Here is a 576,716-nt window from a genome sequence, read left to right as displayed (position 1 = left end):
CAGTTTTTGTCAAACAGTGAGTTCTTATTCCAGAAGCTGGGATCCTTGGGTTTATCAAACAATAGATTGCTATTAACATTGACTACTGTGTCTTATGTACCTAACCTATTCCACTGGTCTACACCTCTGTTTCTTAGCCAGTACCAAGTGGTTTTGATGATTGCTGCTTTGTAATACAATTTGACATCTGGTAGGGCTAGGTCGCCTTCTCTAGCATTTCTTTTCATTAATTCCCTTGATATTCTGGAACTTTTGTTCTTCCAGATGAGTTTTAATATTATTTTTATAGCTCCATAAAATAATTTTTTGGTAGTTTGATTTTGGTATGGCACTGAATAAGTACACTAATTTAGGTAGGATTGTCATTTTTATGATATTAGCTCAGTCTACCCATGAGCAACTGGTGTGTTTCCAATTATTTAGATCTGACTTCATTTGTGTGAAAAGTGCTTTGTAATTATCTTCATGGGCTTCATTTTCTTAACCTGTAAAATGGCAGAGTTAGACTAGAGAGCTGCTAATCTTCCTTCCAACTCTAGATTTATGAGGTCTGACCACTAGGGAAGGCTGACACTACAGGAGTTATTCTCTCCTTTTAAAATGAGGCTCCAAGATAGAGAAACCTTCTGTTTGTTGTAACAAAGAAAATAGTTCGGTAAAACTGACAGTGCCTCTGCCCAATGGTATCTGCAATAATTATTGTTCCCTGCCCCCACACACCTAACACACATATATACCTCCCTATTAAGAGGATGGATGATGATTTGTTCCATCATCAGTCTTCCAAGTCCAAGGTAAAATGAATTGTACATGATCACACAGGTTGTGTTAGTAAGATTTAAACCCAGGTCTTCCTGACTCCAAATCCAGCCATTTATCCATGACACAAACCTCTTCAGGGTTTGTTAGATTGGTGTATTTGAAAAATGGACTGAGTGCCTTGTATCTTCCCTAGGTACAAAATGATGCAAGCACTGGGAGCATTAGACAGCCCCATGACAATGACGATGACAACGATGATGATGATTATGACAATTTTCATAGTGCTTTGAGGTTTACAAAGCACTTTACAAATATCCCATTTTATGGTAATGAGATCATAACCTCTGAGATGTGGTTGAAGGGCTGACTACATCCTTAGATTGGTGTATATTCTAGAATCAAGAAAAGACCTAAGGATGCTTTAATTTCTTATAATAGAAACATACCCCTTGCTCCTTTCTTGTCCATCTGGTTTGTTTTGAGAATATCAAATTGCAGCAAGATAGATTGACCAGCATGCCCTTGTCTCAAATCCCTAACTGAACCAACATAGGGAAATTCTGCTCTCTTTCTCATGTTGGTCCTACAAGTGATTCTCTTAGACCAACAGCAATTGGAAGTCTTTGTTAACTGATAAAATCTGAGTTAATTTCTGTTCTCCCTATCATAGCCTCGTAATCAGGGTGGCATCATCCCTAAATATAGAAGCACTTAAGAACCAGTTTAAATTAGGTAGACTCTAATTCAACCTTAGGATTAGTGTAATGTGCTGCCATTTTAAAAAAATGATACTTTTTTCACCTCATAGTCTTTTACCAATTGCTGATGAACTACACATTTAGAACTTATCCTTGTAACAAAGAAAATGGTTTAGCAAAGCTGACAGGCACCTCTGTCTGATGGCATCTGTACTGGTTGTCATTCTCTGCCCCACCCTACACCACCTCCTACACACAAACACTTCTCTGTAATGAGGAGGGACAGCTGCTTCATCATCAGTCCTCCAGACCCAAGATTGATCATTGTGGTTAACTGGTATTTGATGATTTTTTTTAGTAATTTTTAAAAATTAATTTGTATTATGGTAAACGTTGTGAATATCATTCCCCTGTCCCTTCTCTCTGTGTCAGTTCATCTAGGTCTTCTCACATTTTCCTGAATTCTTCCTACTATCCTTCTGAGAGGGGTCACATTTGATATCTCCCCTGGGATAGAGAAGTAAGGGTTTCATATGGCATGCCCCCTAGCTCTTAAACTGGAACGGGACATCCTGATCCAAATGCCAGATCTTGGTAGTCACCATCAAGATCTGAGGCCAGCTGGAAAGGGGCCACTACACCTGCCTCTCCTCTTCCCTGGAGTTCATCAGCTATACCTTTGGTTAACTCTGAGCAGAAGCTCTGCCATAGGACTTTGTCTTTGATCAAGGAATCCTTTTTTTTCTTGATTGCTTATTTCCTGACCCATTTCCTAACATTCCTATTTTGTAAAAAGGTGCACAGAGATCATTTCCAAACTTTTTAAAAAGAACTTTAAATCAGGACACCTGGTTTTAGCCTCAGCACTGGCACAAGTTCTATGACTTTTTATGAGTTCCATGCATTATTTAACCTCTTTGGGCTTTGAGATCTTCCTCTGTGAAAAGAAGGGCTTAAGAGGGAATATATTTAAGGTACTTCCCAGCTCTAAACTTCTATGATTCTCTGAAGTGAGGCAGGAATATATAAAAATGTACAATTAATAAAATGGAAGAAAAAAGATCTGGTGGGAAAAGCAGAGATATAATTAGATGAATTCAGAATGTGTTGAATGGCAAGTTCAAGCACTTCATCATGGAAGGAAGTCTGTAGTAGAATGGGAAGGGAGAGAAGGGATGAGCATTTATTAAGCACCAATTGTATGCCAGGAAATATGCCAGGTAATTTACAAATATCTCACTGGATTCTCTCAACCCTGGAAAGTAGGTACTGTTATTATCCTCATCTAAAAGTGGAGGACACTGTAGTAAACAAAAGTTTAAAAAAAGTTAAGTGATTTGTTATGACTAGGAAGTATATGAAGCTGAATGTGAGATCTTCCTGCCCCTATGCCTAGCATTCTATACACTGTGCCATGTAACTGTGCCAAAGAATCTGTGCTTGATGCTGTGATATTTATATTCAGAAATATCTTCATTAGTTATTGGATAAATGCGTGGATGAAATGCTTATCTACTTCATAGATATAAGAAAACTGAAAGGGATTACTAACACAAACTTCTTGATAAAAGATCCCAAAAGATCTTAATGGGGTAGTTCTTTGGGTTATATCTAATAAAATGAAACTTAATCAGAATAATTGTCAATTGGGTTCAAGAAATCAACTTCATGAGTTTATAATGATGAAAGCATGGCTTGATAACCTTACTGAAGAATATGTGAGTTCAGGGTGAATCACCATTGTTATAGAACAGCAGAGAACAAATTGAGAAGACTATCATTCGGGAGTGAGAAGAAAATCACCCAAGTGTACTCTGTCCTGGTCAAGTGCCTTCTGGTCTATTGTGTTTAATTTTGGGCCTCACATTTTAAGGAAGACCTTGACAAATTAGAGATAATTGAAATGTAGAAAACTTGGGTTCTGGAAGCTTCAAGTTCATGCCATGGGAGGGTCTGTTGAAACACTTACAGATAGCTAGCCGAGAGAAGAGATGACATAGGCACATGGTGGGGAGTGGACAGGTGTTTAGTACAGCTATCAGACCTGTTCTTTCTGGTCCCAAAGGACAGATTCCAGAGCAGTAGGTAAGAGAAGCAAAGAGGCAGATTGAGGTTGAATGCAAAGAACAGATTCCTACATTGAGCATTATTCTAAAGAGGAATGGGCTATTTGAGGAGGTGGGTGCTTCCCCCTCATTGGAGGTCTTTAACCAAAGGCTGGATAGCCAATGGTCATGTATTTTATAAGGGACATTATTCTTTGATAGATGGACTAGAGGAACTCCGAGATTGCTTCCAACTCTGAAATTCTGTGATTATGAAAAGGGAAGAAAAGGGAGAAGAGAGGAAGAAAAAAAAGGTATAAGAAGAGGAGGGAGGAAAGAAAATGGAATCTTTTCAGTCTTAGTATCTTCTCTCTATTGGTTATTTCCATTTCACTCTGTATCTTGTTTGTGCATGGTTGTTTCCATGTGGTCTCCCCATGAGATTATGAGCTCCTCAAGGGCAGGGACAAGTGTCACCTTTCTTTTCATCCACAGAGTTTAATACAGTTCCTGGTACATAGTAGGCACTTAGTAAAATATTCTCTGACTTGTCAATTTAAGAAAATGAAATGCCACAGGAAAAACAAGGCACTGATTTGTGTGAAAAAGAAAGATCTGTTAGAAAAAGTCTCTGGAGAACAAAAAGAATGGATTCTGACTTCCTGAAGATTCCTCTAGGAGTGTGATGACAAATGGATTAATAGTGATGCCCTGTTCTAGAAGATAACCACCTGGTTGAGTGAGTAAAGAGTGACCACTCAGAAAGGACCAAATGGGTGCTGAGAGATGGAGTTAGGGAATCAGAAAACAGTATAGATAGCCAACCCAGGCAATTATCCTCAAGTGTCAGAGAACACTCCCAAGATTTCAGAAGTACTTAGTCTATTGTAGGCTTGAGAAAGGGTTGACATCCTTCTCACTGTGTTTTTTCCTCTCACCTTTGAAAATGGCATTACTCATCCTGGGGGAAAAAAAGTCATCCACGTAAAGCTCCATTAGTACCACCACTCCAGAATCCCCTTGGGAAACATTGGTCAATAGTCTGGATTCTGATCTGTTTCAATTATTTAAGGTTGGATGAACTATGTGGAAAGAATTATAACTGACATGTCACACATCCCAAATTTTACTTGGAGTCATCAGGGAATTTAAGCATTCTCTGTGTGTAGATCCTATGAATATTTATATTGAATTATATATAGATATAGATGTGTGTATATATACATACATATGTATATACATACATACATACATACATTTCCAATAAATTCTGTAGATTTAAGTTATATGATTACCAGAGTTATTCCTAACCCTTGAAATGCCTGGCAGAAGGTAGATAAATAATAATTTGTAAATTGTTGTAAATAATAATGATTGTAAATTATTAAAAATAATTTGTGAATAACAATAATTGTCCTAATCAGTCTACAAGAAGCAGTCAAAGCCTCCTTCCTGTAACTATAGAGGGAGTAGTATTGTGCTTGAAATCAAGAAGACTTGAATCTGATTACTGCCTCAGTTTCTTATAACCTGTGTGGCCCTAGGCAAGTCATCTGTTATCTCTTAGCCCCAGTTTCCTCATCCATAAAATAGATATACTAATAACGCCTCCTGTGTGTCAAGCACTGTGCTAGTTCTGGGGATGTACATACAAAGAAATTCTTAAAGAGCATGCGTTCCAACCAGGAATGTAACATGTGTAAGTACAAGGTAGGTTAAGGAGGGAGGGAATTATCTTGGAATACCAGAAGTTCCATATAGAAGATAGTATTTGAGCTGAGATTTGAAGAAATTCTAGAAGACAGAATTGAGGAGTGAGTGTATTTCAGGCATGGAGGTAGCCAGTGCAGGGATACAGAGATGGAAACTGTGGGGTTGTATATGAGGAACAGAGAGAACACCAGTCTAATAAAATGCAGAATGAGAAGTATGCATAATGAAGCTAGAAAGGTGGACAGAGAACTAGTTATTAAGGACTTCAGAGGCTAAACTGACAAGTTTCTGTTCAGTCCTAGGAAGCCACTGGGGTTTATTGACATGGTCAGATCTGTGCTTAAGGAAACTTTGGTAGCTGTATGGAGGATAGATTGGTGGGGAGGTGTGAGAAGGGCAGCATTGAGGCATGGAGACCAAGAGAAGGAGCCAGGAGAGTAGACTTCATATCTCAACTCAGACTATTTAGTCTCAACTAAGACTAAGGCTGTTGTCTTAGAAATGAAAGAGATCTTGGAGACCATGTTGCCCAGACTCTACTTTTTCCCTAAATAGCTGTGCAAATAATTTGGGCAAGAGACTTGACCCCTCTGGGTCTCTGTTTCTTATATGTAAAATGAGCGAGTCAGACTAGACAGTTCCTCGGATCCCTCCTGACTTCATGATCTGTGATTTTCTCATTCACAAGGCATGCTGTAACATCTCACCCCTCCTTGCCTAGGTTCTCAGTGAGTTTCTCAATTGCACTCAGTCGATCACTGCTTTATGACCTCTATTTTCACCTTCTGTCCATTTATGAGAGATTTTGGCAAACCTGCAAGAGATCACATCTCACTTGCAGCCATTTTGAGATCATAGATGCAGAGTGGGAAGGGATGTCAGAGGACATTTAGTCCATCCTTCTCATTTGACAACAGTCACCTAGAGAAGACAAATCTCTTGCCTGAAGTGACACAAACATTAAGGGTCAGATCTTTTACCTCCAAAGCCAGGGTTCTTTCTGCTCTACCATAATTAGTCAATGGGGCTACCTTAGGCATCTTGAAAATACTTTAGGATGGGTTAAAGAAAATCTTCATCAAATAGAACAAAACATCGAGTTATGTTTTCTGATATAACCAAATCAACCTTTAAGATGGACTAAAAGTAACAGGTAGGCAACTTGATTTCAAGGAAGGTAATTTCAGTGCAATTAATTTCATTTCAATCAATATCCCTTAGACAACAATTGAATGCAACAATTTATTTTTTTGATTGGTGGTGGGGAAGGATTGGGGTCTAAATCTATGTTGGGAACTTATTTTCAATAGGACTGACAACTTGTTGTCTTAGAGGAATGTCTGTTTGTCTGGAGGCATCAAGAAGATGAGTTACTTATCTATGGTCAAACAAACAGAATGTGACAGAGTGACGATTCAAACTGAGATGTTGTTGACTTTAGGGCTGATCCTGTCTCCATTCTGCCGCCCTGTGTCTTATCCCATCAGGCAATGGGGATATGGAGGCAAAAATGACCATCCATGCCCTCAATAAGCTTATGTTTTCCTGTTTCCAATATTTAGAGGAGGAGACATGGGGGATCATGGTAGCTTTACTCAAAGGCTATCACATGGAAGAGGGATTAGACTCATTCTACTTGACCCCAAAAGTTAGAATTGGAAACAACAAATGAAAGCAGCCAAGAGGCAAATTTGATACTGAGTTAGGGAAAGATTTCTTTGGCATTTTGACTGTGCAAAAATAAAGCAGATGATCTCAAGGAAATGGTCAGTGGAAAATCTCAGACCAAAGTTGCTGGCTATCTCTGCAGGTGGTTGTACAGGGCAAGACTGTTCCGGTGTGGAAAGACCTCACTATGTCTTCATAGTTAGCTCTGAGATACTAGCAAAAGCCTTAGGAAGTTGCATGACTAAGCATCCAAAGGGGGGGGGGGGCAGGGCATAAACCAAGCTCAGTGCTAAAAAAAGTGTAATTGGGGATTACAAAGCAATTGAGGAGCAGAGTACCTAGCCCTAAAGAAGCAGGTGATCCAATTGTGAAGCAAGACATATATACCTAGCAGAAGAGGAGGCAGGTCTCATTGAAAAAGGAAGAGCAGCCAGTAGCCAGCTTCATGCTGCAATGGAAGCCATGACATGATCCAAAACCCAAAGGGAGGCCTCTTACATGCTGGGTAGATCCTCTGGAGGATCTGTGGAAACCTAGAGCTGAGAAGCATGCAGAGCAAGAGGGGATGAATGCACTGAAACCAATCCCAGGGGAAGAAACATTCAGGTTACTGGGATCATAAATCCATCAAACTGGGAGGGGGGAGGTTGAGGGGAATCTGAAAAATATGACAAGCAAAGTATTACTTATGTAAAATAAAATTTTTCAAACTAAATAGATAAGTCTTGGAAGAGAGTAAGGGTAGAGATATGAAATCAATAACAGGCAAAATCAGTGAGGGAGCCAGGAATTAATTGAAGGCTTCATGTAGGAAGGAAATTTTGCTCAGAGCCTTAAGATTCATTGGAATTAAATTAGCAGAGGAAAAAGGAGGATGTCTCAGGCAGGGGATTGTTTGTATTTGTCCTTCATTGCCGAAGAAGGCCGTGCCATCAGAGAAATGATGACATGATCTGCACTTGACTTTCTTTTGAGTGAGGGAGGGCTGTGCAGGTCACCAGCCTCACCTCTCCTCCAGAGCCATCTGAATCCAGTGACCATATATTCCTCAGGATGACTGGAGATGACCCAGGATAGATTGGAAGACCTTGTGCCCTTTAGGCCAAGGTCTTTGCAGGAACTCACTTAGGGTCAGGCAACGCCCATTCAGCGAATAGGCCTGTTTAAGAGGTAGCCAGGGCATGGCCCCTTTAATGAGGTCAAGAAAAAGAAAGACATCAGACTGGGAGGGAAACCAGCAACAGTTAGTACTGATAATCACTCTCAAGGTAGGACACGAGGAGAAGTGAGGCTGGTGACCTGCGCAGCCCTCCCTCACTCAAAACAAAGTCAAGTGCAAGTCATATCATCATTTCTCTGATGGCATGGTCTTCTTCGGCAACAAAGGATGAACACAATCCTGTGATTAAATGCAGTTGGCTGAATGCTAGCTGGGTAACTCACCTCCTCCTCTCCTGTCTGCCTCCCACTCCCCTTCCTTCTCCTCTCCAAAGGAAGGTAAACTTAGATGGCCAAAAGATGCCTAGTTGACTTGGGTTTGCTGGCTCCTCTCCTCTCCTCTCCTTTTCTCTCCTCTCCTTTTTCCTGTCCTGTCCCCTGTCCTGTCCTCTCCCAAAACCTTAAACCTACTGCACTTTGAAACTGGGACTCCATTGGGGCCCTTGCCTGAGTGCTCCTCTGGACCCTTCTAGCTTGAGAGTGATTATCAATTGTAACAGGCGGGGGACAGAAATGGATGAAAAGCCGGGAGTTGGAATGTTGTCAAAGTGGCATCAACAGAGACGTCTATGAAATTATCAATGACAACAAGAGAGAGGTGGAGATGATGCTCATTTGTTTTCACCCTGTTCCCTTATTTTTTTTTTTTGGACCTGTGCCCATTTGTATTGCTCTTACTCATCGGTCCCTTAGCTGTTGGTCATGAAATAGAGCAATGAGATCTATGAGCTTTGTGGGAGTAAGTAAATATTTTGGACAGCAATTCAAAGAATAATATAGTTAGAAGTGCAGAGCTATAAATAGGAGAGGGAACAGTTTAACTCATTCTCTCAATTCCAGTTTTATTGAACCACAGTCCTTCCTGTTTATAATTATAGATGGGTTAAAGCAGCCCCATAAATAAAGCTACTGAGTTTCTTTGGTGCCCATTGGTTGAGTTATTCATGAAACAGAGAAGACCATCTTTTATTCTTGAGATCAAAGAGCTAGAGTTAGAGGGAACCTCAGAGGCAAGCTACATAGTAGCCCTACCCCTTTATTTGGCAGGTGAGGAAACTGAGGCCCAGGAAAGTTAAGTGATTTGCCCAAGGTCACACAGATTTTAAATATAAAAGGCAGAGTCAAATCCTTGGACTCCAGAATCAGTGCCCTTTCAACTGTACTAAGTACAACCAATTTTATTTTTCAACTTATCAACTTATGAGAAATTGGAGGAAGACTTCCCTTGAAGGAATCAGAAGAAGAAAATTCCCTGACTCACAGAGACCATCTTGTCTAACCTTTATCTGACCATGAGTCTGCACTCCCTATGTCCCAGTAGGCCTGACCCATAGCGAGAAGTATGGGACAGCAAAGTGGTGCAGTGGACAAAACATCAGACCTGAAGTCAGGATGACTTGTTTTCATGAGTTCAAATCTGGTCTCAGTCACTTACTAGCTGCATGATCCTGGGCAAGTCACTTAACCATATTGGCCTCAGTTTCTTCATCTGTAAAATGAGCTGGAGAAGGAAATAGTGAACTGATCTAGTGTTTCTGCCAAGAAGACCCTAGATGGGGTCACAGAATCAGACATGACTGAAAGAAACTGAACAACAGTAAGAGGCAATCTACCACCTTCAGAGACAGCCTGTTCCACTTTGGGAAAACTTTGAAAGTTTATTTTTTTTCCTGACTGTTCTCTGAGATAAAGTCTACATCCTGTCAACTGGTACAGAGTGCCCACAGATATGCCTTCTGTGGCCTTTCTTATTCAGCTAGGGCCTTCTTTTCCATGACAATCCTTGAAATTCTTGAAGATCATTTATTTCTTTATGCTAAAATACATTCCTCTGGGGAAAACTTTTTTCTAATTAGGTTTTAGTATAAATTGTTAGAGTTGAAAAAGATCTTAGAGATCATCTACTCCAGCTCTTTCATCTTTCAGTTGTGGAGCTAAAAATCTCATATAGATAAAGTGATTGGTTCAAGGGCAGAATAGGAATTCAAAGTCAACCTTCATGACTTCCAGAGTCCACCATTCTTTGAACCCTCCCATACAAACCAACAGAGATCATGGGCTGGAAGGAACCTTAGAATATATTTAACCCACCCTCCTCATTTTATAGATGAGGGAACTCAGACTCAGAAAGTGGAAATGATTTGCCCAAGGACACATATGTAGCCAGTGGGGCAGAATCAGGATTTCAACTCATACCCTCTGGTTCCAAGTTATCACTCTATCTACTCTACCACACAGTCAATGAAGGTCAGCTAAAAGCAGGAGTCCCCATCTGGCATTGGGATTCTTTGAAAAATATGTATGTACATCATACTTTATGCCAATCATTTTTACCTCAAGCTAAGGGATTGTTTTCTGATTATATAATTTTCTCTTTTCATTATCACTTTGGAAGATAGGGCTTTGCCATCACTGTTGGTACCCACAATTTGCACCCTCCATAATATCCTCGCCTCATAAAGAATATGGACTCTGTGAGCCTTTTTTCCCCCTGCCTAATAAGAGTTTTGGATGTGCATTCAGGCTTCTCTGAGACCTACTGTAAAAAAGACACAGTAAAAAGCCAGTAAAACAAGTGCTTTGGTAGGCACTTTTTAAAAATTCATAACGGGTATAAAAAGCAGTGACAGCTGTTTAGTGCTTCCACGTGCAGAGCTGAACGGAAATGGGGCTCGTGGTCCCCTACAGGGTACCAGGCCTAGGTTTTGCCAGCTAAGGCTGTGCCTCTTCTATTATAATAGACATGTGTCTATCCCACGCCCTTTTCCCCCTTTTCTGAATAACAGAATTGGCTGTTTTGGGGTTTCACTGCAGGTGGGCAGGGGCAAAAGATCCTATCAGTGCCGAGATGAGTCTCTGCTGCCACTGTGGCTTTGCTTCTCTTCCTATTTCCTATTGCACTCTTGTCTTGACCAGTCTCCTTTTTCTTCTTTTGTCTTACCTTTATAAAAGTGTATTCAGGAGGGATCCACATTATGTCCAGAAAGCAAACTCATCCCTTGTTTTATAGGGTCACCATCATGGGCCATGCTGTCACTTTTTCTATGTATTATCAATATCATCATAAGAAGAAAATTAGTTTATGTCTTTTCTACATGAAGAAATCAAATATAATCTAAATGCAAACCACCAGCTTTATTGCACAGCAATATCTGATAGTCTGGCTATTACTAACCCCAGCCTGACAAGCAACGCAATGTAGTTATCAAGTCTACCAAAGTGTTTGCTTCATGTGTCCCAGAATGATGGAAGTCAGCAATTGGGAGGTGAAATATACATGTAGCATTGAAGTGTTGGCAGCGACCTAGGAATGGAGGTCTAGGAACTGCTGCCACGTTCCCATAGGGTACAAAAGATTTGTTTTTGTTCAGCAAAGAAGACAGGATTTGAAATGAAGACATTGCCAATATGCCCTGGTCCTTCTAGGCTCTACATGTGATAGATGCTTTGGAGTTTCCAGAATGATGACAGAAAGCTTAGGGAAAAAATGAGCATATAGTAATTCCCCATGTACAGGATTGTGAGAGAATTACCCCCCCCCCCAAAAAAGTAATTTTTTTAATAAAGCAGTAGCCATCATAAATGTTTTTTTATCTTTTTTTGAAAAAGGAAGTCAGTAGAATAGATTAGATAAATCAAGAAGTCAAGTGAACAAGTATTTATTAATCACTTACTGTGTGCCAAGTATATTCAGGAGGTTTCTCTCTTACTTAGTGTAGTGAACACATATACAAACAAAATAGAAAGTCAATCCCTGCCCTCAAAGACCTTACATTCTAATGAAGGAAAGCAACACATAAAAGGCTACTGAAAGTAAGGGAAGTGGGAGGATGGTAGAAAAGTCAACGTGGACCCCAGAGAGGAAGTCTCGGCTGACCTAGATGTTGTAGGAGGAATCTAGCCATCTTCACAAGCAATAAAAATCTCCTGATAGCACAAGTTATGTAAGGTTCTAGCAGTGGAGTAGGGATAGGCTAACAAATTCTAAGGCATAAGCAATGTTTTTTAGGAACCTTGAAATCAAGTACATATTCACAAGGTCCTTTGAAAGTTTTCCCCACAATCAGTGTAATCATTGGTTGAGTCTATCTTGTGAAAAGTAAAGTCTAAGTTAATCTCTACATTTACCCTAATTCATTCCTTTCAAGAGATTTCTCTTTTCTGCTATGAATTCTCGGATCTATGAGATCTGAATGAAAATTTTTCCACATTCATATCAATAAATGTTTATTTTAAGTACTATGGACTACCTCATGTGAATTCTTTGATGTTTAGTGAGTTGTGACCTCTGAATAAAGACTTTTCCATATTCAGTGTATTCAGAAAGTCTTTTTCTGTATGAGGTTGAATAAAGTTTTGTCTCTGATAGAAAACTTTCCCATATTCATTATTTTTACAGGGCTTATCTCCCTGTAAAAGTCTGAATTATTTGATATTGAATAAGCTCAGAGTTCTGAATCTAGCAGTCCCACACACCTCACTTTCATTGGACTTCTTTCCAGTATGAATTTTATCGTACTAAGTATAAAGTAAGCATGGGTTTCTGAAGCCTTTCCCACATTCATAGCATCCATAGGGTTTTTTCAGTATTATTATCTGATGTTGAGCAAGATACAAGCTCCAACTGAACCCTTTCCCATATTCATTATGTTTGTAGGATTCCTCTCCTATATGAATTCACTGATGGGGCACAAGAAACAGAAATAGTACAAAACAGAAGCTCAGTGTCTGATAAATTCGAGAACAAAAATTACTGAGGGACATTCCATACCCATGGTTCCCCATCTCTCTACCAAGAGGGGAGAAATGTGTTTCATCATTTTTTCTCTGGAATCAAGATCAGTCATTATAACTGATATACTATAATTTTAACATTTAAATTTAACTCCTTTTAAAAAAAGCTGTTGGGAAAGCTAAAAAACAGTTGAGTGGAAATTATTTTTAGATCAGCATCTTATACCATATAAGCTCAAAATAGATACACAACCTGATTATAAAAGAACTCAAGAGGGGGACTGTCCATGGCCAAGGATGCAGTGGGTGAGGCAGGCATCTTCACGTTTGTCTTGCCACTGGACTTAAAGTGAGCCTGATGACTTTGCAGAGCTCTGCCTCCCTCAAAGCCAATTCACATGCAAGTCAAGACTTCACCCTCCTGATGTCCTTGGTCCTCTTTGAGAATCAAGGATGAACAACAACCAGAAATGGGCACACCATAAAAATAATCAGAAGAGAATAAGATTGGGCACTTTATCACAATTTTGAGTAGGAGGAAAGTTCTTAATCAAAGCATAGAAAACCATAAAAATTAAAAAAGAAAATTTTGACAACATACAGTTAAAAAGCTTTTCCTTGAATAAAATTTTAAAAAAACAGGATCAGAAGACAAACAGTAGAGTGTGGGAAAATATTTGCATCAAATTCCACTAATACTGGTTCTCACTTTTGGTTTCAGGACCCCTTTTACACTATAAAATTTTTGAGGATTCCCGAATAGCTTTTGTTTATGTGGGTTTTATCTATCAATATTTACCAAGTCATAAATTTAAATGTCTAAATATTATTATGAAAATTGTTTTGGCTTCACACACACATACATACATACATACGCATACATACACACACACTCTGAAATCTCCCAGGGATCCCCAGATCACATTTTGTAAACTGCTACACTAAACAACTAGGTTGCTCAGTGGATAGAGCACTAGGTCTACAGTTAGAGAGACTGGAATTCAAATCTGACCTCAGAAATTTACAGGCTGTGTGACCCTGAGCAAAGTACTTAACCTCTGCCTGAATAAAACTGGAGAAGGAAATGGCAAACCACTCCAACATCTTTGCCCAGAAGACCCCAAAAGGAGTCATGAAGAGTTTGACATGACTGAACAACTAACTGAACAATAACACACTAAAACAAAGGTTGATTTCCAAAATATACAGAGTATTGGCACAGATATGTGACCACTATAACCATTCCTCAATAAAGAGCAAAGGATATGAACAGATTTCAAAAGAATAGTTTCCAATTATAAATGACCACATGGAAATGTACTCCAAATCACTAATACTAAAAAGAGAAAAAACAGTATAAATTGAAACAATTATATAGTTTCTTCTCCCATCATGCAAACTGATATTGATATTAAAGGTGGAAAGAGTTGATGGTGAAGAAGTAATGGAAAGCTAGGCACAGTGATGCACAGTGGATAGAATTCTGACAAGTCAACCACTGAGGATTTTTCTTTGATATTCTGCAAGGAAAGTGAATAAATTATCCATTACCTTTAATCCAACAACCACACTTAGCAGTATATACTACAAGGAAGTTAAAGATAGAGTGAAAGACATGATAGGTACCCAAATATTCATAGCGGGTCTCTTTGTGGTAGCAAAGAACTGGGAGAAAAGGTCAACGCCAATTGTTTAGAAAATAGATAAAAAATTATATATATACATATATATATGTAGAACACACATGCACACACGTATACACACACACACACATATATACCAATATAAATATAAATTATCAGTATAATATAAAATATGCAAAATACATCTGTCGGACAAAATAGTATAAATATATAAAACAAAATTATATAAATCTATGAACACCATATGTATATTACAATGTAAATATGTATGGTCTGGTCATAGCTACAACAATAACTTTGATAATAGTTACCATTTATATAGAGCTTTTAGGTTTGCAAAGCTCTATATAAATTTCTCATTTAATCCTTACAACTCTGTGAAATGAGGTAGAGATGAGAAAACTAAGGGTGATGAAGGTTCCATGACTTGCCCCAAGTGTTTCTGCTGATAAGCACCTGAAGCATTTTTCAAACTCAGAGCCTCCTTCTCTAGGTCCATATTGCTACCTCTGTAAGATATGAAAATATAAGGAATTTCAAAGAACATAGGAAAATTTATATTAACTGAAGCAGAGTGAAATAAGCAAAAAAAAAAGTGTGTACAAATATATTAAAAATATCAGAGAGAAAGAGTGAGACAGGGAGAGAGAGAGACAGACAGAGAAAGGGGTGGGGAGAGAGAGAGCCTGAGGCAAGTAGGGCTATGGATTCTGCATCAGTTCATAAAATTTTACTATACTTTTCTGAATTCCTCATTTTTGCAATAATATCCCATTACATTCATAACCCCAAACTTATTTAGCCATTTTCTAATCAATGGCATGCATTTTGTTTTCAGGATGGTGGTGGTGATGGTTTTTTAGTACCACAAAAAGTGTTTATTTGAATATTTAATGGATGTGTAGCATCTGTCTTTGACCTCCTTGGAGTATGCCTAGCAGTCAGAGTATAACTATAGTAATAGAATATGCCTAGTAGTAATTTCTTTGCCTTTTTTAAGCTTTGTTGTAGTCAACTGGACTTCTGGTTGACTCATTTGTTTCATTATGAACATCCTCAAGTGTCAAATAAAATAATGGTATAATGGAAAATACACTTAAGCCATTCACTTAGTCTCTCAAAGCCTTAGTTTCTTTATCTGTAAAATGAGGAAGTAGGACTACTTCTAAAAGAGGAAAGCAAATGACATGTTCATGGATATTGAGGCATCAGTCTCTGTGATCTAGAGACCATTTTGGCTTTCTCACAGGTTCTCAGCTATGTTCCAGGTCAATAACGTTGTCAGTTGAGTAAGCCCCAGCAAAATGAGGTATATTTACAAGAAAACAGACCAAACAATGGTCTACTATTTGTCCAATATTCTCTTAGTATCCGTACCATCTTTTTGCTTCAGCATAGCAACACTATATGACCAATCTTTGCAGTTAAGTTTAAGAAAGAGTGGAAGAGTAGGCAGGGCATGGAGGTTAGTTTGTCCCATTAATTTGGCATCCCAGGTCTTCTTGCCTACTGCTGGATATCTTGAGCATACATTTACAAAGAAGGGTAGCTATGAATGTGCATGGAGGTTTCCCATCTGTATGCATCAGAGTTGACTAAGCTTCAGATTTGTGCAAAGACTTTAATTGCAAATGGAAGGATAGATTAATAATTAACTAGAACATTCAATGCCAGATACCACACTGATTACAATTACCTGTAGCTTGGCCAAAAAAAAAAAAATACTTTCTCCCAAATGTCTAAATATTGTTCCAATTCTCCACTTCCTGTGTCAAGAAGGAACTTTAGTATAGAAAATATTCAGTTTGCTTTTGGGAGGTGAGAAAACCATGGTCATTATTCTTACACTTAGGATTAGTTTTACCATCAAAGATCTAGTAAAGAATCATTGTTATATAAAGGTCTCATTTATGCTGTGTTGATTTGATATGCCATAGCGTTGTATTGGTATTTCTATCACATTCGCATGTTGACTATGCTTTTAAGAAGATCCCCTTAATAAAGAAATGAATAGTTAACAGGAAATGTCCATTGAGTTCTGTGTATACTAATGTATGTGTGTGTGTGTTTAAGACCAGTGAGTAGAAACTAGCTCTATGCAAATGGAGTTGACCACTATTCAGGGCAGAGAAGCCCTGACCTATTGCAAAAAAAAAAAAATAGTGAATTAAACAATAAAACATTTCTAGAGTTCAGAAATAAGCAGATAGGATTCTTAGTTTTTCAACTTAGGAAGGGAGGGGCTATCTGCGTAGACAGAAGGAACAAATGCATTGATGATATCACAGAGCATCTAAAATTTCAGGGGAGTTTGTACCAGACATATGATTTGATTGTTGTGTGTAATTCCCAGTGGCAACTCCTTCCATTAAGGCAGACCAATAAGTCATCTCTAACTTAGAGTCTTTGAGAGTTGTCAATGGCACTGAGATATTAGAATACCTTTACATAGTCAAATACAATTAATATGTACCTAAGGCTGGAACTGAACCTCAGTTTTTCAGACTCCAAGGCTAGTCTGTTTATGTGACTATGCAACTAACAATTAACTTAAAGGTATTTTACAATTAGTTAGGTTTTTTCTCCAATTTAAACTCATTCTTTCTCCTGCCCTCTAGTTCTTGTTGGTCTATGTGGCAATATCTATTTTAAAATTTACACTTGAAAATCCAGCATAGTGGGAATATTTTGAATCTTATGGCTCAGTGTAAGCTGATCAAGCGTTAGCAGTAAGAATCTGTTCTTAATTATCCAACTGAACTGAATAATTTGAGCATTGCCCCAGGTAGCAGAATATCTATTTCTTATTTCTTGGGGGAACAATGGGCTGCTTTATCTAAAACGCACATAACAATTTACATTTAAGTCTGCTTTTCACATAAGCAGAATGTGCTTTTATACATATATATGCTTGGCATACATGAACCATGAGGGATTTGTCAAAAGGGCTGAGAAATGGAAAAAGAGAATATTCAGAGTATTGAGGATCATTCTCCATCTTCTCAAGTCTTTCTTAGAACTTAGTAGAATTGTTTTCATTTGGTTGTGACAGCAAAGAAACCTAAAATCTATAAGATCTATACTATTTTATTCACATGCAAGCCACCCAGCAGTCCTAACCCTATTTTAATTTATGTGATTCAATTCATGTTTTAATAAAGATGACAGGATTAGGACAGGGATTTGTTGGTATGACGATAGGATGCAAATCTGTGAGTTTGGACTAAATATTTAAGAAATTAAGGAACACTTTAAATGGGCATGCCCTTTATCCCAATAAGGTCACTTCAAAATAGCATCACTAATACACAATTGATCACCAATCCCCCATTTAACTTTGTAGAAATATTGTTATTCTGAGTGTCATTTAGGGCACCTTTGTCTAACACTAACTTCCTTTTATGGCATCCTTTTATCTAACATCACTTGTAATGAAACCATTTATTGCATCAACAACTGTAGTAGCTCTTGACTCATTTCCATTCCAAGTTTATTAAGTTCCTACTTTGTGCACCCGGGCTTGTATAGTCATTCTTGATGTTTTACTCTGTTTATCACCTCCTCATATAAACAGTTGTCAAATATTGTTCATTTAATTTCCACAATATGTCTCAGCTTTCCTCCCATTCATATTGTCACCACCAGGATTTCTAAGTGGTTTCTCTGCCTCCTATTTTTTTCATCTCCACTCCCTCTATCACACTCCACTCCCTCTAGCCACAAACACAAGAGTTCTAAGGACAGATCCAGTCATATCATTTCCCCTTTAAGAATCTTCAATTGTTGCTGTTGTCTCTGGGATAAAATGAAAATCCTTCTGACCTTTTAAGTCCTGTAAAATCTGATTCTAATTTATCTTTCCAGACCAGTTTCACATTATTCCCCCTTAGATGCTCTGTATCCCAGCCTAACTGTCCCATTTTCAGTTCCTGCTGGTCAATTATTCATCAGCTAACTCTAGACCTGTATTAAAGTCCCTTCATACAAGGAATTAATTTCCTTTTCACAATCACCCCTTAGAATTTCTAGCTCCCCTAAAGTTTTGACTTAGGGGCCACCTTGTACATAAGCCTTATCCTAACCCTCCAGTGGTTTGTCCCTTCTCTCCCATCACCATCATCCCCAAAGTTATTCTACTCACTCTGTATGTCTTTTGAATCACCTATGTGAATGCTATTTATCCCCAGTTGAACATAAACTGCCTGTGGACAAGGAATATTTTTTGTAATTAGCATAGCTACCTAATAAGCACTTTTTATCTATGATTTTGAATGGGTGAATAATGATTGAATATAAAGAATTGTGCTACAGTTATCCATTCCACATCATGAGAGTTAAGGGATACGGTACTCCCATAATCTAGAAAATCTGCTAAAAAACTTTGGCCCTCCCTTTTTACCAGAGATCTCTGAATATTTTCTTTTTCTTTTGTGGGATGTTTAGCTTATTATAAAATTTGGCTTAAGTATTGAGTCATAGGCTCTGTGCCATCTGCTGGCATCTGCAGCTTCCACAAAACTCCTCAAAAATTCCCACTTAAGGAACAGAGCCAAGATGGCCAAGTAGGAGGGCAGACCTGCTATAGCTCTACCCCCAAAGTCCATAAAATAACTGTAAAAAATGACTAGACAAATTCTAGAGCAGCAGAAGCCAAAAAACAACAGAACAAAAGAGATTTCCAACTCAAGACAGCCTGGAAGGCTGACAGGAAAGGTCTATTGTACCGGACTCAGAGCACAGTGGAGAGAGGAATATATTGGGAGGAGAAAGGGAGACATGGAATGGGACAAATTATCTCTCATAAAAGAAGCAAGAAAAAACATTTTCAATGGAGGGGAAAAGGGGGAGGTGAGAGGGAAAAAGTGAAGCTTACTCTCATCACATTTGGCTTAAGGAGGGAATAACATACACATTCAATTTGGTATGAAAATCTATCTTACACTCCAGGAAAGTAGGGGAGAAGAGAATAAGTGGGGTGGGGATGAGATAGAAAGGAGGGCAAATGGGAGGAGGGAGTAATTAGAAGCAAACACTTTTGGGGAAGGACAAAGTCAAAAGGGAGAATAGAATAAATGAGGGGCAGGATTGGCTGAAGGGAAATATAGTTAGTCTTTCACAACATGACTATTATGTAAGTCTTTTGCATAACTACACATGTATAGCCTATATTGAATTGCTTGCCTTCTCATTGGGGCTGGGTGGGGAGGGAGGAAAGGAGAGAAGTTGGAACTCAAAGTTTTAGGAACGAATGTTGATAATTGTTTTTGCATGAAACTGGGAAATAAGAAATATAGGTAATGGGGTATGAAAATCTATCTTGCCCTACAAGAAAAGAGAGAAGATGGGAAAAAGAGAAGGGAGGGGTGTGATAGAAGGGAGGGCAGATTGGGAGAAGGGGTAATCAGAATGCACGGTGTCTTGGGGTGTGTGGAAGGGAGAGATGGGGAGAAAATTCGGAGCTCAAAGTCTTGTGGAAATGAATGTTGAAAACTAAAAATAAAGAAATAAATTTTGAATAATTCCAATTTAATTTCTTATGCCAACATGCAACATATCAAAACCACAATGGGAGAGTTGTGATGTGAAAGGAATAACTGTAGGTACAAAGGGAAAAAAAAGGAAACCAGACCTACCTTCAAGAACCTTACATTCTACTGGTGGACACAATATGAAATTAGATTGAAAAGTTAGGTGATAACCAAGCCATGGAGGACTTTAGATGTCAGGCTGAGGATTTATTGTGTTCTCTAGAGGCACTTGCGTCTAGAGTAAGTGCCACTGAAAGTTTTTAAACAGTCATGTTCAGATCTGTGTTTCATGAATATGGACCATCCAATTGGCAGCTCTGGGAAGGATGGATTGGAGAAGGTCATGCTAGAAGGGAGACCAGTTAGGAACCCATAACATGGTTCCAGCCATCAAAAAATGAGGAAGGACCCAAATGAGGTGAAGGCTGTGTGGGTAGAGAGAAGGGGTTGGATGTGAGCTGCTGTTAATCTTCACTCAATTCATGTCGCTAATCTCTCTAATAAGGATAATAATAGTTCCTATTTATAGTGCCTACTTTAAGGTTTTTCAAAGCACTTGACACATTATCTCACTTGATTCTCACAACAACCCTGCTGTACAGAAATGTTTCCCATCCCTTTTTGGTGGTAGTGCCTTTCCCCTGCTATCCCTAATTTATTCTGTAGAGATCTTGTTTGTGTGGTTATTTGCATGTTGTCTCCCTGATTAGGCTATGAACTCCTTGAGTGTAGGTTCTGCTTTGTGCCTTTCCCTGTATTTGAGTTTTCTTTGCAAAGATACTGGGGTGGTTTTCCATTTCCTACTCCAACTCATTTCATAGATGAGGAAACTGAGGCAAGCAGGGCTAAGTGACTTGCCCAGAGTCACACAGTTCGTAAGTGTCCAAGGCAGATTTGAATTCGGGTCTTCCTGACTCCAGGCAAGGTGCTATCCACTGTACCACCTAGATTCCCTCTGACACATAGTAGGTACTTAAAAGTCCTTGTTGACTGAATGAATGTGATGCAGGTGCCATTATTATTTCCCTTTTACAACTGAGGAAATAGACTATGAATTGCCCAGGGTTACACATCTAGACTGACAATACCTATTAGTTTAAATCATAAAGGAAAGAGTTGGTACTAGTACAGTTCATACTGTCATCAGCTTATGAATGCCTTCCCATCCCTTATCCCCTTCCACCAGTCTGCCAAATAGTTTCTCTTGCATCATTTTAGGGATTTCTGAAATCCCAATCCCTCTGTGGGGCCTTTGTGAGTTGATCCTCAAAGACCCATCAGTGGTTCATTATTTTCTATATCCCCCCATGTGAACACCAAACTCATAGAATAATAAATCTGTTAAAAATGGAAGGGAAGTTAAACATCATTGAGCTCAACCCTCCTTATTCTATAATAAGTGAATATAAAGCTTAAGGAAAGGCAAAAGATGTCAGTGGATGAGAGAGTCTGGCAAGTTGAATAATGTTTCCCTACTCAACAAGCCAGTGGCAGAATCAGGATGAAAACCTGAGACTACTTGGTGATTCCAGCAGCAACTTTCCCTGCTCTGTGGCCAGCTCTGTACTTACCCTTTCCCAGCAGCCCTGAAATAAGTTTAACATGGGCCTATGAGTAATTTTTGGAGAGGTAAGGTAAGTGATGTGGCTTCACAGAGCAGCATTTTGGTGCTGGTTTCGTTTACAGCATTGGCATTGTTAGGCAGGCACTGGTATAGTAGGTAGAGAGTCAAGAAGACATGAGTTACAATCTTTCTCTCTCCACCCTCCACCACCCCTCTAACACTGACTGGCCCTATGACCCTGGACAAGTCACTTAATCTCTCAGTGCCCTAAATAACTGTCTAAGAGGAAGGAAACAAACAATTAATCAAGCATCTACTTTGTGTTAGGCACTATGCTGTGTACTTTAGAAATATCTGTTATCAAGCTGGTGTCTCTCTAAACTGGTAAAATATGTCTTCTAATAGACGTTCTATTTACACGTGAAATAACAGGCAAATTTTTTTCCCTTCAAGTAGTTATTGTATCTGTTTTTCTCTTGATTCTTCTCTCTTTGTTTTGCTTCAGTGGTTTACTAAAAAAAAAAAAAAACATTTAACTAAATTTTTCTCACTTAACATCTTATGGCACCCAACTAGAGTCTCCGTAAAAAAATTGGTTAGCGCTAAGATGTTTTTGTAAAAGTTCACATTTTCTAAGCTTTTAATGAAAAACATTAGCTGACACTTAAATTACACTTTAAGTTTACAAAGCATTTTTATAGATATTATCTTCTTTGAATATAACCTGTATTGTAGATTGATACTACAAGAATTCTACAGATGTGGAAACTGAGGGTCAAAATAGAGCTCATCAGCAGGATTTGAACTCCAGCCTTTGTGACTCCAAGTCCAATAATTTATCTACTACATCAGCTAAGAATATTTTGATTCAGTCATATTCATCTAATAGTGTTGAAAATTATACAGAAGATAAAATCTGTTTTTCTCCTCTGAGGATTACTAAATCTTTTTAGATAGAAGTGATTTTTTATTACAACAAAAATTATTTGTGTTGCAAATATATCTTTATCCCATTTCCTTGGCAAGTCAATATTTAGCAAATAAGGATAACTAGTGGGTTGTTAGGTGGTTTTTGCCCTGTCTTTGTCGTACATATCCAAGGAAATTGAATTACAAAGTGATCTGTCACTTTATTTATGTTTGGATCTTTCCCCATCCCCCTTCTCATTTCTCACTGATAATTTCCTTGATATTTTTGCCTTCCTCTCCATCCTCATCTTTTTATCTGTATCATCTGTGCTGAGTTTGGTCCCAATTGTTTCAATTAGCAATTAGTTTCTTTTCTACTTTCTCTTCAGAAATTTTCTCATGGAGTTGGATACATTTTGATCCCGTTTGGGGGAAAGGAGGAGGGTGATTTAGAAAAATTTAATTACCTCTAGGTATGCCTATAAATTTCTATGGGAAATATTTTTTTCATTTTGACTCAGTTCAATTTAGTTATCCCCAATGCAGATCTTTCCTAATTTCTTGGTAAACATGCTGTTGAAGTATGTTGACTTAGAGTTTAGGGTATTGGGGGTGCAGGAGGAGGAAATTATCATTAATAAAATTTGGAGTTTCTCCTATAGGCACAACTTCAACTAAGAAAATTAAGGTATCATTTCTCCATGCATCTAAACCAACTGGGTAGTACAGATCCAGCACCTTGTTATGGTCAGCTCCTGATTCTCATCATAGATTTGGAGTTGAGAGACACTTTAGCAATGATCTTATCCAACCTGGCTACACCAGAGTCCTGAAACTCCTTCCTCTCATCTCTGCCATGGGGTGGGGGGGAGAGTGGACATGATGGACAAAGTATGCCAATAGCAACATGACAAGAAGTTCTCAGTATTTTCAGTCTTGAAAGGAAGTGACATGCAGCACTGGGGCAGATGGAGGACACCATTAGAGAAAAGCAGTACATTATAAATGAAACCAGAATGTTCCAGAAAAACACAAATCGTACAGATTCAGAACTAAATAAACAATGCATAGATGAATGCACAGCAAGGATTGAAAGAGGATTGCATTATCAGATCCCATATTCAAGGCCACTAAATCTCAATTCAATTTCCAAATGTTTGTACTAATCCACTATATGACCCAAACTTGACTCACCTGCCTCTAATGGCACTCACTTCCCTACGAAGTTATGGACTTCAAGTCCAGGAGAAGCTAAGGAAATTTTCCAACCATTGCATCTCAAGTCTTACGATGAAGTTTCTTGAGCTGGGCGGCTCAAATTCAATGATGAATCTTTTCTCCTTGAATTAAGTCCAGTTGGAAAAAAGAAGGACAAAGCATATCGAATCTTTGTTCTAATTCTCTTAAGCACTCAAAGATCTGAGTCCTTAATCTCATAACGATAATTTATATGTCCTTGAATTTATCAATATCAGTGTGTTGCTACTAGATATGTAGCATATGCTAACTCCCAAAGATCATTCCAACTCATGATCTTGATAACATCTTGGATAGAAGGCTGAACATAGCAAGAGTTGGATTTAAATTTCAATTTTAAAAATTAAAATTTTATGGAAATAATGTAGTCATATACACAGAGGAAGCTGTACAGTAGAGACGTGGCAGTACCTATTAGCAGCTTCTTTGGGAAGTTCTTAAAATTACTATGACAATTGGATACTAGCCTCAGACTCATAAATCTCTGTGGACTTCATTTTGTATTATGCTTGTTATGGATATATTAAAAATAAGACCTTTTATGTTTTATTGTTCCACTCATACCCTTTTTTGTCTCTCTTGACTCAAAGATATACTTCTTAGTAATTTTCGAGTAGGCTAGTTTTTCCTCTACCACACTAGCATAGTTCATCATGTATGTTCTAGTTCCCTCACCCCTACAACTGCTAGTGGAAGAGATCATAGCATCTCGGGGAAATTTTGGAGAGGAGGGAAATATCCAAAGTTGTCAGCAATTGGTGTAGTGTATTTAATTCTGTCTATTAAATGCATATAATATGCAAACAAATTCTAAAACTGTGACTTATAATTCTGACCTCAAAGCCTCACTGCAAACTCACACTACAATAGGTAAAAATAATCATTATTTCTAATTGACAACAAAATTGGAATCTCACAAGTAGAAGAATATTCTGTCTATGTTACAAAGCTGGGCCAATTTTAAAATTATGTACAAATAGGAAAAGGAAAATCTAGATCCAAAAGAGAAAGGGCTGTGCCTTTGTGATAAGCCAATGGAAAACCCCACTGAGAAAACCCCAGTGCTTTTCTTTTGTGTTCAAAGATGATTAAAATCTTCAATAAAAATTGTTCATAAAAATTAGTTTACTAAATTTCGCATATGTATACACATGCACATATTTTAATCTATCCCTCCTGCTACCCTCAATAAACCAAAAAAGAAAAGAAGAAAAAACTCTTATCATAAGCATGTATAGTCCAACAAAACCAATTTCCACATTGGTCATGCCCCCAAATAACCTCTCTCTTTACATATTAAATCCATCACCTTTCTGCCGTGAAGAAAGTAGTATCCTGTTTCATCTTTAGCACTCTAGACTTGTGGTTTATCCTGGCATTGATCAGAGTTTTAAAGAGTTTTGAGACCTGCCCATGATGAAACAGCCAATGAGTGTCAGAGACAGAACTTGAACCCAGGATTTTGTAAATCCAGTCCATGTGCTGTTACCACCCCCATCCACTATATCATGCATCTTCTCTTACCCCTGAACAGTAATGATGACTATTCCTGTGTTCTGTGTTTGAAGGAGCCTACTGTTTTACCCAGGTTGGAGTTGTACTTTGAAGAGTATGTATAAATCATATTTACTCATAGCCTTGCTGAATTAACAAGCATAGTCCTTGAGATTGAAAATATATTCATCAAAAAATTCTGAAACAAAACAGAAGATCCTGTCATAGCCTTCTTTACTTTTCAGTAGGAGGCTGAGGCAGCTGACTGCTTGTACCCCGACTGACCCGCCCTCCATCTCCTAGTCAAAGTCAGTAGTACTTGGCTGTTTCTCTCTTCCACCTTTTGCTCCACAGCAGAGACTCCAGCTGGACAGAGGTACCCCTGGTGAAGAGCCTGCCTTTTCTATCTTCAGCTGGGGCTGCCAATTTCCTTACTGTGGCCACTACTGGAGCAGTGCTGGAACCCAAAACAGTTAAAGGAAGGATGAGAATTTTCTGATTGATAACACATCTGAAGCAAAAACTTGGTGCATTGAAAGAAGTGCTGGGTTTTGAGTCTGAGAATCTGGGCTCAATTCCTGGCTCTGGTGCTACTTGTGTGACCTCAGGCAAGTCACTTAATCTCCCTAAGCCTCAGTTTCCTTACCTGTAAAAATGAGAGAGCGTAGACTAGATGATCTCTAATATCTCTCATAGCTGTGAATCTATGATCATATGTGCCATTCTGTAAGTAGGCAACTGAGTGTTGAGTGTGTGTGTGTGTGTGTGTGTGTGTGTGTGTGTGTGAGAGAGAGAGAGAGAGAGAGAGAGAGAGAGAGAGAGAGAGAGAGAGAGAGAGAGAAACAGAGACAGAGGGGCAGAGACAGAGGGGCAAGGGAGAGAAAGGATGGATAGAGGAATGAGAGGATGGAGAGAAATATTTATTGTTATTTGAAAAAATCACATGTCAGTATTCTTAGGAGGTTATTACTCCTTCCAGTCTCTCTCCTTCCCTTCCATCTTCTCTCTTTATTACTCTCTCTCCTTCCTTTACATGTTTCCTTTGTTGTGCTTCTTTTCCTACAAACATTCAAATATCTATTTTGATCCAGTCCATCTTCCCCTCAGACACCAAAATGATTTTCCTAAAGTGCAGGTCCGATCATGCCATATCCTACTCAACAAAACTCCAGTGGCTTACTATCACCTCCAGCAACAAATAAGAAATCCTCTGTTTAGCATTCAAAGCTCTTCCAAACCTAACACCAGCACCCCCAACCTTCTCTTTCCAGTCTACTTACACAGATACACAGAAACCCTGTGTGTAATTCTTCTGCGGGGTGATCTTTGGCTGCCATGTCACATTGTGGGTTCAGAAATTGGTCAGCTGACCCAATCTCTATCCAGTTAGGAATCATGCTAAACATGACAGGGACCATTTTACCATAAAATTTCTGTGAATTTTCAATGATCTTTTTAAACAGCAGGACAACTAAATTTTCCTTTGTAAATTAAGCTGATGTTCCCAGAGCATACACTACTAGAAAGGCATAAATTTGCAATGTATATATTCTGTCAGGTGCCAATAATATATGCCTACAATACAAGCTACAATTTTTTATCCAACTCTATGGCCTCTAACCCATTTTATGCTTCATGAAATCAACCTCTCTTTTTTTCTTCACTATCCCACGTATCATCTTTGAAGATAATGAAAGCTGATAGCCTTCAGCATGAAGCTCCTTTATGCTCAAGAATACTTGGAGGTGTTTAAGGTGAAGAAGCTGAAGCTTAAAAAAGGGGATTGAGTCAAAGAAATCTGAAAAGATTTATGCCAACTGATGCAGAGTGAAGTAGGCAGAGCCAGAGCTATTTCTAAAATGAAGAACTTAGAAAGATTTTTGAACCCTCATCAAGGCCAATCAGACCCATATGGGGGAAGCATGCCTCCTGCTTCTTTATGGAGAGATAATGGTGGCGTATGGCTACAAAATGATGCATTGCATTTTCATACATGACCATTTTATTACTGATTTATTTTGCTTGACTATATTTTTGTTACAAAGAAAGGTTTCCAATTGTGGGCTGAAAGTGGGAGAAAGTGAGAGTAGTGATAGTGTTGCAAAAAATAGACAGGGAACAAGGGTAGAGAGAGGAAAGAAAAGAGAGTCAATGAAACATTTTTTAATACACAGAGGAGGCCAGACATAGACAAGTTGGGCAGTACTGGCACATCCATGTTAAATTTAACATATATGTGATGTAGTCATGATTCCAGGAACAACCCCCACTTTCTGACTTTTCTGTATGAAAATAATGTTTGTTGATATTTTTCTAGTCCATGATATTTTTTTTTCAAAGAAAATAAAGGAAATTTAAGACTATTGTGCCAGGGTGTTGCCTACAGAGATGACTAGGTGGGGGTTGAGGTCAGAAGAGTGTAGCAATAGAAGATGCAACCAAAGATTAAGACTGACAAAGAGTATTGAGTGCCAGAATTAAGCAGGATGAGAAGTAGACAATTGGTTTTAACAAAGACTTAGGAGTAAATTTCCATAATAATCCAGATATTGGGAATTGGCAAAGAGCTGGAAATATGGAAAGATCTTTAATAGGGTCTCTGTCTTCAAAAGTCAGGGATGGGTCAAGAGTTTAGAATTCACGAAGTGGAACCGATGAAATCCAGACATCAGTTATCAATGATGTGAACCCTGGTGGTGATGTAAAGTTTGCATGCCTTGGGAAACCTCTTATGTACTTCTGGCCCAAGCAAGAATGAATCTGTGAGTATTAGTGGTGTGGGTGGTTCAGATTTGCAAGTTCCTTAAGGGGCAGAACTGTCTTTTGTCTCTTTTTGTATCCCTGATGCTTAGCACAATGTCTGGCATATAGTAGGTGCTTAATACATGTAGATTGATGTGGGAAAATCCGAAGTAGCTGGTCTAGTGACAAGATAAAAGAACTGGTGTAGACAAAAATTCAGGAGGGGAGAGAACTGGGTTCCAATGCCAATTCAAACATTAATTAGTTCAGTCATGGTACAGTAGAAAGACTACTGGTCATGGAGTCAGGAAGCCCTGTCCCCCAGTCCTGCCTCTAATGAAGGCTAGCTGTGTGACTTTAGACAAGTCCCATTAACCCTTTGGTCCACACCCTCTCCAACCTGGGTGATTATACTAAATGACTTCTCAGGGCCCTCCCTGTTCTGTGTCTAGAATCTTATGGTTCTCTGTGCCTCAGTTTGTAAAAAGACAGTTTGTAAAGAGGAACAGTTTGCAAACTTTAAAGATATATATATATTATTGTTCAGATAAGTCATCTGTGTAACAGGAGCTATGGCTGAAAGGAAGTTTTGATATGGGAAGCCTCTCTTTCAATTCCTTGAAAATCATTTCCTTCTCCTTTTCCTCTTGGAACCTCTTAAAAGCCAGTCAAGTAATGGTAAGGGCTGTAAGAGCCTGCTGGGAATTCTGTTCTGAAAAGGAATCAGGGGTGGGAGACTGATGAGCCATCTGGCCAGGATAATCCAGAGAAAGTGATCCAAGAAGAGAATCCAGGAAGTCCAGGCTTATGACTTTTAGGAAGCGTTAAAGACTTTGATTTGGCCCCCTTACTTAAATCCATCTTTCACTCTGGGTGGCACTTTTCAGGAACCTAAGAAATTAATCCCAGAAAGGGAATTTGGTTGGCAATGCCCTTTGCCACTGATTGCTGCGTAAATGGGAACGAGAGTCAAAGATACAAAGCCCAAGTGCTTGAAATAAATTCCTCATCTTTTCCATTAGAGGATGGAAAAATTAAAAGGGGGAAACTGTGTTTTGAGTGTGGAACCAATTGCCAGCAGCAGCTAAAGACTGCAGAGGTCTTAACTGGTAGGGCTGACATATGCAGACCACAGAATGCCAGGCATACTGATTGATCAAAGGCATTGCCAGAGCCCACATCCTGAGCACCACCATGGTAAAATCTCCCTAAGTTTAATTTTTCTGGTTTACTTTTGGTGTTCCAGTATCTGGATTCAAACTCACATCTTCTTTATTCCATCACTCCATCCACCATACCACCTGGCTCCCTAAAAGCCTTCAGCCTTAAAGCTTGACTGACCAACTTTTTTCCAAGCCCCTCCGTGGCTTCATTTTGTCACATGCAATATACAAACTAACGCCATCATATCCATAAAATATTTATGGTTAGCTGAAAAAGGAGGCCAGACATCACACATGGATACACAGATCTTTGCTCAGGAGAAACATCAATTAACCAGTAACTGGTAAGAGAACTAGTCCAGTATGGTACATTTTGTCTGAAACAGGAAGAGAGAGTGCTTTCAGCTCAAAAATGTGTAGGTCAGATCTCTTGTAACAAGTGTTTAAGTTTCTCCCATGAAGGGGGAGCTATTGCTGTCATGTTGAAGATGAACTGAGTAACTTGGCAAAGTTTACTTAAGTAAAATTCTCCTATTGAGAAATACCAGATAATGAAGTAGATTCTACTCTGCCGCCCTGAATTTCCAAGCTGTGAGATCTCAGAAACCAACTTGTGGATTTATTTGATTCTAAGGTTCATCTCTGGTCACTGGTGGGTCACTTTTGCAACCAATGCCAGAGATATAAGACTCAAGCTCAGAACCCTAGCAGTGATGCATTGTCTAATTCCAACCTCAGAAATCCCAGGTTGGGAGGAAGGGAGGAGGGAGGTTCTGTTTTTTACTTATATTTAGACATGGCAGATATTTCTGTTTAATTTTGTTACATGGAAAAACAAGAAAACATAACATCAGAAATTGAATTTGCGAGATGGCCAGAGTCAAAGATAGAAGAAATCAGCGTGGTCTTGAAAGAAACAAATACTGTCAGACTAATCAAATTTCCTGCTCAGGTGGGGACACAGAAAGTAAAAGATTTGGCTTTCCTTTTCATGAGACTTTAGATTGGATTTCCTTCCAAGGTGTGACCTTGCTCCTGCCAAAGAGAATTATGATGAAGATTGTAAACCCCACTCGTAAACAGTAATTTCCTTGAAATCAGGAACCTTGTGTCCTATTCAGCTTTGTACCTCACTCCCTCCACATACATGCAAAGAGTTGATGACAGTGCCTTTTGCATTGTAGCTACATACTCAGTCCTTGAATGAATGAAGTAAAAATAACTTTTTTCCTCAATTTCATCTAATTCAATTCAAGAAACATTAATTAATAATTTAATATGTTTAATATACTGAATTACATGCTGGGAATGCCAAGACAAAATAACAACAAAAATAGACCCGACCCTCAGGAAGCATCCAGTCTCCCAGGTGATCCAACATAAGTAAATGCCACATATGCCAAAAGTGAGAAGCTACATAGTATAGTGAATACATGGCTAATCTAGAAGCCGAGACGATCTGGGGTCAAGTCTTAACCTCTGACACAAACTGGGTGGATGACTTTGGACAAATCACTTAACCTCTCTGTGTTCTGGGAAACTCTGTAAGATTATAAATGGCAGTGGAGGTGTGCACCTACGTTAGTAGAGGCATCATTCCTCATCTGGGAATTTCCTATGCCAATAAAATCACAGACCCAGTCCCTATCCAGGTGTGCACATGCACATGTGTGTAGGAACTGAAAAAATGCCTCATATAATAAAAGGTGGAAGTTGAGGTTTGTTTTGGAGGATTCTAAGGGGCCAAGCTGAGAAGGGAATATATTGCAGCCAGGAAGACATCTATAGTACAGAGGTACTATATATGTGTGTATACATATATATATGTGTGTGTGTGTGTGTGTGTATACATGTACAAATCTATGCATATATACATATATGTATATACATGTACACACATATATAATGTGTGTATACATATATGTGTGTGTATAGATATATATGTAGTTTTGTTTTTGTGTCCCTGGCACATAATAAGCATTTACTAAATACTTACTGGATTTTTAGCATTCATATAGATATATAGTACCTGATCTGAGCCTTACAGGCTAAGGACTCCAACTGGTGGAGGGGAAAAGGTGTTAGGCGTATGGAGAACATCCTATACAAAGGCATGAGGTAGGATGTAGGTAAGAGTCCAAGGAATAGCTTATAGAGCACTTTGGCTGGAAAGTAGAATAACATAAAATGTGGCTGGAAAGGTCAATGGGAATCAAACTGTGGAGGGCTTAGAGAGAGAGACAGAGACAGAGACAGAGAGAGAGAGATTTCACTTGTTCCTTCTTAGTAGTCAAACTAGTAACAACTAAGCTGTTGGACTGAATAGTTATCAGGCACTGCTCCAAAGGTAGGCATTCCCTTTTGCCTTTATGAAATTTACAATTCATTTTGGTTCATTTCAGTTTGAAAGGGAGTGCGTCTCAACGGGAAGTTACAACTCATAATTTGCATACCAGACTTAGAAGCATTAGAAAACTAATGATGAAAATACATGGCCCTATGAGATCATCTGGTTTATTACTGGGTCCCAAATATGGTAGAATATTCACCAACCAGAAGGAAAATGAAGCAGTAAGACATTTGTAATTTCCCCTCATTGAATGGTTATTGCAAGCTAGATTTAGAGCCAAAGAGCAAGTAAAAGCGTATTTATGGTATGGATAAATAGTATTTCTAGATCAATGGGCAGATAAACAAAATTTAAAGGAAGATAAAAATGAACTAACCCAACAACAACAAAAAAGAGGGTAAACTTTTAGGGAAGTAAGCAGAGGACAAGAGAAAACAAGTCAGGCATGGGATGTAAGGAAACAAGAAAAGACATGATGAGATGGGGCTCTCTAAAGAGACTATCATGGAGGATATGTGTAGTACGTAGAGGACTGTGTAGTAAAGATTGTTTGAAGGACATATCACTTCTTCCATTTGGGAGGTTCCAACTCTGGCAAATCTCAGTAATCAGCTCTTAATAGTTCCAAGGTCCTTTATTTTAAGAAGTAATTATATATTTTAGGTTCATGACATGAAAATCATTTGCAGGAACTAAAGAGTGTTTACCCCAGAGAAGACTCTGGGAAACTTGTTAGCTGCCTTCAAATATTTGAAAGGATAGCATGTGGAAGAAGGGTTGAACTTGTTCTTTTTGGCCTTATGGCTCAGAATAAGGAGAAGTGGACAGATGTTGCAGAGGCAATTTTAAGAAATGTTGGGGAAGCTTCCTAACAATTGGTGCTATCCTAAAGTGGAATGAGAAGACTCAAAAAGATAGCACACACATCTCTCCTTGAAGCAGAGACCGAATGCCCACTTGGCTCGTATATTGTCATGAAAATGTCTTATTAAGTATGGTGTTCCTCTGACTCTAAGATTCCAAGATTCTGAAATTTCTGTGTGCCCAAGAAGCATTCTTGAAATGAATTTTGAGTCTAACCAAAATTTGTCAAATGCTCCTTATAAAAATCAGTACTGTAAAATCTGATTAAGGAAATCATCTATAATACATGGATCCATCAAAAATATAAGGGAAAGAAGGAAGAGAAAGAGTGAAGAAGGAAGAGATGAAAAGAAGTTTTTGACATATCAATTCCACAAGCATTTATTAGAGTTCTGCTATGTGTGAGGTGCTGTACTAGTCTTTGTGGATACAAGGCTGCAAGACTGTTTTTATCAATAGGAACAGTCCACCTTCTGGGCAGGTGCCCTTCCCATAGAGGTTTCCCTGAACTCATGTAAGAAATGAGCCACATAATAAATGGCTACATTTTCAATAGATTCATTGCCAGTTGAAAATGAAGTAGAGTACATAGATTTTATTATAATTTTTTTTGCTGCAATGGTGCCTGTGATATATAGGAGATCTGGCTCCTTTGCCTTTTTTTCATTAAAAACATCATAAAACATTTAGGGGTCTGGGCAGAAATTGCTGTGACCTCTATTTATAATTGAAGAAAGTAATGTTTCCTTTAAAATATTACTGGAGAGCCATATTCCTGACCGGGAGACCTTGAAGCTGGCTAACCAGATTTGTGCAGATTTCTCCCCTCCTGTGTGCAATTATGAGAGAGATGGCAAAACCACGGCCAACACAAAGGGAAATAACTCGGGAAAAATAAGAGTGATTGGGCCAAGCTTATGGTAACATAGGGTTTTTTGTGTCAAGGAGAGAGGAAAATCTCCCTCTTTTAAGGCTGCTAACATGCTATGTCTGTGCTTTTTTCTTTCTCAATATAGGCTCTTTGGGATAGAGAGAATGCTGGAGACAGTGCCATATGGACATTGGTCAAAAGAGTTGGGAATTTTTAGACTAGAAAAGAAGTTACCTAAACAGAATGTAATTGTTCCCTTCAGAGATTAGAAGGGTTGTCATGTGGAAGGGAGATTTGACTTTTTCTACTTGGTCCCAGAGCGCAGAACTAGTAGGGGGAAATGAAGGGAAGGTGCAAAATGGTAAATTTTGACTCTGTAAGAAGAAAAGTTCCTGCCAATTACAACTCACCAATAATGGAATGATGGGCTCTTTGAGACATACTGGGTCACTTACCACCAATGGGATCTTCAAGCTAAATTTGGATGACTACTAGTTAAGTGAGTCAGAAATGGATTCTTGTTCAGGTATGGGTTGATGATCTTGAATTTGCCTTCCAACTCTGCAGTATTTGTTGGGGATGAGATGCATATACCATCATCTTCTAAAAAGGGATGTTCTTTTGCAACCCAAAAGAACATCTGTCAATTCTTGGCTTCTAGTTCAAGTTATTCACTCTTGGGGTGGGACAATATCTATCATATCTTGTTCATATCTTTGTAGGTTTTGCAGAATTATAAATTGCTTCATTCTCTGTAAATGTACCCCCAGCACCTTAGTGCACTTTCTGGAATATAGGAAGAGCTCAATAAATCATTATTCATTGAATGATTTCACTCACCAGTTACTTTCTTGAGGCAGTGAGTTACAATGTTTCCATTGAGAACTAGCCCGAGTTCTTAGAGGCATGGGTTCAAGTCTTGACTCTATCACAGTGTGATCTCTGTACCTCTATTTCTTTAACTGATATAAATGAAGTAATAATACCTGAAGCACTGGCTATATAGGGTAGTTTTAAGGCTCAAATAAGACAGCACTTGCAGAGCACTTTGCAAACCTTAAAATGTTTCATTAATATCAATTATTATTAAGTTCATGGAGGGCTGGAACTAAAAGGCTTTGAGATTCATAGATTCTGCACTGAAATGGACCTCAGTGGTGAGGACCAGTGACTACTAGAAAACTAATGATTATCTAGATCATTCCCCCAATCCCCTTTATATAAGTGAAGAAACTGAGACCAGGGAGGAGAAATGACTTGCAAAAGTTCCCACAGGCAGTAAATAGCTAAGGTGAGACTGACCCTGACTCCACTGATTTCAAGTTCGTTGTTCCTTCTCCTTTGCCATACTTCTCCTATTATCTTCAAGGGCACCCATCCATCCCCCTTGGGCTGAGATGTTCCAAGATTCTTCAGCCTGACAATACTGACACTGTGGGAAGAGGATTAAGAGCCTCTATATGTCTTAGATAAGATAATCTCAGCAATAACTGCACATAACTTCATGGGTTACCAATAAACTAATTCTTCACTTCCTTTGTACAGAAACATTGTGGCAGACCCTGCTAAGCCACACCAACATCTTTAAGGTTCCTCCCCCACCACTCCCAGTACTTGAAATTCCAACCAAGTTGCGGAAAATTTGAAAAAGTAGGAAAGTTCAAATGGGGAAAATTTGAAGAACTCAGCACATTCTAAATAAAAACCACACCTTATGTTCTATTGTCCTAACCCAGGTGATGCCACTGACCCATCTTCAGAAGGGCCCATGCTTGACACTGGTCTTTGGTGGTGTTTGTTTATTTATTTTCCTTTATGTAACTGCACTGCTGATGAATAAGGATTGATCCACACATGTTCCCTCTCCCTACATAATTTATGGTAAAGAGCACAGATTGGTGAAAGAGCTGGCTTGGGCAAGGAAGGTGGGCAATGGCCATGGAACAGGCTAAGCAGGCCAGCCCAGATGGAGATGGAAGCCATGAACATGGTTTTCTAGACATGCCCTTAGGTTTCATACTACAAGAATTTTTGTAAATAATTTGTTTTTGTCGACAATTTGCATCAACCCCATCCTTTGTTGTGTTCGTGTCTACGATGCCTTCTTTTCTTTGTTTCACAGTGCCTGGCATGTAATAGATACTCAATAAATGGTTATTGATTGCTTTTGAGTTTTAATATGGCATTGCTCTGGCAAGTTTCATTGCATTCCAGCCTCATTGCCAGCAGCCTCGTGAAGTAGAAGTCCATCTCCCAAGTCAGAGTTGTCTCAGGATGTTTTGCCTCCACATAAAGGCTGTTGGCTCTGTGAGTCACACTTTGGAGTTTTGCTTGCCCCCGGAAATCTAGTTTTCTTTGTCACCCTCAATATATTTTTATGACATTAATGATATTGTTTCTCCTTTCTGGGTGGTTTTGAGTTCCCTGGGCTTCCATTTGCTTTTAAACAAAGTCTGGAGCATAAATATATAATGGGTTCATTTAGAATCAGAATTTTTAGGCTCAACTTTTGTTGAGATAACTAAACTGCAGAGTCGTTCAGAGTACATGAAAGCCTTCAGGCCTTTGTGTTTAAATGTGTTCTTCACTTTTATATTGCTTTGCCTCCCCTCCCACCCCCGTTTTTCCAATTGTAGTCCAGTGACAGCTGAAAAGATTTCACGAAGAGGGAGAGGATGCTGTAAATCTCTTTATTATCACATAGCAAATGAAAGGAAGGGGAGGGAGTAGTTAAGCAAACCTGGATGAACAAAAATGCACGTAAGGAGGTGGGTCAGGATGAGCACTTGTGGGGGGCATTCACTTTTCTGTTCTGCTTGTGCCTGGACTTTCTGATATTATGATTTCCATTTGTCAACAGTTGGAGGTGCTTGTTTATTGTCCACCTAGTGCATAGCACTATTCTGGGAAGGAAGGAAGGAAGGAAGGAAGGAAGGAAGGAAGGAAGGAAGGAAGGAAGGAAGGAAGGAAGGAAGGAAGGAAGGAAGGAAGGAAGGAAGAAGAGAGGAAGGGAGGGAAGAAGATTAAGAAGGGAAGGAGGGAAAGAGGAAAGGGAGGGAGGAAAGAGACAGACATAGAAACAGAGAGATGGATCATTACTTAATAATTATATCTACCCAATAAGTTTTTTTATCTCTAAGCTAACTTTTTGTAACTTCATTTGTATGACCTTAGCTCTTTTGCCAATGACTACAAATAAATTCTTGGGAATTGCAAATCCACCCTAAAGTGGCCATTAGAAGCCTCTACTAGGCTAGAAGCAATATCTCCCCAGACCTATACATGACCCCATTGGCATGGGAACAGTGGAAAGGAACCACAGAGAAAGCTTCCTCCTTTTTTTTTCATTTCATTTAAGATCAGATGCCTGCCAGGGACAATTGAAGTTTGGTCAGTGGACTACGGGGATGACATTGGCATTTTGTTGCTCCTACAGAGGAAAGACACTGTATACAGTCCTATCCACTGGGAATTCTACCTAGTGATCTGGAATCATGGGACTCAAGTCATGCCATATTTAATGTTTGGAATGCCCTGTTGACTGTCTTTAGCTACAGAAACCTGACCCTTCCTTCAAGGCTCTTCTGAAAACTTCATCCTCCCTGAAGCTGTCCATGATAAGCCCAACGAGAAGCCTCACCATCCTTTGTCATGACAGAGTGCTTACTGACCAGATCATTCATATGACACTTTATGTGGAGAAGTGTCATCTTTTCTTCCCAATTGAACTGTAGGCTGATATCTCAGTGAAGCTTATGTTCCCTTATGGTAAAAAGCTTACTTCATCCTTTTGTTTCCATAAGCCATTACTTCACCAACATGGGTCTTCCCACTAAAGCTATTCATAACCCTGCTGGGCCTCAGTAGAGCAGAGAAGGGGAGGGAACAAGCAATTTATGTGTCTGTGAAAAGCTCTGTGCTAAGTGCTTTACAAATATTATCCCACTTGATCAGTAGGCAGTTTTTGTGAGTTGCCTTAGATGGAAAAAATCATTTACCTGTGGTCAACATGCTAATAAGACTCTCCAGTCTTAGCTAGGCCACTCCTTGGATAACAGACATACAGACATCATCATGGCATGGAGGTAATCCCAGGTTCTTGAAAACTAATCAAATGGCATGGAAGCTGGATACTTTTCAAGGAGGACCTAACACCATTCAGGAATAAGGATTCACTTTGTATAGCTCTTCATTTTCCCTTCTCAAATGTCCTCATAATTTATTTTTCATATATTCTGAATAAATCCCATATGAAAGGCAGCATGGTATGGCAGATAGAGACCTAGTCTTGAAGGTCAGAAGACCTACATTCAAATCCTGCTCTGGATATATACTGGTTATGTGACCTTAGACAAGTTATGTAACCTGTCCCTACCCACAGGAAACTCTCTAAAACTCAAATGAATGAATAATTTATTAAAAGACATTTAATAAGAGCTTACTTTGTGCAAAGCCCTGCACAGATTTGGAGAGGTGTAGATCTGTATTAATAAAGGAAGTTCTCTGGGATCTCCTTCACTAATGATTTTAATCATAAATCTGATTTTTTTTCTACTCTATATACATCGATGTCATCTTCCATATATAAATTTAAGCTATGAAAGGTCAAGAACTGTTTTCTTTTATTTTTGTATCCAAAGAGCAGCAAAGTGCCTAGCACATGCATTAGTAGGATCTTAATACATACTTGTTCATTGATCATCATCGATTGTTAATGAATCATAACACTTTCATGTCCACAAATCACTTTCCTCACAACAACTTTTGAAGAGGGTAGAAAAAGTGTTATTATTTTCAATTATAGGTGAGAATTCAGTAAATGTTAGAGCTGGGACATAGATCTTCTGAGGACCAAGCTAAGGGTTGGATGGATGGATGGATGGATGGATGGATGGATGGATGGATGGATTAATAAATAGTAAAAATTGTCTAATCCTGATTCTACCCTTAGATCATCTGTGAGGAGTGCTTAGTGTCTGTCAGTCACACTGGGGAAAGGTTATTAATAGTCACTCTTTTCAAACATTGGTTTTTCCAAATGCCTTTGCTCATCATAACAGAGAAGAGAAAGCCACTCAGGAACCAGAGGCTTGCATAGAAATCTGCAAGCCAAATACTTACGCAAGGTGAGACAAAAGCCAGAAAAAGCCAAGTTTCAAGAAAGGTTAACAATCTTCCAGCCAAGTGAAACAAGACACAGTCAGAGCCAACCATCTTCCCCCTCAAGCTCCCAATCGTCCCTTGTTTGACTTGGGTTATTCACTATTTAACAGCAAGCCTTCGGGTAACTTGGCTCACTTGAGAGATATCACACTTTCCTTTAAAAAAAATTGAGCTTTAGAAGAAAAATCTTGGCGTCGTCTTATTTCTTTTTAAACATTTTTGTCAGCTGAAGGGCCTTACAGTCGTCTTGTTTGTGCAGTGCTTTCGCTGTACATTTTTATCGTGGCTGTGTTTATGTTGCATGTCTAATTAGCTTCAACATACCAGATGAATTGTCTAAACCCGTCTGGCATGCCATAATTTTGCAAAGCTTCTCATCTGCTAAAAAATATATTTGGGATGGTTTTAGATTTCAGGAATCAAAAGGCGTTGATGGATCTGGTTCACCAGAGGAATTATTTTAAGGGGGGCACTGGGTGGAGTCACTTGCCAAGCTGGCTGGTTGCAGCAGAGAGGGGGCCCAAATGGCTTTTGCAATTCTGATTTGAGAGCTTTTAAGCCAAAAGTATCAGCTCTTATTTTTCCTTGAAAATGAAGGGAAACAAATTGTGTTGCTGAGAAAGCCTTCTGTCATTGCCAAGATCAAGCAGGCACACCTTGTAATAAGGCTTGCATGGATGGCATGAGGAGTCATTGTGGGAGGAAGGGGAAAAGAAACTTAGGGTAGGAGGAGGAATCTGTATCCCACCTGAAGCTTCTATTCCCTCATTTCCACTTGTCTGTTGAATTCAGTAGAAGGAGGAAAGAATTTTTTTTCAGAGAACCTGAGTTCAAATCCTGGCTATGTAGCTAACTTCATATGTGACCTTGAGCAGGCCCTCTCAGGGCTTCAGTTTCCCCATCCATAAAATGAAAGTAATGGTATTAAAGAAGGGATTCTTAACCTTTTTTGTCCCAGATCACCTGCAATTTGTGTGAAAAAATCTGAATATTTTTGTCTATTGCAAGTCAGCAGTTCATCATGGTGAGCAAAAGTATTGATGCAATTTTAAACTATGTTTCAAAAGGTATAATGTTGAGAACAAAGTATGTTCCAGACCTGCTGTGCCTTGTCCTATTCAACCACACCTGGATTACTGCTTTCAGTTCTGGAAATTATGTTTTGAGAAGCACGTTGACAAGCAGATGGCAAGGGGGAGAAAGTCCGTACTATACAGATATCAATGGAATCTGTGGATGTTTAGCCAAGAGACAAAAGGACTTCAAAGGAACATGATAGCTGTCTTCAAGTATTTTGAAGAAATACCACACAGAAGGGGCATCAAGCTTGTTCTGGTTAGTCCAGAGGCCAGAACTAGAATCAGAGTCCAAATTCATAGACAAGAAGACTTAGACTTGACGGAAGTAGAATCTTGCTAATGATGAATGCTGTACAAAAAAAAAAAATGAATTATTCTGGGAGACAGTGGCTTATCCATCATTGGAGCTCTCCTAGGGAAATCCAAATGACCATTTGAATATTGTCTATTCAATTCAATCCAATACATATTTGTTAAATGCCTATTCTGTCCTGGGCACTATGAGTTGTTGAGGATGCAACAGCAAAGTCAATATAGCCCCTGTATTCAATGTGCTTACACTTTGTTGTAGAGTTGTTCTGGTCAGCTGTGACCTGGACTAAGTGACCTCTCTGGTCCCCTCCAACTCTGAGATTCTTTGATTCTCTAATGATGTGATTTTCCCATTTTTAACTAGCTGACCAGCAGGGATATGGGCATAAGGAGAGGATATGGGAACCAGGATGCAAGGTGCATAGTGTAGAGTTACAGCTTCACATTCCAGATAGAGATACTACAGGGAGAGGGACGAGTTCTGATGCAGTAAAGAAATGATGTAGACTCTTTAGTACAATTCTGCCATAAAAGAATACTGTCTTAGGAGGTAGAAATTCTTTTGTCACTGCGTCCTATTAGGAGTGTTGTCTCTGACTCCATGTTGAGTCCCTTGGCTTTAGACCACTCTTCCACATGCCTTTGTTTTCCTCTAGCCTAGCCCTTGGATTTGGTAACCCATGAGTTTGCCTTGGTGGGATGTGACATCCTGTTAACTCCCTTGAACCGCAGCTTGGATCTGATTTTTCCCTTGTGCTCCTTGAAAGACCATTCTCAGCCCCTCATGTCCCCAAGAGGTAGAGATTCATTCTTTGGCAGCTATGCTGAATAAGTGTTCATTGTTTGATTTGAGGAAAAGCAAGAAACATGTGTTATAGAGCTTTAATTTTATAACAGGTAACATGCTAGGCTTTGAAGGAAGTCAGGGGATAAGATGCATTTGCAGTAATGTCATTCAGGAACTCAGCTAACGTTCTCTCTAAAACTATGAAATTTAAAATGAATTTATATCTTAGTGTGACTTTTACTGATTTTTAAGCACTGAGGCCAGTGCCTTATGCTTTACAAAACTTGATTTATGGTAGGCATTGATGTTTCCAATTTGTCTCCTCCATGACTTTTCCTTATCCTCCCCCACAGCTACTGGTGCTTCCCACTGAAATTGCCTTGTTTTTCTTCTGTGCATAGTTTAAATATGTATGTTTCCCCCAACAGAATGTAAGTTTGTGGAAGGCAAGTATCATTTCATTCATGTCTTTGTGTTCTAGTACCCCCCCAACATCAAATATTTTATCAAGTTTCCCATTGTATAAATATAAAAGATTTCTACTTAATTTGCATATATCTCATATTTCAGCATATATCTTCCTTCCTCCAAAGTATATTGTAAGTTCCCTGAGGAAAGGGCCTGCTTCTTTCTATTTTTGTCTTTGTTTCTCCTGTACGTGGCATAGGGTCTCCTCTTTACATGCAGTAGGTAGTTAATGTTTGCTTAATTGACTTGCTTTTGAATAATACCCTACTAAGTAGAGTTAGGGGAAGTAGAAGGTGACAATTGTCAAGAGAACTGTAATCATATTTTTTTCAGCCTCTATTGTGAATAGCTCTTGGTAGAGAGATGATGGATTCTCGTTCAGTTGCAAAAACCTGGCAACCTAATAGGAGGAAACCTGAGTAATATGGCCAGATTAACTAGCTAAGTGTGAAGGTATTAAATGGCCCAAGGAACCAGTGGAAACAGGGTCTATTTAGGGAAAGGAAAGGTTTGGATTTCGAGAGAGAAGTCATCTATGTAAAACATTACATATGAAAAATAGAATGACAATATCAACTTTAAACATATAGGATAACAGCACAAAATAATGTTCAAGGTCCCTTTCAATTCTCAACCTATGTGCTTAGAATCCTAATGCATCAATAGCTTTGTCACATGTAAGTAACAGAGAGCAGAGATGATGAAAGCTCTAAGCTCATAGTAAAAGCAAGATTACTGTACTTCAGGCTAGCATTGTTCCAGAAGGCTTTAGAAACAGAGGGCATTGATTGTGGAACATTAAGAATGAGTTGAGTTCACAGAAGGGCAGACAGAGTGAGCAAAGGTAAATAATTTGGGATACAAATTACGTGTTCAGAGTGCAATGAAGATTCCAATCTGGCTTGACAAGAAAGTTTTTATGGAAGAATAATGAGAGAGAAAATTGAGTGGATGTTGTAGGAGTAGACTGTGGAAGACCTTGAATGCCAAGCTAAGAATTTTGAATTTAAACCTATCAGTAATGGGGGAGGCATTGGAGATTTTGTGACTTGAAAACACATAATGGAACAAGTTTAACTTTTTAGTTTGGTAGAGAGACAATGAGACTGTTTCAAGATAAATTCACTCACAGAAAAGAAATACTGGTCACAAGCAAACTCTTTGAAATTGTCCCTATAGAAATGATTCTGCCCAACTTTTTTTTGACCTGACTGACTTTTCCCAGTTTCTGTAAGTTTCTGAGTCACTTGTTGTCTTCATAGTAACTACTTGATAAATTTAATACAAACAAATTTGGAGGACTTTGTCCAAAAATAATTCAAGCAATGCTAAATGATATCAAATGGGAGCTTCTTGAGTTAATTTCTCTTTTCTTTCAAGAAGATTGCAAACATGTTTTCCTGCTTCCATGGTGAAATGACTCTCAGTAGACAGCTGATGGAGGCTCCTTTAGTTTCAAAAGTCTGGAAACTTAATAGGAAGGAGGAAAACTGAGAAACCTGGCCAAATTGATTAGCTAAGTATAAGGGTATTGAGTAGCCAGAGAACCCAAAGAGAACAAAATCTATTTGGGAAAGGAAAGAAAGTTTTGGTTTCAAGAAAAAGGAGCCTATTAACTTTATAACCAAATTGAAAGGCAGCATGGTCCAGTCAAAAGAGCATTGACTTTGGAGTGAGGAGACACTTGGGTTTGAATCCCACCTCCAACACTTACCAGCTATGTGACCTTGGGCAAGTTACTTAATTTCTCTGAACTTCAGTTTCTTGTTCTATCTATTGGGAATGATGATATCTGTAGGACTTACCTCTCAGCATGAGATAGTGGATCAAGAACTGTACTAGAAGATGTAAAGAACTTGCCTCTGACAATTGAGATGTGTAACTCCGAACAAGTCACTTTGTGTTCTAGAGCAATAGTGTCACATGTGTAGAAACAGGTTCCACTAAGCCATAGATAATGATCTCCTTGGCTATATGTGGTCTTTGCTGTTGTTGCTGACTCATTCCAGTCATGTCCAACTTTTCATGATCCCATTTGGGGTTTTCTTTGCAAAAATATTGGAGTGGTTTGCCATTTCCTTCTCCAGCTCATCTGTCAGATGAAGAAACTGAGGAAAACCAGGTTAAGTGACTTACCCTGGGTCACAGAGCTAGTAAGTGTATCCGGCTGGATTTGAATGCAAGTCTTCCTGACTCCAAGCCTGGTGCCCTATTCACCTTACCACCTAGCCTCCCCTTGATATTGACTTAGAAAATCACATAATGATATTATCTAGGGCATATAATATTTTTATTCATTTATTAAATATTTCCAAATTACATTTTAATCTGCTTCAGGCCGCACTCAGTGGACCACATGGTATTTGACATAGTAGTGATCCACACTAATAGAGGGAGTTTTCTAGTCTAGAAGTTCCCTGAACCAATGAAATCACAAATTTATCCTCTATCCCTACTTACAGTAAAGGATTATTTTGAGAATCAAATGAGACAAATGTAAAGCATTTAGCAAACCTTAAAGCATCATGAGAATGTCTGTTATTATTCATATAAGTTGTCATAAATTATAAACTATTTATTGTTGAAACCGACGAAATAGCATAGATATGGTGCCAGGTCTGGCTGTGCCTCTAGCTGCAGGTTCTTTTCCTCTGTTCAAATAACCCTGTAACAATAAACTGTATCCTCAGGAAATGAAGCCTCTTGCTTTCCCATGAGTACCTGGCCACAGTGCAATGCCTTCTCCTCCCTCAGCCACTCTAAACTTTCTGCCTGGGTGAAGCAGAACCATGTTGTAGGAGCTAAAGGCAGATGACCAATGGAGATCTAAAGGAGGCTTCTGCCAGGCAGGAATACAGAGCCATGATTTCTGAAAAGAGCTGTTGTCTCCAGAAAGCAAAGCCGTGTGACTCCGAGACTGCTTTTCGCCTCCAAATGAATGTAATGTCTTGTCCAAGGGAGGCGTCACTGGACACCTGAAGATGAAAGCCTTAAGCAGAGAATGATCATGGAGGATTTGTTTTGACTTCAGATGATAGACCTCGGGTTTACTCTGAATTCCTGTCTTTGGGGAGCAAGAAGTCTTTTCTTTAAGGGATTCCCAAACATCTGGCAGATCCCCCAGAGTCAGAATGGGGATTTGGAGACTCTTAAGGGATACTCAGATTACAGAATTGTGCAGATGAAAGAAGATGGAAGGGGGAAGAAACTGCTCAAAGTTCATTGTTCCTTTTTTCCTCAAGGCTTTGGGACAAGACTTTTTCAGATAGTGTTATAATAGTAAGAAAAAAAGGAGGAGGAAAGTGGTAAAGATAAACCTTTGCCAGAAGCTGCAATTTACACGTTGGTTTGTAAATTTCTACTCCTCCAGTACTGATTGTCTGTGTTGTGCCAACATGTTCCCGATAACACAAAAAACTCGCTAATATTGAACACATGTTTACTTCACACTGTTTTCATTTAAACGTTAGAAATAAGCCAAGGCTCTATTTAGCAACATGAGTCACTCTCCTGATTGACTTGTTTAAGGCTTGATTTTTTGAATAAGGATGCTGGGCATGGAAAGGAATGGGAGAGGTAGAAATTGGAAGCCCTGTAGAAGCCAGAGATTCTGTGATGGTTTCTTCAAGTTCTGGTCTTGATTAGAGCAGTGATCTTAAAGTCTGCAGGCCCACTTCCCCAACCATGTAGAGGCTGTGCTGACCTTGAAGTCAAGAAGTCCTGGGTTTGAGACCTACCTCAAACACCTGCTAGATGTATGACCTTAGACAAGTCACTTCATTTCTTTGTCCTTCAAAAGCCTCAACTGCAAAATGATCTCTAAGGTCCAATTCTAATTTATGATCTGTTCATGCAGATCACAATCCATCCATGTCTGTCCCATTGGCTACAACTTTTGTCCATGTTGTCCAATGCATTTTTGTTACAACCAGTTTCTAATTGTGTGTGTGTGTTTGTTTGCCAGATCTGTAATTTCATTAGTATATGGACCTCCCAGTGAGAAAATTCCCTCTTTCAGTGCAGATGAGCACCTACTATCCACTCTGGTGCCTTAGAGAGTGACCTGCAGTGGTCATGTGATTTTCCCCAGTGTTTTACAGCCAATATATGTCAGACAAGACGGGGACTCAAGTGTTCCATTCTCTGAGAGTGCTCTTTATCCACTATGGTGCATTGACTTTTTAACCCATACTTGACCTATTTTCTTTCTTTCCTTTTCTTGGTGGTTGGAAATGCCTGCAGTAAAAGGCAATTGTTTCTGTTTATCCTTGATCCAGATTTTAATATATCAGTGAGTATATTGGTCTGATGAAACTCACCCAGGTCAAGTGCTATAATAATAAGGAAAAGAAGGGGAGAGGAAGGAAAAGGAGAACCAACATTTATATAACGCTTGTGGTTTGCTAAGCACGTTAAAGTATCCTCTCTCTTGATCCTCACAACAGTGCTTGGAGGTAAGTGGTATTATTATCCCCATTTTACAGGTAAAGAAATCAAGGCAGACAGAGGTTAAGTGACTTGTGCAGAATTACATAATTAGTAAGTGTCTGAGACCAGATTTGAACTCGGGTCTTCCTGGCTTCAGGTCCAGCACTCTATCTGCTAAATCACTTAGCTGGCTCCCCTCAAAATCCCCTTGACTTTACTAAACATATATGTACATAATTACTGATATTTGTGCAGGCTGTTTTCCCCAAAAGAATATAAATAGCTCAAGGACAGGGACTGTTTAATTTTTTGTCTTTGGATCCCCAGCACCTAGCACAGTACCTGACAAAAAGCAGAGGATTAATAGATACTTGTTGGTTGATTGATGGATGGATGCCATACCTCCCGTCACCTAGCAGAGGATTCTTTTGTAAAGAAAATAATTATCCCCACTTTATCTGATTTAAAAAAAACACATTTTCATAAGTCAGGGTGTGCTAGTCTGCCTAAGCTAGGAAAGTGCTGATAGAGAGTAGGGGTGAGGACAGCAATGTAGACAGTTGACTGAGAGTAGCTAAGCCATGAGAAAGTCTAGCCCTTGCCCACTTTGGGCATAGGGAAGAGTCCATACAGCAGAGGGGAGAAAGGAGGCTGCTTTGTGGTGGCCATCAGAAGGGCAAGACCCAGTGATGGTGGTAGTCACTGAGCAGAAGCCCCCTCTCAGGCAAGAAGCTTCATTCCAGTCTGTCCTCTCAGCTGTCAAAGTGAATCACTAAAGGCAAGTTCCCTGTCACACACCACCCCCTTCCCACTTTTTAGTAAACTCTAGTGGCTCCCTATGACCACCAGGATCAAATAGAAAATGCTCTGTTTGTCTTTTAAAGCCCTTTGCAACCTAGCCTTTCTTACCTATCCTGTCATCTTACATTTTATTCTTTCATATTCTTAGAAATCCAGCTACACTGACCTTGTTGTTCCTGTCACACAGTACTCCATCTCCCATCTCTCTGATTTTTTCACTGACTGAAACACACTCTGTCTTCATGTCTATCACCTGGCTTTACTGACTTCTTTCAAGATTCTGCTCATATCCCACAGATCTGCAAAGATTCTTTTCCAGTCTCTCTTACTATTACTGGCTTCCTATTGAGATGACTTCTGTTCTACCCTGTCTTTATTTTGTATGTACCTAATTATTTACAGCAGCTCAGTGGCACAGTAGATAGAGCATAGTGCCTGAAGTAAGCAAGACTAGAGTTGGGGTGACCCTGGGCAAGTCATTTAACGCAATTTGCAGTTTCTTCTTCTGTAAAATGAGCTGGAGAAGAAAATGGAAAACCACTCCATTGTCTTTGCCAAGAAAACCCCAAATGGAGTCATAAAGGGTCAAACATGACTGATAATGACTAAAAACAAATGATTTACATGTTGTCTCCCCCATTAAAATGTGAACTCTTCATCTTTCTTTTCATCCCCAGTCCTTGGCTTAGTACCTACCACATAGTAGGTCCTTAATAAATGGTCATTGACTGACTAGCTCTATATTGACCCCATACTAATTACGTCTGAGTCGGAATTTGACTCAGAGTCCAAGCAGGGGCCAAGTAAAGAGTCCACATTTGCCACTTGGTTAATAGGCACACTTTCCCCATCACCACCTTTGGCCTCTCAACTCACAAGCTCACTGGCATCTGAGTTGGCATAGGGTCTGCTTCTCATGGGAGCTATCCTTCTTCCACAAAACTGTGATCTCCTTCAGTAAGGATCCTGGCCAATGATGGAAGACAGTGTTCAGTGTTAAAGTTCTGGTTGGAGTCTAGAAGTAATAAGGGTCTTTTCTTTGGCATTTGTCCAGTTCAGAAAACAAGGCAAGTCAATATGAAGGGTCAACTGAATTTGCATAGGTCTGTAAGATCTCTAGTTCCCGGACAAGCCACTTTAACTTTCTCAGCATCAATTTCTTGGTCTGTAAAATGGGGATAATAATGGTGTGTTCTTCCCAGGGTTGTCATGAGGACCAGAGGAGATAATATATGTAAAGCATTTTTCAGGGTTTAAAACATTATATAAATGTTAGCTATTATTGTTATTATAAGCTGAATATGCAAGAGCCATGAATGTGGTCTTTGGCCATTCAGGCTTTAACATGACTAAATCCAGAAGAGAGACAGTGTGGTGCAGTGGACAGAGGACCTTCCTCAAATTCAAGAAAACTTGGGTTCCTATTCACCTTTGATGAATACTGGACAAATCATCTAGCATCTCAGCCCTCTGAACTCTCTCTGGACATCTTTATCCACGATGTCCCAGCATCATTCTACCCTGGATGATCCCCTCCCTGTACTTGAAGACCCCTTCTTCCTAGAACCTCCTTTTTAAAGAAGGCTAACCCATGCTAGCTCTGTCCATTCATTTATTCCTCTCCAAACTCCACTCCTTACCTTAGGGACTAAAAGTTGTCAAGTATTCTTCTCTTCCCATCACTCCATTTTCAACTTTCTTGTAAGTTTTGTCCTTCTTCCCCTATTAGAATGTAAGTTCCTTGAACGATCTGAAATTATGCCCAAAGGGCTATAAAACTGTGCATACCCTTTGATCCAGCAATACCACCACTAAGTCTGTATCTCAAAGAGAGCAAAGAAAAAGGAAAAGGAACTATGTGTACAAAAATGTTTATAACAGCTTCTTTTGTGGTGGCCAAGAATCAGAAATGGAAGGGATGCCCTCAATTGGGGAATGGCTGGACAAGTGGTGGCATGAGTGTAATGGAATAACTATTGTGTTATAATTCAAAGTGAAATGAGAAGAACCAGGAGATCATTGTGCATTGTTACAACAATGTTGTTTGTGAAATTTGTTGAAATTGCGAAAGATAGCTACTCTGATCAATTCAGTGATTCAAGACAATTCCAAAGGACTCATGGTGAAAAAATGCTATCCACCTCCAGAGAGAGAACTGATGAACTCTGAGTACAAACTGAAGTATAATTTTCTCACTTTATTTTTTTGCAATATAGCTAATATGGAAATATATTTTGAATGATTCCACATGTATAATTAATATCATATTGTTTTTCCTCTCAGTAGCTGAAGGAGAGATGAGAGAATATCTGGAACTTAAAATTTTAAAAGAAAAAAGTGCTAAAAAGTGATTTTTTTAAAAAAAAAAGAATATAAGCTCCTTGATGTCAGACTTTCTTTTTGTACTATTTGCATAGTGCCTGGTACATAGTGATTGCTTAGTAAATTGTTGACTTGTTGACTTGAATAAACAGAGTTGGCACTGACCTACACTGGTAGACAGAGTTTCCCCACATGAAAACTGAACAGTAAAGCACTCCTAAGTGAATCCAACCTAGACAAATACAGCAGAATTCTCTAAGAGTGCCTCTCTGGAGATGGGGGGTGGGGAGGGAGAGAAGAGAAGGACATGTAGTCTTGTAGTTGTTTTCAACCAAAAAACTAGTCATGGTGTAGGGTTGTCCATCAACTGGGTTTTTTTGGTTTCCTCCTCATGCCTATTGATACAGTGTCCCAAAAGTCTTAGTACATGCAATTTAAAACTATTAAAGCTTTAACTATAACAAGACTATTGGAAGACCCTGTATGTTTATTTTGTGTCTGGATAAAATCAGTATAATTCTTATGGGAACCTTTTCTTCCATCTATTTCCTCTTTTTCTATATCAGTAACTTGTTTAATTCAATCAAGCTGAAGTTCTTTTAATTTCATACTACATTTCTTTTTTTCCCATTTCCACACTTCCTCCAGCTTTGCATTCATTTTTATCTTTGCTCTAACAAAGCAGTGGTTCAATAGCACATGGGCGGCAGCAAAATTCCTTCATAATAAGTTACATGTTCTTTATATTTAATTGTGGGCATGTTGTATTCCACCCTCCTCTACCTCCAAGGAGAATGTAATTCTTTGAGACTGGGGACTGTTTCACTTTTTTTAATCAATCAGTAAGCTCTTCTTAGGCATATACTATGTGCCAGACTCTGTTCTAAGTCTTAGTCTTACAAAGAAAGGCAAAACAGTTCTTGACCTCAAGGAGCTTACATTCCTTTCTTCCTTCCTTCCTTCCTTCCTTCCTTCCTTCCTTCCTTCCTTCCTTCCTTCCTTCCTTCCTTCCTTCCTTCCTTCCTTCCTTCCTTCCTTCCTTCCTTCTTCTCTCTTTTTTCTTGTTTACAACATTCAGTTGCACAAGCTTTTGATTTCCAAATTTTCTCGCCCTCCCTCCACACCTTCCCTCCATGCAATCTGATAGCAGCTCTACATATACATTCACATTAAGCATAGTTTCTCATTAGTCATGTCGCAAAGAAGAATTATAACCAATGGAATGAACCTCGAGAAAGAAGAAACAAAACACAAAATGGAGATGGCAGGTAGTATACTTCGCTCTGCATTCAGACTTTGTAATTCTTTCCATGCGTGTCAATGGCGTTTTTCATCGTGAGTCTTTTGGAGTTGTCTTAGAACTTTGCATTGCTGAAAAGAGCCAAGTCTATCAAAGTTAGTCATTACATAATGTGGCTGGAATTGTTTACAATGTTAGAAGCTTCCATTTCTAATGGAGGAGACAGCATTCAAATAACTGGGCACATCATATATAAGATGAAGGTCATCTGAAAGAAGGTAGGAACAGATGGTGGGGGAAGGGGGGAAGGGGGGAAGGGAGAACTGGGAGGACCAGGAAAGATCTGAAGAAGGTAGGATTTGAGCTGATTCTTGTAGGAAGCCAGAGAAACACAGGGGGAGGTTTTTATCTACAGTGCCTCATGAAATACATCATTGCACATACTTAATAAATGGTTTTGAATTGAATTGTTGGATTGAATTAGTTTAAAAGAATATGACCGCTCAGACTGAAGGTAGATTCAGCATTACATCAAGCATGGTATGTTGTGGGGGGTTGTGCTTTCTCTGTACCAAACAGGGGCTCAAGCATAAGAAAGGGGCACTCCAAGAAGGGGATGGATGAGTGATAAGCCAATTCGTGAAACAGAGATGAGCCCTTAGGAAGTGTGCTCTGTAGGTCTTACAACTCTGTAATGTCTAGGTCCCTGAGACTGCTTCGTAGGGCCATACCTATCAAAATGGTTGCATAGTATTTGCTCATTCTACCTTGCTCAGACTTTGATTTAATGGTATCATGAACTCGATAGAGTTTTATATTTGTAATATTGGTTCATTCTCATGAAAAGATTGGGGATGAAGATACAAGACACACAGCTCCCTTAGACTCTGAAATATTGGCATTCAGGTGTCTCGTTTCCCCAACTCCTCTAAGGGATATGCCAGCATGGAGGAAATGGCCATAGCTGGCCTTGCAAGCCTGGGTCCTACTCCAACTTTTGGCTAATATGTGCTATTTTCACCTTGGCTAGAAAGAAATGATAGCCCATGGAAAGTCCAGAGGTTTTAGTCACACAGTGAGGAAGCTGTCAATCCATGAAAGATCCATGTTTCTTCTCAGTGTGTGCATGAGGAGAGGTGGGGATGGCGCATGAAAGAAAGGAGCCACCACGAATGGCCCCAGTACAGAAAACAAGAGAAGTCCCTGTTGACTCATTCTGCTTGAGATGTATTCTGGGTTGTAATTTGATAGGTGAGCCCTATCCCATGGATGACTATATTCTGGGTCAGAGAGATAGTTCTGTGTGTGTGTGTGTGTGTGTGTGTGTGTGTGTGTGAGTGAGTGTGTTTAAAATAAGTGATATGGATCTTTAGATCAACAATAAGTAAACTGTTTGGAAAAAGATAAATTGGTTTCTTGGAAAGAGGGATGAGATAGGAATGGGAGTTTCTGGTCCATGGGAATTTACACAGAAGAAGAGATAGTCTGCTAAATGCATGGATGTTTGTTAGTCCTACTGTACTAATACTACAGAGTTCTCATTGTCCCGAGCCAGGGAATCTCTCTTTTTTACATACATTCACAACCCTCCTAGCAATGTATTAGAGGTTATAATTTAGTGAGCAGCTGGGAATGCATTGAGCTAAATTGAAAGGAGCAACCACTAAGCTTCTTTGATGGCAAATAACAAAGAGTGAAGGCATGTGGCTAAGACCCTGGGAGAAATGGATTTCCTGTGTAAATCCCAAACTAGACTTTCCGTTCTTTTTCCCCCTGCTTCTCCTGAGTGAGTTGGCCAAGCTGCGTCATTTAGGGTTTATTTTGTTTTATTTTAACCATTAGATAAAAGGTATGGAGAATCAGCATGGCATAGTGGATAGAGAGCTGGCCTTGAAGCCAGCAAGGCCTGAGTTCAGGTCTTGTCTCTGTTACACACTCGAAGTGTGACCTTGGGCAAGTCACCTTCTCAATTCTCTAGGCAATTGTCTTAAGACTAAGTTAACAGAGAAGATGTCAACCTACATTAATTGAGAGAGTTTCCTCATCAATGAAATTGTGGTTCCAGTCTCTATCTTTAGACCAAGAATGCACTACACATAGTTTACATAATCTGCTATTTCAGCCTTCGTGGGGATGATGGATCCAGACAACATGAGATCATATGCCACTGGCTTAGAGGTTAGCACAGCAGTAGGTTTTGGGGGCATCTGAGGACTCTGTATTCTACATATTCAAACTTTGAGATTATCATTTGGAGAGTTCCAAGTTGTACACTAACAGATTACCCTATGGGGTCTCTCCAGGACATAACTATCAAGTAGAACCTCTAGAATGGAGATTCAGAAATAACCTCATTTTTCCAGAAGTCTCCCAGTCTGGATCTAGCTTGCAACAGGAAGCTGTGCTTTAGAAAGATCTCTTTGACAACTGAATGGAAGATAGGCTGCAGTGGAGAGTAGACTTGGGGCCAAGAAAACAACCCCAAAAATAGTCCAGGCGTGATATGATGAGAACTTGAACCACCATATGACAGGAACCTATATAATGGCTAAGATCCATGAGTGGAATCAAAAGGTCTTCCTAGATGGACAGTAGCCATGTGAAATCATCCAATGAAATTTATTGAAAAATAAGCACCAAACAAATTGCTAAGTCATGTGGATTTCTTCCTGCAAACAGATTTGTTTATGGTGGAATTTAGAACTGAGGCATTGCCACCAAACATTATAGAAAGACTATCCTTTAGGAGAGCAAATTTAGAGATCAATGTGGATTATTATCAGCTAGATGACACAATGGATAGAGTGCTGAGCCTGGAGTCCAGAAGATCTGAGTTCAAATCTGGCCTCAAACACTTACTAGCTGTGTGCCCCTGGGCAAGTCACTTAACCATGTTGCCTCAGTTTCCCCATCTGTAAAATGAGCTAGAGAAGGAAATACCAAACTACTCAGGTGTCTTTACCAAGAAAACCCCAAATGGGATCATAAAGAGTCAGGACTAAGACAACTGAACAGCATACAAGATTATTCAAGGATTTGATACCAACTCTGCATCTTATCACCTCTGACTTTAAAAACTTAGTCCCTACCAAATACCCAGCAGTACACAAACTGGTAGTTTGATCTTAGAAGCTATCTTTCATGAACTAATAAATGACAAATCTATGTACTATAAAGGGGGAATTCAGCTATCCTGGAGAACTCACCCAATAGCTCTATTGGAACCCAAGTCATTGTCACAGACCAAAGTACTGCCCACTATGGCTCAGAAACAGCATAAACCTAGAAAAAATTAGGAATAATATTCTTAATAGGTGCTACCATATCAAATTATTAAAATGTTTCCATGCTATATTGAATGAAAAGCTTTAGAAATATAGAGACCCTTCAGAAGACATCAAAATCATATGGGAATAGGATAAGGTACCTGTCCAACGCTGTTGTTCCATCTGCTACTGGAGTTTGACTAAGCTTGCTTGTAGAGAGTCTATAGAGGATGGCCCTCCATGCTAAGACTTCAGGTCACCTACAGAAAACATTTATTTTATCAACATGTGCAGCAGTCCACAGAACGTTACAATTAAAGGAATAATAGTAGGTAGTATAGTAACAAGTTATTACAATAACTTGTTTCTGAACTGTGTTTTGATAGAGAAGTAGATAAGGTGCTGGGCCTCGAATTAGGGAGATCTGAGCTCAAATCTAGCTTTCAACACTTATTAGATGTATCACCTTGGGCAAGTCACTTAACTTATATCTGCCTCAGTTTCTTCCTCTGTAAAATCGAGATAATAGCAGCACCTATCTTATAGGATTGCTGTGATGATCAAGTGAGGTAATGTGTAAAATACTTTGCAAATCTTAGAGAACTTTATAAATGTTAATCAGTCTTCTTATCACTTCTCTCTGAACCTGATTGAAAAAAGATGAGAACGAGATGATAATACTTTAATAGTAGACATCCTCAAATATCTACTCATCAGACAAGACTCATATCTCCAAAGTGTGTGGAATGAAAAGCCTTCCAAGTATACTTACTAGACAAGTGTCAAACCAGATGGAAAAGGACATGATATGTGTTATGGCTGCAGCCCTCTACCGCTCAAGTTGTCCTGAATAGGCTTCTGGTGAGCCTATGAAAGACAAGTTTACATCTGGCATTCTTCTTATTCAGTTGCAAAAGCTGATCAAATGAGGTGACATTCGTGAGATGTTTAGCACAGTGCCTGGCACACAGTCAACACTTGATATAGTACGTGGTATAGTGAATAGAGCACTAGACTTGGAATCAGAAAGACTTGTTCATGAGTTCAAATCCGACCTCAGACCAGTCACTAGCTGCGGGCAAGTCACTTATTCCTGTTTGGATGAGCTGGGGAAGGAAATGACATATCACTCCTGTATCTTTGCCAAGAAAGTCCCAAAATGTTGTCATGGAAAGTCAGACACAACCGTAATGATTGAACAATAATTAATTCTTGTCTCCTACCTTCCATCCTCACCCCCCACCACTCCGGGCATTCAGTCTTATACTCAATCTCTCTATTTCCCAGTATTCCATGGTTACTCCCATCTTACTGGAGAGGGGACGGGAGATTAGCCACCAAAAGAATGAGGGAAAGATGACAAGCATAGATAATGTAGATTTTAGATGCTAGATTCTGGGTAGAAAAAAATTAAATAATTCTTTTGCTTTGGTGATTTGGACCAATCTCAGTTGCAGCGAGCATTTTAACATCAGTGGATAGGAAAAGGTTGAGAATGTCTGTAGATTTCAGGATTATTATAACTTTGTGCTTGTGCCCCAACCTGAAAAGATTTGGCAGTGACAGATGATTCACAAGGTGGGAGAAACAGTCCTTGTGCTGGGTTATCTCAGCATATTATTTGCATTTTCAATGTCTTTGTTGGCTCCCTGTAAAGCAAAATATTGACTATTAAGTTGCTATTTTGGTCTTCCAAGCTTTACCACCTGGTTTTTGTTCTTCCTGCCTTAATGGTGTTATGCCCTCCTATTACAGCTGTCTTGTTGTTCCTTTGACAAGTATCCCCAGCAAACAGAGCTTCAAAATAATGGTTATAATCTTTAACAGCTAACAGCCTGTCATGCTGGCCCAGTGGAAAACCAGGAATATATACTGCACATTTCATTAAACAGATTAAGGGTAGGAAACCTAAAGGAGTCAAGAAGAGATCCCAGTGCCATGTACCAATAAAGAACCTAGAGCCATTTTGTAAAAGCCATACAGATTGTTCTGTTGGGTCATATTGAAAATGATCAATTTCCAAGCAGCATGGAGTGGTGGATAGAGGACCAGCCTTGGACTCAGAAAGTCTTGCATCTGACATATGCTGGCTAGATTGGGGCAAATCACTTAGTCTCTGAGTACACCAGTCAAATCTCTAAGCCTCTAAATAATAGACTTTAGCAATACATATCAATGTTGGTGCATCCCATACCTAGAGTTCTCACATCAATGGAATCATTGGACTCCATTCCTGTCACACAGATCCAGACAATCTGATTTTATTCCAAAAAGGAAAAGTAATTGCATATATCACTAATGAGCTGCTTCCAAGTCTGAAAAACAAAGTTTAACAAATTTCTTATTCCAGTGGGCGCAGGAAACAAGAGAAAATACAGTTTGATTCCAATTGTATTTTAGGATTTTTCAGAGATCATTGATTTTCTTGACTCTTTAGAAAATAAAAGAAGGTCAAATATATGCTAATCTCTGAAGATGCATTTCTAAAAATTCATGCTGGAAGGATGAAGATAAGGCCAGCCTCAAGCAAAATGATTGGTAAAAATTTGTATTTGTCTGATCCATTGCTCCCACTTTGACACACTCTCCAGAGCTTTGTTCGTTTCTTTTTCCTTTGTCATTTATTGAAATTCTCCTGTCTTTTATTTCATTCCCTAAACACTTGACTCTCAGGGTTGGGAGACGACCTGCCAATCTGATGAACTACTAATATATTTTCTCTGCTAATGCATCACACATTAGTTATATAACCCACAGTTCTACTATAGCTAAACCATTGATCTTAGTAGTTAAGAGATTTTCCATAGACATGATATGACGTGAGTTGTCGTTGGGGAGTGGAAGCATGCGTGATGTTGTCACTGTCTCTCTCAGTAACGTTGCTTCAAACTCTAAGTCCATTATCCCATCCCGTCTTATTTCTATTGCAACCCCATTCAGAAACATAACTAAGACAGGTCAATGGGGACCTTGCAGAAGGGTATCCAAATAAAGAGGGCATTTGTACTCCTTTGAGTATAGAAACTTAGCACTGAGTTAGTAAAAAATAATTCATTAGTATAGGATGCTATCAATTGGTACATTACCTTCATCTCCCAACCTCACCTGAGTTGGTAGCCTACCCAGTTGTAGCCTCATATTGTTTCACAATTTCCGCTTATGGAGTATATTGATAATCTGTCTACAAGCACTTACTAAGGTTCATGGTCCCCTGTATATGGAGAGATTTTAGAGAATCCTTGAAACAGGATGGGAAAAATCTTTATATTCGCTAACTTCTAGCAGAAATTTAGGATTTCCATCCATTAAGGGTTGTTTGATTAAAATAATAGACTAAGGAGTCCAGACATTTCACCAGATTGCCAAAGGCGAGCCTACGAGTGTCCGTTTGGCACATGATTCAGTCTTATCTTATGGAGGAGCATACAGATCAGCTGACAAAGTGTTGGTATTTGGTCTACCTCTCCACTTTAATGAAATTGTAAACAACTGTCCCTGTTTATGAGCATTGGAGCTTACTGAAGAAGGCAGCAATGAGTTCCAAATTCATCCTTTAAAAAATTTACAGCACAGTGCACCAAGCCAAGAGAAACCAGTCTCACTCTTAGACTGATGCCCTAAACACATATGAACATGCACACAGGCCCACGTGCATGTGCACACCCATACACCCACACACCCACACACCCACACCCCACACACACACACACACACACTCTACCACCACCACCACAATCATCACCACCATCACCAAGCTAGATCTGTGTTGTTTCAGGAAGGAAGAGACTCCCTGGGGAAGACTCAGGCTCTCTGCAGCTGCCACATTCCAGCACCCACTCCAGGAGTTTCACCACAGACTGCATTCAAGAAGGGGGTTGACAGCTCCCAGCCTGCTCTAGGGAGAGCACAGTTCAGGGAAAGCCCAGACCAATGAGTTCCTTTGGACCTGCAGATATTTGAGCTCAGAAAGAGCAATTTTGGACTTGGAAGGGATAGGTTGGGAAGCTAAAATAAAATTCTGCACATTCAGACCCACTGATGCAATATGATTGCTTTGTTAACCTGCTATAAATGCTGCACTAACCAGAGTTGTTTTACATGATTCTCCAACATTCTTTAATTTTTTCAAGTGGGTCTCATAAAACCAACTTGGGAAAAAGCTTTATCTTGCTTCCATCAAAAGCTCATGTTCAGAGAACACAAATAGTAGAGAATCAATATAGGGTTTATAGATATGATAGCTCATGACCTTCTCATTATCCTAGAGATGCAGTGTGGCATAATGGATCAAATTGTATACTTGCCTTTAAATCCCATTGCCAACAGTAGCCCCATGACCACTGGAGATTCCTTTAACCTCTCTGTGCTTCATCTGGAAAATGAGGTTAATGATACCTAATAGTATCTACCATGATAAGGCCTGGGGGGACCCTATTCCGAGAATGTTCATGAAGTGCTTTACAAACCTTAGAATGCTATATAGATGTCAGCTTGGTTAGGGGAGAAGGGTGGGCAACGGAGGGTAAGGAAGACAATCAGATCTGTGATTTCATCGATATAGGGACTGCCCGTGAAGAAACTCCACCGACCAATATAGACGAACACCTGTTTTGCAACTTAAAGTTGCCTGGTGTATTGAGAGATTTTGTAGCTTGCCCAAGGTCATATGGACACTATCTTAGATCACAGATCTCCATTTGGAAGCCAACCGATCAGAGAGACCCTTCAGTTTCCTGGTATTCTAACCCTAGTTATTGACATTATCTTTGTCTTCTTTTTCATCAGTCTTATTTGAAAAGAATTATATAAATTCAGTGATAAAATATTCTGGCTTTTAGGCAACGAGGTGTGGCTGCTGTGAAGGCATTAGAAACATCTATAAATGAGAAAAATAGAAAATCAAGGAAAAAGAACTGCTTTCTTAAGTAGAAAAGCTCTTTGTCTTAAACAGGTAGAAGTGAGAGGTGCCTACCAGACATGAATGAATTGAAGAAGAACTCCCTTCTTTTGAAATGCTTGCTTGGGAGGTTCATCTTTGGGGAAATGCCCCGTGCAAGCCCCAGCCCTGGATGACTAACTCTGTGGCCAAGGGGCTCTCCCAAGTTGCTTTGACTAAACTGGCCCAGCCATCCCACTTAGGATTCTCTCTCTTTCATGGCGGTGCATCTGGTCACAGAGCACATCCTACCCTTTGCCTTTCTACTTGGCAGGCACTGAATGCAGGTGCTGTTTTCCTGAATCAAAGGACTGTATTTAGCTTTGGGCTTCTGCCGGAAACTTTTAGGGTTAAACGATAATTCAAGGGAAGAATCTCTGTCCTGTGCCACCACTTGCTACATCTATCTGACTGCCTCTCTCTTTTGCTGGGATGAGCTCCACCAACACCTTCGTCATTATTTTCCTTTGGAAAATGTCTCTACCCATTTTCTTTTAGTGAAACAGAAAACATGTCATGAAGGCGAGGGGAATGGTCATGGGGAAAGAAGTCAAGTCTTCTATGCCGCCCCCCCAAACCCCACCCAATATACCACTTTTTCTTTAAAAGAACCACTTCCCTCACTCCAGATGCTTTCATCTCTTTGATACATAAGGGTACACTAAGTTGAATCTATAAACAGAATCCACTAATTAAGAGTAATTGCTTAGGAGATTGGTACAGACTATTCAGAATCAGATGCGTGTTCCTCTCAGATATCCATTAGCAGCTAATAAGATACTGCCGATGTGCCAGTCTGTTTCCTGTTTCCTTCTATTGTACCTTTATTGCCATATATGGACCAATCGGATGTGGTGAACAATAAGTGGATGTCCTTCTGCTCCCTGAGCATTTCTCAAAGGAATGTTTGTTATTAGATTGCTTTCTCTGTTTAGTTTCACATCAGTATGTTAATAAAGAAAACATAGCACTGTGAAGTTTGGAGTTTGTTTTTTTTCTTCTCTGTGTTGTAACCATACTGGTTTATTGCTTCATCTCTTTGCATAGGTAAGAAAATAAGAAATGCAAACATCTCACTGGCAACTTGATCTGTGGATAATGAAACATTCTTCCTCCCACCTCCCCCCCTTAAAAAAGTTCCATCTAAATTTTTTAAGTTGTTATAAATTCAGCATGAAGATCATGTGGCTATATTTGACTGATTTACTCTAGAGTCTTGGCACAAGGCTCTGAATTATTCATGGCTTCCCCATGTGATACCATAAGCCAGGATACCAGAAATTAGATCCGTCATTGGGGTTTAGAAAGTGAAATACTTCAAATACTCCATAGATATCTAGATTGCTGAAAAGTTGTTTTATTTTATTTTATTTTTTTTGGTCCACCCCTCCTCTCTGATTTTGACTTATTCTGCTTTAAAGGAATGTTGAATTTCAGGTCAGAGGACCTTGGTTTGAATGTCAAGTCTTCTCTTTTATGTGACTTTAAGCAAGTCCTTTCTTCGATTTCCTCATCTGTCAAACCAGAATTGGACTAGATGGTTGCCATGTTCTCCTTAAAGTCTAATCTATGTTCCTACAATCTTGTATTTTTCTTGAGAAATCTTAAGAGGGAGAAGTGGAAATGAATTAGCCTATATATAGTGCCAGGTATTGTGCTAAGGGTTTTTTGCAAATATTATCTTATTAGATCCTTACAACTTTATTATCCCCATTTTCCAGTTGAGGAAACTTAGGCAAAAGGAGGTTAAGTGACTTGCCCAGAGTCACATAACTAGTAAGGATCTCCCTGACTCTGAGACTGGGGCTTTAAACACTGCATCACCAGTCACTTTACCCAGCCCAGATAAATCAATGTAATTCAAATCAACAGAATTTTATTAAATATCTACTTTGTGTTAAAGGCCATGGATACAAATACAAACACACACAGAGATTCCTGCTCTCAGAGAACTTATGTTCTTTTGAGAATTTATGGGAGAAGGAAAATGGAGATTGTTTAGAGATAAGAAAATGCTAAATAGATACAAAATAATTGGGAGGGTGGGAGGCAAAATGAGTATTAACAGCTGAGGGGAATACAGAAGGCTTCTTGGAGGAGGTGACATTTGACCTGGACCTGAGAAGGAATCAGGGATTTTAGGAGAGAGAAGTTAGGAGGAGGAAGAAGACCATTCTAGGGTTGGAGGCTGACATGGGCAAAGGTAGGAGAAACCTTCCAATCAGAGTGTTGACTAACTGCTCTGCCCAGAACATAGCATCTATGAAGATGAGTCAGTTAGGAAAGATAGGTTGGAGCCAAATTTTGAAGAACTTTAAGTGCTTTATTCATTTTGAAATTGATTCAATAAATGACATAATTAGTGGGGGTGATTATAATTGGTCCTTTGTGCTCTGTACATGTCCAAAGTAGTTTTGTTTTGAAATACCAATGAGACAACTACAGATATGTGATTCTGACTTTCTTTTCATGAACGCAGGAACTAGAAGACAGATGCCATACAATACAGTTTATTAAGTCAACATAAACACTGCCCCCAGAAAAAGTAAACATTTCATTCTGTACAGCAGAACTCAGGAAAGCCACTTCTTACAGTATCACTGTAGCTCCATATGTTAAACAAATATGAGGGACTTCCATGGCCAAACCCACACATGCAGCAGAGAGACAGTATCTTGGCAGCAGGGTTTTTGTATATGTATATTAAGATAATTTAAATTGATGCTTAGGGCTTTAACACATTGACCCATGAACTCATCAGATTTCAGAAGCTAAGCAAGGGTAGGAGGAACTAAGAGTTGAATGGGACTTCCTTTGAAAATCCAAAGCCCTTTTGGAATAAACATGAGTTTGGAGACAGGAGTTTTCCACCGGCATTATATCCAATGTCTATAAATGTACTCAAGTCTCCCTAACCCTCAAAAACCTGAGTTTGATCCTACCATCCCCTTTAGTTGGTTCTATATTTTCTCTTTTCTACCCTTTTGTGATACTGCTTTCCTGGTTTTTCCTGTTTGATTACTTCTTTGACTGTCCTTTACTGGTTCTTCCTTCATGTCGTGCCCATTAACTTTTTCTGTTTTCCAGTACTCTTTTAGGGCCTTCTCTTTTTACTCTGTTCTGTCTCACTTGGTAATTTCATCCAGTTCAATGATCATGTCTAAATAAATGATTCCAAGATCTACACATCTATCCCTAATCTCTCTATTCTGAGGTTCAATTCTGTTGGCTCTTTATTGACATCCTAAATTGGAACCCCTTTAATCTGTAAAATTCAGTGTGTCTAAAGTAGAACTTATTTTGGATCCCCCAAATCTCTCCTGTCTTCACAATTTCCCTATTACTGTAACACACATTATTTCTCAATAACCCAAGCTTGCCACCTTAATGTCATCCTCAAATCTTTTCTCCACATTGCCAGTCTGTTGTCAAATCTTGTCATCTCTACCATCACAAGAGCTCTCATATACATCTCCACTCACGCAGTCACCAACCACCCGGTGCAGGATGTCATCTTCTGATCTTTCAGATTTCAATTCATCCCAATCCATCCTCCATCCAGCTGCCAAAGTGATGTTCTAAAGCATAGTCACCCCACTACTCCAGTAGCTTGCTATTGCTTCTAGAATCAAATATAAAGTTCTCTGTTTGGCATTTAAACTTTTCTTCCACCTAACCCCTTACCCTTTGCTTCCTTCTTCATACTTCCATCTAGTGAGACAACTGTAATTTCTTGAACATGATATTCTATCTCCCATGTCCATACTCTTGCCCAGGCTGTGCCTACTTCCTGGAGTGCATTACTCCCTCATCTCTACCTCCTGACTTCCCTGGACTTTTTCAAGGTTTGGCTTAAATCTGACTTTCTCTAGAAGATTTTTCTCGATACTAACCCTCCCACCCTCAGCCCCCAATTGCTAATGCCTTCTCCTTTAAGATTACTTTCTATGTACTCTGTAAATATCTTGTATGTAAGTAGGTATTTACATGTTTTCTACCTCATATGAATGTAAGACCCTTTAGAGTGGTGTTGTTCAGTCGTTTCAGTCACATCTGCTTCTCTGTGACCCCATTTGGGGTTTTTTTTCTGGCAAAGATACTGGAGTAGTTTGTCATTTCCTTCTCCAGCTTATTTTATAGATGAGGAAACTGAGGCAAACAGGGTTACATGCCCACGATCACACATCTAGGAAGTGACTGAGACCAGATTTGAAAACAGGAAGATGTCTTCCACCTCCAGGCTGGGCACTCTATCAATTGTATTAACTAGCTGCCTGATAGCATAGGGATTGCTTTTATCTTTTGTTGGCTTCCCAGTACTAAACGCAATGCACATTTAATAAAGTTTGTGTAGTGACAAAGCAGCAAGATATCTGGTGGCTCCTGGGAAATGCGTCCAGAAAAGTATAGAAGCGATGATAGATTTAGGTCTACAAGAGGCCTTCGAAGTCATTGAGTCTAATCCCTTAGTTTTACAGTTGAGGAAACAGGCCCAGAGAGATTGTGACTTCCCAAGATTGCAACACTAATAAGTGTCTAAGAAATATAATTCCAAAGTTCTTAATTTCTCATTATATTCTAGCCATTGGTCTTTAATCCAGCGCAAGCATAGAAACTTAACCTGGGGTCTGTGAATTTATTGTTTTTAATTATCTTAACTGTATTTCAATATAAAAAAATTCCTTTGTAATTCTGTGTGTTTTATTTTTGTGAATTTAAAAACATGATTCTGAGATGTGGTAAATAGGCTTCACCACATTGAATAAAAAGAGTCAATGACACGCAGAAAAATTAGGAATCTCTTCTCCAGAGACCAGGTTAATATAAACTTGGCGTTCTTTGATTTGATCCTACAAGCACTAAGCACCTCAATATTTTAGGTACTGGGGATACAAAGTCAACATCCCTGCCCTCAGGGAGTTCACCTTCTGCAAAGAGAACAGAGCATGTCAACTGAGAAGTAAATTCATAGAAAATAATTTCAAGAAGGTTAACAATTCATAGGGGTAGGAAATAGCTATTGGGGATGATGACGTAAGGATAGTTCTCAATTGCTTTCCAGGAAATTTGGACCAATTTATGGACCCACCAGCAGAACATCAGTGTATCTGCCTTTTGACTACCCTTCCAACATTGACTATTCCCATTTTTGGTCATCTTTGAAAATTTCCTGGCTATGAGATAAAAGCTTTGGATTGTTTTGATGTTTAATTCTTTCATTATTAGTGTTTTGGGGGGGAATCGTCATTACAATTGCCCGTATATAATCTTTTAATGGAAAATTGTGTTTATAGCTATATTTATATGCATTTATTTATTGGATTTTAGACTCTTGTTGAAAATATTTAATACAAAGGTTTTCTCCCCAATTTACCACTTACCTTCACATTGTAGCTGTGTTGATTTTATTTGTGCAAATGGTGAGAAAGTTCTTGGCTGAAGGAATCCAGAGAGGTTTTGATAGAAGAGGTGGTATACGATTTATTCCTTGAAAGATTTCAAAAGGCAGAGGTAACAAAGAGACAGATTAAGCAACATGAACAAAGGGAAAATATAAGGCATACACAAAGAGAATTGGCATATTAGTTGCTAGTGGTGTGTGAGAATTATTCATAGATGCGTGGCAGCTAAATAGTACAATGGATTAAGTGTTGGACCTGGAGTCAGAAAGATTCCTCTTCCCGAGTTCAACTCTAGCTTCAGATATGTACTAGCTGTGTGAGTCTGGGCAAGTTACTTCACCCTGTTTGCCTCAGTTTCCTCAGCTATAAAATGAACGGAGGAAGGAAATAGCAAATCACTCCAGTTTTTTGCCAAGAAAACCCCAAATGCTGTTACAGAGTTGGACACAACTGAAAATGACCGAACAACATTCACACATGTAGCCAAAACATTTTGTAGATATAGGAAATAATCTTTGATTCACATTTTCCATCAAAAGATAAAGAAAAGAGGTAATCCATAAGTTATATAGGAAGAACTGGTGGATTTCATTCGTAAGCCATTCTGAGAAATGAGACGAGTGTTTTTGGACGGAAGAGGACCAAGTGTTGGCCTAATTTTCTTTTTGTTGTCATTGTTGACCTGATTTTCAGGAAAAGAAGGAAAAAAAGATCACAAGCTAGCTTATCTGGCAGAATTCTAGAAGAGTCTCCAAAAAATAGTTTGCAAATATCCAGGAAAAGAAATACTCCCAAAGAACTGGAGTTATTTCATCGATCAAGTCTTTCAATTGCTGCTTTTCTAACGTTGTTGTAATAATATGCATCGTTCTCCTGACTCTGTTCAGGTCCCCCAGCATCACTTCTTCCACGTGCCGGAGAAGTGATGAACTAAATATGCAGAATGAGGCAGTTATTTTTGGATGTGGCCAATATGGGAATTTGTTTTGCTTGACTACACATATTTGTTACAAGGGTTTTCTTTTTCTTTTTTCCCCCAGTGGAGAGATGGGATGAGAAAATGAATGCATGCTTGCTAACATTTTTAAAATGTTAAATTTGAAAAATAGGAAGGATAGATTCAGGGATACGAAAAGAACACATCATCCCAAGCTAGCCTCATTTTTTAGAACAACTAGGCAAGTAAATAAATGTCATTGGTATAATTTACCTATTTTTTTACAATTTACAACAGGAAGAGATGCGTTCTAGATGATAATGTATTGAGGTGCATTCAAAATCGGGTGGCAAAGGTGACAAAGGATAAAAGTGGTCAGCACTGGAAAGATGGTGGAAGGACGAGAACACGAATTCAGTACTGGTGAAGCTGTGAATTGGTCCCACCATTCTAGAAAGCAGTTTGGGAGAAAAGAATTCAGAATGTGAAGAAAGTGATTAAAACATTCATACCCTTTGACCTAGACTTCTACTGATAGAAAGATAAAAAAAAATTTTAGTGTCCATATAGGACAAAAATTTATAATCACACATTTTGTGAAGCAAAGATGTGGATTAAAGTAGATACCCATCTACTGGAGAATGGCTTTACAAAATTGTGGTTGAGAGATGTAATATTATTGTGCTATAAGAAACAATTCTAGGTTGTACAGAGCATCTAGGTGGTGTGTGGATAGATTGCTGAGCCTGGAATCGGGAAGACCTCAGTTGAAATCTAGCCTTGGACACTTACTAGCTGCGCGATGTCATTTAACACTCTTTGCCTTAATTTCCTCATCTGTAAAATGAACTAGAGAAGGAAATGGCAAACTATTCCAGGACGTTTACCATGAAAGCCCCAAATGGGGTCTTGAAGAGTCAGGCATGACTGAACAGGAACACTAAGAAACAATGTAACAAGTTCAGAGTAGCACAGAAAGATATCAACTGATACACAATAAAATAATCAGAACCAAGGAAACAACGTATACCATGACTCCAACAAGGTGAACACCAACGATACCAACAAAGCTGCTGAAACTGAATGTTGTGAAATTATAATGACTGAGATTTACTCCATGAAAAAACATCTTCTCCAACTTCTTTGCCAAGGTGGAAGACTATGGGTGTGGAACATAGTATGTGTCTGACTTCATTGATATGTGGAGAGTGTTGCTGACTTCTTTCCCTTTTTTTAATTCTTTATTATAATGGCTAAGGAGAGAGATAGAGTAGAAAATATAGGTGATATAAAAAGATATTAAACATTTTTTTACAAAGATTAATATCTCAATGCCAGTTTGGAGAGAAATTTCTCAGGGAATCAGTCCTTGTCCCTATACTGTTTTAAAATATTGTATGAATAACTCAAGTGAAGTCTGACATACCTATCAATTTTGCAACTAACACAGAGCTGAGAAGAAAGCTAATATATTAAATGAAAGACTAAAGTCCAAAAAAGATCTTGAAAGGATACGATGATAGGTTGGCTCTAATACGAATATTGTTCATAGAGCTAAATACAAAGTCCAACACTTAGGTTCAAACAATAAATTTCACAAGTGTGACATATGGCAAGCACAGCTAAGTATCAGTTTATAGGGAGATGATCTGGGTGTTTTATTAGACTAAAAATTCTGGATTAGTCAAAATTTCAGTGTTAGCAACCAAGTAAACAAATGTAATCTTAAACAACATGAAGAGAATTCTGTCCATGACCTAGAAGGTGGTGTTGCACGTTGACAAGGTTAGGACACTTCTGGAGTTTGGGTTCAGTTTGGGGAGTGACATTATTAAGAATTCAGGGTAAATTAATGCAGATAATGAAAAGAATCTTGAGATCACAAAATATGAAGATTGACTGAAGGAACTGGGGATGTTTAACCTGAAGAAAAGAAAACTTGAAGAGGTATAGGAAAGAAAGAAGGGATGATCGCCACCCTCAGTATTTGCAGGGTTGGTCTGTGGAAGAGGATTAGATTTGTCCTATTTCACTCCAGAGGACAGAAACAAAATCAATGCAGAGAGGTCTCAGAGAGAAAGATATAGATTGGTTATAAGTAAAATCCTTTTTACAATTAGGGCTATTCCAAAGTGGGAAGGTCTACCTAAGGAGAGAGTGAGTCTGTCCCAATTGGAGGCCTTCAAGCAAAAACCATGTAGCTACTTGTGTATATTTTTAATGTGGGATTCTTATTTGGGTATTGGTTGGACTAGATACCCTCCTTTGAAGTCTGATGCTGGGTGAGTCTGATTCCATAACTAAAACAATAATTGAAAACCTTGTTCCTGCTGTCAGTGTTGTTCAGTCGTTTTTCAGTCATGTGCAACTCTTTCTGACCCCATTTGGAGTTTTCTTGGCAAAGATACTACTGTCCTACAAAATGTTAGCTTCCTCCTGTGGTTGCTAGTGTCCACCATTCAAACCCGGTTTCTTAAGTAATTCTGCTGATGATTAAAAAACAAGAGATCATGAAGGAAATAATGAGTCAAATTAGGGTAGGGAGGTCAAAACGTGACTTCGCTGGCTCTGTGGTCATGGTATTAGAGAGAGAAAAAGAAATCACCAGATTAAGAACTGGAATGTGGTATGGATGTCAGCTGCCTTTGACAGCCTTGAAAAAGTCCTTGCTGTTGTAGCTTCAAGCATCTCCACAAAGCTTTCAAGCCCTCCCTGGTGGATTCGGTAATCTTTTCTATTCTCCTCACGAGTTCACCCTGTTTTATGTTGGCTCTGAGATGCGTGGGCCCATCAGGTGAAAATGGAGCCGGCCATAAATGTTTGTGCTGAGATAATGCTGATAGTCTCAGCGTAAGGAAGGAAACTAAAGATAATTAATATACACCAAATAGTGTTCTATGTCATTCCCAGACAATTACTCTTTGATGCATGAGGCAATATATGGCCCCACTCTCAGATGCAGAGAGACCAGCTGTGTTTACATGAAGAACTTGTAGTAAGGAATTAGAACAAGGTATTAGGGGATCCAGGATGGACCAAATCAGACCTGAGGCCCACTCAGGGAGAAAGTAATGTCTAATGGGAAAAGCTCTGAATCTGTGGTCAGAGGGACTAGGTTCAAATTTCAGCTCCATCCCTTGCTATATGTGTGACTTTGAAAGAGAAGCTTTCCCTCTTTAAGGCTCAGGATCCCCATCTATAAAATCTGGGATTTTGATATATCATGAACAAGGTTTTTGTCAGAATGATGACCTCTCCTGCCCCTCAGATTTAATAGATGGACTGCAGGAGTTATTATAGCCAAAATATCGTAAATTGTGTCACTCTGACACCTACCTAGCAAGGTAGGTCTGACCTTTAACTAGTTGTTTGCCAGTCATTCAGTCAAGTCTTACTCTTTGTGATTCCATGGACAAGATAGCACACCAGGCCTTTCTGTCCTGCACCATCTCCCGAAGTCTGTCCAAGCTCATGTTTTTTGCTTCCATGACATTCTCTATCTATCTCATCCTCTGCCATCCATCCCCTTCTTCTTTTGCCTTCAAACTTTCCCATCATCAGGGTCCTGAACTTAACTAGATTTATCCCAAATGAGTCCCCAGTCCTTTACTGTACCCACCCTCCAAGCCTTTCTAGCTCAATCAGTCTTTTCAGAATTTGTATTCCACTGTTGTAGTCTTGAGAATGCAGTCACCTTCACATTTAAATGTGGACTTTTCTTCTTTCTAGAAAAAAATGGTTTAATTTTAGAACATCAAGGAGATGAAGAAACCACTCTCCAGAGCAACTTGCTGGTTAGCAGTGTAAGATGATGGTAGCATGTAAGGAGGATTATGTCTTTGGAAATATCATGATGCCTCTGTGAGGGTGCTGGACTTAACCTCAGGAATCCCTGGGTTCAAATCTTGCCTCAGTTGCTTATTTTCATGTGACTCTGGACAAGTCACTGAACCTCTCTAGGTCTCAGTGTCCTCATGTATAAAAGCAAGGCAGGGGTTGGATTTGATGGTTTAAGATGCCTCAGACATTTACAAGCTGTTGCCACCCTGGTCAAGTCTCTCAGGACCCATTGCTATCATCGGTAAAATGGAGAGGCTAAAATTCCCCCTTACCCTGCAGGTTTGTGGTAAGGATCAAATGAGTTAAGAGATGCAAAACGTTTGCCAAACCTTAAGGTGATTTTGCCCTAATTATTATAATTACATTAAGCACTTTGCAAACCTTATTATTGATATTATTATCAATTCTTACTATTATAGCTTCCTTCAAGTCTCAGTTCCAATGGCATTTGCTATAGAAAGCCTTTCCTGCTCCCTTATTGTTCCTGTTCTCTCCCTCCTCAAATTGTCCTATATTTATTTATCTGGATAGATGTGCAATCTCCTGCCACCCCAGCCCTAAATAGAATGTAAACTAAGAATGTTTCTATGTGTCCACCATCTGGTTCAGTGGTGTTCTGCATATAACAGGTGCCTAATTATTGCTTATGAAGTTGAATTGAAATGAACATACATGGTAGGAAATTACCTGAAAAAAAAAGGAGCCTGGAGTAGTTGATGTAGAGGGCTTTTGTCCTTCTCATGCAGAAGGTATGTCTGAAACCAGGTGTAGATTCAAGAGTCAAAAATATCTCTTACCAGTTTTCAGAGGACCCTGGATTTAGGACTGGCAGGGACTTTCTCAGGTTCTGCTGTCCCATCTCCTTCACTTTACCAATGAGGAACAGAGACCCAGATAGGTTGAGTGGTTCATGTTCCGATGGTCCTGGGGGGATATGCGTCAGATGCTCTAGGATCTCCAAGAAGAGAAGCATCTAACTTCCTCTGTAGGCATATTCCTGACCCAGCAAAATTCCAGGTGGATTTTGTCTTTTGTCGTGATCTTTTGGTCCATTTACTCTGAAACAACTATTCACTTACAAAAACATCTGTTTTAAAGCTTCTAGGATTAAATGCAACCTCTCCCATAGCCATATTATTCTAACTAATACTTGTCTGTTCTCTCAAACAACTAGCTAAGTAAATAGGTAGATTAAGTGGGGATCCTATTGAGGAAAGTGCTTTGGTTCAGACTCATCAGCTGCTTGGATTTTTTTCCCCAGTATTATGACCCAGCACTGAAGATTCCTCTTCCTCACTCTCAGAAACAGCCACAGAGCTCTCAACCCATCTCTAAATAGCAAGCCTGGGAATACAGAGTCATTCACCTGTCTGCCAGATGTGCCCAGCAATATGGAGGCCCCACCAATCCACCTACAGATGATTGGTGTTGATCTCTTCCTCAAGGAAAGAAAGGCTGAAAACTTCCTTGGGTCTCTTTTTTTTTCTTAATAGAAAAGCTTTACCCTTCAATTTTTGTTTCATCTTGTGAGTCTTCTGAACAGGAGCACTGGACACATTTTGGCTTTGCTGCATTAGCTTTTCTCATGCTCGTTGGCTCTTTAAATGGTGCCTTCGGGCTACTTTCCTTTAACTTATTGTTTTGTTTTTGTTTTTTTACATCCCTGACATCTACACAGTACCTTGCATATAGGAGACACTTAAATGCCTTTTGAATTGCATCATAAATCTTGTATTAGAAGGGACTAGTCAATCTATCATTTTATAAATGAGAAACTGAGGGGCAGAGAAGCTATAAATGTTCCAGGACACACATGGAAGATGCATCAGGGTGGTCCAGTCAGTCAGCAGTCCACAAGCATTTATTAAGCACCAGACATTGTCCTAAGTGACAGAAATATAAAGACAAAAATCATCCCTATTGTCAAGGAAATCCTGCTCTGATGGGGGAAACAACTTTCAAACAACTGTGTTCAATTGCTGGAAATAAAAAGAAAAGTAAAAAGCTGCCCCTATCCTCAAGGATTTTATCTACTAATGAAGGAAGCAACGTGCAAATGGCTATGATGTTGGAATTAGAAACCAGTCCCTCAACTCTAAATCCTGCCCTCTTTCTAGCATACTAACTGTCTCTCTACATTAGACTGAATTGAGCTGTTTTCCAGTAGAACATTGGGAAATGTTTAACAACCAGCTTTCCAAAAAACCAAACAAATAACAATCTCCTGACATACTTTTAAATTTAATTTGCATTAACGTTTTCTCCATCACTTTCTTAATTCTAGATATCAACAAAACAATGAGTTAAAGCCTTGATTGGCCTATTTCTGTTCACTCTGTAATTTAACAATCAACCCCTGTTTGAGCTGGGTCTGGTATACCTTTGGTTGATTCTTACCACTTGTGAGCATGATATTGGCAAATAAACTGTCCACACCAGAACAAACTATATTTAATAACTAATTAAATCCTCAAGATTCCTACATGTTGCCTTAAAAAAAATGCTACCTGGTATATAATGTAGCCTTCTCAGGAATGAATGAACAACTCCACGTTAATGGGCATGCAGGGGCAGAATAGCTGTGTAATCTCCTTTGTTTCTATAAGACGGCTTCTGGTCCTGAGTCCTGTCTATTTCTGTGCCAATGTGCTAATAGCTTTGAAATCTCATCCATCTCAACAGAGGCCTGTTAGCTCTGGAATCCCATCTGTTTCAGGGTGGAAGCAGTAAAATGTCATGAAAACATGGCCATTCGTTCCCATCCGCAGCGAGGGCTTACTGGCCATTAATAGCCTTTCATTTTGAGGGCCTCAAATTGCCATAAACCTCATACTAATTATGAAAAAAATGGACTTTGGAGTTTGATTTTTTTAAGTACTGATTCACAAAAAGGAAACCAAGTGACAGCAGTAAAATTCCCCACAACCCAACAGGAGATGCTCCCAAATCCCTACAACAGATTCAAAAATGTTTTAGCCAGATTCTGAGACCCTCTTAGCATAACGGGCCTGAGGCTATGTTTTGGCCCAGAGGAATTTTTAGGCTGAATTTTTTGCTCCTGAAAATATAGTTTAAGCAATAGAGAGTCTGGCAGAGTCTTAACTAGAACAAGGTTGAAAAGATGCTGTCTCCTACAGATTGCTAAAGTGATAAAATAGTTAGGGATGAGGCAGGTCTCTCCATATAAGCCACAGAGGGAGGAAAGTAAAATCAGGCACCCAGTGTTTGTTAGGGACTATACCAACCATTCTGTCATAACTCAACAAATATGACATACTTGTCATTTTTTGTAGGAAATTCCTTCAATTATTATGGGCATACAGATGGTTTGACCTAAAAAAATGACTAGGAGCAGGTAAGAGATTTAATAGCCCAGAATAAAAGAATGAAGAAAGATGTGTTTGAGAAATTTTTAAAGCTTAATTGAGAATGGTCCCTCAAAAAAAGAAAATCTATGTATATTTCTGGTACATTCAAATTTCAGTGGAGTCACCCTTTCTGCCTTAGCTCTCTGACCAAGCTCCATATGGTAGTCCCATAAATCCCTTTTGGACTTTCAAAGGTACATAAATAAAAAAATCTTTAAAAAAGGAACTGCAGTCACAGTAATGGGACTAATTTTAAACAGAAAGAGAGGTTCAATGGCTTGCCCAAGGACTCCAGGTCTTTCTGGTTTCAAGGCCAATTCGCTACCCACTAAGCCATTCTGCCTCTCGTGGGGTACTGTCCTTCAAATCCTTAAGTCCGTACAGTTCAGTCATTTGACTTCTTCCTCTGTTTATTGTGCCAATAATACTCATGCTGAAATGACATGGTTTGTTGGTCAAGTAGAAGGGCCAAGGGGATAAGTTACTTTTAGGACTGAGGTCATATTAGCATGTTTGTAGGTGGATGAAAATTCATCAGACAGAGGAGATAATTACTGAATCAGGGATCTAGCGGTTGAGAATGAGGAGGAAGAAAGAACTGTGGTGGATCCTAGGATATGGTGGGGTGGGGGTGGGGGTACCTAACAAGGATTCCCTAAACCTATTTAAGAACACAGAAAGTAGTTTTTGGGCTCAGGAATGACGAAAGAATGCAATGGATAAGTATTAACAATAAGAATGACTAAGGTGTATGCATGCAAGGCAGATATGTATGAGAGGGATTCAGTATCTAAACTGGAGACAAGACGGCTCAAAAAAGTTTGGAAGGGATGAGCAGGAAATATTTCAGAAGACAATTGATGAAATGTGTATAGGAGAGATAGAGTGAGGGACTGGGCAAGTGAGGAGCTAGTGAACTCACTATGCACTAAACTCTGATATAAGAGAGACAATACATAGACGATCAATAAACATTTATTAAGTATTGCTGTAAGTTTTATGAACAGCTCTATGCAGATGACTGAAGATTTTATAGGAGCGTATGTTTAGAATTGGAAGGGACTTCCTTGTACAGATGAGAACAGTGAGACTTTGAGAGCTTTACACAACTACACTGAGACTGTATTTGAACTTCGACTCCAAGGCCAGCAGCCAATCCTTTGTGCTGCCTAGCTGTACCTATATGTAAGAGGGTATCACGATCTAATGTGGATAGTTTGACTAATGGAAAAGGGGCAAAGCAGGAAGCGTTATGAGAGAAACACTAGCCAAAAAGTAGCCCTACAGAGGAAAGGCATTTAGAGTAAAGATGATCAAAGTGTCCTGCTTCCCAGCATCTAACTTACATATGTTTGACCTGAGGACTTTGAAAGTATTAAGCTGGGGAACAATGATTTCTACAACTGTTTGGTGACTCGAAACAAACATATTGCCTGGTTATGATGGAGATGGCAGAAATGTAGATTTTGTTTCCTATAGGATAAAGGTATCATCTTACCAAAAACAAGGTCCTGCTTTGGAGGAGGAGAACTCAGAAAAGCTTGAGCCATGTTGAACTGAAGATAGAAAAACTGGGAGCTAATCTCAAGAAAGACATGTTGTCAGCTCTCTGAAGAAACCCTTGCATTGTCAGTTACTATCTGAGAGACAGAAGCCCCTCATAGCAGCCAGGAGAGAAAAAAGCACCACTTAATAGTGAATTGCTGTTCATATTATTCCTGAGGGAGCCAAAACACATCAAGGGCCACAGTCCAGAGTTGTGACTCGGCCCAGGCACATATATCCTTATGCATGTGTTTATTTGCTCTGGTTCCATAGGTTTGAGCCTTCACTATTCTGATGAATACAGTGTGCATTAGTTGGAGACTATGTCCCTAGTTTGTACATGGAATGTTATATGATTATCATTCTGGCTTATATTTAGTATGTTTCTGATTAAGAATTAATGATGTTCACCTAGTTAATTTGTTAAATGGGAAGCACACCAGTGGGGGCTCAGGAGTTCCCACATACAGTAGTGGAAGTATATTGCCCTACCAGGGTTACCTGTAGAATCCTAATGTAGTGAGTTGTAGCGATAGTCACTATCTCTGTTAACCCTCCAACCTACCAGTATGAGTGCAGTGGGGTGAGAGTCAGAGAGAAAGGAAGTCAGGTGCCATGTCCATGCTACATCTATATACAGTCCTACTATCTCTCCTGAACTCTAGTTCTATGTCATCAATTGTCTGTTGGACGTTTCCAATTAAATTCCCTGTGGGTATCTCAAACTCAACGTGTCTGAAACAGAACTCATCATCTGTCCCTCAAAACCTCCCCCTTTTCTGAATTTCTCCATTTCTTCCAAAAACATCAATAGTTTTTGAATCACTCAGGTTCTTATCCTCATGGTTCTCTTCAACTTCTCCCTCTCCCTCTGTATCCTCCCTATCCCCTTGAGATGAAAACTAGGCTGAGGACCTACCTAGGTGGCCTAGGATATGAGATGTATATAATTGAGTAAAAGAATTATGATGCAAAGCCCTGGAGGAGGCAGGAGGGAATATGATTGAGGACGCAGTAGGATTGTCCTTGAAGAAGAGTGGGGATGTCTCCTATTCCTAGAGAGAAGAAAGAGTAATGTTTAAGGACTGGAGGAGGAAAGTTGGGGAAGCTCCCATCCATCACGTGGCCACTAGCTTTCAGTGACGTAGGAGATGGCCATCTGTTTTAAGTATGGAAAGTTGAGTGTTCAAATGAGTCCTCAGAAGGAGGGGGAATGTAATAGGAAATCAAGAACACGGAATGAGCTGTGAACAAATAAAACGTTACATATGTTATAGTGAGAAGAAATGCACAGGAAAGCTCTGGAAGATAAACATTAGAGATTTTGGAGGTAGGGAGGAATCAGGCTTCATGGAGGAGGTGACGAATAATATGTGTCTAAAAAAAGAGAAACATTTCCCTGGAGTCAGTTTAGAAATGGTAGGCAGTGAATGTACAAATACACAGAAGTGGGAGAAAGTAGGATAAGATTAGATACCACCTGGTTTTCAAGACTGAGACAGAGTGTATGAAGGGGAATGCTGTAAAATAGGGCGAGAAAGGGAAGCTTCTGCAAGATCATAGTGGGTCTTGAATGCCAAAGTTATTATGTAGGTAATTAGGAGCCACTGTTGCTCTCTGATGAGGAGAATGGCAAGATTAGGCCAGGGTATTAGGAAGAGGGTTCCTACGCTGGTGTGTAAAATATACCAAGATGGAAGACATGGAAGAGATCAGAATAAAAAATAACTTCTTTCTTATTCCAAAACTAGTGTTTGCTCTTACTTTTCTATAGAGGAAAAATACAGATTGTAGCAGGCAAGCCTGCTTCCTCCTAGCTTCTCCTCCCAAAGAGTCTGTATGCAGATTAATTAAAGTGACTAGTGGAAATCTTTAAGAAAAGGATGAGGCACTTTACCCTTTTCGTTCTAGGCCCGTACCCTCCTGCGGACGCATGCACACAAAACTCTTTTTCTCTTTCCCTTTAGTGTATCTCTTTTCTAATTAAACAACTGAGTCATATATACTCATGACTATCCTTCAGTCCGTGGAAAAATAAGTCATTTTTAATTGATTTTTAAACAACAGAAAAGAGGGGAAGAACAGTCAACTCTACTAACATCAAACATTTCTGACTGTTATTCCCAAAATGTGACTTCTCTACTTAGGACCATCCCCTGCCTTACTCACCACTTGGCATCTGTTTGACTCTGTCCACAAGCACAAGTCTTCCATAGGTCATAAAGGTTGGAACTTTCTCACTCATGGATGGCCATAGTCAAAGAATCATCACCTAGTGGTTGACCTACTGATGGTGAACCCCTTTGGACAAGGCTTGGTCAATCCTTGTTAGACCTAATCTGTTACCAGGACTATACTTCCAAATACTATAATTCTACATACTATGCTTTGGTAGATTCTTTCAAGCTGGAAAACCCATACTAGAGTTGTCTAGGTGATTACCTCCTATACTGATTATCAGGATCCCATGTCATCTTTGTATCACCAGCACCTAGAATGGGATCTTAGGGTATTAGGTGTTTAACAGATATAAAATAATGAACAAATCACAATAGATATCCGTTTGGATAGAGAACTTATTTAGAGAGCCATTTAATAGTATAGAAAGCTTGATCAGACACTACTAATGGACAATAAACTGGGCCCAGAACTGAACAAGGGGATTCATATCCCATCCAGCCACCCCTATATAATGTGAGTTTCTTGTTTCATGCACTCATTCATTGCCTTTTTAAAAACTGACAAGTTCTTTTTAATAATATCAAGTTCCTCTCCAAAGCAAAAACCCATCCTTTGACCACTAGTATTCTTCTGATGAAATTGTATGGTTGCCAATCATGGAACTGCATCTGAGGGACTGAATGATGAGATTAATGATTTAGGAAAAGAGACAAATACTGAATATGCATATCAAGAGCAAAGGATAACTAACAGACAGCCTGGATGCTTCATTTTGATCTGCACAATGCTGGGATTTCTAGGGGAAACCCCTAAGGATGTTGAGCAGATTTCCTATAAAGAATTTATGGGAAGAAATAGATAAGAATTGCCCAGTATGCACTGGCAGTATAACAGTAGTATCAAATTCAAATAGAATGGATCCCTGATGACTTCATATTGACTTAGAAAATCACAAATTAATATTATCTATGTTGTATTGAAAGATAAAACACATAACATTTTATGTTTTATATATAATGAAATACAAAAATGTTATATATTTTGTTAAACACTTCACAGTGACATTTCAGTCTGGCTCAGTCTGGAGTTTGGCACCTCTGATCTACATCATTAGAAGAAGTAATTCAGTGAGATCGAAGATTCATCAAAATATCAGATTTTGTCAAACCAACATAATGCTGCCAATCACTTTCTCTTTTTTTAGTTTTAGTTGTTTTCTCACTGTTAAAAATCCTCTTGACAAACAGTCCATTCACATTCTGATCTCCCTTTATCTCCAACTCTCTTTTCTCTAATTTAAGCTTCTTTATTAAATGATCTAAAATAGGTCACGAGAAAAAGTCAATAGAATGCTGGACTTGGAGTGAAGAGCAGATTCAGATCTTTACTCTGATAACTTTGTAGTATCAAAGTCACTTTGATCTTTGGGACCTCTGGGTGACTGAGCTCTTAAAGACGATGCTAGTCAACATCAGTAGAGGGAATTTCCATGCTAGGTGTTCATTACAATGATAAAATCACAAATCTTTACTCTCCCTCCCCAAAATTCCAGCCCCCCCCAAAATTCTGCACTATCCAAAACACCAAGATGCATCCTTTAAGAACTCCTCCCCACCTACGTCTCTGGACTTTTTCTCATGAGACCCCTTTTTATCAGGTATATTTTTCTTCTCCTTGCCCTCCAATTTCTGATCAGATTTTCCTACAATTTCCATTCCTTTATTAAAGTTTTCTCTAAAGTGAAAAGGAGATGACTGTCCTCATAGCTCATTTGTTTCTCTTTTCTAAATTGTACATGCACACATACAAAATAAAAACTTCATAGTTAAAACTATGTGCAATAAACATTTATTGATGACTTAATTTTATATTCTCATATATGTAAATGGATTCTTATTCGATACAGTAAATGTGTCCCTGAAAAGTTGTGGATAAATCAAATTCTGTAAATCAAATCCTCATTTAATTTCTGCTTTAAAGGGATCCTATTGAGAATCTCTTAGTAAAGAATAATCCCTCCTTAACTTAGCTTCATTGTCAAAATGGATTTCTGCTATCTGCTTTGCTTGAAGGGAGAGGTGCCTCTCTTTAAGTGAATGGTGATGTAGTAAAATTCAATAGGAGGACCATTTTATCATATCAAAGTGATTCATGGACCCCAGGTGATAGTCCTTATAGTACCACATTAGTGTTAATTGATAAAGGAAAGACATGATAATAAAAGAATTACTATTATTTTAGTAGCAATCTTTGGGCAGCTAAGTGGCACAGTAGATAGAGCACCAAGCCTGGAGTCAGAAAGACCTGAGATCAAATCTAGCTCAAACACTTACTAGCTGTGTGATCCTGGCAAGCCACTTCACCCTGTTTGCCTCAGTTTCCTCACCTGTATAATAGCTGGAGAAGGAAATGGCAAATTACTTCAATATCTCTGCCAAGAAAAGCCCACAAAGGGGTCGAGAGGAATCAGACATGGCTGAAACAACCCAACAACTGGTTCTAGAACTGAAAGACCTCTCAGAGGTCTTTTACACCAACCCCCTCATTTTACAAATGAGCAGCACCTTTCCCAAGGTCACAAAGCATCAGAAGTGGGGTTTGAACCCAGTTCATCTGACACATTTGACACTACTGCTATGAGATTAAATGAACTTATATTTTGTTAATTTAAATATATATATATATATTTTCAATGTGATCTTATTTAAATCATGCAAGTTGTAGGAAGTATGTTTGCTTATTATTCTGAATCATGTTGTACTTTTTGGTGGAGCTCAGTAAAGCTAAAAATAGCAATGAGTCACCCAATCACAGAATATCAGACCTAGACTGGACCTCCTTGGCCATTTGGTCTGAACAAGAATCGCAGTTAGCCTCTGAGGTCTCTTCTAACTCTCGATTGATGATCCAATGATCCAATCCCCAAGGGTCCATCCAGCCTTTGCTTGAAGACATTCAGTAAAGAAGGACCCACTGGCTTACTTTTTAGATGACTTTTTAAGGATGTTTCTCTTGTTATCAAACCTAAACTTACCTCTTTTCAAATTCCACCCACTGGTTTTAGTTTGGGCTACCCTCTGGGACCAAGTAGCATAAAGCTAATACTTCTTCCATCAGACAATCCTTCAAATACTTCAAAGTCATGTTCCCCTAGAGCCTTCTTGTCTCCAGGCTAGACATCTGTAGTTATTACCTAGCCCTCCAATGTCATAAGCTGAAGGATTTTTATTTTACTAGTATCTCCCACTTTCCCATGCCCCTCCTAAAGTGAGGTGCCTAGCATTAAACACAATGTATCAAATATGATCCGACCATGGCAGTGAGCTCAAAGGCCACTTCCAATGACTTTCCTGGTCCACATGGTTCTATGACCAACTCATCAGGCAGCAATATGGTAGAGACCAGAACAGCATTTACACGTCTTGCTTTATAGTTTTTCTTGCTTATTATGCCTCATCCATGAGGCTGCATGAGTAATGCTATTGGATAATGCTGAGCCCTGCCTAATTTCAGGGTTCCACAGGGCTTTCTTTGCCTATCAGTATGTTTGGACACAGACCAAACAATTAGAGCTATGACTTTGCACTAAGCCTTCTCATACTTTGATTTCTTTTTTACCTGCATACCTGGCCGCTTAAAGATCTTCAGCAGAAACCTAAACCTTTCAACCAGTCAGACAATATTCCTAAACTCTTCAGTATTAAAAAGCAGCAAGAAATGAAGAATTCCTCAGAATATTCATCACAACCTAGAGAAAAGAACTCGACAACTTTTAAAATGAAAGAATTCAGTTCTTAGGAGGGCATGCTTGCTGGAATGTCACAAAATGTCAGTTGTACTAGTTAATGGGAGTAGGGATATCCAAAGAAAAGACAGAAGGAACTACGGTTAACCATGCCACACACTGTACATATTTTTAAAAATCACACCAGGAGGAGATACAGCAAATGCTAGATGGATTTGCTTATTATTAAGCCAATTTTCTACATACTAGGGGGTGGGGGAAAGGAACAAAACTGTTAGGGAATCCAGTGGACACATATTTCTTGATGGTAAACTCTGGAACAGTTTGCATCTTAAGCTAAAGTAGAAGTCCAATCCATTTATGTTCTTTTCATCAAAAACAGACATGTTTTAGAATTCCTAACATAAGATGGAGTCTGGGCTTAGCCAACATTTGGGGCATATGTATGTGATAATATGTATGTTTAATAAATGCTTCTCTGTTGGTAGATTGATTATAAGCCAAACTTAGCAATGGGTGGGTTCTTTTTAAGAGCAACCAGACTTGGTGAAACTGACCCCACACAGGAGAACTGTTTGCTACCTCTAACCTTAATGTTGCTCTAAGCAGTGAAGGAAATACCATCTCCAGGAGGACAGGTGCACAAATTTGCAATTTATGGAGTTCTCCACTGTGTGCTCAACAGGATGCAGTATTGAAATATATAATGCTCAATAACTGCTTGGGGCACTCAGTGATCTGGAGCACAAGGAAATGACTTCCAAGGAAGGAAGGAAGGAAGGAAGGAAGGAAGGAAGGAAGGAAGGAAGGAAGGAAGGAAGGAAGGAAGGAAGGAAGGAAGGAAGGAAGGAAGGAAAGAAGGATTGAAGGAAGGAAGGAAGGAAATAAGCATGTATTAAGCACCTACTGTGCCAGGAACTATGTTAAGTTCTATAAAAATATTATATTATCTGATACTAATAACAACCCTGGGAGGTTGGTGCTATAATTATGCCCATTTTACAGTTCAGGAAACTGAAGCAGACAGAGGTTAAATGACTTCCGAGCATCACATAGATGATCACATCAGGCCAAATCTGAACTCAGGTCTTTCCGTTTCTAGACCCAGCACTTTATCCACTTCCACATTTAGCTTACCAAATCTCCTACATTTTCCTTTGTAGCCATTTTTGGATCTAACCTTTCTTTTTCATTCCCAGAGCAGTAGCTAACAATTCTCTTATCCAAGGCAGTCAAAGAATCTGTCAACAAAAAATCCGCTGAGTGCTTACTGTGTCTCAGACGCTGTGAGTACTGTGTTCAGGTCAAGGGTCTCAGAAACCTTGAGCTTTGAAGAATGAAGTGCCTTGGGCCATAGACCTGGCCACAGTGGGAGTTTGCCTCTGGGGGCGCCGCTGCTGGGAGAGGCCACCAAGGATGGGTATAGTCTCCAAGTGCTATCCAAAATTTCTGAACTTAGGTAGTTCTGATGTTAGGCAGGGCTCCCATTAATGGAAGTGGAGCTAGGTAGTAGAACAAAGACACTAATAGACAAGGCTGGTGACAAGGGAGGCAGTAAGCCTCTGCTGTCTGAAAGGAAGGCAAGCAATCAGGTGGAAGCAGCATCCCCCAGCAGGAGGGGCAAGGGATGAATAGTATTTACCCATTTGTGGGGCAGAGCCAAGAAGGAGAGAACATCAAAGATGAATGCAGCGGCATCCTCTAAATTACACACCCTGAGGCAAACCCCCAGATGTCCCACCTTAGTTATGACTGTATTAGAAGGAGAAATTGTTAGGATGTATATTCATTCAACTCATTGGAGAAGTCTTCAATATTACCTTTTTAATGAAATGGAGACTAGTTGCTTACTTTCATTATATCAGGGTTCTCTCTTTTTTCCCCCTTTACAGAGTGTAGTGGTGCAAGCCTATGAAGTGACTACTTCCTCTCTGCCTTGCATCAGGACTGAACTGGTGTTCCAGAGAGAAAGCGAGAGAACAACCCAGAAAAAAGATGTCTTCCTCCTCCCTGTGATCGGTACTGCAAAATGAAACGGATGCAGCCACAGCTCTGATAATCAGTATCATCTGACGAACACTGGCTTCATTGGTTCCTCACCCAGAACCACAGCTTTCCTGTCCTTCCTAGATCCTGCCTCTTCCTGGGATCCCCAAGTCACACACCTTGTTTTGGGAACCGGAGTGATGCCCCTCGGTGCCTGCACCCCTGTATTTCTGTGAGACATGAACATGACCACCAGCAGCCACACATGTCCGGTCCCAGCAGTGAATGGACATATGAATCACTATCCAGCCACCCCATATCCGTTACTCTTCCCTCCAGTCATTGGTGGACTTTCCCTCCCTTCCCTTCACGGACTCCATGGCCATCCTCCCACCAGTGGATGTAGCACCCCATCCCCTGCAAGTAAGTGAAACAAGAGATGGCACGTGGTGCTTCTATCTTCTTTTTTCTTTTCATCGTGGCTCAGCTCGATGGGATGGTCAGGATTTGCTCCACCTTTGGAATGTGCTGATACTGTTTCTGTCACATCCAAATTTCAACTTTCCATGTCCGTGTTTTGTTGGTAGCAAGAAACTTTTAAAGTTCCAGTTACCTGGAGCATGAGCAAGGATTTGTGTTTGCTGCTTTTAATTTTGGCACTTTGTAATGAACCATAGCATCTAAGGGCCATGTGTAGCTATGGGATGAAGTAGTTTTAGAATATTAGACATGTAGCAAATCGCTTAAGAATTCTGCTAGGGATACGTGCTTTGAAAATCCCAGTGTAGAATCCTGGATGGTGAATCTGCAGCCTGTCTCTTGGCTATAAACACTTGGACTTCCTGAATCAATTTGTTATATTCCTCTCTCTCTCTCTCTCTCTCTCTCTCTCTCTCTCTCTCTCTCTCTCTCTCTCACACGCACACACACACACGCACATATGCACATATGAACCATTTCCCCAACACATGGTGAACACACACCCAAGTCTACTTCATGAATCCATTGGGTGTCACCTTTAAAATTCTGGGTGTGAAGAATTACAAAGATAAAGCACTGGCTGAAGGAAATAGTCTTACCAGTAATGCAGATTATATCCTCACAGGGTTTATGCTATTTGCCAAATGTGTTATCTGTCCAAGACTGGGTTTAGATACTCATTGAACAAATTTACTTTGTCTGTTCATATGTAAGCTGCAAAGGAAAACTAACCTAAAACTAACCCTAGCGAGGGCCTAACTGGGATACAATGGGCATCAGCAGGCGTACTTTGACTTTGGATTAGTGTTTTCTTGTAATATTTCAGGTTCAAGGGAACTCATCGTCCACCTGCTCAGTTTCTTCCTGTCTAAATAAGCGAGTTGCTATAAAAGATCTTGAAGGTCCCATCTGGCTCTAAAATTCTATGACTTTCCATGACACTTTACAAAGGTGTCACTAGCAATTGTTTTCAACTAATATAAACACAGTTTGGGGGAATGGGAGGGGAAGAGGGGTGTATAGGCATTTATTTGAACTCAATTCTTCCTGACTTGATATCCTTTCTTGATCCCACCTCCTCCTGAGATTCCCAAGTGACATGCCATGGTTTGGGGATTGGAATGGTACCTCTTGGTGCCTTCACCCCTTTATTTATGTGAGACATGAACATGACCACCAGCAGTCACATATAGCTGGTTTCTCCTGGAGAAGGGCCAGCCATCCCTTCCTCCACCACATTCTTTCAGCTATTGACCCACAGTCCTCAAGGACTTTGCATCCTCCTTACCTTCTCTGAACTTCATTTTCTTTATCTGTTAATGTCAAAATAATTATATTACCCTACCTTCTTTATGCTTCACAAAGTACCTAAAGTCACAGAACAAAGAGCACTATAAATATGAGTTATGACAACATTATTATTATTTCTGAAGCTCTGGCCCTTGGTTGCAGAAGCCAGAATTCCTTGGGGTTCATCTTGGCTTCACCAAACAAAACAAACAAAAAATTTATAATCCTGTCATTTGAATCTTGAGTTCAGGTGACTTGGAAATGAAGCCAATAAGTCATTCCTCCTAAATCCTTTAACTCTGGGTTTCATGTACTAACAGATAATGTGTGTATGTAACTGCATATTATCAGTGCAATAGTGAAACTGTTCACTGTTAATACTGTGATACTCCATTGAAATCTGTGGCCTCCAGGATGTGGGTGATCCTTCTAGTGATACAGACTACAAGTCATCCATTCTTGCCCATCCATAGACCTTTCTTCATGTCCTCCTATAAGTTCAAATTGAAAGTGGGGGAAGGATTGTTCAACCAACTTATTGGCGGCCTTCCATATGATATCTTCAGGATGCATCTCAATGAGCATCTCCATGGAGCCCTTGGTCTATCCATTGGTTATCAACCACTGTTGTAGCATAAACAACCTATTTTCTTTTTCACTTGTACATTTTCTAATGACATTTTTGACTTCCCTTCCTCTACATAATTCCCTGGTTGTAATGTGTTTCAGCCTTCTTGTACCCACCATATACCTCTCCATGGCCTTTTGGGTGATTTTCACTTTCAGATTTTTGGAGTTGGTAAAATTCCATGATTCATAAACAAAGAGCATCACCAGAAGAAGACTACTGTTCCCAAGATACGCTTTTGCTCCAGAGAGAACCTTGGGTCATGACGAGTTGGTCAAGGGCAGTCCCACCTGATTTCCCCTTCCAATGTGCTTGTCTCCTTTTCCATTTGCAGAGCTAGCATACTCCCACCCCTTTTCCATTAACGTCCACCAGGCACTGCCAACAAGTGAGTAACCATAAAGTTTGGGTTTTTGAAGTTTTTACAAGCAAACAGTTTGTGGATCTGGCTACCACTTTTAAAAGAACATTAATCGATGAAGCAATGCAAAGAGGAGCAGTAAAGGGAAAAAGTAGATGATCATTTTAGGTTGGGGCTGGGGCCCGTGAGTAGTGTGATTTCAAGGTCAAGTGCTGGTGAAAATAATGCCTCTCCCTCCTCCTTGCTGATACATAGAATTCTTCTGAAATTCCTTTAGCGGGGAACAAACATTTTCACTTCACAATCAGACCTGAGTTTAAAAATATGAGTAGCCCTGAGACAATACCTACATCCCCTCAGGTTCACATTGGATTGTAAACAGCTGATATCAGATCGTTTGGAGGCACCAAGGCATTATGGGTAGACCTTGAAGTGGAAGATTGGTGAGCAGTACTGATGATGGTGAATAAGGGCACAGCATGAGGCTAGGGGCTCCAAATGTTTCAGAATGTTCCCAAGGTCTTCTTGCTCTTTGTTCTGTGATCACAGTCAGTCGTTAGACATCCTGTCCAGTGTACCATGTTACCCAGTGTAACATGGCATCTGCCCATTTGCTGGGAAGGAAGGAATGATCTCTTTCACAGTCTTCAGCTCATTAAAAATTCCCATGGAAGGACAGAGCTGTGAATGGTACCAGTAGGGAATCTCATGGTAGAGAATGAAATTGCTAAGGATTTCCAGAGTTCTGAGACCAGTGTTATAACTGAAGCCAGGGAATTCTATACTAATAGTACCTAATGAAAGTCATACTTACCTGAGAAAGTCTGCTGTGCTTAAATCAGAAAGAAGGTCATCAAGAGGAAGCCAGACAGGAGGACATGCACTTGAAGCATCAGTTGCTTTGTAAAGATATTTGCTGAAATACCTTGATTCTCCCATTTGTAAGTATTTGCCAATCAATTAGCCTGATCCTTGGGATGCATCTCTCTCTCTCAATGGTTTAGAACATAACTACAATTTTTCTTACTGGGGCTAGAGGGCAACACAGCTGTGACTGGAAGACCCTTGAGACTCCCAGCTCATGGAAAAGATAAAACAAAAAAACAAAGTCCAAATAATGACTGCCCCACAACAGGCACAGTGTCTTATTCCTCTAAACAGGCCAAACCTCTTCATATTCCATGATTTTTTAGTCATAACCAATAAATCATCTGGCATTTAAGTGTCTACTATATGGCACCATGACTGTGTGTTCTTCCTTCATTGTCGAAGAAGACCATGCCATCAGAGAAATAATGACATAACTTGCACTTGACTTTGTTTTGAATGAGGGAGGGCTCTGCAGGTCACCAGCCTCACTTCTCCTCCAGAGCCATCTGGATCCAGTGACCAGATACTCATCAGGATGACTGGAGATGACCCAGGATGACATAACTGGGGTTAAGTGACTTGCCCAAGGCCATACAGCTAGTGAGAGTCAAGTGTCTGAGGTGAGATTTGAACTTAGGTCCTCCTGACTCCTGCACTAGTGCTCTATCCACTGCACCACCTAGCTGCCCTTTATATAGCACCAAATGTCTCAGTGAATAGAGCATTGACTGGACTTGGAGTCAGAAAGACCTGAGTTTGAATCCAGCCTCAGATACTTTCTAGCTATGTGATCCTGGGCAACTCACTTAAATATCTCTGTGCCTCAGTTTTTCATCTATAAAATGAGGATGGTTATAGCGCTCACTTTATGGGGTTGTTGTAGGGGTCACTTTGTAAAACACTTTGTGAACTTTCAAGCACCATATAAATGCTAGTTATTATTTTAAAAAATAATTGATTATCCTTACTTATTACTACTACCATCACAATCACTCCTCTTCATCCTTTTCTTTTTCCTTTCCTACCATTATATAAAAAGTACTGTGCTATATACAGAAAATGCAAAGACAGAAATGAGATAATCCGTGCCATTGAGAGGTTTCCATTCTATTGGGCAAGACAAACTGTGCACACACAAGTATACACAGAATGAGTACATACATAACGTTAGTTCTCCAGGCCAGATTTCACATTTTATTTATTGCTCACAATAATGAAAACTCTCATGTTCATGTGATGTAAGAATCAGTTGAAAGGACTCAGAAGGTTTAGCCAAGAAGGGTGGGACATGGTAGCTGTCTTGAAGTATCTCAAAGTCTGTCTTATGTAAGAGGGATTAGACATGTTTCCTCTGGCCCCATGAGGAAGAGCTAGGTAGAGTACATAGAAGTTGTAAGGAAGCAAATTTAGGCTTAATGTAAAGAAACTTTTTTTAAATTAGAGGTACACAAAAGTATGATGCGCTGCCATGGAAGTAATGAGTTCTTTTATTTGTATTTCGTATTTATGTAGTACCCATCTCTTCATCTCCCCCCACCCCAAAGTAAAATCAAACCAACACAACCATGTCTCACATTTTAAGCAACATCCAACGCCCATCATATCTCACCTACTTTTTCATTTACTTTTCATAGCTAAGGCAAACCTTTAAAAATATAGAGCATTTACTAAGTGGGCGATTTTTGAGATTATGACCCCTCTCTCCTCTTCTACATAGTTATGGGAATAGGGCCTCGACCTGTCAAGCTGGAAACTTTCAGGAGTTCTGGCCAGCCTCATCCTGATGAGAGAGGGACGCCTCATTCCAATGAATTACAAATTCCAATGGGGAGAGTTAGCGATAGAATGTACAAGGGAACACTCAATGTTTTATGTTTCTCTCTTTACAAAAGTCGAGTTCATGGGTCTGCCTCTCCTTGAATGTCTCCCAGTGCTAATGTGTCTGTATCTTTGTACCACATGTGCTTTTTATAGGTTTTCAGAAACTGGAAATTATGATTAAGCATTTTTGGCTTTGGGGTCTCTTTCTAAATAGTCTTAGTTGAATTCCAATCTATCGAAATAAAGCTTTTTTTTCTGTCTTGTTTAATATCCAGAAAGTGCCCTCATCCTATCAAAGTCACCAGATAGGGTATTCACTTTATAAAAAAAAATATAGCATTCTGGAGACTTTATTAAGTTTCAGAGTTACATGTGGCAGGACATAACATTATTCTCCTGTCTAAGCCTTTTCTTATCATAGTTCAGTGATGGCTATAGTTTTATAAGCGTGTAGACCTAGAAATAGAAGATACTGGGAAAGCAATTGGTCCAACCTTCTTGAACAAAGTAGAGACTCGTTATCCAGCTTATCTAAACCAGAATGTGCTATTAAGTTGGGATTCTTTGCCAGGGAATTAAGGACCACAGACTAAACCAGGAGAGAAAAGCTCTGTGCTGAATCACTTCTGACCACCTCAGACAGCACAGTTCCATCCAGGAATAACCCACAGACCCATCCCCTAGTCTGTGTTTTTATCTCTTCTCTGCATCATGCCCATGGGCAGGGACTCCTACTATACCAAACTTTCAAGTGTCTGGTATAAGATTGGCATTCAATGAATGCCAGCTCTCAGTTGTCAAATGTAGCACCCTTTTGGGTTCTGGAATTGTGATTTCACCAGGGAGGGAAATGCCCACTGAAAGAACATCCAGTCAATGCCCACTGGCACCTCAGATTATTGCTGGGGCACTGAGAAAATAATGCTACTTGAGCAGGATCTCAGAGCTGGTATGTCTCCATGGTGCAATTTAAGCCAAGGCCTTTTTGACTCAGAAGTTGGCCCTCCCACTATACCCTGTTTCCTCTCTAGCCTTTGCTCCATTATTTTCCAAATGAAAATAAGGAAAAGGAAATTGGAGAAAATTCCTCTGGGGAATGAGCAGAATCGATTTCATGGTAACTATTTGCCTCTTTCATCCTGTCGTAGATAACATGTGGGGAGAGAACTGAAAAGTCATTTAATTCTAATTTTACTCCCTCATTGATAAAGAAATTAGACTCAAGAAAGTGAAGGGACTTGCTCCAGGCAAACAGGTAACACGTCGCAGAGCTGAATTCGAACCTCCATCTTCTGTCTCCAGGTCCAGCACTTTTCTCATTTCACTCCACTAGAAATATCTGAATGTTTGTTTAACAAAATACAGCCCACTTTTAAAAATGGTTTGAAATATTAGCTTATTTTGGAAGGGATGCAAGGTGGTCTTGAGTATGTCTAAAGTCACATCTGGGTTGTGTAAGAGGCTTAACTGGAGATGGTGAATGACATTTATTGCTCTGATGTTCCTCTTACCCAAATCTAAAGGAACCTTTATGTTCTCATCTTAATGTCCCTGTAATTTCCCCAGACTCTAGTTGAGTGTAATCTGTAGTCTTTAGAATACTTTTAATGGAGAGTTGTACATTCTAAGTAGCGTTGGGCTGACACTCGTGGGATTGAGACGATGTGACTGTGAATTAGAAACAAAAAGATTATTGTTCCATTTTATCAAGTTAAGTACATTTCCAAAAGGTAAGACTCAACTCAGGAATTCTGCTCCTGGAAAGGAAAAGTCTTTAAATTTTTAATGCAATGGAGGGTTTACGTGTGTCTCACTCCTCAAGATGATTTTCTGGTGAAAGAGAGTTTAGATGCTTATACATGTAAGTAAAGAGAGAAGAAAGGAGAATTAATACATGGATTCCCCTTGCTGGAATCCCTTGAGAAAATGGTGACTTTACGGGTTTATAGAGATGGACCAGACCTCGAAGATTTGTAAAGTGTTTATCCAGCTTTTCCTAAAGACATCAAGAACCAATCACCTCCCCTTTGGAGAGGTACATTAATTAATAATGTTTTCCTTAGATTTGGCTCAATTTCCCTCATTTCAAGTGCTACTCATTGCTCCTAATTCTTCTGTTGCGAGATGCTAAGGGGATCGTAGGGATGCAGATAAGGCTCTCAAGCAGACTGAAAGGAGAATTACTTTGACAGCCACACAAAGGATAGAGAGGAAAAGGGGGAGACTGGAAGCCTGGAAGTTAGTTATGTTAGGCGGTTCCTGTCATAAGCTAAACAAGAGGGAGTGATGGCCTGAAGCTAGTGGAATGAAGGGGACCATGGAGAGAGAGTGAGGAAGTGAGTTAGCGATATTCAGTGATGGTCCACAAGAGTTAGGGAGGAGGGGGTGACAGGCCTGGAGAGAGTAATTCACTTGAGTTTGGACAAGTCTCATTGGAAACTTTAACTGTAAAAAAAAAAATGTTTGGGGTAGGAAGACTACTGGTGATTGTCCTGTTAACTCACTTCTACTGATCACTGAAGTTTCTACCCATGACAGACTGCTATGGTTATTGGTCCTTTGCTCTTGAAGAGGACCGTGACATTAGGAGAAGATGCCATGACATGCAGGTCAATTGGATTTAAGTGAAGCAGGGCTGTGCCAAGGCACCAGACTCGCTTTCTCCTCCAGAGCCGTCTTGAGTCCAGTGACCAGATAGAGATCAGGACAATTGGAGATGGCCCCTACCCATTACAGAGGCAGCTCTGGGCCTGGAGTCAGAAAGATCTGAGTTCAGACTCAGTCTCAGATGTGTACAAGCTACATGACCTTGGGCAGGTCACTTAACCTCCATTTGCCTTCGTTTTCTCAACTGTAAAATAGAAATATTAATAGACCTACCTCGCAGGTTTGTTGTGACAATCAAATGAAAGAATAATTGGACAGCACTTAGAACAGTGTTTGGCACATAGGAGGCACTTAACAAATGCCTCCCTCCCTTCCCTCCTCCACCCCTTGGTAGGTGGAGTGCAAAGAGGTCAGGACTTGGAGTCAGAGGACCAGCTCTGTCCCCAGAAGATCATTTAATCTTTTAGAGCCTCAGTTTCTGCATCTGTAAAATGAGACATTTGTTCTAGATGGCCTCTGTGTTCCCTTCTCTCTCTAGATCCATATTCCTAAGAGTTGTAAAATGATTTCTAATTCTAGAATCTTCTGATCACAGACCAGGAGCCACCATGGCCATGAGGAATTAAAGAAATATGTTGGTGACAAGTATCATTTCCAGAACTAACATTCCATATAGATACAGACTTCACAAGGGCCACTGGGCAGATTCTCACAGTTCTGTGTTTGACTCTACCCTTTTCTTGTTTAATATTTACCCTCTAGAACACACACACACACACACACACACACACACACACACATGCGCACATGCACACACACACACACATACACACACATTCCTACGTTATTCTCTAGGGTCCCGCCACTGGCTGAGCAAACCCAGAAGTTGGTGCTCTGTTTTCCTTTCTCTTCAGTATTGGGAGCAGCTCCCCCAATGCATGACCATCTCTGGAGGAGACTGCATGAACCCCCCCTTCATTCATTTTACATAGGGTAAATATTACCACACCTGTGGGGAGCTCTTCCTAGAAAACTTTGGCAAGTAATTTTAGGAGGCTGCCTCATGATTTTGTCCTCTCATAGACTTTTTTACCTTCTCAGTCCTTTCCTTTGGCTTGAGTTGCTGGATAAAGATCGAGGAAAATATTTTTCTTCCTTCATAGCAAATATTTCTAGTTCCATCCAGCTGTAGGCCCACACCCCTGATCCCAAATGTCCACAAGTGAAAAGAAAAGTAATGATAATAATTTCTTTCCCTACCTCTAGTTTTCCTTTTGGTCTTATCCTCAGATGGCCAGATCCCCTTATTTCCTAGTCCCTGCACACAACGGATCCTGCGTAATATCTGGGTCAACTCGGCTTGAGGAGTCTGCTCACCAAAGTCTGAAGGCCTCAACCCACGTCTCATAACTGGAATGAGTGTAATTCTCTAAAAAGTGGCTCTTAACCTGCTATCTTCAAACTTTTTGTTAAAAAAATACCTTTATTTCAATATAATTGACTTCCTTTGTAAGCCTATATATTTGATTTTATGGATTTAAAAACAACATTCTGAAACTAAGCCCTTGCCTTCCCCAGACACTGTCAGAGGATTCTGTGCCCTAAAAAGGATTGAGAATCCTTGATCCACAGATAACTCTCCCACCCCTTCTAGATCACAGTTCTCATTGGCCTCTCCCTGGATAATTAACCCACAACTCTTTTGACTACACTGTCATCACTACTGTCTCATATAGACCCATTTCCTTTGTTTACATACACATTTGTGGGCTCATGTGTGTATGTAGTTATAGTATATGTGTATATGTGAACTTGGACACATATGCTATACCTAAACAACATACATTCATGTGTATTACATATATTTATATATAACGTATGTATATATGTGTGTGCGCATGTGTATGTGCATACGCACACATATTGGACCAGATCAGTATAGAGGGTGCTTCCAGTAAAGAACTCTCTGTAGCAAAGCAGGTCTGTACCTTCTCACAAGTTATAATCTGAGAGTTGTCTGTCACTAAGAGTTTAAAGAACTTTGTCCAAGTGAGTGGCAGAAACAGGAATTAGACCCATGTCCTCCTTACTCTGAAACCAGTTCTCTGCCTACTCTACTACACTCCCTCATGTATGTATACATAAATGTATGTATGTATTTCTGTGCAGAGGAAATTGGACTTAGTGGATAGCACGTTGTCCTAGTTCCAAAGGTCGTCATGGCGGCATATGAATATCGTCAACTTACATGGTTCCAATAAAAAGCACATCAAACAGCTCTTTTATCTTCTGGAGCCTTTCTCCAATGACATAAAAATATGATTTGAACTGAAATATATAGTCTTTATGTACATACACCAAGGAAGAATGAGGACTGAAGGCCTTGAGCATTGACCTGGTAATCATAAAGCTACAACGGAAAAGTTGAAGCTCGGTATGTTGAGTCTGATTGGTGCTGTGAGATCAAACGTTAATGGGAGGAATATATTTAGAGAATTTAACAGTTTTTAATGCCACCAACCTTTTTTAATATTTTATTTTTTCCCAATTACAAATGAAGATAATTTTTAACATTTCTTTTTTTAAAATTTTGAATTCCAAATTTTCTCCCTCTGTCCCTTCCCACCCCCATCCTGGAAAAGTAAGCAATTTGATATAAATTCTACATGTGCAATCATGCAAAACATATTTCCATATTAGCCATGTTATAAAAGAAGTTACAGACCAAAAGCAAAAAAAAGACAAGAAAAAATAGGATGCTTTAATCTGCATTCAGAACAGTAACAGTAAGAATCTTAATATAAACTTTTGGCACAGTAAAATGGGCAGCAATCGAACTAGAAATTATCTGCATAAAAAGTCTCACAATGTTAATGAAATGCAGCAGGGCTTACTACGCCAAGACAGTTATAGAAAACAATAACATTTGCTTGCCAAAAAGGAGGATGAAGATAAATGTTCTTTGATCAAGTAATAAACAGGTTAAAATTTACAGAAATAGTTTTGGAACAAATATACCTCACTTTCAAAAGGAATAAGAGAAGTCGATGATAGCTACTCATCACTGGATTGTTGCATCCATTGGTGGATACACATACGGCCAAAGTGGTTTAGCTCCACACAAAGCCTCTGAAATCACTAACAGTCTAGAGTGGTATCAAAAGAGTCACAGTGGGTAACAGTATGACCAAAACTATGTGGATATTAATGTGCCAAATAAATAAATGGATCATGAAGACTTGTTTATAGAAGTAGGATCTGAGAGAGTGTTCCATCATCAGGTCATTACCCCCAAAAATTAAAAAAAAAAAAGTTCATGATCTGATTGATCCGTACAGATTATGTAATGAAATGGAAGAAACTGCAAGATACAATAATTGAGCACTCCTTAGATAGCTAGAAAGAGGCAAGAATCATCAGATGGCAAGAATTAGGCATCAGAGACTCACTTTGCTTTGTAAATTGAGATCAGACATCCCCATGCTGTGAATACAGGACCCAGAATTATACTTCAGGATTCAATAAATCACCTATAGTGGAATTCAAAACATCTCCATGGGCAGAACTGTATCCCATAACCAAAACTGACTCACCAAAATTTTAGCCATATTCATGGTCAATCTCCATGCTTCCTGGAACAAACAGGTCTCAAAATATAGAGATCTGGAAGAAGAAATTAAAGCCATGTAGGACTAGGATGAGGGATATGTTATCCCTGTTCTTCTCCTTTCTTCTGGAGTTGCATTGAGGATGCTTTCAGTGAGACTTTCTGTGTATTGCCAGGGCTTAACCCAGTGCCTGACACATAGTAGGAACTTCATACATGTTTAGTGACTCCCTGACAATATGAGGATACACCTGGATATTCTCATAAAAGCACTTTTTATCCACCTGTCATACACAGTTGCCTACAAAACATTAAATATAAAGGAATGACATCAGAGTGTTGACTTGTCCTCACATCATTTCCAATGGAAGCTACTTTTAAAAGATGGGAAGAATGAGATAATAAAAATGATAGTGATGATGGTGTTTCATATTTATATAGCGCTTTTTAATGATGGCAAATCCCTTTGCATAAGTTATGTCTTTTGATCTTCACAATAACCCAGTCCGGGGGGTACTTCATTATCTTCATTTTACAGATTAGGAAATAGAGGCTGAGCAATATTGAGTTAATTACCTAGTGTCAAACAATTAATATAGGAGGCAAGATCTGAACTCAAATCATCCTAATTCCAAGGCAAGTGTAGAGTCATTGTGCTGCTTCCCAGAGACAGAGGTACAGAAGATCATTCCAGGCATAGGGTTAGACAGGGAGCAGCAGCTTGTACAAAGGCAGTGAGGTATATGGAAGGGCAGGGCAGGGCAGGAGACTTCTTAGCCACCCTTTAGGGTTTGTGCCTAGCACCCTGAATCTTCAGATCCAGGACCACCATTGCAAGCAGATTTCCACCTTAGGAATGTTTCCACCAAGTTCTTGTGATGGACAATCCACAAAACTTTCTGACTCCCACACAATTCTTTTTTTAATTTAAAGAAAGTTGGTGTTGGATAATGTTTGGGATGTGATGGTGTGGACGACATATGGAAAGAGTCCACTCCTGCCTAGAGCTCTCGCCATTTCTTTTTTAGTCTTTATTGTGTAACTCAGGGAGGGTTTAATTTTGTCTTTATAGCAACTGAACAGAATCACTTCCCTTGAAATATCCTCTATTCAGATCTGTGTAATTCTGTATTGAACTGCCCCACTGGTCAGATCCAAGGAATTTGCTTCAAGTTAACCATCCTGAAGGACTATCTTCTTTGGGGGAGAATGTGATTGCTCATATAATTCAGTCTCCATCTAAAATACAACACTCTTTGGCATCCATTTTCTCATATAAATAAAAGTTGATTTACTACCAGTGATGTCCAAGACATGTGGTTTTGTTAATATGGGAAACTTGTTCTCAAACCTACATTGCAATCCATACATAACTTACTAGCTAAAAAGAGCACTAGACCTGCGGTCAGGAAGACCTGAGTTCAAATCTGGCATCAGACTCTTACCAACTGTGTGACCGTGGGTAAGTGACTTCTTACGAATGAGGATAATAATAGCACCTACCTCCCAGTTACCTAGTGGTCCAATGGATAGAGCACTAGACCTATAGTCAGGAGGACCTAAGTTCAAATCTGGCTTTAGATATTTACTAGCACTATGACCCTGGGCAAGTCACTTAATCTCTGTCTTTCTCAGCTATCTCAATTGTGAAATGGGGATAATAATAGCACCTATCTCCTAGGGTTGTTGTGAAAATCAGATGAGAAAGATTTGTACGCACCGAACTTAGTACCTGGCACATAGTAGGCTCTTTATAACGTTTATTTCCTTCTTTTCTATCCTCTTGGTTTTTAGTTAAGTCCAATTGACTTTTTGCTCTGGAACCATCATCTACAAGTATGTGTTGGGTGAGGCAGAATTTTCCATCAGCCTAGTGGAAACTTTCTCAATATGCAGGCATGTGTAGCCATGTTCACAGAATCCATGACTCCTGCCCTGACCTTTGGGAGATAATTACAAGATTTTCCTCTGTTTCATCTTCCTCAAAACAAAATAAAAAACTTAAGGATACCAGCCGAGAAAGGAATCAACGAAGGCATGTGAACTTGATTTGAAGGGGGCAACTCTTGTTTACATCCTCACCTTCAAATGAACTTAATTCTAATTGATGGATTCTTGGGGGAAAGGATGGGAGAGGAAGAGAAGCACATGTGCTTATTGGCTGAGAGGTAGACCTAACAGCTTTTGCAGTGGACCCTAGGCATTTGTTTCCTGGGGAGGTGGCAGAGAGTAAAGGGACCAGGGTTGGGCTGAGAAGCCCTCACATCTAAGAGTGCAGAGGGAGATTAACAAACCATTTTTTAGCTTCTTTTTCTAATTAATAGGTTAGGTGGCATAGGGGATATAGCACCTGGGCTTGGAGTCAGGGAGACTCATCTTCCTGAGTTCAAATCCAGACTCAGTCATTTACTAGCTGGGTAACCCTGAGTAAGTCACTTCACTTTGGCTCAGTTTCCTCATCTGCAAAATGAACTGGAGAAGGAATGACCAACCACTCCAGTATCTTTGCCAAGAAAACCCCAAATGGAGTCACAAAGAGTCAGAAATGAATAAAAAATGATTGAATAGCAGCAAGAAGGAGCCACAATGAGGAGGGAGTCCAATCTGGGCACCACAGACAGAGTCAACAAAGACACAGAGATGAGATGAAATGCCAAGTTTGAAGAAAACCCAGCAGCTCAGTTTAGGTAGAACACAGAGGATGGGAAAGGAAGAAATATGAGATGTCTAAAAACTTAGCTGGGGAAGGGGCCAACTTAGAAGACCTTTAAGGAATTTGTATTTTATTTCCAGAGAAATAGGAAGGTACTGACATTTTCTGAGCAGGAAAATGACATGGTCAAACCTGTCTTGCAGACATTATTTTGGCAAATATGTCAAAACGTTTTATAGAGGGAAACGATTAGAAGCAAGGTAATTAAGTAGGAGTCCATTGCAATAGTCCAGACTTGAGGTGATGAAGATATGAAATAAGGCCATGGGAATGGAGAAGAGGGAAGAAATATGAGGTAGGATTGATAAGACATGGCCACCGATTGGACAGAAGAGTGGCGAAGGGAAGGAGTAATCAATGATGAGGTTGTGAGTCACGGCACCTGGGAGGATGGTGGGGCTCTCAGCAGAATTAAGGAAATGTAGAGATGGGGAGGCAAGGATGGAGGCAGAATAAATGAGGGCCTATTTGGACCTACTGCATTGGGGGAGTTAATATGGAATTAGTGAGATAGTCAGGAGGCAGTTGGGCAGGGTCAGCCGGAGTTCAGGAGAGATATTAAGCCTGCATAGAGATTTGGGGGTCAGCTGTATAGAGAGCAAACAAAACAAACCGTGACTTTCCCTCACAGCTGTTGGGGCTGAAGTGCTTTCAGATGTCCAACGCTTCCTAACAGGTACCTTTTCATCACCACCACCATCTTGTATATGTAATTTTTATTCCATTTAACTGTAAAGGTTTTGAGCAATCTTAGAGACCTTAGAAGACAGCCTTTCTACCCGCTTATATTTGTGTTCCTACTTTTTAACATAGAGTAAGTTCTGGACTTGACTTATCCCATAAAAACAAAGCTCTGTCTTTATAATACAAACATTTTATTTACCAGGGCTACTCTCTGGCAGTTAAATCTGGAATGCCATTGCCAATGGGAAGACACATAGTGTATAAGAGCAGGTATAACTTACAATTCGTGAGTAAAGGACAGATAGCATCGATGAATTATAATGCAAAAAGGGAGATGGATTGATCCTACAGCAAGGGTGAGAGATGGCAGGGTGGTTGGCCAGAGTGCCCCATTGGCATCTTCACAATGTGGGGAGACAGTGAAGAAGATCTCTAGGAAAACATTGGGTAGACCTCTCATAGCAAACTTTTCAAGAAGACTAGACAACCAAGATGGAGAGACATGGATTGACTATGATCTGTATCACTGAAAGGAATGCCTGAAGCAATATGGTGACAGAGCCATTGGTGCCTATACATCCATATCCTTCTATAAATTCCCCATAGGTGGTCCTCTCAGTATGATAAGAGCTGTCCTCTAGTTCCCATGGCATTATAAAATGTATATTTATTATCCATGAAAGGCAACTAGATGATGCAATAGATCACTGGCCCTGGTGTCAAGAAGACCTAAGTTCAAATAGGACTTCAGATACTTAGCAGTTGGGTGACTCAGGACAAGTTATTTCTGCCTCAGTTTCCTCAACTGTAACATGGGGATAATAATAGCACCTGTTTGTCACTGTTGTTGTGAGAATCAAATAAGATAATATTTGTAAAGTAGTTAGCCCAGCACCTGGCACATTGTAGACTCTCAATACTTATTTCTTCCCTTTTTTTCCATGGGTCCTTCTTTGTTTCCTCACGTGACTGGACCACCTTTTTACCAGTCCCTGGATTCTCTGATAACATCCTTCACATCCTTGCATCTGCATAAACCCTGGTGCAGCCTGCTCACATCCACCATTCATTCATCTCTCCATTGTATAGAATGTAAAATAATATAGAATAAGGGAATTAAGTAAAACAAATTTGTGAAGCCAGTGGGGCAAAAAGACATTATTGACTTAGTGTGTATGAGTAGGAATGAGGAAAAGGTTCATCAGAGAGGCAACATTGGAATTGGGTTTTAAAGATTATATATGAAAACAACTGATGATGAAGAGGATAAGAGAAGGTATTCTAGGCATAGGGAACAGTGTGGGCAAAGGCATGGCAGCAGGAACTTGAAGACAGTGTCCTGGAGGATACCCAGTTTGGGTAGAAGACATAGGATGAGATAAGACTGAAAAAGGTTGGAAATGGTAACCATTCACATCTTTGACTAACAATATCTTTGCCAAGTTGAAATGCATTTCCAGACAAAGGACTCCCTAGTGCCTATGAGTTAGGTCCCCAACATGCCTTGTGTAGTCTGCTTCACTTCCCAATAGACTAATATGTGGAAGGAAAGAAAAATATTTCAAGCCCCCTAAATTAATCTAAAACAGAAATATAGAGGTGAGCAGGCTTAGCTTAATTTCTGAGAGAATATAAAATGTGTTTTTCATTTTCTTTAAAAAGTAATAATTGAATCTTTGAGATTAGATGTAATTTTAAAAAGAATTTAGATACAGGAGAAGAAAAAGATTCTAAAACTATTTTGAACAGTTTTCCCATTTCCCTTTAACTGGCAGATATTTTGATACAGATAGTAGGAATTTTCTTTCATAAAGGAATTTTTCCCCTAAAAATGAAGAAGGGAAAATTACTTCATTATGGCAGTGTTTAGAAACAGAACATCTGTATAAACATCTGTCTGTGGTGGAATGATAATGTGGTTCATTCTGTATTATTTTTAGCATGTTACAATATGATTTGTAATATTTTGCATGGTGAATTCCACCCTTTTCAAGTGATGTTCATTCACTCCTTTTATCCCAAAGTTCACATGGCCCAGGAGTCCTCTCCACACACCCTTCTGGATCTTTTACATGAAATGTGAATAAGAGATTTTCCCAGTGGTTGGATTTTTCCTCAGATTTCCTTAACTATTTACATTGTTCACCTACAGATAAACAAATTTAGTCTCCAGCTCTTTAAGAGACAATTTGATGCATTTTTAAAGAACAAATGAGAAGAAAGTTCCAATTTTTTTCTGAAATTACTGTGAAATCCCTAGTAAGCTTTGGGTCACAGCAAAGCCTGAACGACTTGTCATATAGACAAGAACAGAGAGTGTGAAGGGGGATCATGGAAGCCGTAGGTACCATTTTTGCTGTGCCAATGTATTATTGGACTGATAACATATTGGTCCTCCTTTTTAAATGTACATATGCTGCAGAGAAGAGATATGGCATTTCCCCATTAATTAACGCCATGAATTAAGTCATTAATACCATTGTCAAATTAATTTTATTGGTGAGAAGAACTCCCTCTAGCAATGTAGCTCAGAATACCTTCTCTGCAACTTTTAGTTTTAGAAAGCTGCCTAGAGCCTTTAGGCAGCTCACTGACCTAGAAAACCACCAATTAATATTATCTACATAGTATTGTTATTTTTTTAATTGTGTTAAACATTTCCCAATTGCATTTTAATTTGCTTCTGGCAGTTTCATCCCTCTGACCTAGAACAATGATAGGTTAAGTGATTTGCCCAGTGGAACACATCCAGCACATGTGAAAGGTAGGATTTGAACCTGGGACTTGTGGATTGTGGAGCCATTTCTGTATCTTTATGATGCTGTTTACTTCTGTGTCATACTATGATACTATAGTATGAATCAGTGTATTATAATGACTATGCTCTGAAAACGAAGCCTTATAGGAAAGGGAGAGAGAACAGGGTCTGTTTGCTCCAGGTCTGGCCGTCCTTTTGTTTCTATATTACATTCATTTCTCAATGGCTCCTCCCCACTCCCGTAATCACCAAGTCTTCCATTGTAAAAACAAAACCTAAAGCACTCCAGTTCAACCAAACCAAAGGACTCATCAGATCGCAGTTATAACACTCCATGCCCATAGTCCCTGCTCTCTCCTGTAAAGAGGAGAAGGCTCATGTTCTCTTCTCTTCTCCAGGACCAGTTTGGTCATTGTCATTAGACAGTAGGACGGGTTGATTTTATTTATTTTTTTCAAATTTATTTATTTATTTGTTTGTTTTCAATTTTCAACAATTACTTCCATAAGTTTTAAATTTTCTCCCCCTCCCTCTCCACTACAGCATGCAATCTTATATGGGCTCTATACATATTCTTAATAAACACATTTTTACTTTAGTCATATTGTATAGAGAAAATGAATGGGAGAAAGCATGAGTAAAACTAAACAAAACCAAACATAACGGAAAAGAAAGTAGTCTGCTTCCTTTTGCCTTTCAACTCCTAGTTCTTTCTCAGGATGTGGACGGCATTTTGCATCATGAGTCCTTTGGAGATATTTTAGGTCCTTGCCTTGCTGTGAAGGGCTGTCTATCAGAAACAGTCCTCGCACACTGTAGCTGTTACTGTGTACAGTGTTCTCCGGGTTCTGCTCCCTTCACTCAGCATCATTTCATAAAAGTCTATCCAGGTGTTTCTGAAGTTCACCTGTTCATCATTTCTTACAGCACAATAGTATTCCAAAACATTCACATACCACAACTTGCTTAGCCATTCCCCAATTGATGGACTTTCCCTCAATTTCTAGTTCTTGACCATCACAAAAGGAGTTGCTATAAAATGTTTTTGTACATATGGGTCCTTTTCCCATCTTTCTGATCTCTTTGGGACACAGCCCTAGAAGGGATATTGCTGGGTCAAAGGGTATGCACATTTTTGTAGCCCTTTGGGCACAGTTCCAAATTGCTCTCCAGAATGGTTGGATCAGCTCACAGCTCCACCAATAATGAATTAATGTTCCAACTCTCCCACATCTTTTCCAACATTTATCATTTTCCTGTTTTGTCATTTTAATCAATCTGATTGGTGTGATGTGGTTCCTCAGAGTTGTTTTTATTTGATCTCTCTAATCAATAGTGATTTAGAGTATTTTTTCATATGACTATAGATAGTTTTAATTTCTTCCTCTGAAAACTGCCTAGAACAGGTATATTTTAAAGAAAGGGGGTAAAGAGTCAAGAGAAGTGGTATAGCCCAAGGGATGGGTAGAAGGGAAAGATTTAATGGAATACTGACCTGAAGGATGCTCAAGCTACCACAGGGGAGCATGAGTGAACTCTGAGTACTTGGGGCACAGATCTACTAAAAGGGGAGAGGAATATAACAAGGGAGAGATATGAAAAGGATGGTCAGCCTCCCAGTTTGCTAAATAGGGATTGGAGTAGTTCATGTTGAATTTAGTCATGTACCACTTCCACACCTACCCTTGTTTCATGAAACATTGATTTGTAATAGCAACATCAGCTTGCCAGGCACTGGATCTGTATCAAGGCTTTGGAGCTGCCTTGCCACACCCCTCCTTCCTCATCTGCAGTAACTGCTAAAAGGTTGTCTTTATGATCTGTGGTACTTGCTCCCTTCTCTAGAATCAAGGATATATATTAAGTCCCTTCACTTTCTTCATGGCTTTGTTATTTTTTTTCATTGACAATTCAGTAAATAGGCCAGAAAAAAAATATAGATTCTTTCACAAAACCAACTATGATGTTGACATTCCCGGGACAAATGCCATCAGTTCCTACCTTACACAATAAAAGTTATAGAATACAGTGCAGGGCAGGGTCAGAATGAACCACAAGTTGACCATGAATTTGTAAAATTGTGCAAGTTCTGGGATGCAACCACAAGCAAGAAGAGTGGGCCTGTGTACCCAAGACCTGTAAGAAGACAACAATAGATAATTATGGAAGACCTGTTGAGGGTGAAGACATTGGGTCAGGTCCTATGAGGAACACAAAGCAAGCTCTAATTCTTGCCCACAAGAAGTTTACAGTTATTATTGAGAAAGCAAGATAAAAACATGAAAAGTTAAAAAAGTATCAAGAAGATTAAGTGAACCTGATGTATGAGTTCCTTTGTTCAGTCATTTCAGTCCTGTCCCACTCTTCATGACCCCATTTGGGGTTTTCTTGGCAAAGATACTAGAGGGGGTTACCATTTCCTTCTCCAGCTCATTTTACAGATGAGAAAACTGAGGCAAACAGGGTGAAGTGTTACACAGCTATTAAGTGTCTGAGACTGGATTTGAATTCAGATTCCTGACTCCAGACCCAGTGCTCTATCCACTGCACCATCTAGTTGCCTTCCATATATGAGAGCACCTGATTAATTGTCAAGGGAGTGGTTCTAGGTTGTGAGTTCAGATGGTGACAAGGGTTCATGTTTGTTGAAGTAGCATGGGAACTTGAGTATATCACTTCCCCATTCTGGGTCTCAGTTTCCTCACCTGTAAAATGAGAAGACTGCATAAGATGGTATAGAAAATAGATTTAGAACTGAAGGAGGACCATAGAAAACATATAGACCCATCCCCTTATTTTTCAGAGGAGGAAACAGACCTAGGCAATCCATAGGCATTTACTGAGTGCCACCTATCAATAAAGGGCAGCTAGGTGGTGCAGTGGATAGAGCACAAGTGCAGGAATCAGGAGCACCTGAGTTCAAATCTCACCTCAGACACTTGACACTCACTAGCTGTGTGACTTCAGACAAGTCACTTAACCCCAAATTGCCTCATCCTGGGTCATCTTCAGTCATCCTGATGAATATCTGGTCACTGGATTCAGATGGCTCTGGAGGAGAAGTGAGGCTGGTGACCTGCACAGCCCTCCCTCACTCAAAAAAAAAAAAAACCAAACTCAAGTGCAACTCCTAGTATTATTTCTCTGATGGCATGGTCTTCTTCAGCAACGAAGGACAAACACACTGGGAACGTTTAATGGGAGAGGAGCAAGGTCAAAATCACACTTTATGAGGAATCAGATCCACTAGAAATTTGTTTTCCTTTTTTGTCTGGTTTTCATTAGGTTCCAAGCAAACCGGGGTAGATACTTGGGCCAGAACACTCCATTGGTCCCCTGGAAATGTTAGAAGAAAGCAGGGTAGGCCTATAGCTCATCTGGAGGACCTTTCAGAGGAGAATTTAAGGGAGAACATAGATAAGAGTGGTACAGAATTGGTAGGCCTCAAAGGTCTACAACCACATCGGTGGTACCACCAATCCTTTGGAGCATTTAGAGCATTTTGGCAGACAGTTGCCCTCTCTGACATCAGAGAACCAAGAAACAGCAGAAGAAAATACAGCAAGTTTATAGGATCATAGCATATAGACCATAAGATTTAGCATAGATAAGACTTTAGCCGCTTTCCAGGCCAACCCTTCATTTTGCAAATGAGGAAAGTGATATCCAAAGAAATTAAGACCCTGCCCAATGTCATCTGGGTAGTAAACCAGTAAACCCAGGTCCATCGCTTTTTCTACTATACTACCTTGGAAAAGTAGCAAGTACGCATAGTAGGACTAATGTAAAAAAAATTGAAGAAAAATGAATATTTTTGTCCTAATGAAATTGTTTTTAGGAGCAGCATTTGCAAGGCCCTTGGGATGACTCAACAGCTGATAGGAATTCAACCTCAGAAGATCCGGGTTTGAATCCCACCTCAGAGCTGTGTGATCCTTAATATTTTTCAGTCTCACTTTCCTTATGTGTAGGGCTTACCTTTCAGGATTTTTGGATAAAACAAAGACAGTTATGAAATTTATTATCAGAGTTCTTGATCAAGGCTGTTTATGCTGTTTAATAGTCCAAGGAAATTTGAATGATCTTGAGTCATGGATGAGACGTGTTTTCTTGTAAAAGTGTTGAATCAAGTTGTTTTCATAATAGGCAAACCTAAGTATGTGAAGAGGAAATCCAAGCTGAAGGTACCACAGTTGTGGGAGTATTGAAGAATACATACATAATACACTAAAGGCATGGGGAAAAAATCTCTAACGTTATTAATATCAAAATTTGACCTACAGAACTGTGGTAACTACTGACCTGTGTCCCTACTTACCCATCTATGCAAATTCTTTATGAGTCATTTATATAGGATTCTAGAGCATTTTCAATGACAGTAGTAGGGGGAATTTCCCAAACAAGGTTCAGCAGTGGGTCACATCTTTACCATTTTACATTTAAGTGAAAGATTCAGAAAATACACAATCCCATTGTGCCTGGCACATAGTGGGCACTTAATAAACATTTGTCAAATCGAGGATACAAAGTAGGGAGATATTCTGGAGGGGAAGGAGGATATCAGGAAAATTCTGTAATGTTAAGAAAAAAAGTTCAATAATGCTTTTTTAAAATGTAAGGAGCGATTAGTGCATTAATCTCTGTTGCCCACTCGACTTCATCCCCCAAAAAACCCTCCAAAAAGCTTACTCGGTGTCTCTGGAGGAGAAAGGCCTTCCCAGTATTAGCTCTTCTGGTCATTTTGGTGCTGACATGTGCAATAGTAATGGCCTAGTTAACAAAACAAGGAAAAATTTTGAATTTCAAGTGGGGCAAAGTGAAATATTTACCCATCTTGTTGTGTCTCACTCCGCGCAGCCCAGCAGGAGGCTTCTGACTGCCAAGAGCCAGTTGAGGTCAGCAGGTGTCACACATTTTCCTAGAGAACCTCTGCTTCTCAGCTACAGACTTTGCTTTCTGAAAAAGATGAATAAGAAAGGCATGGTTGGGTTGATTCCTTGAGTTGTGCTTAATTTAATTTCCATCTACAAACTTTTAAAAATAGTTTTCTCATTTCAAAGACAAACAGTAGCCCTTTCTGAGAGACCTCTCACAAATGAAAGGTCCCCTTCTCTTTGTCCTCTTTGTCCCTCTCATTTCCTTTTTCTAGTTGCCTGGAATGAGCTTACATCAGTGATATTCATAAATGATTTACAAAAGTAACTCCTCTGTAATAGCTGGGGGCCAGGGGTTTTTATGATGTTGCCAGATGTGCCCTCAAAAAAAAAATCGTCTAGTTCAAAAAACTTGTGATAAATCCAGGCACAGTCAATTCCCCAAAGTGAGTTGACTGGCCTTCCTGACTTGGTGCAGACTTCCTTTCTTTCCTCCTTTCCCTGACATTCCCCTCCCTCCAAATCCAGACTTGAGAATGGAATACCGAATGGGAGGCCTATCACCTAAAAAAACAAAAAACAAACAAATAAAAAAATGGTCATTGGAGTCTCAGTGGCACAGATTAGAAATTTCATATGACTGGCTCCAGGTTTCCTTGAGAGGTTAAAATGACAAGGTCTGACTGGAAAAAAGTCATTTAGGAAATCCAGGTAATTTGGAGTTAATGTACAGACTTCATACTTATCCTTTAAATGTTGCTTGGGGCTCTGGACACAATGTTCTTTCAATAAGATCATGCCCTTGAATGAATGGGTTCCCTCAGAGACCAGTCAGGGCAAAAATCTGACTGTGGTGTGGCTTGTATAAGAACAATCCCCTCCACACCCACACCCCTCCCCCCCCCCACACACACTCACAGACACACACACACACACACACACACACACACACACAGAGTTTTTCAAGATAGAGGAGCTTTTCAATGGATCATTTTGTCAGGCCATCCTGTACCACCCAAGTTGGGCTAAGTATATTGTAAGAAAAAATTAGAACTCAAATCCATTAGGTTTCCATGGCTCACTGAAGGTTAAAGTGTTTTTTTTATTCTATTAAACACTAGCAAGAATGGAAGAAAAACTTAAGCCTTGCATGGAAGCCCCCTGGGCTCTGTCTGATTGTGTAAACAGTAGATGAGGCCTATGGATTGTGCCTATATGTAAATTTCTTTTAATATTTTATAGGCAAGGGAAAAATTCACCCACATCTACACCCACAGAGTCTCCTAAGGAGAGAAAATGAGTATTGACTTGCTACACAGGACCAACCAGCTCTTTTGCCAGAAAATTCACCTTTAGACACATTCTGTGGTCTGTGCATTTACCAACAATACATACTAGGATTCATGTTCCATATTACTGTAATATAAGAAATGATGAGTATGAAAAAGACAGGGGAACTTGGGAAGTCTTAATAAAGCCAAATCAGCAAAGTAGCACATCAGATGATGACAAGGTGGTTGGAAAGAAGCCCAAAGTCCAAATGGAGTAAATGCAGTGCAAAATGAAATGACCAACTGTGGCCCCCTAAAAGAGAGGGGAAATGCCCCTCCTGCCCTTCTTTGCAGAGGTGTGGGAGTGTGGGTGTGGAACGGTGAATATGCTGTCAGACTATTGGTTACTCTTGCCAAAATGCGTCCCTCAATTTCTCTCTTTTGTCCTTTATTACAAATAAATTTATTATAAGTAAATAATTTCTATTTTATTATAGATAAATAAATGGCTGGGGAGGGCCAGGGAAGGGCAAAGTTAGATTTGGTAATGAGAATGATGCACAAACATAAGACAGAAATAAAAAAAAATTAAGAGAATGAAAATTTTAGTTGAAAACCTTTATACTGAGGTATTTGTAAGCAGGCAGCTTCAGTAACATGGAGCCGATAGGCTTGTCCTGGATAAAGTCTCTGAAAAAAAATACAGAACATTTACAGGATTATTTATGTTAGCTAGACCCAAGAGGTAAATGAATCTCTCCTTAGCTTCAGCGTGGGCATCAGGTGGCTGGCCAGTTAGAAGCTGCTGCCTCAGGCTCCATCCTACAGGGGCCAGTCTCCTCCAGGCAGCCCAAACTAGTTAACTCTGCCATTCATGTGCCCCTATAGACAGACCCATCTGTGTTCTCAGCATAATGGACAAACAGAGCTCCTTAACCCAGGGTGCAGGAATGGATTTTTTTTAATATACATTTTGATAACTACATTTCCCTAGAATTAGTCTCCCTTCTCAACATATGCATTTCATTTTATATATTTAGGTGTATTATTCTGAGAGGTCCCTCCAGAGGCTAAGCCAGACTACCAGATGGGTCCATTACTCAAAAGAAGCTAAGAACTCTTGTCCTGGAGGGATCCTTGCTTCCCCAGGGAATTTTATTGGAAGGGAGGATAGAGGGGTAAAGTCAGGAGGTCCAAATGTGTGATTTCAGCCTTTCTTCCTCCTCCTGGCTAGTTCACCAGCTACTAACCACCACCTCCAAGGATCAAATGGGATCATATTTGTAAAGTACTTTGGCACGGTGCTTGGCACATAGTAGGTACTTATTCCCTTTCCCCTACCACATTGCTTTGATTCTGTATGAATTATATATATATATAGATATAGATATAGATATAGATATATACACATTCTCATGTGTGCTCATGTTATCTCCTCAATTAGACTACAAGCATATTGAGGTCAGAGATATTTGTTTTTTTTTCTCTCTTTCTATTCTTATTGCCTCAAATGTTATGTTTTCAACAAATATCGATTGATTGATTGGCTGAAATTCCCTATCTATAACATAAGAAGAAATTTAGAGCTGGTAGAATTATTTTATGGATGAGGAAACTGAGGCCCAGAGAAGTTAAAGAATTTACTACGTCCCTCAGGTAATAGTAATGAATTGGGATATAGAAGCAGACCCTTGGACTCCAAATTTAACAAAGTTCATTTCCTTACACAAGAAAATGAGCTGAAGAGTGTTGGCAGCTGAAGAGGCAGCCAATTGAACCAATGAGGTTTTTAGCAGAATCCCAGAGGAAATAAAAGGGCTGCCCATGCACCATTGCCAAGTAGAAGTAAGGAAGCCAGGAGAGCCAAGGGTGGGGCCAGGCTCAGCAGCCTGGGATCAGGGCAAGGACCAATAAACTTAGTGACACTTTGGGGACAAGATGGGATGCCATTTGTTCCATGAATTAGAGTGGGTAGTGATGATATTTTGAGCCAGGAAGAGAGGATGCAGGGCTCTCCCTACCCCATCCCCACCTCCAAGCATCTTTATGGAAATTGCTGGAAGAGCCCCAATTCACTTCTATATTGTTCTGATTATGAGGACATTAGGAAGGTCCAAACACATTAGGAAGATCAGTCTGGAGTCATCATACAGGATGACTTTGAGTATGAAGGCCAGAACAACTAGGACAGAATTGTAACCAAGGTGTGATGTAATGAAAGCTTGAATAAAAGTCTTATATCTTCATTGGCTGTTCCAACTTGCAGCTGTAACTAGGATTATACCCCTGGGGCTTTGATTTGGGTGTTGAATTTCAAGGGGGTTAACTATACCTGTACTCCTTCAGGATCAAAGAAATAACAAGGCTTAGCATGTGGTTCATAAGATTAGTTGCCAAATGACCATGGGACACTTTTTTCAATGGGTGAGAGCCCAAACGAACTCCTCCTTACATTTCATGAAAACTAGAGAGCATCTGGGTTTGATGACTAGCACAGAAAACTATTTCTTTCTTATTTTTTTGCTGGAGTTTTTAGTTGCTAATATAGAGTTACTCCTCTGTGGGAGATACTACTACCTTGGGGGTGGGGAGGACAGCTACAGGTGTAAAGCATGACTCCCAAATGAAATGGTAGTACCTGTTCCCAAGCTCTAGAGCAGCTACATTCTCTTCTCTTTCTTTTCTTTTTCTCTTTTTTGTTGTTTTGTTATCATTCTTTTCTGGGGTTCCATAGTGTCTGACAACAGATGTGACATTAATATGTAAACTCCTTGACAGCAGGAATGGCTATTTGCCTTTATTGTATCCCTGGACTTTAGCACAATACCTGGCAAACAGTAAGTGCTTAATAAATGACTTATTGCCTTGACTTGGCACTTAGAAAGCCATGGGGTTATAATGGAAAGAAGACTGGATTTGGAGTGGGAAGACTTGGATTCCAGTCCCATCTATTCCACTTACTATCTCTATGATCTTAGAGAAGTCACAAGCTTCATGGAGACTGACTGATGGAGTTTTGTTTTCCCCCCTAGTTTTGTCTGATTTACAGACTTCAAAAGAAATAACCTTTTAAAAAATGAGACTTGAGAGATGTGGAGGAGTCTTTATCTCACCTGCCGAATCTGAGAGACTGCTGCAGGGGAAGATTGAACAATGGATTTCATGTCTCTGGAAGACTTGGGCTGGAAACCCCCTTTCCCCACATTAACATGTAGATTTGTTAATTACAGGCAATGTTGCATGTTTTTGTCTTTCTTTGTATTCTAGGAATTTAGTATTGTGTGCTTAATAAATGCTAGTGGATTGATTGATCTCACCACAACCTTACTTAATTTAGCAGTTACTTGGATCTTCAGATTTCTTCATTAGTAAAATGAGGATAATAAGACCTATTGAGCCTAAACCCCAAAGTTTCTTGGAGAGTTAAGTGAGCTAATTATGGATGGGGATAGGGATTGGACCTTGGGTATAGGAACTCTCAGTTGAAGACACATCTTCTGCCAAAGTAGATCTACAATTTATTTTGTGTTAGAGATGTTGCCTAGAGCCCTGAGAGATTGCAAACCTTAATGCCCCATATATATTTCAGTTACAGACTTCAGATTTGGAACAGAAGTTTTGTTTGTTAGTTGGTTTTCAGTCATGACTGATTCTCCATGATCCCATTTGGAGTTTTCTTGGCAAAGATACTGGCGTATTCGCCATTCCTTCTCCAGTTCATTTTATTGATAAGGAAACTGAGACCAACAGGATTAAATGACTTGTCCAGCCAGGGTCACACAGATAGTAAGTGTCTGAGGCTGGATTTGAACTTGGGAAGATGAGTCATCCTGACTCCAGGCCCTGTACTCTATCCAGTCCCTGCTAATTTTATTTAATGAGGGTATCAGATTGTTCTTTGGGGAGTCACCCTAAAAACCTTCCAGAAGACTAGGGGAATAACATAGCAGCATGTCACTGACATCATGTGCCTACATGTGCCTTTCTCCTAGATCAGAAGTTCTTAATAATTTTGTGTGTCCATGTGCCTACCTCAAAAAAGAGGATAGGCTTTCCCAGGATGTGCTCCCAGAAATCCATTACTCTCACCCGATGAGTATATTTTTCGTACATGGAAGAAATATACCTCCAATGAAGCTAGGAAGAAAGAGAAGAAAGCTCACTTTCTTTTTCCCCAGGAATTATAAAGAGATCCTAGTGAGTTTGGTCAAGTCAGAATAAATGACATTAAAATAAGAGGCAGACCTGAAGGCTGTTCATAAAAATATGTTCAAACCAGGTTTGATTTATAAAAAGAAATTAGGCATGTAATTCATACCCACATTGTTCAATGATTTTTTTAACTGCTATGCTTTGATTCTTTGTCCTGACCACAGAGTTTAATATGGAACAGAGATCTATTGCACAGACTCAGTATTTCTCTGAGGTTTATTTCTCTTTTAATACCCATAATCAATAATGTCTTTCTAAGAAAATGTCAGGTGAAGAAAATCATTTTTAAAATCACCTCACAATTGAATTTGTGGGGAAAAAAGGCTAAACTAAAAAAATTTTTTTAAAAAACCAAACTAAACTAAAACTCACCTTAATGATCACTTCCAGCATCTTGATCTCCTCACTACGGTCAGACAAATTTCTCATTTCTACCTCCCTGCTTTTGCTTATTTCAATAAACTTCATCAGGATGCTCTTCCTGCTCCCCAATGCTTCTATAAATACTGTTTCCTCCAAGACTCAGCTTCAGCTCTGCCTCAAGGGATTTTAGGCATTTAGGACCATAAATTTAGGACTGGGAGGTCAATTAGGAAGTCATTTAGTCCAGCTCCCTCATTTTACAGGTGAGGAAACTGAGAACCAAAGAGGTTAAGGGAACCATTCCAATCCTCTTTCTCTGTTTTAAAACAATCAGAGTTCATATCATATACATAGAGCTCACTTATACTCGATAAACTTGTATGCTATTCATTTTAGGTGATTTGCTCTTGTTTTTCCATCTAATATGTTAGTTTCATAATGGTGGGGAATGTATTTTCTATAATAATAGTTGATTTTCATATAGCTTTAAGGTTGGTAAAATAGTTTCCCAATTGCTCTTTTTAACAGCCCTTTGAGATTAAACACCTCTTATCCCCATTTCATAGAGGTATAAACTGAAATTCCAAGAAGTTGTAAGCCCACGGTTGAGGGTGTTGTCCTTCCTCTTCAAAGAGGACCAAAATGACATCACCACTAGAAAGTGAAATTTCACTGTGGTTAATCAGACTGTGGTTAATCAGACCAATATGAGCTCAGGATGCTCTACCACAGCATGGGCCCAGATAGTCCATGTGAATATTTGGGTAGGATATCCCAAATAAGTAAGCCCATGGTTACACAACTGAAGAGTGCCGGAGACAGATTTGGTGTCCAGGTGCCTCTTGCTTCCAAGTCCAAAGTTCTTTCCACTTACAACAAACTGCTTCCTAATTATTGAGCCAGATCCTTCCATTGTGCCTATCATGGTTACCATTGGCAGCATTTCATCTATATTTATTTCATCAGTTGGTGAATTCCATTCCTTGTTAATTTCACTTTGATTGGCAATACATACCTAGTAGTTTGATGGTACATAAAGTCAAATAGGAAGAAGACTGTGAAAGTTTAAATGGGACATATAATCCTTCATTTCTAGATCTGAGAGGGGGGGGAAGGAGGGAGAAAGAGAGAGAGAGACACACACACACACAGAGGGTTCCTCCTAGATCATAAGTTCTTAACAATTTTGTGGTGTCCTAGACATGTTTTCAATATTATGAAGGTACTTACTGTGTGACCCTGGGTAAGTCACTTAACCCTGATTGCCTCAGTTTCCTCATCTATAAAATGAACTAGGAGAAGGAAATGGCAAACCACTCTAGTGTCTCTGCCAAGCAAACCCCAAATGGGGTCAGGAAGAGTCAGACACGACTGAATAGCAACAAAGAAGTCATGTATCCCTTCTCAAAAGAATGTTTTTAATGCATAAACTAAAACACATAGGATTAGGAAGTGAAGCAATTGTGTTGAAATGCAGTTATCCAGATTTTTTTTTAAGAACCTCCTATCCTTGAGGGAGGGAAATGTAATAGATAAAGTGTGGAGCCTGCAATCAAGAAAGATTGCGTTGTAATTGAACCTCTTGACACACATGAGGTGGATGATCTCGGCTAGATGATTTTACTTTTCTCTGCCTTAACCAGCACTCTAGGATTTATCTATTTGAACTTGGTGAAGGGAGTTCCTATTAGGTGGGGTCCCTGGGCTGAGGAAATTGCTTATCTTCTAAGAACTGATGAGAGATCTGCATTTACTTAGCCCAAATGGGGAGCCTGCTGAACCACACCCTCCTGCCTCTGAAGAATGAGGTACCAACCACAGACTTGTCTTTTCTTCCCCTTTTCCTTCAAAAAGAAGAAAAAACAATCTTCGGGCCAGAGTCATAATTAGCAATAATTTTTGCTCTTGGGGCAAGATGCTATGGGGCAAAAACAAGCATGGAGGTCAGGGGAAAATAAAGATGCTTTCCCAGGGAAATGTGGGGTCTCTGAGCTACTGAAGGGAAAGAAGAAGCCATACTTTGCCTCCCCCTAACTTTGCTGCTCCGGTGCCAAGCCCCATTTTTCATAGCCCAATTACTGCTCTACTTTGAGCACAATCTCTCTTGTAAAATCACATTTTTTGACCAAGTGTGGTAGCACCCAAAAACCTTGAGTTGTTTTGCTATTTTAACTAGAGCTGTCACCTACATTTGACAGAATTTTCTTTACCTTACTAACAAGAGTAGAGCTTTAGAGAATTAAGTGACTTATCATCTATGATTCAAGAATTCTTAACCTTTTTTGGTGTCATGGACCCCCACCTCTCTGGAAGTCTGGTGAAGCCTAAGGATCCTTTCTTGGAACAATGTTTTTAACTGCAGAGACTCAGATCCATGAAATTACAAAGAAAACATTATATTAAAATACAGTTTATCACAATATTAAAAATGATAATAAGAATTGCATGGATCCCAGGTTAAAACTCCTGTGTGGATGTGATTATCTAGGCATGTCTCAGGGGATAATACAGCTAAGAAAAGTGCTGTGACTCTCATCAAAATAGTTCTCTTTCCTATCAGTTTCCTTGTAAGTTTCAGGGATCTGACAGTTGCCTTCAGTGTGGATTCTGGGCCAAACCTACATGAATCTAGTTTATGGGAATAAATAGCCAAAGACAGAACACTGGAATGTAGCCTTAAGGGCTAAGAATAAATACCCCCCTAACAGATTCTAAGAGCACAAAAAGATGTTAGTGTTGTGTTTTGTATATTTTAAGGGGACATCAAAATGGTGCAGTGGATAGAGCACCAAGTCTAGAGTTAGGAAGTCCCTTCTTCCTGAGTTCATATCTGGCCTCTAACTTTTACTAGCTGTGTGACTCTGGGCATGTCACTTAACCCTGTTTGCCTCAGTTTCCTATCTGTAAAATGAGCTGAAGAAGGACATAGCAAACCCCTCCAGTATCTTTGCCAAGAAAACCCCAAAAGGGGCCACAAAACGTTGGGTGAAAAATGAGTAAACAACAAAAACTTGTTTTTAAGTCAGGCCACTAGTTTATGACATAAAAAGAAGCAATAAAACTTTGAAGGCTGTTTCTGTTCCATTTTTGTCTTCTTAACCCCAGTGTCTGGAGCATAGTAGGTACTTAACAAAAATATGTTAATTGATTTGAGCCAAACCTCTTCCCACAATAGTGTTGTTATGAATTAAACAAATTTTTTTCATGATAATCAATATCAGAACCACAAAACTGTGATACTATGAGGAATCCAAGGTTATTATCATTCCATATTTTCTTTTTTCATTTTGGTTTACAACCCCTGTGAGTTTTAAAATTCCTTTTTCTTAATTTCTTTCTTGTTTTTTTCACTGAGAAGATTTCACAGAACCCTGAAATTGGTAATAAAGTAACAAGTATAAGGAATTTCAACGTTCTGAATTTTTAAAAAATGGTAGTATATTTTCTTATGTCTGCTATGCCACACTACTATAAACAAGCCCACAGAATTTAAAGACAGGGAGACCCAGTCTTTCATTGGTAGCCATGTGCTGGTACCAAATAAAAGAGAAATTAATTTCCCCAGGGAGTGGAAGCCATCAATCAATTTCTTTGAATTTGCATGCAGCGTTGGGTGTCCAAATATTTCTAATACTGTTGGAGCATTCCAAATCATATTAATTTTGAGGTAACCGATGAATACATACTATGAGCCTCTCCTTTGGGCAGTGATGAGGAGGGAAGAATTCGCTGGTACATCACAAAATCAAATCCCCGCCCCCAAACTTGAAAATGGCATCTCCAAGTCTGGTTCTTCCTTCCCACTAAGCCCGCCTGTGCATTTTATTGGTTCATATGTTTCAATTAACCCAAATGTGATAGCTTGTCAGTATCTCATTCGGAGCGATAAATTTGTCATAAGAAAGAGCTGAAATGGTCAAGTTTCAGCTCCTGTTGTTTTATTGTTTCTTCGCCATGCCTGAGTCTGTTACTGGGGAATATACACTTGGGGGAGCAGCTGCTAGGACGTATTTTATGGAGAAATATTTTAACAGTTTCCTTTTTAATTTTCTTTCTATTATGCAGATTATTACTTTTCAGGGTAAGAAAGGAAGAGAACAGATGGAAAAAGAAAAAAAGGGTGATATATAAGACCATATACACTTGTGCATCATCTATATTTTATATGGGTGTGTATGTGTGTATTTATATATACGTACATATATAAATGTGTGTGCATATGTGTGTACATATATATATATATATACACAGTATGTTTAACCTCTTCTGCAAAGAATATATACTGGAAAATATTCTAACATTGTTAAAATAATCACTTCATCATCTTTAAAGGATTATTTGGCCTAATTACTTAGATTTCAGCATTTCTTCATTTAAATATACGGTACAAGCCTTGTCATCTGAGTCAGCTCGTCATTGTTTTCTTATTATATTGACTGTGGGAATTAGCTTTGCTTACATGGACGTATTTGTCAAAAGGATTTCTTTTTAAGGAGGGGTGGGAAGGAGAGGGAGCTAGGAGTGAAGAAGAAAGGAAGGAGGGAGGGAAGGAAGCAAGGGAGAATATCACTGAAGTATTTTTTTAAATGAATACAAGAAAAGAGAAGGAAAACCAGAAAAAAATCACAGACAAACAGGGCAGCATTGAAAATTACGTGTTGAACTTATTATATATATTTTAAAGAATGGCAAATTTTACACAACAGAGAATGATTTCATGTATAATACCTGTTTTGGTTCTAATATACACATATATATTTGTATGTATATATGATAAATATATAACTTTGGGGATACCACATGTATGTGTGTATATAGATGCACATGTACATATAGGATGCCCTGTATATGTTACATGTATACACTGGGGGGGTGTGTGTATATACACACATATATATGTATGTGTGTATATAAATATATTATGTGTGTATCTATTGATCTATCTTGATGTAGATAAATCAACAGATAGATAAATTCCTCTCCTAATTATATTCTAGTGGAAAGATTCCTAGACTTGCTGTGAGGAGAGAAAGGAGAGTAGAACCTACAAACTATAGGTCAGAGAGCTTGAAATGATGGTCATAGAATACCTTTCTACCATTAGAAATGACAAAGGATACAGTTTTTGAGAAACATTAAAACACTACAAAGTAGCGTAGGGTGGAAAGAGCAGATATAGGATAACAATTAATGTGTGTTCATCCTTCATTGCCGAAGAAGACCATGCCATCAGAGAAATGACGACATGACTCGCGCTTGACTTTGTTTTGAGTGAGGGAGGGCTGTGCAGGTCACCAGCCTCACTTCTCCTCCAGAGCCATCTGAATCCAGTGACCAGATATTCATCAGGATGACTGGAGATGACCCAGGATGAGGCAATTGGGGTTAAGTGACTTGCCCAAGGTCACACAGCTAGTGAGTGTCAAGGGTCTGAGGTGACATTTGAACTCAGGTCCTCCTGACTCCTGCACTGGTGCTCTATCCACTGTACCACCCAGCTGCCACAACCACACCAACATAGCAAAGACCGTTCTGGAAGCCTTAAGAACTCTGATGGGTGCAAATGACTACCCTTGATTCCAGAGGACTCATGAGGAAGCCAGTCAGATACTTACTGATGAAGAATCACTACCACTTTCAAGGTAGAGATTGGGGTGCATATTTTTTTTAACATGGTCAGTGTAGGAATTTGTTTTCCTTAATTGCACATATTTGTCATGATAGTTTTTTCTTTCTTTTTGAATGATGGGGGGGTAGATTTTTGTAAACTGAAAAAATTTTCATTTAATTTTAAAATATTAATGAAAATAGCTAACATTTAATTATTTATATAAATTATGTCCCAAATACTTAGTGCAGTTTTAAACTACTAATGCAACCTTCCCAATAGATTCAGTGCCTGGCGAATGGTCTCTCCCCCAACCCCTGTCTTCATCAAACACCGTGGATGTCCAGTTACTAAAGCTGCTTAATTATGGTGACCTAAATATCCTCAGTATACCTCAACCAAGGCACAGAAATAATCATACCACACACACACACACACACACACACACAGCATCTTTATCCAACTTTAAAATACAAACTACTTGAGTATTTATGTTACTTTAACATTCCTTCCATAAACATTTATTAAGTGTCCACTATGAGCTAGATATTATACTAGAAACTGAAGATATAAAGGCAAAATGAAATAATCACACCTTCAATGAATTTCCCCTCTCCTGTAATCCTGGTTTAATCTCCACCTGTCTTAACTCCCAACCCTCTAAGAGCATTTGGCTAATGAGTCTAATCACCCAAATATCGAGGCCCTCCAAGTGGTACAATGTGCTATTGACATGCTGATGGAGCTGAATTCAACCTACATTAATTCCCATCCTCATCTTGACTCACTTTCTAGACCACATACTAAATAATTGAGCAAATCCAGAGAGTTCTGAATATATTTTAGAAAAGGTATGAACTTTACAGCGTTGACATTGTTATCAATTTCAGTTCCTGATTCTTGGCATCAATCAAATGGAAGATGTATATCCATCAGGGAAAGTTGGTCTTCAGCGTAAATGAAAATTTCATTCAAGAGCACATCTAACCTTTAACCACATATTTGAAAGAAAAATTATAATATTAAAAACTTAAATAGTAATACAGCACTCAAAATATATCCCCAAATATCAATATTTTACTTGCACTGAAATAGTACTCTAAAACTTTTATCTCCTTGACAGTAGATCCATCTTGGGCATTATTTTTGGATTATTCAAATTTTTGGATCATGTTTGTTCATTTTTTAAAAAAAAAAATTAGTCTCTGAATTGTTTCCTTCTCAAAAAAGCATACCTAAAGTACATATACATACATACACATATACACCAAGAACTTATAAAAAGGGGGTTCTATTCACTAGTTGATTTTATATCTTTTTAAAAGTCCTGTACCACTCCTGAAACAGGGGGGGTAGCTAGTATTGTTTTTTTCAATTCCTTTTATTGTTGTCACAAGTATAGATTAATACCTTTGTGGTTTCCTTTCACGTGTCTATATTTTGTTGATGTCAACATAAATGGAATGAAATGCTGCACGACATAATATTAAGATACTGGCAGAGTCCAGTAGAATGTAAGATTCTCTCTTTGTAAGTTCCAAGTCTAGCCTTCTACCTTGCTGACTCAAACATGTTAAATCAAGTCAGGAGAGGAGGTCTGGGTTTTTTACATTCCATTTCAGTCACTCATTAATAATGTGACCATGTGCCAGTCACTCTTTGCATTTCAGTTCCTTCTTCAATAAAACAGAGAGAAAACTACTTATGATGTCTACCCCATAGGATTATTGTGATACTTAAATGAAGTAATGTATGTAAAACACCCTGTAAACCTTTAAAAATGCTGTATAAATGTCAGTTATTATTACATTATGTCAGCAATCACGTGGGCACTGCCAAAAATACATTTATGGAGTCAGCTCATCTACGAATTAATCTTTCCTGGCCTAACCTATCAGCCTACTCCATCAACTAATGGAAAAAGCAGAAGATTGTTGGTTTCTCTTTTAAGGAAATGGGGATCAGATTCCAGGACAGTTACCACTTGACCCCCAGAGGGCTTGAACAGTGGATCAAATTCCCCTGTATTAAGTGCATGGTACAAACACATCAGTTAGCTAACCCTAACTGAAATTCCCAGGCAATGGAAATGTACCAGTTCAGATATTTGGGAACAAGACTCCTCCCCTCATCCCTTCCCTTTTTGCCTTCCTTTCTCTGTGGGTCTCATGTTTAACCTCCAATTCTCAGTGTCTTTCCCAAGCTGACATTTTAGTACTTTTCCAAGTAGGATTGCTGTTTCTGTAGAGCAAAACCCTTCCCTCCAGTTGACTCTTAAATCACTCAGCATACCGTTCAGGTAAAAATCTGTAAATTGCTGGTGCTTGAAGTTGGAGATTTTGCTCATCCTTCAGGAGAGGATAATGGGACCAGTTGCCTGGGGATGCTATTGCAACTCAAGTCCACTAAATGTCTTTTCATTCAGTACCTTAATGGAGGAAATCTCTCATGGTTTTCCTCCCTCTCCCTGCTCCCTCAATCCCCTGGATTCTCTATTTCTCTAAGCTCAATGAATATAAAATTGGAGACAGTTTGATGATATGGGGGATCAAGTACTAGGCCTGGGTAAATCATTTCTCCTGTCTAGGCCTCAGTCTCCTCATCTGTAAAAAATGGGGTAAAACTCAATGGCCTCCACTGTCTCTTCAATGTTTAAGTCTCTGATCATAGGATTGATCATGAAGTTACCTGCAGTGAAGTCATTGATACATAATAGAGGACCAACAGAGAGAGATAGAGACAGAAACAGAGATAGAGAGGCAGAGACAGGAGAGGAGAGCAGAGCAGAGGGGAGGGGAGGAGAGATCAAGGAAGGAAGACAGAAGGTACCTCAGATGCCACCAAGCCTAACCACTTCATTTTATAGATGGAGAAACTGAGGCATGAAGCAGTTCATTCTGAAACCCAGAAGATGTTGGCACTCAAAATTTTTCAACCTCTTCATTTCTCAAGTTAAGAAAACGGAGCAGAGAAAGCTTAGACAACTTGCCTGAGGTCATACAGTTAATTAGGGATAAAACCAAGACCTCAGCCTCCCAAACTTGATGGTATCAATGAGTAACTCCACAGAGTCTTTTTAAAAAATGGCCCCAAAGCATGTCTGCTTATTAGCCTTTCATTATGGAAGGATGAAAGGAAATTCAGAGGTTAGCTAGTCTAGGAGATAATAATAATCCAATATTTATAGCACATTAAGGTTTGCAAAGCATTTTTACATATATGATCTTATTTGTTCCTCACAAAAGGCATATGAAAATGGTGCTATTATTACATCCCCAATTTCCAATTGAGGAAACTGAGACTAAGACAGATTAAGTTCCTTGCCCAGAGTCTACAGCTAGTGTCTGACTTAGGATTCAGACTTCAGCCTTTTGCACTAATTCCTTCCTTCTCTCTCACTGTCATGTTGCTATCTGGCCTCTTTTTACAAAGGAGAGTTTGGAAATCCATAGAATACAATGTTATTCTCTGTGTCAAGACTTAAAGTTCCATTTTTGTCACTGGATTTTTTAAAGAGCAAATTCTTGAATTATTGAAAAGAATTTCCCTTAGAGTGATTCCTCTCCAAGCCCTAAAAGGCTCATTATTTTTACACAAAGTACATGGATGCACTCTCATCTTTCATCTTCTCATTCTCTTTGGGTTTAGTTCATTTCTTCCATAGTCGGGTCACTTACTGTCATTTTATATTCATTGCTAGTTTTTTTTCACTCTTAGTTTTATCTATGAGTTTTGTTTTCACATCGCGTACATTTTCAGATTACTGCTACTTTGTGAGAGGGCTTTTGCCACAAAATAAAACAAGTAAAAATAATACAGTGACCGTATCTGGAAGTTCATGTAACATTTCATATGTGCAGCATCTTCTTCATTTATTGTTTTCAATTAAAGAAAACTGTTAAAATGAAATTCAAATGGATACATGATCTAGGTATAAAGATTGATAGTATAGACAAATTAGGGGAGCAAGGAATAGTGTATTTGTCAGATTTATGGAAAATGGAGAAATTTTTGACCAAACAAATTGGAGAACCTTAAGAAGTGAAAAATGGATAATTTTGTTTACGTTAAATTAGAAAGTTTTTGCACAAACAAACCCAATGCAACCAAGATTAGGAGGGAAACAGAAAACTGGAAAAGAATTTTTGCAACTAGTGTCTGCAATAAAGGCCTCATTTTAAAAATATATAGAGAACTGAGTCAAATGTACAAGAATACAAGTCATTCCCCAGTTGATAAAAGGTCAAAGGATATGAACAGGCAGTTTTCAGAGGAAGAAATTACAGTTATCTATAGTCGTATGCAAAAATGCTATAAATCACTTTTGATTAGAGAGATGCAAATCAAAACAACTCTGAAGTGCCATATCACACCTATCAGATTGGCTAACATGAGAAGACAGAAAGATGATAAATGTTGGAGAAGGTGTGGGAGAGTCGGAACACTGATTCATCGTTGGTGGAGCTGTGAGCTAATCCAACCATTCTGGAGAGCAATTTGGAACTATGCCCAAAAGGCTACAAAAATGTGCATACCCTTTGACCCAGCAATATCACCTGTAGGACTGTGAGATCATAGAAATGGGAAAGGGTCTCACATGTACAAAAATATTTATAGCAGCTGTCTTTGTGGTGGCCAAGAACTGGAAATCAAGGGGATGCCCATCAACTAAGGAATGGCTGAATGAGTTGTGGTATATAAATGGAATGGAATACTGTTGTGCTGTAAGAAAAGATGAACAGGAAGACTTCAGAGAGGCCTGGAAAGACTTATATGAACTGATGCTGAGTGAAAGCAGAAGTTTGTACACAGCAACAACCACAGTGTGCAAGGAATTTTTCTGGTAGACTTAGTCCTTCATAGCAAAGCAAGGACCTAAAAGGTTCCCAATGGACTTCTGAGGCAAAATGCCTTACACATTCAGAGAAAGAACTATGGAATTAGATCACAGAATAAACAGACCATTTTCTTTTGTATTATGTTTGTTTTGTTTTATGGTTTTTTCCATTCATTTTAATTCTTCTATTCAACATAACTAAGGTGAAAATGTATTTAATAGCAATGTATGCGTAGAACCTATATAAGATGGCACACCATCTCGGGGAGGGAGTAGGGAGGGAGTGGGGAAGGAGGAGAAAATGTCTAAGATATATGGAAGTGATTGTAGAACACTGAAGACAAATAAAATAATTTAAAAAAATAAAGAAAACAGTTTTCTCTCCTTTCTGTCCCTGCTCCATTGAGTAAACAAGAAAACTCAAAAAAATGTTGTACATTTCTTATAACAAATCTGCGGAGTCAAGCAGAAGGAATTCCCTCGATGACTCTATTATGTGTTCATATAGGTTATGTGTACATGTATATGTATATATATATGTGTGTGTGTGTGTGAATGTGTATACATATACATACACATATATATATACATTATATATGTGTATATGTATACATATGGATGTGTGGCTGTATATGTGTGTATATAAAAATAAATCCATCACCTCTCTGCAATGCATGGCATGTTTCATTATCAGTGCTCTAGAGTCGCTAATCATCTCTGTAGTGATCAAAGTTATTTTTATATTATTGTATCAATTATTCTCCTGGTTTGTTCCTTTCCTTCTTTGTTAGTTTATAAAAGTCTTCAAAATTGTTCATTTTTATAAGATTGATATTATTAGTATTTTTGTTGCGGTTCTGCTCACGTCACTCTGCATCAGTACGTACAAGTCTTTCCGTGTCTCTTTGAAATCATGTATTTCTTCATTTCTTATAAAACAATAGAATCCATCACATTCACAGACCATAACTTATTTAACCATCCCTCAAGTTATTGGAATTCCAGTTTTTTACCACCACCAAAAGGGCTGGCATAGATAGTGTTGTACCTAAAGATTCTTCTGTTTCTTTGATCTCTTTTGGGTATAGGCCTAGCAATGTATAGCTGGATCAGAGGACTCACCCATACTATTTAGTAACATTTTGTGTATAATTCCAAATTGCTATCCAGAAAGGTTGTACCCATTCACAGGCCCACCAATACTATATCTGTGTGTCTCTTTGCCCGCTGCCCCTCCAACATTTACGATTTTCATTTTTTGTCAACTCTTCCTCTTGTATGTGTTGAAGCAGAACCAAAGAATTGCTTTAATTTGCATTTCTCCAATTAGTAGCAATTTGGAACATTTTAAAAACATCTATAGATAGTCCAAGTTTCTTCTCTTGAGAGCTATCTAGTCGTATCTTTAGACTACTTATCAATTTATGGAATGGCTCTTTTTCTCATCAATTTGGATCATATCCTTATATACCTTGGCAATGTTCCTTTTTCAGAGGAATTTTGCTGCAAAGATTTTTCCCCAATTGTTTCCCTGTTCATCTTCACTTTATTTGCATTGCCAGTATTTTAAGCTTATATCACAAAGGCAGTTTGGCGTAGCTGTTCAAGTGCTGAATTTGGAGTCAAGATGACTCAATTTCACAGTCTGACTTTGACCATTGAGCTTGATGGCTCTGGAGGAGAGTGAGGGATTCATGACTTTGTTCTGCTCTACATCACTCAAATCCAGTTCATGTGCAAGTCAAGACATAACCCTTATTGGTCCTCTTTGAGAACAAAGAATGGACAGCAATAGTGGTGTCACTGAACTGACAGCTCCTTGGAATTTATCAACCAAGTCATCAGTCAGATGCAATCCAGCCCCAACCTGGAACTCACTGGTCCCAAGATGACATTTTCATTCATCTTTCCTCCAGTTCTGTTCTGCAAAACCTAGAACTTAATCTTGGACTCAAGTCTCTTCAGGTTTTGGATGGGTCCTCTAATACTGGAAAATGGAGTCTCTGGAGCCAGTGGCAGAAGGAAAATCAATGCATTTGAATTTTATTAAACAAAGCTCAAGTCCCTTTTTTTTTAGTTGTTTTCTTTTCCCTGAGATGTGAGGGAGAACCTCCCTGTGGAGCCATGACTCTAATTCAGCCCACGGAGCTGCCTTTCTAGTTCGTTTCCTCATTTGTTTTACAGAAGAAATTTATTTCTCTCCTTGCATAATGTGACAGGATCACACTGAGCCCCTCAAGCCTTTGTCTGCCAAACCCCCAAGATGCAGAATTTGTACCCCCTCTTAACCAGCAAGGGATGGTGACCTGTACACAGAGCCAGTGGTTTCCCCCTGCAGAGTCCCTAACTCTTTCTTCATTACTGGAGTTCATGCGAAGGTCTTTGCTCTTACAGAGGAGAGCTCTTCGCTTGGTGAAGATTTGCATGCAGTGCACATCAGGATGGAAGGATTCCAGAGGGGCCCAAATATTTGAAAAGCAAATGCAAATCCTTCCTTTCTCTGACAAAACTGGATCTTAGAGTTAACTGTAAATTGTACCTTTTCTCCTTCTGTGGCAGGTCAAGTGGGTCATGAATACATAAGAATGTGGAGGCCTGAGCCTCTCATCAACGCGGGTCCCTGGCTTCCTATAGACTTCTGGCTGCTTGACCCTGCTGCATCCCAGAGGTAGATATGGATGAACAAGTGAAATGGACCCCCATAACCCAATTCTATAGGTAAAGGGGGTCATTGAAGGCAATGGTAGAACATGCTAGGCATCCTGACACTTAGCAGCTATATAACATTGGGCAAGTCATTGATCTCTCTGAGTCTCCGTTTCCACATCTGTAAAATGGGGATTATAATGCCTTCAGCATTTACATCACAGGGTTGTTGTGAGGTTCAAATAAGATCATGTATTTAAAGAGCTACATAAAGTATTGTTATTATTCATCATTATTAGTGCATAGAGTTGGTGTGAGGAAAGCTTTTTATAAGCTTAAGAGCAGGAGTTCAGTGTGTTTGTTATTCTCACAAGAATATCACTTCATTTTTCCTTTCTGGACTAGACGGCCTTTGAGCCTTGGCCAACTCCAATTCTGCCATTCTGTTTGGCGTTTTGTCCACCTTAGCAAATGGAGGTTACCTGCCCTTGTTCTAGTTTGGGAATAGAGACCCCAGGTCAGTAAATCCTAGTGAAATCAAACACAGGCTCCCAGACCAATAAATCTCCAAGGTTCTTTCCAACCTAAGGAATCTTTGGTAAAATTAGAAATCTATCAGGCTACAATATCTCATTGTCTAGATCTACATAGTCATAGTATTCCAGAGGCTTTGCTGGGTTAGAACTATGTAAATAGGTTATAGAAGCAAAAGAAGCCTCTAAAATCATCTAATCCAGACTCTGATTAGATGGAGGAGCCACTGAGACCCCCTGGGGTTAAGTGACATTCTCAAGATCATATGGCTTGTGAATGGTAGAACTAGGTCTAGAACACAGTTCCCTTAATTAGCTGGAGCTAGGTTCAGAGAGCTGATCGTTAAATTTTCAGTGTGAGAATTTACACCTGTGAAATTGGTGAATACTATAAAGCACAGCTTGATTTATTGCAGTTGCTGATTGTCTAGACTTAAGAAAGTGATGGAGAAAAGGTTAATAATGCTGACTTCACTTAAAAGTCTGTTTTTTAACCCTTTCTTCCTCCCTCCCTTCTCCAAGCTGTTTACTTAACATTTACCAGCATACCCCTTGCCTTAATTCTTATTTCTTAACTGAAGTCTTTCTACCATACCATACTGCTGTATCTAGGCTTTATAGCTACAGTGTGTACACACATACAAACATACACACACACACACACACACACACACACACATTCTTGCATAGATCTAGCAAGAATGGAGTCTTCTGAATTATAGCCAAAACCTTGCACCAAGACAGACTCTGATGAAATACTACTGGCAATTGTCCTCTGCTTTTATCTCATGGACCAAGGGTACTAACAGTCAGTCGTTACCATACACACATGTCCCACATCTGCTCTGCCATTCTGGGGTGAGAAAGGCTCCCAGCAATCTCTCATCTGCCATCTTTCTACGCTTGGTTTGAACATCAAAGTTCCATTGCATTGCCCCAAATCCCAGGATTAAATAAAGCTGGATTCAACAGTCCCATTCCAGACGTTTTATCATGGATAATGTCTTACTTAATTGACCCATTGTGCCCCTTTACAATCTTTTCCAATATTTTCCCCAGATGGCTGCTCTTCCCAGAGTTGAGTTTTTAGCAAAAATATCTTAGTTTCTCAGGATACTATTTCAAGGCAGATAATAACAGAATTAGAAGATCCCCAACAGATAAGATAAGTGATATAAACAGACTTGGACACTCACCTTTTATTACAGTAGTATTCAGTGTGAACATCTCTGCATAATGGATTCTATTCCAGTGAAATGGAGGCTGGTTAAGAGGAAGGAATTCTTCCTTTTTAGCTTTGGATCCTCAGCAATTAGAACAGTACCTGGCGCATAGAATCATAGATTTATAGTTAGAAGAGAATTTAGAGCTCATCATGTCCCACTCAATTTACTTCACAGATAAGAAAACTGAAGCCTCCAGAAGGCTAAATGATTTGGCCAATGTCATACAGGCACTAAGTGGCAGAACCTGAATTTGAACCTGAATCTTCTGACACTAAATCCAGCTCTCTTTTCATTGCATCAGCCTGAGAGAAGGTCACTACTGACCAGGACTGGTGTGGATGGAGACCATCCTGGGTCAGGATTTAGAAGAATATCCAGTCTTCTAAAGTAGTCTCCTCCCTTCCACTCCCCAATACTCACATTGATTATCTGGATCTAGGGTAGGGATTCGTTCTTTCAGGCTCCCAGGCATGACTCCAGTCAACCCAAGGTGGATTCTGCATATCAGCCTCGGCAGGTCTTGCTGCTTTAGTCCTTGAGTTGACTATGGAGAGCCTTGATGATGTTTGGTTGTCTATGGAGAGTCTTGATGATGGTGGGTTTTTTGGTTGTCTGTGGAGAGCCTTGATGATGTTGAGTTGTCTGTGAAGAACCTTGGTAATGTTGGGTTGTCTGTGGAGAGCCTTGATGATGTTGGATTGCCTGTGGAGAGCCTTGGTAATGTTGGGTTGTCTGTGGAGAGCCTTTATGATAGTGGGTTGTTTGTGGAGAGCATTGATGATGTTGGGTTGCCTGTGATAATGTTGGATTGTCTATGGAGAACCTTGGTGATGTTGGTTGTCTATGGAGAACCTTGGTGATGTTGGGTTGCCTGTGGAGAGCCTTGATGATGTTGGGTTGTCTATGGAGAGCTTTGATGATACTGGAATGATATATGGGGAGGCTTGGCAATTGAGGGCATCTGGTGGTCATTTGAAGAGCTACTCTTAACTCTCCATCTTACTCAGCACAGCATCAATCCCAGTCACTTGTATATCAGATTGATTGGTGGATCAGGAAGGGATAGGCTTCTTGTTTCATACATATGACATTCCATCTTCCATCTCCATGTCTTTGCATTGGCCTGCCCCAAAGCTTAGAATGCCCTCCCTCCTCACTTTTGCTTTATTGAATCTCTTCCTCCAAGACACACCTCTGGGCACTATTTTCTCAGTGAAACCTTTTCTGATTCCCCAACTGCTAGTGACCTCTCTCCTTAGACCACCTTACAGTTATTTGGAATTATTCTCTTTTGAGTAGGCATTCTTTCATTTAGTGTATTTATATCTCCAGTGCCTGGAACATAGCAGGTGTGTAATGAAGGTTTACTTGTCAATTCATTCATTCACAGCAAAAAGGAATTGCTTTGAGTAGGCACTTAAGTGTTTATTGACTTCCATAGAATTTTGAAGTCTCTTAATCCTATGCTCTGTTTTCATAGCAATGACAGCAATGAGAGGAAGAGGGTTATAGATGGATTCTTCCAGTTTTTCTTCCAAGGACAATGATACTGGGTCTGAAAATAAAAATGGCAATCAAGGAGTAGAAACTGAGAATAACTAAGGGCAGAGTAGAGCACCTTGCTTCACACGTGGGTTCAAGTTTTCAGCTTGGTCCAAACTACATCATGGAGTCATGAAAGACCTGGTAGATGGGATTGTCATATTGCTGTGAAGGTGATCCAGTGAGTGGTAAAAGTGCTGGAGGACAAAAGGAGGACAAATGTCACGTTGACTTTGGGAGGAAGGAAAGAAAGAAGGAAGAGAGAGAAGGAAGGAAGGAAGGAAGGAAGGAAGGAAGGAAGGAAGGAAGGAAGGAAGGAAGGAAGGAAGGAAAGAAAGAAAGAAGAAGGAAATCTGCAAACTTGAGGCCAGTGAACTTCACTTTTATTTCTGGTAAAAATAATCTTTTGACAAATTATTAGAGAAATTCTTTGTGAGCATTTAAAAAAAGAAGCAGTAACTTCTAAAAACCAGCATGGCTTTAAAAAAAATCCAGTAATACTTCACTTATTTCCTTTGTTTTCAGTCTAGTTAGATTAGTCAGTTAAGTGACTTTGCTCTTTGCTAAGTACTGGACTGAAGATTTTTAGCAAAGCATTTGGCATAGCGTTTCCTGCTCTGGCTCACAGACAATTTGAAGAAAAGGGAGCAGACGAGGAGGATGAAGAGCCGGCTGAATGACTAAATCTGAAGGCGGGGGCTGTGTCATGGTGCATAGAGTGCTGGAGCTAGGAAAACCTCAATTCACATCTAGCTTCACACACCTCTGTAAGGGTGCCTTTGTCTACCGCTATCTCAGCAGCTACAAAATGAGGATAATAATAGCACCTCCCTCCCAGGATTGTTGTCAGGATAGAATGAGATAATATTTTGTAAGGTGCTTAGCAGAGTGCCTGACACATAGTTGTTGTTCAGTCATTTCTGACTCTATATGACCGGATTTGGGGCTTTCTTGGCAGAGAAACGAGAGTGGTTTCTCCATTTTCCTCTCCAGCTCATTATACAGATGAGGAAACTGAGGCAAAGAGGGTTAAGTAACTTTCCCAGTATCATACAGCTAGTGTCTGAGGTCAGATTTGAATTCAACACTTTCATCCACTGTGCCATCTAGTTGCTGACGCATAGTAGGTAATTAAGTCATACTTGTTTCCTTTCAAAGAGTAGTTATTTATGGGCCCCCAGTATGTCAGCTTGTGGGAGGTCTCATAGTGTGTGTACCCCATGGATGTGGGCTTTAGCTTCTGCCAGACATTTTTATCTTCAAGTTGAATGAAAGTTTGCTTAGAAAAGTTGTGGCGGTCGTGATGCTAGGACATCATCTAACATGTTAGTTGGCAGGCAGAGCCCCAAAGGACCTCAATTCATTAGAATGAGAGGTTCAATCAGCATTATCACTTTTACTTAATGGTTTTACTTTGTTGCAAGAGGCCCTGAGAAAGCAGGAGTAATCTGTGTTTGTGATGTAAAAATAACAGTTAGAGTATTGTAGATGGGTGGGTGGATGGATGGACAGACGGATGGACGGACGGACGGATGGATGGATGGATGGATAAATGAATGAATAAATAAATAAATAGGTAAATAAATGAATGGACAGTTACAACTGGAGTGATCAGGGAAAGCTTCTTGTAAGAGATGGTACTTGAGCTGAGCCTTGAAGGAATCTAGGAATTCCAAGAACAGAGGCTTCAGTGAAGTAAATTTAATACACCAATATGCAAATACTGCCTCTAGTAAATTAATTATAGGCACTGGATAACATGATGCCTATTTTTCCTCATTTCTGTATGCTAATGTAGAAACATCCAGTCAACTAGATATTGTGTATTATAGTAAGTAAAGAAAATGGAAATATATTTCCCCATCGTAATTCTTAGATGCTTTGAGTATGATGAATATATTTATTTCTATTCTTTTTTCAGGGAAAAAATGAAGCTTCCAAAAGTTATTACCATTTTTTCTATTGTTTTTCAAAAAAAGCATTTCATTGCTGTGGGTGGATAGAATCTCCTAGGAATTAATTAAAATTAATTAAAATTGGAATTGAGACTACAGGTATTTTTTTCCTAGAATAGTTTTCCATCTTTTATATTTTTTGCACATTTTGAAAAGAACATGAGGGTTTGTTTGTTTTTTTAAACCAAATCTCTCCTTCACTGGTTTTTCAACTTGGAGTCAACAATTCCCAAGGCCCCTGGAGACATCTAAACCAATAGAGAAAAGAGGTTAAGGGGGTAACCAACCCATTAAGGCTAGTTGAGGTAAAGGAAGGGTGACCCAGTCTGGACTTTCTCTTCTCCCCCACATTCACTGCCTGTCATCTCACTTCTCTCTCACCTAGACTGATGATGTGGGGCTGTTACCAATATAGCACCCTGCCCGCCCACCCTGACTCCTGCTGCAGAAACAGGCTGGAACATAATCAGTCCTGTGAGGGATACAGCCTAGTCTTTTTCTTGTGTTCAAACCTGAAACTTGGAATGATAAGAAACCTAGCTGTAAACACCACCAATCAATCATTTACAAATGATTTCCCTCCTAGTCTCCCTCTCACACTGCAGTCTTACCACCACCCAGAATGAAATGTCTCTAAAAGTGACATTTTCCCAAAATCTAAGGACTTCTAAAGGAAAAGAGAAGTGTTAGAAGGTCCTGTTTGACATTCCCATTGATGACTACATAGTTTGAAGTGGGGGTTAACATGGTTCCATGAACTTTATTTTGAATATTTTGGTATCTATATTTCAATATAATTTGTAATCCCATGTAATTTTCTTTTTGTATTTAAACACATTCTTGTGAGTGAGGGCCCATGGGCTTTTTCTCCCTGGACTACTATGGGTTCATGACAAAAACGTTAACCCCTTCCTTGGAGTCAGAGTTGTTTAGCAATGGAAAATACCTTCCAAAAAACCAGTCATGATAAACTAAGGTCATGGACAGCCTGGGAGCAGATAATTCTCTTAGATTTTTCCCTTTGTCCTATTTTAAGTGTCTATGACCTAACTGGTATTGCTGCTCCACTAATGCAGATCATAATCCCTATAAAATTTGCTAACTGGTCTTCAAGAGCATCTCTGACTAGAAAATTTATCACCCTACAACTAATAATAATGTTCATAATAATAGCTAATGGTTACATATCACTTTGAGGTCTGCAAAATGCTTTCCATTTATTATCTCATTTGATCCTTACAACAACCATATGAGGTAGGTGCTAATATTATCCCCATTTTACAGAAGAAGAAACTAAGTCTGGAGGAATTAAGTAACTTAGCAAGATCATCACAGATTGGATTTGAATGCAGGCCTTTCTTATTGCTGATAAGCTCTCAGAACTAGTTTGAACTGTGCCCTAGGTTGCAGACATATAGTTCACCACCAAGTCTTGCCCCCAAACCTTTCCAGCTTGGTAGGAATTTGAGAACCATGGGCAGAACCTTCAAGAACCCAAGTTTGCCTCTAGTCCATAGTGAAGTATCAGAGAAGGACTTCATGGAGGAGAGGTCTCTACTGATCAATAGCAGATAGTTAGACAAGGACTTGAAATTAATCAAGTTTTTTGGGGGGTGGAATTAGGGGAAGGCAAAGGATTCCATGTGAACAGAAATAGGAATGTCTCTGCTGTGAGAGAGAAGCAAGTGCCCTCCCAAAGGGAATTTCAGGCCACCATCTTGTTGTTTCTGGTTTGGGGAAAGTCCTAAGCTGGGCAGTGATGACCTTGAGGATCCTGATTCAGAGAGAAGGTCAGGGCACTGGGAGCCTTGGATGGAGCCCAGTGCAGATGTGGTAGGTACAGATCTTAATGGCAGGGTGAACTATCAGGGGAGCTATGGCAATAAATCTGATAGTCCATCCTTTTTACTTTCTTCTTTTCTTGGTAATAGAAAGAGCTATTAGCTTTGACCTACTTTCTGGCACTGGTAGATCTTAAACCTGAGATTTGAAAAGGTAAAGCTCAAAATCAAGAAATAAAGTAGAGACCTTTGGGAATTACTGTGCGAGGGAGAGCACTGGCGAGCCTGAGAGCAGAAAGCCTCATAGATGTTGATTTTAGCATTCGCTGGTTTGTATATATTCTTTTTTAAAAATATAATCATTTTATCTATTTTTAATGTTCTACAATCACTCCCATAAAACTTAGATTTCTTTTTCCCCTACCTACTCCCCGTAATCCCCCTCCTTCCCCAAGACGACATACAATTCTATATAGGATCTACACATACATTCCTATTGAATACATTTTCACTATAGTCTTGCTGTGTAGAAGAACTAAAATAAATGGGAGAAATCATATAACAAACCAAAACATAATACACACACACACATACACACTTGTATATATGCTTTAAAAATGAAAGCATTCTGATTAGAAATGGGGTCCATAAAGCTGGAATTTTCCTGTTAAATTTTCCTTCAGCTTTCTAAATCTTCCTTGGAATATATGCATTGTCACCCATTCTTTTCATCTGGCATCTTTTGTTGTTCCCACAAATCTCACTGATTTTTAGGATGGGCCAGAAAGATGTCTTGTGCCAAAAAGCAGCATGGTACATAGGACACGGACTCCCAGGCTAGGGCACACCTACTAATGGGACAGAGAACATTGGGTATGCAATTATGTTGTCTACTGAAATGTTTTCTTTTTGTCTGGACATACGCATATTAACTTGAGGATTTATATCTTTTCGTATTCATTCATTATTCGATGTCTAAAATTGGTATCCTTGTAGACCACAAGCTCCATTTTAATGGGAATTCTAATGTTAAAAGGAAATCAACACCAGAAAAGAAGAAATAAAAACAGAAATGTGAACGAGCTTGCTGTAAATATTAGCCCATATTACACACAAGATACAAGCTTGTGAGAGGAAGGTTTGAGAGAGCAACTGTCTCTGATTACCACTGAGGATAAAATAAGACCAAAAAAGGATGGATTTAATAATGGGAGGAATTCAAGCCAGACATTGTAAAATTCAGAAGGAAAAAGTTAAAAGATATTAAGTCTTGTTCTTGAGTCTTAAGAGAAGAGACTGGGGCTTTGCAGAATCCCAGGAAGTCAGAACTGGAATCTGGAATCATGTAAAGCAGTCCTGTCCTCATATGGGGGACAACATAAGCAACATGGTCCTTCGTGTTCTCATCCTGCCTGCCTATGAGGTTTTTTTTAATAAGCTTTCAATGTCATGACATTAATTATCACAGTTTTTGGACCATACTTATATCATTGACATAAAGACCTGTCTAGTGAGAAAATTCTATGTATGGATACAAATTGATGTCTGCTCTCTACCCTAGATAGCATTGTCTTCTATATGGAGCTCAGAGCTAAGTGACTTGCCCAGTCAGGCAGCAATATTGCCAGAGGCAGAATTCAAACCTATTTTCTTAACTCTAAAGCCCAGCTTGCAATACTCTGCACTGCACTGTCTCTGGTGAAAATAGTTCTTGACCTCAATAGAGTCTCCCATAGAATGCCTTTGTGGATATCACACAGTACTTAGGAAAACCTAGATTCACACCCCACATCTGACACTTATCAGCTGTTTGACCCTAGACAAGTCACCTCTCTGAGACTCAGTTTCTTGATCTGTAAAATGAGAATGTTGAACTAGGTAACTAAAGTCTCTTCTAGCTTGCTCTAAATCTGTGACCTAAGATCTCAGACATAATATTAGTGTAATGGAAACCAGAGAGAAGAGTTGGTGTTTGATAACTTTGAAATTCTCATCATCTTCTTCTTTAGCAAGCTTTTAGTAAGCACTTATGGTCCTAGCACTATGCTGGGCACTTTGGGGTATAAAGAAAGGCTCTCTCTGCCCTCAAGGAACTCAGAGTTTAAGACAGTCAGCATGCAAACAATTATGTACATACAATATCTTTAGAGTATAGATAAAAGGTCATTTCAGGGGAAAGGTGCTGGCCATGGTAGACAACTGGGAAATATACTTCACTCCTCAATTCTAAAGGACTAAGCTTAGTTTCTAAAGACTCCATTTAATAATAATAACAGTGGTGATAATAATAATAACAGCATTTATGTAGTGGTTTGAAGTTTGCAAAGTGTTTTACAGATATTATCTAATTTTATCCTCTTGACAAACCTGCAATAACCCTGAAGAGTATTCATACAAAATATTATATCAGCCTCCTTTTTTTAAAAACTTGACAAAGGGAAGAAATCTCATTTTGCTGAGTGCCAAGATCTTGGCATCTGAGTTTAAAATAAGTTAGATTTTTAAAAGAAATTCTTCTCCCTCAGGATTATGTTACACCTAAAGGAGGTGCATTAACTCTTCCAAGTCCCTGGGGTAGTATTTACTAGACAGTCTTGCAGTAAGACAGAGTGAAGAGATTGGAGAATTTAAGTTAATGTATCTAATGATAATGTTTTGATGGATGGGTGTACTGCGTTCTGGCTGAAATCAGGCTTACAGAAGTATCAGGCAAAGCACAGACGGTGATAAATGTAGCTTAGTTTCTCCCAACCTCTTCCCCCTGCCAGTTCTCACCCAGAAGATAAGAGAGGACACTTGTGAATCTTGAAAGGCAGAGCTTTGGACTCCAGTCTCCATCACTCAATCAGGTCGTCCATGAGTATTTAAATACTAAGAGCTCTGTGTCAGGCACTGCCCTAAGCACTGGAGATTAAAAGGTAAAACCTGCCCACTCCCCTTAAGCAGCTCATGTTCTAATATGGAGATGATATGTAAATAATCATGTACTACAAAACAGACAGAGGATAATAGATAAAAGTTCTCATCACATTCACCCTGAGTTCTGGGTACACATGATCACAGTGGTTGGCCATAGGTTCATCAATGTAGAGATGAAAGGAATTTCAACAATTATCTAGTTTAACCCTTTCCTTTTAGAGATTTGAAAAATAAGACCCAAGGAGCATATAAGTACAAAGTGGTAGATCTGGGATTCATACTCTGGTCCTAATGCCTCTGAGGAGGTTATCTGAGAAAAGGTGGGATTGAGGGACACAAAGGGGCTTTTAAGGTAGTCCCTTGTCACCATCACTAATCCCTATTGCCCAAAAATGGAAGTCTGGGATCCTCCTGCTGGACATTTTTGTGCCTTTTTCCTCTGCTTAGAAAACTTTTATTATTATCGTTCAATAAAATTTATTTTTATTTCTTTTGTTTTGTGAGGAAACTTAACTGTCATTTCCTGTCAGCCTTTTTAGTACAGTACAAAATAGCTTCAAAAGTCCTTAGAAGGAGCTATCCTAATTAGAGCACCTAGGGCTTCCTTCCCAGGTCAGGGAGACACACTTGGGTTATGGTCTAGTTGGTTTTACTCCAGCTCCTAGGGAACATCCTCTGCCTCTGTACCATTTCAGAAATAGTTCACTGATCAGGCAGTGAAATATAGTCCTTTGACTTGGTTTGTTTTTCCCCTTTATATCTAGCTCAATGCAGAATTAAATGTTTATTTTTCCATTTTTCTGTTTGGAAGGTTTCGTAATGAAATGTGCATATTGATAAATGGATAAATCTGTGATCACATTGATATGGCTACTACCTCCAAGGAGGCAGATTATAATGAGTCCATGCCTTCTCATCCTCCTTGAATCTTGACCCTCTTCTACTCCTGTAAATCCTCCATGGGGGCTCTACCTAACATCCTGAGGTCCTTTCTCTAGATCAAGGGGTTCTTTACCTGGGGTTCATGGATAAATTTCAGGAGGTCTGTGAACTAGGATGTGAAAAAATTCATCTTTATTTACATCTAATTTATTTCTTCTGTAATTCCATGTTTTATTTTATATGTTTAAAAACATTATTCCCCACTCAGTCCCATAGGTTTCGCTAGACTGCCAAAGCAGTCATGACCTCTGCTCTAGATCATCAGATCATCAGATGATATAGACTTACCCTAGAAGGGACCTTAAAGTCCATTGATTCCAATGCCTTCATTTTGTAGATGAGGAAACTGAGGCCCAGAGAGGTTTAGTGATTTGCCCAAGGTCAGAAGGCTAGTTAATGTAAGCTAGTAAGGAACTTGGGTCTTCTTGACTCCAAGTTTTGTACACAAGTCAATTCGTCACTTAGCTGCCTCATACCCTTGATAGCACATGTATCCCTAGCTGGCTACCCATTGTTCCTCAGTGTCAGCGTGTGACCATCCTGTATAAACATTTTGAGATATAAATGAATTTTAAAGTAGTTTTTTACTGAGTTCCAAGAGACAGCATCTTGAAAGTGGATTAACTCAAATTAGCCCACAGATAGAAGAAAGATTACAGGGTATTCTGATATTAATAACATACAAATAATGTTCAAGATAATATGTAATTATAATAATTCCCCATTATGTAGAGCTTACCTCCTAACAAAAACAACAAAAACTAACTTGTGAGATAAACATTAGAATTCTGACTTTACCAATGAGGAAACTGAGGTGCATAGAAATTCAGGAACATATTTGTACTCCTAATCCATAAGTAGCAGAGCTACTTATGGTTTTACTCCAGCTTCTAGGGAACATCCTCTGCCCCTCTGTACCATTTCAGAAATAGTTCACTGATCACGCAGTGAAATATAGGCCTTTGACTTGGGACAAGGGACTCTAAGGTCAGTGTTCCTTCCTTGTCACTGTATTATCACTCTGTAAAGAAAGTTTTTCCTCCCACTGAGGAACAGGGCAGTTAGAGGAATGTGTTGTTATCAACAGATGGAGTATTTCCTCTTCTGGGCCGATAGCTCCAGTTAGTTATAATAAATCTCCTCCATGAGCTCCATACTCTCTAAATTCTAAACATTGAAATTTCTATCAGATTCCTGAACCAGAACCCTATACCTTCTCTCTGAGATTGGTTTGTGCCCTGACAGCTAAGACCTCAAGGAAAAGGGCTTACCTTCCCTTTTAGGAGAAACTTCCCATCACTTGCTCTGTTATGAGGAAATTGATAAAGGAGAGGAGACATCAATATTCTTTTTTTATGATAGAGGAGCATTCTTTGCAAGTTCCAACCCTTTCACAGGAGGGTAATGTAGAGTGAGGAGGGAGGTGGCCGAGAAGGAGAGCCTTGATTAAGTATTTCATAACTCTGAGTTGTTTTTGGATCAGTCCATTTTCAGCTCCTCACATCTCAGAGTTGATTAACCCTAATGTTCTCTTACTGGATCTAAATTTAATAGCTAGCTTCATGGATTCTGAAGAACAGAAATCTGAAGACACTATCTGTCCCTCCTTCCATATTTGTTCTGACATCTAGACCAGAACCCTCTCTGGTTGTAGCCCCCTTTCATCATTATTAAATGAAGGTCTGTTTTCTGGACGGTGTTCGCTGGATACTTTTGTCATAATGTGAAATCTCTATCAAAAGCCTCTAGAGTTCTAAACCATTGATCAAAAACCTTTAACTGATATTAAGGTGCATAGTGTTTGAAAATAGGGAAGGGATATCCTTTGTCCACTCTGCTCCATTCAAGCCACAATGGGAGTTCTAGGTTTACTTATGAGTTCCACGTTTTCTAAAGGATATGATAAGCTGGAGAGTCCCCAGAGAAGAGCCCACCCAGGGGAGAACTCAGGGTGGTGAAGTACTTTGAGATCCTGCCTTGCGATAATCAGTGGAAGAAACTAGTAAGTGTTAGCCTGCAGAGTAACAGACTTAGAACAGATCATCAGTGTCTTCAAATATTTAAAGGGCTCTTAGCAAAGGAGAATTTGACTCACCCTTCTAACCAAGAGGACAGAAATAGGAGCAAAGGGTGGGATTTACAGAGACAAACACCCTTGAGGGAAGGAAAACATTACTAATAATTAGAGCTATTCCGAAGCAGAATGAGCTAGCACCAACCTCTTCCTGGGAGAATTTCCTCTTCCTGAAAACCAAAACTTGGGGGCTGGCTCCTTCCCAATGTATTTCTTTATCGTCCCCCAATTGTTAGTGCTTGCTTCTTAATGAAATTACTTTGTGTTTCTTGGCATAACTACATTTGCCTATCAGTGAAAATGTTGTATCCCCCTAGAAAAATGAGTGTCCCTGGGGTCGGGAACCCTTTCATATTTCATCTAGAAAGAGTGTCTGGCACCAAGAAGTTGCTTTATAATACTTAGTGAATTGAATTAAATTAGATGACTACTCATCAGGAATGTTGGAAAATGGTCAGGTAGGGGAGGACGTGGATGGCCTCTGAAATCCTTCTCAACACTGATAGCCTGGGATTCTATGCCTGTACCATGCACCTGTTTATCAAATAATCAGCCAAAAATTATTTATTAAACACTCACTGTGTACCTTCATGGCGCTAAATAGGGGCATACAAACAAAAACAAAACCTGCCCCTGCATTCAAGGAGCTTAAATTCAATAATGCCAGGTTGGAAGAGATTTTAGAAATCCTCTGGGCCAACCCCATCCTTTTTGCAAATGAGGAAACTGAGAAATTGAGACCTGTAGAATTGATTTGCTCCAAGTCATAGAAGTAGTAAGAAGCAGAAATTTAACCTTTTTTGTATGATACCAGAATTCTGACTCTTTCCATTCCTTTAGATGTCCTTCCTCAAGCACTGTCATGCACAGTTGGAGAATTGGAAAGCGCATTTTGATTAGTGAGTCCATTCCTAGGACCACCCTTTTAGGAAGAATGCCAGCCAAGTACCTCTCACTTGTACCTTGGCTCTTTTTCCAAGTTCCTTTCCCTTTACCTGAAGCCCAACCCACCCACCCTCAGCTGCCCTTTAGATACTGTCTTCTGAGATCACTGCTCTCTGAGGGTAGGGACTACCTTGCTTGTCTTGTGTTGGATTTGTATCTCCAGTATTTAGCACAGTGCCAAGTATGTAGTAAGTGCTTAATAAAATGCTCTCTGTCTGTCTCTCTCTCTTACACACACACATGCACACTCATAATCCTATACAATAAAGAGGAGTGGGTAAGAGTGTGGTATTATTTTTAGTTCAGTGGTGATGAAAACTAGCCCTGCAGCAAAAACAACAGCAAAAAGAAGCCTATAAAATATTTGGAAATCTGTTTTAATATGAGGAAACATTTCTAAAAACCTGTGGAACTAGAAAGATTTTTTTCCAGAGATGATCCATGAAGAGGGACAAGAATTGTCTTTCACAGCAGAAGAACCCTTTTGTAGACAATTTTGAACAACAAAAAATCAAGCATTTAAATTATTTCACAAAACTTGCACACCCACTAATCGATTAAATATTGTAACTGAACAGCATCTTCATAACTCTAACTGAGCTAGTTCCTTTGACAGCCACTTCTCCCATAGTGCTCGATTCAGCAGAGAACAACTAATTGGCAATTTTCTTCTCTCTCTGTCTCTCTCTCTCTCTCTCTGTCTCTCTCTCTGTCTCTCTCTCTGTCTCTCTCTCTGTCTCTCTCTGTCTCTCTCTCTGTCTCTCTCTCTCTCTCTCTCTCTCTCTCTCTCTCTCTCTCTCTCTCTCTCTCTCTCTCTCTCTCTCTCTCTCTCTCTCTCTCTCTCTTCAACAAAACAGCAATGCGGCTCTTCCAGGAAACCAAAAAGAAAAGAAACTACCCCAATATTGCTGATACTTTTTTCCCAATAAGTTTCAGTCATAAATACCATTGAAGAAGTAACATGGTCGATGGAGTACTAGATGTATTAAACTCCTCCATACCATACACTGTCAATGACTTGGGTGGTCCTCTAGTACAGCCTTCCATTCAGGGCTGCATGTAATACTGTGTGACCTTGAGAAATTCCCATTGCCTCTTTGGGTACATTACCTGATCTAACCAGAAACCAGAGCCAGTGATCTCGTAGGTGCCTATCATTCTATAATTCCAGATCGAGTAAATTGTCGTACAATCCCTATTTAAACCCTTCCCAGGATTGGGCCCCTAACTGCTTGATGAGAAAGTCTGTTTGATTGTCAGGGAGCTGTAATTCTTACTAAGTTCTTTCTTATACTGAGTAAAAATTGAGCCTCCTTCTAATCATGCTCATTTATTCCAGCTCTATCCTCTGGAGAAATGGAATAGACCCCCCCTTTATTCCAAATGACAGCCCATCAGATGTGGCAAAACTGCTCCTATGCATCTCCATAAATCTACTTGTCTCCAGGAATATCACCTGTTCCTTCAGTCATTCCTCTCCTGACATTTCCAGTCCCACAGCTATCCAGTTGTCCTTCTCTGGTTGAGTTCTGGTATGTCAACGTGTCCCTTAAATGTGCTCCCAAGAACTCAGTATTCTAAATGGGAGTTTCTGTTGATCAGATAAGAATATATTGGTGGCTAATCTCTTCTTCTCTAGCTCTGAACATTGCATGATCTAGCCTGTAACTCATGATGTCTTGAGTTCTTGTAAAGCTCTTTTTTCTGATAGCATCCCAGACTTCTAACAAGTCTAAGATATGCATTGGGGTTTTTTCTTCTTTTTAATCAATTATGGGAGTATGGAGTCATGGAGAGAGAACCAGATTGGGAGTCAGAAAGATGAGTTCAAATGCTGCCTCAGACACTTGCTATGTGACTCTGGACTGGTCGTTTCACCAGTCAGCACCTCAACATCCCCATCTGTAAAATGGAGATAAAAGCATTTGCCTTACAGGATTACTGTGAGCATCAGAGCAAATAATTGATATAAAGAACTTTGCCAGCTTTAAGATATTATATCAAAACACATTATTCTTTATTCCATAGGACTTGTCTACTAAGTTGTAGGTGAGCTGTGATTTATTTTGGTGAAAGGAGGTTCACCACTAGGAGTTTTTTCCATGTCAAGTTGATAAGCTTTTAACATATGTGTATACATATGTGTACATGTATGTATGTGTACAGCTAGATGATACAGGTCAGGAGTTAGGAAGATCTGAGTTCAAATCCAGCCTCTAACATACTTACTAACTATGCAAACCTGGGCTTAACCTCTGTTTGCCTTCACCTTTTCCATCTGTAAAATAGGGATAACAGTAGCCACTACCTCCCACAGTGGTTGTGAGGACCCGATGAAATAGTAACTGTAAAGTGCTTACCCCAGGACCCGGCACACTGTGAGTGCTATATAAATGTTACATAGGGGGCTGCTAGATGGCGCCATAGTGCACATGCTACTGGCCCTGGAGTCAGGAGGACCTGAGTTCAAATTCAGCCTCAGAGATTTGCTAGCTGTATGACCCTGGGCAAGTCACTTAACCTTAATTGCCTCCCATAGATAAATGATAGATGATGGATGGATGGATGGATGGATGGATGGATGGATGGATGGATGGATGGATGGATGGATAGATAGATAGATAGATAGATAGATAGATAGATAGATAGATAGATAGATAGATGATGGATGATGGATGATGGATGATGGATAAATAACCTAGATGGATATAGACACACATTATATAGACACACATATATACACACATGCACCTATTTATATATGAACATCCACATATATAGCATATATCTCCACATGTGTGCATGTATGAGCGGTTTCTTGGATAAGCAAATCAAGAAAATCCACTGACTGAAGCCTTACATGTAGTATCCTGAAGGTGTGTGAGTCCAGTTATCTGTAGGGAAGTTACACTTGTGAACTCGTAGGGAGCAGGTGAAGCCTGGAATGTGTTGTTTCTTGGCTTAAAACTCTACCTGCACACTGGCTTCCTCTAAGATTTCAGTGCAGAGATATAAATCATCTTTTGGTAGGTGCCAAAAATTCGATGCCAAAGCATATCTCGACATTGCAATTAGCATATGTTCCATCCTTTAATTAAAGACTACATGCCGGTGGACAAGCTCCTCAGTAGCCTGAGCCAGCCTTTTGTGGGTGCCTGATGGAGCTCCCTCATTACGCCATGTGCCAATATATCATCAGCATGGTCTGTCATCCTAATGACATGTTAGTGTCATACATCAATAGGGTGAGTCCTGTTAATGAGCTCTTTCACAAGAGATGGTGGGCACTCCTTCACCAGTGTGGAAGGCAATGGGAAGCAGATGGACGATGATGGTGCATCCTACCAAGCACTGCCTTATGGAGCTGGGCTCTGACATCTGCCCTCCTCCTACCACACAGTCTGTGTCCATTGTGAAAGTCATCAAACTGGCAACCACATGACCCAACATTGCCTCCAATTTTTCTGTGGACTGATTCATCCTTAATTTTTATTTTCTCCTCTCTGATGTGGGAACACTGTATGTTTTTTATTACTCCCCTATATTACTTGTTTTTGTTAATGCCATCCTTCTGTAGATTCACATAATTCTGGAATGGGACAGGACATAGTTGAAAGCAGCAATGTATTCCTAGCCATAAGGTTTAATCGTAGTGTTGGAGATGTTTTGTCTTAGGCTTAAATGAGGATTTGTGTGTGTATGTGTGTGTTTCTATCTATATGCACACATATACACACACATAAACCTTAAGTATACATCTATATATTTACATATATAAGTGTATATTATTCTATATGTATAATATTTTAATGTATATACACATGTTAATTTGTGTGCATATAAACATATATGTACACATGTATATGCATACATTGTATGTAAATACATGCAAGGTTTGTGTATATATTAGCAAATGTATTGTGTGCATATATACATTAATATATATAATTTACATTAATGTGCATATAGATATTCGTTTAAAGTTTGTATATTTGTGTATATATTAACTACATGTATATCTACATAATTTGTATGTGAATATACAGATATTAGCGTATGTATACACAAACCTTAAAGTGCTTTATAAAATATTATTATAATACATTGTGAGCTCCTTGAGAGGAGGGATCATCTCATTCTTTGCATTTATCCCCAACCCCTAGTACAGCGTCTGGCATACAGTAAGTGTTTATTGATTGATAACTGATTGTCATTTTTTCTTGAGAACACTGATTTCTAAAAGGATCCTACTCAGAGCATCTTTTCTTTTAATCTTTAAGTACTCTTCTCACTGCTCTTTCATTTTTTCATTCAGTCTCTTTTCCCAGGGGTATTGCTGCACTAAAAGTTCTATAGAGTTTAATGAATTTCCAGTATAATTTTAGGTTGTTTTTCAGAAGAGCCAGGCCAGTTCCCAGATCCACCAGAAGCCTGATCATGAAAGCCCGTGAAGGATTTAGACGGCCCTCAGAAAGAAGGCCCATGATTAGAGCAAAGCAGGAGAGTGGAGAAATGGGGCCTTGATAACTTGAATCACTCATCCTTGGTCCCACAGCTAGGAAGACCCAGGACAGGATTAGAACTCAGGCCTTGTTGAAAAGGAAGCCTACATCCCACCCCTTCTCCCACACAGCCTCTTCAGAGTCTAAGCAGAGCTTCATGGAAAGCAGGCACTTAACAAATGTTTGTTGTTGAATGGAAGTGAGCGTGGGCTTCCCTTAAAGAAAGATCCCTTCATGCTTTCAAAGCCCAGCTTGGCTTCATGTCAATTTGATATCTCTTATGTACCTAAAAAGAGGTCCATCTATATTAGTCTCTGACATTATTTTGCAAAGACATTCCCAGAAGGATCTGTTTAACAACAATGGGGTTTGATTAGGAGACTAAGAGCAGAGTGATCGTCACTCTGGGGACTTAATCCAAGTCTGGTGCCATATTTCTATGGGGCAAAGTCTCTGACTTAGACCCCACTCACTTTGGAAGAATAATAGCAGAAAGGGATTATTTCTTTTTTGTCTTTCTATGAATGAATGAAGTATTCCTTAAGTGCTTACTAAGGGCAAAGCACTGTCCAAATAGAAAATGAAGATAGTCTCTGTTATCTAATGAGAGAGAAAACACAGAACTGATGCTCCTTAACTGCAGAGGTCAATGCCTCTTTCTTTAATTCATTTACACTGATAAAATCATGCCTTTTGACATGACCAAGGGATTTGGTGGCAAGGCCTTTTTTGGGGGGGAGGAAGATAGTTTGTAGATCTGTCTTCAGTAGATGTGATTGAAGGAGCAGGTGCCAGGCTGGAAGCATTGCTTTTCCAAGAGCTCTTGGGTCCAGGGTCCTGAGATAGCTCCATCAGAATCTGAGAAGAGATGGTGATCAAGGTGGTGTGTTGGTCTGACCTGCCTGGCACATGCTGCCTTGTGTCTCTTTTGGGATGCCTTGAAGCTTCATCTAGACTGACTAGTCCATCCTGGGATAACTGGGTGGTAGAAGGCTGGGTTAGAATGAGGTCCAGTGGTTTGGGAAATATTACTACTCCTAAGACTTATAGATTGGGTCAGAGCTGTGTCCTTCAGGGTCTGAGGAGAGACAGTGGTCAAGATTGGGGAGGGGAGTTGACGTGCTCAGCACATGCTGCCTCCCATCTCCCCCTGGGGCTGCCTTTCTGCTCCAGGTAGACTGGATTGCCTGCCCTGTGGATTTTGGTCCTCTTTGAGAATGAAGGACAACAACTAAGGTTGGATTGCCTGTCCTATGAAGGAGTTAAATGGCAGTTCATGGGGAAAGTTGGACCCTTCACCGTGGTATTAGCTGCTTAATGAGATGATTCCTCTGTATACTGGACTGAAAACAAGACTTTTGTTTGTTTTTCTTTTTTTTAACTTTCTTTATCATTACTATTATTATTTATTTATTTTAGTTTTCAACATTCATTTCCACAAGATTTTGAGTTTCAAATTTTCTCCCCATCTCTCCCTTCCCCCATCCCATAATGCCATGCATTCTGATTGCCCCTTCCCTCAATCTGCCCACCCTTCTATCACACCCCTCCCTTCCCTTATCCCCATCTTCTCTCTTTTCTTGTAGGGCAAGATAGATTTCTATACTCCATTACCTGTATTTCTTATTTCCCAGTTGTATGCAAATACAATTTTCAACATTCATTTCTAAAACTTTGAGTTCCAACTTCTCTACCATCCTCCCTCCCCATCCATCCCCACTGAGAAGGCAAGCAATTAAAAATAGGCTATATATGCCTTTTGCAAAAGATTTTCATAATAATCATGTGTTAGACTAACTATATTTCCCTCCATCCTATCCTGCCTCCCATTTATTCTATTCTCTTTTTTGACCTTGCCCCTCCCCAAAAGTGTTTACTTCTAATTACTCCCTCCTCCCATTTGCCCTCCCTTCTATCATTCCCCCCCACCACACTTATCCCCTTCTCCTCTACTTTCCTGTAGTGTAAGATAGATTTTGAAACCAAATTGAGTGTCCATGTTATTCCCTCCTTAAGCCAAATGTGATGACAGTAAGCTTCACTTTTTCCTTCTCACCTCCCCCCATTCCCCTCCATTGAAAAAGCTTTTTCTTGACTCTTTTATGAGAGATAATTTGCCCCATTCCATTTCTCCCTTTCTCTTCCCAATATACACCTCCCTCTCCCCTTAATTTTATTTCTTTAAATATCATCCTTTCCTATTCAACTCACCCTATGTTCTGTGTGTGTGTGTGTGTGTGTGTGTGTGTGTAATCCTTCCAACTACCCAAAAACTGAGAAAAGTTTCAAAAGTTACAAATATTATCTTTCCATGTAGGAATGTAAGTAGTTCAACTTTAGTAAGTCCCTTATGATTTCTCTTTCCTGTTTACCTTTTCATGCTTCTCTTGATTCTTCTGTTTGAAAGTCAAATTTTCTTTTCAGCTCTGGTCTTTCCATCAAGAATGCTCAAAAGTCCTCTATTTCATTGAATGACCATTTTTTCCCCTGAAGTTTTCCCCTACTCAGTTTTGCTGGGTAGGTGATACTTGGTTTTAATCCTAGTTGCTTTGACTTCTAGAATATCATATTCCAAGTCCTTTGATCCCTTAATGTAGAAGCTGCTAGATCTTGTGTTATCCTGATTTTATTTCCACAATACTCGATTGCTTCTTTCTAGCTGCTTGCAATATTTTTTCCTTGACCTGGGAACTCTGGAATTTGGCTACAGTATTCCTAGGAGTTTCTCTTTTCAGATCTCTTTCAGGAGGTGATTGGTGAATTCTTTCAATGTTTATTTTGCCCTCTGATTCTAGAATATCAGGGCAGCTTTCATTTATAATTTCATGAAAGATGATGTCTAGGCTCTTTTTTTGATCATGGCTTTCAGGTAGTCCCATAATTTTTAAATTATCTCTCCTGGATCTATTTTCCAGGTCAGTTGTTTTTCCAATGAGATATTTTACATTATCTTCCATTTTTTTCATTCTTTTGGTTTTGTTTTATAATTTCTTGGTTTCTCATAAAGTCATTAGCTTCCATCTGCTCCTTTTTCATTTGGCTAATTCTGCTTTTTAAAGCATTTTTTCTCCTCATTGGCTTTTTGGGCCTCTTTTGTCAATTGAGTTAGCTTATTTTTAAAGGTGTTATTTTCTTCAGCATTTTTAGGGTCTCCTTCAGCAAGCTATTGACTCACTTTTCATGATTTTCATGCATCACTCTCATTTCTCTTCCCAGTTTTTCCTCTACCTCTCTTACTTGATTTTCAAAATCTTTTATGAGCTCTTCCATGGCCTGAGACCATTGCATATTTATTTTGGAGGTTTTGGATGCACAAGCCTTGACTTTTAGGTCTTCCTCTGGTTGCATGCATTGTTCTTCCTCATCTGAAAGGATGGAAGAAAATATCTATTAGCCTTCCATAGTCTTATTTTTTTTCCCCTTTTTAAGGCATTTTCCCAGTCAGTTACTTGACTTTGAGTCCTTTGTCAAGAGGAAAGTATACTCTGGGGACCTGTAAGTTCTCAGTTCCTCCAAGGTGACACAATAAAGGGAGAGGAGTTTACTCCTCTCCTGTCCTGCACACTGGTCTGGGAGCAACCATAAGCACTCTATTCTGCCCAAGATCTTCCAGTAGAGTTCCTTCTCCAGAGCTTCCACCAGCTCCATGACCAGTGCTTTTCCTCACTCCAGGGCCGCCACTCAGGGCTGAAATCCAGATCAGTGGTTCATTGCTCCCAGGGTCTTTAGGAGGAGGGCTTCAAAAATGAATGCTGGCACTGCAGTAGCTGCTGCAGGTGGGGCCAGACCCGATTCCCTTCTCACCCAGTTGAGAGTGCTTTCTCACTGACTTTTGAAGCTGTCTTTGGTGTTTGTGGTTTGAATAATTTGGCAACTCCAGCTGCTACCTGGGATTGCACCCCTTGAGGATTGCTCTGGTCCTGTTCCTGCCATGCCATGCAGCCCATGCTGGGCTGCACTCTGCTGTATGCCTGGTGTGATAAACCTTTCTTGTCAACCTTTCAGGCTGTCTTATGCTGGAAATCTCTTTCATTCTGTTATTTTGTGGCTTCTCCTGCTCTAGAATTTGTTTTAAGTCATTTTTACAGTATTTTATGAGCTATGGCGGGGGGGAAGCTTCTACAGGTTTGTCTTTCTACTCTACCATCTTGGCTGTGCCCCCCAAGACTTATAGTTTGAAGGGTAATTCTACTCTCAGAGCTCTTGTGCCTGACAAGGGACCTTGAACTTATGAAGCCCTTAAATGTTCGTTGGATTTGGATTGGATTAGGTTAGGTTGGGTTGGATTTCCCAGGACTGAATATGAAAGACTATGAGCCCTGTGTTTTAACAGAACCTACTGTCTGTGTATGATTGTGACAGGAGCTGATGAGAGTTTGGTTTTACATCCCACACATCTTAGAGCGGGTTAGCAGCAGCTGGCTGAATTGATAGTGGGCATCTGATCAAAAACACTGTTTCCCTCCACCTTTCCAGCATGTTCTGGGCAATCGGGTTGTACTCCCTATTCTTCTCCATCAGGCCACAGAGAAAATTCAACACAGGTGACACGTTAGAAATGAAACAGGACGTGGCATGTCTCGGACTGCTCAGTGCAGTGTTTTGGAATTATCTCAAGAATTCCTGCATGAATACTTCACTGAGACCAGCCTTCCTTTGAGAAATGGAAGCTCTGAGATTGCTGAATGTGACAGACATGCTGAAGGAAGTATTTAGGCTTTGTTCTCAGCCTCTGCCCTCCAGGGGCTGGGCTGGCTGTCACATAAGACTGGAGTCTAGGGCTAAAGACTCATAGGAGCTTAGCCATCTGAATATTCACAACTAGCTAATGAAGAAGATGTTAAGAAGTTCTCAGGCCCCAAGGGAGGATGAGGGAGTTTCTAAGCAGATAGAGCAGAGGATAAGTGTGGAGTTGACTCATTGGGTAGGCAAGTGTCATTTCTCCTTCTCTGAATGTGCAAGTAGAAAAGTCTATATGATGCGACTGAAATCAAGAAGACAAATGAATATGACTTGATAAAAATCTAAGTATAAGTGTTAGCACTTAGTAGCTGTGTGTGAGTATGGTCAAGTCAGAAAGTTTCTGAGCTTCTATTTCCTCATCTGTAAAATGGACAGTCTGAACCCACCTTGCAGGAATTTATTGTTACTCTTCATGTGAGGTTTTTTTGACAAAGATACTGGAATGGTTTGTCATTTCCTTCTCCAGCTCATTTTACAGATGAGGAAACTGAGGCAAACACAGTGAAGTGACTTGTCCAGGTTCACTCGGCTTGTAATGTCTGAGATTGGATTTGGACTGAGGGAGATGAGACTTTCTGACTCCAGGCCCGACACTCTATCCACTGAACTACGTAACTTCCCTTTATTTGTCTTAAGGCATACCAAAGAGGTATAGTTTTTTGTTGGGGAAAGCACTAGATGAAAGGAGAACTGCTCACATGTAGAACTTTAAGGTTTACAAAGCCCTTTGTACACACAACATTCTATGAAAATTAAATCCAACCTTTGGCTGAGCTTTTTGAACCAGTGCAGACTCGGTGATGTTTTATGCCTTCAAAGTAAGAAATCACTTAACTTCTAGAATAAGCATAAAATGATTGATTGTTGGATGGGATTGGATCTATAGAAATCCCAAACAGTCCTCCACTGTTTCAATGGGAGAAAATTGCCGTCTGTGCCAGAAATTGCAACTGTTTGATATTGTTTGTAAATCAGTGTCTTTTCTTCATTCTCTTTCCCTCTCTTCACACAGAAGTGAATCTCTTAGCCTAGCAATCACTGACTCTATTGTGTGATGGCAAAAAGGGGTATGGTGTTTCTTGGCATGCACAAGTTGTAAGGCAGGATTACTATGAGCCACCCTACATTGACTGTGCCCAACATGTCATTTCTAAATGCAATGCATCATCTCTTTTCAATAGCCCTCATTAAAAATACAAACACTAGGGAGTTTAAGATTAATTTCTTGGGAAGACAAGAAAGAAAAAACTCACACCTGATCAGCCCTGCCTCAGTGATCCTTCTTTGTGGTTTTGGCCCAGAGTGTAAGAGTTATGTCAACTGGGAAGACTAATGAGCTGGGTGCGATTGATCATCTCAGAACAAGTTCATGCTCATTTCAAATACAGGCTCATAGATTTAGTGCTTGAAGGAACCTTAGACTCGGTCTTCTAGGCCTTAGCACAGTGCCCAGTACATAGCAGGTATGTAATCAATATCGCATGATTGATTGATTCATCTAGTACAACTCCTTCATTTTACAAATGAGGAAACTGAGGGTGAGAGAATTAGTGATTTGACAAAGGTTATTATTAAATAGCAAATAGTATTGCTAGAATTCTAGCTTGGTATGTCTAAGGCTTAGACTGAATCCAAATTTCATGGAACAAATCCCCTTAATAAAAGGATTTGTTCTTTAAAACTTGGACTAAGTCAAAAGGCCACTGCACCCAAGGACCTCAAAGGTCACATGTGGTCTTGAAGCTGCAGGTTCTCTAACCCTGGGACTATAAGGAGAACCATAGAAAATCCCCCAAAACATCAGGTATTTTCTCTGAGGGCTGTTTATGGAAAGAATCATCCAGGCATAGAGGACCTCAGACTTGCATTCCTGGAGGAAATAGACACCCTCATTTCCCAGAAAACCCAATACACTTCACATCTCCCTGAAAGTTGACATTTTTAACAAAATTTAATTGTCCAACCTGGCTTTCTCCTTGTGGTTTCTGGGGAGGAGTGGGTTTAACCCTACTTCAGCTCCTGAATTCTGAATCATTATCTCTTTCAGAACCTCAGTAGGTCACAAAAGATACACTCTTCCACAAAACCTATTGTTTTTAAGTAGTTGATCTCCACTAATGCTTTATGATAGTGCTACACTGATGGGTACCCACTCATTGCTTGATCAAGGACTACAGTCCTATTCTGTGGTTCACAAAGCAGCTGCAAGTTCCTCCCCTGCTCATCTAATGAGGTGCTGAACCTGCCCACTGGGAACTTCTGTGTCTGGTCTGTGGAGGGGTTGTGTTCTCACATTTTTTGCTCTCTGGGCACTTCCGGTAATGGATTAGTCTGCCCTGGCTTTTAGCAATTGCTTCCTGTCTGATGTCATTCCTGCACTCAGTCTCTCCCCCCAAAGTTACTTGATATTTAGTTTGCATATACTCATGTTAGCATGTGTTAATTTTTCAGTAACCTCCTAGAGGTCAGAAACTGTTTCATTTTTGAAATTCCCAGCATCAACACAGTGTGGCATACAGTAGGCTTTTAATAAATGCTTATTTGTTTGATTGAATTGCCAGGCAATTCCTCAGCAGGGAACTCACTCAATGCCCTGCTAAATGATTGGGCTAAAAGTTATGTGTCCCAGAGCCCTGCCTTAGGTGATGATACCTAGCTTTCAAAATAAGGAAGAACAAAGAAGGAAGTAAAAGCATTAATTAAGGTCCTACTGTATGCCCAAGCACCGTGATTAGCACTTTTTACAAATATTATCTCATTTGATTTTCAAAGCAAACCTGAGAGGTAAGTGCTATTATCCCCATTTTGCAGTTGGAGACTCTGAAGCTGGAAGAGGTTAAGTAACTTACCCAAGGTCATAGAGCTAATAAAATTCTAAAGCTGGATTTGAACTGAGATCTTCCTGACTGAAACTCAGCATTCTATTCACTGTGCTACCTTGCTGCTTAAAAAGCCTTCGCATAAACGCTTTTAGACTCCTCACTATTTCTGTGGGGGGTGGTGTTTTCTTGTGAGGCAACTGGGGTTAAGTGACTTCCCCAGGGTTACACAGCTAGTAGCTGTCAAATATCAAGTGCCCAAGGCCAGATCTGAACTCAGGTCCACCCAGACTGGTGCTCTATGCACTGTACCACCTAGCTGCCCCTGACTCCCCATTATTTCTAGAAGATATATAGTAGGACAAATGAAATTGGGATGGTTCTCCCAAAACCTAACATAAATTTTGGCAAAGACTGATTCTAAAAGTAAGAGTTTCACAACCCAATGGAAATCACTTAGAGCCATTGATTTTTAGAAACTTGAGGGAACTTCACATCTAACTTTATGGTTTTACAGATGAAAAATCTGCGATTGAGAACTGATAGGTGACTTATCTAAAGTTATTCAATAAAGGATTGAGTTTCCAACAACTCGGAGAACATGACTCCATGGGCATTCAGCATAGAATCACAAACAGAGTGAAAACCATGTGGATTGCATGTTGGACCTAAAATTGGGAAGACCTCCCTTCAATTCCTACCCCAGCCTGGAAAGAGCTGTGGAATCAGTTCTGGTTTCAAATGCTGCGTCTGATGCTTGTCATCGAAGTGACCTTGGAAAAGTCATTTATATTCCAATGGGCCTCAGTTTCCTCATCTGTAAAATGAATGGTTTGGACTTGATGCTGTATCAAGTTCCCATTTAATAGAACCCTGGGGTACTATCTCTGATTCTTCAATTCTGAGTTTACTGGCTATAGATCTAACAAGAAATCACTTAATTTCTCAGCCTTCCTGTATAATGGGAATGGTGATAGAAGTAACCATCTCACAGGATTATTATGAGTCCAAAATGAAACAAGGTATGGAAAGTACTCTGCGAGTCTTCAAATGCTCTATAAATGTCAGTTGGTAATATTAATGTTATTCTTATAGAGAATCAATGTAGAAGTGTTGGGGAGGGGTGTGCTTAAAGGATATACTGGAGCCAGGTTGAGGGGGTTTGAGGGAACAGGTTATTAAATTTTCAAAATGAACCTTTACTCTTCAGAAATCATCAAATGCTACAAATCAGAGCTCAGTTTATTGTTTTATTGATTAAGTGATGGAGAGAATGTTAGTAATGTAAATTAAACTTATAAGTGTCTTGAGGGTACATTTTTCCTCCTGGAAATCTGGTTGTTAAACATATACCAGCACACCCCTAAGATAACTGACAAAGAAAGTACCAAAGACAATTTTCCTCTATCTTCCTGTAAGTAACTTTCCTGATGCCATATCAGTAGCAAGCATTAGAAGCAGCATTTGAAACCAGAACTGGTTCCACAGCTCTTTCTAGTAGGGAGAGGAACTGAAGGGAGGTCTTCTCAGTTTGGTGACCAAGATGCAACCCATATAGCCTTCACTCTATTAGTGCTTCTGTGTTGACTGTCCATGGAGCCATGATCTCTGAGCTGCTGGAAACTCATTTGTGACAGATGAGTCACCTACCAGCTCCAAATCTCAGCTTTTTCTTCTGTAAAGTCATTAAGTTAGAGGAGGGGATTACTAAAGTCTTTAAAAATCAAGGTATCTAAGTGATTTCCATTGGGCTGCAAAACTCTTACTTGTAAATTGTTACATGTCTTATAAGAACCCATGGCATTCTTCCTGGGCTTTCTCCTAACTTTAAGGAGCGTAAGTAACAGTTATGTTTTGAGGATTTGTATAGTGAATAGACTGGTAGATCTGGAATCAGGAGACCTGAGTATAAATCTAACTTCCAATGCCACGACACGTGTTATCCGTGTAATCATAAGCAAGTCACTTCTTAAAATCTGTTCCTCCATCTGAAAGTGGTAGTAATAATACCTGTGCTTCATGTGTCCCAGGGTTATGAGGAAAGTGCTAGAGAAATGTGAGTTATTGTTATCCAAGTACTATTATTTGGCCCTGCTGTAATTAAATTTGTAAAGTAAGTCACATTAGAACTTCTGACCTTTGGCAATTAACATCCTTGGACCTCAGTTTCCTTATCTGTAGAAAATGAAGGGATTAAATTATCTCTTCCCTTGGATCTTTTCCAACTCCAAATTTATAATGCTATGTTCTTCATTTTTTTTTAATTAGAGAACTAAAGGTGACATTGACCTTAACTTCCAGATAACTACCTAGAATCAGGTGACCAGAATAAATGCTATTATTATCCCATTTTCCAGTGCTGACTCAGCAGCTACATTATAGAAATAGGCTTTGGGGAAGAAAAGTGACCCATGACATGAGGAAAAAATAGCTCATCAAAAGAGAATAAAACAGAAAAATGCTTTGGGTAAACACTGGTTTTAGGTGGGGAGAAGCCAAAAAACTCTTGAATGTTCCTTTTGACTTAGTACATTATGGTCTACAAACCAATGTCAATGACTCTCAATAAAGAACCTTCCTAATCCAAATCTATTTTTAATTGAGTGTATTTGAATATAGGATAATGTGGTTGAAAATTTGTCTTGGAAAATTCTCATCATTTTTTCATTCTGGGACATAAATGAATGAACTCCGTCTCCTCCTTTCAAAGGCTATTCCCCCCTTTTGTGTTGTCAGTTCTCTTCTTTCCCCTCCTTCCAGACCTTCATCCTTCAATGGTTCATCTCTCTTGCATCTTCAGCTTCCTTCCACACTGACTCTTCCCTTCATGCTTACAAATATGCTCAGATCTCCTTTACCACCCAACCTGCTTCACTTGACTTTACGGACAAACTCCTGGAATGTGTAGTCTGCACTGTCTGCTTGCCCTTTCTCTCTAGTCTCATTCATTCCTGAACTACTTATGATCTTACTTCTACTCCAGTGAAATTACTTACACATCCAATCCAGTGCCCTTTTCTTAATCCTTCTCCTCCTTGACCTTGTTGCCCTGTCTGACATGACTGGCCTTCCTCTGATATCAAAAACAGAGCGGTGTGACCAAAACTCAACTCCTCATCATCCCCAAGAAGCTGTCCCCTTCCTGGCTTCCATTTTTTCTGCCTTTGCCTCTCCTGCACTCTTAGCTCTCTTCCTTATGCACCATATGTTCTTTCTGAATTCTTTGACTTCGGAGTTCAGGAGAATATTTTATATCGGTTCTACACATTACTCGTCCTTTCCCATGCATGTGCACACATGTGCACCCATACACACACACACACACACACACACACACACACTCAAACTCAAACTCAAATGCTCGCTTTGCCACCATCTCAGTTTAAGTGCTCATTACTTCTTGCCTGGATTATTGCGGTATCTTCCTAATGGATTTCTAATTCTTCTGTCTCTACCCCTCTCCCTGCCCAGTTCCCAGTTGAAAACAACTCTCTTCCTTCCCCAGTTTTAATAGTATGTTGTCTATGACATGACTTGCACTTGACTTTGTTTTAAGTGAGGGAGGGCTTTGCAGGTTACAGGGCTGGGGGCAGCTAAGTGGTGCAGTGGATAGAGCACCAGTGCAGGAGTCAGGAGGATCTAAGTTCAAATCTCACCTCAAACACTTGACACTCACTAGCTGGGTGACCTTGGGCAAGTCACTGAACCCCAATTGCCTCATCCTGGGTCATCTCCAGTCATCCTGATGAATATCTGGTCACTGGATTCAGATGGCTCTGGAGGCTCTGGTGACCTGCACAGCCCTCCCTCACTCAAGAAGTCAAGTGCAAGTCATGTCATCAATTCTCTGAAGGCATGATCTTCTTCAGCAATGAAGGATGAATACACAGTATGTTGTCTAGAACTCTTCTTCTCCCTTATCATATTCAACTTTCATTAACGATAACAACAACAAAAGCTAGGATCTAATGCTTTAAGATTCTCAAAGTTCTTTACAAATGTTCTCATTTTAGCCTCTCAATCACACTGAAAGTTAAGTACTATTATTATCCCCATTTTACAGATGAAGTAACTGAGGCGCAGAGAAGTTAAGCCAAGAGAACTTACCAGGATTACAGAGCTAATAAATGTCCAAGTCAGGATTACTTGACTCCAAGTCCAAGATACTTCTTCCCCTGCACCTCCTGGCTGTCTTATGTGTTGATTTATGTACATGTCATATTCTCCCATTAGATTATAAACTCCTCAAGGGCAAGGACTATGTCTGGTTTTATCTCTGGAACCTAAGCATCTAGCTCCAGGTCTAAAGTGAATTATTGAATTGACAATAACAAGAATGTATCCTCACTGCCAAATACTCTGGCCAAGTGCTCAATGGGAAGGACTCTTCCCTCTCATGACTCGATATGTGGAGATAAGAACAGGATTTCCCTGAAGATTGGTGCCAATCTGGCTAATCCATGTGGTAGAATCTGAGTTCACCAGCAGCTGAACTGGTTCTGAGTGATGGGAGGTCATTTCTCACCAGTGAAAGCATTTCTATTTTCTGCTACACATCATTTCATAGCCTCGGTGGGGCCCTGCTATCATCTGCCTTGTGTCATTTTTGTGACTACCCGTGCCTTCATTCTTGAGAGATAGGATAATTACAAATGCACTAACCAAGACAGCAGCTAGTTCCTGCCACATTTCACCCTTGGCAACCGAAATCCTTAATCATTATACACCTTGTAAATGGGGAATAAAAGCGGGTGCTTTATCTAGATGAGGAAGAGGTAGTGAGTCTCAGCTTAGGCATCTGGTGAAATGGATCCTCCCACTGAAAAGGCTGAGCCATCAGACCAATGAGACTTTATGTTGGGTTTAGGTCATCCACTCTGGTCAAGTTTATTTCTTTATTACGTCAATAATAAGGCCTGGAAACACTCTGAAATGAATGTTGGGAAACACTCTGAAATGAATGTTGTTTTATTTATGATTTGAAGGAAGGAGAGAGTTGGTATTCTGAAAAAAATGACTCAGTCTATGTGGTTTTTGTAGCTACCAGTAAGGACCTGACCTTCTGCGAACAGTCATAATATTCGTCTGGAGCCATCAGGATTGATACACCAAGCAGAAGAATTTTGGATCCTAGCAATTTCCTTTGGCGTGTAGATCTGATGGTAGACACTCATCTCTTGACAAGCGCCTACCTGGTCAAACATGTTTCTGGACTAGACAATTTTAACTTCTTCCCCTTTAATAGTTACAGTAGTGAAAATAATAGTCATGCCTAGCTGCTGACCATTTGATGGAAGCATGCAGGAGTATTCTATCATTTTTATATTGCCAATTTTTAGCAGGAGGTTCTTAGTCAATGCTTACTGACTGGCCTCAGACATTTCCTAGCTGTGTGACGCTGGGTATGTCCCTTAACCCTATTTGCTTGAGTTTCTTCATCTGTAAAATGAATTGGAGAAAGAAGCGGCAAACCACTCCAGTATCTTTACCAAAATAACTCCGAATGGGGTCATGAAGTGTCAGTTGTAACAAACAACTAGCTGGCTAGCACAGTGTCTCACTGTATAGGCACATGTCCAGTCTTCTTCTACCTTCCCTTCTTTCCTCATGACCACTGTACTCTGCTTTCTGGTGACACTGGCTGCTTTGTTCTTCTTCTCTCTAGACATTCCACATCTCCTGAGTCTGGACATTTTCTTAATTGGCTTTTACCTTTTTTTGTATCCCCACCACTTAACACAGCACAGTGGCAGCCACATAGAACATGCTTAATAAATACTAGTTGTCAGACTGAGTGTGGTTGATGCATTGATCAACTGATTGATCAAGACCCTCCCTCTGTGATGGCCAGTTAGTCAACAAACACTTTTTGTTTACCAACTCTGTGCCCAGATCTCTGCTACTTACTGCGAAGAGGGAAGGAGAGAAAATCACAGGAACAGTAACTCTTATTTTTACAGAGCTTTAAATTCAATTCAGCAGCTATTTATCAAACCCCTACTATACACCAGGCATTTTGCTGGAGAAGGGAAAGGGATACAGCATGTCCACAAATAAGCAAATATCAAGCACTTCCAAGGGAAGAGGAGGGGAAGAGTACACCAAAGACTGGAGACTCATAAAAGGTCCTTGCTAGAGGTCATTACCTGAGTCATGCTTTGAAAGAAACCAGGGATTCCCTGCCCCGGGTGCAAAGAAGGAAGACCTTCTAGATGTGGGAAACCACTAAGGCAAGACTACCTAGTTAGGAGATGAGTTGTTGTATATGGGGTACAGCTAACATGACAGTTTGACTGAAAAGAAGAGTTCCTAACATGAAATACCACTGGAAAGGGTGGGAACCGTATTGGGAGGGCTTTAAGTGAAAGGCTGAGGAGTTTGTCTTTTATCCTGGAGGCGATGTAGAATACAGAGATGCTGAAGTTTTTGAGGGAGGAACACGGTCAGATCTGAATTTTAGGAATAACAGTTTGGAGGATGGGAATGATGTTCATCATGAGCCTGTTTAAGGCATTTGAAAAGGTGAAGAGCAGATTCGCGAGGGGAGAGACTACATTCTGGGAACTCATTTAGGAGCCTCTTGCCTCCAGGTTAGAAATGATGAAGGTCTGAAAGCAGATAAAGACTGTTTATATGAAGAGAAGTATATGAATGTAAGAGATGTTTGCCGGGGAGAATAATTGATAAGACTTGATAGCTGATTGGATAGGGAGTATAAGAGAAACAGAGTCAAGGATGACTCCAAGGTTGTGAACCTGGGGAACTGGGAGGATGGTGATGCCTCCAACAAAGTTTAACATTCATGAAATTCTTTCTGAGACTAGGGCACAGGGAGAAGAACGTTGGATGAGGGGTCAGAGGGCCAGGGTTAAGATCATGGTTTTGCTGCATACCACATTGTAACCCTGAACAAATCACTTTACTTCCCTGAAGCCCTGTTTCCTCATCTGCTAAATAGAGGGGTTGTTTGAGCTGAAAGATCCTTCCAGAGGTGAATCTTTTGGAGTTATTTCAATTTACCTATCAGTGAGATTGCCTATTTGGGCATTTTAAAGGAATCCTTAAGGACTTGTGAAGTTTTAAGTGTGTTTCACTGTGTTGAAATAGATATGGGAGACCTTGGACAACTCTATTCTGTGTCTCAGTTTCCTTAGCTGTAAAATGAAGGGTCCAGATTCAGTGACATTTCAAGACCATACCCCACACTCCTGACTGGATGGTCAGGGAAGTGTATGTACATTTTATTTAGATTTTAGCGAAGCATTAAACAAAGTCTCTTAAGCTATTGTTGTGGGAAAAGAGGATGTGGGGATAGATGATCATACTGCTAGATGGCTTCAAGATGGGTTAAATGGTCAGAGCCAAGGAAAAGTCATTTAGGAGCCAGTGTCGACATGGGCTGAGGTCTGATCGGCACTCAACAGTTTTATCAGTGACCTGGATACTTTAAATCAGGAGCTCTTAACTTGGTGTCCATGAATTTAAAAAAAAGATAACTATTTCAACATGATTGGACTCCCTTATAGTCTTAAGTATTTTATTTTATACATTTTAAAAAATTGGTCTAAAAATTGGCTGCACTAACCTGCTAAGGGATCCACGTCACCAAAAAGGTGAAGAGCTCCTGTCTAAATGTTCTCCCATCACTGGGATGATACCGCCTTTACTTAATCTGTGCACTTATTGTATCCCCTCAAAACTCCTTCAGGGCAGGGACTCTTTTTCAGTTTTTCTTTGTATCCCTCCCCAGCACCAAGCACACAGTAGGTACTCAATTAAAGGCTTCTTGAATTAAGTGAATAAATAGAAACATAGCTTATCTAGGAGAATGTTTTGCCAGGAAGAAACTTATTTCTTAAACATAAACCTGACATACAAATGATTTAAGATAACTTAGAATTTTGATGATTTTCTTAAAACAATTAAAAACAGGACTCTGGGATTGGAGCCATCGCCTTGCTCATACCATGATAAGCAGGCAATTTGTTCTCAGTCTCTCTCATTGGTTTTCATATGAAATGGGGGTAGAAGCTCCTTGTAGAGGAAATCTGATGAAACCTTCCACCCCTGTGTCTCTCTGCCCTTCCTGTTGGGGCCAGCCAGTCTTGGAGTCAACTTCTTTGTCTGCTTTTTTCACTCATCAGTTTGTTTTTGGAACCTATTTTTTCCTTTCTTTCTTCTTCCCCCTGTTGTGTGTGTTCATGTGTGGCTGGTTTTCCTGGGCACCCAGCCCAGTGAAGTTTCCATTTTGTTTATTGTATTTGTGCAGCGTCTGTTTTGAGATCATCATGGGTTCCATGGTGGTCAGCGTTCCTTGGAATAAGGGGGTTGAATGTGTGGTTCTGAATTGTATTGTTTTCTTCCCTTCTAGAAACTGAGGCTTAGTGTGCTGGGATTCTGGAGTTCAGAACCTGCCCTTGGTGGATTGTTCTGGGTGTCCAGAAAGTGAGGAAAGCCTTCCACTAGGAAAAGGAAATACGTTGTTATCTTAACTATGCTTTGGGGTCCTAAACTAAGAAGACACTTCAGCGACGACAACAATTAGCTCCTTAGGAAGTGAGACTACATTTCACGAAAGAGAATTGGATCTAGCAGAAGGAATATTGGACAAGAAGTCAGAAAACCAGGATGAGGCTCAGTCAGTGAGCCTCAGTTTCCTCATCTGTAAAATGAAGAGAATGTCCCTTACCCTGACAAGAAAAGTCCCTTGTGGAATTATTGTCTAGAAGAAATTTAAATGAAATGCTTTGAAAACTATAAAATTCCAGAAATTACTATTATAAGCTCCTTATGGGCAGTGCCTGTATCATTTTTGTTTTGTGATTCCAGTACTGAGCACAGTGTCTGGCACATAGTGACTGAAATGGGCATGAGAATTGGTCACCGTATTGGAGAAAGCTGGACTTTCGATCATGTAGACATAATGCATAATGCCTCTGACACTACTAACTGACTGTGGGTGAGTCAGTCAACAACTCTGGGCCTCCATCAGCAAGATGATGAGTTATTGAAGTTACTGGTCTGTGTCGATGGAGGGGGTTTTATGCCAAGATATTTGTTGTTCTTGAGTCATTTCAGTCATGTCTGACTTTTGTGACCCCATTTGGTGTTTTCTTGGCAGAAATACTGGAATGGTTTGCATTTTCTCCCCCAGCTCATTTTAGATGAGGAAACTGACACAAACAGGGTCCAGTGCCTTTGCTAGGGTCACACAGCCTCCAGATCTGAGGCAAGATGGGAACCCAAGTTTTTCTAACTCCAAGTTCAACACTTTGTCAACACTATATATAGTAAGTGCTCAATAAATGTTTATTTATTCTTCTTTATTATTCTTCTTTATATATTCTTTGTTATAGTACATTTCAATTTTCCTATAATCCAAATAGCCAAAAATTTCAAGTAAATCACATTTTTCTATACTCTGATTTTTTTTTGAGAGAGAAAAGAAATCCCTAACATTAGGTGTTTAATTGAAAATCAGTTTCCAGTGGAGGTCACAGAGTGAGTACAGAGTTACCCTAATCTGAGAAGTAAGATGGTGAAGTGAAAGGCATGCTGGCTCAGAGGCAGAGGCTAGGGCGGGAAACCCACCTTCAATACTTATCTGGCTATACGATGTTGGACAAGTTTCTGAGCCTTCCTGGACCATAGTTCCTCGTTTGTAAAATAACGTAGACTAGTTGGTACTTAGAGTCACAAATACTTGGCTTCAAATCACCTCAATTACTAGCTATGGAACCTTGAGCAAATCACTTATCTTTTCTGTGCCTCAGGTTCCTCTTCTATAAATGCAGAGGTATGGACTTAATATCCTCTATTTCCCCTTCCAACATTAAATCTGTTATCCTATAATCCCATGACCAACAAAGCAAGCAAAACTTTGGATTTCAAGTCAGAAATTCCTGGATTCAAATCCTCCCTCAGACACTAACTACATGTTAGGCAAGTCAGCCTCCCTTAGCCTCAGTTTCCATATAAGATAATATATGTAAAAGAGCCATGGAAGTGTTAGTTTTGGTGAGAAGGAGGAGGAAAGTGCATTCCAGCTTGAAGTGTTTGATCCTGTGTCCCAGTAGCATAGAGACATGATTAACTGATGTTCAGAGCGAGAAGCCATGAAGGTATGCAAGATGCTCCGTCTGGTGTGGGTTAAGTGCTTTTTTTTTTTTTTTTGAGTTCCTTGAAAGTTGATTATCTCTCTCCCATCTCTTCCAATTCAGTATAAATAGCTATGGTTAACCAATCTCCCAAGTTAACCAAAGATCCCATTTCTTGACCATTCTGGAGATCCACAAGTAACTCTTTTCATCTCTCTGAATCTCCGTTTCCTCATCTATTAAGCAAGGCTCAGGATATTTCTTGTGCTCTCCTGCCTTACCAGGGTCTTTGTGATGGGGAGTGCTTTATAACCCTTAAGGAACTATACAAACATGAATAATCTTTATTATTGCTGTGTTTATGGCTATTTTTATTCATTGTAGTTAAGTTCCAAGCTTTATTTTGGTAGAGGTGAAATTCAGTATTCTTTAACCAGTTGGATACAAGAAAAGACCTAAGTTATCCAAGGACAGCTAGTTGTCCTCCAAACAACTGGCTTCCAAGATGTATAGCTTTGGGAGCCCATGTTCCCTCTGTTCACACTATAAAATTGATCTATGTACTGTCTTTCCAAAACAGCTTGCTGTTTGGTGAAATCCCTTGAGCCCAACCTTGGAGTCCACCAGTGATCATTCTGCCCATTTGATGTGAGTCTGTCTCAAGGCATTGCTAACAGACCAAGGTGAGGAGAAGGCCAGAAGAGATGTGGGTGCATTTACAGCCACACCCTTTGGTGCTGTCTCTGGAGACCTCACCAGTTCATCTTCTCAGGCAACAAATCCTATGCTTCTCTGCAGTGTTGAAGAGAGATCCCTTTAAGGCATTTGTAGTGACAAGGTTATTTTCTTTAGTACTCAAGGATTTAATAGAGACTATCAAAGGAAAGGGATATTAGAAGGTTGTTTTACAACTAGTAAAGGAAAATTCATCGGTTTTCAGGCTACCCCATAACTGACATGCAAGGAGAACAGTGACAGCAGTCACCACTGACAGTGAGTGACAGGGTGAGCCAATGGATGGACACTGTATGGGGCCACCTTTCCTAAGAGCCCCCTCTGTTGTGTGCATGTGTAAAACTGGACATTTTTCACTGAATCCAGGGACCCTATCAGGCAAGCAACCTGGGCACTTGGTCAATACAGAATGGGAAAAGATATAAAATGCAGAAGTAGGCCTTTCCTCTTTTGTGAAAGTATTTTAAAGGTTCACATCAGCACATCTGTATCTTTGAGAATTCTGACACAAAAAAAGAAAGGAGGAAGGAAGGAAAGAGGAAAGGAAGGGAAAAAAGAAAGGAGGGAAGGAAGGGAGGAAGGAAGGGAGAAAGGAAGGAAGGAAGGAAGGAAAGAAGGAAGGAAGGAAGGAAGGAAGGAAGCAAGGAAGCAAGGAAGCAAGGAAGGAAGGAAGAAAAAGAAAGAAAGACAGACAGACAGAAAGAAAGAAAGCCAGATAGAAAGACAGAAAGACAGACAGAAAGAAAGAGAAAAAAGAAGACTATTTTCCCACTCAGTCCATGAGTGATGGGTACCCAAGCAGCTTTGGTTTTCTCCATTTGAAAGAAATGAGGCAGGCTTCCTTACAGAATGACTTAGCTAGATGTCTATAGAACTTAACTCATTTCCTTTGCCTCGCTGCCAACTTTTACTGACTACCAGAGAGTCTCTTTGAAGTATAATTATAACTCTGCTGATCAGGGTCATATAAAGATATTCTGGCTCCTGGGGGAAATGTAATTGAGGGGAGGAACAGATGGGAGTCTCCCTCCTCCAAGATGGGGCAAAAGAGAGAAAGCATCTCAGGAGAGAAGCCTAACTGTGATGGAAATCCAAGGATGTCAACCTTGTGGAAGAGACCACGAGTTATTAGGAACACAGCCCAACAAACTACCAATACACACCCAGATGTCAGTGGCCTTTGGCAAACCCCAAACTGGCAAACCCCAGTCCTAGTTACGCCTCTAGCTCCAGGATAAAGAAAACTATTTGAGAGCCCAAGTCACCTTCACATTTTAAACATAGAGTCGTTCTTTTATTCTTGGTTAGAATCAGCGTCTTGGGATGATCCACCACAGGCAAGGCTGAAGATACGCATGGTTTAATAAGTATTAGCAGTGGTAAGGAATTGGAATCTAGAGACGGCAGTCCTAAATTTAATGATTAGCTCCTCGATTTGCTACCCGTGTGGCCCTGGACTAGTCATTTCAAATGAGATAAAGCACTTGTAAAATTGAATGCACTATATAAAAGTGACCTTTGATTCTTCCCTTGGGGCCTCAGTTTCCTTATCTATAAAATAAAAGTGCTAGGCTAAGTGACCTCTAGAATACCTTCCATCTCTATGACCTGTGCACTATGACATTCCTATAATGTTTATTGAATACTCCCTTTACTCAGAACCTCCCCTAATCTCCTGCCAGCTCTTTGTTTAGTATTTACAAAGCACCTGCCTTGAATAAGAGTCTTCATTTATAGAGAATGTAGAAAACTAATATTCCTAGTTTTTGATCTATAGTGTACTATGGGAGACACATTTTCAAATAATGATGACCAGTGGAAAACCCAGTTAAAGCAGATGGAGAAACCAAACATCCTCTCTACTATTTGAAGCTAAGACATTATGCTACAATGGTAAGAACACTGACTCTGGAGTAAAAGGACCTGGGTTCAAATCCTATTTCTGGTCCTTGCCATCTGAGAGACTTTGGACAAGTCACTCAATCTCCCTGGGCCTCATTTTCTCTGTGTGTAAAATGATATCAATGGACTAGATGGCCTCTCAGATTCTAGACTGAAGACCTAAGAATTACCTCCTTCTTATCCAAAACCTCCCTTCTCCCACTATGCATCTTCATCTTTTTAAGCATTTTTTGTTTTGTTGTTTTGTTTTTTAAGCTCAAGCTGCTTTCCTGTTGCGTTCACCTCCTTTATCCTTTGCTCATCCCTTCTTGTCCCGACCATCTTGCTCCGCTTTCTTTTTGTTACAACCCAAATATGTCGTTCCCTTAGCCCCACCCCACCCAATAGAATGTCAATTGCTTGAAAGCAAAGAATATTTCCTTCTCATCTTTTGATCCTCAGAGCCCAGTGCAGGGCCTGGTATATAGCTTATTGAATAAGAATAAATGTATTAATGAGTGGAATAAATGAATTCACAGTCTACATGCTGTCTGACAAGAACTTATACTCCCTATTCTTTCTTGAATGTCAATGAGTTTGCCTCTTGCCTTTCCTCCACCATGGAGGATTCTATAACATTTACAAGTTTTTAAATGAATTCAATTCCACAAATGTTTGTTAAGCACCTACTATGTGCTAGTCACTAGTAGTACAAAGATAAAACAATACCTAACCTCAAGGACTTACAATTTGTTGCAAGGACACAGTATGTACAAAATAAATTTAAAAGTTTTTGTGTATAATGCATATATATTATATGCATACATAGACATATGTCTATGTATATGAATTTTATTCGGTCCATACCTGTGATTTCATCTGATATGGAAACTCTCTCCACCAGGACAGACTGGTTCCTTCTCTATAACTTGCCATCTTAGACACTTGCCTGGGGCACTAAGGATGACCCAGCCATGATCATGCACCATTTCTGGTAGATGACAGTACAGCAGAAAGGGTATTTGATTACCTGTGTGATCTTAGGCAAATCACAACCCCTCTGGACCTCAGCTGCTTCATTGGTACAATGAAGAGATTGGGCTAGATCACATCTGAGGTCCCTTCCGGCTCCCCATGTGTGATTCCATGCTCCTGTGTGTCAGAGGCAGGACAAAACTCACATGGTCCTTCCTCCAAGCCCAACCCTCCATCCCGTGTGCCCCTTGTCTCTCATATGCAAAACAATTCAGAACAATTGAGAGAGGAAGCAAGCATTAACCACTGGAGAAGATCAAAAGAGCTTCTGTGCAAGAGGTGGCATTTGAACTTGTCTTAAAGAAAACTAGGGTTTATTGAGAGGCTGAGAGGAACAGGGAAAGCATTCCAAGTGTGGAAAATGGTCCATGGAGAAAGGCAGGAGATGGGTTCTTATATGGAGGAAATAGTTCCCAAACCAACTTGAATGAAACAAAAAGTGTATGTGAAGGGGAATAAAATGAATTAAGATTGAAAAAAGCAAACAGGAGCTAAAATATCGAGGGTCTTAGGTCTTAACTGTAGATGGGTATAGGATAAAGATAGTCTGATGTGTATGGAATGGAGTCTTACGAAATGACACCTGGCTAATCTGAAACAGGAATTGCTTAAAGTAGATGTGTACCTTTAATTTCCTTAATCTCTGATTATAAATCCTTATGGCCAGGTTAGCCTCCTGCCATTTTCACTGTACCCAACTCCCTGTGCATGGGTAGGGATGGAGGGCAGGAGAGGGGGTGACAGGCAGTTATTTTATAACCAGCCTGCCCAAGATGGCCCCAGATTTGAGAGCCTTTGTGATCTCACTTAATTTAATTCACTAGATGTACCACCTTTCCTCTACTGATCTCAAGGTGATTTATAGCCATTATTTGGTAGCAAACATGTCAAGCTCCATTTTTATGGATGGGAAAATTGAGGTACAGAATGGTTAATAGACTTTGGAAGGTTGCCCAGTAAGTCTATAGTAGCAATGGCCAGATTTACCCTCCCTTCCAGTGATCTGTGTGATTGCTACACACTGAGAGTGAAGATTTTACCTTTCCCCCTTTATTTAGAAATCCAGACAAGACCCTGCAGGACTGGAAAAGTGTAGGTTTTGAGGTGTGTGTCAAAACACATCTTGGCTTTGGGTTATTTAACCAATAAAGAATGAGTTACCGCTCATGATGTTTCCCTACAGCATGGCAGGGAACCGTAATGCAGATGAGCGCATTAATCTCCTTAACTATTCAGAAGTGAAAGATCATGGACAATAACTTAGTATTTATTACTCCTCTAACATGCCTTTTCCATAAGATTCATCATTAAAATTAAAATATGGACACTTTAACCGCCAGTTTAAAAGACTCAAAGACTTTGCTGTTCAGTAGGAAGCCATTTTTTATAGACATCTCAACAAACTGATTGTCACGAGCACGCCTTCATGGTTTGGGCTTTTTTTGGGGAGGGGAGACTATTAAGTGTTGGGGTTCTGTTTTGTCTGGACCTGTCATTTCGTTAGAGTGGGGGAAGACCCCTCAAGGGAAACAGCTCCCAAACTGAAAGTCTTCCAGTTGCCTCAAGGCCCCAGAGGTTAAATGGCCTGACATCTTAATTCAGTCGAACAAGCTAAGTGCTGAAGATACAAAGAAAAAAATGAACTGCTCTGCCCTCAAAGAGCTCTATTCACACAGTTAGCACATCATGAATTTAAGTCTTCCTGACTCCAAGGCCTGTGCCAGACTGCCTTCATCCCATCCAAGAGCTAAAGAAAAAGTGGCCCAGAGGCCAAACTTTTCAAGAGGGAACCCCAAAAAAGGGCTCAAATAGAAATTCTGGTCATCAGATGCAACCAGTGCCTTGTTACTTATATTACTGCATAAATAAATCATCCATTTCCTCTTTCAGGATAATGCATATGCATTCCTTTCATTTTCAATTCAAGGAGCAAGACCATAGAGTTCCCATACTCTCTCACTTTACAGAAATAAAATCAGAGCTTGGTCATAGGTATTTTAATGGCCAAGCATGGCAGGCCTGGCCTCAGTATATGCAGGATCCATTTTTATTAGTAGTAAGTAAGACAGGAACTACCATGTGTTATTTTTAGATTGGGATGAAGTATGAGGATGGAGGGAGCAGAACTACCATTTCTATGTGTATTAAGGAGTGACTCGTACACAAAAAGAGCTCAAGAGACAACTGTTTCCCACTGAGGGTGTACCATGTCTTGAGTAAATCTTTTATGGTTCCTAGGGTCTTATCTGAAAACTTCTACCAACCTCCAAGTCAAAGAAGGGCAGAGGGTGGATAGAATATTTGGGCTTACTCAACAAATTTCAGGGACTCCCTCTTGCCCCAAGAATAAAATGCAAGCTCATCTATTTGGTATTCAAAGTCTGGCCCCAACCTACCCTCTCAGACTAATTTCACATTGTTCCTTCTCATCCACCTTGTGTTCCTTGACCTATTACTATTCCTCATTTATCAAATTTCATCTCCTGTCTTCATGCCTAGGCTTGAATTCACTTTTACTTCCTGCAAGCTTCTTAGAATTCTTCTCTCCAGATCTTAGCTCAAGTTCTCTCTCCTTTCCCCATCTCTTTCCCCACCCACTCTCCAAAATACTTCATACTTACTTTGAATGCATTTTGGATTTAATTCTCTGTATAGGAGATTTCCCAGCATTTTTTCAGTATTTACTGTACACATTGTGTTCTTTCTTTTTGTCTTTGAATCATCAATTCCCAGAACAGGATGGTACCTAGCCTATAGTAGGGCTCTTAGTAAGTGTCTACTATGTATGTACCAGACACTTTGTGAGGTGCTGGAGATACAAAAACGGAAACATAACTAGCCTTACCTTCAGGAAGTTCCTACTCTCTTGGTGGAAACAACATGTGCTCATGTTAAAGATCCACAAAATAAGTGCAAAGCAATTCAGGGGAGGCACTGGTATCTGGGGAAGGGAATCAGGAACAGCCTCCTCTAAGAGGTGCCATTTGAGCTGAGTTTTGAAGAAAACTAGAGCTACGTACAGGGTTGGACATGAGATAGAATGCCACGTGTGAGGAACAGTTTGGCTGGACTTTGGCCGTGCATGTGAAGGAATTCAATGCATAAGAAGCGTAAGTTATATGGGGCTTTGACTTAGTGTTTCACCTTGGGTGAGTGACTGACCCCTGTGCCTCAGTTTCCCCATCTGTAAAATAGGATAATAATCCCCCCACCTCTTCACTAAGAGCTCTGCAAACTTCAAAATACTGTATATATGTCAATTATCATTACTGAAGAGGTCATTATTAGACAGAAAGACTTCCTGGATTTCATACAATAGTTGTCTTCCAGATAGCCAGGATGAGCAACAGAGTTGCCGGTAGGTTTGTGCTGGTCACAGCAATCTGTATTTTCACTTGCGTATTTGCACTTTCTGGGCTAGGCCTACTCTCTAACAATCCTGAATTCCTCAAACAACCCCAAGCAAACCCACCCTCGACTCTGCTTTCTTGCTGCTATTAAAGGTACATCTCTGCTTCAAAGAAAAGCTTTGCCTTGATTTTTCTAAATGAGTGTCAAGTAAGCCCTTGTTTCCATCGGGATTTACTAAGCTTGCTAATGCTTAAGAGCCACAAGGGATAAAATAAAAATATCCTCTCCTGTCTGTGAATGCTGTATCTCCTGCATTGAAGGAAGAGAACTTGGAGCCTGGGAAAGCTCAGCCTATTTTCTTCCTGATTCTTCTTTGCTGATGCTGGCCTCTCTCTTTCCTATACCCTATACCAGGGGTGGGGAACCTGCAGCCCAACCATGCTCACTGGGTTAGCCCTGTATCCCTCCCAGCACCCACAGTCATACCTGCACTGAACATGTCAGGTGGGCTCCCTAGTATTGGTAGATGCCCCAATCACTTTCCCAGGGAAGACAAGCTTGTATCACACCCTGATAGTGATGATAGACTTGAGGTTGTCCCTACCGAGCAATGGTATTAAAGGTTGAGTCACCTCCAGGTCCAGCAATATCTCACCCTGAAAGACCCTCAGGGTAGAAATAGCCCTATCTTCTCAGAAGCCTGGTCTGCAGGTGACAGAGACACCTGAGGTAGTGATGTGCTTTTTCCAGGCTCTCTCAGAGACTGTGAACACCAAGATTTTTAGACCCAAGGGACCCAGGAATGAATACTAGTGTTACCCACTGGAACAAACTCCATTGAGTCTGCCTCTTTGCTGCCTTCAGTTTTTGGCCTAAAGACCCAAGTTCCTGCATTCAGAGAGTCCTGTAATTGGCACAGAGTTTTGTGGCATCCCAGTCTTACACAGGGACAGTAATCCATCTCCTTTGCATGAATGATTGGCTGATAACACTTAATAGCAGTGAAGCCCTACCCATATTCAGGATATGTTTACGGAACTTCCAACCTAATAAGAATGATACAATCCCAAGAGGGTGGCATGGCACGATAGCTAGAAAGCCAACCTTTGGAGCAGGGAGATCTGATTTTGAGACACATTGTGTGACCTCGGATAAGTCTTTTCACCTTCCAGGTCCCAGGTAATTCTCTAAGACTATGTGTCAGAGCAGGTGCCAGTCAGCCTTGGGTGAGGGAGTTTCCTCTTTGGGAATTCCCTAAATCAATGAAATCCTAGGTCTATGATTTTTTTTAAATAGAGTCATAGAACCTCAGAATTAGAATGGACCTCTAAAGTGATTTAGAACAACCATTATCTAAACAAGAATCTTCTCCACATTATCTCAAAAAGTGCCCCCACCAGCCTTTTGTGGAAGACCTTCAGTAAAGGCAAACCCCCCATAGCCCAAGAGAGTCCATTCAATTTTGGGATCTTTCATGGTTAGGAAGCTTGTAATTGACCTCCAGCATAAATCCCCCTCTTTATTCTGCCCTCTGGGGCCAGACAAAGTAGATCTAACCCCTCTCCTACCAGAAAGCCCTCCAAATACTTCAAGAGAGTCTACTCATCTCCAAAGTAATATCTCCTCAAGTAAGAACTATGGCACATGCTCAAGACCTACCATAGTATTGACTGACCTCTTCTAGACACATACCAACTTAGCAACGTCCTTATTAAAATTCAGCACCTCAGATTGATCTCAATGCTCCAGATGTAGCCTGACCAGGGTAGAGTGTGACAGGATTCTCATCCCCTGCCCCATACCCCAAACCCATCTTGGATGTTCTAACTCTCTTGCTGAAAGCTAAGCTTCCTTCAGTTGTTTTGGCTTTTTTATTATACTGTTGGCACACTTGGAACTTATGAGGCACTAAAACCTGTAGATCTTTTTCAAATTCTTTATTTAGTTCAACTGTCCATCTTGTACTTACAAAGAGTGATATTATTATTAATAATAATTTTATATAGTAGGGATTCTGCTAATAAAAATAAATATTTGAAACTTTTACAAAATTCTTTAGATACATTATCTCATTTGAGCTTTTTACGAGTCCTGTGAGGTAGGAAGTGTAGGAATTATTATCTCCTTTTACATCAGAGGAAACTGAGGCTGAACAAAGTTTAAGTCATATGCCATTGGTAACACAGCTGGTAAGTGCCTCAGGCAGGACCGAATTTAGATCTCTCCCAACTCGAACCCCAGTATTCTGTCCATGATACCTTGCTGACCATTGATATTTCAATACTCTCATAAACTTGATTAGGACTTCAGTTCAGTATCAATGCATGACTTACATGGTTGTCATGTTGAAAAAGCCTTCAAAATTCACCATTGCCCATTGCTTACGTGAGCCTACTAGGCAGGATAAACTAACGCTTGTATTTCCCATCTCTTTCCTGCTGCCTTGCGTGATCATTTGTTTTCCCTCTTCCAAAATCTTTAAAAATGATACTAACAATGATGGTAAAACAGCTAGCATTTATATAGCTTAAGATTCACAAAGCACTTTACGTGTTACCTCATTTGATCTTTACAGAAATGCTGAAAGATAGATTGCTATTATCTTCATTTTACAGATGAGAAAACTGAGGCTGAGATGAGTTAAATGGCTTGCCCAAGATCTCAAGGCTAGCAAGTGTCTAAGGCAGTGTTAGAGCCTGGGTCTTGTTGACTCCAAGTCTAACCCTCTATAAAACCTGATAGTTCAATAGTCACTCAGAACATACCCCAGCACCAAGGGTCACTCAGATCCTTCTTGATGAATTTTAGTTGGACTCTGTTACCTTTTCTTTCCAAACTGGATAAATATCTTAAGTAGAGGATGTCAAACTCCCTTCTGTACAGGCCTGGATTTCAGGCCACCCTTACAAGTGTCATTTCCCATGTTTCTCACAAGTTGTGATGGGCTGTCACCCCTCAAGGTGACAGTGTGCATGACAGCAGTTAGAGAAGATGAAAGGGGGCTCCCTGGCCATAATAAGGAATGAGATCTCATTTGGTCTCTGTGTTTTATCACAGAAACTACTTCTGGTTTAAAATGGTGTATGAATCAACCCCTAAGAGCTCCACAGAAGGAAAGTTGACGTTGGCAAGTTCTTGACTCCCTAGTAACTAATATTTTACCTGTCATGAAATCTCTCTGTCTCCAATTATAAGATATAACTCAGGGGCCACGCTATGCCTGGGTCTCTTGAATATACAAAGGTAGTGATGTTTATATAAAACATAAGCATTTTCATCTAATTGAAAGAAGACCAGACTAAAAATTCAGAGACATTGGTTCTAGTCCAAGCCATGGTGTAAACTAGTTTTTTTTTTTAATCTTGTTTATATATATATATATATATATCATTTAACCTTAGTTTCCTTACAAGGAGTCAGTGTGGTACAGAAGGTGGAATATGAATTTGGAGTCAGAGGACCCGGACTCAAATACTACCTAGTTCTTATGTGACCTTGAATGTGTCATTTTTTCTCTATAACTCTGAAATTCCATAATTCTGGGGTATAAGAGATCTAGCCTTAAATATTTCTAGCAATGAAGGCCACCACTACGGGGGAGGTGGACAGAGCACTCACCACTTGAGGTATTAGAAGACCTATGCTCATATCTTTTAACTTGGTAGATAGCTGACCATGGCCAAGGCAGTCCCCTTCCCAGAGTCTCAGTTTCCTTATCTGAAACTGAAAGTAATCACAAGAATGACCTAGATGAACTGTACCATCCCTTCTAGCTCTAAATCTATTTTCATGCCTACCTCAAATCTTAGATGCTTTGATGTGGAAGGAACACTCAAGTCCACGTAATCCAAACACTCTCTTGGGGTAGGAAACCTTTATTCAAACACACTACTAGACCTGGCTTCTGCTTGAACTCATCCAGTGATCAAGGAGGTCACTCATGTTTGAGGCAGCCTGTTTTATTTTAGGGATGTTCTAATTATTTGTACTTTTTTTCTTTTATTAAGCTAAAATCATCTCTAATTTTGAATGAATAAAACATACATTCATTGAGTGCCTGGATTATTTTGTTCTTTGCTTTTGTATATCTGATGTCCAACACATAGTAAGCACTTAATAAATTATTGTTGATTTATAGATTCTACCCTGTGTCCTAGTTCCACCCTCTCTATCACACAAAATAAGTCTACTCTTTCACATGATAGCCTTTCAAAAGTTGGAAGATGGATGTTGTAAACCCCACTCTGAGTTTCTTCCCCATGTCAGGTATTAACCAGTTTTCTCAATAATTTCTCATTTAACAACATCTCTAGTCTCTTGACTGTCCTAGATGCTTTCCTGTGGACACTATCAGGTTCATTAGTGTGGTACCTAGAACTGTGGTCAATCCTCCAGTTCCCACAGGTAGTCCCAGGAATAAACATATACTGCACAAGAGAATATTTAGATAAACAGAGGCAGTGTGTAATACTAGGTAGAGAGGTGGTCTCAGAGTAAGAAAGACCTGGCTTCCAGTCCTTCTCCTAATACATGTGGCACTGATTGAGGCACAAGCTCTCAGAGGCCCAGACAACTCTCAGTTAAAGAGGAGGTGCCTACTTGCATCTGTAAAGGGAGTTTCCTCATCCTAGAGTTCTTATGTCAACGAAATCACAATCCCAGCCCTTATCTCAGACATAACACAAATGAAAAATGATGTGATTTTTATTCTGCTGGGTACATTTTGTTTCTGTTGGTGAGAGCTACTCCCTCCTAATTATTACAGTATACTATCACATCCTGCTTTCAGAGAAAAATTACATAATGCCTCATGGACTCAATGATACTTACATTCTGAGATCACGAATACTATGTGGATATTCTCCAAAATAATAGTCATGGTGATTAGCTAGACTTTGACAATGTGACCACTCTGTGACTCTCACGACCATTATAAGCCTGTTTTGATTGGATTTATGTAATTATGGTTTGGATTGAAGACTCCTCCCCTTGTGACTGGGCATACATACTTTGGCTCAGTAGGGAAAATGCCAGTCTAATTACCAACGACATTTGGATGCCTAATAGACAGGTTTATTTTTTTGACTTTTGATCTTCCTGCCTGCTGGTTGTAGCCATCCAGGTACCATAGTGCTATGGAAAAAACTTGGAGTCAATGATCTTCAGGAGTCAAACCCCATATCTGGCACCTGTGTGATCTTGGAAAACTCACTTAAACTTTTTAGGCCTCAGTTTTCTCACTTGCAAAATGAGAGGATTGGACTACATGACATTAAGATGCCACTTGACTCTAAAGCAGTGATGGTGACAATGAAAATGTTGATCTACACCAAGAGTATTCACTAAGGATCTCTTTGTGGTACATCTTCAGCAAATGTCAAAATTGGAAGAAACCTCATCTAGTACAATGAACACCTGAATATGAATTCCCTTCACATGATACCCAACAATTAGTCACCCGGCCTTTACTTAAAAATCTAAAGTGAGAAGAAAATGTCACCTAGCAGGTTCTACTTTTGGACAGCTCCAGTTTCTTTCAGTAACTTCTGCCCATTACCTCTAGTCCAGTTCTGTGTTTTGGGGTCAATAAGAATGAATATAATACCTCTTCTACAAGACATCTTTTCATTGTCTTGAAGACTGTCTGTCATGCCCCCCAACTAAGTCTTCTCTCCAGGCTAAAAGTTTCACTTTCTTCAGTTGATCCTAATATGATCAGACCTTCCATCCTGTCACCATTATGAATTGCCTTTTATATATGCTCTCCAGCTTGTCTAAAAGGTGACACCTCAACACAAGTCCAGATGTGGTCTGACCAGGAAGGACTATTGGAGGCACTGATTGGATAGAGTGCTTGACTTGGAGTCAGAAAGACCTAGTTTCCAATCCCACCTCAGACAGTTATTAGCTGTGTGACCCTGGACAAAATACTTAACCTCTTTCTGCTTCCATTTCTTTATCTGTAAAAGGGAGATGATGATGGCACCTACCTTCTAGGGTTGTTGTGAAAATCAAATTAGATATAATTTGTAAAATATTTTGCAAGCCCTAAAGAACTATATAAATATACTAGCTATTCTTTTAACTATTGCCTCCATAGTCCTGAAATCTCTCTCTTTCTTAAAGTAGGCTAGGATTGAATTTGCTTTTTTGGTCGCTATATCTCATCATTAAATCATCCTTAATTAACTGATTGATGTCATGTCAAAAGAAGCCTGAAATTCCCATCCTGCTTCTGGGCTCGTATACTCCTTTGATTTTCCCACCTAGAGATATTGAAAACAGTGATGGAAGGACAACTGATTAAAAGTGTCTGACTGTAGATTAAAGAATGATGTGATCAGATTTAGGCATTTCTTTTTTTTTAATCATAATCCTCTACATAGAAAGGTTGGAAAAGTTTTAGAGAAAAATCTTTAAGCTGGAAGAGCTGGACATGCCCCTCAAGATCATCCAGTACAATTCCCTCATTTTACCGATGAGAAAGGTAACACCCAGAGTGAAATGACTTGTCCACACAGATGGAAGTGTAAGGATTTGAACCCAAATCTTCTGATCTGTTCTTATAGATACACCAAGAGAGCAGAAAGCAAAAACAAAAAAAGAAAATATTTAGTCAAAATAATGGGCATCCTTAGTATTCTGTAGTTCAGTCATCTGAGTCATATCCAGCTGTTTGTGACCACATTTGGGGTTTTCTTGGCAAAGATTCTAGAGCAGGTTGTCAATTCCTTCTCCAGGTCATTTTACAGATGATGAAACTGAGGCAAACAGGATAAAGTGACTTGCCCAGACTCACTCTGCTTAGTAAAGGGGCTGGGGCTAGATTTGAATTTAGGAACATGAATCTTCCTCGTTCCCGGACCAGTGCTCTATGCACTGTGGCACTTAGCTGCCCTTTGGTATATTTAGACTCATGATAATAACAGTAGCTCATATTTATTGAATTTATAATCTTGCTTTCATTATCTCATTGAATTTATAGTCCGTTTTCATTATCTCATTTGGTCTTTACTAAAACCCCGTGAGGGATATACTAAGATAGTACCTGTTTTGTAGATGAGGAAACCAATGGATATGTGACTTTCCCAGTCACATAGCTGGTGAGGATCAGAGAGAAGATTTGAGCCCAGGTCATCTTGACTCCCTATTTACCACACTGTACTGCTTCAATCCAGACCCTGCCACTTTATACCTCTCTAAATGCTAGAAACAGACTGGCAGGGAATGCAGTGGATAAAATGATAGACCTAGAATATGGAAGACCTGACTTCAAATTTGACCTCAGACACTTTTTTAGATGTGTGACCCTGGGCAACTCACTTTACCTTGACCTTTATTTCCTCATCTATAAAATGGGGACATTACTAGCTCTTCTCTCCCTAAGTTGCTGTGAGGATCAAATGATATAATAAAGGTAAAGCACTTATCACAGTCCATGGCACATGTAAGTACTATGTAAATTTTGGCTATTATTATAACCCTCATCTATCAGATGAGGAAACTGGCATCAGAGAATTTAAAAGACTTCCTGATAGTCACACAGCTAACAAGCACTAGGGTGACAAGATTGGATAAGGGCCCAGATCTCTTCTGACCCCTTCCACTACAATATACTGCCTCCCCCATGTCTATGGGCCACAATCATTTTCTTTTGGTTGAAAATATGGACAAAATAATCACCAGACCCATCAGCTGCCATTTTTTAAAATTCCAGAGTTCATGACAGAGAATGAAAGGTCCTGCCTACTAGTAAAAAAATCAGTTTTATTTCTATGGTTTTTAAAAGGTCATAACAATCATACATCTCTAATCTTAGCAGGAGAAAACAGGTCTGTGTGGATTTCCAGCTGCCTGGGAGAGAATAAAGTTCTCAGTATTAAGCTGCATGGCTTGGTAAAGAGCTGGTTTTGTCACTCTAATCTAATCACCTTCCATGACACCTTGATGGGCCTGGTAGATCAAGGGAAAGTGATTGATGCCATATATCTTGACCCTGTCCTATTTGCCATTGCCATTAATAATGATGAAACATGACCCACATCTAGCAGGTTCTGGTTATCTTTTCTGAATGCTGTAAGGTAGGGGAAGGAGGGAAAGAGAGGAGAGAGATGAAAGGGTATGGGGACAAGTAGGGATAGGGGTATCTATCTATCAGTACTAGTGATGAAGCATTCTAGTTTAAGTCTAATTGAAGAGAAGGGCAGGAAAAGGAAGATGGTCCAAAATCGCTTCAGAGTTGGAGGGGAGAGCTTCTGAGGAAGGACCCTTTCAACTCTAAATCTATAGTCCTCCGATCCAGGTTCTAATCCTGGTTCTCCCACTTGTTACCTATGTGACTTCAAGGAAATCACTTAGCCTCTCAGAGTCTTAGTTTCCTCATCTGTAAAATGAAGGGATTTGAACTAGATCACCTCTGAGGTCTCTTTTGGTTCTTGCTCTGTGGTCTCGAGGACTGCAAATAGCCTAAGAGAGATGCAAGCTTCTGATAAAGGAGAGAGGAGATCAATAGCGATGGCCCAGTGAGTCAGCCAGAGGGCACCCCTGACCAGTAGGGAAAGCTAGAAACCAATATACAGAAGACAGCCTGGTCTAGTCCCCTGAATTGTCTGGCACAGGTTGGCAGGCACTCCTCACAATTCAGTCATTAGGAAGGAAAGTCTGAAGGTGTATGATAGCAGCAGGTCAGTATCCAAGACAAGCTTCTCACTTGCAGAAGCCAGGGCCTATAGAGAAAAGAGATGCTGAGGAAAAATCTACGTAACATCCTTCATGGGTCTTGGGAATGAAGGGGAACCCTTCATGTCAGGTCATTTTGCATCTAGTCCAAGAAGCTAGACCAAACTAGTTCTCCTCTGCCCATTACAAAGAAAAGCTATTTTCTTTTCTAAAACAAAGAAATAAACAACAACCAAAAAAACCCCACCCTCACTATTTGACGTAGTGAATGGGTCCACAGGGAGCTGAGGCTTGGTCAGAATCTGATGAGGCTGGGGACTCTAACCCTTTGGCCTTCATCATTCTGTTGGGAGTTGGGAAGATGCCCAACACAGCTGGGGCTCAGGGTACGTCCCAATTAGACATGTCCCTCCACATCCCCATGTGCTACTCCCCAAATATCTATGCTACAAGAATGGCAGGGCGGGGGTATGAGGGAAGAGGGAAAGGAGAGGTTGTAACTGCAGGAGGAAGGAGAGCTGCACTCTGATGTAATAGCAGTTATGCTCTCTATTATTGTATAATAGGGGTGATCCTCCCAGAGAAGTGGGAGTGCATTGTTAAATGTGAATTATTAATTGTGTGGGGATTGCCCTCAGTATCCGAAGAGTGGCAGTTTACTGGCTGGGTATTCTAGTGACCACAAGTGACGCTGGCACAGGCTTGAAAGTTTGCAAAGGGTTTGTTTGCTTATTTGTTTGTGTTAACTGATTCTCTCATTTGCACCTCACAGCACTCCAAGAGGTAGGTATTTGGATATTGTTTTCTTTACAGGTGAGAAAACTGTGATTCAGAGGAGAAAGTGACTTGCCTAAGATCAAGGGATAGGGATGAGAACTAGGCCTGTGGGTTCCTTTGTATGGGGAATTCTTGGATATGGGCATTCCTTCTACTAATGCAGGTTGGTACCTGCCACTTATAGTCAAGCAGATAGTAAATGTCAAAGAAAGAATTTGAACTTGGCTCTTACCCTAACAAAGTCCAAGCTTCTATTCACCACACCAGACTGAAAAAATTAAAGAATTTCAGAGTTGGAAAAGATCTTAGCAACCATTTACCCCAGTCACTCCTGTAAAAAAACAAAGCAAGACAAAACAAAAAACACCTTTATGGCACTCCCAACAATTGATCTTCAAACTTCTGCTCAAAGCTTCCATGAGGTCTTCTGCCACCACCCTCCTAATGCCTCTCAAGGCATCCCAGTCAGCATTTGGACAGCTCTAATTGATTGGAGGCTCTTCTGGAAAGCCCTCCCGTAAGGTCTTCTACCACTATCTTCCTAATGCCCTTCAAGGCAGCCCATTCAGCATCTGGACAGCTCTAATTGAAAGAAAGTTCTGGATATCAGATCTTAATCTATCTCTTGGCCATTTCTGGCCATTGCTCCTCTCTGGGTCCAAACAGAATAAGTCAAATCCATCTTCCCCAGGACAGCTTTTCAAATATTTGAGGAGAGTCACCAGACTTGAATTTTCTCTTGAATTTTCTCCAGGCTAAACAACCCCAGTTTTTTCAACTTCTCCTCTTGTGACAAGATCTCCAGGCCCTTCCCCGACCTGGCTGCCTTCCAGCTCAGTGCTCTCCAGCTTACCAATGACCTTCCTAAAATGTCCTCCCTCCCACACTCTTTTTTTTTTTGGAATGCTCCTAACTGAACATAGTCCCCTTACTATAGTAGATACTCATATTCTAGTAGGTTCATGAGTTTGGTTGTATGGAGGGTCCTGCAGACTCTCTTGCCTTTCATTTGTCCCTTTTTCCATCATGAGTTATGTTTCCCTCTGCTTTTATTCAGTCCCAGAAATGATCCCTGGCTTCATGAGGCTCACATTTTAAAATTCACCGCTTAGCTGATTAACCAAGGACATATTAAAGCCAATGGGGATGATATGGGTTCTTTCTGGACCCTGCCAACCTCTGGTTATTAGAATGAGAGGAGGTGAGTGACGTAGCAGAAGGAGCAGCTCTGCTGAGAGTAGAAGGAGAAAGGGAGGGAAAGCTCACCAGTTTAAGGACAAAGATTGTTTACTCTTAAATTTTTCCAGAGTCAGCAAAAGCCAAAGCAATTGGGACTATGAAAATGCATTTGCATTTATAGTACAAATATGAAAAATGAATCCTCCCATGAGCATGTCCTTAAAGCGATTATAAATCCACTCCCTTGACTGGAGGTAGGGGGTGGGGGAGGGGTGGGGGGGCCAGTATTTTGATTGGTATATGAGGTTGTGTGTTGGACTAGAAAGTTAAAGAAGGCAGGAAGTCTTGGAATGGGAGGGGGAGGGGATGTTTTACAATGGGAGAACAATTTTCTAATGGAATGATAGAAATTGTTCCTACCTTGATAACTCTGTACACTTTCCCCTTGTCTATAAAGTTTGGCTCAGGGCTGGTTAATAATGAGATGTCTTTGTGTATAGTTCAAGTGAAGGCCACCAGCTATGACTTCACTTTGGCTGGGGTTTCCCTGCAATCCATTTAGCAAATTAAAGAGATTACTCTGATTGGGGCCATTATCTCCTATTCTCTAGCGCTTGAACCACTTAACCTGTGCTTAATTGAAAGAGATAGAGAGGGTACAGTAACAAATACAATCAGATGAAGGGGCAGTAAGATCTGGAAGCCAAACAAATGATCAGTACTGGGCTAACAATAGCAGATTAGAGGTGAGATCGATTAATTAGAAGCTATTGTAGGCGCTGGGTGGCTGCCAAGATTTCTAATAGCCTGAGCCATCAGGCTGGTTCTCTTTAGGAGGATTTTAATGGCTGGGAGTTGAGGTGGTTATTTCAATAATTACTTACTTTAATAATTACTTCATTAGAATACTAAACTTATTACTTTTCAAAAGCTCAGAAGGGAAGATTTCCTCCCCTGCTAAGCACACACATTCACCTGTAACTCAGGGATCTCACTGAGTCCTTCGAAGTCATTGCCTCCCAAAAAGAAGTCCCAGATTGGGAAGGAAGGAACTGTGGTGTTGCAAGCTACTTAAACCAGTCTTTTCCAAGAGCAGGCCAATAAAGTCCAATATCACAGTTTCTAGCTCCAGATAAGTCTTTCCTCTGTTCCAAGTCTCTTGGGCACAACTGGTCAGTATGGAGACCACAGTACATAGAAAGAGAGCAGGATTTAAAATCAAAAGGCCTGGGTTCAAACCCTGGTGCTGACACTAATCATTTGTATGGCCTTGAGTATATCACTTCCCCATTCTGGGTCTCAGTTTCCTCATCTGTAAAATGAGGAGACTGGATAAGATGGTATAGGAAGTAGATTTAGAGCTGAAGGGGGACCATAGAAAACATATAGACCCCATCCCCTTATTTTTTCGGAGGAAAAAAAAGAGCTAGGCAATCCATAGGTATTTATTGAGTGCCACCTAGCAATTAACCAACCAACAAGTGTTTCATTAAGCACCTAGTCAGAAAGGTTATATCACTTGCCCAAGGTTGCCTAAGTAGTAAAGTGTTATAGGCAGATTTTGAACCCAGTTCCTTTGATTCCAAATCCTGAATTCAGAATCCTATAACAAGTGTGGAGAAGGCATTAGAAATCCATCACCACTTCTGGAAAACAACAGTGACCCAAAGCCTGTGAGGCAGAAAATAAATTGTGAAATTTAAAGTCAAAAGCACCTAGGTTCCAATCCCATCTCTAACACTTCCTGTGTAACCTTGGGCAAATCACTTGCCTTCCCTAGACCTCAGTTTTCTCCTTTGTAAAATGCGAAGACTGGACTAAATGACATAGAAGGATCCCTTCCAGACCTACATCTATGATCTCTTGTAGGGAGTAGAGTGATATTTATAAAACAAAAATAATCCCATTCTCTCTAGAGCTAAATGTCTACTCCCAAAGGAGCCCAATCCTCTTAGACCAAGGGTTCTTACCTTTTTGACTTCTGAACCCCTTTGGCAGTTAGGTAAGACCTATACATTCCTCAGGATAATTTTGTCTTGTTACATGATGGAGGGAGATGCTAAATTTTAATTGGAAGTCAGTGAAAATAAAGAAATTTTTTCTCACATGCTAGTTCATGGACTGAGCCCCATGTTAATGACCCCATCCCATGATTTCCAAGTTGATTAGTTATGTTCAAGTACAAAAAATTGACATTTTTAACAATAAAACAAAGGAAAACTACATGTTCTACCTAGGGCTAGAGCTTTTGACCTTGGATTTTATTAGCTCATACTAGAAGGACCTTATATTAAGAACCCAAAAGTAACACACTTACTATGCTCTTCCATTACACCTGGGCACCCATGGATCAGACAGGTCATCATGGGAATTAAAAAGTCATGCCTGTCACCTTATAGGCATCTCTTTGGAGGCTTCATAATGGAAAGAGAGGAAGCCTGACCCAGCTCTGTCACACAAACTGTTCCCTTGACTGCCAGGTGTGACAATAAAGGGGGCATCTTATGGCATCAGAAGGGAAGGTTTCTCTGCTGCTGCTGGATGTTATGGTTTGTATGAAGCTACCTCATTATCAGGATTATTGGAGAGCATTTAAAAGTGCATAGAAGGAGGGGAGGGGAGGGGAGGGAAGAGGCTACCTTGTTAGGAGAGAGACAGTTTCCTCATCTGTAAAGTGAGGGTTCCCTTTTCTTACAGGGCTTTTGTGAAGAACAAAAGACATAAGAGATCTCAATTCATATTTACCCCAAAATGAAAAGGTTTATAGCTCCTTCTCTAGTCTTGACTCTGTCCAGGCATCAAGAGAATTATAGGAGAAGCCATCCTGGGGCTCTGGGACTGGGAAAATGACAGGGTCAGCAGAGTCCCATCCATTCTGCCAAGATCCAGAACCCTGGAGGGAGAGAACTGGAAGGACATCCATGAGTTGATGCCCTTCCCCATATGAGACATTCCAAAGTGCCTCGTGTTTAGAATGCCCTCTCTCTATCACTTCCTCCTCCTAGAAGCCACGACTTCCTTCCAAGCTCAGCTCAGATGCCATCTCCCACATCAACATTCTCCTGATTGGTCCATCTTCATTGACACTCTTTCCCTCTTGAAACTCCTTTGCATTCATTCATATGTACTTTGTATGCATTTGTTATTGAGTTGTGTTCCCTCAGTCGAATGTGAACTCCTTGAAAGCAGGCAGGGGCCCCTTTATTTTTGTGTCAATGGTCCTGGGAGCCTATCACAATGCCTTGCTTGCATTGGACAATGCTTATAAAACTGAAGTAAATTTGGAAAGCAATTGTCTTTGCAATGTCTATTAACATCCAAGATACCCAACTTGGTGCCTGGACAGAGCCAAGTGATAAACCCTTTCATTTTGGGATAAATACAAACTGAGATCTCCTACGTCTTTCGTTCTTCACAACAGCCCTGTAAGAAAGGGGCACTCTCACTTTACAGATGAGGAAACTGAGGCTTATAGTGGTCCAAGGTAATACAGCTTATGAGAAGCAGGACTAAAACCACAGCTGAATTCTTCTGATTTTGAGTCTAACCCTCTCCACAAGGCCATGGGCCAGCTAACTTTTGAGTGTACTCAGAGTTCATTTTAAAAGCAGCTAATTCTTAACTTTAATAATTTAATCAATTATGCATACCTGTTCAAGTGCTATGGACTAGATGATAATTCTATTTAGCTGGCAAGAGACATCTTCTGGCTTGGAAATTTCCATTCCTCTCCACTCTATGTAAAGTACAATATAACAGCTAAAAATTAGGCAAAGTCTCTGACCTGTTACCAAGCATTTTGAACAACAGTGCTCTGTCATTTCTTTTGCTTGGCTTGTCCAAACTACATGGGAAGATGTCTGCTTGCCAAATTCTCTTCAGAAGGGCAGTTACTCCTAATATATGGACTAATGAGAGACTTGGAACTGTGAGAAGACCGTATTTCTTAGAAAGAGGCACTATTGTCTGCCTCTCAAGTAGGGTTTCAACAAGTAATTAATGTTCCAAATAGAGTTAGAGAGAAAACAAACTAGAAAAGCTGGATTTTATCTATTTTTAATTGAAATTATACTTTGAAAGGAATTTTCAGACCTATTGTGAAGTTCGCCTAAGTTACACATTAAAAATTCCTTTCACTTTTCATTTAGTTGATTTACAAGCCTGCCGATGTGTGACTACATCAGAGTAAAGATGACTCAGTTCTCCAATTCAATATGTCTAAAATTTGACTCTGGTCTCCTCCTAAAAACATCTCTCCCCATATGTGACTTGTCTTGCCTTGTAAGCAAAATAGTTTGCCACCATATTAGGTGATTTTGGAGGTCCTGGGAAGCTCTCCATTCCACCCCCACTCTCATCCCCATCCCCAATTTCATAACCTTTTCTTGCTTATACCTTGTTATGTGATTAGAGATTTTTCCTTTGGATTAAGAGCTATTTTTTTCCTAATAAGATCCATATGTCTCTGAAAAGAATCATCTCTGGAATTTAAATTGCAACTGACATTTATAAAGCATTTTGTGGTTTGAAAAACACTTCACATATGTTCTCTATTTTGACCTTCACAGTAATCTTATGAGCAAAGAACTAGAGGTATCAGGAGCCCCATTTTACAGGTAGGAAACCTGAGTCTTAGGAAAAGAAAGTGACTTGCCTGTGATTATACAAGTAGTAAGCTTTGGAGATGGGATTAGAATCTAGGTCTCTCCTGACCCCAAGACCATCTTCTTTTTTACTAAGCCAGTCAAACCTCAACGTTTATTGTATCTTCTTAGCCATTTACATTTGTGTGAGTTTTGTTTTTAAATATCATCATTTTTCTGAGATCAGGTTTGGAAGGAGAGAGGATAGAAAGAGGAGGAAGAGAAGGAAGTCTTTTTTTTTTTTTAATGTGCCTGACACATAGTAGGTGCTTGATAAATAATTACTGTCTAACAGGAGCAGAAAGGGGAGGAAACTTGAAGAGAAGGAATGATCCTGAAAACATCTTACTCTCAAAACATAGACTCCATGTTTCCTTATTCTCTCTGATCCACTTACATGGCCTAATGGATACCATATTGGGTTTTTTTTTTTTAAATAATATTTTCTTTTTTTTCCCAGTTACATCTCAAAACAATTTTTGACAATCATTATTTATTTATTTTGTTAATTCATTTTTTAAATTTTTGAGTTCCAAATTTTCTCCCTTCCTTCCTCCCCTCCTCTCTGCCCAGACAATAAGCAGTTTGGTATAGGTTATACCTGCATACACATGGGAAACATTCCACATTAGTCCTGTTGTAAAAGAAAGCACAGACCAAAATAATGAAAAAATAAAGAAAGTGAAAAATATTATGATTTCATCAGCATTCAGAATCCATCTGTTCTTTCTCTGGGGATGGATAACATCGTTCATCATGAGGCCTTCAGAATGGTCTTAGTTTACTGTATTACTCAGAACAGCTAAGTCATTAACAGTTGATCACCTTACAATTGCCGTTACCATGGCAATGTTCTGGTTCTGCTCATTTTGCTTTACCTCAGTTCATGTAAGTGTTGCCAGGTTTTACTGAAACCATCCTGTTCATCCTTTCCATAGCACAACAGCATTCCATCACAATCACATATCCCAACCTGTTCAGCCATTTCCCGATTGATGGACATCCCCTCAATTTCCAGTTCTTTGCCACCACAAAGAACTGCTTTAAATATTTTTGTACATGTGGGTCCTTTTCCCTTCTTTGTGATGTCTTTAGGATACCGACCTAGCAGGGGCATTGCTGGATCAAAGGCTATGTAGTTTTGTAGCCCTTTGGGTATAGTAGGGATGCCATATCATCTTGGAGTTAGGAAGACCCAGCTCAAATCCCACCTCAGAACTTACTGCCTCAGTGACTCTGGATGAGTCAGGTCTCCTCTGGGGCGTCGAGAATGAAGGACAAACACAGAAACAACAACCTCAGTTCATCATTTCTAAAATGAGGGGCTTAGGCTGGAAGGATTCCACGGCCCCTTCCAGTTCTGCAACCTTGATGCTGTGATTCTCATGGTCTCCCAAGAAGTCTTTTAATTAATGTTAATGTCTGTTACTAGTGGATGTTAGTAATAGCAAGGTTTGTCCTCTCTCTGGAGACAGCACAGTTCTGTAGTGTATAGAAGAGAAAGAGGCTTCAAATCTCACATCAAATCCTTTCTCCCTGTTTGATCCCACACAAGTTATGTACCTTGTCAGCCTCCTCATCTATAAAACAGGGCTCATAATATCAGGCAGGTGCTCACTTAGAGTCTAGAGGACTTATGGCTTCAAATACAACTTCACCTCTTCACTTTCTTTGTGACTTGGGTCACTTTATCTACCTCCCCTTGCCTTGGTTTCCCCATCTGTAAAATGAAGAGCCCAGGCCATAGGACATCTGAGGACCCTTCTGTCTCTAAGTCTATAATCCTATGGATGATATAACTTAGTTGTTGAGGTTGTTGTGAGACTGAAGTTAGAGCTTTGTAAGCTTTAAAGTGCTGTATAAATGTCACTTATCATTGTCGTCATTATTAAAGTTACAAACATGAGTGGAAAAGAGGTCAGATGCACAGAGCTCCCTTCTGTGCCAAAGGAATTCCCACCATTGTCCTTTTCCTCTCTGTCAATGGTAACAAAAGAGGCTGGATCTGAAATCATCCGTGAGCACACTCAGCCTTCCAGCCCTAGGATGAGGCCTGACTCAGAGCTTCTCGATTTCACCCCTGAACAAAGGCCATTGTGTACGGAAAAGAACAGACAATGCTGCTGCATCCGAAACGTCCTTCCTTGCATCCCCATGGATGCTCATTGCTCGCTAGCCCTGCTCCTCTTGACCAGACAGTGGTTGTCCAAATCTCCCCCCACCGCCTTGTCTTTGCTCCTGTTCTGGCTGTTTGGAGGAAATCAGGAAATCTGCCTCTGACTACAGCATCCCTGATTAAAGGGAAATGCAGAACACACACACACACACACACACACACACACACACACACACACACGGAATGAACAATTTCTTCTCCAGGAGTCTCAAAGCTTAACATCATAGTTAAGTATTCTCTCATTCCAAAGGGTGGTAGTTCCTCCAGGCCAGGACTGAGGTCATTAACGGGACAGCCTGGAAAAGCGGATGGGAAAGCCTGCCTCCATCCATCCTGGCCCACACAGAAACACATGGTTTCAGCTTTCAGTCCTTACCCAGCCAATAACCTTCCCAGGGTCTGACAGCCACTTCACAAATGTCATAAATGCCACCTTTACAGCGTTAGAGAATTCAAAGGGTTTTTTTTTTCTTTCCTCCTTATTGATGTGCAATTGACTTCATAGCTTGGAGAAATGAAGCTACTCTAAAAAAAAACAACTATAACTAGAAAATGCCTGTAGCAAATTGCCATCCTGCAAAGGTATTTTAAACCAAGAAGTTTGTGTTTCGTGATTATTAACCATGTGCGCTCTCTCTCTCTCTCTCTCTCTCTCTCTCTCTCTCCCTCCTTCCCTCCCTCCCTCCCCCTCCATCTCCCTCTGTCTCCATCTTCCTCTCCCTCTCCCTCTGTCCCTTCCTTCTCTACCTCCTTTTCCATCTTCTTCTTCCTCTGTGTGTGTGTGTATATATATATATATATATATACATGATATGGGATATATTGAAAGAATCATAGGATTGCAAATTTAGAAGTCAAAGAGACCTTAGAGGAGCATTACACTGAAATGCAATATTTACCTTCTGGGGGCAGCTAGGCAGTTCAGTGGACTGAGCACCTGGCCTGAACTCAAGAAGACTTATCTTCCTGAGTTCAAATGTGGCCTCACACACTTTCTAACTGTGTGACCTTGGACAAGTCACTTAACTCTGTTTACCTCAGGTACCTCATCTGTAAAATGAGCTGGAGAAGGAAATGGCAAACCCCTCCAATGTCTTTGCCAAGAAAACCCCAAATGGGGTCACAAAAGAGTTGAATACAGCTGAACCATAACAACAATACATGTTTGCTGAAAGAAAGGTCTTTATTTTTCTTTGTATTTTCTGTACTCAACACAGTACCTGGCACATAGTAGGTACTTAATAAATACCTGTTGAATGTATGGAGTTGACCTCCCCCTTATTTTATAGCTGAAGAAATTGAAACCCAGAAAGATGTACTGACTCAACTATCAGGTAGTAGGTCTGGCTGAACCAAGATTCAAAACTGGTCCCTTTAACTCCAAGTCTAGTACTCCTTCCACTGAGCCACTCTTCCAGTCCATGAGTTTGCCATTAAAAGGGATCTTAGAGATCACCTGGTCGCAACCTTTCATTTTATAGATGGAGAAGTCGAGACCTACAGAGGCAAAAGCCTTATTAGCACAGAATTGCCCAAACACTAAACAGCAGACTCAATTCAGACTCAAACCTAGGATTTTAGACTCCATCCCTCTTCTCATGCTACTTATGAAGCTGTCTTCTTATTTCATTTTTTCCAAAACTGATCATTGGGAATGTGGGTTTTGTTGTCATTCTGTTTTGACCTACCAAAAGATGAAGATGGCTACTACACTGCTACTCGGTGGCCAAGTCAGGCTCAGCATTGAAAATACATGCAAAGTATTAGGGTGATAATGCTAGAGTAGCTCTAGATGCCAGCCTGGGAAGGAATTTGTAGCAAAGAGTCAGCTCTGCCTTCCAGGGAGTACCGTCATACATACTACTCATCTGGGGTTGCAACTTCAATCTGAGTATAAAGGAGGGAAGTGGTCAAGACCTTTCCTGGGATTAAAAAAAAGGAATAATTACATCCAGAAGGAATGAATCCAGAGTGTCTTTGGAGCCAAATTCAATAGCTGGACATGGGATAGTCAATCACATATTCTTGACCCAAAAGGGGTCAAGGTTGGCAATGGAAATTACTGTTGAGACATTTGGAGAAAATCAGAATAGAAATTGTATGTCTTTTCCCAAGGCTTTGGCACAGAATACAAATCCTGTTTGACTACCAGTTCTGTCCCACCAAATCCACCAGGAACTTAGGAGACCATTCAGTCCAGTTGATGTGTGTGGGAACATGGGAGGATAAGTGTAGGGGATTTATGTTGGGAAGTGATTCCCTGGATGCAGACAATTGTAGGCTTTGAAAAGAGAATCTCTGCATCCTCAGACGTAGCATGGCATGAGAAATAGAGGCTTGGGATTGGAAATAAGATTTGCATTCACATCTTGCCTCTGATTCTCACTAGCTCTGTTACCCTTGGCAATTCAATTCTGTGAGCCTCAGTGAACTCTGTAAAATGGGTCACTTTTATTTTTACAGCACCAGCTTGTAGCATAGCTTAAGAAATGGTTGGTAATTATTGATAGATGGTATATATGTGTATATTATTATTCGTAGTCTCCAAGGTGTGGCAGTATTCATTCCCAGCTGTCTTCAGAATTTCACAATAGAAACAATGAGAAAGACATCTAAGGGATCTCATCCTCAGAACTTTCCTGTTTCAAGGGAGATTTATTTTCCTTTGTGTTAGAAACCAAAACAAATCTTTCAGAGGTAACTGAGGTGTCTGCCTTCTCTTCCTCCTCCCAACAGATACGAGTCAACTCATCCCACCAGCTGCCTTGTCTTCTATTCTTTGCCTTCTTCCCAGTTAATTCTGATCTGATATGGAAGAAAAGTTTCAAAATTCCATGGTCTATGGGTTTCTGGCAAATGCTAAAGGTCTCTTATCCCCCTTTTAACTACCATTGGTTTTAAAGCCCTCATGGTCTTATATCTTAACCAGTTGAGACATGTTGTTAAAAGTCATCCTGTTTTGACTCCGGGGTGTCTTTCAATGTCACCAACGTGGATGAATTTACTGTACCCTGATCATAGAAGAGAAGCCCTTTGGGATCCGTCTGGGTGAAGGATTCCTGAGATAGAAACAGCCCATTCTCATTATTGTTGATGACCACTGATAAACCCATGAGAATACATCTTTCTTAGAGGTCAGCTCATTGTTTTCCACGTCATTACTGCTCTAGCTCCATACTTGTTTATTGTTGTATATGGTTAAGAGTACTCATCCTTGAGTGTGTGTGTGTGTGTGTGTGTGTGTGTGAGTGTGTATGTGTGCTCTGTCTTAACACTATCAGCAGTAGATGGCACAATCTAGTGGAAATCTTGGTATCTCTCATTGCTCATGCCAAATAACACAAAAAAATGGTATCCTCATTGGTGCAGATGGCCCCTCCAATGAAATAGGTCACAGCACACCCTGTGTGTCACTTTTCCTTGGCCTTTTATAAATTCCTTGTAGGAACTCCACTCTGTGTGCTAGAAGTCATCATTTTCTCTTTCCATCTCAAGGATGCCAGTGTAGCATAAAGTCTGCCCATTGATTGTCCCTCACTAGAACCATCTAAAGAATCTTAGGAGCAACCAAAATAAGTTGATGGTTTCCCAAAGACTGTCCTTTTAAATTCTGGATCATTGTCCCCTAGCCGTGTCTATCCAAGAGCTATGTGCTAATTAACTGGTTCCATCTGCCTTCGTTTCATAGTCTGGGTAAAAGGAATTTTTCATCCACTTGGGTTTTTTTTTTCTTTGTGAATAGTCAAGGCCACGTATTTAGAATGATTGTAGATACTATTTTGAAATGTAAGTCTTTAAAATCAAGTAAACACACACAAAAAATGAACTTTTTCTTAACTTCTCTCTTCTTCACAAATCAAAATATAATTATTCTATTAGCCCAAGTCCACAGCATGATAAATAACTAAATAAGTAAAGAGATGAGTGAGTGGATAAATTGGTAGGTACATAGATAGATAAAGAAAGAAAAAAGAAAGAAAAAGGAAGAAGAAAATAAAAAGAAAGAAAAGAATAGAAAGAGTGGGAGAAGACAGGAAGGAAGGAAACTTTCCCTTCAAGCATTCCATTCTAATTCTTAAAAGTTGCATGAAGCTATAGAACAAACCAATGAAAGACCTTAAAATTAAGCCATACGGTATATTTTGAATGAATAGCAAGACATTAATTAACAAGAGATTAATGGGATAAAACCACTTGTTCTGCATGTCTTTCAGGGTTACTGTGAAGGTTAGCACTAGATAATGTGTATAAAAGGTAGAGGTAAGGAGTCAGATGACTTGTTTTGAGTCATTTTCCATTGTGTCCAACTCTTCATGACCCTATTTGCAGTTTTCTCTGTAAAGATGCTGAAGTGGTTTACCATTTCCTCCTCCAGCTCATTTTATAGATGAGGAAACTGAGGCAAACAGGGTTAAGTGACTTGCTCAGGGTCACCCAGCTAGTAAGTGTCTGAGGCCAGATTTATGCTCAGGAAGATGAGTCTTCCACACTCTAGGACTAGTGATCTATCCACTGTCAGATGACTTGGATTCATTCAAATCCTCCCTCTGACACTTACTGTGTGACATTAAGCCAGTCATTTAATTTCCTTTGACCTCAGTTTTCCCATCTATAAAGTGAGAGAACTGGATTAGGTGGCTTCCTGTGTCTCTTATGTCTTCCTATGTTCTTATATCATCCTATGTCTCTCCCAGCTCTATAGCAAGGAGACCCCGTTTCAGATTCTGGCTCTGATATGTACTAATTGGGTGATCACAGGTAAGTCTATGAGACTTGGTTTCCTCACCTGTAAAATGGCAAAGCTGGACTGGATGACCTCCAGCATCTGATGCTGCCCACACCAGACTCCACATCCTATGAGTAACAAACCCAAATATTGGTTAAGTGGATTTGATGTTCCTGAATGGTTAAATGAGATAAAAGGACCTGAAGTATCCTGGAATTGATCTTGGCCTCATTTTCCCTAAGTCCCTTCCAGGTGAGTCACCTGAGGGCTGGTACCTTAGAGTTGAGAGCTAATGGAACTCAGGCATATAAGGGAGAGCAGGGTTCTCCTATCGGTTCTGGTCCTCAAAAGGGTATCCAAGACTCTTGTAGCAAGGATGCCCTAACCACCAGAAGGTCTCTGGTGTGAATGTGATAATGAAGGATATATTCTCCTCTGAGCCTCAGTTTTCCCAACTAGGAAACTGGGTGATAGAAGGATGTAATAGATGACTGTTGAAGTTTTTTCCAGCTTTAGAATTCTATCATTTCTAGTCCAAGTTTATTTAACGAAGAAACATTTTCTAGTTGTCTGTGCTGGGGGGACTCTGGGAGGGGACAATTTATGTTACTACCTCCTAGGGCATACCTTCTGAAAAATAAATGGCTTCCTGTGGTATTCCCAAACTCTGAAAATCCATAATTATCAGCAGGAAAATAAGATGATGAATAAGAAAGACTTCCTTCTGGTCTGGCTCTTATGGGTGGAGAATGAACAGGCCTGGGAGTATGTGGGAAGGGAATAGAGAGTAATTGATATTTCAGGAAAATGGCATGCATGTGCTCTGAGATGCTATTGGTGTCAGACCCACATGACCCAACCATGGTGACACATCTTCTTCTTCGTCATCGTCATCCTCCTCCTCCTCCACATCCCACTCAGATACAGTCTCGGAGATGGTTAAAGGGGAGCCTCACCTGCCAGTCTGTGCAGCAGGATCTCTATAGCAACGGAACATAAATCAGGAAAATGGCTCCTTTTGTAAGTTGGTTAATAGGCACAACATGCTTCTTTAGAAAACCCAGCTATTCTTTCAATAGACTTTGATTGAAAGTCAGCCTTTTCTACAGACACATTCACATTCACATCTAGTAGCAGCTTGTATGGCTGTCCAAGGTCTAATTTATTACCCTTTAAAGATCGGGCCAAGAAAGAATGGTCCTCAGAACAATGTTTACATTCAGGGCCATAAGCGCTGGGCCACAAAGGAGCATCCTTTTGTTCAAGAACTAGAATATTAATCTTTAACCCAGGACTTTAACCCTCCTTCCACCCCCCACCTATTGGGTTTGGGGGTAATCTTACCTCCTAATTAAGACCTAACCAATTTAAAACTTGGCTTTTCATTAACAAAGTAGTGGGAGAGCAAATCTTCAGACACTTGTTTCACCAAATGGGGTTAGACATGGTAACAGTAGATGTCTAAATGTTCCCAACATGACCACCCCATTTTCCAAGGACTAGACCATTTTCCTCCAGGTCTTTTTTGAGAGGGGAGATTGGAATTCTCATTCTTCATATAGAAGAATTGGCTCGTTAACAGAAAACATAAGTGATCCCCTTCCTAGTACCACTGAGTGCACTGCCCTTGGGGCCATTGCATAACCAACCTTTCCTTCCTCCCTCTCCATGAGATCCCATTGAGTCATCCCATCCATCCTCCCCAAATGTAATTTGGACATGAAACCAAGAACTGATTGATAAAGTCATCCAAAATGTCCTACAGTGTAAAAGGGAAGGCAGGGAATTTTGATGTGAAAGTCTGACACATCAATAACAGAATGGTACGGAGAGAGAAGTGTTTATGTGCACCCTTCCTCCTTTTGGGTCTGGAGAAGAAGGGAGGGAAGGCAAAGTCTATAGAAACAAACCCTTTGGGGACTGTTGTATTTTAGTAGATTCCAATGAAAAAGGACTTCAGAAACAAAGAGGGGGCCCTCACTGTTCATCAGAGAGCCCAACGCCCTGCCGTGGCTGAGGGAAAATGGTTTCACAGCCCTTCCTCCTGTTCTCATTTTCTTAAACCTAGAAAGCATCGAGAGAGTCCAAAGGCAGAGTATGTCCTTTTTGGATGCTCTCTGCCTCTCTTTATCATAACAGAACCAAACAAGTGCGTGACATCAGAAGACAAGGCTGAAAGAGAAAGGCTTTGTAAAAAAGGCATTTTCCTTGCCTGAGATAGGAGGCAAAGCACTGGCCCGGAATTCAGGAGCTCAGGGATCTCTGCCAATAACTTTAGCTGTGTGACTGGAGACAAGTAGTTTAATTTTCCTTGACAAAGAGGCAGCTAAGTGACACAGTGGATAGAGCGCTGGGCTTGGCATCAGGAAGACCTGAGTTCAAATCCAGCCTCAGGCATTTACTAGCTGTGTGAACCTGCACAAGTCACTTAACTTCTGTCTGCCTCGGTTTGCTTGCTGTAAAATGGGGATAATAATAGCACCTACCACTCAGGGTTTTTTGTGAGAATCAAATGAGATAATATCTGTTAAATACCTAACAGTACCTGACACATAGTAGGAACTTAATAAATATGTGTGGTCCCCTTCTTACTGCTTGTTTCCTTATATATAAAATCAGGAGGAGATTGGAAGGGGCAGTGTGACCAGCAGACCAGAAGAAATAAAATTATGTATGTTAAGCATTTTTTAAATGTGAAGTACTGTATGAGTACAGAAATCTTTTTTTAAAGGCTTATGCAGACACGATATAATTTAATAATAGCATTTATATTTTTCTTTAGGTTTGCCGAGAACTCTACAAATATTGTTAGGGCAGCTAGGTAGTGCAGTAAATAGAATGCTGGACCTAGAGTCAGGAAGACCTGAGTTCAAATTTGACACCTACTAGCTGTGTGATCCTGGGCAAGTCACTTCACCTCTGCTCCAGCTCTGCTCCAGTTTCTTCATCTACAAAATGGGAGTAATAATAGGATCTTACCTTCCAGGGTTGTTGTGAGGATCAAATGAGAAGATGATGTCATTTCAATCCATACATTCATCTTCCTCTTCCTTTAAGCCTGGGAAGTCATGGAATCATATAGTTCGTGGTCTCTAGAGCATTTATCATCCCCCTCATTTTACAGATAAAGAATGGAGACCCAGGGAGGCTAAAAGATTAACTCCAGATTATGCAGGTAGCATAATGAGAGAGCTGGGATTCAAAGCCAGAAGCTTGGATTCCAAATCCACTCCTATGGCCCCGGTGCTTAAAAAGCTAATTAATTGATTAATTGATATGCTAATTAATTACTAACACATAGTAAGCACTTCATAAATACTTGTCTCTTTCCATCTTTCTCTTCTTCCCTTCTTTCTTCCCTCCTCTCCTCCCTTCCTTCCTTGTTTCCTTCCCTCCTACTTTCCTTCCTTCCTTTCTTCTCTCCTTTCTTCCTGATAGTAAAACATACAGAACAACTAGTTTCTCTCAAGATGCCTCCCATCTGAGAAGCAGTGACAAGAGCCCTGGATTTAGAGTCATACTTTAAAGCTTTCAAAGTTTATAGATATTATCTCACTTGATCCTCACAACTACCCTGGATGCTGTACTTATCCTCATTTTACAGATGAGGGAAACTGAGGCAAAGAGAAATTATTAAGTGACTTGCCCAGAGTCATACAGCTAGTAAGTGTCTGAGGCAAGATCTATACTCACAGTGTTCCAACCCCTGTACCACTTGGCTGCTTCAGTCCAAAACTTGACTCGGTTACATAGACTTTGTATGACCTTGGTAAGGAATTTGGACTAGGTGCTCTCCAAGGTCTCACCCAGTTGTAAAGTCTTTGACCATCTCCCACCCATTCTCCTTTTCATTTCTTCCTTACTCTTTCATGCATGAGCTCTCACTGGTCATTCTTACTAGCACTGATCTATCCGAAGTTAGAGCTCAGACTCAGGTCCTGTGATTTCAAGCTTGGGGTTCTTTCCACCATACCAAAATTACTCCTTTTTCTTCCTTCAACTTTTCCTTCCTTCATCCATCCATTTATTTATTCAACAGTCTTTAACTCAGGACATCTGTTCAGAACCTTGTGCTGTGACTGGGGATGGATATACAGAAAGGTACAAGTTGCTCCCTGCCCTCATGCAGTATGGAAGATAAACACATATGCAAATAAGTAAAGCCACACCACAATTATAGGATCATAGGAAAGTATATCTACAGCTGACAGAGATTTTCCAAGTCATCTGTAGAGCCTTCTCATTCTACAGATGAGGAAACTGAAGAAGCTGATAGGGTAAGTCCCTTGTCCCAAGTCATACAGATAGTAAAAGACAGAACCAGAATTTGAGCCTGGGAACCCCTGGCTCCCAATCCAATATTTTCTATAATACCAAGCACTTTAGTGTGAAATATAATATAGCGATTGTATGAGACCTGAGGTCAGTAGAAGCAGAGATTGTTTCTAATGGGGATGATTATAGAAGACTTCATGAAGGAGGCACCCTGGGATTTGTGTGCAGGGGAATAGATGTTAAAGCTTGGATCAAAAAGAGGAAAAAAAGACAGGAAGCCCTGAGCTTTGGGATCACAGGCTGTACATCCCAAGAGCAATGCCCAATAACAGTTCCATTGAAGGAAACTTCATACCTAGAGCAAGGCAATTCCAGAGTCATGCTGTAATAAAATCTGCTTCTGTGTGGTAAAGAAGGCAGATGTCAATGTTGGCGGGGCTGTAGAAAGATATGCACATTAATGCGTTGTTGTTAGAGCTGTAAATTGGTGTCACCACTCTAAAAAGCAATTTGTAACTATGAAAATAAAGTGATTAAATGTCTTTACTCTACATCCCTGAGATTCCTTTGTTAGACACTTACCCAAAAGACATGATTGCCCAAAACAAAATCTCCACGTTTACCAAAATATTTTTAGCAATAATTTTTTGGTGAAAGCAAAGAAAGAAAACAAAGTAAATACCCCTCTCCAGGCTAGACAAATTGTGGTACATTAATGTAATGGAATATTACTTTGCTGTAAGCAACAACAAACATAAGGAATGTAGAGATACCAAGAAGGACTTTTATGACTTGGTTGATGCAGCATGGAGCAAGCAGAACCAGGAAAACAACATACCCAAAGACTACAACAAAGTAAATGCAAGTACAACGCAGTAAAAGAAATGAATTTGAGTGTTACAAAAATATAACGACCAAGCAAGAACCCTTACAACCACCACCACAGCAGCGACAACTAGCATTTGCATAATACTTTACTGTTTGCAAAGCACTTCGCAAATATCTCCTCATTTGAGCCTCACAAAATCCTAAGAAGGTAGGTGTGATTGTTATCCCAATTGTACAGAAAAGGAAACTGAGGCAAGAGATTAAATGACTTGTCCAGGAAGTGCCTGAGGCAGTATTTGAACTCAGGTGTTCCTGAGTCTAGGTCCTGAACTCTACTATGCTACTTAGCTGCCTGCTAACTACTAAGAAGAGGTCTGCTAAGAGGACTCCCCCTCATCCTTGTTATAGGTGAGGAGGGAGGATCCACAGATGTGGAACATTGCATACAACGTCAGCCTTTTTTTTTGACGTATTGATTGATTTTTACAATGCTTTCCCTCTTCTTCCTCTTTAAAAAAAAAAATCTCTAGTATAAGAGATGGCTATCTTGGAAGGGGAAGAGAAGGAAAAGAGGGAAATATAGGTGATGTGAAAACAGAAGTTACCTATAAAAATCTTATTTAAAGGGGGATGGGGAAAATGCCTTTGTGTTCTTTCCCTAGTTCTCCTTTTTCTGTGAAAGAACAGTGACCATGGCGCATCCCAAGAGATCACTGGAGGTACCTTGTGCAACGTTAGCTCTCCTGGATTTTCCATTGCTTTATATCTAAAGGTCACATTCATATTGGGTGATCGTCTCATTCCATTCTTACTTGTAAAGCACTTAGCGCAATGTCTGGCACCTGGTAAGCGCTACGTAAATGTTAGCTATCATAATGATGGTGGTTGTGTTCTTGGGACTGTTGTGCTGGTTTCTATATTTGTAATGTGCCTTCCTGGAATGATGGCAGGTCAAGGAATAAATTTGTACTGATGTCAAGTCTTTGTACACCTTCCTGATGTCCCCAATTGACTTCAAATCATCCAAAAGGATTTGGAGAGTTCAGGTGGTTCAAAGTATGTTCTATGGCAGCTCCAAAAGCTAATGTGATTCTTAGGTTTCATTAATAGGGGCTTAAGATCCAGGACAAAGCAAGTGATGACCCCACTGTGCTCTGCCTTGGTCAGACCATATGTGGAGTACCATGCTCATTTGTAGATACTGTACTTTAGGGAGACTACTGCTGACCAGAAAGGATCCAAAGAAGTGTGACCAGGATGGTGAAGGTCCCAATGTCATGCCATAGAAGAAGTGGTTAAAGGAACCAGGGATGTTGTGTCCAAGTGTCCAAAGGAATGTCATACAGAAGAAGGGTTTGACTTCTTCAGCTTGGCCCCCAAACAAAGAACTGGGGGAAATAGGTGGAAGTTACTGAGAAGGTGATTTAAACTTGATAGAAGGGGAAAAATCCTTTCAAACAATCAGAACTGTCCAAAAGTAGAATGGGCTTTGGGAGGTAATGAGCACCCCATCACCAGAGGCCTTCAACCAAAGGTTAGATGACAGTTTGTCAAGATTGTTATAGAAGGTAATTCTCAGGTTGTGGTTGGACTAGATCACCTCTACAATCCCTCTCTAGCTCTGATATTTGGTGGTTCCATGAAGAACAATCAGTAAACTTCTCATTATTGGAACTAAGTCAACTAGCATTTATTAAGCACCTACTAGGTGCCCTTCCTTGTGCTAAGAGCTGGAGATACAAAAAATAGCAAGAAAAAAAAGAAAAACTCTGTTCCTAATGGGAGAGACAACATGTAAAGTATGACAAGCAAGAAATAGACTGGATAACTTGAGGGTAATCTCAGAAAGAAGGCACTGAGATTTCAGAAGGCTGGCAAAGGCTGCTTGCAGAAGGTGAGACTATAGCTGAGACTTAAAGGAAGCCAGGAGGCCATGATGAGAAAAGAGAGAGCTCCAGTCATGCGTAATACGGTCAGAATCAAAAAAATACCAGAACTGGGAGGGACCTTAGGGATTACCTGGTCCCTTCCCTTCATTTTATGGAAAAGGAAATTGAGACCCAGAGAGGGCAGGTGACTTACTGAAGATCACATAGCTTATTCATGATCCAGTTCTTGCCACTTCCAATCGGGGTGACTTTCCCAATGACCTTTACTGTCTCTTGTCCATAATATTCCAGGTCATTGTTGTTGGTAAGTAGAATAATGGATATGACAATGTTTTGATAAGTATTACAGAAAAGTTCCTAACAATTACAGCTTTCCAAATATGGAATGGGTGACTTCAGGGGTTAGTGAGTTCTTTCTTACTGGAAGTCTGCAAGCATCCACTTGAGTCAGTTGTAGAGATTCTCTTTCCAGTATGGGTTGGGTTCAGTGGTCACTAATGTCCCTTCCAATTCTACAAGTCTATGTTTCTATGAATTAGAGCTATTCAGAAATGTAATGATCTGCTTCAAGAGGTTGTGGTTTTCCCCCTCCCTTGTGGTTTGAACAGAACCTAGATGATCATTCTTTGGATACATAAAGAGGATGTCTTTTTTCAAGTATGGGTTGGACGGGATAGCAACCACTTAAGTCTATCTCAACTGTAAGAGTCTGTGGGTCTGTGAATTTTACTTTGTGGGCAAATGTGAGTCTTGAAAAGATCTGGAGCATAAGGATGGCATTACTGTCTCTGTGAACAATAAAGGCTGGCAACAATGTGGAGATGAGTTCAGAAGGCAGAGAATGTTAAGGCCAGAAGAACAAGTAAGGTCCTTTTAAATTAAATTAGGAAAGCCATGAGGGTTGCAGCAAGTATTATGGCAGAGCACATAGAGAGTCTGGGAAGTATTTTAGAAATTTAAAAGATAAAACAGAGGAGTAGGTCAAAGCTGAGAACCACTTTTTTAAATGAATATTAGTAAATGGGGGAATAGTGGTGTATCTAATAATAGTGGTAAAAGCAGAAGAGGCAGCAGGGTTTGGGTAAAATGAGTTTAGTCTTAGACCAAGTGAGTCTGAGATGACAGAAAGACAACTAGGTAGAGATGTCCTTTAGGCAGATGGAGCATCTGATGTCCCTTCGATGATTGTCCTTTCCCCGGGAGAATTCAGTGGGCAGTAAAATGGCTAATGGCCAAGGGATATTAGGAAAAATTAAAGACCTAGACAATTCACTAATTGGATAATCACCCCTGCAATAGACAAATAGAATTTTAGACCAGAAATGGAGATCATCTAGACCAACCCAGAAATTTGACAGGTGAGGAAATTGAGGCCAGAGAAATTCAGCACCTTGCCAAAAGTCTTCCAGAAATTTTTTTAACTTGGACAGTTAATTTCATTCTAGTTTTAAGAGTAGCCAGAGACTTTTCTTATCTTCTGAACAAGAGTGGAATGGAATCAAAACTCCTACGAATTTCAGATTGCTTTCCTTGTCATCTGAAACATCATTTATCAAAATCTTCACTCCTTTGTAGAAGATAATACACATTTATTTTTCTTTGAAAGGTCATGGATGAATTGGGGTTTTTTTTTGAGGTTTCAGCCATACATGGCATCATTTTTCCTTTTTAATTTTTGACCTACTGAACTTAAGAGGCCACACAAGTTCCCCCTGATTCTCTAGTTGAGTCTTACATCTGGGATTAATTAGAGGAGACCAATAGCTGCATGGGCATTTATTTGTCTCCAGAACATTGTTTTCTGAATTTTCTGATGTTGTCATTTCAGTGTTCCCCCCACCTATTTTTTTGGTTGGAATGACTGATCCCCTCACCTGGCTTTAATGCCTGATAAGGGAAATGCTGCCCAGAATTATATGAGTGGGCATATCCTTGAGACCTTGTCAAGGAGTCACAGAAAAGGACTGAGTGTGTGTGTGTGTGTGTGTGTGTGTGTGTGTGTGCGTGCGTGCGTGTGTGTGTGTGTGTAATTCACACATGCATGCACAGTCTAGGACAAAGGACACTTCAGCATATTCCTCTTCTTCAAAGTAAGGGGGATATAATTCATTTGTGCAGCTGTAAGAGGACTCTTTGGTCCACACAAACACTCATCTAATTTTATTAAGAGTGTTTACCACAACTTTTCATCTGTAATTTTGCTGGGGAGGAAAACAGGCTTGGAGTGTGATGTTAACAATTCAACAAACATTTATCAAGGGCACACTGTCTTTGGCTTCCAGACTTAGAGCTGGGAGGGAAGTTAAAGGCCATCAGACCCACCTTCCTCGTCTTACAGGTGAGGAAACTGAGGCTCAGAATTTGGATTCAGAACCAGCCTTTTGATGGTAAGTCTGATACTCTTACTACCACCCAAGGTCGGTCATGGAGATGGTTGCCAAAGTTCTTGCAACTGTTTGGTAATGGTGACCAAATGGGTCCCTCTCTTCTCTGGTCTACCTCCATTGCTCTTTGTTTGCACTGCCTAGGACCAGACTCACCCACCCCTCTTTCCTCTTAGCTCTCTTTCACTCAGTGCTTAATTCACTCAATTATCATTTTACTCCAAGCCTTTGGCATCCTCTCTTCCCCACATTCCTAATCACTTCACGTATGAACTAAAGAAAAGGAAAATCTGTCTTGTTCTCTGCCATTCTGGATGTGCTGAGATATTCCCCATCAGCTGCTTTGGAGAAGTTGTCTACCAGATAAACCAAGAGTCACAGGGCCCAGCTTCTGAAGAGCCATGTTTCTTCTCCTTCTTTTTAGCTTTGAGCAGTACTCCAGGCAAGGAAAGCTTAGAGGTGGAAGGGAGCAGGGGAGGATTCTTAGCCTCTAGAGATGGGGAGATATTTTTTTCATGAGAAGAGTGTGAAAGGATAAATTGTTAAGAAGAATTTTATCCATGGCCCATGGATAACTCATTGCTTTGTCTTCCAACCACCCATCGCCTAGCTCATAGGCATTTTAACCCACTTTAACAGTTAAAAGTAATTTTCTAATCTTTGTATAAGGGATATAGATCTTTTCCATTTTAGAATTAATTTCCCTCCTGTTCTCTCCCCATATATATGTATATATATATACACATATGTATATATACACACACAGGCACATACATACATAAAATACATACATTTATATGTTTACATACACATAGTCTGGTAAAACAAATTCCCACATTAATTACATCTGAAAAAATTCATGTCTGAAAGTATATTTCTCTTTGTGCATCCTAAGTTCATTACCCCTCTGAAAGTGACGTGCTTTATCGTCATTCTTTTGGACAGGTGGCTTACCATTGTATTGGCCAGAGTATAGTTTTTCAAAGTTGTTTTCCTCCATTATGTTACTTACATCATATAAAATGTTGTCCCAAATTGGCTACAGAAATTGCTTTCAGATTGTCTTATGCCATTTGGCTCATGTGGGTCATGTCCTTTGTTTTCAGAGTACCAGTGATACCATGGACAATGTCTTAACTTGGGCATGAAATGGATTTAAGTGAGGTTGAGTTATATAAAGTCAATGACCTCACTCTCTCTTCCAGGGTCATCAAAGTCTGCACAGCCCCAGGTGAAAAAATTGAATTAAAGCTTGGAACCAGTTGTTAGAGACCCTCGTATGAAGTCACAAAACCAAATCCATTTCAAAATGAGAAGATAATTTTTAAAAAAGAAAATAAAGAATCTATCTGTTAAAGTTAGATTGAATAGGTGGCTTCTAATGTCCCTTTTTACAGTGCTAGATCTATGATACTCTGATCCAGGAATCCTTCATCATAGTAGACCTACCTGACGTTCTGGGGGTACTCTTCACTATCTTTGACGTTGAACGAATATCATTGGAGCACATAAGATATATGTCCATTAGTCTTTAACCTTGCTATGGGACCCGTTCATCTACCTTTTTGTTCATGCATTCATTTCCTTGATACTATCACTTACAGCGCTCTTCCTTTGGAGTCCCCTGTTGTTTGCACACATATGTTGCCATACTCTCTCCACTGACCTCCGAGTGATCCTCAGCTTCAATTCTCTGGGAATTGTAGAGACTCAGAAAATTCAATTTGAAAAATACTGGCATTAAAAAGATCAACCCAGAGATGACAGTGGAAGGAGCAAAGCCACTAAAACAACCATGAGAGTGAGTTCAGGCTCAAAAACCAGAGGCTTGAGGGTAGGGTAAGGTTTTTTCCTCAGACTTCAGGTATTCAAGTATAGGGACACAACATAAAATGTAAAGTAGGTTCATTTAGAGCATACAAAGAGAAGAGAACATGAGGGTCCTAGTCTGGTCCCCCCACCCCTTACTAGCATCACCTCCCAAGACAGAGAGGCAGGATGACCCAGGGGATAAAGAGCTGACCACAGGGTTAGGAAGGCCTGGATTCAAGTTCTGCATGTCACCTCTACTAGTATGTCACAGCTTCTCTGGGATCTAGGCAGCTCTCTAAGTCAGGGATTCTTAACCTGGGATTTGTGAGGTTGTTTTCGTTTTTCTGATGTTTTGGTCATGCTATTTCAATAGAAAGAAAGGATTTCTTTTGCAATCCTTTGCTTTTTATTTCATGCTCTTAAAAATATAATTCAGAGAAAAGGTCCTTAGGCTTTGGCACCACAGGGGCTCATGACAAAAGGGTTAAAAAATCCTACTCTGAGACTGTAAGTGGTAGAAAAGGTGCCAATCTACATTGGTAGAAAGTTTCCTCATTCAATGTTCTCTTTATCAATGACATCGCAAGTCTAGTCTATCCCCTCTCTCTATACCCCATATTTAATTTTTTTACATCTTGTTTTCTTTCAGTAAAATATAAGTTCCTTGAAAGTGGACACTGTTTTATTTTTGGTCTTTGGATACTCAGAGAGTTGCACAGTGCCTGGCATAGGATAATTACGCTCTGGATTAATTAATTGATGAATGAAATAGTCTTAGAGTCAGGAACACCTGACTGCTTCTCACACATACTAGCCATGTAACTTTGTGTAAGTCATTTAGCCACTCAATTCTCCAGTCACCCATAGAAAAGTATAAGTTACTACTCAGTTGCTGATTTCAGTTGGTGGACAGAGATTCCACACCAGGATCTCCTCACATCAATGAAATTACAAGTTCAAAATCCGACACCTCTCTACCACTACCCCAAAAGGGGGACTGAGTGGACCACAAAGTCATAGAATTGATTTTGACCTTTGAATATATAGGTTTCAACAGAGTTTTGATTCACAGATCCACAAAAACTTTATAAGAGAAACAAAAACGTTCTGAAACTAACTACCAAGCCATTAGAGGCACCATTAGAGGACAATGGTGCTTTCCCATAGAATGTAAACTCTGTCAGGAATAGAACATTGGGCTGGATGAAACAAACATCCAGCCCACTATGGCAGGTTCTAGAATCCTAGCAATGATCTTACAGATCATTTTGTCCAGCCCCAGTATATCGTATGGATCATAGGAGTATATATTAATATTAAAGGGAGCAAAGGTCTTAGAACTCAAATATTTCAGCTTTCCTCATTTTATAAATGAGGGAACTGAGACTCAGGTGGAGCATAGTAAGAGACCCATCCAAGGCTGAATAGCTAATGGAAAATATAGCCTGAATTTGAACCTGCATCTCCTATTTCCCTGGGAAACTCGCTTTCAGCTACCCAGATTTTTTTTTTCTTTTTTTGCCAACCTGAGCCCAATACACAAATGAAACAGTGGTTGCTTGAGAGGAATCGCCTGACTTTATGCTCGGATATTTGTATCTAATTTTTCAAGTGGTTTTAATTATGAATGACTGTTGACTATGTGTCACTGGGATTTCTATTCAATAGTGATTACAATGAAATTAGAGTGGGATATTTGACAGTGAAGGCAAGCTCAGCTTCAATTAATTTTCCTTAGCTGGACCAGGAGAACAGGTTAAACAGAAGTCCATAAGAAAATTAACCCCAATATGGAGACTTATGGGCCAGCAACCTCATTTTTCAGCTGGGTGAGAGTAGTAGGCATCCACCACATAGCTTTCAAACCCATGGGATAAAAATTATTTCTCCTTCAAGTCACGTTGCTCCATCAGGAAATGGACTCCTTATTTAGAAGATGAGGTTGCTGTGTATGAAAATTAGAAATAGTCATAGTTTACTTTTGCCATTTATATGGTTCCAATTGGACCATCTTCCTTCACCACCAACCACCCATGAGTTATGGTCTTCCAGTTGGACTGCACAGAATCTCAGCACTCCACAATTTGGGAAGTATGGGTGGGGGTAAGGAGCAGGGGGAGACAACCATCTTTTCCTTTGCTCTACACCATCACTTTGAGGGCCACCCCTATTATTAGACTAAGGTTTTCTGTTTCATGACGTGAAAAACAATAGAAGTTATATATGGTCAACAGAGGTTTTAAAAATTCATTGGTCAGAGATCTTAAAAATGGGAAAGGGTCCCACATGTACAAAAACATTTATAGCATCACTCTTTGTGGTGGCCAAAAACTGAAAATCAAGGGAATGCCCATCAATTGGGGAATGGCTGAATAAATTGTGGTATGTGAATGTAATGGAATACTATTGTGCTATAAGAAATGATGAACAGGAAGACTTCAGAGAGTCCTGGAAAGACTTTATATGAACTGATGTTGAGTGAAAGGAGCAGAACCAGGAGAACTTTGTACATAGCAACAACCACAGTGTGTGAGGAATTTTTCTGGTAGACTTAGTACTTCATTGCAATGCAAGGACTTTAAAAATTCCCAATGGACTCTTGAGGCAAAATGTCTTCCACATCCAGAGAAAGAATTATGGAATCTGATCATAGAATGAAGCAGAACATTTTCTTTTGTATTATGTTTTGTTTTATGCTTTTTCCCATTCGTTTTAATTCTTCTATGCAACATGACTAAGGTGAAATTGTATTAAATAAACCTTGACCTCTTAAAGGCTTTGCCAGGAGACCACAAGGTTCTGACAGGTCCTACAATGCAGGTAGGCACTATTTCTACAACTGATAGTTTCAGAAAGTTTCTTAAAGCAGTGAAAGAATCAGTGGCCTGCCCAGAGTCACACAACCAATACGTGTCTGAAGCAAGTCTTGAACCCAGGACTCCATGCTTTTGAGGCCAGCTCTCTTTCCATTATGTACAAAATACATACCTAATAAATACATAGTAATTTGGGGGAATTTGAGTAGGGAACAACTGGGGGAATCAGGAAAGACTTCCCAGAGAAAGTGGAACTTGACCTGAACCTTTGATGGGAGCTGGATATCCAAGAGGCAGAGATGAGGTGGGGGAATGTTCTAGATCTGGAAAAGCCTAAGCAAAGCGCAGTAATTAGACCCTTGTGGGACAGAATGTAGAGCACCTGATGGGAGAGCAACTGAAGTTATTCTGAAAAGGCAGATTGGAGACATATGAAGGGAGTGGAAACTGAATTTTCCTGTGATTGTCCTACTAATGCTGAGTTGTTGGAGGTAAGCTGTCCCTGACCCAAGCTGTCCTGACTACAAACCCAGCACGCACCCCAGAACAAAACGAATTGCAATAATCATATAATGAAAATTTGGACGGTTTCTATGCTTTCCCTTTTCCAAGAGCTGTGAACTTTTGTCTACATTTTCATAATATAATGTGTGGTTTTCCTGGCAGGCAATGGTTATCACTGCCATTTCACAGATGGAGAAACCAGGCTCAGGGTGCCTGCCAAGTAAGAGCGCAAGGGAGTCTCACCCCATGTAGAGGTGGCAAAAATGGTCCTGGAGCTCAGGCATTGACTCCTGACTGTTGCTGACGGTAATCAGATTCAAGTTTCTTAGGGTCTGTGATTCCTCCTCTGGCCTCAGGATTCCCAGACTCAAGCTCATTTTGTTCTGCTGCTAACTCTGGTCTGTAACCCCCTCCTGCCTTCTCCCTGCCTGTCCAGATCCCAGTCATCCTTCAAGACCCATCATTAAGTCCCACTTTTCCAGAAATCCTTCCAGTTTATTTGGGTGCTCATAGATTGTCAGCTGTGGTTTTCTGTCCCATGCCTGTTTGTGGGGGAGAGGGAAAGCATAGTAGATAGAAGACTGACCTTGGAGTTGAATAAGACCTGAGTTCAAATCCTAACCCTGACACTAGCTGTGTGATCTTGGCAAATCACTCAATCTCTGAATGGCCCCAGGCAATTATCTAAATTTGTAAGTTTCAAAGGATTTCCCACACTGTCTCTACAATGATGAAACATTCAATAATTGATTCAATAGACATTTATTAAGCACCTACTATATGCCACGCCCTGTGCTAGGGATTCAAAAAGAAAAGACGGTTCCTACCCTCAAGGAGCTTATGGTCTATTGGGCATGGGTTCAAACTCCCTCCCCTACTTCAAACAAATGTCTTACCCTGATCTTTAAAAAAGAAACATGGTGCCAGGAAAAGGATGTAGGATAGTGAAGTCAATAGACCTGGGTTCAGTTCCAGACTCTGATACTTATAATCTGTGTGACTTTGGACAAGTCACCTCCCCTTCCATTCCCTTTTCTCTATAATGAAGGGATTGGGCCAGATGACCTTGAGTCAGTTTTCCAGCCGAATGCAAACTTTAGGGAGGTGATTTTGAGTCTTGAACATTTCCATCTTATTCCCTAATTCAGGGTTGTATAGTGCCCCAACTGCCCTATGATACAGCAAATGACCTTTCCTCTCCAAATGCTATGACTACATACTTAGAGTTATTTTAACTATCTATTATGAATTACATAGACTCCCTTATGTGCATGTCTCCATCAATTAAATGAAGCCTGCTTCACTTTTGTCTCTCTGTCTCCTGCATCTACCACAGTACCGGGTACATAGTAGGCATTTAATTAATGCTGATTGATTGCTTGGTTCATTGACTGAATGAAATGTGGAGTTCTTTAGAGCAAATCTTTCTTTTTGGATATTTCATAGCACCATGTTTTTCACTTAATAGATAATTATATCTATATATCATATCTATATTAATTATATCTAATAGATAATTCAACAAACATTTATTAAGCTCTTACTGTATGCATGGTGCTAGGCTTGAAAAAACTACATGAAAAAACAACTTTAGATAAGGCTTAAATTAGGAGGAACTAACAAAAACGAACTGAATTAACTTTAAACTTATATTTTCATACTTGAGTCAGGCCACTGGGAGATGTTATTGGTGGGTTTCCTTTTCAAAGATGATTTGTTCACTTATCGAGCAAGTGTTTCTCGAGATCTTACTGTGTTCTAGGATCATGAAAGGAAAGGGATGCTCCATCTCTCCATGGGTGTTGTTTCCCCACAGGAGAACATAAGCTCCTTGAAAGCAAGGATGAGCTCTTTGTCTTTATGGGCCCAGTGCCAGGTTTCTAGTTAATACATGCTTATCCAATTGGATCAAATTGAAAATAATTAGATTAATCCTTACCTTGCTTAAGAAAATCTGTCCTCTCATCTTTGCCTGTCATTATAGTAAGCTCTAGAGGATCATATAATTAGGCCCAATCAACAAGCTTTTTATGAAGTAACTACTATGAGGGAGGCAGCTAGATGGCACAGTGGATAGAGCCCTGGGCCTGGAGTCAGGAAGACCTGAGTTCAAATCCAGCCTCAGACACTTACTAGCTCTGTGATCCTGAGCAAGTCACTTAACCTCTGTTTGCCTTAATCTACTGGAGAAGGAAATGACCAAGTCCTCCAGTATCTTTGCCGAGAAAACCCCATAATGGGGTCATGAAGAGTGGGGCACAACTGAATAACGTACAACTGCAACATGAGAGGGAAGGAGAGGAGAAATAAACATGTTAAAATGCTTCCCGTGTGCCAGGCAATGTGCACTGTATACTTAATAACACCACAACCCTGTGATGTAGTTATTATGATCTCCGTTTTACAGCTGAGGAAACTGAGAGATGCAACCCAAGGTCTCAGAGATGGTGTTTGAGGCTGGATTTGAACTCCCAACTTCTGCCTCCAGGCCCAGTACTCTATCCAGTGTGTTGAGTTCTAGAGATATAAAGAAAATAAATCAGCAACTGCCTTCAGGGAGTTTGTATTCTGTTTAGAAAAGCATGTATCATGTATACGCACATATGCAATATAGATAAAGCTCATTTGGGGTGAGGATGAGACACTGGTGGGGGATGGATGGAGGGGTCTGTATTGATGTCAGGAAAGCTTCCTGTAGGATGTGAATCTTGAAAGAAGCCAGGGATTGTAAGAGGTGGAAATAAGGAAGGGTTATGTTATACACATGGCGGGGGGGGGGACCCTGAGACATCTAGATGAAAGGCCCCAAATCCCCTTTTAAATTAAAAATATTTCCTTACAGGTACAAGATAAGACTTAGCCTTATTGGGGGAGTGAGCAGTGAACCATATGGATTTAATTGTGGAGAGAGGGTATATACCAACTCAGGGTGCACATGTACCACAGCCCCCAACTTCCCAGAGCCATACTAGAAGCCAAGAAAATTGTTTTTAAAATCTGATCTCTCCTAGGGAGAGGATGATGTCAAGTGTGCGGTGAGTGACCACCCAGGAGGAACAACTCCAGGTTGTTTGCTTAGATTGTTTGAGGCTTGCTTGGCTGTCTTTCCGTAGTGGGACTATGACCAGTGGGCCAGTTGAGTTATCTACGTGGCTGAAAAGCTACATGGAGGAAAAAGGGGAATGGGGGACCGTAGCAGGCCCAGCCAGCTGGGCTCCACTCCCTGTGGAAGGAATGTGGCTACACATCTGGCAAGCAGCAGAGGGATGGATTTCACCAGCCCTGCATCCCCAGCTCACCACGTTCAGCCCTGAGTTGGCTATGCACAGATCAAAGAGAGCAAGGACTTGCGTCAGGCTCCTAGGATCACAGATTAAGAGTTACAGAGTTCTTTTAGGTCATAGAGCCCAACTCCCCTTTATTTTACAGATAAGGAAACTGAGGCTCAGTGAGATTAAGTAACATGCACAGAGCTATATAACCAATACATGTCAGAGGCATTTGGATGGTACCCAGTTCTTCCTCAGTCCAGGATCAGCACTCTATCCACTACCCTTGGAAAATTATTTGGGTATCTTCAAGACAAGGGAGTGTGGGGTGGCCTGCCAAGAGCAAGCTATAAGAATGTGACTCAGGGTCTACAACATGCCCATGTCACCCCCTTCCTGAGGGTGCTGGCTTGGGGACCAACCTTCCCTGCTGATTCTTCAGCAAGGAACGGAGTCAGCTATGGACTTTCTAACCCATCCCATGGAAAGGTTTGTGAATAGGACTTCAAATATGGAGACCAGGCCCCTCTTCTCTATACTAGAAATGTTCGTGAACAGAAATAATTGAGAACAAAGGAGGACAAGCCGCAATCACCTCTCAGGAAGTGCACAGGCCCAGATTGGGGCGCACAGAGAGGAGAGGGCATTGGGTTTCATTGACTTGGTCTCCCTGGAAGGCGGCGTGCCCCACAGGAAGGCCTTGCATTCCTGTCCTTTCGGTGAACCTGCCTGAAAGGAATACAGGAGTTATTGGGTAATCACGGGTTGTCAGCACCTTGGTTATGCAGCATGGTTCAATCCAATAATGTGAATGGCGCCTGTAATAGCGCTGATGAAAAGCACACCAGTTTCAAAAGGGCCTTGAATGATTTTTTGTTCATTTTCTGTTTACATGTAATGTGTTATTGATGTCATTACCTTATAATACAGCTGCTTGTTTCATAGAAAAACCAGGAATTATTCATTATTTTTTTAAGAGGGAAAAAAAGGAAAAAAGAAAGAAAGAAACCCTGTTACATGAAGAAAATTGCATTCGAATGCTGCAACTGAAACATATTGATTTCCTGGCACCAGACTTTTTAGATTAAAAATGCCAATACTAAATCCTTTCATGACCTATAGTTCATATGAAGTTCGTGTGTCATTTACTATTATTCTGGGGGGTAAGGAAAAAAAAGACTGAATCTATAATGAAAACAAGAGTTTAGAAGAATGTCTGTAGGTTCGTCAATTTGCATACTATTGTAATAAGGCTTGATTATGCACTAAGCGGGCTGACAGGCGGGTGGGTTCACTAATATTTCCAACTAAAAGCCATTTATCTATTTTAATTGTGTGCTTGTCTTGGCTTAATCACAGAATCATAGCATGTCAAAGCTGGAAGGGGCCATAGACATCATCTTAGACGGCCCCCTCATTTCACCCACGAGGAGCCTCAGACCAGAGAGCCAAAGCACTCCCCTTTCCCCACCCCTAGCTTTGTATCCCTGCTCATTGGGGGTGAAGGCAGAACCAGAACCCAGGTCTCCAAAATCCCAGAGCTCGGTGTATTTCGAGTATCTCCAGTCTGGACTGGGACCTTTTGACCACATGCCTTTTCATTAACGTAACTAATGAGAAACAGGGCCATTGACTGGTCATCATGTTGGATCTGGAAGCAGAAGACACTTGTGTCTGAATCCTGGCTGGGAAGTCAGTCATTTTGCTTCTCTGGACCTCAACTTCCTCATCTGTAAAATGGGGATAATATTAGCATCATCTGCCTCATGAGGCTGTCACTGGAGAACCTTGAAGTGATATAGTAATGTCATTGATTGCTGTTTTCTTGCTTTACATCCTTAGTTCTAAAAGAGGACCAATGAATGAGGAAGGTGATGAATGAGGACATCCATTAGACTTTTCATGGGAAAGAAAATTGTATTGCGTAAGTGTCTAAGGATAGACAGCCTTCAATGGGGACACAGCGTCAACAGAGTCAGCATACAGTGTTCAGACACAGGGGGTAGTAGCTGTTCATCCTTCCCTCTTGAAGAGGAGCCATGCTATCATGAGTAATGTCTTGACTTTCCAGTGAATCAGATTCAAGTGAGACAGAGATGTGCAAAGTCATCAGCCTCACTCTCTCTTCCTGAGTCATTGAAGTCCCATGGCAGGACAAAAGGCACAGCCACAGGAATGATTTCAATAGGAGAGTGGCCCCCTTTCCCTCTTCTCCCATCTTCCAAGAGCCCTTAAACCTACTCTATAATCCTCTGCTAGGTCCCACCTTCCCTCTAACCTCTCAGGGGCACATGAGAGAAATGCTTACTAGAGAGGAAACAAGTCTCCTTTCCTCCTCCTTCAGGTAAGAAACACTCACCTAGTGGGCCAGTGAGCTGGGACAAAATTCCAGCTGTCCCATCCTAGTTTTGGCTTTAAGTAGAAGGGCCCTCCCTATTTGTGGTTTTATTATAATCCAGGGTCATGAATACTAGCATTTGTTGGAACACCAATTCGTTAAGAATGTATAATGGACTCTCCCAAATGCCTTAGTACTCCTGAATTCATTCATGATTTCACCCCCTTGTCAACTGCCTCATGAGGCATCCTGAACCAACTAGCAAATTCCTTAGTTCTATCTTTGCTTCCATAAAGAAGACACTTAATTGTGAGTTCTCTTTGGAAGGGAAATCAGAATTTTTTTTTTTTTTTGCTAAAAACAAGCTTCCTTTTACAGTAGTGACTTGCATTGTCAAGCTACTGTTGCAGATATGTCTTGGGGTGACTTCTCTGTGTCTTGTTAAGTCAAGAGTGCTGAGACCCCTTGCACTTTTCTTAGATGGGCCAGAAAAGGCTTATAACTTGCCTGCTTTGGTATCCCTATCATTGAAAAGTGGATAGGCAGGCCCCAGAAAAGGTAGATGGAAGATTTTATGTGCCCACATGGCAAGGGTGATTCTGTTTCCTCAAAACCTCCATTGAAGCATGGAGCCCCAAGGAGGTAGAAATGAGAAGTCCCTTTCCTTCCTCCTTCTCTGCTGGTAGTTGGGTTCTCTCTTTTTTAAAATACTATTTTTTCCAATTATCTGTAATGATAATTTTTAACAATCATTTTTACACAATTTTGAGTTTCCAGTTTTTCTCCTTCCCTCCATCCCCTCCTTCTTCCTAAAACAGTAAGCAATTTGATATAGGTTATAAATATGCATGGATTCCTTCTTAACATTATCTTACATTTGCCCTGTTCTGCCCCTAAACCTACTCTGGCTTTTGTCTCAGCTCGACAACCAGGGCAGAGGATCTTGTCCTAGGAAAATGGAGAAAGGCAAACCAAGATCTCTGTCCTCTTCTCCTTCCTAGCACCCAATCACAAGCACAAGTGTACTTTCCTCTTCTTTCAGATTATCTAATCAGTATATATCTTATGTGCATTGAGATATTGCACTGTTGTCTTCCCTGGAGACCTGGGTCTGCTCTGGGAGCAGGAGCAGGCTTTTGTCTTTCTTTGTATCCCCAGACTTAGCACAGTGCCTGGTCTATGATAAGATCTCAGTAAAGGTGCCTTGGCTCACTGACTTCTCCACTGAGTTCTCCCATTTTCCTGACATCTTAATATGGATCATCTTATGCTCACTTTGGTCTAGAGACATCTGAAATCCAGAGAATTGCTTCTAGAGCCCTTGATGAAATCTCTTCATCGCATCTACCACGTTCCATCTTGTTTAAGCTTCTTGCATGTGGTGTAGTCCTCCTAGTAAACTACCCTCAAGGTCATGGGTTGGGCTATTTTTCTTTGTAGGGAATGTCATAGAAGAAACTCCCATATCAAATCGAGCCAATGAGCGTTTATGTAATGCAGAGCTCAAGCCTTTTTGAATATGGATCTCCCCACTGGTGGAGAATGATTATTAGATGTCAATTCCTGTGTGAAGAGTGGAGTTAGCCAGAGGTGGAGAGACATTTTTTTAAGCACCTAGGCATATATGCTAGGAATAGAGTGAAAGGTGAAAACAGACTCTGCCCACAAGGGCATTCTAATGGCGGAGATAACATGCAAAGAACTATGTACAAAGAAGAGGTAGACAGGTTAAATTGGAGATGATCTCAGAGGGAGGACACTGAGCACCAAGGACTTTCTTAAAGAATGTGAGGTTTGAGCTGGGATTGAAGGAAACCATAGAAGTTTCAGGGATATGAGGTTGCATGTTTCTAAGGTTCTGTGCAAACTGAGACAAAACGGGACCTGCTTTTACTTCCTCTTCTGACTCTTTCTCATCTCGTTAGGTCTCCTCTTCTCAGACCCTCTCCTCTCTGAAACACTGTCAGACTCCCATTCTTGACAGAGCATCTTGTGTATCTGAGCCCATGACAATCTGCAAAAATGTTCCTCTATTGAGACTTGTTTATTTAACAATGTTTCTTGTAGAAAACACTTAGATTTGGCCTCCGTTCTCAGTCATGTTGTTTGAAGCCCTGGTCAAAAAAACAGGCCTTCATTCATTCTGCAAAGAAGTCAGAGATCTCCAAGCCAGTGTAAACAGGTCATTGGAGGGCGTCTGCACTTGCTGGAGGATTAGGGCCAAAGTTCAGAGTCAGTTTGGATGAAAAAAGAGTAAGATTTTCAGAGGAAGAAGCAGAGTGAAGAATGAGACTTGGAAAATGGTGTTTGCTTCTAGTTGTTCAGGATTCCTTTTTTTCCCCTTGTAAGTGATGGGTTTATTTTCCCTTCCAATGAGACTTACTTTCCTCAGGGCTTGTATGGTAGATGGGCAGTTTAGGCTCCTGACACGGTCACTCCGAGAACATAAGGGAGAGCAGCGGTAGAGATAGATCTCCACATTCCCCTTGGCGGGTCTCGGAGTTGACCTCCTCATGTAATTCAGTTTTCACATTTGGTCAGTCCTAGGCCACTAAATAAAAATCTCAAGGAAGGTTGTGAGTGGGAATGAAGGGGGCGAGGAGAGGTAGTCTTATTATAGTAGTTGGTCAAGAAAAGGCGAGAGTATATTTGAAAAAATAACTACAATTTTCTGACTTGAAATCACTGTTATGGATCAGCTTTGTCTTGTGCTAAGGGAGGTGTTTAATGAACTTAGTGAATTACTGGCAAATTTAGTTTGAAGAGCCAAGGAAAACCAGTGCAGAACCATTTTATATCTTATCTGAGTTTAAGATGAATAGATATATATTCCCTTTCATAAACCTTTGCATCTGTGAGGCATTATAGAAAAGTTCATTTGGACTTGGTTTACATAGGTCACCATCATTAAAGAGACGTATAAATAACGGTAACATTTAATAGGAAGAATGTGCCATGTGTGGGGAACCACTAGCTCTGCATTTCTGCCAAGAGGAAGGGAAATTGTAGGTAGTGAGGCCACTAAATTCTTTCTCTCTATCTATCTATACAGATACATATATGTATATACACATACATGTGTATATACATATAGGTTTATATATGTATATGCATGTGTACATATGTATGTATGTATGTATATATTTTATATCTGGACTTTCCACCCAGAAATCAAACAAGATTGGAGCTGTGAATAGAGTATAAAATTATATTCAGCGTGAAAAACTGAGGGTGAGACAATATAAAACACATACATATTTGAGGAGAAAAGTAACATCAGAATGGTGGAAAAGGAGACAGCAGTGGTTATAAACAGCAAATTGGATCTATTTGCCATGGAGTTGGATGACGAGCAAAGAAAAAAAAAGGAAGGGAAGAAGACTGCGTGCTTGAAGTCTTCCTAAAAAAGGCAGGGAGCCAAGAATTCACCTCTCCGGAGCCTGGATGATGTCTTCATATTTCAGCACCTCAACCTCCATGCCTTCACAAATTGGAAAGACTTTGGTAAGGAGGACCTACAATTATTAAGGACCAGAAGCGTTTGGCTTGAGGATGCTGCTGAAGCCTCCTGGAAACACGGAGATGTTACTGATGAGGGGATGAGATGTTAATGGGTCATCATTCTAAATGGCTTGAAAACAAAGGAATGGTGTCCATGCGTAGAAAGGAAGATGGTGGGGAAGGAGGAGGTTGAAATTAATCACTGTAAATGTCATCTCTGGTTTCTATAATGTTTTTCAGATGAGGATACTTTTTAGGCTTGTCTATGGTTTTCCAAGGGAACTGGGGGAAACCCCATCACTTGAGTCATTTAAAAACCCAGATTGAAGCCGGTTCTAGACAAGGCATTCATAGAATAATCCTGCACAGTCAGGGGGCTTTCCTCAGCGAACTAATCAGTCTCATTTCCGTGACTGATATCGAGGTTACCCAGAGAGGTGCCAATTAGCACCTGCTAAGTGTCAGGGGATCATCTGTAATGTGGATGTCCACTTACCTACAGGTAATTACAAAGAGAATTTCTCTAAGCCTGGTTCATTAGAGGCAAGGAAGGCTAAGTTGGTGAAAAGTCTGAATCTTTTCAAAGAGACACAACTCCATTGTTAGCTTTCATTTTTATATAGTTGATAACACAAACCCAGCAAAGTAGTCCCTAGTAGGAGCCTTTTGGGGAACTACTTCACTAGGTGAACAACAGCTCACATTTCTATACTACAGGAATTCTTAGCCTTTTTGGTGTCATGGCCCCCTTTGGTGGTCTGGGGCACCTACGGACCCCTTGTCAGAATCAGGTTTTATACTCATAAAGATGCATAGGATTACAAAGGAAATGGATTCTATTGAAATACAGTCATCAAAATACTAAAAACAAATAAACAGAAAACTCTAAGTTCATGGACCCTGGTTAAGGACCCCTACTATATAATGTTTTAGAGTTCAGTACATTGCTTTCCTTTCAGCAGGTGACTCAGAAAGGGAGAATACTGCAAATAACACCATTCTCGCCTTATAGAAAAGGATACTCCAGCTCAGAGAGCTTAAGAGACTTTCCTGGTAGGGTCACACAACCAGGAGGTCCCAGTATTCTGACATCAAGTCCAGAGCCCTTTAGACTAGTTAGTTCCTGCCTTATTTATAAGATAGGTTTAGACCTAGAAAGGGACATTAGAAGCCCTCTGGTCCAGTCCTCTCTTATTTTACAGATAAGCTGAGACCAAGAGATGGTAAGTCGCTGGCACAAGATCACACAGGTGGGATTGGATTTACCTCGATGCCAACTGCCTCTCAATCTTTATCACAAGAATGATAAGCAGTTACCAAAAGTAAAGGGTACTTCTAACATGCTCAAGAACCACTTTTCTCTTATTTAAAGCAATCTTCTGACAATCTTGTCTAGGTTGTAAATTTGCTCAGCAAACTCTTCATGAGACAAATAAACTTTAACCCAGGCTCTGGCCAAATTATCACAAATTGGGAATTAATAAGAGTTTGAATTGGGCAGCTAGGTGGAGTCATAATGCATAGAGCCCTGGGCCTGATCTCACACTGACTCATCTTCCTGAGTTCAAATCTAATCTCAGACACTTACTAGCTGTGTGACCCTGGGCAAGTCACTTAACCTGTCTGTGCCTCAGTTTCCTCATCCGTAAAATGATCTGGAGAAGGAAATGGAAAACCATTCAAGTTCCTTTGCTAAGAAAGCCCTAAATGGAGTCACAAAGAATAGGACCCAGGTAAAAACAACCGAACAACAACCGTAATGTTTCCTGTACAATAGGAAAAAGCAGCTCCTTTCACATAAATCTTATGTAAGGAATAGTAAGCTCCGGCTACAAAAATAAGGATGATGATGGTGACAGCACTTACATGGTACTTTAAGTTTCACAGCGCACTCTACAAATATCTCATTTAATCCTCATAATAACCCTGGGAAGAAGGTGCTATTGTTTTCTTCATTTTACAGATGAGGAAACTGAGGCACAGTGAGATTTGAAGTGACTTACCCATAGTCATGAAGCTAGTAGTAGTCTGAAGTTTGACTTGAACTCAGGTCTTCGACAAAATGGTGGAGGAAGGATTCGAACTCCCAATCTTTGGATTTTTTGCTAAAAGAAAACTGGAATCTCAGTTTTTCTGGAAAAATTAAAAAGTTTTGTCTGAAGCACCCAAGGTATCAGTTTATGTAATCAGAATCCCAGGATCTCAGAAGCCAGGTGGTCCACCCATTACCTAAACAAGAACTGTCTCTACAACGTACTCAATGAGTGGTCATTGAAGCCTTTACTTGGAGAGTCCAGTGAGGCTCCCCTTGGATGGCATCCTGACTGTCCGTCTATCTGTCTGTCTGTCTTTCCCCCAGTTCTCTGTGCCTTCTTCTTTTTGATTAAATATTCATTCCCAAATGGAATTACCTGATGAATAGAAGCCCCATCAGTGGTTTCCCTCTTTTCTCCATTTGCTGTTGAGTTCAGTCGCTATCAGCACTAAATTTTGCTCAGGGTTCACAGCCGTCAGAACAGCTAGTGCAGTTTTAGGTTAAGCATATTTTATCCGTAATTGCTATATTTGGTTCTTCAGTTATTATTGCAGGTCCTTGGGGTACATTTAAATCTACCTTATTGTAATAGATTATGGAATATAGTGGCTAATGTGTCTAATGTAAAATAAATGACTGTAATGATTTATGATGCGGCCCTTCAATTTTATTGGACATAAGGATCATTGTGCGAAAATGGATGGTGTATTGCTGGTTTAGCATAAAATACTGAATAAAGTATTCAAGAAAATGAATGGATCGGCCAGTTCATAATATTCTGCTCCCTCAGCTGAGAGGTCTTTAATAAGCAAGTGTGTCATTACACTTGAAAATGTATGTGGAGGCCATCCATTATCTAGAACAGTGACAGGGACCGGCCAAAGCTCTTAGCAAAGAAGAGCTTTCTTGGGAAGGAAAGGGTCAGACAGACTCCAACCTAGGTAAGTGTTTTATTGGGTTTGGGGGGCTTTTGCCCCATGAAATTCCCACTGTTGAGCCAGGGTCTCAAGTCATCGCTTGAAAATAATGGAAAGGGATGGAGCAAAGGTCAGGCATGGTTTAGGATCATTGGGAGTTTAGAACCTCCCTATTTATTCTCCTTTCCCTTAGGCTGCACATTCCTTTGCATCAGCTGATCAGTCTTTCATTTTTAACACACCTGGTGCCTGTTATAAATGATGTAGCTCAGACCAAATCTTTCCCCAGAAAATCAAACCTGTCTTCCTATGTCGCTGAGCCTGGGGAAGAGTCAGAGTCTTGTTAGAGAGCTCTTGGTTCCTCATTAATATTCATTTCCTAAGAACTGGGTTAACAAAGGTGATTTCCTCCTCAGGGAAACAAATACATTGAACACTTCAGGTTATGGGGCCAAAGAAAAACCTTGCAATGACCAATGAGGGGCTTGAATCACTGGTTAGGTCCAATTTGCTTATGCTGCCCAGTGCCAAAATAATGCAGGGACGGTGGCTGTGTGGAATCTTCCTTTCCTGTCCATGCTCACTGTGCTGTCACCACCACCACCCCTCCTGGGAAGTGGTTTCATGGAACAGACAATTTCCAATTAATGACGGAAACCTCTTAGAAGATTCAGAATAGTCTTCTCATTCCAACCTTTACTACCTTTGCCCAAGTTTTATCCAGGTAAAACTCAGAAGGATACATTCCTGGCTATACTGTGAGTCAACTCCATTATTCTCATCTTTAGGAAACGTAGTTTCTCATCAGTCATTCTGACCTTTAGCCTTTAGTTTTTCACCCCTGACCCTGAATGAATAGATATACCAGATAAATATCACAAGCTTATATAATTCCCTATTTTCTGTTCATTTCCCCCACAGTCAAGCCAGCTGCCTCATCACCCACAGCAAATAAACTGTATCTCCACTCTTTTTGGTGACTTTATCTCCCAGCCCACCATCTCAAGAAAGCCCAGCTATCCCTTCATTAACCTCATTTTCTAAACGTATCATCCATTGACCAGACAACTGTATTTCACAATATACTTTCCCATGACTACCTCCACCCCATTCACCCACCCCATCCAGTTCTGGAGCCATCATCAGATCAAATCTGTCATTGTTCTTGGATAGGTTATGTCAATTTATTCCTCTATGACCCCACTCACTTTATTGGCGTATGTATTGTGTTCCCTTATGTGAGTAAGCTCTTTAAAGACAAGAACTTCCTGCTTTTGTATGTGTAATCCCAGCTTCAGAACTTGGTATGTACATAATACACAATAATTCATTCATAGGTATAGAGCTGAAAGGGTCATTGAGGGTCTTCAGATCTAACCCCCTATTTTTGGGAATTTTTTATTCATTTAAAACTTAAATACAAAGTGAGAAAAAAAGTTCATTTTCATATCAACAGCAAAACATGAGAGGATCCAATATAAAACAATAAATTTCAAGAAAATCTATATAATAAATACTACACATTATTTTCAAAATTACTCAGCTTTTCTTTGCTTTTTTCTAAGTTCTCTTCTTTGCTGTGAACTTTTTATTTTTTCCTCTCTCCCCACCTCCCCAAGAAGGCTACAATTAAATGTAGATATGTGTGTTAGTATGTGCGTATGTATATGTATATATACATGCATATATGTGTCTATGTAGATATCTGTAAATACACATACATACACTCATACACACATAAGACCATACTGTGCATATTTCCACTTGTGACCTCTTTCTTTGAAGATAGATAACATCTTCTTTCATAAATCCAAGTGTTTCCATGTTTCTGTAAATCCCCCAGCTCACCATTTCCTACCCCCACAGCCATATTCCAACAAAATCACATCCTTTCTGAGAGGTTGTCTATGAAACTATCCCCTCAATTTTCTGCATTCCTTCCATTCTTGGCTGCAGCGGTTTTATTTGTAATTGAAATTATCCATTGTCCACTTCAACAATGCTCTTACCTTATGATATTATAAACTATATTTTATATATAAACATATAATTACGTATAATATAAAACATAATAATATATAATTATATATTATAAAATTATGAACTATAATATAGTTTAAGGTCTGATATTGCTGAGTCTCTTCTCTTTATATCTTTTCCTCCCTAGTTTCTTTGAAATCCCTGACCCTTTTGTTCTTCCAAATGAGCTTTGTTATTATTTCTTTTCTAACTCAGTAAGATCATTTTTTTAGTAATTTACTTGGGATGACATTGACTATAGATTAGTTAGATAAAACTGTCATAAACCTTTCATTTTATAAATAAAAACAACTAATCCCAGAGGAGAAACAATGATTTGTCCAAATTAGAAAAAGAACTGAGATCCCTACCCATCTCCTCTGACTCCAAAGCCTTTTCTCCTTCCTCTGTAACACCTACCTACTCTGAAATGCATCTCCCAAGCCTCTTAAGCAGATGACCAGAACAAAGCACCATTTCCTTTTACACTTGTGTTATCTGCACAAAATAATGATGGGTGGGCCAGTCTGGCTCCCTTCCTAGAGAACTAGATTGTACTCACTTCCCAGGACAGACAGCTCTGCTGGGCACGGGTGGCCCAGGAAGCCAGCCTGATGTTTAAGAGAACAATATGTACATGAAATTGAGAAGTTTCACATTCCTGAAGACAAAAAATAATGTTTAGACAGTAGACCCTGAGATGACTGATTTCCCAGTGTTTATTTGTTCAGGATAGACCCCGAGGCCACCTCTTAGTTTATTTGGAGGTGACACAGCATGGAACCTTCCTATGTAACTGGAGAGGACTTGTTAACCTAGCTCTTAATTTGGCCAAGCAATGGCCCTGGTGTCTTGGCATAACTGGAGCAGGGCAGGGATATGGCGTAGCATTTGTAAGATTAGGAGCACCTGCTTTTTGGACTGTTTGTTGGTTGGGATCACTTGATACAGCTGCATAATAAATTTGCTTTCAGAGCATGGGAGCATTAAGGAGGGATTCTTACATTTAATTAAGAAGCCCTCAGTTAGATCCATGAGGTGGTCTCTAAATAGCAGTAAGAATTGTTTTAGCTACATCCTTGACAAAACAGGAAATACACATTCCCATTAAAGGGCCTTTATCCCCTCCTCTTGTGTGCTAGTTTTCTCCCCAAATTACCTTGTATTTATTTCTCATATATTTTGACATATGTATCTGTGTATGTGTAAACTTCTTGAAGGCAGCTACCATTTTGTCCTTGCTTCATATTCTCAGGGCCTGGCACCTAGTAGGTGCTTAATAAATGATTACCGATTGATTGACTGATTCATGCTGAACTGATCATTCCATGTCTTATGAACCTCAATGGGATTACCTCCAGTTTATCCATCTGGTATGCATATTGTTTTTACATATGTTTTGTCTCTCGCAGTAGACTGTGAACTGCTTGAAATGATCATCTATCTTTTGCCTTTCTTTATATCTTCAGCACTTAGATTAGTGCCTAGAATGTAGTAGGTGCTTTAAAAATGTATGTTCATTGACTGACTGACTGAAGGTAGCACAGTGGATAGTGTACTGGGCCTGGAGTCAGGAAGACCTGAGTTCAAATGTGACCCAGGGCTGGTCACTTAGCTGCTTGCTATCTGCCTCAGTTTCCTCATCTGTAAAGTGGGGATAGTAAGAGCACCTGTGCATGTGGTTGTGAAGATTAAATGAGATGATAATTAGAAAGTCCTTAGCATAGCTCCTGGCACGTAGTAAATGCCGTATAAACGATATTGTTAATGGTTGCTGTTATTTTTATTATTGACGTACTCTGTCCAAGTTTGGAAAGGATTGCTTCTTAGAGGAGCTCTAATATGACTCCCTAGAAGGGAGGATGGTATGGTGGGAAGAGTGTGGATTTCAAATCACAGGACCTGAGTTCAAATTTTGGCTCTGCAAATGCACATGGGCATGACCATGGGTGATCGATCATTTATTAAGTGCCTACTATGTGCCAGAGATTTTGCTACGGGATTTTGTCCACAAAGACAAAAATGAAACAGTCCCTTCTCTCAAGGAACATGCACATCTCTAGGGCTATACAAAATAATAACATAAACACGAGGTTATTTATGAGGGGAGGAACTAGTACCTATGAGGATCAGGACATGGGTCAAGTCAGCAGTGGCATCTGAATTAAGCTTTGAAGGAAATGAGGGGTGCTGAGGCAGGGGGGAGAGAAAGTGCTTTTCAGGCAATGGAGGACACACAGCTGGACCACGTGGAGAAATGGCTTCACCCCTGTGGGCCCAAATTTCCTTATCCACAGCCTCTCCCCACCCACACCGGCACCTGATCATTACCCAGATCAGGTCACACAAGAAGTAAGTGACAGAGACAGGTTTGAAATCTGCGTTATCTGGTTGCCAATCCAATGTTTTGTTGGTTTGTTTGTTTTTAACTGAGCCATTGTGTCTGCCCTTCCCAAGAAGTACTTTACAGGAATCCACCCGATTCCCTATAAGAGTAGGTATTCATGGCATTTGGAAGGGCAAAGAGAAACTCATGAAGACTCTGGAACTCGTCTATATTTGTTGCCTCCATTCCTTTGATTAATTTGATCATTTGATTAATTGGAGTTACGTGTGTAAACAATACACCTCTGGGTGTTTGTAAACATGATCTACAGTGATATCATCCTACAGCAGCTAAGGGAGAGCTTCATTAATAAGCAGGTGTTACTATTTTATTCCTTTCTTTCAACTCGTCAGCCTTGCATTTTTAACTCTTCTCCTCCTCTGCCTGAATCATTTAACTCCAACTGAACCTTCCCCCTGAAAAGCAGAACCTGTCTTCCTGTATCTCTAAGGCTGAAGAAGATAGAGAGGAGAGCACAGATGCCCCTGGTTAGTGGTGTCCTTCTGAGGCAGGGATGTCAGGTGGCTTTTTGGTGGGTGTCATGAACCCCATGAGCAGTCCCGCGAGGTCTAAGGAGCCCTTTTCAGAAAAATCATTTTAAATATTCAAATACAATACGTAGGATTATAGAGAAAGCTAATTAGTATATTGAAACGCAATTCTCAAAAACATTTCAAACAGCGAGTTCAAAGCCCTCCAGACCCCCTAAGTCCTCAGGAGTATTAATGTAGGATTTAGTGCACGGTAGTGTAGAGAGATACCTGACCTGAGAGCTTGAGAGACTTGAGAGACTGTGACACCCACCCAACTGTGGGATGATTAGAGAGTCATTCAATGTCTCTGAGCCTTGATTTCCTCATCTATAAAATGGGAGTAATGGAAGGTAGGAACCTTACACAGTTGTTGTGAGAATCAAGTAAGATGATGGACCTCAAGTACTTTGCAGACCATAAAGATATATATACGCGTGATACTTGTGAGTATATGTCTGTATGTGTGTATATGTATATATATGTATATATGTGCATATGTGTATGTATCTGAGTATGTATGTGTATGTCTGTGTGTATATACATATATATTATATATAAAGAAACAAGAGAGACAGTTAGGTGGTTCAATGGATACAGCTCTGGACCTAGAGCCAGGAAGACTCACCTTCCTGAGTTCAAAACTGGACTCAGACACTTAGTAGCTGTGTGACCCTGGGCAAGTCACTCTACCCTGTTTGCCTCAGCTTCCTCATCTGTAAAATGAACTGGAGAAGGAAATGGTAAGCTACTCTAGTATCTTTACCAAGAAAACCCCAAATGGTGTCATGGCAAGTTAGACTTGAACAGCAACACCATGGATGTGTAGATACACATATAGATATGTGTGCGTGTGTATGTGTGTGTGTTTAGTATCTTTATTTATTGTATGCATATCTGTATATTTATTCAAATCATGTCATCCTTTCTCTGATGGCATGATCTTCTTCGGCAATGAAGGATGCACACGTGTGTATATATGTATAATCAATAGAGAGGGACAAAGATGAAAAGATGAGAAGGAGGAAGAGGAGATTTCCCCATATAAGTCTATACAAAAAAATATAGAATTGCACAGTTGGGGGGAGGGGCCTAATCCAGAAAGGGGCACATGAGCTGAGCTTGAAATGAGGAGGGGTTGAAAGAGGAAATGGAGTGTTGTGGAAGCAGCACAAATACCAATCCGAAGGGACCATGGAGGGAGTATGAAGAAAGAGGAAACAGGAGAACTCTTTCTTTCTTTCTCTCTCTCTCTCTCTCTCTCTGTCTCTCTCTCTCTGTCTGTCTCTCTCTCTCTCTCTCTCTTTCTCATTCTCTCCCTCATTCTTACTCTCACTCTCTCGCTGTATATATGTATGTATATATACACGTATACATATATGTACATACATATACATACATACATACACATGCATATCTAATTACCACAGTAATGTACATGAAAATCTAACACACGCTTTTAGGTGCTTGTTGGCAGCTCTCTGTGATGCCATCAAGCCAAATCTGCAGGGACCAGCTACACCTCTGCAGCAGTGGGATTTGTGATAAGAAAGGGCAGCCAAACTTAGATTAGATACAATGATCAAAGTTTGTTCCAGAGGATCAAGAGTAAAATATTGTTTCTTGCTTGGGAGAGAGGAAAGGGAGGAGAGGAACAACTAGCATTAGATGTCCAATATGGGAACAGATGAGATTGTTACGTTGATTGGTCTTGATTAATTTTGTTGTTGGTCTGAGAGAGAATGCTGTTGAAATACATTGGAATATTCTGATGACGCCAAAAATAAAATGGGATAGATTAAAAAAACTACAAAGAAATTGTATGCTGCCTTCTGAGAGAAGATTCAAATGAGATAATATATACACAGAACTTTGTAAACCTTACAGTGCGATGCAAAGTGCCAACTGCTACCGTTGTTTTATGTAAGATAGTTTGTTCATTTAGTGCTTACCGTATATTGCCTTGTACTATTTGTCCTTTGCTGTGTATGTCCTGCTTTCCAATTAGGTTCTAAATCTTTGACAACTGGGGGATGAGGAGAGCAAGAGGGAAAAGCCAAGAGATACTTTCCTTGCACACAGTACTCCTTCTCCCATCTCTGTGTTCTCATACTGGCTGGTCCCTCTTGGTTTCTTTAGCTTTTCCCAAGACAACTCAAATGTGTGTATATTTGTATATATACGTGTGTAGGCATGTTGTATGCATATTATATATACATACACACATGATATATCTTTTATGTATAGATTTGTTTTGCATGTTGTCTCTTACATTAGGAAAGTGAAGACAGTGGGTGTGTGTGGGGGGGTGTGTGTATGTGTGTGTGTGTGTTTGTGTGTGTGTGTGTGTGTGTTTCTTTGAATCCCCGACACACTGTACATGTACCATGCCTGGCACATAGTGAATGCTTAATAATGGCCTTGTGGCTTTGCATCTTCAGTTTCTAACACTATGTGGGACATGTACCAGGCACTTGAATATCTGTTGTTGATGATCGTTATGGAAGAAGACCAGGAAGATGAGGCCTTGTGTCCAAATTTAAGATAATTTAATACCTGTTGCTTAGTCATTTTTCAGTTGTGGCTGACTCTTTGTGACCCCATTTTGGGTGGTTTTCTTGGCAAAGATACTGGAGTGGTTTCCCAATTCCTTCTCCAGCTCACTTTACAGATGGAGAAATTGAGGCAAGCAGGGTGAACTTGCCCAGAGTCACACAACTAGTAAGTGTCTGAGGCTGGATTTGAACTCATAAAGAACCTTCCTGACTCCAGGCCCAGAGCTCTGTACACTATGGCACCACCTACCGGCTCTTAATAAGACACATAATGGGATGGACGCCTCTCTAATTGAGCCTAACTCCACTGAGCTGTTCCTAAGTTATAGCCCAATTACCTAAAGGTTAATGGTGGGCAAATGGCGATGGGAGGATTGGGGTTTGTCTAAGAAATGGTCTGTGCAGCCCATTATGTTCAGGAAGACATCAGACTTATGATCAACATCGTAGAGCTACTCACCTGTGATACCTTTGAATCTCGTGGACCTGAAAGGAGCCTCTGAAGTGGAGCTCAATGCAGATGAGAGTGGGAGAGCATTTAGAAGTAGCAGCAGCACTCAAGCAAAGAGCTGGGGCTTCCATCCGGGTGCTTAGCAAGGCAGAAGAAGGGACAAGTCTGTTGTGAGGCAGACTATAACTAGTGGGGCTTTTCCTCAGGGCACAGCATCTGAAGGGACTGCTGTCTCTGTGTCTAGACTTAGTCCTCTGCTCCTCCAAGAGGTGCACCCATCCCTGAATGTGTCATTCCCAGCTGCCCTTCACCCATGGGGCCTGCTTTTTTCTTCTAAGCCCAAGAGATGGGGGTAAGACTAACCCTTCTCCCAGAATGAATGACCATGTTCAAGGTCAGACTGTCTTCGGCTTCACTGGAGGATCTCATCCACTAATGATTCTTGCATCAGGTGAAAATATTACTACTTAACTGCTTGCTCCACTCTTAACCCCTGGCTTTGGAGACCGTCTACTGCTCTTGCTCTCCAAAGGGGAAAAAAAAAGTTACGTATTTGTGTGGAGAGAGCTTTATGATTAAGAGGTATTTCTTATTTTAAAATAATTAAAAATATTACTTTGAACAGAAACATTTATAAGATAATTATAATAATTTTAATATTTAATGTTATGTAGCATTATATGTAATATTTATATAGCACTTTAAGGTAAGAAAAGTTCTTGATGGGCATTTTCACGTGTGGTCCTCATGGCAACCCTGTGAAGTAGGTGCTATTATTCTCCTCATTTTACAACTGAGGTAACTGAGACAAGCAGAGGTTAAGTATTTTGCCCAGGGTCTCACAGTTAGGAGGGTACTCAAAAATAGTTTCATTCATTGGGAGAAATCCAAATTCCGAATGAAGTAAGTTCTGTACCCAAATGAGGAAGGCCTGGGTTCAAATCCTGTGATACTTAAGTTGTGTGACCCTGGGTAAGTCCCTCAATCGCTGTGTTGCCTTATAGCAATTCCTCAGATTGCTTCACAAAGTCTTTGACAGTTTACAGCTAAGTGGTGCAAGGAGTCCACCAAACCAGGACTTTCAGTAAGTAGTGAAGCCCTAGACCTTTAAGTATTCACCTTAATCTTACCCTTCAGGAAGAGTGAAAGTGATGAAGTCTGGGATGTGTTCTATGATATCTGTGGGTTCTTTATTAATGTTTGTTTCTTGGAAGGGCCATATTGTCACGACTATAAAATGGCCAGATGCCTGACCCTAACCAGTGTCACAAGAGCATGATCTCTGTCCTGCTTGGGTTTTAAAATTAAGTGTTTAATTAGTCTGATCACCTAGGCTGACATTCTTGTTTTTGTATCCCCAGTAACCTAGCCTAGAGCCTTGTATTGTGCTAAGCACCTACTCTAGGCTAAACCTTGTGCTGTGCACCACAGATATAAAGAAAGGTGACAAATACAGTTCCTTACCTCAAAGATCTTACATTCTAATGCAGGAGTCAGCCTGCAAACACTTATGTATGCACAAGATACAAATAGAGAAAATTGGAGGTCATCCCAGGGGGAAAGCATTCATGGTAGGAGGGACAGGGAAAGACCTGTAGCAGAGGGTGGAATGTGAGCTGAGTCTAGAAGAAAGCCAGGAGGCAGAGATGAAGAGGGGGGAGTATTCTAGGCCTGGGGAACCAGTGAAGAGACACCAAGTTGGATGCTTAATAAATGGTTGTTGCTTTGGATTGGATTGGGTGGAATAGTTAAGTAGTCATCTAGAGAAGGCTGCCTCTACTCTTAATCAATAAAAGATGAACCAATGAATAAATGAAATGAAAAAGATTTATCAAGCATGCAAAACATTGGGCCACTCACCAGATATACAAATAAAAAAGGGAAGAAAGTCCCTATTTTCAAAGAGCTCTCTTTCTAAACACATGTAGAAGGTTTGAGCCCCAGTCAGATGGAAACTCTCAGTGCTCCTTAGGGTGAATCTGTGAAATCATGTGGAATTTGGTAGTGAGAAGACGTTTTTCTCTGGTCCTCAGCAGTAGATGTTGAGAAGGCAGGATCCGCAATATGTATAGGAAGAGTTGCCAGCCTTCATCACCACATGGGGTGCCCCCCAAGAAGGTGGTAGTAGGGGCTGGGGTGGAGGCAGGGCCTATTGTTAGAGGGGGAGGTAGGCTCTGTTAGGTGTGGGGTCCTTGACTGTCTCCCCTGAGGTATTAGAACTTCATTTATCTTTCACATTTGAATTGTAAGACTCTATCAAAAGGGGGGGAGGGGAATTGAATGGCCTGGGAAAAAAAGAGTGAGACTCTTTCTTTGACACCTTCAGGGAAAAGCAGCTGGTGAGTCTGTGGCCTATGTTATTTTCCATAAATTATTGATGACTTGAGCTGTAATCATTTACACCACTGAGCTTGGAGAGCATGGGACTGAAAGGAAGCGGAGAGAACGTGCTTCATTCTCTACCTGTCTTTCAACTCTAGTAGGAATGAAAGAAAAATTCTGAGCTCTCTCACTCAAGAGGGGCTCAGGGAGTCAGGCAGCCAGCCTAGGGAGGACTTTATTAGTGCTTGGCACAAAGATTCTGCTCATGCCTATGCATCACTTCTTCATCTTAGAAACTATAATATCTTTAAGATTCTTCATTTTAATGTCCAACATTTCATATCCCTTATTTAATAATTTATCCAATGGCAAATTAACATGGAGTCAGATACATAATTTAAATACTTTTATTTATGTTCCAATGTACTGCAGCATTCTGAGAAGGAAGGCACCTTGGGTCTAATTCTTCCTGCCTACTCCAACGATGGAAACCTTCTGCCTACTTCATAATGTGGAAGATTATGCACAAAAAAGGAACTGGTTTATTCAAACACACAAACACACATGCACTTCTCCAAATTCTCTATATTTGTATTGGATCTAGCGCTGGAACATATCAGTCAACTGTATTGGCTTTCCAGTCTCTGTGTATTATGTGAATATCAGAGTCCCAGTGAAGATACACGATCTGGGGCCAATTAAGATATATTGAGAAGCTTGGCGAGCCGTCCATTTTCCAAGAAAGAAGTTTGCACTCGGCAGTTTTCCCCCTAATGCCGCTTATTTCTCACATAACTCTGGCCTTGGTTTCTAGGCTGTGATCTATGTAATTTCTCAGAAAGAAATGAATAAGAAAGCCATTGAGGAGAGGACCGACAGAATGAGGCACATGGGAGACACAAAATTGGTTTAAGTTGAGACCAGTGTGTGGGCAAACGAAAGATGAGACATCCATCCAGCTGTATGAAAGTCACAGGACAATGTGTGGTGTAAATCTCACAGCCTTTAAAGAACAGGACCCAGTTAACATTTTCCTCCAGCAGTCATAGAGTGGAATTTAGCTTTTTAAACAAAATTAGTCCTGGGCCATGGAAACATGATTATGGGTCAGTTCTGTGGGGTTACATTAGAAAGTGGGGTGATGATAAGGGTGGTCTCGGTGATGGGTGGGTGCAGATCCTAACCTCATCATGCCTTCACATACTACATGATTCTTGTTGATTTCCAGCCATAAATACTCCAGATAGGACTTGCTTAACATGCTGGAGGTTTTGGATCTTTTAACATCTCATGGTTACCAGGACACCACCTGGGCTTTCCATCTGCAATCCCTCACTCTTGCTGTATGACAAAGCCAACCCCCTTTCCTGAGGACTCACATCATGAATGATGCCTTTTATATAATTTCTTGCATATGTCACTGTTCTCCTGGTCTCCTCACTCTTGTCACTTCAGATAATTATCTCTATACTTACCTCTTAGCCCGTTATGTTACCAGTACAACATAAGCTTCTTGAAGACAGCTATGGTTTTTCATTTACTTTTGAATCCTCAGTGCCTAGGATAGAGCCTTGTACATAGTAGGTGCTTAATAAATGTTTGCTCTATTATACTATATTTTGATGTTGATAAGAAATTGCAACCTATGTAATCCCATTATATTTATTTCCATTGCCCTTTGGAGTCCCTGCATTCTTGATTCTTCAGAGATCCATCTTCCATAATTCACATCTACACCACAGGAGATGCGTGTTGTTGATATCCGATGAACTGGGTCTGAAACTTATATTTGAGAATGTGTCTCTGGCATCAAGAGACAGCTTGAAGTCATTGAAAAGGCAGCCTGTCTTTGTCATTTCCTCACTTTAATAAGTTTGAATTAATTCAGTTCTTTCTAGGAGACTTCCTAGTGAGTGAGAGTCAACGATGTATGATCAACCTTAAATTTCTCATTCACCTAATAAGTTGGTAAAACTGTGACTTGGTCTGATTGTTCTGGGTAACAATTTGAGGTTATTCAAGGAAAATGACTGAATTGTTCATATACCTTGACCCAAAAATCCCACTAGGATGATAGGCACCCTAAGGATATCTCAGTCAGAAACAGAGGTCCAATACATTCCAAATTACTCATAGCAACCCTTTTTGCGGTAGCAAAAAAGAACTAGAAATAAAGTTAGGCACCCATTGGTTGGGGAGTGACTGGATGGACAATAGTAGAAGAATTGTGCAATTAAAGGAGTTTAGGGAATTATGCAAAGACTTGTATGTACTGATAAAGAGGCTTGTAATCAGAACTATGAAAAAGATACATAAAATGCAAACAAAAAGATTACCATTAAAGGGGAGTCAAACTAAGCCACTGAAAATATAAGAATGGAAATGAGAGGGTGGAATACACATCCAGAAATAATTCTAATGTTGTAAAAATGAAAAACACCAGTAAAATTTATTTTTATAAGCTCTTAGATCCAAGTGCTTCATAGATAAATGACATAGAATTGAGGACAATTTGCCTCATCACTCACTTCTGAGCATTAATCCTACTTACTTCCAAATTGTAAACCATACCTTAGTTTGAAAGTGTTAGGCTACTATAAATGAATGAATAAGTGGGTGAATGAATATTTTCTAAAAAAAATTATTAAATGCTTACTATGGACCAGGCACCATGCTAATCACCATGTAAATCAAAGCAAGTGATTCAGTCCCTGCCTTTAATGGGGGAAATGACTTATAAAGAGAGAATTAGAAAGGAGGGAAGGGGATGTCCTTGGGGTCATAGTTTGGAAATAGGATAGTGGTGTGGTGTTCACTTCTTTAAGAAAAAGAACTCCAAACCCTTACCAGTACCTATGCTTCAGATTTAATTTTAGAAAGATCTGACATATGTATGTATGTGTGTGGGTGGTTGTGTGGTCTCTTCAGAAATATTATTCTGTGAGCAGGAAAGGACTTGTTCCAACATAAATCACCCCAATGATGCAAAGTAGAAAATAGCAAAGCATTCCTGGTCTTCCTGGCTTCTTCCCTCATCCTTCCTGCATCGCTGCCTGTCTATCATAGAGAGTTTTCTCTGGAATGAAGGGTAATTAGATGGAACATAGGGGAAGGGGGGAATGAAAAGGAGGTAGAGGAAGAGGGAGAAGGCTAGGAGGAGAGGTAAAGATCAAATCTCAGCTCATTCCTAAAATAATTACAAAGAATGAAATCCAAATATATTTGCTCTTTTAAATGCAGATCGCTTGAAAGAGGGTAAAAACTCATCATCCTCCGAATACTCATTTGCCTTATTTCTTCACCATCAATATCACAAGCATCTGTTAGAAGGTCCCCTGCCTGCTGTGCTGAACCTGATACTTGGGAGTTGAACAAAGGCAGTCCTTGTTTTCTGATCATACCAATAGCTCCCATCTTCAAGACACTGTAAGTTTCACAAAGAATTGTTCCCCTACCCTACCCTGTGAGGTGGGGTGTACCATTTTTATTTTCTTCATTTTACAAGTGAAAAGACCCAAGGTTTGCAGAAGGGGAGTCATCAGGCTACCAGCTAGAAAGTGTCAAAGTTGGGATTCAAACCCAGCTCTGGCGATGGTAAATCCAATGCTCTCTCCACTAAACTGGGCTGCTTCTATTTTAAGACAAATGGTACCTTCCAAGACAGACAATAAGGATATGCAGAAAGCTAGGTTTGAAAATTTCAGAAGCATTGAGCACATTAAATAAATAGATTATAGCATCGTCATGAACTTAGTAACCATTATACACAAGCAATACAAGAAATGCCAGTTATATAGTGGTGACTGAAGATAAGTACAGAGCATGATGTGGGACTGGGGACAATTTGCTTCCTCCCTCCTGAAGAAGATGAAACTTTGAAATTTATTGATGTGTCTCTTGACAGATCCAGACCCATTGATGGGGTCATTGCTGATGTTAATTTGCTCTTTTTTTCTGGTGAATTTTCTTTGGGATCTTTTCTTCCATCATATCTGTTTATCATGACTTTGATGATCAGATGCAATGGAAATAAATCCCTCATCATGGTAGAGTTTCATTTCCTATTTCCTTATTTCTTTGTCTTTGTCCAAAGGGCTCTTTGATTGCTCTCCCACTTTTTTCCCTTTCTACCTTTTTTAATTTTCTGATTTTAAATTAGATCTCTCTATTCACATGGAGAAGGAGAATAATATTAAAGCCCGAATCTCTTTGGTGATTTCTTTTGCCTCCATCTTGTGAGAACTCTGAAGATGGCTTGCTTCATCTGAATGAAGAGAAAGACTTTGATGATTTCATATGTGGCTCAATAGCAGGAGAAAGGTTACTATAAACAATGAGTATGTGTGGACCTCATAGTCAATGATCTCAATGATGGTACACAGGCTGGATATTCTAATAGCTGTAAAGGACGGATGCTGAAGTCATAAGGTCTTAACAGATTCCATAAATGCCCTCCTCTGAAAAAGTGAGGCTGCCATCCATGGTAGAAGATGAAGGACTTTGGGCTTAGATACAAAAGATAAACTTTTTTTATTTTTACAAAAGATAACTATTACAGGTCACAACAATATAGTACTGTGTAGTTTACAAAGCATATCTTTATAAGCTACAAGGTATATAGGACAAAGAAGGGAGTCGACCCATGATTTAATTGGTAGAGATAAACCCTAGATGAAAAATTTCCCTCTCCCTGTGCGGGTCAGTGCCTTCCGTGTTAATGTATAATCACTAATATAAGTGATTACTACCATCATAATCACATATAAGTCTAAGGCACTAAGAGTTTAAGGGACTTGTCCAGGGTCACACAGTCAAGTATGTGTCAGAAGCAGTATTCATATCCAAGTCTTCCAGGTTTTGAGGCCAGGGATCTCTAGCCATTAAGCCATATTGCCTCTTTTGGAGTAAGCCATGCCAGTATTATTATCCCTATTTTAAAGAGGAGGAAGAAAAGGACCAAAAAACTGTTGCTCAGCCACTAAGTATACAAGCTAGAATGTCCAACATGAATCTTGTGCCCATCCCGCTCCATCTGTGAGTTTTTTGATTAAGGGCCAGTCATTGACTTAGAGTTTGAGGAGACCTAAAATTTCATCAAATCAACATCCTCATTTTAGAAGGGTAGTAGTGACTTGACCAAGATAGTGGGTAGCAAGGCCATGACTTAAAGCCACATCTTCTGATTCCAAATCGATCTGAGGAAAGTAGACATATTTGAAATGGTAGACATTACTTTGGCAGCTAGCATTTCTCCATCATTATGGAGTAGGATCACTGCAGTAGCAGAGAAGGCAGCTAATAGGATTTATTCAGGACCTAACAGTTTTTTGTGAAGAGTGGGGATTAAAGGAATTTCGTGGACTTTGTATGCTGTCCTCAAGAGGATCTCCAGTGTGGATTTTGTGGTAAGTCAATTAAGAAAATGCTTCAACATTTTTGAAATTTCAGTCCAAGTCCATAAGATTTGGTTTGTGCCTAGACATGGCTTATCGAGCCAGAATTTAAATTTAGCTTAATTCAATCCAGCCAAAAACAAACAGAAAATTTAGCAGATGCGTGAGCCAGATTCAGTCTTAACAAATGGAATTGAAAATCTTAATGGATACCCTTCTCCTGTTTTACTACTTCATTCTGTTTGCAAAAAGCTACCTCCCCACTTGGACTTGTGGGAGGGATGGCAAATGGGCAGACAAATGTTGACTTACTGCCAATTGCACTCCAAGTTATCCTTTATATAAAGGCTTCCAGGGGAAGGCTACCCAAGCACTCCTTTTTTTCTACCATATGGCCCCTGTGTAGTGTCTGGATAACCTCCAGTTTGGTCCAGGAGGCTTTTCTTTGTCGGTTGGTCCAAGCTAGACCCTTGCTTCCTATCCACATTGGCTTAATCAAATCCCAATGTCATTTCTGAACATGAGCTTGATGTAAACACCCTGACTAGTTCTGTATAAATTGTCTAGTCAATAAAAAAGGAAGAAAAGATAAATGAAGGCTTCAAAAGGCAATCATTTTAGACATAAGGGTCAGAATGAAAGGAAGCAAAGGGAACAAAGTAAAGAAGGAAAAAAAGAGATCCAGCATTTGAAAGGTCGTTCTGGGGAACAAGACCTACATGACAGTGAATGCATAAGCAATGGGCTCGAGGGGGAGAGGCTCAGCTCTAGGACCTGGGACTTTTCATGTCTGGATGAAAACATAGCTAGTTTGAGGAAACAGTGGATAGTCTAGTGGATATAGCAAATACATGGAGAATCTGCAATTCCATTAGCTTAAGGAGCTCCCAAGATAGAAACATCTTCATTCAATATAGATTACGACCCATTTATGATTCAGTAAGTAATAATCCTAGGGCATCTAGGTGGCACAGTGGGTAGAGCGCTAGGCCTAGAGTTCAAATCCAGCCTCAGCCACTTAGTAGCTGTGTAACCCTGGGCAAATCTCTTCATCCTGTTTGCTTCAGTTTCCTCATCTGTTAAATGAGCTGGAGAAGGAAACAGTAAACTAGTCCAGTATCTTTACCAAGAAAACCCCAAATGGAGTCATGAAGAGTTGGGCATGACAGAAATGACTGAATAAAATGCAGTTTGTGTGAGTGAATGAAGCTATCACATCAGACCCATGTTGATGAAACTGCATTGGTGCGTGAGAGCGTTTCCCAAGTGGCCAAGCTGATTAATATTAGCTAACATTATATAGCAGGGACTGTGCTAAATGCTTCACAATTATTGTCTCATTCTATCTTCAACAACCCTAGGAGGTAGGTGCTATTATTATCCCTATTTTATAAATGAAGAAACAGAGACAAACAGGCAAAGTCACTCAGCTGGTCAGCGTCTGAGGCTAAATTTGAACTTAAGTCTTCCCAACTCCAGGCCTGGCACTCTATCCACTTTGTTACCTAGTGATGCAGAGAAAGGAATTGCAGTATTAGAATTTCCCCCTAGCCCAGTTGGAGCATGCCTGTCCCTAACTAGTATTATGAGCTGAGAGGGGGGCTGCCACTACTGCTTCAGAATGTCTATGAGCTTCATTTCTTTTGGGGACACACCCACACACACCCACACACACCCACACACACCCACACACCCACACACACCCACACACACCCACACACCCACACACACACACACACACACACACACACACACACACACACACACACACACACACACACACACACACACACACACCCCTACACCTCATTTTCCTTGCGACTACATTTGTAAGCTCTGCAGAGGAGGGCCCTCCAACCAGAAAGGTTGACCAGGCTTCCAGGTGACTCCTTATGTAAATGCTTGTGAAAACAATCCCAGTCCAAATAGGATTATGCTCTTGGATAAAAGCTATTCTCTCTTTGTAGGTCTTTTCAAAGTAGTGAAATGCCTGGTCATTCCATATGATTATATAGGCTTTTGGGAATGAAGTTCTAATCCCAACATGTTTCACTTACTCATTCACACTTTTCTTTATATGGGAAGAAAAGTCTCATAGTATCCACTAAATAAAATGTTTTGTCTTCGTTCTTCCGTAGGGTGTTGGTGAAAATAATTTATTTGAGTTTAATTAACTTATTGATGGTAGTACTGAGAAAAAAATCCATCCAGGAGGCAAGATGCTTTCTTTCTAGTTTTCCCTTTAAATACCTACCAAAGACATTTTAGACCAGGAGAGCTGGTGGGTTGCAATTAGATTTATACATCCTTATACAACGCAGAGGACGTATATGGGTGGGGGCCTGTGCTTGCCAGGCTAATTGCCGATCCCACCCTCAACCCAGAAAATCTGTGCTTGAATACCAAACCCGCTGGTTAAAACTCCTAATAGCATAAAGAGAGTTAGCCAACCCAGCTGACCAGAGCTATCGGACCAGGGCTGCAAGAATCAGATTTCACCCCTGGTATGTTTTTACAGTATTGAATAAGGAGCACCAGAGGATGCCAGGGAGACATTATTACCACATTTTTTTCTCACTGTTGGTATTCTGCCAAAAGGATTTAATTTTGGCAGTTCAAATATTAGCAGATTAGGTTGAGTCACAATGAACAGAGCTAAAGGGAGACTATTAAGTGAACTAATAAAAAGCTAATTTTAAGCTGTATTGATTAGAGATTTTTCTTCTGGAAAGAATACTCGAACTGCAGAACTGGACATTTACAGAAAATGAGAACCAATCTGTTAAGATGAAAGTGATTAAGCACAATGTAATCTGTTAATGATGTTTTTTGGAAGAGACTGGCCTTCTGTGGAGGGTTCACAGTGGCATAGGAAGAGTGCTGGGTTTAGATTCAGAGGGCCTGGGTTCAAAACCTGCAATGCTACTTCTTCCTTGTGTGAGTCTAGTCCCCTTACCATTCCGTGCCTCATTTCTAAAATGGCGGCATTGGACTAGATGGTCTCTAAGGCCTCAGCTCTCAATCTGTGATAAATATGTGAGATATCATATTTCCTTTTGACTAGTAAATTTAAACTCTTCAGCTTGTTGTATGAGACCCTTCACAATCTGCCTCTAGTCTGCCTTCCCATGTTTATCCCAAACTATTTTCCTTCACACACCATAGATTTCCACCAGACAGGCCTAAGTATGGTTGCCTGACTTCAGCAGTCCATCCTCTGATGGAATGTCATTGACAAGACCTAGAGCACAGTTGCTCCTCACTTCTCTTTCCCTTCGAATCTCTCTAGCTCCCTTTCCAGTGAGCATATATGCTTGCTTCTTTGTTGTACTTCACTCACCCCACTCCAAGTAGACTCCAAGAAAAGGGAAGGTTTTCTACTTTACCTTTGTATTTCTAGGACCTAACACAATGCATGACACTGTGTGGATTAGATGGATCAGACCCTTGTTTTGATTGTGACCCAAATGGACGTGCAGGTTAGAGGAGTTAGAAGAGAGAGTTAGAACACATCAAGGCAAACTGCAGAGGCTTGGAAGGAGGAGCTTAGTCCATTTGCATTGGAGATTGGATTCCCCATATCAATGAAATCAAGGATCCATTGAATATCTATGCCCTCTACCGCGTCAAGAGTAGGGATAATCCTAAAGAGCAAAATACGAACCCCCTATAATATCTTTCTTCCATTTTTGCTGCTTAGTTTTGTCGTTATTTTTACTCTAGTAGAAGGTCATAGCCAAAGGAGCTTGTCCCCGGCCCTTTGTCCTTCTTATCTTTGACACATTTTCCTTCCCATTATTATTCAGCCTGGTCTTTATTTAGGTGAGACAAATTACCTTCAATTAACTGGTCCCACTTGTCAAGCCCTGTCCTCTTGAGCACAAGGAAGGGTGGACTGAGGTCAGGAGAGCAGCCTGGATGGCAAAGGAATCTAATGCCGAGTGAAGGATCTGAGATGCTAAGTCAGAGGGAGCAGCCCTGGAAGAATGCGAAGACACAAGCCAGGCCAAGCTGAAAAGTATAGGCTATGCAAACGAAAAATGGAAGAACCTTGGCAGAATCAAAATGGAAGTTAGTAGATCAATCCAGTTCAACCAAACTAAGAGTTCATTTCATACCACTTACCCCAGGCACCATTTGGAGCATCTTGCCTCAGGTGCAAAAGTTTCTAGTTACCCCTTTGCCCCGACATACCCATCAAAAGAAACAGATAAAATAGAGCAGAACAAGAGGAGAAAGGGATGGGGAGGAAGGGGTTGAGGAGGGAAGGAGGCTGAGGAATCTTATTTGTGAGGACAGCTGATAATTTGCACTACCTGGCGATTTTGAGTGTTCAGCATGTTTCCACAGGGTGAATTAATTGCTTGGCCTTGCCTTTTCCTTTGCATAAAGCCAGGGAGATTTATCCACTCATGTTTGGACAAGACCTCTTTGCAAGTATGACCAGCTGGGTGGCTGCTGGACTGGACTGTGATAATGCTGTAAGGGCTCTCCGGGGCAGTTCATTGTCACTCTAGTTGGGAAATGCTAACAGAGGTCAATTATAGTTCAGTTTCCTACCTACAGAATTATGGCAGGATGCAAGCAGTACACATGAGATGGATAGATCAGCAGAAATATATTCTTGTCTTCCTAGTGGCAGCCAACTCTATTTTTATAAAGTCTCAAGTCCAAGAACCTGTTTGTTTTCATTAGGACTACAAGAATTCATTTCCCCACACTGGAAATTAAAGACAAAAGACAAAGAAATGGAGAAAAATTTCATGCCAAATAAAGCACCACTCCCTGTGGTGACATTGTTGGTGACATCGGATTTTTTTCCAATCATTATCTTCACTCCCAGATCTATTGTAGTGACCCCATACCATTTCCATATCATACTCATGACTAATGTGGCATCACATCCCAACACCTCCTTCATGTCTATCACCCATTTCCTGGTCCCTTCCTCTATCAAAATCAACCTTTCTTGCGTTCTATTCATTCCCTCCCCATGAAAGGAATGAACCATTTCTGTAGATCTTTCTAGTGCTTTCATCACCTACCTATGCTGAGCCCTCATTTTCTGCATCTGTAAAATGGGGACAATAACCTATATTCTCATGGTTTTAATGAACTCAAGTGTTATTGGGAGGGAAACTCATTGAAAACTTTAAAAAGAATGTCATGGAAATGAGACTTGTTTCATCATAACCTGTAAAGTGTCTTTCATAAGTATTATCGCCTTCATTTTATAGATAAGGAAACTGAGGCTCAAGGACTTTAGGGGACTTGCTTGTGGTTATGTGGCTCCCAAGTAGTAGAGACAAAACTTAACTCAGTTTTTTAAAAATTCATTGATATCTCTTGTTTTGATATTACTTTTATTAATAGGTATTTCCTTCTCCTTCCTTAGAGAATTATGCCATATAAAAAACAAATGAGAAAGAGGAAAATAAAGCAGTTCAGCAAAACTAACCAATACATCGACTATATGCAGTTAGAGTCAGTATTCCACACCCACAGTTAACCCAGTTTTTCTGCTCCCTCATCCCAGTGCTCTTTCCACTAAGACCAGAAAAAGAAGTCAGTGTAAATCCTTCCTGATACAACATTTGTGTTTTAATTGAGGCCTTATTGTCTTAGTTGAAGGCAAGCAGAATTCTATGTCTTGGGGCAGGGACAGAGGTATCTTTAGGGGAAGCCAACCCTAAGAGGCCATCTGCTTTGAGTACCTATGATATTTCAGTACTTTGAATACCTCTTGCTCACAAAGTATCAAATCACAAGAAACCTTTAACCAAAGGATTGGAATCCTCATAGGAAGTTACTTCTCCCTCTTGTAGAATCCCAAGCCTTGTTCCTAGTATACCCAAGTGCCATCTCCTACATGAGGCCTTTGCCCCAGTTGATAACACACTCTTGAGATTGTTTTGTATCACTTTGTATACACGTTGTACTTGTTTTAGTACACATATAATATATCCTATAATAGAACTGTGACTCTTGAGTGGAAAGGACTATTTCCTTTTTGGTTGGTTAATTTTCTATTCTCAGTCATAATGGCATGACTTGTACATGTAGGTACTTAATGAACATTTCTTGAATTTAATTGAATCTTCTTTGTCTTGGAATTTCAACTCCTTCGGAAACAAACTAACCTCTAAGATCTCTAAATTCCGAGAAATCTTTTCCAGGGAAGTCCAGTGGATCTTTAAGTCATGTTCTGTTTACTTGGAATTTTGCAAGATTTCAAAGCCAGCCCTACAGCCTGTCTGCCTGGAATACAAGACTCCCAAGTTAAATATTGGACAATGCAGGAATGGTGTGTACCACAAAAGGAAGAGTCTTGACGGAATTGTTTTTTAAAGCAGCTTTTTCCTTCTGCCCTAAATTTCTGGCTGGCACTGGGTCTCATGGTTTTCTGTAATTTATCCACTACTCCTGTCATCCTGTATTTTAAAAAAATTCCATAAAGCGTTTTTTGAGAGAATGCATACGTGAAAGACAATACTGTATCCCAAATAAGGTGCTATTATAAAGAAGGCCATCCCCAGGCTTTGTGTCTCTTCCTTCACAATGGGCTGGGCTGCCAGCATCAGCTCCAAACAGTGGGTCCCTTCGGCCTGGTTCCCATGGTGTCATTGTTCAGAGGTGTCAATGGGCATCAATCACAGGCTGGAGGCTTTCTCTGTACAGCCCACAGCCCCTTTATTTGGGCGCTTAAGCTAGGTGCTCCTGTTTCCAAACACAGAGGTAGGAGAAATCTGAACCTGGCTTTATTTAGCGAATTGGTCTTTAAGGAGCAAACCTCCAGCCGAGCAAGATATTATTTCCAATTAAAACCTGGATATCCTCATTGTTACTAAAACCTGGCTGGGGGGCATTAGATATTCATTCCTGAAAGGAGACTTAACCAGATAGTTTTTCATGGCATTCTATCTTTCATTTGGATGTTTGGGGAGGAGCTGGCTGGTTTTCCTTCTTTGATTCTTTCTTTCCCTTTCATTCTCTTTCTTTCTGCTTATCATTTTCCTCCTTTCCCTTCTTTCCTGTCTTTCTCTTTTTCTTAATCTTTTGTTCTTTTTCTTTCTCTTTTTTCACTCATTCTTTTTCTGTCTTTTCTCATCCTCTTTTCCTAATTCTTACTTTCTCTTCCCTTTTCTGTTCTCTGACTTTCCCTCTATCTCTTTTTTCCTTTCCCTTTGCCTTCTTTTCTCTTCTTTCTTGTTATCTCCTCTTTCCTTTCCCTTTTCCCTTCTTTCTCTATTTTTATTTCCTTGTTTTTTTCTTTATTTCTCTCTACTGCCTTTCTTCCCTTTGTCTTTCATGCAGATAGAAACCCTTCCCCGTTAGTGTCTGAGCTCCTCATCTTTTCATGCTCATCCTGTTCACTTACGCTTTTGATTGTTTATCGATCACAGGAAAACAAATCAGATTTTTTAAATGAATTTTATACACTTGCATCTGATTTGGTTACAGGTCACCTATACTGCTCCTTGTCAGGGATTTCATTTGAATGCTGTCTATTATTTAGCCTTTAATGAGGTTTCCTTTGTAATACATTAATTTAGGTTCTAAGTGTGAGGCAATGTTTTCCAACACAATTAGAAAGCAAGCTAAGAAAGCATTTTGGTTTGCAATATGCAATATGTTCAATTCAATTACATGCCAGTTCTGTGCAGATCATTGTGCTTAGGACTAGGGTGACAAAGATGTCCTCCAGAAGCTTGTTGTTTAAGAGCGCAGAATAAGATAAGAGCAAAAATAAAGAGACTCTGAAGGGAGTTGTGGTGAGGCTAAAGGACAGCTTTAGACAAAGTGCTGAGAGAATTTTGACTTCTGTCTCGTGTAAGCCTAGAAAGCTTTATGGATGGATGCTTCTAACCTGAAAGGAGAGGTGGGGAAACCCATTTTGGACTGTGAGAAATGAAGCTTGACTAGGAAACCCATTTTCTCTGATCCCAGTCTGTGAAGGCATTCTCTTCGATCTTCTGGTGGCTAAACATGGCGGATCTTTGGGTTCATCCTCATTTGGAAAGTCCTTTAGGCCCTTCATCGTCCCTGCTGCCTTCATAGGAGATGCTCCACCTTCCCATTTTCTTCCTAAAATGTAAGGCTCAGAACTGGGCAAAGTAGTATTAATCTTGTTTGACAGAAGGCAGATTGCAGTACTGGACACTGCTTTCCATCCCATTAGCTATGTTACTATGGTCAAATAATTGCCTTCATTGGTCCTCAGTTTCTTCATTTGTCAGAACTGGGATTACAACAGTGTATGAACCACCAACCTCATAGGGCTATTGTGAACAAAGCACTTTTAAGACACCAAATGCTATATTAGAATGAGGTCTTTTCCTGCCCAGCTGGCTTTCCTTCTGCCTGGGATTTCACCCGACTGAGGGTTGTAACACAGTAAAAAGAAGAATGGGTTTGTAATCAGGGCACTTAGGTTCAAACTCTGCCTCTGTTACTGCCCATGTGATTTTGGACAAGCTTTTCAGTCTTTCTAGACTTCAATCCTTTCATCTATAAAATGAGGGGGTTTAGATTTGATGACACCCCCCCCCCCCTCCATCGCCCTCTCCAGCCTTGAAGGTCCTATGGTCTTTACTAACAGCTTCCTTGCTCCTCCGCTCTCAGAATGTTGGAGTGGGAGGATCTCTGCTACCTTATTCCTATGATTGTTCCTGTTTTTCAGTCATATCAGTCATGTCCAGTTCTTTGTGACCCCATTTGGGGTTTTCTTGGCAAAGATACTGGGGTGGTTTGCATTTCCTTCTCCAGCTCATTTTACAGATGAGGAAACTGAGACAAACAGAGTTAAGTGACTTGCTCAAGGTCACACAGCTAGGAAGTGGTCAACGTCAAATTTGAACTCTATTCTTACTGACTCTGAACCCAATGTTCTATCCACTGAGCTACTCACCTGCCCTATGATATTTTTGAGAGTTATGTTGACCCACTTACCCATTACCACTTCCCTACTTATCAGTGTTAGGGGAGGCTGTGGTGAGGAAAGAGACACCGAGTCTGAGGCTTTTCGTATCACCTGCTCTTTGTTACTACCCCTACCCCAGTCTTGACGTTGGGGAGGGACTGAGATGTAAGAGCTCAGCCTCTTCGGTTGAAGTGGACCTATCTGAATTGTCTTAAAGTTACCTAGGAAAGCTGTCCCCCCACCTTGAAGCCATTGTAGATCCAGTGATCAGCTAGTCAATGTGTTACTGCTTTGATGTTCTTAAAATGAAATCCCTTTAATTTTCTTTGTTCTGCCTTTTGCCTCGTTAATTAGGGTGCAAACTCAAATGAAGAACTTTTCTTTGAGTAATAGCAGCCTCTTAATGCCACTGTAGATTCTCTGTACATATCTGTTCTTTACTTCTTGGGCTGCTTGGTTCCTGACAGACTCTTCTCAGTCCTAATGTTTTCTCCCACCAGTTCAATTAACCATTAATGTCTCTGAACCATAGCGCTACCCTATTGTGGCTTTTTTCTCCTTTTGTCCAGTCTTGTGGCTGACATGTGAGGGCAGTTGGCCAATGTATGAAAGATTTTACTCATTACTGGCAAGCCTCAAATAGTCTCATTTTTATATCACAAGAAAAAAAAGAATGTCAAGGGTCCATAGTGAGGTCATTGCAATACCATGAAAACCTCGACTACCAGATTTATTTTAGAGAGGTGGTGAGATATAGTGAAAAGAGTCAGAGAACCTTGGTTTGAAGCCTGGCTTATCCACTGCCTATATAACCTTGGACAAGGCACTTAGTTTCTCTAGTCCTCAGTTTCCTCATCTGTAAAATTAAGGAGGTGGATGTAAGACCTCTAAGGTCACTCATAACTCATAGGATCATAGATTAGAAGTAGGTGGAACCTCAAAGGCCATCAATTCCAATCCCTTAATATTATAAATAAAGAAAATGAGATACAGAGTTTGTGACCTGCCCAGTATCACCCAGCTAGAATTTAAGGCAGGATTAGAACTCAGCTCTTCCTAATTCAAGTCCAGTCCTCTACCCCACCATACCATGGTAGCTCTATGATCTCAGAGCTGATTTATATCACTGGGACATAAATGAAACAATGAAAAAGATACTGTGGCTACTGTTTTCTGGACCTCTAACTCAATGCAGTGGCTTACCTCCTGTCCTTTCGAGAAGTGTATTTGAAGTATTTATTGCACACCTTGTACAAGGTATTACACTGGGCGCTGAAAATACAAAGACAAAAAGAAAATAAGCAGGAAAAACTCTCTCTCTCCTTATAGAGATTACATTCTTACTGGGGGGATTCTCAAGTAGATTTATGATCCCATCAATGTGGGTGTTACCTTCAAGTGCATCCCATGTAAGAGTCTGGGACCCCTCTGGTTATGTGACTGGATCTCAGAGTAACACATGCTCTCATTCCCAGAGCCTCAGCATAATAGTATGAACATTTTAACTTGTAAATTGCTTAATGACCAATGGCATATTAAATTCCACTGCATTGGTTTGGCTCATCAAATTTTGTCATGCTTCTGAATTGAGTAATCAAGAAAATCCTGGCAAAGCCAATGGTTCTAAAGAAAATAGTGTATCTTGTTAAGATTGCATGCAACCACAAAGCTGGGTTTTTCCTCTCTGGCATTTCCTCTTGGGGGTGGTCTGTTCTTCTGGTACCCAAACCTTATAGCAATATCCTTGGACTGGGAGCATTTAGTCAAGGCTGAAAAATAAAATAAAAAGCTAATAGAAAAGAGAAAGAGAATCAGTCAGCTTACACTACAAAAAGAAACCCCCAAAATCCATACAGAGTTTTTGATGCTTATTATCACACTGGGTTAAAAGCTAAGAAGCAAAATTTGTAAACCTCCTTCCAATGTTGTTCCTTCTGTTTGATTAAACAAACATTTATTAAGTTCTTACTGTGTGCAAGGCATATAAAGACAAAAAAAGTCCTGCCTTCAAGAAGTTTATAATCTATCAGAAAATACAACTTTTGCAATAAGTAAATAGTTTAGAATAAATAGTTACAACACAGTTTGCAAGAAATAAACAGAAGATAATTCTCTGAGTGAGAGATCACTGACCTCTTGGGAGTGGAGAACCAAGAGAGGCACCCAAGCTAAGATACCTTAAGGATTCTCAGAGGTGGGAGTGAAAAAGGACCACCTTCTGCAGGCACATGGGGGATACTTGTTCAAAAAGAAATTCTCCAAGTGTCCTCTTTTTCATAATGAATTCATGGATCAGTAGAACTAGAGGAGATCTTAGAGCTCATTTGGTCTGATTCCCCGTGTTACATCAGACAATGGAAAACCCACAAAGTTAAAATGATTTCCTCAGGGTCCTAAAGATAGCAAATAGCCAAGTCAAAATTTGAACCCAGGAAAACAATCTCCAAACCTGGCCCTTAGCCAGTGCACTGAACCTATTCTTCACTGGTGAAGAACTCTGCAGCTGCTTGTGTGTCAAATCTGTGGTGGTCCATCCCATCCATGGAACAGTTAGAGCATCAAAGGACTTAAACCTACAAGGGACTTTAGAGATGACCTGGTTCACTATCTTCTGGATGAAAAAACAAACCCAGAGATGTAGATTGACTCACCTGCTGTATAACTCAAATTGTAAATACCAGAGCCTCCCCACAAATTCCAGTATTCTTTTCAATACACTATCCTACTGATTACCTCTCATTTAGCCAATGTGCACACAAAAGTTTGCAAACTGCTCCTCCCTTTGGAATGTGAGCTCCTTGGGGGCAGAGGCTACCTTTGACTTTGCTCTCCAGCAGTAGTGTCTTTCATTGGACACAGTGAGTCCTTAAATGTTCTTGACTTATGGTCTTGACTCACTACCATGTAGGTGGATTTGAAGGTTGCTCATTGACTTCCATACTAGAAGAAAATGTTTTGGTCTTGGGTCCATGTCCTGATAGAGTCATCTATTTCTGATGATCTGCAACCCAGACTAGAACCTGGTTTGTGGGACTTTCTACCCAGATTGTCAAGAGGCCAATCTGACTGATACCCACATGAGCAAATTCACAAAGATGACTTGCCAAAGGGTCTGATATCGCATTATCATGAGGCCTGATCACATAAGGAAGAACTGATGGAGCACACAGGTCTGGGTCCACCTGAGATCCTAACACTCTTGTGTTCTCCATACTCAGTTCAAAGGAGGCCCTGACAGTCTTTCATCCTCTGTTGCATGCCAAAAGTGGATCTAGAGATTAACACATTCAAGCTCTTAGCTAATTATGAGCTATTGAAAAGGATTCCATTTGCAGTGTTTTCCTTTCCATTTCCTTCAAATCCAATTACCACAGGTTATATTTGATTATGAACATTATCATCATTTATAAAGCACTCATCTCCAAATAAATTCGAGGACATTGAAGATAAAATAAACAAAAATTAAGTCTGATTGGGCTTAGTATTTAAGGAGGGGCAGTCAACAGAATATAGCTTAGAAAGAAAAGATCTAAAGGAGAGACTAAGTGTCTGTTGTTACATAAAGATTCCATCAGAGAGATGTTTGGGGATAGGGAAAACACATGATGACCCTGGCCAAGGAATCTCTGTCCCCTCAAATCAGAGGGCTGCTGAAAGCAAAGGGTAAAAACATCTCTGCCAATAGGAATGGCAATAAGTAACCAGGCTACTTTCATAAATATTGTGGATACCCTCCTCCAAGTCTTCTCTTGACTTTGGCTGTAATTGAGCATGGAAAATGTGAGATCATGGCACAGAATATTAGACTTGGCACTGGGAGACTTGACCTTGGGCTAGTTACCCCCCCTCCTTTCCCAGTATAATGTAGTTCCTAGAGGCCAAGGACTGTTGTATTTTTGTCTTCATCTTCCCAGTATCTAGGAAGAGCCTGGCACATAATATCTCCCTGTGGGATTGGATTGGATTGGATTGGATTAGATTGGAATGGACTCAACTTCCCTTCCCTGGGCATAAGTTTAGTCATCTGTAAAAGAAAGGAGTTCTGTGAATTAGATGGTCTCAAGGTTTCCTTCCAGCTCTGAAACAAAGGCTGTATGATTTTTCCTTTAAAAATTCCATCCTGGATTTTCTCACAGGATCATTTTGTTGAGAATTAAAAGGGATCTCAGGTCATTTAGTCCAAGCCTACTCATTCTTCAAATGAGGACACTGAGGCTCATAGAACTGAAGGAACTCACCCAAGGTCACAGAGGTAATAAGAGGAAAACCTTTTCAACAATTGATTTGAATCATGACAACTTGACCTGGGTGAATGGTGCCACCATATTCCTCTTCTCTCCCTTCTTCTTCTTCTTCAACTTTTTGCAATCTGACTCCTGCTATCACTCAACTGTAGTTGCTTTCTCTAAAATTACCAGTGATCTCTTACTAGCCTTTTCAAGCTCATTCTTGACCTCTCTACAGCATTTGCTCCTCTTGATCATCATCTCCTCTTCTTTCTAGGTTTCTTTGACATTGTTCTCTTCTTGCTCTCCTGCCTTTTTTGGAAAGCTCCTTCTCATTCTGCTTTACTGGTTCTTCATACATAGCAGGTCTACCCACCCTGCATGTCCTCTCAAAGTCTGTCTTGGGCCCTCTTCTCTTCTATGTCAAAACAGTTTGGTTTGGTTGGCGATCCTATCCTCCCTTAAATTATCATTTCTATACAGATGATTCTCAGATTTTTACATACATTCTTTCTCTTGAGCTATGGTCCTGCCTCAACATTTACCTCTTAGACATCTCAAACTGGCTCTCTTGGAAAGAGGCAGCTGGTGGTGCAGTGGATCTATTGCTGATCCTGGGGTCAGTCAAGAAGGGCCTGAGTTCCAATCTAGCTTCAAGCATTTATTAGCTGTATTACCCTAGGCAAGTCATTGAACCTCTGTTTCCCTCAATTTCTTCAATGTTCATTCATTCAAAATGAAGGCAATAATAGTGCCAACCTTGCAGGGTTATGGTGAGAATAAAATGAGATATTTATAAAAACAGAGTCCCTTCCCATTTCAAACTCAACATGTGCAAAATAGAGCACATTCTCTTTCTCTCTAAACCTTCTCCTCTTTTGAACTTTCCTATTAAAGCATTACAACTAGAGTCAAATTCATTCAAATCTAGGCTCAGGCACTTGTTAGCTATGTGAGCCTGGGCAATTCACTTAACTCTATTTGCCTCAATTTCCTCATCTGTAAAATGTGTTGGAGAAGAAAATGGCAATCCACTCCAGTGTCTTTGCCAAGAAAACCCAAAATGGGATCGCAAAAAGTCAGGCACAACTGAAACAACTGAACAACAACATTGTTGTAGAAGGTACTCCGATACTCCTATTGATCCAGTCTTTAAGACTTCTTCCTGTGCTACCTCTCCAGTCTTCTTACACTTTATTTCCCTTTACATACTCTAGAGTGACTTCAGTCCAACACTCCATCTCCCAGAATCTCTGCCTTTGCACTGGCTTTCCCCCAGGCCTAGAATGTCCTGTCCTTAGTTTTGCAGGCTCCCTTCAAAATGGAGGGAGCCTCTTCCAGTCCCACAAGCTTCTATCCCCTCTAAGATTACCTTCTGTCTTCTCTGTATATAACTTGTATGTGTATTTAACTATATATTATCTCCGTCAGTAGAATGTAAAGTTTCTTATAAGCCAAGATTGTTTTTGCCTTTGTAAATTTAGCACAGTGTATGGCACAGAGTAAGTCATTAGTAAATGCTTAGTAACTGACAGACTCCTCCTTTATAAACTGTTTAATATAGCCATTAAAATGTAAGTACCATGAGGGAAGACATCGTTTTCACATTTCTTTCAGTCCATAGTACCTGGGATATAGTAAATGCTTAGTAAATGTTTGTTGATTGGTTGGTTAATTGATTGATCAAGTTAAACCCAAATTGTCTTTACTCCAAATCCTTACAATCTGAGAACAACTGTTTTCATTTTGTGAATGGGAAAAAATAGAAATAGACCATGGGTTGACTGAGTGTCCCTGCATTGTTTATTTTTAATCGATGAATGTCCATCCACCACTGAGCTGTAGAATAGAGACCATGGTGGATAGGATTCTAAAACTGATCATCTGTTGTGTTCTCATCACAATTTTTTCCAGCACCTAATTGATGTATAACTTTTTGCAAAAAATTTGGCTTCTGCCCCCACTGGCCATTTTGACAAGTAATGCTCGCTGTGTTTCCCAGGTTGTTGGGATCAGTGAGAATCCTACTATAAATCTTTTGTAATCCTCTTTATGTCTAAACTGTTACCTCTTTTCAATTTCCTAAATTGGCTTCATTAACATTTCTGGGAAGATTTCTTGGCTTTATGACCTTCTCAGAGGTTGATTACTATGATAACTATTTTCAATGAGATGTTAGAGCCTCTCTGAAAATGGCCCCGTTCATTCCTATATGGCCTTTGCCTGTCAACCAAGTACTTTGGGATTCAACTCTATCTACCCACACCAGAGGATTTGTCTCTCTGGACTCCACCCAGCTCTAGGAGAGCTAATAATTCAACAAAAGGCAAAGCAAAAGGTTGACGATGAATTCCTGTTTCTTTTTTGCATACTGAGCTACTGACAAACAGGCCTCTGCTTGATAGATGGATTCATTATCGCTTCCTAATTACAAGCAGATTTCCAGGTGTGTTCATTACATTTTAAATGAAACCTGCCTGATATTACCCAGTGCTGGCCCAAGGGTCAGACATCAGGGATCTATCGCTCCTCTTTTGTGATTAGAGTATATTACTTTGCTATATCTTTAACAGATGACCTGAAAAACCTGTCTGAGCAATTGTTCACTGTAGTATTATTGACCGCTATCAGCAGCCCCTAGTACAGAGGCATTGTAGACATACCACTACCAGTACAGTAAGAGTCAAAGGATCATAGATTTAGAGCCAGAAAAGATCCCCCAGGTTTATTCCAAGACCCTCATTTTCCAGATGGAGAAATGGAGGTCCAAGGAGATTCACTGTCTTTCTGATGGTGGGAAAAGTAGGTGCAGACCTGGGATCTGAACCCAAGTCCTGACTAAGTCCAGTGCCTTTTTTCCCTTCAGTAAGTTGCCAAAACACTTGCATAGACAATACCGCCTTACATATATTACTTGATAGGTTGTTAGATTTTATAGGTGAGGAAACTAAAGATGGCAGGGATATGATACAGTGCAAAGAGCACTGCATTTGGAGTCAGAGAATCTCTGCTACTCACTCCATGGGTGACCTTGAGTAAATCACTTGATCTTTTCAGATCTCAGTTCCCTTATCCGTCTAGTTGCCTAGATGTCCTCAAAGTCGCCACTCTAGATCTGTGGCTCTTTGACTTATCCAAAGTCACTTAGCTTAGAATAGAGACTCCAAAATACATGCCCTGAATCCCAAATCAAACTTTTTCCTCTACATCTGGCCTTCAATGATCATTTGTGTGTGTGTGTTTGTGTATGGACCCCAATTCCACAGTTCCACTAAGAATACTCTTGCCATCCCAATTTCATGGGATAATTTTTTTGTTGTTTTCCTCTCTGTCTATAGACTACATCAAATGATCATTGGGAGCGAAGGAGCTGGTTTTATTCTAGTTTGGTATAAGCCATGAAAAAACCTACCAGTCTAAGGGTGGTGCTTTGGGAATACTGGGCATTCACCCCTTGGACTTCCACCAAGGATCATTCAAAACTGGACGGTGTCACTTCAATCAACAAATGAAACAATATTGAGTGCATTGACTCTACAGTCAAAGGGTTTGGGTTGAAATACTGCTTCTCACACTTATTGCCTGTGTGAACTTGGGCCAGTCTCTTACCCTTTGTGGGCCTCAGTTTCCTCATTTGTAAAATAAGGTGGTTGTATTTTTAAGTAATGACTCCTGGGGTCCCTTCCAGACCTAGATCTGTGATCATTTGGACTCTGATTTATGAATGAATCAAACATTGAACAAGTGTTTGGCACTTAATAATAGATTGTAAGAATATTTTTTAAATGAAGTCTATTAAAAGGGTACTTGTAAAATTCTCATTTTAATCATTCAGTAAGTCAGAATCTGAATGGACAGGGTTTTTGTTGTTGTTACACTTTTCTGGAGTCAAAAATAACTGGTCTTAACCTTTTACTCTTAAACATTTTTATCAATAATTCAGATAAAGACACCTTTACCAATACAAGATGGTAGAGGAACAACTAGTCTACACTTCTTCTAAAAAGTTATCTACAGGTTCGAATAGACCAGGCTCAATAGGAGGCAGCTGTGTAATATGGCTGCCCCAAAAGCTAATGAGACGTTGGGCTGAATTAAAGAGCTATCAGATAATATCCTTGAGTTGCCCAGGATCACACAGCTAATAAGTGTTTGGGGCCAGATTTGAACCCAGGAAGATGAGTCTTCCTGATTCTAAACCCATAACTCTATCCACTGCAGTACCCCCTAGATGCCCCAATACCACCAACAAAAGAGATTGACATCCAGACATGAGGATGGAATAATCTCACTGTATTATACCATGGTCAGTTTATATCTAAGGTACAGCATTAACATTTTAGGATGGATGTTGATAAACTGGAGAACATCCAGAGGATGGTATCCAGAGAATGGTGACCAAGATGGGTAAGGGCCTTGTGATCATGTCACAGAAAGCTCTTTGAAGGAACTGGGAAATGTTTAATATAAATAGGAGAAGGCTTGTCTTCAAGTATAAAGAGGGTTTTTATGTAGAAGAGGGAGAAGTCACAGAAAGATAAATTTATCTTTGATATAAGGGGAACCTCCTTACAATTGCTGATTTAGTCATTTCAGTCATGCTAAACTCTTCATGACCCCATTTGGGGAATTCTTGACAGATTTACTGGGGTGGTTTGTCATTTCCTTCTCCAGCTCATTTTACAGATGAAGAAACTGAGGCAAACAGGGAAGTGAATTGCTCAGGGTCACACAGCTAGGAAGTGTCTGAGGCCAGATTTGACAATGGGTTCCTGACTGTACCCCCAATGCTTTATCCCCTGCTATGCCACCTAGCTGCCCTTACCCTATCAATTAGGGTCATGAAAAGCAGAATGGGCCATTTGGGGATATAATGAGTTCTGCTTTGCTTAAGGTCCTCAAGCTAAGCCTGTATACCTGTTTATCAGGCACGTTTTACAGGGTAGTCTGTTTTTGGATGTGGGTTTGACTAGGGAAATTCTGAAGGTTCCTTCCACTTCTGAAATTCTAGGATTCTGAGTCTTTATCATTTTTTTGGCCTTAAGTGTTTCTCCACATTTGGACAGGATCTATTGTCCCTATCAAAAATTGGCACATTCATCTGTAGGCAAAATAGATTTCCCATGGGGACCATGACAAACAAAGGAGCTAACTGCTTCTCTTCCTCCAAATAGATCTTTTCAGGCACATGCCTTTTGTACGTTAATAAGAAGTTTGTTAGGCTGGGCAAAGTGATAAATAACACTTGGGATTATTCATTTGTTCTGGTGACTTGCAGTGGGAGATTTTAAAAAATAATCTTTTAATATGTTAAGAGCCTCTACTGAGGATAGTAGCTATCAGTTAAATAAGCAAATCATTAGATCGAGACATTTATTTTTTATGTTTGGATAAGTAAGAAGAGTTCATCATTTATCATTTGCTCTTTTAAAAACTTTATAAACCAATTTGCCATATCATTTTATAGTAGTTCTGGGCTGTAGCTTAATAATGCTGCATTGCACTGTTAACTTTTAGCAACACAAGCCAAGCAAAGCACGATCTTAATGGGACAGTTTAATGGGAGAGAGAAGATGAAGATTAAAGATGCCTCTGTTTTGCAGATAATATGAAGCAGGGAGGGAAAGCTACCATACTAAATGACAGAGCCAAAATTCAAAGAGATATTGACAGGCCAAAGCACTGGGCTGATCTCATCATATAACATTCAGTGGGCATAAATGTAAAGTCTCACACTTGGGTACAAAAAATCAACTTCATGAATACAAGATCAAGGAAGGAAGGGCTAGATAGAAATTGTTATAGAAAAGGTCTAGGGGGTCTTGGTGGACTACAGGCTAAAGATGAGTCAGCAGAGTGATTGGGCAACCAAAAAAAAAAAACACTACTAAGACCATTTTGAGCCATAGCAAGAGAAACAGGGCTTCTATGAATATAGAAGTGACAGTCACACTGTATCCTGCCTTCGTTAGCTCTCATCTAGAAGATCATGTTCAGTTCTGTGCCTCACAGCTTAAGGGCATTAATAAAATGGAAAATATCCCAGAGATGACCAAGGTGGTCAAGGCCCACAAGTTCATGCCTATGAGAAGTATAAGCTCCCTGAGGACAGGGACTGCGCCTTATTTTGTCTGTATATCTTCAGAGCCGAGAGTAGCACCTTCCTCATGCGTAACAAATGCTCCGTCACTATCAGATGTATAGAACTGAATCTGCCACCCTTGAAAATGTTGCATTTATGTCCCCTTATGACCCCCTTGTTGCTCTGGGTACCAAAGTCCTTCGAAAATCACCTAGCTGGCTGAAGTGTGCAAATTACAGATCCTGTGGCAACTCCCTACTAATCTGACAGCTGTGAACATTTTAAGGTCTCAAGTTATTTTCCTCAGGTTGGCACAAATTAATGCTGGAATTTTGCCCTGCAGAGTTGCCTTTTACTGGTGATGTTATGAAGCTTAGCATCTCCCAATAAACTCATCTTGTCCTCCTGGGTCATACCCCCTCAGCCTTGGCAAAGGACTCTTCCAAAACAAATATAGAGGGTGTGCAAATCTGAGACTCCATTTCCTTCTGGAGGAAGTGAGAATACCATACCAGGCTCGATTAGGTGGAGTGGTCACATCCAGCCGCCATTGATCCATGTACACAGCCTGAGCAGACATACATGTCCTACCAATGTGGCACAATTCCCTCATCAGGGAGAAGCATGTTGTTTTTCTTCAACTTAATCATCTTTAAATACATCACGTCGATTAGGGTTCTTCACGCAGTGTGGCAAATACCGGGTCAGTGATTAATAGATACTCTCTCTAGATTCTGCTTTGCCTCTTGCTATTTTCAAGAGAAATACTGTGACCAACATTACTGAGACAACCAGGCCATTGTATGAATGATGGATACTGTTGGGGCCTGCCCAGTGAAATACGGTTTATCAGCAGTGAAAAAAAAAACTAAAAGCAGACATTGTCTGATATCTCTCTGTCTCTATGAGTCTTTGTTTCTCTCTCCCTCTTTCTCTCTATCTCCCTCCCCCTCCTTTCCTCTCTCTTTTCCTTCCTTTCCTCTGTCTCTGTCTCTGTCTCTTTCTCCTTCTACCTGTCTTTTTCTTTGTTTCTCTATCTCTGTCTTTCTCTCTGTCTCCATCTCTGTCTGTCTACTGAAAACAGCATTAAACAACAGTCTTCAGTGCGTCCTATCTTTGACACTTAGCCCAAGAAGTATGAGACTCATAGCTGTCCTGAAAAACACAGACTGATTTTGTTAGAGAGTGTTAAGAAATAGCCAGGACATTTTCTCATTCCTAATCTTTTAACCGTGGAATTGTGTTTGTCAGAGAGAAACTGTATGCAAATGCTTTTTTTTCATTTCTACTTAAAAAGGTGAATAATGAAAATAAAGCCTTATCTTTGAGTAGATAAAAACTGTCAGATGTAATTATTGCAGCTCTGTAGCACTTAGCATGTCCTGAAATAGGTAAGTTAATGGGAAGGAAAACTTCAGAGCTGCCTTTCAAAAGATTTAATTTGGATTATAGGGAAGAGGAAAAGGGGAGAGACACGATTTCCAAATTGAATAAGATTCACAGCACAGGGAACGTGCAGACATGATTAGTTGAGGCTCAGAAATAAAGCTGCTTGGAAAAAGCACTGAACTTCCTGCCTCCTCAAAGTAAAAATGTTCATAATAATAGGTGGTGTTATGGAGTGACCAGAAGTTTCAAGGAACCTTGGAGGCATTGCTGCATTTGTGCAGATTACAGGCAGAATTAGATTCATTTTACAGATGAGGAAGCTGAGAAAGGACAAGTCAGTTATCCATGATCACACAGCTATGAAGGACTGGAGAAAAGATTCCTCGCTCCAAATTCAGCCATCTCTCCAGAATGCCTTCCTCTCCCACATCTCATTTTTTCCTCTTTCCTCTCAAAGCAAGATAAACTGGTCCTGTATTTCATTCTTAGAATAATTGTGCCAGGAAGTCTTTCACCTTCAGGCCAAGTACTATCAGACTCTGGTTCGCCGTTGGAAAATTTAGAACACCTTCTCAAGCTTACCAGGCTTAGGCCAAGTATTAGATTTATTCACCATGTGATAAAGTTTTTATAAAACAGACAGACATAAGGACACTGTAGTGGAAAGGGTTTGGCTTTTAGTGTCTTGGGACCTGGGTTCCAATTGTGCCTTTCCTAAGTATTACCTCTGTGTCCTTCGAAAGGGCACTGAAGCCCTCTGGGCTTCAAGTTCAGTGTCAGAAAAATGAGAGGGCTGGATTGGACGACTTCCATAGCCCCTTTCAGCTTTAAATGGTTGACACATTAAGGAGCTATGATCGTGACAGAATCTGTAAGGATTCTTAAGGAATTGCTAGCATCTCAGATGGGCAGCTAGGTGATGCCACAGAGGACCGGGCCTGAAGACAAGAGGACTCATCTCCCAGAGTTCAAATCTAGCCTCAGACACTTACTGGCTATGTAACCCTGGGCAAGTGCCTTAACCATGTTTGCTTCGGTTTCCTCATCTGTAAAATGAGCTAGAGAAGGAAATGGAAAGTCACTCCAGTAACTTTGCCAAGAAAACCCCAAATGGGGTCACGAAGAGTCAGACACAATTGAAAAATGACTCAACTCAATTGACTGATTATGACAACGATCTTGCAAGTGACAGGAGTGGGATTTGAATCTTGACATTCAAGTTCAGAATCCTGTAGTACTACTACTACCACTACTACTACTACTGCTGCTACTACTACTACTACTATTACCATCACTGCTACCACCACTATCCCTACTGCTAGTACTGCTGCGGCTGCTACTACTACTACTACTACTACCAATACCACCCTATCCTTGCTCCTCCTCCTACTACTACTACTATTACAACTCATGTCATCCTCATCATCATTTCTAGTATTCTTATATAACACCTACTATGTGTCAGGTGCTTTTCAAATATACTCATTTGATCTTCATAACCTGGGAGATAGGTGCTATTGCTGTTCCCATTTATAGATCAAGAAACAGACAAACAGATGTTGAATGACACAGCTAGTAAATACTCCAGTCTGTATTTGAGCTCAGTTCTCCAGGACTCCGGACTCAGTGCTCTGACTGTGGCCATTGGAGTTTTAAACCTACTTTTTAGCTCACTTTCCAACCCCCTTGTCCAATCATTCTATAGTTTTTCAACCCAAAGCTCAGATGTTGTCTTGTCATTTTTATGTTTATTTATCAGATATTTATTGTGAACCTACTATGTGCAAAGCCCTGGAGGTGACCATCTAACTGGGGAAAACAAAACTGCAGGACACCAAGGTTATGTCTTTCATCTGCTGAGAAGCAGATAAGAAGCCTCTGAGCCAAACAATGACATTTAAAAGAGAGCCTCATTTGAGGCTGCTAAATCCCCATGCTGCTGAGGCACAAGACTCTGGATTCCTAGGCAAGGGCACTTTGCAGGTGGTTTACCGAATCTCTATTTCAGAAGGCACTTTGGGGAACAGATGGCACCAGGAATTCCCATGGTAAACACGGCTTTCTCATGCACGCAGGCATGCTTCAGAATTTTCCCCCTTCTCTGTGATGAAGGGAAAGGGAGGATTTGATGCGTTTGGGTTATAAGTCATTATAACCTCCTACAGTCAGTGTATCCTGGCCTCCTGCAAGACAGTGAATGCCAAGGAGAGGCACACCTTTGTCCCCGATTTTGACCTCTGGGCTCATACCCTACTCCTGCCAAGGCACATGCCTCTGTCTTTCAAAGACTCCTGCCTGTGGTCTTTGTAATGAATAGGTCAGCATGACCCACCAGGGTTAGAAGGTTAACAGATAAATCGACATTAATCTCAATATTCCCTGTACTTGCCACAAAATTGGACATAGATAATTTTTTCTACTTATTTTCTTCAGTCTTTTAAAAAAAATTTAAAAGAGTATTATGCTTTTGTCTTAACCTCCCAGTACCTCCATTAAAACCCTAAGACAAAAAGTTGCCAACAAGTTGATCAGCATCCCCAGAGAGAGTTCCCACACTGGGAGACCCCAAGCACGTGATGAGATCATAGGTCCAGACCAAAGAAAAACTAAAAAAGAAATTACATCTCATATTTATTTTCATTTTAGTATCCAAGAGTTCTTTTAGAAATCAACACATCATTTGAAGCTTAGGGTCATCTATTTGCATGTAAAGGGCTGAAAATAACCCCTCTTCTCACAAGCTCGCATTTCTGCAACTTCTTTCTACATTAGCCAGGAAAGGTGGCAGGAGCTTGGAAAAAAAAAAAAATAAATACGCAAAAACCCAATATCAAACAAAGGAGAAGAGATCAATTAGATTAATGCAGAAGCTATTATGGGGCATGTAAAATATACTCTCTATGATGGCATATTCCCTAATTACCTAAGGCCTCTTGTAAAATTGATTTTATGTAAACACGACAATGTTCCGAAACCACCAGCCCCTTGCAGCAGAACATAAGTTGTTGGAAATTTATTGACCTGTCGTTCACATGTGTTACTTTACTACCACTTAATGGTCTGTTTAGATAGTCTGGGTGGATGTGAACTCCCAGTGAGCTACTCCAAGCAGCACACATTGACAGGGAGCTGCCATGTTGATAAAATATGGAAGGCCAACTCCAAAGCACACAGGGTTATTCATCATTAGTTATTTTCTAATCGAAAGCTGAATTTTCTTCAACAGTTGGGAAAGGTGAGGAAGAAGAAGAGATCTCCCTTTTCTGTACAAGGCCAGTCAGTCCATGTCCAGTCAGATATCCAGTGAGGATCAACAGGCAGGACATAAACTCCTTGAGGGCAGGGATTCTTTTGTTATTATCTTAGTAGGCCAAGCCTCTCGCACAGTGCTTTGCACATAGTAGGTTCTGTCATCCTCACTCTTTCACTTATTTTCAGTCTCTCCATCATTCCCTTTTTGTCTACAAACATGTCAATGGCCCCCTCCATTCTGGAACCAAAAAATTACTTGGTCCTTTCATTCCCTCTTACTTTCATCCTATATCTCTTCTGCCTTTTATAGCTAAACTCAAAAAGAAGTGTCTTCACTTTCTCTCCTCCCATTCTTTTCTTAATCCTTTTTGATCCAGCTTCCAACCATAACATTCCACTGAACCTGCTCTCTCCCAACTTGTCAGTGCAATGGGCTTTTTTCAGTCCTCCTTCTCCTTGACCTCTGCAGTCTTTGACATTGCTGATCACTCTCTCCTCCTTAATACTCTCCTCTTTAGGGTTTCAGGACACCCCCTCTCTTCTAGTTTTCCTCCTACATATCTGCTCTCTCTTTTTCTATCTCTTTTGCTAGATCCTCTTCCAGATCATGACCTCTTAACCATGGTTGCTCCTCAGGGTTCTACCCTGGGTCCTCTTCTCTTCTCCCTCTATACTACTTCACTAGGTGATCTCATCCCATGGATTTAACTATCATTTCTATGCTAATGACTCACAAATCTACTTTTGGTAAATCTACTTTTGCTGCTTCGTTGACCTCCAGTCTTTCATCTCCAGCTACCTTTCAGACATCTCAAACTGGATGTCCAGTAAACATCTTAAACTCGACATGTCTAAAACAGAACGTGTTATCTTTAAACCTTCTCCCCATTTACTCTCTTTCCTCTGTTACTATAGAGAACACCACTCTCCTCCTATTCTTCAGGCCTCCCACCTAGGAGTCATCCTGGACTTCCCCTTCTTCTCTCTCACTCCCTATATCCAGGTATTGCCAAGGCCTGTGGATTTCACCTCTGCATCATCCCCCAAATTCATCCCCATCTCTCCTCTGACACTTTCTCCACCCTGGTCCAGGCCCTCATCACCTCACATCTGGGCTGTCTCAATAAGTACTGGTGGGTTTGCCCGCCTCGAGTCTCTCCCCATTCAATCCCTCCTCCATTCAACCACCAAAGTGATTTTCCTAAAGCACAGGCTGATTGTATCACTCTTCCTACTCAGTGAATTCCAGTGGTTTCCTTTTGCCTCCAGGATCAAATACAAAATGCCCTGTTTGTCATTCAAAACCCTTCATAAACTAGCCCTCTCCCTCCTTTCCAGTCTTCTTACACCATACTCCCCAACCTATTGTCTTTGATCCAGTGACTCTGGCCTCAAAGCTGTCTATAAACAGCACCTTCCATCTCTCGACTCCAGGCTCTCTGGCTGTCCCCCAGGCCTGGAATAGGAGCCCTCCTCCACCTCGAAGACTGACCTCCCTGGCTTCCTTAAAGTTCCAGTTCAAATCCCACCTCTTACAGGAAGCCTTCCCCAACCCTTCTTAATTCTAGTGCTGTCACTTGGTTACTTTCTATTTAGGTAGCTGGTTGCTTGTTATCTCCCCTCTTAGACTGTAAGTTTCTTGAGAGCAGGAACTGTCTTTTGCCTTTTTGTGTATCCCCTGTATTTAGGACAGTACCTGATTCACAGTAGGTGATTAAAAATGTTTATTGGTGGATTGGTAAAATGCTTGTTGGATCGAATTAAATTGAATGCTGGGTTCTATGGTGAATACAAAAATGAAATCTCTGACTTCAAAGAACTTACAGCCTAATAGTGTTACAGCCGAAGTACTATAATATATGCTTCAGTAATCAGTGCACCCGTGATGTCATCAATGTGGATATGCCTTGTCTTGTGTGATTCTGGTCTGTTTCTTCCCATAAGTCTTCAACAGAAACTTCACCCAGATCTGGAGGTTTTCCCCAAGTCTTCACATTTTTAAGGTGCCTCCAATAGAATATAAGTTCCTTGAGGGCATTCTCTGTTTCTTTTCTTTCTTTTATCTTTTTTTTAATACCTCTAGTACTTGGCACAGTGCCTGGCATATGATAGGTACTTAAAAATGCTTACTGATTATTTGGTTGATACAGAGGTTATTTACCTTTTAACCCTCTGCTCTTACTACTTGACCAACTCACCCCTTTTTTAATCACATATTTCTCCAAAATTATCCTTTATATGCTATGACTAAGAACCATAAAAGCTATGGAAGATCACAAAAGTAATTGGGGATGGGATGGAAGAGGAATTGCCTGATTTTAAACATCCTGGGATAGAAATATCCACCTCTAATCTGTGTTATATATCAATAATAGACAAACCACCAGTTGAACATTTACCCGTATAAAAAGATATTAAGAGAGTAGATGCTTCACCTCGTTGCCACCCTTACAAAGCTTCACACATAACCACAACTCAGGAAATCAGTTCTAACACACTGTAACCTATTTCCAAGTGGTCTCAGTAAGTTCATTTCTATGGGATTTGATGCTGATATAGACAAAGGAAAGTGGAAGTCTCTAACAAGCACTCCAGGTTAGAGCGAACAAACCTTAGGTACCTCTAAACTAATCGTGGTCAAAATAAGACCAGTAACAAAAATAAGCAAAGATTAATAGCAGTGCCTTTCTGCCAAGGTTGTAATTATGAACTCTTCCGCCATGGTAGCTCTCTTCTCCCCCTGTGGCAGAAGCTAAGCTGAGGGACTTGACTGCCATTGGAGAATTTCAGGGAAGGCTTTAAGGACAAAGTAGCTCTGAGGTTTGGTGCCTTAATTAGTGATAGAACAGTGTTACCATTAATGAAAGAAGCAATGGAGGGCATAGCTTCACAGTAAGAACAGCGGAAAGTAAGGTAGACATCTGAGGAAGGTGAGGCAGGGTTAAAATACAAGACTAAACTAAGCAGAACGAAAAACGTGTCTAAATCAAATCAAGCTAAAAACTGATCACCCTAGTCACCTTGGAGTCCTGCCTCTTCCCCCTCCCATTCAGGTGTGTTGAGAATCAAGACTGGCAATGGAAAGTTGCGTCTCATAGATTCCAATAGGTTTAAAGCCTCAAGGGACCTTAGATACCATCAAGTTCAACCACCTCATTTTAACCAACAAGGAACTGACATCCATGGAAGTGAAGATGGTTTATCCAGGGTCATACATCCACTAGAGAAATACAGTTGGAATTTGGACATAGACCAGAATCATACAAAATGAGAAGGCATGATCCATTTCAATCTGCTAACCAGAGTACCCACATCAATGAAATAATTGGTTACATATGCACAGAGCTTTGACCTAGTAGGGACCTGAGAGATCATCTGGTCCCAGGATTGGAACCTAGGTCCTCTGACTCCACATCTGGCACTCTTTATACTTTCCATGCTGCCCTAGCAACTTCACAATATCATAGATTTGGAGCTGGAAGGAACCTCTAAAACCATCTAGTCCCCCTGCCCCCGACCTTGTTTGGGGGGGATATTTGTTTTGTTTTTACAGATTAGGAAATTAAGATTCAGGAAAATTGAGTGACCTCACATTTCCATAGGACATATCTCTGGCCCTCTTCATACAAATCACACAAACAACTTTAATGCAACTCACTTCTGAATTTGATATTAAGGGAAAATCAGCCAGCTGACCTCAAAGGAACTTTTTTGACATTCTTACTCACTTTCCACTTCCTGCAAAGTGTGTGCGCATGTTGCCCCAATCAAATAAAACACGGTGGGTGGTTTGTGGTAGCCTAAAGTGAAGAAGTAGGTTTGCCCAGTGTAGAGGTTGTACCTATAATGAAAAAGTGGGGAGAAAAGAGAGTAAACTCGCAAGCCACACACGGAGAAGGACACCTCTTTGCCTGATGGTTGGCATGGTAGATAGATCTGGCCTTCAAGTCAGGAAGACCTCAGTTCATGTCCTGTCTCAGACACACAGCACTCCTGGATGACCCTGCACAAGTCACTTAAACTCATTGTGCCTAAGCTTCCTCATCTGTAATACAGGAATAGTAACACTGCTTCACAGGGTTATTATGGGGACCAAATGAGGTCATGCATGTAAATAGCTTTGCAAACCTCAAAGAATAAAAAAAACTATTATTATTATTGCCATTAGTATTATTAACTTATACCAAATAAGAAATAGGTATTTCTCTATATATCATTGAGCAGTTTTTATCTCTACTACTGACTCCGACAAGTCACTTTTCCTATTTGGGCCTCAGTTTCCTCATCTGTTAGGTTCCTTCTTGCTATAAATCAATGATGCTATGGTCACAAGACTGACTTAAACCAGTGGGTCAAAAGTTAACAAAAGAATAAAGAATTTACCATGTAAACATAGTCCTTAGTATCGTAGATTTAAAACTAGACATCTGTTCATTTAAGACCATTATTTTACAGATTCAGAGTAGGGAAATGATTTGCCCAATAGTATATAAGTAAGAGGCAAAGAGAGGATTCAAACTCAGGTTCTCTGACTCCAAGGTCAGTGTTCTTGTAGATCAGGGAAGGGTGAGAAAAAAAAACCATAGTATTTCTGAGCCAAGACTATCAGTTGCTTCCCAAAAGTCCATTAAAGAATCATCCAATTCTGCCACGAGGAGAAGGAGGGCAAATTCTCTCTGTCCCTATCTTCCATATAGGGTCTCAGTTTGACAAGAGTCAGAACAAGGATCCTTAGAGTGATGGAATCAGCCAGTGCTGGGTTCCAGACCCTAAGCCTAACGCTCAAGTCATCCAGATTGTTTTTCTGCCAAGTCCCTTATCCCTCCTGTGAACCTAGTCCTTAATGTAAACCAGAACTGTTAGGAGCTCCAACTCCGTCCCTGGCACTTGATGCTCTCAGGACTCCTGCACAGCTCTGGGCAAACAGCCCCAGTCCCCAAATGGGTTTTTCCTGGGTCTTTGCTTTTCAGCATGCAGTTGCCTTGAAAACTTCCCTGACTCAACTAGTCCTTGTCAAACGGAATCCTTCCTTCCCACTGAATTGTTTTTTTTTTCCCCTTCTTCCTTTTAGTGATTTATCTCACATGCCAACCTCTAGGGAAATTGTGTATGGTGGAGGAAAGACTCAAATCAAAACAAAAACAAGACTTGAGTGGTCAAAGCCCTCCCCCCCCCAAAAGTATCAAAAGCAGTTTCCTGTATTTTCAAAGATTTTGGAGCATTTGAAAAACTGATATGTCTGAAATTTCAGGGGATAATATCTGAAATCCAGTTATTCCCCAAGTGTCTATCTCCTTCTTCTCGCCTATCTTCTTTCAGTCTTTTCCCTTTTCTCATCCCTTGCTTTGGATTTCTTTGTTCTTGTCTGACTGTTCCTTATGATCTATCATACTTCTGTATAAATATAAAAAGTTCTCTAAGAACGTGAGTTCATGTCTTTCCTTTACTTCTCCCTCTGCATAGTTATTTTCATTCATCTCCCTTCTGCTTTATTATTTTCTCTTTCCTGTTTATTATTTTTCTTCACACTGGTTTTCCTTTCTCAGATTGCCAAGGCTTTCTTGATCCCTTGTGACAGAAGGAAAGAAAGAAAGAATTACAGAATTTGGGACCCATACAGATGACAACTCATGCCATTAGCAGAATAAATGAGTCAGCCTAACTCTGGCTCCAAGGAGGTGGCTGGTTCTTGAGGTAGTGGTTGAGGAAGGCTTGTAGAGTAATGCTACTTCAAAGGAATGTCTACATTCACTCAGATGTGTGGGGAAAGTGGAAGATAGAAACACACAGCATTTCAGGGACTAAATTACTCAGGTGGAGCATGACCAAAGAGCAAACAATCTTGTGTTGTTATTGTTAGCCCTATCTCCCTTTCCAAGTATCTAGCTCTCCATCCACTGGAGCTCCAAGGACCTAAGTGGAATGAGTGAGTGTGCAAGTGATAACTCAAGAGGCAGTGAGCTGCCCACTTCAGGTGCTGCAGCCACTGGATATAACCCTGAGTCCTGAGTTTGAACTGTTGCTCTGGATGCATTGAGTCTAAGATGCCCAATACATATCCAGGTGGAGATACCCAGCAGACAGTTGGTGAGATGAGACTGGAGCTTGGGAAAGAACTATGTAGATGTTGGAGTGATCAGCATAGCGAGGACAGCTAAATCCATGGGGAATGAATGAGATCACCAAAATTTTCACTCCCTCCATTAACAGTGAGGAGATTAATACCCCCTTGTATGAATGGCCCCTTAACCCTCCTAAAGTTATAACTTTATTCCTTAAGCCTAAGATTCTCTAAAGTGGTAAATTAGACATCAAGAAAAAGCTAAGAACTTAGGCAGTTGAAGGAACTAAGAGGTGAGCTGGCTGCTGCCGGTTGGTGGCACTTTTCAAAGCACTTTTAGGAACTCAGTTCAACAAACATTTATGAAGAGTTTGTTGAAATTGCTACTGAAAAGGGTATATTGTCCTACTTTCTGATGGCTCCATTCACCATTCTCATAACTTTCCAAATTAATATGCTCTTGACTAGTCATCATGACCCTATTCATCATCATCATCACCATCATGGCCATCATTTATACAGCACCTACTATGGGCCAGGCACTGTGCTAAGCCCTTTACAGATATTATTCCATTAGGACGTAAGCTTCTTGAGGACAAGGATTATCTCCATTGTTGCATTTGGATATTCATTGTTTAGCACATTCCTAGGCACATATTTCATTCATTCATTCCTTCTCATTGCCTTTATACCTCTAGTACTTACCATAGTATCTGCCAAGCAATAAACTCTTAATAAACACAGGGCTGAAACAAAATGGACACCTCAACATGGTGCATACAGCTTCTTGGGCTAAGAAGCCCTTCTTAAAGTCACTAGATTCATAAAATGTTCATCAAAAGAGACCCTCATGTGGAGGTTTACTCAAGCTCTCTATTTTGGCTTTGAGTCCACAGGGCCTGGCACATCATTTGCATGCAAAAAAGCCTTGTTAAACTAAACTGAAGTAAAAAGAGGCAGCAAGAAAGAGGTGACCTGTGTCTAACTAACCTCAGCATCTAGACTTCTATTTTAGATTTTCCCGAGTCCACTGACAAACCATGCCACTGGACCTCTTCTCCTTGGGCTATGTAGATCAGGTTTATCAGGGGGCAGATAGCCAGGGCGTTATCTCAGAAAGGCTTGCCTTCTCTGCCAGGATCTTCCTCTGAGCATCGACTTACTTTTACTTATTGTTGTTATTTCCTGTGAATTGGAAGAGTGGGTAAGTGTCTGGGTAAACTCAGTGACACCCGAAGGAAAGAGGTCTCCTGTCTGCCAAGTGCCTGCGCCTTGGGCAGGAGTTACAAACCATGCTCTCCCCCAAGGGATTAACAACAGCCCAACAACAACGATAATTTTAAAATATTGGAATTGTTGGGTAATGACAGGGTAGAGGAAAGAGGGATGGGGAAGACATAGAGTGGTTGTTTTAAAAACTTCATACTCCCTAATTGAGTAATAAGACCCTGCTGAACAGTGTCCCCCTTCCCAGGGACCGATGCTTTTTCCCACAGTAGGACCTCATTACAGTGAGAGGGTTGATTTGTGTGGTCCTGCGAGCATCAGTGAAGGTCAGTCATTTCAGTTGCCTCAATGCTGCCTAGAAAGGAGAACTTTAAAGATTTCACAGAGTCAGGGCTGGAAGAGATCTCAGAGGTCACAGAATCCTACAGAAATCACAGATTTAATGTTAGAAGGGAACCCTCAAAGTCATCTAGTCTAACTCCCCCCTGAGTCAACCAGTCAGTCAGTCAACAAACATTTATTTAGCCCTACTATGTGCTGGTCACTGTGCTAAGTCCTGGGGATACAAAAGAAAGGCAAAAGATAGTTCCTGCTCTCCAGTCAAATCCAGAGTTAAGTGACTCACCCAGGGTCACACAAGTAGTGAATGACAAAGGTCAGATTTAGACATAGATCTTCTGTCTCCGAAGCCTTTACACTTTTCCATGTGGCCTACACAAAGTCATCTTGGCTTAGGCTCATCATTATACAGATGAGGAAACTGAGACGAAGGAGGTAAGTGACATTCTTAAGATGACCTGGGTAGTATATGGTTGAGCTAGGATTTGAACCCAGATCTTTTAGGTCTAGACCAGTTCACTCTTCTGTTATGTCACCAGAAATCCACTGGACTCCAGTGGCCAACTGTATATAGGATTCAATTCCATCCAACAAACATTATTAGGCAGCTACTCATGAAGCACCATGTTAGATAATAAGGTATCCAAAGATAAAAGAATGCAAGTGGTTTCTGACCTCCAGCTTACATTTTGGGTATAGATACATGAGAATGAGGAAATTTGAGGAGAAAGAACCAAAAATTCCAATTCACAGGAAATAACAACAATAAGTAAAAGTAAGTCGATGCTCAGAGGAAGATCCTGGCAGAGAAGGCAAGCCTTTCTGAGATAACGCCCTGGCTATCTGCCCCCTGATAAACCTGATCTACATAGCCCAAGGAGAAGAGGTCCAGTGGCATGGTTTGTCAGTGGACTCGGGAAAATCTAAAATAGAAGTCTAGATGCTGAGGTTAGTTAGACACAGGTCACCTCTTTCTTGCTGCCTCTTTTTACTTCAGTTTAGTTTAACAAGGCTTTTTTGCATGCAAATGATGTGCCAGGCCCTGTGGACTCAAAGCCAAAATAGAGAGCTTGAGTAAACCTCCACATGAGGGTCTCTTTTGATGAACATTTTATGAATCTAGTGACTTTAAGAAGGGCTTCTTAGCCCAAGAAGCTGTATGCACCATGTTGAGGTGTCCATTTTGTTTCAGCCCTGTGTTTATTAATCCTCCTGTAGGAGGTGGTCCATGAGTTGAGCTTTGAAGGGAACTAAAGATTCCAAGAAATAGAGATGAGGAGGGGATGCATTCCAGGCATGTGAAATTGCTTCAATGGAATACCAAGTCCTGAGAACCATAAGCAGGTCATTTTCTCTGGAGCACATAGTGTTTGAACTGGGATATTGGGAAATAAGTTTTGAGAAGTGGGCTTTAAATGCCAACCTGAGGAGTTTGTGCCTTATTCAAAAGGCCATAGGGAGCCATTGAAGATTCTTGGTCAGAGCAGGGACATGGTCACTCTTAATACAGGAGTTATTTTAAAGTTCCACATATTGGGGTGACAGGGAAAGTAGAAATACCTGTCTTAAAACTTAGATAGAACTCCTCCCAAATGTCAAAAAGAATCAAAGATCTCAGAGCTAGGAAGAACATGGAAGCTCCTGTCTCTTTCTCACTGCTCACAGGAGAATGAGGTCCTTCCCTACTCTCATCGCATCACTGGTTTTCAGACCCATGATCTTCGCTGGCATCTGGAAGAGCGAAGCAAGAATTATACTTTAGTAATGGCACCCTAAGGAGCAGAGAGGGTATTTTTGTCATTGTTGAGATGTGTACATAGATATGGATATGAATATGAACATAGGTATAGATTTGGATATGGATATACATATAGATATGGATATGGTTATAGATATACATCTGGATATGGATATGGATTTAGATATACATGTGGATACATCTGGATATGGATATACATATAGATATGGATGTAGATATAGGTAGATGCTTTCCTTACACTGAGATAATGAATCCTGGGAGATTGCAAGGATGTTAAAGGTAAAAATGGTGGTCAGGTCATTAGTTCTTTCATAACAATTGTGGCTATCCTGAATCCCTCTGTGCTCAGACAATGAGACAAGCACCCCAGGACAAGTTCATATCAGGTGGAATCTAGAGGAGGTTGATAGAGGATCTGAAACAAGGAACTCTTTGTAGTTTCTTTTTTGTAACTGCACATAGCTTAATGCCAAAAAGTTCTGCTGTCCACACTGCACAGGCATTTGTGATGTAGCAAGTCCTGCCTTATAAGGTAGGTTATTCTGAATTTCTCCTGGACTATAATGTACAGGGAGAACACTTTCTTAGCCCTACCTAGGGCCCAGAAATGCTTTAGCTGGCTCTGCTACCAGATCAAAGCACTGCTTAACAAAGACAGAGATGAGACGACCACACCCCCACACACACACACGTGCACACACACATATGTGTTGTGATTGAAAGGATGTTAGACCTGAAATCCAAAGACCTCGATTCAAATCCTGACTCTGACCCTTACTACCTACATCACCTTGGGCAAGCCAACCATACCCAAGCTTGCTGGACCAGATGAGCATTAGCATTCCTTCTAATTCTATAGCCCTGTGATCTGGGGCCAGTCTCAGTAGTTCATTAATTTCTGAAATCTCCTAACAGGTATTGGATTTCAGTGCCATGTTCCCTATATGTTTTGTATTTACCTTCAATATGAACATCAGACCACTTAAAGGTGGCTTTTCAGAACCATCCCTCCAAGACCTCTCCCAAAGTCCAAAGCCCACCCTTAGCCTAGAAACTCTTTGCCCTCATAAGAGGCTTGAAGGAAGACAGAGTGGGATTCCATCAGTGTCTTCGGGTATCAGAAAGACTACCACCTAGAGGGGGAGGGATTAGATTTATTGTGATTGAACCCATACGACAGAGTAAGGTGAGATGGGTGGAAAGTGGAAAGTGGCTGATTTAGTCTGAACACCAGGTAGTTGTATCCAAAAATGGAAAAGGCAGCTTAGAGAGGTGGCCAGTTCTCTTCCCCTCATGGGAGCTCTTCAAGCAAAGGCTAGAAAACCAATCAATTAAGAAATCATCCAGTATTTATTAAGTCCCTATTATGCACCAGCCACTGTAATTGATAGGCAACCTTCATACAGCATTTTAAGGACTGCACATGGTTTTATATATATCTTCTCCTCTGATCACTATATGAGGTTCTGGAGACACAGACACAAAAATGAAGCCTCAAGACGCTTCCATCCTGTCTGGTGTCGAAGAAGGGAATTTCATTCCAGTATGTATGGGTTGGACTAGATACCACTAAAATCCCTCGCAGCTCTGGGATTTGGGGAGCAGGGCTCCAGAAAACACATTCCCTACATGTCCCCATGCTCCTCTTGCCCAGGGCACACAGAGCTCCTCATCCCCGGCTTCCACTCGGAGATACTGTGTGCTGGAAGTTCAGTTTCCCCAGAATAAAATGATTCGCATTTACCTACCTAGCAGCTGTCAAAGCCTGCAATTTTTTCTGTAGGCGTAAGCAATTTTTTTTTTTCTTAAACGTGGTTTCATCTCTAGTTTGTTATCTGCCAGCAACAGTGAACAGAGGTTCTATAGTCCCCATCCTTTCTCCTACGAGTAACAATTAAAGCAAAAATCTGCCGAGAGTACAAATGCATCTTTCAAGGATTGTCACTCTTGTGTCGTGTGCTGAACAGGCTTAATAGGTTTGCCTGGAGACCTTCGGAGGCAGAAATGGGTCTGTAATTTTCAATGGGAACTCAACAGGAGAAAGGAGTCACTTAACCACTTATGGGCCAGAGTAATAAGGAGCCTCCCTGGTCCAGCTCAGACAAGGGGGCGCTGGCTTTGGGAGGGAGGAAAAAATGGGAGGCAAGCTTTTTAAGTGAGGGATGAGGGCAAAAGAAAGATATAGAAGGGAAAGTGCTTGGGAGAGCAAAATCACCTTGAATACTGTGTCCGCTTCATTCCTAAGGGTGAGTGGAAAATCTACTGGTTGAAAATTATCAGTGGTCAAGAATACTGAGAAGAAAAAGAAAGAGAAGGGAGGGAAGAAAGGAGGGAGAGGAAGGAAGGAAGGGAGGGAGGGAGGAAGGGAAGAAGGAAGGGAAGAAGGAAGGGAAGAAGGAAGGGAGGGAGGGAAGGAGGAAGGAAAGGGAAGAAGGAAGAAGAAAGGAAGGTAAGAAGGAAAGGAGAGGGGAAGGGGGAAGGAAAGAAGGGGAGAAAGGAAGGAGGGAGGAAGGAGAAAAATGAAAGAAGATGATTTGTCTCTAAGTGCCCTTTTTCACATCTTGGCATCTGATTTGTCTACCACTCCACTGTTGGCAATCTGTTAGGGTAAACAATACATCATTATGGCTCCAGAAAGATAACTCTTGCCCCTCATCCTAGGCTGCTGCCACCATCACAAGGAAGCTTTTTCCCATGGAGCATGGAGGATCCTCAGCAGGCTGGCCTATGAACTGGGAAGGGGCATTTTTCGAAGTCCTTTTCTCTTCCATCTCACTCAGACTTTCTGCCATCCACTTAATGAGGTCCTACTTCGGTTAATGCCTTTGTTAGGTAGCAAATGATGTTTCCAGCCTTCTCACAAAGACACTTTGTGTTCTCTGTCAAAATATTCTCTTACCAGAAATGATGGAAATGCCCAGAAGCATCCCTGCCCTCCCCTTTGGGGTTGGAAGAAGAGGGTGTTAAATGTTTAACCTGGATTGATGAGCTTTCCTAAAACTATTCGATGAAATGAAAACTTTCTTAGCAGAATAAATTACACTGTGACTGTTCTCTCAAATGGACAAGTTGGTCTCTCTCTCTCTCTCTCTCTCTCTCTCTCTCTCTCTCTCTCTCTCTCTCTCTCTCTCTCTCTCTCTCTCTCCCTCTCCCTCTCCCTCTCCCTCTCCCTCTCCCTCTCCCTCTCCCTCTCCCTCTCCCTCTCCCTCTCCCTCTCTCCCTCTCCCTCTCTCCCTCTCTCCCTCTCTCTCTCTTTCCCTCTCTCATTTTGTATTTGGTTAATGATTCTAGCCCTGAGATCATAAGGCAACTTAGAATGTAAAGGATATGGGGCAATAACTTTAACCTCTAAATTTTAACTACATGTTGATTTTGACGCTGAAATATTGCAATTAGCTGGGACTGTTTTCCAATGTTTTAATTTTTGCTGATGCTCCAAAATGTTGCAGAAAAGCTGATTCCTAATTATTACATACGGCAATGCATACATTTCTTCCTAATTAAAAAGCCTCTAAATTCTGAATAATCAATTTGTGAAGGCATATGGTTTTGAAAAATTATGCATTTAATTTCTCAAGATTTATTAGTAATTTGAACTGTAGCTAGTTAATTATGGTTATAAAACTGATGTGGTAATACTGGAGATTGATGTAACGATATGACTGCAAATTTATTTTGATATGTCTCCCTTAATATCAGAACATTACAATACACTTACATTTCCAGCCACTTCTTAATTACGCTCAGAAGCATTAGTTTAATGAAAGATAAAAGGATTTGATAAGTGTACATTGGAATTTATTTGAAAAACTATTTTCAACATGAAACAAACATATTATTTTTTTGCCCCTAGCAAAATTAAATTTGTAGTTAGCTATAAATGAGTAGATAGCAGCTATGCCTTAAAATTAAATAGTCCTTGAGACAGAGATTTCCATTAACTGTTGTGACACATCACAGAGATGTTTGCATGAGAAAGTAGTTAAACTGTACAAGGGAAGCCTGCTGGTGAGAATGAATGGGCTTGAATGTAAACAATGATGGCATTATAAATAATCACAATGGGGGGGGGGAGGGAACATTTTTTCTGTTTCCTTTGTCATGTGAATTTCTAGGCAAAGAAAAATATCTAACAAAAATAGCTCTTTTGAATATGAAACAAAACCAAAGCTTTGAATTTTTATGTTGTTATTTTAGTTTTAAGAGAGAAAGTGGGGGCTTAATTGATTGTTTGGGAACTCTTTACTGATCTGTTTCACTTGAAATAAACATATACTTTCCTAATAAGCTAATGCACAGAACCTTATCACTGGCTCCAAGAAAGGGAGGAAAGGGAAAAGGAAGAAATATGTTTTTTACCAGAATGTGTCAAGAGATATGGGTTTAAATGGACTTAATCTGGATTGAGGAATTGGAAGGTCACTATTAGGATGGATTTGTAGTTCTGGAGTGTTGTTCAACATCAGAATGGATGACAGAGGCCGGATGGTTGTTTAAGCTTTCTCACTGGATGGTTAGGTATCTTGCAGCATGTAGGGACAACAAAAGAATTGACCAGATGACCTTTCAACGTCCTTTGCAGCTACATGAAAATGAGAATGCATAGATTCTGGCCAGGATTTGCAATCAAAATACCTTTGGTTTTCACTGTACTCAGCCTGTTCCTTCCAAAGATGCTAGTTTGGAAATAATACTGTAAGTTCAATCAGAATTTGCAAAAGAATTTGTAGTAACTAATCTATGCCAAGCACAGGGCTTGATACTGGGGATACAAAGACAGAATCGAAACCCGGTCCCTGGTCTCCTAAAGTTTACAAGCTACTGGGGAGGGTGATTGTAATGAGTATCTAGAAAGAAAGAAATGCAAAGTAGTTTCTGGAGGGAAGCAGAGAGAAAGTTCTAACTGAGAAAGAGAAGAGAAAGAAAAGTTTCATGTAGGAGGTAAAAATCCAAACTGCATGCTTTAAAAAGAAAGCCAGAGATTCAAAGAGGTACAGGTGAAGAGGGAATTGTATCTCATTTTTCTCCCCCTTATCTATTAGGGATCCACTACATTATATTCCTCTGCCTTCAGGAGGATGGTGGTAAGGAGAAGGGAATGTGAGAGGAAAGGCAGAGGCAGAGGGAAGTACTTTGCACCGTCAACAGAAGAGAGCAAAGGAGTTCACACGTCCCTGGAATTAGCGTGAGGGGGTTTGCTGACTTGCTCATCTTATCAGAGGTATATCCCTTGGATAAAAGTCTGTAGGAATCAATCAAACAGTCAGTCAAGTCACTAAGTACTTATTAAGGGCTGTGTGCTGGGCACTAAGGATAAAAACAAGGTAAATGGAAACAAGCCCTACTCTGAGGAGCTAACTTTATCTAAAGAGGGGAAATGAGAACAAAATTATGACAAAAATAATAATAAATCCTGTGCTTCCATAGAGTATATTCAGTAAATGCTTATTGTTTGTTCACTGGATCCTGTGAACATTGTATTAATTCCTTCAGGCCATCAGGTTATCAATTTTACTCTAAAAGCTTGGGGTTTTAGCATCTGAAGGAATGCTGGGACATATTTACGAGATAAAGTACCCAAAGTAAAGCTAGAGCAGTTGAATATTTATCAAGTGGATTCTGCAAAAAAAAAAAAAAATTAATGAAAAAAAAGATGAAATCAACTGGATGCTGCTGAGGGCAGTAGACTAGTCCTGGCCAGAAAGGAAATGCTCAGTCCTAAGATAGATCTGGACTTATGGAAGATGGACCTCATGGACCTTTGCTGAGTACTTATTTGATCTTCACAGGTTGAAGGTAGATTCTATTATTATCCACACTTTACAGATGAGGAAACTGAGGCAGACAGAGATTAAAATGACTTGACCAGAGTCATTCAACTACTGTCTGAGGCTGGATTTGAACTCAGGTCTTCCTGATTCCAGTTCAGTACCCTATCTACTGTACCATCTTGCCACACACCTGCTGCTCCCCAGTTTCTCCAGGCTGTCTGTTGCACTTTGAAACCTCTCTGTAAAGAATCAAGCCTGAATGTGCCCTTACTGCACCTTTTACCTACTGCTTTGGGGCCATTCAGAACCAGTCTAATCTGTCTCAGAAGTCTTCCCTTCTCCAGCCCCACCAGCCTCTACCCTTTGACTGATGCTCCTAAAGCATGTTCATAAGGCCCTTCACTCTTCTGATGACCTTCCTCAGGAGAGTTTCCAGCTTATTCAGGTCTTCCCTAAACTGCAGTGTGCACGATACTCCAGATAGAACCAATGAAGGAACAGTAAGGGTGTGCCTATCGTCTCCCTCATCCTAGAGGCTCTGCCAGTCTCTGTACCTCAATGGGCCAGAGGATGCATTTGCTCATTCAGAGTTTTCAGTCAACTTTTTCAGAAAGGTCCCAGCATGCCTCTCCCATGTTACACTGTGAAGTGAATTGTTTTCATCCAAGTGGAAGTAAAAGTCATCCCTGTTGAGTTTCATCTAAATACATTTGTCTCATTGTACCCACCCGTCGAGATCTTTTGGATCCTGAGTCGGCCATCCAGCGTGTCAGCTCTCTCTCCTAGCTGGCATCATCTGCCTCACTCATTAGCTCACCATCTCTCTGTGCATTTTAGGTCCCCTTGTGCTGAAGGTGAACATGCCAGGTTGTGTTGGTTCATTTTTCTGATCAGTTGGAGTTGTTCAGAGAATTCAAATGGTTTTCTTTTAGTTCTCTGTGCAGCCCGAGGAAAACTAACCATTTTATACTAAGCCAACTTGTCTGAAATCTCAGGGCCTCCAGCTAAATATTTCGATGTTTTGTAACCTACATAGGAAATTTCCCTTACTGCTTAAAGTAACAAATATGCTATTGTGAAAATAATAGTGATCCAGGGGAAGAGAGACCTGAAGTCTATATAGGCCAAACTCTGCCTCCTCTCTCAAGGCAGCTGGATAGGGCCTGGGCCTAAAATTACGAAGACTTAAGTTCAAATTCTGCCTCAGACATTTACCCCCTGTGTAACCTTGGGCAAGCCATTTCACTTCTGTTGCCTCCCTTTTTCATCCATAATACGGGGATGATAATAGCTCCTACCCTCCCAGGGTGTTTGATGAAAGAGATGGTGTCTGTAAACAGCTGAGCATAGTGTCTGGAGCATGGTAAGTGCTTTATAAATGTGAGCTAGTATTATTATGATTAACTCTCCAATTCTGGGCTAGCCTTTTCATTGTTCTAGTGACTTCCTTTCCTCATGGGTAAATCAGTAGGGTTGTCCTCTAAAGTTCCTCCAGGATCTGCCATTGATTCTGTGATTTAAGTAATATAGAAATATTATTTTGGTTAGACAGAATTTCATCATTTATTCAGGTCTGTCAGTGAACAAACCTTCATTAGGCACCTACTGTGTGCTAATTAAGTGCTGGGGATACAAAGAAATGAAAAAAAAAATCAGTCCCTGTCCTCCAGGGGCAGACTACTAGGTGCAAACAAGATTTAGACCAAGAGGGAGGTGCTACTACCATGAAGATCTGATTTTTCCTGACAATTACCCTAAAGTATTTTTGAGTTTCCTGAAAAATTTCCCTTTCTTCTAAATTACCTCCAGTGATAGTTATAAGATCTGTCACTGGAAAGCATTTTACGTATGCAGAGACTCAGGACCTAAGAAGAGACTTGGCTTGACCCAAGGAGGAAGTCTTCTGCTCCCAAACTCAGGGCTGTTTGAATAACACCACAGCTATTTCATGAAAACATGTTTGTTTAATAAGTGATATTTCTTTAGTCCTTTACAGTTTGTATGGCCTTTTTCATAGGTTAGCTCGCTTCCCAGCCTCAGAGAATTGCAGGACTTTACCAGTCACCTACTCCATCCTGTACAGGAAAGTAGTCAACATCCAGAACATGGTTGTCCGCCTTCTGCTTGAAGACCTCTAAGGACAGGAAGCTTATTACCTTCATCTCATTCCATCTGAGGACACAACTGCCACCCACTGCCCTGGTTCAGCTTTCTGGGATCAAGCAGGACAAGTCAGTCAGTCAACATGCATTGATTAAGCGTTTACTATATGCCAGGCACTGTGCTGAGTCCTGGGGTACAAAGAGAGGCAAAAGCATGTTTACCCTCAAACAAATCTAATCCCTTCCCATATGACCCTTCAGATATTTGAGGACGGCCATCATGTTGCCCCTGAGTCTTTCCCAGTTCCATTAATTGATCTTTCAACTTGAGTCTCATGATACCCCTGGGAGATGAAAACTAAAACCATTGTTCCCATTTTGTGGATGAGGATCCCCAATCCTAGAGAAATTCAGAGGCAGGATCTGAACCCAGGTTTCCATCCCATCTATCCACCTTGACACTTGCCCTCACCATGACCCAGCTTCTACTGAATCTGAAAGCTTGGTGTTTCTGACACAGCTAAGACTGAGGCAACTCCCTTCTCTGTCCTCATTAAATTTCTTACTCAATATTCTACAACTCGGACGCTCTAAATAATTGAGCTGGGCACCTGAACTTTCGATAATACTTCGAGGTTGCTCCATCACCATTAAACGCATAGCCACATAAATACCCTGTGTGCTCTGACATATCTCCCATTAGTATCAATAAGAGTTACACTCCTGCACCAAGGGGAGAGAGAGGCCACAATAAGGCTTTTAAAAAGCTATTTAATATATCGGCTTTCACGAAGATAGACGGTATCACTAAGACGAAACAAGAAAAGATGTGCCCAACTTTACAAGGTATTAGCACTGTTAATCACATTGTGAAATATTGCTGGTATATATCTTGAAAAACACACAGTGGTCATATTTCCAGTGGGAGAAATGACAGTTTTAATGTTGAGATTCACAGATGATTCTAAGATAACTTTCCCCAAACTGGGATAAGTTTAAAGCTGCCTTATGAGAGAGGAGGGAAATGGAACATCACTGATTCCATTATGTTCCCAAAGAAAGTCCTCCAGAAGTCTTACAAAAGGGACCCTGGGAATTGACATAGATTTGCTTTAAAAAAATTTTAAAAGGCTAATCCAAAAAAATTCAACTTGTTTTGCTTGATGGGGGAAGTAGATAAAGGATAAAGATAGGAGAAAGAGTTGGGCAGCAAGGTGCCACAGTGGATAGGAAACTCAGGAAAACTGAGTTCAAATCCAGCTTCAGATTAGCTGTGTGACTCTGGACAAGTCACTTCACCCTCTTTGCCTCAGTTTCCTCATCTGTTAAGTGAGCTGGAGAAGGAAATGGCAGACTATTCCAGTATCTGCTCCAAGAAAACCCCACATGGGGTCATGAAGAGTCAGACATGGCTGAATGACAACAGAAGAGGAAGACTGATAAGGGAGAGGATAAACTTGACTTTATAGCGCTATTCTATCCCTGCTTTCTAAAACTAGATGCAATGAGCAAAGATGATGCTTATTTCAAGTTGGCAGTTGAACCAAGACTTGCAGGAAGTTAAGGATTCTAAAAGGCAGAGATGAAGAAAGAGAGCATTCTGGGTCAAGAACAAGTTGATCGATTTGTATGGACTTCATCCCTTCTGCATTCCTATCCGTATGACCTTGGGCAAGTAGTTCAGCCTCTCTGGGCCTCACTTTCCCTATCTGTAAAATAAAAGGGTTGGACTCAGGGATTTCTAAAGATGTTCTAGATCCCATCATCCTCTGGTATGGTAATCCAGTGAGAAAACTTCCAAGTGGGATTTATTGATATTTCATTCAAACTTTTTCTGTGATTTCAAACAGAGATTCATTAATCAAAGGTTAAACTGAGAAGGTCCCAGATCATCTCCTTGTCATCTTCTAGGGAAGCTTTACTTTTTAGTTCTTCTTAGCATAAGGACCTTAAAATGTCCTAGAGTTTAAAATGGAGGTAAAGACACAAGGAATAAAGCATTGTTTCAATCTGTCAATAACTATCCATTGAGCCAAGTTTTACTATGTGCCCTGCACAGTGCTAGCCACTATGGGAAGAAGAATCAGGCTGGGTATCATATGAAAAAATTAAAGTATGATAAAACTGTCTGAAATGGGGGTGGGGGTAGGCATTGGGTTTGGAGAAGCTTGGATGCTTCTTAGGTATGTGACACCTTGGCTGAGTCAATGACCACATCCCTCAAAACAGCTGAGTGGATTGGATTATCTTGAAATTGGCTTCTGCTCTACATCCATTCCATCAGTAATAAGCCTTAGTTGTGAGAATAAGGGCTTTAGGAGATCAGATAAGGGAGAAATAAGGGTGGGGGAGGAAAGGTTTTCTGGAGGATGAGAACAGAGACTTGAAGGAAGGGTAGAGGGATGAGGATGAAGTCACGCGGTGCCACAGTTTGACTTAACTCCCAGTAGTTTGTTCTCTCTGGCTCGGCACTGCCTAGAATGTTGTCTTTGCAAGACCTAGTCATTCAAGATGAAACTCACCCAGCTCAGAAATCCCAGAGCCAGTATGGACTTTGGAAGCCATTAAGCCCAACTACTACCTGAAGCAGAATCCCTTCTACATAATAGGTTTAGAATCAGAAGGAAGCCATTTGAGTCAATCCCCTTCTTTTTAGTTTAGGAAAATGACACAAAGAAGGGTTAAGTGGTTTGCTTGAGGTCACACTGATGATGTGATACTTGAACTCAGGGCCTCTGACACCGAATCCAAGGCACTTTCCACAGGACTATGTTCTCTACCTGACAAAAGGTCATCCAGTCTCTACTAAAAGCCTTCCAGAAAAGGGAAACCTACCCTCCTGAGACAACACATTCCATTTTCAATAACTCTCTTTGCTAGATAGCCTCTCTCCATAGGGTCAAGCATAAGTTGGCTTCCCAGAAGCTTCCTCTCCTTGCTCCCTTTCCCCTCCCTCTGGGACCAAGCAAAACAAGGAAACACTCTTGGTTTATACCTGATTTGGACGTAAAACCTTGAGAAACCAGCCTGATTCTCATGACTCTGGAGAGGGACCAGAGAACTCAGGTACAATTTGACCTTTTAACCAGAGTAAACCTGGGCAGAGGATCAAGCTGGTACATAGTACACTCAGCTTCACTTGGGAGCCAGGAGAAAAGAAGAATTTTAAGCTTTGATTTCTTTTAAATTGTATTTTACACCAAACAAATATTTGACTTGCTGGCGCTAGTCAGAGGGTGGGGAGAAAAGACTGGGTACATCAAAGGCGACTTCATTCTTCCACATTTTTTCAGGTTTTATGGTTGATTGGGGGTCCTGTTGGGGAAAACCACTGCTTTCTTTGGCTGTGGAGTTCTGGTGTCCCGCACTGTTATTTTCTGTTGGTTGCTTGTTTTTTTCTCCCATGACTTAAATAGAACCATCAATGCTTTTGAAAGTACTCCCAAGGCTTAGGATATATAAATGTCTTTTTGTCTTATTTCAAAAGAACCAGGTGTGTTTTTGAGGGCTAATCATTGTTGAGCAAATCCTTCCAAATAATTTTTATAGAATATCTTGAGAGCTATTTTTTTTCCTGGAAGAGATCCATCTGGAGACTTTTGAAGGCTCCTGATAAGACAAGGAGGAGGCCAGTTGCGGCTTGTGCAAATAGTGCTCAGGAATCACTCAGCTCCAACCAGCTGGTGCTCATGGGAGGGAAAGAATGGAGTGGTATTTGTCAACATGTCACTGGCCTGTCAGTTTGTTTTACTCTTTCTTAGATCTCTTGTTCTTTCTTCTTTTCCAGCCAGCACCTTCAGGATGATGACTCGAGCTGGCAAAGCCCCCTCTGAAAGGGGCTCGCTACATTTGCCATCACATTCCACTGGGCTTAGGTTAGGTTAGTCCACCTGCAGTTATTGCAGCAGGAGGAACTCGTTCTCCTAAGAAACCCAACTTACAAATATTGATACTGCTTTAGCTCCCAGAGTGGATGTTGGGAAATAATTGGATCACTTTGTATTTACTTATTTACCTATATATGTATTGTTTCTCCCCAAGTGGAATATAAGCTCCCTGAAGGTAGGGGCCTTTTTTCTTTCACTTAGCATCCTGCCAATGACATGGCAATTATTTAACAAGTTGTGCTGAATTTCAACCCATTAGTTAATCAACAAGTATTTTTAAAAAATCTACTATGTATGAACCACTGGGAGGTACTAGGACACAAAGACAAAAGTGAAGCAGCCCCTGCCCTCAAAAAGTTTGCATTGTACTGGGAATAAACCAGTAAAAATACAAACTGTCCAACACAGATTTCAGGAAATCTAATGATTCCCCCTATCTTATTAGCATTTATTCCCTCTTATTTTATGGGGAAGGGGCCAATGATTCATAGTTGTGAACCTCTGAAAAGATCCAAAGTCAAAGGTTCTTTACCTACATATAAGACTGGTTTACGTTTGCTAAGGATCTGGCTAGGTCAACATTCATAGACTTGGGTGATGAGTGTTCTTCAGTCCTTATCTCAATGGCTAATAGAGATTGACCCTCATTTCTCCTGAAAGTAGTGATCCCTCTCTCCTGAGATATAGAAAGAAGGAAATACCTCAGTCTTGTTACTCACACATTTTACATGTTTCACGGTCAAACTGAGGCATTTGGGGGGGGAGGGAGGGAAGGCTTCTTTGCCACTTTTCCTATCATGGCAAACATGGCCAAGACTAGAGCAAGGGAGCTGGGACTGTCTCAGATGTAGATTCATCCTCAAGTCTTTGTCCTTCTCCTTCTATAGTTTCTTTTTTCAGGTTTAAGAAGTTGGATTCATTCCCTCACTTTTATCTGTCACAGCTATGGAAATGAATTCACAAATCTATCAGCAGCCATATTCTTTGCCCCTTACGTCTGCAGGAGGAGGTCTAAACTCTTTAGCCACCTGACCTGTCTTTTCCTCCTTATCTCCCTCTGTAGTGATTAAACTAGGCTATTTACTCCACACCCCAAATTATTTGCAATTTTCTACCTTTGGACCTTTGTAACTAGGTAGCAGTTAGGAGGTGCCATAGTGCACAGAGGTTCAAGCCTGTAGTCAGGAAGACTCAACTTTCTGAGTTCAAATCCCACTTCAGGCACTTATTAGCTGAGTGACCCTTAAATGCATGGCATTAAATATATGTGTGTATGTATGTGTGAGTATATACATATATACACATAACTATGCATTAGATTTACATATGTATACATAAATTAACATATTTATATACTCACTTGTACGTATATACAAGTGTATATACAACAGCTAGATTATAAGCTCCAGTGTTTATATGTATGTATACATACCTGTGAGAGCCCTACTTTCTCCAGCTGATATAAGCTCCGTGAGGGTATGGATTGTATGTCATGCTTTTTTCTGTCTCTGAAGGTACCTGGCATAGTGTCCTGCATTAGTAGGCACTCAATAAATGCGGATTTATTAGTTATTTGGTTGTTAAATGGTCATAGAGAAAATGTCCTAGGGCACGTATGCTCAAGTGATACATGACAAAGAGGAATTTTACATTTTTGCATTGTTTTTATTGACTCCCCGGTGAGGAAAGATTTTCTTTAGGCTACTTGAAGACAGCAAGGGAAGGAGGAATCGGGATTGTATCTGCGAGGGTGTTTTCTTGTTACTGTGCTAAAAACCACAATTACAACAACATTTCAGTGAGTTCACAGAGAAGAAGTCCCACCACAGCCACTTTATCCTTCTCTTGATGGAGTAACTAGACTGGTCAGATCAGGGAATACTAGATATGGGGTACTTCTCTATCTGGACTTCAGCGAGACGTTTGACAAAGTGTTTCATGTTACCCTTGTAAAGATGTGTCTCCTGGACGGTAAAATTAAGTGGATTCATAGCAAAAGAATTACAGGGAAAAGAGAACTGCGTCTAGCCAGAGGACCTGAGTTCAAATCCTGCTTCCTTCACTTGCCTTAGTGACCTCATATGAAGTTTCCCCATAAAATGAGAAATACATTCCTGAAGCTTAGGTGGGTCAGTACAAAGAGTATGAGACCTGGTGGCAGTAAGACTTGAGTTCAAATCCAACTTCAGACACTTACTAGCTATGTGACCCTGAGAAAGTCACTTCACTTCCATTTACCTCAGTTTCCTCAACTGTAAAATGGGGACAATCATAGTACCTACCTCCCAAGTTGTTGTGAAGATCAAATGAGATAATATTTTGAAAGTACTTAGCACAGTTCCTGGCACATAGTAGACATTTTAATAAACATTTGTTTCCTTCTTTTCAACCAATAGTCCATTGTATTCTCCAGTGATGGGTGATCAAAAAACAATATCCAATAAGAATAACTGACATTGATTTGTTGTTGCTGAATCATTTCAGGTGTGTTTAACTCTCCATGACCCCACTTGGGGTTTTCTTAGTAAGAATACTAGAGCAGTTTGCCATTTTCTCCTTCTAGCTCATTTTATAGATGGGGACATTGAGACAAACAGAGTTAAGCACAGCTAGGAAGTATCTGAGGTCGTATTTGAACTCAGGTCCTCCTAAGTCCAGGTCCAGTGCTCTATGCATGATGATGCCAACTAGTTGCCTGTCAACATTCATAGACCCCTTGAGACAGATCATCTCATTTCATCTTCACATAATCACTTGAGGTGGATAATACAGATATTTTAACCTCACTGAACCTTGTTTTCCTCCTCTGTAAAATGGAGATCATAATAAGACAGGTTCATATGTGGTCATAGATATGATTGTCATAGATAATAAACTGTAAAGCACTTAGCATGGTACCTGGCACACAGGGGTATATAAATGTTAGCTCTCACCATTATTATTGTTACGTAAAACACTTCATAAATTGTTAAATGCTGCACAAATGGTAGCTAGTTTTATTATCCCCATTTTATAGATGAGAAAACTGAGGGTAAAAGACGTAAATTGACTTTGCCATGGTCACACAGCCAGGCAGCATTCGAACCCAGGCCTTCATGACTATGTGTTCAGCACCTGTCTGCTAATCTACTACTCCACAAAGCTTCTCCAAGAGATGGGAGGATCAATGTCCACTCCCACTCAAAGGGGAGATCCATGATGCAAACCAGGACTCTGTCCCTGGCCCAATTCTGCTGAATTACTGCTTCAGTGACTTTAATGATACCTTTGCCCAAATGGTGCCCAGATACTTCGTCATGGCTTGGTCTCTGGGCATGTTCCTCAGTGTTTGAAGGTTATACCTCATGGAAGGGCTGCTCTATTATTCTTGTCCTTGTATCACCAATATAAAGCAGGGTGCTGCGCATGTAGGGGCATTTGAAAAAAATGTCAGTTCAACATCCAAGTCTGTTCCCAATTGGAACATTTAATTACAACTAATAACAATCCTATTAAATTGTCCCTAACTGTTCCTATTTGTCTAACTTCAAGACAGAAGCTGCCCTGGGATCATAGATTTGGAAGGAACATTAGAGTTCATATGTCTCATTTTACAGATGAGGAAACTGAGGCACAGACTTCCTCAAAGACTGGACTCCCAGTCCAGGGCTCTTTCCCTGAACACTGTGCTGCCTTGTGATTAATCCTGTTTGGCAGCTTGGTGGAGGTCAGACCCCAGGGCTTTGGTCCTCCTGTCATCCACTCCCTAAACCACATCCTTCTGCCTCGTCCCTTGGTACCAGAGGAAAAGTGTGAACCTAATGAGTATCTTCCCCTGACATAACAAAAATTATTCCTCACCTTTGTTTTGCTTGGGTTTTTTTTCCCCCAGGGAGGAAAAATCTTCCCTTCCTCCAGTCCTGAAGCATCTGCTCAGCTGGGCTGTCTGAGACCTCTTTCGGTTCCTCTGATATCGCACCATATGCTGCTCTCTGCTTGGGTTGCACATTTCTCCAATTGACAGTCACCTCGCATGTTGTGCGGACCTGGAGCACATTTACCATCTAGTCTATACTTTATTCATCATTTACATTAACTCTGTAGTGCCACGAACTTTAAATCCCTCCTTTCACCCATTAGCACAGTCAGTTTTGCATCGAGGAGTTTTAAGTATCAATGGATGGGCACTCATTCCTTCTAACTGAGCTCATTAAGCCCTTTATGATTTCTAGTCTCCTTTGAGGCCAAGAGAGCTTTGAAAGCACAAGAGATATGTTGTTTCCTCTTTAGCACCAAGGACAGAGTTTCTTAGCCGTCCCTTGGGTCAGTCTTAATTGTGACCCCAGGTTCTGCCAAGGGAGAATCCCTGTAAACATTTGGGGGTGTCTTTGTTTCCGTAATGGCACATCCCATGTTATGTGATGGGAGAGACCTCACACTTTCTTAGTAATAAAGTGGGTAGGAGTGATTGGAACACCCCAAACCTGCCATTCATGAGGTGGACTCCTGATTGGAAAAGAGGGAGCCAGAGATCAAGGACTGGATAAAAGATTTTCATCAATGATCGATCAATAAACATTTATCAAGTGTCTAAGGTGTTCCAGGCATTGAGTTAAGTGCTGGAATTTAGTTCAGAGGATTTGGTTAAGCAAATCCCAAATAAACAGACCTTTGCAAACTTTAAAATGCTATATAAATGCTAGCTATTATTGTGTTCGTGTGTGTTCAGTCATTTTTCGGTTATATCCAACTGTTTGTGACCCCATTTGAGTTTTCTTGGCAAAGATCCTAGAGGGATTTGCCATTTCCTTCTTCAACTCATTTTTCAAATGAGGAAATTGAGGTAATCAGGGTTAAGTGACTTGCTCTGGATCACATAGCTAGTAAGTGTCTGAGGCTGAATTTGAACTCCAGTCCTCCTGAGCACAGAGCTCTATGCACTATGGCGCCACCTGGCTGCCATTATTATTCTCTTTGGGAATCAGGTCAGAGCAATATGTCCTGATGGTAGAAGTCATAGTGGGTGGAGGAAATGATAACTAGTTAGAATAATTTAGGGAGCTTGATTGTGATCAATCATCACAATGTCATTTTCATTCGGTGGGCCCACTAATGGGGAGCTGGTTGAGTTTTCCCTGAGGTATCTAGCTAAGACAGAAAAGCTGGTGGGGAAGTTTCAAAGAATGGGGTATGAGTCCTGCCTCTGACACATCCTAACTGTGGGACCCTCTAAGACCCCAGTGAACTTTCTAAGAAAAGCTATAGAGAAGGCTCAATCTGTACCAGCGGAGGAAGTTTCCTCACCCAGGAGGTCCCTAGACTCATTAAATTATCCCATCCCTATTTAAGCTGGGTCTCCAGCCAATACAAATGTCATCCCAAAAGATGACTAAGGTCTTCAAATCACTAGAGAATTCTTTGGAACTTTACTCGTCCTGGCTATTATAGATATTCTGATTGGCAATGGGACATCATAACAGCATTTTAAGCTTTGCAAAGCACCCACCATACATTATCTTGTTTGCTTTTAACACATCAAGCAGGTGCTATTATTGTGCCCATTTCATGGATGAGGAGAGTGAGATTGAGAGAGGTTGAATCACTTGCCCAAGGTCACTCAGAGTCAGTAAGTAGGTGAGGCAGGGCTTTGGATTCAGGTCTTGTTGACCCACTACACCAGCATGGTGGATGAGACTAGGGTATGGTACATCCCCAACAAGGAATCATGCACCAAAAGCAATGGAAAGTGACTTACTCTAAGTAAGACTTGAAGAAAAGTGGGGTGGGATAAAGAGAGAGAGAGAAAAAAAGAGAAACAGAGATGGCAGGTAGACAGCAGGTGTGTTGGCAGATTTAAAAAATGCTTCCAATCATATGGGATGGGAGGTAACCTCCTTCTTTCCATATATATCAATCAGTAAGTTAGTATTCATTTATTTATTAAATGCCTACTATGTGCCAGACACTGTTCTAAGCACTGGAGATACAAAAAGAGATTTTAAAAAAGACTTTGCCTTTGAGGAGCTCACAATCTAATGGGTAGACAACATTCACATAATTATGTATGAATATTGGAGATAATTGGTAGAGACAAGGCACCAAGTAATATAACAGGGATCAGGAAAGATGGGACTTCAGTTGGGATGTGAAGGAGGCCAGGGAAACCAGGAGGTAGAGATGAGGAGAGAAAGAATTCCAGGCATGGGGGGGAGGGGGGGATTGGCCAGGAGAAAATGACTGACTGGAGCCAAGGAACAGAGTGTCTTATTAAAAGAAGAGCCAAGAGACCGTGGCTCAAAGAGAAATGTGGAGGAGAGAATGGTGTAAGAAGACTAGAAAGGTGAGGAGGGGGCTAAGAGGAAGTAGGTAAAAGTCACATAAGCACCGTTCCACTTGAGAAAATTGCCACATCCAGCAGAATGTTTCATTTTTGAACAGACTTGCATTGATGAGACCACAAATCTATTGACATATTGGAGTCATTCCAGGATATGTATTTTCTTCTCAAGCCGTGTCCAGGTTTGCATCTTTTCCAATCTTGACAGCAGGTAAAACTTGCTACTACTTAACCCACTGGCCCTTTGCTCATCCTGGCTATTATAGATATTCTGATTGAATGAATGTCATTCGTTTATTTTTGCTATTTCAGTATTCTTCAGATGAATGTTATAGCCGGAGAGTGAAGGCTAGCCAGCATTCCCATTAATAATAAATTCATCATCTCCATAAGTGCCGAACCATGAGCTCATGGCAGAGTTGTTTACGGCAGCGCAACCTTTGCAGAGGGGGACAGAGAGATCGTTATTCCTCATGAGGGACAGAGAGTCATTTAGCAAACCTTTATCAACTTCTCTTTGTGTGCTTAGAGGATGGAAGGACAAAGTGACATTAGACAGAATCCCTGCCTTCACAGACCTTACAATCCAATAAGACATAGAACCAACATCGTCAAATACCAGTAACACAAGGAAGAGTTTGGTATGGTCAAAAGAGAGTTCCAAAGTGCTAGGAGAAACAAGGCAAGATTATTTCTCCTTGGAAAAATAAGCCCTAGTGGAAAGGTAGGAATATTTAAAAGTGGAATGCATAGGAAGGATTCTTGAATACAGCCTAATTTTCCTTCTAGGACCCACCCTCTTCTGCTCTGTGAAGACTTTCACTGGCATGTACTAGAAAGATTATAACAATAATTATTTTTCTATTTCTTTTTCTATTAAGTTACAACATCATCCAGACCATCTGGGTAAATTTGACATTAACTACGTTCCATCATTAGCTTTGCTAATTGTCTGAAGAATTTTAAAATATTGATAGTAGCTCAGTGATGGCCATTTCTAATTGCTTGTGTTACAACGTCTAGTTATTCTTTTACTATGAAAATATTTAAGGGGTTAAGCTTCTTTTATTTTTTCAGGCTGTATATCAAAATGATTGTGTTGGCAAATCAGGAAGGTGGGTCAATTGCTCGATGGAACAGTAAGGAAGGACTGTCTTGGCCAGTAATTGTCCTGATGGCACTGGTGTCTCTTCCACACTGTGACTGTTTGTAAGCAGACCTTAAAAGCAAAGATAGCCTAGGTTTCGGATCTGTTGTTGCTAAATTGGCCCTCATTCTGAAGAGGTGCCATGTTGGTGATGGTGGAACAAGAGGATCACAGGAGACCTCTCTGGGGCAGAGGAAGCTAGCCATGAAGAGCTGTCTGGAGGGTGTCTCTTAGTTTCCATTCCCTTGATTTGCCCGTGCTCCCTGAGAGGCAGAGAGTCACACAGTCCAAGATAGCTCTTTCTTTGACAGTGTCTTTCTGAGACCTGTCCTGTTCTCTGGACCTCTCAGGACCAGAGGTCATTTAAAGTTTGGTCTCAAGCTTCCATATATGTGAATCGTTTGAGTGCAGAAGAGACTCTGCAAATCACCTGTCCCATTCACTCCAAAAATCTCAACAGAAATGATCGGAATATGGTATTGCTTTTCACGAGACAGACACTGGTGAGATAATGCCTGCTTTTTATTAAGCATGATTAACAAATTGTTCTTGCCAGAAACAAAAACATGGCCATTTTAATGGTGTAAGTACAAATACTGCAAGGAAAAAATCTTATGCTTGCTTGTAACCAACTCAAAGACCATCAGTTGTCTCTGGCCCCCCTGAGAGAAGCCCTCTTTTTGAGCACTATAGAGCCCTTTATCCTGTTGCTGTGAGAAGCAAAAGAGTCAGCATTATCATAAAAAAATCTTCATTCCCAAGTCTGCATACACGCTGAACGTCCCCATCAATGGAATTCAGAGCACCAGGTCTCGGTCATGGAACTCATTGTTTTTAATGATGCCTTAATAATAATTCTTCCTCATTTTATTGTATGCATAGCAGGGCCGAGCTGATTGCCTAAAACACTGGCTCATTTTTTTTCAGGCTGATTTAAGACTTGTCACTTTTTTTTCCCTTCAGTCCATTGCTGTAGATGGGTAGATAGAAATGACTGGCACTCTGCCAGTGCCTCTGGCCCAAGCAGACAGAACCTGGGGGTCTACTTCATCTCTATCAGGGATCGCAGATAATGTGACCCTGGGACTGTAGTGTTCCCATGATTCAAAGCCACAGACCACCAGAGAATACCAGGCTTAAAGAAGAGGGGCCTTTGCTTCTCCCTGAAGCAAAGTAGAAGCACAGGACAGTGTTCCAAAGGCCACTCAGGCTGCACCCTTCCTCCCATTCGGTTCTGGGCCTAGATTGTCTATTTACAGTATTTTTCCTAGACATACACAAACACACAACAGTGGACAAGCTCTTCATGTGGTCTAATCAATCAATAAACAGTTCTTAAGTACTTACTTAAGTACTTAGCTGTGTTAAGCATTAGATCAATCAATTACCAAACATATTAATAATTTGGGCTGAACTAAGAGCTAGAAATACAAAGGAAAAGCATAGCCTTGACCTCAAGGAATGTACACTGTAATGAAGGAGACAACAGGTATGTAAATAAGTTACACACAAGATACATACAGAGCAGATGGAAGGCAGCCTTAGAGAGGAAGACATAAGCTGCTGTGGGATTAGGAAAGGCCTCCGGTAATCAGTCAGTAGCGAACTGATAAACATTTATTAAGCACCTACGATGTGCCAGTCATTGTGTTAATTACTATAGAAGGTGGTGTGTCTTTTTTTGTCCTTTTTTTCACTTTAAATAGTATTTTATTTTTTCCAATTATAGGTAAAGATGATTTTTAACATTCTTTTTTTTAAATTTGGAGTTCCAAATTTTATCCTTCCCTCCCTAAAATGGTGAGCAATTTGATATAGGTTATTGAGTTGGGTCTTGATGAAAGCCTAGAGTTTCAAGAGGTACAAGTGAAGGGCTAGACACACAGACGTGGTCATTGCTGGCAGAGATGTTATAAATGAGTCCAGTAGAAGCTGATAAAATCACCCAGTGAAATAGCTTACACGGAAAAGAGAAGATGGCCCAGGACAGAGCTTTGGGGGACACTCATGGTTAGTGATCCCATCATGGATAAAAATCCAGCAGAACTGTTCAATTGCTTGTCATTAGCTGGATAATAGCTGTGCTACAGTTGTCTGAATGACTCCCAGCCATGATCCCATGTAGCACTAATAGAATGTCCTAGTAGTGAAACTTTCCAAGACTGGGTCAAACTATTCCACATCAATGATATTCATTGCCCAGGAAGTTGGGGAATTGAGAATTTAAGTTCTAAGTCAAATCAGTGTGCATTTATTAAACACCTACTGACCAGGCACTGTGCTAGGCTCTAAGGTTATTTCTTTTTAAATATTATTTAAAAAAATAAAGGCCAGAGGTAGTCCCTGCTGTCAAGAAATTCACCATCTACCAAGGATAGCTAATAAGCAAACAATTATGGGGGGGGAAAGCTATGTTCAGAATAAATTGGGGATGATCAGCACAGGGAAGGCAATGGTATTGAGAGGTAAGACTTTAGCTAGAACTTGGATGCCAGGGAAGACAAGAAGCCAGAGAGGAGGAGGATTCCTGGCACTGGGGACAGCCACTGGAAACACTCAGTGCCTTGTGCCAAGGACAGTAAGGAGGCCGGTGTCTCTGGATCAAAGCATAAATGACAAGAATTAAGAAAACTGAACCAGTAGGAAGGAGCCAAGTTCCAAAGGGCTTAAAAAACCAAATGAAGGATTTTGTAGTTGATCTTGGCAGTACTAGGGAGCAAGAGTTTCCTGAATGATAGAGAGGGAGCCACGATCAGAGGTACTTTAGGAACATCCCTTTGACAGGGGAGTGGAGAATAGATTGGAGCAGAGAGAAGCTGGAGGCAGGCACACCTACCAGCAGTTACTGCAGCAATCGAGGCAGGTGACCAACGTGAGGTATTGTCAGGGGACAGAAGGAAAAATAGCAGTTGCTAAGGATGGAGAATTGATCCAATGTGGCAAGAACGGGTAGTGGAAAATTGAGGGAGGAACAGTGGATGGCACCTAGGTTGTGAGCCTGAGTGACTGAGACGATGGCAGTGCTCTTGTCAGTAACAGGAAAGTTAGGAAGGAGGAGGGCCGGGGGTGCAGATAATGAATTTAAAGTGTCAGGGGGGCATCCAGCTGGAGATACTCAATAGACAGTTGGAGATTTGAGACAAGAAGTCCAGAGAAAAGTTAGAGCTGGACAAATAGATCTGAGAATCTTTACAGATTGCCTTTAAATTAGGCAATTATGAATTAACTGATAAACTGGTTGTCTTATTGTGCCTGGAACATCATAGACATTATATAAAGACTTATTGTCTTCTTTCTCCTCTTTTTTTGTTACACACACACACACACACACACACTCACTCACTCACATACTCACTCACTCACTCACTCACTCACTCACTCACTCAGTGTCTGGTCTCCCTCCCAAAGCCTAGAATGCTTTCCTGTCTCATCTCCTGCCTATTAGAATGCCTAGCATCCTTAAAAACTCAGTTCAAGTGTCAGCTTCTACATGAGATCTCCCCAGCCATGTCTTCCTCAGCGCCCATCACCTGGCATCCATTTCATATATACATATATGTTATCTGCCCCAACACAGAGCAAGCTTATTGAGGTCAGGGACTGTCTCATATTTGTATTCCCAGTGCCTGACATACAGATGGTGCTTAATAAGTGCTTGTTGATTGATTGATTGATTACTATGTGCCAAGCACTGTGTTTGATTTGAGCCAATGGGTGAGAATATGACTTTGACCTTTGTGAGTACAGAGAAAAAGAGGAATTTTCTTCACTAAGGAAATGTATATTGTCAGTATCTCACACACACGTAGACATACACTCATATGTATGCATATATATATATGTGTGTGTGTATATATGCATACACACATATAAATATGTATACACATTTTTGGCTACCAAGATCTCCAGGGTCTTTTGACTGGCTTTATGTGGCCGCCTGTGCCTTCCCCACTTGACTATGTAGTCTTTTCTCTTCCTTCAGACCCTGTGCTTAATTTCAAGTACATTTTTTCTCCAAAAGGCTCCATCATGTACATGCTCCTGCCTTCCCTTCCCTGAAGAATCTGATGGAATTCCTTGGGGTTTTCCTTTCCCCTTTCCTCAAAGACTTTTGTCTGTGTGGAGAGCTTGCCCTTGTCAGCATTTCAGACCCAAGGATGCTGTGTGGTGATCCCCATCAGATTCTAGCTGCTCCAGCTGATTTATCAAACCTGTGGGAATTCAAATCCCTGGTGATTAGTGCTTCTCACCTTATTACTGCCTGGAAAATCCTTTCCTGGTTCTTTTTCTAATAGTTCTAAACATCTGGTGAAAAAAATTCAAGCATGACTAGAATTCTTGCTGCTTAAGTACGGTGCCTAGAACACAGCAGGTGCTTAATATATGTTTGACTGATTGTTTTCACCACCAAAACTCACTCTGTCTTCACCTTGTATTCCAAAATGCCCAAAGCTGCCTCTTTCCTCTCTGCCAGTTTAGTGGCATCCTGCTTCCTCTCCCTCCCTTCTCCCCCCCACCCCCTCCCATGCCTTCCCACTGAGATGATAACAATAATACTATAGCTAACATTTATACAGCACCTACTATGTGCAGGCACTGTGCTAAGCACTTTATTTTTATCTTATTTGATCCTCACAACAACCCTGGGAGGTAGGCGCTGTTATCATCCCTGTTTAATAGATGAGAAAACTGAGGCAGACAAGTTCAGTGACTTGCCCAGAGTCACGAAGCTAGTACAGTTATCCCCTTCCACCTAACGACTTTCCCCATCTCAGTTTTGATATATCCTAGGTTGGCATAAGAATTAAATCGGAATTTGGGGGGGAGTCTTGCAGAAGCTGGAGATAACATGCAAGGGCCAGCAGATGACACAGAAAAAGTTTAGAAACTCAGAAATGCATAAAATATAGGTACGGTATTGTATAATATAAACCCAAATTGTATAATAAAGTACCGTAAACGTCCCATAAAAAAAGAAATAATTCACACTTCTTCCCTGGTACAAAGGGAGGGCCAAAAATTTTTATGCGGGTTTTCCAGATTGCAGGGGCACTGCACCCTGAGTCCCTATAACTACAAGCTCCGGAGATCAGATTTGAACTCAGGTCTTCCTGATTCCAGAACCAGCACACTCTCCACTCTGGCACCTTTTGTTCATACTATATACGTTTTGTTTGTTCATGTTTATTTGTTTGTTGTCTCCACCGTTAGAACATAAGCTCCTTGAGATCAAGGACCATATTTTTTGCCTTTCTTTGTGTCCTCTAGCTCTTAGCACGGCGCTTGGCACGTAGTAAGAGCTTTAAAATGCTTATCGATTGGCTCACCAACAGACCTACCTATGACAAACTATTTTTCTCTTGAGGGGTTCAGGTTATAGTCAAATGCCACCTCTACTCTACCTTTCTGTTTATTTTTGTTTTTAGATATAGATCTAGGACTTTGTGGCACAAACAAAACCATATTCCTTACATTTGAAAGGATTGCGATTGAGCCCAGATTCCCAAGGCTGCCTGCGATAATACGTCAGGAAGGAGCCAGAAAATCCAGTTTACTGATTTCAGATTCAAATTCAAGGAATATTTGTGAAGTGACGATGTGATATCATGGAAAGAACGCTGAGTTTGGTTCCTGGTTCTGCCACATGTTACCTGTGTGACCTTGGGCATGTTTTTGGAGTTCTCTGGATCTTAGTTTCCTTATCTGTAAAATAGGCAGGTTGGATCTGGTGATCTCCCGGGTCCTTTCTAGTTTAAAGTCTCTAATCCAATGAATCTGATCCATGGTACCACCTGTGTGCAAAAGTAAGGGGCTGAGAATTGTGTCCAAACTCTGTTCTGCTGCCCCATACCTATGTGACTGTGAGCAGACTGCTTCCCTTTTCTGGGTCTTAGAGCTCTCTGTGGAATGAAGGGGGCAGATTAGATAGTCTCCAGTCCCTTCTGGCTGTAAAGCTTCTCTCCTTTGCCCACCTGAGGGACCGACGATCTTTCAGCCACTGTTTCCTCATCTCTCTTATGAGGCAGTCAGACTAGATGGCCTCTGACATGAATGTCAGCTCAAAATCTGTGTGACCTCATCAGATTTACAGTCTAGTGGGGTCAGAAAGCATAACGTGGTGGAGAGTGGGTTGGGGTGAGGAAGACCCAGGTTCAAGTCCAGTTTCAGACTCTCACTAATTGTAGGATCCTGGGCAAGTCACTTAACCCCTCCCAGCCTCAGTTTCCTCGTCTGTAACATGAAGGTGCTGTATGGCTGACCTCTGAATTCCCTTCTAAATTTAGCTCTACAATTCACACAAAATAAGTATAACTACAGTACGGCAAGTTAATAGTTTTAGAGAGGGAGAGTAAAAACCTTCACTAACCCTGGAAGAGACACCCTTTGAGCTGAGGTTTAAAAGATATGTGGGGTTCATTTGGCAATGAGGAGGAGGGAGGGCATTCCAAGAATAAGGTACTGTGTATAGCAAAAGCATAGAGGTAGGAAAACACAGGGGGAGGCAGGTTCAAGGGGCAGACAGACAGACATACTGACATGCACCTTATGGCTTTTGCTCACTTGAAGCCTGGGTGACGGCTTTCCTTTGTAGAGTGTATAAACGTGCTTTAATGAGAGATTTTCTGGACAGGCTAGGTAGAGTCATTGAGCAATATGTTATTAAATTCTTCATTTCCTCTCTTATTACTAAAATAACCTCTTAAAGCCACATAATAGCCACTATTAGTTCACATAATCTCGTAAATGAAGCACTGAAGTATGAATTAAGATGGAAATTACAGTTAGAGTTTGCCTCTGTTCCTGATTTGCAGGATGGCCATGGAAAGACTCTTCAAGTTGCCTCAGTTTCTCCCTCTTAAAAATGGGATTATATTTCATCATTTGGTGCCAATATTTCTTTTTAATTTTTTTCACAAAGTCTTGCCTTCTTTCCCTCCCCCTTCCTCCCCTCCCCATTGAGAAGGCAAGAAAAATAGAACTCATTACTATCATGTATAATCAAGAAAACATGTTCCCACACTGGCCACGTCCAAAAACCTTCCGTTTCAATCTGCACTCTAAGTCCATTCATCTCTCTCAGGAGGTGAGTAGTCTGTAATCGTATGGGGCAGCTAGGTGGTGTAGTGGATTGAGCACCAGTGCAGGAGTCAGGAGGACCCGAGTTCAAATCTCACCTCAGACACTTGACACTCACTAGCTGTGTGACCTTGGGCAAGTCACTTAACCCCAATTGCCTCATCCTGGGTCATCTCCAGTCATCCTGATGAATATCTGGTCACTGGATTCAGATGGCTCAGGAGGAGAAGTGAGGGTGGGGATCTGTACACCCCCTCCCTCCCTCAAAACAAAGTCAAGTGCAAGTCATGTCATCATTTCTCTGATGGCATGGTCATCTTGGGCAACGAAGGATGAACACACATGAGCCCTCTGGAATCATGCTTGGTACCAATATTTCTGGTGACTTTGTCAACTTAGGGGCATAGAGGAGCTTAGCCCAACACAACAATCATCCATATAAGATGGAAGAGATAATGCAGTTATAACGATCCAGGTGTATGTAAGTAACTGAAAATATCTCGAGTTGGTACAAATGAGTCTTTTCCAGGCTCCCTCCTTTTACAGGGGGTGGTGGACTTGACCTGAGATTTTATTGATATAGGGCACTCCCTGTGGGAAAAGTCTGTCTTCCAACGCAGGCCAGCACCTTTTCTGTAACCTATAAGCTTAGAGATTTGCCTGAGGGCACCAAGCATGCCCAGGCACACACAGCCAATATATGTCAGACACCGGACTTGAACTTAGTTCTTCCTGACCCAGAAACTGACTCTCTATCCCCAATTCCATGCGATTGCTCATTCACTGTTCTCATTTCCAATTCCTAAAAAGAATTTCCATAGATAACACTTCCCCTGCTGCCAGGGACCTATCCCTCAAAACTAACTTGTTCTCATTTTGCTTCTCCTTTTGTATAGATTTCTACATGTATATATTGTCTCCTCTGTTAAAATGTTTAGGGAAATAGCTGTTTTGATTTCGTCTTTGTAAACTAGCCTTCAGCTGTACCCAGCACTTAGTAGGCACTTAATAAAATACTTATGGCTTGACTGGTTTTTATGTTGGTGAGAATCAGAGGGATACAGAATAGAATCTAAAAGAACCAGGCAGCCAGGGAACTGCTCCTGTGTGCTGAAATTTAGAGGGTAAGTTCCAAAAATGAACTGACCTTTCCATTAGCCAGCAAGACTAAGTAGCTAAAATAAAAAGCTACACCTACTAATAATGTATGTGTAAGCCACTAGATTAATTTTTTATGAATAAATTAATTTTTGGATTAATTCCTTATTAATTTATTTTCTGGATTAATGTCCTATCAACTTATTTTCTGTATTAATGCCTTATCAGTTTATTTTCTGTATTAATGCCGTATTCATTTGTTTTCTGGATTGATGCCTTGTTGGTTCGTTTTCTAGATTAATGCCCTATTAATTTATTTTCTGGATTATGCATTGATTTTCTGAAATAATTTCTCCATTTTCCCATTATGAATTATACAGTTGATTTGAAAGTGAAACCACTTCATTTGGCTCGAGTACCTTGACTATGTGGAAGCGCTTTCTGATTGAACCCTCCCTCCCTTATATAAGGCTCTGGCAAAGAGGGAGGCCATGAACCCCCTGGAGTAGGAATCACTGGAACTCTGTAAGAAGTGCAGCCAGAGGAAGTCAAAGAAGACAGTGGTCACTTGGAGTCAGAAGATGTGTTGCTAAGTATCTGACTGACCTGGGCAAGGTGCTTCAAGTCTCTGGGCCTCGTTTCTCATCTGTAACATGATGAGGTTGGAATGGCTGGTCTCTGGGATCCTTGCTGTCTCTAAATCTATAATCTTCCTTTATCAAAGAGAGAGAAAGCTTATCAAAGAAAGCCCTTGAGAGGAAAGATAGATAGCAGAGTGGTCAAAACCCAAGGAGGAAAGGGCAGCCACGGGGCAAGCTGGCTTCACGGCCAATCCACCCCTGCCCCCCACCCCCCATGATGACTCATCCATCTAGAGTGCATAGTTGTAAAGTGCATGGGGCCCCTCAGGTGGTAAGTTCTGTGGAAGTGAGCATGACTTTATTAGCAGGTGTTCTTTATGAAGAGCTGGAAATCAAAGACCAGGCGTGACAGTACCTTTCTAATCACTGGTCTTTCTCCCAGCAACTGACACACAGGAATTTGGGCCTGTCAGAGTCAAAATAGTAATCTTGATGTCAGCACTTGCCTGGGATTCAAGGAAAACACTGCTAGGCTCTCTGTTTTCACTTCTTAAACACACCCATCGCTCATGACTAACCATTTACTCTGCTGTCAAAACTGCATCGAGAGGAGTTTAGATGAGATTAAGAGTAAAACACATGTAAAGAAGCAGAGGGTATTTTACAGACCTCCCCCAGCTTTTGTTTCTGATGAGCTGCCTTAGTTTTTGCTTGCCTTGTGCCTCATCCAAATGGCCTGAGATGGATAAGCCTGAGCCTGTGAAAACCCTTCCTATTTAGACATCACAGGGCATTTGACCAATTTTGAGTAAGGCCGTCAGTAAAGCCAGTATGGCACAAGAGCTCTGGGTCTCAGCATGGCTCCTCAGTTCTAACATGCTTACAGACCATGATTCATGGGCCTTCATTTCGGACTGTCCAGTGGATAATGGCTGTACAAAACACAGAGAAACAGATGTAGGCCCCGAACCTGGGCGATAAATTTTTGGTTTATGATTATGGGTTTCAAATGTGCTATGTCACTCTGACAAATAATACTGTAACTCAGAAGCAGAATTGGTTTCTCTCACTGGCTCTAACTTTTTTTTTTTTGGCATTTGTCGTCAAGAAGATTTTTGTCATAAAGTTTGTCGAGCCGTTCACGAAACACAGAAAAGGAGAAATGAGTTGGTCAGGGTCATGGAATGTTATTTCAAGTAACTCCCAAAGGAATGGTTTGAGCACACCTCTTTCTTATTTGAACATCAGAATTTAGTGGGTATTTAAAATATGGGCTAACAATTTTTATCTCATCTTAGACAAATGAACCAGGCAGCTATTTGCTCCTTACTCATGGATATTTATCTAGTTAATGGATAAATAATTATGATTTGTTCTTGTATCTCCCTAAATTTGGCTTAAGAGGAGGAATTTGGGAAAGAGGAAAGGTTGGGGAGGTAAATATGAAATCTAAGATCTTGTTCTCACAAAAGAGTGAAATAGCATGTGACTCAGTCATGGACCTGTTTTAATAAATTAATACTTGGATTAATCAATAACAGTAACAGTTGTTATAAGCATAATTAATTCATCATGGAAAATGATGAATTGACTAGTTAATATCAATACATTAAGGAAAAGCCATCTTATTCTACTCACAAGTATTTAAGTGCAAATTACTGGCATTTCATTTTCAAAGTGGCCATGGAGCCTTTGGTATTTTGGAGAAACTCCAAGAATTCAGTTCAATTCAAGAAGCATTTATTTTAGCACCTATAATGGGGGGAGAGGTGCAGAGAAAGGGGGCTGTGCCAGGCACTGCCTTTGTATGAAAAGCAAACAAAACAGTTCTTAACCTCAAACAGCTTACATTCCCTTGAGGGAGAACACTTTCAATGAGAAGAAAATTCAAATATGCACATGTATAGATTCATATATGTATAGATGTATATATGTACACACACATACACACAAAAAGGAGTTTGGGGGTGAGAGGAAACAGATCAAGAAAGACTTTTTAGAAGATGTGGTATTTGCAGTGAACCTTTAAGAACTAGGAATTTCAAGAGATGGAACATTCTGGTCATTGGAGATACCCTGTACAAAGGCATGGACTAAGGATCTAGAACATCATATATGAAGAACAAGAATGAGGCCAGTTTGTCTAGCACACAGAGAAGGCTTGAGGGGTAGCAATGTGAAATCAATTTAGAACAGAGGTTTTTAATTTTTTTGTGCCATGAACCCTTCTTAAAATCATGTTTTTAAATGAATAAAATAAAATACCTAGGATGACACTATCTACCAATTGACCAACCAATCAATATACATTTACTAAGTGCCTACTATGTGCCAAGCACTGTGCTAAGTGGCTAGAGATTCAAAAAGAGGAAAAAGACAGTCCCTGCCCTCAAGGACCTTAAATGTAACAGAAACTAATTATATTGAAATACAGTCTATAGACAGGAATCATGTGGAATCTAACAGACTATAATAATTATAACAATTTTAAATTAGTGGTAAGCATACTGATATTTTGAGGTATCTGCAGCAACTGTGATATAAGATAAAAATGAATATTATAGCTATTACTAATCCTATGGTGATTTGTGGACTATGTTCATAAGTAAAGGGAACGCTAAATTTTAGTTAGAAGTTAGTGAAAATAAAGATGTAATATTCCCCCTCCCCAACCACCTCCCTTCCATCCACTAGCTCTTCTCAAGCAAGGAGGAATGACATCATCAGATCCAGGCTTTAGAATGATTAATTTGGCTGTGGTATATGGAGGGTAAATTAGAAACCAGGGAGACCATCTATGAGTCTAGTGCAGTGGTTTGGATGGGAGGGTCTGAATGTGAGTGGAGGGAAGGGGATATTTGTGAGGTGTTGTGAAGATGGAATTGACTAGACTTAGCCACTGGTTGGCTTTGGAGGAAGAGGAAAAGTGAAGAGCTGAGGATGATGCTGGGGTTAGAAGGATGACTTGATGGTTGAGGTGGGTGACTGGATGGATGGATGGATGGATGGATGGATGGATGGATGGATGGATAGATAGATGGTGATGCCCTTTAAAGAATCAGGGAAGTTGGAGAGAGGAAGAGGTTTTTGAGTCATGTCAGAAATTCTCTTACACAATAAAAACCTCCTTTTATTTTGGGGGAGGTGATGTTCTCCCTTTGTGCAGGATCCTCATGAGCACTTAGAGAAGTGCTTGCTATATCTTTGGTCTCTTCATGCCTTCCAGGGATGAAAGACATAGTCCTCTTCTTCAGGAAGTAAGCCTTTTTGTTCTAGTGACACACTAGATTTGGAGTCCTGGAGGGTCTGGGTTTGTATACCAGCTCAGCAACTTAATGGCCTTGTAGATTTGGGCACCTCCAGGCCTCAGTTTCCTCATCTATAGAATAAAAGGATTGTATCAGACAACCTCCAGCTCCCTTCCAGATCTCAATCTATCATTGGACTAGAAGAGTTAGAGATTTTTATGACCAGAAGAGGATTCTAGGGGTCTGTGTTGTGTTTCTTACAGTGATGGAGGCAGAACCAGTGGAGGAGCTCCATTTTGAAATCCCCCCTTTCTCCCAGGGAAGGAAACTTTCTCAAAGTTTCCCATTGTGAAGTCTTTGTGGAAACCTTACAGTGTTGAGATAGTTCAATTTAAGTCCTTCCTAGTACATTTTAGACATGACTGCTTATTATCGCTTGCCTAATAACTCTCTGTTCAATCTGTTATTTAAAATCAAGTGGACTTATTTTCCATGGAACTTGTTTGGGGTGTGGAATTCAGGGTTATGGATTGTGTGTCCTAACTTAGAAATGGATGACATCATTGGGTATCTTAATGAGAGTATGTTAAATGTTGGCCACTCTCTTCTCCATGTTTGGGCATCTGGGAAAGGGGTATTTTCTCTCATTCTAGAAGTTTCTTTTAATACAGTAGAGTCACAAAATGGTGACTCTAAGAAGACCATAAGGATGAAGGGTCTGCATCATCTTCCTTTGCCTTTCTAATATCAAGGGGTACAATGGGAAGTGTTGCCATGGGTCTTTAGAAAGGAATCTTGGACAAGCAGTTGCCTCAGCCCTGCAAAGTGACCTTTGGGACTTTTCTGAGGGGAGCAGTGGTGCTGCCTGGGGTACAGTGGTGTTCCCCACCTTTCCCCTCAGACTTACTTTTACAGGCTCCACATGCCAGAGTGCTTTAAGTGATTGATTCCCAAAGGGTGTGAAGAATGGGAGTGGAGGCTGTCTTTGACATTTATCCACTGGATACTTCATTCCTTGGCAAGTTGAGGAAATTAGCCACCAGGTGACTTTGGTCTTTCTATAGCCATCTTTGTCTGGATTGGGTAGAGTTATTTATAAATACATTGGTTCTGAACTTGCCTTAATTCATCCCGCACATTCTTCCCCCACCCCCACCCCCCCATACATACAACATACTGCTGTTGCTGCTAATGTCTTTTCTTCCTTAAAAAAAAAAAGGAGTGAGAAGAGATAATGATAGGATTTCACAGCAGGGTCCTTTCAAAACAAAAACAAACAAAACCCCACATATATGCTTGCAACCAAAGTTCAGACTTAGCTACAGTTCCCCCAAATATTTAATTTGTATCTTTAATTTTAGAGGTTTGCTTGTGAGTCAAACATCACTTGGGTCATAGGGTGAATTTTGACTTGAAGTAAGAGTGGGAGCCTTGGAACTGAGAATCAGGCGATGCCTAATTTCAACCAATCTATGTTTAATCATATGTCCACTTCACTGTCTTGGGCCTCAATTTCCTTCCCTGTAAAATGAAGAGGTTGGAATTAAGCTTTATGCAAGAAAAAAAGTTCCGGATTTGAGCTCAGAAGGTCTGAGTCCAAATCCACCTACTGCCTGCCTGGGCCACTGCACAAGCCAGTTAATCTCCCCCAGATTTTTCTGTTTCCCATAAAATGAGTTGTAGCTGCATCCGCAGTGTAGTGGTAAAGTAGTGCATTTGGAGTCAGTAGATGTGGGTTCAAATCCCATCTCCGTCACTTACACCTAGCTCGGTGACTGCGCATTTGAAGTCCCTTCAGCTCTCTGGGTCTCCCTTTCCGGAGGTACGAAATGGGGAGAGCGCTCGGGTGCAGGGCTCTTCCCTGGAGGCGCTTAGCCCCCTACCCCGCACCTATGAGGTGCTTAATAAATGCTTATTCGTGGATTGACGTGTCCTCTCCCTCTCCTCTCCAGCTCTGTGACCGGCTGGGGAGCCACTGACCCTGGGTCAGAATTCTGCGGCATCCCCTGCCTCCTGCTGTCCGGGGGCACCTCGGAATGAGTGAATACTCGCAGGGGGCAGTTGTCATCCCGGAGGGAGTCCAGGGGGACTGTCAGACACCTAGGAGGGCGGAAAGAAGCGGGAGATGGTGCTTGGAGATCCCGTTTTACGGCTGGACGGGGGCTGTAGCTGCCTGTCTTCTCAGGGAGGGGAAAATTCATAAGTTGCAAGGACTTTAGCGACAGAGGGGCGAGGGGGGAGGGAGGAGGGAAAGAGAGTAGGAAAAACACATATGAAAGACAAAAAAATCAAATAAAAAGGGAGAGGCGTCTTTGCCCAAACATTAGCCAGAGGCAGCCTTTTTGCGGTTTCCCTTTCCATAAAAAAAAAAAAAAATAGGCGCAAGCTGGCAGGGCGGGAGGGGGCCGGGGCAGAGAAAGGACCCTCGTGGTGGCATTGTTTTGGAAGGTGAGGGCTGGGCAGGAGCCCCAGATCCCGCCCGTGGCTGCCTGCAGCCCGGCTGGCTGCTTTTGCAAGGCTGCAGGGCGATTTTAAGCTGTGTGAGAATCCTGGGAGTTGGTGATGTCAGACTAGTTGGGTCATTTGAAGGTTAGCAGCCTGGGAAGGGTTCATAGAAAGTTCACTCGCATATATTAGGCAATCCAATCTTTCATTCTGGGTGACACCAGGAGTAGGAAGTGAGCTGTTCAGAAGCAGAAGGATCTATTCTTTGCAGAAGGGGGGGACCCGAGGTTCCCCCATCCGAGGCGCTGGAGGACCGGGACTCCGGGGACCGGGACCGTCTGGTCCAGAGCTCCGCAGGCAGCCTCCGCTGGGGAGCCTGCGTGGATCCGGGGGGGTTTCTGGGGGCGTTTCCCCGGACCTGGCCCTTGGCATTGGCCCCGATCCCCCCCGCCCCGCTGGATTGGCTGAGCAGCCTGGAAAATGGTAAATGACCATTCGGATCAATTACAGGCTTTTAGCGGTGTTGTCTGTCATAATTCATGATTCGGGTCTGGGAAAAGGACCAGCAGCCCAGCGTGCCAAGAAAGGGGCAGAGTTGGATGGAGTTGGGTGGACTTCTCCCGTGCCTCCTGCCTCTCCACCCCTAGAGGATAAAGCACTTTTGCAGACATTCAGTAGAGAGAGGGGAGAGACCATGTTTGACTGTATGGATGTTCTCGCAGTGAGCCCTGGGCAAATCCTGGACTTCTATACTGCGAGCCCGTCTTCTTGCATGCTCCAGGAGAAAGCCCTCAAAGCATGCTTCAGTGGATTGACTCAATCCGAGTGGCAGCGCCGGCACACTGCTCAATGTAGGTCCCATGCTTTTCTCTCTGTGTGTGCGTGCGTGTGTGTATGTGTTTCTCCAGGTGTGTGGGTGTAAGTGTCCCCCCCCCACATACACACACACCCGACCCCCATTCATCCTTGCATGCAATAAAGATGTAATTACTAGGACAAAGGGCTGTCTTATTTAAGACTGGCTGGAGGAGAGATGTGCCCTCAGCAGAAAATACCCTGAACAATGTTTTTAGTCCCCTCCGCCGTCCTGTGTCCCCATCCAAACATCGCTGGGGGGCAAAGAGTTTCAGATCTGGGCAAAGAGGGCAGGGGAAAAAAAATAGCAAGAGTTTGGGTTTGGACAGACTGACATGTTATCGCCCTGCAGTTCTGAACTCAGAAGTAGGTGGAGAGGCAGACGGACAGACAGAGCGCTAAGTTTCCCAGTTTTGGGGATGACCCAAGAGAATACAGAGTAATCCAAATAGCATTTGTCCCTCTCCCAGGCAAGGAACTGGACTCTGATCCGGAGTTCATGGAAAGCGAGCTCCCTGGGACCGTCTCCTTCTCCTGTTTGCCTTTGCTCGGAAAAGGCAATATTTCTTAGTCCTGACCTTACTGCCAACTTTCTGGTTCACTTTGTTGCTCTGAGAAGTCGCTGTTTTGCTTAGAAAACTCCCGGCCCTGTACACTCCTTGTGTTAGGCCATCAATTATTTCCATATCTGGAGCTTCAGGCAGGGGGGATGGAAAGGAGCTGAGATGGAGGGGGAGGAAACCTTGTGCCTGGTAGCTAAGTTAAAAAAAAAAAAATGTACGTATTGACTATTTGGTTATCTGATCCTGACACTGGCGAGGCTGAGGCTCACAGTAGCGGGCTGAGCAGCCCGGCCTGGAGCTTGAGAAATGACCAGGCGGACGGGGAGCTCCCACCTCCGAGCCCCTGCCACTGGGAACCGGCAGGATGCTTCACCGCCCTGACACTGATTTAGATCGACGACTGAGCTATCTATCATAAGGTGTTTTTTAGCACCTTCCTTGACATTCGTTTGGAACCTTAGCCTAGAGATCCAGACCCACACTTCCAACCTGCGTTTTCCAAGGGGGTCAAAGTTTAGCTTGAGGAGAATTTAGTTGACTCTCGGGTGGCTTTGAAAAAACATCCACGGTTTAAACTTCCTCCTGAACTTTTCTGCCCTCAATGGTCAGGTTGAGACTTGGCCCCAGGGAATCACTAGAGTGGGATGGGTAAAAATCTGGAACCACTGAGTGCCCCCAACTCTCTTTCATTTTCTTTTTCCCACCCCCAGCCCTGGGAAGAAGACTGCCACCCGCAGCCTTTGCAAAGCTAGCTTGTCCTCCTGGAGCTACTTCTGAAATGCGTCTTCTTTGTGATGGGCATTCTCCTTCCCTGGGAACTGGGAGCCTTGCAAGATCGCTTTCTAAACCCTGCTCCCCTCGTCTTAAAACTGGCCTCTCATTGGCAACGAAAACCCAGTTAGCAATTCCAGCAGCCCGCCCCGGGAATCCTTGAAACTTTTTCTTTTAATTTGTAAGAGCGCCCCGATACAAGGTATTTCTCTGCTGGGGAATTTGGAGAGGGGGAATGAATCTACATATAGGACACCCTCTGGAAGTTAGGAGATCTAATAAAGCTCTTACAAATACTTTTTTCTGTTTTGTAATTGACCCCAAACATGCCTATTAAGTTGTAGAAGGAGGGAAAAATGCTTTGTTTGCTCTAGCCCAAGTTAAACATAGGATTTGCCTTATCTGGGGAGAGCTATTGGTAAATGTGTCATTCGCCCAGGGCCAGAAGATAAGAGGGGAGTGTTGATAACCGCAAAGTTCAGCTAATCAAAGAAGTTTGCATTAGGAAGAGTAAATAAAGAAATTGGACCAAGGGATCTCAGGAATTTAAGTGTGTCCTTCCCACCCAACTCCCCCCCCCCCCTTTTTTTTTTTCTTGCCAGCCATCAGATCAGCCCTGGAGGATGGTGAGTGTCCAGGCTTGAGCCCCAACTTAACCAGAGTGAAAATAAAGGACCTCGAAAATATTAGCTGAGCTCTACAAATTTTCTTATCATCCAAATGCTCCGTCTTAACTGTTTGCCAAGCTGATAGGGCAGATAGAGCCTTAAAAAATGTTGAAGATAGCGTCCTAATAAGTGTGCCCTGGTCCCATTTGTAACTACAGGACCAATCCTATCATCGCAAGGCTTTATCAAAATAGCATCTGGGTTACAGAGAGAGTGAAGTGAGCTTGGCTCCCTAAGTGCTATCTCTTCCCTCCTCCCTTTTGTTTTATGAATGCCTAGACCAAAAAGAAGTAATTTTTTTTTTTTTTAATGAACAGTTTGGGCTCTTCCGACAAAGGAAATGCTTGGTAGAGTTTTGCTCTTGTAAATTCTGAGGACGATCAAGGCTAAAATTCGGAAAGGCATTTGAGCCTCAGACCCCGGTGATTCCTTCGTAGGGAGGTGGTGTTTTTTTCTCCCAAGTTATTAAAGTCAAACTTCCAAGGTTAGCACAGACCAGAAGTTAACTTGTTAGACATTTCCTTCTCTCCTTCTCCTGCTCTAACCTCTTTTTTATCTTTCTTTCTTTTTTCCTTCCTTCCTTCCTTTCTTTTTTAAGTCAGAAAAATGATATTCGGGCCTCTGAATTGCCCCTGTGGAAAAATGCTGAGTCCAGCTTAGGTGGATACTGAGAAAATGAAAACTCCAGGCAGACGGTGCCTTCTAAAATGCCCTGGAAGGAGGATCCTATCCTGCCCAGTGGCAAACTTGTTAGGTTTCTCTTCCCATGCCTTGTGGAGAGGCCTTGGGGACTGACTGCCGCAGATGTTTGCTGCCTTGGATCCTATTGTTGATGTCCAGAGTGTAAATCCTGAAATCTTGTGGATTTCAGTAAGTATGGTTAGTTTCAGTGAAGTCAAACTGGAACAACTTCTTGGGACATTTTCCTTGTCATTTTCATCACCGTAAAATGGGAAGATTAATCTTTCTTAACCTGGTGAAAAAGCATTAATAGATTTTTTTACTTGTCGTGAGAATTTTGCAACTCAAAAAGGAAGGATTGTCTATTTAAAAGACATACTTAGGGGTGAGTCATAGCATAAGAAAAGACCTTTCCCCCTATAATTGTGACCTAAATTCTAAGCATTGAAAGTATCTAAACCTTGTCAGTGGGAGATAGAAAGTGGGGTCAAAGGACCGAATTGGATAGTGCCCAGGCTGACAGCTAGCTTCCCTCCCAATTGCAGTTTTGAATAGAACACTTCTTAGAAAAGGCTCCACTGTTATTTTAAAGTGGGATATAATTTTCTGCTTCTCAGCAACATGAGTGTAGTAACTCATACCATCAGAAATAGGAGAAGACGAAAAGAGACTAGCTGAAACCTGAAAGACAGCCCAGGCAAGGGAGTGTTTAGAAACCAAGGCAGAAGCAAGAGGTTCAGCTTGATAAGCTAGTGAAGTTTTTCTTTCCTGTTGGGGATACAAATAGAAAGAAAAAAAAGACAGTTAATAAATGCGAACAGTTGTATAAATTGATTACCTGGCAGGTTTTATTGATCTGCACTTTTGGTAGGAAAACTGTTCTTAACTCTGTTTGTATGAAGCCGTAGAAATATAAGATTCTTCAGGGGGGAAATGGGACAAATAGAGATTTCCACTGAGACTTAGATTTCTCTTGGCACTGGACTTTTGGATTGATTTAGAGCTCCAAGATTTGCCTGCAGAATCAACTTATGTGGGACTCAGGCCTTCTGGCCTGTTAACAGAGATAGTAGTCTTCTGAGAAGCTGCCTAGAAAGGGTCAAAACTTAGGGGGTCCGTTTCTCTCCAGAAATGGACCATCCCATTTTCTTCCTTATTGGAACAATTTTTCATTTTCTTCTAAGATCTAGCTGGGAAATATCTCAATTCATTTTTCCTAGTAAGGAGGGAGGTCTAAGAGAAGAGATTTCCTTTTAAATATTTTGTTCCCCTTCTGAGTAACCAGAATTTCTTTATAGTCAAGCCCTGGGGATACGGAGGAAAGAGAAATAACAGGTCATTGCCCTGTTTTCTCTTTCTCTTCCTCACCTTCCCATGCTGTCACAACAGAATGATGAAGTTGAAATACTATGGGATTTGGAGACAAAGGACCTGGGTTCAGATTCTGCTTCTGCTACTATCTATGTGACCTTGGGTGAGAGGATTCACCTGTTTGGGTTTTAGGTTCCTTATCTGGAAAAGAAAGGCTGCTAGACCCAAGGATGTGCCCCTGACACTTACTGTGTGGCCATGGGGGATTCACTCATCCTCTCTGAGTCTAGATTTCTTTTTCTATTTTTTTTTTTTTTAAAAAGGTATCTGGACTAAATGGCCTCTGAGATCCTTCTCACATTCCATATCTGTAATGCTATGAATTTCTACCTGTATGTCCTTGGGCAAATCACTTAACCCCGTCTTTAAAATAAATGGGATGGCCTCCAGTTCCCCATCGATGATCTATGACTTCTAATTGTCCTTCAGAGCTCTGGATCTATGATCCTATCTTCATTGTCCTTTTCCCCATTCCCATTTCTCTTCCACATTTACAGAATGTGCGCTGGATCCAAGGCCCTCTGGGAAGAACCCACAGCACAGCTGTCTAATAAAACATTCCTGCCTGACCTCCTGGAGTTTGTTGTTGTTGGTTTTTAACTAGTTTTAAATTCAGAAGGAAGAAAGGAAGGAAAAAATGGAATTTTGGATGGAGAATTTGAATTTCTAAATGGAAAATTGCTGTTATTTGGAAAAAGGTTAAATTTACCAAAAAGGTACCTATAAAACCCAATTACAAAATGGAGAGATGATTCAGGTTTATTAAAACTTTCTTCACCATTGGAGAGTGTGTGTGTGTGTGTGTGTGTGTGTGTGTGTGTTTCTGTTTCTGGAAGGGTTTCTTGATGAATTTTGTGTTCATGCTAATTCTCTCATGCTTAATCATCAGTGTTGTACTTTAAATGTTTTTCTGTAAATTCATTAGTCTAGACCTCAGTCAGCTGGGATGCTTGGAGAATGGGTTTTCTGGTTGATTGAACATTCTGGTTAACTGAATGTGGGCTAATCAGAAAATTCTTTTTGTATTACCCCTTGGTGAAAATAATTCTGAATTTGTTAGTTCCATCTCAGTGTGTGGGATATTTGAATATAATTTTACCTTTTTTTCAAATTTGAATATTCTACTTCCCTTTGAGTCTTCTTACAGAGTTCTTACAGGGTAATATTAACTCACATTTATATGATCATTACATAATTTTCAAAACATGTTTCATACATTCTCTCATTTGAGTATCAGAATAGCCCTATGGTAGGTGTTATTCTCCCCATTTTATAAGTGAAGAGACTGAGGCCAGAAGGTTAAATGAGGTGCCCATCATCACACAAACAGTAAGGGTTTGTGAGAGAATTTGAACCCAGGCCTTCCTGTCCAGGTCCAATATTCTGTCCACTGTATGACGTTTCCTTACTGTCCTCAAGCCAATACAAGACGTAAGAGATTATCTTCAGTATATTCTCACTCACTAATCATGGTATCACAGTGTTTAGCACTGGAGGGTAACTTGGTGATTTTCTGGTCCAGTTCCCTTATTTTTCATCTTAAGAAACTGTAGGATCTTTGTGATGAAAGGAATTTTAGGACCATTTAGTCCAACTCTTTTAACTTTACAGATGAGGAAACTGAGGCTTGGGGAAGTCAAGTGATTTACTGGGGTGATGTGAGGAAGTAAGAACTGGAAATTCCAACACAGACTCACTGACTCCAACTCCAGAGAACTTGGCATTAAATTAATCTGCTTTAAGGAGAGAGAGAGAGAGAGAGAGAGAGAGAGAGAGAGAGAGAGAGAGAGAGAGAGAGAGAGAGAGGAGAAGAAAGAAAAAGAAAGGAAGGAAGAAAAAAAGAAAGAAAACCCCAGATACGAGTCTGTTGAATTGTTGTCATTTGTCTCTTTTCTTAAAAGGATGAGTTTAGGAGGAGGAAAAAAAGAGATTAATTGAGGATTACAGGTTAATCAATGTCTTCTTACTATAGTGATATGTAGGTAATTTCCACCAAACTAACTTATCAAAGAGCAGATGAGATACCATGTGCTGTCTGCAAGGTCTAATAATAAGATATATCAATCAAGATATTCCTCTGCATTCTGGCCTCATTCCTGGGGCATCATTATCTTATCTCTAAAAGCATAAACTGCTCTGTGTGTGTGTGTGTGTGTGTGTGTGTGTGTGTGTGTAACCCCTTTATAAAGCAATGGAAAGCAAAGTTGCCAATATTGCTTCCTCCTAGGGAGGAGGAGAACCAGGACCAGTGGGCAGACATAATCATTGTCCGTAGTTGTTAATAATGCAGGATCCAGAGCTTGGCCAAGCAGTGGATTTGCAGAATTCCGTGGCCATGGATGGTGGTGGGATGCTGCAAGAGCACCATTCACAAAGAGTAGACTGGTTAGCCCCATCAAGAAAAGGAGAAGAAACCTCATCTTTCCAAATATTAGTGACTTTTGCTTGAATGTTTTCTCTTACTGGGGACATGGTTTCAAGGAAAGATGCTCTTCCCCTAGAAGGGAGGGGAGACAATCTAGAGAAAATGAATCCAAGTGGGTTAGCGGCAGGTGGGATATATCATCATTTCAGGACGATTCGTCCAAATAGGATTTAGGAGTTGGGAGGAGAAGCATGAGGTGAATCACCGCAAATTCAGAAATCATAATTGCAAATATATCTTGTGTGATTTCCTAGTCCTTAGCTGCCATCTGCTTTCAGGGGATTTCTGACAAGACAGCCTCGTGTTTACTCTGTATTTTCTGTGTAGGCTGATGTATTATCTACCTAAGTGTGGACTGGGAAAAATAAGGCGATTCTTGTTGTCTAAACAAATCCCCATTTGATTTTATATGGGCAAAGTTTCCCTCCTCTGGCTCCATATTAGCAACTTCAAGGCTTTTTTCTTTGCCCTAGTCACAAATACTGGAGAGTCTGGTGACTGCTCCTGTCTGGTCCTTCCTTTCCAATCCCTGACTCTTATTTCTCTGCCCATGTGCCTGATTCCTTGTCCCCTGAAAGTCCTCTTGCCAGGGAGTTGAGTGTGTATTGCATGATGGGGATGGGGAGACAGAGAATTCACGGAGAATCCCCTGGGGTCTCCAGACCACAGTCCTGGAAATACTGCCCATCGTATAGATTAGGAAGCTACATTGTCATGGCCAAAGACATTTCCTTTCTTGTTCCTTTGGGTGTCAGGACAGGAGTTATTTTTCTCATATGACTCAGGTCTACTTGGATGTCTATTGTCAACTTCATTCTTGTTCTCTGCAGAGTCAAATTTTATCAAATCAGAAATATAATCTATGAAACCACTTTGGTGGAAACGATGTAGCTAAGATCTGCTTAGATTAGATGATTATGTCAGCTGAGTAGAAATGAAAATTTGGACCCCATCTATCCCAATTTACTGAGCTTTCAACAGTAAATGGGGACTTGATGATGTTAAGAATGAAAGAAAGAAAAAAACCCCTTCCAGAAATATTAAAGCTTTCAGGCTACAGTACCTTTGTCTCATCATCAAAGACCATAATTATAGAAGGCTGCTGTTGTGGAGACCGGTTCAAAAGATTTTTAGGGCCTGGTCTATTGGAAAGCTTGGAGGCGTAATTAACTAAAATGGAAATAGATGCAAGTGAAATTTTGTTCCTGATGTTTTAATTTAGTGCAGTCCCGCCATGTGTTATGGAAGAGAATTCTTAAAGGCAAACATAATTATTTCATTATGGTCTTCAGAATGCCTTCATTGGCTTTAACGACAAGAAGCTGCCGAAGAAGCCATACGTTTTAATTAGTCCTCCTTCTATTTACATCAGATAAATAACAAATAATTGATGAAAAACAAGTCTTTGGAATGGCTGATTTCACAGAGAGCGCTGGTTACAGTTTAATGATGAAACATTTCTCTTATTGCTTTGCATTTTAATTATCTAGACGTTATGGTAGTGATGCCATAGAGCTGAAAAACCGTCTTTTCCATTTCATTACAGTCACGACCAATGCATAAGAATTTGAAGCCAAAAAAGGTGGCTCGAGGTGTATTTCCCGCAAAGGCAATTGCCAGTGCCGTTCATTTTAATAAGTTTGCTAACACATGTTTGGATCACATTTAGTCTTTGTATGTTTCCTCTCTGTTCCCCCATGAAAACCAGCTGGATTTCTACACCTGTTCTACGGTTGTTAACAGCTTCTTCTGTCCCTTTTCTGTCGCCCCTTCTGCCTTTTCTAAGGGTTTCCAGGAAACAGCTTTGCCAGGGGGGAATGGCACCCTTGTTCCATTTATGGGTCTCTTTATCTTTGATTTTATAAGAAAACATAATTCAAATGATTCACCCCTCATGGTGTACGGAACACTAATTGTTATTATTGATTTTCCATTTTACTGCCATTACAAGTAACCCAGATGACTGGCAGATAAAGAGTAATAACCCATAGAGTTCTGGAACTGTTTCGTGTTTGTCTGTAGTACTTTATGTAATCAATATTAACTGCCCCATTGAAACTAACTGCTGTATCAAATAACAGTAAATCAAATGAATGTGCTTACAGGTTATTTATTGGAAGCTTTAATTGTTCACTGGGGCCCTGCTTATCAGAGGGAATCATGGAAAAGTGGAAATGGAAGGACCCAGTTTGGATATGCAGGAAGAAGGGAGATGGGGGCCAAAGAAAGACCCCACCACGCCCCTTCGGTTACCATGGCAATAATACTTATGGGACTCTGGGTGGCAAGAGAGGCTCCAGACAATTTAAAACATGTTTCTTAGGTTCCTACTATGTGCTGAAAAGGATGTAGAGAGTAATAGGGCACAGTTCCTACCTTCAAGGAGCTTATGATCTAGTACGAACGGTGAGACAGATATACAAAGAACTATGTTAGAAGGCAGAATGTGACAAAGATTATACCAGCTGAATCTTTGGGGGTGATAGGAGAAGGAGAAAGTAGTTCTGTCTTTAGGTGAAAGGATCGGAGAAAATGTCATGGGAGAAGTTCAGGACCTTGAAGAATGACTAGATTTAAACACACGGAGATGGGGAGGCAGGGGATTGGGAGATATCCCAGATGGAGAAAACAGAAACAGATTGAATCACAATGCTATTTTAAGAGTGTGATAAACATGGCCAAGCTCCTTCATAAAGGTCTTATCTCCCTAATGCCATCACGGGATAGGGAGCAGTGCAGAGGGCACTAAGAAAGAATTATTTCCTTATGCTGGGACATGAGCATTCGAGACATGCCCAGAATGTGGACTATGCTGTGCATCCCTTCAGCTACTCCTTAGTCATCCTCATCAGCTTTTTATTGTCCTATCCCATCATTTCTTAGATGGGCAATAACAATGACTGTATTTGGGAGTGGGGTGGGGCACCAGTGATGACAATATCGACTCCTCTGTGACTACTCACTATGATGTAAGCTTTATTGATGCCCAGGGATTTTTATCACAATCATTTCTAGATATATCTCATTTTGCAGGCCAAACAAGTCCTCCCTTGTAATGAAGGAAAACATGTAAGCAAAACCAACCAGCATAACGGGATTCTGACAGGAGACACAACATTTCAGATCTGGGGTCTTTCTCACCTCTCTGTGGAAAAGAGAGAAGAACTCTGTCACAATTTCTCCAGGGTTAAGATGGAATCATTTTAGGATTCTGGTGGTTTTTTCATTTACATTAGTGTAGTAGCTTTGGTTCTTCTGAGTTCCCTCTTCATCAGTCATGAGGCCTCCCATTTTTCTTGTAATTCTTCCTGTTCAATATTCTTTTTTAAAAAATTGCTTTTTTTTGTTTTTGCATCACTTTAATTTCCAATAGTTTTTTGTTATACTTTTAATATAATCATAGCTTACATTTGCTTAATAATAAAAACCACCATCTCTAAAAAAGGAGACTTCTTATTGCACCTAATGCCTTGTAATCATTTGGAGATAACTATGGGTTCTGCCAATCTAGAACCCTTTATAAAGGCAAAGGATATATTCTCTTGGATACTACCAATCAGGAAAGGTTTTTACTATGAGCCTGGGCACAAGCTGTTTGCCCATAATGAACCTAACTGGACTAAAAGCAAATTATTAATACTTCACTTACATACATCAAAAGACACTTGCTAGCTGTGTGACCTTGGGTGAGTCAAATTCTCTCAACCTTGGTTTCCTTTTCTGTAAAATAGGAATAATATTAGTAGCACCTACCTCCCAGCATTGCTGTGAGGATCAAGTATTTGTAAAGTGCTTTGCAAACCTTGAAACTCTTTATAAATGCTGGCTGTTATTAGGATAAAGTCCTTAAGCGTGTGTTATGAGCCTGCTGTGTGCCAGACCCTGTGGATACAAATGAATGTGAAAAACCGTCTCTCCTCTCAAGGTGCTAATGGTCTAAGAGGGGAGATGACGTGCAAACAACTACTACAAAGAAGAAATTATAGGATAAATTAATTGTCCATAATCTCAGGGAGAGGGCATTAGCTTCGGGTGAGAGTTCAGCCGGAATTTGAAGGAAGCATTTGATGGATGCAAGAAGAGAGAGCATTCAAGGCATGAAGGACAGTTACAAAGAAAAATGCCCAGAACCAAGGGACAGAACGTGATGTTTGAGGAAGAGCAGGGAAGACAGCATCACTGGATTGAAGAGTGTGTGTGGGATGATTGGGAGGCAAGGGGGTGCGAGGCAGAAGATAAGAAGGAGGCGAAGGTGTCAGGCTGGGAAGGGTTTTGAAAGCCCACTGGAGGATTTCATATTTGATCATATTGATGACACTAGGGAGCCACTGAAGTTAATTGAGTTGTGTTGGGGTTAGGGATGATACATGTTTCCAGGTGATGAATATTTGGAGTCACTGTGACAACCCATAAAACTGACAAAAATACAAAATGTTTTCCAGTTCTGTGTGCCACCTTTCCATCTCTCTAGTGATGGAAGTTGACTATAGGAGAGAGGACTACAGGATACCGGAGTCCATCTACTAACATTAGTTGAACTGTCAGCGTGCATCATTTGTGTTGTTTGTCCACTGAACAACATCCCCTTGATAAATTACTGAAAGAAATTAATTAGAACCAGACTTTTTTTTTTTTTGCTACAAATGAACCCAGAAAGAATGACAAAGGGGTAACTAAGTTGAAGAATGGCCCACTAGTTAAGAGATATTAATAAAGAAGCTGGGATTACTCTTCTCCCATGCCCTAAACTTGTAAGTGATTTTATTTCATGGGAGATGTGGTCACCTCTCCTGGAAGGATTCATTATAAACATTGCAGCTGTCATCATCATCCACAGTAGTAACAGCTACCATTTATGTAGGTTTGCAGAGTGCTATACATTTGTTAACTCCTTTGATCTTCACAACAACTTTATAAGACAGGTACTATTATTATTTCCATTCTACTGATGAGAAAACTGAGGCTGAGATTGATGAGTTGAGAATGTCTTATCCGAATACTCAGCCAGCAACTGTGGGAGGCAGAATTTGAACTCAGATCTTTCTGACTCAATTGCCTAACTAAACAGGTCACTCTGGGAATCACTATCAATTCTATACCTACATCTATTACAGAGGATGAAGCAAAAAAAATTGTATGAACTTGAGATCCTCTGGACTTGATTATCATACATATTTGTATGCATGTAGGGACTTATGTATGTATCAAGATTTATATATATATATATATATATATGTGTCACATCACTTCTGTGACCATAAAGATGTGTTCTCCTATAGAGAATCATCTCTGAAGAAACTGCTTTGTTCTTTTCATGTTTTCATCTAAGGAGTGCCCTCAATAGAAAATTCTCATAAAGATTTAAAAAGAAAAGAGACACATATTAATAACTGCCTGTATTTTCTTTGCCAAATTTCCCCCCTGGAAATACCATCCCTTATAATTTCTAGTCCTGCTCAATACTTCTTTTTTTGAGGGTGTATGTATGTATATTTTGATAGTTGGTGACTTCCATGAAAGAAATGGTTCCAAGAAAAGATAAAGAATGCAATGCTGAAAAGTATAGTTCAAAGTTTTAATTATATTTAAAAGTTCAAGTTACGTGCAAAGTTTCCAGACTATTCAGAAACCAACTATTCAGATGTCCATCGTCTTTATTTCCTTCCAGAAAAGAGTCAGAGGGCTCTAAATAAGGTGAGCACTGAACATTATCATTAACAACTAAAATTTAGTCTATCTTAATGGTTAGAAATTGACTGGTTACAGACATTATCATTTAAGAAACAGTCATGGATAGCCAGTTCTTTGGTTAGTCGATTAGAAGGCGCTGAGTGTGGTCACATCAGATCCACCTGACCAACCTGACTGATTAAAGCTAGCTTTTAATTCTGAAAAAAAGGGAAATGGGGAAAAGTAATGATACTGATTCTAACTATGTTTTTTCAATAAATTTAAGTGATAGAAAAAGTCACCAGAGCAAGAAGGGCAAAAATTCTCAGAAGCAACATTAGCCAACAAATAAATTATGTCTTTGACATTGTCATGGCAGCCAAGACTAATGCTAAGCTCATTTGGAAAATATTTTTCAAAAAGAAAATGGCCATTACAAGCAATATTACCTCTGAAAACAGCAAAAATTCGTTGGGGAGGAGAATCTGACATGAGATCATAAAATCTCAAAATTGAAAGGGATCATAGAAACCATCTAATATAACCCTTACAGAAATGGAAATCTCCTTTACAAGACAGCCAAGTGGTCAGCTAAGCCTTGTTTGGAGATCGCTAGTGAAACAACCCTTTCCATGACTACCTTCTCTCAGGCCAAAATTTGCCTCATTCTTTCATCTTTACTCCTAGTTTTTTCCTCTAGAGCCAAGCAGGACAATTCTGACCCTTTCTGGAGATTTTCATTTCTCTGATCATCTGTTTGAAGTCACTTCTCATACACAGATTATTAATGGTAAGGGATTGGGCATACCGTCTTTCCATCTATTGACTTTTACTTTACTTGTGACTGATTCTGCTAAGATGAGATATGCTTCATAGTCATATGGCATCATCTGGAAAATATTGGTGTTGAAAGAATGGAATTTTGTTGCAATGAGATCATTGAAAATACAGTGTAATTCCCCAAATGTCAAGCCCAATGTTCTCCTAATTAATTCGGAATTTTGCTCACTACTCATCTCTAGTACCTGTCCAAGAGATGTGTATCTCAAAAAAAAAAAGAGAGAGAGAGAGAGAGATGGGCAGATCACATAACAAGAGTGAAGGATGACAGATGCATAGTCTAAGGAAAGTTTTTTTGTTTCTTTTTATTTTTAGATGAGAGGGAAGTCTTCAACATTTTAAGAAAGTTCTCTTTAAAAGATTTATGGCAGTCCACAGACAATCTCATGGGATGATACTGTTTCTTGAACTAGGAGTATCATCTCCTGACTCTGGGCATTTTCACTGGCTATCCCCCAGGTTTAGGATGCTCTCTGTCCTCACTTCCACCACCTAGCTTCCTTCAGGTCTCAGCCAAAGTCTCACTTTCTATAAGATCACCTCTCCAATCCCCTTAATGCTAGTGTTTTCCCTCTGTTGAGCATCTCCCGATTTATCCTGGCTATATCTTGTTCATACCTAGTTGTTTACATGTTATCTGTCCCACTAGACTATGAGCTCCTTAAGGGAAGGGACTGTTTTTTGGTTTTTGCCCTTTTTTTGTATCGCCACCACTTTGCATGATGCCTGGAACACATTAAGTGCTTAAGAAATACTTGAAGACTGACTACTCCAGTGAAATGTATGCCCACATGAATCTCATGGACCCATTGGAAAATGACAATTTATCAAGCAAGTTAATTAAGCGTATTTATTAATATACATATACAACATAAAAGACATAATATATACATATTTCAAGGCTGCATTTTGTGATAGGAAGCCAGATGCTATTTTTAAGCCAAGAAAATAAGGCACCACAGGATTTCATCTTCTTTATGCCTCTCAATCACTTGTGTGGCCATAAAGATGTGATCTCCTATAGAGCATCATCTCTGAGAAACTGCTTTGCCTTTTCTGTGTTTTCATCAAAGGAGTACCTTCAGTAAAAGCATGCCTAGAAAATTCTCATAAAGACTTAAGGAGAAGGGGAAACAGGCATGTGGATTAATAACTGACCTTATCTTCTTGGTTAAGGTTTTTTTCAGAAGCACCAACCACTGTAGCTTCTAATATTGTGCAATATTCCCTTCTTTGAAATAGCTAGAAAACCAGTTGCTGAGATTAAAGGAAAATTAAATTATAAGCCTTCTACAGGTTGAAGAGATTGCACACCCTTGGAGAATTCTCTTCTACTGGATTCACTTCCTAAGCTTTTTCATTGTGTCATGTCTTAGTAAAATGCCTTTGCTCCTGAAGAATGAAAGAAAATCGATTGTGGGATCATTAAAAATCATCGCCTTTAGAATATATTTCTTCTGTGTTTGGTCAGTTCTAGTTAGTCTTCTAGATGTTCTTTTCTGTGAGAAAGTGATGTCACTAGTAGTCCTTCATATAGTTCTGAGGTAGTTGATTAAAAACATGATAATTCCACTATGCAAATATATTCTTACAATAACTCTGGCAGATCTGTTCCACTTCAAATATGTTTGTTGTCCTTGTGATTTGACCTACGGTTGCCCTCAGGCGGATCTGCTTAGTCCAGAGGGAGGCAAAGGTAGATAGCCATTCTGGATATATATATGTATATATATATATATATATACATAGATATATTTATGTGTGTATGTATGTATATGTGTATGTATATATGTGTGTATATGTATGTATATGTGTAGGTATATGTGTGTATATGTATGTATATGTGTGTGTATATGCATGTATGTGAATATATAATATATATAGTGCCTAATATGTGCCAGATACTGTGATTGATAGATAGTTTCACATTCAGAGAGTCAGGATCCAGGATTGGATGGAATATAAGTGAAGAATTTGTAAAGAGGTGATCTAGAATTGCATTGGCTAAGAAAGAATGAAAAATTTCCTATCCACACCAGTAGAAGCACTGCCCATATTAATGAAATTATGAATCCATCAAGAAATAAAAATAACAAAAACTAACATTTGTCTAGCTCTTCAGCCAGTCAATTAATCGATCAACCACATTTTTTTATTAAATGCCTACTCTGTTCCAGGTATGACAAAGGTTTTCTAAAAAACTGAAATAATCTCTGTCTTCAAAGATCTTATAGGCTACCCAAGGAACTAACATGTATAAATATGAACATATCATATGTACAAATATATTTATGCACATATGTATAAATATATACATATATACACAAATATGAAATAAGTTTGTGAGTAAGAGGTACCAGTAGCTGATTTAGGAGGTGGTTTACACACATTATTGCCTTCTCTGTATTATCTTCAGGTTACCCACATCCTTCCTAAAATATAGCCTCCAGAACGGAACACAACACTCCATATGTGGTCTTCGAACCAGGACAAAACATAGTATAATTATTACCTCCCTTTTCCAGGACAACTGTGCCTTTCTTACCAAAGCCCAATATTTTATGTGCTTTTTTGGCTAACATATCACTCTGCTGACTCATAGCAAGCTTGAAATCTGCTGAAACCTTTAAATGTTTCACCAACTTCTGGCTCGCCACACATCCCCCATTTTGTGTTTGTAAAACAGATTTTTAAAATAAAAGTGTACGACTTAGTCTATATCCCTATTACATTTTTCTGGTTCAGTCCAGTTTCTACGCTGTGGAGATTTTTCTGATACTGACTTTGTCCTCGAATGTGGCAGAGTTTTATACTTCTTTCATTTGTGTCATTTGTAGATCTGCTCATGATAACACCCTTGCTAGGGCTTAGCATCACTACCAACCATGACAACAGTGCTTAGTACGTCGTTGTTCAGGTGTTAAATCATCTTTCAGCTCTTCTTGACCCCACTGACCATGGCAGGCCAATACTGCCCATGGAGTTTTCTTGGGAAAGTTACTAGAGTGGTTTGCCATTTCCTTCTCCAGTGGATTACAGCAAACAGAGATTAAATAACTTGCCCAGGGTCACACAGCTAGTAAGTGTTTGAGGCTGGATTTGAACTCTGGTTTTTCTGAGTCTAGGTCCAGTTGCTCTAGTCACTGAGCCATCTAGCTGCCTCCACTTGGTACACAGTAGGCACTTTATAAATGTTTATTTACTGGTCGACTGGGTCTTTATCCAATGTGTTCATAAAAACACTGAACAGCTTGGGTCCAAGTTCAGAGCCCTAGGGCTTTATACTAGAGTCTTGACAACCTGACTTTCAACTGTTAATGCTTAATCTGTTTAACTACACTATTGGCTAGGCTGGAATTCTCCATTTTATTAAGAAAGAAAGTTTACTTATTTCAGAGACACTCAGCTAGAGACTGTGTGAAATGGCTTGCTAAAAATCTGGGTAAATTTCCTTCTAACATGAGTAGGAGCTGCCAATCTGGTAATCCTGTCAAAAAACCCCAAACAGTAAGACAGACTAGTTTGGCATGCCCTGTTCTTTATGAAGCTGTGCTGACTCTGATTTCAGTTGACCTTTCCAGTGTCACTGGACATTACTCACCCACATGCTCCCTGCTATCCAAGTAATGTGTCTTTCCATACCTGAGTCAGAACAACTCCTCTCCATGCTCACACCTTGGCAGTGGACCTCCTCCATTCTTGGAATGCACTCCTTCCTTAGCTCCCCCTCAGAGGCCCTTTCTTTTTTACAATGCAACTCAGAAATCTCCTACCAGCTGCTAGCATCCTCCCTCCCCAAATGCCTTGTATTTACCTTCTGTGCGTGTACATGTGTACATACACATAGATTCACATATGTGTATGTGTTACATGTATTTATTAACTTTGCATTTATGCTGTATTTTTTGCTTCTTCCATGATAGATATTGTGATTAGGGATGACTTAATTATTTGCATTTGTATCTATAGTACCTAGCACTTAGTAGCTGCTTACGAGCTACTTACTGGTCACTGTTAGCCATCCTTACAAAAATTCATTTATAATTGTTCCAGAGGTTGAAATTAAGCTGATTGGCCTCCAGTTTCCAGACTCTGCTTGCTTTCTCTTTTTGGTGGGGGGGATCATTTCATTTTCCTTTCCCAGTCCTGTAGTTCCTCTTTCATTCTACATGATTTTTTAAGGCTGACCAAGGGTGTCTCAACCATCATATGTGCTCTTTCTTTCAGGAATCAGGCTTTTGTTGTCTGTGCCTGTTGATGTGACCTCAGCAAAGGGCCCTTCCTGTTTATTTTGAGAATCACCTCCTTGACCCATGAGTTCTTTTTTGTTTTGTCCTTTCCAATCCAAAGATTGTTCTCCTTGGAAGAGCAAACAAGAGTTCTTTGGTTCTGTCTTTTCTCCATTATCCACTGTCATCATCATAAAGAGCTGTCTTGGTGTAATGGATAGACTGCTAGAATTGGATCCAAGAAGACCCAGGTTGATATACTACCCATTTGACCATGGACAGTTCACCTGAGCTCTAAACCTGAGTTTACTCCACTGTAACATAGGATCAATAATGGCTCACCCCATAGGGTTACTGTAAGTCCCAAGTGAGATACTATGTGTAAAATGCTTTGTAAACTTCATTCTTCCTGTTACTATGCTGCTGGATTGTTCCCTTCTCTCCAGACAGCCATCCTTCCTGCTCCCCTTTTGATATGTAGATTTAAAGGGTGCTGGATTTATATAAGTCAAAGATCCTAGGTATAAATCACAGCCTTGCTGCTTGCTACCTGTGTTACTTTGATTAAGTCAACTTAAATCCCCTGAACCTCAGTTTACTCACCTGTAAAATGAAGAAGTTGGAGCAGCTGGTTTCTTAGACCTCCTCCACCTCCAGCTCTTTGTGGCTGTGATTCTGTTCAAAAAGAAATGAACAACCCAGTGAGATAACTAGGCAAGTATTATTGTTCCCATATTATAGGTAGGAAAACCGAGGTTCAGAAAGGCTGACTGATTTGCTAGAGGCCACTGCTTCTTCCTTTTCCACCCTCTTATTTCTTCTGATACTCCTAAATGAGAATGGTTACTTATTTGCATTCACCCTTGGGGTGTAGCCAGACAGAGGAAGATTTTAGGTTGTATATGCCCCACAGTCCCCTTATCTTTTTTTCTTTAAGGGAGGGCTTTGCTTCTACCAGACTAGATGGTAACTATGTTTCCATCTCATAATAGCCATGAATGCCAGGAGATCTTTCCTGCTTACTCTTCTGAGTTAACCTGTGGTCCCAATGAGGCAAGCTGAGAAAGTAAAGAGAGGAGAGGCAAAGAATTATTATCCCTGTTTTTCACAGAAGGAAACTGAGGCTCAGAAACATTAAATATGTTTCCTGTGGTCATACTGTTAGTATCAGAGAGATGGCATTTCAACCATGATTTTCCTTTGGCTAGATCATTCAGCCTTTAAATATTAGCATCCTGGAGCAAATGACCTGTCTCCCAGCCCTAGTTGTAACACTACTTCAGGACTTACCCATGGCCACTCAAGCTGGTGGCTTCTTGACTCACAGTGTGAGACTTTTGGCCTTGTACTGCCATGGTTTTCTCCTGTGACTGATCCAGTGTCAATACCCAAACTTTCAATCAACAAGCATCATCTTCAGTAATAAGCTCTTGTCCTTCAGTGTGACTGACCACTTCAGAATCATAATAAGAATCATAATAAGAATCATTGGCTCATAGATCTAAGCCTGACAAATCAACACTCATCTTAATGGTTAAAGTCTAGTACTTTTTTTCTTTAAAAAGCCCATGATGTCTTTATAGTCACCCCTCGTTGAAATATATTTTCTCCTGAATGAAAATCAAACTGATTATATTTTTTTTATGTTTTATAAATGAGAAGGAGCTAGGACAGAGTTCATAAATGGAGACTTTGACGCTCTTTCCCTGTTTCCAGTACGCAAAGAACAGTCTAGGTATGGGACAGATTGGTTTGGGCAAACTTCCCCTATTTGGGGGACATGTCCTAAAGCTGGCTGTGTCCAGGACACTCTATGTAAGTTTTGAGATGATTCATTTTTTAAATTAAAAGAAAATGTCCTTCATCCTGATGTTTATTAAAGACCTGTTTTCATATAGAGCACCTTGTTAGGGATACAAAGCTAAGCTAAAAAGGCTACTCTTACCCTTATGGTCATATAGTTTCAGGGGAACTAAGACAGAAACCCAGAGAACTGTAATGTACAATATAACATGATATAGAGAGAGAGCTCCTGAAGATAAAATGCTGGATCAGGTCTGAAGTGGAAAGTTGTTGCTGGCCAGGGACATGAGAGAAGGTTTCTTGGAAGAGCTGGCATGAAAAGAATGTTAGGAACTCACCAGTCAGAGTAAGGATGCGTGATCAGGGTCACTCTCAGTGGGGCTAGTGAAAGCATTCGCAGCATATGGAACAATATGGAGGTCAGGGCGATGAGAGGATCATAGGTTTAAAGATGGAAAGACCCTTAGACATCTTCTAAGTCAGAGGTTCTTAATCTGGGGCTGAAAATGTGGTTTGAAAAATTTCTGTAATGATATTTCAATACAATTGATTTCCTTTGTGATATTATGTATTTTATTCTATACATTTTAAAATGTTATTCTGAGGTCTATGAGTTTCACCAGATCTCTGAAGAAGGTCCATGAGACATAAAAAAGATTAAGACCTGTGTTTTAGACCAACCCCATTATTTTACAGAAGAGGAAACTGAGGTCCATAGAAATTAAGCAAATTCTCCAGATTTAAATAGCATGTATCTGCAGTGAGTGAGATTCGACCCCAGGTCTTCCTGACTTAGTATCTGATACTGCCCACAGCACTAGTATAAAGCATAGTGGTACATGGAGTAGGGCAGAGAATCTTGTTTTGGGAGTCAAAGGACCTTGTTTGGAATCCCAGCTCTATGACCTTGGACCTAAAGATCAGTGTGACCTTGCACAGGTCACTTAATTTTTCTAGACCTCTGTTTCTTCACCTGTAAGATGAGGAGGTTGGACTCAAGGAAGCCTAAAGTCCTTTTCAGCTTTAACTCACATTAAATCAGTGAGTAATATCTGGTAAAGTCAGAAAGGCATAGTGGTGGCACATTGTTAGATAGTGGTCTTCAAATGCCAGGTAAAGGGATTTTCACTTGTACTCTGTCTTCAAGGCACATAGGTGCAACATGAATAGATCTTTGCATGAGATAGAGATAGATACAGATGCACTAAGAATATAAGAAAACCATATATGATATGTGTAGGAAAGCCATATAAAGAAAAGAATATATTTAAGATATGCAAATATATGATTTACACATATTTATGTGTATAAAATATGTAATTTTATATATTATTGAGTGTCGTTGTTGAGTCATTCAGTTGTGTCCAACTCTTTGTGAACCTATGGACCATAGCACTCCAGACCCTTCTATCCTCCACTATATCCTGACATCTGTCTAAGCTCATGTTCATTTTTCACATGACACTATCCATCTTATCCTTTGCCATCCATCCCCTTCTTTTTTTGCCTTCAGTATTTCCCAACATCAGTCTTTTCCAGTGAGTTCTATCTTCTCATTATGCAGCCAAAGTATTTAAACTTCAGCTTCCATATTTGACTTTCCAATGAATACGAATTCATTTCATTAAGTATCAACTGATTTGACCTCCGAGATATCCAAGAGATTCTCAAAAGTCTTCTGTAGCACCACAATTCCAAAGTATCCATTTTGTGGTGCTCAGTTTTCCTTACAGTACAACTGTACTGTACATTGCTATTGGAAGTGATATCTCTGCCTTTTAGTTTGCTATCCAGATTGCCATAGTTTTCCTTCCAAAGAGCAATGTCATGGCTACAGTCACCATTTACAGTGATCTTTGAACCCAAGAACATAAAATTTAATACTGCATCCACTTGTTCCTCTGTTTGCCAGGACGTGATGAAACCAGTTGCCAAGATCTCAGTTTTTTGATGTTAATCTTCAAACCAGCTTTTGCACTTTCTTCTTTCACCCTCATCAAGAGACTTCTTAATTCCTCTTCACTTTCTGCCATCAGAGTGGTATTGTCTGCATATATGAATTTGTTGATATTTCTCCTGGCAACCTTAATGCTGGCTTTTGATTCATCTAGCCTAGCATTTCACATGATGTACTCTGCATATCAGTTAAATAAGTTGACAATATACAGCCTTGTTGTATTCCTTTTCCAACCTCAAACCAATTAGTTGTTCCATATTCAATTCTAACTATTGCTTCTTGACCCACGTACAGGTTTGTCAGGAGACAAGTAATAGGAACTGCTATTCTCATCTCTTTGAGGACTTACCACATTTTGTTGTGATCCCCACAAAGGCTTTAGTGTAGTCATTGAAGCAGAAAGAGATGGTTTTCTGAAATTCCCTTGCTTTCTCCATAATCCAGCAAATGTTGGCAATTCGGTCTCTAGTTCCTCTGCTTCTTCAAAGACCTTCTGGTAATTCTCATTCATTTATTGTTAAGCCTCGCTTACGGAATCTTAGGCACCACCTTCCTAGTATGTGAAATAAGCTCAATTGTTCAATAATTTGAACATTTGTCATCATTGCCCATCTTTAGGATTGGGATGTAAACTGATCTTTTCCAATCCAGTGGTCATTGATGAGTTTTCCAAATTTGCTGACATATTGAGTACAGCACTTTAATAGCATTGTCCTTTATGATTTTAAATAGTTCAGCTGGAATTCTGACATCTCCACTAGCCTTATTGCTAGCAATGCTTCCTAAGCCCCTCTGGACTTCATTTTTCAGGATGTCTGGCTCTGGATCAACAACCATAAAATCATGGCTGTTGGTCATGTTCAGATCTTTCTAGCACAGTTCTTGCTACCTCTTCTTAATCTCTTTCGCTTCTGCCTTTTTGTTGTTTATCTTGCCCATTTGTGCATGAAATCTCACGATAGCTCTAATTTTCTTGAAGAGATCTCTTGTCTTTACCACTCCATTGTTTTTTTCTATTTCTTTGCATTGCTCGTGTAAGAAAGCCTTCTTATCTCTCCTTGCTGTTCTCTGGAATTCAGCATTCAATTGGGTATATCTTTCCCTTTCTCCTTTCCCTTTTCTTTTCCTTCTTTCCTGAGGTATTTGTAAACCCTCATCAGGCAGTCATTCTGCTTTCTTGGTCTACTTTTTCTTTGCAATATTTTTTTTTTATTGCTGCCTCCTGTACAATATTGCGAACCTCTGTCCAAAATTCTTCAGGCACTCTACCTCCCAGATTGGATCCCTTCAATGCATTCATTACCTCCACTTCACATTCATAAGGGATGTTATTTATGTGATCTGATGGTTTTTCTCTACTATCTTTAATTTATGTCTGAATTTCGCAGTGAGAAGCTCATGATGTGAGCCACACTCAGCTCCAGGTCTTAACTGACTGTACAGAATTGCTTCACCTTGGGCTGCAAAGTCTATCATCTATGTGATTCCAACATTTACTGTCTAGTGACGTCCATGTGTAGAGCCCCCTTCTGGACTGCTGAAAAAGAGTATTTGCTATGATCAGTGAGATATCTTGACAAAATTCGGTTAGTCTCTGCCCTGCTTCATTTTGTACTCTAAGGCCAAACTTAACCTGTTATTCCAGTTATCTTTTGATTTCCTGTTTCAGCACTCTAATATGTACGTATATGTGCCTATATAAGTGTGTGTACATATATGTGTATATATATATATACACACACACACATGTTTTTCTCTAACAGTAGCGGGAAGGTTGGATTAAATTTGAGAGGGAAAAGCAAACTAAGGAAGAGAGAGAATGGAAGTTGAGAAAAAATTTACTACTTGGTCATTTGAACAAGGGGGCAGGAAATCTTTTGAGTTTTTTGCAGCAAATGAAAAATGGAAGGTAATAGGTGTATTTTTTAACATCAACTAATTCTTGTGGGTAAGAAACTGAAAACTTCTAATCCCTAGGGCAGGTCTGGAATGCAGCAATTGTTTTCTGCCACATCTCCAGTGCACCTGTTTCACCCTATTGTTTATGAAGGCATAGTAAATGTGTGTGTGTGTGTGTATGTGTGTATGTGTGTGTGTGTGTACTTACCTAGAAAGGTAACTTTCTTATCATATATGCATATGTATCTTATCTATAGTCTTACATATATATATATATATATATCTGTAACCTTATGTGCGTCTATACAGACACACTCATATCTCATATAAAGTCCCACTTTTTAGAATATGGCCCCACAAACATGGCCCCCAAAGGATTATATCCCATTTGGATATTTTGGAGAGTGAATGAATGGGCAGAGAAAGAATTTTAAGTCACAAGTTTCTCTGATGAAGTTATTTCCCGAGTGGAGATTTAAGGATTTTGAAGGAAACTGCCCACAAATGTGTAGCCATTTTAATCTGTTACCCTTTGTTCTAACTTCCTGTTTGTCCCTGAAGCCCCGCCTGGCCCAGATCATGGGTGATAAGTCAAATTTGGTGACTGGCTCAGTGTTGACGCTGCTGAGAAGTCACAATGAGACAGAATGTGAGTGCCTGTTGTCTAAGGCTGTAAGTATTCCTTTCATTCTCCGTCCCGCCCCATACCAGATGGGGATGCGTTGGGTGAGGGTTCTTTCCAAGTCAGATTACTACAGCACCTATGGGAGTCTGTCCCTTCCTGCTAATATGCTCAACTGGCTTCCTCTTACTGGAAATATGCTAATATGCTCAGCTGGTTTCCTCTTATGGAAACTCCATAACTGGGCATTTAAGGCCTTTCACTGTCTGGTCCCAACCTATCTTTCCAAGCCCTTTGCACAATCTGTGGTCCAGGCAGAATGGCTTATTTGATGTTCCTCGCGTACGACACATCATCTCCCATGTCCAGGGCTTTGCACAGGATCCCCCCACCTTTTCTTAGAACCCATTCCTTTGTCAGTTCTGGTTGGAATCCTTTGCTTTCTTCAAATCTTACCTAAAATGCCACCTCTTACCTGAAGCCATTTCAGCTGTTCATTCCTTTTCTCTAAAATTACCCTGCATCTAATATTTGTAATTAATTTGTGTGCCATGTATGTACACACATACATATATACATGTTTGTGTATATATATGACATACATATATGTACATGCATACCCACACAGAGAAGGAACATGACTAAGTGAATAGAAAGCTGGTCTTGAAGTCAGGAACACCTGAGTATAAGTCCTTCCTTTGACACATAATGGCTGGGTGACCCTATACAAATGACTTCACTGCTCAGGATTCCAGGAACTCCCAGATGCCATAACTGATTGAGAAGGAGCCAACTTTTACGGAGTTTTTCCATCTAGGAGCTCCCTAGACCAATGAAATCACACTGTCCTCCACATTTGTACGTCCTTATGTTTTTGATAGAGTCTAAGATCCTTGAGGGCAAGGTTTGATTTCCGTTTGACTTCTGTCTTTGCATCCAGAGCACTTAGCAAAATGCCTAACACATAGTAGGCAGTTAATAAAATAATTGATAACCTGACTGACATCGCCATAGGGGTATTATCCCAATGTTCTCTATGTTAGAAACAAGTTTTGGTTCAATGGCACCAAAACAAATGGTCCCATTGATCTTTTCTAGCAGTACCTGACTGGGTACTGCTACTAACAACCTGAGTGACCATGGCAATTTTTTGTCTTTCTGGATCTCAACTCCCTCATCTGTGAAGTGAGGGTCTTGGGCCAGGTGACTTTGAAGGACCTTTCCAAATTTAAACTCTTTGAAAGCTATGAGAACTCCAAGTCTAGAAAGCTACGATGGTGGCCCTCTGACCACTGGGCAGAAGAACCTGGTTTTTACTCTTCGAATTTTGAGCGTAGGAAAAAGGCTTAATACTTTTAAATAACTAAAGTGATACTATTATTTACTCATCACTGACATCATGCAGTAATTCCACCAAATTCTGAGAAGAGCTCAAGGCGGCGTCTGGGGAAACTCAATTGCATTTACCATCTGTTTGACTAGAGACTTGGCCTCAGTTTCTGTACCTGTAAAATAGGTGGATATTGGCTCCTACCTCATAATATCATAAGGATCAAATAAGATAAAATATGCACATGATTTGCAAATCTTAAAGCATAATGTTAGCTGTCATTACTATTAATAACTCTTTCCATTCCCTCAATTTATACTGATTCCTTCTCTGGTACCTGCAAATATCCCCGTATATCTCCCATCTTTCAAACATCCTCATTTAATTTGAGCTTCCTTGCTAATTATTATTCTGTGTCTTTCCTCCCATTCTCAGCTAAACTCTATGAAAAACCTATTTCCATTCAGTGCCCTGGCTTCCGCTCCTCTCACTGTCTTCTGGACTTTCTGCCGTCTGACTTCTGACCTCATCACTCAGCTGAAACTGTTTCCCCCAAAGCTACCAGTGATCCCTTAATGACCAAGTTTCAAGGCCTTTTCTCAATCCTTACCCTCTTGACCTCTCAGCAGCCTTTTACCTCTTTGGTCACCCTCTTGTGTACTCTCTTTTCTCTAGACTTTTGTGTTATTTCTACCTATATGACTATGTCTTAGTATCCTTTGCTGGATCTTTATGTGGTCATGTCCACTGTTTGGGTGTTCCAGAAGGCTCCATCCTGGGCCCTCTTCTCATTCTCTCCATTCTTTCTCATTTGATTTCATCAGCTTTAATGGGTTTTGAGAGTTCAATGATCATCTCAATACAGATAATTCCCAGATTTCTATATCTGGTTTCTCTTCCAAACTATAGTTCTCCATCCCCAAGTACCTTTGTATCATTTCAAATAGGATGTCCAGTAGGCACCTCAAACCCAACATATCCAGAATTAAACTCATTATCTCTCTTTCCCCTCAGACAATTCCATACTCTCCCACTCATCACATGTATACTGTCTACTGACTGACCCTCTCATTTGTCCCTCAACGATATCTCTCAAATTCCTTCTTTTCTCTCCACTCGCATAATTCAGACCCCCATCACCTCTTCCCTGGCCTATTGCAATTGTTTTTACTTGGTCTCCATGCCTCAACTTTCTCCCCACTCTATCCCCTACTGTACATGACTGCTAAAGTGATTTTCTAAAGCATAGGTCTGACCTTGTCATCCCTTGCTTAATTAACTCTCGTGGCTTCCACCAATTACTTCTGGGATCAAATATAAAGCATTTCCTTGGTATTTGTTATTGTTTATTCATTTCAGTCATCTCTGACTCTTTGTGTCCTGTTTGAGGGTTTTCTTGAGTGGTTTGTCATTGCCTTTTCTGATTGATTTTGCAAATGAGGAAACTGAGACAAACAAGGTGAAGTGACTTGCCCAGGGTCACACAGCTAGTAAGTATCTGAGGTCAGATTGGAACTCAGGTCTTCCTGAGTCCAGGCCCCAGCACCCTATACACTATGTGCCATCTAGCTTCCCAGTGATGGAAACCCCTCCCTAGTAATGGTTAGGGGTCGTGCTCTAGTCTTCTTGACCAGAGATGTCAAACATGGGGAACTAGATATTGAATAAACATTTAATTTTATTATAAAATAAATATAAATACATACAAATAAAAATACAATACAGCGGATATTTTTTAATCTATGGTTTTCTATTTGAAAAAAAAAACAAACTCTTGACATTATATCAGCACTAATGAAGCAACCAGTCTGCTTATCCCTCAGTCTTATTCCATGAGCGTATTGTGGCTTTAATTCCTTTATTGAAAGGAACACGTGAAGGGGATCATGGCTGTTGTTTTACAACTGACTTATTATACCTGTGGCATCTGTTTCCACATGAAGCTTTGGGTCACCCATTTTTTAAAATTATTTTTTGGAGATGGTGATATCCATCCATCCATTCATTCAACAAGCCTTTCCTGTGTGCCAAACACTGTGCTAAGGGGGATCCAGTGACAAAAATGAACCAGTCCCTGCCTTCAAAGGGGCTTATATTCTAGTGGGTCAAACAATATGTAGACATGTAGGAAATATAAAATGTACAGAAAGCAGATTCAAAATAATTTTAAAAGGCATTGGGGCAGGTCACCAAAGCCCTCCTTTGGAGGTGATGCTTGAGGTGAGCTTTGAAGGAAGACAGAAATTTTGGGAGGCAGAGAGGAGGAATAAATGAAGCCTAGTGTAGTAGTATAGCATCCCAGGAAGAATATTGGCATTAAAAAGACAGGTCTTTATTTTGAGGCATTGTTTGGTGGGTTATTGAGAAGGTATCATGTTATTTCCCAAATGCAGTCCAGCTTCTATTTTCTTCCCCCAACTTAACTGTGGACCTAATCCATAGTCTGTCCATCTGTAGCCAGCCCAACCAAAAACAAAGTTTTGCGCATGATCTCCCCATAGTTTCTGTCCTGTTCCTGATGTATCAGTGAACAAATAATGGGAGTCTTCAAGGAAGACTCAGAGGAAATGGTGAATGTGTCTCTTCACCCTCCGTGTTGAGGAGCTCTGAAGCCAGACAGCTTGAACCCAAGCGATGAATTCCCATAAAGAATGAGCTCCCACACAGAAAATGGGCCTCCCTTCTCTAAATGACTTGGTGTCAACGGGCTTTCCCTGGAAGCTGGGGGCACGGAGCAAAGCAGGTTCTATGTTGTGAGTAAAGCAGAGGTCCCTGAAATCATCTTCAGCTTTATAAGTGAAAGCTGGAAATGATACATTTTTAATAAAATGGGCAGTTACTCTAATTGCACCACCCCTACTGTTCAGTCCCTTTTTTATGTCCTAATTCATTAAGGAATGTGTGTGTGCAGCCTTATTATTTACAGATGTGTGCACTTTTAACTTGTTTATACCAAACAGATGTTCTACCAAAGGTAACAGGGAATGAGCGGAGCCCCCTTGGGCGGGTACCAAGTGTGTGTGATGGTCCATTATCTGCAAGTCTCTGTTATTATTTTTGAATTGTGGAGTCTGGCATTGGAAGGCAAACCCAAACTCTTCCCTGGAGGAGACAAAAGGAAACAAGGAAATGATCCGAAGACTTGTCTGCAGCATCTCAGGGTAGAAAATGAGCCTGCCGGTGATCAGCAGTTACTGGATGCCAGCAAATTGGCTGGGGGAGGCAGGGGAGGATGCCCTGGATGCAAGCAGGCATGAACAGGAAAAGCTGTGGTGATGATAGTACAGGAAGAACACTGACGTTGAAACTTGGGGACCTGAGTTTGCTCCTCACTACCTTGTGTGACACTGGGCAAGGCATTTTAGCCCATGGCATCTCTGTTTCCTCATCTGTTAAATGGGCATGGTGATGCTGATGCCACCTACCTCACAAGGCTGTTGTAAAGGTCAAGTTAGATTGTGAGTTAAAGAGATGATGATAAAAAATGCATAAAATCTAAAATAAAACGTAATTGTAAAATACTTTATAAATGTTGTAGGAGTGTGGTTAAAGCATGGAACTTGGAGTCAGGATAATCTGGATTCAAATTCAGCCTCTAACAAATAGCAGTGGTGTGACTCCAGGCCCTTCAGCCAATTCGTAGGCCGAAGTTGGAGAGCAGGTGGTGTTCTCCAAGGAGTACTGAGGCAGTATGGTGTAATGGGTAGAGGACTGGACTCAGTCAGGAAGAACTGAGTTCAAATCCTGACTCAGACACTTACTAGCTTTGTGATCCCAAACAAATCACTGAATTTCATTCAGACTCAGTTTTATCATCTGTAAAATGAGAACAGTGATATATACTTCACGGAGTTGTGAGAATCCAGTTGGACCATGATCAAGATCCATTGGGGCAGGGAGTGTGGAGGAGACCCTCATTCCTGTCATGATGAGCTGGGGGATTGGTATGGTTCAAGGAGCAAGCTAAGTGACCACATGGTCCCAAAACTGTGGAAGGAAAGAGGGAAGGAAGAAGGAGGGAAGGAAGGATGGAAGAAAGAAAGGGGGAAGAAAGGAGGAAAAGGGGGAGGGAAGAAAGGAGGGAAGGATGGAAGAAAGGGGGAAAAATAAGGAAGGGAAGGGGAAGGAGGGAAGAAGAAAGGAAGAAAGGAAGGGAGGGAGGAAAGAAAGAAAAGGATGCATTGTGTCTTGCTTGCCAGAGCCTGGGCTCAGTGCTTCACAAATATCAGCATGTTTGATCCTCACACCAGCCCTGCCCCAGGTGCTTTTATTAACTAGGGCAGACAGAGGTTAAGTGGCTTCCCCATCTGGGTCACACAGTGGGGGAGTATCTGAGGTTGGATTTGAACTCATCTTCCTGACCCCAGACCAAGCTCTCTGGCCACTGGACCACCTTGCTGCCTCCTCGTAAGCACTGTCTTCTATTCCATACATCTTTCAGCTTTAGTTAGCTGTGAAAGGGTAAAGAGTCTGTTCTGTTGTTTTTTTTTTTAACATCACCCATCAATACCTCTTTCCTCTCTACTAAAACCTTAATCAAAAATGCTCTCAATTCATGTATTGATGATCCCAGAAAGGTTTTACATAAGCTGGAGAGCAGCCTATAGGTCAGTAGTGATGGGTATTCCCTTGGGCACTTTTTCTCTTTGTAAATGAGGTCAGAAGTTTTGGGGTTTTTTCTTTCAATTTTGGTATCCTCCCATTCCTTGTATATCACTCCTTGGTGCCCTCATAATTGTATCTCCTCCAGCATGGATTGTCCCTCTCAGCGCTTGCCCCATCAGAGTCTCTCATAACTGAGCAAATAAAAGAAGCCATTGAAACCTCTAAGACAAGTTTTCTAGTCTCCCTCTCAAAGGGGCCTTGCAGACTACACACACACACACACACACACACACACACACACACACACACACACAGAGTACAGTAGCAGGACAACCAGACTCCCCATGACTCAGGTTGGGCCCCCTTCCAAGGCTGCCGATGGCCGTGGAAGAGATCATCGCAAACTTGATTCTAACTCGAACCCTGGCAGTAACTGTGGCAGTGGCATGTGAAAAAGATTGTCCAGAACCTAAGTAGTGCTTTGTGGGTTCAGTCTTGGCTCTGCCATGGACTTGTTGTTTTTTCAGTGAACACAGTATTTCATCATATTACTCACCATCCAGAAATTCGGGGGGCAGTCACCCCTGATTGCCAGAGCTACAGGGAGAGTCTCTGTTGATGAATGGCCCGATCTTGCCCAATACAAGTGCAGTTTTCCATGTAAAAACAAGGAAAATTGTGTTCCTTAAGAAGAAACTGGCATCAAAACATGAAGCATTCTGAATGAAAATATAAAATGAAACATGAAATCTTAAGTGACACTTTCAACTTCTTACATATACATATACGATGATGAGAATGTATTTTATTTCATCCGTGGAGTTTTGGGGGGAAAACTATGTAATAGATTAAGGGTATTAAAACTCCCATGTTCTACCTGGCTCCAGGCCAAATCAAGAGGCATGATATATAAAACCGTAGATGGAATATCTAGAAATGAATTTTAAAAGTATTTATGGGAGACACATTCACTTCTCAAACTAATAAAAATGTACATAAGACATTCGTCTTAAAGAGACATATCGGTCTTTCAAACATCCTGCTAGCATCCTTCGTTATTTCTTCCTTTTTTTAAATTTTGGCCTGCACCTGGGATGTTATGGCATTGGGAGCCTGCTCTGTGAAATTCCTCCCTCTTCCTATCAGCAGCTCATCTGCCGAGAGTCCTGAAAGAGCTGAATGGGGCCTTGAGGGATTCAGTGATGCAGCCATGCTTGTATAAGCCAGGGTTAGGATTTGAGCCAAAGGTGTCCTGACCCAAGGCAGGCCCACTATCCATCATTCCTTTCTGCTTCTCCTCTACATCTCGATACCAGAATAATAGGTGGACATGATACTTGACAGGGGTAAGGCAGAGAGGGGGATGACAAGATCTAATTTTATAAAATTGGTCATTAGTATTGTCTGACTCTTCATGACCCCATTATGGAGTTTTCTTGGCAAAGATACTGGAGTGGTTTGCCATTTTCTTCTCCAGCTCATTTTATAGATGAGGAAACTGAGGCAAACAGGGTTCAGTGACTTGCCCAGGGTCACGCAGCTAGTAAGTGTCCAAGGCTAGATTTGAGCTCAAGACAATGAATCTTTCTGACTTCAGGCCTGGCACTCTATCCATTGTGCCACCTAGCTGTCCCTGATGAACTATTAGTAGGGACTTAAAAAAAGTAAATTGCAACTCCTATTCCCTTTTTTATAAGTTTTTTTTTAAAAAGTCACTAATAAAAACACTGTATTTAGATTAAGATGACGTGGATTCAAATCTCAGTTCTTGCTATGTGTAACCTTGGTGAAATCACTGCAGTTCTTTTAAATTTCAGTGTCTTCACCTGTAAAATGAAAGTGTTATATACTTACTGGCCTTGATGGTGCCACGGTGGATCTCTTTATCTCCACAGAAACCATACTTAACTTTTGCTATCACAGTCAATGACGTTCAGTTATGATTATAAAAGAGAAATTTCAAATGCACCTGCAGATAAAAATGTGGATGTAGCCAAAGTTTGCTTCATTTGTCCTGCCTGCCATATTTCCAATCATTGGCATAGGCGATGTCTGAAAAGCATCCATCTTCAAAAGAAGTATCTTATTTTATTTTTATACATCTTATTAACAATTAAAAATAATTAAATTAATAATAATTAATATTTTTGTATGTCATAGTTATAATGAGACTTTCTCCCTTTTCCACCCTCTCATTGGCTCTTTCCTTAAAACAAAGAAAAACAATTAACTCGACAATGGATACAGTGACCACACATCTGGTGACGTATAAGTTGTCTCCTTCTGCCAGAGAGAGGGAGGTGTGGATCCTCGTCTGATCTTGAAACTATTGTGGCTTTTTTTCCTTCTAGGTGATTGGAATCACTGTACATTATTTCAGTTTTTCTCATGCTTGGGCTCCACCACCTCACTAGCCATATGTTCAGTGGTCTGTCCTCAGTATAATCTCTGAGTCAGTTACTTTGTCGCATGTTTCCAAAATGAGGTGTGGAATGGTTGGGCTGTTTTCTTTCTACCTGTGGTGCCTCACTGTACCCAGACTCTCCAGTCCCAGTTGTCATCTATACCAATTTAAAACATGTTTTCAAGTGGTCATTTATACTTTGCAATTCTTTAGGAAATTGTTTCTTTATATCCATTGCCTGCTACCCAGTGGGGAGTTGCTTTTAGAATTCTATGTGTCATTTCCCCACCAGTATTGGATATTAGATTTTTATCAGTGATACAGGATGCAAATATCTCCCCTTTTTATTTTATGTCTATTGATTTTTACTAGTGAAAGAGCTTTTTAATTTTTTATGTAATTGAAATTGTCTATTTCCCAAAGTAGGCACTTAATAAATGTTTGTTGAGCGACTGATTGATTATCCAGTGTTTGGTTAAGAATTCTCCCCCTAGCTATAGTTGTGAATTGTAGCTCTTTTCTCTCTTAATTTTTTGTGATGTGACCTTTTATATCCAGGTTACATATCATTTTGAGTTTATTATAATATATGGTATTGAACAGAAATGTGAAACACAACACTCTGGAGTGTGGTCTGAGACAAATTAAAATGTAATTGGGGAAATATTTAACGAGATTATAAAATACAATATAACATAGATAATGTTAATTTATGGCTTTTAAAGTCACTATGTGGCCCCAGAGATCCTTATGTACCATTCAGCGGCCCCATTTCTATTAGAATTTGACACCACTGGTATAAAGTGTTTATCTAGGCTTGACTTTTACCAAAATACTTTCCAATTTTCCCCAGCAATTCCATTCAAAAAGGGTTCTTTCTGTCTTCCAGTAATTTATGTTCTTGGGTTTTTCAAACACTGGGCTACTGTTTCCAGTTGTTTCTTAGTGTTGCTTATCTAGTTTTCTCCATTGATCTCTCTATCTCTGTCTCTCTCTGTCTGTCTCTGTCTCTTTCTCTCTGTCTCTCTCTGTCTCTGTCTCTCTTTCTCTCTCTGTCTCTCTCTGTCTCTGTCTCTGTCTGTCTGTCTCTGTCTCTCTCTTTCTCTCTCTGTCTCTGTCTCTCTCTGTCTCTGTCTGTCTGTCTCTGTCTCTCTTTTTCTCTCTCTCTCTGTCTCTCTGTCTCACTGTCTCTGTCTCTCTGTTTCTCTTTCTCTCTCTGTCTCTGTTTCTCTCTCTTTCTGTCCCTGTCTCTCCCCCCCCTCTCTCTCTCTCACTCTCTGTCTGTCTCTGTCTCTCTCTCCCTCTCTCCCACAAACCCCCTCCCCATCCCAAATACTTTTGATGACGTTGCTTTAGTTGTCACAGGGCAGTGCTTCTTTTATTCATATTTTTCCTATTTATTTCTCTCAAGATTCTAGACCTTTTGTTTCTTCAAATGAATTACTAGAATTGTTTTTTATAACTCCAGGAGTATTGGTAAATGTTTAACAACTGGCTTTTGGGTAGGGGGGGGAATGTACCCAAGACACACTTTTCAGTTTAATTTACATTATTAATATCTTTGCCATTTCTCTTTTAAGTCCAGAAATCAACAAAACAATCAACCAAACCCTGATTCGTAGCCTTTGCTGGACTTCCAAGGTATAAATTTTCACACTGAAAATTAACAATTGGACACCCCTGCCACTAATTCTCTAATGTATTTCCTTTGCAATTTGATTGGTGTAGCGCTAAATGCATAAATTAATTTAGGTGGTGCCATCATTTATAGTATATGGGCATGATTCAACCATGAGCAATGACTGTGTCTTCAATTGGAAGTATTCATTATTTTTGTAAAGAGTATTTTGTAGTTGTTTTTATATAAATCTTATATGTGTCTTAGCTTTCAGACATTTTGTGTATTTTGTAGTCAGTTTGACAGAAGCTAGGTGGATCAGTGAATCAGGTAGACCTGAGTTCAAATCTGACATTAGATACTTACTAGTTGTGTGACCCTGAGCAAGTCACTTACCCCTGTTTGCCTCAGTTTTCTCACCTATAAAATGAGCCAGAGAAGGAAATGGCAAACCACCCCATATCTTTGCCAAGATAACCCCAAATGGGGTCACAAAGAGTCAAACGCAACTGAGAAACAACTGAAAACAAAGTTATTTTGAATGGAATATTTCTTTTATTTCTTGTTTTTATTTTTAGAGATAGGGATAGTGACTTGATCTGTGATTTCATTGGTTTAGGGAACTCTTGCATGAAGCAACTCTCTCTCCCAATACAGATCAGGCTCCTTTCTGTAATGTAATAGTTTTGGAAAGGTGTCTTGAACCCCAAGAGGTTGTGACTTGCCTTGTGATGGCCAAGATGTGTCATAAATAGAATTTGAAACCAAATCTTCCTAGTTGCAGCAGCTCTCTATTCATAAAATGAAGCCATCTCTCTTTTAGTTGTTATAGTAAAACAAAATGCTAATTATGTTTATGGCTATATTTTATATCTTGCTACTTTACTAAACAACTCATCATCTCCAGTTCATTGATGAATCTCTGGAGCATTCTAAGTAAACCATCTTGTCATCCTCAAATAGAGATAAATTTGTCTCCTCTCTTCCACATCCATATTTTTAATACTGTTCTCTTGTCCTATCGTTGTTAAACCTAGGTCAAACGATGATAGAAGGATTAGACATGATTGCATTACCCCCTTTTTTAAAGTGTTTTCTCTTTACAAATGGTGCTACAGCATGCTTTTACTATTTTAAAGAAAGCTCTTTCATATCCTTTCCTTTTAGGGTTTTTAGCATATAAGAATGCTGTGTGTTGTCAAAGGAGTTTTAGTTATTTGGGTTGTTTTAAGTATTAATTATGATAATTGTTTCCTTAATGTCCTATCACACTTGGATTTCTGGTGTGAATTCAGCTTGTTCACATGAGAGCAGGAGACCTAATCCTCTCTGTCCTTGTCCTCTCCATCTGAGCCATTCTCCTATTTCAGTGACGTTTTCTTGTAATAACCCTTTTTAAGAAAAATGGCTTGAATTTCATCCCTACCTGTCTTTACTCCTTTTTCCATGTCAGATTCTCTAAAATCTATTCCCAGGGATGTTAATTCTTCACAAAGGCATCAGGAAATGGTCTTTAAGCTAGGCTAGGGTGACCAATCCTGTTCTTTGCCTTTTCCCTCATCATTTGACTTGATGGTCTGCCCCCCTTGTGTGCCATTCCCCCTGACCTCCCCCATCACTTCCTCTCCCTATTGTGAACTAATACCATGACACAAGATACCATCTTGGAAAAGCTGATCTCCTGAAATGACCAATAACCCTGGCAAACGTAGAGGCAAGACCCTGTTTCACCCTCTCTTGTCTCTGGGGTCACTTTACAGCATGGTTAGTGGGCTATTTGTGCTGGGGGAGGTGGCTCATCTTCCATTGCGTGCTTTGTTTTCCACCCCCAAAATGTTCTATCCTTACTCTCCCACTAATTCCAGAAATTAAAAGCCTTGAGTCAGTCTGTTTCCAAAAACCTATATGTTCTACTTTCTCCTTACCTCATGCCATCTTTGTTAAGGTAGCACAAGTTTATCAATTTTAACTAACATCTACCTCTCCTCTTAAGTCCTATCCTGGGTTTTCCTAGGTCCCTCTGTCCCCCCTTCTCCTCTCCCCATCTACTAGGAGTTTCTCCTATTATCTTTCACCTCTAATATCAGTTTACTAATGAGGAAATGATACTTTCTCCCTGAAATAAGAATTCACTCCTTCCTTCTCAAGATCTTTCCTGTTTTATCTTTGACTCCCTAGAATCTGTCTTTGCCTTCTCATTGGCTCGGACACAACATAGGAGTTTTTGGTTTAGGATTGTTTTGATGGTTGTTATTGAGGCAATCAGGGTTAAGTGATTTGTTCAGGGTCACACAGCTAGTAAGTGTCTAAGGCTGGATTTGAACTCAGGTCTTCCTGACTCCAGGGCCCATGTTCTTATCTACTGTGTCACCTAGCTGCACTTGTATGCATTTTTTAAATAGAAAATTAAACAAAAAACATAAACAAACATTTCATTTCTTAGTCTTCTTTTTGGGCTGTCCACAAGTGTTTAACTTTTTTCTAGTTAGACACTTCTGTGTCAGCTGTCCTCACCTTTAATTTCTTTTGAAGGAATGATGAGTTCTTCCACTTTGCCTAAACTTCAGTTAGCTTCTTTGATGTTTAGTTTTGTAGGATATAATATCTTGGGGCGCCGCTTGATCTTCTTTGCTTTTCTATATATAATTCTGATTTTTATCTCAACTCTTTATAAACACATAAATGTGTTACTATGATTATTAATTCTCTTTTGAATGGGAAATGTTTTGTTCTTGTCATTTCCAAAATGTGTTTGATATTGTAATCCTGAAGCTTAACTATGTTGCTTCTTGTGGGGTTAAGCTTGGGGTTTCTTTCTTTGGCATTTGGTTTGATTATCCTGGTCTGAACTCTGCCATCTGCTTCCACATTTCAGTATGGTTTCTTGGTCAGTTCAGGAATTCTTACAGAAATTGTTACAATGTCTTCATTTTCCTCTGGGGATTTGGGCTCAGTTTCCTTTATTACAAAGTGCTTCCTCAGTAAGACTTCCCCAGTTGTTCATTCCTCCTCATCCTCAGATCTTCCTTGTCTTTACATGAATATTGGTCACTTACCTTGCAAGATTCCTCTCTCAGGCTCACTTTCTTCAGTCCCAAGCCTAGAGGCATAGGGTTCATAAAGTCACACTAAGTCACAAAGACACTGTGAAAGGGGATCCTTGGAACTGAGTTCAAATCCCAGCACTTACTGTGTGACCTTGAACAAGTCACTTAACCTTTGTGTGCCTCAGTTTCCTAATTTGTAAAATGAGTATAATCATACTATCTACCTCCCAGGATTGTTGTAAGGAGCAAATGCGATATTTGTAAGAAGCACTTTGCAAATCTTACATTGCCATGGAAATACCACTCCATCATCATCATCATCATCATCATTATTTTTCCTTCTCTCCAGTGTAGGGGAAAGGAAAAAGTATCCAACAATTTATGACCTTATAACTTCAGCTGTTTCCAAAGACCCTTATGTTCTCCTTTCTCCCCAAATCATGCCATTTTTGTTAAGGAAGGAACAAGTTTATCATTTTTTAACTAACACCTCTGCGTAGAAATGTATAGAAAGTACATGGAAATGCTCATTTTATTGATATGTGTTATGTCCAGACTTTTAGCAAAGCCATTTTGGTAATAGTCAAGTTTGGGAGGGATCCTCACCTTGTCTCTTACGGCTCAGTTACCCCTGCTTTGCAGAAAACCCTTACGGGCCCAACAGAAGCTGCAGCAACCAGCCCTGATCCTCTAGGGGACGGAGGAAATCCAGCTCCCAAACTGGGAGGGTCATTGCCCATCTTCAGCCTCCATTTTATTCTTCTTCCAAGTCTTGTTTCTTTTAAGAGCAAGTGTGGGGGCCATTAGTGAGAGAGGAAGTTCCAGTTCAGAGGGTGGGAGGCCCAGACTCCTTCTCCTCACAGCGAGTTCCCAAAGCAGGGAGTCTGTGCGTGCAACACTGGGCCTGACAGATAATCACTCCTGACGGCCTCAAGTCACAAGCCCTTGGTCTGGAGCCAAGAGACTTTGGAGTATTTGTCTTAAAAGCTACCACCCCCATTCTCCCTGGGCCTAAGTTATTCTTCGCGGGAAGGAGGGAGGTGCTGGGGAAGGGCCAATATTTTATTTTTGATTCCTGTGCTTCCGTTATTGGGACTTTCCTAGTTTGCTGCTCTATCGCTGCTGGAAAGGAGACAGGACTTTTTTTTTCTCCTCCTCCTCCTCCTGAAGGAGTTTTTCCTTGAGAATCCTCCAAGTCTCTCCTTGGCCCTTGCTCCTAGGGCTACTACCTATGCATGAGTGCGTGTGTGTGTTTGTTTTTAACTCTGGCAACAAGCTTTGGAATCTATCTGTCACCTCCCAAAGGGCAGGGCTGAAGGATCTGCAGAGGCCAGCGCTGACGTCCCTCAGTACTGAGGCCAAGCCTGCTCCTTTGAGCCGGGGGCCATGGGAGCTGAACAGTGTTGCTCTGGCCTGAAATTCAGTGTGGGGAACTCTAGGTATGAGAATTGCCTCCCCCCTCTTTGAATAAAGTAACTGAGAAGTCCTAGGGAAGCGAAGCCTAAGATTCATGGATATTCGGTGACTTTCCAAGCATCGCACATCTAGCAGCTCTTAGAGATTTGAACTCAAATCATTCTGGCTCCAAGAGCTCTCCATCCACTGCCCCATGCTACCTCTGTTTGAAACAAGTGGTCTAGATTTTAGGATTCTCCTTTTACAGATAAAGAAACTGAGGAACAGGACTGTCATGGCTTGCCTAAGATGCAAAATGGTAGGAATAAGGGCAAGCCTCTCCAGTCTAAGTCACATATTTTCTGCTGCATCTCACCACTTGAAGGCTATGCCATTAGCTGGGACATATCTGGATCTGCTTTTGAGTTTTGTCCTGCACCTGGACTTCGATGACTCTGGAAGAGAAAGTGAGGTTGTTAACTTTGTGTATGCAACTCTGCCTCACTTAAATCTAATGCACCCACAAGTCAGGAACCCCCCCCCCCCCCATGGTGTCATTGGTCCAAATTTTAATCATTCCTTCAACTCTTGAAAGTTTTCTTTCTCCTTAAATCTGCTGCTGCTACTGACAAGAGCATTTTTAAAGTGTTTTTCTGATATATAAACATGGAATTAGGCACCAAAGAAAATATACTTTTGGTGAACCTAATTCCATGTGCTTCACATGCTGTAAATTAGAATGAATGACTATATTTGGTATCGGAGGTCTCCACTCTTAAAATTGGACCACAGAATAGAGGGAACATTTATTCATCCAACAGGCATGTATTAAGCAACTACTCTTTGTCATGCATGTGCTAAACTAGGGCATTCTTCAAGTTGAGATAACCTCTCCGAAGGGTCCTTAATACTGTTACGCAATTAGCTCCATCTGCAAGCTGAAGGTCATTTGAGCATGGGTTCACTCCGAACCCTGGTTCAGATCATTAATAAGTAGTTAGATGGATTGGGATATTAAAAGATTATGAGAGAGAATTTATCTGAGCCCTGAAATCAGCTGTCTTCGTGTCTTTTACAGGTATGTTATAGAGATATAGATATGTTAATCCCCTAAAACAATAACCTATGAACTTGGTCCCTGAAGCAAAGAAAAAAAAACAAAAAAAAACTACGTGCTTTATAAAGATGAAATGTGGCTACTGAACCTGCCATGGTCCCCTTAGGAAAATACAATCTACTTCCCACAGTAAAAGTCAGTCCCCAGGAATAATTTCTTTTTCTGGCCCATAGCCCAGGTCCATGGAGCTATGACATGGAGTGATTAGATGCTCTGAATAGATAGATGACAGATAGATAGATAGATAGATAGATAGATAGATAGATAGATAGATAGATAGATAGATAGATGATAGAGATAGACATATGTAGACTTAAACTGCCTTGTAGAGTTAGACTATATCTTGAATACAAATTGAGGTTTGGAAAATTATGATCATGAATTAAAATAGAGTGGGTTCCATAATGTCATAGAACTCAACTGAGAATATGGGGTATTGATCAGAACGGACCCAGTGACTTTTCTCACTGAGTTAATGGATAAAAGGTCCAGGGAAGGCAAGAGGAAAAGAAATTCTCATTTACTTAGTAGGATTAAAGGCTAATTCCAACTCCAGCTTCATTTCTAAACTCGTAAATGCAGATGCTTAGTTCTTCACAAACCTGTAATTAGGACAGTCCAACGGGGCTTTACCCTAGCATGCTTAGGTGGGACAGGGGGCATTTCCTTCCCAAGGTGATGATCATTTCTCCATTTCATGGTTCAGCATTGGGCCATGCTGCCATGGAGCCCAACCATCCTCATCCATCTCCCTGCTCCCCAGGCTACCATCTCCAGGGCGTCTTGTTGCTGCTTCCAAAGGTCCACCTTTTCCCTCAAACCTAGATCTGCTTCGTTCCTCACACAACAAACAGCTTGTGTTCTAGAACTGTCTTCATGCTACTCCTTCCCTGTCTCCAAAGTGTTTTTCCTTTAGATGAAAAAAAAATGAGTAGCTATAGCTCTGGTTTCTTACTCATTGAGGGAGGGAGAGGTGGTTTGGAACTAGCCACATGCATGAGCGTACGGACATGTCCACACCAGTCACAAAGGGATAAACTGCAATGATGTATTTAGGACAGGGTGGAGGGTGACATCATCGCAGAGTCCTGACATCAAAGGAAGGTCTTTCACCCCATTGCCAACTTCAGCCTGCCTTCAAAGCCTTTCAGAATAGTAAGCTTACTGGGGTGATGACAAGAGGGACAGGTCTCTGAAGTCATTTATGCTAATGACAAAACAGCATTTCTGGAGCCTCTGATCTGCCTTTGTCTACATCCTCCTCTCCCGTGTCCGGGACCTGCACCTGTTGGCTGCATGGATGGAGTAGCAGGAATTCTCATCACTCAGCGGCCTAGTGGGCTAGGATCCCAGGTGACCGGGTCACGGGCAGGTTACAGAGTCAAGGCCGCCTGGCCTCCCCAAGAACCTTGGTTTTTCCTCTCTGTTTTCCTTCCTTTGCTCTCCCAAAGATTAGGATTGTTCGACTGCCTAAGTCACAACCAAGCGAGTCATTCATTTTGGCAATAAAATGTCCCCTGCAAAAAAAGTCCAGTGGGGAGTTCATCTAATTTTGGAACTGGTTTCCTTAGGCCGCCTTTGAGGTAGCTCAGGAAGGAATGAAATGTGGATGGAAGCAAGAGCTTTTTCCTGAAGGATGAGTAAAAGCAGGCCGTTCACATTCAACCCAATCAAAATGGAGTGATCTGCGCGATGGGGTTAGTTTTTCAAACGTTTGGAGGCGTATAAATAACTTCTCCCGATTAAATGTACACACACACACACACACACACACACACACACACACACACACACACACACACATGCACACACGCAGCAGAGAATCTGGTTCTAATTACTTGTACTTTGGGTGAACTTTTGTGTTTCCTCTGACTGGCTAATGTATGTAAGCTGTGTGTGCCTTGCACTCGGGCAGTGGATTCACAGGCACACACACACACACACACACACACACACACACACACACACACTCTTTCTTTCTCTCCCCCCCATTTCTCTCTCTCTGTCTCTCTCCCTCTCCCTCTCCTCTCTCTCCCTCTCCCTCTCTCTCTCTCTTTCTCTCCCTCTCTCTCCCTCTCCCTCTCTCTCTTTCTCTGTCTCTCCCTCCCCCTCCCCCTCCTCCTCCCTCTCCCCTTTCCCTTCCCCTCTCCCTCCCCCTCTCCCTCTCTCCTCCCAGACCGGCTCATTTTGGTGCCAACAGAATGTTTTGACCAAATGCGACACTTTCCTGTTCACCCTAATTAGCTGAAATTACTCCTTCCCACCCGGGACCCTGAGCTCCAAGCTCCAGATCCCCCCGGGGGCTAGACAGGAAATGCTTTTGACTTTACAACTGGGCTTTTTTTCTTTTCTTTTCTTCTTCTTTTTTTTTTAAAGACTCAGCTGTCCAGAGAGTACATTAAAATAGTCTTAATAATCTTTGGATCCCAGTGAAATGAAAGGGATTTCGTAATGCCTCCTGGCCTGCCTGCCTCTTAGTCAGTGACAACATAAAATACCCCAGTCTGTCAACATGGGTGAGCCCCACCATAGATTACTGCTTACAAAGGATCACCCTGCTCCCTTAAAAACGTTATCTGCGGCTTTATCTAACCTTTAGAAAAATGCCAAACATGTTAGGAATTGTGAAGAGGGTTATTGTGGGGCATTTCTGGAAGGTTCAGTGGTTCTCAGGTGTGCTGGAAGGGTGATGATCAAGTCTGTTTTCTCAGGTGAGTTTGGTTTCCTAAGTGTTACCTTCCCAACAGAAGTTATATTTATAAAGGGGAGGGAGTGGGGGAAGTCTAAAAGAAAAGGTTTTGTTTTCTCTGAGAAAATCAGCTCTGGGTGTGAGAAGACATCCCTCAAATGTCTACCTAAGACTGGCCTCAGCCCCTCTGGGTGGCTGGGGCTGCGCTGGGCTGCCTTTGTGTTCCGCTTGGCAGACACCCTCCAAGGTGAGGGAGGGCCTGCACATACAATGAGTCCCAGATCTTTTGTCATACCCCCAAAAATCAAACTTGGGGTAGATTTTCCTTGGTTGATGTTATCTTTGAGCATAAAGGGGCTTGAAATATGGGCCAGAGGTTGGAGCTGGTGAGTTCTCTCTCTCCCTCTCCCTCTCCCTCTCCCCCTCTCTCCCTCTCTCTCTCTCTCTCCCTCCCTCCCTCCCTCCCTCCCTCCCTCCCTCCCTCTCTCTCTCTCTCTCTCTCTCTCCCTCCCTCCCTCCCCCCCTTTCCCTCTCTCTCCCTCTCTCCCTCTCTCTCTCTCTCTCTCTCCTTCTCTCTCTCTCCCTCTCTCTCTCCCTCTCTCTGTCTCTCCCCCCCTCCCCCCTTTCCCCCCCCCTCTCCTTCTCTCCCTCTCTCTCCCTCTCTCTCTCTCTCTCCCTCTCTCTCTCTCTCTCTCCTTTTGAGATCCATTTGGAGGGCCCAGCCAAGAGGTGAGCCCTCTCAGTATCTCCAGTTGCTGACTCTTACTAGCTAGCAGTGGGTGCCAAACATCTAATCTGGTCCGAGGAACTTCAGTTTCCCTGGTCTTGGCGGATCTCTGACAAAACCCCACTGCACAGATGGCTAGCAGTTCTGCACACCCCGCTTGGATGCTTCCTCGCTACTCCTTCTTTGGAAAAGAACCATCACGTAAATAAAAGGAGGAAAAATGCATACATAGGAGCAAATGCCGATCAGAAATTATTCCTCAAAGACTGCTTTCCAAAAACCGAAATCACATCAGCATGGCCAGAGCGTGGTTGTTTTATTGAATGACATAGCCCTCTTTCCCCCACGGGAAGTCTAAAAACCACTTTCTGGCTTGACAGAGATCGCTGAATGAGCTAATACGGAACACATTGTCTGCTGAGGCTGCACAGTTTTCTAGCTCAAATTTTATCATTCCAGAGATGGATCGTACCAGCGTGAAATAAGGAGCAAGATGTTTGAGGCCTCTCAAGGGCATTTGATGAATCTCACTTTAATTTAAAAGGACTAATAGATTATTGATGTAAGCAGGACCTCAGTAAAGCAGATCGATACCAGAGCCCACAGAGTCTCTCTTAAATACCAAAAATGACTAGAGAAAGAGACTGGTGATTGGCTGATACTTTCTGTTTTTACTTCATGTCCCGTTTCTCATGAGGATGGGGCATGAATAAACTTTTTCCTCCTAGAAGGGGACAAGTATATTTTTCTAGATGACTATATTGTAGGTAGAAAGGACATTTGAGGACAAGTCTTTTCATATGTGGAAGTGGTCACATCCACTATCTATGATAGTTTTTGGCCTGTGCTGGCCCTCCAGTGATTAGCACAGTGCCCAGCATATGTAGTCGGCACTTAATAAATGCTTGTTGACTGACCAACAAAGTGTCCTTGAATAATCCATCTGGTTTTGCCTCTGAATTTTTCCCATGGTGTTCTCAGGGTGATACTGAGAGCCCGTGAGACCTCGAATGTTGCAAAATACCACATACTTGAACTCATTGAAGAGGAACCAGCATGCCAGTGGAGTAATAATCCTTTACTGGCCCCAGGCAGATTTTACTCAAGGCAGTGGGACATAGAGGAAAAAATGTTTTATTTTCCTTCACTGGTATAGTAGAGTGGACAGCCATCCAATGGAAACCAGGAAAGTGGAAGAACAAGTATAGGGCTGAAACTACAGTCAGAAGAGACCTGGGTTCAAGGTCTACCTCTGACACTTAATTATGAGTTCACCCTGGGAAACCCACTTAACGTCTCTGAGAATCAGTTTCTTCTGCCAGTGGGGAAGATAATAACAGGATTTGTACCTGCTTCATAGCATTGTTGTAAAGACCACATGACCCAAGTGTGTTATGTGTTTTGCAAACCTTTAAGAGCAAATGTTAAACTTTATTGTTATTGAGTCGCTTTGAAAACCTTAATAAAAGTTTCCTTCCTTCCTTCCTCCTTCCCTTCTTTCTTTCCTTCCTTCTTCCCTTCTTTCTTTCCTTCCTTCTTTTCTCTTTATAGCTCTCTCTCCCTTCCTTCCTTTCATCAAAATTAATTAATTAGTTAATTAATTTCATCACCAGAAAAATTGCAGTTTAATTAGAAGTAAGAGGAGGAAGGAGAGGAGCACATTAGATTCTCAGTCTGTTAGTTGGCATCAAAATATTTTCAGTGATACAGAAGTTCAGTCTCAATGCTCTGGGCGCTTGAGCCACAACATCTCCTGTCTGTAACTTGTTTGTACATGTTTATTTGCACCTTGTCTCCCCTGTTAGATTGTGGGCTCCTTGAAGGCAGGGTCTGTCTTTTACTTTTCTTTGTATCCCCAGTGCTTAGGAACACGTCTGGCACATAATAGGTGCTTAATATATGTTGACTGACTGACTGACTGACTGACAGTAATCGTTTTGTAAATGACTAAAAAGATTCTTGGCAAGTTTTTTCAAAACTACCAGGGATTTAAGGGGTACTATAACAGTCTTCTGCTTTTCACGCCATCTTTCCTAAGCTTCTTGCTTGTTAATGGGACATCATTTGGCCATGGTACAGTGGAAAGGGAGGCAGCTAGATCCATGGCACTGTGGATAGAGTGATGGGCCTGAAATCAGGAAGAGCTGAGTTCACATTTGACCTCGGAAGGGTTCTAGCTGTGTGATCCTGGGCAAGTCACCTAACCTCTCTCTGTAAGAATGCCTGTCACACAGTAGGCACCTAATAAATGCATAATGAATGACTGCCAAATAGGGATAATGGTAGCATCTGCTTTCCTGGGTTGTTTGTGAGGAGCAAATGAGATCATCTTGTAAAGTTCTGTGTCAAACTGAAAGCTTAGTAGACATGCTAATTACTATTATCATTCTATCATCATAATTATCATTCTAGCCCCAGAGCTAAGATCCCATAACCCTTTGTCAGAGATTTGAGGGATGGGATTTGTGCTTTGGGGATGGGTTAGACCCTGTGCCCTCATGATGACATTGGGAGCTAAAGGTCACCTTGCTTAGCCTGAGGCCCTGCTATCTGACCCACTGCCCTGGAACGATTGTATGGTTGTCCCATTCGAATATAAACTCCTTTGGAATTGGGATAATTGTATTTATTGTATTTGTACCTCCTGGGTAGCTCATAGAATTTACATCATGAATGTTTGTTGGATGTTTGATTTTTTTTTTTATTCATTTGCACCTCTCCTTTTACAGGTAAAGAAACTGAGTCATAAGGAAGTCAAAGAGCCTCCATTTTGAGGACACTTCCAAACCCTTAGAGACTCTACAATTCTCCCTTTTCTTTGGAAGGAGAAAAACAATAGGCTGCCTTTACTTCCTATGCCATAGTAATGACAGTTAAGAACCAGACTCTAAAAGTCAGACCATGGGCTTGATGCTGGAATAATACTTTAAGAGAACTTTAGGGTTTTTCTGACAAACCACATCTTCAGAGTTTCTGCATCAGATTTTTCATAACATTTTAAAGCTAATACGGACAAAGCTGATCCTATACAGTAGCAGTAAGGATAGCGATAGCTTGCATTTTTGTTAAGGCTTGCAGCATCTCATTTGCTCCTCACAGCAGCCCTGGGAGGTAGGCGCTGTTATTATACCCATTTTACAGATGAGGAAACTGAGACTGAGAAGGGGTAAGTGAATGTCCCAGGGTCATGCAGCCAGGAAGCATCTGACAGAGGATTTGTATCCAGCTCAAAGTCCAGCGTTCTGGTATAGGCTACTAATAATAGCAGTGAAAATAAAAAGAGAGTGAATATGGAAGCCAGAGTAGCCATTCTTGGTGGTGGTGGTGGTGGTTTCATTATCTTCTAAGTAATTGATGAGGGACTGCTTGTGTATACTCTATATAGTGGTAACAACTTAGTAGGTGAGATGGTCTAGGGAACACAGTGTTCCACTTGGAAGCAAGCTAGACTTAGGTTCAAGACCTGCCTCATTCACTTCCTCACTGTGTGACCCTGAGCAAGTCACTTAACCTTACTCAGCCTCAGTTTCCCCATCTCTAAAATGGGAATATTATTAACGGTCTTTCCCTCACAAGGAAGTTCTATAACAAAGTCCCCTGTAATGCTCACACCTTTCTTCCTACATTATGTCTGGTTTATTCTGTACAGTGGTTTGGCTCTGGCCTTAGATTTTGAGTTCCATGAGGGCAGGGACCATTTTCACCTTTCTTCATATCCCCAGCACTTAGTAGGAGCTTAATAAAGGCTTGCTGATTTAACTTATAAAAAGACCACTTATTATTAGTTTACTTATATCCATAACAGGCAACAGCTGGGCAGATACTTGACGCTCACATGTTTGATAAATGAATAAATGACTGACTATTCAGGAGGGATTTCCATCCTGACAAAGATTGTTGAAGTTTATTTATGCATCTATATTTATTTTCACATCCACCTGTAATATTTACTAAATGTGGACACTCAGTTCATCGGATAAGACATCTGAGAGGGAAGAGAGCTCAAAAATCACATCCAAGTTCTTAATTTTACAGTCAGGGATTTGAAGCCCAGAGAAGTTAACTTGTTTGCTCAGGGTCAGACTAGGAGATTGGAGGATGGTCAGGATTGGAACCCAAGTCAGGATTTTACCCCAAATTTAACACTCTTCCCCCCTGAATTTCCCATTGAAACAGACGGAGTTGTGAAAATAAGAAACAGGGGCAATATTGTGTGTCATAAAAATGGCATTTTTCCCAAACAGAGAAAGGCAATAAAATATTTCTCCTTCTGAGTTGATTATGTTTTCAAGTGAGCAAATGGTCAGATTGGAAGAACAACCCAGTGTCTAATTTTATCATCCAGCTTTTTCATGATCTTCCCTGAGCCTAGTGCACTGTCGAGTGGAGGCAGCAGATGGTTCAGCCAGGACTGTGAATGACAAGAAAAGGGAAGGAAAATGGCAGATCAAATTGGCTCTTTTATGGGTGGGGCGTGGAGAGGGAATTGTCTGCATCCGAGACTGGAAGACCATTCGACCACATTGTGCTCTCACCCTCCTTGTCCCCCCCCCATTGATAAACACCCTCACTCTGCAGCAGTGGAGTACTGGGCCATTTTGCTGCCCTCCAGAGCAACACTGACCCCATGCTGAACAGGCTTTTGCAAACCTTTTTCTAAAATGAATTTTTATTCTGAATTTAACAAGCATCAAAAAAAAAAAAAAAGATAATAGATCCATACCCAGAGTGAAACAGAAAAAAGAGATTTATAGACAACTGTCTTTTCTGAAAAAAGTATATAATAAATTCAGTGTGTTACTTTCACAGCTATCCAGCTTGTCTGGGTTTCTTTCCGAACTTCTGTGAACTAAAAAGAAATGTTTCAATGACCTTTTTTCCATTTTGGGGGGAGGGCAACACTTGCAAACTTTGATTTCCTTCCCAACTTTCTCACTCTCTAACACTGAAGAAAAAAAAATCCTTTTTAGAAACAAGCATAGTCAAACAAGAGGGAGGGAGGAGAGGGAGGGAGTAAAAGGGAGAGAGAAGGAAAGGAAAAGAAGGAGAGTAAGAGAAAAGGAAAAATAAAAAAGGGAGGGAGAGAGACTGGAGAGGAGAGGAAGGGACAAAGGAGAAGGAGAGCAAGGAAGAGAGAAGAAAAGAAAGAGAAAAGGGAAGGAGGGAGGGGGAGGGAGAAAAAAGAGAAGGAGAGTGAGAAAGAAGGAAAAAACAAAAGGGAGGAAGAGAGGAGAAGAAGAGGAGACAGAGAAGGAGAGAGGGAAAGAGAAGAAAAGAAAGAGAAAAGGAAGGGAGGGAGAGAGGAGAAGAAAGGAAGGGGAGAGAAAGAGACAGGCAAAGAGAGATAAGAAAGAAAAGAGAGAGAGAAGAGTGTGAGGAGAGAGAGACAGACAGACAGAGTTGGGGAGGGAGGGCAGAAAGACAGACAGACAAAGATAGAGTTCCTTCCTGGGAGCTTCCTTTATTTTACCAAAGAAATAATAGGTCACTTAAAAAAGAAAAAAAGCCCCCAAAGCAGTAAGCAATCAAAAGAAAACAGTCTGCTTTGCATGCACTCAGGACACACTTGTAGGCTGACCGAAAGTCTTCTGAGGAAACTAACAGAGACAGAAACACAGGCTCCTCAGCCTGGGGTAGGGTGGTGTAATGGATGGAGTTGGGAAGACCTGGGTTCAACTCCCTGACCCCTAGCAATCGTGTAACCCAGAGCAAGTTGCTTTTCCTTGCTCAGCCTCAGTTTCCTTCTTTGTAAAACAAGATAATCCTCATTCCTGCCCAACAGAGCTCTTGTGAGCATCCACTGAGAGAAGTGATGTCAAGCACTTTTCCAGACCCTGAGCTGGTAAATATCGAGCTCTAAGTATTGAGCCATTATAAATGATAATCCTTGACTTTTGTTTGGACATTCATGTTTTACAACTTTCATTTTCTCTTAAAGCTTACACTTTCACATATACTAACTCATTTCATTATGACAGGGCCAACTAGGAGTCAAGAGACCTGGGCCTGATTCCCAGACTTTGGTATGACCTTGCAAGAAACACTCAATTTGTCAGGACCTCATTTTCATCATCTGTAAAATGGGGGTAAATAATATTCTCTCCTTGATGGAGAATAGAGCTAGGGTTACAACTCTAGCCCTAATCCTATATTTTTCTGTCCTTCACAGAAAGTGAAGTGTTTTCAGACCTTAAAATGTTATACAGGTGAAGGAAGGCAGGATCTGTGATTTTATCAGCAGAACTCCTGGTGTGGGAGCTCCTTCCACAAATACAGACCACAGCCCATCTATGATTTGTCAATAAGTCCTGTGGAGTTGCTTGTGGCACTTCAAGGATAAGTGAAGACTCAAACTCAAATTATTGTTCATTTAAACCAAATTTTAAACTGTCTTAATTTTTAAAAACTTAATTTAAAAAATGTCAACAATTATTATTATTATAAACTCAAATTATCGTAATCCCCATTTCAGAGATGAAGAAATTGAGTTTCAACTGAGATTTTGAATAACTGGTAAAACAATAATGGTACTAGAGAACGGAGAGTGAAACCTACCTCCATTCTCTGGGCAGAGAGTCAGGAGGCTGCACATATTGTCAGATGTGGTCATGGGATGGACGGCTATTTTTGCTTGACTGTTATTACAAGGGTAGATTGCTTCCCTTTCTCTATCTTTTTTTTTTTTTTTCAGGTGAGGGAAAATAAATGTTAATTAGAAAATTAATTTATAGATCTTTAGGGGAAGGAAAAAGATCTATCTAAATATGAAAGACTTAAAGAGTAAATAAATAAAAAAGACTTAATAAAATTTAAAAGAGAATCATCTGCTCAGAGGAGTTAGTGACAAAGGTCACACATATGTGACTGAGCCTAGGTGCTACAGAAGGGCCCTCATAGAGGCATGAACACCACTGTCCATCATGACCTCTTTCTGGCCCCAACTTGTAGAAATTTTTCATAAGATTAGAGGTAACAAAGTGTGTATTATTGACAAAATGAACTAAAAATGCCTTTTTTTAAAACTACTTTTGCAGCTATCGAAACACAAAGCACCAGTTCTGAGGAGCTTGTCCCCAGCCCCCCTTCTCCGCTCCCGCCTCCTCGTGTTTACAAGCCCTGTTTCGTATGCCAGGACAAGTCATCAGGCTATCACTATGGCGTCAGCGCTTGTGAGGGATGTAAGGTGAGTGCCCTGGCCCTCGGGCTTCCCCAGCACTGCCCTTCCCTGGCAGAGACACTCATCCCCCCATTCCTTCCTAGGGAGGCCCCATCGCTAAAATGGGGTGTCGATACCAGAACCTCTAATTCTAGCCATGTCTGCTGTGGGCATTTTGTTCAGTCTTGCTCAACCCTGAAAGAGTTCTGATTTTCCCTTGTAACTCATTGTCTTAAAATAAAATAGAGGAATAGATGTATTGGGAAATGTACATGATTTAAAAACAAAGGATATTAACATCAATTTTAGCAATCTGAATGAAACATGGAAATAGACAGAGAAATAGAAATAAGTGAAAATGTCCATTTTAAAAATAAGGATGAAAACAAGACACTTCTGAGAAGGATCTCTTGGAAATCTGAGACTAACACCAACTCTCGATGAACATAGTGATTTTCAGATAAATGAGTGCTCTGGGGGATTATATCATCATAATTTAGAGCTGAAAGGAATTTCAGATGACGTGTAGTCTTAACCCCTCATTTTCCAAAAGAAGAGAATCGGACACAGAGATAAAAAGTAACTTTTCCACAGTCACACAGTTTAGGTAATAAGTGTCAGATCTGGGATTCAAACCCAGGCCCTGAACTCCAAATCCAGTGTCTGCTGCCTGCCCTTCCAATTCTAGGAAGTCAGTTTAATTCAGTTGAACTCAGCAACAATTTATTATTGCTGCCATGTATTTTCAGTCCTGTTTGACCCTTTGTGACCCCATTTGGGGTTTTTTTAGGCAAAGATACTGAAATGGTTTGTTATTTCCTTCTCCAGATCATTTTACAGAGGAGGAAACTGAGGCAAACAGGGTTAAGGGACTTGTCCAAGGCCACACAGTAAGTGTCTGAGACAAGATTTGAACTCAGATCAGCCTGAAGCTCTCTACACTGCAGCACCTAAACAGTTTATTAGATACATGACAAAGATAAAGCATTCCCTGTCCTCAAGGGGTCCCTGTTCTGCTGGTGGGGTGGCATGTACACAGGTAAATAACTGCCAAGTTGATTAAGGAGGGGGAACAAAGTTGTATGTATAGCTGATGGCATATTTCTTGCCTTCTTAATGGATGGGGAAGAGACAGGAAGAAAGGAGAGAATTTTGAGTTCAAAATTTTAAAAAATAAATTGTAAAAATGATTTTAATTTTTTTAAATAAAATAAACCTTTCCTGATTTCTGTTTTTTAAAAAAGTGGCTAAGTTTGCTAACAATTGGAGGCAATCTGGGAAGACTTCATTGTCCCCTGAGTTGAACCTTGAAGGCAGAAAATTCTGCTTTTAGAGGCAGAAGTGAGGATGATTACATTCCCAGAAATGTAGGGGATACTGATAGGAACAGGCAAAGATGGGATGGAAGGTCCCACTCAGGGGATGGCTGGTTGTTCAGTTTGCCTGAACAGAGGGTGCACAAAGCGGATTCCTAAGAAAAGAAGGCTTTAAACTCAAGGGAAGATGACATTCTGGCTGTTTGACTCGTGTTGGTGCTGCTGGAGGCATTAGTTTAAAATGTCTGCGTAAATAGTTTGACTACATTTGCAAACAACTGAGGGGATTGTGGGGAGATGGGCAGGATCTCCTGGTGGCTTTTCAGTGCCAACTTTGGGGGTCTTTGAGTGGCTGATGGTTGGGTTTGGGGCCTATGGGGGCTTGCCACTAGTTGTGGATCATTTGACGTAGAGTCTGGATTTGGGGTTCTAGGCTTCAGAACCTTGAAAGCCGAACAAGAAGAAAAAATAAAAGAGAGGAAACTAAGAAATGGTTGTGGCTGTACAAGGCTTGGCCACAGGGGCTAAGTTGAGCTGAGATGTAGAAATCCGATGGATGTTTCAATAAAAGTGGGACGAAAGGCCCTGGCTTGGAACCTTGGCTCTGTGGCTTACTACCCTACCCACCTGTGTGACTTTAGCCGTGTCACATCACTTATCTGGATCTTACCGTCTTCACTTCTAAAAATTAGGGGTGAGACTAGATAGTCCAGATACCTTTCCTTTCCCTAATCTGCCCTTCCTCTTACTAAGCCACCATCTTTATCTAGGGTTCCATCATGTCTGTCCTGGACAAATTGCAGTAACCTCCTAGTTGTACTCCTGAGTCTCCAATTCATTCAACATATGCTTGCCAAAATGTTCTCCCCAAGCATAGGTCTGACCTTAGTACCCTCACTCAAGAATAAGCTAAAGCTCCCTATTGCTTCCAGGATCAAACTGGGCTCTGGGTTCACTCTCCAAACTTATTTCCTCCTCTTCACACATGCTACATTCCAAGCAAACTGGCCTATTTGCTATTTATTCCCCAGCATTGAGTTTCCATCTCTGGGCTCTATGACTTTATACTGGCTATCCGCTAGAATGGATCCTTGTTTTCCTTCAAGGCTCAGTCCAGGGGCCACTACAAGAAACCTTTGCCAATCCGTCCAGTGACTGCCCCTTCCTCAAATGATCTAATATAGCTTCATCTCTTTACAGGCTGTATCTCCCCTCTTTTCCCTGTTGCCTGGCACTATTGGCCTGGATAATCTCAAAATGCAAGTTGCTATTGATCAGGTCTATAATTTTCACCAGATCGTTTCAAACCAATTGCTTAAATTCAATTAATTACAAACCACACTCGATGTTGATGTGGATGTTTATTTTTTGTGGGGGTGATATGCTGTTAGGGTGAAAAGGAGGGAACAGAATGCCTGGCTGCTCTCATGCCCCCTTTGGGGTCACCAGGCTCAATTCCAGTGTTGTTCTGATAGTACAATCAGCTGAGCTTTGGACCCCCTCCATAGCGTGGTCTCTCTACACACACTTACCTAGATAGACTTCTGAGGAAAATGCCTTCCCTTGGCCTGAGCCTTGGATTGTTTGGGGACAATCACAGGACAACTCCGTTTGGTTGGCTTCCGAGTTCATTTCTGGTAGACAGGAAAAAGAAATGAATTGATTGCACATAAGGCTATTGTTTTATTATCAGTAACCCCCGGCTGAACTGGTTTATTTTGGTCTGAACAAAGATATTATAGGAAAGTTTAGACTAACTTCCAGGTTGCTTTGCTGGACTGTTGCTACAGCAGTGGGGGATGAGCAGTTCTTAGGATTGATTAGTACATCAAGTTTAGAGATAGATATTCCTTCACTTCGGGAAATGTGGAATCTTACAGAAGCGTTTGAGCTTACCTTGTGTGTGTGTGTGTGTGTGTGTGTGTGTGTGTGTGTGTGTGTGTGTGTGTGTATGTGTGTGTGTAAAGGAGACAAAGAAGGGGGAAGGAAGGAAAGGGAGAGAAAGAGAGAAGGAGAGGGGGAGAGATTAAAGACAAATGGAGAAAAGGACAAAAAGACAGAGAGAGGAGAAAAGAGGAAAGAAAGGGAGGAAAGAGAGAAGGGAAAGGTGGCATGAATTGGAGAGTGAGGTAGGAAAAGAAGAGGAGACCTTGCTCAGTCTGTCCCCCTGCCCAGGCTGTGTACTAGGGAAGGGAAGCATGTATATAGAGTGATGGACTGTTGTGGTCAAAGGGCTGAAGTCTGGCTTTGCCATTTCGCTTCTCTGGGTCCACCCGTGTGGACACGCATCTCATTGGTGCCATGCTAGATGGGCAGTACCCTGGTATTCTGTACATTCTGCACACGCTCATCGATTCTGTCTTCGTCACCTCATTCCTCAACCATGGTGCTGATTTTTCGCTCTTTTGGAAGTGAGATGAATCTGGCAGTAATAGAATCTGGATGAACTCCGTTAAGCCCTCCAGGTTTTTGCCATAGTACCTTTTTTGTCATGATTTTCTGGATGTCTTTGGTCTCTAAGTCAGTCCTTTCCACCCTGTGCCTCCCTTTGGATCCCTTCGTTACAGAAAAAATAAGCAGCAAGAAACTAGAACCATCCTGAACAGACAATGAGCCTGACACTGTGCCCAGTATTTCAGGCTAATAGTGGTATACTGCCCCTCCCCTCCCCAGCTTTATGCTGTGAAAGAGGAGATGGCTTTCATAATTCCTTTTCCAGGACCTGCCTTAGTTTGTCCATTACTCAGAATTAAACATGCTTTTATTAAAATGTCTTAATTATTATGTATATTTTTTCTTGGTTTAGTTCAGTACTTTTTTTCCCAACGTTATCTCAGGGGAGGTCTCTGAAAAGTAGTATGTCTTTTTTCCTTCCCTAATCAGTAAAGGCTTTCACTATTGACCTTCCTAACTTCACAGTCTTCCTCTGTTCCTTCTTTCTTTTCTATGGCAAGGTGTGAGTCCCAGATTCTTATGGTTTTGCTCTGGCCAGATAGGATACAGAGCATAGTCTACCCCTAACTAGCTGTGCATCTTGGAACAGGTCCCTTATTTCCCTAGGCTTCGGTTTCTCTATCTGTAAAACAAGGTCATTAAATAAGAACATCTCTTAGGTACCTTCTAGCTGAGAAGTCTCTTATTTTTCCCTTTTTTGCCACCCACCATGCTGGGTACAGAGTAGTGCCATTGGCTTATAACTCTAGAGATGGAAGAGTCCTCAGAAACCATCTCATCCAAGCTCCTCAGTTTATAGACAAGGAAACTGAAGCACATGACAGAGAACATGACTTGCCCAGGGTCACACAGCTACACGAGATCTGAGGCCAATGTGAACCCATGCTCCCCTTAAGAAGCCATCTGGTTCTGCCCAGTCTGGTCTGAGAATCTCTTCCAGAGCAGTGGTCATCCCCCTCTTCTTGAAGACCTCCAGTAAGGGAGTCCCGCCCACTCTTGGATACCCCTCCTTGTTAGTAAGCTTTTCCTACATGGAGTTTAATTGGCTCCTTGGAAGTTTCTACCCATTGTTCCTTGTTCTGACATCTGGAAGATGCGGAACATGCCTGTTTCTTCCTTCATACCAAATACTTAAAGCCAGCTATGAGGTCTCCCTCTGATGAAGGATGCCCTGTTCCTTCAAGCAACCCTCCTGTGGCGTGAGCTCAAGGCCCGTGGCCATGCTCGTTATTCCCCAAGCACTCTCCAAGACTGCCATACACCTGGGACCTGGTCTGGTCATAAAACTGGAACAGACCTGAGGGGTCATCTGGTCCAACCTCTTCCTCTACAGCGGAGGAAACTAAGACCCAAGATGTTCAGATGTCACGCCCTATATCACCCATGCCATGGGACTTGAAACTAGGATCTCTGGTTCTAAACCCAATGTTCTTTCCATTGTAATGCATGTGATGTAATCAATGTATATTCATTTGGTAAGAAAGTAATGGAAACTCATCTTTAAGCTGTTTTGGTTTGGTTTTTTGTATTTTTTTTATCTTTTCAGAGCATCCCCAACTTTCCTAGTCACGGGGTAGAGGGGGTCATTTAATCCATTCTTGCTTTGGCATTTATTTCCTCTTCGCCCATGGGCATAGGAGGCTTTGGGCACTGTGACGTGGGGCCCCTCCTGGAGGTTTTTCTCGAAGAGAGGAGCATTTAGTTTGAGAGATTTGTGCCATCAGGAAGATAAATGTTTGCACTTTATTTTAGAATGTCTATTAAATATTACAGATGTACTTAGTGATTTTATTTGACCGAGGCCATTAAAAACTACATTTTTAAGTTGGCGTGGATAAACATTTAAAGTTATGATGTGTTTGGTTGGGAACATTTCGGCTTAGAAGATGTTGTCCTGCCCTCTCTTTTGTGGGTTCGTTCCCAGCTCCTTTTGCCAGGAGAGCTTAGCCCCAGCTACGCCAAGGAAAGTTAATGAGAAAAAAACCAAATCCTGTCTTCTCTGTGGTTGGTGGTTTTTTTAACCTCTGGGATGATGAAAATTCTGTCTATTTCTCCATCTGGACTTCAGCAAGCCCTACCCCATGGCTCAAGAACTAAGAGCTGGTTGAATCTTTCTGATGCTGCGTTCAAGAAGGACTTAAGAGACATTTCAGGAATGTCCGAGGAGGATCTGCTGGGATTGGGGATAGGGGGTGGAGGGTGGAGAACTGGTTGTTATAACAATCATGTCAAAGAAAGCTTTGCCCTCATCCAGGATGGGCTGTGGAAGTCTAAACAACACCGCTGTGGGCCCAGGCTCTGAAAAGAATTGAGATTGAACACTCAACGTTGGTGTGTATGGGCTTTCGAAAAGCTCAGGCTCACACTTTAATGATTCCAATCCGAGGGTTTCCCGTATGTTGGCAAACAGAGCGCTGGTCCCTAACGTGTTGGTTTTATAAACAGAGACACAGGATCCTGAGGATCAGATTTCCACCATGTTTGACACATTCTTTTCTCCTCTCTCCTTATCTCCCCCCCTCTTTCTCCCTCCCTCTCCTCCCTCTCTCTCTCCCCCTTCTCTTTCCTTTCTCTCTCATGCTGTTTCTCTCTATACATTTCTGTTTCTGTAAGTCTGTTTCTCTCTGTCTGCCTCTGTCTCTCCGTCTGTCCCTCTCCCACCTTCACTCCTTCCCTCCCTCAGGGTCCCTTGGTTGATTACTGTCCCTTTAACTTCATAGTCCTATTCAGACCTGCACTTCTGTGGAAAGAGCACAGATTGACATCAGAGCACTTTTTAATACTATTAATTAGAGATGGATTGCCAGTCTGCATTGGTGGAAGGAGTTTCTGTACATAGAGTTCCCTGTGCAGATAAAATCATGGGTCTAGAGCAAAGCTTCTGAACCTGGGAGCCATGAATTTTTTAAAATATATCTTGATAACTTTATATACTATTATAGTTTATAGCCAGCTACGTGGAGCGGTGACGAGAGTGCCAGCTCTGGAGTCAGTGGACCTGAGTTCAGATATGATCTCAAACATTGACTAAGTGACCCTGGGCAAGTCATTTAACCCTGTTTGCCTCAGTTTCCTCATCCGTAAAATGAGCTGGAAAAAGAAATGGCAAACCACTCCAGGATCTTTGCCAAGAAAACCCCAGATGGGGTCACGGAGAGTCAGACATGACTGAAACCACTCATCAGCTGCAACAACAGTAATGATAGTTTATGCATTTGAAAACATGAGAAGGGGCTTTACTGTGTGGTGAAGGGGTTTGGCTTTACCTATGGGCTTTACCAGACTGAGGCAAAGAGTCACAAGAAAAGGGAAGAACCCCTCATCTAAGCAATCTTCTACAGCCTCCCCACCAAAAATATCCCCCAAAACAATTCATGGTTTTCAGACATTTTTCACAAGAGGTAGTATGGTACAGTGGAGAGGGCCCTGGTTCTGGAGTCAGAGAGTTGGGCTTCAGATTTTGCCTTGACACTCCCTGTATGACCTTGGGCATTTCACTGAACCTCCCCAGAAAGGTCTAAACTTCCTTTTCAGTGAAATAGTGAGGTGGTGCCTTTCCCCTGCAGCTGGATGACCTCACCTTCTGCTCAGTAAGGGAGATTAGTCTTCTGATTCACCTCCTGGTGACTTCCCAAGTACCTGCTTCATCCATTTCCCTTTGGCCAAGATGAACACCACATCTTCAGCAGAGTCTTGAGACAAGGCTGCAGAGCTATTGGGGAGAAGGGGTGGAAAGAAATAGAAACATCAGAGACCCCTTTAAAATGCAGAATGAATTCTCCCTATCCAAAGGCCCAACCTACATGCTGACATCTTGCGCTGAAGTAATTTAAAATGAGATCACATTTTGGTAGAGGAAAAATGGTTGGAATTGGGTCTTTATAACTAATGATTTCAATCCATTTTCTTAGAATTGAATTCGCTGTACTACAGAGGGTGTTTAAGTAGATTTTAGAGAAAAGTGTATCCGTTTCTGTATTGCCCCTCAGAGATGTGGGCAAGCTGACTTGTGACCTTCTTATCCTCACCTATACCCACCATATCTGCCGTCCATGCTCTGGTACATCAGACATTGAGAATAGCAGTAGGGAGATCCATCTTGGAAGGTTGGCAGTGACCCACAGAAGGAATAATCAATTCTTGAGTTGAAAGTGATACTAAACCTATGGCTCCATTTGATGTAAGGAATGTCCAATGAGCAAACTCCCTCTACCAATGCAAATTGACAGCTGGGCTTATGCGAGGGAAGAAAAGGAAATTTATATAGTGCCTACTATGTGACAGGTACAAAGTGACAGGACTTTATCTCACTTCTTATAAGAACCGTGTGAGGTAGATGTTAATATTACCCCCCTTTTGCAGATGAAGGAACTGAGGCAAACGTAGGTTAAGTGACTTGCCTAGAGTCACGCAGCTAGTAAGTGTCTGTGGTCAGATTTGAACTCAGCCCTTCTTGACTCCAAGTCCAATAGGCTGCCTCAATTTACAGTCTTAGATTGAACACCAAGAGATTGGGTGATCTGTCCAGGATCACACAATCAGGATGTGGCAGGAGGGAAACTTGAACCCAGATCTGATGAAGTGGGAGGCCACTGTGACAAGCTATCTTCCTGAATTACTGGTATTATTAATAGTAATATAATTAATATATTTTTATTGTAATAATTATAATATTAGCAGCAAAAACATCCACTCAGTCAAGGATCAGTATTTACACTTACTATCTGGCTGATTTTGGATAAGTCAGGTACCCTCCTTGTGCCTCAGTTTTCTCATCTGTAAAATGAGAGAATGATGGCCCCTGAAGTCCCCTCCAGCTCTAGAGCTCTAATTCTATGACTTTGACCCCTCTTGGACTCAGTTTCCTCATCTGTAAAACTTCAGAGTGACAGCCTCTGAGTCCCCTTCCAACTCTAGGACTTTCATTCAATTAGTTAGACCCCAGTTCTGTAAGTGGAGGGGTTGGGGGACCCAAGGAGGCCTTAGGGTTAGCGCTGATGTTCTTCGTAGAGGCAAAGCCAGGAAAATGGAGGGTGCAGGCTGGGCCCACGTCGGTGCCACACAATGGCAGCATTGTCTGGGGGCCAAGTGAAAAGCCAGTGCTGCTGCCGATTCTGCTGCCTGTGAGGGCCTTGTTCCTCCATGAACTCTGAAAAGATGACATTCCTTTGTGAGTAGTGTCCTGCACAGATCTTCTGGCCCGGCTCTGACGGCCAGCAAAGTGGCCTCAGTGTAGATTGCAGAAATGTACAAAAGACAGGCATGTTTGTCTGGCCATCAGACATGTTTCTTCAGTCAGGGTGCCGCTGGGCACTAGCCTCCTGCTCCTAGTGGTCGAAAACTCAGATAGTGAATTTAACTTAAAGCCTTGTTCTTAAGTGTTCCCCTGGCAGCCTTTGAGTTTTAACATCATGCCCCTCCCCACTCTCAGCATTTTCTGGAATGCTTCATTTATTACAAAGATTGGTGCCCTGGAAAAGAAAATATTCCAAGAAGACAGAATCTCCAGTGACACCCTCCCCCTCATACACCCCCCCCATACACACACATACACACACACCCGCACACGCACACATGCCTCTCTCTCTGAGGAGGCTTTTTTTAATGCACACACAAAAAAATTCCCCTGAATTGGCAGAAACCCTGAGCTAGAAAATGTGAAATGGACTTCCTGGGTTCTGGGAGCTTTAAAAATAATGAGCTGGAGAAAACTTCTTGAGTTATGTCAGGGAAGGGAATCTTTGGGGTTTTGAAAAGGCTTTTTTCCTATTTTCAAAAACTCAGATAAACCAGAAGGCTCAAGCTGTGTTTGCGTGTCCTTTTGTATGTCTGAACCTGAGAATAGAAGCAGACCACGTCCACACCAGCCATTCAGCATTGTGGAGACAAGACCCTTCCCCAATTACCGTGGCTGCCCGTACTGCCAGGCCAATCCAGCAAAGGCTCTTGGTCTCTTCCTTCTATTCAGAAAAGTGACCATTTCATTTTGGGCACTATTTCCTTATTTACTCAGAGTGATGTGATTATTTGAACGTAGTTTGCGCCAGCTGGTGCTTTAGAAAGCTGCCCTGTGCATGCTTACTAAGATGAGGAGCTCAGATTTAGTGGGGATAAGCACCTGTGACTGATTTCAGCAAAATGGGCACTTCCAACGTCTCCCTCCTGGGCATATTCTCTAGGGGGTCAAAGACGGGATGAAAGGTGCCCAATGTGCCCCAATAGACATATCAACCCCGTTTGTGGTTGAAAAAATCTCTGAAAACATTCAGTCAGCAAGGACCTACTGTGTGCATGGCAGACACCATCGTAAGTGCTAAGGGTACAAGGACAAAAGTGACACTTTCCCTGCCGTCAGGGAGTTTATATTCTAATGGAGGAACTAGCAAATTATAACGTATGCACATCAAATATGTGTATCTACATCCATATAGATAGATAGATAGATAGATAGATAGATAGATAGATAGATAGATAGGTAGATAGATAGATGGATGGATAGATACACAACGTACTCATAAGCACATATAAGAATGTAGACAAACTGTATACAAAATGAATAATTAGCAGCCAGGGCACTAGCAGTGAGGGAAAGGCTTTGTATGTGACCTGGACCCCTTTGGCGGTCCGGGGAAGCTTATAGACCCATTCTCAGAATCATCTTTTCAAACACAACCCAGTAAGAAGGCTAGATTGAAGTCAGCAAGATGCCTCCGACATTCATGGTCCAACCCTGAGCAAGCCACTCTCGGCCTCAGGCTCCACATCTGTCGAAAGGGGACAAATGACATCTTTCTCCCGTGGCTGTGAGAATCAAATGAGATGATATGTTTGGGGAACTTCTCAAACCTTGAAGCTCTATGGAAATGATAGTTTTATGGTTACTACTGTATTTTTATATTTACTTTATTGTTTCATAAAATAAAAATCACAGAATTACGAAGGAAACCAATTATTTTGAAAGTTATGAATATTATACATACACACACACACATATATATAATACACACACCCACGCATACAGACACACATATATTTTGACGGTAATAGACCTCCATTATAGAACCCCTGATGTAGAAGGCGTCTCTTAAGCTGGCTTTTAAAGGACATTTGGAAATCTAAGAGATAGAGGTACATAAGGCAAAGGGGAATTTCAAGCATGGGGCATAAATGGTACTAAGAGCAGATAAAAAGTGATCTCCCTCCATGTCACAGAAAGTAAGCGGCTGAGGAAGCCGGCCCCACAGAGGATTATGGCACATGCGGATAGACCTGGCTTGTCAGGCTGCATTTTCTTGGTTGTCTTTGTCACATAGTGCTAAGGGAGAGGTGATGAACGGGGAAACAGTCGTGATGATGATGGTTTTTTAAAGATATCCATAAAACTTTTTTTAAAAAAATTATTAGAGTTTTCTTAAAGTTTTTGATATCTCTTCCTTTCTCTTTGAAATAAATCACAACAGTTGTTTTCAGGGGGGTTTCTTTGTTGTTGTTTGGGTGAATCTTAGATCTAATCAGTGAGCTGAGAGCACCATTAGCTCCAGGATGGAAATCATGGGAGGCATGTTGGTTTTATGTGTAGGCCTGAAAACTTCACTAAATTGAGAATGCTGGTCCTTTCCTCTAACTGGAATTTCAACATAAACCTCCATATTAAATTACATTTTGTCCTTTAATGGAGATAAAAAGAAAGGCCCTATATGCACCAAAATATTTTTGCGGTAGCAATGGGCAACAGACCTCCCTGGAGGTCTGGTTTCTTTTTATCCCTTTTCCCCTTCCTCTGACCCTTTCCCAGTGTGGGCCCCCATCGCCTCCAGCCTAGAGCAGTGGTCCCCAACACTCTTGATGAGTAGATGACATATTTTTAACATCTCCTAAATCCACCAAACACCTAACATAATATGAGATGCACTCTTAAGTGTTTATTGATTAAGAAAATCAATGATGACAAAAGCTTCTGTGAATTCAGGAAGGATTTTAAGCTCATTTGTGTTTTGTTAGTCAAAATAACATTTGAAAAATCACAATAATAATAACTGATGTTTCTAAGGTGCTTTGATTTTTGCAAAATTCTTTGCATAGATTATTTCATTTGATCCTCTCCACAACTTTGCGTTTGTTGTGAAATTCTCTACTTACAAATGAAACTGAGGTTAAGAGACTGTGCCTTGCCTAAAGTAGGCAGAATTCGAATGCAGATCTTCTCAAAACCAGTCTTCTTTCCCGCTGTGTTCTGCTAGTTCTCTCCTAGGGGTCACCTCCAAGGTATGGGAGGACATAGGAAGGGAAAGGGAGCCCCTGACTGGCTACTCCCTGCTTTCTCAGCCTTCACCTAGTCAGCAACACAGGAGGAGAATAATGGACACTGGACTGTGATCAGAGAACTTGAGGGAAACTTTGTCACCTTGACCAAATTATTTGCTCTCCCTGAGCCTCAGTTTTCCTATCTGCAAAATGAGAAGGATGGCCTCGATACCTAAACTCCCATCTAATTCCAGTCTTTATGTAGCATTTTTTCAATGTATCTTCTTTTGGGGGAGAATTAGAGTAAAATTTTTAAAACTCTGTAAACAAAACTATCTCATGCACTTATACCTACTTATGAATTTTAAAGAACAATCCACAGAATGATTGAAACAATGTAGCATAAAGTCTTTTATGATGGTTCTAGACATCTGTTAGTGATTGCTGTTTGAGGCTGTAACCTCAAGTGTAGCCACATTTCTTATTCTCCTAATCCTACAACAACTATGGCCCCTTTTTGACCTCTTTCCTTCCCTATTCCTTGCTTTTTTTTCCCCTTACTGGGTCTTTCTCTATCTTTCCTTTTAAAAAAAATATTTTTTATGGCAATGCTTGTTTTTACATGTCAATCCCAGACGCAACCCCATTCCCATCTTTTCAAATTGAACTCTTACTTTAAGAAAAAGTTAATAAAAGACAACTTATATAGTGAGTGTGTCTAATATTGTAAAAAGTGTAGCACAAGGTAGTCCCCCCCCCCCATCTTTCTGCACAAAAGAGGAAAATAAGTTTCATTGTTTGTTCTCCTGAATCTAGAGGGGGTATTAAAATCCCATCAGCTTGGGGTTTTTTAGCGTTCTTTTCGTTATTTCAGTCATTGTCTGTCTCGTCCTTTGTTTCTGCTTGCTACATTGTATATATCACTTAATACAAATCTTCCTGTGTTTCTCTAAATTTTTGATATTTGGCATTTATTACTTAACAGTAATAGTCTATTACTTTTAAATGCCAACTGCTCTTTGTTCGTTTGCCCATCGATGAGCCCCCATTTTGTTTCCAGAGCTGGACCACCATCAAAAGTGCTGTTTTGAGTATTTTTGTTACATATTTGACCATTTCCCTCTCTCCTTTGAACCTCCTTGGGATGCATGCCCGGTGACGGGGTCACTAGGTAAAGGGCATAAAACTTCTTAGTCATTTTCCTCATCTAGTTCCAGACTGTTTTCCAAAAAGTTTGGACTCCTTCACAACTCTTCTTATATTGTATTAATGTTCTCACTCTCTTTCTCCATCTGAATCTCACTCTCTTTCTCCATCTGAATCTCACACAGAATCTCCTCACTCTTTTGTCTGCTCTTCCCTCCCTCATCTTGCTTGGAAAGGGGTAAGAGTTGTGCCCAAGGAAGTAGTTTCCACCGCTTATTTTCTCCCAGTGGTTTCCAAACTTTATGTGACACTGCCCTTTTTTATATAATTTCTTAAAAAGTCTTCCTCCTCTACATTTGTCATAAAGCAATCTCTACAAATAAATTTCTTACCTTCTATTTTATTCAGATTAAGATTTTATTAATATTTTCTAGCACTCAACATACAGATAAAAGTAAGATTAAACTAATGCAAAGAATACAAATACATTTTTCATTCACTTTCCAGTTGTATCTGACTCCATCTAGGGTTTTCTTGGAAAGTGGTTTGGTGGTTTGTCATATCTTCTTCAGCTCATTTTCCAGATGAGGAAACTGAGGCAAACAGGGTTAAGTGACTTGCCTAGAGTCACACAGCTAGTAAGTGTCTGAGACTAGATTTGAACTCTGGAAGGTGAGTCTTCCTGAGTCTAGGCTGGGCTATGTATCCACCCAAATAAATATTGACACGAACAAAATACCAGAAGATAAATACAAATAAAGGCAATATGATCTTCAGATAATTTATTCATAAAGTCCTGTATAAGAACATATTTAACACAATTAGATTTGAGTTTAATTGCTGAAAATGTCAAATAGTTGGTTCTATCCAGTTTGGAATTCTTTTGTTTTTCTAAAACTTGCAATTTTGAAGGAAACCAGCCTTGTTATTTTGTCCTTAACAAGATGAGTGACGTTGAGAATCGTTGATATTATGGCACTTGTAACTGTCACGTAAAGATTGGTCAGCTTCGAGTGGACGCGTTTTACGTTGAAATCTACAAGCAGCCAACAACACAGCTCGTTTGGATGATGGGACCCTGCAGATTAGATCTGCCATAAACCAACTCCAAGTTAACCTTGTTTGCACGCACTGTGTTCAATTATTGAGACCCTGCATTCACTGTCGGAACAAATTCGCCCTGTTAGTCTCACTTAGGTTGACTTTGTTTTAAACTTGGTGTTCATTGAAGAAAGCACCTGTCCTTGGGAATCACTGGGAGTTTTGTCATTGTTTTCCATGCCTCCTTACACGACCAATCCAGGGTTTGTAAGGTTAGGCCTTGGGTGCCTGGAGCTGAGGGTGAGTATAGACCTCATCTATGAGACAGTGAGGTGCAAGGGGGAAGGGAACAGGACCAGAGAGCCATAATGGTGATGGCTTCCATTTTCACAACTCACTAACTGCAAAGTGTTTTGCAATACTCCCCTTTGATCTCCATACTTCCTTTTGCCAGCAACCTCTCTCTTTCCATCCCTAACTGAATAGAGCAGAGAGCTACTTAATAGAGGAGATATCACTGAGACTTTGCTGTAATAAAGATTTGGTTGTACACAGCTGAGACCAGGATTGCTGCTGTTTGCATTAAAAACATGTCACTGTGTGTTTACTCAGGCCTCAGGGTTTACTTTGTTTGCTTTCTTATTAATTATCTTGACCCGTGGTATGGTTTGTTCTCCTTAAAGGCCCCAGGAAAACTTGTTAAGGAGTTCCTCCTGAGGCTAGGGATCACAGATTTCACCCTGGGAGGAACCTGGGAGGTCATCACCTACAGCCTCCTTCTTTTCCACTTGATGATAGCGAGGCTGAGCAAAGAGGCCAGAAATTGCAATGTAGGGTCAAACTTTCCAGCCTGAAAATCTCCAAGTGAGCTGGGAAGGAAAATTCAAGGCAGCTTCTGGGTGAAATAGAATCTTGGAACAAGGAAATGGAAAACTCTGGAAGATGCAGATCTCTAATGAATGGAAACTCTGGTTGGAAGAGAAGGTTTAAACTTCCCTGATTTCTGTGGCTAGCTGAGATTCTGATGGGGGTTAGGACAGTGCCAGCATACATATGTCTTAGGCTCATTAGGTAGCAATCTAGATCTGGAAAAACCTTTGAGATCTCTTTCATTTTACAAGATGGGAAACTGAGGCATGAGAGAGGCTACAGGTGATTGGCACCAGGTCACCTACCTGACCTCACCCTATTCACTTACTATAGAATTTCAAACTGGAAAGGACTTCAGAGGCTGTGTAGTCCAACCCTCTTGTTTTACAGAGAAGGAAACTGAGGTTCATAGAAGCAAAGATTACATGGGTAGAATTTGAATCCAGGTCCTCAAATTTAGTCCCTCTAGGGGGGAATTATTTCCATCTGAGTAGTTCAAGAACCTTTGACCCCACTCTCAGGAACCTTACATTTTCCAAACCAAAAGGAAAAAGAAATATTAAGTGAGCTTGTTTAATTTTCCATGGTACAATTATTCTAGAACATCCCAGCATTTGGAGGGTAGTAATAAACCTTCCTTTTTCTGGGGCAACTGTTCTGTAGCCATAAGGAGAGGAAAGGGAATAAGAGACAGAGACTGGCAGACATGACCACATATAAAACTTCATTGGGTTCATGATGCCCGATTTTCTTTCTCTGTGTTAGTTAAGGGCTAATCTCGAGATTGTACTGTGGTTTGCAGATAGGGCCTCATTTAAAATATTTTATCATTAACACGACAGGGAGTTGGATAAAGAAAATGAACCATGATTATAAAATGCTAATTATCGTCCTCAAGTGCACATTGGGCAACCATGAGTATTTCCAGCACAATTTGCTTTATTTATTATTTTAGGCAGGTTATAAATGTTAATGCGATTGCAGATGGTATGTTAGCAATTTCCAAGGCAATAACATTATTTGGAATTTCTAATAGTTTCTCCTAAAATGCACTGTCGTGATGGATGGATTAAATAAGAAAGGTACTTTTCTTTGAAGTTAAAGGCATTAGATGACAGGAGATTGAGAGGGACTTCCAGACTCAGACTGGAGGAGTTAACTCTTAACAGGGGAGGAAAACATCCCTGATTTATAGTGGTGATGGTCTTTTCCAAGGAACAGTGGGTAAAAGAAATGGAGAAAAGGTTTTCTCTTGTTTTGGATTCCACCCCCACCCCACCCCCACAAGACTGTGATTCTGCCAGGAACAAAAAGCCAAGATTGAATCAAAGGACTTCTCCCTCTCTGTCTTACATTCCTTTTAAAAATCAGTGATGTCGTCATCAGAGGGTTATTTTAAAAAATATATTGTTTATTTATAGGCAACACATAGTATAGCAAGAGGGCTAGGCTTGAAATCAGTAAGACCTAAATTCAAGGCCCATCTTTGACACTCAGAAGCTATGTGAGCACAGATAATTTGACTTTTCTGACACTCTCCAGGCTAAGTCTTTTTTATTAAGTTACAGATGAGTTGCAATCTCTGGTTAATGGCCACCTACAAAAACATGGTTCCTTGACCTATTTCTTAAAAAAAATAAGTTTGCATAGTAAAGGGGTGGTTTTGAAAATCTGGAGGTAGAGTACTATTGCCAGGTAATATAATTGACCGTGACCCCACCAGGCCTTGGATAAAACATACACACAAATAGAAAAGGTATTTTCTCAGTCTAGAAGGTAAGCGAATTGGGTTCTCCCAATTTCAGTGGCTTTCCCTGCTTAGTAGGAAGATGGCCACATTCTGAATTATTTTCCAATCACTCTAAAAGAAATTATTGTTTCCTACATAGTTTCTATGTTTAAAAACTGTTCTTTGCTTTTTATTTTTTTTCTCTTATTTCCTTTAGCATTAAAAGACCCCTAGTAAAAATGAGTTGGGGAAAATAGGAGGAAGGGGCGTGGGGGACTTCCCAAATTAAAAACGTAAACTAAAAAATGCCTAATGCTATTTGTGTTCACGCTTAGGAATCTTGCATGGAGACATAGTCCCATCAGAAAATATGGCTCTTGCACAGACTTGGTTTAGGAAAATGTCATTCTTCACTAAGAAATACTGTGCTTAATTAATTCTTGCTCCTGGGAGGTCAACTTAGGGCACTCATTATTGTCTTAATTGGGGGTATAAATCCTGAGGCCCTGGAGGAAAAAAAAACACACACACACAGAGTGGTTAGTGGAGTGTGGCCTTTGGGGTGAGTGTCAGCCACGGACAGCCCTATCCCGGCTTGTGACAGTGCCTGCTTTTGATGGGTTATAGGTCCAGGCACAAAGATATTGGGATTAAAGGGCAACGGGTACAGTTAAAAAAAATAGAATAACTTGTCCCCACGTTTTTACATTAAACAGTATGAAACTATCCAATACTTTCTGACTTGAAAATATGTGTCCTTATGAACTCCTGGTTTTCTTATTGAAATTATATCCATTATACATCCCATCTGCAATCTCCTACCAGGCCCCAAATCATTTCACAGACATTAGCCAAAGGAAGCTTGGTGTAATTTTAAAAAAACGCACAACAAAATACTATGCTTTTCATTTCCATTTTATTTTGAAACTGAAGAAACCAGATGGGAACGGAGGCGGGCTCCTCTGTGTTTGGTTACCTCCAGGAACAGAGGCAGAATATTCCTGGGGGTTCCTTCCTCTCCCACATTGGCTAGAGGTGATGATAGCCTAGTCTAGATTCCTGGGATGGTTGCTGAAAAGGTCAGGAGTTCATCTAGAGCTCTAACTGTAGAGGGAAGCGGGGAGAAGGGACTAAGAATAGGGTCCTGGATAACACCCCACTCCAACTGTCCCACGCACTGCTTTTGATAGCAGGGAAATGAAATTCACAGATTTCACAGATGATGCTCATTCTTTTTCGTTTTCTGTTATAGAATAGGTCTGTTTCACTGGTGATTGTCTTTTTGCCAATTGCCCGCCAAGAAAAGTTTCTTTTAGCTTTAACGAGAAAATGATTCATGTTAGGAGGCTTGGACATAATAGGATTTAACAGCTTAAAAAGCATGGGATCGTGAATTTGGAGGTGGAAGGGACATTAAAGGTTGACAAGTCCAACCTCCTTATTTTGGAATGAGTAAACTGAGGCTGAGAAGGATTAAGCGACTTCTCCAGGGTCAGAAATAGGCAAAACTGGGATTGGAGCTGAGGCCCTTGGAGTCCACATTCCATGCTTTTTCTTCTGTCCCCTCCAATACCTAGTCCAAACCCTTCATTTTGTAAATGAGGCCTGAAAAGGGAAGTGATTTGCCAACCATTCATAGGATCACAGATTTGGGGCTGTTCAGGATTTTAGACATTATTTGGCACAACCCCTTCATTTTGCCGATGAGGAAATAGAAACTAGGAGGGACTGAATAATCTGTCCAGAGTCACACAAGTGACAAGTGGCAGGGCAAAGATTCAAACCCAGCTCTGGTCTGTATTTCATAGCGCCAAAATTTGAACCCATCCATATCCTAAGACTCCAAGTCACACTCCCTTGAACTCTCCACCACACCTACCACTTTACCTCCTTAACCATCTTGTAGTTGTAGAGTCTGGGGTTTATCATTTCAGTGGTCCTTTAGTTGATGATCTCATCCAGCCCCTTATTTCATAGCTGAGAAAAGGCTAAGGGTATGGCTGACCCCAATAAGTGGGTGGGAAGGCTTTGACTTCAAGTCCTAAAAGGACACAACTAGGTGATCCCTTGATCTTTTAGTGACTTTAGACATCCCTTTGTGCTTTGAGACCTCCATTGGTGATGAAAATACTCAAGGAAGAAAAAAAGATAGCACTAGCTTAAGAATTAATAGGGCTTCATGAGCTACGGTAATTTAAATCTACATCTAATCATGTCTTAATAGTTTTATTGGTCTAAATATCCTCTTTGGATTTGGAGAAGAAAATAAATACTCCATTACATTCTAAGCTATGGCAGGCCTGCTCCCCAGACATATCAATATTTTATCAAGTGAGAAATCCCATTGGATATTTGTTGCCTTACTAAGCACCTGAGATTTTCCAGGGATTGGAGGTGGGAGGGAAAAGGGAATGGACAAAAGAGAAAAAAATAAGACAAAGGCAGAAATGGGGAGGGAAAGGGAAAAAGGGAGAAAGACTAAGAAAGGTGGATGGAAAGAATTGAGGATGAGGAACGTGTGGGAAAGAGAGACAAAGAGGGCAAGGGGAAAAAAAGAAAGGGACAGACACAGAGACCAACACATATGGATGGAGAGATATGGACAAGGATATCTAGAAAGGGAGAGTATGTATGTAAGTGAGTGACTATATTAAGGAGAAGATTTGGGGTTTAGTCCTTTGAAGGACTTGGTAGACACAGTAGTTTTTTTTCCCATCTCATGGAATATTGAAGTTTTCATGTCTCTGACTAAATCAGTTAAGATCTCCAAGGAACCTAGTTCCATACCAACCTTATTCATGCTCACTAGAGTAATAACCATGTATTAAAAAAGGATGTAGCAACTCATCATTGTTGGGAGTTTGGTTTTGGTTGTGTTTTCAAATTCTGACTGCTAACTGGACTCATTTAGCTTTAAGTAATGAGTCCCAAGAGCCAGCCCCCTTTGCTCCCCCACTCATGTGGTTTCACATACCACTCTCCACTTTCAATAGAACAGATAAGATATCAGCACAATTAAAAGTGAAAAATAATCTGACTACTTTGCCGTTGGTGGTGAATGCTCACAGAACACACACTGATACAATAGATTCTGAATAATTTATAATCAGCACTTTCGTGGGGTTTTTTTCCCCCCAATCTGTAAATGAGGACACCTAATGCGGCGTGGCCCAGTGGATACTCTATCTTTCAGCCATTAAGATAACAAGATGAGAGGATGATGATTCAGACCAACGCATTTTTGGAGCACAGAGAGGATAAAAATTAAAAATTAACAGAGATATTTCACCAGAATACATTGCATTAGCAAGCACATCAAAAGTCATTTAAAAAACTGAAATTGCCAGTTAATTCCAAAATCTCCCTCTGCAGAAGTACAGAATTGAAACTAGCTATTGAAGAAAGCAAAATGCAGTTCCTAGAAAACCAAACCAAGAAGTGGAGGTCTGATAGCCTAGCTCCCTACTTGTTCTGTCTCAAAGATCCATAATTTTGGAAAGTAAAATGAAGAGTTTAAAAAGGAATGTTCTAGCCAGGAAAATAAAACTGAACCCTTAATGTCCATCAGGCTGAAGAACAAGCTATACTGCCAGTCCTTGGCACTTAGATGGGTCCAGAGCATATCTCAGTGTTGTGTCCCCCCAAATCCATTAGCTTCAACCAACATTTTCCCTAGTGGAGAACTTTGTAGTCTGGGAACAGAGATAATGCTGATTGTCACCTGGCTGTATAACTTGACATCTGAGAGAGTTGCCTGCTGAAAATCACTTCTTTTTCTCAACCAAGTTAAAGCCTCATTTTGGTGTACTTGGCTTGGTTTTTCATGGAGTGGGTACTGATTCACTCAAAGGCAGAACATTTAGATCCAGTGTTTCTTGTAGCTTTCTTTAGCCCTACTCAACTCTCCTTTAGGTGATGCAGCAAACAAATAGAAATTAATAAATAATGCATTATGTCTTCCCCATAGACAAATCTAATCTCAAATGACCAGTATGGCACGATGCATGCTGGATCACCAATCATCAAGTGTCATTGTTGCTGTTTTCCTTATAATCTGTAATTCCCATCACACTATTGGGATGTACCCCTGCCAGTCCCCAAGACTTCATTTAAGGGTGGTAGGTACTCTACAGGGGTATAAGACAGCAATAAAAATGTCAAAAAGTCATCATTTTAAATCTAGCTTACACATAGTTTGTTCTATTTTTGTAATTCCACACCCATCCCACCCCTTATTCCACACCTGCATGTATATTCAGTCTGATTATTCATTTGGGAAGCTAAAGATATCCATATTCTCAATCTGTCTTGGGAATGTGTGCATTCTAGGGGAAACAGGCAAGACATGTCCATGGAAATTTTCAGACTTCTTTGATCTAGGAAAATAGTTACCAGAATTCAGTAAACAGGCAGTTGCTTAATGAAACCTAATGTAGTTTGAGATGCTTTCAAAATAAAAACACCCCCATGAATGATCTTTGTCTTCCTGAAGGAAATAAAATGGAATAAATGAGGAGGCCTGAGATTTTACCGGATAAACACCCTCCCTTCCAGTTTGGGATAAAGGAAGTCATGGATATTGGAAGGCTATCCCAATGTTGGATTAAGTATCTGATACTTTAGCCTTTTGAGTTTATAACATAGGGAATTTCTCCATTCCTTCTTCCTGGGATTTTTTTTAGTTAAATACTGAAAGGTTAATGGTTTCTGTGAGTTCAATTCTTATTCTCCTGATTTACTGAAGTAGTTAGCTGTTATTTTTTCATAGTTCTTGAAGGAAGTCATCATACCTAACGTAATTAGGGATGATTTTCTTATTTTTGTTTATTCTTATTCCCATAATTTCTTTTCTTTTAAAAATTCCTCTAGCTAGCATTTCTGGCAATATAGCAAATAATAACATGCCTTACCTTAACCCCAACCTTAGCAAAAAAGTTTCTAATACTTTTCCATTACAGATGTTAGCTCTTTGCTTAATATAGATACTTTTGGTAATATTAAGAAAGGGTCACTTTGTTCCTGTGTTTTTTGGTATTTTAACATGTAAGTGTTAAATTTTGTTGAAAAGCTTTTCTGTCATCAATTGCTGTAACCACGTGATTTTTCTTAATTTTAATGTGATTTGAGAAGTAACATCAGGAAGACATGATTTTAAGTCCATTTCTGACATATATCTTCTGGCTGTGTGACCCTGGATGAGTCATATAACTTCTCAGTGCCTTTCGGCAACTGTCTCAGGATATGTTATGTTGACTACCCAGGTGCGTTGGTAGAAGGAGATTCCTCACTGGAAGTTTCATACACTAATGAAATCACAATTCCAATTTTCATGTTTTATTATATCTATTATCACCATTTAGCAGGCCTGTTTTAGGAAGTGAAAGGTATTTCTCCATCAGGTGCAGAATTGAAACTAACTACTGAGGAAGGCAAAATACAGTTCCTAGAAAACCAAACCAAGAAGTGGAGGTCTGGTAGCCTAGCTCCCTACTTGTTCTATCTCAAAGATCCATAATTTTGGAACGTGAAATGAAGAGTTTAAAAAGGAATGTTCTAGTCAGGAAAATAAAACTGAACCCTTAATGTCCATCAGGCTGAAGAACAAGCTATACTGCCAGTCCTTGGCACTTAGATGGATCAGAGCATATCTCAGTGTTGTGTCCCCCAAAATCCATTACCTTTAACCAGCATTTTCCCTAGTGGAGAACTTTGTAGTTTGGGAACAGAGATAATGCTTATTGTCACCTGGCTGTATAACTTGACATGTGAGAGAGTTGCCTAGCCATCCGGGAAAGCAACAAGTCCTCTCTGCCCACTGGACCACAGTGCCTCTAGAGAGGCGCTTAGGTCAAGCTAAAAAAAAAACCCAACAGTGCTGGACCGAATGGAGGCACACCTGTGTTATTCAGAAAGGTCCTGTGACCACAGATCTAGAGTTAGAAGGGGCCTTAGAGGTTCTCAAGTCCAGCCCTCTCATTTTACAGATGAGGAAACTGAGGTTAGGGTTCAGGCCCAGGATCACAGTCAGGAAGTCCCTGGAGCAGGATTTGTACTCAGATCTTCCTGACTCTAAGAGTGGCATTCTATCTGCCTATCTGCCCTTGCCTTTAGCATATGGGCCTCAGTTTTCGCTTCTGTAAAATCAGGGGGTGGACGGGTGGGCCTCTGAGATCCTTTCCAGTGAGGGCTCTTCCTGTGAGCCTGTGAGGTTCCAATCTTGGTGCTGCAGTGACTTCCATCTACTCTGCTCTTCCATAAAAATTGAGAAATATGAGACTGACGATTATCAATGCCATATTTGGGCCTAATTTGGAAGACAGAGGAGCCCTTCAAAATCCCGTCTGGTTCATTTGCAAGTCAGTCAGTCCAACAGACCACTCTTTTCAGATGCTGCCAGATTCCAAGGGCCAGGCTGGAGACAGGGACACGCAGACTTTTAAAACCATATACTTGCTGTCAAAGCAACACAACGAAAAAGAAGATGAGATTTGGAATTAGGGCAGCGGGGATGGAGTCCTAGCTCTGCTGCTTATCACGTGGGTGACCTTGGGCACTTCCCTTGACCTCTCTGAGAGAAGGGTGGGCTTCTGAGGCCCCTGCAAACTCCCAGACATCTCCACTTCTAGTATTAGAATCAAAGTATCTCTAAGGTCCCTCCCAGATTTAAATCCTATATTCTCTGAACTAAGAAGCTTACAGTTGAATAATTCCCATCCCATTTCATTCAGTAAACATTGATTAAGTGCCTACTAGGTGCCAGCCACTGCACCAAGCGCTAGATAGGGAGTTAAAGCGTCACACAAATTGTTATAATAAACTCTGGAGAAAGAGGCAGTGGGACTACATTATCCCTGCATATTTTATCTCTCCCTGACTTCTTCAGACTGTCAACTCCTTGGAGGTAGGAGTGAATCTCTTTTGTTTCCCCAACATCTAGGAAGCACAGATCCCAGGACAGAATATGTACCCCTACTAAGTGCTGGTTGAATTTCCTTAGCTTTGGGAAGTTCCCGATAGAATGGAAACTCTTTGCTAGCTAAGACTGCTTCATTTTTTTTGTGTTTGTGTGCACAGTGTGTCACACATGGTAAGTGCTTAATTGATGATTTGATATACTTGTTGGATTGAGCGAGGGTGTGTCATTGATTTCTCTTCCATCCCAGCAGTCTCATTCTTACACTTTTGGATATTTGGGGGGAAAGATGCTCTTGGCTTCTAATGGATTCCTTCAGGATGTACAGAATATAATAGGGCATTGATGTTGGATTTAGGAAGGCATGGGTTCAAATCTGACCTCAGACAAGTCATTCTGTGACCCTGGACAAGTTGTTTGCTCTCTTTTAGTTTCCTTCATCAGTAGAATAGTGATCATAATCCCACCTACCTCCGAGTGTTGTTTGGGGGGTCAAATGAGATAATATCCAGGCAGCAAGGTGGGTACAGGGGTCAGAGCACTGGACTTGGGTTCAACTGCAGCCTCTGATACTTACTAGCTGCGTGATCCCAGGCAAGTCAGCCTGTGTTTGCCTCAGTGCCTTCATCTGTGAAATGGGGATAATAATGGTACCGACCCCTCAAGGTTATTGTGAGGTTCATATGAGAATATTCGTAAACCTTAAAGCACTGTTTTCATACTAACTGTTATTATTGTATCTGTAAAGTATTGAAGGCAGTGATCATTATTGTACTTTTTCAAGGGCATCCTGAATTCCAGACATGTTCCTCTGAGACCGGCTAGCTTGTGGGTCACATAGCATCAGCCCCGAGGTAGGAGAAACATCCTACTCTCCATTCAGGGGCCAACATGCTTCCATACAAGGCAAAACATGTCAGGGCCTGGATCTAAAGTCATATATTCTCAGCAAAATGCTTGCAAGCTCTTTCCCCTGTCAGAGTGCTTTCTGAGACTGAGCACAAGCAGAAGCCTTCATGCAATAAATCCTAACCCTTCTTTGCGGTGCTCTGGATGCCTTTGATGTAAACTCTCACTCAGTCTCCTGCCTCCCTCACCCCCCACATCCCATCCGCCACCATCTCATTCTTCAACCTCCAGATACTCAGAACCCTGCTGGTTTCAGTTCCTCTTTTTGGTCTTGTGTTCTAAACCACTGATTCCTTGGAAACAGATCTTATAAAGGATGGCAAGGCCTGGGTTCAAGGCCCACTTTTATTATTCACTATCCACAATTTCGTAGGCTCAGTTTCCTCTTCTGTAAATCAGGGGGTCAGACTGGACTTTTAAGCTCCCAGCTAGCCCCCCTGCCCTAATTCATGATGATATGAGGTATGGGTAGAGAAATTCTTTAATCTTAGTTGCTTGGTACAAAGAAATCTTAAAATGACTTTGTCAAGGTCACCCGCCTAGGATGTTTCAGATACAAAACTTTGACCTGGGTCTTCCTTCCTTAAAGATTGGCCCTCTGTCTACTGCCCAAAGAGGTTTTCTTTGCATCTCTGAAATAAGACAAGAAAACTCCACTTAGAAGGGGAAAAAAACAACCCTAAAAATTAAATTAAGATTTTTAGAAAAAAACACTCTATTATCGGAAAGCTATTTATTTAGCATCTCCTCTGCCCCCTTTCCTGATTTCAGTCTTTTCTGCGTTGGAAAAGCTGTGCAAATTCTTCCATTTATTTGTGTCTATTCTGAAAGACCCGTGAAGGATGTGGTAGGAGGGGTTGCCATAGCACTCCTCATCCTCACTGAATCTATTATGAAAAAGACTCAGTACTAGCTTTTACCCATTGCCAAATGTTGCCTATCAGCCGTTGAGAATAAAAATCTTTTTAAGTCCTCGTGGGCGTTTTCTCTGGTGCATGCTTCCTACATTTTTAGAACATCCATTCCTATGTGGGCCACCTCTCCCCCTGCTTACATTTGAGGAGGGTGGTACGGATAAGCTTCAGCAATTGGGGTGCAGATGCGTGCAAGCAGTCGGCATGTGCAGCAGCTGGGGTGCTATTTTCAGTTCATTTTTTCGGTATAATAAGAGCAAAAAAAGTCAGAACTCACTTGCTCCCTGCCCCGTTATATTTAGAGAATCCCTGATAATAAATGGGTAGCTATAGGTTCCACCACAGAAGGGCACAAAATAAGTGACCCAAGTAATCTGGAAAACAGATGTCTTTAGTGATCATCTGAAGGGACTTCTCAAGGCCGGAGCTTCACCAGTTTGATGTCCAGTAAGAGAACGCAGCTGGGTAGACTATGATAGAAGGTAACAAGAGAATGGAAGGTGCTTGAGAGCAGTGAGTGTTTGTCTGGTGTTTCTTATATCTCCGTCCCTTAATCGTTGTGCCTGTCCTATTTATTATAGGTGCTTAATCCATGCTTGATGAATGAATGAATGAATGAAAGAAGTGGAGTAAGATAGATTCAATTTTATAGTGCAAGTTAATGCAAAAATAAGGTTTTGTATATGAATTTTTTAGAGACTTTTTTTTCCAGAAAAGGAAGGAAGGAGGAAAGGAAAAAAGGAAAGAAAAAGAAACAAAGAATAAGAAAGGATCAGAAAGGAAAGAAAGAAAAAAGAAGGGAGAAAAGGAAGGAAAGAAGAAAGAAAAAAGGAAGGAAAGAAAAGAAAAGGGAAAAAAAGAAAGGCAAGAGAAAGGAAGGAAGAAAAAGAAAGAGAGGAAGAAACAAAGCAAAATTAAGGAAAGAAAAAAGAAAAGAATGGAAGAAAAAAGGACAAGAAGGAAGTTCTCTAACATGAGAAGTGTGTCCACACATTTCATTTGGCTGTAGGCAGGAGTCATATATTTGTGTTTCTTTTTAATTCTTTACATTTTCCTGAAACTTATGAATGAAAAATGATGGTCTAAAGAGGAATTTCTAATTTCTTGGCATCCTTAACAGATGGAGAGCAACCCAAAGTGGACTGGTCTGCATTAGTTGCTTACGGACAGCTGTTCCTCTGTTTCTTTATTTTAAACAATAACTCATTTGAAAAGAAAACACAAAGGCATTCCCTCCTTCCCCCCCAAAGATTATCCTTTGAAGGCAGAACCTGTTTCAATAACATCTTTTCTGATTTGTGTAACCTAGTAACATTTCTTCTTTGTGTTTTTGTTTGTGGTAGGTTGGTTTTTTTAATCTAAAAAAAGGCTATTCCGATGACTCACTAGTTGGCTTGGCCCAGTGCCCTTAGCCAGCCAGGGCCTTTGACCTCTCCAGGAGATACTGGGAGTTCAAGTTCACAGTTAAAGCCTGCCACCTTTTCATTCAGCATCCCTGAGGGCTTTTAATTAAATGTGGATTTAAAAGATTGAAAGCCTGGGCCTCTAGGTCTCAAGTCTGGTTCAGCTGACGAAATCCAGGGGAAAAGCTGTAATGTACCCTTCCTGAAAGATGGTGAACCCTCGGGGCCTGGGCCTTTGCAAATTCGTTAAATCGCAGCATTCCTTCAGATTCTAGAAAACTCATCTCTGGGCAGCTGTCCCCAAAGCAGATCAATTACTCTAAGCCAGGCCCAGGTTCACACAGCTGGTCAGTCTCAAGAGCAGAATTTGAACCCAGATTTCTTTTAACTCTTAGTCCGGCGCTCTTAATACCTGGTTACAAAGGGCTACCCTGTCTGGAAACAAACTGACCATGGGATCCAATGACTGATCAACAGCCCTGGGTCTTCAGAATCAGAGGATCACTGCTTTTATAACGTCATCAAAAAGTTTGGTTTTTTAGTTAATTTCATTCAATTCTGCAAGAATTTTAAAAGTGCCTCTTCTGTCTCAGAAACTGTGATAGGCAGTGAAGATATAAAGAAATGAATGAATGTGGCCTGTGCCCTCAAGGAGCTGACGTATTGTGGGGGGGAACATGTGCCAGTGATGGATCTCCTTTGTACTCACTGCCAATACCTCCTTTGGTGGGCAGGCTAAGAATCCAGATGGCAGCTTACTACTCCTACCTTTGGAGTTCTGGGGGCAACCCTGGTGCATTGGGAAGTTGTCTGTGACTTCTCACGAGCCCCCACCAGTGTGTTTTCTCCTTGGGCATCAATTGCACAGACAGACTTAATTAGCTATTAGAAAGGTATATTAAGTTGAGGCAGCTAGGTGCTGCCAGAGTGCACAGAGCACTGGGCCTGGAGTCAAGAAGACTCATCTTCTGGAATTCTAATCTTACTTGCTGTGTGACCCTGGGTAAGTCACCTAACCTTGTTTACCTCAGTTTCCTCATCTGTAAAATGAGCTGGAGAAGGAAATGGCAAACTGCTCCAGTGTCTTTGCCAAGAAAATCAGACAGTTGGACACAACCAAAAACAGTGATCCTCTGATCTGAATGTCTGGGATGTAGCAAAGTACTAGTACCTGGGGGCCCAGAAATGGTGAAAGAGAGGATGGAAGATGGTGCCTGAATGAGCCTTGAAGAGAACTGGAGCGAGGAAGGGAAGGACAGAACTATGGTGGGCAGGACTTCGGACCTGGCCAGTAGCAGCAATGCATGGACTCATAGATTTAGAGCTGGAACAGACTATGTGGTGCAGACCCACCCACTCCTGCCATTTTGCAGATGACAAAACTGAGACTTGGAAAAACGGAAATCTCCTATCCAGGGTCACACATCACCTGCCTCTGCCCTGACCTGAAATAACAAAGCCCAGGGCTTGCCCTTTAGGGAATTCTGGAGTGTGTGTGTCTGTGCATGTGTCTGTGTGTGTCTGTGTGTCTGTGTCTGTGTGTATCTGTGTGTGTCTGTGTGTGTGGGTTTGTGTGTCGGTCTGTGTGTGGGACTGTATGTCTGTGTGTGTGTCTGTGTGTGTGTGTTCGTCCGTCCCTGTATCCCCATTCCCCATCCTTCTTGACGTTGTTTTCCCTGCTTTGCTCCACTCTGAACTGTGTGTTCTCTTCCCTTCCACCAGTGCCCACCCTCCCTGCCCAGAGGAAACTCCCTTCTTGTCATCAGGATTGTAGCTGTTTTTCCACTTTCTCCCTCCAGCTCCCCATTGTATTTCAGCAGGGTGAAAAGGTCTTGTCTTTTCTTTTATTTTAGCCCCCCAACCTCCCCCACCCAGATCTTCCTATTTATAACTTTCTGATGTTGTCACGCATAGTAATGGACTCATGGGGAGGGTGGTTTTGTTTGTTTAAGGCAGCGTGTTTCCTGGTCTGCAGCCTGTTTCCCAACGTGGCTGTAATGGGATTATTCCACACTCACCTCCCTCAGACCTTGTCTTGAGTTTCTGGCTCAGAATCTGGAATCTGACTATTCTGACCTGGCCTCAGGTGGCAGTTCATTGTGTCCAAACACTGTGTAATTTTATGGGGGTGAACACACACCTAGGAGGAATATAGGATTAGGAGTTCTGCACATGTTGTAGCCCTTCTGAATTGTAGGATGAGGCATCCTGCAAGGTGCTGCTTGCAAATGTTTAACAACCAGCTCTCTGAGGGAGAAAACATGGACCTACCCCACACTTTTAAGTTGAATCTGCATTTGTTATTTTTCTAATCTGCATTCACTAGTGACATTTTCTCTAGTGGTGTCAAATTTAAAGAGAAATGGTGACACTGAATCATATATAAAGATCCAGAACTTCTCATTGACTAAAAAACCACATATTAACATTATCTATGTTATGTTGTATATTTATTTATTTTGTTCAGTATCTCAGTTACATTTTAATTTGGTTTGGCTCGCCACTCAAGACCGTTGTGGACTACATGAGGCTTGCACATTTCGACTTTTGTTCTGAACACTTAATAAAGGAAGAAATGAAGCTTTGATTTGTAGGGATTGTTGTTTTGTTTGGGTGTTTTTCAGTTGTGTCCAACTCTTCATGGTCCCATTTGGGGTTTTCTTGGCAGACTTACTAGAGTGGTTTTTGCCATTTCCTTCTCCAACTCATTTTACAAATGAGGAAAATGAGGCAAACGGGGTTAAGTGACTTACCCAGGGTCACACAGGTTGTAAGTGTCTGAGGTCAGATTTGAACTCAAAAAGATGAGTCTTCCTGACTCCAGGCCCAGCGCTTTGTGCACCATGGCGCTACCTAGCTGCCCTTTCAATAGTGATTTCCAAGATGTCAATTCTCACACTGAAAATTTCTCCAGCATTTGACTCTTGGGAACTAGTTAGTCTGAACTGGCTCTAGCCTATCCCTGGTGCAGGCAGGGAGGATTGGATTTGTCATCTTGGGACCACCGAGCTTCATATCCTGCTTATTACTCTACTGTGCTAATTACTATTTCTGACTGACCTTGGGCGTTGTCACTTAATGATTTCTTAGATATCTTCCACCTCTAGATCCAGGAATCTGTGACTTCTCTGGGCCTCAGTTTCTCCATCTGGAAAATGGAGGGGTTGGGGGTATGGGCTCTGAGTTTCATTTCACTTCCAAATTTACAATTCTAAAGTGAGCTAAGAGCTTTTCGTTAAATTTCTCATCACTCTCTGCCTGGACTTCTTTGATTTCTCTTCGACTTCCTTGTACTACCCATGGTCTGTTAGTAAAGTCAGTAAGCAGTTACTAATCACTTGTTGTGTGCCAAGCACTATGCTAAGCATGGAAAATACAAAAAGAGGCAAAAGACAGCCTCTGCCCTCAAGGATCTTACAATCTAAAAGGTTACTTACTGTAGAATGGTTACTGGACATTCTACTCCACCCCTAAGAGGAAGGCAGGGTGTTAAAAGTCTAAAGAATACAGACTTTGGAATGAGATGACCTGGGTTCACATCTCACCTGTGTGACCTTGGGTGAGTCACTTAACCTCTAGGGGCCTCAGCTTCCTTGCTTCTATCTTTTCTATGATATTAATACCATAAAGACTTCAAGATACAGTTGGAGGACATGCCACTTAGAAGCCAAATTCTGAGAACTTGAAACAAGGAAAATCCAGGCATGCAATGAGAAAACCTGTTGGACAGCGGCCAGGACGGCCTGTGGGGGAAAAGAAATGAAGGATTGAGACTGTTTAACCAATGTTTGCTGAGGACACTACAGTTTGAAAGATGGAGAAGGGATGCTGCTTGCATATCACTGAGTGATGTTTCGTCTTTGCTTATAGAAGGCATGAGGGAGAAATTTTTTTTAAATGTAGGCGGTGTTTGGACTAGACATTAGGAAGAACTGTCCCCCATAGGGAGATTAAGATGGGGAGTGGACTGCTTTGGGTGGTAGGGAGCTCCGCATCACTGTGGGATGCTTTGGAGTTGAGAGAGGACACTGCGGCTCCAGCTAGGTTGGTGAACATCATCTCTCACAAGCTCTTTTATTTACTTCCCTCAGCTTTCCAAGGGAACTTGGGGACTTTTAGGCCTGGGTAGAGGGAGTGATTTTCCTGTAGTGACTTTAGGGTAGTCCTGCCTCTGAACAGGAAGGGGAAGATTGGATGCCGTTCCAATGATTCTGTGACTCATAGACACCTTTGAACTTTTTGATTATCTCCTGCGTGTACTGAACCAAGAACAATCCTGGTATTTGCTCAGGATGTCTGGGCCTCTCACAAACTCATTCCTTCTTCAAGGATGTCAGAGAAGCCTAATCTTCCTTCAGAGATAAGCTAAGGTACCACCTCCTCCAGACAGCCTTCCCAAACCCTCCAGCTATTAGAGATGCCTTCTTCCCCACCATTTGTAAAGCAAGTTGTCTGCTAGGTCCTTTGCTCCCTGCTTTATATTATACAGTTATACACTGGGCCCCTGCCTAAGGGCTCTTCTGGACCCTCCTAGTTTTAGAGTGATTATCAGTAGTAACTATTGCTATTTCCCTCCATGCCTGATGTCTTTCTTTTCCTTTGCCTCATTAAAGGGGCCATGCCCTGCCTACCTCTTAAACGGCCTGTCCAGTGAATGGCCGTTGCCTCGATCTAAATGAGTAGCTGGGTCAAGGTCTCCTAGTGCATCCTGGGTCATCTCCAGTCATCCTGAGGAATATCAGGTCACTGGATTCAGATGGCTTGAAGAAGAAGTGAGGCTGGTGACCTGAACAGCCCTCCCTCCCTCAAAACAAAGTCAAGCGCAAGTCATGTCATCACTTCTCTGAAGGTATGGTCTTCTTCGGTAACGAAGGACCACCATGGTCTTATACAGTTATCCCTTCTACATCGTGGGAGTTTGGGGCTCAGTACCCTACAATCTGGAAAACCTAGATAAAATTTTTAGCCCTGCCTCCACATCAGAGAAATAAGATAAAATATATTGATATTATACAATATTATGCATATAGTTTATGCATTTCTGAGTTTCTAAGCATTTTCTGCATGGCTGATGGCCTTTGCATGTTGTCTGCAGCTTCTACAAAACTCCCCCAAAAGTCCCATTTAATTTCTTATACCAGCCCACAAAATATCAAAACCACAACAGATAAAGTCATGGTATGGAAGGGCTAATTCTCTGTATTTGTCAAATGTCAACTTCTTGATGCAAAGACTGGTTTTGCTTTTGTCTCTGTATCAACAGTACCTAAGCACAATGAATTGAATTGAATTATATTATCATGGATGTAGAATTGGAGGGGGCCTAAGTAGCTATCACTCTCCTATTTTACAGATGAGGAAACGGAGGCACTAAGAGGTGACTTACCCAGGGCAGCCAGCTATTCAGTGTCAGAATCAGGATTCAGACTCAGATCCCTGCATCCCAGTGAACATTTTCCCTTCTTGATCTTCCTATCCACTACTCTAATGGAGTGCAGACTTGAGATTTTAGCAAGGAAGAGATTGCCCAGTGATATAGTTCAGTGACCTCCTTGTTACTTGGGGTTTTAGAGAGATGCCCAGATTAGGCTTAGTGGTTCATTGACTTCCCAAAGTCACATGACTAGTCAGGATTTAAACCCAGATCTTTTTGGCTCACCCACCTCTTCCCAGGGGCCTCATGTTACTCTTGGCTTCTTGCTTTCAGAAGCTTGTGTAAAGTAATGCTTAGGTAGTACCTTCATCCTTGAAAATTCTCCCCCAAGACAAAGCCCATTGGTGCTACAATAATCATCTTGGCTCTTTAATAAAAATTTTGAGTTAAATCCTATAGCTGTGCATATCACCTTTTGTCTTGGCATTCCATTTCCACCATCCCCCACACCTACCATGTACATGGAGAAGGCTTTTGGATAGATAGAAGACCAAGGTCTGTGTTCTTCAGTTTAGATGTGACTTTGTCCTAGGTTCTAGCCAACTCCCTTTCCTCTGTAGTAGGCCATCCTCATGGGACTTCCTTAGTCATGTGACTAGAGGCATGTGGAAAAACCATCTTATTCCCCCACGAGGAGGTTTCAAGGTGCCATCCTTAAACAGGCAGGACCAGGCACAGTCACTCATTGTACAAGGGCCAGTGTGAGTGCACAGAAAAGAACACCTGAGAACGCTGGTTCAGTTCTACTCACCTCTTTGCCGCTAGCTGCCTGCGTGATCTTGGCTAAAATCACTTTCCTTCTCTGGGCCTTAGTTTATTCATCTGTAAAATGGGGGCCATTAGTACTAGCCTCTCTGCTTTGTGTGAGTTTGGGGGTCTGACTCAAAAAAGTTGTCATGGCCGACATGTCTTCGACAACTTAGTCAGTTGCTTTACAAATGTTTTTGTTTTTCATCTCTAGTCAGGCTAGAAAAACTCCCCTCTCTGCAGCCCCTGGCTCCAGGGTGGCTGTTCAAATTCAGTTCAGTGACCATTTATTAAACTTCTGGTATGTGCCAAGCTCTGTGTTTTGTGCTGGAGATATGAGAAAAACAACACCAACCCTCCCCTCATATACCATGCCTCGTTAGCAGGCCGTCTTGTCCCTAAGGCTCTGCAGAGGCAATCCCCCAGCCCTCAACCCTTTCTAAGCTGACCCTCTCCAGTCCATTTCCATCCGACAGCTGCCTCTGTAGTCCCTCTGACTTGGGTCAGATGATCACTTATCTAATTACTCTGTCTATCCCCACCCTCACTCCAGTCACCGCTTCGCAGATACCATGAGTCTGCAAGAATTTCCCAAACCCCACTTCCAATGGGGTCATCGTTTTTGTCTACCAGGAAACAGACTTCCAATACAATAGGTGATAGGGAAAAGAGGTATTTTCTTCCTGTTTGTACCATGTAAACTTAGCCCTGTTGGTTTGGAGGCATCGATATTTACACAACGTGGTATAAAATACTCCCCAGTAGAGACTCAGTCAGCAAGAATTGTGACAAGCTAGAAATCATTTACTGAAACTGCAATCCTGCCAGAATGCTATTTTGGAAAGCTCAGAAAACCTGTGCATCTCTTTGCTGCATCCTTGGTCCAAAGCCACTTTGCCTGGCTGATTACTACGCTCTGAAGCCTTCTCCAACAGCGGCAATACCCAGAGACAAAACTAGGACAGGGCAACTACAATTTTGTCCCAGGGAGCAGACCTTTAAAAAGTGCTGATCTCACTTGTAGTTCATCAGCAAGTGAGCTTGGCCTCCAGTTGGCAAAATCAGATAGTTCAGATAAAGAGCTCTTTCTCATAGAACTGTAGATCTGTGCCTGCCCTCAGGGAGCTCCCAATCTAATGGGGAAGATAACCCACAAATAAGACATACGATAAATTGGAGATAATTAACCCCAGGGAGAGCACTCACATAGATATATCTTAGGTCTACATAGTTTGCATTTGCATGCCTTGAGGGCAGGCACCGGGGTTTGGTTTCCTGTTTTTGTTTTCCTTTCTTTGTACCCTTAACCTTTAGCATAGTGACGGTCTGAAGGGGGGAGCTGAGATACTGTCTGCTCAAAGATGCTGAGAGGGAATCTAAGCTGGAGGGGACCTCAGGGAGTACATTGTTAAATTACAACGCACCTTGACCTCCAGGACAGATCTCTGATCTCAATTCCCCCATCATCCTTCCCTCTCCTCCTCACTGAAATACATTCAGTGGAGCAGCTAGAGTCATGAGATCTTTTCAAATGTAGTTAAATGGAGTCCCAGCTCTCCAAAGCAAATATATGTATTTTTTCAACATGCCAGGAAGAAAGTGCCTTCTCCTTATGTGAGCAGATAGGCTAGTGTTGGATGCTGTGGACACACACCCAAGAGGTATGTGTAAATCAATCCTCTGTGGAGAACGCTAGCCCAAGGATCTCTGATCAAAGGTGTGTAGCTCTAGGGTTTCAAAGGACCTCCCAGGCCATCTTGTTTAACTGCCTCATTTTACAGATAAAGAATTGCAGGGGCGGGGGGGTGTTAAGTGACCTGCCCAAGGTTACGAAAGTCAGGAACATCAGAGGTGGCATTTAAACCCAATCCACTCCGGAATCAGTGCTACAGATGTCAATCTGCCAATTGTGGACGATCTTCTCAAAATTATGAATCTTTTTTGGAGGGGCAGGGGTTAGGGTGGGTCAGGGAGTTATCTAGACTTGCGACTTTTTTCTCGGGGGAACCCTAAGCATAAAAACACCCTCTACCAATGGTGATTGGCAGCACACCTGTAATTCACAGCATTAGAAAGTTCCGTGAAATGTTGAGAAGTTAAGAAACAGCAGTACATATCGCAGGTGTTTAGTGGCAAGACTTGAACTCAGGTCTTTCCAACTTAAAGATCATTGCTCTATCCACTAATGGTGCACACTATCTCTCAGCGAGCCCTTTCAGCAAACAGCAAACAATCACACACCCATCTCTGCTCCTCCCCTGTTTCTTCTATTTGGGAAACTGAGATCTTCATCCATTCACCTTGTTGAGGGTGAAACACACTTGTGAAAATGTCCTGGCAGACAAAGGAAGCCTATGATGAAAAGATGCTGGTTTGAGGGAACCTGACTAAGGATATCCTTGGTTAAATGACTTTCCCTCAGCTCATCAAGTGTTCATAAACCAAACCTCGGTTTATGTTGCTCTATTTCCTTACCGTAGGAGAACAATTAGGGGCTGGTAAGATGGTGGGTTCACTGCCTAGACACCACCCCATTAGCTTAATTCTCTTCTCTCTCTCTCTCTGATTTGGTTGCAGGGCTTTTTCCGCAGAAGTATTCAGAAGAACATGATTTACACTTGCCACCGAGATAAGAACTGTGTGATTAACAAAGTCACCAGGAACCGTTGCCAGTACTGCCGCCTCCAGAAGTGTTTCGAAGTGGGGATGTCCAAAGAATGTAAGTCAAGCCACCAGGAGCATTTTTTCCCCTTCTTTAGCCTATCTCTGGCTGTGCTCTGCTGAGCACCTCGATCCGTGCCCCCATAGAGCTGTTGGCATGAAATATTCCAACATGACGGTAATGAGGTGCCACCTAGAGTTAGGTGTCAACAGAGGTGACATTAGGTACAGCAGTTGTTGGAATTTTTTCTGATGAGAATAGTTACTTTTAGTGTGAGATGGAGTTGGGAAAGAAAAAAGGCAGAATCTAGTCCCAGCTCTGCTTCTGACTCATTGTGTCAATTCAGGCAAGTCTTTTAACCTCTTCTGTACTAGGGAAGGAGCACTATAACCTATGCCTTACCCTCTTTCAGCATATGGATATCAGTCAAGTATCAGCTCTGTGTACTATTATTTTCCCAGATTTTATTTGTCGTTCCCTCATCTTACATTGTCTAGTTCATAAGATACATACAACTATTGGCTCAGCCCCCATTGGGCTGCTACCCTGACTTCTTTGACCTTCCCCTCAGGGTCCTTCATTTATTACCTTCACTCAAAGCTATAATTTTCGATATACAGTTTAATTAAGCTTAGTAAAGGCACAGCAAAAACAGAAACATTGATTTTTGTAACATAACCTGCACATTTTATTTAATCTCAGGTTGAAAGTCCCAGGGCTGAAGAAAAAAATACATATCTGAATGGGTCTCTGTTATTTCTAGCCACAGCCCCATCAAAAAAGATATGGATCCTACAACCAACTGTAAGAATCCACATCTGATGGACGTTAACATCTTGACTTCCAGCTGGAACCTAGGTTAGGGGAAGGCATAGTCTGAAATTATAGCAGGTGTAGCAATTTGATGGCCCTGGCCATTCTTACTCTCACTGGGGTCTGTCTATGGTCTTTTCTTTCCCCACTGGCAAGTGTTCTAACTCTTGAAGTGATTCGTGGACCATTGACTTCTTTGTCCTACCTTTGATGGGATAGGTGGTGCTTAAAGCCTAGGTGATCTGGAGTCTAGGGAGAGGGACACTAATGCAAAGGTGTGGATATGGGGAATGGGGTGTTGCATTCAAGGGAAAGGAAATGTCTTAGGAGAGGCCTAGAGAAAGAGTGAAGAGGCTTCAGATTAAGGAAGGGAGGGAGCCATTGGCTGATGATCTACAGAGTTAAAAAGGGCATCTGCAGTCTGACATGGCTGGTCCAGATAGAAGAAGGCCGTGCAAAGACCATAGGTTACACTTCTGCTGAGAATTTCCTCCTAACCCGCTACTTCTGACTCAATTGAATGATTGGGGGCAGCTCCTCTGGGAGAGATCTTTTCTGAAGGAAAGAGATCTCTCAGCCACAATTCAGTCCATGGTTAATTTCCAAAGTTCAGCTGTTGAAATTGTCCAAAGCTTAGTTCCATCTGCTCCTCCCCTGAAGCCCTACCTGGTCTGATGCCCCAGCAGGGTGTAGATGTGACCCAGGTTCCTGAAGGCTCTGTCAGCTCCAGCAGTTCCAGAAGAAGGCCCTTTTCCCCTTGCCAGGTGGACACTCATAGTCCAAACACCCCATCTTATCCCCTTCTCTGTAGCAAGGAACTCAGAGTCATTGCATTGGCTTGGTTCAGAGAAAATGGCTTCCTATGGTACCTCCTGACTACTGGAATCACCAGATGGGATCCAGGCCTACTGGGAGGTTGGAGGAGAGCAGAGGAGGGTAGATCCTGGGTCATGCTGAAATAGGTCTGAGTAAGCAAAGCCAAGTCTAGAATTCAAATAGGAATTTAACATGATGCCTTTAGCGTATCATGGACATTTAATAAATATGAATATTTATTATTTTAACCCAACACATACTCCAGGGAGGTGGGAAGGCTTTGCCTTGGATTAACTGGATTGTTCATCAACACCTAACCAAACTTATAGGATTATTGCCAAAACTATCATTTCACTCTGCCTGTGTAGACACAGCCTTCTTGTTACCTCCTGAGTATTTGTATATGTATTTCAGTCCCAGGCTGCATGATTTTAACGAGTAATCCAGATGGGAACTAAACTGGAATCTTATATTTATTTTGTGTGGGCCGGGGGCCCACATCCTGCTTCTTTTCCTCCAAACCATATCCTCCTCCTCTGAAAATGACTGGTTTGTTGGCAGCATTTAGAAATGTTTCCCCACACCCAGTAAGGTTGTTCCCTGTCTTCATTGAGCTTATCGCCTTCATTCGATTGAAAAAAATAGAGACAATAGTGAGAAAGTGGCAGTGGGCTAAACCAACCTGTTTTCTTGAACAGATATGAAGGGGAAGGAGAGAGAGCCATCGGAGGATTGTAATTTAGAGACTGATCAAACACAAGAAAAGAATAAAAAAGGACAAATGGGAAGACTAGAGAAATAAGCAGTAGAAATAAGATCTACAACAGACATTTATAGGTTCATGAGAATGTGGATATAGAGTCAGGAGAAAGCTTAGAAGTCATCCACGCTAACACCTTCATGTTCTAAGTGAGAAAGCTGAGGCAGAAGGAGGCTAAGCGACTTTCTCAAAATCCTATATAAAGTAAATGTCAGAGATAGAATTTGAGCCCCAATCCCCTGATCTAGTGTTCTTTCCATAGGCAGTTCAACCCCCTCATTTTTATTGACAAGGAAACTGAGGTTCAGATAATTACCATCAATTTATCCAAGGTTAGACAACTGAGGAGGGAAAGCAGTACAAAGATAGGTAGACAGGGTTAAATGTTTTGGTTGTGTCCATGTCCTGATTTGATATCCTTGGCCTCCATCTCCCGATTCAGTTCCATTCCATGGTACCACACTGAATGAGGTGGAATTGGAGACATCCCTTCACGGAATGTTTGAGGTGAAATGGTGCTTAGAAATCATTCCGTCCAAGTCGATCATTTTATGGATAAAGAAACCCAAGGCCAAAAGCAAGAAAAGACCTGTCCCAGGATACGCAACTTGTTGGTGGAAGATGGAGGACAGGAACACAGGTGTCTCATATCCTAGTCTGATATTCCTTCCAGGACCCAGACATGAGCTGACAGTTCTTGGTAACAATTTGGGCATTCTACTATTCCATCTAGTCCCTCCAGGAGAGGAGTTGTTCTTAGTAGAATCAGTAACATGGGAGTTGGGGAAAGATGGAGAATTCTAGAAGGATCATAACTACTTCATAGCACAACACAAGGCTCAGTGAGCAGGAAGCAATATGTAAATTTTTTTGCTGTAAGAATTCAGTGCTAAATAATAGACAATGGGCAAAGATAAACAAAGGGAAGGGGTTTGGTTAGTTGGGCTCAAGGGCCTCATGGGCACACATGAGTTTCAAATTAGACTTAGGTACCTGAGCCTTGGCTTCTAGAAGAGCCTAAATTCCCTTCCTGTGGAGAGTTCCCTGTCTACCTTTGTTAACCTCCACAGGGAGATGGGCAGATGTGGAGGGAAAGGAAGGTGCCATGTTGGATTCCAACGTTATGAGCATGTGTGACCGGGACGATGATGATACTGTCAATGGAAGTAGGACAGCATAGAGAAGCAAACTGAGAAAGTGGAGGAGATGCTGGGTTCTGTTTGGAACGTGTTGGTGTCCAGTAAAAAATGCAAATGGAAATGTCCAGTACGGTACTGGAAATGTGGGTGTGGAGCTCAGGGGAAAGATTATAGCTAGAAATGTAGATTAGAAAGTCACTTACATAGAGGTGTCAGTTGAATCTATAGGACGAGATGAGATTATCATCAGTGGGGTGCAGGGAGAAAAGAGAAGAAGTTCCAGGCAGTGACCCCTGGGGGAGTTCAGGAAGTGGCAGAAAAGAAGATGGAGAAGAAAAGAGAGGCAGGAGGAAAATGGCGATTATGTTGGTGACAGAGGGGCAGCTATAAGGGATGTATTGGAAGTCAGATTACAGGAGGCTGAGATGTAACAGTGAATTGGGGGGAGGAAATTGGGCTAATGAATGTAGACTGATCTTTTTTAGAAGTTTGGTATTGAGAGGGAGGAAAGAAAGGGCAGTAGTTTGGGTGGATTTGGCATGGTAGGGCTAATAAGAGATGATCTGAGCATATCTGCAGGCAGAGGGAATCAGTGAAGAGACTGCAGTGAGAAGAGAAAGAATGGATTGCTGCTGGATCAAGATGCTGGAGAAGGAGAGATGGGATCCTGGATGTAGGTGGAGGGTTGGCTTTGGGAAAGAGGCTGAAATTGAAGAGGAAGAGGAGATGAGTGAGGATCTAGAGCAGTTTATGGATATGGAGGTGAGAAGTTGAAGGAATTACCATCCTTGTTCTCAAGAAAGCAGGAGGGGGAACATCTACTGAACATAAACAGAGCAGGGGTCCGGTCGAACATTTCAGCACAATGGACACAGTTTGGAACAGATGCAGTGGAGAATGTGGTGGGGAGCTGATAAGAAATGAATTACAGTATGGCTAAGCAGTGGGAAGGCCCGTGGATTCCAGGTGGAGCGTTTTGGCCCAGGGACATGGCTTTCTTTGGCAACAATCGTGAGTTTGAGAACAGAACAGAGAAAGCAGATGGCAGGTTTTACTCAAGATTGGTGCTCGGCTAGGTGGGTACAGCAGGAGGTCACAAGGGCAAGGGATTCTCATAGAATCACAGATTTTCAGACTTGGAAGAGACCTCAATGGCCCTCTAGTCCAAACAATATTCAAAGGGGAATCTTCACTGTATTATACCTGGCAAACAGACATCCGGCCCATACTTAAGGAGCTTGATGGGATGAACCTACCACTTCTTGAGGAATCCCAGGCTGTGCTTCCTGGATGGTGTTAATTTTTAGAAAGCCTTTTCTGACATCAAATCTTTGTTTTGTTTCTTTACTAATCATTTCTCCTTATTTAGTCCTCTGGGGTCAAACAAAGTCTTCTTCTTTTTCTATATGACTGCATTTCAAGTAGTAGAAGACCCCTGAGTCTATACTCAACATCCTCCATTTATCCAGTCTCCCTATGGCATGATGGAATATAAACTCCTTGAAGGCAGGGCCTGTTGCATTTTTGTCTTTGTATCTTCAGTGCGTGGGCTTCATAAGCCCCTTAATACTTTTTGACAACATGTCAAATTTATTTTTCTCTAAAAATTTTTTTTTCTTAAAATTTTTTTTTGTTATTAAGGATGACTCTGTGGGTAGGGGGAAATCTAATAGATGTAAAACAAAAGACATTAATAAAAACTGTGTCCAACAAACCAGCAAGCCAGCAGATGAATGAATGCCTTTTCATCAGTTGATTAACTGATGGATAAGACCTTTCACTATCCTCGTTCTTTGAATTTAGGGGGCTATTTTAAGCAATATCTTGGGGAAGTCTAAGGATTTATTAAGAAATTAGGAAGAAGGCAGAGAAGTCCAAGTTAAAAACTGACCTTCTCTTAAAAGGTAAGGAATAACTATCTAATCTCTATTACGGGTGGGTATTAATACTACAAAGTCAAAGTGATGCTTTTAAAAAGTTTTAATAACACCTGAAATATAAAGAGTTGAGGAAGGAGGCAAATTTGCTAGACAAAGAGGCGAGTGTGGGATAATCTAAGAACACAGAAAGAGCCAGTCTGGGCATTCTACGATTTGCAACGGACAAACAAATGACCGGAAAAGGAAGTAACATGAGCAGTTGCAGATAGGAGATAGCGCTAGTGGGAACACATGTATTTCAGAGGTTGTTGTTGGTTGGGAGTAGCTGGATGTTGGAGTTGTTCAGACACGCTGTTGGAGCTGAGCCTTGGATGCTCTGACAAGTACATTGGAGCTGACTGAGTCAGGAGCATTTGGGAAGGAGTAGGGGGACTCATTCCAGGGTCTCCCCCGGAACCCCTGTTGGACGTCAGCTAACACGAGCCAGGGCATTGTGGGACTTTCCGAGGATTCAGCAATGCTTCATTCTAGCCATTTCATAAATTCTTCTCCATACCCTAGGAGGTCACAAAACTCGATTTCTTGGACGGTTTGTTACTTTGTGGGATGGTAATATTCCCCAGTGTTAAAGCATAATCATCTGTTTTGACAGTGGTGGTTTTGGTACTGCCATTCTCCTTCCTGCCCGTCTCTCAGATGGCATTCAGGCTTCCATTGAATCTGCATGAGATAATTAGGGCCCTTTGTAGTTCAGCGTGGCATAAACCAACAGCAGGAAATGTGAATGAGAGAGACGTGTAAAGGCCAGACATTGTCTACCCTGATGGGTGTAGACAAATGGAGGGAGGAGTGTGCCTTACCATTCCCATCCTTCAGCCACTAGGGAGTGATGATGCTGGCATTTCTGTGGGGTGTTAGGGTTTGCAAAGTGATTTCCCTGTAATATCTCATTTGATTCTGACCACAACGCTGTGAAATAGGTGGTACTGTTTACTGATTTTACCAAAGAGGAGCCGAAGTAGACAAGAGGCTAAGGGTTTGTCCAGGAATCAGACAGCTAGTAAAGATCAGGAGTCAGGATTTGACATTTTTGGCCTTTCTTGGAAATGGACCCCCTCCTTACCTTTGCCTCAAAGCATCTCAGACTCAGACACCATGTTCTACATGAAACCTTTCCTGATACTGTCAACGCCTGCATAGTATATTGTACATGTGTACTTACATATGTGTTTATGTGTGCCCGCAGACATATAGGGTAAACATGTTTGTGTATGTACACATACACATACACATATACACACGCATTACGTTTTCTTAAACTGGAGTCCATGAACTTATTTTAAAATATTTTTATAGCAGTTTTGTTCTTTAATTAATTTCCTTTGTAAGCCTATAGTATTTCATTTATTCTGTGTATTTAAAAAGGAGGGAAGAGATCTAGAAGCTTCTCCAGACCACCAAAGGGCCTGATATAGAGGCATTTATTAACTTGCTCTTCTTGTTGTATATATTGTCGTACACTTGTGTGCATCATTATAAGTAAGTTCCTTGTGATTAGAGATTGTTTCACTCTCTGTATTTGTATCCCTGGCATCTAGCACACAGTAGGTATTCTAATAAATTCTTGCTGATTGATTGACTGATTCCTGATCCCAAGCCTAAGACTTCTACCCACAATGTCAGGTAGCTGCCACACTCTGAGAATATGTCTTGGGTTTTAGCTGCTTTTTGAAAGAGCCGCAGAAATGAGAGGGCAAGTCTAGGAGACGAAGAATGAAGGGGACATGCACTCAGAGAGGAGATTTACCAGGGAGTCTGGACCTGTATGAGGGAGAACCTTTGGGAGTCTCTGATACCAGACACGGGGCCTCTCATGACTATTTCTAATCTAATCGGGGCCATTGGGACTTGTTGCAAAAGCAGAGATCTGTCCACCTGGCCTAGCCAGTCACAGTTAGAGCAGAAAATAAGCCTCAGCAGTGGGAGCCCAGCCAAGAGAACCGGTGGTACACAGGTTGGGGACTGGAGGTGGTGCTGCTGTGTGAATAAAACCACAACAAGTCAGAGAGAAAAATCTGCAGCAACAAGGCCGGGGTCCAATGTGGTACAAGTAGCTTAAAGTCACCTAAAGGGTTGTCCTGTGGAAAAATGATTGGACTCACTCTGTTGGGTACTGCTGACCCAATAAGTGGGAGATTCCAAAAGTCAGATTTTGGCCTAGTATGAAGATCAGAGTCCCACCATATTCTGCCCTGGCCACACCACACCTCAAGTGTTATTGTGTTCAATTCTGGGCAGCCCCAGTTTCTAAGGGATATTGGTATTCCAAAGAGCGTCCAGTGGAAGGTGATGAAAATGGTGAATCCATAGCATGTGAAATTTATTCATTGATGGCATTATGGCTATTTAGCCTAGAGAAGACTCCAGGTTCATAGGATTACAGTTTTCAAATGTTTGGAGGAGAGATTCAGTTTGGTCTTTTTTACCTCAGAGAGAAGAACCCAGAGTTGTGGCTAGAATTCGTAAGGAGGCAAATTTCCTCCTGATGCCGGTTAAATCTGCCTCCAATTAGAGTAACTTAAAAGTGGAATGGACTGCCTCCAGAGGTAATGAGGTTCCCCATCACTAGACTTCTTCAGCCAGGAACTAGATCCTTGCATTCTAGGGGAACTCCTTTGCAGCTATGAGTTGTCCTTAATGGCTTGTGTGGTCCCTTCCAACTTGAAAATTCTGTGGTTCTGTGAATAATTAAGTTGTCCAAAATTGGGACGGATGATGTTGGCAGATAATGAGCTTCCCATCTCTGGTGGTAATCAAAAGGAGACATGGTGACCCCTTATCAACGATACTATAAGGATCTAATATAGTGTTCTCTGAGTGCCGAAACCAGCTAGATCTAGTAGGGTCCAGTCCACCCAATAATGAGCGTCCCTTGCTCTAGAGTTTGACCTCTGCTCAGTCTTTGTCCATGACTACTGTAGGGCCATGTTGTGTCAGAGTTCAGAGGCAATTCATTCACAAATTGAGACCCTCTGCATTTGTAGGTATTTGAGCAAACATTCCTATTGGGCGGTAGGAGAAACATGTCTTCGATTTTGTTTGAGGAAGTTATTTAAGGTTTTGTTTTTGTTTTTTTTGCAATATTCCTTCCCTCCTCTGGCAGTTTCACAAGCGTTTTTGTAGTATATGGCCATTGAATAATCTCTGGATTTAAGAGTCCCTAAGTACTCATTGTCACATTCTCATTTGGGGCATATCGAGCTTAAAAACAGCTTTTCATAAAGTCTCTAAATTCAAATTTACACTTTAAACTGTTAACGTCTCCAAAGGTCGATTGGCTTGAATGAATGGGCCTTCCATGGACACTTTGCTCCTGACATAAGAGGGTTTTTATTTCCCTCTCCCCCTTCCCATTTCCCCTTTTGCATTAAGCTAACATTTAAACAAAACCTTCAGATTAAACACACTAAACCTCAGTTATAGTCATTTTGGTGGGCACACAGATTACACTGGTGTGGTCGTCCGTTCTGCTGCTTGCCTTTACTGATGCAGTAACAAGCCGATGAGTTTCGAAGCGTGTCTGTGTCCTCAGGAAACCACATAAAATTCTCCGTGAGAACACAGAATGGCCTCCTCATTTTGGTTTATTTCTTTGTCTGTTCCCACGTGACATCACAAACTGCTCCTGTCCTACCAAGGACCATTTAGGCCTACTCTAAAGAGACACAAACATTTTTTAAAAACAACAGTGACAACAACCCACCCCACTGTACACAAACCCCAAAACACACCACCAGATCTCAGGTCAAAGGCAGGTTTGAAACCTTGTCACTTTTAGGCAAAGTTGGCCTGGCAAAGCTGATCGAATGCTGGATTGAGAGGAAAAGAACACCTGAGTTTGAAAGGACTTGAACCTCTGGTAGTAGCTATGTAACCCTGGACAAATCATTTAGTCTCTGGGTGTGATCCAGTAAATAGAATGTTAGCCTTGGAGGTAGGAAGATCCAGCTTTGAAACCCGCCTGAAGTTCTTACAAGCTGTGTTTTCCTGGGCAGTTTATTTAACCTATCTCAGGTTCAGTCTCTTCATCTATGTAATGAAAGTAATAATAGCATTTACCTCCCAGGGTACTGTATCAAATAAAAGAATTTATCTAAAATGTTACATATATGTTAGCTCCTACTATTATTATTTTTACAAAATTTAATTTTATTAAATATTATTTAATATTAATTTTATTATTATTAATAGCTACCAACCGATGTTATTAAGCCCCTACCACATGCCAGGCACTCTAGTAGACACTGCATATACATGTACAAAATAAAAGCAATTGAAAAAATTGTTGTGAGATTTAAATGAAATGACATGCATAAAAATATGCTAATCACTAAGGATTTATTAAGCGCCTTCTGTGTGACAAGTCAGACAGACAATGGATTTCAGTGTCCTCATCTGTAAAATGAGGAAGGTCCCTTCCATCTCTAAATCCTGTTTTTAGAAGAACCTGGGGACACGCATTTATCTCCTCAACTTCTTCTGATCATACACATTTATACAGGTGTGTACACATACACATATATGTGTGTGTGAGTGTGTAAACATATATGTTGTGTATGTATGTGTGTGGGTATATATGTACAAACATACACACATATGTAACAACTTCTACTAATTAAGAGAGAGAGAGATTTTTTCACCACCTGCTGCATTCATTCATCAGATCTCAGTATTTTCCTGCCTTGGTCACAGAAGCAGAAACAAATTTTGTTTGGACACCAGCCGTCCAATCCAGTGGTGTCAGGGTCACTCTGGGACTTGAAGTCCATTAACTCTGGATAGCAAAGGAAGTATGAACATTCCTTTAGCTTTACTTAACACATTTCTACCCTTAGACAGGCCTTTGCAGCAGAGACAGCATATTATCAGAAAGAAAGAAGGAAGGAGGGAAGGAAAGGAAGGAAGAGAGATAGAGAAACAGAGAAAGAAAAAGAAAGAAAATGTCTTGAGTTCCCTTTTTCTAGTTCCATGAGAAAGACTCATGCTTTTAGAGGCTGCTGCCGAGGGGTCACATGTGCCGTGCTCTGCAAACAGCCCTCACCTGATCTCTGTAGCTATTTCAACCTCCTTTTGTAGAGAAGTGAAAAAAGGGGGAGTCCAAGGTGTTTGTAACTCTAGGTTACACATCTCCACAGCCCACCCACTTGAGTCCTAACAGTATAATTATAACTTGGATGCCTAGTTTTAAAAATAAATGCCCACCTTTTCCAGCTACCTAAGCATAGGGCTTGAGAAAGCAGATGGCTCATTTGCATTGGAGACGCTAAGACATAGATAGTTAGAACAGGTGCAGACCTTGGTATCAGGGAACTGTACTCCATGGGGAAAACTGAGCTGGGGTGGAGGAGAGGGCCTTTGGCCTTTTCCCTGTGGAATTGGCAGAGGCAAGGACATTGTAAGGTCTACAGACTTAGTCAACCTCAGGTTGATCGTCTGATCCCTTCCTTTGTTGGCACTCTCTCCCACGTACAGTTAGAGGGTCATTATTTATCTGTGTGTGCATTGTACCACCCAATGATAAGAATTCTTTTGTGGGCTAGGACAATTTTTGAGGGTTTTTTGCTTCGCCTTTAATAAATGTTTATTGAATTGAAATGAGTGGTCTAAGTCCTAGTCCTACATCAGCTCCCTTTTTTGTTCTCTTGTCACCCTCAGTCCTGAGGGTCCCAGAGTCTCTTGCTACCCCTTGATGATACCAGACTTGCCTTTCCCATAGGGAACTTTGATCCAGTCATCTTCACTTAAACTCTCTTCTGTACCCTAATCCTTCAGGGCATTGACCTTGATTGCCTCTCTTATTGTAGAACAACTCAGTCATAGGGTCTTAGATCTAGAATGGCAAGGGACCTTGGAGGTCAGCTAGTCCAGCCTTTTCATTTTACAAATGATACCCAGGAAGAGGTCAAGTGATTTGGCCAAGTTCAGGCAAGTAGAGTTAAGATTTGAACTCAGGTCCTCTGACTCCAGAGAAAAATTAAGTTGGGTGTTTATGACTAATAAGGGCTTAACCCCCAGACTTTGAGAGAGATTTACCTTTTCATGGAGAACTCCTACAGAAGGAAAGACTTAATCTAAAGGAGTCACAGAATCTGTGTTAGAAGGGACCTCAATGACTATCCAATCTAGCCCATAGAAGCAACTTGTTACAACAAACCTTACAAGTAGTCCTCCAGTCTTTGCTTGGAGATTTCCTGGAAGGGGAAACCTACTACTTCCTGAGGCAGCTCATCATGCCTAATAGTTAGGCAGTGTTCCCTGACATCAACCCCAAATTGGTTTCTTGTCAACCTCTACCCATACTTCTGCCATTTGGGGCTAAGTGGGGTGAGTGTCTGTGACAGTCCTTCAAGTACGTGAAGGCTGCTATCAAATCTCCCCTTGGAATCAGTGGTGTTGGGTTTATAGGCCAAGAGGGGAAATGATTGAAAGAAAAGAGAGTTTTAAATCACCATCTAATCTAAGACCTATCCAGCCTCCAGACAACAGGTATTTTCTCTAGTGATAAACAAAAAGAAAATTGACTTTCTTGTATATCCAGGGTGACTAAATTTTCTGCTCAATGGTCCATTTTAGTTAAAATAATAGATTTGTTTAGACTGTAAAAGACATGCCATGCAAACCATTCTACCCCATGAGTCATGAGACTTGGGTTTTCCATCCAGCTCTTTCACTAATTATCTGAGTAAAAGACAAGTCTCCTCATCTCTTTGGCCTTCATTTGCTGACACATTTCACTATTAATTTGTCTAAATATAGATGATGATCTCAGTCATCAAGGAACATTTTGTTTTCAGTAGTTCTGTGATCCTTCTTGATTCAGGATGGCAAAGGCAAAATAAACTGAAAGGTAGTTAGGGAAAGGAAAACAACAAACCTATCTGGCTTAGACCATCCACGCCTCTCCTTTCCACTGTCCTGTAAATATCTGACCCAGTAGGGTGTGCAGAAGAGTGGGACTAAAGGCTTTTCTGAGGAAGCGAGGGGTGTACCTCATCTTTGTGCAGCTGTGATAAAGGAGCATGAGTCTTTTAAGCTCCATAAAATAATAGGCAAGTATGTGACTTTCTCATTTCAACCCCTTTCTTATGGCAACGTAAGCTGACTGTCATGTCACACTCCCTTTATGAAGTATCAGCCCCACACATAGTTACAATGTCAAAGCCATAATTCACAAAGAATACACTGATTTTCCTTAAAATTTAGACCATTCCACAAGGATTAACTTATGGAAAAGTGGAAAAGTAAGTTGGCGTGGTAGGGAGAGCACTTGACATCATTATCACAGATAGCATTTATATCATATTTTAAGTTTTACAAAGCACTTTACAACCATTATCTCATTTGATCTCCACAACAACTCTGGGAGGTAAGTATAATTATTATACCCATTTTTCAGTTGAGGAAACTGAGTCATACAGAGGTTAAGGGCCTAGCCCAGGATCACACACCTAGTAAGTTACTTGAAAGCCAAATTTCAAACCAGGTCTTCTTGAGTCCAGCACTTTATCCACTGCCACCTAACTGCCTTAGAAAGTCCTAGAGACCAACTTAGACAAGTCAAAACCTCAGTTTTCTCATCTGAAAAATGGGTATGAGATTATCATAGCGATCAGATGTGTGTGTATGTGTGTGTGTGTGTATGTGTGTGTGTGTGTGTGTGTGTGTGTGTGTGTGCATAGAGCACCTTGCAGACTCTAAGGGGTTGTGAGAGGGGATGTTTGTTGTAACCATAGCTTTTATACAGATCATATTGTAATAGTGGACTTGGACAAGTGGGATGCCTGGAATAATTCGGGTAGAAAAACACAGCTCTTTGTTTTTGATGGAATCCTGATTTCTTGAAGTGAAGAGGAAAAAAGTCATCTAACATTCAGGCTGGAAATATTTGATTTTCTCTCCTCACTCTCTTGCTCTCTTATTCCACTTTCAAGTTAATTTATAGTCACTGAGTTCACACTGAATCCCCAGCATGGATCATTAGCACAGTGGAGATGTGAGAACCTCCAAAAGACTGGGCAGAAATGTCTTTGTTTGGAAGTGAGTGTCTCAGTGAAAAGAGCAAGCTGAAATTCTGCAGGAGTTCCCACGGCTTCCCAGACGGGGCCATGAATGAACCTGGCCTCTCCAGAACCTTCCTGGGATGATGTGTCTCCTGAGGAAGCCCCTCCCAGACTCCTTTCTGTGACTGGCCCTTCCTAAGACCCCACTGAGATCGCTCTCCCTATACAACTACAAAATGGTGTTCCCAGGGGAAGGAACTTTTTTTAAATTCTTTTTCCTCTGATAATTTCTTTTTATTCTTAGGCTAGAAAATGGAGGGTAAAAGAATAATCTTATGGACTGGGTCAGTGTTAACAGAAAAAATCTTAACAACAGAATCCTGGCCCAGAAAACGCCTTCTTTCCTCACTGGGGAGGGGTTTGGACCTGAATTACACCAAGAATTGTCCCTGTTTTCTTCATTTTCACTGGTATCATCGATTCATTCTTAATTTCCTGTGTTTTGTTTCAGTTTTGATTTTTGAAAGCTCTCAGTAAAATCAAAATTTTCCATATCTGAGTTAAGAAATGTAAGCCTCATATTTTCCTGCTGAATCACCGCAGTGCAATAATTTGATTATTTAATTCAAATTTCACTCCTGCCACTTGGTACTAGTGTATCCCTGGTCAAGCCCCTTTAACCTCTCAGTACCTCAGTTTCCTCCTATGTAAAATTAGGGGGTTGAACTCAATGGTGTCTGAGGTCCCTTCCATCTCGAAATCTAGCTTTTCCTAATGGAATATAGGATCATCTTCTGGGGTGACAAAGCCTTTCCTTTGGGTTTTGAATGAATTAATGAATGAATGGGAAGGTACTTTCCCTGTGCTTTTATTATACCAAACTCTATAATCTGAACTGAAGTTACCTGTAGCAAAATGAAGGTGGTTCCTGTTCTTAGGATGCTGACACTCTAGTTGAGGGAGATAACCCATAAGAAGAAGTTTAGCTGAGGGGAGCAGGAAGAGAAAGACCCAGAAGTGGGCGGAGGGCTGGATGTCCAGGTCTAGGGAAGGTTGGGTGGGTCTCCACGGAATTGCTACCTCAGATCTCCTCTAAGCTACAGGAATATCCATCTGGAAGAAGGGGAGGGGAGAGTGGTGAGAGACAATTTACATGGAAGTTGAAATAATGAAGTTTTTACATCTTAACCCAAATAGGGAATTTCATTGGCATTTTAGAATGTTCCCTGAGCTCTGATCCTAATGTGTCTTCTCTAAAGAGAAGGAGGAAAAATTCACCATCCTAGTCAAGTCTATCTCTTGGCCCAGGGGAGTTAATGAGGCAGGAAAAGGACCAAGTACAAAATGTAGCCAGTGAAGGATTCCCTATTTCTGTCCAGCCCGCACCGGGACAAAGAGTCTGGGCAAATCTAAACTGAATGGAAACTTGGCCCAGGAGCCAGTGCCCTTTGAGCTGCTGAAATCTCAGTTGTGCAGGCTTGGGGAATCAGACTCCAATGAACTTCCCTCCCTGATGGTTTCAATGCTATTTCAGGGGAAAGAACCACAAAATCAGCAGGCAGGGCTTGCATGGGGCTCCCAAGGCTGGGAAAACATGCTGAGATGACTGTCCCCAAGGGCCTCCTCAGGACAAGAAGGTAACCCACCCTGGCAGGACCCAAAGGTCCATCCTTGCCACTGTACATGGCTATACATGAACCCATGCTACCATATAATAAAATTATGTCGTCACCAAAGAGCTCTCCCATCTTCATGGTGCTTTTGCTGGTTAGGAAGGGGGTTTGACTGCCTCTACTCAGCAGATCTTGCCCTTTCCTCTCCCCACCCCCACCCTCAATTAACTATGACTGCTTTCTTCCTGTTTGTCCATTTCTCTGATTCTTGCTCAGTTTTCTTGGACTTGCCTCTTTGAAGGTTTACAAGAACAGCTTCGATGGTGTGTTGTTATTCATAATTTCCTCAGGTCCTGGGAAGGTAGTTATGTAACACAAGTAATCACATCAGCCCACCTAATGAGCTTTCCCTCCAGTCCCATGGAAAGCAGATTAATAGCCCGTGGATTCATTTGCAGCTCATTGGGTCTCAGAAAAGTATTTCAGCCAGCAATTAATACGCAGCTAGAGAAAATAACACAAAAATGATTTTTTTAAAAAATGGCGTGAACTCTCCAGCTGAATATTGTTTCAGCACCTTGTAGTTTTCTGCCTAAATAAATTCTTTTGTGAAATGAGATGTAATCAGAACATAATGTATGAGCCTTGCTGGAGTCAGGAGCTTGGTAACTAGCCCAATCTCTCTTTTCAGTACCCCTTCTTTTTTTTTTAAGAGATTAAAAAGAATCTAAGCTGTAGCTTCTTCCTTTCCTGTCAATTAAAAACACTTGTTACTTCAAATTAACCACTGATCAAAACGCAGAAGTTTCTTCTTTTAGAGGTTTTTTTTTTTCAAAAATCCTCAAATTATAAAAGATATTAAAAGATAGGACCTGTCACTGTTGTAGGGACTGTGCAAGGTCAAGCACACTAATACTTTGTTGGTGGAACTGTGGATTATTCCAGTTATCCCAGAAACTATTGGAGTTATGGGAGAAGAGTCACTAAACTGTTCATGTTCTTTGACCCAGCAATCCCACTCTTGGTCATGCCAACCCCAGGCAGGGCAAAGATAGAGAAAAAGTTGCCATCTCAAAAAAATTTACAGAAACGTAGGAATATTCTCATGAATTATCAAGGAGAGATGAGCAGAGCCAAAAAAAAAAGAGAGAGAACAATATATGACATACACATTGACAGCCATGTAAATGAAAACAAGCCTGGCAGCCAGAATTCTAACAAATTGTAATTGATTATTCTTGAGTCAGCCCTATTGATGAATGATGCTCTCAGATCTCTTATCCAATCTACAGAGAAGTAACCTGGTAGAACTTATTTGAACAGTCACAAGCCTGAAAGGCAGTCAGAATAACAATTATTCTTGAATCAGCTGTATTGATGAATGATCACCTTGGATCTCTTGTCCATTCTGCAGAGAAGTAACCTGGTACAACTTATTTGGACAGGCAGTCACTCTACTCACCTTTGGGGTTATGTTTTGGGAAGACTTTGCTATTTTAGGAGAGAGGGAAAGAAATTGGTCATAGGTTCACAGGATCATAGATGTGGGCTTGGAAGGGAACTGGGAAGCCAACTAGCTTAACCCCTGGTTTTACAGATGAAGAAACTGAGCCTGAAGATTAAGTGACTCACTTCCAGTCACATTGGTAATAAGTGTCAAGTGCAAGTAGTATTATTATTTTATATTTCTCTTAAGTTTTATTAATAACTATTGTTTTCATGCCTAAGGGAAGCATCAGCCATTTTTAAGGGAAATATTTGACATTACAATTGGGTTCAGATTTTAAAAAATTCTTGTAAGAGATTTTCTTTTAATTCTGATTAGACAATAGCCTTTGAGAACAGAGCTTAAATGGGCATATTGTCTTTTATTTTGAAGAATACCTAATCTGTCTTGATACTTTTTGATGCTTACAACTAAAGCAGCTCACTTTTTCCTTCAAATGAAATGATATACAGACCATCCCACTTACGTTCTCCCCACTTTACCAATAACGACAAGTCTCGTTCATAAAAGAGGCAGTGAGATCAGGTGGGTCTGGAGTCAGATCTGGGTTCCAATCCCATCTCTGAGGCTTACTACCTGCATGGTAGACAATGGAGTCAATTGCTTAACCTGCCTGAGAGTTTGGCCTAGATGACCTCCAAGGCTCCCTCCAGCTATAGGTTTCTCATCCCATAGAAGGTTTAGGATGTTTTGTGCACCTCAACTCTCTGAGATAGGTAAAGGGGTAAAACTATTTGCCCAGCTTCACTCAATTTACAACAAACCAAGACCTAAACCTACATTGTTCTGCCCATAAATCCAACTCTTTCCCCATCTGACACTGATTACAAGACTTCAAGTGAATTTACAAGAGGATGTGGCCAAGAATGGACAAGAACATACAGATGGTTTATGCCCTTTACCAGCAGACACTGGTATCCACCTTGATGAGATCACACATCCTTTGAAAGGCTTAGATGCATCACTGATACATTAGCACTGGTACATCAGCCCATTTAGCAGATGATCTTTGGGTCCAAAAAGACTGAAATGATACAGATTCTAAACCACCTCCAGCTCTGTGGCCACATAAGGCTGTGATCTTGGGTGAATCATTGAAATTCTTCACCTCAGTTTCCTCATCAGTTCAGTAGGAAGGATAATATGTTCCTGACCTATGTCATAGGGATGCTTTTTGAAGGTGGAAAAAAAGTTAGATGGAAAGATGTTTGGAAAGCTGGAAGTGTATCAAAAACAAGTATAAGTTCTTATTGTTAATGTAAGAAGAGCAGATGCTGAAGAATCACTTGTCTATTTTGGTTATATGGTTGTTCATACTCACATATATGTATGTTGTTTCCCTTCAGGTGAGTATAAGCTGCTTGAGGACAGGAACTGTTTCCAGTTTTACCCTCGCATGATACCTGGCATAGAATAGATGTTTAATCCATACCTGTCTGTTGGTTAATAGATTGATCCCAGCTCCGCTATACACAGCAGAATCACCCAAATCCGCTTGTGAGACAATGTCTATTTCAGGTATAGTGTCAGGTGAAGAGGATATATTAGCTGGACATTTTAGGCTTTTCCGAACATTTTCATCCAGAAGAAAATGCCTAGTGCACATATTTTTCTTTTTAATACCCTCTGCTGTCTCTATCCAAGCTAGCCACTAGCTTTTCCTGTCTAAAGAATACAACAGCGATGCATGGAAGTTATTTCTTATTCTATTGTATGAATAAGGGTGTATTGAGATAGAAATCTAATTTTATGAATAAGGAGATAAAACATTTTTATAAATAAATAAAATGATCTCTTCATTCTCAAAACTGTTTTAAACATTCCAGTTTTGAAGATGAATCAGCTTGCTTGCCTTTCCTTCCCCGAGTGAGCTGAAGATTTGATGACATAAAAGAAAGCACAATTGGGTGGAGGACCTAGAGACCTGGCATCGAATTCGGGCTCTGCCCTGAACTAGCTGTGTGACCTTAGACAAATGAGTTTGCCTCTCTGGGCCTCTGTTTTCTCATTTGAAAAAGAGACCTACACCCAGTGATTCTCCTACTCCCTGCCATCTGGTACTTTTCTAAAATTGTACTTTTCTCCTTTGTTGTTTCTAGTTGTTCTGAAAAATGAGAGGTGGGTTCATGGTTCCTATTGCAACCAACAGAATATGTGAATATATCTCTCTGATTTTTTTTAATCTGAAAAGCAACAAATTGCATTTAAAAATCAGTACAGCAAGAATGTGGAGATTTAGGTTTTGCCACTCAGCCACTGACCATAGGTACTCAGCAGTCACTCGGGCTCAGTTTCCTTTTCTGTAAATGGAGGCAGTTGGATTAGTTCATCTACCAAGCCACTTTTAGCTTTAAAATTCTATTATCTCAGATATTTGCTGGCAACAACCCTTCAATTAGAGATGGCAAAGCTCATTTATTGGGAAAGCACACATGCTTTCAGGATATAATTTGCACAGCTCAGTCTCTGCTGTGTTTATCATAAAATAGGCAAAGGTTGGTGAATTAGTTTCATGAAATGCCAAGATTTTTCTTATTTCTTTTTTAAGGAATTTTGGGTTGATAGTATGGTTTGTTGTTGTTTTTCTTAATGTAACAATCTCTGAGTACTAATCGAGCATCTGTTGGGGTAGGTTGTAAAAACAAGTTGATCTTTGGGAACTGAAACATCTATGGCACAGAAAAGTTAATTGATACTTTGCCCAAGATCACCTTAGATGCCAAAGGAACTCTTTTTAAACTGAAAATGAGACTTCGCCAAGGGAAGCCATCTTTATCTACGTCTGGGTTGTTTTTTTTTTCTGTTTTCAGTCATTAAGGCATTTTTTTCTCTCTTCCTCCCACCTCCTTTAACCCTCACTGGAAAAACAAAGAGAAATGCCAGACCCTTGTACTATATAAGCATAGTCAGTGTATCATGCCACCTTAGCTTCAGTAGAGGTGGAACACGCAAACTTTTACAAATTGTACGTCTCACTTCTCTGCCCATGCTCTTGGGCCAGTGGAGGCAGGGTGCTTGGACCAGAGGATGGAGAGTAGGACTCCCTGTTCCCAGGTGGGAGGCCTGATGTGGTAGACAGAACAATGGGCTTTGAGTCAGAAAAGTGGAATTTGAGACCTTCATAGATGTGTCACCTTGGACAAGTCATTCAACCTTAGTTGAGCCTCAGTGCTCATCTCTGCAATGGGTCTAATGATAGCCAGTATTTAAAGTTTCCAAAGCCCTTTATATGTGTCACCTCCTGTGATCCTTCTAGCAGCCCTGAGAGATGAATGTATTAGTATTCTCATTTTACAGCTTAAAAGACCAAGGCTTAACCATTTGAAATGACTTATCCAAGGTCCTAAAGGTAATAAGGAAACTTAGCTTCCAAAGCCAAATCCAATCCTTGTTTCTCAGCATTTTTTATTGTTTATTCATTCACTCATTAAATAAACATTTATTCAACACTTACTGTATACTAGGCCCTCTGCCAGATACAGAAAGATGGGCCCTAACCTTAAGGGACTTGCAAGTCTGACTTGGTTTTCTAGACAGAGCAGGCATAAAAGATGGTTAGGATGAAGGAAGAGGTGGGGATGGTCTAGTATTGGGGCTGAATGGAGATAAGGAGCCCCAGAGATGGGAGGATTCTTTCTATCTTTCCCATCTAATCTTGCAGAAAAATGGACCTGGATCCAATACATAAAGAAACCAAGCTGGAGCCTTGGAAGGACCTTAGGAGCCAACTAGTCCAGTCCATACTTGAGAGATTCCCCTTACCCCCATAACAGACTTGGCCAGTGTCAATACAGCTTAAGCTTGAAGACCTCCAAGGACCTCTCAGTGAAGCCCATTCCATTTTTTTGTTTGTTTTTCATTCATTTTTCAGTTGCATCTGACTCTTCATGACCCCATTTGGGGTTTTCTTGGCAAAGATAGTTTGCCATTTCCTTCTCCAGCTCATGTTATAGATGAGGAAACAGATAGACTGGATGGAGTGACTTGTCCAAGGCTACTCAGCTAGTAAGTGCCTAAACCCAGATTTGAACTCACAAAGATGAGCCTTCCTGACTCCTGGCCCCGTGCTCTGTGCACCATGGCACCACCTAGTTGCCCCAATTCCATCTTTGGACGACTCTAATTGTTAGGAAGGATTTTTTTAATCATTAAGGATTAAGGACATACTTGTATTTGATTTCCAGTAATCATGTTTCTGATCTCTGGGGCCAAAAAGAATGAGGCTAATTCCTTCTCCACGTGACAGCCCTTCAAATAGATGAAGATAACTGTCATGTGCCCCCATTTCTTCTCTACCTCAGGCTCAACAGGTTTACTTCCCTTCCATCAGACCTCATATGACAACAGCTCAAGACCCTTTACTAATGTTATTGCCTCCTCTGAACACTCTCTAGTCCGTTAAGATCCTTCTTTAATATCCAGAAGTTAGCACAGTTGTCTAGAAAAAGTTTGATGATGGTAGAAAAGGGAGGGTTCATCACTTTCTTATTACTGGAAACTCGGCCTTTCAACCACTATTGTGGTCATTGTAACTGGTCTCACTAATGTCTAGCTTGGAGGATGTGCATGGGCAGAGTTCTGCCTCATCCTATTTAGGGTAAAGTTCTTTTGATTTTCAAGACCTTTAGAAAATACATTAATTACCATCCTTTATAAGGTGTACACCATCTCTGGCCAGGATCCTGTCATCTCTTGTCTAAATCTGTGTTCCCAAAGTCTAAATACCATTCCTGTTCACTTCCCAAATCAGTTTTTTCTTTTGCACCTTAAATGGTCAACAGTGAGGAAAAATGCACCTCACGTCTCCTTGTTCTTCAGTCTCTTATGTGAGGCTTCATAATTGTTGGAAATACTGTTGATGTTCTGCCTGACATGCTCATCTGTGCCCACATGGATCATCCAAAGTGGGGAGTTGTCATCCATTTTGAAATGGACGTTTTGGAAGACTGTGTGTTTTGTTTTGGATATTTACCCCAGGAAGAGAGCAGACCTCATTGTTGTCATCCAGACAACAGATAGTTCTCTCAGGAAATCAGCAGTAACAACTATTACTACCACTACCACTACTACTACTTCTTCTACAACTACTGCCACCACATCACCACTGCTACTTCTACTACTACCACCACCACACTACACCACCAATACTACTACTGCTACGACTACCATTACTACCACTGCTACTACCATCACCATTCTATGAGAGGTTCATTCCATAATATAAACTCTTAGAATCATCAATTCAGAGTTGGAAGGGACCTCAGAAATCATCTACCTACTCCAACCCCTTCATTTTACAGAAGAAGAAACTAGGGAAATTAAATGACTTACACAAGATCGTAAGCATCGCGGTTGGATTCGAACCCAAGTTCTTTTGACTCTAGAGCTGGTGTTGTTTCCTCTGGACCATGGTTTTACCCTTTGTATCAGTGTGATCGCTTTCATTTTCTAGAAGAACTGGCAACAAGTTGAGAAATTGGCGAAGACATTTCTGACCAAGAAGGTTGGTGTCATGGAGCTGACTCACCATGTTGGAAGTAGCTATAAAACTGAATCAGTCAGTCTCCTGCTCAAGTTAATAATTTAGAAGATTCTGTAAAAAAAAAACCAAACACATAGGGAAGAATCAGAGATATTGGAGAAGGAAGGAAGTTTATTGTCTATCTAGTCCAACTTATTTTTATTTTCCAAATGAGGAAACTGAGGCTTAGAGAGGTCTTGCCTAATTGGTAGCAGAACCAGGACAAGAACCTAGGTCTCCTGATTTCCAGCTCATTGTTCTTCCTGGTATATTCTTTAATCTATCTGTGGTTCAGTGGACTCTTTGTAGTTGAAGGTTTCAAAATCCAGCTCCTCCTTAATACCTTGGTGAATTTGGGAACATCACTTTCCTCCCGTAGGCCTCAGTTTCCTCCTCTTTAGATGAGAGGGTTGTGCTAGATGACTCCTAAGGTCCCTTCCAGTACTAAGTCTATGATTCTGTGCTCCTATGGCCAGCCCGAGTTTGGGCTTTATGGCTATAGCCTTCAGGAAGCCAGCATCACCTCCACACCCCCTTGAGGTATCTGAGTGCAGTTTGCTTTCATGGGGGCAGGGAACCGAAGACAGCTGCAATAATTGTGCCTTTATCTTTTCTTCTTTCACAGCACCAGTGAGAGCCCACATATTTATGACCATAGTCCATTTTTAACATGCAAAAGTTGTGCAAAGCCTATCCTTCTCACGTAAAGTATATTTTGGAAATGGACTTCTAAAAAAAGCTTATAACAGAAAATCCTATGGGCAGTGCCTAGGGCTGGTGCTCATTTAATCGTCTCTGGGATTCCACTGCTTTGTCCTGAATGTAGGATACCTTGGTGGCTTTATTGTTGCTATAAAGGGATCTGTTTTAGAAAGCTGAGGAAATTTTGGGAATTTCCAAAGGACTTGCCACCATCTTGAAACATCAACTAAATGAGACCCTGCTTCCCCTTTGCAAAATGTGCAAGCGAATGCAAAAGTGCTCTTATGGATTATAGGCTTGGTTAGCCATCTGACAGACAGTTTTAATGGAGTTAGGGAGACATGCAACCAAACTGCTGACCTAATTTTCCTTTCTTCTCTTTCTATGGTAACCAGCAAATGAATGTTATTATGAAGCTACTTGGAAAATAAAATTTTGCCCAAAAAGGAACTCATTAGTCTTTTTAGTAGAGGTGTAGGCTTGAGAATTATCTAAAGACCATTGAATTGGAGCATCTGTCCAACAGGAAATAGGGATAGGTTTTTGCACTACTACCTTGCCTTCTGTTCTCATCTGACCAAGTTCGACAAGAGACCCAGATTCCTAAATGATTTACTGCAAATCTGTTTCATTCTCTAAAGGAAAAAAAATTGAAGAACTATTGAAATCCACAGACTTAACAAATTGCTCTGGAGAAAACAGTCTTCCTCTCTCTGCATCATGGAGTGTGTCAGTCTTTTATGACTTTGTAAATAAAATGGGGAATCGCATTCTTTGGGGAGGTTTTCTAGTTTTGTCTTGTTTCACAACGTAGTAAAATGTTCTACTTTTCATAAAGTCTAAGCTCTAGACAATCAAAGATGATCACAATCTAGAATACTGAGGCTATTATAGGCTTGCTCCTTTCACACCAAAACAAAACACATACACACACACACACACACACACATTTCCAGACATGGAGCATCCCAGTTCATCTCAGGATAAAATGCCTAAAATTCCTGAGATGTCAGAAAACTAGCCAACAACATGAAAGTCAGAATGCATTGGGTTTGGCTGGGGAGGGAGGGATTAAGAAGAGGAAGAAAGTATGGAAAAGATCCGGGAGACTTAGGTTGAGAAGACTCAGGCCATTTTCCATGTTTGGTTGTTAGCTTTCTGGCATCCAGAAGGCCTCTTGGGGCAGAGAGTTCACCCACTTAATAAGGAAATGATGCTAGCAGAAGCAAGGGACAACCCCCTTCTCTGAAGAGTCCCAATTGTTCCCACTATTCATCAGTCTTGCTTATAGTGATTGAGGTCCCAAAGTGGCAAGTTAACACTCAGGTTGCTTGCCCACGATCCAGTCTTACAAGGAGAATAATTACTAGTATGTGATGTTTTTTTAAAGTGACAGTTGATTCAGAGGCAATATTGAGAGGGGAAGCATGTGTAATAAAGTCTCTTTACCTGTGGTCACCCTTGCAGCAAGTAAGGGATTGGTGACAGAGATGAAGAGTTTGTCCCTTTCAGACTTTGAGTCTGTTGGAAGGTTATAAATGGCACGAAATATGAATGGCTCATTTGCCATGTGAAAAGGTCAAGAGACCATTCAGTAGGAGAGGCAGGCATGAGAAAAAAGAGGGACAGGTTTTAAAAACTGGAAGAGTCAACCTTGCCGAGAAATTCTAGCAGTCAGGTCTGCAAGAAGAACATCTGATGCCTCCCCAAGACCCCTGCTTATGTTTGAGTAAAGTGTTCCAGTTGGAGGGGGAGAGGTAGAGAGGAAAAAGAAAAGAAAGATGGAAAGGAAAGGAGAAATAATAGGTTCTATTTGTGTAATTACATTTTAAGGTTTCCAGTATTCTCTAAATACATTATCTAATGTGATCCTTATAATGGCCTGTGAGGTAGGGGATGTTATTTATACTGCTTGTTTAAGATAAAGACTTTTCTAGGATTCCACAGTGTCTAAGACTGGCTCAGAAGCCAGGTCTTTCTTATTCCAAATATAGTGTTCTTTTTACTATACCACGCTAAGGAAAGAAGGGAGAGAAGTTGGGAGGAAAGAAAGAAGGAAGGGGCCAGAACAGAAGGAAGGAAAGAAAAGAGGGTGGGTGGAAGGAATATGGAGAGAGAGGGAAGGAAGGAGAAAGGGAGAAAAGGAGGGAAGAAAGGAAGGAAGAAAAGGAATGTCAGGAGGGAGGGAAGGAGAAAAAAGAGAAGGAAGGAATGAAAGAGAGGAAGGAAGGAGAAAGAATAAAAGGGAGAGAAAGAGGGAAGAGAAAAGGGAGAGAGAGAAGAAGAAGGATGGAGAAGGAAGAAAAAAGAGGAAAGGCAATAGGCTGCATCCAGCAGAGGGAAAGGAGCCCCAAGATTGATCCTGCAGCCCTTTCATGGAGTTCCCTTTGGAGGATGAGTTGGGGAATGGACAGCTTGGAGCCTGCGTGGAGGTAGGGATGGGGATGGGGGTGGGGGCTCGTGACGAGGGTCCTGGGAGCCTTGCGTACGGGTGTTTCCAGGTAACTCGATGAAGCCAGCCAGGAGGTGGTGCACAGGGAGGGTGATAATTACATAGGCTGCCATCATGGCAGTCAGGAGAACAAAAGCCAGAAAGATATTGTGCCGGGGGTTTTTTATAGATGTTTTTTCTCTGAACCTTTCTTCCCTTCACCCACAGACACCCACCCACCCACTCACTCATCCTCCTCCCCCGTCTCAGGAGCAAACTGCAGCAGATGCCAAACTGGGGAGGAAACCCAGTAAAAGTATCCAGGAGGCTGCAGCAGTTGATCTTCCAGTACCAATTCCTTCCATCTTCGCAGGTTTCACCTTTGTCTAGCGAGGCTGATGTTGACCGGACAGTACCAAGTTTTAACAACAAGAATAACCTCTTTACCTAGAGCAGGGCAGGATAAAGGAGTAACTTGTTCTCCTAATGTGCCATGACCGTGCCTCTCACCATCTCCGTGTTGAGAGTGCCTTTTCACAGAATTTCCATGTGGCGTCTCATTTGCTATAATCCGATCCTGCTAGATTCTTCCTCTCAGTTCTCAGGTCCACCCAGGAAGAGCCAAGGAGCCAGCTACTCCTAGGAGAACATATAATCTTAATTCATTTCCCCCAATGGGGAGGTCCCCAATTTATTTTTGCTAGCCATAACTTAGAGATCAGATCCCATAAATTTAACAAAAGCTCCCTGTTTTACGGTAGGAGAAGACTGGAGGGTCCTTCCAAGCTGGATGCCGATTGAGATCAAGTCTTTTGTTTGTGATGAGTCCAGTTGTGAGAATGTTGGTTGGGGGGGTATTAAGCCCAAGAGAAGTGACCAACACGGTTAGAGACCACATAGCAGTCTGTGAGTCAGGGAGATAGCTCCTGTATCGAACTCCAGATACTTAGGACTCGTGGCTACTTAACCTCTCAGCCTTAGTTTCCTCAGCTGCATAGTTAGGAGGTCAGACTTGATGGTGTCCAAGGTGCCTTCCACTTTAAAATCTATGATCGGATGACTAGTTCTCCTCTACTTCTTTGATGGGCCAGGACAGATTACTTTATGTAAGCACACTTTGTGATTCCAGCTTTCTGAAATGGAATTCCTTTTCGCATTCTCAGGTGGAATCTGTGCGTGCTTCTCATGTCTCTGATCCTCTACAGTGTCTCACACTCACACTCCTACCTTTACAGCCAGACCTAACCTTTGACCTGTAGTCTTTGCTCCTCACTCAGGCCCTGCACTCTCAGACCTTGAGCCCTGACCTTAACACTGACCCTGTTCCATTCCAGTGCAGCATTAAGAGCAGTCATCACTTCTCTGCTCTCACCAGCAGCCAGAGAGCCCAGCCAGGAGGGCATCACAGTTGGTGATAAATGGTCAGAAAATCTCTTCCCGATTCTTAAAATAGGTGATGAGAAGGGGTAAGACTGAGCTTCTCAGGATACAAGGATATAAGGACTCAGGTCCCAGACCATCTTAGAAAACCTTTAGGAGGTAGGTCATGGGCTATCTAATTCATAATCATAATAATAAACATTTATTTAGAGCTCACTGTGTTCCAAACACTGTGCTAAGCACCTTACAAATATTATCTCGGTTGATCCTCCCTACAACTGAGGGAGAGGGTATAATTATCCTTTTTTTACAGATGAGGAAACTGAGGCAGAAGTTAGGTGACTTGCCCAGAGCCATATAACTGAATAGCCAGTATCTGAGGCTGGGTCTGAACCTCAAGACTTCCTCACACCAGGTCCAGTGCTCTGTGCACTGGGGCACCACCTAGCTGTCTGTAATGGTAATACACTGGACCGAACTTTGAATCAGTAGATCTACATTTGAGACATGATCCTACCCTTGTAGGGTCCTGTGTGGACCACAGTGAGCCACCAAATCTTATGGCTTCATCCTTAGTCTGTAACTTAAGATACCATGTGTCTTACCCTTTGGATTGCCTTCAGTTTTAATTCTTTGCAAGTATATTTCCAGAAAAAAATAGTCCTGTTAAAAAAGATAGGCCTTTGTTTCAATGAGAGACTTGGGGTCATTCAAAACACTGTGTAATTTCTCAAGGGCCATCATATTTACCTTCCTTCTTTGGTTTCATTCTGGAGCTTCTCCCATGTCTGGGTTGTATTGTCTGTCCCAGGCCTATTCACCGATGGACCAGCTCCTTAGGTCCTCCATCCAGATTCATATTCTAGTTGGGATATGAGACCTTCTTTGTCACCTCCTGAATTCAGCAAATAACTGGGCCTGTTTCCTTTAATTCTTGTAAAGTCATAGTGAGTGCCCTGGATTCTAGGGATGCTATAGATGGCCAGTTCAGTGTGTTCATTCTTCGTTGCAGAAGAACACCATGCTATCGGAGAAATGATGACATGACTTGCACTTGACTTTGTTCTGAGTGAGGGAGGGCTGTGCAGGTCACCAGCCTCACTTCTCCTCCAGAGCCATCTGAATCCAGTGACCAGATATTCATCAGGATGACTGGAAATGACCCAGGATGAGGCAATTGGGGTTAAGTGACTTGCCCAAGATCATACAGCTAGTGAGTGTCAAGTGTCTGAGGTGAGATTTGAACTCAGGTCCTCCTGACTCCTGCACTGGTGCTCTATCCACTGCACAATCTAGCTGCCCTGGCCAGTTCAGTAAGCATTTATTAAATGACTCCCGCATGCCCATCTTTGTCTTCAATGAGCTTCTATTCTACTGGGCATATAAACAGCAAAATTAGTCTAAAGTAGCAAAAGAGTGATTCTCAAAGGTGAAGAAACACCAAGAGTTGAGCCATCCCCAACCTTCTGTGGGGTCCCGGACTTTGGTCTAGAAAGTAGACTTCAGACCGTCTTTTCTGTGGTCAATTACCACATTTTGAAAAGTTGGCGGATGGTCCGGGGTCTTTATTTTGGGGAGAAAGAGGAGGAGGATCAACGAGAAACGACTTAATTTCTTTGAGATTATGTACTAAGGGAGCAAGTGCAGAAATCTGGATTGAGTTTCATTGGGACAAATAGACTCTGTGGTCCCAGAGAATCTTAAAAGCTCCATTGTTTGGGGCCCACGACATACTCACATACTCGGGCTAGCTCAGGGTTTGGGGGGCGGGGCAAGAGGGGGAAGATTTTGTGCTATTTAGTTTTAATGAAATGTTTAAGGCTGAAATAATGGCCCTCCACAGCCTCCGACATGATTTATCCTTATTTTATGTCAGTTTCCTTGAAGTGTGTAATGTCTCGGTGTTCTGCTGAGGGAAGCCTGCGAAATGCGCCCAGTAGGATTTGGATTATAATTTACATCCCGAAAGTCTACACATTCCATAATTATGGTGTGGTATGAATTAGTAGAGTAATATTGAATATCTCTAAACCCCTTATTATGGCTTCTCACTTGAAATATGTTTTCAATATACATTTATTCAGCAGTGCTTAACATGGCAAGTCATAAACACATGCTTTTTAAATCATGTGGCTACATTTTCTTCCTGCTTAACTGTAAGACCAGATGTTATTACCAGTGGATCAGGGAGAGAATGAAAAAAAAAAGAAAGGAAAAGAAAGAAAGGGGGAAAGAAAGGAAGGAAGAAAAAGACAAGCTGGCAGAAAGTAAACGGTTAAAAGAAATAAAAACAGATGAAGAAATGCCCCCTGCTGCGTGATCTTGTGTGTCCAGTGAAGAAAGAGCTTTGGGGGCCCCTTTCTGGCATTACTGATGATTATTTATTTATATTATTTTCCTAGTCCTTGCTTCCCCAGAGCAGAATGTGTTTGAAATACAGCCATGCACTAAGGGAAAGACTTTACCAAGTGATTTGTTTAGAAGACATTTCTGGCAGAGATCCAGGTAAAGAAAGGAAGGAGCCAGGACTACAAATTATTAAGAATATGGTCCAGGTTGTTGAAGCCCCTAGGAGACTCCCAAGAACTGAGTAGAGAGTGAGAATTTAAGTTATTTCTTTAATGAGTGACCAGCTGTGGGCAATGAGATGACTGAGCTCTTCTTGAGAAAGTCATCTATGTTTTGGGGGGCCACTTGGACCCTAGGATATTTGTCATTGCACAATTAATTTGATTTTTCAAGACTCGAGTCAGTATATTTCCTTCCAAATACTAGGCATCAAACAAACTGACACCTTCCGGATAGTGTTGTCGAGACGATGGCCTCATGGGCCAAAGAGCTAGGTCTCCTGTAGGTATTGTTGAGCGCTTTTTCTTACTTGATCTTACATTTTCTTAAAAAAACTCAGCTCTTTAATCAAAGAGTTGGGCATGCTCTCCAGAGCTCCTCCTACGCCTGACTCCTCCTTCAGTCTCACTTGCTTCTCATTTTCTTACTTTTCTTTCTCCCACAGCAGTTTCCCTATTAGTTTTGTCTAAATTTTGTGTCTCTACCAGTACCCTCGTACTCTCCAAACAGTAGGTACTTAATAAATGCTAACCGACAGGGATTTAGACTGAATTCAGTGGAGATAGAACTAGAACGAGCACACAAGCACTTACTTCTTTTGGATATAATATTTTTATAAATGGGGATCATGTATTCAGACAGGTCCCCCAAAGAGTAAAATTCTAATTACTTGTCCACTGTTTCCAGATGACGCTTATGCTATTCTATTCATGTGTTTGAACATGAAAGAAGATACAAGGCAAGGGAAAATGAAGTGAATTTATTGATAAATTAATTTCTAGTTCTCTACTGGGGAGTTTATAGATACTGATTGAAAGTATCAGATAAGCACAGTATCAAAATGCCCATTACTATAAGGAAGCAAATGCTGTATTTAAATAATATGCGTGATATAGAGCATGATTTAAAGAAATGTAACCACTGAGGTACAATCAGTATCTTTGTTCACTATGTTTGAACAGTTCTTATCACTGCTTAATTCAAAGAGCCTTCAAGTGCTTGTATGTGCATCTTTCTGCCTTATCTGGAACTTACTCTGGGACCTAGCCTGTTTGCATCAATAGTATTTTCAGATTCCTTTCATTTATCTTAATCATTTAGCGTCTCTCATATTCTCTGTGGCTCATTCATTTGCTCTCACCTATTTTTGGAGTCTGCACATACGACTTGGTTTCCCTTTTACTTCACTTAGAATTAAACACTCGGTGCCATCTTTGGCCACAGACATTCTCTAACCCACTTCAGTAATCTGATCATTCAGATTTCCTATATCTTTTTTCTTTCCTTGTACAAAGTAGAGAGAGAAAAATAGCAGGAAGATCACACCCAGATCCAGACTTTGAACCACTGGGATACTACACTTATCTGATTTACTCACTCACAGCTTTTATCCTCTCATCAGGTCACTAGCAATTTGTCCACAATTTTCCCCTTCTCAATAGCTTTAATATTCTTTCAGGCAATAAATATGGGATAAGGATCTTCCTTCACCCTCTTAATCCCTTGGCTTTAAAAAAAAATATTCTGAATTTAACAAACACCAAATAAAATGAACATTTCCATATACTTTTTGCAAAAATTTTTTAAATCAACTTTAAGGAACATATGGTTTGGTTTTGGTTGTTTTTTTTTTTTTTATAAACAAGACTTTTTACTCCACAGATATCATTTAATAAATTACCTAACAATATTTAACAAGTTATTCAACAACAGTAACAAAAATCATTTATTCAACATCCATTTATGCTGAGCCCCTTACTGGAAACCTTGAAAGGAGGTTGGCTTTCTTGGAAAATGCCTGAATGACCCCCAGGGCCACACGGACTCACTCAGTAGACTTGGCACAATGGGCCCAGCACCAGAACCCTTTTTTTCCCCCCTGAAGACTTGCTACTAACTCTAAACATCAGTTTAGAGAAAGAAAGAATAAAAATGAATTGGGTTTCATAAATGAGTTCAGGTCTTTTTTTTTTAAGCTGCATGACAGAGTAAGGACTTCGGTTTTGAATTCACATGAGTGGGAGAGGAGATAGCTTTAGGACTCCTGGGTTCAATTTGGTCATTTTCTTGAACACCTAACCTTAACCCTAACTGTAACTGAATAGAAGGCCATCCAGTCCAAGGGACTCCTGAGAGTCCCCATGGCCCTTTACAGAGGCTCCAAGGAAGTCAAAACTATTTTCATAACAATAAGATGTTTTAGTTTTTAATGTACTTAAATATCAGTAGTTATAATAAAAGATCTTGGGATGGGGGTGACCCTCAGTCATTTTTAAGAATGTAAAGGGATCTTAAGACGAAAAAGTTTGAGAGCCACTAATCTAGTCCAGTCTCTTTATTTTTACAGAAAAGGAAACTGAGGCCCAGAGAACTTAGTCACTAAAACATCTATTTTAAGCCCTTATTATATTCCTGGTATCTAAATGCTGGAGATACAAGAAAAGGAGGGGCAAAAGCAACCTAAGAATCTTTCCAAAGTCAATACTGATAGGGGAGGATTCAAACCCAAGTCTTTTCATTCATTCATTCATTAAATATATATTAAGAGCCTACTACATATAAAGCATTGTTTAATGTGCTGGAATACGTAAAGTTTAGATAAAACAATGGAACTTCCTGTCTGGTAAAAGATATAACCACAAGTAAGAATAATTGGGAAATTTGCCTATCAGCGTTAGATTCTCCCAATGTAAGTGAAGTAAGGTTCAAGGAGCAAAACCATTTCAAACCACGGTGTTCAGGAGAAACTTCATTGAGAGAAGTTCTTGGGAAATTTGTTATTTTTTGTTTTTATTGTTGGAAGAGATGCTTAGGTACCCAGCAGTGCAGTGACCTTTTACAAGATCATCCTCAAAATCTGGCTTCTTCATTTCTAATAGCTGGAATAAATTGGGGTATACCGTGGGACATTCAGACGTGTTCATACCATTCTGCTTTCGGGTGCTCTCGTGTGTCCCAGCATTCCCTTTGAAAACCACTGCCCTAGATGCTCATAGTAACAAACCAGCCTACAGCCTTTGAAGATAGCTAGTCACATTGCCCAGACTTCACTGTCTTGGGACTCTCCTGAGCCCCACTAGGGCAGAGGGCTACATTGGAGGGACCCTAGACCCCTCATTTGCCATCCACACCCAATACACCCCCCTCATCATCCCAGTTGACCATTTTTGTTTCAGAATGGAAGTCAGGAAGAAGTGGGTCAGTTAATCCAAGTAGAAAGTGTTATTTTATTGAATTAACTCTGTATGAACCACTGCATCTATACTCTGCAGTCCCGAAGTCCCTGGTGGGCAGTGAGCCTTCCCACGGAATATTCAGAGAGCTCTAAGTAATCTCTTTAATTTTAATCAGCAATAAAAAGAGCTTTTCAAAAAAAAAAACGATGCAGGTGTTGCCTGGCAACCAGTATCCGTAGATCTGGCTTATTCTTCCTCAGCTACCAAGTCAGGTTACTGTCTCTTTTCAAAAGTATTTTACGTAAGAAAACAAACGGATGTCATGTAAAGGATAGACACATCACAGGAAGACACAGAAACTCCTTCCCAAGTCGTAGCTCTCCTTATCTAATAATCTAATACAACTAATTAATTAAGCTAGTAAATACAATTAAAATATTCAAATTTAAAACTGTACTAAGACTTTTGGGAAACCCTGTATTTGAAATCAATGATAACAGTACCCCCCAAGACAACTTACTTTTTATTTGTATACCCAGTGCTCGGCACATAGTAAGAGTCAAGTCAATGTTTTTCAGTTGCTCATTCATTCATCCCACTGCTCATCCCTAGTTCTTTTCATTCTTGTTTGAGTCTGAGTCACCTAAACATTCCTGAACACATTCGAGTTGTTCAAGGGCCTCCCAGTCAGAGCAGGACTGAATGCATCACAGCAGATGAGATTCGAAGCACGGTCTCTTTTCATCTTGATCACCTCATTCAGTCTTTCGTTCTAGGTGCCATTCTGGACAACTCATCCCTTTTTTTTCTTGTAATTTTTTTAAAAATTTTAAACAAATCCAAAATAAGAAAAGAAAAAAACCCTTCAACACTAAAACTTAAATATACAAAATAAGAAAAGAAAAAAAAGCATTGCCTTGTGTACAGCAGAACATGAGAGAAGATTCAAAATATACAGCAATCAATTTCCATTTCAAGAAAGCCTATATGATTAATACTGCACATTGTTATATGAAAAGCATTTTTCAGAGTACGGATTCCCTGCAAAGATCCCTTTTGACCAAGGCAGGGGTCTCTGAAGCAAGCTACTCAAGGAAATCATACATTGACGTATCAAAATGATACTACTCCTCACCACCTACAAGGAGTCCCACAACCTCAGCATTTTAGTAACACTATTAAACATATAAGGAACTCTAAGATCAGAACAAAAATTCCAGAAGAAACAATAGATGGCATCCATCTGTTTAGAGCCATCCATCTGTTCTTTGTTTCCTTGTAAGTTTTCTTCTGCTCTCTGCTGTGCACTTTTTACTTTGTTCTTTTTCCCCCTTCCCTCTCAGGGCTACAATTAGGTGTGGACATACATGTGTGTATACATATATATATATATACACATACACACATATGTGTATATATACCCATGTACATATGTGTGTGTATATGCACACATATATACATATACACATGGACGTATGTACATACAAACATGCATACATATATAGATATACACACCCAAAGATTTACACATATACCTGTACACTTACATATGCACATACTTAGATATCGATAATCATATTCATATGTAGACACATACATTCTTAAGCACATATATAAGACCATAAGCTCTTCTCTTTCAAAGTGTTGGCTCACTTGGAACTTGCCACCCCCTAAAACCAAAGTCAGTCAGTCAGCCAGCTTTTACTGAGTGCCTGCTTAGTTAATGTACCAGGTCCTGTGCTGGGCTCTGTCAAAAACAACATGCCCCCTCCCGCCTTCCAAGAGCTTCCTCACTGAGCTCCTTGCTTCCCAGCCAAAATCCTACCACCTACAGGAAACTTCCCCAACCCCTCGCAATGCCAGTGCTCTCCATCTCTCAGTTATTTCCTATTTATGCCATCCGTAGTTTACTTTGTTTCAGTTTGCTTGTATGTCTCCCCCACTGGATTGTAAGCTACTTGAGGGCAGGCACTAGCTTTGGACTCTGTATCCTCAGCATTTAGCCCTGTGCTTGAGGCATAGTAAGCAGTTACTAAACGTCTGTTGATGAAGGTGACCACAGGGATGTACATACACTGTCCCAGTAGATTCAGAAGAAACACCAAATAAATTTGAGGTAGTTTGGGGAGGGAGGGCACAGGCGACTGTGGGGGTCAGTCAGGGCTCCATGGAGAAGGTGGTATCTGAGCTGAGTCTTGAAGGAAGAGAGACTCTAGAAGACAGAGGAAAAAGGAGTAAATTCTAGGCTGGAGGGAGGACCAGTGCAAAGACAGGGAGGGACCAGAGGTAGAATTTTCTCTACAAGAGACTTGAGAGAAGGAATCCTATGCATTATGGCAGCCAGAATGCGGTGTTTAATGGTAGCCATGTATGGAAATCTCAGGATAGTTCAGGGTCATTAATGGAAAATGAGTCAGAATTGGTAAACATTTATTAAGTGCCTGCTGTGATACTGATTCAGAAAAAGGCTTGAGACCCTGTCCCCATGAAGCTCACCATCTAAAGGGGGAGACAATAGAAAGGGAAGTTAAAAGTGAGGTTGGGGTGGGAAGGTCACCCATCACAGCAGGCCCAAGGGTGGGAAATGTTGATTTCATCTTGCAGAAGGAGGCATTTCTGGAGATGATGAAGTCCAGGAAATGATGAGGAGAATTGCCCAGGTGTCTTCCCAGGGTAATAAAGGTAATAACAGTGCTTCGACCCCAGGAGAGCCTTAGCTGATGCAGCCTCAGCCACCCAATGCCCTCTGGTTCCAGGGAGCCTGACTTGATTTTCTTAGCATCTGCTTTTTCCTTCCTGACTTACTAATTAATGTCAGCCTTCCATAGCTATTTTTAGTTTCTTTGTTATCTAAACTGTCGTTATGAGGTTACCATCACTTAATAGAAGGAGAATTTAATCCAGTTCAATTCATCTGACTTTTATTAAGCACCTTCTCTAAATGAGTGTAAGAATGGAAAAAGCATTTATGAAGTGCTTACTATGTGCAGAGCACTTAGCTCAGCATAGGAACGCAAACAGAAAAGCCAGATACTCTCCGCTCTTAGGGAGACCCCATTCCTTCCATCCATCAGTCAGAAACCATTTAAGTGCCGACTTATGGGCAGGTTTCAGTTCTGATGCTCAGTAAGCAGTTACTGAATGTCAGATTTCAGTTGCGGGGCAAATGAAAGATCCAGTGATCATTACGATGCAGATAGTAATAGATCCTCATTAGTAAAACTACTAGAGACCAAGTTCTCTCCTAGACACCATGTATACAAAGGGGGGGAGGGGTGGAAACCAACTTGTGTTCTAAACTCACCTTGAGTTGAATTTGGAAGCCGGATGAATGTGTCATAATTATACATTATTATTAAGAATTATTTGTAAGAATCTTGGCTGGCCTGGACCCCTACCTGGATGAGCTTGGTTAAGTCGCGTCATCTCCCAAGGTCTCATCTTCTTTATTTAAAATGAGGGAATTAGTCTAGAGAAACTCCCAGGTTCTTTCCAGAGGTGAACCTGTGATCCTGTGATTGCCCAAAATCTTGGGAGTAGTGTGACGGAACACAGAACCACAAATTCTAGGTTCTGTTCCCAGAGCTGGGTGACCCTGAGAAACCTGCTCAGTGGCCTTCTCTCCATGGTGGCAAGTGATTAACTAGGTCTGCTACATCCTTCTCTGCGTACCTACTTGCCACCATGGACCTTGAAGGAACGAAGACTATTTTCCATGTTTTTTCACATATTTGGGGCATTTTCCTCTGATTTCTAACACCCATAAATGAGTAAATGAATGAGCGGACCAGCTTTCCTGTGCAGAGATAGTACTGCTAACTCACCATCACTAGTGAGAGCAAGTACCTGTTTTTTTTTCTAATATAATAAATTTATGTTGATCTACTCTCTGGACAACATTTCTTCTCTCATCCAGTCACCCATCTGCCCCAGGATAAAGACAATTTCTTATCACTCACTGGGCTAGGATAGAAGTTTAAATATTGTCTCATTCACTTCTTTGCCATTTATTCTCCTTGGGTCTCAGTTTTCTCATCTGTAAAAGCAAGGGCAGCGAAGGCTGGCCTAGGTGGTCATGAAGTTGTTTCTAAGATGCCCAATTATGAGAGCATGAAACCAATCTTTCTTGTCTTTGAGCCCACTAGCCTCAGAGACCTCCTTAAATGACTGGCTTTTTTTTGGTTAAGAGTTAATTGATATCAAATGAATAAGTGATACCACCTATGCTCCTTAAATGGAGAAGAAACCATTTGGATTTGTTAGACCCAGGGTACAAATGAAGGTCCTTGAGTACTCTATATTGACTTAGAAAACCACATATTAACAATATTTATGTTTTATTGTATTTTTGCTTATTTTGTTAAATATTTCCCAGTTATATTTTAGTCTGGTTCCTCTGGCACTCAGGAGCATCATGAGCTGTGTGTTTGACAATTCTGTATGAGACATTTGAGCAAATGGGGAACCCAAGTGACATACTTAAAAAGAGCAGAAGCTAATATTAATCTGCAGGATGGCTGCCTGGGGTTAGAATTTCAGTCTGTGGCCTTGGGACAGAGCCAAATTGACCGGCCCCACCAAGCACTGAACTTGAGATCCTGGCCTCATTAAAGTGGTATGCTAACAGACTGAGGTAAAGGGCCACAAATAGAGAACTCTTGACAGGACGTCTCTTATCCAGCCCATCCAAAGGTCCCCAGCTCTCAGATCCAATCAGAATGGGCACATTTATGACAGAAAAGGAGGGAAATGACAGTAGAAAGAATGAAAGGGCATCTCTCCCACTTGTTTCTTTCCTCTCCCTTTCACAGAGAATGTAGGCCATCCTAATCACATGACCTTAAGAATGTCACTTAACCAATGGGCCTCACTCTGCTCCTTTATAAAATGAAAGGACAGGATTAGGTGACCTCAAAGGCCGCTTCTAGCTTGAACATTAATGATCCTATGACCTTGGTGACCACAAGCTACCAAATCACTAAATCTGATTCTCTCCTGCCTTTTCTTCAGAATGGGCACATATTTCAAACTATTTCTATGACTGAATTAGAATATGTCAGTTAGGCAAACAAAAGCAGAAAGGTCAACCCTTTCATTTCTATCAATGTCTCAGAAAAGGAAGTTTTAAAAGAGTAGGCAACAGTGCAGCAACCCCATCAGTACATGGGGCTCTTTGTTTTAGGAGTAGGGCTTATAAGCATTTTATCTTATCCACTCCTTGGAAGAAAGAAAAAACCATCTAACTAAGAGTCATTGACTTGAGTTGGATCCCAGATTTGTCATTTTACTGCCTCTGTGACCTGCAGTGAGTCACAATCTCTCTAGGTCTGAGTTTCTTCATAAATGGGAGCATAGGACCATACTGTCCTATACGATTCACTGCAGATTTAGAACCATGACCCCAAGTCATCAGGCTGGATTTAGGTGGCCCAATAAAATTACCTTCCAATAGTATCGTAGAAGAGGATGCTGGCCTGAGAACTGTGGGACCTTGTTACTAATCCTGGCTTTGTCGCCAGTTGGATGTGTGACCTCTGGCAAGTCTGAAGTCTGCCTCAGTTCCTTCATTTGTAAAATTAGAGTAGATGAACTAGAAGATTCCTTCACCATCTCTGATTTCTCTAAAGGGCACCTAAGAATAGATTTACAGAAGTCTGAGCAGCATTTTGCAAACCTGAAAGCCCTCTGTGTCTATCAGTCAGGTTTCTGTTCTATGTTAACTATTATGATGCTTAGAGATAATTTTGAGTGTTAGGAATAGATAGGGCCAACCTTGTCCATCTTAGGAGACATTTCCTACTGGATGGCCTTGGTCCTGAATACCACTGCACACCAGAAACCCAAACTCTCCTTTTTTCTGTCTCCTGCTGCATTTCCTGAGGTATCTTTATTCTCTTTGAGCCAAGCTGTGTTTCCATTTCTCACTATGCAATCTGTGTATCTCTTCTGGGTGCTCAGGGCCTCTACACCCTGCCCAGACTGAGAAGTCAACTGGCCTCCCTCAGTTATCCATAAGTCACTGAGAAGAGACCAAGGAAGATTCCCAACTTTAATCAAACTGAAGTCTCCTCTTTCTTGGACTCTGGCCTATTGTAATGGATTCCTCATTTGTTCTCCACTTCCCTGAACTCAAAACTGTTTCCTCTGCTCTAGAAGTGCCTCAATGTTACTTACATCGAATAGTAATTAACTCTTACTTAAGAAGATATCTGGGGAAGAGGTTACACAATAGGACACAGACACAGTATGAGCTTAATAAATGCTTATTGGCTGGCTGGCTGATGGACTTAAGCAATGGACATCAGCTTAGGCCTATCTTGGTTGGGTACAAAATGTAAACCTTACTGAATTCCTTGTAATACTGGGGTTTCTTGGGTTCAGCTAACAGAGGAGGAATCATGGACCAAGGGAGAGAAGGTAGAGAACGAGAAGGATGGATGAGCCTGAGAGTCAGAAACCTAGGGCTTAGATTCTGGCTCCTCCAGTTTCTAGCTGCACGACTGTGGGTTTGCAACTTCTCTGTCCTGAGCTTCTGTTTCTCATTTTTAAAATGGGGCATCATAATATACCTTTGAGAACAGGAACTGGCATCTGCCTTTCTTGGTGACCCCAGTGCTTAGCACAGGGCCTGGCATATAGTGGGTGCTTAATAAATGCTTACCACTGTGCACACAGTAGAAGCTTAATAAATTCTCATTGACTAACTTGACTCAACTTGCCATCTGTTTCACATGAGATGATGCTTGAAAATCACTTTATATTGATCAATTGGTGCATAAGGATGAACATGAATGGAGGCCTTTGTACTTTTGCATGGGCCATCCGCCATGTTTGGGAAGTGCTTCCTCCTTATTTCTAATCCTAGAGTCCCTAACAGTGCTCCTTCCACACAGTCATTCGTGATTCCCCCAAATATCAGCATTCTCCTTTTCTTGAAACTGTTTTGTGTCACTTCATATATTCATTTGTTTGCTGGTTGGACCGGTGATTGCATCCGTATAGGGAGTTCCAGGCGAGGGACTTTGTCTGCCAGTGAATATCGGTGCCCACTCTAATTTTTGCTTTCTTTATGTGTCTGTATGTGACTTTCTGGAGCTTGCTGATTTGTGTGTGCTTTCTATTTGTTGTATTCTGGTAGAATGTAAAGGGCAGGGACAGTGTGACTTTTGTATGTATCCCTAGCAGCTTGGCCCATCATAGGTGCTCAGCATCCGTGGCCAAAGTAAAGTAGTGATCTGAATTGTTCTGCTGTTAAGAATGGAGGCCAGTGAGGCTGTTCCTCTCCCTTCACTGGGACTTCATGGCATCCTTACGGAATGAAAAGGACCCCGTGCTCTGAGAGGAACAACAGGCGTGCTCTCAGATCCCTATGTCTATGCTGAAGTTTGATCCCTGTGGCCATGAGAGATGAGAATGCCTTGTGTGTTACCTTTCTTTGTGAGACTTTGTTTTCCTTTAAAGTGTGTATGCCTGCTGTTGGTCAGTCCTTCAGTTGTGTACAACTCTACACGACCCGGTGGACAAAGGCCAAAGCTTTCTTGCCCAAGATACAGGAGCGGTTTACCATTTCCTTCTCCAGTGTGTCCCATTTTACAGAGGAGGAACTCAGGCAAATGAGGGTTAAGTGATTTGCCCAGGTCACATAGCTGGTAAGTGTCTGAGCCCAGATTTGAACTCAGATCTTTCTGACTCCAGGCCCTGTGCTCCAGGTACCTAGTTACCTCAGCTTATGTTGAACCCCAGAGAAAAGGTGAAGGAAATACAGCTAGCACTGTGGTGTGGAACAATCCATATACTGACTGCTTTTCTTCCTTCCTTCTTCCCTCTACCTTCTTTCTTTTTCTTTCTTTCTCCCTTTCATTTCCTTCCTTCCTTCTTTCTTTAGAGAATAATCTTATAAAACCACAGGTAACCACTTTCTTTCTATTTCAATATAGTTGGTTTCCTTTACAATGATCTGTGTTTTATGCATTTAAAAGGATTAATCTGAAAAGGGATCCATAGGCTTCACCAGGGTGCCAAAAGGAGCCATGAACCAAGAAAAGGTTAAGAATCCCTGGTTTAGAGGATAAACTTGTAAGGCCCCAGGAGACCCCTTTCCTTCTAAAAATGGCCTAAGAAGAGTCAAGATTTTATCAGACAGATTCTGGAGTTTGGTGCAATGAAACTCCTTATGCAAGTAGGTTCATTTGAGAAAAGCATGACTGTCCTGCTCCCCGTGCCTGGAGCTCTTGCTGAGCAGGTATTTGTCTGTGTCTAGAAATATCTATTTCAAGATAATAGTGTCTTGGTCTTGTCCACTGAAGGCTTTTGTGTGTGCGTGTGTGTGTGTGTATACACACACACACACACACACACACCAGTTTGAGCACAGACAGTGCCATGGGTCTGGAATGCCCACAGGGCTAGAACCCTGAGAAAGCACATGGTTTCCAGAGTATGAAACTGTCTTTTGTTGGGAATCATCTGGTAAAATATTTCTTTTTTTTTTCCCCTAGAAAAAAAAGTTGATGCATTTGAGTTGAACTGGGTCGAGATTCGATAAGAGAGGAGGGTAAGAGAAGATGTTCTCAGGTAGAAGGAGCAAAATGAGCAAAAAGCACTGAGGGGAGGGGAAGTCACAAGCTTTTTCCAGATTTAGAAAATCGTCCTTCTTGGCCGGAGCACTCAGTGCGTGATGGGCAGCCACACAAAGAGAGGCTAGAAAAGTGGTCTGGTCCCAATCGGAAAGGGCTTTGAATGCCAGACCAAGGGATTTTCATTTTTCATTAAAACATGATGCCAGAGGCAAAAGGTAGAAAAATTAGAAAGCTTCAAGGAGGCTTCATCTTGAACATTTTCAAGCTTTGTTTCTGTTATCCAGAAGGGTCTTTTGTGTTTCATTCAGCCTTATTCTTTAGTTACGATATAGTCCGGATAACAGATTGTGTCTGCTGAGGATTAGCTGGAGACATAAGAGGTGATGTATTCCAGACCCTTCATTTTACACATGAAAAAACTATGATCTAAGAAAGATTCAGTGATTTGCCCAGGACCATATGGCTAGTAAGTATGTGAGTCAGGATTTGAATTCAAATCTTCACTCCAAGTTCAGAACTCCATTTACTGTACTATCTAGTTATCTTATGTCCAAGAGTCTTGGTGATGAATTCTTTGGCCATGGAAACCCATGAAATTCATAGCAATATTAAATGGTCTTCCTTTCTCTGTGACCCATTTGCTTTTTTGAAGTGACAATGGTAGACTCATGGGAAAGGAGGCAGAAGATGCTAATCATCACACAGTTTATGGGCTATCAAGAAACATTCATTTAGCTTTTGGTATTGGTGGTATTCTAAGGGTGAGATCCTTGTCTGGTGATCAAGGAGTAGAAGAAAGTAAGTCATATCCATCTTGAAATTCTTCCTATTAATGAAACAAGAAGCTATTAAAAAGTAGGCACTAAATGGAAAGATGGCTAATATATTCTCCTTGGAAAGGAGAGGAAAGGAAATGAAGGAACTGACAGATTTTATTGTGTATCTGATGGTAACAAGGAACATCATTTAATGGAACCCTTGTTCATCATGTGTTACGGTGCTTGTGATAAGTGAAAAGCTGACGAAGATAGCTATAGCTTATGTGCCAACATCTACTGCAAAGGATGAAGTATACAGAAATTCCACAAGAGACTCAATAAGACCAGAAAAACTAAATCAATATGGACTTAATGTGTGGTAACTTTAGTGCAAAGGTGGAGAAGGGGAGGGGTGGTGAAAAATATGTTAGGAAATATGACTCAGGATTAAAAAAATTAAAGAGATCAAAGACTTGGAGAACCTTCATGTCTATATTGCTGCTACTTTCTTCAAGAAGAGAGGAAGAGCTAGACATGATGAACGCCAAATAATATTTTTTTAAAAAATAGGAAATAAAGAAGCCTAAGCACAGATTATTACTGTTTCCTAAGGAAGTTTCACTTTAAATCAATCACCACAAGGAGGAGAATAAGGTGGTCTAGAAACTGCCTCAGCCAGCAAACGCTTGCTCTTCTTGCCAAGTGGAAAGATACGGCAGTCCAGGGTAACGCTGGTTTATGATCTAAGCACATTTGTAAAATCTTATGGAGGAGGATAGAAAAAATCCGAGCAAAAATTACCTCATAAAACAGCCAGAAAACAGCAGAAGGAAAATAGAAGTTTACACAAGGCTTGGCAAGAAATATAGGTGAACCAAATCATCATGAGAGCATTTAACGATGAAATTGGAGGGAGGGAAAAATCATGACAAAAAAAGAATCTGTCAATATTTCAATAACAAGCTATTTTCTTCTTAGGTTATTTGTGCCTCAACATCACAGTCCCCAACGTGCTTTAGATGGCACTTAAAAAACACACACACACATATGGGAAAAAGTTGATGAACTAGACCAAGTATACCCAAAGGAGGTCTGGGAATGAAATGACGTCATTTTGAGAGCATGGAATGATTGGTTATCATTTGAGAGAGGGTAAGATATCAGAGCATTTAAAAAAAAATCCCTGTCTTGGTATAAACTACGAGATTAAAAGGTTTCCTATGAGCTGTCCATTGAAATGGGTTAATAGTTTGTTTCTGGCATAAATTGTATTTAAGGATATTTAAGGAGCCCCACGGTAAATGCCAATAATTGCTCTGCTTGGTTCATAACATAGGTTGGGACTTCTTTTAGGGTCAAACAACCCACCTTTTGGTGGGGATCGATGTGACTAAAATAGAGGCACTCTAGACCACGTTCAAGGGAGTTGGTTTAAGCTTAACCCAATCGAGGTGATTTTTACCCCAGAGTCTTTTTTAAGTACAAGGCATGTTCCCAGACTTGGGAGCAATATACATGCTAAAACACAAGGTTTTTTTCCTCTCATTCTAAATATCCTTCCACAGCAATTACAGATGTTATTATTCCTAAAAATTAACCATGAAGAAAATACCAGTAGAATTCCATTACATCTGTTTGCTTTAATTTCTTAATTAAAAAACACAAAATTTAATTTTAAAATGTTCATAAAATACAAAGACTGATCCTTATGCCTACTTTCCATTTCTGTAAAGTCTTTATAAGAAAATCCACAAGTATATTGAGGGCATCCTTGCCTATCACCAACATAGATGCGGTGACAAGGAAGCAGGCAGGCTTTTGAAATCTGTCTGATACAGTAGACATCTTTACAGTCAGACATTTGAATCTAATTCAGTAGAGCATATTGCTGCCTTAGAGACTCCCCTTTCAACAAGGTGTCTTCCATGTTTGTTAAAAATCAAGCAAGATTCTTTGAAAGATGCTCTATCCGGTGAGGCATGAATGAATGAAATATGGAGGCCTGTGTTTGCCCAAGGTTTTTGCCATTGTCCTACATGACTTCCAGGGCAGAATCCAAATGGGAAATGATCCCCTGTAGACTTGGAAGTACCCTACGTTATCCTACTTGTGGACCACATTGTTTGGAAGAATTCAAGTTCTGGAACATTGCAGAGACTTCTAAGTAGATTCATAATTACTCAAAGGAATCCATTTTGACCATCTACACGAGACAAACCAAGTAGATGAAGAGTGCCTCTTGTGAAGACAATGTTATGCATTTGAATGAATGGTTCATACATCTAGTCTGTTAGTGCAAAAATTTTCAAAATACATCACAAATGGATAATGAGCTGACTCCCAAAAAATGAAAAGGAAAAAGAAAAGAGACCTGGATTATCTTTGCAAAAATTCACGTCTTTTCTTTTTATTGACCCCATGGAAAACTGAAAGAAAACTCTACTTATAACAACACCCACATCGTTGTCTTAATGCTCTGCGACTGCGAAGCATGAACTTTTGCAGTCTTTCAAAAGAAAAACAAAAATGGCAACAATGGAATGATGCATAGATCATAATATATGCCCAATGATTTTCATACAAGAAGTGGTGCGTGATGTATAGATCTAGATCTCCAGCAACAGAAGGTGGACTGCTCTGGTTTTATGGCAAAAGTAGGGAACAACCAAAGGATGCCCTGCATATGGATTTCATTGATAACTATCTGCAATCCAGAAAGACCCAAAGAATGGCTCCCAATATGCTAAGAAGAACCAATAGAGGATTTATAGCAAGATGTGGACTGGAAATACCTGGGCTGCTAAGACATGGATCCGTTGCAATCTCCATCATTGGAGGAAATGCCTGCACTGATCAGATCATGGATCATTGCCGGAGATTATAATTAGGTACAGATCATCATCGTTGCCACCATCATCATCATCACTATCATCATCATCACTATCATCATATAGTAGCAGTTGGGTGGCATTACAATGCATAGAACTCTGGATTTCAAGGCTGGAAGACCTGAGGTCAAATCCTCCCTCAGATGCTGACTCACTGAGTAACCCCAGCAAGTCACTTAACCTCCCTCCTATAATAGTAGCATCTCCCTCTGAAAATTGTTATGAGGATCAAAATTGAGATCATTTTGGTCAAGCGTTTTGCAAACTTGAAAGTGCTGTGTAAAGGCTGGCTCCTATCTATGGCTTGAATGGAAGTCACAGGAAAGAAAATCAGGACATTCCAAATGCACTGGGAGGAACAAATGGTGACAAGAACTTTCAGTTTTTCTTTGTAAACTCAATCCACTGGGTAGATGTGAGGGTCAGATGGATTCATGTCTTTAAAGCACTTTGCAAACCTTTAAAGTATTGTGCGAGTGCCTGTTGTTAACTAAAGCTCCGTGAACCGGAATGGAATGACTCTACCTCCGGAGGTGTTCGTTTCTAATAATAATAAAGAGCTACCATTTACACAGTGCTTACTCCATGCCATGCACTGTGCTAAGGGCTTTACGGTTATTATCTAATTTGAACCTCCCAGCAGCTCTGGGATGGAAATACTGTTATCATCTCTATTTGCAGTTGAGGAACCTGAGGCAGATGATTATTATTAGAGAGTTATTATTAGGGGTTGAGTGACTTGCCCAGGGTCACTGAGTTAGTAAGTATCTGAAGTCAAATTTGAATTCAAGCTTTCCTGACTGCAGGTCCAGTGCTCTGTCTGAGGCTACCTAATCAGTGTTCTTTTTGCATCTCTCCTTTGAATCACCTCGATGTTATAATAAAGAGAGCACTGGACCCAGAGTCAGGAAGACTTGAGGTCGAACGCTGCCTCAGACGCTATTCGGCCCTATTCCCACTGAACCACACCACCTGTTCAGGAGTGCAACAAATGGATCTGAAATCACATTCGATAGAAAGGACACCTCTCTCTGCTGATGAGAGACAGGGCAAAGTCACTGGCCCATTACTGTCTGTCAGAAAAGTTGGGAAGGGGATGGAGTAAGATGAGAGTACCTTAGACAAGCAAGACTCCTTTTACCCATTCCTGGCTCTTGAGTGAGAATTGGAGGAACCCTAGAAGTCATCAACTCCAACCCTCTTGTTTGACCTGAAAAGTCAAGTGAATGGCCATGGGTCACGCAGACCAAAGATGTCTGGGGCAGGATCTGAGTCCTGGTCTTCCTGACTCCAAGAAGGATACTCTATCCACTCTTTTTGTTTGGTGAAGGGGAGGAGGTGAGGGATTGGTCATTTTGTAGCATGAGTCTTGTAAATTTGTAGCTTTTCTCCTCCAATACATTGTTATTAATGATATCCATTTGGGATTTTTTTTCCCGTAAATGGACTGCTGCTTGTATGCTGTGGATGAAGCAATTGGAGTGAGTGCCTCTCCCTGGGGACAGAATCCATCACTGTTGTAGAAGATGGTGACATTTTAGAAAGAAACTCAGGGGGAATGGAACACTTAAAAAATTAGATTTAAACACACTGGCCCAGGATTGATTCTGATTACACTTAGATGGATACCCTGATGGATCAGCAGCCTTACAAGTGTTTAACCCATTTCTCACTCCGCTAATAATCAGAATAATCTAATTCTCAATGTCATTTAATGTACTGCATTCAAGGTTATAATAGATCATATTTCTAATAAATCCCTGCAATTAGGTAATGAATAATACAGTAAGGCTGGTGTTCAGAGCCCCTTTATTTCCCAGCCTCACCATTGCAGGCATGGATGTGGAGGGACCTTTTTTCTTGGAATGTGACAGGTTCTTCCCAAGTCTTTGAGTGGATCCTAGGGAGTATTTCTATACCAAGGTGCCCTGGGTGGTATGCTTGGCTGTAGGAAGATTTGGGAAAGTAGGAGATTTTTTTTAGGAAAAACAAACATATCTCAAAAAGCTAGTATAGGTTTGATCCTTTTTAATATATATTATATCTGTACCTGAAAAAAGTGGCGACTTGCCAAGGTATTTATTGGATTTCTCCAGTAATTGTTGCTTCTCCCCCCGCTCCATTTTTTATGTACATCCCCCTGAGAAATGCTATATTTTACTTCTAAATATTTTTCCAATATCCATTGAAATCACAGCTGACATTACTGATTTTTCAACAGAAGTCACAGGATAGCCGATCTGGGGCAGGTTTTACAGGTTTTTCTCATAACCTGATGCCCAACTGATGATATTTTCTCATAGCTCTATCTATATAGGAAATAATTACGGGGCTAATGTTTATTGCTACTATTATTTCATATATGTCAAAATCCATTGTCTGTGATTCTCAGTTCATTAATGGTACAGAGTCTAGAGATGCTGCATATGGCATTTCCGTGAAAACACTGAGACCTGACAACAGTTACTCAGGGGGTGTGACTACTTCCATAAGCACTACGTGGAAAGACCCTGGCCTGGTAATACTTGGGAGCTAAGGGGGGAATTCAGGAGCGACACAGAGCTAGGAGGGAGTAGTGTGCTTGTAGATTGGACTCTGTTTGGTTCTACATTTATTAAGAAAGCCATTGTGCTGATTTACCCAAGGATCGTCCCATCACCTGGGGATCTTTCCATTGTCATTCTGGGAACACGATCAATTAGAATTTATTAAGCATCTACTGGGTGCCATGTGCTATATTAAGTAGCAGAGACACAAAGAGCGGCAAAAAGACAGTCCCTGATCGCAAGAGCTTACACTCTATTGGAGGCGACAACATGCAAACACACACATATGCGTATGTATGTATTATATGTATGTATGTATATATGTGTGTATGCATATCTACCTACATATATGTAGGATTTTTTTGACATAATGATTCTACTTATTCCCCCAGAGGATGGGGTCCTTCGCTACAGAACTCTCTTGTGCTATGAGAAAACCGGCACCAGTGTTTTGACCAGTATTGGGCAGGTGATGAGCTCTTCGCCTTGGGAGGTATTGAAGCTTTTCCTTAAAAAGTAGAATCTCCTGAATGTGACCACTTTTCAGGGATGCAGATACGGTAGATGGATTTCATGCTTTGCCTCCAGGGAACTAAGTGACCCTTGAGATCATTTCCACTGTAATTCCTTGATTTAGTTTCAGACTTAATGGTAAACTCTTTGGGTATATTATGACCAAACCAAGCTGTGTTCCTACAATGCAGGCACATCAAAGAAAGGCAAGTGTTGTTCAACCTTTACATTAATCATGAAAGGATATCGTTTTGTCAGAAACTTTGGAACCAGTGACAGTTCTTGGACTGGGTGGGGTAGGAGGGGAATACCAGCTCTGTGCTTGGCCATGTAAGTTTTAAGACACTTTTGAGTAATCCTATTTCGTAATTGTTATTTTTTCATTCAAGTTGAGGGAAGCTATCAGGGGTCCCCACTGCTCCCTAATCTTCCTATAGGTCAAGAATCAAAGTAAGGAAGAGAGGAGGCTGGAACAAACAGAGAAACAGCAGGAGTCCAGGACATATGAAGCATAACCTCTTTGCTAAGTGATAGAACAGCTAGATCATTCCCTGTTATTGAACGTGACAGCCCCTGGAGATGTCTGTCCTTAGTGCAATTTCCTGAATTCTGTCAGATGGTTCTGGGGTGAGGAGGGGGAATGGGGTTGGAGGGAAGGGGTGCATCCTGTAAAATTAATGAAAAAAATATTTTGTTCCGATTCCAGCATTCCTTTCCTGGTCAGTTTTTAATGCGTGCAAAGTTATCCCGCATGTTTCTTGGTGTAATGAACATAGAGGGGGGTTGTAGGGAGGGGATTATCTACCATTTGTCCTCATAGGGAGCTCAGAGTTAAATGGAAGAGACTTCTCTAGAAGGAAACAAAAAAGTCATGCTCTCAGTGGCAGGTTAGGTCAACCTGACCTCTCTGCATACATTTTTGATGTTTCCAGTACAGCAAGTTCTACTTCAAGTACACCCGAGTCCTGAGAAGGCCTCAGTGGGGAAGGTGAACATTGTTTTCATTCCTTCAGGTATCCTCATCAAGATTTTCATCCATCTTTACCACATCCTCAGAAAAGAGAAAATAGAAAATGGTGGGAGGAATCAATCTGGAGATAAAAAGAACCCACAGTTTATATATACATACATAGTATACATATATATGTATTTTTTTTAAGTTGGGTTGCTAGAGGACTTTTTTAAATAGACTGCATGCATTTCCTGGTAGGATTTTTTTTAAGATCTCAACAACAGTGAATTAGACAATTCAGGAAATGCCATCAGACTTTTGTCTTGGTGAACTCCGTAAGGTTGACCAAGGTTGGGTGAAAAGAAACTGATGAAAATAGAAATGGCTAAGAATTGGAAAGATTTAGTCCTACAGAAGAAAGGCATTTATTTTACTCTTGTCTAAATGTATTCTGGAAATAATTATGTAAATGTGACACACACACACACACATACACACACACACACACACATTCTACTCTCCTGGGGGAGCTTTCCGGCTTATGAGATTCTCCTTGACCTTTAACTGAATGGGTGTAACCCTTTCGTTTTGGAAAATTACGCACAAGGTCATATATTTAGAGCTTGGAGACTACCTAGTCTAACCCCCCTCCTTTTATAGAAGAGGAAACCAAAGCCTAGAAAGAAGTCACAAAGGTGGCAATTAGTGGAGCTGGGATTCAAACTTTGGTCCAGCAGTCTTACGTCATCAATGTTTGTTCTGTAAAATGGACATAGTAGAGTCCCTTACGATAATTTGGGCTGACATAAGAGAAACACCTTAGGAGGAAGACTGAGAATTTGGGAAGAGAAAACCTGACAACAATTTTGTCTGTGTGCCATCTCCTGACTCTCCTGAGGGATGGTGGTATAGCCTTGCAATGAAGCAGCAGGTGTAGTGGATAGAATGCTAGATTTGGAATAAGGAAACCCTGGATTCAGATCCTGCCTCTACCACTGACTATCCATGTCACCTTGGACAAGTTATTTCTCTCCTCCAAGTCTCAGGCACCTTGTCTATACAATGGGGACAAAAAAGTCCCTACCTCACAGGATGGTTGTGATGATCAAATGACACAACGTCCACATTGATTTGCCAAACTTTTTCAAGTGCTGTGCAGTTAGTTATCGTTCTGTTGACTCCTGGTGGTAACTTCATTCCTTTTTTGATGGACCCACATTCCCCATTCCCTGTTCAAGAGTCACTTTGGAAGCTCCTAGTGAGGAAATCCCTCTCTCGGGGATCAGAACCTACTGTTCTCTTAATGAATGCCTTAGTAAGTGATCAGCCCAGGGTCACACAGCCAGTATGTGGCAGAGGAGGATTTGAACTCAGATCTTCCTGACCCCAGAAGTTCAGGGATGCTCCCTCTACACCATGGCTAGACTATCCAAGATTCTGTCCCACTCCTCTCCACAGTGAATCAGCTCTTCTCACCAGGTAGGTCTTGTCATCATCCTATCTTATCCAGTCTACTATTCCTTTCCTCTTTGCTCTCATCTCTCTCTGCCTACAACCTTCCTTGGTTCATTCTCTTTCCCTAGCTTTCCTCTGTCTTCATCTAGCGATTCACACCCATCAGCAGCCTACATATGAAGGCTTCCCTGACTACCCTGGGTCCTGTTTGAAATGACTTTCTATTTCTTGTGTCTAGCCACAGTCATTACTGGTTGATTAATAGTAGGATAATAGTAGCCAATTAGGAAAATATTTGTTAAATTGAGTTTCCTCTGTTGCGTTGTAAACCCCTTGTAGGCAAGGACCACATTTGCTATTTCTCTTCTTTCTCCTCATTGTGAGACCACATGCACTAACTATTAATGAAGCGACAGCTTTTCTAGTGAGAGCTCAGTGGCCACCAGCCCCTAGATCTGATCCCAGCTCTCCTCCTCTCCAACGTCATGACCACATGACCACTGATGTAGCATAGCCTGGGAGTGCTTTGCCAGCAGCAAACCTTTTTCCATTACAAAACTAGGCTTTAGGAGAGCCAGCCACAGAGTCGGGAAGACCTGTGTTTGAGTCTTGCCTAAGACACTTAACTGGTTACGTGATCTTGGGCAAATCACGTAACTAACCCCTCAGGGCTCTGAGTTCTTTTCTTTTTTTCTTTCTTTCATTCTTTTTTGTTTTTTTGAAGGAGGGGAGGGGAGGCAATCAGGGTTAAATGACTCGCCCAAGGTCACACAGCTAGTAAGTATTAAGTGTCTGAGGTCACATTTGAACTCAGGTCCTCCTGAGTCCAGGGCTGGTGTTCTATCCACTGTGCCACCTAGCTACCTTGAGTTATTCTAAAACAGGTAATTACAGAAAAGATAACAAGGGAAGTTTCCTCACCCAGGAGTTTTCTATGCCATTGAAATCTCAAGTTCAGTCTGGGTCCTCAGGCTTTAGAGAAGAAGGTCGTGAGGTGGAGTGAAGAGGAAGAGGGTAACACAGAGAATGTCAGAGAGAGAAAAATAGCTTAAAGGATGACAGAGAGATAACGTCAGACACAGAGAATGGAGAGAAAGAAACTGGCAGAGATTGCATGTCAGAGAGTGACGGAAAGAGGATGGCAGAGAGTCAGGGAGGTCAGGTGGAGAGAGAGAATGTCACAGGGAGGGATCAGGGCAGAGAGAAAAGAACTGAATCTGAGAATCATTTAGGTGGAGAAGATGTATTCACATGTGTGCATATGTAGGTGTGTACGTGTGTGTGTGTGTGTGTGTGTGTGTGTCTTCCCAGATTTTTTGACCTTTTTGATTGAACCCCCTGGGAATGGAGATTTTGTTTTCTGTTTATTTCCAGCCTCTGCATATGGCCATGAGCTATATAGGGACTGGTGATGATTCAATCACTTCCCTTCCAGTGATTCCCCAGAGCACAAATACCTGGGAATGAAGGTTCTATAGGCCAGAAGCTTCATGATCTGCCAGGTCAATGGGAGTCCAGCATTCTTCACGGACAGAATTGTTTCGGGTTCTTCCGCTCTCTTGTGATGACTTATGAGCTGGACAGGGTCCCAGCAGGATTTGCCACGGTTAGGACAAACATTCCCACGTGCAGTGGTTGCCTTGGAGTTGACTGCTTGTTTGTCCATCATTCCCTTTTCAGAGTTTGAATTGGCTTCTGCCCCAATGCCAACATCTGGGGGCAGAGAGGGTGCATTCTCCCCTCTATCCAAGCTCTGGCTGCCCAGATAACTACCCTGCCCCCTCCCCAGCTTCCTGGCCAGCCCCCGTGTTGCCAACTCCCACATCTCAGGGTGCCTTGGCCATATCCCTCCTTTGCCCCAGGAACCAATTGGTGGGGGCCCCAAGCCTCAAACTATGCTCAGCATTAGCTGAGGAAACAACATTGGAAGTAGAACTCAGGGACACAGAAGTCATTGCCTCTCCCCCCCACCCCAAAGTAAATATAACCCTAGCCCACCCTTGTCTCTATACTCCTCTGCTCTCCGTTTCCAGCTCATGCTCTGCAAGGAGCTCTTCTCTATTATGGGGCGACGAAAAGAACTGAGGACTTAAGAGTCAGAGGGCCCAGGTTCTAATTTGGCTCTATCATATCAGGGGATCAGTAAATAGACTTTGGGGGGGGGAGTCTGTGAACTTGGATGGGAAAATTACATCTTTATTATTACTAATCTCTAACTGAAACCAAGCATTTCCTTCGATTATGAATGTAGGCACCAGGCCATCCTAAGAAAAAGGGCTTTATTAGCCTGCCAAAGGGTGTCCATGATACCCAAAAGTTAGGGCCTCGCTGATGACCATCTTACCTCTTCTTAAACCCTTGAAACATCTTTTTCTGTGTCCAGAAGGATAAGAGAATGGGGTTCTGACCAATTCAATATTCTGAGTAATAGAAAGTGATCCCATTTATCTCATGTATTTCATGCATATATCTCATCCTGATTTTCACTGAACAAGAATTTGATAGAAATCAACACGAATACTAAAATTACTGAACAAATTAATCTTTAATCTGAGGATTGAGGACTTGAAAGCTTCTTTCAGCATTTTGAGGTCATCACTATACATATCAATTTCACTGTCCAGAGCTGTAAAAGAAATCTGTGACCCTTTGAGTTTTGGTGCTGTTGGGACTTCTGTATAAATTGAAGTTTTTATCTATTTTATTTTGGACAAGATTGAAAAGAATGTTAGGATTTGTTATCAGATCCTATCTGATTCACGTACCACTGTGTGAGCTTGGCAACCAACTTCACTTTTCAGATCATCATTACTGCATTTGTAAAATAAAAGGATTTAGAGCTAGAAGGAAACTTTAAAGGGCCAATCTTTCATCTTTATGGATGAGGGCACTGAGGCTGGCAGAGGCAAATGACTTGTCTAGGGTCACTTAGCCAGTAAGTGTTGGAGGCAGGATTCAAACCTAGAACTTCCTGGACCATAAGTCCACCATTCTATCCCCTATAACCTGCTATCTCAGTAGAGATGGACAAGATGATCCCCAAGGTCCTTCCCAGCACTACATTGGGGGTCCGTCGATCCTATCTTATTTTCTAAAGGAAATGTACACAACATACACACACACAACATGCACGGATACGCTTTACCCACTGATACAGATATTTAAATTCGACTTTAAGACAGGCAAGAGATTCACTACATTAATTCATTAAATGAGTCATGAAACACTACCATCCTCAAAGAATTAAAAATGAGTCCCACCCACAGAGCAGTGCTGAGAGACTCATGGTGGGTGTAAGTGGCCTGCAGCACATTACAGAGAAGGAACAAGGGAGGAACGAAGGATGTGGTCCAAGAAATGCATGATCAGAAACACTAATGGGCTGGTCATCTGGCCAGGGTGAAGGACAGATGGCCCATGGGTTCCACTGGGACCCTTGTGTGATATCAGAAGGAAACTCTCCAACATGGCGACTTTATGTGAAGATGATCAGGAGTCACAAAGGAAGGATAGGGAAGCATGGTTGTTACCTTTACCACATGTGTGTATGTATCTATATCTATTGCTACGTAGCTCTATCTACCTATCTTTCTCTGACCTTATCTGTAGCCATCTATTTCTTTTTTCTATATGTCTATCAGTCTCTATCTCTAGCTACCTATCTCTGTCTCTCTACATATCTCTATCTATATCTGTCTCTGTCTACCTATGTATTTATATCTGTGTCTAGGCAACTAGACAGCACAATAGATAGAGCTCTAGGCCTGGAGTCAGGAAGACTCATCTCCCTGAGTTCAAATCCAGCCTCAGACACTTACTAGCTGTGTGAACCTGGACAAGTCATTTAACTCTGTTTGCCTCAGTTTCCTCATCTGGAAAATGAGCTGGAGAAGGAAATAGCAAACTGCTCCAGTATCTTTGCCAAGAAAAACCCACAAGGGATCACAAAGAGTTACACACACACACACACACACACACACACACACACACACACACACGCAGAGTAGGGTGGGGAGTATAAGATATAAACAGACTGGAAAGTTAGGGGAGGGTCCAGTTAAGAAGAACTTGGAGAGCCAAACAGAGCATTTTGTATTTGATAATGAAGGATTGTATCTCTTCTCCCAAGGGCATCATCAAAACAACTTCCCTTTATAGCCTTCAGGACAAAGGGAAATGAATAGACCCTACCACCAGAAAACCTCAGGAGATCTGGGAAGAAGATTTTCTACCACTTGATGTAGTTGGAAACTCCATTCAGGGTCCATGCCAGAGCAGATTCTCCCTTGAAGCTTCCCTGATCCGTCCCCCCCCACCCCGCCCCAATTGTCTGTACTTTCTATCCTGCTGACAAAGTTTCTTTTATATCTAAATTTTATATGCACTTGTCTGTGTATATGCTGTTTCCTCCTTGAGAGCAGAGCCTCTTTCTTCCTGTGTATTTTGGTTCCTAATACCTAGACTATGGCCTCGCATGTAGTAGGTGCTAAATTCTGCTTGTAGCCTTGAACTGGATGTGATTGTGAAATTTGTGTTCCTTGACTCCTATTACTTAAACTATTCTTTATTAGTCACCAATTACGCAGAAGACCGTGTGCTGAAGACAATACTTTGTGCTCTCTTTTGAGCTTACGATCTAGCAGTGATACAATAGACAATCTTATTCATATCTTTCCATAAGTCTTCCAGAGGAGATGAATGAGTTTGAGAGGATCATTTAATATTTTTCATGACTTAGAAAGTCTGAAAGAATCCAGAGTCTGGCCAGTGCATGGAGCAGTGACGATTTTGTATTTTTCCATTGTGCTTTGCAATGATGCCTACCATTTTACTTTCCCTAAATGCTACCATGTGTGTTTCTTTACCACATACTCCCAGGAGGTCTGAGAAGTATTGGGATATCTTCCCCATTTTACAGATGGGGAAATGGAAGCACAGAGAGGTCTTTGCCATCTTACATAACTGAAAGGTTGCCAACCCAGGGCCACTAATGTTATATCTTGATTCCTGTGTCCTTTCTGTTAGACTCATCTCCCCCCACTAATGTAGTCTTCAGGCTTTCCCATTCTTCTGCCTTTTCCAGGCTATAAAGAACTCTGAGCTTGCTGTCCTGTATCCCAACCATCCACGCCTTCTATTTGGGTCTTCCCAGTTTCTGATTTTCCCAGAGTTTAGTTCTTTCCTGAGCTGTTGCTTTATAGTCAAGTATTGGCCACCATTTTCTTTTCTACTGGAATAAGTTGGTTGTTTCACCTGATCTTTCTTGTTTATCATTGTTGGCAATGTATCCTCCATATTCTCTCTCTCTCTCTCTCTCTCTCTCTCTCTCTCTCTCTCTCTCTCTCTCTCTCCATTATTTCTGCCAAGTCACTTTTAACATTTTTTAACTTTTGCTTGAAGTAGATCTTCCTGTGATTTTCAGGTTCATTTATCCTCTCCTTTCACTGGCTCTTGCAAATCCACTCTTGTTCTTTCTTCCTTCCTTTCTTGGAATGTGCGCTCATCTCTTGGAAGTTATCTTATCTCCCAGGATATACTATATGGTTTCTTTTTCCTCTCAATCATATCTTGCATCTTAGCTATTTCAATCATTCCATCATTTCAAAAAAGTATATCAGTACCATTCTCCATTTTGCCATCTTCTCATTAGCACATTTTTTTTTTTTTAGCAAAGAGGCAACTTGGAGTGTCAGAGGAGAACTGGCCTCAGAGTCAACAATACATGGGTTCAAGTCCTGAGTCCAGTACATACTGCCCAAGGGACTTAACAAGGCTGTGCTCTAGACAACTTTCTAAGACTATAAATCACAGGGAATTGCTAATCCCAGTACAAATAAAATCATATATCGTCTCTACTCCGAAATTTGTATTATCTTATGTGGATTTTTGGCCATTTACCTTTGCTTTAGCTTTCCTATTTTTTTTTTTTGATAGGAATACATTTGAAGAAAATGAGCTAGGCCCCCTGGAAACCTATTACTCTGCCATCTTGGCTGGATATCAGCCTCTCAAACATTAATTGGCATCTACCTTAGCAATGACATGACTCTCCAGGAGTGGAAGGTCCCCTAGCAACCTGCTCAACTCCCAAGGCATCCTTGCACTGATTTACCTCCTAACCTCCCCATTGTTGTGGCCCCTTCTCCATTTCTGAGTCTATGGAATTTGTTTTATTCCAGTATACTCCAGTGCATGAAAATAATTCATGAGAAAATGATGTAAATCCATGGATGTAATTATATATGTTTAATTGAGAAAAGATGATTAAAACATGATGAAAATATATTTCATATTTTGCTTTTAGATACATCCATACACTGGAGTAATGATGCCTTCCTTGTTAACGACAACTAGGTGGTCTTAATGACCTTTGTGGAAGATGATCTCTTATACTTCGTTAGGAATAGAAGACTCCAGACAAATTCAACTCCATCATTGAGGTTTTTTTCTTCTTTCCAAGCAATGCCAAGCAGACAAATCTATCCCGTGCTCCTTAGGGATCAGCTCATCTGACCTCCTTATTTTACAAAGACTCAAACTGAGGGCTGAAAATGTTCACTGACTCTCCCCAAATCTCACAGGTAGAGAGAAGAAGAGCCAGATACCAGCCCAGTTATTGCAAACTATGCCAGAAAACCCTTAAATGACTTCATTCCATCAGTACCTACTGTCTCTATCTATAGTCCAGAACAGCTAGAGATGCAGAGACAAAACTGAGACTACAGACCCTTCCCCAGGTAGGGTCTCCACCCTCCAAGAACTTCCCTTCCTCAGGCTTTTCCTTTCTCTGATTGGTGCCTCTTGAGTCTTTGGAGTTAGAATTCGAAGGGAAAAAATCCAATTTTTGTTTGTTTCTTTTGACAAATGAAGACACAGTCCCTCAGAGGAGATGTGACTTATTCAAAGTGCAGCAGAGCTAAGAAGTGAAAGAGACGGTATCCAGACTCCAATCCTGGACTCTGCCCTCTGCAGCTAGATGTTCTCGTGCCAGGGACCAGCAGGCTGCAGTTTATCCTTTTGATAACTGGCATGAGTTCCACCAAGGACCTTTTTCTTTATTTTATGTGAAGGATTTGAGGTCTAGATTTTCCTTTTGTAAAAAATCTTGTGTTCTAAGTGAAAAAAAAATCCCCCAACTTTGCCTCTTTCTGGTGCCCCATTGAAAAGGAATTTGCGCTGGCATCAGCATTCCATATATATATCCAAGTACTCCCAGTAAAATCAACCCAGCTTCATTTATTTCAATGATTAGACATTCAAATAAAAGTGCTTGGATGTCTGTTTTCCTAGGCATGGGCCAACATCTGTACATCAGGCGTGTTTGTACAAGTGACACTTTTATTACATTCATTTCATTTGCAATATGATACAGGATCATGAATATGTTATTCTATGTCACCGTATCTGATTTGTGGCACTTAGACCTTCACACGAGGTGCACTGTGTTTATAGAATACCTTTCAGCAGACAAGTACTTTACAAACATTGGGCCAGATTCTCTGCCAGGGGAATTTATTATTCCCTGGATCCTCTTGAGGTGTACTCTCCATCTCCTTCTTTCTCTGCTTCCCTCTCTCCCCTCCTTCTCTCTTCCTCTTTTTCTCTCCCTCCTTCTACTTGGTTGCTAGTTCCATGTCAGGGAGCGTGCTAAGTCACAGGAGGCGACTGAAATAATTGTGACCAGAAAGGATCAAGACCAGCATTCCCTCCACACTCAGCTTTTCTTCATCCCACTGCAAGCATGTAGACATGCGAGCGATTGAGCTATGTGTCTTCTGGAAGGGTGCACTGGGGAATAGTTTAGAGTTAGAAGAGGCCTTTTAGGGTCATTGGGTTCAACCCCCTCCTTTTACTCATGAACAGAAAGAGAAGTGATTTGCTCAATCTCATGCTGGATATCAGGGGCAGAACATGGATCTCAATCTAGGTCTTCTCACTCCCAGCTCAGTCTCCTGCACGTTGTGGAATCAGCCAGAAAGCATTTATTCCATATCAGGACTTGAATCCAGATCTGAGGCCTGCCCTCAAAGCCCATCATGCCTTGCCACTTGCCATCAGTATTATGAGCATTATTCTTCACAATCAGGCATCTAGACAGATTCCCAAAGGGCCAAACAAGTTATTGAATGGAGGGAAGGCAATGGAAGACCTGGCATTTGGGTCCCTGGTTTGAGTCCTGGCTTCAGCACTTACTCATTGGGTAATTATGCACAAGTCACCTAACTTTGAAGCCTCACCTATAAACTTGGGGGCTGGCTTTGGGGAAGGCATCGTATTTGTATGACCAACCTCATTGGCTTGTTGCTGCAGTGTTGGTATTCTAGGGTGACATAGGAGAAAAATCATTACATGGGTCACCCACCATTGGTATACCAGGAAAAATCTATTTAAATAGCTGTCAGTGACCATCCTGAAGTAGAAAAGAAGTCCGACCTGAACATGAGGGCAAGACACACTGCCTGAGAGGCGTTGTGTCTCTAGAGTACATGGTAAGCACTTGAGGGAAGGGACTGCTTGGTTTTTTTTCTTTGTATCTCTAGTTGTCTAGTACATATATACACATATACATACATATATGTAAAGAGAGAGATATAGGTATACTATAGATGTACCAACATCATATGTAGTACATACATATGTATATATGTGTGTATGTATTTAATTCAGTGTCTCTCACACACACAAACATACAAATATATGGCACTGAATTAAATACTTTTTAAATTGAATAGATTTTAATGGTGTATAGGAGAAGAGTAGACAGTTGTGGAAGGGGTGGGCGTCAATCTGTCTGCTTTGCCTTGGTGATGGTGGGGATATTAAGGCTGAGAGGGGGTACAGTGCATCTCAGCACCCTATCCATAACATTTTAGCACCAGCTCACAGCTCCCTCTCCCCCATGCTACTTGCTATGTCCTAGGAAGAGTTCTGATGCTAGCTCTCCAAGCAGTTTTCAGAGCTAGTAGGTCTAATCTCAAGGACATCCTTCCCCCTGCCCATTAAAATAAAGAATATGAAAAGTGTGGAGTCCCCCATAGGTCAATAAACATATGTCTCATCACATGTGTGTGTGTGGGGGGGGAATCTGCCTACTCCATGCTCAGTATTAGAGTCAGTCTCACACTTGTTCCAATAACCCTCTTCTACGTCATTGATCCTGGGCCCACAGACACTTGCCATGAGTCTTTCTGAGAGGCCTGGACATCAGCAGAAAGCCAAGGAAAACAGCAATGGCAGGAGAGATCTTTGCAGCCACCTGGCCAGAGGATCCCCACATGAATCTTCTCCTTGTTTCTGGTGATAGTGGGCAGCCCTGTGTAAGCCTGACACACATAACATGTTTGTGCCATGAGTAGCTCTAAGCTGATGAGTCCAGCAGTGGACAAGGGCTCCTCATGTGTGACAGATTACAGTCCTTTGGGGGAAGTTTGCACGATATTCTGAGGAGTCCTTCTATCTTGGGGAGAAATCCCAATGAGAATGTGCTTTATGGAGGGTGGCGATGGTTGAGGAGAGATCCCAGTGCTGGTCATAGATAACCAGACTGGTCCCTAAGAGTGCTTTTAAACCCTGCTCTCAGATCAGATGGAAGTGTGAGGCCCTTGTAAGAAAGCTGGATTTGGAGTTAGAAGACATAGGCTCAAATCCTGGCTTTTCCTCAACACCAGTGATGATAAAGACCTCCCAAAGAACAGGCCAGATCAAACTAAGCCAGGGGTGGAGAGCCTGCAGCCTCAAGGCCACATGTGACCTTCTAGGCCCTTGCTGCAGCCTTTTGACTAAGTCCCAGTTTTACAGACTAAATCCTTCATTGAGGGGATTTGTTGGTGAAGTTTGGATTCAGTTAAAGGGTCACACTTGGGGACCTAGAGGGCCACGTGGCCTCGAGGCTGCAGGTTTCCCACCCCTGAACTAACCTCATTTCATTTTTGGACAGCAACATTAAACTAGAAGATTAAGGGGGTGCTGTGGATATTGTTGATGTGGGTTTTAGCAAAGCTTCTGATATAGTGCTGTTCTTGTGGAGAAGACGGAGGGAGAGGGGATGGGACAAAATGCCACTGGATGAATTCAGAGCTGGTTGAATGACTGGGCTCAAAAAAGCATTGCTAATGGCTCCGTGTCAACATGGTGGCCAGTCTCCAATGTACGGCCCCAGGGAGCTGGACTTAGTCAAATGCTTCTGGTTTCATGTCTTTATTGGTGACTATGAATAAAGATATAGATGGCATGGTTGTCAGATTTTCCATATACCCCAAAGTCAGGAGAGATAGATAATATTCTGGGTGATGGATCCTGAATCCAAAAAGAACATTAGGCATCTAGCCAATCATTACATCATAACAAGGTAAAATTCAGGAAGGATAAATGTAAAGTCTTACACTGAGGTAGAAATAACCAATTTCTTAAGGGCAAGATGGGGGACCAAGGTGAGAGAGCAGTTTGTCCGAGGGTGATTGGGAGGTGTTCGTGGACTGGAAACTCAAATCTTATTTTATCTTCGAGGAGAGTGCTATTATTATCCCTATTTTATAGATAAGGAAACTGAGGCAAACAGGGTTAAGTGACTTGCCCAAAGTCACATAGCTAGTAAGAGTCTGAGATTGGATTCGAACTCAGTTCTGCCTGACTCCAGTCCAACGCTGTATTTATTGGGCTACCTAATTGACTGAGCCCCAGTGAAGGAGGTTGACCAGGGCCACACAGCTCATGTCAAAGACAGGGTTTAAGCTGTAGGTCTACTTTGAGTCAAGGACAGAGCATGAACCCTGATCTTCTTGCCTCCTGGGCTGGGGCTCTACCCACCATCCCCCTGTGACTCCCTTGACCTTCATCACCTTCTGAAAGCACACCTGCCCCTGGTGTGAGGTGACTTCCTCCAAGAGGGCTTGCTGAAAGTTAGTTCCTTGTTTGTAATTCCAGCAGCATATATTTTGAGACGACAGATACCTGTTTAACAGGTAATTGGATTGTCTCTAAGCGGCCAACTCCCAACTGAAATATTCCACAGGTATCTCACAGTCAGTTTTCCCCATGCTTGTAATAACACATTCATTATAGAAATAAGCCAAGTGCTTCTAACTGGAAAGTCACAAGGCCCTTGGGAAGGAGATCAGGTCTCCTCAAAAGAGAGAAAGAAAGCTGGTGAAATTATATTGTCTTTGACCATCCCAAATTAGGAGTGGAAATCCTCTAGCTGTGTCTGATACAAGTGTCCCTCCTCCTAGAATGAGGTCTTCTGAATGGAAAGTTCTTTCAACAGTCACTGGAATAAGACTGAATTCTAGGTGATTTCACTGTCACCTATACAGGTGTACACACACACACACACACACACACACACATGCACACACACTTTTCTCCTCACGATAGCTTGGATAACAAATTACTTTCCCCAGGAAAAATCATTGACATGGCACTCCAGCTTGGTAAAAACTTCCAGGAAAAGAAACAAGTCTCAAGGAAGTATTTGGGGAAAAGAGTGCATTGCCCCACGCTGCAGCCTGGTAAGTGATGCCTGACCTGCCTCCTCTCTTCTTTCTAGCTGTCAGAAATGATAAAAATAAAAAGAAGAAAGAACCTTCGAAGCAGGAATTCACAGAAAGCTATGAAATGCCAGCAGAATTGGATGATCTGACAGAAAAGATCCGGAAAGCTCACCAGGAAACCTTCCCATCTCTTTGCCAGCTGGGGAAGTACACCACGGTAAGGCCTGAATTGGGGAGGGGGGAGATATACCATGGTAAGAATGGCTTATGGGGAAACACGCTATAAAAAGAACTCCAGTAAAAACCATACACATAGGGACAGAATTGACCCCTACATTGTCATTTCCACAAACTCTGCATCATGTTCCCCTAGATATCAACTTTCCTGGGTACACCAGAGGATTCCAGGCAAATTGCAAGCCTGGAGGCTGGTGGTGGGTGCTGTGTTCAGATTTACCCTTCCTGAGTTCAGTTCTGTAAGGATTTATGAAGTTTCTCTGTGACAGCACTATGCTACTCACAGGACATAGAAAAACAAAAGGAAAGTCCCTGTCCTCAAGTTGATTACAGCAGACACACTACTGGGGCTAGGAGGAAGGAGAGGTGGAGTGGGGAAGGAAAGGAGGAGGACAGTGTGCACACAGGTAAGAAAAAAAATGGCGTGTTCTCTGGGTTTTTACTCCCGACCACTTACACTCGCGCTTTCTAGTTTGATCTGGAGTGGATGAGCCCCCACTGGTGTGTTTCCCATTAAAAATCAAGTAGAAATCACTTCTTCCACTTCTATTTTTATAAAATGACAAAGTAATTTCAGGAGTGGGGAACCAGGAGAACCCCAAGGCACATCTCATGGAGGAAATAGAACTTCAGCTCATTGTTGAAAGGACCTAGGGATTCCAGGAAATAGAAGTGAGAAGGAAGGCCATTCCAGACATGGGGGTATCCTATGCTAAGGCATCTCTCTTATTAAGGGAGAAATATACCAGTCTATGGAAAGAGACTAGGATTTAGAAGTCAAAGACTTGGATCTCAGCCCTGCTGTTTATTGCATGGGTGTCTTGGCAAGTGACTTCCCCTTTCTGGGCCTCCAATTCCTCATCTGTAAAATAAGGGAGGGTGGACTAAAGGATATTAAAAAGTTACCCACATTTAATGGAGCATTTTAAGGTTTGTAAAGCTCTTTACATCTGGTATTTCACCTGATCCTTGTTTGTGGCTATTCCTTCCAACACCTCCCAGGAGACCCCCTTGCACATTTGGATAATTCTTTTTGGACTGCCTTGGGAAGTAGTGCACAGACTTCTTGTCCAAAAGTACAATGAATATGCCAATATTTCTTTATTCCAAGAGAAAATAATCTTCTGAGAGCTCTGAAAGGCTCAGGCAGGGAAAGGGAGCATGAATTACTTGATTAAAAAGTTACTTGCTTCAGTCACCTTTAGCTAAAGCACTTCTCTTGCCTCCATATACATGAGCCTTTACTGCAAGTACCTTTCCAGTGCTGTTATCTACCATCTTGTGACTTCCCTCCCAGCCTGGGAATTCTATTGGTAGAGATCATAGACTCAGCGACCTTCCCCCAGGGAGGGTCCTTGGAAACCACCTACTCCAACCTCTTCATGTAGCAGAGGATGAAACTGAAATCCCAGGAATCTCCCCATGTTACACAGGTAACAAATGACAGAGTTGGAATTTGAACTCAGGTCCTGTGCTGCCCAATTCAAACCTCTTCTCACCTTTCTACTGAACCACTTTGCCTCTCCATAACTCTCAGCCCCTCTGAAGCAGATTCCAGAAAGTTAGAGGAGAACGTAGGCAACATTCTAAACTTGGTCTCTTCCAGCCCTGTGTTTCTCCTCCTAGAAATATGGTATTGGGGGGCCATTGAGGCATGGCTGTAGTCTGAACCCTGCGTGACTAACATGGGGTATAATTAATAACTTCTAACGTTTGTAGGGTACCAACTATGTGCCAAACACTTTATGATGATTGACCCTTACAACAGCCTTGGGAGATAGGGACTATTATTACCCTCATTTTACAGATGAGGAAACTGAGCTAAACAGGTTCAGTGACTTGCCCAGGCTCACACAGTTAGCATGTGTCCGAGGCCAGATTTGAACTCCAGGCCTGGCTCTCGAGGATTCTGTTGACTACTAAAAGGTGAAGCCAGGATTCAAGCTCAGGATCTCTTATTCAGCTCACTTTCTGATGTACAGAGATTGGATTCAGTCAGTGGCTATGCCTGCACAAAGCTTTATGTGTCCAAAATTACTTACAGCATAGTTTACTTGGAATTTTACTAAACCTGAATGCACAGCATTATTCGTGTCCTGTTTGATAAGTGAACAAAACTTGCCTCTTCCCCTTCGCAGTTCACACTCTAACCTCAAAGCACATCAGAGCTCGGAATCTCAAGGAACTCCACCAAAACAGCTTCTGTCCTTGGAGGGGAGCTGTGCGCATGAGTCCCCTGACTCCATAGCAGTGTTGCCCACTTAAATGTTCACATGATTCTGCCTCGCAAAGAACACTGCACTGGGAGCAAAAACCAGATAGGTGATTTTGAACGTCCCTTCAGAGCCCGTGCCCTCGTCCTGCAGGGGAGCCTTCTGCTTAGGGAGGTCCGTTGTACACCCACTGGCCAAGAGACATGGCACAACCATGCAGCGTTATCTTTGCCTGTGCCAGCTGTCAGAAAAATAATCAGCAAAAATGCCCAGGATCCTGTCACCCAGGGCCTGGTTTCCGCCAAAAGCAACTAGCCAGTCATCTTCTGAGGCTGACACCATTCTCTGGCACTTGAGGCATGGGTAGAGGGATCTCTTGAGTAAATGTGGAGGTTTCTTGAACTTAATTATGCCTATTGTTTCAAGAGTTTTGTTTTTCTCTTTTTTCAATGAGAGGGAAAGAAAATAGATTTTTAATTTAAAAATTTAATAAAAAAATTAAAAACTAAATAAGAGAGATGTTAGATAGAATGGTCCACAAAGGGAAAGGAAGAAGAGAAAAGGGAAGCTATACTGGCCTCTCTCCACAGTGTCCTTTGCTGTTAGAAAGCTCCATCTTGCTTCGGGTAGACTCAGCTCTAGATACACAGGCTGGGTAAGTGATAGAAGGGGTCAGACATCGATCTCTCCCCGTGCCCTGGGCAGCCTGCTGCATTCAAGGCTTGCTAGCAGCTAGATGGTCCCAGGAAGAAAATTTCTCAAGCTCAGGTCCCAGCACAATGGGACCTAGAGAGAGAAGGGTATAAGGTTGGTGCCCAGACGGCAGCTATTTGGAGCCATGACTCTGTAAGACGTACTTAAAAATAGCACTGCCCTGGTTTAACCTGAAGATTAGAACCCTGGGATTGAGCTGTGACATGCCCAAGGATTATGGGAAAGGAGTTAAGTTTGTGACTTAGAAAGAAGGAAGCGGAGGCTCAAGGACATGAACCGGCTTGTTTGAGGTCGCACAGCGAGTGAGTGCCGGAGGTAAGATTTGAACCTGGGTACCAGCTGATATGCTTTCCATAGTACCAAGCTGTCACTGCATATTTTGCTTGAAGAACAATCATGTGTCCCTTCTGGTGGTATTATCTATCTGTGGCAGATCGTCGGTTCATACGATGGCTAATCACACCACTGCAAACCCCAGATGATGCGTCCTCACTGTCTGTTACGTCTTCTCCTGCCTTGAAGCAACAAGCCCCAGCCCCAAAGACCTAGAGCTCTGTGCTTGAAATACAGACTCTCTCAAGGACTGATGGGTCAAAGCCTAGGCTGTTTTTTACAGGCTTCTCAATGAGGTTCTCATTTCACTGATGTCAAGAGTCTGATTCCTCCCATGCAATCAGTGGCTCTTATCTTGGCAAACTATTAATCACTTCATGTGCCCTGATGAGGGCAGAAGCCACCCTCTGCAGGGCTCATGAATTTGACATGTAGAGATCCAAGGAGTCCTCAACTCGCTTAGAAAAATGACACCCAACTAAATCATGGTGCCACCAAAGGAACATCAGGAGAAAATGGAATTTAGGAAATGGGAAAACGTTTGAGGCAGGACAGTCACTGGGCTGGTGACTTTCACTGTTTTGGAAAATGAACATTTGCTACTTCCCCAGGATTAGGGTAGGGAGACCTTAGATCAGAGAGGGCATATGGCGGCATTGAGTGAAGGGTCAGCCTATAGCTTAACATCGAGTCCTAGTTTCATTCTTGGTAGATTTCTGTGCCTCATTTGGTGCCAGATCATCATAGCTTTGGGGTAAATGCTAATATCTAACATTAATAGAAAAAATTGGAAGAACTTTACTTCATGAAGCACTTTTTATCTATTCATTCATTCATTTGTTCATTCATGTATTCTAAAGCAGGGTTAATCAAAAAGCGGATCACATTTGGTCCTCCCAACAACCTGGGAGGTACCAGCTGAGGTGGTTTTATCCTCCTTTTGGAGATGAGAAAACTCAGATGTTAAATGATCACCTCATGGACCATATAGCATTAAGTGTCCGAGGCAGGATTTGAAGCCAGATTTTCACTGCTTTCCAGTCTGCCGCTGTACCTCCTTTTGTTATTCTCACATTGTATGTATGGGCTTGTGTGCATGTGGACAAGAACGCACCCTGATTTTACCAACTTTTAGGAATTTGCATAAGATTATATAAAAGCCATCAAGGGTAAGGGAGGAAGAGGGAATTTGAGAAGGAGAGGCGCCTTAACAGTGGTGATGGTGGAAGGGAATGGGGTGGGGAGGAGGGAAATATCTGCAAATTAGTTTGGAAACGGAACCAGGGAGGAGGTGATTTAGAGTACTGTGGTCGTTGGAAACAAGAAGGGAGAAAACCTCCAGAAGTTTGGCTCTCATTGCCTTGAGTGGAGAGGAACAGAGACTTACCTTACTCAGGGACTAGAATTGGGATTTCCTTGGGTCAGGGAACTCCCAGGTGAGAAATTCCATTCTACCAAGGCAGACTGCCACTCTCTCCACCACTGAGAATTTTCAAGAGGGCCCAAGGCACTGAGAGATGAAGGGATTCGCCCTAGGTTCATATAGTCAGCATCCAAGAGGCAGCTTGAACCCACCTGTGTCTTTTGGGTGCTGAGGCCAGTGCTCTGTCCACTCTGCCACATTACTTGTTCCAGTGTCCAGTTCAGACTCAAAGCTGCCCTGGGGCCTTTTCAATTTTCTCTCCTACTTCCCAGCCCTCCTCCTCCAAATGCCTGTCCACTTTCACTGCCCTAGGGTTTGTGTCCACCCTTTGCCTGGCCACACCCAGTCGCCTTGCACCTGGACTGTCTCAGCAGGTGCTTGTGAGGCTCTCTGCTCTAGTCTGTCCAGCTGCCAGAGGAACTGTCCTGCTCTAAACCCTGCTGCCTGTCCCTTGCCCGGGGGAGATCTGTCAGCCTTTTCCTGACACGGTCCCAACCTCTCTCTGGACATCACGGGTTTTCTGCCCTCTGCTCTCTTCCACACTAGCCTCACACGCACACTTCCTTCCCCCTCTCCCATCATCTCCACCGCTTCTAACTCCCTTCAGTGATTGGTCCTATTCGAAAATAAGGTGTTATTGAGTGGAAAGAAGGAAGGAAGAAAAGGAGAGAAAGGAGGAAAGAAAGTAGGAAATGAAGAAAGATAAAGGAAGAAAGGAAAAGATAGAAAAGAAAGAAGTGAAAAAAGGAAAGGAGGGAGGGAAAGAGGAAAGAGGGAAGGAGGAAGAAAGGAAGAAAAGAAAAAGAAAAAAGGAAGGAAAGAAGGAAAGAAAAAGGAAAAATGAGAAAAGAGAAAAGAAAAAATAAAAGGGAAGGAGGGAAGGAAGGAAGGAAGACATTTTCCAGTGATTACTGTGTGCCAAGGACTGTGTTAGGTAGAGTCTTTCCATGGTTCATTAGTGAGTGCCAACATGGGATGAGTGGTGTAGTGGAAAGGGCCCTGAATTTGGAGCTGGCAAGCCTGTGTTTGAATCCTGTCTTTGCCACTGATGACCTGGGTGACATTGACTGATAGCTTTGATCTATTTAGACCTCAGTTTCCTCATCCCTGAAATGGGAGGGTTGGCCTAGATGATCGCTTTGGTTCCCTCCACCCAGTTGGTGAGCCAGTTAGGTGGCACAATGGATAGAGTGCTGGACCTGGAGTCTGAAAGACCTGAGTTCAAATCCAGCCTCAGATACCAGCTGTGTCACCCTCACCTGTGCCTGACTCAGCTTCCTCATCTGTAAAATGGCAGTTATGATAGTGCCTGTTTCCCAGGGTTGGTAGACTGTATGTACTTTAAAGCTCTCTCTCTCTGTATACCTGTTACCTAGGATGATGGTTTTATGGCAAGCCCTCCCCAAGCCACTGGCCTAACCATTGCTGAATCTGCATCCCCCTGAGCAGGACAGGGAGCCCTCACTTGTGGAGCCAGAGCTATAATGAGCAAATTCCATGTCCAGGGAAAACAGCCAGAAGCGGGCCCACATATCAACTTTTTTTTAAAGGACATTCAGAATTGGAATTCTGAATAATAGGAAGTAGCCGGAGCCCCCCAGGACAAACACCCCCTCCCCACAGGAGGGAGCCCAAAGCCCTGGGATGAGGACCCTGGAGGGTGGAGATCTTTAATTCCCTGGAGGCTCCAGGTCTCCAAGGTGCAAATTCCAAGGGGAGGAAATGAACCATGTAATAATTCAGTTACTTCTGCCCTGCTGCAGGGACACTGATAAATGCCCTCCTAATTTCAATGCCTGAGACCATTCTGCCTCAGTTCCAGGACTACGGAGTCTTGATGGAAAGGGTGGTCCCTATATCCATTACCTCCCCACGACCTCAGGGAAGGGTAGCAGGCTCCTTCCTCCGGCCTGCTGTTTTCAGCTGACCCCTGTCCCTCTGGGAACCTGTGGCTTCTCAGCATGGGTTGGGGGTGAGGAGGCAGCTCTGTCTGCCTTTGACCTTTTGTTAGAGCTCTTGGTGCTTAGTGAAGTACCCAGCAAATGAACCTCCCCAAGTGCATTTAGGCACAAAGTCTTCTGGCACTCCAATTGCATCTCCCCTGAGATGACCAGGGAGAAAATAATCAGAGGGTCCCAGAGCCCCTTTGACAATGGTTCCAGAGATGTGGTAGAGAGGAAGAAGCAAACTGGGCAGGTCCTTCCAGCAGCCAGAAAGGAGCTCACCGCCTCCAATAGCAGGTAGCCCTGGCTCAAGCTCAGGGACACCCGGGAATCTTTGGAAATGGGATTTTAAAGACACAAGTGTGTCCACAACTGTTTATGGACCTCTCTGACGACCTCCTTCCAAGAGGAATATTCCTCAGGAAGGCAGTTGCAGTCAAGGAAGGAAGTGGTGGAAGGGAGGGATCAATTTGTGCAGCAAAAAAACGGCCATTTAATTGGATTTCATGGTGTGGTTGGGTTTTTCTGCTGCTCAAGGTGCCACCAGGGTGTAGTCAAGACTCATGGCGCCATATGTGCAGCAGCAGGGCATTCTGGGAAGGGCATTCCAGGAGCCTGAGCAAGAGTACGCTTGGAAAGCGTGGCCCCCAGCAGCCCTCTGAGCCTCCCAGGATTTCAGCTAAACCCCCACCTCCTCTCCCTTTCATTGTGACGGGGAAGAACAGTGGGAGGCAGCCCTGGAATTTGGCCTTTATTTCTTTTGGACTGGCTTTCCCCACTCCCTGTACCCCCAGTATCTCCCCATCCACTCCCATTTTTTTGGCCTTCTATTTCACTGTTATCCACCTAAGAATGATGCTTTAAAAAAGTTGGCTTTTTCTAGCAGATTCTACCTTCATTACTGCATCAAATGGGTAAAAGCTTTCTATTTGTGGCATTTGGAAGATAAAATATAAGTGATTTTCCATCCCAGGCCTATGTATCCAGCAACCAGTATCATAAAACACCGAGTTATTTTGTGTTTTATTAACTGCCTCTTCCCTTCCGTTTGCATAATCGTGAGTGGATTTACATTCTGTTAAGACAGTTGGGCATTATTTTTCACGGAAGGTGCGCCTGAGTCCGTTTGGCCAGCACCGTAGCATGATAAAGCAGCCTTGTACAATGCTGATGAAGACTTCGTTCACACTTGCTGGTTCCATGTGATGCCTTTTTTTCCAGATGGATACCCTATTGTACGATGATTTCCTGCTCGGGGCTCGGCTTTCTGAGGCTCAAGACCGTGCCATCTTTCTATGAACTGGATAAACTGCCTATTAAATTTAATTACAGTCTGAATGGTCGCACATCTTGATCTTATTTTCCCCCCAGTGTACTGTATTTCACCAAGGTCCTTGAGGATGAAATAAAATAAATCGAAAGGATACATACTCCCTCCCTGAAAGGAATGTTTAAGTGGACAAACCAAAGGCAGCCTTTTTATAGGCAGGATAGAGGGTGGGGGTTCTTTGGGTTCTGAGATGAGATAAGCTTTTCTCCTTGGATTTTCTCGTAGGCCTGGAAAGAAAGGGGGAGGGAGGATAAAATCCTGGTTTGATTCGTTCCCAGGGTTGACTTTTAGTGGTAGAGGAAAGGCTAGTGCTAATGACATCACTCAGCGTCATGGAACTCTCATGAGTGATGTTACATCTCCAGCCTCCATGCCTTTGAAAGAAGCGAATCCCTTCCTCCATGCCTGAAATGTACCCCCTCCTCACCTCTCTATCTGAATCCCTACCTTGGGGAGCCCAGCTCAGTGCCATCTTTCCCATGAGGCCATTTCTCATTCTCCCATTCGCTGTTACCTCCCAATCCCCTGCCCCAATTAACTTCATATATATTTTCTATTTACCCTCCTGGTATCATTGTTCTCCAGCTGGAGAATCCTACATCTAGGGGATGCCCATCTGAATTTGGGGGATTTGCTCTAACCACTGACTTTTCCACCTACTCACCAGTGGCCATATTAGAAGAAGCTAATTAATATAGGTTGCAAAATCTTGGTTTTCAGTTTATTATAGGAAATAGTCATCGAGAGACCAAACCATTCATTTTGCAGATAAAAAAACTGAGGCCCATAGAAGGTGAATGACTTTCTTGGGCTTGCACAGGCAGAAAGTGGCAGAGTTGGGATTTGAACCCAGACCCTCTGACCCTATACAGCGTGGCCTCACCATTCCACCAGGGTGCCTACCATGTTGATTCCCCACCTTATCTCCCTTTCCTATTTCCAATAAAATGTAAGTTCATTGAGGGCAATTGGTTTATCTCTATGTCCCCAATGCCTGGCAGACTTCTAAATACACAGTAGGTGCTTACTAAATGCTTATTAAATGAAGGATGAAGTACTTCTCTCTCCCAGGAGACTGAATATCTGTCTTTTGGGGGATCCAGGAGGTATTTTTTTCTGTGTCCAGGACAATACTTTAGTAGGGAACTCCAGCCATGGGGTGGTTTGAGCAGCGGTGAGATAAGACATCTCTTCCTATATTAAGGTTAATAACTGCCTGGCCTCTAGAAATCTGATGAGAATTTGGGAAGACTGGAAGTGAATTCCATCTGAGACGCAGTTTGTGTTAGGAGGGTGGAGGCAGGGAAAGGGTTGAAAAGGCTTTTAACAGAAACTACACATTTTGGAAACAGCCTGATTTCCCTTTGAGGAGAAACGTGAACGATGGGGCTGCAGGTGTCCCAAGCATGGGACACAATGTCTCTCCCAGTCTTTATTCGTTTGTTCAGTAAGCATTTATGAAGTGCTTACTGTGTGACAGGCAGTGTAGTGTGGAAGAGAGACAACTGACCTCAGGGTCAAGCCCTGGGTTCAAGTCTGGCCTCTGACTCATCTGTCTTGGCTGTGTGACCCGAGCAGTGATTTCGATCTCTTAGGGCTCTAAGCATGTCTCTCCAAGGTACAGAGAAGGGTCCCCCCTGTGCTGGGAGAGGGTGTTTCCTCAGTGGCAGATTCTCTACACCAGTGAAAGCTCAGGTTCACACAAAAAGACATCTTTCAGAAGGCACGAAGCCCAAGAGTGAATCAGGGGGCTTGTTCTCAAGGAATGTAAAAGCATAAGAGACTAAAGCATGTCTGCAGATAAATAAATAGAAGATACTTTGAGGAAGAAGAGGGAATTGGCCTCTGGTGGGGGGGAGAAGGGATGGGGCAGGCCTTACACCATGGTTCCCACCATGTATGCCGCCTTCCAGCTGCAGTGGCCCATTGACTCCTCTTTAAAGATGTTGCTCCATCTGCCGTGGCTGCCCGTGGTGGGGGCCGTCCTCCATGCCCAGGATGGTGCCATCCTCACTGCCACCTTTTAGTACCCTCAAAGACTCGGGTCAAATTCTGCCTTCTGCAAGAAGCCTTTCTTGGTGCCCCCCCGGGCCTTGACCCCTGATGCCTCTGAGATCCCCTTCAGCCCCCTCTGGGGACATCTTACTGGACCTTGTGTTCTTCACACTACGTCTCTCAGGGGCCAGAGCTGCTCTTTGTTGGCCTGGCTGGGAAACTCCATACAGGAGGAGCTTAACGTGTGACCAGACAAAGATCTCCTGACTCCAGGGCGAGAACCTTTGAAGTAAAGTCAACAAATGATTTGTAAAATGCCTGCCACGTGCCAGGCACTGTGGGCACTGCGGGTACAAAGACACAATCAAAGTAACCCCCGTCCTCTGCCACCTTGCGTCCTGTGGCACAGATGCAGCACGTACACGAGTACACGGAAAACGCAGCCCAAAGCGTTACTTACACACAGAGCCAGGCTTATTTATTAGAATTTTCATGTATTTAATAAAAGGTTACGTTTAATGCACAGATTTTATGAGATTTTACATGAATTGTATGCAATATATTACAACTGTATCATATATCATAAATGCATTATATATTACACAATGTAACACGTTGCATATTTTATTATGCATTTATAACGTAGGTAAATTTGTTTACATAATTTATATGATGTTTTATATAAATTATATTTGATAAATATGTTCCTATAAAGTATGTTATTCATAGAAATTGTATATTATGCCATATACTAAATAATGTAACATCCAGTGTAATTATACATAATATGGTTCTATATTCTATTATGTATTTATATCTGATATTTCCATATTACACAGAGAACATGTTTTTATTCTATTTTAATTATTTACTATACTATAATATGTACTATGTATTCTATACTATATATTACATATAGAACATTTCTATATTACGTGGAATAGTACGTCTAATTATGTAACTAAATATAATGTTCCTACATGTGATATCAAATGTGAGTATAATATAAAATATTATACATAGCATGTAATTGTATTATATATTCTATATTACACATGTAAGTTCTATGTGTATTAGAGACAATGTTATATTGAAATAGATAATTTTATATCTTGTTTTTATACTTCTGTTTATAGTAATGTATATATCTATATAGATTGTTTAGAGAATCTTGATAATATAGATATAATTATATACAATTAAAAATACTATATGAACATCGTATATATATATAATTACGTAATGATATAAAATAATTCGAGAGAGTATATGCCCTCGTATAATTGGGCTGCAGGAAGGAGCCCAGCAGGGATTTGAACTCAGGATCTGGGACTTCAAGCTCAGTGCTCTTTCAGCTGTCCAAGGGGTTGATGGGGCTCTAGGCCTCTTGTCCCCAGACTCATCTTTCACGTGAGGGTCTAACACAGAAGAGACCAGTCAGCTGTTCCCTGGGAATCTCTCGCACCCCATGACAGCCCAGACTCCGGAACTGACATTTTGATTAATTGTCTAGGAAATACCCAGGAGCCAGAGTCAGGTCAGTGCTCGCTTGAGGCATTGCCACTGCTGCCTGTGCTCCTGCATGGTGGGCCTGCCTGCTCCCTGCCCCTCTCAGGGCTTGGTGAGTTCTGAAGTCATTTCCAGCTTCAAATCATAGGGTCCTTCCTTTTCCAATTACTGATCTCATCCCTCCTCCCTGTAAGCATCCACACGCTGGTAGACGCACTATTGACAGACATTCAACGGTCCCTGGCCCTACATGCTCCCAAGATCAAGCCCTGGTAATATGACATTCCAGGCACACCAGACCCCCAACCCAGTCTCCCAACATGCTCTGGTGTTGTCTTTTAGGGGAATGAAACAGAGAATCCCTTCTTCCCTTCATTGTTGTTCAGTCATTTCAGTTGTGTCCTGCTCTCCATGACCCCATTTGGGGCTTTCTTGACAAAGATACTGATGGTTTACCATTTTCTTCTCCAGCTCATTTTACAGATGAGGAAACTGAGGCAAAAAAGGTTAAGTGGCTTGTCCAGGGTCATACAGCTAGCAAGTGTCTGAGGCCAGATTTGAACTCAGCTTATTTTTCAGCTGAAATATTCAGTGATCCATGTCTGGAGTCTGAGTGTTTAGAAGCCCTAAAATAAGCCCATGTACTATTTGAATGGAATTTGTATAGAGATTCAGTCAATGTGTTCAGAGGAATATATCATTCAAAACTGGAAGAAACATTAGACCAAAGAATATTACAGCGAGGAGTCAAGCCAAGAAGTATTTATTAAGCTCCTACTGGGTCCACATGCTAAGAGACCATCTGGTCCAATACTCTCATTCTACAAAGCCCCAAGCTGGACAGAAACTTTGAGGTCATACATTTCAATACCGCTATTTTACAGAAGAGGAAACTGAGGCTTTGCCAGGTCAAGGAGCTTAGCCCAGGTCACCTCCAGTAAGGAGCAGAGGGGATGTTAGCACCAGCTAGCTGTGTTACAGGAAGGCCTTTCTATGTGATTCTATCAGTCAAAAATCCCTGGTCCTGATATTTTGACAAGGCTTACTTTCCTGGGTACAGAACAATCCGACTCTTTCCTTTAGCCTTCCTGGGGTTCTAGTGGAAAGTCTTTGTCAAGGGCTTCCCCACAGCGAGAGGTTCTGCACCATGTGGAAATGTTTAAATTCCCTCGTAGGCCGAGTGCGTGCGGCCACATCCATTAGGATGAATCATGAAACATCCCAAGAATTCTAGAGGCAGATACTGCCTAAAAACAACATCACCCCAACAGGAAACTTGGTTGGAAATGCCTGGAATGTTGGCGCATTATTAATAGGCAGCCTCTGGTCCCATCCCTTTTTTAATGTATTTATTTTCATTTGCAAAATAAGCACTGGCTTCCCTGAACCCAAGAGCATTCACTGATACTTTTCCTTCTTCTTTTTTTTTTTCCTTTTCCACTGCCAGAATTCCAGCGCTGATCATCGGGTGCGCCTGGACCTGGGCCTCTGGGACAAGTTCAGTGAGCTGGCCACAAAGTGCATTATCAAAATCGTGGAGTTTGCTAAAAGGCTACCAGGCTTCACTAGTTTGACCATCGCAGATCAGATCACCCTCTTGAAAGCAGCCTGCCTGGACATCTTGGTAGGTGACTTCTCAGGCCATGTTTGGAGGGGTAAGGATGGAGAGGGAGAGCTTGTCCTGGCGACCCCCTGAGTTTAACTTCTTGCTTCTCTCTCAATGGCTGTGGCTTCCCTGAAGCAACCTCCTCATACTCAGGCAATCTTGGATGACTCCATTGAAAGATGATAAGGGTGTGGTGATAGAAATAGCAAGAAACTAGAATTTGCTGATCTAGCCTTTCTCCATGCCCCTAGAAAGAGAGAGAGCAAAATGTCAGGTCCTGTAAATGCAGTCTCTACAGAATCTCGGGGTTATTGGTTATTGTGTCAGCAGTGACCTCTAACCCTGGGTTGGGTACCATACCTCTGCCCCTTCTTCTTAACTCCCCAACCTCTCATGCCCAACTTTTAGCGAGGCCCTGCGCATAAACATGCCTAAGCTGAATTTAGTGCTGAAAGTTTTCTTGGGTCAGCTCCTTTCTCGTTGCCAGTTGAGATACCCAAAGGCCCCAAGACTGTAGCCAAGGTTCTGTCCCTTGTAAATTCCCTTTCCCTCAAAGTCCTAGCTCTGGGACACTTAGCCTTCTAGTGACATGGACCCCTTTGGCAATCCTTCTCAGAATACTGTCTTTGAATACACAAAATAAAATGCTACATAGGATTCCTAGGGAAACCAATTATGCTGAAATACAGTTAGCAAAATACTTTTAAAACAAGTTATGGGTCCCTGTCCTGGCTATGCCAACCTCAGACTGGGGGAAATGGAGGGGCATTTAGTCCCCAAAGGAATTCCCTTCTTTGCCCCTAGTCTGGTTTGTCCCAGTCACATCTCTGCTCAGCACTGCTGGTACCCTCTTTTACCCATAGACCTGTTCCCTGTTCAACTAATGAAGCCACAAGACCCACTTTCAAGTTTATTCCGAATCACTGACATTTTGTTCATCGCTCTCTGAAAACTAGATATTGAACACAACAATCATCCAAGCCCCAATTTGTAGCATTTGCTGATGTCCAAGGTGCAAATACACTCAAAGAAAATTTAACAAACTTGAGTGCAACTTTGAGCTGGTTTCACCAAACCCCAGCCTCTGGTCATATAACATTGTCATTAAAAAGATGGTCCTTTATTTCAGGATGAATTTTAGGGTCATTGAAAGAGCTTTGTTATCTCCCAAGGACAGTCCAGGATCTCCTACTGTTAAATCGAGGAACCACCTTGTTGCTTGTTGTCTGAAAACGTGAGCTCTAATTATTTAGTGTGGTAATTTGGGCAGTGGGGATTTTGTTATCCCCTTGGTGTTTCCTGTGTGGATGGTTAGGCTGACCTATTCCATTATCATTATTAATACTCAGAATACTAATGAATGCTAACAATAGTTGACAATCGTACCATGTTTTCCTCTTCATAAAAGCCCTTTGCCTTTTTTCTTTCATCTGACCCTCACAATACCTCTGTGATATAAACAGTGGAAATTCTTCGCCAGTAAATGTGGAGTCCTGAAGCACAGAAATGACCAGATGGGTAAAAAGTGACTGCACCTAAGCCTTCTGATTTTAAATCCCATTCTCTTGCAGTCACACCATAACCACTGCAAGGAGGAGTGCTTTGAGATCCTCAAATGTTGTCTTTATCCGCAGTACAATATGCATGAGGAAATAGAATATGAAGGGGGAGATCTCTGTGAAAGTGGCCTTAAGATTCGCCCTTGGGCTTCCCACGAGTGCTGAGCATGGTACCGGGCGTATAGAAGATGCTTAATAAATACTTATTGACTGACAGACTGACTAGCTTCAGAAACCCTCGCTGAGACCCAGAGCTGCCCGTCCATAGCCCATCCCACTTTGTTCCCAGCCCTTAGTGGCCAAGGCACTGGAATCTTTTCAATAAAAGATAATGACATCAAACTGGGCTTGGAGTCAGGAAGGCTGATGTCCCCCTAGGAAAAGCTAGAACGGTCTGGGAATGGGGAACAATGGTCTAGAACATCAATGGCACTGATGATTCAGTTCAGCAAACATTGATTAAGGTGTTGGCCGTCATTCCAGGTCCCTTTATTTACTGCCCATATGACTTCTGCTTAGTCTTTTCTCTGAGACTCACTCTCCTTGTACGTAAAATGGGGATTTGTTCTCGATCACAATTAACCTCAGAGTCCATTACCTGCTCATCCTTCTCTCTCTACGCTCCTTCCCATAACCTCTCAAGAGCTAGGGTTTGTTTACCAGTAGGCTAGACTTTCTTTTGTGTGCAGATTACCCTGTAACATCTACCATCTTGAATAATCTTCTCCACTTCCACACCATCCCAGCCCCCTAGCCTCCACGTCATGCTGTGCCATCCTTCAGAGGAAAGACATGAGTCTCAGAGCACACACTGGCCTAGTGAGTGACTATCTAACCTTGACCTTGAATCTGGTGAAGAAAACTTGGAAATGTGACCCTTGGTAGACCAGCAGTCCATGCTTCTTTCTTGCAGATCCCTTGTAAAATGAGTGTTATCTGTATCACATGCACTGATTCATGGCTTGTGCATCATCATTTTTAAATCTCTCTCCTTATTCATGGAGACCAGGGGATGCAGAGATACATGGAAACAACCAGGCTTAGTGTCTGAGGCTCAGAAAGCAAGTCCCTCATGGGTTCACTCTAGATTTAAAATACCAGATCATTTCTTGTTTACCAACAGTCCTCTGCGTTGCTCTTTTGGCGGAGATAGGAGTGAAATGCTCCTCTCCAATGCTGCTAGTATAGATAGCTTCTTTCCCCGGAGCTGTAAATCCAGGCTGGAGCTAAGTCTTCCTTGCCAGAGAGAATGTGCTGTAGCTTACAAAGCTCAGGAGGAGTACATGAGGTTTTCTATTCCAACCAGGTAGTGAGGTGATGGCTAAGATTCGGATAATCAAGAAAGTGATTGGCAAACGACTTACTGGCCTTTTGGGAAAGCACCACTGCCCTGAATCTTAGATTTGGAAGCAATCTATGTCTGAAAAAGAATCCCCTTCTTGACCTTCCATGTGAAAGGGGGTCACCCAGCCTCCATTGGAAGCCCTCAAGTGAGGGGGACCCCCTGCCTCCTGAGGCAACTCATCCCACTTCCTTTCTGCATCCTGTATAAGAGCTAAACAGAGTCACTTTGCTGTGAGAAGGGATGGAGGAAGGCGTGACTAACTCCATTCCATGCACTGTTTGTTCAACAAGTAGACTGTTGAATTTAAGAACTGGACACTACCTTAAAGCCCACTGAGGTCAACCTTCTAATAGGGTGGTAGGGTTATTTAGCTCTAGAAATAGTCAGAGGTCAGCTAGTCCAAAGCCTTCATTTTACAGATGAGCAAACAGAGGCCCTGGAATGGTGTACTTGCCCAAGATTGTCCGGGTAAAGTGTTAAAGGCAGGATTTGAACCCGGGCCTTCTGACCCCAGGACCAGTGCTCTTTCCACTGGACCACATTTCTTCCCTTGTTTCCAAGTACCTTTTGTATAGATTCATAATGCTGGACTGGGCATTTGGGATAGATAGAAATTAGATAATAGCCACAGGGCCTGCCCTCGAAGACCTTCCAGTGTACTCTACTCTGGTATAGTGGGGAGAACTTGGTGAATCATTTAGAGATGTACTTGTGACTTTTTATTTTTCTTTTGGTCTTGACCCATTGTTTCATTGATGGAGAATTCCTGGCATGGAAACCTCTTCCATTGATGCATATCAGCCACTCATATGTAACTTGTAGATTTAGCTCCTTGGGACACTGGGGGGGGGGGGGGGGGGCATGCAGTGTTCTGCATAATTGGCCAGTGAAATTTGAACCCAGCCCTTGGGACACTTGGTCAGTGTGATTGGAACTTGGGATACTGAGGGGTAGTCAGTGTTGTACACAGTCAGTCAGTACGATTGGAATCCAGCCCCTTGGGACCCTGGGGGAGGGGGGGGGGCAGGGTTGTGCACGGTCAGTCAGTGTGATTGAAACCCAGCCTTCCCAACTCCAAACCTAGCCTTCTTTCAGCCACACCAGTGTTATTTTCACTTGTGCATAGATATCAAAAAACTCAGCCTCTTTCCCTTGACACCTTACAAATCCAGCCTGGATTTTCTTGTGTGTTTGTGAGGTGAGATACCACATTGGCTCTGAACCTTAACAGCTCTGTGACCCTCCACGAAGAATTTCACTTTTCTGATCCTGAGTCTTCTCATGTGTAAGATGGGAGCAACAAACTGCCTTTTTTAAAAGTGAGGAGATTTGTAAACTTTGAAGCATTATGACACATGGAAGTACGAGCAGAAGCTTGGCTCTGGGTCCCTCCTACCGCAGACTTTCTGACCCCTGCCCTGTGGCGTCCCACTCGGGATGGGGCTCACAGAATTTGAAGGATCCACATTGCTCGGCCACTTCTGAAAGCCAAGATGGCCCTTTTATCTTGGAGAGGGATAAATGTTGGAGATCAATAGACCCTCTGTCAGGAGGCTCTCTCGTGGGATTAGGTCCCGTTGGGCAAATCTGGGAGACTTCTGCTATTTATAGCCAACTCACGGGGTTTGCCTGTTGATGTTACCAGATAATATATCATTCTTTCAAACAAAGGGCATTTGAGTTGAGAAGAAGAACTGTGGGTCTGCCAGTGGCATTTGACTGTGGTGTGACAGAAATCAAATATTCACTTTCTCTTGAGGCAGAACTGTCTTGGTGATGCCAAGAGTTTCTTCAGGGAACTTGCCTGCCCACCCCCTGTTCCAACTAGACTTTGAGGGTTCCTCTGAAGTCCTCGGGCCCAGTTCTGCTCCTCATGAGGCTCCTGAGGGGGCAGCACCAGTTAGGATTATTTTTAAAGTTGAATAGCTTTTGTTGAGGTAATCACTTACTGCCTTCATCCATGCACAGCACTTTCCCCATCTTGCTCCTAAAGACTCCGTGTACCTCACTTTCTTACCTGGTAAGTCCTTTCCCTGGCCTCATGTCTCAACAGGTATAAGGAGGAAAAGTATTTTGATGGTCATCTTGTACTAGTGTGTGGAAAGGAGACTTCCCAAAACGTAGCCTCTGTGCTGATAAGGACCGCTTGAGGAAGGACCAATCCATAATGCTAAGATACCATTTATGGGGGAAATGGGGCCCGAATTGAGCTAAGAGTATCAAGAGGGATTCTCTGCAGGTCCTAGATATATAAATGCACATGCTCTGCACAGACATTCATGTGCTAACTTGAGATGCGGTGCTGGGGATGAGCCTTTTTTAAATGAAACATTGATCCATCCTGGGATTTGCAAAATGTATGCTCCAAGTAAGACTAGGTTTTAGAGCCCTGACACCACATAGAGTGGATTGAGTGCCACATGTGGAGTCAACAACCCTTGGGTTCAAAACTTGAGTTCACATCTTATCTTTAATACCAGTGGGAACCTGGGTAAGTCACTTAATATATCCCAAGCTTGGTTTCTCTCATCTGCCAAATGGGGGCCTTTTGGGGCAAATTTTAAAATTCTACATAGATTTTTAACTTTGGATTACTCAACTTCTCCAATGAGGAAACAAACCTTACAAGACTGTTGTGAGATTATTTTATGAACCTTAAAACCTGGTCTAAATATGAGTTATTTTAAAGCACACTAGAACATTCATCAGTTGATGGTATAGAAGAATATACTGAGTTCAAATCCAGCTTCAGACACCTACTAACTGCATGACCCTGGGCAAGTCACTTCACCCTGTTTGCCTCAGTTTCCTCATCTGTAAAATGAGCTGGAGAAGGAAATAGCAAAACACTCCAGTATCTTTACTGAGAAAGCCCCAGATGGGGTCATGAAGAGTTGGACATGACTGAAATGACCGACAACCAACAGCTTCCATGAGCAACCATGAGCTTGGGGACAGCCGTCCCACCCTGCTCTGTCCTGGAAAGGAGGCCTCCTGGTGGCTCTCCCTTCTCCCAGGGAGACTGCTTAGGCCAAGCCTTGTCCCCATTTTATAGAGGAAGAAATAGATCCAGAGGTTTTCAGTGACTTGATCCTGGGAATGTTCCTTCTTGCTTCCAGGACCAGGGATTTTTCCTGACCCCTACGTTGAGTTTCTTCTCTGAACAGAAAACAGAGTGTGCTTATACCTCATTTCTTGAGTGTTGGATAGGAGAGGTGTAAGCACGATGCGAGGTGGGCAGTCCTGTTGGCACACACCGAGCTGTTTACTAGCATGTTCACAGTAAATAGGGCTGACAAAAATAAACAGCAAGATTGAATCAACGTTTTTGTGTTTGACATGAACTGAATTCACCTCTCCTTACACCCTCCCTAAACCCCAGGATCACTGAGCCCAAGCACTATCATTTCTAGTCCAACAACTGACTTATTCTAAATAATTCTTCAGGAAATGCTGCGGGGATTGCCAGGATGAAAAACACATTTATCATGTTATCTAAAATATTCTCTTGCCCTCTATGCCTGCTCTAGATTCATGAGCTTGATGTCACAGTCTCCACTTTAGTTTCAGGAAGGCAGCGTACAATATAGAGCACTGGACCTTAGAACAAAGAGGACCTGAGTTCAAATCTCACTTCTGACACTTATACGATGTAGGACCATGTGCAAGTCACAGCCTTTCTGAGCCTCAGTTTCCTCATCTGTAAAATAAGAATAAGAACCGTGCCTACCTCCTAGGGTTTTTGTGAAGATCCAGTGAGATAATGTGTGCAAAGGGCTCAGTGTTCTATCCAAACACATTGTTGTGTGCAGTTGTTTTAGCTCTGTTTGACTTTTTATGGTCTCACTTGGGGTTTTCTTGGCAAGGATACTGGAGTGGTTTGCCAATTCCTTTTCCAGCTCATTTAAAGATGAGGAAACTGAGGCAAAAAGAGGTTAAGTGATTTGCCCAAGGTCACACAGCTGGTGCCTGAGGCCATATTTGAACTCAGGAATATGAGTCTTCTTGACTCTAGACATGGCACTCTATCCACTGCACCATCTTGCTGCCCAAATGCTAGGTACTTTTATAAAGCTGGAGTAAACAGTGTGGTTAGACTTAACTCATTCTATCCCCAGTACACTTCAGTTTGACCCATGGCTTCTGCTGAAGTCCTCCTTTGATACTTCATGCTGCAGAGGTGACTCTAGGCTGTTATCTAAATGACCATGTCTTGTCAATGCTACTTCCCCAACATCTCACCCACACGTTTCCTTCTTTTCACTGACAGGGCCACCACCACCTCGCTTTAGGCTCTTAGCACCTCTGACCTGGAGTACTGGAATAGCCAACTCACTGGTCTCCCTGTCTCACATCCCACCCCGTGTCCACCACACACCTTGCAAACCCAGTATCTATAGAACATGCAGGGGTGTTATCGCTGCAGCACAAGTCTGACAACGTCACTTCTCTGTCAACACCCCAATGACTCCCTATTATTTCTAGCATCAAACGCAAACTCTTTTGTTTGGCCTTTTAAGTCCTTCTCAACCTGACCTCAGCTTCCATTTCCAGTCATTTTATGTTATTCCCCTACAGGCATTGTTCAGTTTAGCCACATTTGCCTTCTCAGCCTTCCTTCATGCGATATTCCATCTCTGATCTCCATACCTTTGCATAGCTGCTTGAAATCCTGGAATGTCCTCCCTTTTTTTAGAATCCCCACAAGCCCGGCTCAAGAATTATCTTCAAGGGTAGGTCTTTACCTGATGACTCCAGATACAACTTGTCTTCCCCATCTAAAAATCACTTTGTATTTATTTTTCATACACAAATGTAGAGACATCTCTCCTAATAGAGTGTAAATTCCACAGTGTGCTATGGATACAAAGACAGAAAATGTCACCGCATTTGCCCTGAAAAAGCTGAAATCTATGCATTTTTGTTGTGTGGTATTCGATCTACGGATAAGAATGATGCAGTGTGTAATGTGAGAGAAGTGTTAGAATTAGGCTAAGTTAAATGTTTGTAGAAATTGGAGATGGGAGAGATGATTTCTTTTGGAAGAAAGGACTATAAAAGATCTTATCATGGAGGAGGGCAGCATCTGAGTTGGGCCATGAAGGAAGGATGAAGGCTGCAGGAGATACAGATGTAAATGGATCTGGAGCCTGTGCCATATAAGGACCGATCGACTGAATTGGGGACATTTAACCTGAGAAAGAGAAGACTGGTGAGGAGTTGGGGAGGGCAGGAATTGTCACATGGAAGCAGGAGCAGTGACTGGGTCTGAAAAGAGGACAATTAATTTATACCTGATATCAGGAAAAACAATTTCTAACAATTTTAGCCACTTAGAATGGGCTGCTTTAGAATGTAGTGGACTCTTAGGGAGGTTGTGGAAGGAGGATGTCTTTAAGTAGAGGCTAGATGACCAATGAGGTGACCCATGCAGCTCATGGTTGGGTCAGATCCATGGGAGAGTGGAAGTCAACAGTGTCATTTATGCTCTGGTGAGGTCACATATATTTAAAACCTGAGTTCTCCTTCTGGTTGCTTACAAAGGAATCTGTTCTAAGGGAGACGTTCGGCTAATTCCATCTTCCATGTCACTTAGGTGTAAGAATGAAAATGTTTGAGGTCTTCCCATGAGGAAAACTCCTTCTAAAAGTCTGTGTTGGCCTTCTCTTATTATCTGTGATTTGGCACATTCTTTCCTATGGCGGTTAATAGTCTGCAGTTCTCCTTTTGAAAACCGTTCATATCTTTTGAGCACTTATTTATTTGGGGCATAACTTTGGGTATTATATATTTGTTAGTTGTCCAACTAACTCTTATCCAAAAAAAGCTGACAGAAATTTTTTCCCTCAGCCAACTGCCTGCTTGTCCTAGATCCATCAGCTTTGTTCACACAAAAGCTTTTCCATTTCATGTAATCAGTTACTCATTTGGCCTTTGGTGACTGGCTCTCTTCCCTGTTTAGTTAAAGATTCATTTTCTATGCACGGCTCTAAGAGGCATATGATCTGTTTTTCTACTTATTTTCATGTGATCTTTAATATTCAGGTCAAGTATCCATTTTGAATTTATAGTGAAATGTGGTATAAGATATTGGTCTAAGCCTAATTTCTGCCAGACTGAGTTTCAGTTTTCCCAGATGTTTTTATAAAATAGGGAGTGTTTGCAGTCTATTGGATACTGGGTTATTAACTTCCATTATCTCTGATTCTCCCTTGGGTAATCTGCTTTAGTGATAGACTTTTCTATTTTTTAACCTTCTGAAGAAGGGGGCAGGTAAGAGCACAAGCATTTATTAAGCGCCTACCCTTGCTAGGCACTGTGCCAAAAGCTCTCCAAATATCTCATTTGATCCAGTACCAAATGGTTTGTTTAATGATCGCAACTTTATAATATGATTTGAATTCTGACTGCTGTTTCTTTCTCATTCCTTCCTTTTCTCTCCGTTATTTCCCTTGATGTTCCAGATCTTTTTTTCCTACAAATGAATTATTATTTTATCAAATTCTATATCTTGTCTCTTTCATAGTTTCCTTCCTAAAGTTTTCTATTTTGTTTTCCCCACAGATTCTTAGAATCTGCACAAGATACACACCTGAACAAGACACGATGACCTTTTCCGATGGCCTTACCCTAAACCGAACCCAGATGCACAATGCCGGCTTTGGACCTCTCACCGATTTGGTGTTCACCTTTGCCAATCAGCTCCTGCCTTTGGAAATGGATGATACAGAAACAGGCCTTCTTAGTGCCATCTGTTTAATCTGTGGAGGTATTACCCATAAGGGTCTCCCGTCCTTAAGTTCTGAGAAGGAAAAATGAGCCTCATCCACGTCTCTAGAGCAGGTTTAATTTTAGGAACAAGGCATAGAAAGAGAACCAAGGTTATCTGGAGATTATTTTTTGTTTTATTTTTAACCTGTTCTTATGCGCTAAATGATTGTATTTAAGGTCCTCCTTCTACCCCCCCCCCAAAGATTCAAAAAAGATTGTTTTCCTGAGTCCTGCAGGATTTTTTCATTCATTTTTTGTTTTTTAAGCAGGATGATACTATTGTCAAGTTCTCGAGGAACGCCTTATGGATAGCTTGCTGAATTTCAGTGTGATACTGTTAGTCTCCAAGGATGGGTGCCAAACACTGGAGTTCACTGGCTGACTGGTGCCCCAGTAAAGTGAGGAGGCCTCTTTCCAGTGAGATGTTAGCAATTCAAAGTAACTATATCACAAATAGTTAAACAAACCATAATGACTTTAATAATGGACTCCCTTCTTGAAAGCAATCCCAAATTTGTGGTCTTTTAAGTCTGTAATGCCATCTTCTGGCCAATACAGGGAGTTCATTTAAACCAGTTAGTCAAAGGAAGAGGGCAGAACTCTAGTTGGAAGTTATAGAAAAAGCGAGATTCAGCTTTATGTAAAGACAAGCTTCCTAGCCATCAGTGCGACCCCAAAGTGAGATGGATTGCCAGGACAGAGGGCAGGTTCCTCTTCACTGGAGGTCTTCAAGCAGAGGCTGAACAATGATTAAATGGCTTATGAGGTCCCCTCCAGCCCTGAGTTTCTGTGATCTCTCATCTGATGTTCAACATGGCACGTTTTCTAAATTTTGAAAGTGACTGCACCCCCAAATTCAGAGAGGCCAAGTTTCTAGTAGCTCTTAAGATGAACAATGACATAAGGACAAGAGGGAGGGAAAGTGAGAATTGATTTATCAGGGCTGCAGATGAAATCCTGCAGACAGCAGATACACAACTGATTTTTAACCCTGCCAATGACTGCAATGTGGCCTCTATCACAGGCAGCTGGCTTCCTGAGCCACTTGGCCCCTTGGTGCTCTAGCTAACTCTCTAAGACTCTGAGTTGCAGAGATGTCCACCAGCATGGGCAGAAGGACTGTCTTCAGCCAGTTGTTACCCATGCTAATGAACTCAGAGATCCTTGCCTCACCCCCAATAACTGTATACTTTCTTCCTGGTCTCTAGACCGTCAGGACTTGGAGGAGCCAACAAAAGTGGACAAGTTACAAGAACCCTTGCTGGAAGCACTGAAAATTTACATCAGAAAGAGACGACCCAACAAACCTCATATGTTTCCAAAGATCCTCATGAAAATCACAGATCTCCGGAGCATTAGTGCAAAAGGTATGTTGGTGTTCTCTGCCATGTTTTTTGCAATAAATCAGGACAGAAAACCATATGAACTCTAAAAATCTCTGAGTCTTTTCCTCAAGTGTGGCATAATATTGGCCCTGGAGTCTCTTTGAGTCCTAGCTCTGGTGAGAATCTAAGAGTCCTGGTCTCCTCTTCTCTAAAAGAGGAATCTTCCAGCGCCGCCTGTGTCAGAGGATTATGGTGGGGAGCTTCCAGATTAAAGAAAGAGAAGGCATAAAAGGGAGGGGAAGAGGGGTGAGGATGCAAGTTCCTGGAGAAAGGACACTTTCTTTTGTTTCTGCATCTACAGCACTTAGAACAGTGTCTGGCACACTCTGAATACTTCATGAATGCTCACTGACTGATTGAAGATGAAGAAAATGAAAATATTGTTTTAAAATTTTACAAGGCTAATGGATGCCACTTAATTGCAACTGAACGTTGAGATCACTGAAATTCAGAAAACTAAGTTTCAAAAAATGACTCTTAAAGAAAAAAGAAACAATTATTCTTTGGTGTTCTGGAAGGGAGAGGTCTCATTCAGGTGCTTATTAACGATAGCTAATACGTTGCCATTTTCATTGCACTTCAACGTTGGCAGAGCACTTTCTATGTATGATCTCATCTGATCCTTACAACAAGGATTGTTGTTACTTATCGCCATTTTGCAGTGGAGGCCACCAAGGCAGTCAGAGGTTAAGTGACTTGCCCAGGATCACACAGCTAGAAAGTGTCTGAGCCAAGAATCAAACTTACCTTCCTTACTCAAAACCCACTATACATGTTACGTTGCCTCCCATATGAATTCCCTTGTTTTGTACATCTTTCTAGTTTTTCACACATTATTTATGGAAATTCATGTACTCTTGAAGATAGACAGGACCTTAGAGACCATCTTCATTTTGTGGATCAAAGAGAAGGCTTAGAAAGGGGGAAGGATTTGCCCAAGGTCACATAGGTTGTATATGGCAGGACCAAGAAGTGAGAGCCAAGATTGGAACTGAACCTCGATACAAACAGAACAGGGCTCTCCGTCACAGGCAGATTTACTTAAGGACACCTCTAAGCAAGAGAGTGCCAGCCTTCCTGAAAGATAGAAGTGCCTTGTGATTTTCAGTTCAGGTATGACACAAGCCCTTACAGAAGTGCCTAGAGCCATAAAATGGGGACTTGAGGTGAAGGCACTGTTTTTGGATGTTTTTGTTGAGAGGAATTCAACAGCAGTCGCTGCTAGCAAGTGCTTGTCTTTCTCATCTCACCGTCATGGCACCTTGCCTCTGGAGACCTGCTAAAACTTATTAGCTCACGCAAGCATCTCTCAGTTTGGGGGATCTGTGGTCCTTGGGATGCCGCCTGCCCCTTCTGTATTTAAAGCAGTGCTTGATGACAGCAGGCTCACTGCATGCATGAAGGGGCAGCATGCAGTAAGGCTGTTGGGTACCTTCTGGGGTGGAACAGGTAGAACATTGTTAGGCATTGTTTTTTTTCAGTTCTGTGAATTGGAAACAAAGTTCTCATCCCAGTGTGAGACTGAGAACATTTTTTGCTTACAGTTAACACTAAATCCTTCAGGTGGGGAGACAGAATAATGGATGAGCAAAACCACAGACAGATGTACATATACCTTATGATGAGTTCTCAGAAAGAAGAATCATAGTCAAATGTTTCTACTGTAAACATATTGAGGTGGGGGATGGGGCAAAGTGGCTAATTTCTACAGCACCATATCATGGTTTCACGGAATTCAGAATGGAAAGGCCCTAGATTTGTATCCTGGTTCTACTCACTTTATAATCTTAAGGAAAATCACAACCTCCCAGGGACTCCGTTTCATCATCTGTAAAATGAAGGGGCTCTAAGGTCTGTAGAATACAATTTGGAGTTTCTCCAAGGAAACTAAAAAAGGAATGAAGAACCAATCTCTGTCAGAATGTTCTAGTTTGGGTCAGTTAACATACATTTATGACCTATGTGGATTTTTCCCTTACAGCCTGTTATAAGTTTCATTTGCTGAGTTATTATAAGAGAAACTAGGTTTTGGTCAATTCTCTTTTAATACTTCTTTTTAGGTGATGCTCAAAGCCCACGACAGACATTTGCTCCTGAAATATTTTGGTTACAGGTTTGAGCCCATGTCTCCTTATTATCAGTGTCTCTACTGATGTGGCACCCTGTTTTTCTGGATTTATGTGGTTTCTTATAGATTTAAGAAGGTATAGATGAGTGAATTGGCTAAGGCGCAGAAGTTCTGAGTTCTTTATTAGAACAATTTTCTGTCTTGTGTTAGTTTCCAAGTTGAGAAGCTGCAATAGTTGTTACCTCTCTTTAAAGAGGAGTAAGGTACATTCGGTAATGGAAAAATTCTCCTCTAACTCAGAAATGATTAGCAATTAGCATCCTGTTATCAGAGAGAATCATCTAGGTCATGCTGTTATTGAGTTTTTTTTTGATTTGTGGAAGCTATTTGTGGTCATTTTTAAAACTTCAGAAGTGAAAAGGCATCCGTTTGTTTGTGTTTCCTAACCAAATGATTCATAGGCAGTATTTGGGATGAAGGAAGAAGCATCCCTGTGAAGGAAGCCCTAGTGTTGGTGTGCCTAGGAGAGGAGAGGAATACAGAAAGCCATGTGCACGGCACAACTTCAGCAGATGTCTTTGCTTTCTTTTCAAAGGTGCAGAACGTGTGATCACATTGAAAATGGAAATCCCTGGTTCAATGCCCCCTCTCATTCAGGAAATGCTGGAGAATTCTGAAGGACATGAACCCCTGACACCAAGTTCCAGTGGCAATACAGCAGAGCACAGTCCTAGCATCTCCCCCAGCTCTGTGGAGAACAGTGCGGTTGGACAGTCCCCACTGGTGCAATAAGACATTTTCCAGTCACTTCCGACATTCCCCAATACCTTCTGTTCCCGGATTTAAAAAGCAAGAAAAATTTTTTTTTTTACTGCTGCTTAGTTTTGGGACTGAAAAGATATATTAAAATTCAAGAAGGACCAAGAAGTTTTCATATGTACCAATATATAAATATATATATACATATATATATATATATATATATATATATCCTCCTCACTGTTTGATTCCTAACTAGAAATACAGACCTAAAAATGTTAAAATCAGCCATTTCATGCAACCAGAAATTCGTGAAAAGCTTCTATTTTCTCTTCTAAACACTCAAGATTGCATGACAAGACCAGTTCCACCTGACTGAAACCCTGGTTCGAGTTCTAAGGACTTTGTACATACGGATCTGGCTCTGCTCTCTCTCAGCTGGATGTGTGGTGCTCTCCTTTCGTCTTGCCTACCCCAGAGGGCCGAGACATCAAGGTCATGAAAAATAAGGCATGTCCTTGTCCAGTTAAGAAAGGTTAAAGAGATGTGGTCTTGCCTTCCCAGGTGGCTCCAGACACCCGGGTAACAGTGTAAGACTGGAACATACATCCAGACAAGGCAGGTTAAAAGATTCTGGGTTAGTTTGTATGGAAATTTGTCCTGGCTCTTTCTCAAACAGCATCTTCGATTCCATGTTGCCCCGTAACAAGTAGATGCCCTTGCTGCACTAGCAGAACAGACTTCTGTTTCAGCGCAACTGCCAGTTCAGTTTAATCCAATGTCATTTGTCCAACTGTTAATGTCACTTTAAATGAGAAGTGGTTTATTACTTGTTTGATGACAGAACTATACAGTTTAAGGAGAAGAGATACTGCATTTTTACAGTAAGGACAGCCCGATGAGGCAGAAACACTTTTCGGTGTTAGGATGTTTTTGTTTACCTGTTCAAAAGCCATTAGGGAAATGTCATTAGACAACGAGTAGGCTGGTCTCCACCTACACTTTGCAAATCCTGCCAGGTGTGGGGATTTTCCAACCTCCTGGATGCCAAGGGGCCATCACTAATTCCCAAAGGCATGGGCAGAGAATCTGTCTCTTTTGACTGTGATAGAACAGTTAACAGATGAAAGGGTCAGTTTCTTAGGTCTCATTTAAGCACTAGTGGATTCCCCCCCCCCCCCCCCCCAATATTTTAGGAAGTCTGTGATATACTTTCACTGGCTCTGTTTGTACATTGAGATTGTTTAACAATGCTTTCTATGTTCATATACTGTTTACCTTTTTCCATGGAGTCTCCTGGCAAAGAATAAAATATATTTATTTTAAAGGTGTGTGGGAACTTGGGTTTGATCTTCATTAAAGAGGCAGATAACACAGTTCCATTTTTAATGTTTAAATTTCATTTCAAAAAGCAGGTCCTTAGTCTGCAACCATGACAATTAAAATGTGTGCTTCAGCACAGCAGCCTAGAACATCTCTACAAGCCAATCAGACAATACATGACATTTCAATGAGTAAAAAAGGGCATAAAACTGTATGTGTAAGAACAAAATGTTAAAAGGCCTACACACAATAATAAAAACCATCTATTACATCATCACAGTAAAATAAGCCAAATGTACAAAAGTCTGCGACAGAAAAGACAAAAAGACAACACAAGGTAGTCGTTGAAAATGTTTTGAGTGCTCTTCGGGCACTTAATTAAACATTGCAAAATCAACATCTTCGTCAGACTCTGCAAAATATTTTACTTCTTTTCTGGCACGACCCGTCCGAGGAAGAGATGGTGGTTCAGGGGCAAAGTCTGCCTGGAAGATGTCTACGTCTGAATCCTGGTCAAAGGAGGCCTTCTTGGATTTCTAAGAATTAAAAAGAAAAACTTTGGACTTAATGCTTCATGAAAAACTGCTGTTCCCACTCCACCTAACATATAAAAGTGTCCGTGTCCATGGCATCTGCAGTTTTTACTAAAAGGCAGAGAACTTTATGTTCAATGTTCAAAACAAACCATGTTTTCCTCAGAAAGTAGATGGAATCTAGCAATTCCCCAACTTCAGCTGTCCCATAGACACTAGCCAGAGCTGTGTGCTGGGTCATAGGAAGATATTACAACATAGTCACCATCCACAATTATTTCATATCTAAAGGCTAACTAATGAAAAAGCACAAACCACAAACATTCAACAAGCCCTTCCAATATTCCCATTGTTGCTGGGCAAAATAAAAAGTCACAATTTTCATATTCAAAGAACTTACAGTCTTTTAGGGGGAAACAAAACTTGCACAGTGTAGTAGATTAAGAGCTGGAGTGTCTAAGTACCAAGCCAAAGGCAGCGACGTAGTACAGTGACTAGAACAAAGGATTTGGAATAAGACCTGAGTTCAAATCCTGCCTTAGTTGTATGACACTGGCCAACTCACTTCACCTCCATGTCTCAGTTTCCTTATCTGTAAAATGGGGATAATAACAGCATCTAGACCAGAGTGCTGCTGCTGTAAGGATCAAATAAGCAAACCTTAAACTGCTATATAAATGCTAGCTATCATCATGAAGACAATGACAAAAACACACGCCCACGTTAAGCCACTCGACCAAATCTCATGGATTCTTCTTCTTTCTTTCCCTTGCCTTATTCCTGGCTCTACACTGACCTTGGAGGAGAAGCAGGTAACCCTGCTTGCAGACATAAGGTCCCATCAAAGTCCTTACAAAATAAATAATTCTCTAGTTTCGAAGGGGAGGCACCCTGGGCAGTCATTTCATCATTGCCTAACTCTGGACCCTCCTAGAACGTATGCTTTTGGAGAATCAGGGACTGCACGTACCATAAATAATCAGAATTAACAATTTATAATTAAGTACTAAGATGTGTGATTAAAACTCTTTTAGGTGCTGTAAAGGAGAGGACCTGTGGGTTAGGCTTAGTTGCTAATGGCTTTGTGGAAGTGAACTAAAAGTCAGCAGAACCTGGGTTCAAATTCTGGCTCTATTATTTATCAGCTTTAAGCAGGTAATTTCATCTGTGCGATCCTCAGTTTGCTCCTCCATCAAATGAAGGCTGACCTACCCTCTAAGGTTCACTCTAGCTCACAGTGTGTGATCGATAAATCAGGCCTTGAAGGAGGGGAAAGATTTGGTTTCATGGAAAAAAAAATGAGCGTACTCAGGTGTGAGGACTGCCAAAGTGTAGGCAATAAAAATGAACATGGATGTGTGAGACGTAAGAGAAAGACCGGACTGACAAGCTGGCAGCCCCTGGTGTGCAACAGTGAGCATTAAGGCCAGATAAGCAGGGACACCATAGAAAAGAATTTCCTAGAAGGCAACGAGGAGGGACACAAACAACAACAAGGTGAACAAGACAAATGTTCCCCAGAATAACCTGAAGGCGGCAGGAAGGCTATTTCAGGTGATGAGAGCCTGGGCTAGCGTGGTGGCAATAAGAATGGAAAAGAAGGGAAAAATCAGAGCAGCAATTGTGTGGAAGAACTGCCTGGACTTGGTGACCAACTGGGCACACTGTGGTAACTGGTTTGCAGACAAGCATAGCCATGAAGTGAACATGTTGATCTCTTACTGGAGACAGGCTTAGCCAGAACAGAGGGCTCAGGAAGGTGTGCCTGGGTTCTTGTATAGGGGCTGCAGGAATGGTGAGCAAGGTAGGGGAGAGTTTCTTTTGTATTCAGTGGGTCTGTCCTTTAAAGAAGACAGCATACTTCACAATGTAGCTGGATTATCTGAGGTGGGTACAAGTGCAGGCTTACCTCTCCCACCTCAAGGAAGAGGTAAGCAATGAGGAAAACAACAGAGAAGAGCTCAGCCCTCGAGATAAATTCGTCTGGTCCATCCATCCAATGCCAGCAAAAGGGGTGAGAGCAGAGAGGCATTTTCTTGCCTCCCTTTGTGGTGGTAAAAGATGATAGGAGGCTGTGAGTTTTGGAGCCAAAAATTGATGGGAGGGATAAAGGGGGCATAAATCTAGAGAATAAAAACCTTTCTTTACATTGGAGCTTGAGGTTTCCAGACTTCAACAGAAGTTATTTTTTCCTAGAGATACCTTTTTGGACTTCAACCATTTCTAGGTTCCTGGCAAGGCACTCTCATTCTGTTCTTGAGTTGGCTGAATCTTACCCTGACGCCTGGTACCCAAAGATTAATTGGAAAAATATAATACCTGTTTTTTTCTGCTTTTCATATACATGTTTGTTACAGATAAGTGCAGGTTAGGATTTCTGCAAGTCTTTTAGAACTAAAACTCCCATGCAAACAAAGTAACTGCAAGGCTAGCATATTTGTTTCTGCTAAAATTTTCCCCAAAGTAACTAATGTATATTTTAATCTTGTGTGCCTGATCGATATATACACCTGTTTTCAAGGAGAAACCTGAGTGTATTTGTAATTAACAATTCATTTGTAATGAAACGCTAGCAAAAATCCCAGGATCACACTATCTAAAAAACTCCTTCTATAAAAGAATATGAATTATAGTCATATTAACACATCTAGTGGAAAATGTCAGCCCCCTGGAAGAGCTGAAATTCTTTATACAGGTAACAATAAAAAGATGATGAAGATGGCAACATCAGAGATAACAATTTCCTGGATGGGAGTTTGGAAGAACAGTGATGCCTTTCTGAGTAGAAATGGAAAGCTAGATTTTTTAGGGTAAGGGAATGGGGTGATGCTAAGTTCAGTTTTGAACATTGAGTTTGAGGGAATGTTAAGTCATCCAAAAAGGAAATACCCTGCAGGGAAATGGAAACATATACCTGAAGTACATGTGTGAAGCTAAGGCTATATAAAAAATCTGTAAGTCATCAGTATTGAACTTTCAATTAAAAATATAAGGTGAGTTTTCTAAGGGTGTCAATTTTGAGGAGGAAGGACAAATGGTTGAGTAACAAGGTATATGTTACCAATACTATGAAGTACATTTTAAAACTGAAAAGTCAAAGAGATATGAAAAATTTTAATTTTAAAAAATCTTAATTAAGAAGTTTGTGATTCACTATCCTACATTTAAAAAAAAAGCACCTAATACTACCCATCCCTCTGTTGGAATATACAGGTAGAGGAAATTCAAAAATTAATTCTTGTTAAATAATTGAAAGTTTCTTCAAACAGCTTTTCTTTACGTGTCATGAAGAATGATTTTTTTACAACATACAAACTGGTATATTGCAAAGGATGCTAAGGGAGGTCAAATCCTGTTCCTAACTAGCTGTATCACTGGAAAAGTTACAAATCCTTTGGGTCTCAGGCTTTTCATATATAAGATGAGGGGCTGGCCTTCTCTGGAGAAGAAAGATACTGGAGTGGTTGACCATTGCCTCGGCAATGGTCAACCACTCCAGTATCTTTGCCAAGAACATTCCATGAACAACATTGGCATGGTACAGTCCACAGGGTCACAAAGAGTCAGACACAACTGAACAACAAGATGCCCTTCTAGCTGTTTGGCTCCCTAACTTCACAGAAAATGCCTATTACTATAATAGGGATAGTATGGAAGAGGGCATCACTTCTATGCCTTATCTTCAACATAGATGAAATCTAAATTCAAAATGAGTAAATAATCTAATTCATGGAAATACTTTTACCCATTTAAAAGTTTCTAAGTAACAAGAAATTCTCCTCAATCTACTGACAAGTAGCCTATATAACCAACCACAGGCCATGGTTGATTTCCGATATGCCAAGTGGACCACCTTGATTTCAGTGAAATAAGCAGCATAACTGCTTAAGTCAACCACTCTGACAATCCTGAACAAAACCAGACAACAATAAAGTCAAAGATTACCTTGCCAGGTGTTGACTTGGACGTTTTTCTCCCAGGATTATATTCACCTTCATTTTCAGAGCCAGATACTTTCCGTTTTTTTGCACCTCGGCCTTTACCTTTAAAGGAAAATCAGATTTTTAAAAATTTCATAAGAGATGGTCATTATAAGTATGTAAAAAAAAGGCTAATATTTGAATCTTCCTTCTTTTTTGTTCTTAGTCAATACAAAAATATTTTACCTTTAATTTTGGAAATTGTTAAGGACTATGCTAAAGTTTATTTGAATTTTTAAAAAGGTTTCTGTAGAGTCTTGGGGCACTGGAATGGGCTGCCAAGGGAAATTATGGAAGACCACCCCGGGTCACTGAACTAACGTGTATCTTTAAACCCTTTAGGATATATTTTTCCCTCATTTTGGGGAAAGTAGAGGGAAGGATTCCTTAAAATACCAAGCTGTGTCTATATGAAGAACTGCTCATCATGCAACAGAGGGCAAACAAACATTGATAGGAAACTACATAAAATTAGCCTTGTGGTTCACACCGAACCTTGTGAGTGGTGAATGAATACTGAAGACTGCTGATTTTTGGAAACTCTTAACTACATAACTAGGGGAGCGAGTGTTCTAGTAACCTCATATGGAGGCTGATAGATCAGACCTTTGGTGTAACAGTCTGCAGGCATATATACTGACAATCATCCACCGAGAAACTAACTGGCTTGTTTTCAAAAAGCAGCAACACTTCAAATATACGTCAAATACTTTACAGCAAATGCCATTACAATGTATGTCCACATTAACTAAAAGATTTCCAGTCTTCAACTAATTTTATTTCAAGAATCATTAGTATAAATGCCAATACACAAGAGATTTTTATTAAGAGGATTTGGCAGGCATCCTTTTTCTTCCCCAAAACTGAAAACAACCCCAACTGCTTGCAAAATAATGATCTAATAATTTCCTTGTGGGTCTACATTTAAGACTAGAGTAATCACTGTTGGAGAATGAAATTTCCATACTAATCTATTAAAACAATTGTCGGGGGGTGGAGGGGCAGGGCCTGCCAAACTCCATCAAGGTAAAAAAGGATAATTAGAGAAAGAAAGAACAGGTACCACATCCTATGTTGTCATCCATTAATCCTTCTGTCTTGTTTCTTATGGGTCACAGAAGACAGTGTCATGCAGAGGCATCAAGCACAACATGGGCCACAACACTCCCAAGTGGAACCCAAACCAAATTAAAATGTAATTGGTAAATATTTAATAAATAAAATAAACATAATATTACAATTTAAAACTTAAGTCAATATGTGGCCACAGCTTTAGTGATCCCTTTTTCTATTTGAGTTTGACACAAGTGGTACAGCGTATATTATACACAGTGTATATGGAGATAGTACCAGAGAAAGAGAAGACTTCAAAAGTGTGGTTTAGCAAGTGTTGTGACACCAGGCAAGTAACTTAATCTTTGTAGATCTCAGTTTCCTCATCGTTTCATTTGTAAAACAAGGAATAAACAAGATGATTTCTTCAAGTTCCTTCCATGATTACAATTCTATTACATGACTTTATATATAGGTGTGAGAAGTAAAACAATTAAAAATTGATATGTTATCTGCCTCCCTTTAAACCTACAAATCATTTGAAGATATGAAAGACTAAAGGAAAATAATGCAAACCTTTTGGTGCTGTTGTCTTCTTTGGAATGCCAAATTCTGAATCTGAGTCGGAGTTTGTAGTTTCTATTTTCTTCTGTTTGGGAAGTCTCTTGGGCTTAGGTGGTGCATCTGAAGATAACTTTGCTGTTAACCAATTTAAGTTAGATTGGTTATTAATACAGTATAGAAATTTATTAAGAAATAAATTTTATTGGTATAATACATGCTACTTACATATAAAGATCAAATAGAAAACTTCTTTAATATACCATTTATGTAATAAAAGAATCTCTCTTTACTGAGTGCCAATTCAAAGACAGGTTCTCAAAGTATGACAATATGCTTTTTTTTCCCTTTTCTCTTATTTTTTCTTCAATTACATGTAAAAAATTTTTTAACATTTAAAAAAAATTTTACTTCCAAATTCTCTCTCCTTCTTGAAAAGGCAAGCAATTTGATGGATTATACATGTGTAGTCATGCAAAACGTATGTCCATATTATCCATGTTGCAAAAGGAAACACAGATTTCTCCCCACCCCCCCAAAAAAACAAGAAAAATAAAGTTTAAAAAGTATGCATCAGTCTGCATTCACACTCCATCAGTTCTTTCTCTGGAACTGGATAGCATTTTTCATCATAGATCTGTCGAAATTGTCTACAACTGCACTACAATGATAAGTCCTTCACAGTTGATCACCATACAATATTGCTGTTACTAAGGTACAATGTTCTCCTGGTTCTGCTTACTTCACTTTGCACCTGCAGTTTGCACTTTGCGGTTCATCTAAGTCTTCCTAGGTTTTCTGAAACTGACCTGCTCGTCATTTCTTATAGCACAATACTATTCCATCACAATCATATACCACAACTCATTCGGTGGGCATCCCTTCAATTTCCAGTTCTTTACCACCACAAAAAGAGGTGCTATAAATGTGCATATGTGCGTGTGTGTGTGTGTGTGTGTGTGTGTGTGTGTGTGTGTGTATATCCTTTTCCTTCTTCTTTGATATCTTTGGGATACAGACCTAATAGTGGTATTGCTAGATCAAAGAGTGTGCAGTTTGATTGCCCTTTGGCCATACTTCCAGAATGCTCTTCAGAGTAGCTGGATCAGTTCACAACTCCATCAACAGTAGATTAGTGTCCCAATTTTCCCATAGTCCCTCCAATATTTGTCATTTTCTTTTTCTGTTATATTAACCAATCTGGTAGGTGTGAGGCGATGCCTCAGAATTCTTTTAATTTGCATTTTCTAATCAATAATGATTTAGAATATTCTTTTTCATATTACTATAGATAGCTTTGATTGCTTCTGAAAACTGCCTGTTCACATATCCTTTATTTATCAATAAGGGAATGACTTATATTCTTATAAATTTGACTCAATTCTCTTCTATATATATTTTTAGAAATGAAATGTAAAGTTTTCCCCCAGTTTCCTGCTTTCCTTCTAATCCTGTCTGCATTGGTTTTATTTGTGCAAAAACTTTAATGTAATCAAAATTATCCATTTTATATCTCATAATGCTCTCTATCTCTTGTTGGGTCATAAATCCTCTCTTATCCCTGATATGACAAGTAAAAATTTCCCTGCTCCCCTAATTTCTTATGATATTAACTTTTATGTCTAAATCATGTACCTATTGTGACCTTATCTTGGTGTATATGGTGTGAGATGTTGGTCTATACCTAGTTTCTGCCAAACTATTTTCCATTAACAATATGCTTTCAAAATTAAGTATGCATACTCTGTCTTGAAGTAATTCAGAAGTATGCTGTTATTTGAAATGGACTATAAATAGATTAGAAAAACATAGGCAACATAGTCATCTCTAAAAACACCTGACATATTCATCTTTCTCATAACAAATTCTAAAGGTTAATTTTATGAGTATCATAATGATGCAACCTGAGTTTTAAATTTCACAATATTTTTAGACTTAGAAGGAAACATTTCTTTAAAAGCATCTTAAGATACAGAGTGGGAATATAACAAGTTCATTACTACTCAAAATTTTAAAAATGAATTCAAACTGTCTTGAAACATATTACATCTCTTCCATTTGAACAAGAGAAAGGAAATCCAGCTGAGAACTCTGTAACGTCTATTAACACAATTTTACTTTTGATAAACATCTTATGGAATAGAAAGTCAGTCTCTTAGGAGGAGGAAGAGAAGACAGATGATAGCTCTCTCTATCAAGAACATTTATGATTTGGTTTAAATGGAAGAGCAATGACATAAGCACATTTTGCTTTGGTCTAAAATAGGCGTGTACAACTTGCACCACTTGCAGCATGCCAAAGGATTTCAGGCTGCCCATGAAAAGTGTAGAGGAAAACATTTTGAAGACCACTTGAAATCCTTTGACATGCTGCAAGTGGCACGGGTTGTGTAGTTCTGGTCTAGAAGGTGCTATGATGTTAAGATTGTAAAAAAAAATCTTATAGGCAATATAAAAAAGATAACTATTACTATAAAAATTAATTCTAGCCAATTTCTTAATATTCATTTACAAAATTCACTGATAATATAATAAAGTTGAAAAATTACTTATGGCATTTCATGTTTTACTCCTGAAGAAAAATATACTTAAAATTAAGATAAATGCTATAATATAATCTAAGCATATTTTTCTCAATGAACTAACCAAGGCACACAGTAGGAATCTAATTAATGTTGAATTGAACTACATAGGTCACTAAATACATGACATAGGACAGAACACCTCGGTACTGTCAGCACAGTATCATTTTGTAAGAAGGGTAATTCAGATGTCCTCACAATACAGGAACTAAAGGTGGCACAAAAGACTTCTATTAGGATACTGGAGAAACTTCATGGTTTTGCTGCTGTTAGTTTGAAAGAAAAAAAAAAACCTGCCACCAGCTGGGATCCTCCACCAACCTCTGTATCAATGATGGTATCCATAAGTCAGAAGCAAATGGTGTCCTTTTCCTGATCTTTGTCCCATTTCCATCCTTGATACATGATGTCATTTGGGATCGAATCAGTAGAATTTCCCTCTTGAGAATCCTACGGAATCCTATCTTTTCTCTGAATTTTTTGAAATATCCTTTCCCCAAAGTCCTTGGTAGTTCGCAGACTAGCCCAGAAGTCCCTCTCATCTATTATGGTCTGAAAGATCATTGCTTCCCCAAATTCCCAGCATGTTCACTTACCCAAACCACTTCCACCTTCCTGGTCAAAATTCAGCTGAAAACAGTCATTTCTTTCTATTTTTCACCTTCTTAAAGATGAATTTAATTGATTAGAGGCACCACCCCCAAGTCCCAACCTCAACTCATTGCCAGAGTTTTATTGAGCAGAGAAGAGAAGAAATAGGAGGGATTCCACAGGAAGTTCAAGATGGTGGGGATGGTACTCTGAGGGCTCTAGGGCCAGTTCACTGAACAGGGGACCTGGGGTCATTGAAAGGTCATCTAATCCATTTCTCTCCTATCAGAGAGGAGGAAACCGAGATCCATACAGGTTAGGTGACTTAACTGTCCAGGGTTACACAAATACTGAACTGCAGAGTATGTTTTGAACCCAGGGTCACCATTCTTTCTACTTTGCCCATTGCCCTAAGAATTTCTTCACTGGGAATTTGAGAGGTGACTTCTATAGTTGGGGCTCCTGTGGTGACAACACACTGATAGAGATGAGGTATCTGTAAACTGGAAGTTTACAAGGTAGGAACTGCCTGCATTCTAGCTAAGAATTTAACTTATAGCTATGTTATAGCTAACAATAGTGTCTAGGATTTTAAAGATCCTGGGGAACAAGAACCTTGTCTCTTTTCTTTTAAGATTCTCATGTATGGTACCAAGCATAGATATTTAATAAACATGCCTTGATTTTTAGATTTAATGATAATCTGTTATCCTCTTCATGTATCAAATCAAATGCAATAAGTGAGTTCTTATTACAACATGACAGTTACAATGTGACCCTTCACTATTTCATGCTCACTTCTCTCTATGGCCAGAAGCAAACATTTACTAACAAAGTGACCGAAAGATTGAAGAGAATCATCTGGACTCAGAACAGAATGAAGCCAAATGGTCACAAAAGGCCTAATCTTCAAACCCATTCACACCACTTCCTAACCAGTTATACTTATCAAACATTTCAAATGATGGTTTGCAAAGACAGGATTATTTGGGATTACACCTCAGAATTTCATTCTGTCAACTTTACACTGAATTCCTTAAATGTTTCTTTCTCCTAAAATTCACGTAGATGTCAGACTTTGTCCAGAATTCTATTTTCTATTTGGAATAAGAAGGCCACTAGCAAGATACTAACAGAATACAGTTTTAATCCATTTTACACACAAGTACCTATCCTTTGGAGCACTGAACTTGGAATTCATTGAGATCTTTAAATAATGAGATTCTTTGGTGAGAACTTAAATGGGTTCAATGCACTTCAACAAACATTTCTTAAGCATCTGCTAGGTGTAAGGTAATGGGCTAGACTCTGAAAACACAAAGATTCATGAAGCATAGCCCTTGTACTTACAATCTAAGAGCAGAGAGAAAACTGAGGATACATTAGAACTATAACACAGATCAGAAGATGGCAAGTGTTTATAAGGCACAAAGCGCTCTGAAACATTTAAGGAGGATTAGATTACTTTGTGCAAAGGGAAATCAGGGTGGAACTCTTAAGAGGAAGACACAAAGAATTTCAATAAATAAACACTAAAGAAGTGCCTTTCAGAAGGGGGAGAAGGCATAGGCCTAAGTATCAAAGTGAGAATGGGCAGGACAAATCCAAAGAATAGAAAGGAACTCATTATCGCTTTCTCTGCACTCACTTGGCCACCACCCTGGTTTAGGGACCTGTCATCTCTTGCCTAGATAATTCCAATAGCCTCCTCACAGGTTTTCCAACTTCCAATTTCCCCATTCTCCAATCCATCTTCCATGTAGCTGCCAAAATAATTTTCCTAAAGCCCAGGTCTCCTCATATCACTGACTCTATCAAACAATTGTACTGGTTCCCTACTGCTGCAGGGACACAATCCAAACAGATGGAATTAGCACTGAAAGCCTCAGGGTCTGGCTTCAGATTACCTGGAAAGAGAGATTTCACATTACTCTCCTTCCCACACTATCTATGACAGAAAAACTGGGCACTCCCCAAACTCAGCATCCCACTTCATACATGTGGGCCTTGCACAGCTTTACTCCCATGCATAAAGTGAATGCCATTCACATGGAGAATCTTTGCTTTCCTTTAATGCACAGAAAGTCTTTTATGATGCCCCTTTAGTTTTTAAGGATCTCTCTCCTCAAATCATCTTGTATTTCCTTATCTACAAAAGCCTGAATCCCCTTGGGTGATGTAAGCTCCCTGAAGGCAGGGCTGGTGTTTTGTTTTTCCTTGGTGTGTCATTGTATTTAATGTTTCATGAAATCAGAAGGGAGAAGAATCAAAGATGAAATTGAACAGGCATGTTGGAGTCAGATAGTCCATAGGCTTGAATGTCAGGCTAAGGAGTTTGAACTTGACCCTGCTGGCAGTGGAAGCCAATGAAGGTTTTTGAGAAGGGTAACAATGTGGAATTATACAGTAAAAGGATTATTCGGCCAGTGGTCTATAAAATAAATTGAAATAAGGAGAAAATAGGGTCAGGGAAACCAGGTAGTAAAATATTAATAACAGCACAAGATGAAAGGCTGAAAGATGCTGAACTAGGTTGGTAGGAATAGGAGAAAGTAGGAGAAGTTGTTGAGAGACACTAAAGATGGTCTGGACAGAACTTTGGAACTGACTGAATAAAGGAGAATAAGGACTTGAAGATGGTCCTAGTGTTTTGTGCTTCAGTAAAAGGGGAAAAGATGACTTCTTTTCAGAGCTCCTGGTGAGCCTGAATTGTCATCAGACATAGAGGTGAATATGTCAAGTGGTTATCTGGAAGTAAGAACTGGAGTTCCAAGACACTGCTTATACCAAATTCTTCTCTCCACCTCATGTCAGCATGAGGTTCTGGTCAACAGGGTTTAAAGCAAGCTAGTTCAAACCCCTCTAATATTAGTCATCCCTATGACTTAGCAAATGCCTAATGAGCTTAAATATAGACACTTACCCTTTTTAGCAGCCACTGTTTTACTTGGAGGTTTTTCTGTTGATTTTAGAGCAAATGAAGATGAAAAAACAGAGGCAGAATCCTCTTCGCCACTGTCAAATTTTGCTGCATCTGTAAACAATAAGGGTTTTTTTAAGGAAATGAGCTCCAACAATTGCCTTCATTGTTACCCTTTAAAACATATCCCTTGCTAAAATATGAGCTGGGAACCAAATGTATCAGTGGAAATCCTAGAGAGGAGATAGAATTAAAAGCTCCTATTTTCTAAGATCAACAGGACAGCCATGGTAAAAATGGAATGCAAGATTTAATAAAAATCACCATAGGTTGCAACATTTGTATCTCAGATATGTACATTATCTCAGATATGTACATTATTCTAATTTTGATAGTACAAAATTCCAGTAGTTCAAGATATTTATAGTGCAAATCCAATAAAGCCCATATGAGCTGAATGCTGAACTATTGTTAAAATACTTCTGTAAGAGTTGTACACAGTGGTTGTTTCAATAGGTGCCCAAGTTGTGCTATTTCAGGAATATCGATACTAAGAATTCAAATGCTAAAATAGCCTTTTCATTTTAAATGTAAAAGTTCTGTACCGATGGTTCCTCCTGGTGTGGAAGTAGCTCCACCAGATGAATACAAACTCAAGCTCTACTGAGATGTTAAGTCTAAACCTGGTGACAGAATTGGTTTGCCGTCCAAAAGCTTTTAGACCATCTCTAAACATCAGTTTCACTGAGCACTCTGGGTATGAAATCTCTGCTCCAATTCCGATTCAGTGACATACTATTGCAGAGATTAAACCAATTTAAAATTTAATTTGAAAGAGGATGTGAACCTTGTCTGAATTTCGAATCATGGGATTTAGATCTAGAAGAAACCCTGAAGATAAACTCAACACCCCCATTTTACAGATCAGGAAATCAAGAGTGTCACCCAAAGTCATATAACAATTAAGCAGCGGACTCAAGATTCAGACTCAAATCCTCTTCATCCACTTCAGTAATGCCAGCTTTCTCTACAACACAAACTTCACGCTTGGGGGGGGGCTGGATTTTATCTCTTTGCGTAGAACTCTTTCAGAAATCCAGATATTTCTGTGCCTAACCCAATTTTACTTCAAGTCTAAAAAAGCCACTGACCAAGGAGGAAGAAGAGGTAGTTACACAGTTTGATATTTAAGTTAACCCATACTACTACTAATAAAAACAGCAATTAGTATGAAAGATGTACCTGGATCATACTACACAAAAAGGTTAAAAAGCTGCAAAAATATTTGAGAACAAACACACCAATTCCCATAGCAATAACAAAGGTTGACACAGACGTTCACCATTAGATTTACTACTGGTTCATGTCTGGATGGAAATAAAAGGCTAAAATCTAGAAATGGAACCCAAAGCCCCCCATGAACAATAATATCCACATGAATTTGACCATCAACATAGCAACAAAGCAGCATCCAACTAATGGCTTATGGATTTATTGACAGAAATGAAGGTATTTATGATAACATTAAAAGAAAGGGTCACTGCTACCAGAAATTACTGAAAGGTCACCCTTAAGGAATGTGGACTTAACTGACCAATAGAGATTCTAAAAAAATGAATGACAGAAACTATGCAACATCACTGGAGGTTACAGAAATTTAGTATTTTATTGAATACCTCAAAAAACATGAGCAGGTGGCTAGAATTATATACCAGAAGCTTACACTTTATAAATTAATAGACTTCTAACTGAATAAACCATACCCTAATAAAATTGGAGCTTTCTGGAAAAATATGAAGTCTCTCAATTGTCTACCATAACCCTGTTCTCTCTCTTGCTTTTGCTAAGGGTACCATCGTTCTTCCAGTCACTTTTTCCTCTTCCTCATCCCCATCTGCAACCATTGCCCAAGTCCTGCCCACTGTCTCCCCCTTCTCTCCTCCTACACCACAGGACCACTCTAATTCAAACTTTCATTACCTCCTACTGACACTATTGGGACAGCCATAGAAGAGAGTAATACTGGAAAGGGACATTAGAGGTCATCTAGTCCAACCCCCACATTTTACAGATGAGAAACTGGGTCAAGAAACATGAAGTGACTTGCCCAAAGTCACCCAGGTACTTCATTCCAAAGCCAAACTCTTTCTACTATTTCAAGGAAGAGACTTCTCACTGGCCTCCCTACACTAAGATTCTGCCCCTTATAATGTATTGTCGGAATGGCTGCTAAAGGACCTATCTGATCGTGTCACTGCCCTGCTCAGGAGACTTCAGGAACTCCCTCCTGCCTCTAAAGTATGAATGTCTGCTTGGTATTGGAAGAACCAGCCTCTCCTTTATTCCCTTCATGCCATCCAGGCTCCAGCCAAGAGCTTATTTGCTCTTTCTTGGATGTGTACAACATCCCTTCTGCAGCTGCCAATGGACACAGCCTGTCCCCGTGCCTAGAATGTTCTCTCTCCTCATCCTAAATTCTTGGAAGTCCTAAATCCCTTGCTGAACTGGCTTTGAGTGCACACTCCTTTCCTGACAACAGCCAGTGTGTATCTGGAGCTTTAACTTCTGCAAAGTGCTTTACAAATATCTCCTTTGAACCTCACAACAACTCTGGGATGCAGGTGCTCTTCTTATCCCCATTTTACAGATGACACAACTGAGGCTGGGAAAGGCTAAATGACTTGCCCAGGGTCACAGAGCTAATAAATGTCTGAGGCTAGATTTGAATTCAGATATTCCTGACCCCAAGTCTGGTGCACCACCCAGCTGCTTCTAATCTGTCTTCTCATCTATCACTGACTCTCCTAGGTATACGCGTCAGCCACCTTCCCACCCACCATCACTTAACTTTTTTTTTATCCTGCATTTACTTATCCATGAATATGATGTAGCCCCTTAAGGACAGAATAGTTTAACTTTCACACTGACATTCCCATCATGCAATCACACTTCACAGGTTGATTTAACAAGTGTAACACAAAGTGCAACTTTAAACAACAGTCCCTTTGTAACTTCTAAAGGCACATTCAATAACTATTAATAATAACACAAATTTTCAGTGCTATAAAGGCTCACAAAGCTCTTTCCTCTCCACTTCACTGTGAGTTAGGTGGTATAAATCTTATCCTCATTTTACATAGAAGTGAACAAACTCAAAAAGTTAAGTGATGTGTAAGTGATTTACATGTTTATTAAATGTCAGAGCCAGAACATGAACTTATACATATACATCTATATGGTCATGGATAAGCATGTGTATGTATCTGCACAAATACTTCTGTGTGTATATATTTTTCCACACATGTATATATGCACATATGTTTGCACAAACATGGATGAATATATCTGCACATAAGGATCGAATTTACCTTTATGTATGCACATGCGTACATGTATGTGTGTATTTTCCCATGCATATATTGTGCACCCACATACCTATGTGTATGCACACGTGAATACATGCACCTGCATATAAAGAGCAAACTAACAAACATTTGTATACGTAAGTATGCAGACATATATAGATAAGTGTGTACACACATGCATACTTTTGTGTAAGTGTATATGTTTTTCCTCTGAAGTGAAATGAAAGTTTCTTAATTATCCATGGTTTGCTTTGTTCCAAGAAAAAAAGTAAATCTTACACTACTATAAATCCCCATTAGAAATGAAAATAAGAAAAAAATGAGCATACCATCTTCTGACTTCTGTGAATAAGAAGGGAAGGAGAACAGGTTCCCAAAGTCCTGGCTTTTCTTGTCATGTGAGGATTTTCTAATGTTAAAAAGAGAAATAAAGCCATAAAGAGGCTGTGTTTACATATGGAGTTTTACCTCTATCAAACAGAATGTTTGCTACTTTATTCATTGAATCAACAGATGAAGCTCTTAATGAACTTATTAAACTTCTCCTTCACACTCTTTTAAAGACTGATTACAGGAGTAAGAGCAGCTCACATTTGGATAGGGCCTCATGGTTTGCAAAAGCTCTTTCCAAACCCTAAAATTATGAAGTACATAATAACAAGTGTTATTGCTCCCTAATTCCAGGTAAGGAAACAGAGTCACAAAGAGATTAAGAAGCCTTCCATGGGTCACTGAGCTGGTAAATATCACAACTGGGAGTGAACCCAGATTTTCTAATTCCATGTCCACTAAGCCACATTTCCTAAGTATTTCATCTTAAAAAAAAAAGGAAGTTAAAACAAAGGCATGAGAGATACACAATTTTAAAATGAACAAAACAGGATTTGTAGTAATAACCTCATTTTCAAATTTAGAATGAGATGTAGCACTGAAGCTTAATTCAAATTCACACCTTGATTCAAAGTATCCTTATTACTGGAGCCCAAAACAGAGTGCTTCTATATGTGCTCAAGAGATGCCCTTCCCTGCCTCAGTGCAGCAGAGGACAAGACACAGGGATAAGCAGGGGACCCCATTTCTCAGGACAGGGGCCTCAGTCCAGTAGACGGCACTCCACTGCTCAGCTCAGAGGGAGCTCAGATAATTCCAATGAATAATATTCTAGGAATTTGGCCAGTATCAGTTGCAATAAGGAAACAAATAAATAACTCAAATTTGGCATTTAAAGAAAAACTTGACCTAAGTTCATAATCATGCAGTGGTAGGGGAAATGAAGCAAGACTTAACTTTTTAAATCAAGGCTGAAGCTCCAAAGGGAAAAAAAGGCCTCCAAATTCCCCAGTTTCCATGCTTTCCTCCTTAATCACAGCTTCAGCTGAAGAAGCGTATTTATCACATAGTCACATCTATTTTGTTCATTTTGTCAGAAGACCCTTCCCTTCCCAAGACTGATAAATAATTTAAGCAAGGCAGAGAGGAAGAGAATGTTTGAAAAATAGCACTTTAAAGTCCATAAAAAAAATAACTACCAAAAAACCACTACCAGATAAATAAATGTCTACTTACTCTGGAGCTACTTTTGATTTGACTGGTGAAAAAGTATAGTCATCCTTATCTAAACCATCTGAGGGAACAAACTCATCATCTCTGTCATTTGTCACAGGAGATGATTTGACTTTCAATTCCTCTAAATCATTACTGTCATCTTCATCAGCATCATCCTCCTCCTCTTCCGAAAAATCAAAAGTATATTTAGGCCTTTCCGCTAGGAAAAAAACAAACGCAATTATTAGATGTCAGCATTCAGACTTTTTAACATAAATAAGCTTAATACACACAAAGTGCTTCAGTATTTTAAAAAAGCACTTCATGCTTTTAGGCTATGTCTGTGTATTCATAATGAAATACAAAAGTGAGGCCATTACAGTGGATAATTAAATTTAAATGTAAGCATTTTCATACTGTAAAACCTCTTTTTCATACTTTCCTGGGGACTGGATGGAAATGCTCTAAAAATGTCAGAGCTGAGGAAGAAAGCCTTGGAGATCACTTAATCCAAAATTTTCATTTTAAAGATGAGGCAGCTAAGGGTCTAGAAAGGGAGTGGCATGCCCAAAGTCCTAAAATAGGGCAGAGCAGCAGAGCTGGGGCCAGACCCAGTGTCTGGACCCTGTTCTTTATACCATATACACAGCATCAGTGGAGTGTCCATAAAATAATAGGGATATTTAACTAAACATTTCTGAGACAGGCTTTGACAATTGTGGGAAATGTAAATTAAGACATTATCAATACCAGAATTTAATAGACCTGGGGGAAATTTTGCAAATTTTAGAGAGGATAGGTAAATATTATGCTAATAACTTTTGCTATTTTTACAAGAGTGCAAATTTTTAGTTATCTAGCAAACCAATTTTCTACTTTGTTTTTGTTACATGTACAAGTCAAGGTTTCACTTCAAAACCTGTTAAGATTACAAGATATTTTCATTTGTCCTTATGTCCTCAGTGACTATCAATGCCAGGCACACAATGAGTACTTCATAAATGCTTGCAGGTTCATTTAAACGCAGGTAAAATTCTGAAGATGTTTCTCTAATACACTATACAGTCAAGTATTTTCTTTACTGCAGTCATTTGGGGATCTGAACTGTACTATCTCCAACCAAAAACAGACACAGTAGAAAAAAAAAAGAAATACAACTATCCTTCATTTTATGCAAAATTACTTTTCTTTAAACAATAGCACAAGGTAAAAAGAAAGCACTGTAGCAGCAACAAGATGGAAAGTAAACACTAATGATAATAACCAAGTCTGACCATAAAGAAGAGATATGAGAATGAACCTCCATCCCTTCTCTGTAGAAGTGGGCGACTATGGATGTGCAGGATTGCACATACTATTGAGTGAGACTCATATCTTCATTAATTTTGGTGAACTACTTTCCTTCTTAAGCTATACATATATATTTATATGTATATATACATACACACATACATATATGCATGTGTGTGTGTGTGTGTGTGTTTATATATGCATCTGTATGCATATATATTGGGGGCACTTAGGTGGTGCCACGGTTAGAGCGTTGGGCCTGCAGTCAAGAAGATTCATCTTCCTGAGTTCAAATCTGACCTCAGACACTTACTGTGTAACCCTGAGCAAATCCCTTCACCCTGTTTGCCTCAGTTTCCTTATCTGTAAAATGAGCTGGAGAAGGAAATGACAAACCACTCTAGTATCTTTTCCAAGAAAACCCCAAATGGGTCATGAAGAGTCAGACACAACTGAAACAACTGAACAAATAACATGCAAATATAAGAAACAGTCCATTAAAGCAGGCAACTGATTTGTTTTAAAACATCTGAAGCCAGAAGTTATGGAACTTTTAAGCTAGAATAGATTTAGAGAGCTAGAAGGGCCCTTAAGAAATTATCAAATCCAACCACCTCTTTTAACAGATAAGGACATAAGGCCCATAAAGGCTGAAGCCCTTGCCTAAATTCATTTATATCCAGATTTTGACTCCAGATCCAATGAGAGTTCTTTCCACTAAACCATCCTGCCTTTATGTAGACAATGACATATGCTCTTAAACCCAGTTCTACTTGTCACAGTAATTTACCCAAAGCTGGAGGAAAGCAAAGTTCCATGAGCTATGAGCGTAGAGTGCAAGGATTTACTTGTGTGTGTATATATATATATATATATATATATATATATATATACACACACACACACACACACACACATACACACACACACACACACACACATATATACGCATACACACACTTGTATAAGTATATATACATATATATTTATATATATATTTGTATAAGTATAGGAGAAATTCCTGCAATACAGTATAAGATACTGAAAAGAGATGTCTTATGTAAGTCACAAGGTTGGCCACCACATGAGCCCTTTCCTTACTAAAATGTTTTAATTCAGTATTGTGGGGAACAGCTCCAATTTTACAAAGATTTAAAAAAAACAACTAGGATTCCTTTTACAGAAATATCCTCTGTTGCCAACTCTGCCAGAAAGCATTTCTTTTTTAAGTGAAGGATTCTCAAAAACACAGAATGCACTTCCCACTGAAAATTCTAGTCCATTCATTACTAATTCTGTAATGACTTGCCTTTCCCATACGTTTCTCTCTTACTGTAACAACTGTAAATTCATTAAAATTTCCAACTCATTTTCTTCATTTAAGCTGTATTTTTATATATGTAAAATGAATGAAGTTCTTTGATTGAAAGAGACAGCCCTTGAGAATCATTGTTTGGACATGAACAACTTGGTAGAAGCCTCTCCTATACAATATAGTAACCATAAAATATCTAGCAGTACCTGCAGCTCGTCTAAGCAGAGAGTCTCTTGGAATAATCACAGGTTCAGTTTCTTCTAAGTCACTTTCTGACTTGGATTCATCATCAGACCAAGGGTTTCTTTTCTTCACTTTCTTTGCACTGGATTTGTTAGAAGACAGAGGTGTTTTTCTCACCCTGGTACCTGAAATCAAGTAATTAACATATAATGGTTAAATATTCCAAACTTATAATAACCAGGAATCCTTTATCATTAATAGTAAAAAGCAAAGCAATAGTGTATACATTATTAGTCATACTATATTACCAATGATAAATTTTTGATTTTTTTTATATAATTGATATGATTTTTTTTTGATATGATAATTTTTTTTAATATAGCACTCATAAAAATTGAGGGGTTTATTCCAACTGGCTTCCATAGAAGCCTTTCTCTGATGCCTCATCTTGGTGTAGAGGTGGAGTTAGGTTCTCAAAGGTGTTATCAATATAAAGCAAGTTCTGTCTGGTACCAGGAAGCTGGAACGGCTTTGGGAATGGGGCCCAGCCAAAGACTATTTCCCAGAGATGAAGACAAGTAAGTTCTGATAGGGACATCACCTGAAGACTGGTCCCTAAGTGATTATTTCAGTTACAGTCACTCAAGAAGAAGGTCTACACCAAAGTTGAGAGGGAATTTCAGTCTGTATCAGTGGACAGACCATCACATCAAGGAGGGCCCAGATCTCTGGATCCTCCACTTATAATAAAACATAGTTTGAAAGTGATCTAAATTCTATAACTACTTCCTCTCACTGTCATCCCCACTAGCTATTATCCCCTCTCTTTGCACTCTTCTGTGGACAGTCCACATCCTTTCTTCTCACAATCTGGCTTCCAATGTCATCATTCCACCAAACTCTTCTCTCCAAAGACACCAATGATCTCTCAGCTGCCAGGCACAGTGGCCTTGTGCAGTCCTCCTCCTCCTTGACCACTATGCAGCCTCTGACTACTGCTCACTCTCTTCTCTAGGTTTCCAGGGCACCCTCTCTCCTAGTTCTCCTACCTGACCACGCCTTTTCAGTCTTTTGCTTCATCTTCTTCTAGGTCATGTCCGGTACCTGCAGGTAACCTCCAAGGCTCTGTCCTAGGCCTTCATCCATTCTCTCTCTGTACTACATCACTTGATGATTACGTCTGCAGCCCTGACCTAACGACTATGCTAATGATTCTCATATCTACGTACCCTGCCCTAACCTCTCTGCTGACCTCCCAACTCCTATCTCCAACTGTCAATTGGACATTTAATAGACATCTAAAATTTACCATATCCAAACTGAATTCATCTTCTTCCTCCCAAAAGTGTCCATTCTTCCTATCTTCCCTGTTACTGTTAAGGCTACCTCCATTCTCTGTCATAGAGGTTCAAAACCTAGGTACTATCAATTCCTCACTCTCACTCCTCACATTCAATCTGTTGTGACAGCCTGATTTTACCTTCATAATATCTTGCATAGATGCCCCCCGTCTTCTCTGATGCTGCCACTACCTGATGCAGGCCCTCCTCACCTCATGTCTAGACTACCAAAACAGTCTCTCCACTCTGGCCCATCCTCCACTCAAATGGCACAATGACCTCCCTAAAGTACAGGTCTGATCAAGTCCCTCCCTTACTTAGTAAACTCCCGTGGTTTCATGTAGTCTCCAGGATCAAATATAAAATCTTCCTTTGGGAATTCAAAGTTCTTCATTACCTCTCCTTTCCAGTCCTCTTAGATCTTACACTCCCACCATTTACTCTACAATCAAGTGACACTGGCCTCCTCACTAGACTTGCCATCTTCCAACTCTTGGCATTTTCTCGGGCTGTCCCCCATGTCTGGAGCATTTTTTTCCTCCTCCTATCTACCTTCTGGCTCTCTTCAAGTTCCAGCTAAAATCCACCTTCTACAAGAAGCCTTCCCCCTTAATTCTAGTACTTTCTCTCTGTTGCTCCTCTCCAGATTATTCTTCCTATAGCTTGTTTGTACATCGGCATTTACATGTTGTTCTTTTCAACTAGACTAAACTCCTTGAGAGCAGGGGACTATCTTTTGCCTTTCTTTGTACCTGCAACACTTAGCATTATGCTTTACTAGGACATACTAGGCATTTAATCAATGGTGATTGACTGAGACAGTTTTAATTATTTTTATACACAACCAGCTCACCAGGTTCTTTTTTCTCCCTTTTGGGTTTAGGTCCTTTAGGTGTAAGAGTAGATACTGTCAATGAATCTTCTCCTGCACCTTCTGTTGGTGCTCCACCTAATTCATCATCAAATTCCACTTTTACTGCCATAGGATCAAGATCACCCTAAATATGAGAAAGGAAATTTAAGATAAAAAGATATACAAGGAAATACTGCTATCACTACCTACTGTACAATGTATTTGTATCTAATGCATCACCTATAAAACTTACCAGTTGATAGGAAAAGTATCCTGAGACCACAATGGACAGGGGGAGACCACGAGAACAAGAATCTGTGGCCTAATTTCACCTAGCACTGTGGCAAGTGATGCTGCTCTCAAGCAAAAATAAGGCATTTGGCTTTTTCAGCATGAAAGGCACTTTCAGGCTGGTAAATATGCAAATTAATTCCTTTAAAATTCCATTGCAAAGTTCTAAATATGCTGTGATGGCATAAGGAATATCATCCAGGAAATGCATGAACAGAGAAGATGGGTGGTTAGTTATGTATCAAGAGCAAGGACAACAGATGGACAGCCTCATTGCTACTCTAGTAACCAAAGAATGTTAAAAAGTTTGGAGGAGGGTCTTCAAAGCAGATCCTCTAGGAAAGATTTGTAAGAAAACATGGTACCCAAGAGATACCCATGTTGATGAGATTTTTGGATCAGTCAGGATAATGTAATGTATTTATTGATTGTAGTCCTACATTGAAAATTCTTGATATAATTACGTTTGATATTTTTCTCTTAATAAAATCAGAATTCAATTGTTTTTACCTGCATGTGGGCTTTAACTATTTTGGAACTCCATAAGAAAGAATTCCCTTTATCTCACTTAGCATTATCAACCAGAATATGGAACAAAAATTTCAGGATAGAGTGAAAAAGCAAAGTTGAATAATGTAAACACCATATCATGGTTTAATTATTCTTCACATCTTAGTAAAACAGCTCCAGTGAGCTCTACCAGCCTGAATGGATCAAAGAGGTGCACATTTTTACCCACCTTCTTTTTCTTCAGCAACTTTTTGCTGGCATCAGCCTTCATGGTCGAAATGATCTGTGGAATGATCCTTCTCCCATGAGGCGAGGGCATGGTCTCTTCCAACTGAAGCTTCTTTATCTTGGGTTTGCCAACTTTACCTTTTATGGCTTTGCCAGTCATTCCAGCCAAAGCATCCTCTCGTTCCTGGGCTTCCACTTTCTAAGAAGTTATCATAAGAGAGTGACAAAATTGAAAAACTGTCTTATGGAGAAAAATCACTATAACTAGAGTAAGATAAAAAACTTAACCCTTACAAAAAAGTGAGAAAGAATTCCATTATATAGAACACACTAAATTTTGTCCTGCATAAGATGCTGAAATGAACATTAGTCATGAAATCAGACAAAATTGGATTCTCAATCCCCCTCTGCCACTCTATGACATTAAGCAAGTTACATCCATTCTGGGCCTCATTCTTCCTATCTGTTAAAAGAGAAGCTTGGGTGGGATGATCTCTAAGATCCTTCAAATTATTTAACTTTATGGTTTTATGATATTTTGGAACAGGATCTCTACATTTTTCAGAAGAATACTAACTAATGTACCAGATTCATAGCATGCAATCAACAAATATGGTCTTAATCACAGTAGTCAAGCTATATCTCTTTGCTTAGATATATGGAAAAGAAGAAAATGTCTAAAACAAAACTTCTCAAACAGAAGTTCATATCTTATTTCAGTAATAAGGTGGTCAGAAAAATATGACAAAATAAAAAGGCATCAATCTAGAATGCTCTGGAGGAGGGAATGATTATTCTTAGCACTATTATTTGCATTACAAAAGGAGCCCTCCTTTTATAATGAAAATCCTTTAGAAGAGATTATTTTAAAATCTTGGGAAAAGGAGTCTTTTAGATGCCTGGCAGACTCTCTTTCCCAAGTATAAGGGAGAAAGGATGTTTTAAAATGTTTCACAGAATGACTCACATGAGATTTACTTTAGTTTACAAGTCACTAAACTCAATGAAACAATACCACATTCCTTGACTCAATAAAAAACCACCTATTAATTCTTTCAATTAAAAGTAAAAGATTGTTCCTTCCTGGCCAAAGACTGCAGTCAGGTTCACCCAGAAGTCTGTATTATTTTCAATCTAAATTACATATTTAAGAAAGACATCATGAGAAAGTAATTAATACCAATTCAACTTATATGGCTTGTATATTCATCAGAATGGAAATATACTTTATGTTCAAGTTTCTTTAAGCTTAATTTTAGCACCTCTTACTAATCATATTAAACCTCTTTTAAAAAAATCAAACTCTAAACACAGACAGCACTGTAAGACTCCTCCAACACGATCTAGTCCAAAATTAAATTTGATCCTTATTCTCTAAATATTCATTCTCAAAAATAAATTTCCATATAGACTAAAACATACTTCAAGTTCTTCAACAAAAGCTGCTAAATCTTCTTTCCAGAGATCTGAAGGAGATTTTCTTTTAAGGTCGTTGAGTTCTCTCCCCTAAAATAAAAATATAACAGGTAACTCCAAAGTTTAATATGGCCTTTTTAAATCTTATAATGAAACAAAATGTGAAATGCTGTATTTATACAAAACAGGAATACTGATAATACTGCAACAGTCTGAAAATATTTACTACACAAAATTCATACTTTTGTATCTCTCTGCTTAATCAGTTCTTCAACTTTTTCTTTAGTAAGACACCATAAAGACATATTTAAGATGTAGTTAAAATCAGGGCCTGAGGTAGTGCCTGACTCAGAGGAACTATCATCACGCTGGTTTTGTGTTTCTTCCTCTTCTGCGGCCTGGAAAGGAAAAAAAAGCAATGAAACTTTCCGTAGTCTCCTGTACATTAGTAGCACTTATTTAAAGTACTAAATAATCATTATAATGACAATGTTCTCCCTTGGGACAGGAGAAGGTGGGGGAAGAATAGTAGCTAGAAATATATTTTGGATTGTTTTAGAAGTGTTTCCTATTAAAAAGCTAAATTTTGTTTACAAAGACATTCAGTTTTATGAAGAATATGTTCATAGCACAATGTATCCAGGATATTGATATGAAATTAGTCAAACTACTATATTAAGCCATGAAGAAAAATAAGCTAATGACTGACAGCTGAGCCTCAATGGAGACCAATGAACTATAGACCGCCCACCCCCCCGAAAGATGTCAGATTTTCAAAATATTAGGGAGTGAATGTGTAATTTAAAATTTAAAATTTCTTCCTGGTGCATTATAAAGTGGAAACTGCTTTGTAATAATATTTATAATAACTATACTCAGGTACATTTCCTACTTAATTTAGAAATCTTATTAATCATCTGTAATTTGGAGACAAGAGAAAGTTCATTAAGAATTTAGTAAGGGATTAGGAAACAGATTAAGGAGTTAGCAGAATAAAAATTAGCAAAATTATGCTGAAATTTATTTATAAAATTATTTTTACATAAGATTGTCTTAAAAAATACTTAAATGAAACATGTTGATATTACTTTTCAGATAGCAAATACTTTTTCTATGTGTAACAAATTAATATTAAAAATTAATTGCTGTCCAATTTAATTTCTATTGCTATTGTATATGTAAGAAGTTAATAAGTTGTCATTTTAAATATAAAAGGGTAATCTAATTACAAATATATGATGCATCATCACATAAGTATATTAATCAAGTGCTAAGAAAAAATAAATAAGAAATATGATGTGGCTTAATCTATCATTGCTGTTGCATTGATGAATGAGAATTATCCATTGATAATCCCTTACTATTATTAATTATTCAACAATTCCATGAGTTTTTTTAAACATTGCAAAAAACATAATATGAATTTATATTTTGATCATAAGTCACTATTAAAATTCATTTCACAATATGCCATCAAATCAGATTTGGATATATGTTACTAAAACTCTTTTTGTACTGAGCGCTGGTGATTCACAAAGCATATTTTGTGGGATATTTAGGTAAAAATATAATCACCAGTAACACCAGCAATGTAATTTATTCTGACATTTTTAGAAATCTATTTTTAAAGATCCATGTTTATTTGTTAGTCTTTTAAATGGCAGCTTCTCAATCACTTCCCCAAATGTTACTTTAAAAAATTCTTTTGTAAGTATGGATGGATGCCTTTTGGAAAAAACTAAAATTAGGAACAAAAAGCAGTCTGTCCTACTATCCCAAATCCCACAGGTTACATGCAATCGAGATGAAAACCAGCAGCAAGTTGTGCCCATTAAATGTACTGCTTGCAGCACTATCAGCTGGACACTCATGACTGGAGCCACTTTTGTCCTTTGCACTAAAAAAATCAAATTCAGTATTTTACTAATACATTATTTCCCTGATTTTGTTTGAACCAACCATTAAAAGGGTGGATACTGTAATGCACTCAGTGCAATTTTAGGGTGGGGAAAGAGAAGAAGAGGTTTGAGAGAGAACATGAAGAAAGAGAAATAAGAGCAAGACTGAGAAAATGAGAGGGTAAAAATCAAAATGAGCCCAGTCACAGGAAGACAGACTGCTTGGCTCATCATAATTCACTTGGGATTTGCTTCACTCTGGCCATTTTCTTTAACTAACCTTTATAATCTATTAATCTATATTTTCAACCACAATATTACACAGTTCATTTAAAATTCAATTACTCTAAGGAATCCTATTGACTACATATTGGGGGGAAAAAGTCAAATAATGTAGATAAAAACAAATAGTATGATTTGATGAAAGTTATAAAGGCATTATGATTGAGAACTTTTAAGAAAAAGGAAAATTTAAGTTTTCATGCAATTAGAATTGTCATAACCATAGATATATTTCAATAATATGTAAAATTATATTATTGGTTTTGTATACACACATAGGATCTCCCAAAGCTTTCTAAGACTAGTTATTTTATATCTCCTCACTTGTTCATATCTGTGTTCTCAATCATAATGTTTTCCTAACATTTTTAAAGACCATTACAGGGTATTGTTCAGTCTTTCAATATTTCATTTGTTGAATGGATAGTGCGTGTTTTTGTGATCTGTAATATGCAGCTCAGTAGTAGCCTTTCAGTCTGAGGTCCCAAAGTTCAGGTCCCTGGAGAAAATCCTTTACAGAACCAAGCTCAGGGTTGTGCACATAGTAGGGGCTCAATACACACTTGGCTACTCCTAATGAGCTTAGCACTTGTCATGCTCCCAACGTGAACCAGGACCAGACCAAGTGAGTGGTGGTTGGCTGCCACCATGGCCATGTCACAAATACAATGTAAAAGCTTGAGTGCTACCGGTCCAGCTCTCTGACAACAGACATGCACCTCACCAAACCACCACCACCACAACTGACACCCTGATTGGCAGACTCAGAAAAGAGGCCAAGGAGACTGAGCTACCTTCTCACACCTGGAGTGATTGCTCCAGGTCATGGCTCAGTCACACTGGCAAAGGGCTTTGGGGTGGGTGTGCTCTGCAAATCCCTGTGCTGTATCTGTTCTGGGGATAAACAGAAGACTTAGTCTCCAGAAAGCACAATTCAGCACCTTGAGCAGCACTAAAGTGACATGACAATACTTAGGTTTGGAGCTAGGGTTTCCACTGGTTTGCTTGAGAGGGCATTTTTAAAAGCTTCTCTGAATGTCTTTTTCTGCAAATGATTACCTTTTCTTGTGCTTCTTTCCAGGCTTTCACTGGGTCAGATTCATAACCTCTCTGGACTAACATTTGAATCAAATCTCTCTTTGACCTATTCTCTATGTGAGGGAAAAATAAAATTAGGATCAAGAAAAGAGATTCATTTTGTATTTGTTTATATTCTACTGATCAAAATGTCTTCTATTAATAAAGTTTTTTCCACTTTAACTAAGGTTCCAATTTTAAAAGTTTCATCTTACCTATAGTGATTTTCCCTTGTATCTTCTCTAGAATGAAGCGAGCTTGATTGTTTAGCTTGGTGGATTCTGCCCCCAACATTCCCACAAGCCACTCCTTACGTAAACTATAATAATTTAACCTTAAATCAAAGAACTCCTTCAAAATATCTTGTACAGTCTCATACTTCTTCAGACATCCCATATGGTCAAACAGCACCTATTCAAAATAAAGTTTAAAAAAAAATTGACTTCATATTTCTATATTAGCTTACATATTTCCTTATTTTTCAATTGTTATATATGCCAACCTAAATTCAACTTACATGAACAATTCTCAATCCTAAAAGCCATTAATATAACAAGATTTCAAAAACATTTCTCTACATATTCCCATTGAAACCATGCAAAAGAAACCTGATAAATTAAAATAAATAAAACTATTACAGATTTGCAGTCATGACATTTGTTTAACTAAGAATTCTTTCTTTTCAAAATTTCTGTCTCCAGAGAAATTTTTCTCTCAGCCTGAAATCCTCCATATTGCTTTTTTTCTCCAAAGACTTTTGTTCTGAAGTCTGAAAAAAACGCTCATTAAAAATTAAGACATATGCTATATTCCAATACATTGTTTTCCTTTCCATGGATTTTTTTTGGACTCCATATTATGTTCAAATTTGACCATTCTTATTTAGTCAAAGGATCAATGCCATCCCAACATTTTTCTTCCTCTCTACCTTCAACTCTTCCATCAACCTTTCTTCACAAAGGATGACATGACTGCTTAACACACAGAAGGTCATAGATCTAGAGTAGAAGGAACCTCAAAGGCCACCTCGTCCAGCTCCCTGATTTTCCAGAAGGAGAATGAACACCCACAGAGGCCAAGTGATTTCTTCAAGGTCACATAAGCAGTAAGTACTAGAGGAAAGATTTGAACCCAAGTTTTCTGTCTCCAGTTCCCAGTTATCAGGGCTTAGGTTGAACCAGTAATGATCTCCATGGCATACTCCTAGAACATGATTTTTTTAAAAAAATTCATCCATCATTGGTCTCATTGGCATTTTTCCCCTTTATTTTAAGTGATTATTATCTGAGAGAGTATGGGAGGAGGAATACATTGGAAAATAAAGATGATATAAAAATAGAAGATAACAATAAATTTTTTAAAAATTAATCGGTGGCAGCAGATGTTTATATGATGTTGCTTCTTGCTATAAAAATAGACAGAAGAAAAGTTCCAGTTATTTGAGGTTTCTGGTTGTTTGGATTCTGAAAAATTCACAGCACTGTTTGCTTCAGTTGACTCTAGGTGGCTCAGTTCCAAGACTGCTCTGAGGGCAGACACTTTGGGCCCCCAGGAAAGGTTTACAAAGAAGGCTGGTCAAGGCCTACAACTTGGCTACAAAAATCAAGGCTTAAAATTAACACATCAAGGCTTTCAAGGCTGAGGCTGAAACAGAACCTGGATGCAAAGAACAGAAGAAGAAGAATGCTAGACTAGCACAAGGCACACGTCAAGGTCCTTTGGTTCATTTCTAATACTGTTTCTGAACACAAAGGTAGGAGTATGGAAATGGTTGCAAATAGGGCAAAAAAGAATAAACCAAACATCTGGTGGATTTAGGTGACACGTGAATAATTTTGCGTATATATTTCTCAAAGCATGCTAGAGATGTAAAGTGACACTATTACATAATTAAATCCTACTCCAATTACTTCATATACATCTTTACAGAGCACCTAGATAACTGTGAACAAATTAAGTCAATGAGTTTCCTTTTCCAGGAATCTTTGGTCGCCCTTATTACATGTGTGTGAATAATATATAAAACATATATTAAATATAAAATAAATGTATAACTTTCTATGAATATAACTACATAAATCACACACACACTTGTTTAAAACCACTACACAAACATGCACAGAGACACACATCACACACATACATTATATAGCATACACATGTAAAGTGCTCATAACTACCGCTATTACAAATACACATGTAAAGCAATGAGCCAGCCTTGGAGTCAGGAAGACCGAGGCTCAAATCCGAGCTCCGGGATGCGTTGGCTTTATGATCCTGGCAAGTCACTGAACCTCTACCATCCAAAGCAACTCTGAGACAAACATCTATAAACTTGTATGGGGCAGGGGGGTTGTGGGGAGGGGTGTGAAATCTTTATTTTTCACTGACCTCAGTAACATTGGGGTCCCTAGGATCCTCCAGACTGCTAAAGGAGTCTGTGACACACAAAAAGGTTAAGAATCCCTACTCTGAGGCCATAAGTTGCAAAGAAGAATGCACACCTTAGACCTTCCTTGAGGTAGCTGGTAGTGCAGTAGATAAGAGCTCTGGACCTGAAGTTAAGAAGACCTGAGTTCAAATCCAGTCTCAGACATTTACTAGCTGTGTGACTTTGGGCAAGTCACTTAACTTGCCTGCCTGTTTCCTCAGCTATAAAATGGGGATGATAATAATACCCATTTCACAATGTTGCTGTGAGGATCAAATGAGATAATATTTGTAAAATGGTTAGCACAGTGCCTGGCACATAGTAGGCATTATATACTGCTTATCCCTTTCCTTTGCCTCCCTCTCTTCTTTCTTCCTTCCTGGGAGTTTCTCTGTCTGGCAGTTTGCTGTACCAATGAAGTCACAGACCCAGCCTCTCTTCTACATACAGAGCCTTATCTTGGCCCCCTGAACACTCTAAGGGTTCTCCTGGCTCTGCATCTTTACTCATGCTGTACCCTAGGCCTAGAGGGCCATTTTCACCCATTACATTACCAGTTTTTATTTAAAGTCTAATTCAGCGTCACCTACATGAAGCTTTCCCTGATCCATCTGTTTTTCACCCCACACACCTCCCTCCCCATCAAGTTTGAGACCATGTCTTATCTTGGGCTCTGGAAAGGTATAAAGTTAAAGGGCTTGATTCACAGTTGATGTTTAAAGTTTGTCGAATGAAAGGATATATTCATATACCTATATATTTACAAGGTATGGCCATAAAGTAATGAGATATATCTCAAGCCACAGAAATACCAACTGCATTTACTGAGCATCATTTAGGGTTCAGCACACTGCAGAGCACTACAAGTACAAATGAGTAAATGAATGAACATTTATTTAGTGCTTACTATATGCCAAGCATTATGCCAAGCACTAGAGATACAAATACAAAGGAAAAACTAGAAGAGCACTAAAGGAGCATTATCTTTTATCGGGGAGACGACATGTACATGTGTAAAGGTAAAACAAATGAAGTGATTTGGTAGAGGGAGGGCCTGAGCAACCATGAGAAGTGGAAAGCAAAGGTGGCAGCTGAGCTGAATCTATAAGAACACCAGGCATTATTCTAAGAGGCACAAGCAAGGAGAGAACGTATCCCAGGACAGATCCACAGCATGCACTAAGGTACAGAGATGGAGAAGACGATAGTATAGATGAGAAATGCCAAGGCCAGCGTGGCTAGACCACAGAGAACAGTACCTGGCACCTGTTAGGTGCTTAAATGTTTTATCTATCTAAATGGTTATTACACTTATACAATTGACATTTAAGTTTTTTTAAGGATGTTTCTAAGAAGTTGAATAGTTTTTTCCCATCAAAATCTGTAAATATTTTCATATGAAATAATACAATAAAAATTATACAAGATATCATGACAAATTCTTTCTATATAATCACATATTACATTTCCTAATGAAAGCCAATTAATGGCTGCAAATAACTTGAAGAAAAACAAACACATTTAGGCTTTTATGTAGTCAGTAAAATCACTATTCTGACACCATAAAAGAAGAGTTTAGTAAATTACCATAGAATTACACGTAAGAGTGGTCTGAAGCTTAAAGACTTTATGCAACCCAGCAGCTTCTGCTTGCACAAGTTTTTCTTCAGTCATCTTCACCACAAATTTCACAGTTGTATCTGTATGATATTCTTTATAATCAGAAATTAATGCTGGTGTTTTGTCTGTTCCATTCAGCATAGGTTCTAAAACCTGTTCCTTGTATACCTGCAAGAATGCAAAAATAAAAGCAGTGATTTACTGGTTACCAAAAAAAACTTCATCTTAGAGTTAAAACTTGGGGATTTTTCCATATAAAAAATCTTAATGGTTTTTCTACCCCAATTTTCATTCAACTATTTTTTCAAGTTTTAATAGTATTTTAATTACACAACTGTCCCTTGCTGATTTACTAGCTAAGGAATTCAGAAGTCTCTCATGCCATAAGACTTTGAATAGTTATGGGAAGTTCTGAAAACATTCATATGCTTCTCACCTCAACCAATTCCTGCCCAATCACTAAAGAAGGTAATAAAAAACCTCCTAAGCAGAGAAAGAAGACAGCATGATGCATGAAAACTTACTGGTTTTCTTCTATTTCCTCCATTCTCAGAACAGGAAAGATATGGAGCACAAGAAGTATTCAGCATTCACCTCATCCAGTTAATTTTCCCCTTTATTTCATTGGGTGTTTTTAACTTTGCAACATCAGTTATATGTTCCATGACATTACTTCAGTGGTCACATTTTTTAAGCCAAAACAACAACAAAAATCTACCACAGCACCAAAGAAAAGCACTATTATTTTACTTCTGCCCTCTAAGTCACCGAGAGGAGAGATAAACTGAACTATGAACATACCATGAACCTTCTATGAACTTTCAAGTTGATAATAGGAAAAAACTCTATATTCTCAATTAGATGGTGCTCACATACATGAGAGAGACAGAGACAGAGAGAGAGACAGAGAGAGAGAGAGAGAGAGAGGGAGAGATAAGATGGAGAGAGAGAGTGAGAAAGAGAGAGAGGGAGGGAGAGAGAGACCAAAGAGAGGCAGGGAGAGAGAGAAGAAGAAGGAGGAGGAGGAGGAGGAGGAGGGCAGAGAGATGAATACTATTCAACCAAACTAAAACCCACTTTCAACACAAGGAAATCCAAACTCCACCACAGACATTTTAAAATATTTATTAAAATTAAATTCCAAGTTTAAGAAATTGCTTAGAACTCCCACCCATGGTCATGCATTTCTACTAACCTGTGTCCATGTTCTCACTGGAAGCTCTGTGATCTCTACTGTATTTCTATCCACTACAAATATTTCACCACTAACAGCATACTGGTTCTGGCCAATTTCTTGAATTGTTCCTTTAAAATTTTTGTAATTTGGAAGCTGTAAACACAAGTGAAAAGAACTTAGTGAATTCAAAGAAATCAGACTTCTCTTCCATGTTCTGAATCTCTATTTTCAAATGCTCAGTGGGCTTCAATTCAAGCTTTACTACTTTTGGAGATTCAATATAACTCAGGTTGAACTTCTCCTTCCCCCACTCCCTCTGCCAGTCAGGCTCAGACTACTGATGCCAACTTACTTCTTTCTTTTAATGGTATCATGATTCTCTCTGTTGCACAGGCTCAAAGTATGGGTTATCTTTGAACTCTTTCCCTATTAGCTAGTTGGTCACTAAGTTATATCAAGTCTTCTGCAATCTTTCCCTTTCATCCTGTTCTCCAAGCCACTCTCTTAGTTCACACATGTTACCTTATGCTCAGAGCATGATCTGTTTTTATGGCTTTGATCTCTCTGTACTTCAAGCCACTGTCACCAAACCAACCTTTTTTTATTAGAAAACTCTTGATCATGTTGTGTCCTGCTTACAAACTTCAAAAGCTTCATAACCTCAAGGAAAATTCCAAATACTTTACCCAGGTATTTAGTCAATACTTTCTCCCATCTATCTCCAATACACCTTTCATGGTTTATTTCTTAAATACTCACTTGTCCAGATCTTCTCTTCTGGACTGATACTATTCCCCCAATGTGCCTTCATTTGCCTGATCCTACTTGCTCTCCCAGCAATGCTCTCTCTCCCTCCTCTCTGCCCATAATGATCCTCATTGCTCTCAGAACCAGGGCTCTCACTTCCTACCTCCTACTGGGGATATGATATCATATGGGACCTCTGACCTGGATATACTCTCTTTGCCCGGTAAGTTCCATAGAAATTATTTAGTAATTATCATGTCTAAACTTTCGATAACATTTCTGTCAGTGTCTTTGAGAGGTATTTAAGTCTTTCATTTATTCAAGTGCTCATTTCTTGTTTCCTCTAATTGTAAACTACTTGAGGACAGGATATGCATCTTACATTTCTCTGTGTCTCACACACAGCTCTTTTTTATATTAAATATTATTAAATTGTATTAAATGACTAATCATTAAATTAATTTTATTAGAATTTTCAATTTAATTAATTCAATAAAAAACTTTAATAAAACTCCTATATCCAAAATAATTCAAAGGAAATATGGTGATCATAGAAGACAGACTTGTACCTCTATTTAAATATTCTAGAACTAGCTCAGTGAAGTATAAGACTTTTAAAATAACTTTTAAAAATTTTTCAGATAAAGTCTTTTCCTTAATATGTCTCAGGACAAAATTTCCAATGAATTTTTAAGTCATGAAAAAACACTCTTTGGGGAAAAAGAGATTCTTCTTTAAAAAAAATCAGAAAGGTGACAGGAAAGAAGATAAGAAAGGGAAATTAGAAGGAAAAGAAGCTTTAAATACATGGCATTCTCATTGTTAATATCCTTACAGATTTCAAGTTATCTTATTAGTTTAGATAGATGTATTATTCATATCTAGGTTTGCTTATCACATTTGGCATATTTCAAAGGTAAGATGAGAACTAGGAAAACTAGGATAAATGACTTTTTCTTCCCCAGTTTTTTGGGGTGGAAAAGAAAGCCCAATCCCTCAGGCTTCAAATTTCCTGGAGATTTGCATCTGTAATTAAGTTATCAAAAATGTCCTAGAAAAGACAGGAAGTTACCTGGACTCTCCCCAGTTTCACTTTGAAACATAGTTAAATCAAGCCTCTAAAAGATTTCGGGAGCAACAGAATCCACAGAAAGACAGAGTGAAACAATATTCTAGTCCAAGATAACTTAGAAGGACTTCAGAAAAAGTTTGTCTCACATGGGCAAAAGGTAAGTACAGCCCAGCGCAGGTGCTTCCATTCTCCTATTGATAAATGGCCAAAGGATATGAACAGGCAATTTTCACATGAAGAAATTAAAGCTGTCTATAGTCCTATGAAAAAATGCTCTAAATCACTGTTGTTTAGAGAAATGAAAATTAAAACAACTCTGATGTACCCATCAGATTGGCTAATATGACAGAAGAGGAAAAAAATAAATGTTGGAGAAGATGCAGAAAAATTGGGACACTAATGCATTGTTGGTGGATTTGTGAAATCATCCAACCATTCTGCAGAGCAATTTGGAACTATGCCCAAAGGGCAATCAAACTGTGAATATCGTTTGATACAGCAATACCACTGCTAGGTCTGTATCCTAAAGAGATCATAAAAAGGGGACAGGACCCACATGTACAAAAAATATTTACAGCAGCTCTTTTTGTAGTGACAAAAAATTGGAAATTGAGGGAATGTCCATCAATTGGGGAATGGCTGAACAAGCTGTGGTATACGAATGCAATGGGATACTGTTGTGCTATAAGAAATGATGAGCAGGCAGACTTCAGAAAAACCTGGAAAGACTCACATGAACTGTTGAGCTGAGTTAAGTCAGGAGAACATTGTACAGAGTAATAGCAACAGTGTGCTATGATGAACTATGACTGACTTAGCTCTTCTCAGCAACACAAGCATTTAAGACAAGTCCAAAAGACTCATGATGGGAAACACCATCGACAGCCAGAGAAAGACTTATGGAGTCTGAGTGCAGATCACAACATATTATTTTCACTTTTTTTTGTTTTTTGTGGCTTTTCCCTTTTGCTCTGTTTCTTCTTTCACAACACAACTAATGTGGAAATATGTTTAACATGACTGTACATGAAAAACCTATATCAGATTGCCTGCCACCTTGGAGAGGAGAGATGTGAGGGAGGGAGGGAAAAAAATTTGAAATTCAAAATCTTAGAAAAAAATGAATGCTGAAAATTATCTTTATATGTAACTGGAAAAAATAAAATACTATTTACCAAAAAAAAAAAAGATATAAAACTTTCTTTATGTCCCTAGTATGTAGTCAATATTGTATAAATATGTTTATTGGACACGTTATAACAAATAACAAAGTAATTTGAAACATACATACCAAAATCAACTCATAAACAGAACCCTAATTTGTATAAAATGCCCCAGAAGAAAAATTGTTCAACTTACACACACACACACACACACACACACACACACACACACACACACACACATACACACACACAGAGTTATAAACCAGAAGAAATCCAATCTTACAAATGCTAATTTATTACCATGGGATGAGGGTCCAAGCCATCCAACATCCGTCTGACATTGTTCACAATCTCTCTAGCATCATAGTTGGGAAGTTTACAAGCCCATCCAGTGCCAATGCCCTCAGCACCATTTATTAAAACCATGGGAATAATGGGCATATACCACTCAGGCTCTACACGCTGGTTATCATCATAAAGGAACTTAAGCAGGTTGTCATCCACAGAAGGGAAAAGCAGCCTTGACAGAGTGCTAAGAATAAGCAGAAAACAGTATCTGTTGAGATTCCGACACCAAGAAATGAATAGGTGTAAATTTTATTTATTATACATTTACCTTTTTTCAGGAGTTTATTAGTATAAAAAATTCACATAATTGCCTCCAACTCTGTTTATACTCAATTAAACAAGAACAAAAATAAATTAAGAAAATAACACTAAATTTTTCATTATCAAATACATACTTCCACTCAGACAAAAGGTTAAAATAAGAGAATTCTACTTTGTCTACTTATAAATTCTGTGGTTCTTTCGAATTCTAAACCTATTAACTCTAAAACCTTAATGATTCTTCATTTGAAGACAATGAGTAATCTATAGATCTATCTAAACAGAAAACATAATATATGTTCCTAACATATGTAATCAGTATAGTTCGTGCCAACCTACTGTAACACATGATGTAATAAAGATAAGAAATTCTTAAATTCCTTAAAATTGATTTCACAAGAACTCATAAAAATAGAAACCAAAAGACATGTTCATTCTTTTAGATCAATTTAAGGGGGTATAGCTTTTTAAACTATGAAACTAATTAAAGAATAAGACATGCTATATACTGACAGAGGCACAAGTCTCCATTTTAGTACAATATTTTACTCATTCCTAGATGTGGAGCTTTCTTGGTCCACCTAATGCAATTGCAGCCCTTCTTTGATGTGGTAGAGTCATTGGGAGTTGTTATGGCTGAAAAATAGATCACTATGAGGCCATCCTAATGATGCGTCCCTCCAGGCTTAGCTTGGCTGGTTCTCTGATGATAGAGGGTCTATCTCTAGGCCTGTCCTTCAAGGCTTGCTGACCTGCTTGGTAGGATCTTCCAGAGCTTGAACCCCACCAATATAACCTGTGAGTATCCATAGTCACTTCTGTGCCATGACAAGGCATCAGAGGGCAACTTAAGTAGAGAGATTCAACTTCAAACAACAACAAAGTAAGGAAAATACATCATGAAAAAGTTTAATCTTTTAGCTGGTTTCAGCAAAGCTCATTCTATTAGGATTTAAGAAGTTACCTTAACATTGTAAAAATATAACGAGGGCTTGCAGCATCTTTCCCACCATGAAGCCTAGTTCCAAACTGACCAATAGGCTGAAGCAAATTAATATTGTTACTTCCAACAAAGTTCTGAGCCAAATTGACTATAGTCATCATTAGCGCTTGCTAGAAAACAGAAACAGAAAATACAGCATGAATAGTCTACATTTCAAGTGAAACTTTCCTTAGTATGTGTAACAATTATCTTGCAATTTCTGTCATTTATTATGTTATTAAATCCATAATTCTTGTTCCTTTAAACTTCCAACAGACTCCACAAAGAATGCTTGACTGTGCTTATTTTTCATAGGTGTATTTATGTATGTATGTAATATACATATTTGAAGACAGGACGAAAATATTTCCAATTTTCGTAAGACTTACTTCTCCATGATGGTAAGCAGACATCTCAGCAACTGACCCAGCCAACTGAGCAACTTTGACTTCTCGTTTATCATTCCTCTTAAAACAGGTGAACAAAACTTTACGTTGACCTGGTTTAAAGCCTAGTTTTAAAAAAGAGAAAGAAAACAATTCTTAAAATGACTGAAAGTCATGTCTTTAATGCATTTTTAACACCAATAATTTTCTACTCATTCAGAAAAAAAAGACAAATGTGATTTTATTTTGAACAAACATAATGCTGACAAAAAAATAAGTAAATGTCTCCATATTGAGAGAACTCATGCCTTAAGTACCATACCCATCTATCTCAACTGCCTCAAGCCTATATTAGCATATTAACTTTACTAATTCTAACCCCTGTTTTTCCCTATCCTAAAAGCAAGTGCCAGCTATGAAGGATTTCTTTCTGGTGATGCGTCTTTTTTATGGTCTTCTAGATATAACTATCTAAACAAAACGTTGTTTACTCCTGGATTCTAACCAAAACAATAACACAGGGTCAAAGTCATTCTACATTTTTTTGCCTGTACAGCAGGAAAACCCCTCTTTATCCAGTACCATGAGGGAGTATAAAACACAAGATTTGTAATTTACTTTGAAAAGGCAGGTTTAATACATGTAAAGCAAGTCTCAGACAAATCACAAGAATATTTTTTAAAATCAACTTTTAGAACCTTTGCTATATATAAAATATGTATGTTTGGAGGAGAGAGATCATTATATACTGGAATAGTAAGAAAAGCCAATTACTTTTCAACAGGTAGTAAGAGCTGGATCTCGTAGAATATCATCTGAACTCATCTAATAAACTCTTATACTTAAACGTGCAAATGAACCACTAATGAACTCAGTTCATTGTTTTACTCCAGGATTTAGATCAGGGACTTTGCCTTAGACCACACATCCTTCATGTCACCAGGACTAGAGCTGTAAACACCAGACCTTTACCTCAAGGATACTTCAATGACCCATCCCAGGACCAAAGACTCAGATGAAAAGACCTCTCGTTGCCACTGCCTCATTTACAGGAAGTCACTAAAATGATCTGCCCGATTTCCCTTTATTTCTTATGCTTGAAACAGAAATGACAGACTCTACCACTGACAAGACTCTTGAGATTATGAGCACCAGACAAAAAGTACTATGCTACATCCCGAAGGGGCAACAAATTCTAACTTACTACTACTCTTCTACTCCCAGGGATAAAGATTGTCCAGGTGTCTAATGGTACCCCTCTCAGCCCTCCCACTGTCCATCAGTTATAATGCTCTCATGTCCCAATTCAGCTCTGCCCCCTAGAAGCCAAGTTCTCTTTCTTTTACTGAGACCTCTTCCTCTCCTGCTCCATTCTATCTTTCAGCACTCACTAAGGAAGGCTTGGCTCTCATTAGACAATGTACTATGACCATCCTTTCTATTCCTGATTATAACTCTCGCACACTCCTCATTACCCTGTTCCCTTCTGCCTCTTTCCCCCTGCCCCTCTTACTTAGCACCCTCTCCTCCATAAGGTTCATGCTATATTATCCAAATCCCGGGGCAAGTATGTACCAGACCCTACATAATTCTCCATTCTTCAAGGAGTTCAGAATCTGGCTGACATGATTTCTCTCCATCCAAACCCTGCCTTTCTACTAGGACTTCAATGTATACTTTGATGTTACCTCAAATCCCTGGTCTCCCAAGATCTCAATCCTCTCAACCCCATGACTTACTCTTTCACTTAATCTCTGCACCCATAAGGAATACTATCACATTCTTAATCCTGCTATTACCAGATACTTCAATGATTCCAGTTATACATTAAGATGTCTACCTAGAATGCTCTTGTCCTATCACCATCCTTGCCTTGCCATGTCCCAACTGTGGACACATCCAAACCCCTGCTTTCTACTTCTTCTCTGTTCCTATTCATAGGCCAGTTCCAGAATACTGGAGAAATCTCCCACAATGAGCTGCCTGGATCTCCTACAAATGCCTGTTACCTAATGTCAATTGGGTCCTCATTATTACAAGGCAATCTTTTTACTACTGGTACTCTAATTTTCTTTTAGAATCCCCATAGCAACTCCACTCAATTTCTTATCTCTCACTCCCTCTCATCAACTCCAACAGATTGTGACCACCACCATCTACGCCACTCCCCTTTCCCATATGCTCTCTCCCAATCTGATGTCTCCTTCCCTGATGCCAGTTCTACCTTACTTTGAGAAACCTATACTTCAACCTCCTCCACACCCTTCTCCCTACATCTCTCCTATCTTTCATTCTCAAACACCTAGAAGAGCTGTTTAGGTTAACCATCTCCACTCTTCCTTTTCTCTCAGTCTTTTGCAATGACCCTTATAATTACCAAATCCAATAGCCATTCCTCAGTCCTCATCCTCCTTGACCTCTCTGATGACTGCTCACCCCACCTTCCTTGATGCTCTCTCTTCTCTGGATTTCTACAATAACCTCTACCTGTCTGAATGCTCCTCTCAGTTTCCATTGCTAGTCTCTGCTCCCATGTGTTGAAGTGTTCTCTCAACAAAGATGATTTTCCAGGGGTTCTCTCTCCTGAATTCTAGTTCTGCAATATCAACTGCCCAGAGGATATTTTAAACTGTCTCATAAACATCTCAGACTCAGATGTGCCAAATAAGACTTATTTATTCTCTTTCTTCTAAAATCCATCCCTTTTCCAGATTTTTCTATTTCTAGGAGGCTATTACCATGCTCTCAGTGTTCCAGGTGTGTGATCTCACAATCATTCTCAATTTCTTCTTCTCTCTCATCCCCTCTATCTAATTACTTGTCAAATCTTGCCACTTTTTCCCTTTACATGTCTTGTAGCTGACTCCTTTTCTCCAATCACAGCCACCACTGTGATTCAGCCTCTCATCATCTCTCACCTAGACTATCTCCCTTCTCCATTCTATCCCCCACAGAGCTGTAAAGAACTAAGCCTAAAGACAGGAATGTTCATGGCGATCCCCTGCTCCAGAATCTCCAGTGACTCCCTTTCACCTCTAGGATCAAATACATGCTCTTCTTTAGGGCATTAAATCCCTTCACAACATGGCTCAAACCTACGCTTACTCTAGATTTCTCCCCTTTAGACACTAGCCTAATTGACCTGCTTGCTGCTTTCACACATAAACTATCAGAAATATCACCTCCCACCTCCAGGGAATGCTAGGCCCTCCCTAGTCCTGGGGTATACACCTGTTCTTCAGTCCCAGCTCCTGGAATTCCTAACTTCCTTCAAAGCTCAACTCAAATGCTATGCCTTACCCAAGGCCTTTCCTGACCACCCCACCCCCTTCAGCTGTTGGTGACTCTCCCTTGAAATTATTTTATATATTTATATTTTATATATTTATATATTTATATTTTTATATATTTATATATATTTATATATTTATATATTTGGATATGCATGTGTTATTTTCCCTGATTGGGTGTAAGCTCCTTGAGGGCGGAAACTGTTTCATTTTTTTGTGGCTTGCACATAATTATTATTTAATAAATGCTTGTTAACTGAATAATCAAACAATATTTTTCAATTTAAAAAAATGCTTACCATCAACAAGAGAGGGTATAGATCTTTCATTGTCAGAGTTTGAGAAAAGAATCAACTCCTTGTTGATAAAATCATTGTAGGTCAAATGCTTTGTGGCTGTACCATATAAAAATTGCTAAGAGAAAAGGTATATAGTAATGTTGTCATTATTTTTTGCATTAATTTTGCTTCTTACTTTTTCCTTCCCCCAGACAATCATTTCGTAACTAACCTCTGGCAGGCCATGTAACCTGCGTTGTCTTCGATCTTCCATGAAATTTGTTAACCATTCTTTACGGTCATCAATCTTCTTTTTGCTGAATGCCTGAAATATGAGATCATTAAAGATGTTATTTAAGTAAAATTGAGGCTTCACCTGCCAACACTAAATTTTAGTAATGATAAAAACCCTAAATCTAAAATTTCTTAATAAGAATTTTTTTTCAGTTTGTGGGAAATTATATTTCTACTATAATGGATTGTGTTCTGCCAAGTTGGTCTTAACATACAGGAGGGCTCTTAATGATAAAATGGAAAGCAACTTATGATGACCCTACACTACATAGCCTAAAAAAGTTACTAGATATTGAATTGGAAACTTTCTTTTGGTAATATGTCAGCAATAGGAAACCATAAGAGGGAAGAGGAGAAGAGGGATGGAGCTAATTGTCATACTAGAGTAATAGCTGCATCATCTTCAGGACCAGCATATCTAAACAAAATCCGATGCCTTTCCATGTCAGCAAAATATTCCTTTGCTTCTTTAGCTGTGCTGGTACCCAACCCTACATAGTGAGAGAAAAAAAATCCATAATATAATATGTTCTGAAGTATAAAGAAAATGTTCTTCAAAATATTTTCCTACTGAAGGAATATTAGAAGCTCTTTAGAATACCACGTGAAAAAAGTAGCAGTCTCATGTAACTTAAAGAACTTGAAACACAAACCTTTGTAGTATTTTATTTTCCAAGCCTTCTGGTTTTCTATATGTTTCTTCCACTCATCAAACTCAGGAATGCTATAGAAGGAAAGCTCCTGCTTATTTTTGCTTGCCTTAAAGATAACAATAAATGCGTTTAGTTTGTCTGTTATGCTTTAAGTTTGCACTATTTTTAAAAGTTTTGAATGCAAACCATACCTTTACAATGGGAGTGATGAACTCTTCAAGAAAGCCATGTTTCAAAAGTGAAGGCCAATTATGATGAATGAAATTAATAAGCAAGCCTTTTATGTGAGATCCATCTTGATCCTAAATATTGCAAAAGTTAAGAAAAACTATAAAAATTTTAAAAAAGAGAACCTAAACACACCAATTTTTTAAAAAGTAAATAGGGAGTACATTTTTGTATAGGGACAGGATTCTATGATTTTACCAGGTGGTGCAAATGGATAGGGCTGGGCCTGGAGTAAGGAAGGCCTGGCTTCAAATCCCACCTCAAAAACCTACTAGCTGTGTGACCCTGGGAAAGTCAAATAATCTGTCTGCTCCATATATGTGAACATACACAAATATTCAATAAGACATGACAAAATAAAACAATAAAATTCAGGTTTACATAGTGTTTTAAGGTTTACAAAGCAATTTTCTCTTAACAGTCCTCTAAGATGGGTAGATACAAGAATTGTCCCCATTTTTCAGATGACAGTTAAGATTCAGAGAGGTACCAAAACTTGATCCAGTCACACAGATACAAAAGTTCAGAGCTGAAGCTAGAACACAGGGCTCTTGATCTCAAGTTTCAATGCTCTTATGATGACAACATATTCCCTTATACTTGTTGCAAAGGACTGTTGGAAGGAAGAGGCTGGGGGAGGGGAAGAGAGAAAGGAAGGAGGGGGAAAGTCAGCCACTCAGCCAACAAACATTTATTACGTGCTAAGCACTGGGGATTCAAAGAAAGATAAAAAAGCAGTGCTTAATCTAAAGGAGGTTAAAATCTAATGAAGGAGACAAAACACAAATAACTGTATCCATACAAAGTATCTACTAAGGAGTATAAAGTCACAGGAAAGGTAACCCAGTCAACAAAGGTAGGATTTGAGTTCAGTTGGGAAGAAAGTCAGGGAAGCTCACTGGAGCAGAGGAGGGAGAAAGTGTTCCAGGCATGGAGGAGAGTCAATGAAGAGGTGTAGAGTTAGGTGATGGAGGGCCCTGTAGAAGGAACAGCCAGGAGGCCAGGGTCGCTAGATCCTAAAGTGTAAGACTGAGGTGAGCTTTAAATGCTCAAAAAAGGATGTTACATTTGACTCTAGAGTCAATAGGGAGTCTGTGGAGTTTATTCAGTAAAGAGATGACTTGGTTAAACCTGCTCCTTGGGACAATCACCCCCACTGTGGAGAGTGTGGGACAAAGGTGGATGCCATAGTCTAAGCAAGAGATAAAATACGAGTGCAGAGAAGGGGATTTATCCAAGAGATGCTGGGAAGATAGAACAGCAAGTTTTGACAAAAGACAGGATATGAAGGATGAGAATGAGTGAGGAGCTAACAATAACTGAGGCTGCAAGGGGGGAGGGGAACTGGGAGGATTCTTTCCACAGTAATAGGATAGGTGGTGCTCTCAGCACTAAGAGAAAACTTGGGGAAGAAAGGTTTGGGTAGAAAGATAATGAATTCTGTTTTGGACAGGTCCAAGATGTCTATAAGATATCCAATTTGAAATATCCAAAAGACAGTTGGTGATGTAAGGCTATAGATCAGGGGAGAAATTATGGCTGGTGCGCGCACACACGTACATGTACACACACACACACACACACACACACACACACACATGCAAAACATATGATAATCATCTGCATAGAAATAATCCTGGAACCCACAGGAGTTGATGAACTCATCAAGTAAGCCAGCATAGAGGGAAAAGAGAATAAGATTCTGGCCAGTGACAATGACACTGGCTTCCTGGCTGCTCCTTGAACCAGATACTCCCTCTCCAGCTCCTGGCATTTTCTCTGGCCTGGAACTTTCTCCCTCCTAATGTTAACCTCTTGGTATCCCTGGCTTCCCTCAAGTGCCAGTCAAAGACCCCATCTTTAAAGGAAATCTTTCTTGATCTCCCTTAATGCTAGTGCCTTCTTTCTGTTCATTATTTTATAACTTGCTTGTATGTAGTTATTTGCACACTGTTTCCCTCATTAGACCATGAGCTCCTTGACAGCAAACACTACCATTTGCTTTTCTTTGCCTCCGCAGTAATTAGTCCAGCACCTAGCACGTAATGGGTGTTTAACAAATGTTTGTGACTGACTGAGTCTTAGTGTGTACTGCCCAGTTAGGAGACATGAACTGCATCAAGATCCAGTAAAGGGGCCTAAGAAGAAGCAGTCAGCAGTAAGGCAAGGACCAGGAAAGAGCAGACTATCTAGGAGATGGCGATTACCAATTTCAAAGCCTGTGTTGAGGTCAAGAAGGATGAGAATTAGATTGGAGATCATGCATGGGTAATGTTGAAGAAAGAGAAAGCTGTTTGAGGTGGACACTGAGATCAGAAAAGAGATTGCAGGGGGGTTAGAATCAAATGAGAAGAAAGAAGTAGAGGCACCTAGTGTAGGCAATTGGCTTTCTCAAGGAGTTCAGCTGAAAAGAGGAGAGAAAAGAGCCAATAGTAGAGAAGATGGACAGGATCAAGTGAGAGTTTTTTCTTTTTTAATAATTTATTTTTTTTAAATTTTCAACATTTGCCTCCACAAGATTTTGAGCTCCAAATTTTTTCTCCTCCCTCCCTTTCCCCCATCCCAAGACAGTGTGCAATCTGATATAGGCTCTACATACACATTTACATTAAACCTATTTTCACATTGGTCATGTTGTAAAGAATTAGAACCACAAGAAAGAAAAAACAAAAAAAGAAGGAGAAAGAGATCAAACAGTATGCTTCAATCTACATTCAGACTCTATAGATCTTTTTCTGGACGTAGAGAGCATTTTCCATCATGAGTCTTTTGGAGTTGTCTGAGATCCTTGCATTGCTGAGAAGAGACAAGTTCAAGTGAGTGTTTTTTAAGAAAGTGACATAGAGTGTTTGTAACCTGCAGATCTGGAGGGTCTGAAGATGAAAGAGAAAATAGAGATGAGAGTGGGGGTAATCTTCAGAAAAAGATGGAGGAAAGGGGATCAGAGGTGCATGCAGAGGTGCTGGATCACTGGCAAGAAAAAGGGCCCCTCTGCTTTTAGTGCAACTGCTGCCCTTCCTGGTTTCACTTCCACAGAACAAGATGGTTCTTCCCAGGATAAGCTCACCCTGCTGCCAACTCAAGCCCTGATTGACACCACTTGCCTCAGCCTCTTCTCCCCTCTGATTGAAGGGCTGAGGACCAAACTCCTCCCAAAACTTTAGGACAGAACTTAGACTCAGCTTGCACTACTTCACATCTACTGCCCTGCCTGGTTTCACCTCCAAGCAACAAGATGCCTCTGCACCAGGTACCCTCTGGTATCCCATCCCTCCCTAACCCCCACTCTCCTGACTCCTTTTGTATCTTATCTTCTCCTTTGCATTATAAGCTCACTCATGGCAGGGACCATCCTTTTATTAATCATATTCCTGGCACTTGGCACAGTGTTTTAATAAATGTTTACTGGGTTGGATTGCATCTGAGATGAGGAGAAGGGGAAAAGAGAGAGCTATCAGGGAATGGCCTCAGTATTTTTGGTGAAGTATGAAGGTGGGGAGGGTGAGGTATGCAATAACCAAGTCACTGGGAAGTGATAGTGATGATATAAGAAAAAGAAAAGAGCATCATAAATACTTTAAAAAGAAAAAAAGTTGCCTCTGACCTCTTGACTTCATTGGTTTGCCTTTCTCACTTCATGTACTGTAGAGATGGCTTTCTTCCCCCATGACTTTAAAATATCAGCTAAAACTATTTACGCACATCATTTAGGATACATATATGTATATACACAACTATACATCTTTAAATATGTATAATGTTAACTAGTTACAAAGGTTAAGTGTTACTGGATAAACTAAATAGTAGAATCATGTTTTGTGAACAAACAAAAATTCATTATGCTCATAGCAAAGAGCAAGTTCACAAAATAAAGTCCTAAATAATAACGTGACCAAGGAACATTAGCTTAGAATTCAATGGAAACTTTCAAATATACCTGATCAGTCATAATCATAATTTTTCCATAACGCAAGGTTTTCAGAGATTCTGCATCTTCATAACTTTTCTTATACTGAAGACCAACTATTTTAATAATGTTGTTGATTTCTGCATTTTCCATAATCTGTGTAAAAATAATGATGTTCAGTAAGGTGAAAAGATATGTTCTGAATAACAAATAGCAAGACACAATTTATATCACAGAAATATCATAGTAATTTAATATATCTTTACCTGCTTATGTGAAGCTTCTCGAACATTAAGAATTTTACCCCTGAGTGGAAAGACTCCATATCTGTCTCGTCCAATCACACCTAACCCAGAAACTGCTAATGATTTTGCAGAATCTCCTTCTGTTAATATGAGTGTGCACTCTAGGGAATGTTTACCACCTTACAAAAAAGGAAAAGAGAACAAGTCAAAGGAAAGATCCACTAGAGAAAAAGTAAAATATCTTGTGGCTTTGATCATATGAAAGTACTGGAGCAACAGATGTTTATTCAGTAATCAATAATCTATTAATAATAAAAATTATGAGTTATGAATTATAAGCCTATATAAATTTCCTTTATTAAGTTTATTTTCAAAAATCTATTGCTTTCTTTCTCAAATCATAACTTTATGGCCCAACTAGACTTTCAAAAAATTGAACTGATATTCTGGAGATCTGGTATAGAAGCAGGAGAATAACAATATTCTTTACTACATCAGTATTAAGCACATATTCTATGGTTTTAAAATACATAGAAAATAATGGATAAATTATTATAATAATCAAATCTGATTACATTTCAATTGATTCAAAGTATTTGACCCTAATAGCTATGAAGATAATCATCAAAATCCTAAAATTTTAGCACTGCTAGGGACTTTAGATACAATTTTAGTACAACCTCCTTACTTAACTAGATAAGTAAAACAAGGACTAGAATGATCCTATAGCACTTCGAGTTCCTAAATTGCTTTCTAAGGTCATAAAAATCAAATTTTATTTTAAATTTATTGTATTCAATTGAATTTTAGTTCAGTAAAAATTAATAATCCAGGAAGTAGCTCTTATTCAAGAAACTGAATAAAATTCAATTGACTCAAACACTTTCCTAAAGTGTTTCCTAAAGAATTTCCTAAAGAATCTGAATAAATGGGAAACTCTTGAATTTGGATAATTTAAGTAAAAATATACAAGGAAAACTGGTCTTTCATACCTGCATCATTTGCATCATCCAATTTAGGAATGCCTTTGATTTTACTGTACTTTACTGAGGAGCACTTCTTGTTCAGTTGAGTCTGAGCTTTAAATTTGACCCAGTTCAGAATACTTTCTATAATACCACAGTTGGAAGCCTAAAAAGGAAAGGATTTATTTTCCTATTAGATCACTTAAAAATATGTAGCTAATTTATAAACAAGTTATTTGAAATACTGTTGTATTCTACAGCACTCACTTAGGACTAATACTTCCCTTTCAATTCAACAAACCTTTACTAAATCCCAGTTAATGTGCACATGACCCTGAGGGGTGAAAGACGTAGAGGAAGAATCAATCAGCACAGGGGGAGTTCTACTTAGTGCTGTAAAGTTTGCAGAGCACTTTGCACAGGTTATCTCGTCGTTAAGCGCTGTTATTACTCCCATTTTACAACAAGGACACTGAGGCTCAGAGATGAAGTGACTTGCTGTCAGGGCCTAAGGTTGGATCTGATATTCTCCTCTAAATCTTGTGCTCAACTTTGAGGGTGTAAGTACAAAGAATGGAAAAAGTCCCACTTGAAAGGGGGAATCAATAAGACTGGACAAGTTATCTGATGCTGGAAGTATCTGAGGAAAAAATGAGTAAGATTGGGTGGGAATTTAGTTTTCCTGACTGCCAAATTCACTGTCAAATTTTTAACGTTACAACTTAAACTTACTTGGTTCTAGTGTGAAAAAGAGGAGAAAACAGTCACTGGGAAGCGGTGGTGGTGTTAAAAACAAAACAAACACATCAATAAAAACATTTTTAAAACACAAATTGGAGGAGAGTGATGGATGACTTCAAGGTTATGAGCCTGGGAGTGTTCTCAACAAAAAGACAGAAGTTTGGAGAAAGGGTGAGTTTAGAGGTGGACAATGAGACATATTACACACACACATATGTACAGAGAGAAATTTAGGAGTTATTTGCATAGATGATCATTGAACATGTGGATGTAAGGACATCAAAGGAAAGAATGTATAAAGAGAAAGTGTCCAGGACAGAGCTTTGACATACCATCCATGCTCAGGGAAGAGGAAAGAGATGATCAAGCAGTAAATCAGATATTCAATTATGATGCTTCCCTACTAAGGAAAATAAACAAAGTATTTTTTTTACTCACTGCTTTGAAAAATTTCTCAGAGAGCTGACACTTAGACCCAAAGCTTTTGGGTTGCAGAGTCATGTTTTCCTTTGTCTGGGAGTCGAAAGTTGGATTTTCAATAAGACAGTTAACAAAAACCCATATGTGGTTTTTTACCTGGTAGGGGAAAAAAACACCATGTTAAAAATTTTTCATAACTTATCAGGGATTTAGGGAATGCATTAGGCATTACGTACCTGAAATGGCTTCACTGACACTCCAGCTTTGTTCTTTTTCTTAACTACTTCAATCAGTTTCCCGACGATTTGATCCACTACATAATCTACGTGCCTTCCACCCTTCAAAAGAAAGAAAGGATCTCAACCTCTCCAGTATCAAATTTCCAGAGGAGCAATTCTCAAAAAATGAGGGAAGGCTCCCAGAAGAAAAGGAAAGTCAAAACAACCAATTCAGCCACGTGCCCTCCTGGCCCAGTGACTGCCACTCTTTAATGTAAATGCTTCATAGGGTCAAAACCAACATTTTACCCTTTCCTGTCTAGGCTCTTTAGACAAAGCAAGGAGAAATGAGCCAGAATTGGTCTTGTTCAACAGTACAAAAACCCTTGGGAAATCAACAATGTGATTTAAGTCTGATTTTTCCCAAAGAAAAACTACTTATTAAGTTCATGTTTAGAACTTTAATTCATCAGCATCTACTAAGTGCCTACTATGGGTACTTTTTTCTTTTTGGTCTAGACCTATGATTTAATCAGGCTCAGGAACACTCAATTAAGGATATTCCCAATGTCTAATTCAATTCAGCAATTTTTCCACAACTTATTACTGGAGCTTAGGTCACAGTCTTATGTTTCTGTGGTAACACTTGAATTCAAGTCTTCCTGATTCTGTGCCTCTTATCACTCTACACATAGCAGGCACATAATATCAACAAAAATATCAATTGACATTTCAATAGCACTCTAAAATGTGCAAAAATCTTTATGTCTGTGATCTCTCCATTCATTATCCACATCAGCAAACTAGCACCAGCTTCTATGGGTGGGGCAGGCAAACTGGCCTAGCCCAGTGAGAAAATCACCCTGCTGGAGAGACAGAAGGCAATGTGTCCTGGTGCTCAAACCACTGCCACCAGCTTTCCTCAGTCCAGGGCCCTGCACCCAAGAACCCTGGGGAAAGTAATACATGGGACCTCTTCTCACTACCCCCCTCACTGGCCCTTTGTCTCGTCTGCCCCTGGAGCCATGACACAGACGAAGCAATCCTTTGGATATTTGACTTGAAAAGAAATTCTTCCTTATATCAAGCCCAAATGTGCCTCTCTTACTACCATGCACTACATTTATGTCCTTGGAGGTTAAAACGAAAAAAGTCAATTTCTTTTCTCCTGTCCTTCAAATAGGTGAAGACCATGATCATATCACCCCAAAATCTTCTCTAATATGATTCCTAAGAGGTGGTGCATGGGACTAGGCCCAAGGCTCCAGATGGGCCTGACCAGGACCCAGCCCTTTCCTGTCCTGCCTCCTCGACACTATACACCCAAACTACATGTAGTTAAGAACTGCCCTCACTTTCTTGGCTGTGCTATCACACCAATGATTCCCATTGAGTTCATGAGCCGCTAAAATCTCCATTCTTTTTTTTCCAGATGATCTGATATCTTGTTATGCCTCCCCAATTCTAGGCCATCTCCAGAATGCCTCCAGGCTGAAGCCATGAGGGTCTTCAGTTCTGTCCCCTACTGCTGGGTTAGAGATGAGCAACTGTTTGATTCACACACTCTTCTACCTTTTTAACATGTGGGATAAGCTCTTATCTGGTAATGTATTACAGGGAAAAGATAAGTAATAATTTACATAGAACAAAAATCTCCTCAAAAGTTGTACAAAACTGTTCAGTGTTTCATTTAAAGGTCAACTGCTAACATTTGTAACAAACAAAAATGAGGCAATAATCCCTAATTTTTCATCTTACTTGCTGTTTTCAGCCTCACACACTAATAAACCTTTATCAGACATGATATTTAGCAGAAAAACTAGATGGTTTACACTTCAATGTTTTATTTTTCTTGCTAATCCCCCAATGGCAGAGTTTCAAATAAACAACAAAATTAAATATCAAAAAGCAATGAGAAAGACAGCAGAGGGACTAGAAAATCCACACAATGGACAATTATTCCTGAATAATTCTGACTAGACTCATTCAAAAGGCAGAGGAAAAATTTTTAGTTATTCTAAATTTCATAATTTAATGGCACATACTAATTAAAAATGCAATATTTCCAACTATTAAGACCTCAGTCATCTACTTCTAATTCACAGAAAACAAATTTTGATTTTAAAAAATCAGTCATTATTTAACCAGTTATTTTTACCAGTTTGTTATACAGCACAGTAAGATTTTTTAAAATTTAAATGACAATGATGTTAAAGTGTTTCCAGTCATGTCCAACTCTTCATGACCCCATTCACGATTTTCTTGGCAAAGATACTAAAGTGGTTTACTATTTCTTTGTCCAGCTCATTTTACAGATGAGGAACTGAGGCAAATGGGATTAAATGACTTGCCCAGAGTCACACAGATGGCAAGTGTCTGAGTTCAGACTGGAACTCCTGAAAGTAAGTCTTCCTGATTCTCCAGTGCTCTACCTACTTAAATGATGAATCCAAGCATTATTCTAGTCCTGACTGAGTAGTTTAATATTTGTATATTTACTCACTTTTGTTGTGGCAATACTATTTACAAAGCTGATCTGCTGGAAACCTTTTTCACTCAGTGTGAGACAAACATCCCATCGTTCATTTGCAAGTTCATGAATAACTTTCAGGGCAACACCAGTTTCATCTAATTTGTCCTTTACGTAAAGGTCTACGTAACTGCGGAATCCATTTACCTATAAAGTCCAAAAAAAGTTGTTGATCAGAGCAGCAGGTGCACAAGACAGTAACTGCCTTATCTTTTTCTTTATTTTCATTCTCTTAATATCAATGGAGCCCCATTCCAAGAGAACCCTATCTCCCTCTTTTTGTCATACTTCTAGACCTGTGTGAAGCTGTCCTATCTTTTACCCATAGCCACTGATTTCCAGGGGCAAGTAAAATAGAAAAGCAAATAAAGCAAAAGCCAAATAAAAATAAATAATTATGGAAACACTGACATAATTAAGGATGATTAGATGAACATCTAGAAGACTTACAGGCAACTTCTTCCCATTCAACATGACTTTGACCCCTTTGCAGGAACCAGCCAAGTCGTAGGCTCTTCTTGTCATGAGGGCCACAATGTCTTTGTCAAGCTTTTCCATCTTAAATTTTGACAGATCCGGTTGGAATGTTATACATGTATAATCATCTCCATCAAAGTATTTAATTTTGGGTTCAGAAGTCTTCATCATATTATTCACCCAGGTCTTTAAAAAATTCAAATATTAATAAAACTTTTTCTATGTTTTAAGCACAAATAACAAAAATATCCCTTGTTAAATTTTATGGAAGAGAAGATACAAGCCTTGAACTTCCACAACTATATCCATTTTCTCTTCTACATTAAAACAAATAAATTAACTTCATACATCTCATACTATGCTGATATTTTTAACTTTTAAACATTCCTGTTTTCACTTGATTATTAAAAATAGAAAGAAAGCAATTTATATAGCTTAAAATGCAAAATACTAAATATCACTGAAAGTACAATTATATCAAAATTTTTACGGTGAAAAATTTCAAAATAGCAATTTTATGAACACAAAAAACCTTTTAAGTTTTATTTATATTATGATGTAAAACAGTATATTTTAAGAGTGCCACAGAAATGAAACAAAACATTAAATAAAAAAGGTGTGAAGAAGAATCTGGGTGTCATTAGACTTCTTCCAGGTATTGTGAAACTATTTTACCCTGCTAACCATGCTTTAACAGCAAAAGTTACTCAAAATAGCATGTGATTAGAAAGAAGACTGATGAAGCAGTGTTCCTTCAAACTTGCATAATGTTTATCTTATGTAAGTGTAGGTGGGACTGAAATTTCTAAACAAACAAAAAAAAGATAAGTGAATCATTTTCTAAGTACACATACCTGTTTAAAACTATGTTTATATTCTTTACTAGCAGTTTCAACTGTAAATTTTGTACTGAAAATATTACAAAGTTTTGCACCATAACCATTACGGCCACCTGTAAGAACAATTAAACGAGAAAGTTCTAATCAAACAATTTTAAAGGGAACTTCATCAAAGTGGGTATCTAAACTCTAAACAAGTTCATATGCTTTATTTTGCAAATCATGGCATGAATATATCAAAGAAAAGTAGTGTGGTAAAGTATACAGGGAGTTGACACTGGGATCAGTAAAAGCTGGGTTTACATCTTTTCTTGGACACATACTAGTTCCGTGAATATGAGCAAGTCCCTTACCTTACCTTTCAGTGCCCAAAGGCAACTCTCTAAACTAAAGTTAAAAAGGAGAACTCTTCCTTTGTATCACAAGACCAAAAATCTAGAGCTAGAACGGCCTTTGGTCATCCAGTCCAAGCAGCCCTTGCCTATTTTACAGGGAAGGAAGTCCTAAGGTTAAAGAGGCCAAGTGACTGGCCCAAAGACAGGCAAAGTGGCAGAACCAAGATGCTCACTCTAGTCCTTTGACTCTAAATTGATGGCTTCTTCCTACTGTCCATGCTGCCATCATACATGAGAAAAAGAAATAGAGTGTGAAAAATGAGAAATAGGAGATCAGGAAAGGTTTTGAGATGGAAATGTCTGAAAGCCAGAGAGGAGGTGGCAGGTGGGACACTCATCTACCACATGGAAGCAGGCAATAAAACTGTCCAGTGCAGGAACAACTGGTCCAGTTTGACTGGCAGGTATCATACGTGAATAGGAGCAATAGGAAAGTAAGTTGGAAAGTGAGGCTGGAGTCACAGCGTAGGGGGCCTTCAATGGGAGACAGAAAAACTGTAGCTTATAAGGAGTCACTAAAGTTTTTTGAGAGTAGGAGTAATATGGTTAAGGTTGTGTCTCAAGAATCAATTAAGTACTTATGTATCTGGAATCATGCCTCTGATTGCTGGGGATACAAAGAACAAGTTATTGCCCTGAAGAAGCTCACATTCTATCAAGGGAGACAAACATGCATATATATAAGTATATACAAAATATATGTGAATTAGATATATGATATGATAATGGGGCGGAGTGTGACTAGCCATTGCAGGAGGTGAAAAGGCCTCATGTAGGGGGGGTACCTGAGCTGAGCTTTGAAGCAGATGGGAAAAGAGAGAGCCTTCCAAACATAAAGTACCAATGGGTACAGAAGATAGCATGTCAAGTATTTTAAAAAGCCAGTTTGGTTGAACCAGATTGTGCATGAAAGGGAATAATGTAAAATAAGGCTGCAAAGATAAATAGAAACAGGTGGTAAAGAACTCTGGCTGACAAACAGAAGAATTTCCATTTGGTCCTAGAAGGGATGGGGGCCACTGCAATTTACTGAGTGATGATATCAGACATGCACTTTAGGAAAAGCACTTAGGCAGCTGTTCGGAGTGGAGGCTACAGTAATCTGGGCAATCACAAGTTACTGATGGACAGAAGTAAAACGGTTATATACACTCTTTCATCTTTATAACAATTTTGAGCATATATACAGTGAATATGTAAAATTCATGAAATTTATCTTTTCTTTCAACATCCATTAGCTCTTACATAATTTGTACTACTTCCTCAGTTTATTAATAGTTCATGAGGAAGTGGCAAAATCAACTTTATCAAGGTAAATTAAGAAAAAAAGTATCAAAACTATACATATGATATCCATCAAAGCACATTCAACTGCAATACCTTTAGTTTTTTAGTTTTTAATTTCTTGAGACAAACATCTTAAAAATAACTGATAAGGAAATGTTTCAGACCTTAAACTATATTGTAAAGAGGAGTCATCAAAACCATCTGGTATCAGTTTAAAAATAGGTAGATCAATGGAACAGAGTAGAAAAGGGAGAAGCACAAACAATGTCATTCGAATCCAGTGTTGGATAAAGCAAAATACATAAAATTACTTAGCAAAGGACTCCCTATTTGACAAAACAGGCTGAGAAAACTGGAAAGCAATCTGACAGAAATCAAGCTGAGACCAATATGTCCTACTACATTCCACAAGACATTCTAACTGGATATGTGTCCTTAAAATTAAGGATTCTACTATAAAAAAAAATAGAAAAGAAGCAGGTCATATCTCTCTCACAGCTATGATAGAAGATATTGAGAAACAGAAACAATTACAAAAAAACTTTTTTTTAAAAAGAGAGATAGCTGATTATACAAAGCTGGAAAGATCCTGCAGTACCTAGAATGAGAAGGGAAGTGGTCAAATGTGGGGGAAAACTTTGTATCAAATTTCTGTGAGAAGAATTTTATATCCAAGGTATATGAACAACTAACAAACACACACATACACACAAAAACACAAGTCCCCAAAAGATGTGGTCAAAGAATATGAACAAGTAGTTATTAAAAGAAAAACTGCAAAGTATCCACAACTGCAAATGCTCCAAAATCCCTAATAAAAAAGAAAAATGTAATTCAAAATAACCCTGAGGTTTCACCTCCCACCCAACAGTCAATGTTGGAGGGAAGCTAGGCACGCTGGAGCATTGTTGGTGGAACTATGAATAGTACAAACAATTTGGAATTATGTAAATAAAGTGACTATAATGTCTATACCTTTGACCCAGAGATTCATTACTGAGCTTATACACCAAGGAGGTCATTTTAAGAATTATGAACATACAAAATATACTTAGTGTAGCGCTTTTCTGTGATGGCAAAGAATTGTAAACAACATAGATGTCCATCAGCCAGGGACTAGCTAAACAAAAATGTGATATATGAATATTGTGCTGTGACAAATTATGTAATTGATGAATACAGAAAAGCATGTAAATATCTATAGGAACATTGAATGAAGTAAGCAGAGTCACAAAATATATATGCAACAAATTTTAAAATGTATTTTTCCTTTTCTCTCTTTTTTTTGTCTGAAAAAAATTCTACTTGTTATATAGGATGGCTCTCTGGGAGGGGAAGGGAAAAGGATACTGAAGAAAACTATGGTGATTTAAAAAAACCAAAGAAATCAGTTAAAAACATTAAAAAAAAAAAACCAAAAAACGTGGTTTTTCTCATTAGTATGACCCTAGTTAGTATGTGGACTGGGGTTAAACCAAAAGGTTGACATTAAAATCATGAAAGAAGAAATGCAAAGTTGTTTGTTTGTTTGTTTAAGACTGAGGATGCTGTCAACAACACAGGATAATGATACATTTTAAGAATTATGGGTTTTAAATGAAAACTTTTCATTTATTATGGTAACACTCATATAAGATTGTGTTTTATAGATTACAAAAAATTTTCCAAATATAAAACTTTGTTTTATGTGAAACTATCTAATATAATAAAAGTAAATTAGCAACAAATTATGTTAATAGAATGAAAAAGTTTTAGTCAAAATGCTTAGGAGTAATTACCTGTAACTTTTTTCTCATCATCATCATAGTTACTAGATGTTAAAAGCTGTCCAAAAATTAAAGCAGGAACATAGACTTTTTCTACTTTGTGTTCCACTACAGGGATGCCTTTTCCATTATTCCAGATGCTGATAATGTTAGATTCACTGTAAATAAGTAAGGAATCACATTAAAAAGAGCTCTTGGATATTCATTTTAAAATATCATTTCTGCAAAGATAAAGTAATCAAAATATGCTGTGATAATACCCCAAAAGCTACTTTTCCAACTTGAAAGTTACTGGTCATTTTATAAGAACGCAGTATTTAAAAACTGGATGAGACCTTGGAGAGAACAACTAATTCTAATATCCTCATTTTGCAAAGTAAGAAAAGAGGTCTAGAGAAGTAAAAATAACTTGGCCAGATCAACAGTACAAGAGACAGAACTAAAAAAAAAAAAAAAGGTCTTAAGTATTTAGCACACTTAGTTAGACCACTGTTTTCCAGCTTCAGATCATGAATCTGAGAAAGATCCAAAAGGATTTTCAGGTAGAAGGTATGGAGGGGTAGAGGGAAGTCACCTAGACAAATACAAAACAGAACAAGGAATTGGTTTTATTTTGTTTTAGGGGTGGGAAAGGAATAGGGAAGACTAGATCCAGAGCTGAGAATCCTTGGAACTCCTGTCATCATACGCTAAAGAAATACATGTTGAGCAAAAGTTCTGCAGCAAGAATGCTGATTCCAACTTCATTTCCTCACTAGTTTCTCAGGGAGGAATTTAAAAAGAGGAGAAGGGATGGATGAGGAGAGAGGAGAGGATGGGGGGGGAGGGAGAGGGAGAGAGGGAGAGAGGGAAAGAGGGAGAGAGGGAGGGAGGGAGGAGAGAGAGAGAGAGAGAGAGAGAGAGAGAGAGAGAGAGAGAGAGAGAGAGAGAGAGAGAGAGAGAGACGGAGACGGGAGACGGGAGAGGGGAGAGGGGAGAGGGAGAGGGAGAGAGGGAGGGAGGGAGGGAGGGAGAGAGAACAGGGGGAGGGAGGGAGGGAGAAGGAGAAAGAGAGAGAGGGAGAGAGAGAGGGAGAGGGAGAGGGAGAGGGAGGGAGGGAGAGAGAGGGAGAGAGAGGGAGAGAGAGAGAGAGAGAGAGAGAGAGAGAGAGAGAGAGAGAGAGAGAGAGAGAGAGAGAGAGAGAGAGAATTAAAGGTCTATTTCTCTATTATATGAATCACAGTTATAGATTAAAGAACCTAGTTAAAGAACTTCATCAATTCTTTAAAAGGGGCAATAGCTGTTCTAATTTCTTTTTCAGGGTTTAAGTCACAAAGTCTCACTATTGCCCCTCTGAGACTGAGTTGAGAAAAGATTGGTGACATGTTAGTTACTATTCATTTTAGAGGTATTGCCTTAAAAATTACTACCACTTGAAGACATGTCAAATAGGAAAACAGAATCCCTATGAGTTAGAAAGAACCCCAGAGGCTGCCATCCAGTCCAAATTAAGTCTAAATAATCTGCTTTATACCAACCCCCAAAAGCAATGATCCAGGCTTGACAAGAAGATTTCAAGTGAGAGGCAATCCATTACATAGTAAGGCAGCCCACCCCATTTCACCTTTGGAGTCCTCTAGATGTTGAGAAGATTTCCTAACACTGAATCAAAATCTGCCTATATGCAACTTCCGCCCATGGCTTCTAGGTCTGCCCTCTAGATGAGAAAGAACAAGTCTGCTCACTCTTCCACAGAGTCCTTCAAATACTTGAAGAGAATGATCACCAAATCTTCTCTTTTCCAGGAGAAATCCCTCAACTCCTTCCATCAACTCTCACATGGCATGACCTCAAGACCACTCATCATCCAGCTTACTCTTCTAAGAACACTTTCCACTTTATCAACATCCTTCCTAAAATGTGGCACCCAGAACTAAATACAGTATTTCCAGATATCATCTGTCCAGGACAGTATTTTTTCATTCAGGTGTAAAACTGCATTATCCACTAAATCTTCTTTTGTTAGATTTGACCCACCATTCTGGCCTGTCAAAATCTTTTTAGATCTAAACTGCCACTTAATGTGTTACCTATTCCTCTTAGGTTTATACCATCAGCAATAATATAAGCATATTATCTATATATTTATCAAAGAAAGTAGTTTATTAAGATGTTAATCATCAGAGGACCAAGTAAGTACAAATTGACAGAGTATCCACTAGACGACCCATTCCAAGTCAATACTGAAATATTAACAAATATTCTTTGGGTCTGATGAATATTTTAGTAAAGTGAAATGTTAATCATCACATCAAAAAATTAGTTACATTTTTTTTCTTTCAGATTCATGTACCAAAATAAAAACACATTTATCTATTAAATTGCCTTTCTTAAGTATGACCATATCAAATTAAGTACAGGCAATAATCCCAAGGTACCACTCTGTCCAACATCTATCTTTAGCAGTCTTGACATAAAAAAAAATTCTTGCCCTTTGATTAGTTCAACTTATTTAATTTATTTACCTGCACTGATATTTAGCTTAAAGTTAGATAGCTCTCACTTGCATTTCCTTTGTGATGATATTAACTATAGGTTCTGTGTTACTCATAAGGCCCATGGTGCTGCTCTTGTATAAATTTAGTTCGACCACACCTGTGATTCCACCACTTAGGGAGTGTCTGGTGAGATGCTCCTTCAGACAGTCCAGATGGGCACTTACTCCATATTTTACATTCCTAGACAACTGCCTGGGACACCAAGAGTGGCTTGTTTGGTGACCTGTCTCTCATCTGACTCTTTAAACACATTCTTATTGATATAGTATTATGTATTTGGTATAATATTAAAGGATTTGGTTATTACAAAAGGTAAAATGAAAACAAAAAGCTTCAAAAATAACAGTTTACTAAAAGCAAAATAAGCAAATTAAAGCAAATATTTATGTCTCGCAGTCAATTTACACTCAACTTATCTAAAATTGAATTTATCGTCATCTCTACCCAAAACTAACTTCCTTTCACTATTTTTCAATCTCTTGACATAAGGGCAAAAGCATTCTCCCAACCATCCAGACTTAAATCTTGAGGTTGTTTTTGTCACACACACCCCAACAGGGTTCTTCTAGTTCTACTTGTATGAGCTGCTCCTTCTTTGTCTCACCTTGAATACGCTGTGCTAGTCTACATAACAAATAAATTTTCAAAGGCTGGTAATTATCTAGGGTGGTGGCTAAAAGATACATCAACAAAGACTTGATATCTTATACAGCCTGAATAGTTTTGAAACTTTGTTGGATTTGGAGATGATGTTGAGCTCTTTACATCCTGACAAAACACCCACTTAAATGTTCATACAATCAGTTTAAAACCAACACATGTCCAGGCTGTAAAAGATATCGAGCTCTAGTTACCTTAAAGATGCCTGCTACCCTAGATAACTACCAACATATTGTTCTAACTTTGATAACCCTTCTAGTGAAATTAACGTCCTTTCATACAAGGTTCCTCCAAATGTTGTAGTTTTCTATCATAGCAGAGATATGGTGCAAGAACACGGTCATCCTTTGTCTAATCTGTTCTTACCCTTTGATTAACCCTAACTGTTCCAATATCTTTTATCCCCACTGTTCAGGAGACTGTGAAGAGAGAGAATAAGGCCTAGATGCTATTCTCTGTACTCTATATGTTCAACCTACATTCTACTAAAATTAGCTTGAATATCTTCTTTATATAAGTTATATAAAATTTTACTCTGTAAAAATTTTAAGCAAAAAAGTCACAGGGAACTATAATAAAGCAAGATCTAAGTAAATGCTCAGTCATTAAAGCAACTGTTTCCCAAGGAAATTTGCTATAAAAAAGATTTCAATGAGAAATCAGGCTTCAGATATATAACAGAAATAAAGAAACATCAATTGCCCTTTATCTTCATAAAAGAATTCTCAATTCACAAGCCTCTAAAAAGCACAATAACTAAAAAAGATTAATAAGACAATTAATTCAATAAAATTACATAGATGAACTTTGGTAGTAGTCAAGTCCAAATGTCACCACCTCCAATACTCAATGTCTGCCCACCTGACATTTAATTCTTTGTGTGAAATCTCACTGCTGCAAGGGAATCTTTGAACTGTGTTATGAAAGTGATATTTCATAAACAGAATCAGAGAATCTCAAAATTGGAATCAACCTCAGAGGCCACTTGGTCCAACCCATCACTTCCCCGACAACGCACCTAATAAGTTATCATTAGGCTTCTGCGTAAAGATCTATTTATACAGCCAATCCTACTTTTGGATAACTCTCTATGTTGGGAAGTTTTTCCTTACATAAAGCTGAAAGTGTCCCCTCTGTAAGTAGAAACCATCAAATCCCTTTTCCACATAAGAATTTTTAAGATGGCTAGTATGTGCTCCCTCTTTCTTATCTTCTCTAAGATAACTGTCTTCCATCTTTAAATTACTCCTCATGTGTCATGATCTCAAATCATTTGGTTTTCCTCAACTTTATCATTTCCCTTACAAAAATGGAGCGTACAGAATTGAACATAAAACTCCAGCAGTCTCCAAAGATCAAGATTGTGGCAGGGATATCACCTATTCATTCTGAATACCATGACTCTCATAGTGTAAAGAATACACTGCCAGAAATCACAGCCCTCAGAGGGCATCTGATCTAACCAGTATCTGACCATCTCTTCTTGGCTGCTTACTGTGTGCATTACTCAGGGCAAGTTACTGAGCCCCCTGAGGCCTCTGTATCCTTTAACGACCCTTCAAGCTCTAGATCTGTGAACCTGTGAATCTTCAGAATATTCACAAAGAACATGGTCTCACAATTGAGAAAGACCTCAAGAAAAATCTAGATAGGAACAAGAATTCCTTTTTGTAACTTTTTAAGCCAGTTTTGTTCCTGAAGACCTCTTGAAATGGGTAGACCATTATTTCCCAAAGTGGTTCCATTGCACTTTTGGATAGCACTAATTTTAAGTTCTTTCTCACATTTAACTTAGATCAACCTTCCTGGAATTTCTACTGAGTGTACCTTCTTCTGTCCAGTGGGGCCAAACAGAAGAGGTCTCCAGAAGATGGTTCTCAAATACCTGAAGACAGTTATGTCCCCTGTGCTCTTTTTTCCAAGCTAAAACATCCCTGTACCCAAATTGCTTTAACTCATTGACATATGGCATCATCTTAAGGTGCTAACCACCCTAAACATATTCTAGCTTACCAGTGTAGGTAGAACCTCCACTGACATAGATCATAATACTTCCATGACTTGATGGCTGAAATCAATGTCATCCTTAAACTCTGGCATTCGGAACTGAATACAATACTCCACATGTGCGCTGACCAAGGAAAAGGACTATCTCTTCCCAAGTTCTGGACACTATACTTTTTAATACTTCCAAAAATTTCATTGGTTTTTTGACTGCTATCACACTACCAACTCCTTGTGCTTTTAGATGACATGCTCTCAAGCTATACTTCTTATTCCTATTAAGTCAATTTTTAAAACCCAGCTATATGATGCACCCCCATTAAATTTCATTGTATCTCATTTGCATCCCAGTTTGCTGGCATCTTTTGAGACACTGACTCTGTTGTCCACTGTGTTAGCTCCTCTTCTTAGTTCTGTGTCATTTGCAAATTTGACTATTGTGCTACCTATGCTTTTATCCAAGTAACTGATAAAAATGACAAAGAACACAAGACCAAAGGTAGATGCCAAGAACACTTTACTAGAGACCCCCTTGAGGAGCCATGACATTCCCAGTCTACTAGACTTGGAAGAAATTTGTCATACAGACACTATTTTGTTTTTTTTTTCCTTGTAGTTTTTGAGCATGTGTTGGTTTTAAACTGACTGTATGAATATTTAAGTGAGCTTTTGTGGCAGGAAGTGGAGAGCTCAGTATCATCTCCAAATCAAAGTTTCAAAACTAGCAGGCTGCAAATGATATCAAGTCTTTATTAATGTATCTTAAAGATATTTACTCTCCTAAATAACTACCACTAAGCAGACTATTTTAATGTAATGAATTGTGATAACTCTTTTAGTGAACTTAATTTTGAAAACAATTTCTTTTGTTATAAAGGTTGTTAAACAAGAACCAAAAAAAGCACTTGTTACAACGGGATTATTTTTTTGCATAGAATTTCTCATGTAAGATTGGAAACAACCATAGCAATAAAGTATTGTTCTAAGGTTCATCCTTCTGGGTATTTAAGCAGTTTTGACATATAAACTCATCTTTATAATGTTATTCATTGTGATAGTATTTTACCTGAATTTCAGAAAGCATGATATGCGTTGGATTAATGGGGCAAGAAATGTTACTGCTTAGCAGATACAAACAAGTATGCAGTTACTCAGCTGCCATATTAGGCACTCATTTAAGGAAAGCATCAATTTCTCTTCACTTTTAGTATTCTTTTCTATACTCTGAATAAGAAAACTAAAGACGGATGCCTTCGCTTACAGATAGGAAGGGCTTTCTGATCCTTACTGACACTCCTTAAATATAACAAATAGTTAAATGAATATTTTGTTTCAAAAACTTTACCAAAATTGGGAGACAAAAAGCAATGGAAGCTAGAAAATGCCTTTATTCCTTCCCTAATTCTGACCTCCTACTTATGAGATTGTTAGTGCTAAGTCTCATTGATTAGAAAAAGAACTTTAACAACATGATTATGTGGCAGTAATGTCATAAATGATACGAGAAATGAAACCAAAAATTAATTTTATTATGGTATTAATAAAAATTATTATCCAAAACTAGACTATTGATAATAAATGTTCTCAATCTGCTCAGTTTTTAAAATTTTTAATGACAATGTTGAATTACTAAGTATAGTAATATGAAAGATAAGTACAATCTAAATTTTCACAAAACAGATGCTTGTGAAAACAAAATTACTAAAAGAACAATAAACTTATATGAGTTAGAAAAATCCAATATTCGTATCACTATACGCAGTGAATTTGATTAGGAAAACATTCTGTAGATATTCTACAATGCAAACAACAGGCAGGTAGTCCCTGAATTACGAATAAGTTACAGTCACAAAATTCCTTTGAAAATCAGTTGCTTCTGTCTTAGAATGCAATTTCTCATAACTGGTAATTTGAGTACTAAGTCAGCCCTCAAAAGCCTATTGATTTCATCCTTCAATCCCAAATTTCCTTGAAACTTCTCAAGACTGAATTACACTGAGTCCTGTGTAGGTGAGAGTGGCAAGGAATGTGACAGAAGGAAAGACAGTTTCCATTGTGACATGGCCAGGAGAGGGTCTAGCAAGAAATCAGTGGAATAGAAGTTTTTAGGAACAAAGAGTGAACACTGCAGGGGGGACTCCAGGAGCACATGGCTTTGTGGTCAGGTGGGATGAATTTCAGGAGATGTTCAGCCAAAGGCTCTGCTCCTCAAGTCTGCAGCAGCAGACTGCAGCAAAAGGATAGATTAATAATAGAAAAGAAATCATTCAGGGGAATGAAGTAGCAATAGCCATTCATACATACAGGTGACTCATAAGCTGCATGTTCATAAGTCAGGAACCACCTGTATGAAACAACTTAGCTGAGAAAGTTCACTAAAGTAGCCTAATGATGTACTTACGGATCAATAGAAATTTTGATACAGGTCATGTTCTTATCCCTCTGTTTATTGTCAGCTGCATTAACTACAAAATTAAACACTTTAGTGAGAATAGTCAACTATTTAAGTAAATGTGTAAAGCTCTATTAAAAACAAAAACATATAAACAGTGAAACATATTGCAAAAGAAATAAAAAAATTACTATTAGTATTCATTACAAAATTAAAGCAACATAATATTCTAACATTTCAAGGATTACTTTGAAATCAAAATAAAGCATTTCAACTGAACTAAAATGAGGAAAAGTTAGTTACAAATAAACGTAAGAAAAAGTAAAACTGAAATTCAGTCACTTCAAACAGCATATGTTACTATACAAAGTGTATTTAGGGCATTTATACAATAAGATCACAGCTTGTAGTTTAAAAAAATGGCAAAGTCAATCTTTCCATCATAAGGTTAAAAAAACCCACCTAATTTAACTGATTTCAATTCAGTGTGTCAAATCAGTCAGGAAAAATAACCAGGTTCTTAAGGAAGATATAGATTAATTCCATACATGTGTTTTTATGAGTATTCTAAGAACAATTCAAAAATGACTAATGCTAAGAATATTCTAACATTATTTGCCAATGCATCAATTTGAATATAAGTTTACTGGAACCCTAAATTACATAAACAACTTGTCTCTGAAAATAATACACTAGAAACCTTGTAATTGGAGACATTAAGCCTATAGACTTAATTGATCACTATAATCTATAAGCATGTAACTTGAAAGGAATATTGCTGGGTACCTGGGAGACAGGGTTTAGGAAATGGAAAAAATGGTTAGAGTAAGCCCAGAAATCCTCCCCTCAACACAAGGAGCTGAAAAGTGAGGAAGAAGGAATGAATGGGTGCCCCAAGTCCTTCCTATCTTAATTATTCTATTCTGTGTAGCCTTCTGGGCAAGCACTAAGAGACTTGAAGTATGCAGGGGGCACTGAAAAGGCCCCCTGCTCAAAAAATCTCCCCCTTTTACCATACAGATTGATTATATTTAACAAACTCTCCTTTTAAAAGACAAACATCCCTGAGAGGGTTGTCACATCTTACTGTGATTTATAATAGAATCATGAGAGAAAGAAAACAAGGCTAAGAGAGAAACATGCCTGGTCCAAAGTCACATACGGAATAAAGCACTGGGACCCAGAACCAAGATCTCCTATATTTCACATCATCATTCTTTTTTATTATGCAATTCTCTTCCAGAACTTGGACTTGAGGGCTGATGATTAGAATTAGATTACAATTTTAATATAAGGGATATAAGTCAGGAAAAATAATTATATAACATAGAAGATTAAGCTAGACACCACAGAGGGCTTTGGAAAGAACAGGTATCAGGGAGATATAAGATTTAGATACAACAAGTATCTGTCCTCACGGAGCTCACAGTCTAGCGGGGGGATAAGACACAAAAATAACTAATTAAATCAGCACTACCACATCCTAAGTGCATTACAGAGCTCAGAACAAAATGCTATGTGAGGTCTGAAAAGGTGAGTCATGACAGGGAGAGAGGTAGTATTTGATTTGGGTTTTAAAAGATGGATGTTAATTCATCAGGCCAATGGTGAGAGATGAGCTATTCCATGTACCTGGGACAGCATGATAAAAGGCACAGAAATGGAAACGCACAATAGCATTTTGAGAGAACAGAGAGTGGTTCAATTTGGTTGAAGTGTAGAGTAAGTGGAGGAAAATAATACAAAATTAATCTACAAAAATAGAACATACCAAATTATGAAAAGCCCTGAAAAATAAGCAAAGGAGACTGAACTTTACCTGACAATAGAGAGACTGACATTTTGAGCAGAGGAGGGACATGTCTACTTTCACGAAGAATTAAGACTGGGCTATCACTATATTAAAGAAGCTATTGGGAGAAAGGGCTGTGATGATGAGAGTAGCTAACCAAATCACAAAAACAAAAAAGCCCCCAAAGGCCATTTTTAGCACACATCCCTCCAAAATGAAAACCCTATATTATTTTTAGGTAAACATGATAATGCTTAAAATGGGAAAGGTGGATAAAAATTTAGACTAAAGGAAAATGTTTATAACTTCTTCAAAGTTGCATATGGATATAATATATGAACATACTATAGCATTTAAGCTGCCCTTTAAGCATTCTGAAATAGCACGAGTATTCAGTGTGGTATCTTTAAGAACCCTCTTTAAATCAACAATATGCAGTCTTGATTCTATGACTTTTACAATTACTTAACAAAAGAGAGAATTTGTCTTAATTCTTAAAAAGGTACTCACCAAGAATTTCATCAAAGATTTTGTATAAGCCTGGTACAAAAGTAACTTCTCTGCAATTCATTCCTACATCTTCATCATAAACCCACATTGACTGCACAGACAAAATTCAAAGAGTCTTTTACTATAAGTGTCAGTAATATAAATTTTACACAATCTAAAACCACATTCTACCACTAAACATTTTGCTTAACTTCACATTCCACAAATTTAGTCCTTTAGAGTTAGAAAAGGGTGAATTGCTTTCATGAACTAAATGGTGTTTCCTTCTTCTCCTTTTTCTAACCTAAGCATCCATAAAACTGAGAAACTGCTCATTCTATATGACTTATCCTTATATATATTTCTTATATAAAATTGTTCAATTTTTAATATAAGGCAGCAAGACTGACTGAAAATTCAAATATTCTCTATCTCAATATTATACAGTGCTTCAAAAGATTCATCACTTCACTGGTGTGGACATTTATCCCACAAACATAAATCACAACTCCTCTGCATTTTAACAGATAGTCTTCTTATGGGTTTTCATGGTCAAAAAATTTCATCACCTGGTGGTCAGTCTCTCTTTACTTCACTAAACTGTTCTTCTAATAACAGCCAGTTCAATGCTTGGGCTATGTGCTCCCTTTGGTAAGGTCAGCTAGCATGAAATACATAAAAATTAGGTAATCCTCAGCTGTCTTACCCTTGGAGTGCTGAGGGTCACCTGCCATTGTACTGAGGTAACTTGTTAGTAGAGGTACCTCAATATAACAAAATCATATAATAATGAGACAAGCAACCACCTACAGTTTAATCTTTTAATCAATTTAGAGTATTTTTCCACTCATTAAATTAATTCTATGTATAACCTAACTTTCTGAAATAGGAGTGATACCATGAGTATATAGAAGAATCCTCAAAAGGCCTTCTAGCCAACAAACTACTATCCACACGGATAAAGGTCTGAAGAATTATGAGACTACTCACACTCAAACAAGCAATAGTTTACTTCAAAGCTCTGACTTCTGGAGTAAGACCTACAATTGAAAGTTATTTTCATACCCACTAAGTGAAGTTTGCTACTCTGGCAAGATCTCTCTTAAAGCCACAATTAAACCATCCACAGGAAGGATGCATAATTTCCATTCTCTGAGAACTACACTATCACACAGTAGGAATTTTGGAAAAAAATTTTTATACCCATTAATATGCTATGCACTGAAATAATACGAGACCTTAAAATGACCTCAAATGAAATTGGCATTCTTTTCAGGAGTCTACAATAAACCCCCAAATCATACTCTATTTAATTTCCACAATATAATTCCATCTGCACACAAAATAAAGGTAAGTTTATGATTTAAAATTTCTACAATGCTTGTTTTAAAGGATTATTGGACTTTTTTCTTTTATTATTTTAAAACAAATTTTCCCTAATATATACAATAAGCAGATAGAAAATAAAAGTTTTTAATTTTTATATACCTAGTCAGTCATCAAAGAATCTCAAAGGAATAAAATTCCTGAAGCATATGTATCTTTCATCCCCATCTCTGAAATTATAGTCACAATAACCAATGATAAATATATATATATATACATGCATAAAGAATATCACTGACCTGAGTTAATGGTTCCACAGATCCAATGTATGTATCAGGCCGGAGGAGAATGTGCTCAAGTTGTGTTTTCTTCTGATAAACTCTCTCAACAGACAACTTCTTGGAAGCATCGTTTTTATTACTGCTTTCTGACTCTTCTTTTTTTGCAGCATTGTTCTGATCAAAAAGAGTCTAAAATTAACCAAAAAAATATATAACTGAAAAAGTATTACTAAAATCTGAATTGATCATTTAAATGTTTGCTTCCTAAATTTAAAAATCTTCTCTTGGCCTCTTTCAATTTTAAGTCCTATAAATTGGTTGTCACTTTCAAAATCAGAGTGTCACCTGTAGAATGTTTACTTACATTAACTATGAGTATAAAGGTTTGGTTACTTTTTTAAAGAGGTTTCCCAATTTAAACATGATCACAAGAAATTCTGAGAAGAGATAAGTAAAATAAGAAAATTTAACTTAGGCCTTTTTTTCTTTTCTATAGAGTAATAGAATTTCAGAACTGAATGGGACCTTGGAGTTGATCCCTCCTTTCACGGCTGAGGAAAGCGAAACCCAGAAATGTTATGAAACTTGCATATGGTCACGCTAGTTTGTACCAAAACAAAAACCAATCATATGCTGCCATGTCTTGAATCCAGTCAAGCAGACTTTTCCAAACCAGCACTTTTGTAAGGATGTCAGGCCTTACCCCTTACCCCTGTCATCAAAATTTCCAGTGGAATATGAGTTCCAACTAGAATGCAGCCCACTCAAGTCTGGAAGCCCACTGAAAGCTTGCTCTGGCTGGCCCCACTGGTTACCTCCCGATTCAGAAGGACTCCTAGTAGGGCAGAACAGATCTGTGGCACACTCCCTACAGTGGGAATTCTGAGATTCTGAAGAGAAATGTGAGAAGAAACAAGACAAGGGCTATGGAGACCATACTCTCAAATTCATAAAAAACAAAAGTGTTTAAACTACACTGGAGCTTTAAACTAGATTATGTATCCCAATCTTGAATATGGAAATATAGTCACTGTAACTGATAAGCATTTGTCAACTGATTGACAGAGATTTAAGGATGTTAAGCAGGATTATCAATAACCTAGATATAAAACAATCCTACACAGTTCAAAGGTATTGCCACGGTTATATCTCCATACTGAAAACAAGGCTGTAACTATTCATAGTATAATTCACTAGCCTTTAGATCAGATTCTTTTATGGACCATGAATCTCTGCCAGTGGGATGAAATCTATGGACCCCTCTTCAAAATAATATTTCTTAATGCACAAAATAGCATACATAGGAAACCAATTATACTGAAATAGTTATCAAAATGTTGTGTTGGGTTTTTTTTTTTTTAAAGTTCACAGATTCTAGGTTTAGAACAGAGCTCTGCTTTGGAAGGGAATTAGAATTACTTGCTACAAGTTTGCTTTTCTTTTTTCTCCAATCATTTAAGAATTCAATAATAATATGTGCTAAACACTAGGAACAAAAATAAAAAAGTGAGAGCTTCCCTTCCCAGACTGTCTCCCCCCCATCCAAGGAGTTTATATTCTACCAAAAAGGACACAACATACAAATAAAGGAAAAAATACACACACACACACACACTGGAGGAAGGAGCGAGGAGAGCTCTCAAGGGAATGAGGAAAGACATACTGAAGGTGATGTTTGTTGTCTTTTGTCTTCAAAGAGGACCAAAATGACATCACCATTGTAAAGTGAAATTTCAGTGTATATGACTGTGGCTGATCAGACCAATATGAGCTCGGAATGGTGATAGAAGTTAGGTTGAACACTAAAGGGAGCCAAGGCTTCCAAAAGGCAAAAATGAGGAGAGCATTGTAGACACAGGGGGACAATTCGTGTAAAGGCATGGAGAAAGATGAACTCTAAGGAATCCAGGAACAAGCAAGTTGGGGAGTTTGCTTAGAGCATAAAGTACATAAGGCTAATGTGTAACCAACCTGGAAACAAGTGATGGATCCAGATTATAAAAGGTTTTAAATGCCAAATAAAGAGGCAAAATGGAGCACTGAAGCTTCTTAAGCATGAGTGTAGCAGCTATCAATGTGGCAGGTATGGAGGATGAATTAGAGTGGAATCCTATTACAATTTGTGTATTAATTTTTATATTAAAAAAAAGCTAAATAGAGTTTTGTATATGAAACACCAAACTAGCAGACATAGTCAAAGATATCAGCTCTAGTGTTAGTTTGTCCAGCTTCCAGCTTTGTGACAAAAACAAAGGCAAGTAGTTAAATTTTTTGCAGGTCAGCGACTGAGTACTGAGGTGCCTCTGAAAAACTAACATGTAGAAGGCACTCGGTAAATAAGTGATGACTGATGTGTAAGAGGAAACAAGAAAGGAATAAGTGACCAATATCAACTCTGGGCTACATCCAAAAAGTGGCCATGAAACTTGAGTCCTCAAATGGGTCATAAAGAGCTAATCCCTTAAGTGTTGATAATTCTTTGGGTGTCAGCTCTGATTATACTGCCACTGACACAAATGGCTCATTAATTTCCCTGCCAATTAAATTGAAGAAGATGAACAAATACCAATCTTTTAGCAGTCACAGAAGCTAGAGTCAGCTCTGCAAGATTTGGAGACTTCTCTGTGATTTGTGTATCAGTAAAACACTGTTCTATTTCTACATGGAATTCCTTAATGTCAAGAAGTGTTAGCAGGGTCAGTTATCCACAGTGGCTAAACTTCCCAAACCCTAATGAAAGGGGAAGCCTGTTTTCCAGAATTAAGAGGTAATTTAAACAAAACCTACTCTAAGAAATTAGATTGTATTTGTTAATTATTTTAGTTTGGGGTGAAAAAATGAGGGAAAATGGAATTGGGGATTTTAAAAAGAAAAAATAGAGCTGGAGGGAAGGTTATGCTTTAAATAAAGTGACTATGCAAGTCAGATCTATCATAATGTTTGTTCAGTTGTAGAAATATATATACTGAGTCTAGATCAGAGATTTTCTTAACTGGTGGATTTTTTGGTCTGATTTTTTTTTATCATAGATCTCTGGCCAACTAGTAAAGCCTATGTATCTGTCCTCTGAGAAATGCAGAAATAAAATAAAAATAAGTAAACCAAGTGAACCAATTGCATTGAAATGCAGTTATCAACACTTTTTTAAGTTAACGGACATCAAGTTGAAAGCCTATAGCCTCGACAAAAGAATGAGAAATTATCACTTTTTTCTTGAAGGTATGGCACTAGGAAAAAAATTTCCTTATATGTAGAGAACAGGATTCATGTCCTGTACATATTCAAAACTATGCCAAGAATTATACCACAAACTGAAGGAATTCAAACATTAAATGATAAAAACACCAATTATAATTCATAATAATTTCCTATTACCATGATTTTACATAAAGCTAAAGGATTTAACATGTTAAGATAAAACAGTATACCATGTAGCTTATTTTTACTAAACATGTTGTATTCAAACATAAAATCAGTCACAAATCATAATCAGGAGAAAATCAGTTTACACATAACTATCAAGTTGCCCAATAATACTGTCCAGAGCCAATAAATATAGTTTTGACATAATGAAAAAATAATTTAAGGTTCCAAACAAAACACAATTCTATTAGCAAAAGATAATCCATAAATTCTTCATAAACCTCTTTAGCCAGTAGTTACACAATGAAATTACAGGCCAGCAACAAGTCAGCTGCATGAAAATTATGGCATTCAACACATTTTCTGATTTAGTTTGTTTTCCTCATGAGAACGTATAAAAATAGAAATTTTAATTTAATAATGGACTAATTACTGCTTTTTAAAATAATCCCAAAGGTTCTCATAACAGCTCCACCTAAGATATGATGATTTGTAAGAACATGAATCCCAGAAGAACCTATGCAACAGGCTGTCCAAGCAGTCATTGAGCCTCAGGCTGCTTAGCCTAACCCAGAAGAAGCTAAGTGAAAAGCACTCTCACTAGTCACAAAGATTACTAAATATCCTTTAACAATTAAGCCATACTTGGAGTTGTCCAAATCACAGGGATCGTACCCAACCTGTCCAGAATTCTGGCCTCCCGGTTGTTAATAATATTAATAATGATAACAGCTAGCATTTATATTGAGCTTCAAGGTCTGTCAAGAGCTTTACAAATATTATCTCACTTGGTCCTCGCAACAACCCTAGGAGCTGGTGCTGTTACTGTCTCTGCTTTATAGATGAGGAAACTGAAGCAAAAAGGTTAAGTGACTTACCCACTAAATAAATAGGAGAGAGAGGCTATATGTTAGGAAAGTTTTCCTTGTTCTCTCTTGAAGCAACTCTAGTATCTGCAGTTTTCCCCATGTCCCTTACCATCATCACTAAACAACTGCTTAGGCTACATACAAAGGTTCTGCTGAGTCTAGTAAGATCTCTTCTGGAGAGACAGTAAAAGATCAAAACTTCCAGTATGCTAGGTTGGTGATTCTTATTTATCCTCACTGATTTTTAAATGTTTGCTTTTCCTAATTATTTTCCTCTATGAAGAGCACTTATTACAGTACAAAAAGGATATTATAATATACTTTCAAAATGTCTTTTAAAAATTGACATCTCTATACTAAATAATATTTTATAGATGTTTGAACAAAGAGGCACTCAATTTTCATATTCTGAATTCTTGTGTATCAACACATATTTACAGAATGCCATAATGAATCAGACGTTTTGAGATCATCTCTAGATTTCCATACTTATAAATCAATTCTCAAATGTAAAATTTAGACAGTATTACTGAAATATATGTGTGTATACATACACATATGTAATAACTTAGTGAATTTTTAAAGTACTGGATGCAGTAAAGGTTGCTTTTGTTTATAGTAATGTACATACATACACATATATACACACACACCTTTGGATAAAAACACATTTCACCAATTACTATAAACTCAGTCACTCAGCCTGGCAAATAATCAAACAGCCATATTAAAAAAACAACAACAACACAGAACCAATATTAAAAAACTTGAATTAATTAGTTTTATTGACTATTAGCCTTATACATAGCCTGGAAGAAATGCTTATTAGAACAGCAATATTGTATAATGATCAACTATGAATGACTTAGCTATTCCCAGTAATACAAAGATCAGGGACAATTATGAAGGACCAAGAATGAAAAATGTTATCTACCTTCAGAGAAAGAACTGATGGAATCTGAATGCAGATAGAAGCATACTGTGTTTCTACTTTCTCTATTTTCTCTTGGGGTTTTTGGTCAGTTTTCTTTCACAACATGACTAATATGGAAATATGTTTTGCATGAATGCACATGTATAATCTTTGTCAAACTGCCTGCCTTCTCAATGATGGGGAAGAAGAGGGAGGGAGAGAATATGGAATTAAAAATGATTTTTTAAAATGAAGGTTAAAGATAGTTTTTATATGTAATTGGGGGAAAAAATTAAAATTCAAAAAATTTAATGCTTACTAGATAATCTTTCTGTACTAAATTTTTCCTCACTAGTTATTTCCCATTATATCAAGCCCAAACTCTAAAACCTGATATCCAAAGTCCTTGATAATGCAGTCTGGTTTTGTTCATATAACCATAGCTCCTCTTTTTGCTCTAGGATATGAATTCAGTCTACTTAATTCTTCCCTTCCTTATACAAACTCCACACATTCCTACTATCCTTGTCTTTGTGTATGCTGTGAACTGTTCCCCCAACTTAAAATGTCTCTCCCTCTTCATATATCAAAATCCTGCCCAATATTCAGGGTCTGTGCAGTTCTCTCTTCTGAACAGTCAATGCAGCTCAGGTTCAGGCCAGACATTCTTTCATCCTGGAGACTTTTTGCCCAGCAATTTCATCCAGGACGCTGAGCCTCAACAGTCTCCCTTTGGAGACCTCTCCTTTCCTGGCTGGACTTCATAGGAAATAGTCCCCACTGGCCTAGATCCTTTCCTTGAGTGTCCCCTTCCTCTCATCAGAACATTCATTCAATGAGTGATCCCAATAAGTTGTCTTCTCTGAGTTCACAGAAAGGAGAGATCCATTCAGTCTAGGTCAAAACAGAACGAGCGTCTCTTCAAAATGAGACACAATCTAGTTGTACTAGAATGGGTAGGACTTGATTTGGATCATTTAAAGAAGAAACCCTGGGTGGGGGAGGGGGGTATCCAAGCAAGATGAGTACAAAGTAAAGGTTCAGAAGTGAGAATAATCAAGTTGTATTCAAGAGAAACAGTAAGAACCTAGTTTGGCAAGGAGTTGAAGCCTTACAGTAGGGAAATAAGGTTGCATGATCAATAACCAATCAATGAGTATTTACCAGGTGCTTACTATGTGCCAAGCACTTTTAGTGGCTGGGAATAAAAATCCAAAAACAAAACAGTTCCTGTCCTTAACATATTTACATTCTATCAAATGGACATATTTGATTCAGTTACGTAGTAACTGGAAGGAGCCCTGGACCTTGAGTTTGAAGGACTGAGGTTGAATTCCGGTTCGGCCTCTTGCCACCTGCTATGTGGTCACAGTAACTTCTGTGGGCTTTAGCTTCAACTTCTATAAAAAGAAGAGATTGGCCTAGATAATTTCTAAGATACCTTCTAGTTCTCATTACCATCAAGTAGTCCCCCCTTATTTTAAATAAAGTTTTCTGTGTTAATTCTCCCTTCGCTGAATAGAATTTATCACCTGGGCCCCTTGACATAGCAGTTTACTATCAACTATCTTAATCCACTCTCTCCAAGTGACAGTGTACTGTGGTAGAAAGACCAATGGAGTCAGGAGAGACTCAGTTTCAAATTCTGCCTTTGGTGCTTACTAGCCATATAACCATGAGCAAGTTATTTAACCTCTGCACCACATTTCCATTTGTAAAATTAGCTTAATAATATCATTATCATCTCACTACCTCACAAGGTCATTTTCTATCAGTCTTCTTTAATCTCTTCATCTACGGAAAGTCGCCTCTTTTGTGGACATTTAAGTATTTGTTAACTTGGTTTGAGAGTCAATTCCTAGTCCAGTTCTGGGCACACGTTCATACCAAAGCTAGAAAACAGTTAGGAATTGCGTACCTGCACTACACTCCTTCAACCTTCTAGCTCCTCAGCAGAATGGAGTTATCTTGTTACCTGGTTTGCTGGCAGAAAAAGAATTTCTTTTTGTTGATTCATGCTGGTACCCTACTGGCCCCATTCTTAATGAATTATGGATTCCAGGTTCACAGGATATTTTGAGGAAAAAGTCAAAGCTAGAAAGCTACCTTGATTCATCCATACAGAAAATACAGGCAAAGAAGAAAGAAGTTTCATTATTCAGTGGGACTGCCTATTCCCTCCAGGGTAGGTAGCAACACAAACTTCCACTAGTTGAAAAAAATGTTAAAAAGCAATCTATTTACTACCTACCTCTTTGGTTGTCACAGGTTTGGACAGCTCTGAAGAGTAAGATATTTGTAGTGCTAACCAACCAGCATCTTCAGGATAAAGACAAGGGAAACTTCCACAAAACACTAACATACTCAAATTTTCATTTTTTTAATTCAATAAACATTTATTAAGTGCCTACTATTTGCCAGGCTCAAACATATATATATATATATATATATATATATATATATATATATATATATATAAGAAAACAAAGGCATGAAAGGAAACAGCCTGGAGTATAGCATACATAATAATTTTAGGCATGGGTGATAAGGAATCCTTGATTCAAAAAAGAATTTACTTTTTATTCTTTACTATTTTAAAGTTCATTTTTAATAACGTTGATTTTGATTACATTCTAGTCATTCTGCTACAGTGCAGAAATTAACCTAGCAAAAGAATAATAATTAGTGACTTCAAAAAACGTTTTAAAACCTGAACAAGTTTCATAATGAAAAATCATGAAGACATTATAATTTTAGTTTATTTTGGGAATGACTGTTTGATTTAAATTGACTTTTGTTAACAAAGCACCAGAATATGACACAAAAAGTAACTCTGAAAAGTAGTCAATAGGCTTAATTTCAAAATTTGCTTTTTTCAAGATTTTTAAAAACAATAAATCAAGATAAATATGTAAAATAAATTTAAAGAAAGCCCGATTTTTTAAATCATTAAATCCACCCCATGAAAACCCATGCTATATTGTCAATTCCTAGTGATTTTCTTTAATTGTCAAATCTGATTACATTTCCTAGGCCTATTCTACTGCAATTTTTATCCATTTCCCCATATTCCTAAACATAGGTGTTAGTCAGAACTCATCCTAGGTCCTCTTTTCTTCTGTCCCCACAGTCTCTCCCTTGATCTATTACCAAATCTATGTACACGATGAATCATTTTCTCAAATTCCAGTTTTTAAATACCAGCTGCCCACTGGACTTCTATAACTAAATGATCTGTTAGCATCTCTAATTCAACTTGTCTGGAATGGAACTTACCAGCTTAGTGTGTTAAACCTTCCTGATAACTCCCTTAATTTTGCTAAGGGCTCCTCCCCTTCCCCAGTCACTGTAGTTTATAAATGCAGTGATCTTCAGCTCTTCCTTCTCCAGGCTTTCAAAACCTGAAAATCAATCAGTATCCATCGTCCCACCTATTCTACCTCAATATCATCTGTCGTATTCATTCCCTTCACTCCAACTCATACTGCCACAACCTTCATTATTTTTTTTTGCTTGAACTATTGCCCTAACCTCCTAACTGAACTTCCAGCCTGTTTGGCCTTTTTCCTCTCCAATCTCTCCTTCTGCACACAACTGCCCAAAACTATCTTCCTAAGGAACAGGTTAGACCATGCCACTCCCCTGCTTTCTAATCTTCGGAGACTCCCTTTAAACTCTTAGAATAACTTCCAAGACCCTTCCCTGTCAGTTTCCAAGCTACCTTCTATCATTCACATGCGCCACCTCAGAGTCAGCTATCCTGGCTCTCCCCCTATGCATTTGTACAAGCCGGCCCCCAAGCCTAGAACACACTTCCTCTTCATCTTGGCCTTTCATAATTCTTATCTTTCTCCAAAATTCAATGTAAGGTTCATATTCACCATGAAGTCTTTCTGATTCCCAAAGATATCAGTCCTCTTTCCCTCTTCAAAATGCTCCTACATCATGTTTATCACTCCAAGGATAACGTAAGCCTCCTTGACTGTTAGGAACATTTAACATTTTTCTTCCTGACTCCAGCAACTAGCAGATCACCTTGAATAATTTTAATTCTGCCAGATAAAAGGAAAATTGTCAAATGCTTAAACAAGACTGAAAATTTCCAAAAATATTTATTATCACTTTTCAACCACAACTATCTGCCAAATTAAAATCATCAAGACCTCCAGCTTTACAGTAGCAGTAGGTACCAATGTTCTTGGGGTTTTCTTTGCTTTTAAGGTCTTCAATGAATGAACAAGGGACAGAAAATTAAGGTGGAAAAATTATCAAAGAATGAAGACTGTCCCAGAAGGAGAGTCACAAGGAGAAGATTTGTGGAGACATAGTTAAAAAAAAACAAACCAATAAAAACACTGAGTAGAAATCAAAGCACTTGCATGCCCTTTGGCAAGCGCTGATCTTTCTGAACTTTAATATCAGTATCTATAAAATGGGTGTGGTACTTTGGGCCTGGCCCACTTCACCAGGCTGTTGTGAAAATGAAAAAAGAATGTTGTAAATGCATTGTAAAGCACTATGCAAATTATATTGCCAGTTATAGACAAACTAGAACTCATACAAACTGATTTGTGGCATACCTAAGCTAGGACGGTGATAGGAAAGCTCACAGTCATGCATTTAGTTGCAAGTTCATCTGAAGCATACAGCTTGAGAATCCTCTCTAGGAACATAAAACTCTTCAGAAACAAGCACACTCCGTTCTCTTGGGTTATGTACATCAAGAAGTGCTGAAATTACCTCATAGTGTTAAGTTGGATAAGAAAGATGTTACTTAACAAGATCATCACTGTACTAAATTAGAAAGATTGTAAATGACAGGACTGTACAACAGGTGCTAATGCCTAAAGTGCATTTTAACAGTCAAAAAGTGACTAAGAGCCAAAGCTACTGTCATCATCCAAGCATCTGACAGATTTGAAATTACCGGCTAAGGTGGTTACTTTCTCTCAGAAAAACTAGCATTTCTGAATACAAAAAATTATAATGTTTCTTAGGTAATGAGAATAACAGCATCTACTCAAGTATTACAAAAATTCTGAGAAGAATGGTGGCACCACCTTACATACATTTATAATACTCTGTAGTCAGAAGCGGCTAGGCAGCCCCTAGTGGCCTGGTGTCAGGAAAACCTGAGTACAAATCAGTCTAGGATACTTACTAACTGTATGATCTTGGGCAAATCACTTAATCTATTTGTCTCCGTTTTCTCAAATGTAAAATGTGGAGCATACTACTAGCACCCTACCTTCCAGGGTTGTTGTGATGACCAAATAAGATAATAACTACAAAGTGCTTAGCACAGTGCCTGCCACACAGTGAGCACTACGTAAATGTTTGCTATTATTATTAGCTATTATTTTATTATCTATCTCCTGGGTTGTTAATGAGAATAAAATGAGAGCACATTTGTAAAGCACTTAGCACAGCACCTGCCACATAGTAGGTGCTTAATAAATGCTTGTTCCCTCACTCCCTTCCCCTTTCCCTTAGTAAACTACAGTTTATAATCTGCCATAGCTGAAGAAAGGCAGCATGGATAGTAGAGGGCTGTCCTCAGCACTAGTAAGGCCTGGTGAAGTCCTGCCTCTGACACTGGCAAGTGACTCAATTTCTCTGTGCTCTTGATTACTTGCTAAAACTCTAAGAGAAAACGTTATCTTCTTATTTGTAGAGGGCGTCCCTCTCTATACTTCCCCTCACCCTGAAAAAGACCACACACATCTGGCACTTAGTTACATTCCCTACAGTTTGTAAAGCACTTTACATATATTCACTTGATCGCAAAATAAGCACAGACTAGCTTCATCAGTTGATGGATGAGGAAACTGAGGCCAAGGATGGCTAAGCAGCATGCCCAAGATCGCAAATGCCAAGAAGCAGAGTCAGTACCTGAACGCCCCTTTTTTTCTCCCATTGCTTCATGGGTGGTAGGGGGTGGAGCTGATGTCATCTGCTGGAGGAAGGTGAGAAACAAACTGACTGGACTGCACTATCCTAGGCTCTCACAACTCTCCAACAATTATTTTCTTCATCTCAATGATTTGTCAACAAACTCTCCACAGAGGCTGTTCCAAACATCCTCTTAGCCCCTAGCTCCACCCAACCCCAATCACTGGACACAGGCTACCTTTGCACATTCGCACATCTCTCCTCCGTATGTCAGGACCTCAGACTTCTGCCCACTCCCTTGGGACCCTTCTCCTTGGTACAGTAAACCTTTCTTACCTGTGGCCCTGATCCCATAGCATCCATTGATTATCCCTATTGTGGTGTAAATATAAAATGAAATAACACAGGCAAAGCACTCTACACTTCCTAAAATACTAATATACTTATATTAATCTATGGTCACACAAATATACTAAGTATACTTCCTTTACGAATAGCTGTTACTATCATCAGTCTCTTCTCTATTGCTCCTTCCTCTCAACCTATAAACATGCTCAGGTTTGCCCTACTTCTGGAAAGGGGAGGGGGCACTTCCCCTTGATTCTGCAGTCCCCTTTGGTTTCTTCCCTCCTTCTCTCCTCCTCTTTCCTTCCTTTGCTGACTACAGAGGAGGCTTCACTCTCTGCCTCTTACTTCTTCAACATCAATTAAGTCTTCAGTCCCCTGAAATATGTTTTTTGTACTCATTCACTAAAACCACTCTCTCCAAGGTCACCAATAACCTTAATTGACAAATTAAAAAGTCTTTTCTCATTTTTTATCCTGCTTAATTTTCAATCAATCAAACAAATATTGATTAAGCATCTACTATGTGTCAGACCATATGTGAGGTTGCACAGATACAAATACAAACAATGAAACAATCCCTACACACAAGGAGCTTCCATTCTAAAGGAAAAACCAAAAAGCACATGCATAAGGATATCCATAATAAATAAAAGGAGAAAAAACATATAAAATAACAGAAAGAGGTAAAATACTGGGTGACAGAGTGGCAGCTATCAGTTGAAGTAAAAAGGAAAGACTTCCTCTACAAAGCAGAGCTCCAGCTGACAGAGGTAGAGATGAGGAAGGAAGGGGACAGCCTGCACAAAGGCACAGAAAAGGAAGATGGAATGCCACACAAGGACCAGAGAGAGAGGTGGGGAGTAATGGTCACTGAGACTGGAAAAGAGTCTGGAGCAAGGTTGTGCTTTACAAGTTAGAGAGCGGCATTTATATTTGACTCTAGAGGTAGCAGGAAGCCAGAGGGGTTATTGATTGCAGGAACAACCTGAACCATAATAGCCCCCACCTTCTCCCCCTCCCCCCATCTAGCTCACATGTTAATGCCAAACTAATCTTCACCACATACCAAGTAGGATCAGGTCAGTTCCTGCTCAAAAAGCTTCAATGGCTCCCCAGTACCCACAGTATAAATCTGTTTCCAGGCATACAACACCCCCTCTCCCCATGGTACAGTTCCAAACTACCTTGTCAGTCTTATTTCAGACCAATCCCCTTCATGTACTTTTTATTCCAGTCAACCTGGACCATGATCTTCTTTTCCAATTTTGTACGGTCCCTGCCAAGCCCTTGTATATACCATCTCTCAAGAGTGAAAATGGTTCCTTCTATATTTTCATCTGTTCAAATGCACACCATCCTTCAAAGTCCAGCTCAGGTGTTACCAGTTCTTCCATAAAGTCTTCCCTGACTTCCTTTCTTCTCCTGGCTCCCCAACAGAGGATGTGATTCTTCCTTCCCCAAATATCTCATGCCATTAGCACCTCTCTTATATACTGATCTCCTTCCAACTTGCATATTAATTATTGCTGCTGTTCAATTGTGTCCAACTCTTTGTGATCCCATTTGGGATTCTCTTGGCAAAGTTATTTGTATGGCCTACCATTTATTTCCTTTTCCATCTCATTTTACAGACAAGGACACTGAGGCAAAAAGGGTTAAATGACTTGCCCAGGATCAAACAGTTAATATTTGTATGAGGCCAAATATGGATTCAAGTATTCCTAACTCCAGGTCCCTTGCTCTATCCACCAAGACACCTAGGTGCCCACACAGAATAATTACTTGTGAATATATTTTGTCCTAGGACTGGATTGTAAGCTTCTTGAAGATAAAATGAATGAAAACAGAAACATCTTTTTATTCCTAGAGGCTAACACAGTGCCTTATATGAAAGAGATATAAATGCTTGTTGAATTAAACTGAATAAAATAGTTGTGGCCATTCCCTAGAAAATTATAGAGATACTTCAATGTCTGCAACATAAAATGCCTTTTAAAGAGTAAGGTGGCCTATCAAGCCTTAATATGAACAATTTTGAGGCAATAAATTCAAAGTTTTAAAACTACAATAAGATAGGTGGGGGAAAGTAAAGGAGAGGTCTTAAGCTTATCCTTGACCGTGGTCATTCTTTCACTCTGTATATATTGGCACCCCAGCACCTTAGCACAGTGCCTGGAACACAACAGAGACTTAAATTCCTGATGCTTGCAAGACTGACAGCATGAAGGAGGCAACACTGGCCTTGGAGTCAAATAACTCCCACACTTACTGTGTGACTGTAGGTAAGTCACAGACTCTCAAGAGTTCAGTGTCATCACTGCCAAATGAAGAACTGGGGGTTAGCTCAGAGGGTGCTGTGCAGCTCTAATGAGATGATACAAAGATATGTCTTTGCAAATGGTAAATCGATACATAAATGTCAAATATTAGCATTAACTAACTTCTCTATTTGAACAAAATTTTCCATCATCTTCTAATAATAATAAACAAGATAGTCTTTTAAGGTTTCCAAAGCACTTTACAAATATTATTACATTTGATCCTTATAACAACCCTGGGAGGTAGGTATATCTCCACTATACATTTAGATGAGGAAATGGAGGCACACAAAGGTTAAGTGATTTGCCCAGGATTACACAGCTAGTAAGTGTCTTGAGGTCAAATCTGAACTCAGGTCTTCCTGATTCAAGGTCAGGCACTCTATGCACTTTGGCACTATTCATCTTTTTCTATATTCATGAGATCACCTTCCTTACATGTGCTAAACTAGAACTTCACTCTAAACAGTTTTTCCTGAAAAGTGTATTTTTTTCTACTATTATTTTTGCCTCTTAGCAGAGGTATGATTACCAATTTTCAATTGCTGACAAAAAAGTTCCATTATTCCACTACTGGCAATCCAAAGTTTTCTCATTTGCTACAGGAAAACATGTCACCTGATATGGAGGAAAAAGCACTAGATATTCAACTGCAGTCAAACAATCCCTTTGGTCTATACCATCATTTTTATTACCTATTATTCTTACGACCTTGGGCAAAGACCTTATCACAAGATCACAGACTTAGACTTGTAAGAGACCTTGGTAGTCATCAAGTCCCACTCTCTAATTCATTTGACTGATGAGGAAAGTGAGCTCCAAATAGGTTAAATAACTCATCTGAGGTCATACAGGGAGTAGGTGGCAGAGCCAAGATTTGAACTCAGGTCCTCAGGACTCCAAATCTAGCACACTTTCGATTTCACCACTTGTTTCTTTCACCCTTAAAAGGGAGGGGGAGTGGGATGGGGTGGCAGCTACTTATACCATCTACTTCACTATAGTGTTGTACAGAAAAGGCTTGGCCTTATATGAATGTGGACTATTATTATTATGAACAATACAGTTCAAAGTACAATTTAAAAAGTTGAGCTGGAAAATTATTTTGCTGAGTGAAAATTTTAAACAGCCATTCAAGATGTGCTGTCATCCACGCAAAAGAAAAATGCATTTCAACCTCTAGTCTTAATACCTAAAACTGTAGTAGCTAAATTCTTAACTTAATAATCTGAACTGTCTTCTGAAGTCTCTCTTTAACATTATCATACAACTCAAAAAAGTTACTTTTCTTTAATGAACCTGTCTATACTTCTTATCAATAAGTTTCTCCAGCTCCTTAGTCAAGAACTTAACAAACTTTTAGTAGCTAAAGCAACTGAAATTTGATAAATAAAGTTAATATGTCACTCTATAATGTATCAAAAGAAAATATGACAGAATACTTGTCATGTTTCAACAAAAGTTCTGAAATTCTGTTACTTAAAGATACCTAAGAGAACAATACATTTTGAAACCACTAACACCAAAAAGTTATTTTTAAAATGGATTTGCCCTCTACAAAAACTAGTCTGAATCAAAATTTTACATCATAGCCACATCCCAGAAAAAGCATAAAAATCAAATGTCTAAATACATATCAATAATTAAATTTCAAAAAATGCAAAATGAACTAATTCTTTAAATGAATAATATCACACTGAGAAGTCAACACCAACTGCTGTTAGAATTTCACAAGTTAGGCTAATGAAATGAAAATTTCACAATTTGAAAATAGATAATTTGATTCCCTACAATGTTCGCTAACAGTAAACTGTGGCTTTTCCAGTAAACGATCCAAACCAGTCAAGTTACGATTTTTTTCTGAGTAAAATGATTATCACAATAGAATGAGCCTGACTTGGATATCTAATGTACTCTTCACATGATGTCAAATTCAGTAACAAGAAGTAACCTAACTTTAAAAGAAAAAAAAAAAACAACACCCTATCTTTGTAATCCTTCCCCATGTCCCCAGAATCCATCCAGAATTTATCATCTCCTGTCTCTAATTTAGTCACACTGTGTTCTTCCAGTCAAATCACTAGGATCCTTAAAATGCTGAAACTAATATTTTAGATAGCATTTCTCTAACATATTTTAGAGAGTAATTTTAAAGCATTTGATTATAACTATAAAATGTGGTTAAAATATTTCTCTACTCTCCTTATAAGTTTGGCAAAAGACACACATAACATATAAAGACAACTGACCGGTAAATGTTTGATAAATGAATAAATGAGTGGGGTATAATTCACAAATACCAGTTCTTGATTGCAACAAACCAGACTTTAAAAAGAGGAAGTTACAATAGAATAAATTAACTAACAAAAGGCCAATTCGAATAGGTAGGAGAGAAAAACAGGGAAGAGAAGTATGCTCAAACGAATAATAGGAGTCAAAAGCCCCTGGAAAAGCAGCACCAGTGAATGTAGTACACTAGCTTTCCCCCCCCAATACCCAGAATCAGAGAACTTCTTTTCTGTCAGCTACATGAAAGAAATGGCCCTAGTCTGAACTCAAAGCTGAGCAAGTGAAACGCCTTTGAACGACTGATCTGGCGTGGGAAGCAGGTCCTTCCAGGTCTTCCCTGCTGTGGGAGCCCCCCCAAATCCTTCAGGTGGAGCTGGAGCCCTTTCAGAACTTGGGGAGCACAGACTGGTCTGCTTTCCATCACCCCCTCTCAGCGCGCTGCCCGTTCACCCGAGCTGTTGACATCCCTAAGAGCTGCTTTTAATCATCTTACCCTGACGGACGAAGGAGGAACCACAGCGGATTAATTTCGGTCAAAATAGCCGCCCCCTGCGAGCTGTCTTCAGGTCTTTCAAGTGTGGGTCGCGGGGAAGTCGCCTCCCCACACCCCCTTTTCAAGGGTAAAGGCACCGCGCAATAATAGCCGGTGTTTAAGATGCAAAACAGCCCCGAGGTTCCCTAGCCCTTATCCAAGAGGAGTTCACAAAAACAGGCCACATCCCAAAGGAGAAAAGGGGCGTGCGCCCGACGAGCGCCCCAGCACCCCGCGAGCCGCCTCCCCAGCGTCCTCAGGGGGCACAGAGAGGTCTGGTGTCCCGGATAAACAAGCACCCCGCGGGCTTCTCCGCCCCGTCCCCAGCGGAGCACCAGGCAGCAGCACCGGAGGTCTGCAAGTGCTGGGGGAAACGAGTCTCCGGGTTCAGGGATAAGGACCCCAACGATCCGAGAACCCCCCCCCCCGGGGCTTCCTTATTCCGGTCTCCTTCACACCGAGCCTCGGAGAAAAGGCGGAGTCGGCACGGACGGCCGGCCAACAGGTGACCGGGGAGCCCCACTCGGTGCGGGCTCTGTCCGGGACGGCGGGAGCTGACCACCTGCGGACAGCGGCGTGCAGGCCAGGGGCGCAGCCGACCCCCGGGGGGGATCCCGGCCCGAAGGCGCCGCGGGGCGGGGAGCCCGGAGGTGCCCGCTAAACGCCCAGGGTCCCCAAACTCTCTAAGCGGTCGCACCTTAAAACTTTCCCAAGACCTGGGGAGGCTCCTTTGGCCTCGGACAGCGCGGGGACTTGGGGGACACCCTGCACGGAGGGCTGCGCGGGGACTTGGGGGACACCCTGCACGGAGGGCTGCGCGGGGACTTGGGGGACACCCTGCACGGAGGGCTGCGCGGGGACTTGGGGGACACCCTGCACGGAGGGCTGCGCGGGGACTTGGGGGACACCCTGCACGGAGGGCTGCGCGGGGTCTCCTGCCACACGGAGTAGGGACGAATCCCGAAACCAAGGGCTTCCAAGCGCACCAAGACTTCTGGGACACCCCGTGGCTCCCCTAAATCCTTGAGGACGCCTTTATCTACACCGCACTGAGGCTTCTGGGACACCGTGTATTGCTCAATACAAGAAGTTAAGATTGCCCGGAGACTTTGGGGACACCCGGTATGGATCAACACTCAAAGTTAAGACCGCCTCGAGACTCTGGGGTCACCCCGCGCTGATCGAGGCACGAATCATCCCCCTGCCTAGGGCTCGGGGGACCCGCCGGATCGATGCCCGCCCAGATTTCCTGCACCCAGACTTCGCCCCCGGCCCAGCATCTTCACCTCCCACCGCAAGCGGAGGGAGAAAGTTTCCAAGTCCTGCCCCATCCCCCCAGGCTTCGGCGGGGAAAGTGGGGAGGGGGCGGGGTGAAGGGGGGCTCCCTCCTCCCCTCCCCGTCCTCCCCTCCCCCTCCGCCCAGGCCGAGAACAATGAGGAGGCGAGGCCCGGCCCGGCCCCCCACAAGGGCGCCCGCCCGCCCGCCGAGGCGCGACTCACCACCCAGGTCAGGCCGCCGCCGGCTCCTCCCCCGCCGGCTCCTCCGGCCGCCGCCGCTGCCGCGCCGCCGCCGCCGGACTTGGCCATGGTGGGCGCCGCTCGCAGGCCCGGCCCCGCCGCCGCCGCCGCCGCCGCTCCTGGTGCGCGCGAGGCCCGAGCCCGGGCAGGGGCTGCTGAGGCCGGCGCTGCCGCTGCCGCCGCCGCCGCTGGAGCCGGAGCCGCCGCCGCTCGCCCGCACGCCCGCTGCCTACCCGCGCCGCTGCCCGGGCTCCATGGCACAGCCGCTCACACCCGCGCACACCCGCGCACACCCGCGCACACTCGCCTCCCCTCCCCCCCTCCCGCGCGCGCGCTCGCGGACGCGCGCCGGGCCTCCCTTCAGCTCGCGCGGCCCAGGAGGCCGAAGAGGCCGCGGCTGCGGAGGCGGCTCCGGCCGGGCCTAGCGCGGCTGCGGCGGCCGAGGAGGCCGAGGCTGCGGAGCGGGGGGACTGAGGAGCAAGGCAGCGGCGAGCGCGAGCGCCCGCAGCGACGACCCCCTCAGCGCCCCTCGCCCGCGCAGACAATGAGCAGAGCCGCCGCCGCCGCCGCGTCCGGCATTCCACGGCGCTGCCACGCTCGCGTTCACTCACACACACTCGCACACACTCAGCCACACTCACTCACACTCTCCCACCGAGAGAGGGAGGACAGCTCTCGCAGCCCGCACCGCCCTCCTGTCCATCAACGCCCCGCCGCCCAATCGCCGGCTCGCCGCCGCGGCCCCGGGGCCAATCGGAAAGCCCGGAGCCGCCCCCGGGGGCGGGACCCCGGCTGGCCGACGTCATTGCGGCTAGCAACCGAGGGGCAGGGTTGGGGAGGGAGGCTTTTTTTTTGTTTTTGAGTTGGAAGGAAGGAGAGAAGGGCTGTCATGGGTCGTGGGAGGGCAGGGGACCCTGGGGGAGAAGGGGAACGGGGGGCGGGGGGGTTCTCCCTTCCTCAGCCCCTGCAGCTGAAAATGCAGCGTGTGCGTGCGTGTATTTGGCTGTCCCAAAGGAAAACTATTTTTAAAAGGCAGCTGGGGGGATGGACGGATGATAGCGCCCCTCTCCTGGCATCCTTGCCCGTTACAAAGAGAGGGAGCATTCATTAAGCGCTTGCTGTGTACCAGGCCCTGTGGGAGCGCAAGGAATGAAAAGCAACATCGGGGGTCTGTCCGCACGGATGGACCGTGTCCAAAGGGAGAAGGCACTACCATCCCCTCCCCCCCGTGTACCCCTCGAATCGCCAGCCAGAGACACAGCACTTTCCCTTCACTGCCCCTGCCCCCGAACGTTCAGGGAAGGACTCCTCTCGTGGAACTCTAGAACGACGCCCGGCCGAGCTTTCGAAGAAATGGAAATCACCCACGCGGAACCGCGACATTCCACGGCGAATGTGGCCCCACGCTGCTTTTCTGACTGAGCTCTAGGAAGGGTTGAGGGGGGGAGGGGGGGAGTGGGACAGACCATTGAAGGCCCCCCCTTATCCCATCCCCCTTCATCCTCATCCCCCCTTATCCCCACCTCCTTCATCCCCATCCCCCTTCATCCCCATCCCCCTTCATCCCCATCCCCCCTTTTCATCCCCATCCCCCCTTCATCCCCATCCCCCCTTCATCCCCATCCCCCTTCATCCCCATCCCCCTTCATCCCCATACCCCCTTTTCATCCCCATACCCCCTTCATCCCCATCCCCCCTTCATCCCCATCCCCCTTCATCTCCATCCCCCTTCATCCCCATCCCCCCCTTCATCCCCATCCCCCCTCCATCTCCATCCCCCCTCCATCTCCATCCCCCCTTCATCTCCATCCCCCTTCATCCCCATCCCCCCTTTTCATCCCCATCCCCCCTTTTCATCCCCATCCCCCCTTCATCTCCATCCCCCCTTCATCTCCATCCCCCTTCATCCCCATCCCCCCCTTCATCCCCATCCCCCCTCCATCTCCATCCCCCCTCCATCTCCATCCCCCCTTCATCTCCATCCCCCTTCATCCCCATCCCCCCTTTTCATCCCCATCCCCCCTTCATCCCCATCCCCCCTCCATCTCCATCCCCCTTCATCCCCACCCCCCCTTTTCATCCCCATCCCCCCTCCATCTCCATCCCCCTTCATCTCCATCCCCCTTCATCCCCATCCCCCCTTTTCATCCCCATCCCCCCTTCATCCCCATCCCCCCTCCATCTCCATCCCCCCTTCATCCCCATCCCCCCTCCATCTCCATCCCCCTTCATCCCCACCCCCCCTTTTCATCCCCATCCCCCCTTCATCCCCATCCCCTTTTCATCCCCACCCCCCCTTTTCATCCCCATCCCCCCTCCATCTCCATCCCCCTTCATCCCCATCCCCCCTTCATCCCCATCCCCCCTCCATCTCCATCCCCCTTCATCCCCACCCCCCCTTTTCATCCCCATCCCCCCTCCATCTCCATCCCCCTTCATCCCCATCCCCCCCTTTTCATCCCCATCCCCCCTTCATCCCCATCCCCTTTTCATCCCCACCCCCCCTTTCATCCCCATCCCCCTTCCTCCCCATCCCTGGCTTCCAGCCTCGCTGGAGGGGCTGGGCAGGACTGCCTGGAAGGGTGAGCACTAGGTTCCTAAGTCCCAGGAGATGTGAGCAAAAGGAGCCTTTGGAAAGGTGATGAAAACTGGCCTTGATGACATCATGGATGAGCGGCTTCTCTAAACTCAGGCCTCCTCTGGACATCCTCTCACCATTTCTGAAACAATGCTTTTCATGATCTCTGAGTCCTAAGATGGGGCAGGGAAAAGGATTCTCTCCCCGCTTTTAAATGTGACTTTCCTCAGCTCTACAGAGGTCAGCAGTCATTAGGTCACGGGGGTGGTGGTGAGGACAACTGGGAAGCCCTTTGTCGTTGTGTCAGCTTATTATTAAGAGTTTAGTCCCCCAAACACGCAGACATAGTTATACTTTAAGCATATGAAGCAGTCTCATCACAAGTGGTTTTTTTAAGTAAGGTAGCCAGAAATTAAGAAACTAAGTGTTGCTATTTCTTCCTGTCCCTTTCTGCTTTACACTTTGTATTCTTAGAGAAAACCGGATTTTTCAAAAGGCAAAGCAAATGACCAAAGTCCACCTTTTTGTTTGTTTTACATTTGCCAAGAAGATACTCTATAGCACACTAGGATGAAGAAAGTGAATATGGTGACTTTTAGTTGTTTCTTTCTTACAACAGTAATTTCTGGTGCCTACACAGAGCACTTCACCCCCTACTATCTCCTTTGGGCTTTATAACCCATTGAGAAAGAAAGGTAGGAGCCATGGAGAGAGCACAGGACTTGGAGTCAGGAAGCCCTGAGTTCAAATTGGCCCTAGAACCTTGAACCTGGGCCATAAAACATGGCTAACAGTTCAACTAATTACCTAATGAATTTACCCATTAAAAATAAAGCATGTACCCTACACATTGATCAATTTGTGGTCTCAGGTAGATACTCACTGCACGGATGAAATGTCTGCTCACCCATGCCTTCTCAGCCTGTACATCATCTGTTCTTTCCATCCATGTCTATAGCCTCTCATAAATTAGGCACAGAGAAAATATTCATATACACATAGTACGAAATATAGTTTAGAGCAGGAGAACCTTGTGTTAGAAAGCTCTTTTCTCCTGTAAATTCCTGTACTGGGAGCCATTGACTTGTCTTGTACTGAATTCAGTTGGACATCGAAAGCATTTGTACCCTCTGGAATCTTAATGCATACTCTTCATTTATAAGGTAACTGCTTTAACAGAATGTTTGATTTATTTTTTGTTACACTTTCACAATATTTTCATGAATTTTAAGGTTTTATTCTCAAACTACAAAATAGCAGGCCAACTCTACAAGCCAGTAGAAGAATTATCTCTATGAGGCATTCCCCACGTTATCCCAATTCTTATTTATGTTACGAAATTCTCTGGGGGACTTCCATTATGCTGCTGGCATATGAAAAGGTGGTCAATTTGTTGGGGGGGAGGGAGGAGGGTTTTGGCAGATGCTAAATTATCAGCCAAAATTTGAGATTTAACAAGAAAAATTTTTAAATAACTTTTTAATAGGATTGTACATGTATAGCCTATATCAGATTGCATGCTGTCTTGGGTAGGGAGAGGAGGAGGGGGAGAAACTTTAAAACTCAAAACCTTATAAAAGGGAATGCTGAAAACTAAAACTAACTAAACAAATATTTTAAAAAGTCCTTCCTAAATTATAAAGTGCCCCCAGAGTCATGTAGTCCGTGAATCTGTGAATCTAATCCAACCCCATGAATCCTATATTCAAAATACTCAACAAATGGGAATCTAACCTTTGCTTGAAAACCTCAGGGAAAAGAAAATTCACTAGTCTGTCACCCCCTTTCCTGACTCCCTAGATTCTCCTTCCATTTTAATTTAGGGATGATTTTCAGTAATATAAAGATTTTAATCATATTTAGATAAAAATCTGCCACCAATGGGTCCTTCCCTTTGAGAAAAAGTGGAACAAGTATAATTCTGCTTCCACAAAGCAACCTTTCAAACATTTGAATACTATGATATCACCCTTAAATTGACTCTCCTCTAAGCTAAATATCCCCGAGTCCTTTATCCCAGTTGTCATACACCTTGGATTCAAACGTCCTCTCCATCTTGGTCACCTTGTTTTTCCCTCCAACCTGTCCATGTCTTTTTGAAAATGTACCCCAAACGGCCCCCTGCAGTCCAGATACAGTACAGCCAAACTTTCCCCTCTTTGGCTCTGCCCATCCTAACACGGACACTGTGATCGCTTAGAATGAAAAGACAACTCTGAATGAGGTAGGGGAGAGGGAACAGGTAGGGGAGTCATCTTAAAGCAGTGTGGTAGCTTTTTTATTCTTTGGCTTTATTAAAAAAAAAAAACTTTTCTAATAACACATTATGCTATAATGGTTCCTTTTCAGAAGTATTTTGCTATGTGAAGTATTTCATAGCTATATTATCCCTTCATAAAACTTTGGAAGTCAAAGAAAATCAGGAAATCTAGATGGGTTATTGGAAATTATACAAATAACCGCTATTAACATCCTAATGTCAACCAGGTGGACAAAATACTGGACTTGAAGCCAGAAAGACCTGAGTTCAGATCCTTATTCATTTACTACGTTTGCATTCTGGGCAAGGCACTTAACCTCTGTCTGCCTCAGCTTCCTCATCTGTAAAGTGGAAATGATAATCGTACCTACTTCATAGGGCTGTTGTGAAAGCAAATGAGAGAATGTAAGTAAACTACTCTGCAAATCGTAAAGCACAAACACTAACAAATATTGTAATTATCCTGAGACTTAGCTAGAACCATGGTTTCTATATCAACGCTTCATGAATGGGGGGCGTTTGCTTTATAAAGCCAGAAATTTGTAAAAACAGATCCTATAGTAGGCCCAATACTTATTACTGGTACAGAGAGACCTATATGATAAGCTCAATTATTAGTCTGTTATGGATTTTGACATAGCAGGATAGGAATTTAATTGCCACTGTAAGGACCTACTGAATATGAAATATACTTCAGAAGCTCATAGGAGTCAGCAGACATTGATTTAAGTGCCAAGTGTGTATATAGCATGGTGCTGGAGACAGTACAAAGTTTAGATAAGGCAGGTCTTTGTGCTCTGAAAAGGAGAATGGAGTCTACTAAGATGATGTCACAAATGTCCAAGTGACTATAATGTAAAACAATGTTTGATAAGCATGGGGGAGGTGTGCAAGCACCATCCTAAGTAAGATTCCGATGGGGAAAGGGCTTTATAAACTGGGAGGCTTCAGGGGATACTTCAGGGAATCACTTAGACCCTCCATGTTTTAGGCAATTCTCTTAGACTTAGACTATAAGTTCCAGAGAAAGTGCCGACCTGCACTGGTAAGAGTAAGCTCCTTCATCTGAGTGTTTCCTCTATCAATGAAATCTCAGGCCCAGCTGCTAAACCTAACGTTTATATAACGCTTTATTATCATTTCTAGCATTTAGCACAGTACCTGACACACAGTAGGTACTTAATGAATGCCTGCTGATTTGCCTTGCCACGTAAGGGCAGAGGTATTGAGTAAATCAAAAAAATGACTCTATCCCATATAAATAACTACTAAGGTATTGAGCCCTGACCTATTATCAGGTGAAAACCACTTAGCCCTGATACATTTATCAGATGAGAGCGCATCTTGATTGTTCACTGGGTGTGAATGGGCCTAGATGCTTCCTTGAATTGAAGACATTTAAATTGGGAGGAGCAGCAAGTCGGCACCAATTGGGTGAGGGACGTCACCCAATGAAGCTTTCATGTAAGAAGCTAGTTTGGGAGCAAGGAGAGATCCCAAGGGTCTGGTATTAGAGAGGAAATAGTGAGCCCATCAACAACTGACCTGGAAAGAAGAAACTAGTGAAAGGAGAAAGAGAAGGTAGAAATCAGAAGAGCTATAAGCTTTTCTAGCATCTCAATAGGGACAGCTGATGCCACCTCCTCAAAGACTGAGGCCTGTTCTTTCTCTGACTTCCCTTCTCCATACCTCTCCACAAATATTAGAATAGACCTGTATTTCTTACTCAAAGGTTACCAGTAACTTGAATTTTGGCACACAAAGAAGACAGAGGTTAGCAAAGGGTAAATGTAAACGTGAATGAAGGCAGACAGCCAAACCTCTGCCTAAATAGGGGGATTGGAGTAATTCTGATCATGTTCCTAACCTTTCTTTTCACATAAGCTTCCTAAAGTAACAGAAGGGAATCATACGGATCCTAAAGGTCATTATACTGATGCTAGACTTAAAATGAGGTGCTTATTGCATTGGTGACTTAACAGTTATTATGTACATTAGCTCATTTGATCCCTAAAACAACGCTGTAGGTACTGTGCATACCAATAAAGCACCCAAATTGATTATCAGTTATCCCGGCCTCTCATTATAAGACTAGCCAATCTCCTTTTCTAGTCATATATCTGATAATATAGTTTCCATCATTTCGTGGGCTCAGCTCTAATTTGGTAAGCTTATATAGCCTACTTACAACTGCAATTTTGATTGTTCAGAGGCTGTGCTGTTCCATAAGAAAAAAAAATTAGTACTAAAGAAGGGAGACTATTTCAGGAAGTATGAGATATTACAAAGCGCTTTGGAATCTTCTAAATATGATATCCCCGTTGATTTTTCCCAAATGGATAGTTGGTTAAACTCTTCTGGAGGACCTCATAGTCTAGAGGGATCCTGTTTTCCCTTGGGGATCTATTCTGGACATCCTCCACAACACTGGTAAGTACCTTTGGCAAGTATTTATCTGTTTTATGCCTCACTTGACAGTAATAATCAGAAGGTTAAGTGAAGTTGTCCATTATTGTGTCCTCAGGGAATCTCATGTGATTTTATCATATATGCATGTTAGAGAGAGATGTAATAACATTAAATTTGAGTAAATGTAAATTCTTACACATGGGCATAAAAAATCAACTTCATGAGGATAAAACAGGGAAGCCTGGTTAGGGTGGTAGTTGGGAGATTGCAAACTGAAGCAGTCAGCACAGTGTGATGCAGCGGTTATAAGTGCTAATGTGATCATGTGCATTAAGATGGGAAAGCTTCCAGCACTAGGGAACTGAGAGTCTCAATGTCCTCTGACCTCATCACATCCCATCTAGGGTCATGTTCAATGCTGGGCACCATGGTTTAAGAAGGACATTATTAAGCTAGACAGTGTCCAGAAAAAAGCAAGACAGCTGAAGGGCTTTGAGTATCAGTGGAAAGAAATGGTCATGTTTAGCATGAAGATGAGAAGACTCAGGAGGGAGTGGGCCACCATGAAGAGGAGCTTAGGCTTGTCCTGTTTAGCCCTAGAGGGCCAAACCAGGGGAATGGGTGGAAGTTGTAAAAAGATCAATTCAGGAGGCAGCTAGGTGGTGCAGTGGATAGAGCACAGATTCTGGAGCCAGGAGAACTTCAAATCTAGCTTAAGACACTTGACACATACTAGCTGTGTGACCCTGAGCAAGTCATTTAACCCTAACTGCCTCAAAAAAAAAAAAATCAATTCAAGTTCTCTGTCAGGAAAAAGTTCCTTACAATTTGTTGTCCTGCCTTCTCAAAGAGGACCAAAGTGATATCACTATGTTAGAGTCAAGTTACAGTGTGTTGGACTGTGGCTGATCAGACTGATATAAGCCCAATTAGACTGGGCACAAATAGTCTCTGTGAACATTTGGGGTGGTTTCTCTAAATTTGCACATCTCATATTTCTTTTGAGCTGTTTCAATTCTGTTTTGCTCATAGAGCATAGCACCTTCTCCGATGTGGGCACACCATGTTGAGCTGTCCTGTGCCAGTGTCTTCCATGTCACATAATCAATTCCAAAGTTCTTAAGAGAGACTTTGAATCACTTCTTCTGACCACCATGTGATTGCTTGCCTTGTATGAATTCTCCATAAAAGTCTTTTTGGCAAGCATACATTTGGCATTCGAACAACATGGCCAGACCGTTGGAGTTGCGTTCTCTGCAGTAGAGACCTCACAATTAGAACTTCCCCAAAGTGGAGGTGGTGGATTCTCCTTCTCTGGAGGTCTTCAAGTGGCAGTTGAACTAGATGGTCACTGAGATCCTTTCCAACTTTAAAAATTCTGTGATTCTGATAGGCGTTGACACCATTTTATAATCTTTATAGGTCACAAACAATAAACACAATGGAACATTATAGTCTCTGCCTTTTCATCAATTATGTATCCATATATTTGTAAAAGTTTGATACATTGATGGACTCTCCATATATATTCATATTTTTATGTATTTATATTTCTATCGTCTCTCCCACTAAAATGTGAATTCCTTGAGGGCAAGAATTGTCTTTGCTTTTCTATTTGAATGATTTGAATGCCCATTGCATAGGGTAAGTGGTTGATAAATTTAATTCATTCACTGATTGATGTGCAGAGTTCATCAATGAGGAAAGTCTGAGAAGGAAGGAATTTGCAAAAATTCTATAGTAGATGGCATATTTACAAATACATGATTGAGGGAGAGGCAGAGACTATGTATCGTGTGTGTGTGTGTGTGTGTGTGCGTGTGTGTGTGTGTGTATAATAAGTTTCAGTTCCAAGGTGGAAAGGCCCCTATGGTCCTTGGGGTGCAGAAGCAAAGTAGATAGCAAGGTACTTCCTTTAATGTCATTTCCACTGATCAATCATATCCATTTCTGATGCTGAACCATTTGACAATGCCAAGGACTTTGGCTACTGAGAACCTGATTTTCCAGGTCTTCAATACCTATTGTTGTTGAATTTGGGGCTTCAGGACCCACACAGGAGCTGTCAGGTCACATCTCCACTGAGCTTTAGGGGCTGGACAGGTGGCCTTGGAGGAACTGCCCTTCCTGGTGCTCTTGGTCTCATTTTTTCATTATGGGCTGATTCTAGGTTCACATTGGTGGCGTCAGTTTTGTCATGGAGACTTTGTAGAGATGGAAAAGTAGATGTCTGGGTGTGTGGGCATTTCCTATACTCTTGATCACATACATACATACATATACATACATACATGTATATCTACACACACAAAGTCATCTCTACATCATGATGAAACATCACCACAGAACTTTTGTGGAAAGTTATTTGATATGAAACTATAAATATATGATCACAAAACAAAACAGCCCATTGTAGTGGAGAATGCTGGAGTAATACAAATTGACTGTGTGATCAGATGCTCAATCTCTCAGCAGCCTCTAGGAAGTTCTCAAAGAATGCAAACAGATAGATAGATAGAAAGATTATGTTTTTAAAAAAATCCTTTAGCATCCTTCTTTATCTCAGATATCTTAAAAGTCAGCCATTCAATATCCTTTAACATGACATTACCCCCAACAGAGACCTACCCGAGTACAGGGATCTATGGCTTTATTAATAGAGAATCATTATTGATGGGATTTGGTTCTCTAGAAGTAAGTTGATTCCTGGGTTGTTAGAGATCTTGCAACACACTAATATTTAAATTCAAGGTTACAGGTGATTATTAGCACCTTCTGCCATCATTACTACAGAAATGAATAGGATTGGGGGTTATTTTGTGCCTTTCTTTGTCTCAGGATTGCTGTGGTCAAAAACTTCATGTAATAGCCCTAGGGATAGGGATAGGTTTTCCTGTTCTCATCTTGACTAGTCCTCAGAAAGTGAATACACTGCCCATTCCTGGAAATATACCTGGAGCCCTTGAAGCATGGCAGAGCCTTCTAGAGTTTGTATTTTGCTGGTAAGAACCTTAAGAACTCAGAGTCATCTCTATGCCATGATGAAACCTCACAACAGAGAAGGTTATTTATGATGAAATAATAAATATGTGATCACAGGAAGAAGCAGCCTGGCGTGGGGGAGAACGTTGGAGTAATACAAATTGGCTGTGTGATCACAGATGCTCAGTCTCTCAGCACCCCCTGGGAAGCTCTCAGAGAATGCAAGTTATTGTAGCTTGACTGATCTGACCTCATGGAAGGACTTCTCAAATAAGGAGTACCCTACACCAATAAAATTGCAGGTCTGGACCCTCCTCCCTCACTTAAAAATGATAATTATATAACATAGGGTAATCCTTTCAGTAATCCTTGACAAGTTACTGGTGTATTTTTTGACTATATGATTATAGATTCAAATCCAAAAGGGACCATAGAGATCATGTAGTCTAATCTCATTGTTTTGAGGCTCAGAGGTTAAGTGACTCGATCAATGTCACCCTGGTAGTAAATGGTAGAGCTGAAATTCACAGGGGAACAGAGAGAATTTTTTTAATTGAATGAAACAAAAACTTCAATAAAAAAACAAATTTTTTTTTTATCATATACTACATCACTGTGATCTTGAAATCGACGCTACTCCTTTTTATATCTATTGATAAAACATCTCTTTATATAACTGGTAGCATGGGATTAGCTGATCCAGACTTCCAATGAGTTAGAAAGGAGTGTGGAGAAGTTTAGTCTGCTGTTTTTATGTAAAAACATCTGTTAGTTTACCTAAATTATTATCTAGGGAGAAAATATTTGTGCAGAACAAGCTACATTTAAAAATCTCAAATTTAATTATATTAATATATCAAAAGGTTGAATACATTTAAAGTAATGTTGAAATGCCAGTGGCTTTTTTTTTAATGACACCACCTTTTAATGTGTGCAAATCATTCAACAATATGTGCTCCAGATTTTCATGATATTCTTAATTGGCTCTGCAAAAATACCCTAGGTGAAAACATGTTACAAGACACATTTAGTTCCAGATTTAGAGCATTTGTTACGCATCTTGGGTGATGGGCCAAGTGACAGTGTAGTGTGGTTTCATGATGTTACTTTGAGGCTTATCTATTATGCACATTATGCACGTCCTGGCTGGAAGTTTCATTCTTGTCTAGGCAGCTAGGAGTCAACTAGCATCTTGGTTTGTCAGAAGTTACTTCAGTATTTTGAACATTGCAGAAGAATTCTGAAGAAGTGGACTTTTACAGGAATTTAAGTTTGTGGTCTGAGTGCTGTGACCAGAAACTTAAAGGAACAAGACTGGCCTTATGAGTTGGCAGGGTACGGAACTGCCTACGTGCTAAAATTAGAAGGGCTGAGACAGGGCCCTACTGCTCAGTACATTTCCCCTACCACCTGTCATGTGGCTAAATTTCCACCATTAGAGACAGAACTCATCCTTGGGAACTTGCAGGCTTTTTGGTTTTTAAATTCCTTGATAAAAATAGTTCTCCCTTGGAAGAATAACAATTTGATCCATTATCAGCTAACTCCTTACCAAGATCCTGAGAAAAATCCTTGGGAATAAGAATAAAGAGAGACACAGTTGGAAGGGAGGATGAATAAGATGGAAGAAGACCATGAAGGAGAATGATTAGGGGGTCTTAAAATGTAAGATAAAAAGACAAAACAACAAAACTCTAAATCAACAACTTTTACTTTCAAAATTTTGCCTAATCTTAGTGAGGAAAACAGAAATAAAGACTTCACTCAGGACCTTACTGAAATGTAGACATTAGAGGGAATAATAAAACTTAGCATGTATAGAGCACTTTCAGGTTTGCAAAGTGTTTTACAAATATTTTATTTTATTTTCACAAGAATCCTGGGAGTTAGGTGTTATGTGACCCATTTTACAGATGAGGAAACCGAGGTAGACAGAGGTAAAGCAAGTTGTCCAGAATCACATGGCTAATTCATGTCTAAAGCTGAATTTGTACACAAGTTCCTTGGACCGAGGGAACAGTGCTCTATCCATCAGACCACCTCGATGCCTCAAAGGTGAATATAATGTATACAACTTTGCTTATAAGAGATTTGCATTTTTACGTGCAACCATTTTTTTATTCTACTGTGTTATGGAAATGCTCATTTTCTTTCTTAAATTCAGAATAAAATATAATTTTTTAAAAGAAAAACATATTTAAAAGAAATAAAAACATATTTATGGTTTGCAAAGTACTTTTCTCACAATAATCCTGTGAAGTGGGCATTGCAAATGTCAAATATCAAGAAGGAATATCATCTCGCAAGGAAAAAGCCAAGTGACTAGCCCAAGAACCAGTAAGCACCAAAGCTGAGATTTGAACCATATCTTTCTTAGCCAAATTCAATGTTCCTTTTCATTTTCATGGTTAAGGTATGTTAAGGTAAGGTATATTCATCCATGTCTTACTTTATGAGGTTGATTTTGATCACAGATTACACATAAATGCCACTAACATTCTGGCCATAGTGTCGTCCATCATGACCTAGTGGTGACCCTGGATTCTTGGAGGCTATACTATGAAATATAAGATTTGTGGGGTTCTCCGGTAAGCTGGAAAGATGGAGTACAAAAGATTGTTTCTGTCATCTAAAGACAGGACAGTTAAAGTTTGGAGATATCACCAGAAGGTGATGAATTTGTTTAATTTTTGTAGCAAACATAAAGACTACTAATGTTCACAGCGTGTTTGTCCTTCGCTGCCAAAGAAGACCATGCCATCAGAGAAATGATGACATGACTTGCACTGGACTTTGTTTTGAGTGAGGGAGGGCTGTGCAGGTCACCAGCCTCACTTCTCCTCCAGAGCCATCTGAATCCAGTGACCAGATATTCATCAGGATGACTGGAGATGATTCAACATGAGGCAGTTGGGGTTAAGTGACTTGCCCAAGGTCACACAGCTAGCGAATGTCAAGTGTCTGAGGTGAGATTTGAACTCAGGTCCTCCTAATTCCTGCACTGGTGCTCTCTCCACTGTACCACCTAGCTGCCCTACTGTTCACAGTACTGTTGTATGGAAAGTGGGACTTGGGGAAAGTAAGGGACTTGCCCAAGGTCACACAGATGAAATGTAGTAGTCAAGACAGGGTCATGTCTTTTTTTCTTCTTTTTACTGCATTTTCCTTTAACACCAAATGCAAAAGGATGCCAGGCCTAGGAAGGTTTTATATGACTGAGGACCAAAAGTCATCTCCATGATGCAAGTCTTGGAGAACTAGGGGCAGGAAGTGGAGTCTGGAGCAAAAATAGGGTCAAAGCAGGTTCAACTGAGTCTGAGGCCATTGTTAAGAAGTAAGGTTGAAGGTCAGACTATAGAAATTTGATGCCAAAGTCATCATCAAGAATATCGAGTTTGGTCAAATATCTCCTTCATTTGCTCTTAGTGCTCAATGTTTTGTGGAAATGTGAGTTTTTCTCTCTGGTCTCATCCCTTCACTTCTTAATGCACTTTAGCTGATCATTGCTGCTCTACACAGCGCTTTTTCAACTATGGGCATATGGGGTTGAGACCCATGGTTTAAGAAGCACTGAAGGAAAAAAGTTTTAGGAAGAAAGAAGAGTGAGCAGAAGGAGCTTAAGAAGTCCTGCTCTCCAGCCTTCATTTGTCTCTTTGGCAATGGATGCCTCCACGCAGCTTTGGGGCATCTGCTACTGCCTTTTCACAGGTTTAAGATCTTTGATCAACGTCATAACCAACCATTATTCTAAAGGTCTGACAATCTATGCTACCCATGTCCAGACGGATAGGTGATGGACTTGAGATGCAAAAATGACACAAACATCTTTGGATGTGGCCAATTGGGGAATCTGTTTTGCTTGACATGTGTATTTCTCACAAGTGTTTTGTTTTTGCTAATTTTTTTTAAAATGGAGGTTATACGGAGGAGAGAAAATAAATGTTTGTTAATTGAAAAATAAATTTTAAAAATCATATATGTACCTGCTTATAGAATACCTGACAGTAACATTTTTCTAAAACCAGAGTGGACCTCTTTGTTCTCATTCTACCACAAGATTTTCATCCTTCCCTTTCTTCCTTCAAAAAAACCCCACCTAAAAACCATTTTAGGATCACAATTGTGAAAGACTACAAGCCATTAAAAAAGCAAGGAAAACAGGCTGGTTAAATGATGTGGAAACCAACCCAGAAGCTGTAGTCAATAATTCTGAGGAATGCATCTGCCTCTTTTTCATGTCAAGACTGATTGAGCCAACATAACCAATCAGTTGATTAACAAACATTTATTAATCACCGACTATGTACCAGATACTGTGCTACATGCTTGGCATATAAAGGCAAAAATACTGCCTGTTGTCAAAGAGATTACATTCTAGAGGGGGGAAAGCAAGAAGGAGGTGGAGCCTTCAGCCTGTCAGTTAATAAGCATTTACTAATGCTTACTATGTGCTAAATGCTGGGGATACAAAAAAAGTTAAAAATGTGATCTCCTTTTTAAGGGACTCACATTATGCTGCAGGAGATGGCGTACAAATAACTATGTCCACAAAAGATTTTATATATATATATATATATATATATATATATATATATATATATATATATATATATACACACACACACACATATATATACATACATATATACTATATACATACACATATGCACACACTCATACATACACACACACACACACACACACACACACACACATATATACACACTTATATATGGAATAGATGTATCTCAGAGAGAAGGCACTAGCAGTGACGACATGGGGACAGAAGAACTGGCAGCCTGGGAAAGCCTCCTAGAAAAGGTGAAATCTGAGTTGAGTCTTAAAGGAGGCTAGCCCTTCATGGCTTGTGTTTGAGATGATGGCCTAATCCTATTCCTAAAACAAAACTTTCCAGGTACTAGAGAAGGATTATTCTCCAGTATTATTCACTGTGGCCCACGTGTATGGTCAGAACCAAGGTTGGCCCACAGACCTCCACCGCACAAGGTGAGATCACATAGGCGTGATGCCAGCAGGCCAACAGGACCAGCCTAACTTGAAAGGAAGGTTCATGATGGTAACAGTCTCTCTGAGTAACCAGAAGTAAGACACAGATTCTAAGTAGTAGAAAAAGCAGTTACCAGAGTAATGAGCCAGAAAAACAATGCAAATGGGCCCCAAGACAGGAGGGGTGTTCTGAGCTAAAAGGAGTGGTGTGGTAGCACAGTGCCTACAAGATCTAAGGGGCAGGGCAAAGGCTGAGCCTCAACAAAATGATCACACACGATTTGTTTCATTTAACCTAGGGAGCTGAGCCCAGGTATGTGATGCTGACCTTGACCTCTTGGATTCTCTGGACTTCCTTCATCTGAGGACAGCTCCCAGACACTGCTAGCATTTCTGACCAACCAAGGATGGGGGAGGGGTTACTGATAGAACTTGGTTGTAATAGAGCAGGGAAAGGTGTTCTTCCCTGTGACTCTGGGAAGGTGCCCCTTAGGTGGTGTATAGTCTCTAGATGCACAGAGAGCTCCAAAGGGATTTGGCAGGGATTATGGCATCACCCAATCAAGAATGTTTTCTTTGATAACATTCTTTGAATGAGTCTATCTTCCCTGACATGGGCCCGTTTCAGAAGTTGGGAGACCCTGACACACAGCATTAGAATTTATTAACTTCTTTGAGTCATCTTTGCTCTGCATAAAGAAGGCATAAATAAATTAGCTTAGTAAATGCAGCAAAATAAATACGAAGTTACTCTCAGATGGAAATTTTGAATTCACATTTGGAACATTTCTAATCCAAAGTGAAAGGTGTTTAAAGGACATCAGAATAAAAATGTTTTTCATGCAACCTAACCTAGATTGTACATATTCTCTTACTCTTAAACTGCCCCCATGTATAGGGGGACATGAAGCAGACATTCAGGGCTGGTCAGCACTTCAGAACTTGTCAAGGTAGAACTTTTATTATATTATATCCTATTCTTCAATTAGCCTCTAAGCCTATAATAAGTAGAGTCTATGTCAAATTTATATATAGTATATCCTCAGTGACCAAGTATAGTACTTAATAAATATCTGTTGAACGAATAGGCAGCTAGGTGTCACAGTGGATAGAGAAATGGACAAAGAATAAGGAAGATTTGAGTCCAACTCCAGCATCAGACATGTACTGTGTGACCTTGGGTAAATCACTTACCCCCTTCCTGCCTTAGTTTTCTTATCTGTAAAGTGGGATAATAATAGCACTTACCTCCTAGGGTTGTAGGGAGGATAAAATGAGATATGTAACATGCTTTGCAAACTTTAAAGCACCATTTAAATACCAGCTATTTTTATTCATAAATGAATTTTGGAGATTTTAGGAAGGGTAGGGCAGAGCCTGCTGTTAAAATAAAAAAGAAAAAGACAAACCACGCTGAAATACTTCTTCCTGTCTATTTCCTTAGAATTGAGAACTCAGACTGATGTCCTCCTCTCTTGAATCCCTAGTCTCCTTATAGTTTCCCGATTACGCCCTGCCAAGCCTCAGCCCTGGATCGCTTTTCACTCATAGGTACATGCTGCTGAAAAAAGATGGAGAAAAACATTGAACCAATCTGACTGGGTCCATTACAAATTTATGTTGTACAACTCAACCGAGACCTTAGTGTTGCTAGACAATCATGCTATACCTGCCTTATCAATCCACTATAGCTATCTTCCAAATCCTTTCAATCCTTCTTTAAAACTTAAGAACTTCCTCTCCTCCACCCTCTCAGCTGCAAACCTTGCCTCCTATTTTACAAAAAACAAGAAAAAAAAAAGAGGTCATTCATCGTGAGTCCCCTTTTCTTTTCTTTCCTCGTGTCCTATCACTTAGATGCCTTCTGCTACTATCCTTCTCACTCCTGTCTCATGTGATGAGGTGGTCTTCATTCCTACTAAGGCTAACCTCTCTGCTTGTGGAGGTGGCTAGGTGGTACAGTGGATAAAGCACCAGCGCAGGAGTCAGGAGGACCTGAGTTCAAATCTCACCTCAGACACTTGACACTCACTAGCTGCATGACCTTGGGCAAGTCACTTAACCCCAA

At 40.5% G+C, this 576,716-nt stretch overlaps 2 protein-coding genes and 1 long non-coding RNA gene across 6 annotated transcripts; 1 reads left to right on the top strand and 2 right to left on the bottom strand.

Moving 5' to 3' along the window:
* Positions 1–53,029: 53,029 nt before the first annotated feature.
* LOC140531103 (uncharacterized) lies at positions 53,030–63,511 on the bottom strand. The gene is made up of 3 exons (XR_011976277.1): positions 63,407–63,511; positions 53,251–53,349; positions 53,030–53,105 (listed from the first exon to the last, which is right to left on the bottom strand). It is a non-coding gene; the product is annotated as an uncharacterized lncRNA (long non-coding RNA).
* A 233,695-nt stretch (positions 63,512–297,206) lies between these two features.
* On the top strand, positions 297,207–473,361 carry RARB (retinoic acid receptor beta). 3 transcript variants are annotated; one of them, XM_072651165.1, is made up of 8 exons: positions 297,207–297,921; positions 347,391–347,539; positions 383,210–383,351; positions 444,897–445,057; positions 457,985–458,161; positions 467,612–467,816; positions 469,027–469,185; positions 471,867–473,361. In XM_072651165.1, exons 1-8 carry the CDS (start codon positions 297,558–297,560, stop codon positions 472,061–472,063), a joined length of 1,554 nt encoding a protein of 517 aa, XP_072507266.1. In that variant the 5' UTR covers positions 297,207–297,557; the 3' UTR covers positions 472,064–473,361. The 3 variants fall into 3 exon arrangements, with proteins under 3 accessions (XP_072507266.1, XP_072507268.1, XP_072507267.1); XM_072651167.1 differs by having other exon boundaries at positions 297,318–297,553; XM_072651166.1 differs by lacking the exon at positions 297,207–297,921 and adding an exon at positions 339,610–339,651.
* Positions 473,362–473,402: 41 nt separating this feature from the next.
* On the bottom strand, positions 473,403–559,507 carry TOP2B (DNA topoisomerase II beta). 2 transcript variants are annotated; one of them, XM_072651164.1, is made up of 36 exons: positions 559,395–559,507; positions 541,389–541,544; positions 539,785–539,875; positions 537,492–537,555; positions 529,902–530,047; positions 526,457–526,554; positions 525,576–525,788; positions 525,099–525,272; positions 522,614–522,715; positions 522,396–522,533; positions 521,244–521,382; positions 520,273–520,430; positions 520,037–520,162; positions 516,063–516,173; positions 515,872–515,977; positions 515,600–515,709; positions 515,157–515,249; positions 514,946–515,060; positions 511,360–511,481; positions 510,953–511,101; positions 509,680–509,911; positions 506,413–506,547; positions 505,185–505,385; positions 501,382–501,577; positions 501,149–501,240; positions 498,152–498,307; positions 497,916–497,999; positions 496,495–496,692; positions 495,465–495,609; positions 493,295–493,456; positions 490,505–490,703; positions 489,268–489,347; positions 485,577–485,687; positions 479,496–479,618; positions 477,832–477,929; positions 473,403–473,889 (listed from the first exon to the last, which is right to left on the bottom strand). In XM_072651164.1, the coding sequence occupies exons 1-36, from the start codon at positions 559,479–559,481 to the stop codon at positions 473,728–473,730; spliced, it is 4,872 nt and encodes a 1,623-aa protein (XP_072507265.1). In that variant the 5' UTR covers positions 559,482–559,507; the 3' UTR covers positions 473,403–473,727. The 2 variants fall into 2 exon arrangements, with proteins under 2 accessions (XP_072507265.1, XP_072507264.1); XM_072651163.1 differs by having other exon boundaries at positions 541,389–541,559; positions 559,395–559,500.
* Between the last annotated feature and the right edge of the window lie 17,209 nt (positions 559,508–576,716).

The sequence above is a fragment of the Notamacropus eugenii genome, chromosome 3 (genome assembly GCF_028372415.1).
Source record: "Notamacropus eugenii isolate mMacEug1 chromosome 3, mMacEug1.pri_v2, whole genome shotgun sequence".
Classification (NCBI taxonomy): Eukaryota; Metazoa; Chordata; class Mammalia; order Diprotodontia; family Macropodidae; genus Notamacropus; species Notamacropus eugenii.
This window is presented reverse-complemented; position numbering and strand designations above follow the sequence as displayed.

Excerpts from the sequence above, each read along its gene's own strand:
- RARB (XM_072651165.1), top strand. The coding sequence starts at position 297,558 with ATGACCATTCGGATCAATTACAGGCTTTTAGCGGTGTTGTCTGTCATA. Across the intron at positions 458,162-467,611 it reads CAGCCTGCCTGGACATCTTG|ATTCTTAGAATCTGCACAAG; the intron begins GTAGGTGACTTC and ends TTTTCCCCACAG. Across the intron at positions 469,186-471,866 it reads CCGGAGCATTAGTGCAAAAG|GTGCAGAACGTGTGATCACA; the intron begins GTATGTTGGTGT and ends TTCTTTTCAAAG.
- TOP2B (XM_072651163.1), bottom strand. The coding sequence starts at position 559,481 with ATGGCCAAGTCCGGCGGCGGCGGCGCGGCAGCGGCGGCGGCCGGAGGA. Across the intron at positions 515,250-515,599 it reads ATGATGCAGCTATTACTCTA|GCATTCAGCAAAAAGAAGAT; the intron begins GTATGACAATTA and ends CTCATATTTCAG. Across the intron at positions 511,102-511,359 it reads CTGCTTACCATCATGGAGAA|CAAGCGCTAATGATGACTAT; the intron begins GTAAGTCTTACG and ends TCTGTTTTCTAG.